The sequence below is a fragment of the Gasterosteus aculeatus genome, chromosome 3 (assembly GCF_964276395.1).
Source record: "Gasterosteus aculeatus chromosome 3, fGasAcu3.hap1.1, whole genome shotgun sequence".
In the NCBI taxonomy this organism is placed as follows: Eukaryota; Metazoa; Chordata; class Actinopteri; order Perciformes; family Gasterosteidae; genus Gasterosteus; species Gasterosteus aculeatus.
The window spans coordinates 14867610-15333318 of NC_135690.1; the positions used below are offsets into that span (position 1 = coordinate 14867610).

The following is a 465709-nucleotide window of genomic DNA, read 5'->3' on the forward strand; positions in this document are numbered from 1 at the left end:
GCAGTGAAAGGAGATTTTAAATTGGCCGCCGTCATGTGACCGGCCTCTGAACTCCCGCAATAAAAATCATGTGGTGTATCCTTCATTGATGCACTTATAACCTCAGGATAGGAGGTTTATGAGTACTCACATTCTACTAACAGTACTACTAGTTATTCTACTGCTATTAATACTGGAACTACTACTACTATTACTACTACTACCACTACTTGTTTTACTGCTATAACCTTTGAGGATAACATTGTCATTCCATCTTTCCATCTTTTCCTGTATTGTAATTCAGCTCTTAAGCTCTTTTGTAATGCTGTTGAGCTTCCTTCTCTGCCAGTTATACATTATGACTAGAAGGCTATGCAGTTAAATATTTTGTCCTTCAACATTTTTTAATGCTGTAACTTTCTCCTTCCTGTATTTTAGTTATTTGAGCTTTCAGGATTCAGCGTTCCAGCACATTTTCTGAAGGAAATTTATATTTCTACTGCTCAATGTTGCATTAAAGTTTTTGTTAAATATCAGTTATTTTCCACCACAGATTTCACCTCACTAGTGATGCAATAAGTGGAACTTGGACCCGACAAAATAACAACATATAGACCTTTACCACCGCAAAAGCCATTGTAAAAAGTATTTGGGACACAAACATGGTGTTAATGATCACCACACAAGACAATTCACTGAAGTGCTCTTTATTTGAGTACACTTCCATGAGCACATCATTACTGCACTAAAAATGTACTAATGTTATACACCATTAACGCTACGAAAATGACTCCCACATACATCATATGTACACAATGATGCTGTGCTCTAATTTATTCATTTAAACATATGCAATCAAAACACGTGGATACTATCCAATCTCATCTCATCTCATCTCCAACCGCTCATCTGGGGTCGGGTTGCAGGGGGAACAGCTCCAGCAGGGGACCCCAAACCTCCCTTTCCCACATCTACCAGCTCCGACTGATACATCCAAAAATACTGATATTAGTCAGGTAAAATTTCCTATGTATCAAGTACGTTAAAACATTAACAGAAATAAAAACAAATGAACAAACACTCCATTTAAAATCCATTCATGGTGACATTGTCACAGATTATTTGTCCCATAATTAAATAGACCACTTCGTGAATAACAACATTCTTCTGGTGCTGAATCGCCCGAGTAGATGCGCTCAGAGATGGGAAACATCCGTGAAACACAAAGAGGGGGATCCAAACAAAGTGACAAAAATGACCAATTGATCCTAAACACATTTGCATTTATACGTCTCCTCTCTAGTCTTCAAAGGTACTGTTGATACAATGAAACATAAGTGGGGGAGGCATTGTCTTGGCTTTAAGGGCGTGATAACACCATGCCGATAAATTTCAAAGATTACAAGTGTTACACTCAAAGTACACTGTGTACAGAAACAACCCGAAACAAACAGACTAACGGCCTTGAGCCTCCACATACGACACAATTCCATTCATCTTTGCACGGAGGCCCGAGTGAATCTTTCATTGTGACAACGGCAGGATACATTCGATCACTTACGCTAACACAAAGAGCGAAGGTCTATGAGGTCAGAGATAAAGTACCACACGCAATACAGAAATGTTCCAGTACAGTTGGCAAAACACATTCAAGAAAGTACACAAAAAGCTACAAAGAAAAAGTCTTAGGTATTGCAGTTAGTATTCATCTTTAGTTGAAGTACGCACTATTTCAGTACATTTTAAATATGCTTTAAATGAAGAACAAACAGATACAAGTATTCTTGATTTTGACTTTTTATTGCATTTCTTAGTAGTACACTACATTTTGACCTGGGAAAGCGGCCGTGTTGCCCCGGCGCTCAAACAACCACTTCACTGAACTGTCGACCTGGACTGGATTGGCCTCCGACCGCGGGGCTTCTGAGGAGAAATGTTCAGATGGAGAGTTTACAGTAGCTCAGCGTGTGGGGAACATCGAACACGCGTTAGCCATAAAACAGGAAATGAGAGAAGACGTGTGTCTTTGGAACCAATGCCAAACACTACATATATATATAACATATAATTTATATAATATATAGTGTATATATACACACACACTATAATATGGTTTGTGATCAATTATAGATACATTAAATTAATAGCTTTTTTTCTGTCAAGTCGACTGTAACTACTTTGAACTTTGCAAATAAAAAAAGAGAAAACTTTAAGATACAAACTGGAAGAATACTCCCTTATTATATCATAAATGTATTTAGAATTGATGTGGTGTATGAAAATGGCTATGAACCGGAATATATTTTAATATTCAAAGCATATCTGTAAATCATACATTGTTCTTTAGTAGGCCACTGACTTGGCTCTGGGCTGTTGTCTTCGCCACTTATTTTAAATGCAATCGTTTTAATCCATTCAGCAGGACTTTCTTCTGTACACTGAAGTCTTTACACATGAGCACCGGCCAGTACACCCGCAACGGTGTTCGGTTGATACAAGCAGGGAAACAGTCTGTAAATTATTCAACAGGTTATATCCATGGAATAAAATGTGGGGTTAGCTTATCCATTCATGCATGAATCGTACAGGCTATTGACGCAATCCCAGGGCGACCTTAGATTACCTTCGGATGCATTACATCTTTAGACGTGCTGGATTTGTTGATACTGACCCCGTTTTACGCCTATAAGAATTATTCCCAAGTCTCACACCTTTGTAGCTGCTATCGAAGTTGTGCTTTGCTGCGCACACTTTCTGATCTGTTGACACACACCCTGCAAAACGATGTAACCGCGGAGGACAGGTCTTAAATCGTGACAAAAGAACAGCGGTCTCTAGTCGACCCGCGCTTACAGCTGCAAAGGGCCAAGGCGTGAACTTCAGCTCTTGCCACCTTTTATTCATAACGAAAGCAGCGCCAATAGATGTGAATAGTAACTTGTAGGGGTGTAACGATTCATTTTAACAACGATTCGATTCGAATCGCGATTCATGGTTGCCGATTCGATTCATGGACGATCTGGGTTAATTTAGAACGATTCAATTCAATTCAGTGACTTGAAATCGATTCAGTAACTTTACTGGACAGTGCAGGCAAAGTTTCCGAGATCCCTGTTGTTTCTTGTAAGGAAATCAGGTTTAAATCAATTATGGATATTATAAACAAGCAAACAACAATTAATGTCAAATGTATTAACCTTTTATTTGAATCAAGTGCCATTTTCAATGTAAACATTCCACAATAATTCCACAATGCTTGGATCAATTTACAGAACCCCAGATTTTCAACCACATTGTAGGGTCGCATGTCTTTACAGATAAACCTGGCAAGTGTTACTGTGATGTTGAGTTTGGTGCTGGCGAGGCCTGAGGTGTCAGCAGAGCTGGAGTTACCTGCTGCTGCTGCTGCTGCTGCAGCGGTGACGCTGCTAGAGGTGCCTGACTGTCGGCGTGTTGTGTTTTTTCTGTGTTTTTTTATTTAGCTTCTACATATTCTACAAACAGCGACCGAGTTATTTAGAACACCTCCGTGTTTGCAAAAGCCCAAATGTTTCCATGCGCTGGATCGATAAGTTGGTTTGTAAATGTCTTGCTCGCAGTCGTCTCCTTCACGCTGTGTTTTGTTGTTGTTCAGAGTTTATCACGGCTCCGGCTGCGTACTGATGACGTCGCAGACAGGCAGACTGAATCGAGTAACGTTTAACGTGTCTAAAGTGCTAAAAAACAAACAAACAAACACACATCCATACCGTTTTTGTACTTAAATCCAATGTGCGGTTTCCAAGTATCGATACAATTGAATAATTACCATTTCAATCGATTTGTAATCGATATATGTCGTCCGGAATGCCGATTTGCGGAGCACAGATCGATTCAGTTGGATCGCAACTAAAATCCATTAATCGATTCAGTGAATGAATCGTTACACCCCTGGTAACTTGCTAACAAATTCTGCATCCAAAGCCCTCTTAACCCTGTGACGGCCCTGCCTATTGGCTCATGTCATGACGTCACTGTCTTTCCCAGAGGTAATGCCATCAACTGGATTGGGAGCAGCTGGGGCGTTCTGGCAGTATAAGAGCTCATGGTTCCTGCCTGCCAGGGTCGCTGGTTTTCCCTGGCCAGCGTCCGCACCTTTGTTTTGTGTCTTTTGACGTTTAATTTAGGTTCACAACATTCCTCCGACATGATCAAGCACCCACACTGACATGACTGAAACTACTGACGTACACACCTCATAGTTGTTTTACTTTTGGATTAGTTACTTTACTTAAATAAATATATTTGGAAATCACCTTTGCATTGTGTCTCTCCCGTGTTTGTCATCCCCTTCGAGCCGGGTCATGACAAAATGGGGGCTCGTCCGGCCGTTCGTCTGCGCAATTTAGTCGAGTGTGTTTAAATTTAGTTACTTGAGCTTGTGATTTGGTAGGCCTGGCTGCAATGGTGTTTTAAGTACGGATTTTTGTAGTCGGTGCCGGTGGTTGCGCACACGTGGAAAGTTGCGATAGAGCGTGCTTGTTGCGTTGGTTAGTTTGCCTAGAGTGTAAAACATTTGGTTGTATTCGTAGTAAATTAGGGGAGAGTTTACAGTGCATGTGGGCTGACTGATCAGGGAGAGCATCGGATTTGGCACAGTCTGTCTATATATCGGTTTGTGTGGATTCCTTTACCTTCAGCGGGGTCAGGAGGAGCTTGTTTTATTTTGGGTTCGGTTGTTTAAGTTTATGCCAACGTCCGGGGAGACAAGTGTGAGTGTTCTTAGCGTACCTGGAGATCAAAGTCTGGAGCGGAGTTTTCCCTTGTAGGTTTGGTAGCGTTCCTCTTTTAGGATCGTGGCGTGGGTTCGTGGTAGTGTTGTGGTGGCATAGTGGTTAAAGCTTTGTCTTGGGAGCATATCCGTGTCTTTGGGAGAGTTGCTGGCTTGCTAGTTGCTCCCCCGGGGCAGCGGTCTCTGGTGCATAAATACCCACCACTGCCCGCTGCATGAAGACTAGCCGGGAGCTTAGATAAGGGGGTTAATGTTAGATAGCGGGGAAACTCCAAACCGAGATCTTGGTGCGCACGGGGATACCTCGCTGTCTTGCTGGTCCTGTTTGGCATAGATTGGTGTTGTTTGCCTGTTCTGGGTAAACTATTGATGTTGCGATGGCTGAATATGAGGCGTTCACGGCAGCCCCGTCAGAAGAGGCCTTGGAGAGCTGTACTAAGAAGCAGTTATTGGAATTGGCTGAGCATTATTCAGTAGTTGGGATGGATAGGAGGCGTAAAGACGATATTAAAGCTGCTTTGAAATTAAAACTTTGTGAACTGGGAGTTCTTACGTCTGGCCGGTCTCCACCGGTCGTATGCGTTCCTGCACAAACTCAGGGGTTGACTTTTGAGCAACAGAAAGAGCTTCTCCTGTTGCAGATGGAGCATGAAAAACTCAAGTGTGAGTTAGAAGCTAAAAAACAAATTGAGCTGGAGATGATCCACCAGCAGACCGAGAAGGCAAGGATGGAGCTGGAGAGCTATCGTCTGTCCCTAGGTAAGGACAATAAGTGGGCTGGTGAGAGTGAAGGTCGGCAGCTGTCTGGGGTCGGTGCGCGGCCCTTCGACATAAACAACTTGCGGTTGTTGCCACCATTCAATGAGAAGGATCCTGACTCGTTTTTTGTGATGTTTGAGCGTGTTTCCACGGCGAGGGGCTGGTCGGATGGAGACTGTGCTCTGCTGCTCCAGTGCGTACTCACCGGTAAGGCGCAGGGGGCATACTCGTCTTTGAGCACGGCTGATAGCGGTAGCTATGTTAAAATAAAATCTGCCGTGCTGAAGGCTTATGAGTTGGTGCCGGAGGCGTATCGCCAACGGTTCCGGGCTTGGGAGAAGAGAAGTGGCCAAACGTATGTTGAATTTGTTCGCGATTTAACAACTCATTTTAAACGTTGGCTGGCTGCGCTTGAGATCACTACTTTTGATGATTTGTGTGAATTAGTCATTTTGGAGCAGTTTAAAAACAGGTTGCCTGGTCGGATTGCAACCTACATTAATGAACATAAGGTTGCCTCCGCTGCAGAGGCTGCTGTGTCAGCAGATGAGTATGTGCTGCTTCATAAGGATGGTGTGAGAGAGCGCACGCCCAACCGCGATGATGCTGGCTGGGGTGAACACAGTCGAAGCACCGTAGCTCATGTCATGACGTCACTGTCTTTCCCAGAGGTAATGCCATCAACTGGATTGGGAGCAGCTGGGGCGTTCTGGCAGTATAAGAGCTCATGGTTCCTGCCTGCCAGGGTCGCTGGTTTTCCCTGGCCAGCGTCCGCACCTTTGTTTTGTGTCTTTTGACGTTTAATTTAGGTTCACAACATTCCTCCGACATGATCAAGCACCCACACTGACATGACTGAAACTACTGACGTACACACCTCATAGTTGTTTTACTTTTGGATTAGTTACTTTACTTAAATAAATATATTTGGAAATCACCTTTGCATTGTGTCTCTCCCGTGTTTGTCATCCCCTTCGAGCCGGGTCATGACAACCCCCTCCCACAAATAAACAGTGGCTTATTTCATCGCATCTGCTTAACCAACATGCAGGTAGAATCAACCAGATCGGGTATGTGGGAGGGAGTCAACACTACCGTTACCTTCTACCACAGCTGCACGGCAAATTCCCGAGGTACAAATAAAGTAGGCATTTCTTCTCAGAACTCTCCCGAAACCTCTTCTAGAAGGGGCTCGCGATGGTCTTTTTCCTGCTTTTTAGCCACAGCAGAGCAGGCTTCTTGTTTTTTTTGTTTGTTGAACCGCTCTTAGTCTGGACTCTCGCCTGAAGGGTGTTGGTCTTGTTGGGATACCAAGAGACAACACCGCTCACAGGGTCACTGAGCCACTCAAACTCCTCCACCACGTTAAGGTGGCGGTTCATGGAGGAGATGACTATGTGTATGTGCATTTATGTGTATTTATGTGTACTTTTTGTGTATTTATGTGTATGACTATGTGTATGTGTATTTATGTGTACTTTTTGTGTATTTATGTGTATGACTATGTGTATGTGCATTTATGTGTACTTTTTGTGTATTTATGTGTATGACTATGTGTATGTGTATTTATGTGTACTTTTTGTGTACTTATGTGTATGACTATGTGTATGTGCATTTATGTGTATTTATGTGTACTTTTTGTGTATTTATGTGTATGACTATGTGTATGTGTATTTATGTGTACTTTTTGTGTACTTATGTGTATGACCATGTGTATGTGCATTTATGTGTATGTGTACTTATGTGTACGTGTGTGACTATGTGTGTATGTATATGTGTTTCTACTGGTGTTCATTCTGTGATGTTCAGTCTGTGATGTTCAGCCTGTGGTGTTCAGCCCTGGAAGGTCTTTTTCTCAACTGAACGCGGGCCAGACTAGCGTCCGAAACGGCATGGTCACCAATAACACAACTTAACACTCACTTTCAAAAGCAGTCATTGAACCCCACCCTGGGGGATCGGTCCGAATGAGACTACAACACTAGTCCTCCTTTAACTCAGCGGGGGAGACCTAAGGTCATGTGACCGTGGAATTCCTTTATAGCCAAACGTGAAGTTACTTGAATCGAAGCTGCGTAGTAATGGACGGAGACGCTCGTCGGTGACGTCAGATGCTTCATGTTTTGTTAGTGTGAGTCGTAAAGGAAAACTTTATTAAACGAGCGATGCTAACGGTTAGTCACATGATCACCTGCGCGAAAGAGGGCAGGAAACATTTCACCCTCCTGCTCTCTGCACCTCGGCCGACACACACGACCCGCCCCCATGTCAGTCACATGCATGCCACGTTCACTGGACAAGCACACAGTAGGAAACCAGAACATCATAACATGTCCCACACAGCAGCTGACAGTGGGGTTACAGTATAAAACTTGCGGGCCGCACTAACATTACACTTTCATATTAAGGATGGGGCCACAAAATATCGTCCCGAGGGCCGCAATTGGCCCGCGGGCCGCGAGTTTGAGACCCCTGCTTTAAGGTCAACTTGGCTAGCAAGGCTAATACAATTAGCACCGCTGAGTCACTCGATGGAGAAGCGTCAATGGTGGATACGCCCAACAATGGTGATGACATTGGAAATGAGCACGTTTCCCAGACAGCAAACAGTCATTGAAACAATGTTAAATCAACATCGCATTGTCAACACTAAGTCATTGAATCAACGTTGAATTCTGATGTTGATTCAACATCATTTTGCACCCTGATTTAATGTTGAAACAATGTTGATATCCTGTCCATAGATCAACGGAATTTCAATGGTATTTCAATTATCAGGAATATTGAAACAATGTTGAAATTTCAACTGAACTAAGGATCAACGTTATTTCAACGGAATTTCAATCTTTTTATATGTTAATTTTAAATGCCATAAATTAAATAGCCTGCTTTATCTACAGCCAGGATGTTAAGTAGGCTAATGGAACATTTGAAATCGGCCTATAAAACAATGAACACACCACACTATTTAAACACAAATTCATTCTCTGACGGCCGCATTATTTTGTCGTCCAGTCCCTCCTCTCCGGTCTGGCGCATAGACCTTTTGCACAGCTTGGGAAAAATTGAATTGGGTGACGGCAGCTGCCCCCATCTGCCGAGTAAGAGCATCTAAAACAAAAAAATAAAATCACAATGCAAAACAATTAGCATTTAAGAAAGGGTTTTGCACTGGATTGGGGTGCGGGATAGTAACGCCATCTCGATTTGTATTACGACGAGATGGTTGGCTTTTCCAGTTACAACTCGAGACAGTTCTGCATTGAATAATAAGGTAAGTCATGTATTCTTCTGTGGGTAACGTTAACGTTAGCGCTCAAACGTGCATGACATGACTTCTGTGCCCTTGGTGGTGGCTACGTAGTGCTAATCAGCCGTGATTTCTCAAAGGTTTGAGCGCACGGCGCCGCCAACAGGCTAGCTTGATGAACGTTACCGTTAGCGCTAGATGGAGCACACTGTTATTATGGTGTTTTCCGGCGGGCAGAAGAAATAGCGGTGACTGTAAAATAGATTTCCCGACACTATTAGCAATGGGTACCGAGTGACGTGTATTTTGAGCTAGCTATAAAAATAGACTGGACTCAGAGGTTTTGCTAACTGTAAAGAGAACCACGAAGTAGGCTAGCCTGCTTTTGAAAGATTTTAACACATTAGTAAAACAAAAATCTATTTCATGACTAACGTTAGCTGCAGCACTGCGTTGGTTACTACACTAATGATTATACTACAATGATCAGTCTAACGGTATTTGATTCATTCATATCGAACATTAAGCAAGCTTACCTGTAGCTACGCTTGTGCCAAGGGTCCAGAAATGAGCTTGTCTCGTGCAATACGTTGGTTTACCACCCGTTGATCTCCCGGTCAACCAAAAATCAATGGATTTTCAATCATAATCCCGGTCAACTATACATCGATGCATTATCAACTATGTTTCAACACATTCAGGGATTGCACTTTCAATCATAAAGATAACTATAGATCAATGTTGTTCCAATATTGTTTCCATCAAAATAACATCAGGTTTTCATCAATATGGTAATGGTGATTCAACGTTTATTTTGCATTGAAATTTCAATATCAACCATAATGATGATTTAGATGGAAAAACAATGTTTATTCAATGTTGGATTGCTGTCTGGGTTTAGGTTCACAGAGAGTCAAAACAGTCAGCTGTGCACAGCTTTAAACAACACAGGCCTAAAAAGTGCTTAAGACAGAGCTCAGATGAGTTTTAAGTGGTCAGTCAAGGTTGAGAGGTTAGGCCCCCTCGAGCTCTCCAGAGGTCGTGGACTCAAGAGAAGCAGCCACTTTGACCTGTGACCTTTCGAGACGCGGCCAGAGGTTCAGATTTTGAGGAGTGAGAGTTGCTCTGCGTCGGCTTACCGCACTTTGTCAGAGCACAAGTCGTTGCTAAGATCTGTGTGTGTGTGTGTGTGTGTGTGTGTGTTTGTGCCTGCGTACTCACTATCACTGCAACAGCACAAGATCATCCCATATTTTGAGAGCAGTTGGTTATAATGAAACAATGCGGCGCTGTTACATCAACAGTCCGTCCTTGTCCGTCAAACAAAGCTGACTCTAATTTGACGTATTACAAAAATGGCGTTCAGATGCCTTGTCGTCATTTTCTGACATTTCAACTTATACTATTAATTTAGTTTTCACTCCTCAGCTATGATAAGAACCAGCAGCCATCTATTTCCACACCACAAACCATAAATTACAGCCTGATCAATGGAGGGGCGCTTTCAGAAAGTGAGGGAAGGGCAATAGATCAGTGGTCCCCAACCACCGGGCTGCGGACCGGTACCGTTTGGTACCGGGCCGCACCACAGAAAGCTTATATATATTATATATATATATATATTTTTTTCATTTTGAAAATTGACTGGATTTTCTCCTAATTCCCTCCCCCCCCCCCCCCCGTCCCTCTGACATATTCCCCACACGTCACCAGGCGTTTTTCTTGTCCTTGTATCGTGCACGGCAGTTTCGCCGACCAGCAAACACAGAGCGCACGACTACTACCCCCCGTCGGTCGTTCCGCCAACCCCCCCCCGTCGGACCTTCTCGACCGGGCCGCGAAATATTGTCTGACATAAAACCGGTCCGTGAGGTAAAAAAGGTTGGGGACCACTGGAATAGATGACACAAGAGATACGGTTTATTAAAGAGCAGCAGGGAGAAGGTGGAGTTTGAAGTTATCCAGTCGGGGGAGGCCCCTGAGCCATTACAGTAGGTTATTATACCGCAGTCAAAGTGTTAAATAGACCAGTAACCTGCTCCTTGGCGGCTTTTATTGAAGCCAAGTGTAGTAAATAAATACATTAGGTTTGCAGCTACACAAGTGATGAGTCACTTTGCCGGTTGGGAGGGTTTTCAAAGCTGTCTTTGACTTTATGTTGAGGACAGTGTGGACATTTTTAGTTGTGGTATAATAGTAAAATAATACCGTATTTAAAGTGGATGAAAATCCTCCAACTGTGAGCGACTATGTAAAGATTCAGATCAGTAGCCACAAAAAAATCTGCTGAAAGTTGGATAGGAAACCGACATGCGGCAAACTACGCTCTCTGTTGAGGTAACACACTTCACAAAAGATGAGCGGAATATTTCTGCATTGCTGCGTATTCGCTCTGTGCATCGTGGACCCACCTGGGAGGCTGACAAAACCGCACTACAAACACCGATTGCTGTCAGCGCGCTCAGAATGAAAGGGGGACACATCAAAATACAAACGCTGCACGTACCAAATGTTTGGTACGCACCAGATCTCGATTGTCAACTACAGGTTGAGATCTTCACTGCAGTTATGCAACCAAACCCCAAAATCTAAATTATTCCGTTCATAGACACACCATTGACCGCTTAATCCTTAAAGGCACCGATTTAGTAAGATTACCCAGATTCATTATTCAGCTGTACTTTTGTCATTAAGAAACGTACATGTTCACATTATTCAAAAAGAAATTATTCCCAGTGTGTATATGTGCTTCACTAGATTTCATCAGTTAGAAAATTGTGTGGTTCATGGTCAAGACCTGGGCTTAACGGTCCCGTCCTACAAGAAGTACTCCTGGTTTGTCAAACTCACCAACAGTGCATCCAATCAGCAAAAAGTAGCATAGATTCCTAAAGCAGTGCACATAATTTCAGGTCACATACTTGAGATTTAGAGAAAAGACTAAACTCCTAATGTTGAGAAAGTTTTATTTATACAAAATCAGCCGCACACAGTCATTTCTTCTCAGAACTCTCCTGAAACCTCTTCTAGAAGCGGCTCGCGATGGTCTTTTTCCTGCTTTGAGCCACGGCAGAGCAGGCCTCTTGTTTTTTCACCGCAGGGATCCTTTCTGGGCGCCAGCAGATAATCGTACAGAAGCGCTGCCACCACACCGGCACACATTGGTCCGGCCCAGTACACCTGAAACCACCCACACACACATCCACGCTTCAACGGGGTCGCAGAACTTGTGTCAACGCGACCTGCGGCTCCCTGATGCATACCCAATGGTTATCAAAGGAGTCCTGTAGAATTGCAGGCCCAAAGGACTGAGCCGGGTTAATACCGCATCCCGTAAAGCTGATCTGTAAAGCACAGATCAGAAAACAACGGCACTCAGGCTAGAACGGAGGATGTAAATGCTTCGGTGTGCTTACCCCAGCAAGGTGCCCCAGTGGACCTTTTTGAGTTTCCAACGAGGAAACCAGCCTCCCATTCTCCTTTTTCTGAATTAGTTGAAGTACGCACTGTTTAAGTACATTTTAAATATGCTTTAAATGAAGAACAAACAGATACAAGTATTCTTGATTTTGACTTTTTATTGCATTTCTTAGTAGTACACTACATTTTGACCTGGGAAAGCGGCCGTGTTGCCGCGGCGCTCAAACAACCACTTCACTGAACTGTCGACCTGGACTGGATTGGCCTCCGACCGCGGGGCTTCTGAGGAGAAATGTTCAGATGGAGAGTTTACAGTAGCTCAGCGTGTGGGGAACATCGAACACGCGTTAGCCATAAAACAGGAAATGAGAGAAGACGTGTGTCTTTGGAACCAATGCCAAACACTACATATATATATAACATATAATTTATATAATATATAGTGTATATATACACACACTATAATATGGTTTGTGATCAATTATAGATACATTAAATTAATAGCTTTTTTTCTGTCAAGTCGACTGTAACTACTTTGAACTTTGCAAATAAAAAAAGAGAAAACTTTAAGATACAAACTGGAAGAATACTCCCTTATTATATCATAAATGTATTTAGAATTGATGTGGTGTATGAAAATGGCTATGAACCGGAATATATTTTAATATTCAAAGCATATCTGTAAATCATACATTGTTCTTTAGTAGGCCACTGACTTGGCTCTGGGCTGTTGTCTTCGCCACTTATTTTAAATGCAATCGTTTTAATCCATTCAGCAGGACTTTCTTCTGTACACTGAAGTCTTTACACATGAGCACCGGCCAGTACACCTGCAACGGTGTTCGGTTGATACAAGCAGGGAAACAGTCTGTAAATTATTCAACAGGTTATATCCATGGAATAAAATGTGGGGTTAGCTTATCCATTCATGCATGAATCGTACAGGCTATTGACGCAATCCCAGGGCGACCTTAGATTACCTTCGGATGCATTACATCTTTAGACGTGCTGGATTTGTTGATACTGACCCCGTTTTACGCCTATAAGAATTATTCCCAAGTCTCACACCTTTGTAGCTGCTATCAAAGTTGTGCTTTGCTGCGCACACTTTCTGATCTGTTGACACACACCCTGCAAAACGATGTAACCGCGGAGGACAGGTCTTAAATCGTGACAAAAGAACAGCGGTCTCTAGTCGACCCGCGCTTACAGCTGCAAAGGGCCAAGGCGTGAACTTCAGCTCTTGCCACCTTTTATTCATAACGAAAGCAGCGCCAATAGATGTGAATAGTAACTTGTAGGGGTGTAACGATTCATTTTAACAACGATTCGATTCGAATCGCGATTCATGGTTGCCGATTCGATTCATGGACGATCTGGGTTAATTTAGAACGATTCGATTCAATTCAGTGACTTGAAATCAATTCAGTAACTTTACTGGACAGTGCAGGCAAAGTTTCCGAGATCCCTGTTGTTTCTTGTAAGGAAATCAGGTTTAAATCAATTATGGATATTATAAACAAGCAAACAACAATTAATGTCAAATGTATTAACCTTTTATTTGAATCAAGTGCCATTTTCAATGTAAACATTCCACAATAATTACACAATGCTTGGATCAATTTACAGAACGCCAGATTTTCAACCACATTGTAGGGTCGCATGTCTTTACAGATAAACCTGGCAAGTGTTACTGTGATGTTGAGTTTGGTGCTGGCGAGGCCTGAGGTGTCAGCAGAGCTGGAGTTACCTGCTGCTGCTGCTGCAGCGGTGACGCTGCTAGAGGTGCCTGACTGTCGGCGTGTTGTGTTTTTTCTGTGTTTTTTTATTTAGCTTCTACATATTCTACAAACAGCGACCGAGTTATTTAGAACACCTCCGTGTTTGCAAAAGCCCAAATGTTTCCATGCGCTGGATCGATAAGTTGGTTTGTAAATGTCTTGCTCGCAGTCGTCTCCTTCACGCTGTGTTTTGTTGTTGTTCAGAGTTTATCACGGCTCCGGCTGCGTACTGATGACGTCGCAGACAGGCAGACTGAATCGAGTAACGTTTAACGTGTCTAAAGTGCTAAAAAACAAACAAACAAACACACATCCATACCGTTTTTGTACTTAAATCCAATGTGCGGTTTCCAAGTATCGATACAATTGAATAATTACCATTTCAATCGATTTGTAATCGATATATGTCGTCCGGAATGCCGATTTGCGGAGCACAGATCGATTCAGTTGGATCGCAACTAAAATCCATTAATAGATTCAGTGAATGAATCGTTACACCCCTGGTAACTTGCTAACAAATTCTGCATCCAAAGCCCTCTTAACCCCCTCCCACAAATAAACAGTGGCTTATTTCATCGCATCTGCTTAACCAACATGCAGGTAGAATCAACCAGATCGGGTATGTGGGAGGGAGTCAACACTACCGTTACCTTCTACCCCAGCTGCACGGCAAATTCCCGAGGTACAAATAAAGTAGTCATTTCTTCTCAGAACTCTCCCGAAACCTCTTCTAGAAGGGGCTCGCGATGGTCTTTTTCCTGCTTTTTAGCCACAGCAGAGCAGGCTTCTTGTTTTTTTTGTTTGTTGAACCGCTCTTAGTCTGGACTCTCGCCTGAAGGGTGTTGGTCTTGTTGGGATACCAAGAGACAACACCGCTCACAGGGTCACTGAGCCACTCAAACTCCTCCACCACGTTAAGGTGGCGGTTCATGGAGGAGATGACTATGTGTATGTGCATTTATGTGTATTTATGTGTACTTTTTGTGTATTTATGTGTATGACTATGTGTATGTGTATTTATGTGTACTTTTTGTGTATTTATGTGTATGACTATGTGTATGTGCATTTATGTGTACTTTTTGTGTATTTATGTGTATGACTATGTGTATGTGTATTTATGTGTACTTTTTGTGTACTTATGTGTATGACTATGTGTATGTGCATTTATGTGTATTTATGTGTACTTTTTGTGTATTTATGTGTATGACTATGTGTATGTGTATTTATGTGTACTTTTTGTGTACTTATGTGTATGACTATGTGTATGTGCATTTATGTGTATGTGTACTTATGTGTACGTGTGTGACTATGTGTGTATGTATATGTGTTTCTACTGGTGTTCATTCTGTGATGTTCAGTCTGTGATGTTCAGCCTGTGGTGTTCAGCCCTGGAAGGTCTTTTTCTCCTCACGGCCCTTCTTCTCTTCTTTTTCGGACCTCTTAGTCTCCTGGTCCTGCATTTTTTGCTTCATCTTGTCCATCTCTACCTGTCTTTCCTGCATTCTTCTTCCAAAGATGCCTCTCTTCTTCTTCTTCAAGTCCAGACAGATGTTTTCAAGAAGAGTGTTTTCGTCCTGCAACTGTTTCACCTTGGTGATGAGAATCTGATTTTCTTTGGCCATCTCCTCCATCTGTTGGAGTTTGAGGGATCTGTTCTCCTCTTGGTGCTTTTGTTTGTCAGCCATGCCATCCCTCCAGTCCGTTAGCAGTTTGTATTCTGCCTCCAGCTGGTGGTTGTTGGCCTGCTGCTTGTTCAACTTCTCCTCCAGAGCAAGGTTGTCGGAGTACAGTTGTGTTACTCTGGTCTCCGACATCTCTTGTTTGAGGTTCAGTTCTTTGCACACCCTTGTTTCCAGATCTTTGAATTTCTCTTCCTCGCTGATGAGCTGTTGTTCAGTCTCTCTCAGCTTATGTAAGATGCTTTCTTTCTCTTTGTTGACTTTCAGGGTCTCACTCAGCTTCTGGACCATCAGATTCTCAACCTCGGTGGCCATCTCCTGGTACTTTACCTGAAGGGCTTCCAGTGCCTGGTTCTGGATATTTTGGTCGGAAAGTTTGGCCTCATACTCTTGAACCATCCGCTCCTTCTCCTGGTGACTGATGAGCTGGACTTCAGCCATCTTTTCCTCCTGTACTCTCAGACGTTCCAGCAGGTGGAGGTTTTCGGACTGCATCTCTTCGTTGACTTTCAGGGTCTCACTGGTCTTCTGGCACATCGGGTTCTCAACCTCGGTGGCCATCCCCTGGTATTTTACCTGAAGGGCTTCCAGTGCCTCTTGTTTTAGGGCGATGTCTTGGTTGGTCTTTTTCTCCAGAACCTCGTACTTTCTTCGCCAGATCTCGTTGGTGACGAGTTCGTCTTTGGCGTCGGCGAGGCTCAGAGACAACTCCTCGTTCTTCTTGAAGAGATTAAGGTACTTGATGACTTGGTCGGCATGTTCGTCCTCATGCTCTTGAACCATCCGCTCCTTCTCTTGGTGACTGACGAGCTGTTCTTGGGCCATCTTTTCCTCCAGGGTCTTGATCCTCTTGTTGGCGGTCTGCAGACTCTTCTCCAGACGGGCGGTTGCCAATCTCCCATCTTTGATGACAAGGTAAAAACTGTTCTTCTCAATCTCAGCATCCGTCTTGAAGTACTCAAGGTCTTTCACAAGTTCGGTCAGACGGAAGACCTCCTCGTTGGCACGTGTGAGTGCCTGTTTCAGATGGTATGTTTTCGGTGGAGGGCCTGGGCCACACCGAGGGGCATCAGTCCCATATCTATGTCCGTTTCCTCGATTCATTGTATGAAGAATACGTGGTACAAGAATGGACTGCTGTTTTAAAATACTTTTCGTGGTCGTGAAAGACAAATGCAACTGATAACTTATATACTCACAAGATATCAACTGCTTGCTAACTCGGCTTGAAACGCAATGAAGAGATTGGGTTCCAAGAGCTCTTTATAACACTCTATGATGATGTCAGCACTCTATGATGAGGTCAACACTCTGATGAGGTCACTGAGATCAAAGCAGTTGCCATGGGAGCACCCCGTCGCCGCCCGGAAACGTTGCCATGGAAACCATTCCAGTAAAAGACAACAGCACTGCTTGTAGTTGTCTGGTTCTTCTAGGATTTTTGACCGTTTGAGAGGAGAGAGGAGAGAAATCAAGGATGCTGATATTTATCATGTCTTTTACTCATACAAATGAGCATGACAAATAATATTTCCTAAAACCTTGAATGGAGGTTGAATTATAAAACAATATTTATGGTTTTCTGGATTCTGGATGATAAGAATCATCACTTTGAGCGGAAAAAAATAAAAAAACAGCAGCTTTTTTTCAATCTTAGCTCCTGAAAGCTCGTTAAATGATTCTAATGTAACGGCGAGTCACGGCCGCAGCTCCACGCGGCTCACTCGCTGGCCACATCCATACGAGGGGCAGTGGAGATGAATTGGAGGGTAGAAGTAGCAGGTAAAAAGGGGAGGGCCACGACGCGCGGCAGCTAGCCGGCCATTATGCTAGCTTGTTTGCTGCTGGGTTACCCCTCCGTTTTTTATCTCACAGCCTACACTCGTCGGGGTTCTGACTGCCTGAATAGTATCCAAACCTTTAAGGCAGGGGTCTCAAACTCAAATCAGCTGCGGGCCAGATGCAGCCCACTTCAACTGAACGCGGGCCAGACTAGCGTCCGAACGGCATGGTCACCAATAACACAACTTAACACTCACTTTCAAAAGCAGTCATTGAACCCCACCCTGGGGGATCGGTCCGAATGAGACTACAACACTAGTCCTCCTTTAACTCAGCGGGGGAGACCTAAGGTCATGTGACCGTGGAATTCCTTTATAGCCAAACGTGAAGTTACTTGAATCGAAGCTGCGTAGTAATGGACGGAGACGCTCGTCGGTGACGTCAGATGCTTCATGTGTTGTTAGTGTGAGTCGTAAAGGAAAACTTTATTAAACGAGCGATGCTAACGGTTAGTCACATGATCACCTGCGCGAAAGAGGGCAGGAAACATTTCACCCTCCTGCTCTCTGCACCTCGGCCGACACACACGACCCGCCCCCATGTCAGTCACATGCATGCCACGTTCACTGGACAAGCACACAGTAGGAAACCAGAACATCATAACATGTCCCACACAGCAGCTGACAGTGGGGTTACAGTATAAAACTTGCGGGCCGCACTAACATTACACTTTCATATTAAGGATGGGGCCACAAAATATCGTCCCGAGGGCCGCAATTGGCCCGCGGGCCGCGAGTTTGAGACCCCTGCTTTAAGGTCAACTTGGCTAGCAAGGCTAATACAATTAGCACCGCTGAGTCACTCGATGGAGAAGCGTCAATGGTGGATACGCCCAACAATGGTGATGACATTGGAAATGAGCACGTTTCCCAGACAGCAAACAGTCATTGAAACAATGTTAAATCAACATCGCATTGTCAACACTAAGTCATTGAATCAACGTTGAATTCTGATGTTGATTCAACATCATTTTGCACCCTGATTTAATGTTGAAACAATGTTGATATCCTGTCCATAGATCAACGGAATTTCAATGGTATTTCAATTATCAGGAATATTGAAACAATGTTGAAATTTCAACTGAACTAAGGATCAACGTTATTTCAACGGAATTTCAATCTTTTTATATGTTAATTTTAAATGCCATAAATTAAATAGCCTGCTTTATCTACAGCCAGGATGTTAAGTAGGCTAATGGAACATTTGAAATCGGCCTATAAAACAATGAACACACCACACTATTTAAACACAAATTCATTCTCTGACGGCCGCATTATTTTGTCGTCCAGTCCCTCCTCTCCGGTCTGGCGCATAGACCTTTTGCACAGCTTGGGAAAAATTGAATTGGGTGACGGCAGCTGCCCCCATCTGCCGAGTAAGAGCATCTAAAACAAAAAAATAAAATCACAATGCAAAACAATTAGCATTTAAGAAAGGGTTTTGCACTGGATTGGGGTGCGGGATAGTAACGCCATCTCGATTTGTATTACGACGAGATGGTTGGCTTTTCCAGTTACAACTCGAGACAGTTCTGCATTGAATAATAAGGTAAGTCATGTATTCTTCTGTGGGTAACGTTAACGTTAGCGCTCAAACGTGCATGACATGACTTCTGTGCCCTTGGTGGTGGCTACGTAGTGCTAATCAGCCGTGATTTCTCAAAGGTTTGAGCGCACGGCGCCGCCAACAGGCTAGCTTGATGAACGTTACCGTTAGCGCTAGATGGAGCACACTGTTATTATGGTGTTTTCCGGCGGGCAGAAGAAATAGCGGTGACTGTAAAATAGATTTCCCGACACTATTAGCAATGGGTACCGAGTGACGTGTATTTTGAGCTAGCTATAAAAATAGACTGGACTCGGAGGTTTTGCTAACTGTAAAGAGAACCACGAAGTAGGCTAGCCTGCTTTTGAAAGATTTTAACACATTAGTAAAACAAAAATCTATTTCATGACTAACGTTAGCTGCAGCACTGCGTTGGTTACTACACTAATGATTATACTACAATGATCAGTCTAACGGTATTTGATTCATTCATATCGAACATTAAGCAAGCTTACCTGTAGCTACGCTTGTGCCAAGGGTCCAGAAATGAGCTTGTCTCGTGCAATACGTTGGTTTACCACCCGTTGATCTCCCGGTCAACCAAAAATCAATGGATTTTCAATCATAATCCCGGTCAACTATACATCGATGCATTATCAACTATGTTTCAACACATTCAGGGATTGCACTTTCAATCATAAAGATAACTATAGATCAATGTTGTTCCAATATTGTTTCCATCAAAATAACATCAGGTTTTCATCGATATGGTAATGGTGATTCAACGTTTATTTTGCATTGAAATTTCAATATCAACCATAATGATGATTTAGATGGAAAAACAATGTTTATTCAATGTTGGATTGCTGTCTGGGTTTAGGTTCACAGAGAGTCAAAACAGTCAGCTGTGCACAGCTTTAAACAACACAGGCCTAAAAAGTGCTTAAGACAGAGCTCAGATGAGTTTTAAGTGGTCAGTCAAGGTTGAGAGGTTAGGCCCCCTCGAGCTCTCCAGAGGTCGTGGACTCAAGAGAAGCAGCCACTTTGACCTGTGACCTTTCGAGACGCGGCCAGAGGTTCAGATTTTGAGGAGTGAGAGTTGCTCTGCGTCGGCTTACCGCACTTTGTCAGAGCACAAGTCGTTGCTAAGATCTGTGTGTGTGTGTGTGTGTGTGTGTGTGTGTTTGTGCCTGCGTACTCACTATCACTGCAACAGCACAAGATCATCCCATATTTTGAGAGCAGTTGGTTATAATGAAACAATGCGGCGCTGTTACATCAACAGTCCGTCCTTGTCCGTCAAACAAAGCTGACTCTAATTTGACGTATTACAAAAATGGCGTTCAGATGCCTTGTCGTCATTTTCTGACATTTCAACTTATACTATTAATTTAGTTTTCACTCCTCAGCTATGATAAGAACCAGCAGCCATCTATTTCCACACCACAAACCATAAATTACAGCCTGATCAATGGAGGGGCGCTTTCAGAAAGTGAGGGAAGGGCAATAGATCAGTGGTCCCCAACCACCGGGCTGCGGACCGGTACCGTTTGGTACCGGGCCGCACCACAGAAAGCTTATATATATATATTTTTTTTCTGAAAAATGTTTCATTTTGAAAATTGACTGGATTTTCTCCTAATTCCCTCCCACCCCCCCCCCCCCCGTCCCTCTGACATATTCCCCACACGTCACCAGGCGTTTTTCTTGTCCTTGTATCGTGCACGGCAGTTTCGCCGACCAGCAAACACAGAGCGCACGACTACTACCCCCCGTCGGTCGTTCCGCCAACCCCCCCCCGTCGGACCTTCTCGACCGGGCCGCGAAATATTGTCTGACATAAAACCGGTCCGTGAGGTAAAAAAGGTTGGGGACCACTGGAATAGATGACACAAGAGATACGGTTTATTAAAGAGCAGCAGGGAGAAGGTGGAGTTTGAAGTTATCCAGTCGGGGGAGGCCCCTGAGCCATTACAGTAGGTTATTATACCGCAGTCAAAGTGTTAAATAGACCAGTAACCTGCTCCTTGGCGGCTTTTATTGAAGCCAAGTGTAGTAAATAAATACATTAGGTTTGCAGCTACACAAGTGATGAGTCACTTTGCCGGTTGGGAGGGTTTTCAAAGCTGTCTTTGACTTCATGTTGAGGACAGTGTGGACATTTTTAGTTGTGGTATAATAGTAAAATAATACCGTATTTAAAGTGGATGAAAATCCTCCAACTGTGAGCGACTATGTAAAGATTCAGATCAGTAGCCACAAAAAAATCTGCTGAAAGTTGGATAGGAAACCGACATGCGGCAAACTACGCTCTCTGTTGAGGTAACACACTTCACAAAAGATGAGCGGAATATTTCTGCATTGCTGCGTATTCGCTCTGTGCATCGTGGACCCACCTGGGAGGCTGACAAAACCGCACTACAAACACCGATTGCTGTCAGCGCGCTCAGAATGAAAGGGGGACACATCAAAATACAAACGCTGCACGTACCAAATGTTTGGTACGCACCAGATCTCGATTGTCAACTACAGGTTGAGATCTTCACTGCAGTTATGCAACCAAACCCCAAAATCTAAATTATTCCGTTCATAGACACACCATTGACCGCTTAATCCTTAAAGGCACCGATTTAGTAAGATTACCCAGATTCATTATTCAGCTGTACTTTTGTCATTAAGAAACGTACATGTTCACATTATTCAAAAAGAAATTATTCCCAGTGTGTATATGTGCTTCACTAGATTTCATCAGTTAGAAAATTGTGTGGTTCATGGTCAAGACCTGGGCTTAACGGTCCCGTCCTACAAGAAGTACTCCTGGTTTGTCAAACTCACCAACAGTGCATCCAATCAGCAAAAAGTAGCATAGATTCCTAAAGCAGTGCACATAATTTCAGGTCACATACTTGAGATTTAGAGAAAAGACTAAACTCCTAATGTTGAGAAAGTTTTATTTATACAAAATCAGCCGCACACAGTCATTTCTTCTCAGAACTCTCCTGAAACCTCTTCTAGAAGCGGCTCGCGATGGTCTTTTTCCTGCTTTGAGCCACGGCAGAGCAGGCCTCTTGTTTTTTCACCGCAGGGATCCTTTCTGGGCGCCAGCAGATAATCGTACAGAAGCGCTGCCACCACACCGGCACACATTGGTCCGGCCCAGTACACCTGAAACCACCCACACACACATCCACGCTTCAACGGGGTCGCAGAACTTGTGTCAACGCGACCTGCGGCTCCCTGATGCATACCCAATGGTTATCAAAGGAGTCCTGTAGAATTGCAGGCCCAAAGGACTGAGCCGGGTTAATACCGCATCCCGTAAAGCTGATCTGTAAAGCACAGATCAGAAAACAACGGCACTCAGGCTAGAACGGAGGATGTAAATGCTTCGGTGTGCTTACCCCAGCAAGGTGCCCCAGTGGACCTTTTTGAGTTTCCAACGAGGAAACCAGCCTCCCATTCTCCTTTTTCTGAATTAGTTGAAGTACGCACTGTTTAAGTACATTTTAAATATGCTTTAAATGAAGAACAAACAGATACAAGTATTCTTGATTTTGACTTTTTATTGCATTTCTTAGTAGTACACTACATTTTGACCTGGGAAAGCGGCCGTGTTGCCGCGGCGCTCAAACAACCACTTCACTGAACTGTCGACCTGGACTGGATTGGCCTCCGACCGCGGGGCTTCTGAGGAGAAATGTTCAGATGGAGAGTTTACAGTAGCTCAGCGTGTGGGGAACATCGAACACGCGTTAGCCATAAAACAGGAAATGAGAGAAGACGTGTGTCTTTGGAACCAATGCCAAACACTACATATATATATAACATATAATTTATATAATATATAGTGTATATATACACACACTATAATATGGTTTGTGATCAATTATAGATACATTAAATTAATAGCTTTTTTTCTGTCAAGTCGACTGTAACTACTTTGAACTTTGCAAATAAAAAAAGAGAAAACTTTAAGATACAAACTGGAAGAATACTCCCTTATTATATCATAAATGTATTTAGAATTGATGTGGTGTATGAAAATGGCTATGAACCGGAATATATTTTAATATTCAAAGCATATCTGTAAATCATACATTGTTCTTTAGTAGGCCACTGACTTGGCTCTGGGCTGTTGTCTTCGCCACTTATTTTAAATGCAATCGTTTTAATCCATTCAGCAGGACTTTCTTCTGTACACTGAAGTCTTTACACATGAGCACCGGCCAGTACACCTGCAACGGTGTTCGGTTGATACAAGCAGGGAAACAGTCTGTAAATTATTCAACAGGTTATATCCATGGAATAAAATGTGGGGTTAGCTTATCCATTCATGCATGAATCGTACAGGCTATTGACGCAATCCCAGGGCGACCTTAGATTACCTTCGGATGCATTACATCTTTAGACGTGCTGGATTTGTTGATACTGACCCCGTTTTACGCCTATAAGAATTATTCCCAAGTCTCACACCTTTGTAGCTGCTATCAAAGTTGTGCTTTGCTGCGCACACTTTCTGATCTGTTGACACACACCCTGCAAAACGATGTAACCGCGGAGGACAGGTCTTAAATCGTGACAAAAGAACAGCGGTCTCTAGTCGACCCGCGCTTACAGCTGCAAAGGGCCAAGGCGTGAACTTCAGCTCTTGCCACCTTTTATTCATAACGAAAGCAGCGCCAATAGATGTGAATAGTAACTTGTAGGGGTGTAACGATTCATTTTAACAACGATTCGATTCGAATCGCGATTCATGGTTGCCGATTCGATTCATGGACGATCTGGGTTAATTTAGAACGATTCGATTCAATTCAGTGACTTGAAATCAATTCAGTAACTTTACTGGACAGTGCAGGCAAAGTTTCCGAGATCCCTGTTGTTTCTTGTAAGGAAATCAGGTTTAAATCAATTATGGATATTATAAACAAGCAAACAACAATTAATGTCAAATGTATTAACCTTTTATTTGAATCAAGTGCCATTTTCAATGTAAACATTCCACAATAATTACACAATGCTTGGATCAATTTACAGAACGCCAGATTTTCAACCACATTGTAGGGTCGCATGTCTTTACAGATAAACCTGGCAAGTGTTACTGTGATGTTGAGTTTGGTGCTGGCGAGGCCTGAGGTGTCAGCAGAGCTGGAGTTACCTGCTGCTGCTGCTGCAGCGGTGACGCTGCTAGAGGTGCCTGACTGTCGGCGTGTTGTGTTTTTTCTGTGTTTTTTTATTTAGCTTCTACATATTCTACAAACAGCGACCGAGTTATTTAGAACACCTCCGTGTTTGCAAAAGCCCAAATGTTTCCATGCGCTGGATCGATAAGTTGGTTTGTAAATGTCTTGCTCGCAGTCGTCTCCTTCACGCTGTGTTTTGTTGTTGTTCAGAGTTTATCACGGCTCCGGCTGCGTACTGATGACGTCGCAGACAGGCAGACTGAATCGAGTAACGTTTAACGTGTCTAAAGTGCTAAAAAACAAACAAACAAACACACATCCATACCGTTTTTGTACTTAAATCCAATGTGCGGTTTCCAAGTATCGATACAATTGAATAATTACCATTTCAATCGATTTGTAATCGATATATGTCGTCCGGAATGCCGATTTGCGGAGCACAGATCGATTCAGTTGGATCGCAACTAAAATCCATTAATAGATTCAGTGAATGAATCGTTACACCCCTGGTAACTTGCTAACAAATTCTGCATCCAAAGCCCTCTTAACCCCCTCCCACAAATAAACAGTGGCTTATTTCATCGCATCTGCTTAACCAACATGCAGGTAGAATCAACCAGATCGGGTATGTGGGAGGGAGTCAACACTACCGTTACCTTCTACCACAGCTGCACGGCAAATTCCCGAGGTACAAATAAAGTAGTCATTTCTTCTCAGAACTCTCCCGAAACCTCTTCTAGAAGGGGCTCGCGATGGTCTTTTTCCTGCTTTTTAGCCACAGCAGAGCAGGCTTCTTGTTTTTTTTGTTTGTTGAACCGCTCTTAGTCTGGACTCTCGCCTGAAGGGTGTTGGTCTTGTTGGGATACCAAGAGACAACACCGCTCACAGGGTCACTGAGCCACTCAAACTCCTCCACCACGTTAAGGTGGCGGTTCATGGAGGAGATGACTATGTGTATGTGCATTTATGTGTATTTATGTGTACTTTTTGTGTATTTATGTGTATGACTATGTGTATGTGTATTTATGTGTACTTTTTGTGTATTTATGTGTATGACTATGTGTATGTGCATTTATGTGTACTTTTTGTGTATTTATGTGTATGACTATGTGTATGTGCATTTATGTGTACTTTTTGTGTACTTATGTGTATGACTATGTGTATGTGCATTTATGTGTATTTATGTGTACTTTTTGTGTATTTATGTGTATGACTATGTGTATGTGTATTTATGTGTACTTTTTGTGTACTTATGTGTATGACTATGTGTATGTGCATTTATGTGTATGTGTACTTATGTGTACGTGTGTGACTATGTGTGTATGTATATGTGTTTCTACTGGTGTTCATTCTGTGATGTTCAGTCTGTGATGTTCAGCCTGTGGTGTTCAGCCCTGGAAGGTCTTTTTCTCCTCACGGCCCTTCTTCTCTTCTTTTTCGGACCTCTTAGTCTCCTGGTCCTGCATTTTTTGCTTCATCTTGTCCATCTCTACCTGTCTTTCCTGCATTCTTCTTCCAAAGATGCCTCTCTTCTTCTTCTTCAAGTCCAGACAGATGTTTTCAAGAAGAGTGTTTTCGTCCTGCAACTGTTTCACCTTGGTGATGAGAATCTGATTTTCTTTGGCCATCTCCTCCATCTGTTGGAGTTTGAGGGATCTGTTCTCCTCTTGGTGCTTTTGTTTGTCAGCCATGCCATCCCTCCAGTCCGTTAGCAGTTTGTATTCTGCCTCCAGCTGGTGGTTGTTGGCCTGCTGCTTGTTCAACTTCTCCTCCAGAGCAAGGTTGTCGGAGTACAGTTGTGTTACTCTGGTCTCCGACATCTCTTGTTTGAGGTTCAGTTCTTTGCACACCCTTGTTTCCAGATCTTTGAATTTCTCTTCCTCGCTGATGAGCTGTTGTTCAGTCTCTCTCAGCTTATGTAAGATGCTTTCTTTCTCTTTGTTGACTTTCAGGGTCTCACTCAGCTTCTGGACCATCAGATTCTCAACCTCGGTGGCCATCTCCTGGTACTTTACCTGAAGGGCTTCCAGTGCCTGGTTCTGGATATTTTGGTCGGAAAGTTTGGCCTCATACTCTTGAACCATCCGCTCCTTCTCCTGGTGACTGATGAGCTGGACTTCAGCCATCTTTTCCTCCTGTACTCTCAGACGTTCCAGCAGGTGGAGGTTTTCGGACTGCATCTCTTCGTTGACTTTCAGGGTCTCACTGGTCTTCTGGCACATCGGGTTCTCAACCTCGGTGGCCATCCCCTGGTATTTTACCTGAAGGGCTTCCAGTGCCTCTTGTTTTAGGGCGATGTCTTGGTTGGTCTTTTTCTCCAGAACCTCGTACTTTCTTCGCCAGATCTCGTTGGTGACGAGTTCGTCTTTGGCGTCGGCGAGGCTCAGAGACAACTCCTCGTTCTTCTTGAAGAGATTAAGGTACTTGATGACTTGGTCGGCATGTTCGTCCTCATGCTCTTGAACCATCCGCTCCTTCTCTTGGTGACTGACGAGCTGTTCTTGGGCCATCTTTTCCTCCAGGGTCTTGATCCTCTTGTTGGCGGTCTGCAGACTCTTCTCCAGACGGGCGGTTGCCAATCTCCCATCTTTGATGACAAGGTAAAAACTGTTCTTCTCAATCTCAGCATCCGTCTTGAAGTACTCAAGGTCTTTCACAAGTTCGGTCAGACGGAAGACCTCCTCGTTGGCACGTGTGAGTGCCTGTTTCAGATGGTATGTTTTCGGTGGAGGGCCTGGGCCACACCGAGGGGCATCAGTCCCATATCTATGTCCGTTTCCTCGATTCATTGTATGAAGAATACGTGGTACAAGAATGGACTGCTGTTTTAAAATACTTTTCGTGGTCGTGAAAGACAAATGCAACTGATAACTTATATACTCACAAGATATCAACTGCTTGCTAACTCGGCTTGAAACGCAATGAAGAGATTGGGTTCCAAGAGCTCTTTATAACACTCTATGATGATGTCAGCACTCTATGATGAGGTCAACACTCTGATGAGGTCACTGAGATCAAAGCAGTTGCCATGGGAGCACCCCGTCGCCGCCCGGAAACGTTGCCATGGAAACCATTCCAGTAAAAGACAACAGCACTGCTTGTAGTTGTCTGGTTCTTCTAGGATTTTTGACCGTTTGAGAGGAGAGAGGAGAGAAATCAAGGATGCTGATATTTATCATGTCTTTTACTCATACAAATGAGCATGACAAATAATATTTCCTAAAACCTTGAATGGAGGTTGAATTATAAAACAATATTTATGGTTTTCTGGATTCTGGATGATAAGAATCATCACTTTGAGCGGAAAAAAATAAAAAAACAGCAGCTTTTTTTCAATCTTAGCTCCTGAAAGCTCGTTAAATGATTCTAATGTAACGGCGAGTCACGGCCGCAGCTCCACGCGGCTCACTCGCTGGCCACATCCATACGAGGGGCAGTGGAGATGAATTGGAGGGTAGAAGTAGCAGGTAAAAAGGGGAGGGCCACGACGCGCGGCAGCTAGCCGGCCATTATGCTAGCTTGTTTGCTGCTGGGTTACCCCTCCGTTTTTTATCTCACAGCCTACACTCGTCGGGGTTCTGACTGCCTGAATAGTATCCAAACCTTTAAGGCAGGGGTCTCAAACTCAAATCAGCTGCGGGCCAGATGCAGCCCACTTCAACTGAACGCGGGCCAGACTAGCGTCCGAACGGCATGGTCACCAATAACACAACTTAACACTCACTTTCAAAAGCAGTCATTGAACCCCACCCTGGGGGATCGGTCCGAATGAGACTACAACACTAGTCCTCCTTTAACTCAGCGGGGGAGACCTAAGGTCATGTGACCGTGGAATTCCTTTATAGCCAAACGTGAAGTTACTTGAATCGAAGCTGCGTAGTAATGGACGGAGACGCTCGTCGGTGACGTCAGATGCTTCATGTGTTGTTAGTGTGAGTCGTAAAGGAAAACTTTATTAAACGAGCGATGCTAACGGTTAGTCACATGATCACCTGCGCGAAAGAGGGCAGGAAACATTTCACCCTCCTGCTCTCTGCACCTCGGCCGACACACACGACCCGCCCCCATGTCAGTCACATGCATGCCACGTTCACTGGACAAGCACACAGTAGGAAACCAGAACATCATAACATGTCCCACACAGCAGCTGACAGTGGGGTTACAGTATAAAACTTGCGGGCCGCACTAACATTACACTTTCATATTAAGGATGGGGCCACAAAATATCGTCCCGAGGGCCGCAATTGGCCCGCGGGCCGCGAGTTTGAGACCCCTGCTTTAAGGTCAACTTGGCTAGCAAGGCTAATACAATTAGCACCGCTGAGTCACTCGATGGAGAAGCGTCAATGGTGGATACGCCCAACAATGGTGATGACATTGGAAATGAGCACGTTTCCCAGACAGCAAACAGTCATTGAAACAATGTTAAATCAACATCGCATTGTCAACACTAAGTCATTGAATCAACGTTGAATTCTGATGTTGATTCAACATCATTTTGCACCCTGATTTAATGTTGAAACAATGTTGATATCCTGTCCATAGATCAACGGAATTTCAATGGTATTTCAATTATCAGGAATATTGAAACAATGTTGAAATTTCAACTGAACTAAGGATCAACGTTATTTCAACGGAATTTCAATCTTTTTATATGTTAATTTTAAATGCCATAAATTAAATAGCCTGCTTTATCTACAGCCAGGATGTTAAGTAGGCTAATGGAACATTTGAAATCGGCCTATAAAACAATGAACACACCACACTATTTAAACACAAATTCATTCTCTGACGGCCGCATTATTTTGTCGTCCAGTCCCTCCTCTCCGGTCTGGCGCATAGACCTTTTGCACAGCTTGGGAAAAATTGAATTGGGTGACGGCAGCTGCCCCCATCTGCCGAGTAAGAGCATCTAAAACAAAAAAATAAAATCACAATGCAAAACAATTAGCATTTAAGAAAGGGTTTTGCACTGGATTGGGGTGCGGGATAGTAACGCCATCTCGATTTGTATTACGACGAGATGGTTGGCTTTTCCAGTTACAACTCGAGACAGTTCTGCATTGAATAATAAGGTAAGTCATGTATTCTTCTGTGGGTAACGTTAACGTTAGCGCTCAAACGTGCATGACATGACTTCTGTGCCCTTGGTGGTGGCTACGTAGTGCTAATCAGCCGTGATTTCTCAAAGGTTTGAGCGCACGGCGCCGCCAACAGGCTAGCTTGATGAACGTTACCGTTAGCGCTAGATGGAGCACACTGTTATTATGGTGTTTTCCGGCGGGCAGAAGAAATAGCGGTGACTGTAAAATAGATTTCCCGACACTATTAGCAATGGGTACCGAGTGACGTGTATTTTGAGCTAGCTATAAAAATAGACTGGACTCGGAGGTTTTGCTAACTGTAAAGAGAACCACGAAGTAGGCTAGCCTGCTTTTGAAAGATTTTAACACATTAGTAAAACAAAAATCTATTTCATGACTAACGTTAGCTGCAGCACTGCGTTGGTTACTACACTAATGATTATACTACAATGATCAGTCTAACGGTATTTGATTCATTCATATCGAACATTAAGCAAGCTTACCTGTAGCTACGCTTGTGCCAAGGGTCCAGAAATGAGCTTGTCTCGTGCAATACGTTGGTTTACCACCCGTTGATCTCCCGGTCAACCAAAAATCAATGGATTTTCAATCATAATCCCGGTCAACTATACATCGATGCATTATCAACTATGTTTCAACACATTCAGGGATTGCACTTTCAATCATAAAGATAACTATAGATCAATGTTGTTCCAATATTGTTTCCATCAAAATAACATCAGGTTTTCATCGATATGGTAATGGTGATTCAACGTTTATTTTGCATTGAAATTTCAATATCAACCATAATGATGATTTAGATGGAAAAACAATGTTTATTCAATGTTGGATTGCTGTCTGGGTTTAGGTTCACAGAGAGTCAAAACAGTCAGCTGTGCACAGCTTTAAACAACACAGGCCTAAAAAGTGCTTAAGACAGAGCTCAGATGAGTTTTAAGTGGTCAGTCAAGGTTGAGAGGTTAGGCCCCCTCGAGCTCTCCAGAGGTCGTGGACTCAAGAGAAGCAGCCACTTTGACCTGTGACCTTTCGAGACGCGGCCAGAGGTTCAGATTTTGAGGAGTGAGAGTTGCTCTGCGTCGGCTTACCGCACTTTGTCAGAGCACAAGTCGTTGCTAAGATCTGTGTGTGTGTGTGTGTGTGTGTGTGTGTGTTTGTGCCTGCGTACTCACTATCACTGCAACAGCACAAGATCATCCCATATTTTGAGAGCAGTTGGTTATAATGAAACAATGCGGCGCTGTTACATCAACAGTCCGTCCTTGTCCGTCAAACAAAGCTGACTCTAATTTGACGTATTACAAAAATGGCGTTCAGATGCCTTGTCGTCATTTTCTGACATTTCAACTTATACTATTAATTTAGTTTTCACTCCTCAGCTATGATAAGAACCAGCAGCCATCTATTTCCACACCACAAACCATAAATTACAGCCTGATCAATGGAGGGGCGCTTTCAGAAAGTGAGGGAAGGGCAATAGATCAGTGGTCCCCAACCACCGGGCTGCGGACCGGTACCGTTTGGTACCGGGCCGCACCACAGAAAGCTTATATATATATATTTTTTTTCTGAAAAATGTTTCATTTTGAAAATTGACTGGATTTTCTCCTAATTCCCTCCCACCCCCCCCCCCCCCGTCCCTCTGACATATTCCCCACACGTCACCAGGCGTTTTTCTTGTCCTTGTATCGTGCACGGCAGTTTCGCCGACCAGCAAACACAGAGCGCACGACTACTACCCCCCGTCGGTCGTTCCGCCAACCCCCCCCCGTCGGACCTTCTCGACCGGGCCGCGAAATATTGTCTGACATAAAACCGGTCCGTGAGGTAAAAAAGGTTGGGGACCACTGGAATAGATGACACAAGAGATACGGTTTATTAAAGAGCAGCAGGGAGAAGGTGGAGTTTGAAGTTATCCAGTCGGGGGAGGCCCCTGAGCCATTACAGTAGGTTATTATACCGCAGTCAAAGTGTTAAATAGACCAGTAACCTGCTCCTTGGCGGCTTTTATTGAAGCCAAGTGTAGTAAATAAATACATTAGGTTTGCAGCTACACAAGTGATGAGTCACTTTGCCGGTTGGGAGGGTTTTCAAAGCTGTCTTTGACTTTATGTTGAGGACAGTGTGGACATTTTTAGTTGTGGTATAATAGTAAAATAATACCGTATTTAAAGTGGATGAAAATCCTCCAACTGTGAGCGACTATGTAAAGATTCAGATCAGTAGCCACAAAAAAATCTGCTGAAAGTTGGATAGGAAACCGACATGCGGCAAACTACGCTCTCTGTTGAGGTAACACACTTCACAAAAGATGAGCGGAATATTTCTGCATTGCTGCGTATTCGCTCTGTGCATCGTGGACCCACCTGGGAGGCTGACAAAACCGCACTACAAACACCGATTGCTGTCAGCGCGCTCAGAATGAAAGGGGGACACATCAAAATACAAACGCTGCACGTACCAAATGTTTGGTACGCACCAGATCTCGATTGTCAACTACAGGTTGAGATCTTCACTGCAGTTATGCAACCAAACCCCAAAATCTAAATTATTCCGTTCATAGACACACCATTGACCGCTTAATCCTTAAAGGCACCGATTTAGTAAGATTACCCAGATTCATTATTCAGCTGTACTTTTGTCATTAAGAAACGTACATGTTCACATTATTCAAAAAGAAATTATTCCCAGTGTGTATATGTGCTTCACTAGATTTCATCAGTTAGAAAATTGTGTGGTTCATGGTCAAGACCTGGGCTTAACGGTCCCGTCCTACAAGAAGTACTCCTGGTTTGTCAAACTCACCAACAGTGCATCCAATCAGCAAAAAGTAGCATAGATTCCTAAAGCAGTGCACATAATTTCAGGTCACATACTTGAGATTTAGAGAAAAGACTAAACTCCTAATGTTGAGAAAGTTTTATTTATACAAAATCAGCCGCACACAGTCATTTCTTCTCAGAACTCTCCTGAAACCTCTTCTAGAAGCGGCTCGCGATGGTCTTTTTCCTGCTTTGAGCCACGGCAGAGCAGGCCTCTTGTTTTTTCACCGCAGGGATCCTTTCTGGGCGCCAGCAGATAATCGTACAGAAGCGCTGCCACCACACCGGCACACATTGGTCCGGCCCAGTACACCTGAAACCACCCACACACACATCCACGCTTCAACGGGGTCGCAGAACTTGTGTCAACGCGACCTGCGGCTCCCTGATGCATACCCAATGGTTATCAAAGGAGTCCTGTAGAATTGCAGGCCCAAAGGACTGAGCCGGGTTAATACCGCATCCCGTAAAGCTGATCTGTAAAGCACAGATCAGAAAACAACGGCACTCAGGCTAGAACGGAGGATGTAAATGCTTCGGTGTGCTTACCCCAGCAAGGTGCCCCAGTGGACCTTTTTGAGTTTCCAACGAGGAAACCAGCCTCCCATTCTCCTTTTTCTGAATTAGTTGAAGTACGCACTGTTTAAGTACATTTTAAATATGCTTTAAATGAAGAACAAACAGATACAAGTATTCTTGATTTTGACTTTTTATTGCATTTCTTAGTAGTACACTACATTTTGACCTGGGAAAGCGGCCGTGTTGCCGCGGCGCTCAAACAACCACTTCACTGAACTGTCGACCTGGACTGGATTGGCCTCCGACCGCGGGGCTTCTGAGGAGAAATGTTCAGATGGAGAGTTTACAGTAGCTCAGCGTGTGGGGAACATCGAACACGCGTTAGCCATAAAACAGGAAATGAGAGAAGACGTGTGTCTTTGGAACCAATGCCAAACACTACATATATATATAACATATAATTTATATAATATATAGTGTATATATACACACACTATAATATGGTTTGTGATCAATTATAGATACATTAAATTAATAGCTTTTTTTCTGTCAAGTCGACTGTAACTACTTTGAACTTTGCAAATAAAAAAAGAGAAAACTTTAAGATACAAACTGGAAGAATACTCCCTTATTATATCATAAATGTATTTAGAATTGATGTGGTGTATGAAAATGGCTATGAACCGGAATATATTTTAATATTCAAAGCATATCTGTAAATCATACATTGTTCTTTAGTAGGCCACTGACTTGGCTCTGGGCTGTTGTCTTCGCCACTTATTTTAAATGCAATCGTTTTAATCCATTCAGCAGGACTTTCTTCTGTACACTGAAGTCTTTACACATGAGCACCGGCCAGTACACCTGCAACGGTGTTCGGTTGATACAAGCAGGGAAACAGTCTGTAAATTATTCAACAGGTTATATCCATGGAATAAAATGTGGGGTTAGCTTATCCATTCATGCATGAATCGTACAGGCTATTGACGCAATCCCAGGGCGACCTTAGATTACCTTCGGATGCATTACATCTTTAGACGTGCTGGATTTGTTGATACTGACCCCGTTTTACGCCTATAAGAATTATTCCCAAGTCTCACACCTTTGTAGCTGCTATCAAAGTTGTGCTTTGCTGCGCACACTTTCTGATCTGTTGACACACACCCTGCAAAACGATGTAACCGCGGAGGACAGGTCTTAAATCGTGACAAAAGAACAGCGGTCTCTAGTCGACCCGCGCTTACAGCTGCAAAGGGCCAAGGCGTGAACTTCAGCTCTTGCCACCTTTTATTCATAACGAAAGCAGCGCCAATAGATGTGAATAGTAACTTGTAGGGGTGTAACGATTCATTTTAACAACGATTCGATTCGAATCGCGATTCATGGTTGCCGATTCGATTCATGGACGATCTGGGTTAATTTAGAACGATTCGATTCAATTCAGTGACTTGAAATCAATTCAGTAACTTTACTGGACAGTGCAGGCAAAGTTTCCGAGATCCCTGTTGTTTCTTGTAAGGAAATCAGGTTTAAATCAATTATGGATATTATAAACAAGCAAACAACAATTAATGTCAAATGTATTAACCTTTTATTTGAATCAAGTGCCATTTTCAATGTAAACATTCCACAATAATTACACAATGCTTGGATCAATTTACAGAACGCCAGATTTTCAACCACATTGTAGGGTCGCATGTCTTTACAGATAAACCTGGCAAGTGTTACTGTGATGTTGAGTTTGGTGCTGGCGAGGCCTGAGGTGTCAGCAGAGCTGGAGTTACCTGCTGCTGCTGCTGCTGCAGCGGTGACGCTGCTAGAGGTGCCTGACTGTCGGCGTGTTGTGTTTTTTCTGTGTTTTTTTATTTAGCTTCTACATATTCTACAAACAGCGACCGAGTTATTTAGAACACCTCCGTGTTTGCAAAAGCCCAAATGTTTCCATGCGCTGGATCGATAAGTTGGTTTGTAAATGTCTTGCTCGCAGTCGTCTCCTTCACGCTGTGTTTTGTTGTTGTTCAGAGTTTATCACGGCTCCGGCTGCGTACTGATGACGTCGCAGACAGGCAGACTGAATCGAGTAACGTTTAACGTGTCTAAAGTGCTAAAAAACAAACAAACAAACACACATCCATACCGTTTTTGTACTTAAATCCAATGTGCGGTTTCCAAGTATCGATACAATTGAATAATTACCATTTCAATCGATTTGTAATCGATATATGTCGTCCGGAATGCCGATTTGCGGAGCACAGATCGATTCAGTTGGATCGCAACTAAAATCCATTAATAGATTCAGTGAATGAATCGTTACACCCCTGGTAACTTGCTAACAAATTCTGCATCCAAAGCCCTCTTAACCCCCTCCCACAAATAAACAGTGGCTTATTTCATCGCATCTGCTTAACCAACATGCAGGTAGAATCAACCAGATCGGGTATGTGGGAGGGAGTCAACACTACCGTTACCTTCTACCACAGCTGCACGGCAAATTCCCGAGGTACAAATAAAGTAGTCATTTCTTCTCAGAACTCTCCCGAAACCTCTTCTAGAAGGGGCTCGCGATGGTCTTTTTCCTGCTTTTTAGCCACAGCAGAGCAGGCTTCTTGTTTTTTTTGTTTGTTGAACCGCTCTTAGTCTGGACTCTCGCCTGAAGGGTGTTGGTCTTGTTGGGATACCAAGAGACAACACCGCTCACAGGGTCACTGAGCCACTCAAACTCCTCCACCACGTTAAGGTGGCGGTTCATGGAGGAGATGACTATGTGTATGTGCATTTATGTGTATTTATGTGTACTTTTTGTGTATTTATGTGTATGACTATGTGTATGTGTATTTATGTGTACTTTTTGTGTATTTATGTGTATGACTATGTGTATGTGCATTTATGTGTACTTTTTGTGTATTTATGTGTATGACTATGTGTATGTGCATTTATGTGTACTTTTTGTGTACTTATGTGTATGACTATGTGTATGTGCATTTATGTGTATTTATGTGTACTTTTTGTGTATTTATGTGTATGACTATGTGTATGTGTATTTATGTGTACTTTTTGTGTACTTATGTGTATGACTATGTGTATGTGCATTTATGTGTATGTGTACTTATGTGTACGTGTGTGACTATGTGTGTATGTATATGTGTTTCTACTGGTGTTCATTCTGTGATGTTCAGTCTGTGATGTTCAGCCTGTGGTGTTCAGCCTGTGGTGTTCAGCCCTGGAAGGTCTTTTTCTCCTCACGGCCCTTCTTCTCTTCTTTTTCGGACCTCTTAGTCTCCCGGTCCTGCATTTTTTGCTTCATCTTGTCCATCTCTACCTGTCTTTCCTGCATTCTTCTTCCAAAGATGCCTCTCTTCTTCTTCTTCAAGTCCAGACAGATGTTTTCAAGAAGAGTGTTTTCGTCCTGCAACTGTTTCACCTTGGTGATGAGAATCTGATTTTCTTTGGCCATCTCCTCCATCTGTTGGAGTTTGAGGGATCTGTTCTCCTCTTGGTGCTTTTGTTTGTCAGCCATGCCATCCCTCCAGTCCGTTAGCAGTTTGTATTCTGCCTCCAGCTGGTGGTTGTTGGCCTGCTGCTTGTTCAACTTCTCCTCCAGAGCAAGGTTGTCGGAGTACAGTTGTGTTACTCTGGTCTCCGACATCTCTTGTTTGAGGTTCAGTTCTTTGCACACCCTTGTTTCCAGATCTTTGAATTTCTCTTCCTCGCTGATGAGCTGTTGTTCAGTCTCTCTCAGCTTATGTAAGATGCTTTCTTTCTCTTTGTTGACTTTCAGGGTCTCACTCAGCTTCTGGACCATCAGATTCTCAACCTCGGTGGCCATCTCCTGGTACTTTACCTGAAGGGCTTCCAGTGCCTGGTTCTGGATATTTTGGTCGGAAAGTTTGGCCTCATACTCTTGAACCATCCGCTCCTTCTCCTGGTGACTGATGAGCTGGACTTCAGCCATCTTTTCCTCCTGTACTCTCAGACGTTCCAGCAGGTGGAGGTTTTCGGACTGCATCTCTTCGTTGACTTTCAGGGTCTCACTGGTCTTCTGGCACATCGGGTTCTCAACCTCGGTGGCCATCCCCTGGTATTTTACCTGAAGGGCTTCCAGTGCCTCTTGTTTTAGGGCGATGTCTTGGTTGGTCTTTTTCTCCAGAACCTCGTACTTTCTTCGCCAGATCTCGTTGGTGACGAGTTCGTCTTTGGCGTCGGCGAGGCTCAGAGACAACTCCTCGTTCTTCTTGAAGAGATTAAGGTACTTGATGACTTGGTCGGCATGTTCGTCCTCATGCTCTTGAACCATCCGCTCCTTCTCTTGGTGACTGACGAGCTGTTCTTGGGCCATCTTTTCCTCCAGGGTCTTGATCCTCTTGTTGGCGGTCTGCAGACTCTTCTCCAGACGGGCGGTTGCCAATCTCCCATCTTTGATGACAAGGTAAAAACTGTTCTTCTCAATCTCAGCATCCGTCTTGAAGTACTCAAGGTCTTTCACAAGTTCGGTCAGACGGAAGACCTCCTCGTTGGCACGTGTGAGTGCCTGTTTCAGATGGTATGTTTTCGGTGGAGGGCCTGGGCCACACCGAGGGGCATCAGTCCCATATCTATGTCCGTTTCCTCGATTCATTGTATGAAGAATACGTGGTACAAGAATGGACTGCTGTTTTAAAATACTTTTCGTGGTCGTGAAAGACAAATGCAACTGATAACTTATATACTCACAAGATATCAACTGCTTGCTAACTCGGCTTGAAACGCAATGAAGAGATTGGGTTCCAAGAGCTCTTTATAACACTCTATGATGATGTCAGCACTCTATGATGAGGTCAACACTCTGATGAGGTCACTGAGATCAAAGCAGTTGCCATGGGAGCACCCCGTCGCCGCCCGGAAACGTTGCCATGGAAACCATTCCAGTAAAAGACAACAGCACTGCTTGTAGTTGTCTGGTTCTTCTAGGATTTTTGACCGTTTGAGAGGAGAGAGGAGAGAAATCAAGGATGCTGATATTTATCATGTCTTTTACTCATACAAATGAGCATGACAAATAATATTTCCTAAAACCTTGAATGGAGGTTGAATTATAAAACAATATTTATGGTTTTCTGGATTCTGGATGATAAGAATCATCACTTTGAGCGGAAAAAAATAAAAAAACAGCAGCTTTTTTTCAATCTTAGCTCCTGAAAGCTCGTTAAATGATTCTAATGTAACGGCGAGTCACGGCCGCAGCTCCACGCGGCTCACTCGCTGGCCACATCCATACGAGGGGCAGTGGAGATGAATTGGAGGGTAGAAGTAGCAGGTAAAAAGGGGAGGGCCACGACGCGCGGCAGCTAGCCGGCCATTATGCTAGCTTGTTTGCTGCTGGGTTACCCCTCCGTTTTTTATCTCACAGCCTACACTCGTCGGGGTTCTGACTGCCTGAATAGTATCCAAACCTTTAAGGCAGGGGTCTCAAACTCAAATCAGCTGCGGGCCAGATGCAGCCCACTTCAACTGAACGCGGGCCAGACTAGCGTCCGAACGGCATGGTCACCAATAACACAACTTAACACTCACTTTCAAAAGCAGTCATTGAACCCCACCCTGGGGGATCGGTCCGAATGAGACTACAACACTAGTCCTCCTTTAACTCAGCGGGGGAGACCTAAGGTCATGTGACCGTGGAATTCCTTTATAGCCAAACGTGAAGTTACTTGAATCGAAGCTGCGTAGTAATGGACGGAGACGCTCGTCGGTGACGTCAGATGCTTCATGTGTTGTTAGTGTGAGTCGTAAAGGAAAACTTTATTAAACGAGCGATGCTAACGGTTAGTCACATGATCACCTGCGCGAAAGAGGGCAGGAAACATTTCACCCTCCTGCTCTCTGCACCTCGGCCGACACACACGACCCGCCCCCATGTCAGTCACATGCATGCCACGTTCACTGGACAAGCACACAGTAGGAAACCAGAACATCATAACATGTCCCACACAGCAGCTGACAGTGGGGTTACAGTATAAAACTTGCGGGCCGCACTAACATTACACTTTCATATTAAGGATGGGGCCACAAAATATCGTCCCGAGGGCCGCAATTGGCCCGCGGGCCGCGAGTTTGAGACCCCTGCTTTAAGGTCAACTTGGCTAGCAAGGCTAATACAATTAGCACCGCTGAGTCACTCGATGGAGAAGCGTCAATGGTGGATACGCCCAACAATGGTGATGACATTGGAAATGAGCACGTTTCCCAGACAGCAAACAGTCATTGAAACAATGTTAAATCAACATCGCATTGTCAACACTAAGTCATTGAATCAACGTTGAATTCTGATGTTGATTCAACATCATTTTGCACCCTGATTTAATGTTGAAACAATGTTGATATCCTGTCCATAGATCAACGGAATTTCAATGGTATTTCAATTATCAGGAATATTGAAACAATGTTGAAATTTCAACTGAACTAAGGATCAACGTTATTTCAACGGAATTTCAATCTTTTTATATGTTAATTTTAAATGCCATAAATTAAATAGCCTGCTTTATCTACAGCCAGGATGTTAAGTAGGCTAATGGAACATTTGAAATCGGCCTATAAAACAATGAACACACCACACTATTTAAACACAAATTCATTCTCTGACGGCCGCATTATTTTGTCGTCCAGTCCCTCCTCTCCGGTCTGGCGCATAGACCTTTTGCACAGCTTGGGAAAAATTGAATTGGGTGACGGCAGCTGCCCCCATCTGCCGAGTAAGAGCATCTAAAACAAAAAAATAAAATCACAATGCAAAACAATTAGCATTTAAGAAAGGGTTTTGCACTGGATTGGGGTGCGGGATAGTAACGCCATCTCGATTTGTATTACGACGAGATGGTTGGCTTTTCCAGTTACAACTCGAGACAGTTCTGCATTGAATAATAAGGTAAGTCATGTATTCTTCTGTGGGTAACGTTAACGTTAGCGCTCAAACGTGCATGACATGACTTCTGTGCCCTTGGTGGTGGCTACGTAGTGCTAATCAGCCGTGATTTCTCAAAGGTTTGAGCGCACGGCGCCGCCAACAGGCTAGCTTGATGAACGTTACCGTTAGCGCTAGATGGAGCACACTGTTATTATGGTGTTTTCCGGCGGGCAGAAGAAATAGCGGTGACTGTAAAATAGATTTCCCGACACTATTAGCAATGGGTACCGAGTGACGTGTATTTTGAGCTAGCTATAAAAATAGACTGGACTCGGAGGTTTTGCTAACTGTAAAGAGAACCACGAAGTAGGCTAGCCTGCTTTTGAAAGATTTTAACACATTAGTAAAACAAAAATCTATTTCATGACTAACGTTAGCTGCAGCACTGCGTTGGTTACTACACTAATGATTATACTACAATGATCAGTCTAACGGTATTTGATTCATTCATATCGAACATTAAGCAAGCTTACCTGTAGCTACGCTTGTGCCAAGGGTCCAGAAATGAGCTTGTCTCGTGCAATACGTTGGTTTACCACCCGTTGATCTCCCGGTCAACCAAAAATCAATGGATTTTCAATCATAATCCCGGTCAACTATACATCGATGCATTATCAACTATGTTTCAACACATTCAGGGATTGCACTTTCAATCATAAAGATAACTATAGATCAATGTTGTTCCAATATTGTTTCCATCAAAATAACATCAGGTTTTCATCGATATGGTAATGGTGATTCAACGTTTATTTTGCATTGAAATTTCAATATCAACCATAATGATGATTTAGATGGAAAAACAATGTTTATTCAATGTTGGATTGCTGTCTGGGTTTAGGTTCACAGAGAGTCAAAACAGTCAGCTGTGCACAGCTTTAAACAACACAGGCCTAAAAAGTGCTTAAGACAGAGCTCAGATGAGTTTTAAGTGGTCAGTCAAGGTTGAGAGGTTAGGCCCCCTCGAGCTCTCCAGAGGTCGTGGACTCAAGAGAAGCAGCCACTTTGACCTGTGACCTTTCGAGACGCGGCCAGAGGTTCAGATTTTGAGGAGTGAGAGTTGCTCTGCGTCGGCTTACCGCACTTTGTCAGAGCACAAGTCGTTGCTAAGATCTGTGTGTGTGTGTGTGTGTGTGTGTGTGTGTTTGTGCCTGCGTACTCACTATCACTGCAACAGCACAAGATCATCCCATATTTTGAGAGCAGTTGGTTATAATGAAACAATGCGGCGCTGTTACATCAACAGTCCGTCCTTGTCCGTCAAACAAAGCTGACTCTAATTTGACGTATTACAAAAATGGCGTTCAGATGCCTTGTCGTCATTTTCTGACATTTCAACTTATACTATTAATTTAGTTTTCACTCCTCAGCTATGATAAGAACCAGCAGCCATCTATTTCCACACCACAAACCATAAATTACAGCCTGATCAATGGAGGGGCGCTTTCAGAAAGTGAGGGAAGGGCAATAGATCAGTGGTCCCCAACCACCGGGCTGCGGACCGGTACCGTTTGGTACCGGGCCGCACCACAGAAAGCTTATATATATATTTTTTTTTTCTGAAAAATGTTTCATTTTGAAAATTGACTGGATTTTCTCCTAATTCCCTCCCACCCCCCCCCCCCGTCCCTCTGACATATTCCCCACACGTCACCAGGCGTTTTTCTTGTCCTTGTATCGTGCACGGCAGTTTCGCCGACCAGCAAACACAGAGCGCACGACTACTACCCCCCGTCGGTCGTTCCGCCAACCCCCCCCCGTCGGACCTTCTCGACCGGGCCGCGAAATATTGTCTGACATAAAACCGGTCCGTGAGGTAAAAAAGGTTGGGGACCACTGGAATAGATGACACAAGAGATACGGTTTATTAAAGAGCAGCAGGGAGAAGGTGGAGTTTGAAGTTATCCAGTCGGGGGAGGCCCCTGAGCCATTACAGTAGGTTATTATACCGCAGTCAAAGTGTTAAATAGACCAGTAACCTGCTCCTTGGCGGCTTTTATTGAAGCCAAGTGTAGTAAATAAATACATTAGGTTTGCAGCTACACAAGTGATGAGTCACTTTGCCGGTTGGGAGGGTTTTCAAAGCTGTCTTTGACTTTATGTTGAGGACAGTGTGGACATTTTTAGTTGTGGTATAATAGTAAAATAATACCGTATTTAAAGTGGATGAAAATCCTCCAACTGTGAGCGACTATGTAAAGATTCAGATCAGTAGCCACAAAAAAATCTGCTGAAAGTTGGATAGGAAACCGACATGCGGCAAACTACGCTCTCTGTTGAGGTAACACACTTCACAAAAGATGAGCGGAATATTTCTGCATTGCTGCGTATTCGCTCTGTGCATCGTGGACCCACCTGGGAGGCTGACAAAACCGCACTACAAACAACGATTGCTGTCAGCGCGCTCAGAATGAAAGGGGGACACATCAAAATACAAACGCTGCACGTACCAAATGTTTGGTACGCACCAGATCTCGATTGTCAACTACAGGTTGAGATCTTCACTGCAGTTATGCAACCAAACCCCAAAATCTAAATTATTCCGTTCATAGACACACCATTGACCGCTTAATCCTTAAAGGCACCGATTTAGTAAGATTACCCAGATTCATTATTCAGCTGTACTTTTGTCATTAAGAAACGTACATGTTCACATTATTCAAAAAGAAATTATTCCCAGTGTGTATATGTGCTTCACTAGATTTCATCAGTTAGAAAATTGTGTGGTTCATGGTCAAGACCTGGGCTTAACGGTCCCGTCCTACAAGAAGTACTCCTGGTTTGTCAAACTCACCAACAGTGCATCCAATCAGCAAAAAGTAGCATAGATTCCTAAAGCAGTGCACATAATTTCAGGTCACATACTTGAGATTTAGAGAAAAGACTAAACTCCTAATGTTGAGAAAGTTTTATTTATACAAAATCAGCCGCACACAGTCATTTCTTCTCAGAACTCTCCTGAAACCTCTTCTAGAAGCGGCTCGCGATGGTCTTTTTCCTGCTTTGAGCCACGGCAGAGCAGGCCTCTTGTTTTTTCACCGCAGGGATCCTTTCTGGGCGCCAGCAGATAATCGTACAGAAGCGCTGCCACCACACCGGCACACATTGGTCCGGCCCAGTACACCTGAAACCACCCACACACACATCCACGCTTCAACGGGGTCGCAGAACTTGTGTCAACGCGACCTGTGGCTCCCTGATGCATACCCAATGGTTATCAAAGGAGTCCTGTAGAATTGCAGGCCCAAAGGACTGAGCCGGGTTAATACCGCATCCCGTAAAGCTGATCTGTAAAGCACAGATCAGAAAACAACGGCACTCAGGCTAGAACGGAGGATGTAAATGCTTCGGTGTGCTTACCCCAGCAAGGTGCCCCAGTGGACCTTTTTGAGTTTCCAACGAGGAAACCAGCCTCCCATTCTCCTTTTTCTGAATTAGTTGAAGTACGCACTGTTTAAGTACATTTTAAATATGCTTTAAATGAAGAACAAACAGATACAAGTATTCTTGATTTTGACTTTTTATTGCATTTCTTAGTAGTACACTACATTTTGACCTGGGAAAGCGGCCGTGTTGCCGCGGCGCTCAAACAACCACTTCACTGAACTGTCGACCTGGACTGGATTGGCCTCCGACCGCGGGGCTTCTGAGGAGAAATGTTCAGATGGAGAGTTTACAGTAGCTCAGCGTGTGGGGAACATCGAACACGCGTTAGCCATAAAACAGGAAATGAGAGAAGACGTGTGTCTTTGGAACCAATGCCAAACACTACATATATATATAACATATAATTTATATAATATATAGTGTATATATACACACACTATAATATGGTTTGTGATCAATTATAGATACATTAAATTAATAGCTTTTTTTCTGTCAAGTCGACTGTAACTACTTTGAACTTTGCAAATAAAAAAAGAGAAAACTTTAAGATACAAACTGGAAGAATACTCCCTTATTATATCATAAATGTATTTAGAATTGATGTGGTGTATGAAAATGGCTATGAACCGGAATATATTTTAATATTCAAAGCATATCTGTAAATCATACATTGTTCTTTAGTAGGCCACTGACTTGGCTCTGGGCTGTTGTCTTCGCCACTTATTTTAAATGCAATCGTTTTAATCCATTCAGCAGGACTTTCTTCTGTACACTGAAGTCTTTACACATGAGCACCGGCCAGTACACCTGCAACGGTGTTCGGTTGATACAAGCAGGGAAACAGTCTGTAAATTATTCAACAGGTTATATCCATGGAATAAAATGTGGGGTTAGCTTATCCATTCATGCATGAATCGTACAGGCTATTGACGCAATCCCAGGGCGACCTTGGATTACCTTCGGATGCATTACATCTTTAGACGTGCTGGATTTGTTGATACTGACCCCGTTTTACGCCTATAAGAATTATTCCCAAGTCTCACACCTTTGTAGCTGCTATCGAAGTTGTGCTTTGCTGCGCACACTTTCTGATCTGTTGACACACACCCTGCAAAACGATGTAACCGCGGAGGACAGGTCTTAAATCGTGACAAAAGAACAGCGGTCTCTAGTCGACCCGCGCTTACAGCTGCAAAGGGCCAAGGCGTGAACTTCAGCTCTTGCCACCTTTTATTCATAACGAAAGCAGCGCCAATAGATGTGAATAGTAACTTGTAGGGGTGTAACGATTCATTTTAACAACGATTCGATTCGAATCGCGATTCATGGTTGCCGATTCGATTCATGGACGATCTGGGTTAATTTAGAACGATTCGATTCAATTCAGTGACTTGAAATCGATTCAGTAACTTTACTGGACAGTGCAGGCAAAGTTTCCGAGATCCCTGTTGTTTCTTGTAAGGAAATCAGGTTTAAATCAATTATGGATATTATAAACAAGCAAACAACAATTAATGTCAAATGTATTAACCTTTTATTTGAATCAAGTGCCATTTTCAATGTAAACATTCCACAATAATTACACAATGCTTGGATCAATTTACAGAACGCCAGATTTTCAACCACATTGTAGGGTCGCATGTCTTTACAGATAAACCTGGCAAGTGTTACTGTGATGTTGAGTTTGGTGCTGGCGAGGCCTGAGGTGTCAGCAGAGCTGGAGTTACCTGCTGCTGCTGCTGCAGCGGTGACGCTGCTAGAGGTGCCTGACTGTCGGCGTGTTGTGTTTTTTCTGTGTTTTTTTATTTAGCTTCTACATATTCTACAAACAGCGACCGAGTTATTTAGAACACCTCCGTGTTTGCAAAAGCCCAAATGTTTCCATGCGCTGGATCGATAAGTTGGTTTGTAAATGTCTTGCTCGCAGTCGTCTCCTCCACGCTGTGTTTTGTTGTTGTTCAGAGTTTATCACGGCTCCGGCTGCGTACTGATGACGTCGCAGACAGGCAGACTGAATCGAGTAACGTTTAACGTGTCTAAAGTGCTAAAAAACAAACAAACAAACACACATCCATACCGTTTTTGTACTTAAATCCAATGTGCGGTTTCCAAGTATCGATACAATTGAATAATTACCATTTCAATCGATTTGTAATCGATATATGTCGTCCGGAATGCCGATTTGCGGAGCACAGATCGATTCAGTTGGATCGCAACTAAAATCCATTAATCGATTCAGTGAATGAATCGTTACACCCCTGGTAACTTGCTAACAAATTCTGCATCCAAAGCCCTCTTAACCCCCTCCCACAAATAAACAGTGGCTTATTTCATCGCATCTGCTTAACCAACATGCAGGTAGAATCAACCAGATCGGGTATGTGGGAGGGAGTCAACACTACCGTTACCTTCTACCACAGCTGCACGGCAAATTCCCGAGGTACAAATAAAGTAGTCATTTCTTCTCAGAACTCTCCCGAAACCTCTTCTAGAAGGGGCTCGCGATGGTCTTTTTCCTGCTTTTTAGCCACAGCAGAGCAGGCTTCTTGTTTTTTTTGTTTGTTGAACCGCTCTTAGTCTGGACTCTCGCCTGAAGGGTGTTGGTCTTGTTGGGATACCAAGAGACAACACCGCTCACAGGGTCACTGAGCCACTCAAACTCCTCCACCACGTTAAGGTGGCAGTTCATGGAGGAGATGACTATGTGTATGTGCATTTATGTGTATTTATGTGTACTTTTTGTGTATTTATGTGTATGACTATGTGTATGTGTATTTATGTGTACTTTTTGTGTATTTATGTGTATGACTATGTGTATGTGCATTTATGTGTACTTTTTGTGTATTTATGTGTATGACTATGTGTATGTGTATTTATGTGTACTTTTTGTGTACTTATGTGTATGACTATGTGTATGTGCATTTATGTGTATTTATGTGTACTTTTTGTGTATTTATGTGTATGACTATGTGTATGTGTATTTATGTGTACTTTTTGTGTACTTATGTGTATGACTATGTGTATGTGCATTTATGTGTATGTGTACTTATGTGTACGTGTGTGACTATGTGTGTATGTATATGTGTTTCTACTGGTGTTCATTCTGTGATGTTCAGTCTGTGATGTTCAGCCTGTGGTGTTCAGCCTGTGGTGTTCAGCCCTGGAAGGTCTTTTTCTCCTCACGGCCCTTCTTCTCTTCTTTTTCGGACCTCTTAGTCTCCCGGTCCTGCATTTTTTGCTTCATCTTGTCCATCTCTACCTGTCTTTCCTGCATTCTTCTTCCAAAGATGCCTCTCTTCTTCTTCTTCAAGTCCAGACAGATGTTTTCAAGAAGAGTGTTTTCGTCCTGCAACTGTTTCACCTTGGTGATGAGAATCTGATTTTCTTTGGCCATCTCCTCCATCTGTTGGAGTTTGAGGGATCTGTTCTCCTCTTGGTGCTTTTGTTTGTCAGCCATGCCATCCCTCCAGTCCGTTAGCAGTTTGTATTCTGCCTCCAGCTGGTGGTTGTTGGCCTGCTGCTTGTTCAACTTCTCCTCCAGAGCAAGGTTGTCGGAGTACAGTTGTGTTACTCTGGTCTCCGACATCTCTTGTTTGAGGTTCAGTTCTTTGCACACCCTTGTTTCCAGATCTTTGAATTTCTCTTCCTCGCTGATGAGCTGTTGTTCAGTCTCTCTCAGCTTATGTAAGATGCTTTCTTTCTCTTTGTTGACTTTCAGGGTCTCACTCAGCTTCTGGACCATCAGATTCTCAACCTCGGTGGCCATCTCCTGGTACTTTACCTGAAGGGCTTCCAGTGCCTGGTTCTGGATATTTTGGTCGGAAAGTTTGGCCTCATACTCTTGAACCATCCGCTCCTTCTCCTGGTGACTGATGAGCTGGACTTCAGCCATCTTTTCCTCCTGTACTCTCAGACGTTCCAGCAGGTGGAGGTTTTCGGACTGCATCTCTTCGTTGACTTTCAGGGTCTCACTGGTCTTCTGGCACATCGGGTTCTCAACCTCGGTGGCCATCCCCTGGTATTTTACCTGAAGGGCTTCCAGTGCCTCTTGTTTTAGGGCGATGTCTTGGTTGGTCTTTTTCTCCAGAACCTCGTACTTTCTTCGCCAGATCTCGTTGGTGACGAGTTCGTCTTTGGCGTCGGCGAGGCTCAGAGACAACTCCTCGTTCTTCTTGAAGAGATTAAGGTACTTGATGACTTGGTCGGCATGTTCGTCCTCATGCTCTTGAACCATCCGCTCCTTCTCCTGGTGACTGACGAGCTGTTCTTGGGCCATCTTTTCCTCCAGGGTCTTGATCCTCTTGTTGGCGGTCTGCAGACTCTTCTCCAGACGGGCGGTTGCCAATCTCCCATCTTTGATGACAAGGTAAAAACTGTTCTTCTCAATCTCAGCATCCGTCTTGAAGTACTCAAGGTCTTTCACAAGTTCGGTCAGACGGAAGACCTCCTCGTTGGCACGTGTGAGTGCCTGTTTCAGATGGTATGTTTTCGGTGGAGGGCCTGCGCCACACCGAGGGGCATCAGTCCCATATCTATGTCCGTTTCCTCGATTCATTGTATGAAGAATACTTGGTACAAGAATGGACTGCTGTTTTAAAATACTTTTCGTGGTCGTGAAAGACAAATGCAACTGATAACTTATATACTCACAAGATATCAACTGCTTGCTAACTCGGCTTGAAACGCAATGAAGAGATTGGGTTCCAAGAGCTCTTTATAACACTCTATGATGATGTCAGCACTCTATGATGAGGTCAACACTCTGATGAGGTCACTGAGATCAAAGCAGTTGCCATGGGAGCACCCCGTCGCCGCCCGGAAACGTTGCCATGGAAACCATTCCAGTAAAAGACAACAGCACTGCTTGTAGTTGTCTGGTTCTTCTAGGATTTTTGACCGTTTGAGAGGAGAGAGGAGAGAAATCAAGGATGCTGATATTTATCATGTCTTTTACTCATACAAATGAGCATGACAAATAATATTTCCTAAAACCTTGAATGGAGGTTGAATTATAAAACAATATTTATGGTTTTCTGGATTCTGGATGATAAGAATCATCACTTTGAGCGGAAAAAAATAAAAAAACAGCAGCTTTTTTTCAATCTTAGCTCCTGAAAGCTCGTTAAATGATTCTAATGTAACGGCGAGTCACGGCCGCAGCTCCACGCGGCTCACTCGCTGGCCACATCCATACGAGGGGCAGTGGAGATGAATTGGAGGGTAGAAGTAGCAGGTAAAAAGGGGAGGGCCACGACGCGCGGCAGCTAGCCGGCCATTATGCTAGCTTGTTTGCTGCTGGGTTACCCCTCCGTTTTTTATCTCACAGCCTACACTCGTCGGGGTTCTGACTGCCTGAATAGTATCCAAACCTTTAAGGCAGGGGTCTCAAACTCAAATCAGCTGCGGGCCAGATGCAGCCCACTTCAACTGAACGCGGGCCAGACTAGCGTCCGAACGGCATGGTCACCAATAACACAACTTAACACTCACTTTCAAAAGCAGTCATTGAACCCCACCCTGGGGGATCGGTCCGAATGAGACTACAACACTAGTCCTCCTTTAACTCAGCGGGGGAGACCTAAGGTCATGTGACCGTGGAATTCCTTTATAGCCAAACGTGAAGTTACTTGAATCGAAGCTGCGTAGTAATGGACGGAGACGCTCGTCGGTGACGTCAGATGCTTCATGTATTGTTAGTGTGAGTCGTAAAGGAAAACTTTATTAAACGAGCGATGCTAACGGTTAGTCACATGATCACCTGCGCGAAAGAGGGCAGGAAACATTTCACCCTCCTGCTCTCTGCACCTCGGCCGACACACACGACCCGCCCCCATGTCAGTCACATGCATGCCACGTTCACTGGACAAGCACACAGTAGGAAACCAGAACATCATAACATGTCCCACACAGCAGCTGACAGTGGGGTTACAGTATAAAACTTGCGGGCCGCACTAACATTACACTTTCATATTAAGGATGGGGCCACAAAATATCGTCCCGAGGGCCGCAATTGGCCCGCGGGCCGCGAGTTTGAGACCCCTGCTTTAAGGTCAACTTGGCTAGCAAGGCTAATACAATTAGCACCGCTGAGTCACTCGATGGAGAAGCGTCAATGGTGGATACGCCCAACAATGGTGATGACATTGGAAATGAGCACGTTTCCCAGACAGCAAACAGTCATTGAAACAATGTTAAATCAACATCGCATTGTCAACACTAAGTCATTGAATCAACGTTGAATTCTGATGTTGATTCAACATCATTTTGCACCCTGATTTAATGTTGAAACAATGTTGATATCCTGTCCATAGATCAACGGAATTTCAATGGTATTTCAATTATCAGGAATATTGAAACAATGTTGAAATTTCAACTGAACTAAGGATCAACGTTATTTCAACGGAATTTCAATCTTTTTATATGTTAATTTTAAATGCCATAAATTAAATAGCCTGCTTTATCTACAGCCAGGATGTTAAGTAGGCTAATGGAACATTTGAAATCGGCCTATAAAACAATGAACACACCACACTATTTAAACACAAATTCATTCTCTGACGGCCGCATTATTTTGTCGTCCAGTCCCTCCTCTCCGGTCTGGCGCATAGACCTTTTGCACAGCTTGGGAAAAATTGAATTGGGTGACGGCAGCTGCCCCCATCTGCCGAGTAAGAGCATCTAAAACAAAAAAATAAAATCACAATGCAAAACAATTAGCATTTAAGAAAGGGTTTTGCACTGGATTGGGGTGCGGGATAGTAACGCCATCTCGATTTGTATTACGACGAGATGGTTGGCTTTTCCAGTTACAACTCGAGACAGTTCTGCATTGAATAATAAGGTAAGTCATGTATTCTTCTGTGGGTAACGTTAACGTTAGCGCTCAAACGTGCATGACATGACTTCTGTGCCCTTGGTGGTGGCTACGTAGTGCTAATCAGCCGTGATTTCTCAAAGGTTTGAGCGCACGGCGCCGCCAACAGGCTAGCTTGATGAACGTTACCGTTAGCGCTAGATGGAGCACACTGTTATTATGGTGTTTTCCGGCGGGCAGAAGAAATAGCGGTGACTGTAAAATAGATTTCCCGACACTATTAGCAATGGGTACCGAGTGACGTGTATTTTGAGCTAGCTATAAAAATAGACTGGACTCAGAGGTTTTGCTAACTGTAAAGAGAACCACGAAGTAGGCTAGCCTGCTTTTGAAAGATTTTAACACATTAGTAAAACAAAAATCTATTTCATGACTAACGTTAGCTGCAGCACTGCGTTGGTTACTACACTAATGATTATACTACAATGATCAGTCTAACGGTATTTGATTCATTCATATCGAACATTAAGCAAGCTTACCTGTAGAAATGAGCTTGTCTCGTGCAATACGTTGGTTTACCACCCGTTGATCTCCCGGTCAACCAAAAATCAATGGATTTTCAATCATAATCCCGGTCAACTATACATCGATGCATTATCAACTATGTTTCAACACATTCAGGGATTGCACTTTCAATCATAAAGATAACTATAGATCAATGTTGTTCCAATATTGTTTCCATCAAAATAACATCAGGTTTTCATCAATATGGTAATGGTGATTCAACGTTTATTTTGCATTGAAATTTCAATATCAACCATAATGATGATTTAGATGGAAAAACAATGTTTATTCAATGTTGGATTGCTGTCTGGGTTTAGGTTCACAGAGAGTCAAAACAGTCAGCTGTGCACAGCTTTAAACAACACAGGCCTAAAAAGTGCTTAAGACAGAGCTCAGATGAGTTTTAAGTGGTCAGTCAAGGTTGAGAGGTTAGGCCCCCTCGAGCTCTCCAGAGGTCGTGGACTCAAGAGAAGCAGCCACTTTGACCTGTGACCTTTCGAGACGCGGCCAGAGGTTCAGATTTTGAGGAGTGAGAGTTGCTCTGCGTCGGCTTACCGCACTTTGTCAGAGCACAAGTCGTTGCTAAGATCTGTGTGTGTGTGTGTGTGTGTGTGTGTGTGTGTGTTTGTGCCTGCGTACTCACTATCACTGCAACAGCACAAGATCATCCCATATTTTGAGAGCAGTTGGTTATAATGAAACAATGCGGCGCTGTTACATCAACAGTCCGTCCTTGTCCGTCAAACAAAGCTGACTCTAATTTGACGTATTACAAAAATGGCGTTCAGATGCCTTGTCGTCATTTTCTGACATTTCAACTTATACTATTAATTTAGTTTTCACTCCTCAGCTATGATAAGAACCAGCAGCCATCTATTTCCACACCACAAACCATAAATTACAGCCTGATCAATGGAGGGGCGCTTTCAGAAAGTGAGGGAAGGGCAATAGATCAGTGGTCCCCAACCACCGGGCTGCAGACCGGTACCGTTTGGTACCGGGCCGCACCACAGAAAGCTTATATATATATATATTTTTTCTGAAAAATGTTTCATTTTGAAAATTGACTGGATTTTCTCCTAATTCCCTCCCCCCCCCCCCCCCCGTCCCTCTGACATATTCCCCACACGTCACCAGGCGTTTTTCTTGTCCTTGTATCGTGCACGGCAGTTTCGCCGACCAGCAAACACAGAGCGCACGACTACTACCCCCCGTCGGTCGTTCCGCCAACCCCCCCCCGTCGGACCTTCTCGACCGGGCCGCGAAATATTGTCTGACATAAAACCGGTCCGTGAGGTAAAAAAGGTTGGGGACCACTGGAATAGATGACACAAGAGATACGGTTTATTAAAGAGCAGCAGGGAGAAGGTGGAGTTTGAAGTTATCCAGTCGGGGGAGGCCCCTGAGCCATTACAGTAGGTTATTATACCGCAGTCAAAGTGTTAAATAGACCAGTAACCTGCTCCTTGGCGGCTTTTATTGAAGCCAAGTGTAGTAAATAAATACATTAGGTTTGCAGCTACACAAGTGATGAGTCACTTTGCCGGTTGGGAGGGTTTTCAAAGCTGTCTTTGACTTTATGTTGAGGACAGTGTGGACATTTTTAGTTGTGGTATAATAGTAAAATAATACCGTATTTAAAGTGGATGAAAATCCTCCAACTGTGAGCGACTATGTAAAGATTCAGATCAGTAGCCACAAAAAAATCTGCTGAAAGTTGGATAGGAAACCGACATGCGGCAAACTACGCTCTCTGTTGAGGTAACACACTTCACAAAAGATGAGCGGAATATTTCTGCATTGCTGCGTATTCGCTCTGTGCATCGTGGACCCACCTGGGAGGCTGACAAAACCGCACTACAAACACCGATTGCTGTCAGCGCGCTCAGAATGAAAGGGGGACACATCAAAATACAAACGCTGCACGTACCAAATGTTTGGTACGCACCAGATCTCGATTGTCAACTACAGGTTGAGATCTTCACTGCAGTTATGCAACCAAACCCCAAAATCTAAATTATTCCGTTCATAGACACACCATTGACCGCTTAATCCTTAAAGGCACCGATTTAGTAAGATTACCCAGATTCATTATTCAGCTGTACTTTTGTCATTAAGAAACGTACATGTTCACATTATTCAAAAAGAAATTATTCCCAGTGTGTATATGTGCTTCACTAGATTTCATCAGTTAGAAAATTGTGTGGTTCATGGTCAAGACCTGGGCTTAACGGTCCCGTCCTACAAGAAGTACTCCTGGTTTGTCAAACTCACCAACAGTGCATCCAATCAGCAAAAAGTAGCATAGATTCCTAAAGCAGTGCACATAATTTCAGGTCACATACTTGAGATTTAGAGAAAAGACTAAACTCCTAATGTTGAGAAAGTTTTATTTATACAAAATCAGCCGCACACAGTCATTTCTTCTCAGAACTCTCCTGAAACCTCTTCTAGAAGCGGCTCGCGATGGTCTTTTTCCTGCTTTGAGCCACGGCAGAGCAGGCCTCTTGTTTTTTCACCGCAGGGATCCTTTCTGGGCGCCAGCAGATAATCGTACAGAAGCGCTGCCACCACACCGGCACACATTGGTCCGGCCCAGTACACCTGAAACCACCCACACACACATCCACGCTTCAACGGGGTCGCAGAACTTGTGTCAACGCGACCTGCGGCTCCCTGATGCATACCCAATGGTTATCAAAGGAGTCCTGTAGAATTGCAGGCCCAAAGGACTGAGCCGGGTTAATACCGCATCCCGTAAAGCTGATCTGTAAAGCACAGATCAGAAAACAACGGCACTCAGGCTAGAACGGAGGATGTAAATGCTTCGGTGTGCTTACCCCAGCAAGGTGCCCCAGTGGACCTTTTTGAGTTTCCAACGAGGAAACCAGCCTCCCATTCTCCTTTTTCTGAATTAGTTGAAGTACGCACTGTTTAAGTACATTTTAAATATGCTTTAAATGAAGAACAAACAGATACAAGTATTCTTGATTTTGACTTTTTATTGCATTTCTTAGTAGTACACTACATTTTGACCTGGGAAAGCGGCCGTGTTGCCCCGGCGCTCAAACAACCACTTCACTGAACTGTCGACCTGGACTGGATTGGCCTCCGACCGCGGGGCTTCTGAGGAGAAATGTTCAGATGGAGAGTTTACAGTAGCTCAGCGTGTGGGGAACATCGAACACGCGTTAGCCATAAAACAGGAAATGAGAGAAGACGTGTGTCTTTGGAACCAATGCCAAACACTACATATATATATAACATATAATTTATATAATATATAGTGTATATATATACACATTATAATATGGTTTGTGATCAATTATAGATACATTAAATTAATAGCTTTTTTTCTGTCAAGTCCTAGACTGTAACTACTTTGAACTTTGCAAATAAAAAAAGAGAAAACTTTAAGATACAAACTGGAAGAATACTCCCTTATTATATCATAAATGTATTTAGAATTGATGTGGTGTATGAAAATGGCTATGAACCGGAATATATTTTAATATTCAAAGCATATCTGTAAATCATACATTGTTCTTTAGTAGGCCACTGACTTGGCTCTGGGCTGTTGTCTTCGCCACTTATTTTAACTGCAATCGTTTTAATCCATTCAGCAGGACTTTCTTCTGTACACTGAAGTCTTTACACATGAGCACCGGCCAGTACACCTGCAACGGTGTTCGGTTGACACAAGCAGGGAAACAGTCTGTAAATTATTCAACAGGTTATATCCATGGAATAAAATGTGGGGTTAGCTTATCCATTCATGCATGAATCGTACAGGCTATTGACGCAATCCCAGGGCGACCTTAGATTACCTTCGGATGCATTACATCTTTAGACGTGCTGGATTTGTTGATACTGACCCCGTTTTACGCCTATAAGAATTATTCCCAAGTCTCACACCTTTGTAGCTGCTATCGAAGTTGTGCTTTGCTGCGCACACTTTCTGATCTGTTGACACACACCCTGCAAAACGATGTAACCGCGGAGGACAGGTCTTAAATCGTGACAAAAGAACAGCGGTCTCTAGTCGACCCACGCTTACAGCTGCAAAGGGCCAAGGCGTGAACTTCAGCTCCTGCCACCTTTTATTCATAACGAAAGCAGCGCCAATAGATGTGAATAGTAACTTGTAGGGGTGTAACGATTCATTTTAACAACGATTCGATTCGAATCGCGATTCATGGTTGCCGATTCGATTCATGGACGATCTGGGTTAATTTAGAACGATTCGATTCAATTCAGTGACTTGAAATCGATTCAGTAACTTTACTGGACAGTGCAGGCAAAGTTTCCGAGATCCCTGTTGTTTCTTGTAAGGAAATCAGGTTTAAATCAATTATGGATATTATAAACAAGCAAACAACAATTAATGTCAAATGTATTAACCTTTTATTTGAATCAAGTGCCATTTTCAATGTAAACATTCCACAATAATTACACAATGCTTGGATCAATTTACAGAACCCCGGATTTTCAACCACATTGTAGGGTCGCATGTCTTTACAGATAAACCTGGCAAGTGTTACTGTGATGTTGAGTTTGGTGCTGGCGAGGCCTGAGGTGTCAGGAGAGCTGGAGTTACCTGCTGCTGCTGCTGCAGCGGTGACGCTGCTAGAGGTGCCTGACTGTCGGCGTGTTGTGTTTTTTCTGTGTTTTTTTATTTAGCTTCTACATATTCTACAAACAGCGACCGAGTTATTTAGAACACCTCCGTGTTTGCAAAAGCCCAAATGTTTCCATGCGCTGGATCGATAAGTTGGTTTGTAAATGTCTTGCTCGCAGTCGTCTCCTCCACGCTGTGTTTTGTTGTTGTTCAGAGTTTATCACGGCTCCGGCTGCGTACTGATGACGTCGCAGACAGGCAGACTGAATCGAGTAACGTTTAACGTGTCTAAAGTGCTAAAAAACAAACAAACAAACACACATCCATACCGTTTTTGTACTTAAATCCAATGTGCGGTTTCCAAGTATCGATACAATTGAATAATTACCATTTCAATCGATTTGTAATCGATATATGTCGTCCGGAATGCCGATTTGCGGAGCACAGATCGATTCAGTTGGATCGCAACTAAAATCCATTAATCGATTCAGTGAATGAATCGTTACACCCCTGGTAACTTGCTAACAAATTCTGCATCCAAAGCCCTCTTAACCCCCTCCCACAAATAAACAGTGGCTTATTTCATCGCATCTGCTTAACCAACATGCAGGTAGAATCAACCAGATCGGGTATGTGGGAGGGAGTCAACACTACCGTTACCTTCTACCACAGCTGCACGGCAAATTCCCGAGGTACAAATAAAGTAGTCATTTCTTCTCAGAACTCTCCCGAAACCTCTTCTAGAAGGGGCTCGCGATGGTCTTTTTCCTGCTTTTTAGCCACAGCAGAGCAGGCTTCTTGTTTTTTTTGTTTGTTGAACCGCTCTTAGTCTGGACTCTCGCCTGAAGGGTGTTGGTCTTGTTGGGATACCAAGAGACAACACCGCTCACAGGGTCACTGAGCCACTCAAACTCCTCCACCACGTTAAGGTGGCGGTTCATGGAGGAGATGACTATGTGTATGTGCATTTATGTGTATTTATGTGTACTTTTTGTGTATTTATGTGTATGACTATGTGTATGTGTATTTATGTGTACTTTTTGTGTATTTATGTGTATGACTATGTGTATGTGCATTTATGTGTACTTTTTGTGTATTTATGTGTATGACTATGTGTATGTGTATTTATGTGTACTTTTTGTGTACTTATGTGTATGACTATGTGTATGTGCATTTATGTGTATTTATGTGTACTTTTTGTGTATTTATGTGTATGACTATGTGTATGTGTATTTATGTGTACTTTTTGTGTACTTATGTGTATGACTATGTGTATGTGCATTTATGTGTATGTGTACTTATGTGTACGTGTGTGACTATGTGTGTATGTATATGTGTTTCTACTGGTGTTCATTCTGTGATGTTCAGTCTGTGATGTTCAGCCTGTGGTGTTCAGCCTGTGGTGTTCAGCCCTGGAAGGTCTTTTTCTCCTCACGGCCCTTCTTCTCTTCTTTTTCGGACCTCTTAGTCTCCCGGTCCTGCATTTTTTGCTTCATCTTGTCCATCTCTACCTGTCTTTCCTGCATTCTTCTTCCAAAGATGCCTCTCTTCTTCTTCTTCAAGTCCAGACAGATGTTTTCAAGAAGAGTGTTTTCGTCCTGCAACTGTTTCACCTTGGTGATGAGAATCTGATTTTCTTTGGCCATCTCCTCCATCTGTTGGAGTTTGAGGGATCTGTTCTCCTCTTGGTGCTTTTGTTTGTCAGCCATGCCATCCCTCCAGTCCGTTAGCAGTTTGTATTCTGCCTCCAGCTGGTGGTTGTTGGCCTGCTGCTTGTTCAACTTCTCCTCCAGAGCAAGGTTGTCGGAGTACAGTTGTGTTACTCTGGTCTCCGACATCTCTTGTTTGAGGTTCAGTTCTTTGCACACCCTTGTTTCCAGATCTTTGAATTTCTCTTCCTCGCTGATGAGCTGTTGTTCAGTCTCTCTCAGCTTATGTAAGATGCTTTCTTTCTCTTTGTTGACTTTCAGGGTCTCACTCAGCTTCTGGACCATCAGATTCTCAACCTCGGTGGCCATCTCCTGGTACTTTACCTGAAGGGCTTCCAGTGCCTGGTTCTGGATATTTTGGTCGGAAAGTTTGGCCTCATACTCTTGAACCATCCGCTCCTTCTCCTGGTGACTGATGAGCTGGACTTCAGCCATCTTTTCCTCCTGTACTCTCAGACGTTCCAGCAGGTGGAGGTTTTCGGACTGCATCTCTTCGTTGACTTTCAGGGTCTCACTGGTCTTCTGGCACATCGGGTTCTCAACCTCGGTGGCCATCCCCTGGTATTTTACCTGAAGGGCTTCCAGTGCCTCTTGTTTTAGGGCGATGTCTTGGTTGGTCTTTTTCTCCAGAACCTCGTACTTTCTTCGCCAGATCTCGTTGGTGACGAGTTCGTCTTTGGCGTCGGCGAGGCTCAGAGACAACTCCTCGTTCTTCTTGAAGAGATTAAGGTACTTGATGACTTGGTCGGCATGTTCGTCCTCATGCTCTTGAACCATCCGCTCCTTCTCCTGGTGACTGACGAGCTGTTCTTGGGCCATCTTTTCCTCCAGGGTCTTGATCCTCTTGTTGGCGGTCTGCAGACTCTTCTCCAGACGGGCGGTTGCCAATCTCCCATCTTTGATGACAAGGTAAAAACTGTTCTTCTCAATCTCAGCATCCGTCTTGAAGTACTCAAGGTCTTTCACAAGTTCGGTCAGACGGAAGACCTCCTCGTTGGCACGTGTGAGTGCCTGTTTCAGATGGTATGTTTTCGGTGGAGGGCCTGCGCCACACCGAGGGGCATCAGTCCCATATCTATGTCCGTTTCCTCGATTCATTGTATGAAGAATACTTGGTACAAGAATGGACTGCTGTTTTAAAATACTTTTCGTGGTCGTGAAAGACAAATGCAACTGATAACTTATATACTCACAAGATATCAACTGCTTGCTAACTCGGCTTGAAACGCAATGAAGAGATTGGGTTCCAAGAGCTCTTTATAACACTCTATGATGATGTCAGCACTCTATGATGAGGTCAACACTCTGATGAGGTCACTGAGATCAAAGCAGTTGCCATGGGAGCACCCCGTCGCCGCCCGGAAACGTTGCCATGGAAACCATTCCAGTAAAAGACAACAGCACTGCTTGTAGTTGTCTGGTTCTTCTAGGATTTTTGACCGTTTGAGAGGAGAGAGGAGAGAAATCAAGGATGCTGATATTTATCATGTCTTTTACTCATACAAATGAGCATGACAAATAATATTTCCTAAAACCTTGAATGGAGGTTGAATTATAAAACAATATTTATGGTTTTCTGGATTCTGGATGATAAGAATCATCACTTTGAGCGGAAAAAAATAAAAAAACAGCAGCTTTTTTTCAATCTTAGCTCCTGAAAGCTCGTTAAATGATTCTAATGTAACGGCGAGTCACGGCCGCAGCTCCACGCGGCTCATTCGCTGGCCACATCCATACGAGGGGCAGTGGAGATGAATTGGAGGGTAGAAGTAGCAGGTAAAAAGGGGAGGGCCACGACGCGCGGCAGCTAGCCGGCCATTATGCTAGCTTGTTTGCTGCTGGGTTACCCCTCCGTTTTTTATCTCACAGCCTACACTCGTCGGGGTTCTGACTGCCTGAATAGTATCCAAACCTTTAAGGCAGGGGTCTCAAACTCAAATCAGCTGCGGGCCAGATGCAGCCCACTTCAACTGAACGCGGGCCAGACTAGCGTCCGAACGGCATGGTCACCAATAACACAACTTAACACTCACTTTCAAAAGCAGTCATTGAACCCCACCCTGGGGGATCGGTCCGAATGAGACTACAACACTAGTCCTCCTTTAACTCAGCGGGGGAGACCTAAGGTCATGTGACCGTGGAATTCCTTTATAGCCAAACGTGAAGTTACTTGAATCGAAGCTGCGTAGTAATGGACGGAGACGCTCGTCGGTGACGTCAGATGCTTCATGTGTTGTTAGTGTGAGTCGTAAAGGAAAACTTTATTAAACGAGCGATGCTAACGGTTAGTCACATGATCACCTGCGAGAAAGAGGGCAGGAAACATTTCACCCTCCTGCTCTCTGCACCTCGGCCGACACACACGACCCGCCCCCATGTCAGTCACATGCATGCCACGTTCACTGGACAAGCACACAGTAGGAAACCAGAACATCATAACATGTCCCACACAGCAGCTGACAGTGGGGTTACAGTATAAAACTTGCGGGCCGCACTAACATTACACTTTCATATTAAGGATGGGGCCACAAAATATCGTCCCGAGGGCCGCAATTGGCCCGCGGGCCGCGAGTTTGAGACCCCTGCTTTAAGGTCAACTTGGCTAGCAAGGCTAATACAATTAGCACCGCTGAGTCACTCGATGGAGAAGCGTCAATGGTGGATACGCCCAACAATGGTGATGACATTGGAAATGAGCACGTTTCCCAGACAGCAAACAGTCATTGAAACAATGTTAAATCAACATCGCATTGTCAACACTAAGTCATTGAATCAACGTTGAATTCTGATGTTGATTCAACATCATTTTGCACCCTGATTTAATGTTGAAACAATGTTGATATCCTGTCCATAGATCAACGGAATTTCAATGGTATTTCAATTATCAGGAATATTGAAACAATGTTGAAATTTCAACTGAACTAAGGATCAACGTTATTTCAACGGAATTTCAATCTTTTTATATGTTAATTTTAAATGCCATAAATTAAATAGCCTGCTTTATCTACAGCCAGGATGTTAAGTAGGCTAATGGAACATTTGAAATCGGCCTATAAAACAATGAACACACCACACTATTTAAACACAAATTCATTCTCTGACGGCCGCATTATTTTGTCGTCCAGTCCCTCCTCTCCGGTCTGGCGCATAGACCTTTTGCACAGCTTGGGAAAAATTGAATTGGGTGACGGCAGCTGCCCCCATCTGCCGAGTAAGAGCATCTAAAACAAAAAAATAAAATCACAATGCAAAACAATTAGCATTTAAGAAAGGGTTTTGCACTGGATTGGGGTGCGGGATAGTAACGCCATCTCGATTTGTATTACGACGAGATGGTTGGCTTTTCCAGTTACAACTCGAGACAGTTCTGCATTGAATAATAAGGTAAGTCATGTATTCTTCTGTGGGTAACGTTAACGTTAGCGCTCAAACGTGCATGACATGACTTCTGTGCCCTTGGTGGTGGCTACGTAGTGCTAATCAGCCGTGATTTCTCAAAGGTTTGAGCGCACGGCGCCGCCAACAGGCTAGCTTGATGAACGTTACCGTTAGCGCTAGATGGAGCACACTGTTATTATGGTGTTTTCCGGCGGGCAGAAGAAATAGCGGTGACTGTAAAATAGATTTCCCGACACTATTAGCAATGGGTACCGAGTGACGTGTATTTTGAGCTAGCTATAAAAATAGACTGGACTCAGAGGTTTTGCTAACTGTAAAGAGAACCACGAAGTAGGCTAGCCTGCTTTTGAAAGATTTTAACACATTAGTAAAACAAAAATCTATTTCATGACTAACGTTAGCTGCAGCACTGCGTTGGTTACTACACTAATGATTATACTACAATGATCAGTCTAACGGTATTTGATTCATTCATATCGAACATTAAGCAAGCTTACCTGTAGCTACGCTTGTGCCAAGGGTCCAGAAATGAGCTTGTCTCGTGCAATACGTTGGTTTACCACCCGTTGATCTCCCGGTCAACCAAAAATCAATGGATTTTCAATCATAATCCCGGTCAACTATACATCGATGCATTATCAACTATGTTTCAACACATTCAGGGATTGCACTTTCAATCATAAAGATAACTATAGATCAATGTTGTTCCAATATTGTTTCCATCAAAATAACATCAGGTTTTCATCAATATGGTAATGGTGATTCAACGTTTATTTTGCATTGAAATTTCAATATCAACCATAATGATGATTTAGATGGAAAAACAATGTTTATTCAATGTTGGATTGCTGTCTGGGTTTAGGTTCACAGAGAGTCAAAACAGTCAGCTGTGCACAGCTTTAAACAACACAGGCCTAAAAAGTGCTTAAGACAGAGCTCAGATGAGTTTTAAGTGGTCAGTCAAGGTTGAGAGGTTAGGCCCCCTCGAGCTCTCCAGAGGTCGTGGACTCAAGAGAAGCAGCCACTTTGACCTGTGACCTTTCGAGACGCGGCCAGAGGTTCAGATTTTGAGGAGTGAGAGTTGCTCTGCGTCGGCTTACCGCACTTTGTCAGAGCACAAGTCGTTGCTAAGATCTGTGTGTGTGTGTGTGTGTGTGTGTGTGTTTGTGCCTGCGTACTCACTATCACTGCAACAGCACAAGATCATCCCATATTTTGAGAGCAGTTGGTTATAATGAAACAATGCGGCGCTGTTACATCAACAGTCCGTCCTTGTCCGTCAAACAAAGCTGACTCTAATTTGACGTATTACAAAAATGGCGTTCAGATGCCTTGTCGTCATTTTCTGACATTTCAACTTATACTATTAATTTAGTTTTCACTCCTCAGCTATGATAAGAACCAGCAGCCATCTATTTCCACACCACAAACCATAAATTACAGCCTGATCAATGGAGGGGCGCTTTCAGAAAGTGAGGGAAGGGCAATAGATCAGTGGTCCCCAACCACCGGGCTGCGGACCGGTACCGTTTGGTACCGGGCCGCACCACAGAAAGCTTATATATATATATATTTTTTCTGAAAAATGTTTCATTTTGAAAATTGACTGGATTTTCTCCTAATTCCCTCCCCCCCCCCCCCCCCCGTCCCTCTGACATATTCCCCACACGTCACCAGGCGTTTTTCTTGTCCTTGTATCGTGCACGGCAGTTTCGCCGACCAGCAAACACAGAGCGCACGACTACTACCCCCCGTCGGTCGTTCCGCCAACCCCCCCCCGTCGGACCTTCTCGACCGGGCCGTGAAATATTGTCTGACATAAAACCGGTCCGTGAGGTAAAAAAGGTTGGGGACCACTGGAATAGATGACACAAGAGATACAGTTTATTAAAGAGCAGCAGGGAGAAGGTGGAGTTTGAAGTTATCCAGTCGGGGGAGGCCCCTGAGCCATTACAGTAGGTTATTATACCGCAGTCAAAGTGTTAAATAGACCAGTAACCTGCTCCTTGGCGGCTTTTATTGAAGCCAAGTGTAGTAAATAAATACATTAGGTTTGCAGCTACACAAGTGATGAGTCACTTTGCCGGTTGGGAGGGTTTTCAAAGCTGTCTTTGACTTTATGTTGAGGACAGTGTGGACATTTTTAGTTGTGGTATAATAGTAAAATAATACCGTATTTAAAGTGGATGAAAATCCTCCAACTGTGAGCGACTATGTAAAGATTCAGATCAGTAGCCACAAAAAAATCTGCTGAAAGTTGGATAGGAAACCGACATGCGGCAAACTACGCTCTCTGTTGAGGTAACACACTTCACAAAAGATGAGCGGAATATTTCTGCATTGCTGCGTATTCGCTCTGTGCATCGTGGACCCACCTGGGAGGCTGACAAAACCGCACTACAAACACCGATTGCTGTCAGCGCGCTCAGAATGAAAGGGGGACACATCAAAATACAAACGCTGCACGTACCAAATGTTTGGTACGCACCAGATCTCGATTGTCAACTACAGGTTGAGATCTTCACTGCAGTTATGCAACCAAACCCCAAAATCTAAATTATTCCTTTCATAGACACACCATTGACCGCTTAATCCTTAAAGGCACCGATTTAGTAAGATTACCCAGATTCATTATTCAGCTGTACTTTTGTCATTAAGAAACGTACATGTTCACATTATTCAAAAAGAAATTATTCCCAGTGTGTATATGTGCTTCACTAGATTTCATCAGTTAGAAAATTGTGTGGTTCATGGTCAAGACCTGGGCTTAACGGTCCCGTCCTACAAGAAGTACTCCTGGTTTGTCAAACTCACCAACAGTGCATCCAATCAGCAAAAAGTAGCATAGATTCCTAAAGCAGTGCACATAATTTCAGGTCACATACTTGAGATTTAGAGAAAAGACTAAACTCCTAATGTTGAGAAAGTTTTATTTATACAAAATCAGCCGCACACAGTCATTTCTTCTCAGAACTCTCCTGAAACCTCTTCTAGAAGCGGCTCGCGATGGTCTTTTTCCTGCTTTGAGCCACGGCAGAGCAGGCCTCTTGTTTTTTCACCGCAGGGATCCTTTCTGGGCGCCAGCAGATAATCGTACAGAAGCGCTGCCACCACACCGGCACACATTGGTCCGGCCCAGTACACCTGAAACCACCCACACACACATCCACGCTTCAACGGGGTCGCAGAACTTGTGTCAACGCGACCTGCGGCTCCCTGATGCATACCCAATGGTTATCAAAGGAGTCCTGTAGAATTGCAGGCCCAAAGGACTGAGCCGGGTTAATACCGCATCCCGTAAAGCTGATCTGTAAAGCACAGATCAGAAAACAACGGCACTCAGGCTAGAACGGAGGATGTAAATGCTTCGGTGTGCTTACCCCAGCAAGGTGCCCCAGTGGACCTTTTTGAGTTTCCAACGAGGAAACCAGCCTCCCATTCTCCTTTTTCTGAATTAGTTGAAGTACGCACTGTTTAAGTACATTTTAAATATGCTTTAAATGAAGAACAAACAGATACAAGTATTCTTGATTTTGACTTTTTATTGCATTTCTTAGTAGTACACTACATTTTGACCTGGGAAAGCGGCCGTGTTGCCCCGGCGCTCAAACAACCACTTCACTGAACTGTCGACCTGGACTGGATTGGCCTCCGACCGCGGGGCTTCTGAGGAGAAATGTTCAGATGGAGAGTTTACAGTAGCTCAGCGTGTGGGGAACATCGAACACGCGTTAGCCATAAAACAGGAAATGAGAGAAGACGTGTGTCTTTGGAACCAATGCCAAACACTACATATATATATAACATATAATTTATATAATATATAGTGTATATATATACACATTATAATATGGTTTGTGATCAATTATAGATACATTAAATTAATAGCTTTTTTTCTGTCAAGTCCTAGACTGTAACTACTTTGAACTTTGCAAATAAAAAAAGAGAAAACTTTAAGATACAAACTGGAAGAATACTCCCTTATTATATCATAAATGTATTTAGAATTGATGTGGTGTATGAAAATGGCTATGAACCGGAATATATTTTAATATTCAAAGCATATCTGTAAATCATACATTGTTCTTTAGTAGGCCACTGACTTGGCTCTGGGCTGTTGTCTTCGCCACTTATTTTAACTGCAATCGTTTTAATCCATTCAGCAGGACTTTCTTCTGTACACTGAAGTCTTTACACATGAGCACCGGCCAGTACACCTGCAACGGTGTTCGGTTGATACAAGCAGGGAAACAGTCTGTAAATTATTCAACAGGTTATATCCATGGAATAAAATGTGGGGTTAGCTTATCCATTCATGCATGAATCGTACAGGCTATTGACGCAATCCCAGGGCGACCTTAGATTACCTTCGGATGCATTACATCTTTAGACGTGCTGGATTTGTTGATACTGACCCCGTTTTACGCCTATAAGAATTATTCCCAAGTCTCACACCTTTGTAGCTGCTATCGAAGTTGTGCTTTGCTGCGCACACTTTCTGATCTGTTGACACACACCCTGCAAAACGATGTAACCGCGGAGGACAGGTCTTAAATCGTGACAAAAGAACAGCGGTCTCTAGTCGACCCACGCTTACAGCTGCAAAGGGCCAAGGCGTGAACTTCAGCTCCTGCCACCTTTTATTCATAACGAAAGCAGCGCCAATAGATGTGAATAGTAACTTGTAGGGGTGTAACGATTCATTTTAACAACGATTCGATTCGAATCGCGATTCATGGTTGCCGATTCGATTCATGGACGATCTGGGTTAATTTAGAACGATTCGATTCAATTCAGTGACTTGAAATCGATTCAGTAACTTTACTGGACAGTGCAGGCAAAGTTTCCGAGATCCCTGTTGTTTCTTGTAAGGAAATCAGGTTTAAATCAATTATGGATATTATAAACAAGCAAACAACAATTAATGTCAAATGTATTAACCTTTTATTTGAATCAAGTGCCATTTTCAATGTAAACATTCCACAATAATTACACAATGCTTGGATCAATTTACAGAACCCCGGATTTTCAACCACATTGTAGGGTCGCATGTCTTTACAGATAAACCTGGCAAGTGTTACTGTGATGTTGAGTTTGGTGCTGGCGAGGCCTGAGGTGTCAGGAGAGCTGGAGTTACCTGCTGCTGCTGCTGCAGCAGTGACGCTGCTAGAGGTGCCTGACTGTCGGCGTGTTGTGTTTTTTCTGTGTTTTTTTATTTAGCTTCTACATATTCTACAAACAGCGACCGAGTTATTTAGAACACCTCCGTGTTTGCAAAAGCCCAAATGTTTCCATGCGCTGGATCGATAAGTTGGTTTGTAAATGTCTTGCTCGCAGTCGTCTCCTCCACGCTGTGTTTTGTTGTTGTTCAGAGTTTTTCACGGCTCCGGCTGCGTACTGATGACGTCACAGACAGGCAGACTGAATCGAGTAACGTTTAACGTGTCTAAAGTGCTAAAAAACAAACAAACAAACACACATCCATACCGTTTTTGTACTTAAATCCAATGTGCGGTTTCCAAGTATCGATACAATTGAATAATTACCATTTCAATCGATTTGTAATCGATATATGTCGTCCGGAATGCCGATTTGCGGAGCACAGATCGATTCAGTTGGATCGCAACTAAAATCCATTAATCGATTCAGTGAATGAATCGTTACACCCCTGGTAACTTGCTAACAAATTCTGCATCCAAAGCCCTCTTAACCCCCTCCCACAAATAAACAGTGGCTTATTTCATCGCATCTGCTTAACCAACATGCAGGTAGAATCAACCAGATCGGGTATGTGGGAGGGAGTCAACACTACCGTTACCTTCTACCACAGCTGCACGGCAAATTCCCGAGGTACAAATAAAGTAGTCATTTCTTCTCAGAACTCTCCCGAAACCTCTTCTAGAAGGGGCTCGCGATGGTCTTTTTCCTGCTTTTTAGCCACAGCAGAGCAGGCTTCTTGTTTTTTTTGTTTGTTGAACCGCTCTTAGTCTGGACTCTCGCCTGAAGGGTGTTGGTCTTGTTGGGATACCAAGAGACAACACCGCTCACAGGGTCACTGAGCCACTCAAACTCCTCCACCACGTTAAGGTGGCGGTTCATGGAGGAGATGACTATGTGTATGTGCATTTATGTGTATTTATGTGTACTTTTTGTGTATTTATGTGTATGACTATGTGTATGTGTATTTATGTGTACTTTTTGTGTATTTATGTGTATGACTATGTGTATGTGCATTTATGTGTACTTTTTGTGTATTTATGTGTATGACTATGTGTATGTGTATTTATGTGTACTTTTTGTGTACTTATGTGTATGACTATGTGTATGTGCATTTATGTGTATTTATGTGTACTTTTTGTGTATTTATGTGTATGACTATGTGTATGTGTATTTATGTGTACTTTTTGTGTACTTATGTGTATGACTATGTGTATGTGCATTTATGTGTATGTGTACTTATGTGTACGTGTGTGACTATGTGTGTATGTATATGTGTTTCTACTGGTGTTCATTCTGTGATGTTCAGTCTGTGATGTTCAGCCTGTGGTGTTCAGCCTGTGGTGTTCAGCCCTGGAAGGTCTTTTTCTCCTCACGGCCCTTCTTCTCTTCTTTTTCGGACCTCTTAGTCTCCCGGTCCTGCATTTTTTGCTTCATCTTGTCCATCTCTACCTGTCTTTCCTGCATTCTTCTTCCAAAGATGCCTCTCTTCTTCTTCTTCAAGTCCAGACAGATGTTTTCAAGAAGAGTGTTTTCGTCCTGCAACTGTTTCACCTTGGTGATGAGAATCTGATTTTCTTTGGCCATCTCCTCCATCTGTTGGAGTTTGAGGGATCTGTTCTCCTCTTGGTGCTTTTGTTTGTCAGCCATGCCATCCCTCCAGTCCGTTAGCAGTTTGTATTCTGCCTCCAACTGGTGGTTGTTGGCCTGCTGCTTGTTCAACTTCTCCTCCAGAGCAAGGTTGTCGGAGTACAGTTGTGTTACTCTGGTCTCCGACATCTCTTGTTTGAGGTTCAGTTCTTTGCACACCCTTGTTTCCAGATCTTTGAATTTCTCTTCCTCGCTGATGAGCTGTTGTTCAGTCTCTCTCAGCTTATGTAAGATGCTTTCTTTCTCTTTGTTGACTTTCAGGGTCTCACTCAGCTTCTGGACCATCAGATTCTCAACCTCGGTGGCCATCTCCTGGTACTTTACCTGAAGGGCTTCCAGTGCCTGGTTCTGGATATTTTGGTCGGAAAGTTTGGCCTCATACTCTTGAACCATCCGCTCCTTCTCCTGGTGACTGATGAGCTGGACTTCAGCCATCTTTTCCTCCTGTACTCTCAGACGTTCCAGCAGGTGGAGGTTTTCGGACTGCATCTCTTCGTTGACTTTCAGGGTCTCACTGGTCTTCTGGCACATCGGGTTCTCAACCTCGGTGGCCATCCCCTGGTATTTTACCTGAAGGGCTTCCAGTGCCTCTTGTTTTAGGGCGATGTCTTGGTTGGTCTTTTTCTCCAGAACCTCGTACTTTCTTCGCCAGATCTCGTTGGTGACGAGTTCGTCTTTGGCGTCGGCGAGGCTCAGAGACAACTCCTCGTTCTTCTTGAAGAGATTAAGGTACTTGATGACTTGGTCGGCATGTTCGTCCTCATGCTCTTGAACCATCCGCTCCTTCTCCTGGTGACTGACGAGCTGTTCTTGGGCCATCTTTTCCTCCAGGGTCTTGATCCTCTTGTTGGCGGTCTGCAGACTCTTCTCCAGACGGGCGGTTGCCAATCTCCCATCTTTGATGACAAGGTAAAAACTGTTCTTCTCAATCTCAGCATCCGTCTTGAAGTACTCAAGGTCTTTCACAAGTTCGGTCAGACGGAAGACCTCCTCGTTGGCACGTGTGAGTGCCTGTTTCAGATGGTATGTTTTCGGTGGAGGGCCTGCGCCACACCGAGGGGCATCAGTCCCATATCTATGTCCGTTTCCTCGATTCATTGTATGAAGAATACTTGGTACAAGAATGGACTGCTGTTTTAAAATACTTTTCGTGGTCGTGAAAGACAAATGCAACTGATAACTTATATACTCACAAGATATCAACTGCTTGCTAACTCGGCTTGAAACGCAATGAAGAGATTGGGTTCCAAGAGCTCTTTATAACACTCTATGATGATGTCAGCACTCTATGATGAGGTCAACACTCTGATGAGGTCACTGAGATCAAAGCAGTTGCCATGGGAGCACCCCGTCGCCGCCCGGAAACGTTGCCATGGAAACCATTCCAGTAAAAGACAACAGCACTGCTTGTAGTTGTCTGGTTCTTCTAGGATTTTTGACCGTTTGAGAGGAGAGAGGAGAGAAATCAAGGATGCTGATATTTATCATGTCTTTTACTCATACAAATGAGCATGACAAATAATATTTCCTAAAACCTTGAATGGAGGTTGAATTATAAAACAATATTTATGGTTTTCTGGATTCTGGATGATAAGAATCATCACTTTGAGCGGAAAAAAATAAAAAAACAGCAGCTTTTTTTCAATCTTAGCTCCTGAAAGCTCGTTAAATGATTCTAATGTAACGGCGAGTCACGGCCGCAGCTCCACGCGGCTCACTCGCTGGCCACATCCATACGAGGGGCAGTGGAGATGAATTGGAGGGTAGAAGTAGCAGGTAAAAAGGGGAGGGCCACGACGCGCGGCAGCTAGCCGGCCATTATGCTAGCTTGTTTGCTGCTGGGTTACCCCTCCGTTTTTTATCTCACAGCCTACACTCGTCGGGGTTCTGACTGCCTGAATAGTATCCAAACCTTTAAGGCAGGGGTCTCAAACTCAAATCAGCTGCGGGCCAGATGCAGCCCACTTCAACTGAACGCGGGCCAGACTAGCGTCCGAACGGCATGGTCACCAATAACACAACTTAACACTCACTTTCAAAAGCAGTCATTGAACCCCACCCTGGGGGATCGGTCCGAATGAGACTACAACACTAGTCCTCCTTTAACTCAGCGGGGGAGACCTAAGGTCATGTGACCGTGGAATTCCTTTATAGCCAAACGTGAAGTTACTTGAATCGAAGCTGCGTAGTAATGGACGGAGACGCTCGTCGGTGACGTCAGATGCTTCATGTATTGTTAGTGTGAGTCGTAAAGGAAAACTTTATTAAACGAGCGATGCTAACGGTTAGTCACATGATCACCTGCGCGAAAGAGGGCAGGAAACATTTCACCCTCCTGCTCTCTGCACCTCGGCCGACACACACGACCCGCCCCCATGTCAGTCACATGCATGCCACGTTCACTGGACAAGCACACAGTAGGAAACCAGAACATCATAACATGTCCCACACAGCAGCTGACAGTGGGGTTACAGTATAAAACTTGCGGGCCGCACTAACATTACACTTTCATATTAAGGATGGGGCCACAAAATATCGTCCCGAGGGCCGCAATTGGCCCGCGGGCCGCGAGTTTGAGACCCCTGCTTTAAGGTCAACTTGGCTAGCAAGGCTAATACAATTAGCACCGCTGAGTCACTCGATGGAGAAGCGTCAATGGTGGATACGCCCAACAATGGTGATGACATTGGAAATGAGCACGTTTCCCAGACAGCAAACAGTCATTGAAACAATGTTAAATCAACATCGCATTGTCAACACTAAGTCATTGAATCAACGTTGAATTCTGATGTTGATTCAACATCATTTTGCACCCTGATTTAATGTTGAAACAATGTTGATATCCTGTCCATAGATCAACGGAATTTCAATGGTATTTCAATTGTCAGGAATATTGAAACAATGTTGAAATTTCAACTGAACTAAGGATCAACGTTATTTCAACGGAATTTCAATCTTTTTATATGTTAATTTTAAATGCCATAAATTAAATAGCCTGCTTTATCTACAGCCAGGATGTTAAGTAGGCTAATGGAACATTTGAAATCGGCCTATAAAACAATGAACACACCACACTATTTAAACACAAATTCATTCTCTGACGGCCGCATTATTTTGTCGTCCAGTCCCTCCTCTCCGGTCTGGCGCATAGACCTTTTGCACAGCTTGGGAAAAATTGAATTGGGTGACGGCAGCTGCCCCCATCTGCCGAGTAAGAGCATCTAAAACAAAAAAATAAAATCACAATGCAAAACAATTAGCATTTAAGAAAGGGTTTTGCACTGGATTGGGGTGCGGGATAGTAACGCCATCTCGATTTGTATTACGACGAGATGGTTGGCTTTTCCAGTTACAACTCGAGACAGTTCTGCATTGAATAATAAGGTAAGTCATGTATTCTTCTGTGGGTAACGTTAACGTTAGCGCTCAAACGTGCATGACATGACTTCTGTGCCCTTGGTGGTGGCTACGTAGTGCTAATCAGCCGTGATTTCTCAAAGGTTTGAGCGCACGGCGCCGCCAACAGGCTAGCTTGATGAACGTTACCGTTAGCGCTAGATGGAGCACACTGTTATTATGGTGTTTTCCGGCGGGCAGAAGAAATAGCGGTGACTGTAAAATAGATTTCCCGACACTATTAGCAATGGGTACCGAGTGACGTGTATTTTGAGCTAGCTATAAAAATAGACTGGACTCAGAGGTTTTGCTAACTGTAAAGAGAACCACGAAGTAGGCTAGCCTGCTTTTGAAAGATTTTAACACATTAGTAAAACAAAAATCTATTTCATGACTAACGTTAGCTGCAGCACTGCGTTGGTTACTACACTAATGATTATACTACAATGATCAGTCTAACGGTATTTGATTCATTCATATCGAACATTAAGCAAGCTTACCTGTAGCTACGCTTGTGCCAAGGGTCCAGAAATGAGCTTGTCTCGTGCAATACGTTGGTTTACCACCCGTTGATCTCCCGGTCAACCAAAAATCAATGGATTTTCAATCATAATCCCGGTCAACTATACATCGATGCATTATCAACTATGTTTCAACACATTCAGGGATTGCACTTTCAATCATAAAGATAACTATAGATCAATGTTGTTCCAATATTGTTTCCATCAAAATAACATCAGGTTTTCATCAATATGGTAATGGTGATTCAACGTTTATTTTGCATTGAAATTTCAATATCAACCATAATGATGATTTAGATGGAAAAACAATGTTTATTCAATGTTGGATTGCTGTCTGGGTTTAGGTTCACAGAGAGTCAAAACAGTCAGCTGTGCACAGCTTTAAACAACACAGGCCTAAAAAGTGCTTAAGACAGAGCTCAGATGAGTTTTAAGTGGTCAGTCAAGGTTGAGAGGTTAGGCCCCCTCGAGCTCTCCAGAGGTCGTGGACTCAAGGGAAGCAGCCACTTTGACCTGTGACCTTTCGAGACGCGGCCAGAGGTTCAGATTTTGAGGAGTGAGAGTTGCTCTGCGTCGGCTTACCGCACTTTGTCAGAGCACAAGTCGTTGCTAAGATCTGTGTGTGTGTGTGTGTGTGTGTGTGTGTTTGTGCCTGCGTACTCACTATCACTGCAACAGCACAAGATCATCCCATATTTTGAGAGCAGTTGGTTATAATGAAACAATGCGGCGCTGTTACATCAACAGTCCGTCCTTGTCCGTCAAACAAAGCTGACTCTAATTTGACGTATTACAAAAATGGCGTTCAGATGCCTTGTCGTCATTTTCTGACATTTCAACTTATACTATTAATTTAGTTTTCACTCCTCAGCTATGATAAGAACCAGCAGCCATCTATTTCCACACCACAAACCATAAATTACAGCCTGATCAATGGAGGGGCGCTTTCAGAAAGTGAGGGAAGGGCAATAGATCAGTGGTCCCCAACCACCGGGCTGCGGACCGGTACCGTTTGGTACCGGGCCGCACCACAGAAAGCTTATATATATATTTTTTTTTTCTGAAAAATGTTTCATTTTGAAAATTGACTGGATTTTCTCCTAATTCCCTCCCCCCCCCCCCCCCCCCGTCCCTCTGACATATTCCCCACACGTCACCAGGCGTTTTTCTTGTCCTTGTATCGTGCACGGCAGTTTCGCCGACCAGCAAACACAGAGCGCACGACTACTACCCCCCGTCGGTCGTTCCGCCAACCCCCCCCCGTCGGACCTTCTCGACCGGGCCGCGAAATATTGTCTGACATAAAACCGGTCCGTGAGGTAAAAAAGGTTGGGGACCACTGGAATAGATGACACAAGAGATACGGTTTATTAAAGAGCAGCAGGGAGAAGGTGGAGTTTGAAGTTATCCAGTCGGGGGAGGCCCCTGAGCCATTACAGTAGGTTATTATACCGCAGTCAAAGTGTTAGGGTTTTCAAAGCTGTCTTTGACTTCATGTTGAGGACAGTGTGGACATTTTTAGTTGTGGTATAATAGTAAAATAATACCGTATTTAAAGTGGATGAAAATCCTCCAACTGTGAGCGACTATGTAAAGATTCAGATCAGTAGCCACAAAAAAATCTGCTGAAAGTTGGATAGGAAACCGACATGCGGCAAACTACGCTCTCTGTTGAGGTAACACACTTCACAAAAGATGAGCGGAATATTTCTGCATTGCTGCGTATTCGCTCTGTGCATCGTGGACCCACCTGGGAGGCTGACAAAACCGCACTACAAACACCGATTGCTGTCAGCGCGCTCAGAATGAAAGGGGGACACATCAAAATACAAACGCTGCACGTACCAAATGTTTGGTACGCACCAGATCTCGATTGTCAACTACAGGTTGAGATCTTCACTGCAGTTATGCAACCAAACCCCAAAATCTAAATTATTCCGTTCATAGACACACCATTGACCGCTTAATCCTTAAAGGCACCGATTTAGTAAGATTACCCAGATTCATTATTCAGCTGTACTTTTGTCATTAAGAAACGTACATGTTCACATTATTCAAAAAGAAATTATTCCCAGTGTGTATATGTGCTTCACTAGATTTCATCAGTTAGAAAATTGTGTGGTTCATGGTCAAGACCTGGGCTTAACGGTCCCGTCCTACAAGAAGTACTCCTGGTTTGTCAAACTCACCAACAGTGCATCCAATCAGCAAAAAGTAGCATAGATTCCTAAAGCAGTGCACATAATTTCAGGTCACATACTTGAGATTTAGAGAAAAGACTAAACTCCTAATGTTGAGAAAGTTTTATACAAAATCAGCCGCACACAGTCATTTCTTCTCAGAACTCTCCTGAACCCTCTTCTAGAAGCGGCTCGCGATGGTCTTTTTCCTGCTTTGAGCCACAGCAGAGCAGGCCTCTTGTTTTTTCACCGCAGGGATCCTTTCTGGGCGCCAGCAGATAATCGTACAGAAGCGCTGCCACCACACCGGCACACATTGGTACGGCCCAGTACACCTGAAACCAGACACACACACATCCACGCTTCAACGGGGTCGCAGAACTTGTGTCAACCCAGTGCTACGGACAATCCCACCGCCAGAGGTGCAAATCCGCCGACGTCACGTCTCTGGTCGGTGACCGCGAGCACACACAGGACCAACTGAAGGGTGAGCAGGAATTCCACACCAAAACCTTGGCCTGGGCTGACACCGTTTAGCTGCAATACAGGACAGACATACATATTTTCCCCCGCTTTCTTGCATAATAACAAAAAAGCAAAAAAGCAATTCAACAGTGCCTGTTCAGTCCATTACAGCAGATAAGGCTTTTATCCCATAATCACTACAGTGAGAGAAGAACTGCCTTTGTTGCATGCCAGCTACGCAATTAAACAAAGTATCACTTGCAGTTCTAAAATGGGTAACGCTTCGAAAACAAAACTGGACGATCTTTTATCCCATAATCACTACAGTGAGTGAAGAACTGCCTTTGTTGCATGCCAGCTACGCAATTAAACAAAAGTATCACCTGCAGTTGGTCAACCGTCCAAAACTGGACGGTTGACCAAAGTTGACACTTCCTAGGAAATCTACATCAGGCTGGAGGCAAATTCGCCAAATGCCTCTCAATTTGATAAACACATGTCCTCCATTAAGCAAAGCGCTAGTCGGGGAAAGTGGAAACGCGTGCGTTCATCCTTACCTTGTTAACACCGAGGGAATGTGTTGTTTCTGGCCTGGTGCCGTACACTATGACACTGCCAGCCACTGCTCCCACCACCTGAGCGCTCATGTAGACAAGGGCTCTGAGCGGACTGATCTTGCAGCTGACCAAGAGGCCCAGCGTGATGGCGGGATTCAGGTGGGCAGCGCTGACGTGTCCCAGGCACTGCGCCAACGTGGCAACGGCCAAGCCGAAGGCCAACGCCACTTTTATCTCCTGGTCGGGGTAGGAGTTATTGCGGTCCCCTATTGCGGCCGAGAGGCCGATGAAGACGAAGACGATCGTCCCCAGACACTCTGCCAGGACCGCCCTCCAAAATCCCCACGCTTTGATTTCCGACATGACCGCTCAGTTGAATCATGACTTCATGGCGGCGGCGGCGAACGGATTCTGGAGCGTCAGTGACGCGCGGAACTTCTGGCACAAGCTGAGATCTGGTCCCGCCAGCGGCCCAATAGAAAACGTGGCGAGCCGCGTTAACCAGCGTTCGTTGTGCATGAAGGCGTAAAAAAATCAAGGCCTGATTGGAAGCAGCTGAGATTCACCAAGCGACAATGACCTCCAATGTCTCCCACTGTGTCCGGCACTTCTTCATTCAAACAGACGGCTTTTAATCTTATTCACACTTCCTTAGACTGCACCCAAGTGTTACTTTGAGAAAAGAAGTGGCGACTGAATGATGAAGATGATGTTAAATTATCAACTTGCTTTTTTTTAAATGGGCAATTTACGAAATAACACAAGCAGCACTCGGCACCTGGCGTTCAAAATTCAATCCATGCTTGAGTCATCTGCTCATTTGCATTTTTATTCTTATTCCTTAACGTGAAATTGAAAATAGACTCCTTGTGTAAAAGGCACCTTGTCGTTTCCTGGTTTAACTCCATCCTGCTTAACACGTGTGGTGAATGTGTGAACGACATCAGTCAGATGTGGGAAGGACACTTGTTGGCCATTACTTGTTGCAAGTGTTTGTGAACCATCTTGTTCTATTCTCAGCTGGCGTCACGCAGGGCCGGCTGCATTGAAGTTAACATCAGTCATGTGCCGCTGTGAAGGAAACGGGACCTTTTTGAGTTTCCAACGAGGAAACCAGCCTCCCATTCTCCTTTTTCTGTGTGAACGGACTGAGAGGTCAAAGGGTCACGCTGCTTCTTGTCTGCTTTTCAGTAAAATGAGAAAAGGGAAGACGGGAAAAGCAACAAAAAAAGCAGCTCATCTTTTCTCTTTAAAAGAACGTGTTGCGAAACATCTCTTGACTTAAACTCAGTCATTTCTTTTCATTCTTAAATCAAATAAAAAAACCACACAACGGATATGTTTCAATTGTTACTAAATGTCATATTTGAAATATAGATGCCTGAGATTAGAGATGATAACATCAAGGAGAGGAGCCATTCATCCAGCAGGATGGAGGAGGTGTGTAGTAATATACAGGACCTAATAAAGTAAATGCCAGAGATAAGTGGAGGAAGGACAAAGGCCACACATTCAAACTACGTGAGAAGCAGCAGCTCGACTGGCCGGCAAAGTCTCCTGTCAATACATTTTATTTGTTAAAAAAGACGTCTTTACTCCTTTGGTACATTCTAGAAAGAAATCTATATATGTATGCTCAAAATAAATATCATGAAAAAATATATTCAAAAAGAATATTCAAAACAAATATTCACAAAAAAATATATAACAATATTTAGAATGAGGGTGTCAGGCTTAACTCGTTTAAAAAAGATCACGCCCACAAATGAGATCAACCTTCAGCTCTGAGCTAATCTTTGCATGTGAATTTAAAGACCTACACATTTACACATTTGTCTCACTCTTATGTGCATAATTTTGCTCCCACACGATTAGAACATCTGCTTGTTATCTTCCCTGAAACACGTTGGTCTATAAATAATGAATTTCATAATTTTGCTCATGCTATTTGGGAATGCAGACCACCGCGTACTGATTTCTTATCAGATAAATTAAAGACTGTCTGACTGGGCAGGTCTTCTGACTTGGTTCACTGGAAGACACCCAAAAGCACATGTTTGCCGCCCTGGAGCTCCCCTAAGGGTTAATTTAGCATGAATCTGGATGAAAATGTATTTTGTCATCTGGAAATATTCTGAGACTCCAGATGTTTTCTTCAAAAAGTATTTCAATCACAAGATATAACTCACACTAACAGTAATGTCGTTTATGTCATTTTTTTCTTTGAAAAATAAATAAGGCAGAAAATAACAAGGCAGAAACGTGCGTTTGCCACATATGTTGATTCCCGCTAAAAACATTTAAAAAGTTGTCTTTTGAGGGAACCAACGGGATAATAAGATGAAGTGAGTGTTAGTCTGCCTTCAGTAAGGTTTATTTTGACTGCTTGATGGTGAAAAAATCAAATCTCTAACACCAGATTTTGTTCCTACGTGAAAACAAGAAAGCGCACACAGTAACAGCTGTTAACAACAAGTGTTTTATTTATTTAAAAAACAGAGAGACCATTCAAGAGTGCACACACAAAACATTATCCATCAGAAATATATAAAAGTTACACAGACGCAAAGGGTGTACAAAAGGAAACTGGCTCGTCATTAGAATACTGATATGGGACAAACATTTCTACCCACCGCTCTGTCAACATGCCGACATCCTCAACTTCTGAGTTTGGGGTTTGACGGAGTTCTACCTCAGAGAGACACTAAGTGGCTCGTTGCAACAATCCTCAATAGTAATTCAAAATAGCACAAAAACACTGAGATCCTACACCCAATATGAGAGCTTTGTTTTTTTTTTCCACAGGAGCATAAACATGTGCAGAGAGAAAGTGCACGGGACTATTTCGACGTCATCTCCACGGTCGCGTTGTCGGTGCCTCCGTTGACGTCGTAGTTGCCCGCCGGGCCGCTGACCAGGACCTTCATGCGCTCGGGGAAGTCATCATATTTGGGGAACAGCAGGAAATCGTAAATGAGAGCCGCTGCCAGACCACCGCACATAGGCCCCACCCAGTACACCTGCAGCGGAGAGCGTTAGATCAGCCTCTGTGGCGGCATCGCGTTAATCTATCCATCGTCGTTATCACAGGTAAGACAAGATAATCAAGTTCAAAGGGTTGTGCTGCCCGTGTTTGCCGAGCTAACTGTGAAGCAACAGGGTGTCTATCACTGATTAACTGGGGGGAGCGGAGGATTCCTCAGTAATGGGCTCATCTGCCTGTCGTGGGAATTCAATTATTGAAGCTCAACATGTAACATGCACGCAGACACATGTCAGGCGCGCGTAATGAGCTTTCGTTCGTCCGTCTCAGACTCACCCAGTGGTTCGTGAAATCGCTCAGGATCAAAGCCGGACCGAAGGAGCGAGCGGGGTTGATGCCGCAGCCCGTGTAGCTGATCTGTTATGAACCACAAAAAGAGACGGCGTGAGGTCAGCTGCATGGTCTGCTGGAGTGATGGGGTCAGGGCTATCAGCTGAAAGCGTTAAGAATGCATGAAACCGTTCCGCCGCCCCGGCTGCGTTGTATCTGGTGCTTGTGTACGTTGCACAAAAGCCGTGTGCACAGGCCCAGATAAACGTCACACTGCGCTGGAAATGGCTTTACGGGGAAAACTCACAGCTGCCAAGTGTCCCAGGCAGACCGAGAGGCCAATGGCCAAGGGTGCTGAGCCGGTGACATCACGCCTTCTTTTATCAGTGACTGCAATGACACACAGCACCAGCTGGAAGGTTGCCAGAAGCTCAATGCCCACGCCTTGACTGGGAGTGACACCGTTGAGCTGCGAGAGAGGAATACAAAAACAACAAGAGTTTGTCAGTCTGTGTCAGTTAGATTGATGGTTTCCCAACGCCAGCGCTTCTGTTTAGCAAATAGAAGCCTGACGACACTGAAAACTGCCACATCGCCTTATTTTCTCTTCATGCCCAAACAATTTAGCTGTGTTACACCATGTGTTTCTCCACAGTGACATCATGCCTTGAAACCCCCAGCGTTTTTTTATAAGAAGACAGCTATTATATGATATTGCAGACAGGTCAAAGAGAAATGAAGAAACAACAACAACAACAACTATTAACCAACTAATTCACCAGAATCGCGATAGTTTCATTGCAGATTCAGTTTGGTGTCTCATCACTGTTCAATAATACAAAAGGACCAAGGAACATCACAGACAGTGACACACATCCTCAGCAATAACATAAAAAAAGATATACTCACAGCGTTGAGCCCCAGCGCGTCAGTGGTGCTTGGACGGGCCCCATACACGATGCCGCTGGCCAGAGCTGAGCCCAGCATCTGGGCCACGACGTACATGACCGCCTTGAACAAGCTGATCTGGCAGCTGGCCAGCATCCCGAAGGTGACCGCGGGGTTCAGGTGGGCTCCGCTGATGTGACCCAAACTCTGAGCCAGCGTGGCGATGGCCAACCCGAAGGTCAGCGACACCTTCACCTCCTGGTCCGGGCTGCTGTTGTTCTTGTTGCCGATGGCCGCCGAGATGCTGAGGTAAATGAAGAGGGTCATTCCGACCAGTTCGGCCAGAACGGCCTTCCAAAAGTTTTTGCTCATGAACTCTCTCATGGTGGTGGCGGTGTGGCTTCGGTCGCTGGAGCTCTGTAACGCCTGTGTACTCACAAACAACAGCGGCAGTCTCCATATATAGGGCCTCTCCGCTGATAATGGTCAGTGGGCGGGCTTTTAAAAAGCTGAAAGAGGGCCACACTGAATTAATGAGAAAACCCAAAGTCTGGTGCTCCCGTTTCCCTCCCTCTTCTCCAGCACCCTCCCTCCTCTTTTGCATGTCCTGCAGCCCTCTCCCTGCACCTCCCCGTGCACCACACTCTGGTCTTTGGACTGTGTGAGTGAGAGACCCGGGTCCTCAAATAGCTCATATCTAAAGGTAACGTTCACACTCGGTTTTACTCTGTCAAGGTTTTAAATGACTTTTGCTTTAAAATGACAAAAGTGTGAAACGTTGAACAAATTGTGTGGTTTGCTTTTGTGGACTTTATCATTAGTCCCTCAAAGCACACATGGGGAGAGTGAAAGCGAATGCGAGGACACTCCCAACACGTTGAGAGACAGTTTTAAAGAAATAGAGAGAAACAAAAAAAAATTTGAGAGAAAAACAAAACAAAACAGAATGTCCTTATTGACAATATAAACTTTCAAAAACAAGCCAGGGGACAACAGGAGACTTAATAAAGAATCTTTAATATTCAGCACGTCAATAAATCATGAAATGCGAATCGAATTAAAAACCGGAAACATTCCTAATGATGGAGCAACTATAACTTATTAACTAAACGGATGTTTGCCCAATAATTATTTGAAAAATAATTGGCGCAGGGTAAAACATCAACTTTGAGAACTGAGCAGCCTGCTGCACCCGGCCCCCAATTCAAGTGAGTGTGAAAAACAAACAGCAACCAGAACAATGCAAAACCTGTGAGGAAAATACTTTGCCGCTACTCTGGATGTCTGCAAGTCTCTCAGCGACGGTTCAAGAAGCTCTTTTTTAACGTGCGATTCAATTCAAATAGGAATTATTTAGCTGTGGCAGCAAAACGCACCATTTCCATTACATTCTGAAACCTACGGGATTTAAAGTATATCACATATTTTGATTAATTCCGTCATTGCATCACAGGGTGTCTAATCAACACTCACTTAATTTTCAGTGAGGTTGTAAAAAGAGAACCCTCCTGTATTAAAACATCTGTTGACTGTTGACTTTTCATGCCGCATCCAGGGGCAGATGAGGGCCAGATGAGGGGCTGAGTACCTTTTAATTATAAACCATCACCATTATGAGCTAAAAGGAACTTAAAGGAACCATTCTCACGAACAATAAAAACTTCACTTTTGAAAGTTGCCTTTGCGGTGCAGAAGATGAACATCAACCACCAGCAGGCGCGGCCTGTTAAGATAACAAGGGAGGGTCCAAACATCCCAAAACTTTGCACATCTGTTACAGTGAGTAATTTGACAAATAGTTCACGGTCAGCAGTATGATTGCTGTATCATCATCTTATCAGACGTCCAGAGAAACGCAGCTTATGCGTCTTCTCCACATTCGACGGCGCCACCTGTGAGCCGCTCCCGCGCCGCAAATGGAGGAGTGAATTCCCGACGCGTGAACGCACTGAGCAGTTCTGTGTAAGGAATTTATGTATGAGTCAAAATGAATATCATGAACTCCTACAGCAAATGGAACCGGCCACTGAGGCAGCAGCAGAATGTACATCTCATGTGGAGGTCAAGGTCACCACGGGTGGGAGTTTTGACAGGTATCGAGGTTGAAAAGGTGACGCGTACCATGCGCAGAGGTCACTGGCGTCACGCTCTAATAATCAAACCACGCAGCATGCGGATTGCACCATCAGCCGTGGATAGTAGTCGCACCAATAACACAAGTTTGTGGATTGTTTCCAGAGCTTTGCTGTTTAATGCAATGGATCTCCAAAATACACCATGTAGCAGGACACCACTTCATTTCCAATTCCTGCACGCATTGTAACAATATCAATATCCTTGCACTATTAAAACATATTAAAGATAGACAATCTAAACTCACTGAATGACGGACTTCTGGTTCGGGACATTCCAAACATTCGGATCTGCGTTCAGGACATTTTTCATGGCTGTAGTTGTCAAGTCACAAGAAAAAACTGAGGTGTGATTCAGCAAAAGCTCGACGGGTTGGCTTGGACAGCTCGTCCCCGTTGGGTCTGCAATCCAACCACGTACGTCCTGCCAGTGTTTGTCTGGAGAACTGCGGGTCGGTGGTGCAACAAAGCGGCTGATGGGTAGGAGGTTGAGCGGCATGGACAATGCCGAAGGCCAGTGACCCATGAAACCGCCTGTGGCCGTCAGGAACTCATTTTACTAATTGCTCAAATTTATCTAATTACAGATTGCTCACAAGGTATTTTTGTGCCCAAAGGAAACAAATGCTGCACATTGTCGCTTGCATCAGATCCTTATGGATCATTAAAATTGTTGTCAAAGGCTACAATAACTAAAATGATACTGTTTGGTTGACGAGGTTGATAAATGGTTCCTCCACAGATGTTTTCTTTAAGAGAAGTTGTTCTTCTGCCACCGACAAAGAGAGCAATGAAGCCACAAGAGAACACCCAAATGCACAACCCGGCACCCTCTGCACACATTCTGAATTCATCCTTGGTGAACAGCTTCATAGCAAATCACAGTCATGAGACAGCTGGTGCAGCAAGCACGGGTCAGCGCGCCGCTGAGCAACCTGGACCATCTGACAAAAAGATTCTCATTGTTGTTCAAACAGAAGGAACATAAACTCTGCGTGTCACATTCGTGGGATGTTCCTAAACTCGTACCTTAGATCTTAGGCAGATTTGGTCGGAAAGGTTATTTATAACATCCCTGAAAGGTTTGTTTGTTTGGCACGAAATAGCCAAACCGTCACGTTTGCTCAGGATAGGAAACACTAGAAGGCCCACGGTCCCTGTAATGGTCTCTGGCTTATCTGACTTCCTCAGTGGGAGAGTAATTAGTGAGTTAGAAGGTGAAACTGTTTATTTTTTTTTGCTACAGCCATCGTAGGATATCCTCTTATTCTGCACGCGCCTGTGACCGGAGGACCGAAGTCCAATTGCATGCCCTTCCACGCCGCTGCTGATCGATTGTGGCGGAACTTGAGCATGTGAAATCCTTCAGGCAGTTCAGGCATCTGCAGCTCGTCCTTGAAATTGATTTTTTTTTGTTTGTTGCTGTAATGGTTATGTGAATGTAACAATGACGACAATGAACCGTAACCACCGCGTAATCTCTCCTGTATTTTGGCGCCCACCGATTTTTTCCTTTACGATAGTTGCAACAGCACGGACGTGTCTTATCTGCGGTGGGTTCATATAACTTTAAACATTAACCAATTAGTCTTTTAGAGGAATTTTTTAACTCCCCCCCCCCTTCCCCAGACGAAATGCAGCTTCCTCCCTTCTGACTGCGGTTGAATTGTCAAGATTTATTCAAGTTGTGACGCTTTTCGGTTGGTCAGAACTGAAACGATGTGTATTCAAGCAGCTTCTGCAACCCGGCGGCTGGTCTGATGCTTACACGCGTCCCTCTGAAGCGATTCATAGTCCCACACGTGTTCTCTTGGGACCGGCAGACTCACAAACACGCACACGGTGATTCTTTATTCAGTTCAGCTGAATTGTTGCGTGTGTCCGCTGGCTCTTTGCCTATTTTATTGCCATTGTAAAAGCTCTTGCCTGAGTCCCCCAAACCTCAACACAACGCATACAATACAAACCCACGTGTGAAAGGCTTAGTTAGAGGTCTGCGATGCCATGACAACACAGCCATCATTATAGACTTCTTTAGAGGAGGCCTTTATGACCAACCACAAAACCGTGACATGAGAGAAGGATCAATGGATCCGTCTGAAGATTTGATTCGTTGAAATGACACAAAATCTGCTCTCAACTAAAATCATTAGTCACAGGATCATTTTACGTACAGTGCAGTGGTCTCTGAATAAAACCTTTTTCTTTTTTCTAGACTAGACTTTGTCGGGCTTCCACGGCCGACCGCCGGGCTGGAAGCTCTGGGACAACATCGAGTTTTTTTATGTTTGTAAAACTGGAATTGTGGTGTGCACACTGTAAAGGACAGACTTTGTGCCCTCATCTCTGATTTAAGGTGTAATGGCCTAGTTTAAATTGTAAATGAAGTCGGCTCAGGCCCTAATAAATGACAATGAACACATTTTGCCCAGCGGCGTGTGTTATCACTGTTCATGCAGCTTGTATGTGATTTTTTACTCTTGACAGAGAATCAGTTCGCCTCTTGTTGACTTTTCTGGTCAGCAAGAAAGGGTCCTTTCCTGCACATACATGTATATGTATTTACGCGCCGCAAGCGTTGAGTGGGTTTTGAGGTATGTGTGGTCGTTCGATCAACTCATTCTCCTCGTCACTCGACACGTGTTTGTAGCACAATGAGAAGCCCAGAGTGTCAAAGCTGTGACACGTGTAAGTTTCAAACTAGCCTAAAACACAACTTAGCTTAGAATAATAACCTGGTCAAACATAAACCCCGTGACATGGACACAGAAAAAGGACGACTTCCAAGAAAGTCATCGACACACATGGGACACAAACGCCGGCGTCAAACACATGTGTTTTCTTTAACTACCGACATCCTGTTGTTTGCGTCCCATAAAGACGTAAAAGGTTGCCTTCTGCGTCACCGTCGGAGGCCGAGAGGACCAACAAAGCGTTTGCATTTGCCGCCCTGGGAATAAAGACGGGTCTCCGGCCCGGGCCAGATGGCCACGGTGGAAGCCGAGACGTCCACCGCAAGACTGAGAAGGAAACGGGGTGTGAACTTCACAATGAGCTGCTACAAAAGGCAGAAGTAGAATGTGTTGCTCCGGAAATACACAGAGATCCACGACTGATTCCAGCCTCTTGTCAGCAGCGGGTTAGTGTGCGAACACTGATGCGCTGAACTCGTAAAATCTTTTTCATGCTTCAAGCTTTGTTTAAGATATCCAGATACTCCGAGCCAGCGATTCCCAAAGTGTGGGCCGCACTGCAGGTGGGCCGCGAGAGGTCATTTAATAAAACACTTAAAAAAAAAAAATTAAACAATAAATAAATAAAATGTTTTTCATTTTCAATTTTGAAAAGTTTGAAATTAATATAAAAATGTTTATGATTTAAATTACGATTGATAATTGATATGATACAAAACGCACATATTTTTCTCAGTTTAAGTATTATTTGAACAATTCTAGCGGCACATTAGTTATGCGAAACATTTGTTGATGAAGCACAAACAATTTAAACGAACAGATTAATAAAACAGTAAGGCTCTCGCTCGAAACTAAATATAAAATATATATGAAAATGGTATACAAAACATACATTGTCGGTTAATACCTTTTTAATCGGTTAAATTCTTAAGGTCATTTAATCATCCTTAGTTTATGTTTTGATCAGAGTTGTGATTAAAGGTTTGGGTGGGCCGCAAACGATTTTCAGATTTCAAATTGGGCCGCGGCATCCTTGAGTTTGGGAACCGCTGCTCTGAGCATCCACAATGCTGGTACGTCCCTTATTTTCTATATATTGGTGAAAAGTTGATCAACTCTTCAGTTGAGTAGTCTCAAACTGCCCCTGCTGGAGGGGTCACACTCTTATTAAGCTAGAAGTCATTGGCTTTTCAGTTACAAATAGCTGCTGCTCAGTGATGACGTCATGTTGTTGGGTTTGTTTAGATTTTGGCTTCTCCTTAAATTGTATTAAAACGCTGAACTAAACTAAACAACCCACTTCTCCTGTGAACAAGAGACCATTTGCAAGCATTCACTATAATTGTTTATCACTTGATCCATCTGAGCTTGATTGTTCTGCTCATAATTGCAAAATGTAACACAGCACAGAAGGGCCTGTGACAATATTTATCTCAAAGCTTTGTGCAGCGATTCTCTTATGGAGACTTCAGCTCCCCTGAATAAAAGACAAAACGAGGAATTGGGATGGAATCTGACATGAGATGTCGGCGTCAGAGATCAGACAGGAAGTCGTGTCGGGGGTTCATCCCACGATTGGCTTCTCTTCGGCCCTCGAGGGGACGCGCATCACAATTCTACTTTGTTTTTATCAAAAGGAAGAATCGGAAAAGATCCCCGTTCAGCCTCAGCCGAGATAAACAATCCGAAGGAGACAAAAGGATGCTATCTGGTGAAAAGGACAAACTGAAATGTCAGCCAAGATGCAGATTAAATTTAGCAGCACTTGTTGTTTGGACATGGCTGTGTTTTTCCCTTTGTACTCACTAATGTGACATTGTGTCAGTCCCTGTTAGGACATGCTCGAATACAATGATGATTTAGAGTAACGCATGAGGAGGACTGACGGTTAAAAACCTTGAGGCTGAATACAAATAGCTAGTATGATACACGATTTAAACAAGGCTTCACCTTCGACCGAACCTATGATACGTAAGTCATGCGTGTCTGCATGACTCCACTCGTTTCTTCCCCATTACACACAGACAAATACACCGACTGGAAGTCTCCTTCCCTTGTGCCCGGGGAAGTGCCCTCCCCACATCCTCGAGCCTCTCCAAGAAAATCCTTTCCCTGCGAGAATCGTTCCTGGACATCAAGGTCTTTGACTTGGTAAGAAGTTTGCCGCATAAACAATGTGGTGAATCCTGGGCGTGTCGCCACTTTCTTGGAAATAATCACACAGTGAGTCGAGGGGCTGAGTCACTTCAGGGATTGAGGTTCCTCTTAGTGTCCTTGTGGTGTGAGGAGCTGCCCTGTGTAGGAGCAGACATATTTATGGACATCGCTCGGCTGTCTTCAATATTCTGGGGTGTCTTTCAGAAAGTTGTCACAAACAACTTTTCCCAGACGTCTCCCGGCGCCGAAGCGTCCCCTGATTGCCTGAAAGAGAAGAAGCAATCACCGCGCGGACTCCCAGAAGCGCACGGAGACAAGGATGTCACAGCGGGCGCTAAATCTTAATTGCGCAGCGGCGGAAATCGGTGATGGTCGACAATCAGTGGGATGCCGGACGGGGGGGAAGGCGGGAAATCGTGGGGGGGGGGGGGGGGGACTCCAAGGCGGCCGTTGACGTCAAACGCACAGGATCTTCTCAGACAGTGATGGCCTTTAGGGTGCAAAATGGACTCTGCTATAGTAGCCGCTGCCCTATCAAGGGAAGGAAATAATCTGGGAGCTGCTTCCCTGCATTGTGTTTATTGAATCGTATTGTGCCCCTACTGAGAAGAGGATGCATCAGCCCGCACGCGGCCCACGATGCCTCCGGGGGAATCAGGCTACTGTTGTTTGTGCTTTCGAGGATTTCCAATTGTTTTGACTAATAGGAAACAGATGATGTTAAACTACACACTGGAGGGGTGGGGGGGGGGGGGGGAGGGGGGAGCTTCCTGAAAACTCATCACAACCCAGTTGCCCCGTTTTTGCTCTGTGAAATTTCTATCCCACAACCGTGATTCATTTGACGGGCGAGTCGTGCGGCTGCATAGCGAGAGGTCTGCCCATTCACTGCCTCTGGCACGAGACCGCGCCAATAAACCCACAAGGCCAAAACACTGCATGTCCTTTTCCATTTCTGTGACGCTGAGCAGAACCGTGGGCATCGTGGACATTTGAAGGAGCTCAACGCCACTCAATCCAATTTTTTGGACTCAATGGCTGAATATGCGATTGTGCGCCGCCGTACTGGAGCCGAGCTCTTTGCTGACACGTCAGGACGGCCGTTGACAGGTCGAACAGTGAAAGCCGTATTCATCTTCTCTGCTTAAGGGTAATCTGGGCTGCTATTCAACTGCCCGGACCAAGGCCAGGGTTACGAAACACACCCGAACAACCCTTTTTAACCCTTTCGGGTACTTTACTCCAGGCTGGATCCATTTGACGCGGGAGGTTAGGGGGCTCCTCTCTATGGAATGTGCTATATTGAAGCAGTAGTTCGAACTAGCATCACTAAGGAGGATGGATATGATGGGATGAACGACTCGTGCCATACCTTTCCCTCCCGATAAACACATGTAGTCAGCTGGCTTAATGGGGTCAGAGGGGTGCAGCTATCAAGCCATTAGTTTGAATGTCGCTCCATCCGATGCAGATCAAGCCGCTCGGTTTTATTGCCTTTCATGCGATCACGTTGCAAATTTTGCAAATGTCATCTGCTAATTATAAGTTGCGGGGAACAAGGTTACACAACAGCGAATTGGCTTGGACCCGGGGACATAAAATACTCCCGGACAGCTTCCGCCTCAGAGGGCAGGTCAGAAAATAACAAACAACAAAGTGTAATTACAAAAAGTCCGGTATTTGAATAGGTCTCTTTTTATTGGAGCCTCTGATGGGATGCTGGCTCTTTATCTTCAGCTATTGAAAGGATCTGCTACCGTTTTTAATGCAGCTCCCCCCCCCCTACTAAACCCACCCCCAGTGAGGAATAAAAGCGGTTCAGGCAACTGGCCCCTCAGTTGAAAAGGGATCAAATATGTGAGCACAGGGCTGATTCAGACCTGTATGTTAATGAGGGAGCACTGCCAGCAGGCTCGGCCTCGAGGTGCCAGCGGAGGCCTCAGGCGAGCACAGAAGCGCTCCTGTCTATTCCTGGATCGCAGTTTCACACGTCGCATGTTGACGGCATGTTCAGCACGAGTTCCTACTTGTGACAACAAGCAGAAAAGGCTCCTTTCTGTTTAGCATTTTTTATTTTTAAATGTCCGTGTCACATCAGGGTGCTGAGCTTCTGCTAAAATTAAGATTCACAGAGAAAAAGAAGACTCCTCTCACTCATTTCGGGGGGGGGTAAAACTCCTTTTCCGTCGCCCCTGTGAACACTGAAGAAATCAATTACATCCACATTAATCAGTTCACTCAAGGCCGGCTCGGCTAACTTTTTGTGAAACAAAAGGCCATGCGGACGTTTTAAGTGCACGCGTGTGCAGTGGTTTTCTTACACATTTTCTTTTCCATGGAGGATTTTGCACAATGGGATAAAGTAGCACCAGAGCAGATGGCGTCTACAGAGCGTGGCCGTGGTCATTGTGACGGACTTTTGCCGAGTTGAAAACACACCTTTTCTGACTGGACGTTTGTTTTCTTCTGGAAAGGCTGATGTGTGTGATGCATGCCGTCTCCACTCGCGCACACTTTGAGTTGCATCTTCTTGAATACATTCATTCACTTGCATATTCACACAAATTGTCGTCCGCTATCTCTGCGAGAGAAAAACCCACTTCTTCTCCTAATAGATGGGCGCTAAACCTACTGCAACCTTGGCTTGTTTTACAGAGATATGCTGTAAAAACACTTTTCGATGAGGCCAAACCAGCACAAGCCCTTCATATCAGATACTATGGACTTTTTCACGCAGAGAACCGTGATGTTCTGGTACCGATTGTTCTGATTCCCAAGAACATACACAGTACCCTGACCGACCAAGAGTGGGTAAATACGTACATTGCATTATTTCATGATTAGGATTATTTGGGGAAAGTAAAATGGGACGACAGGAAACATCACTATTGACAAAGCACTGGTACAAATATTAGGATAACACGGCGCTGAACTCAAAATGAGGAAGGTACGGGCTGCATGTTATTTCAACGTATCCTGCCATTGTAAGATTGGATGGGACGGGAAAAAGGGCACCATTAAAGTTAAAAATCGTTCTGATTCCATCACTTCGCTGGACCACATACGGGCAGAAAAACTGGTATTTGTTACGAGAAAGAAATCCTCGTAATCCCCGCGAGCTTCGTGATCCAGGCTTTGGTTCGCGGTGTCATCTTCGGTGATCTACAGTCAATAAGCGTAAATACATACCACTTCATATCAAATGTGACATTCTGGAGAACTGTGCAGGTTTCCTCAGAGGTCGGGAGGCCCATGTAGGTATGTTGCTTGTCTTTGCTGCTATCAGGACATACCTTGCATTTGCCAAAAGGCCATGAGGCCACCCAAGAAGTTCACATTGATTGAGCCTTTGGTGGTGCATCAATGCGCTGGAAGCTGCATCGCATGAATGGTGTTTTTTATTCATCGCGATAAGCAGAGACCAGGTTCAGTGTTTGAAAAAAGCAGATAATTGAAAACAGTTCTGTTTCTTTAAAAGCCTTCAAACAACAGGGCTGTTACTTGTAACAATGACTGATTAAAATATGTCGATGAATTGTGAAAAGCAGTAACCCAAACCATCATCCTGCAGAGGAAAAGTAGATCTCAATTAATAGTCACGCTCTTCCAGTTGGATAGAGAAGCATTTGAAAACAATGCAAACAATGAAAGCTGAAATTTTAGCTTCGTACCAAAAAATCTGATAAAGCTGAATGGTGACAAAACGTGTTTAAATGTTATTAAAACATAATGGCCCTCCTTAATTCCACACATTGGTGGCATGTGGCTTCCTATTGGTTATTCATTCTTTTGTTTTGTTTTCCCAACTCCGCATATTTCTCGAGTGTGGTCAGACAAAAAAAGTCTTGTTTCTGAAAACCACAACTCTGAGCTTAATTCATTTCTTTCTGGTGTCATGAATTACTCAAGCTGACATGTTTTAACAGAAATACCTTTCTCGGGATAGTTGGCAAAAAAAGAGAAAAAGGTGCTTTATTCCTGTGGGAGTTGCTGTGTGCTTCAGTCCTGACTTTCCTCTCCCTCTTCGCTCATATCTGTCCTTGGATTGGTTAAAAACAAACAAGGAAGTCAAATTATTAGAGCGACGCGTAAAAATACTCTTTTTGATTTGTTTCTTTTCTCGGGCCTGAGGGAGATGCACGGGTCCTTGAGGAGTGGCCTGCTGGGGAATAAGCAGGAAGGACTAGTTCCCCCGACACCACCAGATTCACAGCATTCACAGCAACAAGGTGGGGACCAACGTGGGACCAACGCCGGACACCGCTTGCATGCAATCCTCCCGAAGTCTCTCACCCAGTGCACGAGAGGCCCGGACAGACTGACTCCCTGAAATCCACATAATGCGTCAAACAAATTCCCCTGAATAGATGACGTTGTTTACTGCACTGCGAGGACTTTAAATAGCGCTTGTACTTCCTCGGCATTATGCTTTGTGATGGCAACATATTCATATTTCCCTCTTGGCTTTTGGGGAAGACAATTGCGAGAGTCTTTTTGGCTCTCGTCTGAATTCCAGTCATTCCAGATGCAGCCTGAAAGTCACATCAGGCACTTTGTTCCTGCAACTTGAGATAAAGCATCAGCACTGGAACCTGTAGGTCACCGCTCTGAATCTCATCTCCTCACCTCACCATTGCCCTCTAGTGATGGAGGACGTCGGCCGGGGCGCCGAACCGTTTTAGAGGTGTTCAAAGAGCTGATACGAGTGAAAACACACTCAGCACTTGGCTTCCTCGGAGTGACACCGGCCGTGACGCAGCTCCGTCACAAACCCCAGTGATGCCTCTCTGTCGCTCTTCACTTTAAGGTCGAACGTGAGACTTTAGCTGTCACTTTTCATCTTGACATTTTCTTTTAACAATATGGACATTGAAAAAGGGTGAAAAGTGAAGCGAGACAACGTTTGTACGTCGCGTTAAACAGTTGCATGGTAAGTGCATTTGGCCTTTGTATATTTATCAGCCATCAAAACCCAGCCGAGGACATCCAAACAAAGTCATTGTGATGATTAAATACTGTTTTTGGATGGATTGTTTGGTAAAGGAGCTCACTCCAACCCTCCAACACGGCATTCTTTTGGTAAATCAGCTGTTTTCCGTTTCCTAAAACATCAGAGGACACATTATAGAATGTTATTTGCCCACATTGACTGACGGTAAATTATTCCTCAATCCTTAACACAAATGAAAGAATTAAATACAATATTAATAGAACATGACAAAGGAACATGTTTCAATGTTTCAATCAAATGCCAAGACGTTGAATTTTGAAGTGTGACTAAAATGACTTTTCGCTGTCCAGCAGAGGGCAATAAGGGATCAATATCTTCTTTTTAACGTTCGTCTCTGCATTCTGAACGTTGGTGAAAACCTTTGCATAGTCTTTACATCCTTTTTTATTACATATACTTTCTGTTACGTGTTTGCCGTCTCTGTGTCTCTCTCACGTCCGTTTCGCTGCCTGCTTTCCTTTTTCTATTTTCTGCAGCCTCTTGCAAGCAACATTTTCTTCTTCTGTCAGCTTTATTTCAATTTCACCCTCAGTCTCCAATCTCTGCTCTGACTCGACGCTCGGCATGCAGTTCTTAAATGTGTGAAAGGAGCGAAATAATTCTTGGTACCCAGAGAAAGAGGATTTGCATGACGTAATCCAAGCACCCGTGTGGGGACTCACAGGTACAGCTATTAATCCAAATCCCCATCAGGAATCCATTTGCAGTCCAGGTGAAGAATTTGCATCGTACGCAAACCCGTGCGCGTCGGGTTAAAGTAGCGTCCGTGCCCTGCAGGCGAGTCTCGGCGAGAGTGCGGCGGATGGTTCCACCTAACGCCGCTCCTCGTTAGCAGTGTGGCTGACGTCAGGCTGCAGACCCTTCAGTCCAAAGTTCTTGGAAAAGCGTCCAAATCCCCCAAATCCCTAAAGGCAGGAGGCATCAGACCAACAAGCCCGCCTGCCCGGCTGCTGAAACGTTGTTCAATCCGGCTTTGCACCAGCAAGCAGGAGGGAAAGCATTGCCGCAAATTTGTGACGCTCGAGCTATAAATGTGGGCCCTAAGATAATTCTGGGATCACAGTGTGTTGTTGTGACATGCTAGCTGAACACGCCGCAGACAACAACACGTTAATAACACGACTTCAGACGGATTACATCACGTTCCGTTCTTTGTGTGTGAAAGTGAAACGGTTATTTCCAACGTTCTGTACAAGTGGCATTTAGTGCCCATCTGGTACACGCAGCTAAGAGCCCCCCACCTCCCCCCTTAAAAGGCAGTCATGTGTTTGTTCGTACAAACATCAGACCCGTCCCTGCTTCGTGATTACGGCAAATGGCTGACTGGTGAATCGGTGGGTCTTCGGTGAGGAGGACAAAATGTGAATCTCTCTCGTTTCATCAAGAAAATTGCTGTTTTCGCTTCCCTCCTACTGCCGTCCCCGCGGCGAACGCCCCCCCCCCCCCCCCCCCCCCCTGGCCCTTAAGAGCAACTGAGGCTTTTGTATTTGACTGCACAGCGAGTGCGACCGCATGGGTGCGTGTGTCTAATTGGCCTTGCCGAGCGTGGGAGGAAATAATCCGCTGGCTGCTGCGTACAATTCTTTAGGTACGGCAACAAATTGGATTAGCATATGTCGCCGATTATCCAATCATCAGTGAATTGCACAGACAGAACTCAACGCGGCCTTTGATGGAGTCGGATCCTTTTGCAATAAACCAGAGTAGAGCTGCGGTGCATCACATTGCCCACCTCAAGCATTTCGGAACTAACGGCGTTATGATTGCCACCTCTCTGTGGATGTTGTTCGTAGTGAAGGCTCCAAAAAGGCCCCTCACAGACTCCGAGGATGGATCCAGTGACGTTAAACAGATGCACAAGAGGTTCTTCGCTTAAAGCATCACGGCAAACGCACAAGCAGCAATCACGGATTGTCACACGTTTAAAAAAACACTCAATTTGGTTCAAAGTAAACAGGTAAAGTTGATACGCACACAGGCCGGATCCTCCACGCAAATGATATTTTGGCATTAAATATGCATTAACCTCATGACATTCCAGTATTCAGACAACATTTTGCACAATTTAACTTCTCACTGGGGTGTGAAGCATTGGGGAATATTAGGCAGCAACTCTATAACTGAAAATAAAACTGCTGATTGCATGTGGTGCTGTTTGATATCCCTCTATTATAACTGCCTGTTTGTTCCAAATTGAGGAAAAGTAATGGATGCAGTTTCACCCGCAGGGTCTCATCCAAGTGGTGTGTGATCAATTCTTTGGGCTAACAGATATAAGTGCTCGAACAACTCACATTAAATCAGAATAGTTCAAAGAAGAGAGTTTAGCAGCAGATTCTAACAAACACAATGTGCACACGGGGCCGGTGGGGGTGAGAGTTATTAACATATTCACGTCTGGACTGTATCGACGGACTGAGTGAACAACATCCATCTTATGTAAAAATCAAAAACTAATTCATATAATGGATACCTTCAACAGCAGAACATGTTCTAATCTAATGTTCAGCACAAATGCATCCCTATGCATGACTCTGAGGGACGGCACCGTGATGAAATCACAGTCCCGTGATGAATATTAATATCTCCGTTGTGACTGCAAGCCGTTGAGGATGCATGATGAAGATAAGGCGACAGCTTCGTAAATAGGTTGATTATTAAAAATGAAATGGGAAACCGCAGGTGTTGAATAAACTCTTGAAGGATGCTATGTCCCAAACAAGGAAATAGTATATTCATATTATATATATGTGACAGATGGAAGCAAATTACCGGTGACCGGAGTTAGTGGATTGTAGATAGAATTCTTCAGTTCATTGATTGATTGCGTATCAAACTGTTATCAAACGTGCAAAATTGTTATATGTGGTCACAGCTGTTTATTTCCCCCTCGCAATGTAATTTCAGAAGGAAGATAATTGAACGGATCATAAACCAGCTTCTAAAAAAACATTCCCTCCATCGGTTGTGACGACAACGGATAAATCATTTCCCGACCCCTGACCCCATCATTAATTCGTAAATTCACTTTCAGGCGAAAGAGATAAAACTAGATAAAAAATGCGTGTGAAAAGCAGCATGATAAAAAAACACATTGTACTTGAACTCCTCGAGTCATCAGGGCTTGTTTGCATATGAATTAGAGATGAAGCTGACAGATAAGTGACAGTTTCTCTGCTTCTTCCTCTGGGTTTTGAATTCACGTTTTCACTTTCTCATTGGAAAACATCTGTACGGCGCGTGTATTTACATGCATCGAGTAATTATTATGCTAATCTCATTAAATCGGTATCGAGACGATAGAACGGGAGGGGGCGTGGGGGGGGGGGGGGGGATCAAGTGGTTGCATAATAACATCAGATAGACAAACCGCAAGATGCCGCAGCTAAACATTTAATTGTCCGCCTTTCATTCCCCAGCGGCATTCATGGGAGAAGAAGCCACACTCTGCCATTTGTGTCGAAACCGCCTCTGGCAAATGCCGTTGGGGCCGCTTGGGGACTTAACACCTGCGAAGCCATGACAGTTAGATTGTAAACACGCATTTCCAACAAAAGATGGCACCCGGCTCTGAATCCAAGGGGCTTTGTGTGTGTGTGTGTGTGTGGGGGGGAAGCTCAGTGCCAATCAACGTCAAGAAAATGAGCTGAAGAATGAACGGCATCCTCTTTTACACTGTAAACATTCTTTTTCTAAACAGCTTTTCAAAGTTCTTACTTCGCTTTAAGTTTGATTTTCCCGAATTGTGAAAACAAATAAGAACCGTGTGGCAGATACTTAGTGCACGGATCTCCTGAGTGTGGCTCAGCTTCGCTCACCTCCTCCGTAATTCAATTCAGAAAAATAACCTGACTGACGTATCGTCTCTTGCAGGCCCAAAAAGCTGATTAGCCTGTCACATGGGCCTGCTGCATGCCAATTATAGATTTACAATATAGATATATGAATACCACGTTAATTACATTTCCGATGCAAGGTGCATCTCTGCATATGAAACGCGGTCGGGCAGATCAAGGGCAATGCTCACCAAGGCGTCAATTGCATACAAACTGTTCACACCGTGACACAAATGGGCAAATCCGTTTTAAAATGTCGAATGACCTTCGTACTGTTGGTGCAGCATTGAAGCCCCCCCCCCCCCCCGCCCTCCCCCTTCCCTTCGTTGGGGCGACGGAGGTCATCAGCTCGGCCCAGAACAAACAAGCTAAAGAATAAGTCTTAATCGCGTGTGCAGATTACTTTTGTTTTCTGGATGAATTGGCACGCAGAGCAATCTTTACTCACCAACAACATCAGAGGGAGGATTTACGTATTTCGCGAGAATACATTAAGATCGTAAATGTTAATTAATACACTGACTGTGCAGCCTCATTACAGAGGATTATTAGATTGGTTAGCTTTGAATGAAGCTGGTTTGCGTGTACATGATCTGTTTTAATAATATCCTGAAGGATGCGTGTGACACAAAGGAAACTTTATTTTGTCTTTCTGCAGGTAGAACATTTGGATATTTGTCAGCTTCATTGTCGTGGGGGTTTAACGGTTAAAATAAAATCCATCAAAGAAGCTATAGTCATGAATAAATGGATCTGATAAGATGAATTAAAAGGATCAAACAGCGGCAGCAAACTTTACTCATATCCAACATCATTTATATTCTGCTGCCTGAAACGGAGAAACACAAATGTCTTTGATTCCACAACACAATGGACGTATTATGATGGCGAAAGGAGGCTAATTGGAAGCAAGAACAGGGGCGAATTTGAATCGTTAATGGACCCTATTGTGTAGTTGCGGCGGCAATTTTTAGTTGGACACACAAAAATGTCCAGACTAGTTTCTCTAAAGGATCCGTTGCCACGGCCACCGGACTGGTTGTATGGAACAGTTGAGATAGCGGCAGTTTGGGGGTGTGGATGGCATATATTAGGGAATCAGACTGAAGCAGATTAGCTGAAAGAGACGCGTGTCACCGTCAGGAAGAGTTTGCACGATAACAATTCCAATTAAAGCCTTTGCATTATTTCCTTTGAGCACAAAATCACATATGAATTTAAACTGGCTGACGATGTGATGGCAAAGCTAAGCAGTTTTATAATCTCTTTCTCTCTAAAGAAAGCTGCAGAACTCATTGTTAAAATAACACTCGCAGAATGCACGAGACATTCTCGCCAATGGCTCCAAACTGTGTTCACAGAAAATCAGAAAGCAGCCGAACTCCTAAACTCTGCCTTTTAATTGCTTGACTTTTTCTCCTCTTCAAGCTCCAGGAGGAGAAAAAGCCACTAAAGGTGCAGCGAGAGAGATTAGACGGACGACGGCTGGGTGTTAATAGACCGGCCCTCTGGAGCCGTTTCATGTCCGAAAGTGACATCCAATTGATTTATAGAGGGAAAGGAAAGATTTCCGTGGATGTTAAGGTCAAGTGGGGGCATTGCAAGCGTGATGGGAAACGTGTGTAGCGTCTAATGCTTGTAGTCAGGGAAGTGGAGATCAGTGGAGAGCTGATCAACTATAGATCACATCAGGTGACTCCTGCGAGAGCATCATGGTGCACGGTCTACATGCATATTGGTTATGGACCAGAAAGGTGAGACAACTCCTCCTGAGACGGACGGAAATATTAACGCCGGCGGTCCCGCCCACAGTCGGTGTCTCCGGGGTCACATTTTGCCCGAGATCTCGCTGAGTCATTACATTACGTTTCATTTAGGCGACGCTTTTATCCTAAGCGACCATGAGTGCATTGGGCCTTGATGGGTTCAGACCCGGAACAACAAGAATCAGGAAAGGACAATTTCTTCAAGGAAGCCAAACTGCAGAGTGTTATTAGCTCACAGTGAGGGAGCTACGAGCCCGTATCATAAGAACGATGGCAGCGTCACCGGCCGGCGATAACTAATGAGTTCCACGATGAATGAACAGAATTCAAGTGTGGCGTCTGCTGATGGTTCATCCGTCCAACCATCCAGGCTCCGCTTGTCCCGGTGACAGGCTGATCGTATCATAACTGACTGTCCTGTCGTCTTTCTCAAGATTCACATCATCTTCTCTCCTCCTCAGATATTATTATTGAGTATCAAACAATACACTTTATGAACTCACAACATGGGGACAGATTTAAAAAACATAAGTCATAAGTCATTTAGGCCCCAGAGGCATTTTGCCGTAATCTCTTTTTGACTCGTGAACTCGCGTGGGAAACATTTAGCATCTGTGGCATATGGCAGACTCACAAAACATAGAGTACACTCTCACAAAGTACAAAAAAACGGGATATTTATGATTCATTAGGCTACACAAGCACTGTTTAAAATTTTAATAAAACATTATTATTTTTTAATGTTTGCTGGGTATTAATGGAGTCAGATTACAGATTAAGACACCACGGTTGATGCAGGATCTGCTGCAAAATACCCATTAAAATGTGACTGTGGTAAAGTTTAGCACTCGTGTATGCAGCAGGGAGAGTGATTAGAAATGATTTATATTACACAGGGAAATAATGTTGTAATTACAGTGGACGGAGATTCATGCCCGCCCGCTGGAGGATAAGAGTAAGAGTAAAAGGTCGCGCTTGTGTGATTGGTTGAAAATGGAGCAGACATCTGATAATACGATCCAGCGTGCCAGGGGAGGCTAAAAAAATGCAGTTCATACAAGCCATTTGTAAAAGTGGGTTCAACAGTTTAGTGTAACAACCTTCATATGTTTTTAATGAAAATGTCGTATCCATTAAAATAAATGTCTTTCTAGATTGAAGAGGCTATGGATCCAAAACCAAAATTTGTGAAATCCTTTTAGGGGATTTCGTTGACATTTTTTTTGTGACGTGAAAATAATTTTGTGGTGAGAGTATGTATACATATTCAATTTGTGAATCCATCCGTGTACATTCACTAATACTGAGAGGGAACTGAACCCCTATAAAACAGGAAATCAAAATCAAGATGGCAAAATCATCTGTATTCGTGACAATAATACAATTTCTCATGTCTCATGACTCACAAATGCAGTTGAAGACAGGGCCTTCCCTCCCGTCATGACTGACAACTTGAAAGCTCATTTGCAAAGCAATGATGTCCACAAAGAAACAAAAAAAAAGAAAATCAATACAGCGAATTACCATTTGGCTGCACCGACTACTCTCAGAAGCAAACACCGGTTGCTGCTTTGCTGCACATATGAATGAGAGCAGAGGGCAAAGGTGTGTCCCCTGTCTTGGAGATGAGTTAATGCCTGCATTATAGTGAGTGGTGGAGGGGGAGGACGGATGGAGAGAAGACGAACTGCATCCTGCGTATCAATCACGGCAGGAAACGTTGCTCCTTTGCCTTTCAGATAGATTGAGCACCGCCTGCGATGCTGGAGTAAACAAAGTTTAAGGGACAATGTTAAATGTGCTAACCTCTTTCCCAGATTAGCTTTCAAAACATGTGCTACACAACCGTTATTCACCGAATGTCACTTGCACACCCAAAGACAATTGCATTTTGTGTGCATTTTAAAATAAAAGTTATTTTGCATAACTAACCCTTGTCGACATTGTACATTATACACATTGTACCAAATACACATAGAAATACGACGATCGCCATAGAAGAGAAAAAAGCCTGAGGTAAAAAGACATTCTAACAAACAAAAAGAAGCTTACTATTCGGCCCTCTATGTATTAAAAGGGCTTCAATGCTCACTGATTCGGACAGTGTTTGTGTTTACGTAATAACTTCTTATGTATTAAAAAATCAATGTTACTGTCCCGCTGATAGGATTGGATTAAACTTCCCCAGGGGTAAACCGAGCACAATCTGTGGCTCTGAGGACATGGAGCCTCATATGACTCCTTATAACCGAGGGCTGTGGGCTCCATCAGAGGCCCGACCCCCATCAGAGCCCGACCTCCATCACGCGGCGGGACGTCCGTCTGATCCCGACCTCCATCACGCGGCGGGACGTCCGTCTGAGGCCAATGTTTCTCGGTGGGAGTAAGTCGCCGGTCCCGAGCAAAGGAGTCGAAGCATCTCTGCTCTTGTCCACGAGTGATGGTTAAATGGAGCGTGGCGTGTACGGGGCGGTTCGGTGAGGAGAGGACCGCTGTGGTGAAGGGGGGGGGGGGGGGGGGGGGGGCGTAAAAAGAAAGAGCACGCGAAGCGTTCTTCATACAGTGACTGTGTCCAGCCTTTGACGTAACGCGAGGAGCTGAGACATCAGCAGGAAAAGCCTCTTCTCCCTTTCCTCCAATGGGGCCTGAGGAGGAAATGTCCCTTTTTTTTAAGTTAATGGGGTGATGGAGGTAAAGGAAGAGGTAGTTAATTATGGACTCCAGCAGGCAACCCGTGTTACAATATTCACTTATAATAAATAGCAGAAGAGCCTCCTCATTTGTTGCTGTGCCACATCATGTTATGGTATTATTTACTTGACTCCATTCCAAAACAACAGTGGAGCTCAGCAATAAAAGGTGACATAAGGAGGCGAATATGGATGAGGAACTGATTGTGCTTGCATATATATGCGTTTTTAGGAATACGGAGATGATGTCTCTGGCTTGCATCACTCACCAAAACAATGATGCATCCCCAGTGAAACCTCAGATGAGTGAGGCTGACAGAGAAATGGTAAGCAGCTGTACGCTAATGATGGTGTAATAATAATTGCTTTCTGAATTACATTTGAGTATATCTATTTTAAAAATAATGAAGCAAATCAAAGATCATCTTGGGGTGGGACAATCTAAGAGCGGCACCCTGATCTCCCAAAGACAGTACACTTGCAAACAACATCCTTATCCAATATATATTTGTAAGATGTTAAGTTAAAAAGATACAAACTACGATGGAAACCACATTGGAGACTTACGATGAACTGCGGAAATAAAACCCTCTGTGAAGAGCATGTTGCTTCGTGAGGAAAGCAGCTCAGGACTATAAGTTGTTTTCTGCATTCTGTTCACATGGCTTCTCCCCCCGACATGGGCCTAACATCTCCAGGGAGGCTGGAGTCCAACGGACTCCTCTCGTGATACCTTCGGTGCATTCGAAACAGCAAACCAGGGCATATGGCAGGGGATCAAAATCCAATATGCCGCATATCCGGGTCCAAATCTTCTCTTACAATGAGTTAAGGAGAACAGATGAGTCCTGACCGCTTTTACAGCCGGCGATGTGGGAGGTGAGAGTGTTCCCCTGTCATCTAAAGACAAGCGGTTGTTTAAGTGAGGACGTTTTTGTCCAGCTTTGTGCTGATGTACGTTTGTATCCTAACAGACAAAGTGTCTTTGAGAGATCGGATGCTTCACTGAAAGACCATCCGGCCCCTCGCAGAGTTGGGCCACAGATTAAAACCCAGATCAGATGTGAAAAATGCTTTATTGACTCGATTTCGGACAAAATGATATGAAATTCACACACACACACACACACACAAAGAAAGTCCTACCAATAGCATTCTATACAGTAGCCACATCCCTTTATTGCATCTGGCCATAAACCAGCTCAGCCATAGTGGTAACTAAAGCCATATACAATTGAAAATATGAAATGAGAGGGATTAAACAGCTTTTCCATAAATTCCCTGCCGCCATGTCGCTTTTAAAAGAATAAATATAGCATGCAGGGTTGGATAGAGGACGTGGAGGACGGGCTATTGAGCTGCGACGTATGTAAGACTCTCGTACTCTCGGGATAGAAGAATACGTATTGATTAAACTCTTTCTTCTTATTGTGCTGCACTGCAATCTAGAGAATGCTCCGTGAATTCAACATAAACGAAGCTTGAACAATCCCAAGACATAGACATTAGGAACAAAAGCACTGAGCGGAGAAGAAGTGCACTGAGCACAGTTCAAATGACTCCCACGTATCAATTTCGCGGCTGCGAAGATGAATGAAACAGTGATGATACGATGCTTCTTCAGCGCTGATAGGATGGCACTTCTAGGTTTTCATCATCTTATCCTGTGGCTCAGCCTCTACCAGAAATCATATTTCAAACCTCCTCAGCACCCTGGCCTGCGTGCCTGCAAGCCAATGGAGAAATCTCCTGAATAATGACATGCGGTCAAAGGTTTGGGGGGGGAGAAGGAATTGCTTTGCCCGTCTCATGACAGCAGTGACAAAGGGATCACCTCTATTATACAGCGGATGGATGGCGAGGACCTCCGCCTCTTCCAGTCGGGGCCTCATTAAGGCGCTGCGCTCCGTCCGGACCACGATGCACAATGCTCATTTTTATATTTACTTGACATATTTATTAACTTGTGTAAAGATTTTGCACACAAGAGCTCAATTCATCAGCTGTCCAAAACAACATAATTCCCGTTGAGTGCTTTGTTGGATCTGATGATGCCGAAACGTTTTCCATTATAACTTTAAAGTGTGATAAATATGTCAATGTTATTTTTGTTCAGCTTCAATTATGCACGTTCAAAACTAATAGGTTCTGAACCCACGAGGGAAAGAAGGAGCCTGGAAACTTGTTTAACCGTTCTGGTGGCTGATGAAACATTGTAAATATTCCCCCAGAGTAAAACACTGCGCTTACCAACGCCCTCTAACAAGGACACCTCGATGTGGTTGAAAGCGCGGCTCGTCAAGCGATTAAACACACTTCTTTTAAAGCAGATGAATCAGCTCAGCTTATGGCATTAACACTCTGCGATTTAATGACGTCCCCGTGGCTCTCAGGTCACGTATCGATGCCATTGCGTTGGCTCGCGCCTGGGAAAACCACGCGGCCAACGTCTCCGGGAGTAAAGCGCTGCGCGTTGGACATGATCACATAATCGCACTTCAAAAAAACTGAGAGACGAAGGAGCAGCAGATGTCTCAAGTCCCGGAAGGTTTGAATGAGAGCTCCTTCGAAAAGGCATTAAACATTTATTAAATAATACTTGCGAGCAGGGGACACATTGACAAAGCCGTGGATACTCAAAGGTCTCCAGTGCAGAAAGATGACCTAATGAAACACGAGGGGGGGATCTGAGAGCCGGGAATCCCCCTTTGGATCAGGACCATCGTGTTCTTTTCCTTTTGCCCCACAAGTCACCAGGAGGTCATGTGGACATTTTAAGCGCAGACATCTTCGGCGGACATGCTGTACACAGTTCTGTGACTTGTGAGGATTATTGCAAGTCTTTCCCACCGAGCTCCGACAGCATTATGGCACAGTTTAATCTTCCTGAGGACCAGCGGGCAGAATGTGGCGTCGTGGCAGCAGAACTGAGCCTTGAACTCGGGTGATTTCGAGCCTCGCCGGTGCACCGTGACGCCGTTGGTGACATCCAGGAAAGCTCCTTAGGGAGACATCTCATGCAACGTCTCCGCGCCATTTCCCACGTTGCGACACTCATGAAGCGGACCGGAGTCGGAAAGGAGACCTAAGGACCAAAAGCCCATTTCCCACGAAGTTAATCCGAGGCAGTGGGAGTGAAATCCCACGAGGCCGTTTCAAAGAGTCACTCAGATTGCATCAGTATGGAAACGCTGCATTGTCATGAAGCTCCTGGAAGGAATCGGCTTTTGGGAAATAAACCGGCGACCCTGAAAATGCTTGTTATATTATTTTCAGTGTGGAATCATGCCAGCAATTAGCTCCGCAGAATGTAAAATACCCCGTTTTACCGCATTTGTGGCCACCTCGTCTTTAAAAAGACAAACTGAGGAGTCCTTGAAATACTAAAACGCTGATTGCTATGAAATTAGAAAGCATTGAGTTGCCTTCTATATGTATGAAATCAAGCTTTGTTTGTGCTTGCAGCAATGCTATTGAACTGGGTTTGAATAATAATTCCAAGAACAAAATTAACATTGTTTGTCCTTCAGGGAAGAGCGATCACTTTTTAAATTATTCATTTCAATGTAATGTTTTTTAGGTTCTTCCCTCCTTCAGGTGGAGCAGGAATCATTTTTCAGGAAATTATACATTTAAATCTGAAGCACCTTTGAATGGTGAGTGGAACGCGCAGAAGAAACATCCCCATTATATTGAGCAAAAACGTCTTTTAGTGCAGTTTAGAGATTTATAGCTCCTTTCATTCAAGATCACGTCCACTTTCAGACTAGAGGAAAAGAACTCTTGCTTTTAACGTAGATCATAAATGACATATTTCAAACCCCATTTCTTACTCTGCAAAGCCTCCTTGTAACACCAGATGGAAATATTCAGCATCATACACATTTATGCTGCCCGAATAGACGTTAGTATATGTAGCATGTACACTCTCGCTGTTTCCTGAGACGGCAGCGTGATTGATTGTTGTGATGTGTGTTGTCTGCACGAGCCAGTGACACACACAATGTAGCTTCACTGAAGGAGAACAACTCCTTTGAGGTGTGCTGCACACTCTGTGTACAAAGACTGCAGCTGACACGTCGTCTCTCATTTTCACCCTAATAACTCACACTGGCCCGTCCTCCGAGTCCCAGTAATAACACAAAGTACTAAAAGTCTCTCCAAATTGTCGACTTGAGCTGCACATGGAAAACATTTCGACCACTTATTTTAGCCTCAGAGTGGCTGAGAAAGCAGAATCACGCAGACACAGACGCACGAGGGCACACGGACACAAAGAACACAGCTTGAACGGATCTCTCTGGGCGAAAACGGACTATTCACTCAGTTCAGTCTCATTATGGAGTGACTCGCTGCACCAGCAGACGTTGTCCTTTTTAGCATTTTCATACCCTTGAACGTGTGTTTTGTCTTTCTGTTCCCACCCAGTTTTAGGAACTGAAAAAGCCTCCGGCTGGTTTTGCTTTTGCACAATTTTGTGTTTTTAGAGACTGGCTGAAGATCCCGAGGGTGGGCTCCAATAACTTCAAAACACATCCAAACATCAATTACCGCGAATTCCTTCCCCATATTTTTAGAATAGAATATTACTAGGAATGTAAATGTACAATGATATCATCATGCACTTTTCATACTGTGTCCAGGTGAAATTCCAAAGTGATCTGGGACACCAAGGCAGCATCGGTGGCATCGGTGGCAGAGTTTATCTGCTCTGCAACCGCATGAGTTGAACTCGGCCCACTACAATCACCTGCTCTGTCAGGCAATGTGCAGAAGACATGGCAACCTTTGTGATGCATGGACACGGCCCAGCACGGCCGCACAGCTCGCAGGGTATTATTAACCGCCTTTTAACACACGTGCAGTGAACTGGTGTGTTTAACCACGGCCGTACGAAGGCGGTCCACCGAGAGCGGTCAAAGGCCTTCCACCGCGAGGCGCGTGTCCGGCAGTACGTTGACCCAGAGGGGTGAGTCGTGACCGGCAGCGGGAGGCCTTTTCGACAGACCGGACTCGACTGCTCTCGTCCTCTGCCAAAGGAGCTGGGAGTCAAGCGGCTGCAACGAGCGCGGCTTATGGCTTCGTGCCGCGTGAGCAGGGCTCACCGCCTGACTGCCGAGCTGCATTTTTCCACCAGCTCCAAGCCAAAGGTTTTCGTTTCGGTGTGTCTTGTAAGGTCTATTGTTTTGTGGAGTCTTCAGAGGGTCCAACGTGCAGTGTAGATCCAGTCTAATGGAGAAAAGGTCTGTTTTCATTCTGCACGTATTTGGCTTACAATTATTTGAATAAGTTCATCCGGACTCAACGGGTTTTCTTCAAAGGGTTTTCAATATGCCGGCGGGCACACCGAGAATGTCAAATTCAGTTCAAATGATTCACTTGGTTTGCAGCTATTTCAGCAGCTTCAGAGCGAGTAAACCCAATAACAATCGAGTTACATCTCAGTCCACTCTAAATCTGATCGGTCACGGGGGGGAAACTGGCTCCTTATCGGCAGCCAGTGCTTAAAGTGAGGCATCAAGCATCCTCAGGCTGAGAGTCACCACAGAAACCCCACATCAAAAAATAACCTGTACGCTACCCATGGCTAAATTCAGTTGTGTGGGATTGTGAGAAAAATGCTGTCGGGTCTCAAAATAAACAGCCTCACACCTCTGAGGCTCATTGATGAAAGTCACATGCAGGACTCATGAAATGTCCCTCGCAGAGTACTCAAAGGATGCAAGGTGACCAAAAACACACGTGATGTGAGCGGAAATGCTCTCTTCCAGCAGGCCATTGTTATTATGATGTGTAATTGCCTCTAGCAATTATAAGACCAGTGTCCGATTTCGTAGCTCAAAACTACTACGTAATGATGCAATGCAAAGTCTGCTCACGACTGAATTAAGTCCGCGCAGAGTGCATGCTGCAAGCAAAGCTGTGGATTGGATGGTATATATATGTACATTAGACGGCGAGGTACGCCAGGGGTTTAATGTCTCACTCCAAGATGTGCCAGGGACTGAACTCCACTGAGCCTTTTACAACAAATGAAAAAAGGTTTGAAAAATTCTGCTAAATTGAACCCACATAAATTATAATCTCTGAAGTATTGTGTTACAACATAAATCACTATAGAAACAGTCTGGATAAGAACCCCCCCCCAGTCAACAGGACTTGGCACTAACGCGTTACGGATCTCTGCGGACGTGATGTGGAAGCACGAGGCGGTGAAACGAGACGGGCGCCGCGTGTGAAGGCTGAGAGGGAGCTGAGATCGAAAGCCTCGCGCTGGTGAAAAGGTCACGTCTCCAACTGGAGAGGTAAACAGCCGAGATATTAATCCCCCCACTATGAGGCACATGAGTCCAGACATTTGGGATATTTATGCAGTGACGTTTTTTACAGTTTTGTATTTTGGTGATTTCAAGAAATGTACATAAGCAAATTTGTGAAAAGGAAAGATTGTTTAAACAGCTTATTCAGTAGTTACTTTAAAAACACATCGGCCTTTGAGGCTGAAACTGACAGAAATTTCTCATATCTCAAAAATCAAATAAACAAATCACTGACTTCATCTCAAGCCTAAACAGCAAATGTCTATTTCAACAAGTGGTCGGTCCATTCAATCCATTGAGTAGTCTGACCAATGGGGTTTAGTCTTCATGGGACTGTGCCGAAACTCTTCAACCCAACAGGGAGCAGGGGGGCGGTTGGGGGGTCGCAGGCTGGCACAGAGCAGTGTCTGAGGGGAGGGGGGGGCACTCGACCGTGTTGCAATTTGCCGTTTTGTGGGAAAATGCGTCGGGTCAGGAGCTCCGAAATGTACGTATGCTAATTTTCCATTGTGGTCCAAATTGTTTCTGCACCTTTTACATTGCAAGCAGACCCCTTATTTTAAAGGATTGCTCATTCTTTTTGAGCTGATGTCAATGAAGAGCAAAATGACCTTTTTTTCTTTCGCTGTGGCATATGAATCAAATCAGTCTCCCACATTGAGCCGTCAAGCTTCCCTACGCTCTGTACTCGTACAGCAGAGGTTGAATCCCAGACTAACCTCCATTAAAACGCAGCGACGGACCTGCAGAGGATTGTTATCATAGATTACTATTGTTGCATCAAAGCCACACTTTTAGTCTGATGTCAAAATTCAGATTTTGCTTCTCAATGTTACATTTGAGTCAGACTTTAGAAATACAGATGAAAAATCAAGAATATCAATACCAGGATCAGACATGTCCAAAGCTTTTTGCACTTTCTGCACGTTGGGATTATAGACTAGACTATAGAGAGCTCTGAAACCGCTGTGGACTGTGTGGGGTGTGCAGAGACCGGCTGATGGACGTCTTCCTGAACCGCCTGTCAGCTTTGTTCAGCATCTCATGGCGGGACGAGGGAGAGAGGGAGATTTGTGACCAAATGAATAGAGTCACAGTCTGAGCCGAGCAGACGAGCCAGCATGTGGGTGTTCAGCACCTTTCTGGAAACGTTGTGGTTATATGTCATATGTCTTTAGTGTGAGTATTACACGCATGTGGGACACCTGCACATCCTACCTGTCCAAATAAGTGGCACACTCTGAATCCTGCTCTTAATATGTGATTATTGTGATGTCACATGGCGACACCTTAATTATTGCTGCATGGATGCAAATCCCAGCTATGTGCAGAAGCATCACCTGTAAAGGTAACTTGACTTGTAGGACGCACACAAACAGTGGGCCTGCAGCTCAGGCGGGCATGTTTGCCCCATATGGGCGGCGTCTCTCTGTCCCCTGTCCCATTTAGTCCTAACCAGTGGAGGTGGGTGGCAGGTGTGCAGGGGGATACAATCAGAGCGACGAAGCCCATCGGACCCCCCCAGCCGCCCGGCACGCGCTTGTTGCGTCGATGGATCAGCTGTGGCGGAGCGCGCTGATTGGCCGGGCGCGCGGCGGGGGGCGCGCGGCGGGGGGGCACGTGGACTCCTCGCTCGTCATCACCGGTTTCTCCGGTCGTCGAGCGCGTGAACGCCGGCGCGTCCGCCTCTCCTCGGACTTGGGAACCGACCCTTCCGGCTCGCGCCATGGATGCTACCGTCTACCAGATCATAATTGGGGAGCTCGGGGACATAAATTGCACTTTGATAGACGCGCTCCAAGAGACTTTTTTCGAGAACGCATCGTTCTCGTGGCTCAGCTATGATGGTAAGATGGAATTCCTCCTCCTTCTCCTCCTTCTCCTCCTTCTTCTTCTCCCTTCTTCTTCTCCGCTATTGGGTGATGCTGCGTGCGCTCCTGTTGTGCTCTCTTGTCTTCCCCCCCCAAGGGTTTTATTGCAATGCCACCAGCGATGAGATCGGGACCTGCTGGCCGCAGAGCAGCGCGGGCAGCGTCGTGGAGCGACCGTGTCCCGAGTACATCAACGGGGTCAAGTACAACACCACCAGTAAGAGGCAAAAGTTACTCTCTGCGTTTATTCGGATGAAATCATTTTGCCACAATAAGTTTATTTAGTTTCATGTTTTTTTTTGTTGTTTTTGTTTTTCTGTGAACACAAACAATGAAGCCAGATGCCAAAAGTCGCGTGCCGCAAACACACAAACGCATCGCGAGGTGTCTCAGTGGACTGCGGGGGGGGTTTGATGGTGAATCGGTGCTGTGAAATAGTAGGGACGTGATAATCAATAGCCTATATCTAAAAATTTGTTTAGGCATTTACATACTTTTATGTAAAAAATGTTTGGACACAAAGCTTATACTGTAAATAAAAAGCCCGTTAAAAGCAGTAAGCGACAAATATTCTGTTCAACTTGAGTTTAAAATCAACCCCACAAACATTTCGGATGGCTGATCCAATCACTCGGTTGTGAATGTGTACGACATCTGATGATGTGGTTTGGAGGCTGGTTTGCAAACACCTTCTCATTCAGTCGAATCGATTTCCACGGAATTGCAGATCTTCAGTTCAACAATAACACGCTTTTTATTTAAACTGGCTTCTTTTCTCTCAATGATAAGCTGTGATCTGCCGGCTTGTGAGACCCACAGTGAACAGCATCGCGTTATGCAACTGCTGTGTTAATCATAGGACGGATGAAGTTGTTGACACGTTAAAAAAAAGCAATTTGCAGGTTTTAATTTGAGAAAAACCACATTCGGAGTATTTCCAGCGCGAAGGTTCAGCTTGGCGGTGAGAGGGAGGACTCTTCATTTAACACGGCTGTTATCTCTGTAATCGACTCGAGTGTCCAAACCCCCAACCACACACACACACCACACACACCACACACACACCACACACACACCACACACACACACACGCACACTGCAATGATTCACAATCAGTCCATTTGTTGAGGAATGTCAGGTCACATTGTTGAGATCGTATCTTTGAGGTGAAATTACCCAGCTGATGTTTTCCCCCCTTGTGATGACCCGATGACAGACGCACGTATTTCTAAAGGTCTTCGCTTCCCTTTAAGGCAGAACGGAAAGAAAACGAAAGAACAAAATAAAATCCTTGTATTGCCATCGACCTTTTGTAAGGCACTTATCCCAGTCTGCCATCGAGAATCCAAATTTAATGTATTCTGTGTTACTTTTACACGCTCGCCTCCCACATTACTGTTTCCCTTCAAATATTCATTCATCTTGTGTCTCTGCATCCGAGGCGGCGTCAGCCGGCCGAACGTGAGTCTCTACCTGAGGATGTCAACTTTTGTCTGAATTCCTGTGTTTGTATTTGAGTAATTAAGAACGTATCGATGTGGAAAGTGGCCCCACTAGGCGGCGCTCTGCACGCCGGCTGGAAGCAGCCGGATTGGAGCTCCCGGCGTCACTTCACACAATGAAAAAGGTTTTAGTGCAGAGAACAAAGAAGAAAAGCTTATGAGGGGGAGGGATGGATTATCAACACTTTGCAGTCAGAACTGAAATTATTTCACAGACGGGCCGCTGCGTCTCGGGACTCTCAGTCGTCCATCTGCACCTGAAGACAATACAGTTCTGACTCATGGAACGCTGAGCGGGAGCCAATAAGGCCGACTCGGCTTTCCTCAACGAGCTCCTGATCACTGAGAACGAGCGTGAGCGTCTTGCGGCGGCGATGAATGCGAGTATTTGGAGGAAGCTCAACGCGTGACAACTCATAATTAGCCTCCGCCTGCACTCATTGCGCGGATCAAAACGGCACGGAAGCAGACGGCGTTTGTGTTTGACTCCGTTCACTAGATCCATTCATTCCCCGGTCTCCGTCTCACTTGAATTTCAGTTCGGTTGGCGTTGAGTGGAGCGTTAGCGGAGCCTTTAGAAAACTCTTTACTGCATAATTAATACTTCAGTCGCTGGGGCGCTTTGCGAGGAGAGTTTCTTCTTCATGCTTCACGTTGGGCGCCGAGGCCCAAATGCAGAATTTAAAACCGCGAAATAGGTTGGACTAAGAAAAGAAGTTGGTCCCGCGGAGGCCGGTGTTAATTAAAACATTGTCGCCTCCGAAATAAGACACAAGCACGCTGTAAAACTAAAGCCCGACCGGATGCGTGTTTAAATGCAGCACCCGACCACGAGATTCTCCTCCTTTTGGCTCCTTGGGATTTCTCCGAGCTAAGCATGTGATGCTAGGGGGGGCATTTGTTAAAAGGCGTGACCCGGGGGGGGCTTATGTTACATTACGACACTTCCCCCGGGCTTTCGTACTGCCGGTGAACGCTGACTCGAGGTTATATGTCAACAAAATCGAAGCTTTGCAGAAATCTGATGTTTCACTAGCTTGACTTGCCTTTTTCAGGTCGGGGCGTGGGGGGCCTGTTCAAATGTCACCATCTTCCTGTGTCCCTTTTTTTTTGTGTCGCCTCTGGTGTGACATCACCGCATGAGGCCCGGTTTGTGCCACGTGGTCCCACATCGATCACTTCGTCACTGCCTTTTGACCACGACAACACACGCCCGAGCCGTCGTCCGAGCCGCGTCCAGATGGACCCGCGCGCCCTTTGTTTCCCGCTGTGAAGAACGTGACCGTGATCATTCAATGGATCACCCTTCTTCCACACTCACCTCACGCCTTCGTGTCTCTGTTCATTGTCGCTGACCCCCGTCGGCACACAGTGCACCTTCAGACAACACAACTTAATTCGCTGTCTTATCTGGATTAATAAAGTCGGAGACACGTCGGGCGCCGTGCTGGTTATTGGGATCAGAGAGAGCAGCCGGGACGCCGCACGATGGGGATTCAGCGCGATGCTTTATTTGAAATTAGACGGCAGTCTGTGCAATGTTACCTCGTATTTCGGAGGCAAACGAGAAGCTAAAGTAGAGCGGTGAACAAACGGAGACGTGGTGGCATGCTTTTTAATTGTTTGGTCAAGTCGTGACATTCTGCTGTAGAAGTCGGTTTAAAATGTCCAAACCACAGAACATCTTGTGTTGGACGCTTTGTTATTTTTTTCCCTGCATGAGGCGCCTGCAGATGGGAAGTCAATTGCATGACTCACTTCTTCTCCCGGTGAAATGCACCACAATCGTGGGAGAAGCACCTCTCCTGCTGTGAATGAATCCCTTGAAGACTTTGGTGTCCACGTTGAGACCGAGGGACGAGCGGCTAGTCGGTCTGCAAATGCGCGTAGCAAAACATCTCGCTAGCCGTTGCGCACCAAGGGGGGGTGATCGGCACAGCGGGGCCTCCACATGCACGCTGCAGGGCCGTTTCCCTGGAACACTTGAATTACCAGGTCTCATCTGTGAGGCGTGAGAAGACTGTAAATAAACATCCCTGACTAGTTTCAATTTTGTCTTCAGTTATCTTAATACGTTTTTTAATAATTCATTCTGTATTGGGAACATTTACACATGTTTTTCATTATTATAAATAGGCTAAAGTTATTGCAAAAGTACCAATGTTTAGGGTTCCTCGTGGTGCAGATATACGGAAAAACCCACCCGGCCTTTGGGAGTGACTGCACAATAGCGGCATATTTGGAGAGACATTGTTTAGCCCACCATACATTTACTAAAAGTCCACAGGACAGATAGAAGGGAATTGCTTGATTTTAATGATAAAAAGGACGGACAAATGAGTTGGGTGGAGATTGCTTGCTTCTAATATAATATAATGCATAATATAATGTAATCATCCAAACACACTTAGCTCTATATTCGGCTCCTTAGTTTCCTCCGGGCCAAAGATTTCTATTACACATCTGTTGTCTCTCACCAACTGATTTCAGTACAGCTGCGACGTTTGACATAAAGCAGATGTGGCAAAAGTTTGCATCAATGATTTACTTATTGCAGCTCACAGTGTGATGATTATAAGACTATTATAAGATACGCGCAGGGAAGCAACAGCACCAGTCTCCCTTTCATCCAAATCATCAAAACCAGTCGTTCAAGCCTCTTAATTCTTTCAAATAGAACATTAATCAGTTCAAAAACAGTCTTGATCCTTAATTAATCGTCAAATTTAGAAAATCTTCAAATGTCCTTCCCAGTTGTTGTTGTTATTTATCAAAATAGCTGTATCTGACACCATATCAGCTGTTTGTCCCTGCTGTTTGAGTTGGTATCCGGCCATGTCAGTGTTGTTGAATTAATAAGTAAAATAGACTCTCTATTGATTCTAAACATTAAAAGACATTTGTCACCTTGGACTGAGCATCATGGCACTTTGAGCAGTGACCTACTTGGGCGTATGTTTTACAGACCCTCCCTCTGCGAATGCACGTTCCAGTCCACCGACGCTGAAACCCAAACAGAACCCGCCCCCGTCCTTTGAATTCAAATTAGCACAGCTGCGTTCTTTTCACTTTCAATTATCTTCTTTGAGGAAAATAATGGCCGCATTAGCCATCCGAGTAATACCCATCAAATTCTGAAAGCGCGTTTAATTGCAGGATGGTTGTTGTTGCCACCGGAGGAGATATTTCGATTAATCTTTTCTTTAATGGCTTCACAGCCTGCGGCCGGAAGCAAGAAGTACAACGCGACAACTTTTGTCATTTGTGAAATTCAACGGACAAAGTGTGCAAAGTGGGAGCCATTCGTAGTTCTTACCCCAGTGTCCAGTTGCCTGCTCAGGTCCGTGCACTATCCCAACCCTTGTTTCAAGTCCCCAGCTAAATTATCTAAAGATCTACTTTAATCCACAGGAATCATCTGCAGCAGAAGCGCTTATCTAAATATGTTAAACGGAATTTCCGCACGAGCCACAAATGTGCGTGACACAGAAAAAGCTCAGATGCCTTTTCTTGCCCCCCCTGGCAGTTCCCTGAATAGAGTCAATTCACAGAGGGGAAAAAGATCTTCAGCACAGTTCGTCAAATGTGTACTTGAGTTCTAATCCCCACATTTATTCTGCCGTTTAATGCAACGGCCTGACATTTTAACATTGACATTGAGAAAGGCGAAGGACATAATCAAATACATGACAACAAACAGATATTTACCTTCAGCTCAGAGCAGAGTTCAGACAGTGTTGTGTGACTTGGCTTTTGGGTTCACGCCTCAGAGCCGGTTTGCTCCGAAAAAGCATCAGCAACTCTGACCAAAATGTACCACACAGCAGATGCGACGGGAGCAGGACAGTGTTACTGTTTCGTCTGGAGTGGTTTGGCTGCCATGATGGTTCTGATCAAACCCGGGTCAATCGGGGGGCTTGGGAACAGTTTCATTCATGGGAAAGATGCTGGCATGTGCGTGCTGACGGGTTCGGAGCACTTGAGACTAACGTTGTATGATCTGAAATAAATAAACGTGCTATTTGGAGTTTTCCATTATCCTGCTCACAGGGAATGCTTTTTTTTTTAACTTGCTTTTATGCGTGATTTACTTTACATATTAATCTGTCACGGACGGTCTTGTGGTATGTGTTGTTGGGGAGAATATATCACTGGACAATAATAAAAGTAGAAATATGTTTTTCGAAGAAGAAAATAAGATATTTCGCTGAAACACTTACTCTGAAGCCTCAGAGGAAATCACTTAAAAGGGCAAATAAATCACAACCCAAAGACTAAAAACAGACAAATACAAATTCACTTCTTGGGTGGCGCCCTCTTGTAAACCGTCCGACGTCCGTGCAGACGACACAGCAGGTTCTGCTCCGTTTCTTGCCTAATTATAGAACAATCGGAGCGCGATGAGCTTCCAGATTCCCACGCCGCCAAGGCGTGTCCCACTTCCCCGCGTCGCCGTGCTGGCAGGAGGACATCTCGAATGGGGCCTCGAAGGAGCGCCCGCTGCAACCGCTGCCCCAGGTGCGGGGCAGGAGGAGATGACCCGCGGGGTGCAAACGCAGCGCCGACGACAAATTCAACCAAAGTGTGTTATTGGTGCACGAGTGTCGCAATCAGCCGAGCGTGACGGCTCATATGCAACGAAGGGGAGGAAGTTTCCGAATACCCAATTGAAGTGCCGGTCCGCGTTGAATGAATCACGTATACGGAACATCTGCTGATTTATCTCCAGGAACGAGTGTCCGGCCTTCCATCCCTCGAGCGAACGTAATTTAAAAGCGGGGGGAGTCGGTCTCGGCGGCTGGCGGAGGAGGCAATTTCAGTGGGAAATTGCACATTTCTCTGATTTTCTTAAGCATCTTCACACTGTGGGAGCGTGGACGGTGCTCGGCCGCTCCAGCCTTGTTAGCGCCTCCGCTCGGGAGCCCTGTGCCTGCAATTCAAACCCAGGAATGAAATAAAACAATAATATAACAGTTCAGAGAACAGCCCTCTCCATGCGTATAGTGCACAGATGGTCGGCGGGAAATGTGCCAGTGGAACGGCTCACGGTGACAAAACCAACAACCTGCTCCCCTTCCTCTATTTCAACACTGCTTTCTACCGCTAAATGTTATATTAGTGTCATATATTTTTTTTGGAGCGCTGACTGACACTTTCTCAAAACACCAATTACTGTCTTGTGAAGTCACTGCTGACTATAATCCCCCACTGATTCAACCGGCCCCCCGGGGGCCGCAAACACAGCTGCTACTCTGCAGAGACAGTCAGGTAAAAAAAAAAAAAAAAACACGGCTTGCTTGATTATGTGGAGGGGAATCACATCCAAGGACGTTTAAACACAAACCGTGAGACATCGCTTCTCGTCGAGTGGCTGTTCATCGCTCGGTTGCCAACAACGCACAGAGAACTCTGTGAATCCCACATGACAGCTGATCAATGAGCATAACGGAGCGGCCCAGAAACAAGCAAAGCTCCACTCTGATCAGGCGGTGCCTTCCGCTCCGCCGGGCAACTACTTAGGCAGTAGATCACTGTGCTTTAAAAGGCAATACTTTTACATTTTCCTCCACGAGCAGCACAAAGCGACGTCTATGAACACAAGCAGGCGCTGCTCTGTTTCCAGCTGCCGCGAGCGCTGTTCAAATGTCACATGGCGTAACGTCAGTACGAACGCTAAGGGTCTTTTTCCTGCTCCGAGAGCCGCTGTGGGCATTTCTGAGGTAAAGGTTCTCCTCGCTTGTTGACTACAAACACAATAGTAAACAACTAAACCCAACAAGGAAAGAAAAATTTATTGTTCTGAGCATTGTTATTCACTCATCTGTTCATGTGGTTATGGTAATATCTTAGTAAGACTATGGTCATATGCTTTAAAGTTGATTATGGAATGCAGGTTTTAATATGTACATATATATATGCAGACAAACTGACGGTACCCAGCATGGATAAAATGTGCATTTCTGAATCTCAAACAGTGGACTGAGCTCTTAAAAATTGCAAGGACGTTCTTGCCCACACACTTTGCACACAATCGCCAACCTTGCTGTTGAATTCAGGTGTGAGGTCTGAAGGCACCAACTATTAGAAGAAACCAACCAGTGATTTGCAACACTTAAGGTACACTTTTCACTCTTCTCTCTCTCTCGCAGGGAGCGCGTACAGGGAATGCATGGACAACGGCACCTGGGCCTTGAAGAGCAATTACTCCAATTGTGAACCCATTTTGGAGGAGAAGGTTAGCGAAGCGCCGTGAGAGCTGCGTCCTTTCTTCTGTCAACAATCTGTTAAGCATCCTGGATAAATCCCCATCACAGCTTGTCATAATTACGCTAATAGCACACATGGAATACCAATCAGACGTAGCCGGAGTAATGTGTGTGTGTGTGTGTGTCTCTGGAGGACACTTAGCTGAAGTGCTGATTTCTTGTGTTTCTGCGCCGCGCAGTTTAACTATAACGTCGGTTTGCAGACATGGCGTGTAATGAGTTTTGGCCTTAATACCAAACTCGCATCGCGCCTCCTCACTTCTGGAGCTCGCTCCCATTTTCTCAGATAATTGGAAGCCGTGACATCTGAAGTGGGCCGCCGATATATCTGTGCTTTCTCTCGCTTTGGTTAAACCTCAAAACCACATGACAGGAGGAAGCATGTGCTGTCTGCAGGGTCCTATACATGTAACATTTTCCTCCGAACCTCTTGTTCTTGTTTTATTATCAATCAGTTGCACTGAAGAAGTGACTCATGCGTTGTCATTTCAGAGAAAATATCCGATGCATTACAAAATTGCGCTGATTATCAACTACCTGGGTCATTGCATCTCGGTGGGAGCTCTCGTCGTGGCCTTCGTTCTCTTCTTGTGCTTAAGGCAAGTACAGAAATAGTTCCGCTCTGAATGTGCGCTGCATGCGCGAGACCTCGCGGAGGACAATCAAGGAAATTCATGTGATATCGTCGGACTGCACATCATTAACTCACTTATGCACAAAGGACTAGATGCGGCTCGACACTATTCTACTGTGACAGGAAAACATCCTTGTTTTAAGTACAAAATAGTCAATAGCGAGTTAAGAATAATCACTTTGAACTCCAGATTAAAAAGCATCATCATAACTCTGGGAAATTGCTTGATAATCCCCACATTTTCTTCCTCAGTAAGGAAAGAATCTGTTGGTAGTCGTCTGTGTGCACAGGGAAAGCGGCCACTCGGGATGGATCGATACATGAAATAATGTAATGAATTATTCAACACAGACGTGCAAACTGTTCACGTGTAATATTGGAGCCTCCAGCCTGCAGACAGTTTTATATAAAATAATGTTGAATGTGAAGTTTCTTTGAGGAACCTGAAGATGACTAATGTTTCTCATTCGGCTGGTGCTGAAGGAGCATACGATGTCTTCGAAACATCATCCACTGGAACTTGATCACCACGTTCATACTGAGGAACGTCATGTGGTTTTTGCTTCAGTTGATCGACCACAACATCCACGAGAGCAATGAGGTACAAGCTGTGTCACACACACACACACACACACACACACACACACACACACACACACACACACACACACACACACACACACACACACACACACACACACACACACACACACACACACACACACACTGCATTTACGTCATAAAGCAGAAGCTTTAAGATATGCTCTATGTTATATGATATAACTCAGTCTTGTGTTGTTGTTTCTTTCAGCCCTGGTGTAGATTAATTACAACCATATACAACTACTTTGTGGTGACAAACTTCTTCTGGATGTTTGTTGAGGGATGTTACCTTCACACGGCCATCGTGATGACTTACTCCACCGATAAGCTCAGGAAGTGGGTCTTCCTTTTCATCGGCTGGTGTGAGTATGTCTGCGTTGTTCACGCACCGACAGGTTGATTCTCGCTGGATCAGTAAAACTGCTTTTGTCTACAAGGAATCGCACCAAAGCACCACTTTAAATATTTTATTTACCTCACGAGCTTGAGTTGGCCGGGGCCACAAATTTATTTTGCTTTTAGAGCCTTCAATCCCGACACGTTATCTGCTCGGATGTCATCATTGAATTTCCACCAGCGATTTATTTATCACGATTGTTTGAAAGTGTAGTCGGCGCGTGAAAGTGGAGGGCGACGTTTAGTGCTCCAGACTTCATGCTAGTTTATTCTCATTTAAAGAGAACACAGCTCCAGTGAAGTGGGCGAAATGTAATTGTTTGAGCTCGACTTCCAGTGAGAGAATGAGTTTTTGAACACGCACTGCAGCCGAGGCAACGTATGACCACATGAATTATCAATGCTCACCTCCACTCAGACTACTGGACGGCATGACGACAAAGTATTCCACCTTCGGGCAAAGGGAAAACCACGGAAGCGTGCTCATGTGCTTCCCTGAGTCCGACGTGCTCCTCTGTCTAATGGACATTGTGTGTTCTCAGATGAAGGAAACTATAAACACACTTTAATTCATCATTCAAGTCAAACTAAACAACTCCGATTTATGAACACGGGAATGGAAAAGTAAAAAAAAAAGATGAAAGAACACATGATAAGCGATGATGACACATGGATGTGACCTGATCGGGGACCCCATGTTGATTTTAAAATAGAAACAACCAAAGGCAGATATCAATCATATCAATGTGGTTCAATTGGTGTAATTAGAATATGAAGAATATGACAGCTTCTCCTTGTGATGATTAGTCACAGTGACTAATCACGATTGTGTGGTTTTGTTTCATTAAATACGTGAACCCAAGTGACCCAGACGATGTATTCTTGGTAATATCTTATCTGGGAAAAGTTGATATCATCATTTATATCGGAAATGGAAAACCTGTGTTGGTGCAGCAAAGAACACATCGCTTGATGGTTAGAAACAGATGAAAGAATAATGTAGCCGTAGTTAACTAATAGAATAGTTTGTAGTTTAGGGAGTATACAGACTATAATATAAATACAATCTGTATAAATGATGTACTTTCTTCTCTCCTGCATTGTGCGAATATAGAGAAAGAGAATATTTAAGTCTCGAGAGATTGTTAATGAAGCCGTTGAGGAAATGTGGAAGTGGGTCAGATTAAATTTGTCAGATGGGATCGAAATAGGTTCACCGTTTTTCAGCTGCAGTGAAAGTTAAAGAAAAAATCAGGTGAATTATCCCTAAAAGTTTTGTCTTTAGGCCTCAAGACAAAAGGATTGGAGAGCTTAACAAAAACCTAACAGACCGGCACTTTATTCATAACATTTGGTTTTAATTATGTAAATCTATAGATATACATCATTTCTACACTGGTCCTTTATGCGTCTGTTTATGTCTATGAAGAAACGCTGTTATTTCACTTTCTTCTCTCTTTGGAATTACCTTAATCCCCACAAACCAATATAATTATGTGGCTAATATATATATATATATATATATATTTTTTTTTTTTTATATATTCTGTGGTTTTCCCCCTCATTATTTGGACCTCCTCCAGTGACGTTGAGAAGAAAGCTGTTGGACTGCTACATTCATGTTTTTTGTCATTTCTCCCCTCCAGGTATCCCGTGCCCTATAATAATAGCTTGGGCCGTAGGAAAGTTATATTATGAAAATGAACAGTAAGTATCGAAGCAATTACGCTGCCCAATATTTTCCGTGAACCTTCCGCTGTTGATCGTTGCTTCTCTACCGTCCACAGATGTTGGTTTGGTAAAGAACCTGGGAAATACATGGACTACATCTACCAGGGCCCCGTTATCCTCGTGCTCCTGGTGAGCGGCTGCTGTTATTTTCCACATGATTAAGAAACCTTCATTCACGCGACACACAGCGACATTACGACGCTTGAGGGGGTGAACTGATGAAAGAAACGCGCCCTGAAATGAAAACGGTTTTATAATGGAAGCCATTTCCAGCGAGTGTCTTCGTTCCGCTAATGGTTTACTACCAAACGTTACCAGGATGTGGCAGTTTGGCAACTAATTCTTGTTGGGGTGTCATTGATGATTCCTCCATCAGCAGTATTTAATGACCAGCGGATGTTTGCTGCAGAAAGTTCCTCGACGCTGATTATCTTGTGTGTGTTTTGCTTTTTCTAGATAAACTTTGTTTTCCTCTTCAACATTGTAAGAATCCTCATGACCAAACTGAGAGCTTCAACCACCTCTGAAACGATACAGTACAGGTGAGCCAACGAATTATAGAAATAACATTAACCTTCGTAATGACCGTCCTTCTGACTCGATTACAACCAAATCTCCTCAGGGAGACGCTAGAGATGATCGATGATCGATCTCACGGATTCTGCATTTGAAGTCAATGCAAACGGATTTCACTTGATTCGGCGCATTGTCATTTATTTTATCATACATGTTTTGTGTGTCCTGTGAGCCTCGCCGGTCGTCGTGTGTTTTGCTCTCTGCCCTTTGATGACTGTGAAGCGCGGTCCGTCCTCCTCGGGGGGTTGGGGGGGAGGGGGGGTTACTCGCAGTGTGTCTGCGTAGTCGCAGCTCACACAACTTGAATTCAGGCTTCACAGGCTGCAGTGGGGATTCGCGGCGTGACAGATATGCTGACGTGAGCCGTGCGGATTTAAGTGAGTGGGGGAACGAGAGCGCCTGGCAGGAACTGTTCAAGTAGAAAATAAGATGGTTTCCTCAATGTGCTGTCGGAGTTGCCAGAAATGGCTTTTTCTCTGTTGCGTATTTAGCTTGCTCTGCACAGCTTGTGTCATCATGGAGCTGCAGGACCCTCAACATCTAAATGAAAATCACACGACTGGTTATTGGTGCAAACTCAGGCTTGATGACATCAATGCAGACCGGGTGGTCTGCAAAACACAGATATTTCTAAATGAAGTTAGTTATCTTAAAAAATAATACCGTGGTGATATTTTGATATTTGAGAGTCCAAAATACCTTGTTTCCAAAATCGACTAATTCGAGTAATTTCCCAAATGAAGGTGCTGATTTTCCGTCCCTGTCTTCACAGGAAAGCGGTGAAAGCGACGCTGGTCCTGCTGCCTCTGCTGGGCATCACCTACATGCTGTTCTTTGTGAATCCGGGGGAGGACGACATCTCACAAATCGTTTTCATCTATTTCAACTCCTTTTTGCAGTCCTTTCAGGTGAGGCCCGAAGATGGCGCCGCCGTGTGACACACAGCGGCGCTGCGGCGCTTCTTACGCCGCCAACCAGCCTTCCGGTAGGAAGGTGATGATTGGAAGTAGCAACGTGCTCAGACCTGCTGCTATAAACACAGAGGACAGGAACGTTGTTTCTTCTCTGCTTAACTGAGTGAATGGGACTATGGGGGGGGGGGGGGGGGGGGTTCATCCAAAGCTGCTATAAGGTTTTAGGAGAATTGTAGTTGGCACGACTTCATTTAACACCTAACTTTTGTTTCTTCGCCATGATCTGAATTCTCTGATTAAACATCACACTTGCATGTATTTATTACTAATGTGTCGTTTTGCTCTGCAGGGGTTCTTTGTGTCAGTGTTTTACTGCTTCCTGAATGGAGAGGTGAGATTTTGTGGATTTCCTCCATCCGTTAAGTTGTGTCTGTTTTACCTTTCTACTTATATGCATCTCTGCTAAATGAAAGCAGTGGGTGGGATCAGGTTCCTTTCATGAGGAAAAACACACACTGAGGTATCCTGTTACCAATTACATGTTTGATTAGATATTGAAACAAAAACTTCATCATCATCATCTAATTACAACCAAAGTAAATTGCTCCAATTTAAAGCCAATAATACCGTAACGATATGTAAGTAAAAATGATTTTTCTGTAATTGTGATGATGTGAAAATGAAAGAATTTTCCTCGGATGATTGAAAGAGAAAAGTGGTTAATTTGATGAGGAATCGGGAAGAATGTGAGTCACACATTATTGGTTTATAATTTCATCTTTGGCAACAGAAATCATGTGGCAGTGAGAGAGCTTTGAGTTTTGGACATTTAGATTCTTGTACTCGGTGCCCAAAGAGAAGTTTTCTTGGCTGCATAAAATTATCTTCTCGTCCTGCACTGATTTAAAACGGTAAACAAGACGATAAGAGGACTTTGTTTGGGGAAGAGCTTTCCTCTTTTCTCCTTGTGACCGTTTGAAAAGATTATATTCATTATATTGCTTTCTAATAATCTAATTGATGATACGTTCTGTCTGAATTCTCTGGAGGATGCAACACAAACTGAATAGTTGTGATAAAGAAATAGTCTTCGTTCAGGATGAAACGTCTGGTTAGCTTAGCATGACTGGAAGCAGTTAGCCCGATTCTGTCACAACCTGTTTTAATATGTAGGGAGGTTTGGATAGAACAAGACAGGCTTCCATGCCGCTTTAATGTAGATCCATATTGACTAATACCACCGAGTGTGATATCTATCTCCATCCTTCCTCTCTCGTAACCATGACGTCACTGTCTTATCGACCCTCGGCGTCTCAGGTACGTTCTGCAGTCAGGAAAAGGTGGCACCGCTGGCAGGACAACCACGCCCTCCGAGTGCGAGTGGCCCGCGCCATGTCCATCCCCACGTCGCCCACCAGGATGAGCTTCCACAGCATCAAGCAGACCACAGCCGTGTGAGCGGCCTCCACCGAGTCCCGGGTCCCACGTGGAATGTGGCCGGTGGGCCGGCCTCCTTTTTGTCCGCCGGTAACATATTTGTGTCCGTTTTAGCAACACAGGAAGTAAAATAGACACTTAAATTCTTCCCCCGTAACATATTGTACACGAGTCGGGGAGTTTGGATTTAAAAAGAGCCGTCCTATCGCAGCGGGTCTTATCTCGCAGCGCTCCGGTTGCTGTGATCTTACTGCTTAGTGGCTGCGATAATCCTGCAGGATTTGCAGGAGAAAACGTCGACAGCGGAAACCCTTTTAGACATCAGCTCCTGTTGTCACTCAGTGGAAGGGCAACACGGCATACTTGGAATTCAGTCAGATGCATTGAATACAGATCTGAATTTGGTCCAACGAATATCATAAAACTGCCACACTGCTCTTTGAATGAACTGCTCTCCGCCATCGACATCGATTTTACACAGATGTGGAGGAGGATTATGGCTGAATTAAATATGAAACAACTTTATTGTATAAAAAAGGAAAACCATCCGAAAAGAGGCCAAATACACCTTTTAAGACTTATTATTAATAGTAATCATAAAAAAATCAGTGGTAATAACCTGGTAAATGTGAGCTGGGTTAATAGAAGCCATTGTAATGCCTTTATAATGTGTCTTAATGTGAGCCTTCTCCTCTAAGGCCGTATTCTTTTATAATGTGTCGCATTTTCGGTCTCGTACTGTACTATCGTAGTCAAAATACTTCAGCTTCCTCCCGTTTGTTGTCCTGGAACACAGATAACACAGCTACATATTACCCATATCTCCAAAAAGGAATAACAAGCGGTTATCTTGGTTTCTTTAAGCTTCATCGGGATAACATCCGCTTGTTCCACTGTGGGCTCTTGGTTGCGGGTGTCGTGTAGCAGATCTAATATTTCAGCACCGTGTGGTAAAATGTACATATTCACGTTTGCGTTCGGTATGTTTTTTGTTACATTAAAGCAGCCTTTGTTGTTGTTGTTGTTGTTGTTGATCCTTGTGTGCTGCTCGACAGGACTGATCAGTGATTTCCATCAATTTATTGCAGAATTTAAGAAGTTTCCAAAACTCGTGGAGCCGTAACAGCGCACAACCCTCCCCGACCTTGTCATGTTATGTAAATATAAAAGAGGACTTTGTCTAGTATTTTCATACCGAAGTGAGGAAACAAACGCTTTCTTCAAAACTCAACTCGCCAAAGAGAGAAACCATGTTTACCAGCATCCAGATGTGTTGTTGCCACTGCACTTTGTAGACCAAGTGGCGTCAGCTTTATTTTGTTCACCATTTATCGTACGTGATGAAATGCATCCGATGCAGTGTGTGATTTGTTAGTTACTGTACGTGAACACATTGGACTTTATGTAAAGATATTTATTCAACCACCCATGTTGCCTTACACAAACAAAAGAAAACGCTCTTTTGTGCATATCTGTGCGTGTCATTGTGTAACTGTTCCATTCGTACATGCACATGTGAAAGCGACAATAATGCTTTGAATTAAAACCATTCCCGTAAATTTGTCTCGTTGGCTTTTCATGACCTTGTAAACCTGAACTTCGACGCCCGATCCGTGTTGAGAAGACTCCATGATGCAAAACGTCTACTCGGTTACGCTGAGCAACCGGCCGTTGGTTGCAGATACACTAATGAGATCGGTTTAGTTCATTCATTTGTTTTTCACCTCCCATAACGCCGAGCGCTGGAGCGCAGCCGTGTAATCATTCACACTATTGCAGCTTAAGTAAATGCCTTACTTGTAAATATACAGTAGTTCCGGATAGTTCCTGCGTGATGTGAGCGCGGCGGAGCAGAAACCGCAGCCCGCGGGCCCAGAACCCCCGAGGACTTTATGAGTTATATACTTTCCCAAACAATTAGCTGAGCCTTTGACGCAGACTAATAAAAGCTTGTTGTGACTGTCGGGGCTTTTGACGGTTGACAGAAGCGTGAAAGGAGGTTCTGAACCCGCGCCGGAGGCAAGCAGCACATCTGCGCAGCGTTTGGGGTCGTCTGCTCCTTTGTGTTGATACTAAACTACATTTCGCAGGTCATCGCCTCTGCTTAAAAAGTGTATCGCCAACTCTTCATTTCTCATGCTATGACAGCGGGTTTCCCATTACACTGTAGGAAAGGAAATAAAGCAGCACAACCAAGTTCAGACCGATTTGGTAGCGTGTGGTTCTGAAAAGTTTAAGAAAGGAGATTTTTTTAAGAACCCTTTCAATTTAAGAAGTAAACATTTAATTTTTTGTCATTTGCAATGTTGCTCCGCCTGTGAAGACGTCTTTAAAATAAATTCTGTGGCCATCGAGGAGCTTTGTCCAGAATGTATGAAACCTCTCAGTTTTGTTGTGCTCCAACCTAAAATTAACAATGGAAATGTTGTATTTGCATGTCAGACCAAACCCTTTTTGGGTTATGATTATTAAGCAAATCATTGTTTCTTTGATACAGATATGAGGCTTTGCATGCTCCTCTTGTGTTAGTTTTAAGTTGCGTTTGTGCAGGAAACTAGCAACCTGATCTTGAGGGTGCAACACGTTTCCTATTTCACACTCACGTCTCTCCCGTCTTTTCAGATCCTCGTCCTCATGCTCGGCCCTCGTCAACCTCGCTCACTTGATTGTCCGGTTTTCAACCCTGTAGAGTCTTTGAATTGAACAAAGCTTGAACTCATTAAGTGGGTTTAAATTCGCCTCGAGGCGTTACATGATCGAGTGCACAGATGTTGCATTTGAATTTAATCTGGGCCCCGCCGGCGCCACTATTTCCCCCTGAGCCGTGATTTCCTTGCTGTGTTAGATGGTGAACGATTGGTGCTTTTCATCAAGGGCATGTCCACGCCTCGCTCCGCTGACCTGTTCCCCAGTCACAGATCAATAGCACCAGGCCACATATTTTATTTTAAAACCTTTTTTTCCCTTCTTGATTTAAAGCCTTTTGGAGGCAACTGTGCTTATGGGAACTTACAATGCAAAAGAAAATAGTTTCATCATGATTTGGTGTTAACTGACTATGATCACATTTGTTGCTGTTACATTATTATTACATCATTATCATTATTAGAACAAAATGCCCTCCCCCCATTGGTTACATCAAAGCAACTAAGAAACAAACATGCCTTCACTGATGGGAAACATGATTAAATACTCAATAAATACGGCTGTGACAGAGAATGTCAGAGGAATTCCACTAGAGTAACGCAGCGGTTGCGTGGTGATGACATCTGAGTCTAATTTATTACGTTAAACAAGGTCGTCGCATGAGGACATTTCATTTCAGCCTCGGGGAGCTGAAGTTGAGCACAGAAAGTGCACTTTATGAGGAAAAGCGTTGCTCACGTGAGATAAATGATTCCATTACGATACCACAGGTTTGCTGCATCACTCGTCCGACTGCAGTTGACACGGAATTCCCCAGCAAATTCACACCAGCGCCGTCCAGGGGGGTCCGGTGGGAAATTTGCCTTACACGGATAATATCTAGACGTTTAGGCTGACACTGATGCTGGAAGAGGGAAATAGAATACGTGCCGGGGGAAGAAGAAGTGCTTGAAAAAGATATTTGTTATGTTAAGAATTACAAAAGATGGGGTGGATTTCTTTAAGAATGCGTTCATCTCTGAAGTGACACCGAACATGTCTGGATACGAGGTGTAAGTGTAAACATTTGTAGTTATTTGATCCTAAATCACAATCGTTTTTCTTGCCTAAAGTTGCTTCTTATTAGCTGGAAAACGATCGGTTCCACGGTGTCATACGTAAGGTGGTATGAGGAGAAATGAAACTGTGTCTAAAAGGGTCAAGTGAATTGGGTCAAATAGGAACCGGCAGAAAAGAAGATCAGGTGGGTCCCAACACGAGGGCAAAGCTCCAGAGAGGAGCTCAATAGGACGCCGTATAAATAGCGTGTGACCTTTGGCGTTATTTTGGGTGTCACTTGAAAGTCTAGTTGATACCAGCTCCTTAAATTGAAACAAATATCATTATTTCTCTAACCGCTAATCGATCTGCAGAATACTTCAATATTACTTACTAGCTAACATGTGTATGAATCACACACACAATATCGTTGTATCTCACACACTATGCATTGCCCCCCTCAACCTACTTAATGCCCCGGCCGGATACGCCCATCGGCGCTGGTGTGGACCGAAATTAAACTGCAGTCCACATGTAATCGGTAACGTTTCTCCGTGTGCAAAGTGACCTGGCTTGTGTTTGTGCAGGTTGCTCAGGCAAATAATGAGTGATCGTAGAAGGAGTCAGGGGAGGCCGTCACCAAGGTCACTAAGGTCACCGAGGTCACCACTTGCTGCAGTTGGTCCTGCTTGTTGCAGTGTGAACAAACTCAGCACTGTGAGTGGTAATAAGTTGTGTCTGCAGAGTTTTTCGCTCGGGTTCTATGTTTATGTGTCTTATTTTCTGATTATTTAAGGTTTTAAGAAAATTCGGATCATATTTTCTTTATTTACCCTCCCACCAAGCAGTAAAAATCATACATAATTTCAAACTACGGTGGACAAATAACAACCACAAGAAGATGGGTTTTGTGGGTTGTAAAAGGCCAATTTTATAGGTTTTTAATGCTCGTAATGATGAAAACAGTTTAAACTGTACAGAGGAAAAAACTTTTTATTATTTATATTTATTAATGAATTTTTCTTCTAATGTCAGTTTACAAATGTTCCATTGCCTTGATCAGATGTCCTTGTCATGTTAAACTGTTGGAATACATGTTAAATATTTAACTATTTAAGTAATAATGCATGTTTGATATGTTTTTTATTCCATTGAACCATACTGGCATGTTTACTGATTTGCTGGCCCTGACAAAACAAAGATCCACCAGCCGCCACTGGTCATCTTTCTCTTTTCTTCTCCTGGTGTGTTGCTGCCACCAGCTGTGAGTCAGTGGAACATCATCAGGGGTTTAGAAGGTGACCTTTAAGTGGGACCTTTCCTCCAGGGCAGCGTGACGTGTGTGAGATCCATTTCTTCATTGGTGCTTCTTGAAGTCCACGAGGTGAACAGTGATGACGGCAGACACCATGATGATCAGACCCACAGAGATCACAACAGTCCTCAACAGGAGAGCGGAAAGCACCGAACCTGAAACACATCACAGGTGCATTCATCACAAATACAACACATCTGTGCTTTCTGCTTGAGTTTGTATTTAACCCGACGAGGAGCTTTAGAGATGCTCAGAACTCAGAATTCACTCAGAAAACACACAATAGATTCTTTAAAACAGAGAAAGGCTGAAACGCACAAACTGTTATCAGAAAGTAGTTTTCTCTTTCAGTCGTACCAGGATGTTCGGGGCAAAAGTGTTCAGTCGTGTTAAAGTCGTGGGTCCAGTGAACCTGGTTGCTATGGTTACAGATGATGGTGCTGTTCAACAGGTAGACCTGGAGAGAAGCCCCAGAGGTCGTGACCTCTGATCGCTCTCCTCCCTCCTGACTGCAGACCCGGTTGACACATCTGAAAGTGCTGCTGATGTTTGAGTTGTGAGTCCTGCAGGTCACATGGAGGTCACATGACTCTGAGCTGTTGGAGTCCACTCGGTCCACGATCAGTTCAACTGGAGTCACTGGTCCTGAGGGGGGGGGGGTTACTGTGAAGAGTTCATGAAACATGGCGGAAGAAACTATCCGTGAAATGTTTACAGACTCACCTTGAACTGTGACCTTGTATTCAGCTACTAGTTTGTCTTCTGTGGGTGTTTCTGTTACTACTTCAGCAGCATAAACTCCACTGTCGGCCTCTTGTAGATTCTTCAATGTTACAGAGTTTTTCTCAGGAAACTCGAGCCTTCCAGTAAAATCTTTATGGACATTTTGTTTCCCACTAGGTAGAAATCTTACTAAAGTGACTGTTTTATTGATTTTCCAGTGAACAAATACAACCCCCTCAGGAAGATCAGCATCAATCTTCAGGAGCAGATCACGTCCCTTCAGCACAAACACAGGAGTCACAATGATTCCTGTAAAAACAGTAGACACATGATACAATAAACATCACACACAATATATGATGAATCATTCACTGCTGAATGTTACTCCATCACTACACTTTATTTATTACACATTGAACCAGCGGTTCACCTTCAGCTCATCATGACCTCTCAATGGTTTATTTAAATGTCTCACTCAGGACTCTGACTAAGGAGGTGGAACAATTGTTTTTAAGTTGTATTTCCAATTTCAAATAAAAAACCTTTGGACTTTCTTTCCTCTTGTCCCTTGTCCTTCATCCCTCTCTAACCCAACTATTGTTCCTCAAGCTTTAATCAGAGGAGCCATGAATGTATTTATAAAATCAGTAACGCTCTTGTGATTGTTCATTAACTTTTCTGGTTCTTTATGTGTTTATATGAGAACAAAATGTAAGTTTTAGACAAAAATGTTTAACTTTTATTGTGTTCGTATTGTCTTCATATAAAAATAACATTTATTTTAGCATCCTAATAATATTTTGGTCCATTTTGTTCTTTTTTTAAATCTTTAAAAATTCTACTGATGCTACTTTGTCTTTAACTGTACTGAAAAGAAATTGTTTGCAAAAATAATTCTTGAGTTGTTTTTTCATTTAAATCAGGAAGCAGAAGTTGTTTTTACTTTTCGACTTCAAAAAGTCTAAAACATGTCCGTCATTTTCTAAATATATTAAACAAAGCAGAACCAAATTAAACTTTTTAAGATTCATATTAACTTTCCCTCAATGTCAGAAATTGTTTCTTATTCTTATTCTCCTGTGTGACATGTATAAACATACATACATAAATATGATGTACGTATTAATTACTAATAACATATAATATATAGAATAAAGACCTGAGTTCTTTGCTGGTTTCTCACCTTGAGCCTGAATGCAGACGAGCAGCCCGAGTATCACAAAGAGAGACATGACGGAGTCTCCGACCCCACGCTGCAACAACCTGCGTGCTGCCTCACGATAAACTAACCGCTCGCCTCGTGTTTAAAGAACCTCAGAGACGTTTGCACACAACTGCTCGTCATCAGACTCCTTTTGAACTTCCTCTCTGCTGTCTGACTGCGTGAGATCTCTTCCTGTAAAGAGAGATTTAGTTCAGCCCTTTGTGAAGGAGGCTCATTTATGCCTAAAAGTTCATCAGAGGAACAAAGTACAATTATTCACTTCAACTTATCCTGCAAGCTTCATTAAAAGACTGTTTAATGAGTATCAGCACTATATTCTTTAAATGATTTATCATCCATCGTCAATCCACTTATCCTGCACACAGGGTCGCAGGGAGACTGGAGTCCATCCAACTTCGGGGATAGACGGGGACCACTACCTCAAGATTAGTCTTAATTATGTACAATGCATTGTAGCAAGAAGCAACATTTTAAAAAGTTAAATAAATAATAATATGCAAAGCGGAGTTTAGCTGGTTGCCACACTTGAGGTTTGTTGCAGCCTGTTCAGCAAGTAGTGAGGAGGAAGTAGAGAGGGGGAAGTAGTGAGGAGGAAGTAGTGAGGAGGAAGTGAGTATGAAAAGTCAAACTATATTCATTAAACATTTAATGTTGTCTGTTGTTCTGTAGTCGGGCCGAAAGGGATTGATCTTGATTTCTTCCACAAATATTAAACATTTTGTTTTATGATTATATTTGCAATTGGAGGAAACTGGACGGCTGAATCCATGTAACTGGATAATATGAAAAGTAGATTACTTGACGTGATGCACACGTTGATCAAGCTTTAAGGGTTCATTTAGCAAAGGAATCACATGTTGATTTTTTAATGTCTAATGGAATGAAGAAGAAATAATTTTAACAACAGTTCCCTCTGCTGGTTAAAGAAGTCAATTACTACTCAATTTATTCAATCCACATAAAACACACAAACATAGTTCAGTCTTTAATCAGTCTTTAAAGTGTGGTTTTTGTTCTCCAACATTGTTTTTTTTTGATAAATTTAATTTTTAAGTTAACATTGCAAAATATATCAAGTTTCATGTTGAACTGATGGTTTTTATGTGTGTTTACACAGAATACAGAAAACTGTAAATATGAGGCCGACATTTCTGTGGGATGTAAACAATTTGTACGGTTCTCCTTGTTTCTTCTTTTAATTTAACCTTTAATGAGGCAAAACCTTTATTTTCCCCCCATTTATTCTTTCTCATATCCTGTTTAAGATCTCCCTCTTTGTGAAGCGGTTTTGAAACTGTAGTTGTTGTGGCGGGGATAGGGTGTAAAGGGGAAATTAACCAAATTAAGAAAGAAAACGCCACTCGGGGAATTTCACCCCGAGAAATTTTCTGGGAAACACAAGGCACACAGGTAAGTTTACCGGTTGAGGCAAGAGACGCAGTTCACGGTTCAGAAAGATACAACTTTATTTTGAATAGTTTTAAAATGGGTGCAATTTAATTCGTCCCAAAAGAAAATCAATAGAAAATCAATTTGAGGGCTGGAGCGGAGTGGATGGGTAGAAGCTAAAAGGGCGGGGGGACCCACCAAATTAAGAAAACAAACTCAAAACCACCCGACGTAGTGAACCCTCTTCCCAGGGCACAACAAACAAAGGGGTAGGACACCACCACCCGGCCACAAGCACCACCACCACCAGTCTCCACCTGAGAGAAAAACGGCAGCGACCCCAATCACCTGATCACAGCAACTCCTAATTACAGGAAAATTCTGTTAGTTTTGCTTTAAAATACTAGGTTGCTCGCGTATACTTAAAAACACACACGCATGCCCGTTTCAGGACACACGCGTACACACAGGAGGGAGGAAGGGAGGGAGAGGACACTAGCTGTCGCTGGCATTTACCTATGACCACACTAGGGTTATCCATCAGACAGTATCAACAACGCCAAGAAGAGAGGGACACTCACCAAGTAAATACGCCACCGACATACGGGAGCACAGAGCAGCACGCTGCTAGTCACCCGGAAATGACGCACCAAAGAGGACAGAGGTGCAAGACACCAGGCGTTAATTACCAGCAGGGTCACCCAATGACCTGGCGCCTCTATACTGCTACATTTTCAAAGAGACAACACCATCACAAGGTCGCCATCACCCGCTCCCAGGTATCCGGCACCTGGAGACCAGGAGATGGCCTCCACCTCCGGAGGCAAGTTGGTGACCGGAGGGCGGCAAGAACGGCGACCCGAACGCCTTCCGGGGGCTCTGGGAGAGCCGAATGCGTCCGCCAGGAATCCAGCTCGTGATCCAGGTCAAGCGTTTTCCCCCAAACAGGCAGCCAGCTGAACGCCGCGTGGTCAACGCAGACGGGTCAAGATCGGGTGTAGGCAGAGGCAGCACTCAAATGCAGAGTTGAAAAACAAAACTACTTTAATAGTCAAAACCCAGATAGTAGTAGAAGTAGATAATAGTAGATTACTTGACGTGGTGCACATGTTGATCACCTTTCATCTGATCATTTCCTAAAGAGCAACGATTCACACTTTAGACTTTTAAGGCCTGACGTGATTGGTGAGATTTAAGCTGCATGATGCAGGACGCTTCTGTTATATATTTGTATTTGTTCTTCTTTAGATAAAAGGAATCAAATCTTTTCCAACTGGGACGAATGTGTGAAACAGCAGAGAATTTTTTAATTTACTCGAGCCAGACAGACAGGTGCAAGTTACGGGCAACCAACCTGGCTGTTGGAGAAGGAAACAGAGCGGCTGCATGCAGCGGTGGAGTCTATATTTTTGTAGTAAGTATACTGTGACTGCCTTTCCTAGTGGGTTTATGGTATATGTCACGTAGACTACACCACTGGCTGCACGTAAACTGCTGTCATCAATGGTGAGATGTTGGAGACGGCAACGTGAAGAACCAGACGACTCTGCGTCAGCAGTGGTTTTCCTGCCGCGTGGACACCTGCGGCTTATACATGTGCACATCTTTATTTCGTTATACATTTAGGTGGTGCGGCTTATATTCAGTCTTTTATTATATTCAGTGCGCTCTATAGTCCGGAACTTACGGTAATTAATTTTCATAACGTATTTAGTCGTCATACAGTGATTCTTTAATACAAGAATAGCACATTCTTTGATAAAGACACCAGAGAGGGACACGTGACCTTTTAATCACTGAAACACAAGATAAGTATGAAGCTTTAACAAGTTCTAAGTTTTCAGCAGAACAGAATTATGTACGAGTAAATACTGTACATGCAAGCAGACAAAGATAATGTATATTTATCATTGTAAATAGGACCATATGCAGTATTATACGGTGTATTTTTCAAGGTTATTTGCTTACATAGTTGGTCTTTATTATACCCTGTACATATATATTTATTTGGATAACACCAAAAACGTATTTACATGGTAATTTCTTTGCAATCATTTTATTTACAACGTGAAAACAGTGACATTGTGTGTGACCAATGAACTATAGGCATTTGTTTCAAATCTCAACTATGATGTTTTCTTGAAAAGAAACAATGTCTACATGACGTTTTTTTGTTGCCAATCTTTGATCCCATGTTTTGAATGTCTTTCCTTCACCAGGAAATATCTGCGAAGCTGAATTTATAAAAACTTTAAATCCTACATTGTTTGCGTCCATATTTGCGGTCGTCTTCTTCTTTTCTTCTTCTGGTGTGTTGCTGCTACCAGCCGTGAGTCAGTGGAACATCAAGAGATCAGCGGCGCTGCTCAAGGATTTAAATGATTATTCCAGTTTAAGATGTGGAAACGTTTTTTATTGCCTCTTCCTTTAGCTGTTAGCATTGCCAAAGCTAATACAACGACAAAACAATGACTTCCCTCTCGTGTGAAAGTTATATTTTATTCACTTCTGGTGTATCTTTCAATGGTCTTTCTAGTTAGGGGTCAAATGTGGCCCTTAGTAGGGGCCTCGGGGAGAGCGGACGTTTGGTTCAGTACACATTCTTCCTTTAACCATCAGGACGCCTTTGAATCGGACTCTGATCACAGATGGTTTGATCACTGCCAGTCGAACAATAGATGTTGCTTTCACATTATCGACTGTATATGAACGTGGTTGAGAAACTATGAGTGAGAATATGACACCTGGAAGGAGGCGTGATGATGTATCTGCATGAAGTGTTAAAACACTTCACATTTACATCCATTACACTTTTCTCTCCCCCACTTCCTCTTTGTCAGCTCAACTGACTGCAATTAAGATCAAAAGTCCTCCTGTGTGATGTAGAACTACAAACTTCAGATCGAATATTATATTTATATTATTGTGTTGAAGCCTCGACCGAGTCTATCGATGGTTTGGTCTGTGATTGACAGTTAGCACTTATATTATGTTATAATTTTTATTATATATTATGTTACATTATTAAATATATTATATTATTAATGGAATCCTGTACTTCTATTTCTTTTAGAGTTACTAACATTGATTTAACAACGTATATTTAGTGGAATCCTCTTTTATTTCTCCGTCGAGGACGTGATGAGGACCAGAAGTGAGTGCTGAGGATGTGAAAGTGATCTTTGAGTCAAAGGTGTTGATGATATTCTGATGCAAATGTGTGACAACGATGAAGCAAGGAGGAAGATGATGGAGGTAAATACGTGAGTAATCATGATGTAAGTTAGTTACAAGTCAACCACATAGAGACATATATGGCTTTATTCAAACCATCTTTGAAGTAACTGGTTCTTGCTTCAAGCAGAAAGTAAAATGTTCTCAACTTCCTGGTTTCATCGTCACTCTTCCATTCTGCAGAATGAGGCCGTGTGTCGTGCTTCTCTTTGCCGTTTCTCTGCTGACATTATGTGAAGCACAAGGTGAGGACTTTATTTTATATACATTTTGTTGTTGATTGTTTTTCAATGTCAAAGCTTTTATACTGTAGCACCATTTCTGCAATAGAAGTTGAGTTAAAAACGTATTTTCAATCTGTGTTTCTTTCAGGATTCTTGTTATTCCTTCTTGTACTGAGCTCTCAGAGGCAGGAAATCATCTCAGTTCACAGTATCAGAGCTTTGAAATTAACTATTCCAATATTAGTATAAAAATATAATGGATCTCAGCCAGTCAACAAGATTTTTTAATATTTTTCACATTTTGGGAAAGATCTGGATCCAAATTCAGACGTAAACACACACATTCAGCTTTCGTTGTCGAGGGAAAACTTTCTTTAAGTCATTTTTTAGTTTTTATTTAAACACAAAAAGTCAGTTATTTTCTAAAGTCATCCATGTTCAGTGTAGCTGATGCTGGGGGACATTAGTGTGGTGAGACGGAGGGAAAGAGGACAAAGAGACAGAATGGAAATACTTTGTCACGTCAAGAAGAAGAACTTTGAGCAGCAACTTGCTCTCAGTGGGTTTAGTTTCTGCTGTTAAGCTTCTCTGTGTCCTCAGGAAGAGACGACGTGAGACATTTTAAGAGACTTCTGTCACTTCATGTTAAGCAGTGATGAGCTGAAGGTGAACCGCTGGTTCAATGTGTAATAAATAAAGTGTAGTGATGGAGGAACATTCAGCAGTGAATGATTCAACATATATTGTGTGTGATGTTTATTGTATCATGTGTCTACTGTTTTTACAGGAATCATTGTGACTCCTGTGTTTGTGCTGAAGGGACGTGATCTGCTCCTGAAGTTTGATGCTGATCTTCCTGAGAAGTTTTCATATGTTGACTGGAAATTCAATAAAACAGTCACTTTAGTAAGATTTGAACCCAGAGGGAATCCAAATGTCCATCATAATTCTACTGGAGGGTTTGACTTTCCTGAGAAAAACCTCTCTCTGACATTGAAGAATCTACAAGAGGCCGACAGTGGACTTTATGCTGCTGTAGCAGCAACATTTACAGGAGACAAACTAGTAGCTGAATACAAGGTCACAGTTCAAGGTGAGTCTGTAAACATTTCACTGATAGTTTCTGCCGCCATGTCTCATGAACTCTTCACAGTAACCCCCCCCCCCCCCCCCCCCCTCAGGACCAGTGTCTCCAGTTGAACTGATCGTGGACCGAGTGGACTCCAACAGCTCAGAGTCATGTGACCTCCATGTGACCTGCAGGACTCACAACTCTCACATCAACAGCACTTTCAGATGTGACGACCGGGTCTGCAGTCAGGAGGGAGGAGAGCGATCAGAGGTCACGACCTCTGGGGCTTCTCTCCAGGTCTACCTGTTGAACAGCACCATCATCTGTAACCATAGCAACCAGGTTCACTGGACCCACGGCTTTAATACGACTGAACATCTTTGCTCCTCAAATGGTAAGACTGAAAGAGGAAACTACTACATGGTAATAATGCACCCTCTGCCCCCCATAAAAACACCTTATAGTGTCAACAATCAATGACCATGAAGGTCAGTAAAACTAAATTGTCTGTCTAAATAAATTAAATGATTTCTTACTATAGATCACGTTAAAGATGTTTTCACAATTCAAACTGCAGTCTGTCAGAAGCACATCAGGCTGTGAACATGTGACACATTCTCTGATCTGGTGCTTGTTTTGTTTTACAGATCCTCTCCTTCACTCCGGCTGGATTATTGGTATAACTCTCATTGTCGTTGTAATTGTGGTTCTTTTCGTCTTGCTTTGTTATCTTCAAAGGAGAAGAATCTGTAAGTCCAATTGAACATTCTAACAAATAATCACAACATTAGCAAAATCCTGTTTGTTTCCTCTACATAGAAACTCAATGTTTCCAAGTCCTCCATAACTATGTACCCACCTGTTTGGTTAAATAGCCCAAAATCACAAATCAAAGTTTTGCCTCAGAATGCTGAACAATGTGTACAACACAGGACGTCTTTTACACTGAAAAATATACAGTACATTTGATTTATTGCCAAAAGGTGCTTTATTCCTTACTGGGATTGTCATGATTTGCTGTTTTAGAGACACAAACATCCAAACATCAAATCCAACACATCGAAATGTGCTTCTGTTTGAGGATGGAGTAAATTAGACACCACCCAAAAGATGGACTCAATTTATCCATCAAAAGTTAAAGTAATGTAAATGTACAACTGTTCAATTCTTGAAGGTGGTGTTTTTTTCTTTCTTCAACAACAGCAGATTCAAGACAGATCATCAATAATACAGCTTATGAAGATCCTCAGGTAAGCGTTGCAAAAGAAAATTCAATAAAAAGTGGAACATACTCTACATGATGTTAAAGTTCTAGGTGCTTTATTTATATCTCATGCTGCAGTGTGATGTGCTTTCTACCCCGAGAGATTCATCTGAACTCTTTGTGAAAACAGCCTGAAAATGTGTTTCGTAGCAGTTTAATGAACTTTAGAAAAAAAGACTCATTCTTTAAGAAAAAGAGGCAGAAGTATTTAAATCAGCAGCTGTTAATCGTCAGGAGATGACTCCCCACGTGGGAAATAGAACAATTAAAAAGAAAAGTAACCTTTTCTTACGTATGTGATTCATCCTGCAGGAAGTAACATCAGCACCACCTCAGAATGAGAACGCCACCTACAGCTTGTTGGGATTTCCTGCTGGATCGACTCAGCCGGAGAGCATCTACGCTACGGTGAAGAAGCCTGACAGGTCCTCCAACGATTAAAGAGGAATGTTTTCCCAAATCCCGGAATTCTGCCTGAAGTTTGCAGTGTTATTGAAGCTTTCTATGTATTAGTTCATGTGACCTGCTTTTTGATTTGATTTGATTTGAAGCATTTTATTTCATGAACATGTAGACATTAAAAAATAAAAAAATTTAAAACTCAACATAGACATAGACCACAAAATTAGAAAAGTCACCTTTTGTTCAAGAAAAGGAGTAGAGGGAAGCAAAAGCTTATAGATACCCACCCCTATCCTGTCCATATTCTCAATTTGTATATATTACTTTGAAGATTAATATCATACATATATACACACACTCTCTCACACACACTCTCTCACCCACACACACGCACGCATACTCACACGCACAAATAAATACAATTTAAATTTCCGTCACTGAATATTTTCACAGATCTCATATTTGGCTAATGTGTATAATTTAAGATGTTTTTTGAACTGTGCAATATGTTTACAATCTTTGATCTTATCTGGTAAGTTGTTCCACAACTTCACCCCACAGACCGATATGCACCTGCTTTAATGCTGAAAGATTCTCATCTACACAAACGTCTCATTGGAGAGAGTTTAAAATGAATAAATGTTACCAAACATCACACATCAAAAGTAGCTGTTATTTAGCATCACAATCGGAGATATTAGTAATGACATATTTTACATGTGGGATCAAAGTAGAAAAAGTCAGAAATATGTCGTTGTCCTGCAGGAAGCCTCATCTTTGGATCCTGGTTTGATTCTTCATGTCACCTTTCATCTGATCATTTCCTAAAGAGCAACGATTTACACTTTTAAGGCTTCATCTGATTGGTGAGATTTAAGCTGCATGATGATTCTGTTATATATTTTCATTTGTTATTTTTTAGACGAAAGCAATTAAATAATTTTCACCTGACAAATATGTGAAACAACAGCAAAGAATTTGACACCTGAAAAGGAGGCGCGATGATGTGTCTGCATGACATGTAACTGGGGAGGATAAAACTGTCACAGGGGGGAGCTCTTGGGGAGGACTCTGAGTTGAACAGGTGGACACAATCAGGAAAGACAGACTGGTGACACATGAGGAAGGGCCAGGAACCTGAAACGAGAGGAGTGTTCATTTCCAAAATAAAACAAGAAGTCACAAAACAAACATGGAGACAGGACAAAAACCCAACTTGACATACAGGTGTGACAAAAACAAACATTTGTCCTGAAACACCATTTACATCCATGTGTGCACTTTCACTGGATATTTCTGACCTTGTTGTAGGAAGATGTGCTTTTTGATAAGACTAAAAGATTTTTAAGATAGATTAATTATCATTGAATTTGAAGCGGTCACACACAGATGCTTCCTTCAAACAAAGCTTATTTGGATTTTCTGTCTCAACGGCTTTAAATTAACGACAGAAGTAGAAAAAGTTTCATCCCAAACGGCTGCGACCTGGAGATAAACGGCCATCAGGTCACTGTGGTTTGCAGCAGTTACTTTATTAATAGAAGCTCTTTCTGTGTGAAGTGGAACCCTGTACTTCTATTTCTTTTAGAGTTGCTAACATTGAATTAACAAGAATATTTAGTGGAATCCTCTTTTATTTCTCCGTCGAGGCAACAAGGACGTGATGAACAGAGTGCTGAGGATGTGAAAGTGATCTTTGAGTCAAAGGAAATGTGTGACAATGATGAAGCAAGGAGGAAGATGATTGAGGTAAATATGTGAAAAATCATGACGTGAAGGTAGTTACATGTCAAGCATATGGAGACATATACGGCCGGAGAGGGGGCGTCGCTGACTGTACCGGTGGGCCGGATATGACGTACCATATGACCCCTGCTTTAAAGGAAGTGAATCTTTCTCAACTTCCTGGTTTCATCGTCACTCTTCCATTCTGCAACATGAGGCCGTGTGTCGTGCTTTTCTTTGCCGTTTCTCTGCTGACATTATGTGAAGCACAAGGTAAGGACTTTGTTATATATACATGCTGTTGTTTGGATTGTTTTCAAGGTCAAAGCTTTTATACCGTAGCACCATTATTGCAATAGAAGTTGGTTAAAAACGTATTTTTGATCTGTGATTCTTTGTATTTCATCAGGACTCGTGTTGTTCCTTCTTGTTCTCACCAGTTGAAACGGGCTGAACGCATCTTTCCCTCCAAGACAAACGTTGACCGTTACTCCTCTCAGAGTTGGACTCCTTCAGTGTTCAGTCTGTGGAAGTCTTATTTTCTAAATGCATCCATGTTCAGTGTATGTTGAGTGATGCTGGGGGACATTAGTGTGGTAAGACGAAGGGAAAGAGGACGAAACTTTGTCACGTCAAAAATAAGAACTAATAAATAAAGTGTAGTGATGGAGTAACATTCAGCAGTGGATGATTCATCATATATTGTGTGTGATGTTTATTGTATCATGTGTCTACTGTTTTTACAGGAATCATTGTGACTCCTGTGTTTGTGCTGAAGGGACGTGATCTGCTCCTGAAGTTTGATGCTGATCTTCCTGAGAGGGTTTTATTTGTTGACTGGAAAATCAATAAAACCGTCACTTTAGTAAGATTTGAACCTAGTGGGAATCCAAATGTCCTTCATAATTCCACTGGAGGGTTTGACTTTCCTGAGAAAATCTTCTCTGTGACATTGAAGAATCTACAAGAGGCCGACAGTGGAGTTCATGCTGCTGTAGCAGCAACATTTACAGGAGAAAAAACACTAGCTGAATACAAGGTCACAGTTCAAGGTGAGTCTGTAAACATTTCACTGATAGTTTCTGCCGCCATGTTTCATGAACTCTTCACAGTAACCCCCCCCCCCCCTCCCTCAGGACCAGTGTCTCCAGTTGAACTGATCGTGGACCGAGTGGACTCCAACAGCTCAGAGTCATGTGACCTCCATGTGACCTGCAGGACTCACAACTCTCACATCAACAGCACTTTCAGATGTGACGACCGGGTCTGCAGTCAGGAGGGAGGAGAGCGACCAGAGGTCACGACCTCTGGAGCTTCTCTCCAGGTCTACCTGTTGAACAGCACCATCATCTGTAACCATAGCAACCAGGTTCACAGGACCCAGGACATTGATACTGCTGAACATATTTGCTCCTCAAATGGTAAGACTGAACGAGGAAAAAACAACTTTTGGTGTCGACCATTAATGACTGTAAAGGTCAGTAAAACTAAATGATCAGTTTTTAATTGAATAAATGAAATGATTTCTTACTATAAATCACGTTAAAGATGTTTTCACAATCCAAACTGCAGTCTGTCAGAAGCACATCAGGCTGTGAACATGTGACACATTCTCAGCTGCTGCGTCGTTTAAACCAGGAAGACTCTTCTGATCTGGTGCTTGTTTTGTTTTACAGCTCCTCTCTTTCACTCCAGCTGGATGATTAGTATTTGCACACTCGTCATAACTGCGGCTCCATATGTCTAAGGAGAATAATTTGTAAATCCGAATAAACATTCTGATTCTGCAAAATCCTGTTTGTTTCCTCTACATAGAAACTCAATGTTTCCAGGTCCTCCTTAACTATGTACCCACCTGTTTGGTTAAATAGCCCAATATCACAAATCAATCTTTCAATCAAATCTTTTACTGGCATTAGATAAGGAAATGGTTCATGTATCTTTTGATAGTCCCCTTTACTGAAAAAAACATAAAACAAAAACACTGTTTTCTCGTTTTTAATCAAAAACGAGGAAACTGAAGTGGGCAGTCGTTTACCCGTTTTTCGTTTAGAACCAAAAAACAAGACAGACTTTTTACTCCGTTAATCCCAATTTGGGTTTTGCCCATGAAACGAAAATACAACGCGTAGCCGCTAAACTGGAAGTACGTAGATTTTCACAGCAAGAGTCAATGCAACTATTATGCTAAAAATCCGTCTGAGACCATTATAAACTATTAAATTCTTATTTTAAGGAAGAGTGTCCTCAGTTACTTTGCCAACGACGCCGGATGCATCAGTAGCTGCAGAGTGCTACCAACCAGATGTGGGCTCACTAACACACAAGTGTCACACGTTGGCACCAACAAACCAAGAAGCTGCAGAGATGTCCTTTACCCAGATGTTACGGTACAGCTGGACAGTGCTTTCAATAAATTGCCACACTTTTTCAAGATGGACTCAAATGTCTGATTGGTGTTCAAAGAGGACATTGTCAGCTCTTGTTATATTTATCTTGTTCTTCTACTTGTAAATAAGTCAAATATTGAATGTGAAATGATGCCATGACCATCATGTTTCCCTTTTGGCTTGTTGTACTCAGGTTGATTGGCAGTGTTGGATGTCCACCACACAGCTTCTGGCATTGAGGCAAGTTCAGTTTTGTGGTCATCTGATCAGAGCACCTTCTTCCACATGTTTGCTGTATCAGCCACATGGCCTGTGGCAAACTTCCAAAGGGATTTCTTATGGTTCTTTCAATAGCAGCCTTTTCTTGCCACTGTTCTATTAAGGCCAGATTTATGGAGTACACGGTTACTAGTCGTCCTGTGGACAGATTCTGTCCACCTCCACAGGCCCCAGGAGTCCACCACCATGGGACTCCTGGGGCCTGTTTCAATAAGGAGGTTCAACCAACTCTGAGTTAAAACTTGAACTCTGAGTTGACTTACCCTGAGATGGGAAACTCTGAGTTTTCGGTTACAGAACAGCTGAAATGAGTTAGTTCAATCAACTCTGAGTTGACCTACTCTGAGTTAAGCGCGTGCACCACAACTATAAAAAGCCATTATCAATGGAGCGCAGATATTACGAGTCACCATGGCAACAGCGCCAGACAAAAAGAGGTCTTCATATTTTTCACCAGCAGAACTGGATGTGCTTATGCAAGCATATGGAGAGTACGAACATATATTTAAAAAAAAAAGCAACACGGCTGCAGCGGCGAAGGACAGAGAGTTAGCTTGGGAGAAAATAGCTGCTCGAGTCAATGCGTAAGTTTACATTTGAATTACTGTTATACAGTGTTGTTTTTAATTAATTTCTATGTAATCTAAAAACTGTAATTTAATTCCGTAATTTAAAGTAAAATCTGATGTAATTGCATTAAATGCTGCATAAACTATAAAGCAATTCTGTATAAAACAATAGTGGATTTAACATCAAATTTTAAAAGATATATTTTTCCAAGAATAATTCATGCAATTGTATAATGTTTATTTGAAAGCATTAAAAGTGCAGTTTCTTGTCTCTCCTTGTATTGTTCAAGTGGTTGAGGTTGATATGGGATTTAGAAAGTAATTAGTAATAAGTAGACCAATACTTTCTAGAGATAGTCATTATTACATTAATCTAATTACACTGTTGAAGAAGCCAGTTGTAGTTAGTAATATAAGTGACTTGCCCAACTGTTATAATATCAGAAGTGAAACTGGAAGAACAGTGTGTTATTCAACCTAATTTTAATTTTCATGTAGGTGCAATCCTGCAGGCATTAAAAGAACATGGCAGCAGCTGAAAATGAAATATAAAAACATAATTCAATCAGGTAAGGCTTGAACATATCATGGTTGTAGTCTACCTAACTTTACAAACATTTGACATATAAATAACTAAATAGCATCCAGTGTCGATTTGATGCGCTCTGCGTGACTGAAATGTGCGCAATGAATGAATACCGAAAGAATGAATGAGGTGATTAAATACCACTTCCTCTTTAAAAAAGGGGAGGAGACGAAATAAACTCTGGGTTTCCCGAAGAAAACCTGCTCCCGACCAGGTTAGGTTCACAGAGTAAGTTGCCATGGTAACTGACTCTGAGTATAAGTTACCTCTCTTTCTGAAACAGGCTTGACTTACTCTGCTTTCTCAGGTTTAACATACCTCCCATTCTGAAACAGAAAACTCAGAGTTTCCCTCATTTCAGGGTTAACATACTCAGAGTTTTCACTTAACCTCCTTTCTGAAACAGGCCCCTGGTTGCTGCTTTATCAAGAACATCAGTGTTCTGCGCAGAAGGACCGAGCTGAACAGTTCACCATCAAGCAACTGCACCGGAATCGGTACTGAGAGCATCCTAGTCACAGTCTTTATATGCTTAAAGACAGTAAATCAATGCAGACATCAGAGGGAGACAATTAAATGATAGAGATGTACAGAGAGGGCTTTTTCAGTCTGTGGGAGTTCCCAAGGCCAAGTGGATCATTTATATGAGTTGATGCACACAGTTCATGTTTGCTGGAAAAGAGTTCTGTGGAACCTTCCATTGTACGAGTGATTTGGCGGAGCTCAGCACAACCAATTAACCGATAAGCCTTTGCGTCAAAGGCAAAGAGTTTGATGGGAGGCAAGCTCAGCAGTTTCAGTTCCGTAGCTGTGATCTGGTCCAATAGTGGTGCAGTTCACTTTTCTAGTTTCCACCTAAAACAAAACATGCAGAACAGACTTATACAAAAGTATTTTTAAAGGTTATTTGCTTTCATATAGTTGGTCTTGATTATACTTATTCATATATATGTATTTGTTTGGATAACATCCACTAAAACATATTTAAATGGTCATTTCTTTGCAATCATTTCATGTAATTTTATTTATTTTCTGTGAAATTAGTGACTTTGTGTATAATCAATGGATTATCAGTATTTGTTTTAAACAGGAACTTTGTTTTAAAAATTAAGTTTTCTTGTAAAGAAAAAGTGTTACATGTTTTTTCTTGGCAAAATGCATATTTGAGTCCACATCATGAATTTTCTTCACCAGGAAATATCTGCAAAGCTGAATTTATAAATGCTTTAAGTCCTAAAGTTTGCGTCCATGTTTGCTGCTTTGCGCTTGTCTTCCTCTTTTCTTCTCCTGGTGTGTTGCTGCCACCAGCTGTGAGTCAGTGGAACATCATCAGGGGTTTAGAAGGTGACCTTTAAGTGGGACCTTTCCTCCAGGGCGGCGTGACGTGTGTGAGATCCATTTCTTCATTGGTGCTTCTTGAAGTCCACGAGGTGAACAGTGATGACGGCAGACACCTATGGGGCACCGTTTGTAAAATGTTGCACGTTCCAAAATCCTGCGCCGTTTTTCCACATTTAGCATTATCATATGAACAAAAAAGCACGACAATATTCACATGTCACTTTTTCAAACATTTAGAGAGAAATTCATGTACATTCATGCAATAACTTTTCCAAGGATAATGTTTGGCAGTAACAAAGTTGTTAAATAATATAAATGTTAAATCTAAATCTAAATGTTAAATCTAAATCTAAATGTTAAATATAAATCTAAATGTTAAATGTTATATCTAAATGTTAAATCTAAATGTAAATGTTATATCTAAATTTTAAATCTAAATGTAAATGTTAAATGTGACACATTCTCAGCTGCTGCATCATTTAAACCAGGAAGACTCTTCTGATCTGGTGCTTGTTTTGTTTTACAGATCCTCTCTTTCACTCCGGCGGGGTGATCGGTATTTGCATTCTCACTCTCGTCATAACTGCAGCTCTACATGTCTAAGGAGAAGAATCTCTAAGTCCAAGTAAACATTTCAACAAATAATCACAACATTTTCAAAATCCTATTTATTTAGACCATACGTATTTAAACAAATACGTTCCGGGTCCAGTCGGTCCACGGCCAGGTCAACTGGAGACACTAGTCCTGAGAGGGGGGGTTACTGTGAAGAGTTTATGAAACATGGCGCAGAAACTATGAGTGAAATGTTTACAGACTCACCTTGAACTGTGACCTTGTATTCAAGAGTTTGTTCTTTCGGAATCCTTCTAGTTGTGCAGTTTAATCTCCGCTGCCTTTGTACAGTAAATGTTCTCCAGCAGGTTCAAATCTTACTAGATTAACCCTGTTGTTGAATTTACACTCAATAAATAAACTATTGAAGAACAGCATCAAACTTCCCTTCTGCACAAACTCAGGAGTCCCAGCAGGGGTCTCTGGGGAAACAGGAGACGCAAAATACTGTGAAAATGACTCGGCCGGCGCATGCGTCTGCGTCGTTGCGTCGACGCACTCGTTTCAATTCATGGTTCTGCGTGTGTTGCAGACCTAGAGAGTCACGTCTATTTATTTATCATAGACTTTACTGCCCCGTGCATCGCCACTGCTGCTTTTCATCGCGGACATATTTGTCCCGTATTTTCCTCCACAACTTGGCGCACCTCTCGACCGGCAAACCGGCGTTTGCGGCGATCTCCCTCCGTGAATCCAACTAATCCCGCCAATGACGGCTTGTATAACCGGTCATATTTACGCATTTCTTCCGACAAAAGCTCTTCAATCTGATCCGTTCCCTCGTAAACATTCTTCGTTTTAATAATGGCGCTATCGGGCTATGAAAGCGGAAATGTGAGACTCCGTCAAGGACGTAGTTAGCGGTGCGCTGCGGGAGGCTTGCGTCTAGAAAAAGGTCTCTCCACACGCAAACCAACGACTTCCGCACACAAAAGACGTGACTCTCTAGGTCGTCTTCAACAAAAACACGTTACTCCACCTTGTTGTTCTGGCGCTGAATTGCTCTGCAACACACGCAAGACTTTTAGAACCATGAATTGAAACGAGTGCGTCGACGCAGACGCATGCGCCAGCCTTTACGTTACATTTTTAACACATGGCTTTTTACATTTTTGCCCTGGGAGCAATTATGGGGTAGGTGTCTTGCTCAGGGACACGTCGACGTGGGGCAGCTGGGACTTGAACCACCAACCTTGCAGTTCACGGCGCAACTTCGCTACTCCTGCGCCACAACAACATCAAGGAAGTGACGTTTAGTTACTCAGAGTATCACAAAGAGAGACATGACGGAGTCTCCGACCCCACGCTGCAACAACCTGCGTGCTGCTTCACGATAAACTAACAGCTCGCCTCGTGTTTAAAGAACCTCAGAGACGTTTGCACACAGCTGCTCGTCATCACACTAAAGTGGAGAAAAACATGCCACAGCAGTGAAGTCAGTTTTATTTTTTCTGTCAAAAACCGCAGAACTTCAATCAGGATGTGAAGAAATTAGCTCCACTTCCTTTTTAGTCAAGGCCATTTTATTTGTACATCACAACAAGGCAATCCAAAGAGCTTCACACATTAAAAACACACACATAAAGCAAAGGGATCTAAAAGCAGTTAAGAGCATCACATGTTTAAGCTCTGTTTTACTTTATTTTATTTGTTTATTCATTTATTTTGCAGCGGCTGTACACCTCAGTAGGGGCCTCGGGGAGAGTGGACGTTTGGTTCAGTACACACTTCACCAAGAAAATAGCTGACATACGCTCCTCCTTCTCAAACCCACCTCCTACTTCTCGCGTCCCACCGACCTCACCTCTTTCGCCCTCACTTTCCTCTTTCACCGCCCTCTCTCCTAACCAAATTCTTACCCTAGTAACCTCTGCCCGTCCGACCACCTGCCCTCTTGACCCCATTCCATCACATCTTCTACAATCTATCGCACCTGACCTTCTTCCGTTCCTCACCTGTCTCATCAACAACGCTCTGTTATCTGGCTGTTTTCCCAATTCTCTGAAGGAGGCAAGAGTCAACCCCCTCCTGAAGAAACCTACCCTCAACCCTTCTGAAGAAAACAACTACAGACCGGTCTCTCTTCTTCCCTTTTTGTCCAAAACCCTTGAACGTGGTATCTTTAATCAACTCTCCTCTTATCTCCACTGTAACAACCTCCTTGACCCCCACCAGTCAGGTTTCAAGGCAGGCCACTCTACAGAGACTGCTCTCCTTGCTGTCTCTGAGCAACTCCACACTGCTAGAGCCGCCTCTCTCTCCTCTGTCCTCATCCTTCTGGACCTCTCTGCTGCATTTGACACGGTCAACCACCAGATCCTTATTTCCTCCCTTCAGGAACTTGGTGTCACAGGCTCTGCTCTCTCCCTTCTCTCGTCCTACCTCGATGGTCGCACCTACCGGGTAACCTGGCGAGGATCTGTGTCGGAACCTTGTCCTCTTACTACTGGACTTCCTCAGGGTTCCGTGCTGGGTCCCCTCCTGTTTTCGCTTTACACAAACTCTCTTGGCGCTGTCATTCGCTCGCATGGCTTCTCTTACCACAGCTATGCCGATGACACCCAACTAATTCTCTCCTTCCCTCACTCGGACACCCAGGTGGCGGCTCGGGTCTCTGCCTGTCTAACTGACATCTCTCAGTGGATGTCCGCCCACCATCTGAAAATCAACCCCGACAAGACTGAACTACTTCTCTTTCCCGGAAAAGATTCGCTTACCCAGGACCTGACAGTCAACTTTGGGAACTCCGTACTAACGCCCACTTCGACCGCTAAGAACCTCGGCGTCACACTCGACAGCCAACTCTCCCTGACTCACAACATCACCGCGACAACGCGATCCTGTAGATACACTCTCTACAACATCAGGAGAATACGTCCCCTTCTCACTCAGAAGGCAGCGCAGGTACTGATTCAGGCTCTTGTCATCTCCCGCCTGGACTACTGCAACTCCCTCCTGGCTGGTCTCCCTGCCACCGCCATTCCACCTCTGCAGCTCATTCAGAATGCAGCAGCTTGACTGGTCTTCAACATTCTCCCACACTACTCCACTCCTCCGCTCTCTTCACTGGCTACCGGTGGCCGCCCGCATCCAGTTCAAAACATTGGTGCTCACGTACCATGCTGTGAATGGATTGGGTCCAGCTTACATCCAGGACATGGTCAAACCCTACATCCCAACCTACAGCACTCTCCGCTCTGCATCTGCAAAACTACTCGTCCCTCCCTCACTGAGAGCAAAACACTCGACTAGGTCTCGACTCTTCGCTGTCCTTGCGCCGAAATGGTGGAATGAGCTCTCTGAAGACACCAGGACCGCAGAGAGCCTTCACATCTTCCGCCGCAAACTAAAGACACACCTCTTCAGACTCTACCTCGACTAAAGACTAACGAATTGTAGCACTTAAATTGTACTTGTAACGTCACTCATCTATAGCAAATTGTAAATTGGCTTATTTGAGGAAATTGCACTTTCTTGTTTCTTGTTCTCCTGAGTTTGTACCCTATGGTTGAATGCACTTATTGTACGTCGCTTTGGATAAAAGCGTCAGCTAAATGACATGTAATGTAATGTAATGTAATCATAAGAACAATAGATGTTGCCTTCACATTATCAACTTTATATGAACGTGGTTGAGAAACTATGAGTGAGAATATGACACCTGGAAGGAGGCGTGATGATGTATCTGCATGAAGTGTTAAAACACCATTTACATCCATTTGTGCACCTTCACTGGATATTTCTAGCAGTAGTGTAGAGACGATAATATGTTGGTGTTAGTTTATTTCCTCACCAGTATCTCAAGCTTCAAATAACTCAGATCAAATGTAACATTAACTGTTACAGGAATTGAGTTCATACCTTCAATAAGACACTTTTCTCTCCCCCACTTCCTCTTTGTCAGCTCAACTGACTGCAATTAAGATCAAAACTCCTCCTGTGTGATGTAGAACTACAAAATTCAGATTGAATATTATATTTATATTATTGTGTTGACGCCTCGACCAAGTCTATTGATGGTTTGGTCTGTTATTGACAGTTAGCACTTAAGTGGTTATTATTATTATATATTATGTTATATTATATTATTATATACACCCCGACCCGCACTCTCCGCTCTGCATCTGCAAAACTGCTCGTCCCTCCCTCACTGAGAGCAAAACACTTGTCTAGATCACAACTCTTTGCTCCGAAATGGTGGAACGAGTTCTCTGAAGACACCAGGACTGCAGAGAGCCTTCACATCTTCGGCCTCAAACTAAAGACACACCTCTTCAGACTCCACCTCGACTAAAGACAACAAATTGTAGCACTTAAATTGTACTTGTAACGCCACTTATCTATAGTAAATTGGCTTATTTGCTCTTCTGAGTTTGTATCCTTATGAATGCAGTTATTGTAAGTCGCTTTGGATAAAAGCGTCAGCTAAATGACATGTAATGTAATTATTAACTATATTATAGTATTAACTCAGTGACCTGATGGGCTGAGCTGATGAAGGTATCATGGTCTTTGAATCAAAGGTGTTGATGATATTCTGATGAAAATGTGTGATGATAAAGCAAGGAGGAAAGTAATGGAGGTAAATACGTGAAAAATTTTGATGTGATTGTTGTTACAAGTCACCCACATAGAGACATATATGGCTTTATTCAAACATCTGGTTCTTGCTTCAAGGGGAAGTGACACGTTCTCAACTTCCTGGTTTCATCGTCACTCTTCCATTCTGCAGAATGAGGCCGTGTGTCGTGCTTCTCTTTGCCGTTTCTCTGCTGACATTATGTGAAGCACAAGGTGAGGACTTTATTTTATATACATTTTGTTGTTGATTGTTTTTCAATGTCAAAGCTTTTATACTGTAGCACCATTTCTGCAATAGAAGTTGAGTTAAAAACGTATTTTCGATCTGTGTTTCTTTCAGGATTCTTGTTATTCCTTCCTGTACTGAGCTCTCAGAGGCAGGAAATCATCTCAGTTCACAGTATCAGAGCTTTGAAATTAACTATTCTAATATTAGTATAAAAATATAATGGATCTCAGCCAGGCAACAAGATTTTTTAATATTTTTCACATTTTGGGAAAGATCTGGATCCAAATTCAGACGTAAACACACACATTCAGCTTTCGTTGTCGAGGGAAAACTTTATTTAAGTCATTTTTTTCGTTTTATTTTATATAAATTTGTTGTTTGGATTGTTTTTCTAGGTCTTTTATACCGTAGCACCATTTCTGCATAGAAGTTGGTTAAAAACGTATATTTTCGATCTGTGTTTCTTTCTGTTTAATTACGTCTCGTGTTGTTCCTTTTTGAACTGAGGTCTCAGAGGCAGGAAATCATCTCAGTTCACAGTATGAGAGCTTTGAAAAACAATGAACTATGTCAACGTATCATTGCTCTCAGCCAATCAACGAGGTTATTTAATATTTTTTATATTTAGGGGAGGATCTGGATCCACATACAGACAGAAACACACACATTCAAAGGTTCAGCTTCCGTTGTCGAGGGAAAACTTTCTAGTGCTTTTTAGTTTTAATTTAAAGATCTTAAAGACCGTAATTTCCGTATTTTATTTCAATAAAAATAAAAAAACGTTACAATAGAAGCCGTGTGTGATACAGTTGAAACATTCAAGGTGCTTTTAGACACTTTCTCACCACTTGTTGAAACGGGCTGAACGCATCTTTCCCTCCAAGACAAATGTTGACCTTTACTCCTCTCAGAGTTTGACTCCTTCAGTGTTCAGTCTGTGGAAGTCTTATTTTCTAAATGCATCCATGTTCAGTGTAGCTGATGCTGGGGGACATTAGTGTGGTGAGACGGAGGGAAAGAGACAAAGAGACAGAATGGAAATACTTTGTCACGTCAAGAAGAAGAACTTTGAGCAGCAACTTGCTCTCAGTGGGTTTAGTTTCTGCTGTTAAGCTTCTCTGTGTCCTCAGGAAGAGACGACGTGAGACATTTTAAGAGACTTCTGTCACTTCATGTTAAGCAGTGATGAGCTGAAGGTGAACCGCTGGTTCAATGTGTAATAAATAAAGTGTAGTGATGGAGTAACATTCAGCAGTGAATGATTCATCACATATTGTGTGTGATGTTTATTGTATCATGTGTCTACTGTTTTTACAGGAATCAATGTGACTCCTGTGTTTGTGCTGAAGGGACGTGATCTGCTCCTGAAGATTGATGCTGATCTTCCTGAGGGGATTTTATTTGTTGAGTGGACATTCAATAAAACAGTCATTTTAGTAAGATTTCTACTTAGTGGAAAACAAAATGTCCATGAAGATTTCACTGGAAGGCTCGAGTTTCCTGAGAAAAACTCTGTAACATTGAAGAATCTACAAGAGGCCGACAGTGGAGTTTATGCTGCGGAAGTAGTAACAGAAACACCTACAGGAGACAAACAACTAGCTGAATACAAGGTCACAGTTCAAGGTGAGTCTGTAAACATTTCACGGATAGATTCTGCCGCCATGTTTCATGAACTCTTCACAGTAACCCTCCACCCCAACCCCTCAGGACCAGTGTCTCCAGTTGAACTGATCGTGGACCGAGTGGACTCCAACAGCTCAGAGTCATGTGACCTCCATGTGACCTGCAGGACTCACAACTCTCACATCAACAGCACTTTCAGATGTGTCGACCGGGTCTGCAGTCAGGAGGGAGGAGAGCGATCAGAGGTCACGACCTCTGGGGCTTCTCTCCAGGTCTACCTGTTGAACAGCACCATCATCTGTAACCATAGCAACCAGGTTCACAAGACCCAGGACATTGATACTGCTGAACATATTTGCTCCTCAAATGGTAAGACTGAAAGAGGAAACTACTACCGTATTTTCCGCACTATATGGCGCACCGGATCAAAAGGCGCACCTTCAATGAATTACCTATTTTAAAACGTTTTTCATACATCGGGCGCACCGGATAATAAAACGCATGACATACTGCAGTCAAGCGTTTACCTGGGTTTGCATTATGCTAGGGTGCCCAGACGTCCTCTTTTCCCGGACATGTCCTCTTTTTGAGACCTAAAAATTGCGTCCGGCAGGGATTCCAAAAACGTCCGGGATTTTGCTTCGTCGGATATTTCTGTTTCCCTGGGTCTTTCACAAACTAGTTTCACAAACATTGAGATCGATCGACCAATGACTGTTCTCACAGTCAGAGCTCGCGCAAGAAGGTGGAACAAGGGAGACACCATTTTCAACAGTCAAGGGCGGAATAACTAGTTTGTGAAAGACAAAGAGAAACACAAATATCCAACGCTCCGGATTATAAGACGCACTGTCGTTTTTTGAGAAAATTAAAGGCTTTTAGGTACGCCTTATACTGCGGAAAATACGGTACATGATAATAATGCACCCTCTGCCCCCCCAAAAAAGACACATTTTAGTGTCAACCATTAATGACTGTAAAGGTCAGTAAAACAAGATTGTCTGTTTTAATTGAATAAATAAAATGATTTCTTACTATAGATTCACGTTAAAGATGTTTTCAGAATCCAAACTGCAGTTTGTCAGAAGCACATCAGGCTGTGAACATGTGACACATTCTCAGCTGCTGCATCATTTAAACCAGGAAGACTCTTCTGATCTGGTGCTTGTTTTGTTTTACAGCTCCTCTCTTTCACTCCGGCTGGATTATTGGTATAACTCTCATTGTCGTCGGAATTGTGGTTCTTTTCGTCTTTCCTTATTATCGTCGAAGGAGAATAATCTGTAAGTCAAAGTAAACATTCCAACAAATAATCACAACAACAGCAAAATCCTGTTTGTTTCCTCTACATAGAAACTCAATGTTTCCAAGTCCTCCATAACTATGTACCCACCTGTTTGGTTAAACAGCCCAATATAACAAATCAAAGCTTTGCCTCAGAATGCTGAACAATGTGTACAACACAGGACGTCTTTTACTGCATCAGATAAGGAAATACTATTGGCTGGAAAATAAACATGTGATATATTACCACAAGGTGATTTTTATCACACTGGGATTGTCATGATTTGCTGTTTTGAAACAACCTCTAAGAGACGCAAACATCCCAACATCAAATCCAACACATCAAAATGTGCTTCTTTTTGAGGATGGAGTAAATTAGACACCACCCAAAAGATGGACTCAATTTATCTGCAGTTCAAGTAATGTAAATGTACAACAGTTAAAATCTTTAAAGTGATGTTTTTTTTTTCTTCAACAACAGCAGATTCAAGACAGATCATCAATAATACAGTTTATGAAGATCTTCAGGTAAGTGTCTTTTTAACAAAATAAAAAATGTTTTTAGAATTGTGTCACGGTTGTTTCCAGGTTTTCCAGGTGGGCTTAGTGCTGCTATCTGCTACGTGCACACATCTGCTGCTTGTGTCACGGTGTGTGTCTTTGTTTCCTGTTTTATTCTTGTAGTTTCGTGCCTTTCGTTGTACCTATATTAGCTTCACTTCCTGTCGTGTCTCCCCAGTGTGTCCCTGATTGTTTCCACCTGTGTCCAATCACCTGCACCTTGCCAGTGTATTTAATCCTGTGTCTCTTTCCGTCCATAGAAGGTGTTTTGTATGTTGGGGAGTCCTTGTCTGCATTTTGTCCCGAGGCATTGTGATGCGAACTTAAATAAAAGTACCTTTTGTTTGCAACGTCTGTGTTTGAGTCCTACTTCCAGAACCCGTCATCAGGCTGCTTTTATTCAGACATTCCTAGATTCGCCTGAGCTCTTTGTGAAAAAGGAGATGACTCCCAAAAAAGATATAACCATTAAAAAGAAGCAAGCAACCTTTTCTTACGTATGTGATTCATCCTCCAGGAAGTAACATCAGCACGACCTCAGAATGAGAACTCCACCTACAGCTTGGTGGGACTTCCTGCTGGATCGACTCAGCCGGAGAGCATCTACGCTATGGCAAAGAAGCCTGACAGGTCCTCCAACGATTAAAGAGGAATGTTTTCCCAAATCTCTGAATTCTGCCTGAAGTTTTCAGTGTTATTGACGCTTTCTATGTATTAGTTCATGTGATCTGCTTTAATGCTGAAAGATTTTCCTCTCCACAAACGTGTCATTGTAGAGACCTTAAAATGATTAAATATTACTAAGCATTAATGTTTTCCCATAACATATTTAGTCATCATTCAGTGTTTCAGGTGTCTTTTATATAACAACGACACATATTGATTCTTTGGTAAAAACTCACAGTACACCGGAGAGGAACATGTGTTATGAAACACAAGATAAGTATGAAGCTTTAACAAGTTTCCAGCCAAAACAAAGGGAACGGACTTATGTACGACTTAATACCGTACAAGTAGACAAACATTCAAATATGTTTTTTTTTATCTTTCTAAATAGGACCATATGCAGTATTGTACTGTGCATTTTTTAAGGTTATTTGCTTAGCTACATATTGTTGGTCTTGTTTATACCTTATACATATTGTATTTATTTGTTTAGATAACATCCACCAAAAACATAATTCTTTGCAATTATTGTATTTACAATGTGAAAACAGTGACATTGTGTATAATCAATGGGTTATCTGCGTTTGTTTTAAAGTTGAACTATGTCGACCATTGTCACCAAGTAAAATTCCTTGTATGTCTGACATATTATGGCAATAAATGTTTCCTGATTCCTGATCCCGATGAAGTTTTATTGTAAGAAACAATATTAACATAATTGTTTTCCTTGACAAAATGCATCTTCGAGTCCACGTTTTGAATGTGTTTCCTTCAACAGGAAATATCTGCAAAGCTGAATTTATGAATACTTTAAATCCTAAATGGTTTGCGTCCATGTTTGCAGGGACGTCTTCAGGAGCTCCAGGCAGGAGTCCAAATTATCTTCGGTATTTCCAACGCGGATATAAATCAAATGTAATATGTATTTTGAATTGGGCAGACCTGAACAGATCTTACAAAAAGAATGGAGCCAATGGGTGCTGTGGAACTCAAAAACAGATTACAACAAAAAGAGATCCTCAAAAGGAAGATTATCCTTGTCTATCTAAGAAAACAAAAGGTTAAACAAAAAAATCCTCACTAACTTAATTATTTAATAACCAAAGGTATGATACTCACAGCACCACTGAACCTAATGGGACTAGACAACAAAATGATGTTAAGTGCAACAGGTGGTATTAGTATTTCTGACTCTTAATCCTGGGCCTGCTTTCTCCCCCTCCAACCTGCTCTTCCACAATCTGGTTTGAATGGCGATCCTCCGATTGGCCGGGACTGCTGGACGGGTCTTATCTTGTTCTTCCAATCATGTGTGGGGGATGTCACAGCCTCTTTTGCATATCTTTAATTACCCAAATGAGGTTGCCAATAGCAGCCTAACAATGTTGAAACCTCTTTCCTTGCCTCTTTTTTTTGCTGTTAGCATTACCAAAACTAATACAAAGACTAAAACATAACTTCCCTTTTTATTCACTTCTGGTGTATCTTTCAATGGTCTTTCTAGTTAGGGGTCAAATGTGGTCCTCAGTAGGGGCCTCGGGGTGAGTGGACGTTTGGTTCAGTACACATTCTTCCTTTAACCATCAGGACGCCTTTGAATCGGACTCTGATCACAGATGGTTTGATCACTGCCAGTCGAACAATAGATGTTGCCTTCACATTATCGACTTTATATGAACGTGGTTGAGAAACTATGAGTGAGAATATGACACCTGGAAGGAGGCGTGATGATGTATCTGCACGAAGTGTTAAAACACCAGTTACATCCATTTGTGCACCTTCACTGGATATTTCTAGCAGTAGTGTAGAGACGATAATATGTAGCCGTTTAGTTTATTTCCTCAACAGTATCTCGAGCTTCAAATAACTCAGATCAAATGTAACATTAGCTGTTACAGGAAGTGAGTTCATATCTTCAATAAGACACTTTTCTCTCCCCCACTTCCTCTTTGTCAGCTCAACTGACTGCAATTAAGATCAAAACTCCTCCTGTGTGATGTAGAACTACAAACTTCAGATCGAATATTATATTTATATTATTGTTTCGAAGCCTCAACTGAGTCTATCGATGGTTTGGTCTGTTATTGACAGTTAGCACTTACATTATGTTATTATTATTATTATATATTATGTTATTATTATTATTATTATTATTATATATTGTGGTATATTATATTATTAACTCAGTGACCTGATGGGCTGAGCTGATGAAGGTATCATGATCTTTGAGTCAAAGGTGTTGGTCACGCACATAGAGACATATATGGCTTTTTGAAACCCTCTGCTTCAAGGGGAAGTGAAGAATTCTCAACTTCCTGGTTTCATCGTCACTCTTCCACTCTGTAGAATGAGGCCGTGTGTCGTGCTTCTCTTTGCCGTTTCACTGCTGACATTATGTGAAGCACAAGGTGAGCACTTTATTTTATATACATTTTGTTTTGGATTGTTTTCAAGGTTAAAGCTTTTAAACCGTAGCACCATTTCTGCAATGGAAGTAACGTATTTTTTATGTTTTTTTCTGGTTAATTACGACTCGTGTTGTTCCTTCTTGTACTGAGCTCTCAGAGGCAGGAAATCATCTTAGTATGAGAGCTTTGAAAAACAATGAACTATGCGAGTGTTAGTAGAATAATATCATTGCTCTCAGCCAGTCAGCACGATTATTTAATATTTTTCATATTTAGGTGATGATCTGGATCCACATAATGACGTAAACACACACATTCAGCTTCCGTTGTCGTGGGAAAACTTTCTTTAAGTCCTTTTTTGTTTTTATTTCATATTCTTCCACAATTCTGTTTCCTATTTCAATGAATATTAAACCGTTACAATAGAAGCCGTGTGTGATACAGAGGAAACATTCAAGGTGCTTTTAGACACTTTCTCACCACTTGTTGAAACGGGCTGAACGCATCTTTCCCTCCAAGACAAATGTTGACCTTTACTCCTCTCAGAGTTTGACTCCTTCAGTGTTCAGTCTGTGGAAGTCTTATTTTCTAAATGCATTCATGTTCACTAGGGGTGGGAATCTCTTGGCACCTCACGATTCGATTCGATTCCGATTCAGAGGTCAACGATTCGATTCTAAACCGATTATCGATTCTAAACTACTTCTAAACTTTTTCTTTTAAATGAAGAAAAAGCTGCTCTTAGTCTCAGACCGGTCCGTATGTGTAAAATACCGGACAAGTCCAAATCTGTGAATATCTTGCCAACGTTCAATACGGATTGACTTTTTGGAAAATCAAATTAATGAGGTAAGATATGCGCAGGCTCCTTCATAGTTCGGTAAAGTTGGCAAGATATTCAGATTCAGACTGACGGACCGGTCTGCGAGCTGGACGCATTGCTCTTAATGTGCCGGTAATGATGGTAAATGATGGTTGTCGCTGGTTGTCATCTACGCTCCACTACGATTACCGAAGGGGGGCGTTTGTTGTTTGACAACGTTTTATCTCATAATTTCGACTTTCTATCCCCTTACATTAGTGCGGAAATGGGCTTCTATAGTTGTGTGAATGCATCACTCCAGCCAATCCAAAGACGGGGTTTGTAACCAATCAGGTGTAGATACCATGGTGACTGGCTCCGCCCCCTTAATGTCGAAAAGAAAAACCGTTAATCAGGATTCATGTTGTTCCTTCTTGTACTGAGCTCTCAGAAAAAGGAAGTTGTTTCAGTTCACAGTATCAGAGCTTTGAAAAATAATGAACTATGCCAATCTTAGTAGAATAATATCATTGCTCTCAGCCAGTCAACAAGATTATTTAATATTTTCCATATTTAGGTGAAGATCTGGATCCACATAACGACGTAAAAAGACACATTCAGCTTCTGTTGTCGAGGGAAAAACTTTCGTTAAGTCCTTTTTGTGTGACGTGTGTGATACAGAGGAAACATTCAAGGTGCTTTTAGACAGATTCTCACCACTCAGAGTTTGACTCCTTCAGTGTTCAGTCTGTGGAAGTCTTATTTTCTAAAGTCATCCATGTTCAGTGTAGCTGATGCTGGGGGACATTAGTGTGGTGAGACGGAGGGACAGAGGACAAAGAGACAGAATGGAAATACTTTGTCACGTCAAGAAGAAGAACTTTGAGCAGCAACTTGCTCTCAGTGGGTTTAGTTTCTGCTGTTAAGCTTCTCTGTGTCCTCAGGAAGAGACGACGTGAGACATTTTAAGAGACTTCTGTCACTTCATGTTAAGCAGTGATGAGCTGAAGGTGAACCGCTGGTTCAATGTGTAATAAATAAAGTGTAGTGATGGAGTAACATTCAGCAGTGGATGATTCATCATATATTGTGTGTGATGTTTATTGTATCATGTGTCTACTGTTTTTACAGGAATCATTGTGACTCCTGTGTTTGTGCTGAAGGGACGTGATCTGCTCCTGAAGTTTGATGCTGATCTTCCTGAGAAGTTTTCATTTGTTGACTGGAAATTCAATAAAACAGTCCATTTAGTAAGATTTGAACCTAGTGGGGAACCAAATGTCCTTCATAATTCCACTGGAGGGTTTGACTTTCCTGAGAAAATCTTCTCTGTGACATTGAAGAATCTACAAGAGGCCGACAGCGGAGTTTATACAGTTTCAGCAGTAACAAGTAAAGGAGACAAACAACTAGCTGAATACAAGGTCACAGTTCAAGGTGAGTCTGTAAACATTTCACGGATAGATTCTGCCGCCATGTTTCATGAACTCTTCACAGTAACCCCCCCCCCCCCACCCCCCTCAGGACCAGTGTCTCCAGTTGAACTGATCGTGGACCGAGTGGACTCCAACAGCTCAGAGTCATGTGACCTCCATGTGACCTGCAGGACTCACAACTCTCACATCAACAGCACTTTCAGATGTGTCGACCGGGTCTGCAGTCAGGAGGGAGGAGAGCGATCAGAGGTCACAACCTCTGGGGCTTCCCTCCAGGTCTACCTGTTGAACAGCACCATCATCTGTAACCATAGCAACCAGGTTCACAAGACCCAGGACATTGATACTGCTGAACATATTTGCTCCTCAAATGGTAAGACTGAAAGAGGAAACTACTACATGATAATAATGCACCCTCTGCCCCCCATTAAAACACCTTTTAGCGTAAACCATTAATGACTGTAAAGGTCAGTAAAACTAAATGATCTGTTTTTAATTGAAGACATTAAATGATTTCTCACTATAGATCACGTTAAAGATGTTTTCACAATCCAATCTGCAGTCTGTCAGAAGCACATCAGGCTGTGAACATGTGACACATTCTCAGCTGCTGCGTCATTTAAACCAGGAAGACTCTTCTGATCTGGTGCTTGTTTTGTTTTACAGCTCCGCCCTTTCTCTCCCGCTGGATGATTGGTATAATTCCCATTCCCGTTGTAATTGTGGTTCTATTCGTCTTTCTTTATTATCGTCGAAGGAGAAGAATCTGTAAGTCAAAGTAAACATTCCAACAAATAATCACAACATTTGCTAAATCCTGTTTGTTTCCTCTACATAGAAACTCAGTGTTTCCAAGTCCTCCATAACTATGTACCCACCTGTTTGGTTAAACAATCCAATATTGCAAATCAAAGCTTTGCCTCAGAATGCTGAACAATCTGTACAACACAGGACGTCTTTTACTGCATCAGATAAGGAAACACTTTTGTGTGGAAAATATACATGTGATATATTACCACAAGGTGCTTTTCATCACACTGGGATTGTCATGATTTACTGTTTTGAAACAACCTCTAAGAGACGCAAACATCCCAACATATCAAATCCAACACATCGAAATGTGCTTCTGTTTGAGGATGGAGTAAATTAGACACCACCCAAAAGATGGAGTCAATTCATCTGCAGCTCAAGTAATGTAAAGTATAACAGTTAAAATCTTTAAAGTGATGGGTTATTTTCTTCAACAACAGCAGATTCAAGACAGATCGTCAATAATACAGTTTATGAAGATCCTCAGGTAAGCGATGTGTCTTTTTAACAAATTAAAAATTTTTTTTAGAAACAAAACCTTGTGTAAAGGTTCTTTTAAGGTTTTCCAGGTGGGCTTTGTGCCGCTAGCTACTACGTGCACACAACTGCTACTTGTGTCACGGTGTGGGTTTGCTTCATGTTTAATTTAGTAGTTTCATGCCTGGTTGTACCTGGATTAACTTGACTTCCTGCCCAAAACTATGTGTCACCCAGGTTGTAGTGGCGATCTTCCCTCTGTCCTTATTACCACTACTGTTACAGTCTGTTTGGGCTGTGAGCTTAACGGATAATCAATCTTCATAGACAGCAACTCCGTTTCAAAAGATTTACTCAGCAAATAATTACAAGAAACATACAGTGCTCGACTTGGCACAGCGGTCAAAAAACTGTGTTGCTCCGCAGACTGATTAACCTTGAGTGACGAATCAGGAATCAGGAATCAGGAAACATTTATTACCAAAATATGTCAAACATACAAGGAATTTGTCTTGGCGGTTAGTGCGCGACAGTAGACAGACAAGACAGCAGTGCACAAGTAATAAAATGAAGTAAAATGAAATGCTAATGCAATGGGTTAGTAGAATAAGGCTATGGGTTAGTATAAAACAAGGGAATAAAGTTAAAAATGTAAAATATTAAAAAAGTAAAAAAAAAATATTAAGCATAAAGTGCACTAACGAACAAGTAACAAAGTGACGAGTGACGACAAAGTGATGAATTACAGTTAAAGTGACATGTGCAGTATGAGGGGGAGTGACCGGTGGAGTGTTATAGTCAGGCAGTGGGGGACCGGTTCTCTGTTGATGAGCCCGACTGCCGACGGGAAGAAACTGTTGGTGTGGCGGGAGGTCGTAGTCCTGATGGACCTCAGCCTCCTGCCAGATGGAAGGGGCACAAACAGTTTTTGTCTGGGGTGGGAGGGGTCGGCCACAATCTTTTTAGCTCGCTTCAGAGACCTGGAAGCGAACAAGTCCTGCAGGGACGGCAGATTTCAGCCGATCACCCTCTCTGCAGAGCGGATAACACGCTGCAGCCTGTCCTTGTCCTTGGCTGTGGCTGCAGCGTACCAGACGGTGATGGAGGAGCAGAGGATGGACTCGATGATGGCCGTGTAGAAGTGGATCATCATCGTCTTTGGCAATATTAGCTATGACATCATCAGTAACTTAACTTAAGGAGCAGTTCAACACATTCTTCATAAAGACAGCAAACACATCTTATTGAGGCAAATATGGTCTTACACAGGTGCCTGCTGGTTCTATACCTGGCTATATCCTTAAATAACCTCCGGGTGCACACAGTGTTACCCAATTAATTAGTCCTCCAATTAACCAGTTAAGCAATGTACTTAATGATTAAACTAAATTGACTACAAATACAGAAAAAGCTATCTTAATATGTCATTGCATCAAACCTAAAGAATTAAACAATAATATTTGAGAATAAAGAATGACTGCAAATGAATCGCTCCCACACTGATGATCCATCGATCCAAACATGTGTCCATTAGTCCTCTTCAGCTGTGTTTCTTCCTGCTGTGCACGTGTTGTATGTTTGTGTCTTAGTCCGTTATCGAGATTTTCCCACTTCGCCCAACAGCAATATGTCAAAACTCTACTGAACCAATGTGATTTAAATTAGGCCACATGTTTGTAGTCACATGACATCTACTACGTGATCACGTGACCCTCCCTTTGCTTCCACGTGTTGGTTCACACCAGTTAGCCACTTTCCTCCTGAGCCGATGTTTTTTTTACTTGTTTTAAAAACCTGCTTTTACACAGAGAACAAGTCCAGAGACACAGAACAAGTATAATTTACAGTGTAAAAGTGGAACATACTCTACATGATGTTAAAGTTCTAAGTGCTTTATTTATGGCTCATGCTCAAAGTCAATAGTCAAAGTCAAAGTAGCTTTATTGTCAATTTCCTGCATGTCAGACATACAAGGAATCGATAAAAACGTTTCCCACTCTCCCAGTGTGATATGCTTTCTACCCCGAGAGATTCATCTGAACTCTTTGTGAAAAGAGCCTGAAAATGTGTTTTGTAGCAGTTTTAAGGATTTTAGAAAATTCATTTTTAAGAGAAATGGGCATTTAAATCAGCAACTGTTATCGAGAGATGCGGAGACTCCGCATGTGGAAAATAGAGCCATTAAAAAGAGGCAAGTAACCTTTACTCACGTGTGTGATTCATCCTGCAGGAAGTAACACCAGCACCACCTCAGAATGAGAACTCCACCTACAGCTTGGTGGGACTTCCTGTCCCTTCCTCGACTCAGCCGGAGACCATCTACGCTACGGTGAAGAAGCCTGACAGGTCCTCCAACGATTAAAGAGGAATGTTTTCCCAAATCCTGGAATTCTGCTCAAAGTTTGCAGTGTGGCCGATTCTTTCTATGTATTGGTTGATGTGACCTGCTTTAATGCTGAAAGATTCTCCTCTACACAAACGTGTCATTGGAGTGAGCTTAAAATGATTAAATGTTACCCTAACCCAGGATGCTTCTGATATATATTTTTATTTCTTCTTCTTTAGACAAAATTAATAAAATCTTTTTCAACTGTGAGAAATATGTAAAACAACAGCAGATCATTTTTTTCCTTAACATATTTAGTCATCATTCAGTCTTTCAAGTGTCTTCTATTTAATAATAGCACATATTTATTCCTTGGTAAAAACTCACAGTACACCAGAGAGGAACACGTCACCTTTTAATCACCGAAACACCAGATAAGTATGAAGCTTTAACAAGTTACATTACATTACATTACATGTCATTTAGCGGACGCTTTTATCCAAAGCGACGTACAACAAGTGCATTCAACCATAGGGTACAAACTCAGGAGAACAAGAAACAAGAAAGTGCAATTTCCTCAAATAAGCCAATTTACAATTTGCTATAGATGAGTGACGTTACAAGTATAATTTAAGTGCTACAATTTGTTAGTCTTTAGTCGTGGTAGAGTCTGAAGAGGTGTGTCTTTAGTTTGCGGCGGAAGATGTGAAGGCTCTCTGCGGTCCTGATGTCTTCAGAGAGCGCGTTCCACCATTTCGGCGCAAGGACAGCGAAGAGTCGAGACCTAGTCGAGTGTTTTGCTCTCAGTGAGGGAGGGACGAGTAGTTTTGCAGATGCAGAGCGGAGAGTGCGGGTTGGGATGTCGGGTTTCACCATTGAAAATGGCACTTGATTCAAATAAAAGGTTAATACATTTGCCATTAATTGTTGTTTGCTTGTTTATAATATCCATAATTAATTTAAACCTGATTTCCTTACAAGAAACAACAGGGATCTCGGAAACTTTGCCTGCACTGTCCAGTAAAGTTACTGAATCGATTTCAAGTCACTAAATTGAATTGAATCGTTCTAAATTAACCCAGATCGTCCATGAATCGAATCGGCAACCATGAATCGCGATTCGAATCGAATCGTTGTTAAAATGAATCGTTACACCCCTAGTATTTATCATTGTAAATAAGAGCATATGCAGTATTATACGGTGTATTTTTTAACATTATTTGCGTTCATATAGTTGGTCTTGAATATACCTTATTCATATATATACATGTATATATATATATATATATATATATGAATAAGGTACAATTTATAATATATTTGGATAACATCCACCAAAAACTTATTTACATGGTAATTTCTTTGCAATTATTTTATTTACCACGTGAAAACAGTGACATTGTGTATATTCAATGGATTATCAGCATTTGTTTTAAAGGTGAACTACGAAGTTTTCTTGTAAAGAAACAATGTGGACATTCATTTTTTTCTCGCTAAAATGCGTTTTTGTTGTTGCTTTTTGAATGTTTTTCCTGTAACAGAAAATATCTGCAAAGCTGAATTTAGAAATACTTTAAATCCTACATTGTTTGCGTCCATGTTTGCTGTTTTGCGGTCGTCTTCCTCTTTTCTTCTCCTGGTGTGTTGCTGCTACCAGCTGTAAGTCAGTGGAACATCAAGAGATCAGCGGCGCTGCTCAAGAATTTAAAAGGATTTTTCTAGTGTATTTCTATATATGTATGTATGTATGTATGTATGTGGCTGGAGTCTATCCCAGCCAACCTTCTTTGGAGTCTGGGAAGAAGCCGGAGTACCCGGAGAGAACCCACACAGACATGGGTAGAACATGCAGACTCCACACAGAAAGGCCACTGGGTGGAGTCAAACCCAGGACCTTCTTGCTGTGAGGCGACAGTGCTAACCACCACACCACCGTGCCGCCCACATAGGGACATATATGGCTTTATTGAAACCATCTTTGGACTAATTGGTTCTTTGTTCAAGCGGAAGTAAAACGTTCTCCACTTTGTGGTTTCGTTGTCACACTTCCCCTCTGCAGAATGAGGCCGTGTGTCGTGCTTCTCTTTGCTGTTTTTCTGCTGACATTATGTGAAACACAAGGTGAGGACTTTATTTTATATACATTTTGTTGTGGATTGTTTTCAAGGTCAAAGTTTTTAAACCGTAGCACCATTTCTAATATTTTGAACTGTTTCTCTGTGTGGTTAATCAGGATTCATGTTGTTCCTTCTTGTACTGAGCTCTCAGAAAAAGGAAGTTGTTTCAGTTCACAGTATCAGAGCTTTGAAAAATAATGAACTATGCCAATCTTAGTAGAATAATATCATTGCTCTCAGCCAGTCAACAAGATTATTTAATATTTTCCATATTTAGGTGAAGATCTGGATCCACATAACGACGTAAACAGACACATTCAGCTTCCGTTGTCGAGGGAAAACTTTCGTTAAGTCCTTTTTGTGTGACGTGTGTGATACAGAGGAAACATTCAAGGTGCTTTTAGACAGATTCTCACCACTCAGAGTTTGACTCCTTCAGTGTTCAGTCTGTGGAAGTCTTATTTTCTAAAGTCATCCATGTTCAGTGTAGCTGATGCTGGGGGACATTAGTGTGGTGAGACGGAGGGACAGAGGACAAAGAGACAGAATGGAAATACTTTGTCACGTCAAGAAGAAGAACTTTGAGCAGCAACTTGCTCTCAGTGGGTTTAGTTTCTGCTGTTAAGCTTCTCTGTGTCCTCAGGAAGAGACGACGTGAGACATTTTAAGAGACTTCTGTCACTTCATGTTAAGCAGTGATGAGCTGAAGGTGAACCGCTGGTTCAATGTGTAATAAATAAAGTGTAGTGATGGAGTAACATTCAGCAGTGGATGATTCATCATATATTGTGTGTGATGTTTACTGTATCATGTGTCTACTGTTTTTACAGGAATCATTGTGACTTCTGTGTTTGTGCTGAAGGGACGTGATCTGCTCCTGAAGTTTGATGCTGATCTTCCTGAGAAGTTTTCATTTGTTGACTGGAAATTCAATAAAACAGTCCATTTAGTAAGATTTGAACCTAGTGGGGAACCAAATGTCCTTCATAATTCCACTGGAGGGTTTGACTTTCCTGAGAAAATCTTCTCTGTGACATTGAAGAATCTACAAGAGGCCGACAGCGGAGTTTATACAGTTTCAGCAGTAACAAGTAAAGGAGACAAACAACTAGCTGAATACAAGGTCACAGTTCAAGGTGAGTCTATAAATATTTCACTGATAGTTTCTGCCGCCATGTTTCATGAACTCTTCACAGTAACCCCCCCCCCCCCCACCCCCCTCAGGACCAGTGTCTCCAGTTGAACTGATCGTGGACCGAGTGGACTCCAACAGCTCAGAGTCATGTGACCTCCATGTGACCTGCAGGACTCACAACTCTCACATCAGCAGCACTTTCAGATGTGACGACCGGGTCTGCAGTCAGGAGGGAGGAGAGCGATCAGAGGTCACGACCTCTGGGGCTTCTCTCCAGGTCTACCTGTTGAACAGCACCATCATCTGTAACCATAGCAACCAGGTTCACTGGACCCAGAACTTTAACACGACTGAACATCTTTGCCCCTCAAATGGTAAGACTGAAAGAGGAAACTACTACATGATAATAATGCACCCTCTGCCCCCCATTAAAACACCTTTTAGCGTAAACCATTAATGACTGTAAAGGTCAGTAAAACTAAATGATCTGTTTTTAATTGAAGACATTAAATGATTTCTCACTATAGATCACGTTAAAGATGTTTTCACAATCCAATCTGCAGTCTGTCAGAAGCACATCAGGCTGTGAACATGTGACACATTCTCAGCTGCTGCGTCATTTAAACCAGGAAGACTCTTCTGATCTGGTGCTTGTTTTGTTTTACAGCTCCGCCCTTTCACTCCGGCTGGATGATTGGTATAATTCTCATTGTCGTCGTAATTGTGGTTCTATTCGTCTTGCTTTGTTATCTTCAAAGGAGAAGAATCTGTCCAAGTCCAAGTAAACATTCCATCAAATAATCACAACATCAGCAAAATCCTTTTTGTTTCCTCTTCATATAAACTCAATTTGTCCAAGTCCTCCATAACTATGTACCCACCTGTTTGGTTAAATAGCCCAATATAACAAATCAAAGTTTTGCCTCAGAATGCTGAACAATCTGTACAACACAGGACGTCTTTTACTGCATTTGCAAACACTTTTGAGTGAAAAATATACATGTGATATATTACCACAAGGTGCTTTTCATCACACTGGGATTGTCATGATTTGCTGTTTTGAAACAACCTCTAAGAGACGCAAACATCCCAACATATCAAATCCAACACATCGAAATGTGCTTCTATTTGAGGATGGAATCAATTTATCTGCACCTCAAGTAAAGTAAATGTACAACAGTTAATCTTTAAAGTGCTGTTTTTTTTCTTCAACAACAGCAGGTTCAAGACAGATCGTCAAAAATACAGTTCAAACAGTTCAAGTTCCTCAGGTAAGCGTTACGTCTTTTTAACAAATCAAGAAATGTTTTTAGAATTGTGCCACGGTTGTTTCCAGGTTTTTCTAGGTGGGTTTCATGCTGCTATCTGCTACCTGCACACATCTGCTGCTTATGTCCCGGTGTGTCTTCTTCTTCTTGGCGGGTTACAGCGATAGTAGCGTATACGAGCCACCTACTATTAAGGAGTGTGCAAAGGGATTTAAGGCCAAGGCTAGACCATTGTAAAAATAAAAAATAAAAAATAACTTAAATTATTTTCATTAGGCCTGATTCATTCAGAAACATAACTAAAGCTTTGATTCTGTTTCTTTGTATCCCTTGTTCCTCTAAAATAGCGTTTATAAGCCTATCATTTCCAGCTTCGACCTCCTGCCATTTCATTCTGAACTTATTATTTTTCTTACAGTTAAAAAGAACATGTTCAACATATTCTTTAACTTTACATTCAGTACATAATCCATCACCTTTTCCTATCATTTTTAGTGTGGAATTGAGACCTGTATGACCTAGTCTGGTAACTACCACTTCCTCTCTTCTGTTAAGACCCAGTGAGACTCTTTAATCTTTAATTTAAGGAATGAAGAATTCAGGTCATTTTGGGAATACGCTGCAAAAAAACCCTTCATCTGGAAGGGCTTTCTCTTGATTTAACAGTTCTGTATCTATATTTGGGGATGGAAGTGTCCATGGAGGAACACTACGCAGAGCTAGTGCTGGGCTATATTCTAGATTACGGTGTGTCTTTGCTTCCTGTTTTATTCTTGTAGTTTCGTGCCTTTCGTTGTACCTATATTAGCTTCACTTCCTGTCGTGTCTCCCCTGTGTGTCCCTGATTGTTTCCACCTGTGTCCAATCACCTGCACCTCCCCAGTGTATTTAATCCTGTGTCTCTTGTCTGTCCATTTAATGTGTTTCATAAGTCGGTGAGTCCTTTCTGCGTTTTTTCCGGAGGCATTTTGATTTGAACTTAAATAAAAGTAACTTTTTGTTTGCAACGTCTGTGTTTGAGTCCTACTACCAGAACCCGTCATGACAGCTCGTATTCAGATACGCTGGGAGGAACCTGATTCTAGTGACAATTTGTCTTTGGGACCAAGTCTTTTCCTTTTGTTTTGCATTTATTCCAATAAGACCAACAAACACATTATAGAACTTGGCTGTTCTATGCTGCTCATGCTGTGCTGGCAAAGCTATGTCACCCAGGTTGTAGCGGCGATCTCACCTCCGTCCCTATTACCATTGTTACGGTATGTTTGGGCTGCGAGCTTAACGCGTAATCAATCTCCATAGACAGTAACTCTGTTTTAAAAGATTTATCTAAACTTAATTACAAGAAATAAAAAAAAAAAACGGTCAAAAAACTATTGCTCTGCGGACTGATTAACCTTGACTGACGAATATTGGCTATGATGTCATCAGTAACTTAACGGAGCAGTTCAACAAATTTTAAAGCCAGCAAACACATCTTATTAAGCCAAATATGGTCTTACACAGGTGCCTGCTGGTTCTATACCTGGCTGGGCCCTTAAATAACCTCCGGGTGCCCACAGTGTTACCCAATTAATTAGTCCTCCTAGTAACCAAAACTATGTACTTAAAGATTAAACTAAATTGACTACAAATACAGAAAAAGCTATCTTAACATTTCATTGCATCAAACCTAGAAGAATTAAACGATATTTAAGAATAAATAACTAAATAATAAATGTTGTTTTTTTCTCAGTCCATTATCAAGATTTTTCCACTTCACTCAACAGCAATATGTAAAAACCTTAAAAACTCTTTGTACGGATATCAAATCCCACGCTGGTGTCTAAAATACAGAAACAACATGATTTAATTTAGGCCACAGGTTCGTAGTTACATGACATCTACTACGTGATCACGTGACCCTCCCTTTGCTTCCACGTGTTGGTTCACACCAGTTAGCCACTTTCTACCCCGAGAGATTTGCTTGAACTCTTTGTGGAAAGAGCCTGAAAATGTGTATCAAAGATTTTAGAAAATTCATTTTTAAGGCAAAGAGGCAGAAGTATTTAAATCAGCGACTGTTAATCATCAGGAATGACTCCCCACGTGGATAATAGAACCATTAAAAAGAAGCGACTAACCTTTTCTTCTACGTATGTGATTCATCCTGCAGGAAGTAACATCAGCATCACCTCAGAATGAGAACCCCGGCTACGACGAGGTGGATTATCCTGATGGACCGGAGGGTCACTACGATACAGTCGAGAATCTTCACGGGTCCTCCAACGATTAAAGAGGAATGTTTTCCCAAATCCTGGAATCCTGCCTGAAGTTTTCAGTGTTATTGAAGCTTTCTATGTATTAATTCATATGATTTGCTTGTTGTCCTGCAGGAAGCCTCATCTTTGGTTTTTGGTTTGATTCTTCATGTCACCTTTCATCTGATCATTTCGTCAAAAGCAACGATTTACACTTTAGACTTTTAAGGCCTCATCTGATTGGTGAGATTTAAGCTGCATGATGCAGGATGCTTCTATTTTATTTGTATTTTTTTTTTGACAAAAAAGGAATGAAATGTTTTTCAACTTTGACTAATATGTGAAACAACAGAATATTTTCCCAATGTTTTTCCATAACATATTTAGTCATTCAGTGTATCAAGTGTCTTTAATATAACTATAAATATTGCTCCGAAATGGAGGAACGAGCTCTCTGAAGACACCAGGACCGCAGAGAGCCTTCACATCTTCCCCTGCAAACTAAAGACACACCTCTTCAGACTCTACCTCCACTTAAGACTAACAAATTGTACTTATAACGCCACTTATCTATAGCAAATTGTAAATTAGCTTATTTGAGGAAATTGCACTTTCTTGCTCTTCTGAGTTTGTATCCCCTATGGTTGAATGCACTTATTGGATAAAAGCTAAATGACATGTAATGTAATGCAACTACACATATTGATTCCTTGGTAAAAACTCATAGTACACCAGAGAGGGACACGCAACCTTTTAATCACTCAAACACAAGATAAGTATGAAGCTTTAACAAGTTAATAAAACACGCAGAACAGAATTATGTACGAGTAAATACAGTACATGCAAGCAGACAAATATTCAACACAGAAATCCAAAGGGCCTTATATGTTTTAACCTTGTATAGAATATAATCAGCCATATTATGGAGTACATACAAAAGAGATGCTCTGTAGAGTTACTTAGGCTCAACTTATTACAAGAAGTATAAAGTCATCCACACGTCAACATGTGTGCAGGTGTTCTTTGTTTTTATTTTGTTTTACCATGTTCATGTGATCTAAAACTGTAAAACTCAAAATATGTGTTTGTTGATGAATGTTTATGTTTAGTTATGAGTCAGAAGTGACAGCAGAGATCCAAGTGCAGGTGGACACTTGGTAGTTTATGGCCTCAGAGGCCTTGAAGGGTATTTTTCCCCTGTGTGCTTCTTTGGGGACTTTCTGGGGTTATAAAAGGGACAGTTTGACTGGAGGACGAGAGTTGTTGGTGATTCTTTGTTGGAGAGACCGGAGTTGGTGAAAGAGAAGTAAGATCTGCCTTCTCTCCGTTTTTGTAGTTTCTCAACACTTTGATCCGCTTTTGTTCGTAATTTAAACTGTTATACTTTTTCTCTGTAACTTGTTATAAACAAATAGTAAATAAAACAGAGTTCGCTCTGAGCCTTTTGAAAAGTTTCTCAACCCTCCAGCGAGGAGCCGAGCAGCGGACACTTGCACTCACTCCACACCTCATAACCAGCAAGGGGGCAGAGACGTCTTCAGGAGCTCCAGGCAGGAGACCAAATTATCTTTGGTATTTCTAAGCCCGATATTAATCAAATTTATTGGAAGAAACACCGTCCGTCCTAATAAACAAAATAAGGAAACTAACATTAATAAATACATATATAGCGTGAGATCGGAAACTTGCGTTACACAAGATAACATCCACCAGAAACATATTTACATGGTCATCTCTTTGCAATCATTGTATTTACAAGATGAAAACAGTAAATGGATTATTAGCATTTCTTTTAAAGGTGATCTTTGACGTTTCTTGTGAATACGTTTTTTCTTGCCAAAATGCATCTTTTGAATGTCTTTCCTTCACCAGGAAATATCTGCAAAGCTGAATTCATAAATACGTTAAATCCTAAAGTTTGGGTCCATGTTTGCTGCTTTGCGCTCATCTTCCTCTTTCCTTCTCCTGGTGTGTTGCTGCCACCAGCTGTGAGTCAGTGAGTCAGTGGAACATCATCACGGGTTTAGAAGGTGACCTTTAAGTGGGACCTTTCCTCCAGGGCAGCGTGACGTGTGTGAGATCCATTTCTTCATTGGTGCTTCTTGAAGTCCACGAGGTGAACAGTGATGACGGCAGACACCATGATGATCAGACCCACAGAGACCACAACAGTCCTCAACAGGAGAGCGGAAAGCACCGGACCTGAAACACATCACAGGTGCATTCATCACAAACACAACACATCTGTGCTTTCTGCTTGAGTTTGTATTTAACCCGACGAGGAGCTTTAGAGATGCTCAGAACTCAGAATTCACTCAGAAAACACACAATAGATTCTTTATAACAGAGTAAGGCTGAAACGCACAAACTGTTATCAGAAAGTAGTTTTCTCTTTCAGTCGTACCAGGATGTTCGGGGCAAAAGTGTTCAGTCGTGTTAAAGTTCTGGGTCCAGTGAACCTGGTTGCTATGGTTACAGATGATGGTGCTGTTCAACAGGTAGACCTGGAGAGAAGCCCCAGAGGTCGTGACCTCTGATCGCTCTCCTCCCTCCTGACTGCAGACCCGGTTGACACATCTGAAAGTGCTGTTGATGTGAGAGTTGTGAGTCCTGCAGGTCACATGGAGGTCACATGACTCTGAGCTGTTGGAGTCCACTCGGTCCACGATCAGTTCAACTGGAGACACTGGTCCTGAGGGGGGGGGGGGGGGGGGTTACTGTGAAGAGTTCATGAAACATGGCGGAAGAAACTATCCGTGAAATGTTTACAGACTCACCTTGAACTGTGACCTTGTATTCAGCTAGTTGTTTGTCTCCTGTAGTTGTTTCTGTTACTACTTCAGCAGTATAAACTCCACTGTCGGCCTCTTGTGGATTCTTCAATGTTACAGAGTTTTTCTCAGGAAACTCGAGCCTTCCAGTAAAATCTTTATGGACATTTTGTTTCCCACTAGGTAGAAATCTTACTAAAGTGACTGTTTTATTGATTTTCCAGTCAACAAATAAAACCCCCTCAGGAAGATCAGCATCAAACTTCAGGAGCAGATCACGTCCCTTCAGCACAAACACAGGAGTCACAATGATTCCTGTAAAAACAGTAGACACATGATACAATAAACATCACACACAATATGTGATGAATCATCCACTGCTGAATGTTACTCCATCACTACACTTTATTTATTACACATTGAACCAGCGGTTCACCTTCAGCTCATCATGACCTCTCAATGGTGTATTTAAATGTCTCACTCAGGACTCTGACTAAGGAGGTGGAACAATTGTTTTTAAATTGTATTTCCAATTTCAAATGAAAACCTTTCTTTCACCTTGTTCCTTGTCCGTCATCCCTCTCTCTACTATTAAAGCTTGAGCAACTATTGAGCCATGAATGTATTTAGAAGATCAGTAAAGCTTGTGTGATTGTTCACTGACTTTGATCAATTTATGGTTCTTTATGTTCAATTATAAGAAGAAAATTTAAGTTTAAAAAAAGTGTTTTACTTTTATTGTGTTTGTATTGTAAAGATTTCCTATTAAAATAACATTTATTTTAGCATCCTAATAATATTTTAGTCCATTTTGTTATTTTTTTTAAATCTTAAGTTGTTCTACTGATGCGGCTTTGTCTTTAACTGTTTGTACTGAAAAGGAATTCTTTTTTTTTTTTTAATAATTATTGAGTTTTTTTCATTTAAATCAACAGAAATTCTTTTTAGTTTTAGACTTCAAAAAGTTTTAGTCTAAAACTTTTTAAGATTCATAATAACTTTCCCTCAATGTCAGAAATTGTTTCTTATTCTTATTCTCCTGAGTGACATGTATAAACATACATACATAAATTTCATGTATGTATTAATTACTACTAACATATAATATATTGAATAAAGACCTGAGTGCTTTGCTGGTTTCTCACCTTGAGCCTGAATGCAGACGAGCAGCCCGAGTATCACAAAGAGAGACATGACGGAGTCTCCGACCCCGCGCTGCAACAACCTGCGTGCTGCCTCACGGTAAACTAACCGCTCGCCTCGTGTTTAAAGAACCTCAGAGACGTTTGCACACAGCTGCTCGTCATCAGACTCCTCTTGAACTTCCTCTCTGCTGTCTGACTGCGTGAGATCTCTTCCTGTAAAGAGAGATTTAGTTCAGCCCTTTGTGAAGGAGGCTCAGTTACGCCTAAAAGTTCACCAGAGGAACAAAGTACAATTATTCACTTCAACTTGTCCTGTAAGCTTCTTTAAGAGACTGTTTAATAAGTATCAGCACTATATTCTTTATCCCTTTAAGTCCCTTTAATCCCTTAAGATGAGCTACTGTTGCATGTTACTCCATAATAATCCTGAAGGTGGTAAATAAAACCTGGAGGCTCCACATGGCTCCACATGCCGTATCGGTGCAGAGTGAAATCTACAAACTGTGGACGCAGCAAGTGGACGTGAGCCAGAGGACGAGCACCAAAGTACAACTCACCTGCTCCACTTTAAAGGCCTTATTCATGTTCATGTGAGGATTTTCATCTTTGGTCCCTGGAACAAAACCATTATTTGGGAGGATAAAAGGGACTAAACATTATCATGTCAATAATATGCGTCAATACACTATATGAATATAAAATGTCATGTGTACTGTGAGTATAAGTTGAGGTTTTGCTTCAGTTTAACACCTAACTTATCTTGTAGGTCACAGCACTCACAAAGACGACCACTTCCTCTATAGAACCATTTTTAAAATGTTCCTACTGAGAATAGAGAATGTGTCAAAGAAAGAGGAACCTGCAAAAGCGTCTTTTCTCAGAAATGATTCTGATGAGCAGGGTGTGTCTAAGGGCAGAACTATGTTTGAACATAAACACATTATTTATCTAGAATATAAAAATACAAAACAAGTAACTGACAAGATGTAAATGCTTCTTAAGCCACTTCTTCATAACTACATAGATGCAGTAATGCATCTGATCACAAACTAACACTTTCACACAGGAAACACCGGCAGATGTTGTGCTTCACACAACACAAGACAGCACGGCGATGCCAACGTTTTGCATTACATACAGAATTTTACTTTTACACAATTTGGATTCAAAAACATTTCATGGAATAATTTCTTCTAGTTTTCTTTTCTGAATCGTGTTCGGTCTACAGTCCTGCACGAGAGGACCACTACCTCAAGGTTAGTCTTAATTATGTGCAATGCATTGTAGCAAGAAGCAACATTTAAAAAAGTTAAATAAATAATAATGTTTGCAAAGAGGAGTTCAGCTGGTTGCCACACTTGAGGTTTGTTGCAGCCTGTTCAGCAAGTAGTGAGAAGGAAGTAGTGAGCAGGAAGTAGTGAGGAGGAAGTAGTGAGCAGGAAGTAGTGAGTGGGAAGTGTCTCTTACACAGAGAGTATGAAAAGTCAAACTATATTCAGAAAACATTTAATGTCCTTGTCTGTTGTTTTGTAGTCGGGTCGAAGGGATTGATCTCGATTTCTTCCACAAATATTAAACATTTTGTTTTATGATTATATTTGCAATTGGAGGAAACTGGACGGCGGAATCCATGTAACTGGATAATATGAAAAGTAGATTACTTGACGTGATGCACACGTTGATCAAGCTTTAAGGGTTCATTTAGAAAAGGAATCACATGTTGATTTTTTAATGTCTAATGGAATGAAGAAGAAATCATTTTAACAACAGTTCCCTCTGCTGGTTAAAGAAGTCAATTACTACTCAATTTATTCAACCCACATAAAACACACAAACATCGTTCAGTCTTTAATCTGTGTGGTTTTTATTCTCACATTTTGTTTTTATGAATTTAACAAAATATACATGTTTCATGTTGAACTGATGGTTTTCATGTGTGTTTACACAGAATACGGAAAACTGTAAATATGAGACACTTATTCAAAACCGACGTTCCTGTGGGATGTAAACAATTCGTACGGTTCTCCTTGTTTCTTCTTTTAATTTAGGCAAAACATTTATTTTCCTCCCATTTATTCTTTCTCGTATCCTGTTTAACAACTCAGTTTTGAAACCGTAGCTTGGAAAAAGAGAACACCATCACAATGTATTTGTTTATTTAGCATGATCTACAATATGAACATAAGGTGTAATATGTGCACAACATCAACACAGGCGGCCTTAAACAACCAGCTGAAATATTGCTGAGTAAAGATGCATGAGAATAAGCGAGCTATGAACTGCTCCGTGGTGAAGGACAAACCAACTCACTTTAAGATGCCATAATGTATTTCACAAAAGCTTCGTAATTGATGCATCCATTAGCATCCTCCTGGTTTTGCATCAGCTGCTCCACCTCGTCCTCTCTCAACTTCTCACCTGTAGCCCGAGAGGAAGCAACGGGAGCACCGTCAGGTCGGTACGGACCTCACGAGGGCCGAATTACAGAATCGGAATCGGGGGGGTTGAACTGTTAAACTCACCGAGTGTTGCCAAAACGTGCCGGAGCTCCGCCCCCATGACCGTGCCGTTCCCCTCCTTGTCAAATACCCTCAGACCCTCCACAAAGTCCTCATATGTTCCCTGGTTTTTGGCCTTGCAGATGTGTTGATGCAAAGGCAGAAACTGGTCAAAGTCAAGCATTTTGGTTTGCATTTCTGCAGGGGGGGTTAAATAAAGTGACATTTCACCAAAGAGAAGACAAGCGGCACCAATGCTGAGCTTCATTAGAACCTTTCTCTGTCTGATAACAGATCACAGCCCACCTTCTGGGGTCGGCTTTCCGAGGACGTACATCATCTCCGTGTTGGTAGGATTCTGGCCCAAAGCTCTGATCAGATCACCGCACTGCGCGTAAGTGATTTTCATTTCATTGGCTGGTGTCCTGTCGAACAGCTGGAAAGAATCTTTAAAGTCTGTGAAAATAGTGAAAGAATAATAATAAATAAGAGTTATTCTGTTCATTTGTGATCCAAGGAGAGCGCATGCAGAAGAGAGGCCTCGGCGCATGAAAGCATCCCTCCTCTGCTAAAGAGGAATCCAGCGGTGGTGAATTCCTCAGCTGTCACCCTTGAGTGGCATGTGCCCGTCATCACTCTGAAATAATCCCACCCGTCAGCTGCTGCAGAGCATTTCTCACACGCTGATGGGCGGCTCGATGCCACAAACCGCAACCCTTTTATAAATAGCCGGCGGCCCGTCCTTACCCTCAATCTGCTCCGGGGTGAATTCCAGCTGAGAAGAGATGAAGCACACGAGGAGGTTAGAACAAGGCGGGTGGAGGAAGAGAAACGCCTCCACCGTTTTCATGCCGACGCAACGGGTCGAGTTACGGTTGTGGGTCTTGTGCATCGCTCACCAGGGTTTCCCCCCCACAGGCTGCTGCACCCCACAGGCCTCCTCTGAGTTTATTTTTAGTCCTGATGTGCTTCAAAGATCGTTTGATGTTGGCGACACAAGCGAGAGCCAAGAAATCCAAACCTGAGGATTACGTCTCGGGCAGTTTTAACGCTGAATGTGCTGCTGATTGATCAACACACTGTGTTCAGCAGCCGGAAGGTGGTTGAAAACTTTATATTAAACTTTATTTTCACGCCTTAACGCTGATTGTGAACATCAAACGGGTGTAGCGTCACAATGTAATGTATCGTACAATGTATTTAGTTACATAGTGTATAATTATACAGTAACGTAGTCACGCCTGGGACGAATGTTGACTATTTATACTTTCTGGCTTTCCGCTGTATAGTTCCTGTCTGGATATTTAAAGACATCGATGAAGCTTTTAAAAAATGTTATCCAAGCATTTATCTAGTTTAAAGCCAGACGGTGATGTAATTTTCTGTATTTTTCTTCCTCGCGGTTTTTCCGGGTGGTCCCCTCTTCACAGACATAATGAAAATCATATTTTGTGGCTTTAACCGCGCCTCCTTTTGGGGAAACATGGCTGCAGGAAAAACATGTGTCCATTGAGAAGGGGCCAAGTCAGCAGATCTCTCCAAGATGTCTGGTGTTTGCCACTGATCCTCCCCCATGACACAAAGTCACGGCTTCCTTAACTGTGCAACACCATTTATTAAGCATCATTGAAGTTTAGAAAAAGACAGGAAGTAGTTATAAAGATTAAATTGCCAGCAGTACTCCAGCCCATCCAAATGACTGTACAGTCCTGGTTCGCTTGCACTGCCAAGATTAAGTCACATGGGGTCTCTGGTGCTCTTTTATAGTCTAGTGGAAATATTCTGTGGCCGTGTCTTAAATAGAAAATGTTAACAATTCAAATGATGATAAATGTGTTTTAAATGTGTTGTGTTGCTCATACCACCAACATGTGAAAATAGTCCAGAGATTCCCTCCATTGCTTGATGTTGCTGCTTGTCTTTTCGCTTTACCGTGATTGTTGCAGGGTCAAACGCCGGCGTCTTCGGCGGCTCGGGCTCTGGGGGTTTGGGAGGTGCTGCTGCTGCTGCTGCTGCTGCAGGTTTGGGCTCTTCCTTCTTCTTTGGTGCCATCGCAGAGCAGCTCTCTCAGGAGACAAGGCGGAGGACCGGCAAGGCAGAGGGATCGGGCACACTGCGGCGCCACGTCCCCTTTATCCCGTGTCCACCCCCCCCCCCACCCTTACGGCACAATACCCCACCACGCTGCCAACAACTATAAAAGGATGTGCCTTTGTGCTTCTATTTAAGACAAAGCGTGTTGTTGTAGGTGTCCGTCATCAGCGTACAGCTGATGGAAAGCGGTGGCAGCACCTTGCGTTAATCAGGCTATTTCCATCAATAAGGGCGCGACCCTCGTGTGACCTCGCTTATCTTGGGCCGTTGAACATGTTCAGTGAAGTGCTGGTTATTAGCTTGAAGGGGGTGATGGCAATCGTTATACTGGACGAGATGGGAGTGAAGCCACGACGCATGACTGATGGGAAGTGGAGGCGTACGTTTCAATTATCCCTGATTGTTGCACAAAAACAGCAGTATTCACTGTGCACGTTACGGGCCAGGACGCGTCTTAGCGACGAGCCGCCGTTTGCTCCGGACGGAGGGGTTTGCACAGCTTTAAGCTCAAATCTGCCGGCCCAAAATAGCTTCCACAGAACGTTGGTCTTGGACTTTTTCGAGTGTCGTTGTGTGAACAAGCTCATCTCTTGAAGCCGAGTACCAACAACATGAGATCCATAAAGTCATCTGGGGTGGAACTAAGTGCCACTTAACAAAGCTGCCGTTCACACCCGGGCGGAGACAAGATTTGCGGATAAAATGTCAGCCAGGGTGGATTTAAAGTTTGCATCTTGAATATAAATATTTAAATGTTCATTCCATTCTCTTGACAATTGTTACAGAACTACTTCATAGGCACTCTGACGCATCTCACGTGCCTCCAACATTCAGTATTTACGTCTAAAACCTATGGGGCAGCTTCTGTGCAGATTCTTTTGAAGTCTTTTTAAAAGCTTTTTGTTTGTGTGTTGTGTGTTTGTCATTAAAAGCCAATGCAGGAAAGCACGTGAGGATTCATCAGCTTATTTTAATTTCATCACAGCTGCACTGGAGTCATAAATACCCTTAAACGACCATAAACATTCATAATTGCCATATTAGGGTTGATTCATTTAGTAAGATTTACTCATTAAAACATTGTTTACAATCATTAAAGTAATTTTCTTCATTCCTTTATCCATTATCCATAACTAAAAGAGGAAAAAAAAAAATTTTTCATGCAACTTCAAGGGCTTTTTTGCACAAATGTGAATTTTATTTAATTCAAAACTCAATTTCCTCTCCTCTACTACAAGATCTGTGATCACACAGACTTTTATTCCATTCATTCATTTCATTGTCTGCAATACAAAGATGAGTTTAGGAGTTTTGACTTCTCCTGTTCGCAAAGAAAAAAAGCGCGTATGAATTTTGGAAGCGCTGCGATATAAGATATAAGAACCACACTGCAGGATGATAATACAGCCGCCAGTGGATTCAAACTCAACTTCAATACAACACAAAATATTCATAAACTAAATGGATCAGATTAAATAAAAATCATTTAGCATGATGTTGATATTTTATGAGCTTTGGAAATTGACCCAACTACTAACTCTATCTAACCTTTTGTGTTACATCCGTAGCAATAAATGACCTCTGGTTCTGCAAGGTCGCACACAACAGCACGACCTCCCAGCTGCTGCTGTGCACTGGGATTTATACCAAAAGAGAGACTTGTTGATGTATTGCAAGTGGATATTGCTCACTGGTCTATGAGAAGAGACAAAACCATAACGTAAAGCCCTCTGACTGTAATGAATAAAGAGAATAATCAGGCCTGCTCCTCCGTTGAGCCATCGGAGCGTGAAATAATTCCCCGATCGGGGCCGCGGCAAAAAATAAGTCACGGACGCAGTTTTGTCCCTCATTATTTTTCAAACAGCACACGACCGAAGCGGTCAGCGTCTGAGTGGAGCCGCCACTGAGACGGGAACCGTGTTTGTCAGGCCCGATTTATTAAAGGATCCAGCTGTACACATCTCTATGGCGTTATATTTGTGCCACAATCCTGAGCGCGTAATTTTAAGTTTTGAGCACAGAGAACTATATTTTAGCAAAGAAAAACATTCCGTGCGCGCAGTTTACTCAGGTGCCCTCTCCACAAACTGGTTTTCTGCGCGCAGGCAGCCGTTGCTGCGCTCTCTCTCTCCACCTCTTCACGCTGCGCTCGCTCGACGGTTCACTCACACGCTCGCTCGACTTGCAGCAGCGTTACATTTGTGCCACAAAACCAACCAATCAGAGAATTAAAGAAGGTCCATTGTGATTGGCTGTTGGTCTCCAATCACAACGTTAGTGGAATTACCTACATCATCGCGGAAACTCAGCGAGTTGTTGAAGTTTGCAGCATTTGTGCTAAATGCTAACGGCCTGGATTAAAACACTTGCTGTTCTCATCATTTGCTTCGGTCATGTCTGATGGTGGCTAGTCGGACTTCTAATATCACTCGTTTTTGTCTTCTTTAGGAAGCGTTGTGATTGGAGACCAACCGCCAATCGCAATTGACCTTCTTTAATTCTCTGATTGGTTGGTTTTGTGGCACAAATGTAACGCTGCTGCAAGTCGAGCGAGCGCGTGAGTGAACCGTCGAGCGAGCGCAGAGTGAAGAGGTGGAGAGAGCGCAGCAACGGCTGCCTGCGCGCAGAAAACCAGTATGTGGCGAGGGCACCTCAGTAAACTGCGAGCACGGAATGTTTTTCTTTGCTAAAATATAGTTCTCTGTGCTCAAAACTTAAAATTACGCGCTCAGGATTGTGGCACAAATATAACGCCATACATCTCAGCCCCCCCACTTCAGACCCCACCAGGTGACTGCCATTGACAGGCTGCGGCAGCAATTCGCAACATGAGCGAGCTCTTAAAACATCCAAGACATGTCCAGTTTGCTATTTTGGAGAGAGTCTGTTAACGGGGGGGGGGGGGGTACGTAGTCTCCGTCCTGTGCCAATTGTTCCTCGGACCCCATAAGGTGACCTTCGGTGCAGCTGGAGCCTTTGTGGTTCGATGAATTACCAGCCTGGATGGAAGCAGGTATATAATTACCCCGGATAAGTGGTGGTGCGATTCAGAATAAAAGAGTGGCAAATATTTTCCCATATGACATTTTCTACACCCGGCATTTATCCCCCGAGAGAGGAAATGGTATTTGTTTATAGCAGTGATAAAATGCACGTTATGTTACTACTACTGTTAACACGGCGGCATTCGCCCATTCGTGCCACACAGGGGACCATCGGGACCAGGGGACATTCACTCTGGCATCCATGTCGGGCCCGAGGAGTCTTTTATTTATTAATACACGTGTTCATTCGCCGGGCACACGCGACATCAACGGAACAATAACGAGGCTGCACAATGAAATGAAAGAGTTCTGCTCATTTACACGTGGCCTCAGTCTGCTCATCGCCTCCTCCCTTTCAAAAGGGTCCACAACCGCTGCCTCGTTGAACTCATTAATCGTGTGTCCAAGGTGTCTCTCCCAGTGGGACTCTGAGGCAATTTATACTGTGGAGGAGGTGTGAAATTCAGGTGGGGCAGATACAGAAAGGAGCAGAATCTATGCAACAATCTTCATTTAAAAAAGGCCTCCAGGTTCTAACTGTTCGTAAAAATTTATACGAAAATCTTGAACATACAAATTGGTAACAATACATAGGAACTGGCGGTGGTTAACCACGCCCCTTGAGTGAACAACATGGCGGACCGTGTCGGATTCTTGAGTGATGGTGTTTTGGTGTTTGGTGTTTCTCATGTTGGCTGTTTTGAGGGGGTTAGGGCTAGTATTCTATTCTTAAGTTAACATTGATTTCTCGTAAAAAATGCAATCATAACACGTTTATTTTACATCGTTAGACTTCACGAAGTGTGTTCACGGGGTGCGGGTCCCCGTTCACTTTGAATAAGGTGACGTCATCAGTTGCAGTCCCTATTTATTTCGTATGTATCACTACGAATTTGTATCTTTAAGATTTTCGTGTACATTTTTACCAACAGGTTTTGGAGATCAGGCTGGTAAAATCAGATGATCGTGCTTCTTTTACTGGACTTTACATACTGAAATACATATTTCGCACCATACTAATTATTTTACATTAATAATAATAGACACACACACACACTGCAGTTTAGGTACAACAATTCTCCTAGTTTTGTTCATTCTCATTTAAGAATTGCCATGTAAGTACGTTCTTTGCCGTAGATGCCATCATGTTTAAAATGAGCATTCATCAGTTCACAAACCGCTTTCAGATATTTAATACTATGATATCTTCTATAATGCTTCTTGTGCACGTTGAGTCACGTTTAGGTCACGGATCTAAACTCAGCCTTTTGTGTGTACCTCATTTGCTCGGCATCCAAATATAGGCTTTGCTTTCTTTCACTAAAGAAACATCATCATCACGGACTAAAAGCCATCAGTCAATCAGTCGTGTAGTTTTCCATCTCGTGGCCCCTTTGCGTTTGTTTAACGCCGTATCGCCGCGTTGGGCCGCGTATAGTTTGCGTTGACGGACAGAAACTCCCGCCGTGGCCGCGCATTGCTTCTCTGCACCGCTGCTCCTCATTTACCAGCACTCAGGATATAGTGTGTCCAACCCAAAGCTAAAGCTAATAAGGCGGTTAATACACCAGCTGTGTTCCTGGCAGATGTGACGTGTTCATTATCAACCCCACAAGGCAGTCAGTGAAGTGGGCTTGCATTTAATTAAACTGTCCCCCCGTCCAGTTAGGAGCCGATGAGGTGCAGTTAGGTGTGCAGTGCCAGCTTGTGCAGGCTTCCCTCCAGCAGCCTGTTGCCATGTCGTTTGGCAGAATTTCTTATTGAGTAAAGATAAACACCGTTTTTTCGTGCCTTGCAGCTAGATTTCCGTTAAAGCGTGTTTTGCATTAAACATTTTAGCCTTAATAAGAAAACATTTATGATGTTCCTGTTTGCACACGTTGTATGTGTGTGTGTGTGTGTGTGTGTGTGTGTTTTGCAGGGAGACAACTAAATATTTGATGAAGTTGGAACTATTTGTGCTCCATTCTTTTACAATCAAACAAACATGTCTAACATCAGCAGAACGTTCATGCGTGAAAGGTAAATCTCAGAGAGGTCATTGGGAAGAAGTGTGGTTTATTCCGGCGTCGGAGTTCAGTGCACAGACGTATGTTACAAGTTGTCAACATCCACGCAGGGAAACGCCAACAAGCAGCAGCTGAACCACGGCGGCCTCTTGTGGTCACGGTGTGACTCGCTCTCTTCATCAAAAGAAAACCTTTTAAAAACTCAATATTGATCGATTATTCCTTTTGTTTCATCTCATCTTATCTTGTCATCCGGAATGCATTATCTCAATTATACCGAATCAGCACACACCAAAACGGGGGCTCTTTGCACATTTGGAGGGCGAGCAGCATCACTAAACCCTCCTGCCAAAGATAACCTTGTGTGGAATTCTAGTCCCATCATTTAGGTGGCATTTAAATCCCACTCTCACAGTCCTCTGTGTCATCACCTGCCGGTGTCTAGCCGGTCCCCTGCTGATCGCGAGGCGGGTGGATGAAAAAGATGTTGCCGTGTTGTTAATCCTCGTGAGAGTTTGACTCGGCGGAGCGGTGGGCAGCCTCTCGTCCAAATGCCCTTGCTGCTAGGCGACTCCGCCAGCGGACTGTGAAAAGTGTTCCTTCACATGAGATTGCCTTTTCTGTCATGATGTTTGCACAGTGCAGCGTCAGTGTTACAAAAGACACACAAATGAGCCTTTTTTTTTAATCTCGGCTGCAGCTGCAACCCCACTGCTGCTGTTATTAATCGATTAAATTAAGTATTTTATTCTCTCTGCAGGACTTTAGTCTGGCCACGTGTGCCCCTTTTCATGGTTTAACAGTTAACGGATAAAAAACATAATGTGTCCAAAATGTACATGTGCATTGAATTTATATGTAGGTTTTTACATGACATTTGGGAAACATACCACATAGGTGTTTCGGTGTACACCCCGTTGCTGCATTATTACAAAGGATGAAAGCTGCATTGTATTGCTCCATCCCTTTCAAGTGAATTTCCCCTTGTGACCACCGGCTTGTTTGTCTGATGTTGGAAGGCTTCAAAACGAAAAACACACGGAATCGAACCCGTTGGCGGAAACACTCGGTGAAAAAGCCACTCGATGGTTCGGGAAGAAATCGACTGCGAGAAAATAGGAAGCGGTGCGGCGGTGAGATTAGGTGGTAAAGAAACCCAATTTCCTCCGTCATACCTGTGTGACTGCCAATTTCTCCCTTTCCCGAGAGCACATTGACATCTGACTCCCAGCTTACAACTGATATTAAAGCAGGAAAAGAAGCCGCCACGTATCACTTTACTATTGAGTGGGACTCGGGCCACAATGGCAGCGTTCCAGCTATTTCTAGGAAAATTACACAATGACTTAATTAGCCTCGGCCGCCACAAATGGCCCATTGAATGAACACCTCTATTAAGCTTTCATCTGTTTCGCCGCCTTCCCCGGGTGACATTTGCCAAGCAGTTTGGATATTATTAATGTGAGAGGGGTGGCAAGATGATAATGGCAAATAAGACGGAGGGTTGCTGCAGGAGGAGGATCACAAGGGGGAACGTTTTAATTTCCATAACTTGAGAAAAGTACCGTAACCGTTGATAGCATCTTGCAGATGAAAGCTGCTGCTTGAAGGCATGTTTACTCTTTGGGAGAGAACGTTTCAGAACAAAAGCTTGAACTTTATGTCAAGAAGAGATGGACACTAACATTCAGATGCAAAGGAGATCATGCATTTGTTAATTGAGTATTTTGAGTTTCCCAGCGGGGCGCAATCTCTCTGCACCACTGAGGAGGAAACCTACGGTCACAGGGTTAAGAAGGTTGGTGATGATATTGTTACCAGCATTACTTCGCAAAGATGAATGCACAGAGTTTGGAAAGAGGAAGAAGGAAAGAGAAGTGGAAAACGTATTTATATTCTGAGCACGGAACAAACAAATGTTCATGCACAAGATGGTAATTTTTTTGATTTACTGAGCAAAAGCAACACAGGATCAGATTGAAATCAAGAACACATGAAGGAGCCCTGATTTATCCCCCTCGGTTTGTCCTCCCGAGCACAGATGTATTTAGTAACAGAAGGCTTGAAGAACATTTTAACTGCAGGGTCAAAGACCTCGATGGACTCTGTTACTTTAATGTTCTTTCCAGGCGGCGGTAAAAACATTGATAGACGAATCACACGACAATCACAACTACACAACCATTCGCTCTATGTTAACAGACCGCTTATGAATATTAAAAAGGATACTTTGCTATTAATATTTAAGTGTCCGTGGTCGGATATAAGGCTGCTGCAGTGAGTGCGGGCAAATAAAAAATGTATTTGGTGTCTCATATTATATTATATTCTCATATTGTGACAGTTTTAACAGCGCGAGATGCCACGTGAGGATGAATGACACTTTTACGCACGTTTTGATTGGATTGGATTTCATGTGGATGACGCAGCTGCTGAAACACAATATTCTATTTTCACGATGCGTATTTCCAAAACAAAACAGCACTCGGCGTCACTGCGTGTTAACACTAAAAGCTCTCAAAGTGCAGATCTTTTCAATGATGCTGCGGCCCTGAAAGCTTCGATGGATGGAATGTTTGGCCTTTGTCCACAGTTAATGGCTACTTCCCTACGAACACACACATGCATGAAACTCTGTTGTCTCCTCAGCGTAACAGAGGCAGATTAAACGACGGTTTCACGCGACGCTATTCTCACGTTTCATTGTCAATCGGTCAAGAATTCCTAAAGAGCTCGCCTGAGGGTTTTATTTGATTAATGGCAGTTTTATGTTTACTGTGTATCTCTTACATTTAATGCCGTCCTTAGAAACACAGCACCCACGCGTCCCCAGGCATTTTTCTGTTGATGGAATAGAGCATAAACATCTTTTAATAAATACTGTAACACACACACACACACAGTGTGAGTGCGTTAGTGGCGATGAGAAATAAATGCTGGTTCACACTGTAAAGGGACCAATGACACATCTGCTATTTTGGTTCAGACAATGAATCTGAGCATCGAAAGGAGACAAACTGGACGAAAAGAAGAAAAAAAAGACACATTCAGGATGCGTTCGCTAATCTGTATAACGATCCTGACGATTACATAAGCAATAAACAAACAGAACTCATTCAAAAGTGAATTTACTTTCCAGTTTAAACGCTGCGACAGCAAGACATCCAGATGTGTCCGCCCAGATGTGTTCAGGGTTGTGTGCTGCTTGCGCTGACTTAGATACACACATCCGACTTTTACGAGCTCGGAGAAAAACGAAACATTACCTCACTGGCTTGTTTTTAACAACTGCATATAACGTAGTTTGGTTTAATGGTTCTCAACCGTTGGGATTTGGCCCTCCGAAGGGGCACAGAGTAACTTGGAAGGGCCACGATGTGATTAACGGTGAAATAAAATTGCTCCTGCTGTACGTGACGTAGCGGCCCTCGCCGCCCACGCCTGCACAGGATGGTGGCGTCAAGGACTCGCTGAGGTTTGAGTCGGGACGAGGTGCAGTAAAGAGAAAAGACACAGCGCTGTGGGAGGCGACCAGCCGTCCCGTTTCATTATCCTGGTGGTCATCAGGAAAACAGAGAAAAAACAAACAGAAGGAAGCAAATAACCAAAACCTCTCTGCAGGTGACTTCACTCCAGACCCGCCCCCCTGCTTTTATACAGCCTTCCAGTCAATTAGGCTAATTGGGAGAAACCAACTGGCTGGGAGGGGGGTCTGTCAGGTCTAATTGAACAGTCTGTATCCTACATAGTGATGATCATTATTCACATACGTTCCTATCATAACGTCAACACTGTTGTCATGTGGATGTGAACAATTAGATGATCATGTGCAGACATTAATGGACACATTTAGGCTGTTACACGTATATTCTGCGCCCTGTCCCAAACAAGCAATGAACCAGTCCACTTGTCAGTCAGTTTGGGGGAAAGGCTCTTCCTTTCCACACTGTGTGTGTGCGTTTTGTGGACTTTGTATACTCTTGGCAGTTGTTGTTTCTTTAGTTTGATCTCATATTATATTTAAACCTTGCATATTTGAAAATAGCAATAAATAAATGTTAACAATATTCACTAAATCCAGTGAGAAGCTGCCTCTTTTTCTCCGACTTCTCTGCAATGTGACCTTTCTGAAAGCAAGGGTCGCCCAAACCGGCTGTTAGAAAAAAACAAAGCACTTCTTCCATCGGCTTCACTTTGCAGACTTGGAGGTCACTGCCTGAACCCTAAAACAGAGTCTTTGCAAGTGAGGACGAGCCAAAATGTCCTCGTGTGCCAACGCGTCCTCTGAAACTGCTGTTGGTCCTCAGACAGCTGTGCACACACACACACACACACACACAAACGCTTGCACATATTGGTGGGATGCGCACACAGGTGCGTGTGAACAGGAAGTGAGGCCTCTCCGGGCGACTATTGACCACAGACACATGTCTGGGGCCTGATAACGCACCCCTGTGTCTGCCATTGACCGACAAAGCGAGGACACCGTTATTGGATGACTGCACAACAACAAGTCATTGTCACCCATTTGGCACCGAGGGGCGGGCGACCTCGGGAAAGAGGTCACTCTCAAGTGTCCACAAAGACACCAATGTTGCTTAAAATAAATGATATAATACGTGTTTGATTGTTTCGTCCACACACACGTATGTCAAAAATAACCCAACGTTTCATTTAATAACACGAGACGTGCGTTGATTACTGGTGGAGCCTGAACGCGAAGCCCCATAAAGGAGCAGTTGTTGCCGGAGATAAAAACGGACGTCTCCCGCACGACGCCTCGGTCACTCAATCCGACTGGATGCTACTTTTGAGAGACTGCAGGAGGGGAAAAAAGGTGGTTTGGAAACGGCCCCCGCGAGCCGCTGAATGTGGAGTTTGTTTGAGGGGTGAGAAAATATGTCATTTCGGAGCCGTGGTTTATTCCAACGTAAGAGAGCGCGCACCAATCAGACGCCGTTTACGCTCCACCCTACCTGCCCCCCCCCTCCGTCCTTTTCCATCCACATACTCACTACCGAGCGCGACCTGCCGCTCGCCACATCTGGAGACTCTTCCAGACGCGAGAAACTTCCAACTTTTGTCGTTTATTCCCGCGCTGAAAATAAAAAAAACCCGACGCGGCGCGTCGATCCGCGCGGGTCCGCGTGGCTCTCTCTCGCGATAGTAAGTAGACGTTCTTTCAGCCAAGTTGACGTTTCTCTCCTTCTGCGAGCGTTAGTTTTTCTCTTCTTTTAAGATTTTTTTTGGGGTTGTTTTTGTTTTTGTTTTGCATCTCCGCCGGTAAACAGCGCGGGAGTCCCGCGCGTCCAGCTGCCGCGCAACTGGCACGCCGGGTCGTGTCCGTGTTGGACGCGCTTTTTGGTGGAAACGGCGTGACACATTTCCATGTCGTGTTTTCACGAGTGCGGCGAGGCGCAGGAAGGCGCAGCGGGGCGCTGGATGAGTTGATTTGCGCAAAATCAAGCCGGCAAATCGTTGAGAAGTTGGTCGTTTCGCTCCTTTTATCTGATTATTATTTTAATATCATCACATACTAGAATTAAAAACTACTGCGGGACCGCACATCAGTGCGTTGATGCTGTCGGGCCAATTCAAAGTGTGCCGTTCAACAGCGCCATGGTGACGGAGTGATGCGCATCGCGCTTCATTGTGTCCAACGCGCTCATCTGACATTTTGGAGGAGAGGACCGGATTAAACCATAAGGCGCAGGGCTTCATACTGAAGTGTTTAAGTTAGTCTGAGGGGAATTTTTTTTTTTTTAAAAGACCTAAAAATACAGCGTCGGTTTCTTCCCCTACAAAGACTCATGTGAAGTTCCCACCGCAGCGCGAGAGCGACATAAATAGTTCTGACATGTGGATGTAATTTCAGAAGAGGAAAGAGAAGAGAGAGAGAGAAAAAAGGAGACAGATGCAGAGAAATAAAGAGAGCGCCTGAGCCGGAGCGTATAGTAAGATTACAGGAAATCAAATCGAGGGCAAAGCGAGGCGATTACACGAGTTATGATTTCACGCGCGGCCATAAACACACAGCAGCCGGATGGAGTGAAAAAGAGCAACTCGCTCCACTTCCAAGAGAGTTAAGAAGATTGAAGCGTTTCAGCCGCGCGTCTGTCCGAGCGAGAGGCCCCTCGAGGCCCCTGGTGCCTCGGGTCGGTCATGGGATCCGCCCTGCTCCTCCACAACCTGGACTTTCTCCTCATCTCACTGCTCAGTGGTTTATTTCTGGTGAGTTTCATTCATTCATTCATTCATTCATTCATTCATTCACGTAATGACCGAGGTGCTGTTTTCAATGTTCACATCACTCACAGCACTCAGCACGTCTGTTGTTCCACACGAGGAGATGTTGGCGTTGATTCGTAATTAAACAAAAGGTCTTGTATCGACACTGGTATTGACATATTGGACCGGGCTCAGGCTGCTGATTGGCGATTACACTCGAATGCATCTTCTCACACGGTTCCAACAGCACGTTGGTTTTGTGCAGCAGGAGTCCCCCAAATCACTTGTTTACAGTCAGAAGACTCACTGATTCACAGCTGTAAGGATTTACTTCTGCTCGACATTGTGATGTATAATTGTGCTGTCAAATATGGCCACAGCAGTATCCAGAGGCACTGCTGCCCCTGCACCCCCCCCCTCACACACACACACACACACACACACACACACACACACACACACAGTGTGCAGGCGGAGCAGCACCAGGTCGGTTCTGTGTGTTTTGGCTCAGGCCGTTGTGCATTCAACAGGCAGTTGGCCCGGGTCTCGGAGGCACAGAGCCTTTTCCCAGTGATGTGGTCCGTCAGTGTGGCGCACTGGACCTCTAGGCTCGTTGGTTCGAAAGGCAGAGGAAAACAATTATAACATTGCCGTGTATTTATAGCTGGTTCAACATTCAGTCGTTGAAGGGCTCTGTCTGTGCGCGCTGTGTTTACCCAGTTTGTTTTTAATTCGCTGTTTGCTTTAGTCTTCTTCTGCACAAAAAAAAAGTATTTTTCCCAAGATGTGAACAAACCTCATACTGAAAGGCGGAAGTGTGTGCGCGTGCGTGTCTCTGTTTACAGAAAGAATACATTTTACATTGAGAAGTGTGTCAAACTGCAGGATTCTCGCCCCTTTCCAGATGAGCAGCATGAAAATGAGGATTTTTGGGTGTACAAATATCCGATATTTTAGTTGTTGTTCATGCAAAACAATCAAAGTCTGGCCCCTTTTTATGCAGCAATGTAGTCAAAACCTAAAAAGATTTAATATATTTCATGAATAATACAGATAGCATATAAACACAGCGCTGAATTTGACTCATTTTCTGATATCGGTATCATTGCAGCTCTGCAAATATTCACCAACAAGCAAAGGTGTTGGATTCATTTGTTTTCTCCAAACACTTTTTTCCATTTGAACCACACAGGAAGACGTGGAGAATCTCTCCATTGTGCTGAAGTGACACCTCGCAGACAAAGCCTCGCCAGAGCGAGCCCTCGCACCCTGCGAGCGGCGGCCCACTCGCTCCGTTATTGCATTTATTGAGCGAGAGCTCCGCGTTCAAGGGATCTTTGTGGGCCTTTTAATTTCTCCCTCATGACCTCGTTTCCCTGCGTGATGCCGTGCACGTGTGTGGATCCTCGCCGGATGCACCGGAGCTGTTTAGTCGCCTGAATACTTAAACCCACGACCATTGGAATCTACAGGTTCATCAATGAGTAACGTGAGAAATGTGCCATAAAATGCTAAAATAGCAGTTTTAGTTTATCATTAAACGCCTTTATGGTTGATATTCTTAAAAAAAAACACACCCACTGCCCACTGGAATAAAGTTTCAGAGGAATGCTATCCGTCTCAAATGCTATCTACCCTCAATGGAATTTCATAGCAGAGATTACAGTGTGGAATAATCTCATCTCACTCTGTCTGTGGTAATTAGGGGCAGCGGATTACGTCGCACTAATTCATGTGAACTACTTGTGCATTTTTGGAACAGGCTTTAATCTTGAAATACATTTTTGCATGTTCTGCTGGCCGATCTTTAGTATGACTTAATGTTTTCCCACTCGTCTGAGTGTGTGTGTGTGTGAAGGAGCATGAAATGAAATATTTATTTATGAGTTAGATTTACTCTGCAGCGTCATGAATAAGTGCAATCAACATTCCCTAATAAGAGGTGATGGACTCCCCTGTCAGGCTTAGTGATGGTTCATTATATTCAGTGTCATTCTTCATTTTCTCTCTCTGTAAACATTTAGTGATAGATGGAAAATTTTCTTTCGATAAGATTTAATACAAAGTGATTGACTCAATGTGACAAAAGTGTATTTTCTTTGCAGCAATGTGATTTAACCACAGCTGTTTCCAAAGGAAAAGCTTGGACTCTTTTTGATCCCCGTTTCCGGCTATAGTTGAACTTTGATGTTTTCATTCATTTACTCGGTGACTTCAAACCGTTGGTTTTGTGGCCTTTATTCTGATTCCCGCTCTGATAAGAGACTCGGAGGGGCCGATTGGCCCTCCACGCGGTGCTTTTCTTTCAACTGGGCTCCGCTTTGATTAGGACTATTTTGTTTTGTTGTTGGATGCACGGCCTTTGTACGATGACCTTTACGATTCCTGCGTGAGAGAAGAGGAACCGTGGGAGGCGCGTCAGCACTGATTTGCTATCAAAGTGAGAGAATTACCGGGATGCGACGCGCTTCTTTTTAAAAGCCTAAGATGCAAACGGAACTTTTTGAGCTTTTTCGTCTTTTCGTCCACACGATGAACGGATCCGGCCTCATAAGGCTGCTTCTAAGTAGAGAAATCTATTTGTGTGGTGCTTTTCTGCTCGGCTTAACCCCCCTCCCCCACCCCCCCCTCCAATCTTCACAAAGGCTTTTACCCAATCGGCCGTTGGACCTCTAAGCTGCGCGTTCATTTACCAATCAGAGCTCCCTAAGACAACAAAACAACTCCTGTCACAGTATGTTTTCTTACTTTATCCAGTTAGCTCGCGTCGAGCAGCTGATCCATGGCGGGGGAATGCTAATTGTTGCTCAGCTTGAGCAAATTTGAGCCCTGGCACAGAGGGAAGCTGCAGTCCGGTCCAAGGAAGGACGGGCCAGATGGTCATGTAACTACAAACAAACAAACAAACAAGCTTGTGGACAAAAACAGCACGTGGGCATTTTAACACCTAACGCGGATGCTGATGGTTTATTGTGTACCTGTCGTTGCAACGAGCTTGCTCCAAAATGTCTCATGTGGCGAAAAGAGGGTTCAAAGGAATGAAGTTTGGAGCGTGTTGGAGGGAGCTACAAATCAGAAGATGCCAGCCTCTCTGCGCTTCGTACGTGCTAAATCTCCACATCAGACACAGTAGTTCATCACAAGATTCCCCCCGACTGCTGTTGTGCTGCAGGAAGCAGCTGCATTTGAAAGGAGGATAAATCAGTCATCACCCGGGGAAACCCTGAGGCGATCCCGGGGGCCCAAACGCATGTGCAACGCCTCCGGGCGCTCTCCGGGGGTCGAGCCGCCGGGGCCTCCGACCGCTCGGACGTCCCCCGAGGAAGCCGCTTGGATCCGCAACCTGGTTTGGGTGGGGGGCGGGAGTGGCACCACCTGCTTCTCACAAGAAGCTAAAACCATCAGAATATCAGATCATCAGATCAGCTCAAACTAAACAACACACTCAATGTGGGAAATAAGAAAGATTTTAATAATCATTGGTCACGTCTACCGGCTGGGTGGCCGTGTGCAGTTGCATGTTTGTAGAAGCGGTGACACCGGGTGGGGAAAAGCTTTTAAAGTTGCGCGTGAGGTATAATTACGGACAGTGCTTCAAACCACTGGAAGTGTGCAGCTCCGAGGAGACACTTGCACTTCTCGAGTGAAATGTCACATCGCCGAAGTCACCAAAGCGCAGCAAGAATAACATGTTTACACTCTTGCCCACACTCACGTACACACCGGCCTTTGGGAGTATCGTGCATCTGGTAGACCGTGGAGAAATATAAATCAGAATTTTGAGCCGCTGGATTTGCAGAGGGAGTTTCCTGGCGCACAGATGTTATTAATACCTTTGCTTAAAATGTCACTTCTCCTGTCGAATGAGATTATGTGGCCGGCGGACGCGAGGCGGCCTGTTGTCGCTGCGCTGTGGATTTAAGCAGCACAGAGGTGCAAACTCCGTATCGCCGGCTGCGCGTTGCCAGTCACTCGCTGTCCTCACAGGTCCAGTCAACATGTTTGCCTAAACTTTTCCGGGGATCAGCGCGGGATTCGGCTCACAGAGGCAACTTGTAGTGGGGGGGGGGGGGGGGGGGAAGAAATGCGCTCCACAAACCAAATCATTATGTGCTGTATTTCGCTGCCGGGAGGATTCCTGAGATCACTGCGGAATAATCTAATGTCTCTCGGTTATTTTCTCTATTGACTGACACGTTGCTCAGCTGGTTTTTCCAGAGGGCCTATAGGTCACATGCAGAGCGTGTGTGTTAATAGGAGAGTCTTCAGTTTCACCAGCACGGTAAGGTTATACCATGGCTGTGTTTGACTCAGGAAAGGGCCTGTTTTCTTAGACTCGGCGTGACCTTTGCTTTTTCTTTTTTCTTTTTCTCATTGAAAAAGGAGGGGAGTATGCGTAACTCAACGCCACTTTTACACCTGGCTGAAAACGCTACACTTCTAGCAGATCCTTTCAATGCGTCTGCCCAATGCACCACGGCGCTCCTTGCTTCTCTCGGCCCTGATGACTTGCACGCGACCAGTATCACCGGGAGACCCGTGACGTGACACAGGCCTGTTGATGGTGATACAACACTTGCCACTACCTCAGTGCTGGGAAGCGAGACCAGCCTCCAGACATTCACGTGGAATCCGGGGTCCTTTACCAGGAAAGACTCAAAGGGACAAAAGAAACCAACATGGCGGCTTCGCAAGGAAGGCAACGCTTGTGCGCAAACAGAGCTTTACGGATGACGGTTTAATTGGCTTGTTAGTAGCCAGCGATCCTGTGAACGATCCGTCTAACAAGCATCAGTTTGAATAAAACCGTGAAGGCAAAGCAGACGTTTTCTAACGAGGCCCCAGATGCGTCCGCCCGTCAAACACTTGACACATTTCAGAGCGTCGGGCTGCTGAGGCGCTCCGACTTCAACCGTCTTCTTCAACACGTCCAAATGTCAACGTTCTTCTCGCTCCCCCATTATTGCATTGAGGCACTCGCGGGGATGGCGGCATGTCAATCTCTGGCCAGCTCGCGGTGTCCGGCGCTGCGGTGAGCTCTGCGTCCTCCGTGCTCCCATTTGACGAGTTGCCCGCCGCATCGATATGGTGTCAATAGCTCCCTGCTGGCGGCACGCTTGGAATGTCAGAGCACCTCGGTCGAGTTGACGTGTGAGAATTCTCGGCTGGGTAGACGCCTTTCGCGCTTAACCTGTGACTCCTGCCCAGCCCCCCCTCCCTCCGCTGTTGGTGAACGGATTGAGTTTTAAAATATACAGAAGCCGCCGGACACATTCTGCGCCTCTGGATCCAACGCAAATCAAGTTTTTATTCGATTCAGAGTCAATTCCCGAAATTACCCGGCGCCGGGAGAGCAGGATTTCACACATCTGACCCAGTTTCTTACGCAATTTGGAAGCAGCTCAAAAGCCGGGCAGGAATACTCCCCTGGCACGTGGCGTACGGTTGAGAGGAGGCCAAATTTCTGAAAAAGGACCTTTATTAGTTTCATTGCAAAACTCTGGGGCTCAGGGGTCTTTAAGTAGGAGGTTCCCATCGCTAGATTTTCCAGCAATGAGTATGAAACCCTCACACTGCACCACAGAGCCTCAGCCAGCTTAAAGTCAGATAACACCGTTAAGTTTTGCTGGACCTTCCTGCTTTAGCTCCGTAGCATTTAAACCAGTAGCCAACGAGTGGACACAGAGTTAGTACCTGCAGAGCTGCTGCACATTCATTTACCAGGATATGAATGTATTTTTAATACAACATATATGACTTGAACTCAAACCATATCTGCATCCATGTGTGTAAGAGTGAGCGCCGAGGAGCAGACTAGTTTAAATGTGCCACTATAAGGTGATCCCACCGTGTTTTAATGTTTAGTTTGAACTCTCAAGCTGGAACACCCGTTAAGAGTTTGTGGTTTGTTTCTTCAATGATTTTTATTGGTGATGTAATGTGGCATGGCAGTTCCTGGAACACTTTTGCGTGGAGTATATTTATTTCATGTGGTAGTATTGATGAGGTTTTTCTGGGGATTATCGGCATCATACGGGGTTCAGTAAAGAAGCCGTTATAAATACAGGTTGCTAAATCGGCTCGGAGGATTTCCTTTCTTTTCTTACCCACAAAGTTTCATAAAATCACATCCACATTTTAGTCATTAAATATCCTGACATCTCATACAAACTGAGGCGCGTCACGGATACTGATTTACTGCTTGTGTCTAAATCTCCTTTAAAAACATATTCCCCAATATTTTTATGGCCTTAAAAAATATTCCAGCTTCAGAGAACTGACACAAACATGGAGACCGAGAGAAGTGAACTTATTAGACCCGGCTCCCCACCAGCCGCTCCTCATTTTCCCCAGAATCTCAAACCTGCTTGAGTTGCATTGTGGGTAATGCAGGCGCCAGGTTAAAGAGGATACCTCCGGTTGGATTGTTGTGATTTTTTAATTACAAGTTTGCCGCGAGTTTGTGTAACGAGACGTGTGATGTGTTCACCGCGGGGGGATTTAAAAAGGATCGCAAATACTCATGAGGAAAAGCTCAGAAACTCTTGATACTTTATGATCCTTTGGTGTGTCGACGCTCATCTTGTCAGGTCAACAACTGCTCTAAACAACCAGCTTCACGTGCGGCATAAAACCAACACATTCAGCCCATGAAGTCATTTTTGTTTCCTCGCTTCTTTTTTAGTGGCTGATGCTCAATGCGGGTTCGCTTAAGCTGCGTAACTGTTGTGTTTACAGAAAGCTGAATGTGTGATATCAACTGCACGCTGTTTGCCTTTCTCTGCACACTCTGCCTTTTGCCATTTTCTGTCAAACACAAGCACGGAGCCCCCGAGCTCCAGCGACCTTGCAGTAAGGTCGGTCGAAGCCGGAGCCGCAAAGCGTGAATAGTGTTTAGTCCGTTGGTGATAACACATCACGGTGCGAGCATCTTCATCCCCTGTTGTGGGCAGTGACATTTTTTGTCTTGAATATATATCAAATCCTTTCATTGCAGTCACTATGTGATATATATTTTAATCTCTTTTAGATAATCTATTAATGGCCCAGCATATCATAATCTAGTGACTTCGTGGAAGCAGATTTGCAGGCGGGTGAGCAGCCTTCTAAAGTGGTGTTAAAACAGGACAATATATTGGCAGAGGACTGCTGAGAGGTCGGGACTAACAAAAAATTCTTCCTCAATAGTCTTTGAAACACAAAGTCAGCTGGAAACAATTGTGTGTGTTATTTAGTTCAAACCTCAAATCGTTGCTTCAGGGGAAAAACTCGACATGCACGTTTGAAATATCAGTAACGTGGTTCATGTTAAATTCATTTGCAAGCATCATATATATATATGAACCAAATTGAAATGCATTGAATTAATTAGATAAAATATTAGTAAGTCTTAATGAGAATGAAGGTTGTCAAGTTTATTCCTTTGAAGTGTAATTAATTCTCTTTACCACTCTATTAATTTAAAGAAGGGACTTTGACCTTGCTCGCTGATTTGGAGTACTCTTTGTGCCGGAACAGCTACTCAGAAAATCACCTCAATCAATGTGACTAACTGCACTCACAGCGCCCCCCCTCCGTACGCAAATCAAAAGGGGGGGATATTAGTCGGCAATGAGAGACACCTTGAGGTGATTAAGCGCTAATTTGTCTGCAATTTACAGCCTCTACTGGGATGAAAGTCCCAATTAGGGCTCTTGTAGAAACCGCGTCCTTGTCCCAGGTCTCGGCCGGCCGCAGGCTGCTTGCTGCCCCTCCGGTTAAAAGAGGACGACGGGGCTGATTGCTCGGAGCGTCGTCCTCTTGTCTCTACTCAGCTCCTTTGTCACTTAAACGTTAAAGCGCGTCCGCGCCGCTGATTGCTGTTTGGTGCGCCGCTCTCTCCCGGGTAAACGGCGTCGCCGGTGTCCTGAGGTCATAAAGGTCGAGCGGTGTCATGCTGGTTTTCGGGCCTTCGACGTGTGCGGACAATCAAGCTGCGTCTTACTGGTCCAATTATTTGCACGTGGACCCCCCCCCCCCCCTCCCTCCCATCCTGCGTTTGTATTCTCTGGATTATCATTTGATTCATGAAATGAAAAAGTTGGGAAACTGCCCGTCACATTTCCCACGAGCCCAAGGGAGCGTCTTCAAATGTTTTTTTCGAAATGTCAAACATTCCGCTCGTTGTCACATGAGACCAATTAAAACGGCAAATCTACACATTTATGAGGCCGACACCAATGAATGGTTTGCCAGTGGGCATAACTGACTTGATCAGATTACATTATTACGCTGCTCCTCAAAATGCGAGGAAGGGACGAATGCCCCCATTGTTTGAACAGTTTCTGCCTGCGCTCTGCTGATGGGCCTGAAGAAGTAGAATGAATCTGAAAGCACAGGCGGCGGCTCGGTGGTGCTTCACTCCGGATGGCGGAATATCAATTCTAAAAACTCCCTGCCGGCGTCTAATCCACAGAGCGATCGAGTGCTGCAACGCTGGAACGAGGTCGTTCGATTGAAGCCGACTCGCTGGCTAATTAACGGCAGAAACGTATTTGTGGCGCCGATTCGAATGGACTTCCGAATGGACGTTTTTGCAAACGCCACCTGAACCACTAAGCCCACCTGGCCCGGCAGTCAATTTCCTCTCATCATTGATTCATGAGGGCTGTTGTGTAAAAATAAATTACCTTTGGGAGGCTTTCAGACATGTTTAAGGCTCGTCCAGGGTCTTTTCTTGCACCAGTGTTTATTTTGGTTAAAAATGGATGAGTCCATTAGAAAGTACCTGCTGTCTAATAAATATTGTAGAGCCCTACTTCCTGCAACCTCACCTATTTTAGGACTGTGGGTCAACGTGATTTGTGGGGATGTCATTAGCTCAACCAACAGACCTGAAAGTTCACAGACTGATGCTAACAAATGGGAAACGTAGAACAGACACGATGAGGATGAGCTGTGTGCGTCGTCCAACAGAGGAAGGCGACGAGGCATCGCTGTGGCAAACAACGTGTGGGTGAATCCTCTTTGTATTTGACGGAGGAAATGCGCTGCTTGTGACATGTTTCCTGAAGGAGAACAGAAAGCACGCTGCACGCTGAGTCAGCTGCCGCCTTGAAATAAAAAAAAAAAGCCACTGCCTCCATTCATTGGCCAATAGAAAAGCCGTAAATGAAGTGCTTGAAGCTCAAAGTGTTCTTAAGTAAAGCGCTGAGAACGCCTCACACGCTCGATCATCGGCTGAGCAATTTACTTTTTACCCAACAATGTCAATAATGACAGAAATGCAGCCGTTGTGAATGCCGGACTCCCCGGGAGGCGGGGCATCCTCCAGTGCCCGCCCCCCACCCACGTTAATCAGGAAACAGGAAACATTTATTGCCAAAATATGTCAAACATACAAGGAATTTGTCTTGGCGGTTGGTGCGTGACACTAGACAGTGTAACAATAGACAACAAGACAGCAGTGCACAAGTAATAAAATAAAATGAAATGCTAATGCAATGGGTTAGTGGAATAAGGCTATGGGTTAGTATAAAACAAGAGAATAAAAGTTAGTTAAAAATTTAAAATATTAAAAAAGTAAAAAAATATTAAGCATAAAGTGCACTAGCGAACAAGTGACAAAGTGACGACAAAGTGAAAAATGACAGTTAAAGTGACGTGTGCAGTGTGAAGGGGAGTGACCGGTGGAATGTTATAGTCAGTCAGTGGGGGACCGGTTCTCTGTTGATGAGCCCGACGGCCGACGGGAAGAAACTGTTCGTGTGGCGAGAGGTCTTAGTCCTGATGGACCTCAGCCTCCTGCCAGATGGAAGGGGCACAAACAGGTTTTGTCCGGGGTGAGGGGGGTCGGCCACGATCTTTTTAGCTCGCTTTAGAGACCTGGAAGCGAACAAGTCCTGCAGGGACGGCAGGTTGCAGCCGATCACCCTCTCTGCAGAGCGGATGACGCGCTGCAGCCTGCCCTTGTCCTTGGCTGTGGCAGCGGCGTAATTGACTGCTCGTAACAACGGCGCCCCCGTCGGCTCTGGAAGTTTACATCGTTCACAACGTTAATCCTTTGGCGGTGTGTTTTCTGGTCATGGAAGATGTCGTGTCTTGGCCTGAAAATGTCTTATTAGTCGCTCGGCTGTGAGCTCCAACTTCTGGGGTCACTTCTGGATGGAGAAAAACGAATTGGCGACGGCTCAAATGCTGAATTTGAGAACTGACAAGTGTCCATGAACCCATAGGGGATGTCACTGTGACGGATTCCACGTTTTGATCTCAACTATAGGAGGTTTTTCTCTCTTGCATCTTGGTTCCCACTCGGGCACAAACTAAAGAAATGTGTGAAATGTTTTCTGAGGTTGCAAAGTGTGATATTCAGTTTTATTGTTGCGCTCGATTTCCTCTCATGCTGAAAATCCACATGAATAAATGATAATTTAATCAAATCTAATAGAAACGCTGAATTCATGTCATGCTTCTCTCTCAGCTCAGTGATTTAGAGGATTACTAATGAGGTTACAAATCTGTGACGGAGAGGCGGAAACTGTGCAATCTCTTAGATCGGGGGAAAAAAAGCGCTTATGGATTTTACACCGACTTAAAAATATATGCAAAAATGTATTTTCAACCTATAATCCTCATAATTTATACAGAAAAAAAGTTTTATGTAACCTTTTGTCCTTGCGGTGTTTTGCGACATCCATTACTATATTATGAAATGTCCCGTGCATTTGTACTTATTAAGCTCCTGATGAAAATTAAAATGCTTCACTGCGATTGCTTTATTTTTTTAAAGGCCCATCGTTGGCATAACGCACAAACTGTCCTTTTCAATCTGGGAGAACAACACCGATCGCGCCTGTCTGAGCTCCTGCAGATGCACGCTGCCTCTCACAGCACAATGTTTCCATCGGGGGGGGAAAAAAAGCTCAAACCAGAGCAGGGTGTAATTAAGAACTAAACGCCGCTCTTAAGTCAGAATGTGGTCTGCGAGCATTTCCAAAAGACAACCAGTCTTGTGGTCTGTGGTTTTTATCATCAAATGCAAATTGCACAGTTGAAAAGGAGTGGCACTGACTCATAGAGTTTATAATATCCAGCAACCTCATCTGCTGAAACATTCATGCGGTGCAATATGTCAAAAGTAACATATTCATGTTTTTTCCAGATAGTGGCCGGGCCATTGAAAACAGAATTCAGCAGTTATAATTTTGTAGACCCCCCCCCCACCCACTATTTTGTGGAGAAAAAAAAAAAAAAACATGCAGGAAAGTCCAAAATCCCACTGGATCAAATTTTGAATACATGCCAACAACAAGGAAGTGAATGTTAGCCTATGGTGTAAAGAATGGCAAGTGACCAAAACAAGTACATAAAACAAACATTCGCCTGTATTCCCATAATAGAGGCGCTTTGCACTGACCAGAGTAAATATTATCTGTGTATTATTTATCATCGGCGTGACGACGTGTGATCTGCGGAGGCAAGTCTCCCTTTAAATCTCATCGGCGCTGACGGATCAGCTAACAGAGGGAGGCATTAACGGCTGACTGAAGGGAGGGAGGAAATTAATAGGTTTGTTCTTCCTGATGGAATAGTAGCGGAGTCGCAATCCCAGATTTCGCGTCTGCAATCAAAACACTGCGGTAAAACACAGGCTGAGTGTATCTACATGCGTAAAGGCTTTTTAAAGGAATAGTTACCCTCAAAATGTTGATCAAACGCCTGTATTACCTGGAATTATTGTAAAAAAAACAAGGTGTATTTGCATAACTACAGTGGGAACAACAATATGTCATAATATCTTTGTATAAATGACACGGCCTGTGCAACCCTGAGACTTTAACTAACTAGATTTTCTCGAGGATGCATTTGTTTGGGAAGAAGCGAGCATGTGACTGCATGAATGAGACTTGTATTATGCTGCTTGAGTTGTGTGGTCTCCGGCTTTACGCAGTATCCATAAAGTTAACGGGGACGCACTTTCAATTCGATTTTTCCGACCTTCGTTGCTGTGACATTTCGGACAAGACGAGAATGCTCTGCTGTCGTTCCCAAAAAGCGCTCCACCGTCCTCGGTGGCGGTGAGGACGAAGAGGCCGTCTAAATGTGAACTGTTGTTTTGGCTCTCAGCCGGTGACTGACAAAGAGGAGACAGCTTTCGGACAAATAGTGGCCCTGCGGGGCCCCCATCAGGTTTCCTCCTGTTCTTCCCAACAAAACCTTTAAATATATATATTTTTTAATCCTCGTTTCCAGTGGAGCCGAAAAATGAAACCCTTCTAAATGAATGTAAATCATCTTAAGTTGTACAACTACTGGTAGTTGATGCATTTTTCTCTGTGGGGAGATCTTAACCCTACACGCACCTCCACAATGACTTCAGAGAAATGTCCCTTTAACTTTAAGGGAATCAGCGCAAAGGTCACGACCGTCTCGTAACGGAGACACGAGTCTCGCCTTTCGCGGTCGCTCAAACTTCTGGTTAAAAGTGAGCCTTGTTCTACGGACCCGGGAGCTTTGTTCTGCAGTCAGACTCGTTTTTCCTGGATTCTCGCAGTCCATTGTCGGCGGACCGGAGACAATTACACGCTCTTTCAACTCGGTTGCGCCGTTTACGGATCATTTCGGCTTTTTTTTTTTAACGGCCAGCTCTTTTTTGCTTTTCCTTTCCCAATGAAAGTCGACCTCGGCTCAAACGTTCTCTCTCGTATTCGCTGAAGGGCACCTCAGGAAATGACTCTGGTCAACCACAAAAACTAAAAAAAAAAAAGTCTCAAGGCCGGCCACAATCAAGACGGTAACGTACCAGAAACCCACTGTCTCCCCTCTATGTATTCATACCACATATATCCACATGAATCCATATTTTTCTACAAAACATTTTTTTTTTTAAATCCACAAATGCAGACGTGAGAAATCTGTGGTACCAGACAAGCTTAACCTTTTATAACTAAATATAACTAAGATCTAAGCTACTACAATAATATAGAAACCAGATGCTGGAATTAGAACTGGACCTGCATATGTAGCTTCATTCACATATGTCAGTATTTAGTCGTAGTGGTCCAACGCTGTCTTGACACGCCGGCCTAAAAGCAGTTCTCTCAATATTGGTCTTATATCCTCGCCGAGAGCTGCAGTTTAAGTCATCAAGCCACAGTTTGCAAAGACAAATAGAAACTTGTGGTTTATTCAAGTGGAGTTTGTATTCTAGCGAACCGGTGATGAAAACGCGCATATTTATATTTTCGAAATTTTATTTTGGCACGCTTAACAAAAAGATGACTGTGTTTTTGACTGAAACGCAGTAAATAAGAATGTAAATGTTTCTCCCAGTAAGAGCCGTGTTTACTTTGGAGGTTTGGACTCCAGCCAGTGGAGGAGGAAGACTTTTTCGACAGCGCTTATTACCCAGGATGCTCTTCCAGAAATGCTCCACGGCAAACTCACCCGCGTCCCTTTGTGCATCGCCGAAACCTCACAGCTCATTTTAGTTTAATGTTGCACAAACAAACTGAGCCCCAGACGTTGAGACGTTTGTGTCCTAACGGCTTCCAGTGGCAGCTTTGCTTATCAGGTTTGTAGAAGAAAGCCCGCACTGATGTAGGAAAAAGCGAATTGTGAGAATGACCATAATTAAAAAATCCATCAAATGTAAAGTGTATTAAGTGCTTTTTTTAATGTCCATTCCAGCTGTGAAAATTCCCCCGAACTGCCAAACTAACAGTCAACTTCTCTCTGCATTGATGATGATTACACTTGTCCTTTCAGAGCAGTTACCATCCAGATGCCCGGTTTCTGGTTTCCCGTCGGTTCAAACTAACACCAGCCGGTTATCCAGATGAAAATAGAATAAATGTCTCAGCGGGGCTCAGTGGAATATTCTGTATTGGCAAAGTTGTCACAGTAAACAGGTAGAATCTATCCTTGTTCGCCTGTGGTCCAATGTTGTTCCATCTGGGTTTGTTTGCCGTGCGAAGCCATAAACCTCTTCATTCTGGAGACGTATTCAGCTCTCAGACTGCACATCCTTATTTCGGGACTGTAAGTTGTGAAAATATTGATGGATTGAGGTATCACGGTTTTGGTATTTGCAGTTTAATTTTAAGATGAGGAAGTTACGCACTTGCAGCACAGACAATGTATACACATCTTTTTCCCCCCAAATGGCTTCTTGTCTCAGCAGATTTAGAAGTGTTTTAGTTATTATTTATTTTAGATTATAAAGATGCACCAGAAAGGGCTGAAAAGCTCCACAAGATGTACTTTCCTGTCTCTTCCTTCCCAGTGATGGAAGGTCAACTAGGTACATTTACTCATGTTCTGTGTACATTAAAGGTATTTGTATTTCAGCCCACTCTTACTTTGGATACTTTAGATACATTTTGTTGGTAATACTTTACTTCATACTAAAAGACCGTCCTTACATTGTTGCATGACACGTTTCAGTGAAAGATCTTTGACTCTGAAGATACTTTTTGTTGTGAAAAACACAGAAAGCAACATAGATTTAATGCCTGTATTAACAATTATGTAGGATTTAACAAATATTACAGTTCAAACTTTTAGTTTTTGTTTAATTTTAACATTCTGACCTTGTGTCCAGTACTCAACATCTAGCAAACAAACCAAAACTGGGCAGCAGCATCTTAACCCTGATTTGTTTTATACATAAAATGAATGTCATGCATTTTTAGAACCATTTCACTCTCCGTACCTTTTTGTTTCTTTATTCTCGGATGAATGAGACCTAATCGGCTTTTGACAGATCGCAACTGCAGCGCGGGAGTCCGCTGCTGTGGGCCGACGTCTTTAATTTGTTTGCTCTGCATCGTTGAAACGAAGACTGGGGCTTCTCAAAGCTTTGCCTCCCGCCCGCCTGTGGCATGCGCGTTAGTTTGTGTTTCGCTCTGTGGATGCATATTGCATTTTGCTGCCGTAGTGACTCAAAGAAGCACTAAAAAAAATATAATAAATGGCAGACTGCGTAGAGAATCCTCATGAGTGAAGCCCTGATCTGCTTTCATGTAGCACCGGGTTTGAACTCCTCCGTTCTCGTTCCCACGTTTCTTGTCACGCTCCGTTAGAAATCAATGTGCTCATTTTCAACACAGTCACATTTGTCATTACCCCAAAGTTATCCACGGACCAGCAGCACGCCGGGTTAGTCAGTGTGACCTGTGTGAATGCAACATGTTTCAATACCACCGCGCGCCGAGACACGTGTTCAAAAGCTGAATGAGATGTCACAGCTTCGTGTGATTAGTGACCTCTACACGGGTACAATCACAGGAACACGAGCCGGAACCACAACCAGCGAGACACACGCCGACTGTTTAAGGGAAAACATTCAGTCTTTTAACTGATTTTAAACAGGATAAATACCACTTCATTCACGAGTGCTGCGATTGCCGGACCGTAGCTGTCAAAGTACAATGCGATCCGACCGTCGGGATTTGGAACAGGCCGTACATCATCCAGGCCACCGGGTCGCTTTCCGGCGTATTCTGTTTGAGGAAACGTCAGCTGTGTGCATAATCAAGAACGTTTCAGAGCAGTAAACTGGATTTAGAACGCGCTGCCTGCAGCGCTGTGACCGGGGATGCAGAAAGCAGAGGTTGGAGGGCTGTGAAGCAGCTGCGGCGAGGAACTCGTGTTTTTGAAGAATCAAAGGTTGTTAATGCAATGATAACTGTGAGTTATGGCCAGAAAGGTCGAACACAACTTGAATTTAAAGGGCACGGCCATTACTTATTTATTTATTACCAGTCATTCTTCACATGTTCCACATCCAAACATTCAAATATATATATGTGATATATATGCATTTAATAAATAACCAGTGTATGAGCTACATTAGCTTTGATGTTACTGAGGGAAGAATCTTAATCAATTCCAGGCCAATAATCTTTAGTAAATGGATGAATCTATGTTCATTCAGTGTCATCTGAGAGTTTGTGAGCAAGCTGCTGCTTCACTTCAGATACCACATCGATACGGGACTGAAACATATTTAATGCACTCACACGCCAACTGCCCTTGAATATTTCCCTGTATCAACTCCCCTTTGAAATTTGCAGGCTTGCGCAGACGATGTGCTGACGAGAGACGAGCAGATTGCCCTCCTGTTCAGAGCCAGACTGATCTGTGAGGGCAACATCGATGCAAAGCACAACGTGTCCGGTGAGTAGAGAAACAACGCGACCACGTCAAAGTTCCTACACAAGCTGACCGGCTGATGCACACCAGCATATCATTGGCACGGAAACCCCACTTTTTAGATTAATATTTAGGGGGACCTGAATGTCTTTCTGCATTTTTACAACATACCAGTCGATTAATCACAAACCTCCACCTCATAATGGTGCAAAAAAAAGAGAAAAAATAGTCATAACTGAGCATGCAATTAGTTAAGTAACGAACCAACTGCAGCTTATTGATCCTAGTACAAAATATTTAGTTAAAAATCAGATTTGCCTTTTTATTCAACCCAACAGTGATGTATAGCAACGCTGAATGAAGCTAATTGTGTCCCACTCCATTACCCTGATTAGGTTCGAGTAGTTAGATTTTCCTCCTCCTACTAGACGTCGGCATCCATCGCAGGCAAAAGTAGTTTCCTTTGTCAGAACAGACGCGGCCGCGCCCGATGAATTCCAGCTGCGAAACGGAGCAGAACCCCGCGGCCACAGATGTGAAATACACACAATGGTACGAGGCAGGGCCGGCCAATAAGATGGAAGAGGAGCACCAGGAGAAAAGCCTGAGTGATGGAGGAAGAAATCAATCAACCCCCCCCCCCAAAAAAAAGCCGAGCCTGCCAGGCACTGTGGGCGTAGACAGAGCAGCCGGCTTGCAGGAACCGCGGCGGTCGCCCCGGCGAAGGCGGCCTCGTTGTCGTGATTGAGCGTGATTGTTGATTCGGCGACGATGAGAGCTCATGCTCATCAGCACCAACGCGATGCCTCCTTAAGAAGAATCAAATCAAGATGAACGTCGCGGTTCTTTCAAATGAAAAAAAAAAAAAGAAGAAGAAAGAAATCTGTTTTGGGTTCCGTTTGTCCTCCTGTTTGAGGTCGCAGCGGATCCCCGGGGGGGCGTTTGTGTGTGGAAAAGCATCTCCTGTATCTCACAGTGTCCAGAAGGAGGATTTTTGGTTTCCGCGGCCAAACCAGTGGTGTTATTTTCTCCTCAACCAGCAGCGCATTGTGGTTGGAGTTCCACGGCTGCTCCAAACCGAACCCCACTTGTAAATGAAACACGTCATTAAAAAATGTTTTCCTCCGGGCTGAGAACACAAAAGCTTTTGTTGACGGTTCCCACTCAGTTTCAGTACGTCGCCCTGAGCGGTCCGTCAAACTTTTCATGTTTTTTTTCAACGAGGCCCAAAAAATGAGCGGCGATTGGCGAGTGTCGCGCTTCACAAACGGCCTCCCAACGCGCGAGCCGTGCTGTCATTCACACGGGGGGGTTTGGGGATTGAATTTGAACCAAATTATTGAAATGTGATGCAATCTTGAGAGAATTAAGATATGACACATGTGTGAAACATGTGTATTAGTTGATTTAGAATAACGTGTGATTAGTTGCGTGGTTTTAGAGGGAATGGATTAGAGGACCACGTGTGTGTTCATCTTAGTGCTTTAACACAAAGACCGGAAACATTTATTACTAATAACAATTCACTCATCCACCTACAAATCTCAAGCTCGCTTATTAACACGTTATGTTGTTTGTTTATTTCCCTTTTAGGAGAGTCAATATTTGATGTGTTAATATATTACATGTTGATGGTATTGGTCTCTTTATTTGGATAACATTGCCAACAGTGGAATGAGACTCATCCAATAAAAGAGAATATTTCCCAAAGTTTCAATCTATTTATTTATTTTTATTTGTTGAAACCTTTAAATCATTCCAAAATTGGCAGATTCATTTAGAATATAAATAATAATTAGTTGCAGTTCAGCGGCTTTTTATACTCATTCATACGCTAAAGCTGGACTTTAATAATATAATATAATAGTAATCCCATGGGGAGTGTTGTTGCTGTTGCTGGCGGTGCCTTATTGAGGGAACATCAGCACATCACAGCTGACCTGCAGGCCGGATGCTTCCGGCACAGCGACCGTGACTCACCTCGTGCGTGGGGGCTTCTCTGACCTCTTTTGGAAGGCTGCACGTGTGCGTTCAATCACATAACGGCTGAAGGATGAATATGTTACCTTAATGAAGAGAAAAGGAGTCCCCTACGCGGCTGCTCTACGCCCGGATGAGCACATCATTACACGCGCTTGATTTGAGCTGTTGGCACGTGAATCACTGCAGTTAATTTAACTCTGATTTGAACTTCAGCGTCTCATCTGGTGGTTTGTCGGCGACGCTGATTCAAATCTAGGAGGCTTTTAAAGTTTGGGATCAGGGTCTAGCAAAAGCATCAGCTGTGCTTCCTAGTGGACTATGTGAGGCCCTTTCCCTGAAGTGGTCATCAGAATTCCTTCCAGGGATATTTTTGAAACACTCCTTCGTGTATTGTGGTGGGACCTTGAATCCGTGGGTTGAGGGAATCTCACAGAATAGCAGCCAGTACGCATTTTTTTTTTGGACTCTTTGGCTTTCACATCTGTATTTGTCCTACCTGACCACCCCAAGAGTGCGTCGACTTGTGGTTTTCTGAACTATTATAGGAGTTGTGGAGTAATGGATCTTTTGAAACGCTAGTGTGAAATGTAGAATTAGCGCCGGGGGGATAAACTGATCGTGCACCGATCAAGATTAAGTCCATTGTGAGGTTTTAACATCGCTTTTGCTTGAATTTCAAAATGTGATCTTGGTGTTTTTGTTTCCCATTTGTGCTTTAAATACACAAAAGTCTCCATTACGTGTCTCAGACTGCGGTTTGCCTGGAGAGGACAGTGGAGGGATGTGGGTTCAATGCCCCAGACCTCGCAGTGTGAAAATAGCGCAGCCTTCGAGCTGGCGGTCTGGGTGAAGGCTAACATCAGCAATCATTACAAAAAAGGTTGCATGTATCAGGTGAAAGCGGCGGGCAAACACGGGGTTTGACATCTTCAGGTCGGAGTCACATGAGTAGGGAAAAAAACAGTTACATCACCAGTGGCAAAGTCCTCCCACAGTCACGTTTATGTTTAAATGGCGGTCGCGAGTCTTTGTGTGCTGCGTTTAATTCAAGTGTGTTAGTAGGTGGTCCTACGGCAATAAAACCGATGGCAAAAGTTTACTCTGTGTGGTCAGCGTGATTCTTCATACCTAAACGGCGTTTTCCTCCAACCAGAAATCGCCAGGGTTCAGTCAGCTCCGCTCAGTCTGCTCTTTAATTTTGCGCTCTAAGTGAGAGGCAAATAAAAAGCATGTCGTCATCGCTTCAGATGTTTCCTCTGTAAGTGTGATTATAGGAATGAGAAAAGAGTGTCTCCACTGCAAAGAGAGGATCGTTTTAGTTTTATCCGTAGCTACTTATTAGTGGTCAAAGCGAGGCACATGTCTTCAATAATACAAAATACAGTAAATGCCAAACCAGAAAGGGACGCTTATGCCAGATGTTTGTGTGGAAAAGGGACTTTGTTCCCGCTATCAGAGGGCTAAAGTCCACGGGTTCGCTGATAATTAGGGGGCTCTATGTTTAGAAAAGGCTTTTCCTCCTCTGCAGCTCTTTATTTGAACAAATGTGTGTTACTGCGCTCTGGTTCCGTGCATTGGGAAAATAAATCTATGTTTCATCATTCATCCTAAAATGCAGCACATCTAATGGGAATATTTGCCGTGTTTACGTGTTGTATGTTATTTCAGATATAATATTGAAGGGGTTTGGGCTCTAGGTCAGACGTACCTAATCAATGTGTGAGGTTTGCTTTATTTATGATTGCTTTTGACATTCTAAACAACTACCAACCAATTAATTGCATAAAAACTATAATGACATAAAAAGACCAATGGAGGTCAAAAACAAACCCAAGTTACAGTCATGAAGATATAGTACTTGATGCAGATCTCGTATTTTGCCACTGGCCATTAGCTGCGATGCAGTCCGACTCGTTTTAATGAGATCAGAACGGAAACAGACTCCATTCAGATTAAAAACAATATGATGGCATCAACAATGCAGCTGCAGATAAGAAATGAGGTGCACCGAGCTCGCTGGATTCAACGTACAACTCCACGAATGAAAGTCTTGATCACGTGACAATAGACGGGGTGTTTGTCTGTACCTGCCCTACTTTTTGAAGGGCTTCTTTGAAATTATCCAACGGTACCGCGGCAGGGCGAACAGCGCCATGTGGCTCTTTTTCTCAAAACCGGCACTGCTTCTGTGTCCGCAGACGGTTTCTGCTCGCCAGAGTGGGACGGCGTCATCTGTTGGCCTGAGGGGCGTCCGGGGAACCTGGTGTCCATGGTGTGTCCGGAGTACATTCATGACTTCAACCACAAAGGTGAGACCGGCCCCCGAACAGCAGAGGACGCGCTGAAAGGAACGGGCCTCTCGGGCTGACGGAGGCCGTGCGAACACAACTTCACCTTTTTTCACAATTTCTACAATCACGAGGATTCCACTGAGAAGGAAGCCGCGGGCGAATTAATTGCACGGGGTTCAAGAGACAACCGGCAAAATCCTGTGATTAAAAGTAGCCTTTTCCGTTCCACGTCTAGGACTGGCATACCGGCGGTGTGACAACAATGGGACTTGGGAACTGGTGACAGCCAACAAGACATGGGCCAATTATAATGAATGCACAAAATTCCTCTACCATTACAACCACAGCCATGAAAAGGTAAGATCCGTCGCCTCTCCGTTTACACGCTCGGCGGCTGTCACGGCCAGAGCGCCGGCCTCCCGCAACAGCCTTTGTGGAGACGTCAGTAAAGTGTCATGTAACAGATATTAAACTGTTGCAGCATTCTGAGCGATCCCGTTTTAAATGTGCAACACGTTGTCCACGGGCTTTTCTTGGTAATGTACACTGCTAATAAATTGTAATCATATCTAATGAAATGTTGAGATCATGACAGCGAGATAATGACGGCACGGCAGTGGAATTGCTCGGTGAAATTACGAGGCTGCTGTCCAATAAATGCATGTTTAAATATACACTTAAAGCGGTGTCAAATTAGTCGTAACTGCAAATTGCAAATCCCTAGAAAGTATCACGTTCAGAAAAAAACACATCATGGTTTACTGGTTGACATGGTTAGCCAGGAAGTGATGAAAAGACATTCAGACCCATTGTCTCCGCCCACAGCGTCACTTTGCTGGTGATGACGATGTCCAAAGCATTTGAGGCTACCAGTATGCTGAACTGTGCAACACGCCTTTAAATATGCATTATCTTTTCATATTCCTGTGTTTTTCTCTCCCGTCGTCATACATCCTGTAAATGTGTTGGATGTGGACAGCTGAACATTACACCTGTGCGGTATGTTGCCTGATTTTGAAACATGGCTTGGATGAGAAAAAAAAAAAACAAATCAAAGTATGACTTTGGTGGGGGGGGGGCGATGACTGGTGATAATAACCGGTTCACAGCTGGCGGTCCAGCTCATCGCAGATGTCCTGAAGGTGTTTGATGGTGAGAGGTCAGCATCCGACACGGTCCGATCGGGTTCATTTACACCAGTGGCTCTCAAACCTCAAAAAGAGAAATGTCCTCCCCCCAACAGAATTGTACTTGTGGAAATTTCATTGGAAATTACATTTTGTGACCATCGATGCGTTTTAAAATAATAGATTAAAAAATTGCAATTGCTTTCAAGAAAACCAAAAGTTGTCGCTGTAATTTACCTCTTTCTCACTGAATGTCTTTTCAAGATAATAACAACAAGTGCAACCTGTGAAAAACAAAACCAATCTAAAAATATTTGATTTAATAAAGATTTTACATGTGCAAAACAAAATTCACGCTCAATGTTAAGCTTGTATCTGTATTTCGTTTTGTTAGAGGCAGCAGCGCTCTGTGTACTTTTCGCTTTCGCAAAATATTGCAAGTCAATATAGTTCTTCATTTAAAAAAATTCAGAACTTCCCACCGCGACTGATTGCATCAAACTCCAGCAGCTATTTCTTTATGAACACGTTCTCACATTGAAACGGAAAAGTCCGTCCGCACAGGCGACAAAAAAGGAGATTGCACTTTCGTAGAAGAACGACAGTCTTTGGTACTCGCTGTCCCAATTTCCAGAGGTTGATTGGAGGGTAATTCGGATCCCCTGCTGCGCATGGCCCCTAATGAAGGATAGAGAGCAGCTCGGTGCCCTCGGCCAATCAGAGTGTGACAACCAACGCCATCCCTGTAGGGCTTAAAAGAGGTGGAGAACTGTGCAGCCGGGTTTTTTTCGGATAGTTCCTTAAAAGTAGAGCAAACGTCATTTCTAGGATTGGCGTATCGGGCCTGTTAAAGCGTCCCGCGGAGCCAAGTGACAACTCATTAAAGTACTTCGGGCTACGCTAGCTCCATATAAAGATTCTTGGAGCATCTATACCATGAAATCTAAGACAAGTCAAAGCGACAATCATAAACGGCACTAATGTCTCCGTCACAGCAAAGCGCATGTTGGGAAAACCGAGCGTGGCTTGTGAACTCGAGCCGTGAGACTCGATCGCTGCATGAGGGTTGAATGGCAGAGAATAAAGTTTGCAGTGGTAGAAAACGGTGTGGCTAGAAAGGGGGAAAAAACAGCACTTATCATCATTACTGTGGAATTTTACAAGAAAATTCCACCCGCATATCCACTCAAAAATGGCCAACATGGCTTTTAAAGAATTTCTATGGTATATATATATATATCTTTTAATAATGGTTTGGAAGAATTTTAATAATCTCACATATAAAACATTTGCCTTTAAATGGATTTGGCGTATTATCATATTAGATGCTTGTGTTCTTCTGCTACTGGCCGCAAAATGCTTTGCCACAAGGGGGCATTGAGAAATGGAGCAATAACTCATTCATTAATTGTGCTACAACATTAGAAACACAAATTGGCCACACATACATTTTCCCCTCCTGCGTCAACGTGGTGCCTCGGATGTGGGCGTGACCTCATCACGGCGCCCTGCAGTTCCTTTCTGGCTGCAGATGTTTATGTCGATGGGCTCTCGAGGCGGCGGGCGCAGCTGTTGACCACAAAGGCAGATGCACGAATGGTAGAATGTAGTCAAAAGTAGATGAACACACATTTGTTTCAGTATTTTAAGAAAAGATATCGTGTCTGCTGACTGAACGTTGACATTTCACTACTGTGACCGAGGCCTCTTGAACTTTTATAGTTCATGAGCATACAAAGGTCATGTGTTTGTCCGCTGTTTGATGCTCACGGCCGTCCTGTTACGTAATATCACTTTAGTGTGGAAACCTTTATCCATTACGTTATTCTCACCAACAGGACGTCTTTCACCGCCTGTATCTCATCTACACAGTGGGTTACTCCATCTCTCTGGGATCCCTCATGGTGGCCGTCGTCATCTTGGGATATTTCCGGTGAGTCTACGCTGTCACACTGCATCAGTCCAAGCGCGGAACGCTTCCGACGAGAGTTGGATTTGGTTCCAGGAGTCCGGACACTGTGTGAAGGTTTGCTGGCACGCCGGCCCGGTAGTGGAACATTTCCCACCGCGCTATCAGAGTAGCAGCGTGCGCCGGAATGTCACCAAGACTCAGTGGCGCGGTTTCGCGGGTAAGCGTGCCAGCGTGCGATGCGGCACATTTTCTGTCACGGGAACGGCTCCCCAAGCAGGCGAACTCTATCAAACGTGACCTTTTGGCTTTTACTTTGACTTTTAACGGGCTGTGGTATGTCCACCCTTTTGGCCTCCGGGCTTCCCAGAGGCTCCGTTTTTTTCTGACATTTAGATTCTTTGCTGTTTTCAGGTTCCGACGACAAACGGCACAACGCTTGGATGTTTTATCGTGTTGTTCTAACAAGCTCAGAAAGATTACAGCTACAGATAAAAGATGTTCTTGAAAGAGCTTTTTCTTCTCCTGCAGATGGAATTGAACTGATTAAGGGATTTACCACAGAGGCGCCTCTATCTTAGGTCTCTTACCTGAGTGGCGAAGAAAACACCTGAACAATGTTCCATAAATGTTTGTCCACGGATGATTAATTCTTGGCACATTTGTCATTATTTGCTCTTTTTTTTGAGCACAGTGAGAATCAGGAAATCGACGTTTGGTCGCTGTTTACCAATCTCCCACAAACTTGATTCCACAAACAGGCAGGCAGTGTTGGGAACGCTCCCAACTGGCACCAGAAGTATCCACGGGCCAAATGAGTTTAATAAGTCATCCCGAGGGGCCCTCTGACATTCTGGCTTCGTGCTCCACAGCACTCCAGCCATGTCTCCCCCCTTAAACATGTCAGCTTTTAGACATACGGAGCTCGTAAAGCTTTTCCAGGGGGAGAAAAGGGATATTTCACATTAGCAGTTGTGTTCACAATCTTTCACCGGGGTAATGTAGGTTATTAGTGTTCCATTTTTAAAAAAAATCAATACATCTCTAAGGGAGGCTTGTCAAATAGGCTCATTAATGAAGCTTTGGGGAAAAAACAGTTTATACTGAATTTTAAAAGCATAGTTTTTTTATACACTTGAAGTTTAATGTTGAAATATATTGATTTATGATTTTTTTTTTTTTATTACTTTTTTTTATCATTATTTTTTCTTTTTCTTTTTTTGTGGCCATTGATCCAGCAGCTTGCTCGCAGTACTGGACCGCCCCCTAAACGTCCCTGTCTGTAAACGCTCAGACGGGACGTTTTGTGAAGAGCTTTTGACAGACACACTTGTGTTTGTCTAGAAGGAAATTTGCATGCTTTTCTCAACACATGCTTTCAATTTTGTTTCTACCGCCCGCTTCAAGCTGAGCAGTTCAATATTTGTGCATTTCACACCGCGTAATCGCAAGAATGTGTTGCAGTCAGCTGCTTCTAATTAGGATGGGTAGTGTGTGTGTGTGTGTGTGTGTGCAATAGGTTACACGCTTACATTAAGGTGCGCCAGGCCACACAGACACAATTCTCAACAGATCAAGATCTACTCTCCGCTCTTGTTGTTTTCTCCTCCCCAGACGATTGCACTGCACCAGGAACTACATCCACATGCACCTCTTTGTGTCCTACATGCTGAGAGCGCTCAGTATTTTCGTGAAAGATGTTGTGCTCTACTCCGGATCTGCCTTGGACAACATGGAGAGAGTCACGGTGGAAGACCTTAAATCCATCACCGAGGCGCCGCTGTCCAACAAAACACAGTTCGTAAGTACGCCGACCAAGAGCACTCCGCCCTTGAAGGAATGAAAAGAGAAGGAGAAACACTGTCGGGCTCAGGGAGCTTTTATTTGCTACAACAAATTACTGTAATATACAGCGTTAATATAGACAGCAGGAATAACAGGAATAATTGTATAATTGCCTTCCCTGCATAGGTCATTTGACTTGTTGTGTGGCTCGGTGTTGCTTCCAAAGAGGAAGTGGTATTTTTGCAGAGTCTGACCTGTTTTTCCGTTCTTTGATGGGGGCAACGCATGCTGCTGCCTCACGGAGTCAAGTTTGAAACATGGCTGAATGTCTGGATACCTTTCATGCACGCACTATAAAAACACATTTTGGAGGGTAGCTTAATAAAATATAATAAAATAAACTCAAAGATGATTAGTCTGTAGTACACCGTGTGCACACTGTATAACACAATTTTTGCAGGGTAGTAATTATAACCCATGCAAATTGTTTAAATGTTACTGGAAGTGTGATAGTCAGCAAACAAATGTATAATTATGGGTAACTTCCACCTACACTACCTCTTTTTTGATAACACCTACAGCCTATTTAAGCTGAAGTAAAACTTACTTTCCCTGATTAAGTAATAAGTCATATTGTCCAATTCTTAATAACAATTATTAGGTTAAGTTCTTACAATCTAGAGTTAATATTACCTACTTCTACTACTTGTAATCAGTTGTTTAAAGTATTAGGTAGACTTTACCTAATAGGGTTTCTTTTATAGTGTGCTTTAATATGAGCCATCCTAGATTATAACTGCACGGTTACAGTAGGTGACATATGACATCGTAGGATGTTTGTACTTCTAACTACTGCTGCAGAAAATACGACGTAGACCCTTATGCTGAAAAAACCACTACATGTGTCAGTAAAATAAAGTCTTTTAAATCTCTATGAAAATATAAACCAAGCTATTTAACAGTTTTTGTTGATTACATTGGATTTTTAACTACTTACCTTTCATTAGCAGAAGTAATTTAATTTCTGACTTCACTATTCATTGTATATTTGATCCACCTACGCATTCGATTTCTTACTTTATTACAGACGGTCCAAAGAGTTTACAACAAATCTTGACTGACACGATTTCAATTAACTGTCTAATTAATTAAGATGTCGAGTGTCCCCATGGCCAAACACGTGCTGTTGCCGAGCAATGCTGGATAGGACACAAAGTGATGAGAGACAGAGATGACAATTACCACACTGCTAATCAGTATGGATGAAAAGGGCTGAGAGAGGAACGGACTTTTAATAATCAGCGGTCGGCAAAACGGCAGCAGCTTAAACAGTCTGGAGGTCGACTTTAACTGCAGCCCAATCAAAGTAAATCGCTATAATAATCAATATAATAATAATTCTTCTCATTGTTTCATTTGTTATCCTTATCCTAATCAAAGGTCAATGGGATTTTGCATATTTAGTGACGTAAAGAAATTGCATGTGACTAGAATGGTTTAACATCTTTGACTGAAATAATTTGGATTACGGCACGTTTGTAGGAGAGTTTTTTTCAAATCTCTGCACTCATTTTTACTGTTCTCCAATACAAGTTACCGGGCCACACAATGAATGCATTATGCCCATTTACTTTTTGTCCTGGCCAATATGTCAGTAGGATTATTTAACAACTTTAATTTGGCCCAATTAGGCAGTTAGGCACGTCTTTAAGAGTCGACTCTTTTTGAATGCATGAAACCCCGTCGCTTTGGCAACTGCTGCTTTGTTATGCTAATGTTAGCAATTTACAGCTCCTTTGAACACATCTTTATTCTACCTCTCGACTATCTCAGTGAATTGTTTTGAAGAAAAAAGAACCTTCGCAAACGTTTTACAATTACTGCCAATGGTTGTTGTATGAAGGCCAGCAACATGATTCTTTTTTACTTGAAAAATCTGATTCATTTTCTGTCAAATAATAATATATGCTGCATAAATACGCCGTACAGTAGATTGATAAAGTAATTGAATAAGGCTCAGACTCGGGCATATACAGTACAAAACTGTTCCACCTCGGCAAGAAAGTACTTGCAATATATAATCTACAATAATATTTCTCAATGTTTTTAGTTTTTCCTATTCTCCCCAACCGTATTTAGAATTCAACAAAGAGTCTCTAAGAGTCCGCTGCAGCTGGCTGGCTTTGTGCACTAAAATCTGTTTAATAATATATTTCAAAAGTGACTTTTTTTTGTCACCACGTGACGATTAAACCTGCTCTCCTTGCCCCGTTGTCCGTGAACAGATCGGCTGCAAGGTGGTCGTGACCTTGTTCTTGTACTTCCTCGCCACCAACTACTACTGGATCCTGGTGGAGGGTCTGTACCTGCACAGCCTCATCTTCATGACCTTCTTCTCCGACAGAAAGTATCTGTGGGGATTCACTCTGATCGGATGGGGTGAGTTGCGCTCCGTTCATATTCCCCTTCAACGTGTTCGCACTATGATTAGAGGAACCGTTACGCAAGTGAAATCATGAAAAATGCAAAGTGTTTAATTTTCTGTTAAATAAGTAAATGCGGCGCCGTCGAACCCCGGACATTGTATTATTCAGTAGGTAAGGACAGTGGAGGCTGACTCGCTTGTAAAAAAAAAAAAAAAACAGTGCATGAACGTGGGCTTTACAGCTCCTGCATTGTACACACTGTGCGTAGAAGTTACGTAAGCACAGCGCATACAATGTGGATGCTGTGCTACCCGGGCTCTACCCACAGGGGGTGAATTAGAGAATCATTTGCAGCGCTTTATAACCGAGAAGGCCGCAACTTTAATACGTTTGATTCTCTTTTCTTTTTTTTTTTTTTCCAGGAGTGCCAGCTATGGTTGTGACGGCTTGGGCGACTATGAGAGCCACGTTTGCAGATACGGAGTAAGTGATCTGCATCATTTAGATGAAGATGAAGTCCACTTTACACATTTGAAGTTAATTACATATATGATCAGATGTGTGTGTGTGTGTGTGGCAAGTCTCCTTTGACAAATTTACATTTCAAACGTCGCATCCCGTAAGCACCGCCTGAAATACATCAGCATTCTTCACTATTCCTGATTGGCAAACATGCCAGGAACCTCTGCTCAACGAACGGCAACAAAGCTTACGGACAGGTGTGAAAGATAAGAAGAATGAAAGTGGAATCACCTTCAAAGAAAACTGCCTCTAACCAGCCTGGCAGGCACTCAACCCCCCTGTTAGTGGCTCTATCTGTAGTCTCCACATTGGCCCTTCACCACATCAAACATGGGAGACTCTAGAGCTCACAGCTTACTGACTAAGCTGCTGGTCCGGTGGAGAGCAGATCAATTCCACAGCCGTTTTGGCCAAGAAAGACCAAGCAAGCAGGCGTGGTAGTAACAGTTCCCAGCGTGCATGTTCGGCCTTAAGGAGTGACAGTTCGCTCTGGCCGAAAATCGGACAAATGGCCCGAACGCTTAATGTTGCCCCACCATCAACGCTCACAGATTGGTGAATTTACAGCCGCAGGCCAAAGAAATACATTAAAAAGAGCACAGATGAGAAGGACTAAATTCTTACATGTTGCACTTCACGTTGTAAAGTGCAACATGCAAGAGTTCAGGCAGAGAGTGTTTTAGCCACATATCATTTTGACAACTCACTTCTCCCCATCATGTTGTCGTTCATCTTCTGCAGGTGTTGGGACTTAAGTGCGGGCAATCTGAAATGGATCTATCAAGTGCCGATCCTGGCGGCCATAGTGGTGAGTGCACTTGGCTGGCTGCCGCTCGCCTGCCGAGTCCCAAATGACAGCGTTTCACGGCACCTGCCGGATCACACCGCGTTCCGTTTGCTCTTCTGACTCTGACGTCATCGTCTTTCTACTTGTGTCCTCAGGTTAATTTCATGTTATTTCTGAACATCATCAGAGTCCTGGCAACGAAGCTGCGAGAAACGAACGCGGGCAGGTGTGACACAAGGCAGCAGTACAGGTATTGAGTTACACGCCAGTCACTTTGGTTACCACTGCCAATTAGTCGAGAGGATTCTAGACAATAAAAAAGTCCCAACGCTGTTGAGAAATGCCCGTCACCATTTCACAGATCATCATAATATTTGTTGCTTTGACTTAAACTGGTTATTTTAGGTGTATAATGTGCAGAAGGTGCTTTTTTGTGAAGATGAAATGTTGCTGTCACAGAAAGCTGTTGAAGTCCACGTTGGTGCTGATGCCGCTCTTCGGGGTCCACTACATCATCTTCCATGCCATGCCATACACAGAGGTGTCCGGGTTTCCCTGGCTGATACAGATGCACTACGAGATGCTTTTCAACTCCTTCCAGGTAAATCCGCTGTGGCAGAAATGCTCATTCAGCTGAGCGTCCCAATAGATATAAATGCATCCTTATCAAGTCGGAAAAATCTGATGATGTGATCGGGATTATCGGAGTTAGCGTTAATTCCAGAAAGGACTTTGAACGTCTCAGCAAAGGCACTGGAGGGGATCAGTTACCGCATGTGCTGGTTGTTAATGAAGAAGAATAGGAATAGATAGCTGGCTGATAAATATAGCACAAATGTTGTGCAACGTTCACATTAAAGACGCATCTTTCTTTTCTCTTTTACAGGGATTCTTAGTTGCAATCATATACTGCTTTTGCAACGGGGAGGTAAGAACTGCATTTCACACCAAAACACCCCACATGATAGTTATCGCTTGGCTAAATGAGCTTATTTTCTTCCCAGGTGCAAGCCGAGATCAAAAAGTCCTGGAGCAGGAGGACTCTGGCCCTGGATTTCAAAAGAAAAGCTCGGAGCGGCAGCAACACTTACAGCTACGGACCCATGGTGTCCCACACCAGCGTCACCAACGTCACCGCCAGAGGGCCGCTGGCCCTCCACCTCACCACGAGGCTGGGGCCGGGGCCCCTGAACGGACACAGGAACCTCCCCGGCTACGTGAAGAACGGCTCCGTCTCGGAGAACTCGGTGCCCTCGTCGGGACAGGAGCTGCACGTCCCCGAGGAGGAGCACTCGGCTCCCGCGCGGCCCTGCGAGAGCGAGAAACCCTCCCCCGTGGTGGAGGAGGAGAGGGAGACAGTCATGTGACCCCGCAGGCCGCTGCGTACAGGGCAGGAGTGTGGGAGGGGGGGGGGGGGGGGGGGGAACCCATCAGGGGGGCTGCAGGCATCGACGCTGCGACGAAGCCTGGGCATATTTCCAGCAGATGAGACTGGAGGCGATAAGTGAGCCTCGCCACCTTCACCTGACGGAGGACGACCCTCGCTGACGCAGCCAAAGGGGGCTCCGCTCGTTCACGGCGAATGTGTAAAAGGATGAAAAACAAACGGACGTTTCTTAGTTCTTTTCCACTGCCCCGGTGGTGTCTTGTTTCCTGTTAACTTAAAGAAAAAATGTTGTGTATTCAGCTTTTGATCATGAATCGAGATGGGGGGGGGGGGGGGGGTGGTGTTTAGTCGCAGTAGTTGCCTTAATCGCCTCTGTAAAGCCAGGTGGGTCGAATGCTCTTTAGTGACACGCGGGTGGACGGTTTGATCAGCAGGTTGTGGGGAGGCTAAGTGCAGGTTTAGCCTTAAGAAGATGCTAAATGCTTCAATCTGGAGGCATCTGCTCACGCGTTCTGGCACGGTATCTCACGTGTTTTGCCGTTGACTTAAGTCCACTTCAGTATGAACGGGAAGGTACTCAGGTAATTGAAGTCATCCGTTGTTGCACACCTATTTTGAATACTTAACTCTGAGGATTATGCTACGTAACAAGGCTGTGCTCTTCCGTCTTATTTCTTTCTCAAAATGTTGTACAGTTTCCGCTGTTTAAAACCAACCCCTCAGTATTCATCTCTTTAATTAAGATCTCAAATCAGTTCAAACGAATGTTCCATAACCCAATTTTCCGGTAGAGCGAGATGCCAAAGCTGGAATATGTCTTTGGAGGCGGCGTCTGTGCGTTCAGCGTTAGTTGAGGAATGTGTTGATGGACGTGTCACAGAAACGGTATCGTATCTTCCCACAGAGATTCCAAAGGACGGCACTCGGTTTAAAAACACACACACGCGGTGCAGAAAATGTAAATATTCCAGGGAAATGTCAACGACATGAGCATTCCACAAAAATCCTATTTGGCTGGAACTCATAGTGGATATGAAGGGAAAGCCGGAGTTAGATTTGTACAGGTGGTTCAGTGATATGCTGCTGTTTTATGTGTATATACAAGTCACAATGTTTACAACGATCAGAAATACATTCTAATTGTGAACTAATCCTGTTCATGCGTATGAATATGTTATAGTGCTATGTTGTTGTTTTTTTCATGTGTTTGTTCACGGAATGTTTGCGATATTTGGATATTTGGTCATGTGTGTATACGGCCCGAAACAGGTAATTATATTTACAGGTGAGGGCATTTAAACTGCCATTCAATGAATCATTCCACAATACATTTTAAACTCATAGATTGCAGGTTTGGTGACATCGTTCTATCTGATACCAAAGAGAAAAGGCGCAATACGCTGCCGGAGAAGACAATGTTTTCATACACATACTTGTTTACAACGACCAAAAGTCTTGAAAGCTGTAAAATCCGCCTCCCAGAATAAAATTCTACTGGTTGTAACTGTAGGAAAATGTCCAGATGAAAGTGTTGGAGTCGAGCAGCTAGATAAATATAAATACTCAAAGTGAGAAAAGCCATTCACAACGCTCAGTGACCAATCTCCACCAATGGACCATGACCATCTCCACCGATGGACCATGACCATCTCCACCAATGGACCATGACCATCTCCACCGATGGACCATGACCATCTCCACCAATGGAACATGACCATCTCCACCAATGGACCATGACCATCTCCACCAATGGAACATGACCATCTCCACCAATGGACCATGACCATCTCCACCAATGGACCATGACCATCTCCACCAATGGAACATGACCATCTCCACCAATGGACCATGACCATCTCCACCAATGGAACATGACCATCTCCACCAATGGACCATGACCATCTCCACCAATGGACGTTTTCTTGTTGATCTTTTGACTCAACTTGGTCTCAAGTCCTTGGTTCGTCACTTTTGGTGATTTAAGTTGTGATTTTGATCCAATTTTACCCCCTGAAATACCAGCATATGACTAAAGCCAATATCTGCTATTAGAAGCATCATCCCACATTCCACATTCCTACGTTCCACCATTCGATGGTAAACTCTAAAATACCAAAACTTACAAGGAACTGACAGAAAGCGTCGTCATACATACTAAATACTCACTAATAGAGAAAATGTGTAATAATGGATAAGCAGTAGACAAATGCTATGAGTTACAGAGCCCTGCTGTCAATTCAAATGATGCCGACTGCGTACCTGTCACCTGTTTTTAAAGACTGTAGCATAGAGTTTTTAAATACGAAATTACTGAGAGATCACTGATGGTTCGGGTCTCTTCGTGGTTATTATTATCGCTGAGCATCAACTAGAGGTTTTCCATGAGGACGGGTTAACATTGCGTATTGAGTAAAGAGCTCATCAAGCGACTGGAGGTGTGACTGTTCTCTCTCTTAATGACTCAAAGCCTCTTTCGGCGCCGCTATTTATTGCATTTCTCACAATTCAATCTAACGTTACATGAATTGCCCCTTGGCGAGTAAACATTATGTTCATTAAAATATATATTATAAATATTCCATTAGAATACATTACAAATTATATTTGAGCACTTTAATAACCTATAATACAGTATTTCTCTGATTGTATCATGTAAATTGATTGTGTTTTGGAATCAAGTGTAGAATAAGGCCAATGATCATAGAGCTAATGTTGTAATTTGTTGTTTTTTTCAAATACCTCTCATGGAAGTATAAAATGTGTGTTCTTGTCTTTTATTTATCTTGAAACGTACTCGGTGGAGTGAGCGTCGGTCTTGTGTTTGCTGAGACGCCTTCTCATCACTCTGTCGTGATTTAGGTAGATGTATACGTGTAAACTTGGAATAAACTAATAATATGTATTCTGGTCTCTAATGTTTATCGGTGAATTGTGAATTGTGAATAAATCTGTAATTTTATTCTTTCAACGTTCAATGATTCTCAGGTAGACACATTTCAAATGTTCTTATATACAAGATTTTTGTTTATTTCAAATATAATATACAAACGTCATGATAGAAAAAAGGTGGTGCAGTGAGAAATCTGCATTGATCTTTTTGGGTGATTGTCTCTGGGCGCTAGAGTTCACTTTTGAGCTTTCCTCGCCCCCCCTTTAGCCGCCGCTTTGCCTCCTTTCTCCCCTTTGTCCCCGTTCTCTCCAGGTTTCTTCCCTTTTCCTCCAGCAGCGTCTGGTTTGGGTCCCTTTTCGCCCTTCTTTGACGACGCATCCTTTTCGTCTCCTTTCTCTTGTTTGGCAGCCTTGCCCTCCTTCTTGCCCTCCTTGGACTTCTTGTCTCCTTTATCGGCGTCCACTTTACCAGAGACTGTGTTCACCTCTTCTTTCTCTTCTACCTTTGCAGCTGCAAGAAAACAACAAATACAAAAGGTTTAAAAAAAACAAAAAACTTTAAAAGCTTTATGTCAGCAAAGTCCTCATTGGAGATCATTTAATCCATTTGTATCAATTCTTTGACAGCATTTTCCACATAAAAGATGCCACCTCACAATGAATTGGACTCTTAGCTCTCGGAACATGTAACTTCCCCAGTCAAGTGTTTTCCCATAACTGCTGATATAGATCTATAAGACGCATTGTTTTTTTCTGACGAGAACGAGCGTTAAAAACGGGAACTGAACCAAATGTGGGACGGACTCCGAACGGATCCAAAGGCTGTTTTACTTTGCCGGCGCTCTGTAATGCTGCAGAGACACCGGATACACAAACGCAGGCCGGGAAACCAAATGCCAGACAAACAACACGTCAAAAGGCAGCGCCCCGGGGGGCGGGGGCTTATTTCAGCCCTCTGTTTTACTGTGTTGGGTGACTTTAAATAATCAACCAAACATCACAATGTTAATAAATACGTGCATTTGTTTCTTGTGCTTTTATCCCGATGCATTTCCACTTATCTTACTAACCTTCATGTTGCTTTTTTAAAATCTTATTTCTATAGACGTCTAGACAAAGCTTATGATGCATCAGTGCCCTGAAGATGACTCCCAAACGATCGTTCCAATTTCGGGGGGGCTGGTGCAACAGTCCTGTTGGTTTCACGCTGTGCATGACAGCGGAAAAAAAAGGGTTAGCACTGCCCTCAACAATAGGTCCCGTCCAAAAAAAGGTCCAGTGGGATTTGAGGACACATGGCACCATTTCTAAAAGAGTCCCAGTGACCTTGCAAATGTAACCTCAGAACTGGTGTTTCTGGAAGCAGATAAGTGTCCTAATGATATCAAGAATATTGCCAGTTTTCCTTTCAAAGCAACAAAGCGGGACTTGTTGCACGACCAAAATTCCTTTTCGCAATTTGGCCGGCCATTGTTCGGCGTGCTGTGAACTTTGAACAACCTCTTCCTGGCTTCCCCATCGGAGCCGTCGTGGACGGACTCGCCGGCCGTGAGCTGATGGCACATTGGGAAGGATTGATCCAACGCTCCGTCTTTGTGCTCTTTGAGACAGAGGGATGAAAGGTGGAGACTAAGCCTGCGCTTTTCTTTCTCCCTTCAGCGAGTATGTTGCAGCAGATACTTGCTGCGGAACGGGAAAGCTTTCCTACCCTGGCATTGTTTTCCATCCCGGATGCTTTTAACCGCTGGATAAGAAGCTCTCATTGGAGAGTTGGGAGCGATTTCTGCAAAACGTGGATCTTACAAGCTGCTGCGTGAAAAATGTGTTGCTGCACACGTCAAAAAAGATGCCAGTTGGCTCCTCTTGATTCACATTTGTAACATTTAATGACCTGCTAAGCTAAACTCCAACTGATTGCTTTGAATCCTGTGAGCGTATTCCCCGCTTTGCATAATCAAGCCCTCATTCAAAAAAAAAGCAAATTTGCGACAGTTTTCATTAGGAATTTCCTTTTACATTCAAAACCACGCCACATTCCCTCCAGATTCTCTGCATGTGGTAATCTGGTATGTCAGATATTACTGAATATTTCATTTGGGCGTCACTTAAGTCTGACATTATCACTGGGGGAAAAAGTTCATTTGCATGTTGGCTTTACATCTATATTTCCCATTACGGCATTATTAGTCATTCCAGAAGCAAACTTTACATTATGATTAGTTTGTTGTTGAGAGCAACTAATGAATAAGATCATCCTGTCTGCTGTCATTGCGTCTCCCCTTCAGAGAGGGATGCCACATTAGATCAGCTCTCTAGACTACACTGAAGATTAAAGAGATATGGAAGCTCTGCCGGTAGCTGCAACAAGACCCATGTCAGTCCCTATTTGTCACATGTCACAGGGAAACAAACACACACACAAGCATTACAATCCGGAGAGACACCAGAAAATGGAACCACGGATGAGATCAATGATCATCTTTAATTACACTAACGGGAGACAGTGTGAATGATTTGCTTCGAGTAAGCAGGCGGAAAACAGAACATCACAGCGCACAAACGGCATTTTGTAAGTGACACATATCAGCCGTGAAGCAATGATGCATTTGGAGAACTAAGGAAGAGCAGGTAGACGGCCGCTGCATGTAGAGGACCCTTTAGGGTGGCCGCGTATTTTGAAATCACTTAGCCGGGAGGAGAGAGTCTTAAAGGAGGCGAGGTTCAGAAGAAAAGGAGGGAAGAAATCAGCCGGTCTCTGGCAGAGTGAGGCAGCCGGGTTGCTCCTCGCTGACCCGGGCCGCTGAGGGCTGCCCGTCGATGGCACTTTGAGTTTGGACTTGCTCAGAGACCGTCTCTACTGCAGAGGCACCTGAGGCACCTGGAAAAACAAGACAGCGAGGAAGAGAGGGAGGAGGCGAAGCAAGACAAGAGAGGAGGGAGAGCAAGGGGAGGAAATTTACTTCCACGGAGCAGAAGAATTGAACCGAGATTTGTGAGGTGAAGGGAAGAGACAGTAAAACATTAAGACGTTTAAAATGTCCCAGGAAGGATTTGAGATAAAAGACAGCTGTCTTCGTGCCTTTTGTGGTTCTGGCTGGAGATGATGATAGAGAAACGTGCGTCTGTCTGCGTTAGTCCCGCCCCCGCACGCCACACAAATAGACAGGATTTATTGGGCGTCGTGATGTGTGAAAGCTCGGATTGGCCAAGAATGGAAAATCTCGCCCGCAGTCAAAATCCCTGGGGTGTGCTTGTGTGTAAGGTAATCAAAGACTGGTGTCGGGGGGGGGGACATCATATTGTGTGTGGTGGTTTATTGTTGACACCAGGCCTCCCATTAGAAGCTTCCAGCCTCTTTAAGATTCAAACAGAGTGTTTTCTCTTTCCACCGTATAACAAGAGAAAACAGGGGAACGTTTCCAGCAGAGAGCCGGTGTGTACGATGCTGAATAAAGAGAGAGAGAGAGAGAGAGAGAGAGGGGTACTTACATCCGGGGATCTCCGTCAGCTCGTTCAGCGGTGGCACCGTCTCTAACGTGTTGGCGTATTTCTTGGCGGCCAGTCGTTGCGCGTGCCGTGCCTCTATTTCCTTTTTGGTCCTCGGGATGCGACACTTGAATATACAACATAGGGTGATAACTAAAGGAGAGGGGAGAAAGGGGCGGGGGGGCACAATTGGTTTATTTGAATAGCACATTGCACCACGGATGGGTCACGAATTGTTACTTGCACAAATAATACATACAGTATACAATGAAATTTACTTTTTTTACCTTTTAATCTATCAGTCAAGTTCTATACAGACATCAATGATGAGGTCAATTACTATTACTGTCAAATTACTGTTGAAAATTTCAAAACAGAAGAAAAAAAATGGATGCATTTATTTGTTATTAGCACACTGATGATCAAGCATGCTAAGAGGACATCGACATACTAGCATGGTCATTGGAACCATGTCGGCATGCTGCTGTTTGCAGTGTGTCTGCAGGCACCATTGTGCAGATGCACAGGTTCAATTCTGAGGGAGAAGATGTGTCTATTTTGTTTGTATGAAATGGTGCTTTTAGGAAAAGAAAAGGCCTCGTAGATTTTGTCACAGTGCAGAAAATGTCAGATACACAATTTGCACTGAGAGAGAATCTCTCCTCCCCCTCTTTACATTTTAGGCTCCTATGAGTCACTTGTGGAGTCACAGAAGGGATCTCAGCCTTTCCCTTAATCCTAGTTTAATTATTGCTAATCACACTGTGCTTGATTGTCGCACTGTGGACATATAATTGTATGTATTGAACCTTTGGCCTGCAGCTTTTTCTCAGGGTTAAAGTCTATTTGCAGAACACATCGAGACAAAGTGATTTCATACGTACTGATTGCTAAAATAAACATTGAAAAGATGGCGATGACCTGCCATAACCGCAGCCCCCAGAAAACCACAGACTCTGAGGTGATGGGGTCTGGCTTCTTCGGGGGATCTGTGGGCAAAAGCTGTAAATAAAAACAAGAGACAATGTTGATCTTTTCGACTGAGAATTTATAATGAACTCTGTTTAATGTGAAGTACACACCAGAGTCATGTAAAACAACCGTTTCATAAAAGAAACATCTGAAACAAAAGAAAGTCATCTAAAAGGCATCAAGTCCCTGATTAGTTAAAAAAAACACAAAAGCAGCTGATGAAAAGGTCACTTCCTCCAGCGAAAAACACCCACATGGTTTTTATTTTTTTGTGTGCGTCTCTCTCCCTTACACATCACTAACAAGCGCACGCGTCTGTAAACATGACACCGTGCAGCCGCAGTAGACCCGGTCCCACGCGGGTTTCTCCTTTTCTACTTTATATTGATTGCTTGATTAGATGATAGATGATCGATTTGGAAACTGCACACCATAATCCAACGAGTGGGGAGGATCAGAAAATGGAGCATTATCACATTTGCTGCCTATACTCGTGACACCGTAATGTGGTGAGATTTAACAATTTTCCAAGAATAGGCCGAGACTGTGATGTAAACAAAGCAGCGCTGAGCTCCTCAGGAGATCAGATACGTACGTGAATTGTTTCGTTTTGATGGAAATAAATAAAAGTACAATATTTAACCCATTTGCAGGTGTATTCTGACCAAAATGGTTCACAATGGGGGGATAGCAGATATCACTATTACCATGAATAGAAATATTTAGTGTCATTCGGAACAACGTTTTTTGGAGTTCTTGCCAGAGTCAAAAAGATCGAGCGGATTTTTGGCCCTTGTGCTTCCTCCGTCGCGCCACGTGAGCCTCTCAGCAGCAGCGTAAACAGACCTGCTGTTTGCGTGTGAGCGAGCCGACAGGCTTCAGCCGGCCAACGTGTGACAGCAAAAGCTGTCTCCAGGGGGCCGGAAGCACCGTCCGTCCCCCCGGAGGAGGACGCGAGAGGGGGGGGGGGACGAGAACTTGAACAAAGAAGCTGCAAGAAGGCAAAAAAAAACAACTGTCTGTGTGAGTTCACACTCCCACAGAAGGATTAGCAGTGATGGGGATATTTAGCACCGCTGCTTCAAGAGCGTTTACATAATGCTAAATCCTTTCCTCTGGGGCAATTTCATGGGGCGGGATTAGTGGCTGTAAGACTATAAGTTTTCTTTTGGTGGAAAAAAAACGACACAGAATCAGACGTGACCTCGAGTTACCTCGTGTTGATCATCACGTACCAAATTGATGACGTATTTTTGTGCGTTGGCTTGATATTCAACGGCATGGGTGAATATTCTTTGTTATATTGTTGATTTTCTTAAAAGGTTCTCAAGAGTAATTGAGGAGAATTGGTACAATGCGCCAGAGGATTTATAGTGACAGGTAGGAACTTTTTAATAAAATGATAATGTATTATAATAAAATGTACGCAGCGTATTCGCACACCACGCTCAGTATCTAGATGATATTTCTTCATGGTTGAAGCCAAGTTTTAAAGTCTGTTTGTATTCCTATCTTTAATATGCGACCACAGCTACTGACTCATTCTTATATAAATGTTGTTCTAATCTACACAGCTTAGGGAAACGGAGGAGCAGTATTCTCTCCAACGCGACCCCCCTCCCTTCAGCACAAAAGCACAAAAACAACTTGGCCGAGCGTGACGTCATCCGCCTCCCGTTTGCACCGGTGCACACACATGTGGCACAGCTATTCCCACGGGGACATAATGTATCAGGTATCCACAAAATGTCCCCCCACTCCTCATTAACCGGGGGCGGGGGGGGGGGCCACAAAGCGACCCCGTGAACCGGCAGAACACGTGCACCTGTCCCCGACGCATCCTGTGGGAACCCGCGGAGGACGTGCCGTCGTGTCGGGCTCTTACCTCGGGATCCGGGACCTGGGAGGACACGGAGGACAAGCACTGGGACAGCAGCACCGCTCCCCAGCCCCGCAGCAGGAGCTGAGGTGGACACGCCGGCTGATCCACAACCATCCTCTCCCCCCCACCCCCCTCTTTCTCCCCGCAGCCACCCTGCCCCCTGTCTCCCTCTTCCTCTCGTCCTCTCCTTCTTCTTCCTCTCACTCTGTCCGCGCTGGCGCCGTAAAAAAAAAAAAAATCGAAAGGAGAGGACCACAGTGGCCCCTGGGTGTTTAACGGGGACCGTGGTGCTGTCAGCTTCCTCTCATACTCAGCTGTCTGCTGCTCTGCCGTCTCTTCCTCTTCTCGCTCTCCCAGAGACACCAACTGCAGGCAGCCCGAGACCGCCGAGCCTGCAGTTGGGGTGCATTAATTAATCAATAGAGCCGGTGTGCTTTACAGCCGGGGACAGGCAGTTAACACGGTGCAGGGAGAGGGAGGGGAGGGGAGGGGGGGATGGGCAGTAGGGTGAAGCATCACTGCAGTGGGGCAGGATGTGCCAGAGGAGCTGTGTGTTTGCACCTGAGGGGGGAGCAAAAAAAAAGGGGAGACGAGAACGTTTGTTTTTATCTCCAAAACATTCGGGCGCGCTCACCCCGTCTAGTTAATGTCCAATTGCCCCAGCCACTGCTGTAAATGCCTAGACCTATACTGACTACACGAGATAAAGGTTTCAGGTGAATGAGCGACTGACTGAAGCGCCCTGCAGGGCGACGCTTTTCTCACTGACTCAAGATGTAGAAGGAGCGTGAAGTTCTGAAGAAAAGAACCTGGGACACAATAACTTACATGTTGTGATCGAGGAGCACACACTTTAATGCAGTGGCATGCTTGAATATGACCTTCCCTGATGATTTATATGAAATGTTGCCCGACCGAGATGGCCTCTGGTGGCGATGTCCTCAGCCTCGGCCGTAGAGTAGCCGCCTGTGATTGGCTCGTGTCGGAGGTGTTGGATGCAATCACTAAAGCGGTGCTCCGCTGGATCGACTCCGAATCACAGAGTGAAGAAGAGCCTGGTTAGTGGATGCCAGCACAGAGACTCAGCTTTTCCTTTATTGTTGAATCTCCTTGAGAATTCTGCTGCTATTTGTACCCTTGTACCCTGTTTTTGTGTGTACAACTCAATACAGAGGTGTGTCAGAAAACAAGAATTGGTGATAGTACTTATTTGTGCTCGGTGGAATTCCTCCCTGCGTTGATCATTGTTATTACATGTCTGTTTTTAATCATTCCAATATTAGAATCACCTTATTAAGATTAAGATAAGATAAAATAGTCCTTTATTAGGATTTACAGGAGCCACAAAGGGGGTGAAGTGCACACGGACATAAAAAAGATCACAAAATAGTTATAGCAGTAATACAATAAAAACAAGAAGCCACAATACCTGAAATGAGATATTATATACACAGATATTAAATATTACAGACATATGTTACACGTGAAAGAAAGAACTATTGGACATTATACATCTCAACCACCGTGTGGGAAAATATATGTTGAAATGAAACAGAACGATCTCTTGCTATTGATCAGTGGTAGTGGAAGATGAAATCCCTTTCATGGTTCTAATACAGGGAGTCAAAAGGCCTCCGATGGTACAAACTGAGTGTTTGATGTTTTGGTCCGTCGGCCGTCTGATGTGGTGGATTTTGTCACTTGGAGCCATTAGTGTCGGTTGCAGTGGGCAGAAGACCCTCTAGGTGGTGGAGCTCTGGGCCCACGGACCTGTGGTACATTAAGCCGCATGAAGCCCAACTGAAGATCACGCTAGTGGTCGTTGCCAAGACAACAGGCGCACGAGTGAACTTTTCTCATTTCCTAATTGGGTCCGATAATCTACGGTTGTGTATCACCTTAATTAGCGCCCCACATGAAGACACGTGCACATCAGCCTGCACGGACGTAATGAGCAGCCATTGAGTATGAATCACCGCATCAGATTGTTGTGTCACGACAAAGCTTCAGGCATTAATATTCAGAAAGCATGAGGTGTCTCAGGTGGCCGGTTGTCCCCTTTTGTCTCCCACCAAATTATTTTTCTCTTCGGTGTTTGTGCACAAATGTCCATGAGGAAGGATATTCTCCCGGCAGTGATCATGTTTGTGAACAAAACGACAAAATCCGCTGGGTCAGTCTCACTAGGGGACTTGTTCACTTGTTCATGGAGGGACATAAAGTATGAATACACACACACACACACACACACACACACACACACACACACACACACACACACACACACACACACACAGAGTGTGAGACAGTATTTATTTGTTTCCCAACTCTTCCAGAATCATTGGTTGTTTCGTGTAAATGTACTCAACGCACGTCTGTTGTCTTTGACAGAGATGCTGAATTAAAACAAAGCAGACGTTTTTTTTTTTGCAATTGTAGAGGCGAGAGTCCTATAGTGATGTTACTTTGGCAGTTTTGTCTTTCCGGTAAGGTCATCACCATAAGACGTTCTCTCATTTTGTATTATTGTATTGAGCATAATTGATTGAGTCTTTCCTTCATCAGCAGAAAGATTGTTTTGTTGTTTCTTTGCAGTCCATCGATTCATACACGAGGTCATGTGGCTTTTACTGTATTGAATTGATACAACAAAGCCTTGCTTTGTACAATATATTAAGTCCCCACTACCTTAGTGCAGGACAATGTCAGGTCCCTGAATATCAAGAAAACACATCAGAAGCGGTTGGCGTGCGGCGCATGACTAACCACGCCGCCATCCAGCGACGCCATCTTGCCGAAAGGAACACAAAGAAAAGAAAAGGCGCACAGTATCGGCTCGATGCCTCAGGCAGAGTTCGTCTGCTGTTAAACTGCGAGCAAAACCAAAGTTTGAAACGTATTAAGGGATCGTATCGGACGTCTCCAATGCTCTACACTTTGATCAACATTTCAATTGTGGACAAAAAAAAAAAAGGCTTTGCTGCTGTCTCTGCAAAGATAACAGCTCATTACTTTATTTCTACTTACTGTAAATGAGCACATTAGGACACCGCTGTTTATTTTCTTTCCATTACATGTAAATGAGAGGCACCGGGAGATGAATGGACTCATAGAGGTACAAACCGTTTTCTGGCCTGAGTTTAGTTCACAGATCCCTGGTGCACTGATGGCTAACTTTAACCTCTGCGTTCACGGCTCCTCTGTTTGCTTTGGTTTCTGGATGCAGTCAATGGTCTGCAGGAAGCATTGGTCCAGAACGAGGGAATACCTCTGAGGAGGAGGATGGAGAAAGGAGTCATTCAAACCTGGAATGACAAATAGGTCAGGCTGTTTACGCATGCTGTGTTTACATAAGTTTGTGTTTGGTTTGGTGGGTTATGGGGCATTTTGGAATAAATCTACACCTTTCTGCGTAATACAGCTACATAAAACCATATTAAAATTGTTTGGTGGTGCGTAATTTATTTTAAAGTGATGACACTCTTTAATGACTGAAATCAGCAAGGGCAACATTGGTTTTTCACTGGAATCACACAGGAAAAGGGGTATTGAACACGCAGCCGTGAGCTTGATTTAACATCTGATAGCTTCTTCCTAACATGTTGCACAAAATTAAAAAAACTGAAAATGTCATACGAACCCACAAAAACAAACCTCATTTTTATTGGGAGGTTTTTATCTCATATATCTGAAAAACAACCAAAGAACATTGCATTCAGTAAACGATTTCCCCTTTGGAAAAGGATGCGGTGAAGTATTTGCTCCATCAACACACTTTATGACGCAAATCTCTACATTTTAAATACGCATTTGGCCGTTTGTGCAGAGCCGTGTCGCGTGATATCCCATCTGTTCCTCCAATGACACGTACTACCACATTCAAGGGCGCCTCTTCTTCTTTCCAGGAGCCATTCAAAACAGGCTCTGTTTTGTTACTGCGAGCATAAAGGCTTTCTTCATCACTTCCAAACTCTGATATTTTTGTCTTGTGGCACTTTCTCAGTCCAGCGGGGACCTGCCAATCTCCCACAGGGTACTGGAAGAAATAGTGCGGTATTTGAAGCAGTACACTAACTCAGCCATGCTTTTAAATTAAGCGTGATGTGCAGAGGAAAGGGAGGAGGGGTCGGCGGGGGGGGCTAAAAAATCCTTTTGGCTACTTTGTAAGAAAAAAAAAAAAACTTGGATGTTCGTATGAACTCCGCTGAGGATTAAGGAGCTAGGATGGGATTCTGTGCACATACGTGTGACATGCTCTGGGGAGCGTGTGCAGGACTACACTGGGAGTTTGTGAAGCTTCGGCCGGCGTTCATTTTCAACCACTATTCCCACACTGCTGGTTTCAAGTCAGAAAGGATTAGCAGCAATATTTTTAAAGGAAGGTTATAGTTTTTGGGATCTTAAATTTGGTATTTACTATTTAGCTTGGCCGGCCCCACATTTATTTAACCATCTGGAACCCAAATAAAACTCAAAACTCAGAGAAAATGTCAAAGCAATGAATGTAAACAATTTATGACAAACATCTGGTCAAGATTCATTTCATTGATTGAATTGGATGTTTCATTAGCTTGTAAAAATATCAATTAAAACAGAATCAGACGCGGCTCTCTCCACATGTAATGCACGCAAAATGACTACCGGAGGAAAACATTCACATTGATTTAACCAAACGTGACACTGACATTTTTAAAACAGCAACCGGGAAAAATCAGCATCAAACATTTCCGTCGTCGGCAGGAAGACTTGTCTGATGCCATCAGGCGTCTCAAGCAGTTAAACCGAACAACACAGAGGAACCAACGCAAACTGTCTCTGAGGGTTCCATTGGGGGGGAGGAAGGAGATCCGTATGATGTCTGCGTGACAGAGGACGGGGGCCCGTTTCCTGCCGGGCTGCTGGTTGCCACATGTCACAAGGAGAAGGTACAGGGCTCAGCTGGATGTGATGTTGAGCAGGAAGAAGCCAGCTCCCCTGGTAAGTGTCTGGTCCGCGCTGTCACAGAGCCTGCAGGAAAGAAATGCTTGGCTTGTCTCATCACGTCACTGGCGAGCTGCAGGCCGTGGTGGAGGACGCTCTTCGGCGATGCCCGCAGCGGCGAGGACACGACATGCAACAGCAACAAAAACACGTCTTTGCCGCCAAAACATGAGGTTTGGAGTGAGCAGAAGAAGAGTGTCCAATGCCAGGCATCATTATTTCTGTCTCCTGCCATTCAGGTAAGACAACTTCAGTGCGGTCAAAGATAGAAATGCAATGTTGACAAATGACAAGTGATTTGTTGGAGAGTCTTTTCAGTTTGTCTATTCAGTTTCCGTTGCTCGGCAACTCCCAGCGCCCTGAGGGACACCGCTCACGGCACGGAGCCGTGACAGCTGGACGCGAGACAGAGATTGGGTGAAATTGAGTACGAAAATTGCGAGAAAGAAAAAGGACAATTGGAAGAAAAACCTGCCAGGCGTCGTCATACCGCGCGGCCCCTGACCTTGGCATGACAGTTCTCCCCACTTGCACGGTCCTTACTTTGGATCAGATGTTATCTTCTCCAGCTGCTGCGGCGTCACCACCCCGCGGCGTTCCTCCTGGTACGCCTGTCCTGCCTCCGAAGACCTCGCTTTCCCCCTGGAAAATTCAAGCTCTGACAGTCAGAATCTGGTGGAAGAATAACACTGAGTGTACAGTTGGACTAATGAGACATCAGGTGGACGAGAAAAGTTCACTTACTTAAAGAAACCCACAATATAGAACTTTCGCACTACTGCAACTTAATAAAATGTTCCGCTGTGGTGTGTGATTGTAGTGAGGGGGAAAAAAGTCCCTTTTGCTTCATTTCTGCTTAATTTAGAATTATTATTCTAATACTTGGAACGAGGAAAGTCCAGATAACTATACAACTCTTGTTTTCTGTGCACCATCATTTTCACTAAATAAATAAATAGAAATAACTCACTAAGCAATAAAAAGCGAGCGTGACCTTGAAATGAGTTTGTAGAATGGGCGGCAAATTAATTTAATAGTTTAGTAGTGCGGCATTGCAGCATTCCCTCACCTCATTAGAATTTTGATTGCTGTGAGACACAAAGATGTCACAATAACCAAATGAAAATAATTGCCACAGGAAAACAACAGCGTCTCCAGGGTTCAGTGCTCCTCAGGTGAATCATTAAACAAACCTGCAAACAAACCCTCGCACTCCTCAAGCACTCAGCGAACTAACAGCTTTTGTTTTGATATTTTGTTGCAATCAATATAAATTGCTTTAAAGTAGTAGCTTTAAAGAAGAGATGAACTTTATTTCAACAAGCACGTACGCCAAAAAATGTACCACAGACATTTTTAAAGTCAGAGCAATAAATGAGGAAGAAACAAAACAATGTTTTTAAAGTATATTACTTTTTCTGCAGGAATGCCTACTACCTTTTACCACGCAAATGTTTTTATACTCATCACACTTATGATCCTCGGAGTTTTAAACAGCATCATTTGCATAATCGTGTAACATTGCATTAGGAAATGTACAAACACAGCAGCTTGGTTCACACTTACTTGATTTCCAGACTGCTTCCCACAGCCGGCAGCACCAGTTTATGACCAAATTTAGAAACAGAACTGAAAGAAGATGAGCGACAGTCAGCTGTGACATCAACCAAATTCAATGACCTGTTTGCAGAAAGTCCCTGAATAGTAAATTCATGATCCTAATTTTGCTAGAAAAGATTCCTTAGAACGTAACTTGCTGTAACAGTTAGCAGTTTGAAGATGTAAACATAATATTTGTCAGTAAATCATTATTTATACAATATATCCATTATTCCACATACCCTGAAGACGTTATTCTGTTGCTAATGTCTCCCTCTTCAGGGGTGAATTCTGAACTGCAGATTCCCGTCCTGAGGCTGGATTGCCCCCCCGTGCCCCCCGTCTGAAACAGCAGAATACGCACATTCAACTTGGCCTTTAAATCCTTTTTCAATGAATCCGACTGTTGTGAAGTCAAAGTACAAGAATATTACCGCTGTTAATGTCGTTTCGGCCATTTTGTCTTGTTTCTTGCCCTTGAAAGAGATCTGCTGGATCTCCTCCTCCAGCTCTTTGATCCTGGCATCTCTCTTAGTGACTAACAGGTGAATCTTCTGTTGAGGCACAGTGCTCCGCTGCTGCCTCGGTCTCCGCTGGGTCTCCTCGCTCTTCGCCTCCTGCTCTCGGCCGAGCCGACTCAGCACCTCCTGCATCTGAGTCTGCCGCTTCTGTCAGAGGTCGAAGGTGAGATTATTGATAAAAGAAATTTGGTGTGACATCCCTTTATTATTTTGCTGTTAGTTGGTCTGTGTAACAAGAACAGACTTGTGTTGTTAATAAATGATTAAATGTTGTAAATACATGTTATGCTAAATGTCCTGCAAAATGCATTTGTGCTTGTCTGTGGCTTTGGTGCATGAAAAGCAACAGAAGTCTGGGAAAAAAATGGCAAAATAATTGTTAACATTGCCACACATGATTTAGAGAGAATACGTGGAGTATTTGAGAAGACACAATTAATGTTACAATACAACAGGTTTAAACTTTTTTTCTTCTTCCTCACCAGCAGAGCATCCACAAGCTCATCATCGTGTTTACCCTTCTCCATAAGGGTGCAGTTCTGGAGCTTCAGAGATTTCACCTCGGTAGACAGAGATTTGTTCCTGGCTTTGGACGCGTCCAGCTTTTTCTTCACATCCTCGTGGTCTTTCAGGAGGGCCTCATAGTCCACTGAGATCCTCTGGTCAGTTGTGGAGAACAACGCACGGCCTCGTCAAATCCATTCTGTTCAAGTAATTCACCGCCATTGCATACGCACCTCAAAGGCCTCCCTCTTCTCCTTCTCGATGGCGCGGATGTAGCTGAGGTTCTTGTCTCGTTGAGGGGCTTTCTGAGGGAATCCTAAGCCCAGAAACTCTTCTTCCTCACTCAGGATACTTGGCTGTCTTCGCTGAGCGGACAGGTTCAGGTTCAGCTGCTGCTCCAGATCCCGCACCTGTTGCACAACATCCGGTTTTGTTGGTGAAGTTGTTGAGTCGCTCTGAAAGGACCTTGATAAGCGTGTTTGGGAATCACTTCATTACCGTTGTGCTTTTTAGCTTACCCTCGTCTGAAGAGCCAATATCTGCTGAGAGCGACCTCGAAAACTCCCCGGGGAGTTTAGTAACTGCTGGAAGCTCACCCCCTCTCCAAGCTCACTGAGCAAAACCTACAACGACAGCAGCGGCCCGTACTTTGGAAACACAGTTATCTGTGATGATTCTTCAGGGAAGGAAAAAAAAAAAAAGATTCTACCTTCTGAGCTACTTTCAGCTCCTGTTTGACAGATTGAACCTGGTTGCGATACTCAGTCGCTTTCAGCTGGGCGGCAGCTAATTTGTCCTGCAGAGACTTCACCGCCGGATTGTGCTGCTTTCGTGAACAGGTGGACGGAGTTGTCATCGTTAACAGAGCAGAATTTTGCCGCACGTGAGTTTTCACATCGTAGATTAGATTACCTCACAGTCTTCAGACAGCCTCTCATCCTGAGACTTGGGACCAACCTCCCGCCCGTCTGCAGAGTGCAGCAAAGCTGCCTGCAGCTATAGAAGGACATATCTCTGTTAGAGCATGCTAAAAATAATGAATATCCACCCATCAATCATATTAAATCACACCCGCAACGCAGGACTGTGTTACCTCTTTCTCAAGCTCTTTGACTCTGTTGATGCTTTGCTTGGATTTAATCTTTTCTCGCTCAATTTCAGCCGTTAGCTCTCTATTCTTCTTGGACAGCTCAACAATCTTGGTGGCTGCGATATCGCCGGCAAAGCCCGACGTGCCTAAATGGATGAGTGGATGAGTCACGAGGAAGCTTTAGTGTATCTATGGTGTTACTGTGGTGCAAAGATGTGGTATTATACCTGCTAAAATCAGACGTTCTTCTTCCCTTTTCTTTTTCTGGTGTTTTATTTCAAAATCCTTCTCACTCAGAAGTTTGAAGAGCCGACCATTTTCGTCCTTAAGCTCCCTGAGCTGGTCCAGCAAGTTCTGATTCTGATTCTCACTCCGTAGCAGTCTGTAAGGAGATTATACAAATAAACGCCAAATAGATGAGTGATTTATTGCTTGTATTTATTGATAAAGTTAAAAACAGGATTATTAACATCCTATTTCCATATAAAATAATTGTTATTTGTACATTTTTTGTTGTATTCACAAAGCAAAAAAAAATCCAGCTGGCACAAAGGATAAAAATATATATTTTAACCTCACCTGTGTTCAAGATGGTCCGCCTGAATACCTTGATTAGATAAATCCAAATCCTCCAAATCTGCTTCGTTCTTCTTTTTCCTCTCCAGTTTTCTTTTCTCCTGCTGTTTTTCTAACGCTTGGAACTGAAGCCGCAACTCATTCAGTTCATCGTCCTGCTCCATCATCTATGATCTATAGCATGAATCAGAGGATGTCGATATTAACGCAATATTGTGCAGGAATTTTTGTTATAGTAAGATAATGGACACAGATGAACTGATTTGCAGTTAAGTGACAGCCTACAGTTTCTTTGACACTTGTTTGTCGAGAATGGAAATAAACACTGGGCTAACTGAACCAGCGTCCCGATCTTAACCACATATTTACTTATATTTCCTCCAGCTGATCAAGTGTAACAACTTATTGGAAATAATAAGCAACATGGTATTCTTGTAAGTCCACGTCTGTCATACAAAGGGTTAATATCGAAGACCTAAATAACATGATGTCATGAATCAACAGACACAAACTGACTACCGCCGTTTTGATAGCGAATAAAAAGCTAATGCGAGGATAAATTAGCGAGATAACTTTTGTGTTTATAATCATTTCCCTGAATGTAAACAGGCACAAAGTAGGTTACGTTCAGCTTGTATGAAGAGAAATCAGCTCACCTGTCATCTAGTCCGAGTAAACAATCTCCAGACCGCTTTGCACTGCATCGTTTTGTAACGCGGGCGAAGACGCCGCGGCAGCTTCCTCTTTGATTGCGACGCTACTGTATCCATAGCAACGGTACTCTAGTCGCGTCGAACAAGATATCGCGAGATCGAGACACCGTCGGTTCTCAGGTTTGTGAGGTCAGTTGATTAACTTTCAGTGACTCAAATAGATTGAAGAATCCTCCCTTGCTAAACCTAAAGTTACCAAATCGCTCATTAAATCCATTCGGCTTTGCTGTTTAGTTGTTTTGGATGTGAGACCACGGGTAAAAAGTAAATTATAACTTGTTTTGTTTACTCCAGTAAACTGAGAAAATTAGGCGAAAGTGCTCAAAAGCTTTGCCAGAGAGCCTTCTTAAAGTGCTAGTATAATTGTATTCATCATATGGGGGGAAAAGAAAACTAGTCGAGTGTTTATTATTGAGCAGCGTAAGACATGGCAACCAGAGGGCGATAAAGCAGCTTTTATGAAACTGCCAAAAGTAAACTAACTGGATCTCAATGATGAATGCAAAATACAAAGGACAGTACATCTACTTTGTTTTAGCAAATTGGGAGATATTGCTTTATCATGTTGAAAGAAACATCCTTGTTAGGTCCTCAGTTAAAAACAGGAAAGTGAAATATCATTCATCCCATGACCCTGGAGGTAAAAACTGAATAGCTTCATCATGGTTTCACACCTCCTTCCTCAGGTGTTATTGTGACTAAATCGGCATGTGATGTCAATGCTCGCCGGTTACATTCTGTGCAGATAGAAACACGCTATAATCTGATTATTAGCAGTTGGACCAGCAGCACTCAAGGAATGTTAAGTCACAATGACACAGCATTTTGGAGCATCTTGCTGCCTTCGGCTGATTTGATGCATTTCCTGTTAAAACTTGACCGTAGGTTGCTGTGTTGTACTGGTGTGTTTTTTAATAACAGTCAACTACTCATACGCTGCATTATATTTTGCTAGGTGCACATACATAACTGCCATTGATACGATCACATTTGTTATGAATAAGATAACAGTCCAAAACATGCAATGAGGTTTGAAAACATGCAACAACAGAATTTTTGAACCGGGACTTTTATTTTTGCAAAATAAATCAATACAAAGAATCTTTCAAAACGAACCTGTTCTGTATTTGGACACAGCATTAAAAACTCTACTTTGTGAATAGCCTAACATGGAATCTTTAAGCATACCACAAGGAAGCCTATATAATATTTTGAAGGCTAGTGCGCCATATATAGATGTACCTGGACTTGAATTGTATGTCTCATGAATAATTGTAGTGGACCCCCGTGTATCACAACATAATAATAGAAATGTGAAGAAAAAAACATTTATAAAAGGCAGTTGAATAAAATAAATAAATGAGACCTTTGTGGATTTGTTTTATCAGTTGGATTCCTTTTGCAGTTGCCCCATAATCTCATGTTGCGGTAAATTAAGGAATAAATTGTGTTGATGTGGTTTAAATTATGATGGAATTGGCTTTGTCTAGACTAGATGTTGTCAAAGTCTTTCATAACCTACCCCTAATGACCTTGGATGCCCTTTAAATGGTCTTTTCCATTTGGCAAAAATGTTTGAATTAGAATTAGAAAATATGTTGATGGTGTGACACGATAAAATAAATACAAAATTAAAGATCAGCTGCCAACGGTGTTTATTTTCAAATCTAGACTTGGCCTATTGAAACCGTTTTTAAATGATCGCTACAATTTTGCTGGTTTTACAAGGACATCAACAAATCCGTTCGTTGTGAGATCTTTCCACTCAGCGATCAAAGCCACCGGGTTAACATCATCAAACAGTCAGAGAAACCACTGCTAAGATAGATGAGATCAATACACCTCCTACTCAATACAAGTTTAGATCGAGCACACTAGCTGGAGGATAAGTGTAATCAATAAGTTATTCTGAAGGACAAGCATTTTACACACCTTGATGAGGTAATATTAAAAGGCATAAAAATGTCACCGTCGGAGTGTTCCCTTCTCTGCCAGTGCTTTCTGTTCTTCTCTGGGCTTCACATAATATTCTTTGTACATTGAATACAGGACCCCTAAAAACACAGATACAAGGGATAAGTTACACAAAGACCCATATATTGATATAATGTAACGGTTACTCCTATACTTTTTAATGACATGGTAGTTTTGTTTCTAAAGCATGCCACTAAAAAAAAAAAAAAATAGAACTAAAACGATGCAACTAAGATCTAATAAGAACAATGCTGATTCAAGCAACCCACCAACAGTCATGGCTCCAACCACAAAGCCTTGAGCAGCAACGCGCATGTGGATCAGGTGAACTGACATTTTTGTGTCTCCCCGATTTTTCATCTTCATCAGTCTGTACCCCACGATGGCAAAGAATCCAGCCATTCCTGCAGGGAGCAACAAGTTACACATCACGTTACATGGATAAATCACTAAAAGAAAGACGGAGTCGAAACGTTTAATCCCACAATGGGACTTTTTTTGCATAACGAAACTATCAAGGTGCAATATGTACTCACCCAACGGGACGAATGGATTCTCCTTCGCTTTTCGCATGAACTTGGAATCATTGTCCTCGTCGGTAGACATCTTGACTAAAAGAGAAGAGAAAATCATTATTGTTAAAGAAAGACAGCATCGCAAATTCGGTTTAGGGTCACGCCTCCTTTATAACATCCATAATTAAATACTGGCTCCAGATTTGAACGACGGTTTTTGGACAAGCTCTGTTTTAGCCTGCGAAATACAAAACTATTTAAAATTTGGATGCATGCTATATTTGATTATGAGCTGCTCAGAGGTTACTGGTGAAGGGCAGTTGGTAAGACACTTCCGTTTGAAGGCCTAACCAACTCCACGTTACCTTCCATCCATAGAAACACTATCGAATAATACTAAGTTATGGCCTGTGCCGTCGCATTATTTTGATATAATAAGGCTAAACAACAGAAACCCGCAAAATAAGAGTTGACGTTACGTCAAAAAGTGAGCGAGGACAACATTGTAAGATTGGATAAAACCTTCATTAAACAGTCGGCTGAAATTAGTCTTACTTGTTTGAGGAGTTTGTCGCTATTTGAACCGTCGGCAGAGTAATTATCCAGACAGGTTTCGGGGAGCCTTTGGAGCCTCAGGTCGCATCTGCGTTGACAGGAAGTGGGGGACCGGCTTCGTTACGCAACGGCGAATGCGCGGAGCAATGACGTCATGCAGTTCTCGCGATGGTTTCAAATTCACGTTGTCGTTGAAAAATGGTAAACATGGAAACGTCCGGGCTTGTAATAGCTTCCAAATAGTAAACGCCCTTCTCAGTTCACATTCTCAAGAAATTTTCTATGTAAGGCTTTGTAATAATGCACTTGGCCCAACATTACATAACATAATGCTCGCTCAGGCAGAAAAAATGGGCACCCGATTCGGTTTCGATGTAACCTTATGGCAACAGATTGATGGTTGTTATAAATCCGATGTATCGTGAATGCAGCACCAGTTGTCCTCACACAATCAAGGGCAGTGAAACGGATCTATGATTCCCTCCCGTCCTATAAAGGTGGGTAGTAACGCAACAAAGAAAGTGTATCACACCGATCAAGATCATCATATTTTAGGTATAAATATCCCATTTAATTTATCTTCAGGTGAGACTCAAAAACGAATGTCTCTTCAATGGCCAGTGTTAAAGTGCCTATTTTTACAACACCCACGTGTATCCACCCCTGCCCTTTACTGGTATTTAAACGAACTTGGGTGTAGGTGGAGGTGGATCCTCTTGATCAGCGTGTTGATCTCTGAATCAACACGTTGAACTGCTCGTGATAGTCGTCGAGACGAGAGAGGCTGCACGTCTGAGCAACGTGCTGCAACCTGTTCGGTGTACAGTAACAATAAAAAGGTTACTCAGTGTGCCCACCCACGACACAGTTTTACCTTGCTGGCATAACGAATGTTCCATTACTGTAAGAAAATCATCAAAATTGAAATACAATAAAATAGTAAAAGATGGACTTTTCTACGGTGAAATCAATATTATCCGCTTACACCGTGGATTACTGGATCATCGGTCTGTCTGTTTGTATCTTTACAAAAACTAAACTGTATACAATTTAAGCTTCAAAATGTGGAGCATCTTCCTCATGTATGTAATGTAATGACAAAACTAGTCTTTCTCAAATCTAACAACTTCCAATTGTATCTGGAAATATTCAAATTAACCACCAAAGTGGTGCACTTTGTTTTACTAACGTGAATATTTTCTTGGCCTTGTAATAACATATACAACATAAATACGTGCTAGGTCTACTTCTGCTAATAATTACACCTAAGTCTGAGGCAACAGGATCAACTGAAACCAATGGGCTATTTCAAATTTGTAATTAAATAAATCTTTTGTATCTTAACTAACCATGCACCTCAAAAGCTTCTGCTTTGTGTTCCCTCTTGTGAAAAAATCAAAAACAGCTTTGATGGCCTAAAGAGCATGTGGCATTTCCTTGATTCAATTATAGACTATCAGGCCCCACTGATCTTGTCCCAGGCCCTCGTGGGCAGGAGGGAGTTCTGCAAATCACCATCACTTATCTAGCAAACAACCTTGAAGAATGTAATTGAATAAACACATTATATATGTATGTTCCTGTCTGGTAGTGTCGTTGCTCACACTGTATTCTCTGCTAATCCAACATATGTTTCATATTTCTTTGTTGAAGAAGTCATTTTTAAAAATGATTATTACATCACGTGTCTTTTTGGGGGTTTTTTTGTGACTAATGCACGTGACTTTGCCTTGTCCAGAGTACAAACAAGGGAATTACATGCTGTTCCAAATGAAACCAATGAAACTGCTTCAGTCTAGGCCGAGAAGCAGCACTCATGGTATTAATAAAGAAAACGTCTCCACCCAGTGGTGAATGAGTTTACTCGTAACGAAGTGAGACCTTGAATGATTAATTTGTGTCTGCTTCTAACTTTACACCCATATTGGGACTTCCCTTTATTAGAAACCAGTGTTGCAGCAAATGCATCATGTAATGACGACTAAAAAGTTTTCCGCTCATAATGAGCAACCTCCAACCGACATAAATACTTAGTTACATGGCTTTAGATGTGTCGAATAAGTTAGTTAACGTTTCAGACCGGCACACCTTAGAATGAGTTGCTGGATAAAATCCTTCTACTGAAGCTTTTCCTTTTTGGAATTAAAAATGTATTATCTCTGACTGATCGTCCTGTTGCTGCAGCTGTTTTTTTCAATGTTGAGATTTCAGCAGGTGGCGCTACCTGTCCACTATGATGCAGGATCAACACACAGCAGACTTTGGATACCTGGCAACGTGGACATTATGTTTAACACAACATTAATACACACTCAAAAAAGTGGTTGATTGGATACTGAAACAGATACTTTATGTCCACAATGTAAATCTTTGCTATCTTTAGTCACTCAGTTTTAAAATGTCCCACATTTGTAATCTGGCAAGTGAGAGCCACCAGAAAGCCAAGGGCAACTATTATCAGTGTCATAGATGTACAGTGTGAACAAAACCCTGTAATTAAGGTTTAATGACGTTTCCTCTTTTATACGGCCACATAATCACAGGCTTTATGAAGCCGGGGTCTAAGGATGTCTTGAGGTGGCATTGAAATGCAGGATATCCTCCAGCCTGCGTTTACCATCGCTGCAGCTCGAGTCCTCACTGTGACAGGGAAGTGAATCACTTCTCAGGTCTGTCTCTCTCATCACAACCTGCGGTTGGTTTATAAAGCACTGGGTGTTTCAGAGGCAAAGTACACTTCTAATCTGCTGATACCTAATGAACTGCCATGAACCCTCAGGTCGTCTGGGACTGGCGTGTGTTCTATTACCAGGGTCAATACTCCACATATCTGCACTTATCAGGAAAAAAAGTCCTAGAAAGCTGCAGGTCTGCTGAGTCCCCTCGGCTCCTTTGAACCCAGAATAAAAAAATGTTCTGTTTGCCTTTAATGAACAATATCTGCATTACGGAAGTTTTGTTGTTGTCTTTTTTAATGAACCCGCCTGTGTAAACTACACAGCTATCAAGATGCATACAATGAAACAAGGGATTGCAACATTTAGTCAATACAAACTGTAGCCAGAGTAAGGGTTACACTCACAATTCCTGTGATCTGAACAGCGGATGTGGGTTGTGGAGCAATGTTTTTAATCTGCAACCACAGTAATTTGACATTATCTCATCATATGTCTCATCAACATGTGACAATACCTTCTTGGGCCCTCACAAAAAAGTTATAAAACAAATTTAATAACAATAATTGTGAGGTAATGAAAACTACTTGAGCCCTTCTTCTTTTTTTTACAAATAAACATTGTGATAAGGCTCGCTCCTTATTGTTTACATCCTTCTAAGCATCATAATTTACACGTAGACATTATTTAAAGAAGAAGAAGTGTGTGTTATCGTAAATTCCCTTTTAATACACATTTAATACATATGGAACAAACTTACCTAAAATGGTTCATTAAATTGTGCTAGGAAGTAAGTTTTCTCTTCCCTTGAGTCTTTAATTGTTTTTTACTGATTACAACTATTCGTGACTCATGACCATTGCTTCATTTAACTTTGCAAAAAATGTGCCCATAACATGGCGTGTCGGTGAAATAGCTTCGGTTTAATTTAGAAAGTCTGGTTCTTGGTCCATTGATGCTCCACTGCAAAAGTGTTCTCCTGTTTCTGATCTCCCCTTCCACCCTTGTAAAAGAGAAAGGAAATGAGTAACCCATTCTCATGATGCTTTGACCAGGCCCACATTTGGAGGGAGGAGCAAACACGTGCTTAAGTATCATGCTGAGGGTGAATGTTGACTCCAAACCCCCGCGTGGCCGTCAGACAAACCAAACATGGGACTGCTGCTGCCGATCGTCCTGGGCTTCCTCGCCGCCCTGCTCGGAGCGATGTACCTTCTCGGGGTGTTTCGTCAGCGGCGACCCGGAGAACCCCCTTTGGATAAGGGCCTCATTCCCTGGCTGGGTCACGTCCTGGAGTTCCGAAGGAACACGCTGAAGTTCTTAGAGAGGATGAAGCGAAAGCACGGCGATGTGTTCACAATTCAGCTGGGAGGCTTCTACATCACGTTCCTTCAGGACCCCCTGTCGTTCGGGTCGCTTGTTAAGGAGAGCCGAGAGAAGCTGGACTTCAGGAAGTTCGCCGTGCAGCTGGTGCGCAAAGTCTTCGGCTACGCCGCCCTCGAGGACGAACATACTATCCTCCAGTTGTCCAGCAACAAGCACCTCAAGGGGGACGGCCTGGAACTGATGACGCAAGCCATGATGGGAAACCTGCAGAACCTCATGTTGCACAACATCGGCTCTGCGACGGACCAAAGCAGCTGGATCGAGGACGGGCTGTTCAAGTACAGTTACAATATTGTCTTCCGGGCCGGCTACTTGTCTCTGTATGGCAACCAGCCACACGAGTCAGACGGGAGCGAGGAGAAAGCCAAGGAGAAAGACAGAGCTGAATCAGAAGTCTTATTCCACGAGTTCCGTAAATATGATCAACTCTTCCCCAACCTGGCTTACGGGGTCCTGACGCCGGGGAAAAAGATGGAAGCAGAGCGGCTGATGAGATTCTTCTGGGACAAGCTGTCTGTGCAGAGGATGAAGGCCAAAGACAACATCAGCGGCTGGGTTTGGGACATCCAGCAGGCCAAAGAGGAGATGGGAGTGGAGGGCTCGATGATAGACAGGTACATGTTTGTGCTTCTCTGGGCCTCCCAGGGCAACACGGGGCCGTCGTCGTTCTGGCTGCTCCTCTTCCTCATGAAACACCCGGAGGCCATGAAAGCGGTGAAGGAAGAGGTCGACAAGGTTCTGAAGGAGTTCGGGCAGGAAGTCAAGCGCGGCGGCCCTATAATCGCCCTGACCCGCGAGATGCTGACGAGAACCCCGGTCCTGGACAGCGCCGTGGAGGAGACCCTCCGCCTCACCGCCGCGCCCCTCCTCACCAGAGCCGTGCTGGAGGACATGACGCTCAAGATGGCCGACGGGAGGGAATACTTCATACGCAAGGGCGACAGGATGGCCGTCTTTCCGTACGTCGCCGTTCACATCGACCCGGAGATCCACCCCGAGCCGCACTCTTTCAGATACAACCGCTTTCTCAATCCCGACGGGAGCAAGAAAACCGATTTTTACAAAGCGGGAAAGAGGGTGAAGTACTACAACATGCCCTGGGGCGCCGGGGTCTCCATGTGCCCCGGCCGCTTCTTTGCCACCAACGAGCTGAAACAGTTTGTTTTCCTCATGCTGGTTTATTTTGAGTTTGAGCTGAAGGATCCCGAGGTGAAGATACCTGAAATTGACTTCACCCGATGGGGTTTCGGGTCGATGCAACCCCAGACGGACGTTGAGTTCCGATACAGGCTCCGATATTAAGCCAAGCGATCGCTGTGATTTGCCTTTTCTAGAAGCTTTATTAGACGCATGTGATTCAACAGTAAAGTGTTCATATCAACGATGTGATGAACTCACTATGGACGCGGTTTTAAAATGCCTTTTTGCAATAGCTAACTGATTCCCTCCAAGTGTAATAGATACTGTAACACAATACTGTTTTCTATAAATTGTAGTCTTATTATTATTATTATTATAATTATCTCTCGCTCTCCATTCTGCTTGTAAATCAGAGTACAGATGCTATCACAACTGATACAATTCAGAAATCCTTGTAACATAAAAATGTGATGACAGTGAAAGAATGACTATGAGGGGTGAATCCAAAATGTTGTAAAATAGAGAGATGCCGTTATTTGTTAATATTGCCGTATTTTCAGTATTTCGGATGACATGACGTGTACGTTTAAGTGTCGCTGTTATCGATCTGCAGACGCAGGTGGTTGACCGTGACCTTCTACCCAATAGAAGGTCACGGTCAGGTTTAAGGCCAAGCTTGTAAATGTGTTGCTAATGCTTCATTGTTCTTAATCACTTATCAATCTGTAATAAAGTTTTATTTGACCAAAAGAAACAGAACACGTCCTTCTGTGACCAGATGAGTAGTACAGGCAGTGCACTACTTGTTTCATTTCTTATCCATTTATACAGAAACCATCCTGGATCCCTAACGGAATGTTCCGTACCAGGAAACAGAAATGCTGTTGTAAATTGTACGTCAATGACGTCACGTCTTAGGTCTCACAAACACATTTCGCATCATAGTTCCTGGAAATATGAGGTGGGCAGGACGTCTGGGAAGATGAGGCAAGTCCTTAAAAATGTTTGTTTTTTTAGTTTCAGTTTACAAATGCATTCACTTAACCGTGGACCTCATTTAGGAGACATACGTTTAACTCATAACTTAATTGAGAATAAACTCAGAATTCAATAAGTGCAATAGTTAATAATAATAATTTCTACCTTTTTAAATTTGGGATCTGAGGCCATTGTCTCACATCAAAATTTAGATTCACACATTGTTAGGAAGCTATTGCACTACATGTTCCTCTAGTGGTGCAAGAAGGGCTTTCACAACAGCAAAACAATTGATAATTTAGAGAAACAAAAAACTGCTCTGTTGAAAAAAGATCCATGCCTTTACAACATTGGTGTTTGTTGCTGTAAAAGATGCACTTACACACAGTAGCAGACGAGTGACCACATCTGGTACTACTTACTAATGCATTCCTTACGCTGAACTTCTGTGTCATCTCCAATGTCTGATAACAACAGTATACGTTAGAAAAAGAACAGTATTGCTGTGGGAATACAGGCTCAGATGGATGTTAAATGTGGATGAGGAACCTAACAGCCGTGTGCAATTTGCAGTCTGCATTTCAAACGGCCTTTTGGAATCAATAATTACAATAATTACTTCCTGTGCCGAATTTACGACGAGTCACGAGAGACTCGCTCAGGGAGGTGGTTTTCCAAGGTCTCAAGCTCAGTAAGAACCTCATTTGAGCATTTTCACTGCAGCGCTATTTTGTACGCTAACATCCGCTCATTAGAATTAGCATGATTAGCTCAGGCTGTAAGTGTCTTTGATTTAGCAGGAATTTGGTCAAAAACTAAAGTGTATTCAAACAATGAAGATTGAAGGTCCCGGATGAAAAGTTAACGGATAGAAACCTTTATGGTGGCATTAAAAGAATCTGAATGAAAAGAAAATCCATCCTATAGGTTAGAAATATAGTCTTAGTTATTTCAAACATAAAGGGAAGAAAGTAGTGTCAAAATACTGTGGCCAGTCGGCGCTGCATGAATGATTGGAGTGACAGGAGTCATCCTGAATGAAACAAATGAAAGGTCAGGGGTCATGGCAGTGGAGGCGCACAGTCTGGGGAACAATGGAGCCTTTGGCAGGATGCTGGTCTCCTGAGTGTCCCGCCTGTACTTGGTGGTGAGGGGTTTGGGAGCAAAATGACCCATTGTCACTCTCATCCTGCTTCAGAGCCTGAGCAGTGAAACGATGCCTCTGGACGCCGGCCTAAGATGACCTATTATGAAGCGCAGAATAAGCTCCCGCTTCACCCGCATTGGACAGGTAGGGACAGCGTTCACGTGTCGGGGATTTGGCTGTTCGTGTTGTGCAGATCGGGTGGCAAAAGTTAACGGCCTTTTGAATTTAACTGGAGAAATAGAAGCGGCAGAAAATATGTGGCTTTGCTTGTTACTTTAGTGCCTCAATGTCAGCTTATCAATTTCTATTTAACTATGTCTAGAGGTTTGACCTTTAGTGCTGTTGTCTCATATCGTGTCAGCGTTTTGTTTTGACAAATGTTCCGTAGAAATTTGTGTGACTCTCTCCGTCATTGAGAAATCATCCACCCATTAGTGTCAAATTGTTTTTGGTTTGAAGCTTTTCCGTTGCACACTCCTGATCTCCAGATGACACGCAGCGAGCTGTTGTCTTAACGCTCCCCGACTAAGTGAACAAACCTGAAACGAGCTGTTCTCATTCACCTCTTGATGAACGGCTAAGTGAAAAGAAATGTACAGATGGTGCTGTCTCTATATATATATAAAAGGACTATACTATGTGTACATAAGTCTACATAAGTCGTTTGAAAAAAAGGCATTCCAGTGATAGAGGAAGTTTAACAGGAAAGCAGGAAAGCAGATGGCAAAGCTTAAAACAATGCGAGCGTGGCTCAATAAACAACCCTCCTCGTTTTGTTGAAGCCTCCATGGGAACTGCGCTTGGTATTTTTACTCTCCTCAGTCACCAGGATTGGGTGAGTAAAATGCCTGTAACTCGACCCTTCAATGTAGTAAAGAAAACAGTCAAAAGTAAAAAAGGATTCATCTGATGTTGATTTCCACCAAAAGTTACTCTGTGTCAAATGGGTCAATGCTCCCAAACGTTGTCCATGTTCAAGGTCAGAGGAAAGAGAAATTGGCAGGTCATCGACCCCGATGGGAGTGATTTAAAAGGGCAAATTGTTCTCCAAAATGTATCGGAATATACTGAGGAGTCTGTGCTGCAGCCACATACGTGATTGCCATCTAGTGGATGAAAACGTCTACCGTCTAAGAAAAGTAGATAAGTTACGTTTGGGCTTTCAAAGCAAACACATGTACGATTGCTCTTTTTTTATATTTAGTGAAATAGAAAATGATTCCCGTTCAATGATTAACTTTGAAGGCGAATATGTCTCCCTATCTGTTACCTTGAGCGAAGGGCCTTTCGCTCCTCAGATTGCCTTTTTCTTATCGCCGAGCTTTAAAACGCACCTATTCACTCGCCCCGCCACACCGGACGCGCGCGACGTACGTCTCTCCCTCTCTTTTCGTTTCGCCCGAGTGCACGCGGGGGATTGTGCATCCTGCTGTTATTAGCGGACTCCTGCGGCCTCGCTTCCAGGAGTTCACTGAGTTGGAGAAGGACAACGGCACGGAGGCATCTGGGAGGAAGGGGCTGCAGTAAACACGTCTCTGGTAGTCCAAATGACCCTGAGTAGGTCTGCTGCTCCCTTTGGGCCTTCCCCCGGATCAGCCCTTGACATGGCCAGTTAAGACAAGATAATGTCAAAGATTAACACCCTGGAGCTCTGCAAGCAAAGCGTTGTTATTTCGTTTGTTTGGACGGGTTGTGGACGTGTTAAATTTTGAATGCCCTGATGGAAACCTTCATCAGCGGGTTTAAAAGTAAAATTGGAAAAGGGGAATTAGACAATTAAGGAATAGTCCTGTGAACTGGATACGTTGTACTGACCGATGTGTCAAATATACATAACATCTTCAGTCACATTGAGATATTGTGCTCTGCTAATGATCTACTTTATCATTGGAACATGTACAACAAGTAGCGTTTTGGTTTTTAATTTTCTCCACTTAATCACTTTTATTAATTAGTTGACGCCAGCGAGACACCCAACGTCCATCGTGTATCGTGACAACTGGTTTTTAATTCTTTTCCAGTGTTTTGCTACTTTTCTATGAAGTCGCACGCAGTTTTCACAAAACGAGGGAAACTCAGCTGTGTTTGTGAATTACACAAATTTCTAATGGGTGAAACAAGAGTGAGGCTTTCTTACCTCCCACCTCCGACTATGTGAACATGAACGGAAAATATTCTTTTTTTAGCTCTTGATGTCAGCGCTCTTCTTTTTTTTTTGGTAAACTTTAGATTTCACGACGTCAGTGCAGTAAAATCATTGGAACCTTCTTCCGAGGCCCAAAACGGAGAGACTTTACAGCTTCCCGCATTCAAATACTGCAAAACATTGTGACTTCCTCAAATGCTTCGAATAGTTTGACCTGCATTTTTTAACGAGCCTCAGTGTTTTTAGCGTAAAAACGAAGACGGCCTTTCACGCCTGAACATCCGACACTTCATTCCTGCTTCCCCCTCACAAATACCCACCCAGTAAGTTGCTTCCCTGTATAATTGCACAGTCGGTGTCGGGCCTCATTTGGATTAATGCGCGTTGCTTTTTGCTCGTGTGCGAGAGGCGGCGGAGGCCCGGCTGAGGGAAGTTGTTGGCATCCACCTCAAGGCTTTTCATCTCAGTCGCTTCAGTGGAGTCCAGCCTTAGTAAAACTGGCACGGGACGCACTCACCCCGGGGGTAGGATATGCTCGGCTGAGAAACTGGGAGAAAAGTGAACAAATGAGATGGGACTGCCACCACTCTCAGGCTGCCTATGGGATAACCCCCCCCCCCCCACACACACACACACACACACACAGCCTGGTTAGAGCAGTTTAATGATAGTTGTGGGAGAGATGGGGGGTGGAGGGGGGAGAGGAAGAGAGGAGGAGTCTAAGCGCCAAGTTGCATGTTTTTGCTCTGGTGTCTTGTGTCACTCTTTTCTCCAAAGGGGAGGATGGGTGGGGGGCGTCCGAGTCACATGGTGCAGCTTGATCTGTTACATAAACGCGGACCTCCACAGCCCCCCAGTCTGCTCGCATCAACTTTACCCGGCGACTACGTGTTGGAGAAAACTCTTGCGGGTGACATTGGCGGCGGCCAAGGAGATCTGTGGAGATGTTCACTCCTCCCTGATGCGTCGCCCACTGCAGCACTCGGCTACAGCTGCAAAACCCTCACAGCTCCCGCTGACCTCCCAAAGGAGAAACAACAAGCATCGCTCCGTTCTGATGCTCTATTTGCTCTATTTGACGTTTAACACTAATTATAATCACAACCTGATGAATATTTAAACATCCTCGTTTGGCTGTCGCATGACGCCCGAGCCGTGTGACAGGAGCAATGTCACACAATGTCTCACAGGCGAATACTCCGGGCCGTCCAATCAATATTTATCAACGTCCCAAAGCTAGAACAGCCCGACTTGTCAGAGGACAAACAGATGACACATTCAAAACTAAACACTCATTGTTTTGACTGTATATATTTGTGCACATTTGTCGGTGTTGGAAGCAACCGTGTGCAATTCAAATGAAAGACTAATTTATTATTGAAAATCCATTGTTTTAAAATTCCCTTTTCCCACAAATATACAGTATTTTAAATAGACTGTCTGGCTTCGTGAACACTTAAATAAAGGACGTTTATAATAGAGCAAGATATTGAAAATTTAGGTGTCCTACATATTTTATTACTAATTACAGTTAAGGTGAAAACTTGAGGTTCTGATGAGAAACAACAGTTAAAAGAGAATATGGCAGAGTTTAGTAAAGATAAATATCTATTCAGATACATCACCTATTAAAGATCCATCTTAACTGGATAAAATACAAGTCTGTCAATGAAGAAGATTATTTAAATATATCTGTAGTTTAGGTTCAGTGAGAAACATAAACTCGAATGGACGAATTAGTTAAATGTTCACTTAACAACCTTCTCATGGGCCATGTGGGTCTTTTGGACGAAGGGAAGATTTTGGATGCAGAGGAATGCGCTGCTACTTAGAAACACGTGCTTATCCGTCCCTCGGGGACGGCACATGTCCAGATCCCAAATGCTCTCCTTGTTCCAGCAGCATCCCCTGTCTTCTCGTGTCCAGTGCTGCACCAGGGGTGCTCGCTACGCCACATCTCCTCAGTCAGTCGGAGAGGGGGGCCCCGAAGGCGAGGCGCCCCCCCGCGGGTGGCCGGCTCTCTCCGAGCCTTCTTCCCACCGAGAACCGCTCAAACAGAATGAGATTTCAGATGCAAAGACTTCTCATACGCCGGCGCGCGCCTCACGTCCCACTGCAGCCGCGTCTGCTGCGGAGCCAATAGCAGTGTATCATCTTTATAACCTCTTGGATGTTTCATCATCCGAGGAACCGAGCTGAAGGTTTAACGGTGGCCGCTGTGATGCTGTGAGTTACTGCTAATTGAGGATTATTGAGGGCCTTGTGAAAGCAGCGTTATAATAATACGGCCACTGTGACAGTGAGCAGGCACGTTTCATTAACACATGGCAGGCCGCAACCCGTTTATCTGTCCTTTATTAACAGCGGTTGACTTTTGATCCCTTCCCAAACTTCACAGCAGGGTTCTGGCACACGCAGCGGAGGAGATGGAGCAATTCCTTTATTCCACTCCTGCATCCATCACCGGCTCATCTGTACTTTGCCGTGTCATTTCCGACTTAAGGAAAGGAACCTGTGGCCTGTGCGTGTGCGCGTGCGTGCTCTTGTGTGCAGGGGAGAGACTTGCAGCCGCTCTCGCCCTCGTGTGAGAAAAATCCATCTCACGCCTCGAGCTGTGGAAGCTTGAGAGTGTAAACATTGGGTTGGAAAAGACGCGTTGCAGCGGCGCAGAGTGCGACCTGTCCACTGCTCTGTTATCTGGCCATCTGCCTGGACGGAGGACCTAAATATTATGACACTGGATATGACGGAGCGTACCTGCTGGTTACATTCTAGCGGATCTGCACTCCAGGCCAGGTGGCTTTTGTCTCTCTGACACTTTGTGTGTCCTCAAACTCCCCGTCTTTGTCTCCAAGGGGCTGTTTCCTCACAAGGGACACCCACTGTAAAGTGTTATGTAATTGACTGATAACACAGAGGTGGCTTATTTGCATTTACCGTGTGTGTGTGTGTGTGTGTGTGTGTGTGTGTGTGTGTGCGCGTGTTCTTTGCAGGAAGCGCGTGCACAGTGTGGAGGAATTCACCTTTTAGCGTTTTTAAATGTGTGCGCCGCGACACGTGACCCTCTGTCTGAGTGAGACACTGCTGCTGCTAAAAAAGGGTTGGAGGGCATGTGGACACCGACCTGCAAGAAGCTGAGATACATTGATGGAGATGCAAAGGGAGGGAGAGAGGGGGAGAGAGAGAGAGGGAGAGAGAGGGAGAGAGAGAGAGGGGCAGAAAAGTGGGAGAGACGGAAAGAGAAAGAGGGAAAGACCTTCATCATCTGTGTTACAAACGTGACACAAAGGGGTTTAGGGGGCGGCCGAGTGTGTTGCGGTTCAACGCGCTGCCTCAGCTGGGTTTTCTTCCCCATCTGTGCGATATCCTCAAGTCCAAACCCTCGGATCAGGGTCACTTGCCAAAGGTGGACTGTTTTTTTTTGTTTTCTCCCTCTCCGTTCTTTGTACTTCCTTCTCGAGGAGAAGGCTGGTGTAATAGAAACCAGACGCAAGCCAGAATGTGAGGCATTCACAGCGGCGAGACCTCACTTCTTCACAGAGGGGGGAAGAACGGAAAAGAAAGTAGAAACTATCAGTCAATCGTTGGTTTTATTTATTTTTGGCCATTCTGGAAGTTATCAATAAGACGGAAAAGACCAGGACATTAAGATGGAAGTGATATGCAACGGATCAGACTGTGCAGGAGATATCTAGAGAGGGCAAAAGACACCTTCAGGATGGGAAATGCATGTACAACTTTTCAAGGTGGGTTGTTTCAGTTATTTGCCTTAAAGAAACTGCATGTGTAGCTTCTGTAAAATGATCATGTCGCGTCATTTATGAATTCTCGTTGTGTGGGATCCTGTGTGTGAATTCGCCCTCCTGAAAGATCGTTTCATTCCATTGCAAAATAAATATTTTTCTGAAACAAATGAATCAATGATGCAAAAAGCTATTCACCCAACACAATACAATATGTTGCATGCTTATTCATTTTAAATATATTGGCCTCGTATTTGTTTAAACTACAGAATTTATTAACCTTGCTTACACACCTATTTGTCGTTCCATATTGTGGATTTTAATTATCATAAAATGTTCATATTTTGTGTAACTAGGATACATCCGTAGCTATAGTGTCAGATTTGATGAGCAAAGATACTGAAACATTTGATATTTGATTTGATTGACGCATTTAAAAAATATCCTGAATTTAAAATGGAGCGAGCTGCTTTGTATGAGAACTCAACTATTACATATCAAGCAAAAATGCCTGAACCCAAACATGGTCTTTGCTGCATTCACACTGCTACGTTATCAAGTAAAATCGAAATATTTTTTTATTAAACAGGCAACTCTATTTTCAGGCGAGACATGTTAATTCGGTAACCGCGTCAACCACGAAAAAATAGACAAGGCAGCAAAAAATCAACAAAACAATCTTCTCCACAAATCAAAGTGAGGATGTGAAATTGACACAACAGATTCCTCATGAACTTATGAACACCATCGGCGTGGCGGCGGCCCTCCTGTCACGCCGTCCTGGGGCAGACGCCGGTCGCCCACTATAGGTGCCATCTGTCAGCGAGGCCGTACCTCGCCCCGGCGTCAGCAGTGCTGGATCAGAGGGGGGGGGGGGGGGGGGGGGAGGCCTCGTGGCAGCGCAACAAGCCTCTCCTGTTCCCTCAAATGGACGCGGGAGACGGCACATCCCACGCCGGGGAACACAGTGCCGCAGTCATGAAATCAACATGAGTTGTGCTGCTCTGCCCCCCCACCCTCTCCCCTCCCCATGACTGAAGGGACAGAAGCGCTACGCTGTGACCTCGTCGCGGCCTCAATCGCCTCACACGGTCCGAGGATGACACTGACACTGTGAGGTGGCATCTGTCACGGAGGAGAGTACAGTGTGGTTCTGGAGTGGCTCTCTGAGTGGACCGCAGTGTCGTACCAGAGGGAGCTTTCCTTAAACTCAGGCCGCTGTCGCTTTCGGCCCTTTCCCCCTCTTGCAGTGTTCGGCGCGGTCAAAGCAATGATCAAAGCGCTCGTACTTGCCAGAGGGTTTTTTTTTTCCTCCAAGCTGATGTTTGTGTTTTTTTCCTCTTTTTTTTTTCTCTCTTGACTTTGACACTTCAATCCTTTCGTAAACTATTTCAATCTGTTAGAAGGAAATATTAGAAGTACTGCGTGATGTGTGTTTAGATGACTGGATGACATCACCCGACTCACTGACACAAATCAACACAAGCTATTGTGTCGTGTTTGGCTGCCGAATGAGTGGAAAATGAGTCTCCGTCTTCAGATGATGTTTGCTACATTCGCGAAGTCCATATTAAACTGTAGGTCCTTTAATATTTTTTTCACACATAATTAGGGGTCAAATATAATACATTTTAAAATTTCACTTGGCTCCAGGGAATTATTTATTATTATTATTCTGGGTTTTCTTTGACATACAACAATCCTGTAACATTAAAATATTTCTTTACAATGTGATATTATCATTTATCGCTTTAAGGTCCAGCGATATTTACTGCTTGTACGTTCCACGAGTGCGGACTGAATCGGGGAAAAAAAGCGTTCAGTTTTGCCGCCCCATCAACATCTGGAACAATCTCCAGGCTGAACTGAAACTGTCTGAACTTCTATCTTTTAATGTTTTCTGACGTCTCCAAATGGACAGACAACCAAAATCTATTGAAGCTACTTCTGCTTTTGACCATTTTTTCCTTTCGTACTTAGTTTTTTAACTTAATTTGTATTGTGGTTTTACTCATGTCATGTTTTTGTATTTTATGGCTGTTTTTAACGACGTGTGCTGCTGCCTTCTTGGCCAGGTCGCCCTTGAAAATGAGATCTCGATCTCAATGGGACTTTTACCTGGTTAAATAAAGGTTGAATAAAATAAATTATGAATTAATAAACAGTTGATTCAAATTAATATCTATTATTTTTTTTGGACCATAATAATTAGTTAAAACATTTTTAAAACTAGCATTCTCAGTCCGATCCTGTTCTTCAATGAGTCGCTGCTAAACCCATTCTTTAATTTCTCTTTACAGACTCTAGTTGACAAGCTTCTCAGAGCAACATGAGCTGGAGCTTCCTCACTCGTCTCCTGGAAGAGATCCACAACCACTCCACCTTTGTGGGGAAAGTGTGGCTGACGGTGCTCATCATCTTCCGCATCGTGCTCACGGCCGTCGGAGGCGAGTCCATCTACTCGGACGAGCAGACCAAGTTCACCTGCAACACCAAGCAGCCGGGCTGCGACAACGTCTGCTACGATGCGTTCGCCCCTCTCTCGCACGTCCGCTTCTGGGTCTTCCAGATCATCATGATCTCCACTCCCTCCATCATGTACATGGGCTACGCTATCCACAAGATAGCCCGAACCACAGAGGAGGATCGCAGGAAGCGCCAGAGGCTCCGCAAGAAGCACACTCCTCACTCCAGATGGAGGGAGGGCCACCATCTGGAAGATGTCTTGGAGGAGGAGGAAGATGACGATGCTGAGCCCATGATCTACGAGGATCCGCTGGGGGAGCAAGAGGCCAAGCCCGAAACGATGACCAGCTTAGGCAAAGATCCGCCGAAACACGACGGCCGCCGAAGGATAATGCAGGAAGGCCTGATGAGAATCTATGTGCTGCAGCTCATGTCCAGAGCTATTTTTGAAATCGCTTTCCTCGCCGGACAGTATCTCCTCTACGGCTTTCGAGTTAGTCCATCGTATGTATGCAACAGGATCCCCTGTCCACACAGGGTGGACTGCTTCATCTCCAGGCCCACAGAGAAAACAATCTTCCTCCTCATCATGTATGTGGTGAGCTGCCTTTGTCTGGTGCTGAATGTGTGCGAGATGCTCCACATCGGAATCGGCACTTTCCGGGACACCCTGCGCATGAAGAGGAACCGGGGCATGAGGACGTCCTACGGCTACCCGTTTTCTCGAAACATCCCAGCCTCTCCTCCGGGGTACAACCTTGTGATGAAGACAGACAAACCCGGCAGGATCCCCAACAGCCTCATCACCCACGAGCAGAACATGGCCAACGTGGCCCAGGAGCAGCAGTGCGCCAGCCCGGACGAGAACATCCCGTCTGATTTGGCGAGCCTGCACCGGCACCTACGGGTGGCCCAGGAACAGCTCGATATGGCCTTTCAAACATATCAAACCAAAACCAACCAGCAAACATCGCGGACCAGTAGTCCTGTATCTGCGGGCACCGTGGCAGAACAAAATCGTGTCAATACAGTCCAAGAGAAACAAGGAGCGAGGCCCAAATCTGCCACAGAGAAGGCTGCCACCATCGTCAAGAATGGAAAGACCTCTGTTTGGATCTAGAGATGAATCTGATTAAGTTCTTTAACAGTTTAAACGTTTAGGACTCCAGGACTCACGCAGCCGGAAGATGTGTGTGTGTGTGTGTGTGTGTGTGTGTGTGTGTGTGTGTGTGTGTGTGTGGGAGGGATGCGACTTAGGACAATAACAATTGAGACTTTCAATCACCCGCTGAAGGAGCGCAGTACACAGTTTGGGGGAATTTTAAAAGAAAACCACACGTGGAACTGATCGAATCCAGTATCACAAATCTTCTCTGTTTCTGTAGTGTGTCACGTTGTGCTTCCCATAGCTTCAGGACATGGTTAACATGTGCTTACCTAATTATACATCTCTAATTCTCGATAAAATTTCAAAATATAAACAGACTGCTTTCGGCTATTTATCTGATCTACCCTTGACTGCCACTGAACTGGATTTATCTAACTTTGTAAGTGTGATTGTACCCTCAATCCAAATATGGAAAACGCAGTGAAAAACACTGTACAAATGCACAATGACTGACTTGTGAAGAATGAGGGTTATTGTTGGAGAGGCGCTCGTTTAACATGTTGGGTTGTATTTTTGGATGTAGTGTGGAGCAGGTTCTCTGGAAGCAGATGAAATGTGAAATGTTTTGATGAAGATAATGAAACAGGGCTGGATCTTCTGGTGGATATCAGCTCAGCGTGATGATCTTCAGTCGTTGCGTGCAAAGCCTTTATCTATTCTGTATTTTTCAAAGCCTCAAACGTGTCACGTTTCAAACAGAGGAAGTAATTACATTTTTTTTTCCGATGCCAAGTAAGTATTTTTGACAAATGGAAACAGATGATGCATGCTTTAGAACTTGGAACAAAACATATACACATCCAGTAGAAACCCATCCATAGCTATTCAATTAGCTCTATATTTATCTTATGTTTAGATATGTTAGGTCTTGAAGATGATCATTTCAGTTTGTATGTTTCTAATATGTAATCCTGCCTTCACTGTTGTCATACTTCAAAGTGCCTAAAACTTTTAAAGACTGTTCTCGTATTTCATTCATGAAGAAATAAAGTCATTTGAAACCTCTGAGTTCTTTCTTAATAATACACATCTGCCTGCGTGCTTTCCACTAATGGTGGGGGGAGTCTTTGAAACAGCAAAGTGGACAGTTTCTATTATTGAAGTCTAATTAAAAGTTAGTAGCTTGCTATTCAGTTTCAGTTTGGTAACAAGTATTTTATTTATGTAACAAGAAAAACAAATCAAATCAAAGCCAACGAGACAAGAAATTAAGATTGTTCTGTTACCGACAACTGATTCACTGGCTAAACTAGAACATGTGTGGAAACTCGTTATCTCAACCATTTAAGTATTCACACATGTAGGAACTAAATAGCTCAAGTTGTGTAACACAGAACCTTTAATGGAAACATTTACTCAAAAGCTTTTATTTGCTCTAGTCTTAGTTGAATGAAACAACTATTTTAAGTCAAACGTAAAAAAGTATATGGAATGAAACAAACATTTATAGCTATTTAAGATAATTATTAATTGAGATACGGAATTAGGGTCAAGGATTTTTTACTGTTGGGTGAGCAGAATTTTTTTTTATTGATTTGTTGATTTATTTATTATTTTATTGAACAAAAAACAGCATTTCTTTTCCCCCTTTATTTCCTCCGGTGCTGTTGCAGGAGTGAGTGAAGGTACAGAAGGTCCTCCACGGAAATGGCTCGGTAAACTTGTATGCGCAAAAGTCAATTTTTCCTATATTAACGTAATTCCTGGATATAAAACCAATTGCCAAAAAAACACTGCTATTGTTCAAAAGGTTCATTGTAGGAACTGCCACCCGTCATAAATGGTTGTATAGAGATTTTATTCAGGACGTATTGGATGCAGTCACAAGATAGAATAATTTACAAATTCGCATTCAGAATTCACTGAGCTCCAGCTTTGGGTGGAACCCACTCGTGGATCTTCTTGCTGGTGGTGGGGAAGGGCACATACTGCTGTGAGCTGCCACTCACGTTGAACTGGTGGACCTCGGCCAGGAACTTCTTGGGCTCTGGTGGATGTGTGGTTGGGGGGTCATCCGTCATACAGTGGAGCCAGCGATGCCTGAAGAGGGAAAACAAAAAGGTAGCTGGCTGAAATGACAAGCCGAATCCTCTCTTTTATTTATGTTGTTGGGATTTTTGAAAACATCAAAAATCATCTGAATCTACCTGCAGTAGAGGATTAAACAATATGATTTAGCTAAAAACCACTACATGTTTTTATATTATTTTGCATGTTGTTTTGTATAAGATTCATAGTAGATGTGCAAAACATTGCCCAATAAATCATTAAAGGTTTTAGCCCAAATAGTCATTGCTGGACTAATCCTTTAACAAACAGCAGGTCCTACCATTCAGATGGAACCATGCTGCCGTCCACCTCCCACATTGTGTTCTTTCCGTTCATCTCTTTGGTGTAGATCACCCAGCGGTGACGTCCTGAACACATTTTGGAGACAAACATGAGTTTATTAATTAAGTCTTAAATTTGTTTGCAGCAGATTAGTTGCAAAAGTGTGGTAAAATAACTCAACATCCTGTGCAAGATATTGCTAACAACATTTCTTGGTGTAAATGCCCTGCGAGTTAAAATCATGCACTTTTGGAGGCAGTCGACTCACCAAAGAAGTAGTTCTTATTGTCCTCAAAGTATTTATTTCCATATTTATCCACACCAACCAGGGCTCCTGTCTTCACGTCATTCACCCTGCCAATGAAACGCTAATGGTCACGTTCACAGCACAAACTCATACATTAAGGTCAACATCTCTACCACCATCTTCTGTGCAATTGTGGCATTGTGAACCGATTATATAAAAGGTGGCATGTTTCTCAAATAAAAACAACGTGTTGACTACAATTTGAAAAAAAAAATAGTGGTCCCTTGACTTTTCTTCAGTTAGGATCAAGTAGTTTTAAAGCGAGAGAAATCCTCCTAATGAACACTTAACATGAATGTTATTTCATCTAAGTTTGGTGTTACATTCCATTCAAAAACATTTACATGTCTGACATCTTTTGACGTTTAAAAGTACAGACTGGTGTTTGAAGCTAAAGATGGAACTAACGTTAGGCTCTGAATAACGAAGACGGGGTTAACCCCTCTTTAAAAAAGCTAACACAGTCAACAGTAGTTTAATTAAGACAATTCCAACCATCCAATCAAACTGACCTCAGTAATTGAACCAAAAAACCTCGAACTCCACCGTGACCTCCTAATTGTCCCAAAGCCCTTCGGACGATGTTGGCATACTGCGCCATCTTGAGACGGACGATTTAGTGAGGCGGACCGGTGTGTCATAAAAAAGGTCCGACTAGCACCAACAAGCGTGTAAACATTCAATTCCCCGTGTAGATTAAAAAGTTATATAGCGACTGAAACTAATATCATCTTTATAATAGCCGTGGTAAATAAAACATATATCTCCAAAATATCTCTTTGTATACAGTATATATATACAACTCTCACGTAGATGTACTGTATTGTGTTTCTATTCTTTTTAAAGTTTATTTACACGTTTACAGAAGGCCTTTTAATATAATATACATGAAGGACTGTATGTGACATAAACTAATGGAAACATTAAGTTAAAATAAGCAGCAGGCTGTGCTTTTAAAACAATCGATCATCCTATTTCATAAATATTGACTCTTGGCTTTGATTTTTGATTTTCAATCTCATTGAACCTATACCCACATACATATTTAACACAACTTTTTCCCTTTTTACTACAAAAGCATGGGTGATAAGTTCATTTTTCCATTAACATTGCATAGACAGATGAACATTGCATAGACAGATGAACTCTATATTGTCTAGTTTTAACCATGAATGACATAATGACTTTAATGGCATTTCACGTTACAACAAGAACATACTGCTGAGAAGATGCTGATGTAAGAACACGGGTTTGTGAACATGTGTCTTATACGAGAAAACGACTTATTTCATCAGCCTTATATTACTACGAAGACTTCCCCCGAAGCGTCGCGCTCGCTGCTCACGTGACGTCAAACACACGCGAGCTTCCTTTATTTGGGTGCAATGCATTGTGGGATTTCAAAAATGGAGTCCTCGCCGCCGGGAGTCAACGACGGTGTCCTGCGTTACGTAGCCGTCCGCAGTTGTTAACAAACGCGCCAGCCTCCTCGCTTCGAACCGCAGCGTCCTCGGTCAAACATGGGCCCTTTGTGTCTGGCCCGGGCAGCGCTCGCGGCCGCCGCGAAGCACTCGGCTGCCCGTGTGCTTCGCGTCCCGCCGCGGGTCATCGTGCGCAGGTACAGCCGGGAGGGAGACGACGTCGTCGTCGCCGCCGCCGCCGCGCGGTTCGCGTGCTACCAGCTGCCCCACAGGACCGTGCTGCGAGTCCGGGGAGAAGACACGCGCCCGTTCCTCCAGGGGATTATAACCAATGACGTGGAGCTGCTGGAGGAGCCCGGGCTCGCGGCTCTGTACTCGCACATGCTAAATGTGCAAGGAAGAACGCTGTATGACGTCATGTTGTACAGGTAGAGCACAGTCCGTTATGAACCGTTTATCACCGCGTGTTGTGGGTTGACACCAGGGTGCGGCTGACGCTGCTTATCTTCCAGGACAGTTGGTGGTGGTCCACTAACACGAATATGTGCTCGTAACCTTAAGCACAACTTCTAAATGCAGGGTCCCTTTGATTAGGCAACTTTTAAATGAGCCAAAGGCAGTGCAACTGAAAAACAACTTGCACTCTGCAAGCTGCCCACATGAAGTAGTTTAACCCGGCCTGTAAAATAAATGCATCATTAGCAATTTGAAGGAAGAATGTCAGCATTTGTGCTTACAATGGAATTTGCTCAGCTTATAAGAGTGTATAGCAACAACTTAATCAATACTAGTATGTGACAAAGGTGACATGTGTAAACTCAGCTGGGAAAGCTCTCCAATCCAGAATTCCAGTCAATCAGCAGAGTGAGGAAATAAATAATTCCACTGTAAATGGATGTACAGGAGCCCCTAACCCTGAAGTAACTGGTTATGTGGTTTTTATATGGTGGATTTTCTGTTTCATAATGCACTGAACTTGCCGTACTTCCTTTTCAGTCTGAAAGAAGCCGGTGGAGGACAGGGCGTCTTCCTGGAGTGTGACAGCACGATTAAGGACTCAATCTTGAAACATTTGAAGATATACAAGCTCCGCCGAAAGGTCACTATAGACCCCTGTCCAGAGCTCTCAGTCTGGGCGGTTCTTTCCAAGCAAAAGAACGCAGGTCAAGAGGCCAGTAAACCCGAGCTCTCCTCCCCAGACCAAGCTCTGGTATGGGACGCCGATCCTCGAACACAGGAAATGGGCTGGAGATTGGTGTTGGAAAGTCAAGTGGACCCCCTGGATATCATTGCATCCTGCCAGAAAGGTGACACAGCAGAGTATCACAGACATCGCTACTCAATAGGTGAGACCAGCTACTTTGTCAGAATATGTACAATCTGTTAGAAAAAGAAAAAACGGGACACGACAACAATCTGTGGGCTCTCGACTAGTTTTGTTTATTTCCTTTACTGTCATTGTTGTCCAGGACTTCCAGAGGGAGTACGGGACCTTCCCCCAGGGGTGGCACTACCACTGGAGTCAAATCTTGTCTACATGCAGGGTATCAGCTTTAGCAAGGGCTGTTACATTGGCCAGGAGCTCACAGCCAGGACCCATCACACTGGTGTGGTTCGGAAGCGCCTGATGCCAGTGCGCTTGTCAGCCCCAGTCCAAGACCTCGAGGAGGGCGCTGCGCTGCAAACGCAGTCGGGCAAGCCAGCCGGGAAGCACCGAGCAGCGGTTGGACAGCTGGGCCTGAGCCTGATCCGCCTGGCTCACGCCAAAGAAACGTTGACACTCAAATCTTCTGATGACACCACGGTGGCTCTTGAGGCTTCCGTGCCAGACTGGTGGCCTAAAGATGTGAAAATTGAGTGAAGAGGATGTTTTAGAGTTCCCTCAAATGTGACATGCATCCCAGCTGACAGACAGAACCCTGAAGTACAGTATGTTATACTGTCATTGCTTCACAGCTGTGTGGAATTGATTATATTGTGTGTATTTCTGTTTAAAATATCTTTGGGGAGTATTTTTTACCATAGAATTATATTTCATTTTTATCAGCACTATGCACAACATTTACCAGCTGTGGGATGGGTTTTGGTTGTTGTTGAATAAACCTGCAAAAAACGCAATACAAGAACTCAATGTGTTTTTTAAATGTATTTATCTATCCATATTTCAGTGCAAAACAAACAGTTTAGGACATTAACAAGCAACCTTTGAGATTTCCGGTTATCTCAAACCAAAGGTGTGGTAACGCCTTTGTCCTCCTCTTATTTGCACTGTACGAATTGGCACTTTCCGTTCAAGCCATTTCAAGACGATGACATTGTGGAGACGCCGCTGAGATTCTTATTCCTGATAGAGGAGATGCTGCCCCCTTGTGGACTGAATGGTGTCCCGAATTTGCTGCAACATGGACTCTGGCTGCAAAGTCAAAGTTGAGTGATCGAGCCGCTTAAAGTCTTCATTGCAGAGCAGGCGTTCAATTAGGTGAGCCACTCGTTGTAGGTCAAAGGCAGCGTGGTATGGTCCCAGCGTGGTCAGGCTCTCCGAGAGACGCCGCGAGTAATCCGAAGACTCCCCAGTGGAACAAGCATTCAGGAAAGCCATTCGGTTGTCTGCAATGATTTTCAGGAACGCTGCAAATTCTGCATAGTTGATACCCGAGCAGGCCTTCATAATAACCTGAAATGTAAAGCGACAGTGATTAAGTGTGACGTTGCAAACCTTCCCGGCGGCGGCGGTGCGTCTGAAGTACCTGGCAGTGCTGATGCCACGAGTCCATCGTGTTCCTCCACTCGTCAATCTCTTTTTGAACAGACGACAGCTCGTTCTGAAGAAACTGCCACATGATGTCTACGTTGCAGCCGTTTAACCAATTATGATTTATAGAGATTGTGTCCTCCTGTAGTCAAAACACGCAAGAAAATAGGATGAGACCTTATTGTGTAATATGTCATGGGTAAGACATTTAAACTCTACTGCTTGGACGTAGTTGCCTTTACGGTTCTTACCAGATTATAAACTTGATGGTGCCAGCCGCTGGGCACAAAAATGATTTCACCCGCCTCTTGTATAATTTCAAGAGGTTGACAGGCTTCTTCAGAGTGTGGAAAAAGATCCGCGTCACGAAGCTCAGCCGATGTCACATCATAAGGGAGGTTGCCGTGAGTGTCACGTAAAAACTCCTCCTGACCCGGAGGATACAGGAGCCACTTCTTCCTGCCACAGATGTTTGCAGACCAGCTGTAGGAGCGAAACACATCAGCGTGGAAAGGGGTCCTGGGGACGAGAAAGCGCATCGGATTGATTGATGTCCGGGTTTGTGTTGCCTCACATAATTACACTAAAACTCTGAAGACTTTTTTTTTACAATATAAAGCTATATTTTGAGTTGTTCCAATGTAAATGTTCCATACCACGAGCCCTTAGGCCCCATGTAGACAAATCGGTAATCATCCACTTCAATCGTATCCCAGTATTCATTAAGCCAGTCCGAGGAAAAAAAGACTGGTGTGTTGTAAACATTATGCTCCGGAAAGTCCCTGTAGAACCATAATGTAAAATGAATCATTAGTCGTTACACATAACGCACACAGTCTTCAATCAATCCATACTATTAGGCACCTTGACATGTGCCAGTCCTTGAGATAAAGGCATCCTTTAGGCGATGAGTGGCCGTTCTGGATGTATTCCTTCCAGTATTGTATAAATTCTTTGAAAGGCATCACTTGTTTCGGGTTTGCATTGTACTCCTTTGCATTGCAGTTTGCCACAGGAACAGGAGTCTCCTCTGTGATGAAGAACACATACAGTAACATTACGTGACACCGGTGATCGCAGCGGCCGCATCGTGACCTTGGTTGACGTATCAGCAACGGGACTATTTACCAAACTCTTGCAGCAGTTTCTGGAAATCGGGCTTCCCCCCGTCAGACACCCATTGCTTCCTACACTTCCAGTCCTCCGTAAACCTCCTCGAAAACATGCACGGGTGATTGGGAAGCAAGTACTTCTTGAAAAACTTGGAATAGCTCAGCTCCTTGTCGATGTAGTCGACGAAATGCGATGACCAAAACTGTTCGTACGACTGCCCCGGTATTTTCACCAGGCTGCAGCAGTTACGGTACGCCTCCCTTTCCATAACGGTAAACAAGACCTCGGCTAGCCGGTTAGCACGCCTAGCTGTCACCGTCTGCACGGCGAGAAACTGAACGAGTAAGCTAGCAGGTCGATTGGTTTGACGAGAAAAAGCGCACTACATAGCCGAGACATAGCACTTTTATTTTCACTCACGCTGTCACACGTATGCTCGTTAGGCTCGAAATGTTACATAATGCTAATACGTGTTTTTTTTTTTTGTTGTTGTCTATTTTGACAACAGGTCGCTCCATTTGACTCCACCCCGAAGATAGCAGGTCATGGTACCTGAGGGCGGACGTATAATAACGCTGGTGTTTAAGTATTGCTACTATTTCCCGTATTACCGTTTAAATCTACTAAATAAGAACAGTGTGGCTATTTGTTGGGATAAATCAAAAACCATCATCCTAGCTAGCAATTGTGTCGAGGTATCTTTCTCTGGCAATCATCGTGTTCCAGTCGGACAGTAAATACAGCCGTACCGCTGCGTGACGTCACTTCCGTAATAAACACCAGCGGTACTGATGTGTAACGTAACAGCATAGACGAGCGGATGTTTACAATCAGGGTGGAATTGGGAAGATATAATTGCACCACGAAGAAGCGGTAAACTCTAAGAGGGTTTCTAACGCGTCGGTGGAGCTCATCTTCTCCCTGGACCCCCCCCTGACTCACCGAAGAAAGTGTGATTATTATCAGGACAGAGACGTCACGCCATGCAATGTCCTTATTACGTGTTTAAACAGCGACAGTGGGTGAACTTGTATTTGGAACCAGTGTCCAACCTTACGCTGAAGCTCATTTGTCCTCCCAGGTGAGTCATTGTGTCTCCTTCCAAGATGATCCGGGGGGTTCCCATCCACAGCTGGCCGGGCTCCTATTACATCAACGGTGAGAAGCGGTGGGAAAATGGCACGCTGTCCCTCACGCGCACCATGGTGCACTTCGTCTCCGGCCAGAGTAAAGCGAGTGTGGCCGGCTTCCGCCTCTCCAGCATCGTGGCGATCAAGATGGAGTCGTCCAGTTTCATCTTCAGCACTCTCACGGTGCTCGAAGAGGGCAACGTGAAGCACTGGTTTGGTTCCCTGAAGCCCAACCGGGTGGTGGTTTATAATGTGCTGGAGCATTTCTGGAGAGAACGCCTTCTGTCCCCCACGTTCGAGGCCCCGGGGGCCAAAGGTCAACCCTCTAAAGGCAGAGAGCTGATCAAACTGGTGGCAGAGTCCCAGAGGAGACTGGAGGACACCGGCAAGGTCCTCAGTCACCAAGGAGAGCAGTTTGACAACGTGATGCAGGGGCTGGAGAAGATCGACTCTGATCTGGGTTTGGCGGATAAGTAATGATCTGAATATTCCTCTAATTATGACAACTTGTTTATATTCTCTTCTAAGGCCGGTGGCTTAAACTCACCTTAACTCTGTTGCAGACTCTTGTTGGAGCTGGAGTCTCCCTCCTGGTGGCCTTTCGGTAAACTCCCCTGGAAGTCTCAGCAGGACGCCAAAGCCGAGGACGCGGCGAGAGCCGCTCCCTCCGCGGCGTCCGCGGCCGCCACGGGGTCCGGTAGAAGTAAGGTGATCGCAAGCATCCCAGCCGTAGTGACCCACGGCGGGAACGCTGACTTAAAACCCGGATGCCTGTCGGTGCTGGTCTCCTCGCTGGAGGTGCGTGACACGAACCGCCAACTCCTTCACCGCTTTGAGCGGAGCGACGTCGATGAGATCAGGGTGCACAGTCCGTATGAGATCACTGTGAGACAGCGGTTCATCGGGAAGCCGGATATTTGCTTCCGGCTCCTGTCGGCCAAGATGCCGGAGGCCATGTCCGTGTTGGAGATGCAGTACAAGAAGAAAGTGGAGCTCACAAGTGAGTACGCGGCGTTCAGGGCGACTCCAGGTTCTTCTCCGTGCGACACCGAGGGGCTGAGCTGGACTCAAGGTGAGGCACGGATGATGTAAATAAATATAAAAGGCTTCTTTCACATTTTCCATGTCTCGCACGAGGTTGACCACTAAGAGGCAGCACAGGTCTACGTTTCCACCTCCGTGTGTTTATAGGCGTGAAGCCACATATGAAAACATTTCATCCACATGCTTTTTGGACACGGTCACGGGTGTCACTCCTTGACAGATATTTTGTTTTGATGAGTCATTTCATCCTCCACTGCCTCAGTTGCTTTGAGTTTACTGTCTGGTTTCCTCATAAACAACATACGCACTCTGCGCCTTTTTTTTTTCTCACCACCTCCACCCATGGAGCCAGGTTTGCAGCAACGGTGCCAGGACACAGAGCTCCCGCTGGAGGTCCCGGCAGGAGAGCTGTCCCAGTTGCAGGTGCAGGCCGTCCAGCCGTCCGTCAGCCAGGCCGAGGCCCAAGAACTCAAGCAGGTGAGACCTGTGAGAACATGTGACCTGCATTTCGATTCACCATATTTGCATAATTATATTTATTACGGTAAGCAGCGACGGCTTTTCAGGGAGATGTATTTTTCGAAAGTTCCACTCCGGCCCCACAAATCACCACAGCGATCATCCTGTATGATTAAAATGTTATTTAGTGAGACCACAAACCGAAGTCCGTCCTGGTTTTAAGAGAAGGAAAGAAACCTGTTCAGTCATTTGGTCGGACTTTACAACGTCTTTCCACTCAGGACGTCGCAACGCTGAGAAATGTTACAGACATGGTCTGTGGTGCTTCACAGTGACGCAAATCCCGACCTACGATGAAGGCGACTTTTATTCCAGGTTTTATTCTTAGAATAAAATTGTACGTAGAATCTTTTCGGTTCTCCTTTGTCGCGTGCTTAGATACGCATCGCGAACAGATGACTTAGGCGATTAAATGAACGCTGACTTCATGTGTAAAATAATAAAAACGCTTCCAACTGACAGAACCAGCCTTGCAATGAATGCCGGTGGGAGCTTCGGCCAGAACGATGTAATGTTTCTGAGCTCCATACCAGCACATAATATTAAAGCGGCGAGGTGGAAAGTTGTGGCTGTCGAGTACGAGGCCTTCGCTTGAATGAGCGACCTCTGTTTTCATTGTGGTTCAGTTGCTTAACAGTCCGATCTCATCATGCATTATTTGGTGGACCCATTGAATAAATCTTATCTAGAACGAGGCGTTGTTAAGATTTTACATCCAATGTTCAGTTAATTATTGTTCATAATAACAAGGTACCACGTTTCACCGCTGTCCTGTAATCTTTTATCAAACAAATCCCTCGCAGCCGTGACGGCATCGGGGCCACGCCGGCTTGTCGATTGCGTTCGTAAAGTGGCGCTTTGTCCACAGCAGACAATGGTTCAAACTTCAGAGGCCGCCAATTTGGACTTAATGCTCTGCCTCTGTACACACTCTGCTCCTAATGTAATCCATGCAGAGATTAGAATCTGCAGCGGCTCGACTTGTTCAGAGGGTCAACTCGGTTTGATATCCCGCAGTAAGTGCCGCAGCAAATACTCCTCTTTGTCCCGACATCTCATACCAGTGTAATTGTTGGAGGATGGAAATGACTAATTCGCTCACCGCAGCGACCGGCTCGCTCATTGGTAGATTTCCCCCGCTGTATTTCTTTTCTTTTTTTACCCCCCTGACAGTTCACAGTCCTGAAATTTCGCAGTCAAGACAAGCATTTTAGCTCATGTGTTTTTCTATCAGTTCCAGCCTAAATGTTTAATTTAGGGGCTTTCTACATGACTAAAGGCCTCACACCGTCGCGTAAGCAGCAGCTAAAAATATTCACGCGCTCTGTTTTTCTATGACACACTTCCGCTGCGGACGTTAACTGCCGTTTGTGTTCTCCCAGCTGACGAGTCGTAGACCCCAGTGAGCGAATGCAGTCGCTCCTCGGTGTGCGTTGACACACTATCTGCGTCGAACTGTTTCTCCGCTCGGCTTTGACGTCCGGCCAGTGAGAACCTGACATGACGTCAGCGTGGCTGTGTGAGAGCATGTGTAGCATAGCATAATATTGGTTTAGAAAGCGCGGCGGTGGGGGTTTGAGGGAGTGTTTTATTAGATCTCGCTCGGCACCATCGCCTTGTGTTTAAGCTCTTCCATCAAGCATAACGTACACGGTTGTTGGTCCATAGAGGTGAAGTCGTACGGTTCCTTAAGACCACGAGGGCTGAAACCAAACGACGGCGTGTGATTACAATGGTCCCAGGAGATGCGCCAAGGTTTTCCCCTCCCCTGAACGTCTGTGCTATCTTCATGTACTGCACATGTGGAGTGTGGAAAATAATCATATCTGCCATGTGAGTACATGTTATTGCATCCGCAAATGTAAAGTCCCCCCCTCCCCCCCCCCGACCTCCCGTCTGCTGACATTCAGCAGCAGGCCGTCGTCTAAAGAAAACTTAGCAGTATTCATTCCCCGCCTCCCCCCGCTCCTCTTCCTTTTGTCTCAGTAACGCACTCACTTTCAAACCCACTGACCCCCGTCTTCACATGTGCTCGGCGTGCTCCGCCCTGCACACGATTCTTCGCTTTCAGTAGCTCATCTTCTCTTCATTCGCGTCTCGCTCCTCAGTCGTCCAGCTCTGTGATGTCGAAGGAGGACTGCATGCATCTTGCACAACTGTGTACATTTTAGAGCGTGTGTGTGTGTGTGTGTGTGTGTGTGTGTGTGTGTTGAAGATGCTGATGCAGCTGAAGAACCTCGCCCTGGAGGCAGAGAGCGAGCTCGAACGGCAGGATGACGTCCTGGACGACCTGACCAGCTCCACCGACCGAGCCACCATGCACATAGAGAAGCACAGCTGCCGCGTGAAGAGACTGCTGTAGCTCCGCCGGTGGAGCAGATGCGTGTAGTAAACACCCCCCACCTGACAGATGCACTGCGAGCGTCCTCATTGACCTCGTGAGATCGGCTAGAACAGCGAGGGACTTGCACCTCAAAAATACTTCGGTTCTTTATAATCACATGGTGATTTCTGGGAAATGCCGCACATTTATGCTGGGTTGAGACATCTTTATGACTTGACCCGGGCATAATATTACAAACCTGACAAACTGAACACAGTGTCCCTGTGGCTTCACATTGCATGTCTCAATAATGCTGCCTTGTTATGGCATCAAGTGAAAATGTTCAACCATTTCCAAAATATAATGCAGAAGACTTTAAATGTGCAACGAAGTTCTGTGAGAACCCAACGGATGCACACTGTTTTCATACATACACAAACAGTCCACGTTAAGGTCCACATCTGTATGCGTCTTACTGAAGATTGATACTATTCTTTCCCGACGCGCGTCATGTGATTCTGTGATTTTATTGTGGTCTGTAATCACTATTAACTTAGCTGGAAGTTCAACTTGAAATGTCTGTACTATGTTTTACGTGATTGATTGATTTGCTGTATAAAGGCTATTCTATGCTAAATGTATCCCAGCCTTGTATGAAACTAAATAGTTAGCTCTAAATATAAGGGGAAAAGTGCAATTCTTCTCATAGGAAACAAATAATAATAATAACGGTCATGGTTAACTATTGTAATTATTCCTTTTAAAGGGTTTTACCGTTTTTGAGTGCATTGTTTTGGTTCACTCAACGCCTTCATCTGCAGTTTTAGCAGCAACGCTCTCAAAAATCCATGAACCTGTATTTCAAGTTCACGCACACTGTTGTGTGTCTCCTTGAATTGTTGAATAAAACTGTAAAGCTCTCACACATTCTAAAGTTTCTAGTGTCACTCAGTCTGGTTCATTCAGTCGCAGATTAAAACCATTACACCACTGCTGTCTCATGCACGAGTGGCATCAGTGTGGAGGGAACTTCTTTTTCTTGTTTTATTCTTTGTGACACAAAACCCCACAGCTTTGGGAAAACTCTCCCGACACTCAAGGCCGTCGCATGTAACCATTCGACCATCGTCAGAGCCTGACCGCAACCGTCACAACCATATTTTAGAGGTTGTCAAACCTGGCCTCCATTTACTTTATTGGCTTTTTGAATATCTTTTAAACTCTTTGAGCGATTCCATCCTTTTGCTCTCTTCACTGCAGCAACACACCGGCCCGAACTCCATTTCACAGCCTTTGAAACAAAACATTTTGGATTCTGAATTGACTTTTAATGCTCAGGTGACCATCGCAGTCCTTCTTTGCTCAACTGAGACAGCGCGGCAAAATCAAAATACCTAGATTAAGTCATTCATGCTTTTATCGCTTCCAGACTCGCCGACTGCAACGCACTTTATTCTGGTATCAGCCAGCCAAACCTTCAAAGACTGCAATTAATAAAGAATGCTGCTGCCGCGTGATTCACTCGTACAAACAGAAGTAACCACGTCTCCCCTTCACTGGCTACTGGTTGAGTTTTAATATTGATTTTTAGATTTTATTTCTGCCGGACTGATTGGGCGAAGTGAGCAGTAAGGGAACAAGGAGCTGAATAAGAGCTCCAGAGTTTCCTCCCTGGAGTTCACAAAAGGAAGCACCTCCTCAGCCCTTTTTTTGGAGTTTATAAAACAGCACTCTCAGGATTGGGATTGGTTTTAGGCCCGATCCCAATGTCCCCCTTAAAGCCTTGAACCCTGAACCCTCGTGGTTTTACTGACGGCACTTTGCTGTAACATAACAGTTACCGTGGAGACGCCCTCATTTGAACGCTTTCCAGCCGCTTACCTCACAGGAGGAGAGGTCCTTGTCCAACGATCCGTTGGCTTGTTGCTGTGAAAAGCGCTTCCGTGACTAAATCAAGCATTTGATAAATAACCCAAACCCCGAATGGGCGGTTGAAGATGAGATTAGATTAATACAAAATAAGAAAACGTACCCACCTTTAATTGAGTAATTGCAATATGTTTCATCCTCCTTCTTTGCTTTCACCGTTTCCCTTTTCTTTGTATCATCGCCTTGAGGAAAGTCCCCATCTAAGTGAAGACTTACGCAAAGGCTTCATCAAGGACTCAAATCGTCCGCGAGAGAGCCGTCAAACACTCAACGTTTTTTTTTTACAAAGTCCGTGAGTGTGTGAGTTTGGGATTGGGCCAAAGTTGATTGAAAGTTAAACAAAGCAAAGCACGGCGATACCGTTAATGAAAGCCCGGTCCGGAGAGCGCGGCGCCTCAGGCCGAGTTGAAGGGTTCACCTTTCGATGGGACAAAGCCGAGATGACTTTCAGCTTAAGCACTGTTCTCAACTCAGCGTCAAACGTCTCGGGAGAGAGAAGACAATGACCACTGGCTGTCCACTGACTGTCCCCGTCCAACGTGGAAAAAACATTGTGAGATCCTGCTTTGTCTCTGAGGGATATGGTGCAGACGATGAGGGCGAGGTCTGCACTGTAGGGAGCTGAGATAGAAACATCTGTCCAACAAAGCGAATAGAGCTCGTATCACCTTTTAAACACAAGTTTGAGATTTGAGAGGACCTCAGAAAATATTTCAAGGGTCCGCTGCAGCTTTTGAAACGACCGACAGACTGAAATCGGAGTAAAGAACCCTCGCGCAAAAAAAAAAAAAAGACGACCATTAAAGCCAAAGAACATCATTCATTCACCGGGAAGCAAATGAGGTTTAGATATGTTGGAAGAAATGAGTCTTCTGAATTCCTGAACAAAAAGTAAACAGCCGACGGCCCTCGTAATCGACTCCCATGTGACAAATTGCAACGGCGAATATCAAAACACGAGCAAACTAGAAACGGTTGCTAATTACTGGTTCAGCCGCTTTTTATACACTCTACTACTACCAAAACATCCTGTTGGCACCAGGGTTGTTGGCATCGGCTGACCACCCCGGTTGGAGTTGGGGTGAAGGGGAGGGGGGGGGGACTACTTCATGTCAACAGTGGATCAGATTGGATTCGGCAAGCGGTTGAGACCTCGATTTGCGAACCAGGACGACGCCTCGCACAAAGGGGTCTGAAAGAAGGCCGACGGCCTCACTCACCGGTCTGGTCCCGGTTAGCGTGAACTTATCACTTCTATCAAACAAAGCTCCCCGTGAAATATGTGAGACCCGAAAGCTCCCGCACATGGTTGCACTAAAGAGACGCCTTGCTATGACATTATGAAAAGTTGTTCCAGCACGGTGGAAACTGGCCTTTTTTTCTTCTTCTTCTTCTTCTTTTTTCGGCGAGGACTGTTTATTTATGTCGATTTCGGTGATAAACAGTGTGCTTCTGGAAGTCCCAAGCTCCAGAAGCACACCGCACGGTTACGTGAATTCCAACACTTAAGTAAGGTTGAGGAAACGGAGTCGCTCTCTGGAGCGGTTTTGTAGCAGCCTCGCAATACGAGGAAGCGGTGGCGGTTGTGTCTGACCACAGATACACGAGATCCGGCTCTGCCTTCCCTAACGGAGGGTATGGAGAGACGAGGGCTTTCGCTGGCCTTGACTTCCAAGACTGTTTACTTGATAGTCCTGCGGCGAGAGCTCTCGTTGGAGGAGCACGTCTCCATCGATGGCCAATCAATCAACTCTCGCTGGGAGGAAGGAAAAAAAAGAAAAAAAAAGAGCAGGCCGAGCCTGTGGGCTACGAGGGCACATGTGGGTTGCACTGAGCTCCAAAATATGCAGCCACGTGACCGCGATACAAAGACGGAAGCTGTCGTCCACAGGAATATGTTTTTTCAATATCTCTTTGCAACATGTTTGTCAAATAAAGCCCTTGGCTTCAGCCGTTTTTTTTTAATACTTAATAGTTAATAACTAACTTATATTCGCCATGAATTGCACTTATAAATCCAACGTCGACGTGGAGCAGACCTGCAATAAGTTAACAAGATATTCAAACTATTAGGCCGTGGCTCCGTCTGAAAGCCTGATTTCTGACTCTCGTCTTGGCCGGCCTCTCACATCTGCAGGTGTTGCTGGGTTTCCTTTTGCTGAGGGAGTTTCTGGTTTCAGGAAATAAGGCCTGTTGGTTAATGTTAGAACTGGGAGAAAATGTTCCTGGAAGACACATATACGCCCCCCCCCCCCAAATGACTCTCAACATTCAACGTCTTCTTCTCTTTCCTGGGGATCCGCGGGATAACTTTCTCCTCTGATTTGATCCGAGGCGGACGTCGCCATGTGGATTTACATTTAACTGTCCTTTCCTGTGAATATACATCCTTCACACGTAGATTGTTCGGCTCCAGATCTTTCTTTGGTTTAGTCGAGCCACAAAAGCGCTTCACACGGCCGACGATGTGGTACTTTCCCAGATGCTGAGCTGCACGATGATATCATGTGCTCGCGTACTTATTGTTATGTTTTCCTTGGTCTTTGAGACGCACTTTGGTTTTCTGGCTTTTGTTTCACAAACTTTTTCTCATTCCTGCGCGACAGAGTTAACAGCCAGGCAGCCAAAACAAACTCAACTGTGGTTTTATACGGTAGTATCGGTCTCAAATCACCTCCAGGTGAAATACCACACTTCAACCTACCTGAACCTTGCTGAAGTGTTTGCCTTCCTAGCGTGTTACTTGTTACTTTGCTCAGTGTCACTACTTCAAGTGACAAGTGAGCGCCGGAGTTCAGCAGAGGAACCCATTCTGACCATGCTAACCTGTACTGTTGGTTACCCCCCCCCCCCCCCCCCCTCCCATTTAAACATAAGCATTCTCAAAGTGTGGTCGTCGGCTTCAGTAGGGGGCAGCAATGAGTTGCTGATGGTGGGTTTCAATTTACTAACTGCAAAGATTTACAACATCATGACGGATGGCCTTTGTGTGAGGAGGGTACGATCGTGCTCGAATATGATGAATGTTGATACTTGCAAACGTCCCTGTGTATATACGAGCATGAAATCCATCAACGTGTGTTTCTTCGCTTCCTCCCATTCAGGGTTCATTTTTATTCAAGCCGTTAAAACGAATGTCTGCTTTGCACTTTAATCTTTGCATGTGCGCAGTAACAGTAACCGAACGGCAGACATTTCTTTGTAGATCTTGTTTATTTATTTATAACATATAAATGCATCCTTCTTGTCTGAACGAGGTGGAAAAAAACACAACAGTCCAGAGTCTTTTTTTTTTTTTGTATTAACGGATTACGAATGCATTAAAACCTCATCTATACAGCTCCCCAAACAGGTTGTCAGACCATGAGCCAACTCACGCTGCATCAGTGCTTTTACAAGCGGGCCCCCCAGAAACCTTCAGTGAGTCTGTTTTTAGTGGCTCTCACTGCAAATGGAAACAGTTAAATTACCCACCCGACTGATGCCGCACTGCACAGACCCCCAGACGGACTTCATATTTTACCATTACATCCCATTGGAATTCGCTACGTTGCAGTGACTTTGGGTCATAAGAACACAGGAACGAATGTGAATCATGCAGAGGTTGTTGCACCAGCGTTCAGCCTGCAAGGCTAACCCTGGTTTGATTAAAGTTAAAGGATGTGTACTCCCTCCTCCGCCACCATCTCCGTGAGGTCGACGCTGGGGCCGCTTCAGGGTAAAAATAGACTTTCTCCGTTACTTATTTCCCCCTGATAGTAAACAGCCATTAGTGCAGCAGGCCAGCGATCTCAAGGGCAACACTGGTGTTCGGTCTGAACTATTGTTTATGCTGCGGCTGCACGATGAAAAGAGACGTCGGGGGGGGGGGGGGGGGGTATCGCAAGCCCGGAGCATCCGCAGCAGAACCAGTAATGATGCCGTGCATGTGAACACAGTCCAGCGGGGGTCAAGTTCAGACGCCGCAAAAACACACTTAACAGCACTTGACTTAAATTTCTCGAGGGGCATTAGGTAAAAGGAGCAGGCGTTTAGCACCTTTCCTCAGATTGCCCGTAGACTAATCCTAATTATCATTCCAGCGAGCCGAACGCGTTTGACTACCTGGTGATGCAATTGCAGCTGACCAAACAGGTTGTTGTTGAAATCCCCCCCCCCCCCCCAGCTGTTATAGCCGCGCCGTGGCAGCGTTGTGCGTTCACCGATGGGCCGGCGCAACCATAACAAACACAGCTGAATCTGGGGTTTACATTTCAGCGGGGTGACGGCGCACGCAGCGTCTGGGTAGGAACCTGGGGAAGAGGAGCCCCAGGGGGCCCCGGGGGGGTGGGGCCTCGTCTGGCTCGCTGCCAGCGCGGCGAGAGCAGCCGCGGCAGGTGGGACCAGACGCAACGGCTCATGGACGCGTACGTACGGTTGTGATACGCGGCAACAGGGCGTGTTTTACTAAAGTGGGTGAAGCCACGGCAGGCCGGTGAATAGGGTGTGGGACATCAAGTCCAGGATGGAATCACGGTGACATGTTCTTTGAAGAATGAATGCCGCCAAGCCCGAAAAACTACGCGCTGCCACTTTTGAAGTCAACAAAACCTCGACAGACCATATTTGGTTTAACTTGCAAATAAAATAACAGTCCTGTAATATTCTCTGTCCAGCAATTCGCACGTATCCTCTCATCTGCAACTAAAAACAAACACGCCCTCAAGATTCCTGTCTGTTTTTACTTGACTGTCTGCTGAAAGATTTTGCCGCTTAAATTCCTTCACTTCCTTTTGCCGATTTTGGGGATGAAAATTGAAAAACAAAAGGAAAAGCGATCCCAGAGGTTTGCCTGTAAGCTCATGCTCTCCACTCGTCGCCGTATCGCTTTCTCTTTTCGTGGGTTTATTTCCATAACTGCGAGGAATTTTTGGACAACACCTATTTTGTGGAAAGTCTCCCCCCCCCCCGACCCCAAAAGGTTTGTCCGCGTAACCTCAGGGGAGCAGCCGGCAACTCCTGTAATTGGAGAAGATTGAGCACACACAGAGAGAGACCGTAGCCCGGTGAGCTATTGAGAAGCCCCGAAACAAAGATTACCAGATGTTTACCCGGGCCGGGCCATATGTGAGGTGCTCGCCCAACGTGTGTGCGAAGTGTGTGAGCGGCAGACAGAAGGAGGCTGAACCTTTGACCCGCAGTGTCCATTACAGGTACAGAAAAAAACAGTAATCGCAATTGACCGTGAAGCCAGTGCAAAACAATGACGTGTTACCCTCTTTTGGTTTTCCTCTAGAAGGAAATCTAGTGTTCCTCGGGATATCACTCAGGAATCCCTTTTTCACTGATGGAAACCATGGAGCCGTCAAAACAGGGCTCAGTAATTCTGCTGCCTGGTTCCAATTAAAGCTTTGAATATCAAAGGCAATCTCTCCCATTTTGATGTGCATGTTTTATGAGTTCCCGGTTTATTTTGACGGAAAATTTGTGGGTGGAGCGCCGGCTAATTGGTACGGAAAACTTGCACCTGTGGTTGACCAATGTTTTGAGAGTCAGAAACATTGAATATTTGCGTCTTTTTTTTGCTAGCGAGAAGGAGCCCAGCTTTATCCCCCAAACAATTCCCAGACTGGATCTGATTTGTATGATTGTCGGAACAATAAAGTCACACGGTGGTTGCGATTCTTTCCAGTCTTGCACTTCGCGGCGCAATCAATCAAGCGCAGGGCAACGAGGTCGGTCACTCGTCGGCACCATTTACAAACCCTTAAACTATTCACTTACCGTAAGATGCTGGCAAAAACAAGACGGAAAAAAACAAAAAAACTGAGATTCCAGTCGGATCTTAGTTAAGGTAAAAGTTCCTATTGTTGGTGATACTGACAGCGATCATGTAGATGACTAAACCATCGCCCGTGAGAGTGTTAACAATTATCATCTCGTTGTTTTTTTGCAGCACGCGTCGACCCTTTTGACGCGTCCCGTATTACGTCACAGCGTTAATGAAAGAGGAGGCCGAGTGATTGCAACTGCCGCACTCACGCGATGCGCTTGATGCAGGTTCCCCTTCACGACGAGGGGGGACTGTTAGCTGCTGTTTATGTGCGTGTGTGGGGTGGATGCATCAGGACATTCCTTCTCCTCTGCTCGGAGAGACGTGGAATCACCGTGTCTATAAATATATATATATATATATGACAGAGTGCGTCACTCCCTGCTCTGCTCTCCCCCTCTGTGGTTTTCAAGACTCCAGGGAGATCCATAAGTTACTGCGGCGTCCTGTCGTTAGCGGTGAGCTTTAGTCTCCAAATTGGAGGGGTAAATCATTAAATGTTGTTCCCATCTGCAAACGGGAACGCGCGTGATGAGAGTCTCCCTTTTAATAAAGCGGCCGGCTGACGCCTGGTTAACGATGCTAAGTGACTTATGGCCGCAACTGATATGAGAATATTCCTTTTGCAATCCAAACTGCGTCGTCGTAAAAGAACAGCCAGCAAATACAACAGATCATGATCTATATCGCTAAAGAATATTTATTCGACGCTTTGATGGTGCACATCTGTTGAAAGTGTACATCTGGGCGTGATCTTATATCATGTCAAGGTGTTTTGATCGAAAACAGACTCCAGATCAGATCCCAATAAGATGAGTCTCTTCTCGCCTGTGTTCTTGAAAGGAGTCTGTTGAAATATGAAATGATTAATTTTCCCACATTAATGCAAATTAATCAGTGTCACATGCTGCAGCGGACACTTATTGTTAAGTTCCTTTACTCGATAATACTGGTTTGGTATTTGCAACTCGTCTTCCAGAGGCGTTCGACGGACCTCTGAGAGCTGATGGAAAGTACAGTTTGGGTTTGTGAGGTGAAGCAGTCGGGGGGCCGTTGGGTTCTACAATCCTCGGATTACGGAACACGCCTTACTCATGACAACATCCCAAACGGGCTGATACCAAAACCAACCATCTAATCCTAATTACTTCATGTCTCCACAAACGAAGCGGGGGCCAACGTAGATGTCACAGTTTTGCGTAAGCAGTAAATCAAGAAAATGACTTTCTTGCACGATATCTGAACTGGTTTGGACTCCTTGGCCATAATATTTCTCTTCATGGCTGTAGACCCTTATTAACCCTCCCTCATTGTTTTAGTTTCATATGCCCACTGCGCACCCCTATCCCCATTTGTCTTTCCAGGTGTTGAATGAAGTTATTCAATCTCTGTATTATGTCCCGTTATTCGGTTGAAGTCTTTAAACGTGCACACCTGCATTCTCCCTTTCCAACCGGCATCGATTATGTGAATTCACGGGACACATCGGGCCTTTTTGCAGTCCATTAAAAAACGTTTCTTCGAGAAGCCGAGAAGCAGCAGACGACTGTTCAACCATGACAGCATGTCTGGTTTCATTGTTAACCCTCCTTTGTCAGCTCACACATCACACCCTCATAACAACTGTCAATGTCCTGCACATCATTGGGAGTCAGATTCGCTCTATGAATAGACCTTCCCGCCTGGATCGGAGCCAGCTCGTCTTCCCTTGCTCTTGAGGAGCGACCCGTCCTCCGCCGAATGCTTTGGGGTGATGGAGTTGATCTTTCTGCTTCTTCCCCTCAAACTGAAGCCCCATCTGGGATAATTTCTCTACAGTGACAAAGCTGTAATTTAAGACTGCTGGAGACGGTGACCTCTTGTGATTCACGCTTACGCTGCAGTGTGTGGGGGGGGGGGGGCAGGGTTTTTTAGGCCCACCCGCAACGGGAACGCAAGTATTTCCTCTCCATAAATCAAAACGCACTCGCTGTCTGTCTGGGGGGCTTTCAATGGGAACAGAGTACGTTCGTTTTAAAAATAAGGGGCTCAAAATAACTTTTTTTTTGTTCTGCGGTGGATTTGCTCTCACACACATCGCACGTATAGTGTGTACTTGTTGTTTTACGAAATAGCTGTCAGAAAATTTGACCGAAAACTAGTGCACTAAAGAAAACAGAAAGGTATTTTTTTTTAAATACAAGCGCCAAAAAGAATGCGGCTCTAATAACCAAAATCTCTTTTGAAATTGATCATTCAAGCCGATGATCTTTAACACAATGATTGCTGCATTCGCGTTTAAGCTCTGCTTTGGTCTCTGGCCTGTGGAGGAAATGTCTGCCTGTCTAGCTGGTTCCGGACTCGCGCTGGGCGGGTGGCGTGTAGTAAGTTCTCAGGGCTTTTCCACTCAATAACAACGATGAGAGCGCTGAGAGCGAAACCAAAACACTGTGTTAAAAGGAGATAAAACAATGAGCTAAACTCACTCACAAATCTATTGTTAATAACATTGATTATAGTGGCGTTGACATGTTTTCAGGATCTGAGGAACGTGTGTGTGTGTGTGTGTGTAGAGTACAGCAGTCTAATCGAGTTACTGTGAACAAACACAGTGCACTTCAGTTACTGTTTACCTTGACGATTAAATCGATTGACGTCAGCTGACAAAGTTTTTTTTTGGTCTCGTCCGGTCACTTTTATTAACTCCTCTCCACAAGCTTTCCGACGCGCCGCGCGTATCAAGATCCCTCCTCCCGTCACGTAAAAGCAATCACCGCTATTTTCCCTGTAATGAGATTCTCTGCAGGGACCCGAGGTTATGGAACACACACAAAGGCAAAGTCATGACAAAATGTGCGCCTAATGTCAATGACACCACGTCTCGAAAAATCTAAAAGCCGGTCACGTCCCTGAGAAAATATCAGGGAATAATTACGCGTTTCCTTTGAGATACGGAAACGACTGAAACGTGTGTTTTGAACCTGACGCGTTACTGGACGCCTGTTTAGTGACTGGAATGGAGAGAAAGGGGAAAACAATTAAACAAACGATTACGCTGAATGTAACTGGCGCGTACAGAATCCGCCTCGTTGGCCCCAACGTGTGCTGCTTAGCTGGGAGAAAACGTCAGTTGACGGCGGGCGCACATATTCCAGCGCAAAACATCCCACTGGAGGACGTCCTGGAACGATTCGGCCCAAGCGTCTGGCTGAGACTCCGCAGAGCTGCGTGCGTGGGTAATTGGTCGAGCAGCAGAGGAACGACCTTAGGTTTAGATTCAGGCAGTTAGGAGGCCTTGGAGACGTCCTTCATCGCCGGGCTCTCCCTCATGCGCTTATGCTTTGACGCTCTGCTCCTACTTTGCCGCTGGGGAAGTGCGCATTGACCTTATGGTGCCTGTGTAATGACAGCGCGGGGGCCCATGTGATATAAGCGCCGTGCTAATTCTTTCATTAACGCAGTTTTTATTCCTCATGCAGGGCGGGGACTCACTTTACTGGCTCCCCTCGGTGTCTGCGTGAGTTCATTTCCAACACTGAGATCGTATATAGAAACGTCCATCGTTGGAGGGATGACCGTCAGGGTGAGGCCTTCATAGATGCAACAGAAGAGGCAAGAGCAAGGCCCCGGCGATCCACTCCCCCCCCCCATTCGATCCGGTCGATATACAGCACCCCTGGTGGCTGTAAGCGGAGGGAGCTCCCCATCGGTCGGCGGCGGAACGGAGTCCAGATCCAGACAGCCGGGGCTGTTAGCTGGGGGAAGCCGTGTTCTTTGCAGTGAGGTAATACCTCAGACATCTGCAGCAGGTTCTAATTATGCCAGAACAGCCCAGCGTCTGGCTGCGATCGGCCTGCGAGGAATGGCCAACACAAGCCGCTCTACTCCTCTCCTGTGCGCTAGGCGCAAAGGCCAAGGGGCGGTGCCCATACCGCCCCGCCGGCGTCATCGGCCGTGTGTTTTGACTCTCTAATGTTGAAGGCAGTGCACTGAAATGTAGCTTCCCTGTTGAATGTTGAGTTTAAAACAGGGAGACCTTTTAACCTTTGCCTGTGCCACAACACAAGGTGGTGCTACCGTATCTCCGGGTTCCGTTGCTATGCAGTAGCATCTCTGCAACCAGTGCCGCGTGTTTAAGGTCAGGGCTGTTTCCGTAATCTCTGCACAGGAATTGACTTCCCGTTAGCGGTGGAACGACTGAAAACATCATCCTGTAACAGGACTACAGCGCCTGAGGGGGGACGCATTCCCAGCAGTTACAGCGACTTCATTTTCTTGTGTGCAGTTGACTCAAATATCTTTGATCCCCACCCAGCTCGGAGGGTTCTCTCATAAAAACATAGCATGGAAAATGTTGCATAATTAAAATGATATTTCCTTCCATGAGACTAAATTAAGGGTTAGTCAACAACACCCCGCTTTTAAAACAAGACGGTTATACTTTGCAGCAAAACCCTTTATTTAAGTGTGCCGTAAACTGTAAGTCGCCAGTGATTAACACCAAAACATCTGCTGCCATGGTAACCGATCGGCACACTGCGTAACGGGGATGGATGTGTTATGGCGCGGATATGCCTGGCAATTATGTCTAATCTCTTTAAATTGTTCTTTTGCGAATGACTGTAATTCTGCTTCATTAAAGAGTCGTAGGTTGGAAAAGCCTGGTGACATGTTTGACTCCTGCGGGTCCGTCACATTCCCGGATGCCCTCGGTGACACGTGAACAGTAGCTGCACGTACGATCCCGAGCTTCGATTGCGCACGGCAAAGTGGCTGACTGACCTCAGATCTCTTCATTAGCGGCGCTTCGGGGGACGAGAGAAGTCCCTCTGTGCCCCCCCCCCCCCTTACAGAAGTACAGTGGTGACAGTTTAATGGCCTCCGAGCTCAGGGCGCCACACCCTCGCCGCTCGGTGTTAAAGACCCCTTTCCCACCCGAGCACGTGACGTCAGGTGCTTGAGCCCACTCTGCACAGCTTTTTTCGGATTGGGGGGGTTAAATTCCATTATTGTGCGTGACTGCGAATGGAAATTCTGCAGCCATCGCCGTCAAGGGCTCCTAATGTTAACATTTATTTTCATTTATTTATGCTGGTCAGTTAGAACGAAAAGGTATTTTCACCTTGATATGCCTAAATGAATCAAACGCTGGAAAGCCAAGTCCACGTTTATCATGCTTTTGGAAGAACTTCTCCGCTTCGATGAGGAGCTCATTCCACTGCAACTCCTTTCTATGACGTCCACTCTGAATATTCACACACTTTACCCTTCAAGCATTTTCCAAATAACATGACCGCTTTTTCCTGTCAGGCTCGGCGAGCAATCCTCATGGAGAGTTACAACCTACAGACTTTCTGTCTCTGCCGTATATATATTCCACAACATGGGGACGTGGTTGAGAAAGCTGTTGAAAGTTTCGCTAGACCCTCAGCAGCCCCTGTGGCCTGACAAGCCTCTCGCGTGAGACACTCCAGATGGGATTCCACACTTAGAGCCGTCCTAATGACCTGGAGTATCACCAGAACCGTAAGTGAAAACCTCTGATGCGACGTGGCGGGAAGGAACATCATTAATAAAGATAATGAAGCAGATGGGCGCTCTAATGGGTGGCTGGAGTAAAAGCCGAGAAGTCGGTCAGGGGTGAGCGCATTGGGTGCGCTCAGATATGAAACCGGATGCTTACAACTGCATGTTTTTGACCTTGAATGACCCCAGTAAACACACGCCAGAGAGCTTCGCCAAAGCTGGGTCGATTAGTGTGCATCTCATCGCGCTGGTGGCCACACGTGACTGATGTTTCATGTGACAAATTGGCAGGGCAGAGATGTTGCTTTGGCCAAGGTGGGGGAAACCTTGTTGGAAAATGAGAAAAAGCATCCAGTTACACGACCGCCTCACTTGACAAAGGTTCAGGAGCCAAAGAGGTCAGGGAGGCCCACAGACAGAACATCTGCATGACATGACTTTAACATTTATTGCCGGAAAGTAGAAGCATTTCATCAAGTCTTTCTGAAAATGTAAATCTTTACTTCTAAGATGTCACATCAAAGAAAGGAGAGGGGTCCATGTGGGATGAGGGGCCTTTTTTGGCATCTGTGCCCAGAGGCCTGTCAACCTTTTATCCATACATTGCCAGCTTCCTTCTGGGGGGTATTCTTTTGGATTTGTTCACTTTTAATAGAGCAATGGAGGCATCTCTTTACAATGGGGTCAGCTTTTATTTGCACAGGGAAACACACGTATGGGAAATTTCGATTTTCATTCTAAAATGAAGGAACTCCAGATGGACAGAAGACATCTTGGATTGAAAAGTTCAAATCAAAAGCATTTAATAAAATGCGGTGTTGTGCTAAAAAGAACATCTCTGGTTTCTGCAGCTCATTGACCCCCCATAGTGACCGTCTCGTGCCTCCACCAGCGAACTCCTAGAACAATGGGTGCCTGCAGGTATTTATACAGATCAGTAAAGGTGTGAAAGGTATTGTCCACGCCCCTGGACATGTGACGCCTCCTGGTGAGTTCAATGTAATTCGGATTTTGAATGTCTCTCAGTCAACATCAGTTCATCAAGTATTACGTGCATGCATTTCGGTTGGTTACATTACATTGAACACAATCGTAGCTCTGCATCGGTGTTATTCTATTGATTACGGTTTGAAAGTTGCCGTGGTGTTACACCTGGTGTAACTAAATGCATTTGATTAATTATTAATGCATGAACCGGGTCGTCAGTTTATTTCTAATGAAACCAACATGAGAGCAAAGGCACTCTCGTCAAGTAAACACCCGTAAACAATGCAGGTTTACAAAATAAGCTTGCAGATGTTTTTGTGAGGAAAGAAATGCAGTCAAGACATTTAAACTTCAAGGATACACAACGGGTTTTCTGGCCTTTAAAAAAATCCATCTCACATATGCACTTTGGATTACGTCCAATCTCCATTTAGATGATCTGAGAAGTTCACTGTTGGATGAAACTGAAAACACTAAAACATTCAGATAACAGAGATTATAAAAAGATCGTTTGGAGCCTGATCTACAGTTTGCCTCCACATTTTCAGCCCTGAGGCCTGGAGATAGAGCCCTCTGAGAAGGGAAGCGGTGTGTTGATACGCCCAGGAGCAGTGGAAAAAAAGGCCTGTGTGAACTGTCAGCACCAGATAGACACAGGAGCAGCTAATCTGCTCCCAGCCCAGCATTCACTGCCATGTGCCACTTCCCCTTTCGCTGACCGACTTCCTTCCGTGTGCGCACAGACGGAGGCGGAGACGGTCTGGAAGTACCCGCGGCTGGAAATCCCGAGACGGAGACGGTTTACCGAGCATCGGTTGCGATCGAACACGGGGAAACGCACTTCCTGGCAGAGCGACCCCCATTTGGGAAAAACCTCTTCGAATGCAGACGTCAGTGTGTGTCGCCTACAGATTGAAGACACGATGTGAACACACAACTGTATTATCTCATCCTGTACGCTGGGGGAGGTGTTGACATGCAGCTTTGGCTGTACCATACATTTCCAGACGATGGCGAATGTGCAATAGAGTCAGTCACCCCTGGCTGATTGAGTGAGAGCAGCAAATGAAGGATTGTTTGCTCGGTGACTGAGATCTGGAGACGGATTGAAGATGGACAGCTGCGAAAGAGACCGAACCCCATGAAAAATCACATCCTCTACTGTAAATCTCTCATTTAAGACGCTTTGATTCCTTTGAACAAAGGTCTCGAAGCTGCCGTTCCCCTGGATGCTTTCACACAGGTGCGGCCCGAAGCATCTTCCTGTTGTGGCCGACACGGTGACCTTATGGGCTTCTGCTGCCCGCGAGGCGGTCCGAGAGCTGGTCTGGAGACAGATCAAAGTGGCAATCATGCCCCACCAACAGAGATAAATACACACTTCCTCTCTTCCCTTTCACACTGCTTTTTCCCACACTACTCAAACCCCCATGCTGCAGCAACGCCAGCTCAGAGGAAACGACAAACCACATCAAGAGGCTCGCCGTTGCTTTGACAGGAGAGCCTCGCGCCAGCCTTCAGGAGAGAGTAAGGACGCCGCGGCAGCCATTAGAGGGGATACAAGTTATTTGTATGTCTTTTTAGAAAATGCTACCAGCAAAGCACATCTCGTTCTCAACCATGCGTGACCTAGATTGACGCTAGATGCTTAAAACAATGCCATTAAGTCAATATTTACGTTCCGCAATCCTTCATAATTTGCTCATTCATTTCGCTAATTGTGTTTAATTTTCTGTGCTTTTTGTGCTCCACACTTTACCTACAGAACAGTTGCTCATAATTGGAGGTCAGTGCTTTTTTCCTATAGTAAGATTGATACCGTAGATATTCTCAGAATGAGCACAGTTCCCAAAATGTTATGTTATTCCTTTCGGCTGGAGGCCTTGAATTAAACCAGAAACTGAGCATTTGTTATTTGTGTGAATGTAATTTATTGACTCGACACCTGCACTAGTTGATTGCAGTTCTTCACAGGCAAATACCCCCCTAATGGGTTCCTTTTACAGCCTATTAGGTTGCTGGCGGTTCCTTGGAGTTGCAATGCAGCACACCAGAGTGGATTTAAAGCGCGTGTAAATCCTACCCGCTTGAGCTCACCTGAGCCTTATAGAACCAACAAGCCCTTACCTAGAAACATCAATCCTGGCAAACCGGTACTTCAAAAAACGTTTGACAAAGTAATGATGATACATTTTCTTCTTCCGAGGTCTCACGTGGTTTCATTGCCCATTCCGTCCGTCCTTTCTCATCCCAGACCTCCGCTCTGCTCTGCACGCGCGCCTCCGTCCTTGACGTAAAAAAAAAAAACACAGCTCTGAAACAAGTTGTTTTTCTGCGTTTTGGCCTTGGTGCTTACCTGTTTCCTCGATCTGCGTCGAGCAACAACAGCTCCTCTCATTTTGAGTCACTGGTGGTGTAAATCAACCCCCCCCTTCAGACCGATGTTCCTTCTGAGACACGTACTTGTCATGGCAAATGTACGCCAGCTGCACAGAAAAAAAAACTCTCCTCGAGCATGGAATTATGTTTGGGCATTCCCTAAAGAGCTGCTGTTTGTGTTTTCTTTTGGGGATATGCGAGGCCACCCAAAACAAAATGTTATATTATTCCACTGCTTTACTACAAACAAGAGCAAGCGCCAGAACCTGGACTGTGCTCCTCTTTTATGCTTCTCCTCAGGAAATCAACCCATGTTTAAAAGTTCCTCCACCCTTTTGGAAATATCTTTGTGCCGTTGCTGGTCATAAGCAACGGGCTCAACAAGCAAATAGAGTTTGACAATGCTTCCCAAACCGACATCGGAGTGTTTGAACCATTCTGCTGATTTGTCTTCTGCAACACCCTCAGACTGTTTGTGATTCGACGAGTCCAGAAGAGCACGTTGCAGAGCGGGCGAGCGGAGCCTCGGTGTGCGATAGCCGGGTCCAAATGGAGCGACCGGGTCATTCAACCCAAATTAACATTTTATATTTGTATACACAGAAACTACACTTATGCCCAGAACACATCTGAAAGTGGATGTGCTCTGTATTTAATGAACCATTTCTGTCTTTTATGGCCGTCCACAGTTTGGATAACTCGTTATAACCCACATTACGCCTGTTGAGTTATAACATTGATAGATTGGTAAAAAAGTACATGATCTGTATGAAGATAGGGATGATTTATTTTGGTCACTCACAGGGAAGACCATTTACGCCATTCGAGCGCGCCGGCTGCTTCCGCGCGTGGACGGATACCAGAAGTACCAATGGCCAATGAGAAACAGGTGGCCGGAGAGAAGTAAACGAGTTGTAAGGACAAAGTGTAAATTGCCGCTGGCAATAATTGAAGTGCTTTCATAAGGGACAAGGGACAACTTAAGGGACAACTTATTCCAGATAGGACCACGGCCTCCTGGGCCGCATCGACACTACTGGCTCTCTCTGATCGCGGCCCACTGGGCCTAATGGGTCTTATGTCACGTCGCTGTTCGTCATCAAAGAGCATCGAGAACCTCGGCTAGCGCCGCTGTGACAGTGGAGGGTATGTCGGAGAGAAAAGGAGGCCTCTGGCTTTGGGGCGATCGGTTTGTTTGTTTTTCTTTTAGTTCCTTTGTGGCTCTTTTAAAGCCGTTGGCAGGGGATGATTCCGCCTGGCAGCCCCCCCCCCCCCTCTCTACCGCACACCTTCCCTCTTGCCATCCGTAATTACCACACTGTTTCGAGTTCGAGCCTGTCCAAAAGCCACTGCAGGTCTGATTTTTTTTGGCTTGGCTCCTCTCTGACATGCCTGGGAAGGGCAAGGAAAGGAAATGGGTGGACCAGCCGCTCTCTCCCCGTTCCCCCAGAGCAGGCCTGCATGGGAGAAGCCAGCCCAGTGTTTTTCGACTCGGCCCGAGCTTGTAAGGGAGCACAGCCCATCTGGATCTAATAAATCCTCCATGCGGCTTCACAACTGGAATTGCTTGGCCTGTTTGGGGACGTGATCACCGTCCGATACGGTCGTTTTTTTTTTTTTTTTGCAAAACAACAGGGGAGATCTTGAGAGCGGTTGCCAACGCCATCAGACCCGTGTGGTCCCCGAAAACCTTTTCTACTCTGAAGAGCGTAAAGCTCGCCCTGGGTAGACCCCCAAACTCCTCCGGGGATGGGTGATGGATGTGTGGTGTGACGGTGACCGTATTGTAAACATGCATTCCTGCCAACGGTGGGCAGCGTGTCCCTGCGTCTTGCTTCAGGACTCGCGGTATTCCGTCGAGCAGGCAAACGGGTCATGGTCAGACCAGCACTATTTTCTTTAATGAGTCTTAAGTGCTCACTTAGCCAATTTGTATTTTCATTGCGCAGGTTTAGGTCAAGGACATCTTCTTGACACAACACCTGTGAAAAGCAAAAAGGAAAGAAAACCTCTTTCGACGCGACCGCTCAAGTGCTAATCTTCTCCAAACTCGACTAGGATTTGCCTTCATTGTGGTATATTGTTTCAAACATTTCATTCAGAAGAAATAACCCTCGATCGGTCTCCCCTTCAGACACTCACTCTATTTTGCTTTTTTAATGAATGATAGTACGGGCGCACCAAAACAACACGCTACGCCGTCCACAGCCCGCCAGATCATTAGGTCATGCACCTCTCTGTTGGTAATGTCTGCCTCACGATCCCAGGCATTTATTTATGACCTGTTGGCTGCGAGAGACCTGCTGACTCGCACTGGTGAGGTCAAAGCCATCAAAGTGACCTCACCAGCAGAGACAACACAACATCTGTCCTCATCTTTCACACCTTCGGTGGCTGAGTTTCCTCAGACCTCCCTGCCTCTCCCCGCACTCACTTCCCTCTAATTAGAAACAGTTTGATTTAGTGCTCCGAGCACGGTAGACGAAATAACAGGAGTCAAGCCTATTAAGACCTTAGAGGGGGGGGGGGGGGGGGGGGGGGGGGGAATTTACAGCGGCGGTGTTTTTACGGATCAGGGTAATGCATTTGAAACGACACTCCACGTTGAGCGACAGAATCAGACAGCGGCGGGCTTAATCACATGACGGGAAGTAGAAGGAAACAGTTGTTATCTTCCTATATAAGCTCGTCCACTCTGCCTGCCGGCTGACATCAGACCGCCAAAGCCTGTGCGGAATGTGTGGGACGCCGTGGTAGCGCCTATTCCCCGTTTAAAGACACATGTACTGTATTAACAGTAGCAACCTCTTTTTTTTCGCGTGTGTGTCTCTCCTCAGAAGTGAAACGGCATCTTAAAAGCGAAGCGCTCCATGCAGGTGTCAATCAGTTGTGCATTAATAATATAACAATAATGAAATGATATCCCACAGGTATTATCCTGTAATTAAAATGGGTAATAATAGGATTTGGGTGGTGGTTTACGGGCAGGAGACCACACATTGGGTAAGCTCGTATTGTACATGCTTAATCTGATTAAATCTTTAAACGTGATTCATGAAAAAAGAGTGACACAGACTTCACAGGAGTGTTGACATCTGCAGGGCTTTGTTCTTACAGTCGCCCTGATGGGGCAGGGCTATTAATGTTGCTATAATTCTCCATGCAGCAGCTTTAAGAGACATTTTTTGGTGGATTTACACTCCGACATGGGCTGACAGAAAGTCAGTGAGCTGCTGGTATGGATTTGCAACATCTGGTTCTGGATCATTCGGGTTCACTAAATCACAGCAAAATAAAATAGGACTTGTGCTCCGAGGCGAGGGAGTGATTCATCTGCGTCTGATGAGGACGGGCCATTGTTATTAATTTCTGGGAATGAATCATACTGGGGTTGGTGCTTTGCGTTACTTGCGCTAATTAATGTGACAAGGGCCTCTTCTGGCACCTTTCTGTACTGGTAAACATGATCATTACCTCATTTGAAGAAGTTATGCAGCTTCCTGTCAAACATCCTGTGATCTACAGGGACTTGAAACTAGCTGAGAAGTTTAACCTTTTTTTTCCCCCCTCCATACCAAACTGGTATGAGCGCTTTAAGTGTATCACTGGGGTAAATTCACACCAGAACTTCCCTCTCCATTTTCCATGCATTTTTCTGTGAAGTGTGATATCGATCACCCATTGACTTTTAAAGGAGACGCCCATCAGCACAACCTGACAGGCGAAGAACAAAGCCCCTCATTCCTTCCCTCTTATCTGTTCTGAATCTGTGCACCGAGTTCCTTCATGTGGCCGCTTTTGTTCATTTTGTCCGTTGAACTGTTGGCCCTTGTGGCTTGCCTGAGGAGAATATTCATGCATCTTTCCTTCTCTTTGTATCCCAAAACTCTGCCGTAATAAATTGTCTTAGCACGGTGGTAATAACAGAAACATCTGAGGGCCACATGGGATGCAACAGACCTCTTTGCCTTTTAGACCAAGAAATTAGAATTCATTTCTGCCAGAGGATAGATAGCACAATATACTTTGGAAAAATCATCCTCTTTAAGTTTAGCAAACCAATATGTACGTGTGTTTTTTTTTCTTCTTTTCTTGCAGGAATGAAATCTTTATCTTAAAGGGTGACAGTATAACACCTGGTATGTATCAGTAAATTGAAGGGAGGAAAGGGAAAGCCATATGTCCACCTTCCGTCTTCAAAGCAGCCAGAATGTGTATCTAAGTGCATTCAAAGATTGAAACAATCCAAAAAGGAAATTTATCACTGAGCTGATATTTCTGGGCTCTTAAGGATTTAGTTTCATAAACATTGGATGCTGAATTCTTTTTTTTCTCACACTGATGCCATTTGAGCTCAGGCACCTGCATCTGCCAGACGGTTTTCTGTGTATTTGCCAAGCATGAGTTACTGTAATAGTTTCAGTAAAGCCATATTGATAATGCCATATTCTAATACATCCATGTGGATGTGCATCCAAAACTGGTACAGCAATGGTTTTACTTTTTTTTTTTTGTTAACAGTTAAGAAAAAAGATTGATACCGCTCTCATGTTTGTATGACAATTATGAAGCAGCCTCAAATAGCAAAAGGCATCTTAGCCTAGCTTAGCATAAAGACTGGTACGCTAACATGTTTATTAGGGAGCTTTAGAAAAGCTAACAGAAGGATTCTTTTACCATCAGTCAGCAAAAATGTCATTCTCAAACAATGAAACCGCTGTGTGAACTAAGTTTTGAGTATTCCTTTATATCGGATTATATTTGCATTTGTACATCACAAACTAGGATATGTCAACTCTACATTAGCCTCCATTTTTTTCCATTCACACATGAGAGTTATATAGATATTTCCCTCTAACTCTCATCCGGAAAAGAAACCACACCAAAATGTCCAACTGTTTCCACCATGCTCAGATTATTCCGCTGGAAGACAATCATGACACAATTGGGATCCTGGCTGGATCACGGTTTCTTGACCTGTACTCCCCGTTTGTAAAACAGGCTTGACCATAAAACATCTCGCTGGCTGTCCAGTTCCCCCCCCTCGTTTTCCACCAACTGTGACATGATGTTGATAGGGTTTTTAATGGTCTTCCTGTGTCCCATGGTCCGCCTCTATGAATCACGCCCACTGCAGCAGGCTCTCCGGACAGCGAGGTGTCATTTCATAATAAATAACATGTGCACGGTGGTGGGGGGGCCGGATGATAAGTGGACAGATAGAATCATCATTTACTCTGCTGGGAAAAACAAATACATATGGTAGTTAGATAAACTTCAAACAGCGTTCGGACATCCTGAGACCACAGGGCTGCTTTGCGTGTCTCTTGCGGGACCCGGAGAGGAAAGAGAGATTTGGCTGTGTTTAGAAAGCAGAAGTCTCCCCTGATAAGGTATATTTAAGATTTCTACATAGAGATAAATATATTTGTTGTGTTCTGCTGCTTTTAATGATGCAGTCCTTTCAGAATCGCTGTAGCAGTACAAATATTTACCATGCTAAATTTACAATCATTTAAAATGTTAAATATTTGTGTTCTCCCCCATTCAGGGATTGGTTAAGTTGGCCGTATCTCACAGAAACACATGAAAAGAAAAGGTCGTGACTGCTTGACAGTTGCTTCACGTACAACGCATACACCTGTGTGTGCGTCTCCCGGAGATGGTGACGTAGCGCGCTGCGGTAGGCGAGACGGCAGGTGGATGGACAAAAAAAACACACTCGCCTTTCTAAGCCAAAAGAAAATTCTGGATTAAAAAAAAATACTAAATTGTTTCAACCCTATGCTGTTCAAGAAAATGTGCTATCCTCTCCCTGGCCTAGACATGCTATTTAATATGCAAAATATAAAATGAATAGATCAAGATGTTTGTTTTAATTTAGATCAGAGTCTTATACTTCAAATCTGTGTTCTCAAAGTGTCAGTTTGACTCATCTTCATTGATAAAGATTAAAAAGAAGATTTGGATAGTAACAATAAAGTGTACAATTATTCAAAAATTCAAAAATGTTTAAATCAGTGAAACAAAGACACAAATACAAACATTGACGGAGGTAATCCTTTACCTCCATCCTTTCTCTGTGAAAGTGGCCGAAGGTGTCTCGTGGCCCTCCACCCTCTCGGGGCGACCTCCGCCTGCATGTGAGGCATCCGTCAAGCTTACACCAACAGACAGCATCGTCACCATCCTGACGGAGGCATGGACAGTGAGTGATGGTTTCCCCTGCGCAGCATTCGGCCCACAGAGGAGGGGAGTTTCCCCCGAGGCACCGCACGTCTGTCTGGTACCTGCGAAGTCAAAAGAAAACACTAAATACTGTGCATCTCTATTCCGTACATGGAAACATGGTGGGAAACAAAATTCGGGATACCCTCAGAGCTACCATGGGAACGTGATATACACATCACGCCCGCCAGAATGTGAACAGACCAAATAAAGTGAGTCACTGATTCTCACTTTTCATCCCTCCATCCATTCTGCATCAGCAACATTTACGCTAAAGAAAACAAGTGGGCCAGAGAGCGCTGGGTGGGTTTATGCTTCAGTTTCAACATTGGCTTTGCTCTCATAAAAAATTGGGTGGGGGAAAATGTGACGCCCAGTCAGCGTCAGGTGAGTCATTTTATGTGGCAGTTCAGGTTGCAGTCGGTCCAAACCGCCCGCATCTTCTTGTGGCCAGCGTAGGTCAAATGCTGGTTGGGGAGAGAAGGGGAAAAATGAGGGAGAGTTAATTCATTCTGGCCTTTGACAGGTGTGTTTTATGTTTTTGGGAGTTTACCTAAATCTTTGCTAGGCAGGAGGCGAGTCCCCGGCCGCTCAGCCAAATGACTGCATCTGTCGCTGTGAGGCTTTCAAGGCCTCTTTGCCTAATTTTGTGGACAATCTGCTGAAATGTTGTTTTGGGAGAAAATGAGGTTGATTAAAATCATGTCTCATTTTTCCGCTCGTACCGCTGCGGTCTGAGACGCAATTTGTTGCGACAGTACATTTGATTGTTTTTCAAATAAAATAGCGGCTGAAGTCGGCTCATATCGTCTCGTTAGTGTTACGGAAACAACAAACCTGAGTTGACAACCCAATGCAATAGCTGTTTTTCAGGACCGGAGTTAGAGGATTATATAACTACTTGGGAATGCGATTTGGAAAAAGGCAGCTAGGCTTGTAGCTTGTCATTCAGCTGACATGAATACTTGTTTGCCAAGAAAACGGCATGCTAACGTAATAGCATGCTAACGTAACAGCAGGCTAACGTTAATATCTCCGTAAGGCTACTCGCCGTCCTGGAGCTGCTTTTTGTGCCTTTTTTTAGTATATAAACAACATCCAACATCGCAACGGGAAAGGTCCAAGTTCTTGCTGTTGGACGCCCAGAAAAATGTCAGCTAAACGGAACCACACAGCTTGCATTGCTCCAATTAATTTTGTCACGCTTGTCTGCCCTTACAACAGTAAGTAAAGGGGGCGGGACTTGGGGAGGATCAATTAGCCTCCAGCAGTGTGAAAACGTCAGTGTGGTAAATTTCCCACAAATATTAGGAGTGAGAAATATGCAATGTCTCACAATAAGTAGCAGGTCCAATTAGAGAGGAATTTCCGTGCAGATTATCGAGTGCCGCTGCTCCAAACCAGGTGACGACCATCACAGTGGAATCGGGTAGCCGAAGGTCGGTGGGGGTGGGGTCTGCGTCCCATGTGTTTTTGTTTTAAGAAAAATGTATAAAACTCTTTCTTTCAGAACAGAGAGGTTGACCTGCGCCGCCCCCCCCTCTTCCCACTCTTCCAATCTAGTTTAAGCCTTTAATCAAATGGACATCTGGATTGCATTGTGTGTTGCACAGAGAGAGAGGCCTGATTGCTGTTAAGCAGACCACGCGATGATGTCACTTTTCATTAATAATGACGCTGCCCATAGCACTCGCATTCATCTTCCTGTCCAACAATGCAGGGAGCCACAGGCTGAGGACATGACAATGGCGGCGGACGCTCGCCTCGCCTGAGCTGAGGAAAGAAAGCGGGAGCTGCGTGACAAACTCCTCAGCCCGGCTGACTCCAGAAAGAAAACCATGAATCCAGAAGAAGGAAGACAACACCTAAATGACAGCACATCCAATGACAAGTTGTACTCCACGCTCCCAAAGTCACGCGACATCTTAGCCGCAACTCTATCGCAACGATTGATGGGCTGTGAAGAAAACTGTGGGATGAAATATGTGGGACAATTTAAATAAAAAAGAACCAATATTTCCCCATATTTTATCTTTGTTTGCATCCTCTCTGCATGCTGGGGCAGTGCATTGAGCAGTTAACAGGTTTTGCAATGTTTCCACCAAAAATAGCCCCCGAACACCAATTCTTCTAACTATTCACTGTGAAACCAATTATCTATTATGAATCTATTATGACACTTTGGGGGTTTTCTCATCCGTCCTGAGCGAAAGAGAAAATCCCCCATAGAGGTAAAGTACGACGCAGATATTCCTTATTATGATTGATGAATACCACTCAGGTTTCATTTTGTTTTCACAGTCACGGGTGGACTCGGTTTGAGACCATCATTTCCGTAAAGTCCATCTGTTACTGGTAAATCTATGTCTTTTTCCCAAACTGTGTTGTGACTGGTTTATAGGCTGTGCACCAGGGTCAATGCAGATTAAAAGCAAAATGGAATAAAGAAAAAAAGGAATAAGAATAATCCATTTGAATTCAATGTATATGAGATGCTACATTTCACATCGCACATCGCCGGAACAAATAAGTACACTGAAAATAAAAGAGGCAGTCTGGAACTTGAAAGGGGAACAAAATGTACGAAATGGTTTACTGAAAATATCTTACAAATTAGTCAACTAAAAACATAAACGTTGTTTTTGCTTTATTTTCTCAACATAAGAATATTTTTGTGGCATTAACTTTGTTGTCTCTTTGAAAAACTAAATCTGAAATCAGCAATACAGTTATTGGGTTATTGTTCGATCATGTCAGTCATTTTGAAGTGAAAGGTGAACTTTCACAATTACATAAACATAATATTTATTTTTTTATCATTTTTTTACCTCGTTCTTTTTTTTCCTTACAAAACATAAACTAAAATGTCTCATTGGCATGAATTCAAAATGTTTACAGCTCTATTAAATCATTCCATCCTTTTTAATATAACTAGTGCTAGAGCACATATTTCAGTACAGACATGTGTTGGTTTATATTAAAATGTGTCTGCTAACTTTAGTGTGTAATTGAAAACAGCAGGGGAACTTTTGTTGGGTACTTTTAATATAATATCAGCATGATGGAAAAATCTAATCTTAACTAAATTAAACATCATAAATGTTTTTGATTTTAGGAATAATGATGATGAAGTACTTTTTGTGAAGTTAATGAAATAAGCATATGATCACATCCAAACATAAAACACAGTTATTTAACTTGTCTTAAAACGCTTTATCCGTGTAATGTTTTCAATTTCACTTCAAGGAGCCGAGTGAAATGCACCAGCCTCTATATTTGGACATCTTTTCAGCATTTCAAGACATTCCTTTGCCATGTGCTCTTGAAATAAATTAAGTCTTGATGTTTTGTCCCGTCTGTTGTCAGGCTTGAAAGTTATGTAAATGTGAATTCAAAAGGATTGTCTTATTCAAAAAATGTGATTCTGCAGCTGGTTCGCTTCTTTGCAATTTGAACATGAAACATTTGGACGAACGCAAATCCGGGCTTTTTATTTTTTCCTTTCCACTTACAGAATTCCTGTTTTATGTTATTCATGTCAACGCCGAAATAATTGGAAGTGACTGACATCTTTCTAAACCCTTTTCCTATTGAACAATGCGGCTTCAACTCTTCAAAGGTTCAACAGAACATGGACCTTCTCCAAATTGACTCGGGGTGCAAACAAGAAGGCCCCGCTTCACACATTAATGAGGGAATAGTTACGAAAGTGTTTTGCTTATTATGCCGCTTATCCAAATGAGGAGTGGGACCTTTCAGAAGAGGAAGCTTTTTATCTGTGCCGGGACAGCAGAGCTGCTCTGGAGAGCCTCACTGTGCTTCTCTTATCACCAAAAACTTTAGTTGATTCGGTGCGTAATGGCACTCATTTGATCTCGATGGGGCCGCTGGACTGTCTACTGTCAACTCAGCTCCTCGAGTGTTTCGCCATCCCGCCGATGTGATGGAGTGGACAATTATTATTTTGCAACACGCGCAACATGTGCCTGACCGCGAAAAGCCGGAGGAGTCACTTGGCTCGCCGAGGAGAAGTTGTCAATAATAGCGTGAAAGGTTTTCACCCCATGACCAGCAGAGAATATTTCCACGCAATACTTTCCAGATTCAGAGCAATAAACCGCATGCGTGTCCCGTCCCGCAGCAGATCCGTGCAGTGATGGTACGCAGGCTCTTCTGTCTGTTTGGAGAGGCATCGTTACCGCAACTGGGCTTCGGAAAGAAAAAAAAAAAGAAAGATGAAAGACTGCATCTGGAGCAGCGAGGTGGCCTTCAGCACCGTGGCGTGCAATCCGCTCCATCGTCTCAAAACCTCAAGGTGAAGAGGATGAACTGAAACACGTGTGACCCGGGAGTGATTTCACACCCCTGAGCCGGGTCAGGTCGTTCTCCATCTTCCTTTGTTTCCCGAATGATTCTTTGAACCCGGGGAGGCCGCGAGGCTGCTAACCTCATCACAAACACCACATGAATCTCTCAAGCTATTCTGCTACGCAGCCAGAATAGTTCCATAGCTAATTCACTTCGTTTTGTAATGTGAGAAGTTGATGATAAAAACCGTGTGAATCACCTCACCTGCAACCCAAAGATGTTGGTAGATTTGAATGCAATTCAGAACTAATGAATCATTTAAATTAGGTGAAAAGACAGATGTGCATGATTGAGCCCATTTACTACAAATAGTATATAGTCTTTGTTCATTTATGTCCAAAGGTATCTTGGCCACCCGTCCATCCCAGAAATGATGGTTGTTGTTATTGTTATCTATAAAGAAAGGCATGCATTTGCACGCACGGGAATATCCAGGACCAAACTCCAATTAGTTCATTAACTGCCATTTGTAAAAGACAAAAAAATGTAACCAGGAACTTACAAATATTTGTCATTCTTATCAAAAGGTTGGAAAAGTGTCTGATAAGCGATGTCCCGTGTATAGATGGCGTTATCTCAGTCGAGCCCCACCGTTCCCAGCAGGTTGGCACAAGCAAAGAGAAGAAGAAAGGCAATTAAGGGGAAGCATGCAGATTCCGACGATGACGCGCGTGTCCTGCAGGGCGCCGGTGGTCTGAGCGGTCTGCTCAGATTCTCACAGTGCGGGAAGTCGACATAACCCTTGTGAGACACGAACGCGGCCCAGTAATAATTCCCCCCGCCGTTAATGGCCTTTGGTATATTGTTTTAATAGGGGAGCGGCTCTGACGTCAGCAGGGAGCAGTGTTCTGACTGCTCAAAAGGGAGGGGGGACCAAAAGCTTTCCATTGTCTCAAATGAAGTTGGCAGCGAGAGCCGTTTACTTAGATTCTCCCCGCATGGTGTAATTTGTGAGTGCTACGTTGATAACCTGCATTCGGCTTCGCTCGTGTGTTTGTCTAAGAAAGAGAGAGAAAGAAATGATGGCATGTGCGACTGAGGCCAAAGAGAATAAAATTTCAGCCAGACGCTTAAGTGAATCACCAACTGTGTTGCATGTGAAGTGTACATTTGCGTGACTTGTTGTTTATTGCCCACATTCGGCTCCGTGACTGTCCACCATGTTGGTGCCAAGTCTGAGGCCACGTTCTTAAATCACAACAGGGTTTTTTTGTTGTTTTTTTGGTAGAGAAAGTGGCCGCCCCGCCCGCCGGATAGGTCCGTGTCTCATCCACCATGTATCTTGGCATATAGGACATACAGACATCTTACCCACAAGTTTCCGTTTAAAGGAGTGGATTCGTTTTATGAGATAATGAGCCCTCGCTGCCTCTCTGTTATTCAAAGTACCGCTATTTCTTTCTAATCTTCCTCTCCTCTCAGTTGGTTCTCACTTAAAAGACGCACAACAGCACAACTCGTTGCTCTCGCTACCAAAAGTAGCTGCTCTGTTCCAACAATGTTGGCCTGAGAAAACATGCACGAAGGCTGAAATTCAACCGTGGTTTTGGTTGGACAGGAGATAAAGAGTTTAAACCAAGTAAGAGTGAAAGTGCTTGGCTTATACGTGCAGCTTCAAATGCAAATGTGCTGTGGAACTGTTATTTGAAAAGCCTATTTTTGACGATTGCAGCATTCTTCTAACGCACTGCCATCGGATTCATTTCTTTTTGCAAAAGCTGTGTTCTGAGGTGGGTCACAAACGAGTTTACCTGTGCAGTAATATATTAAATGGAGGATTTAATTCATCAAGACGCATGGACGATTTATATTCAAATTGTTGAGAGGGATCGTATCTTTACCACAGTGAAGATTCCCACCACTGAAAGGTGCATGTGGCTTTCATCATGAATTCCTATCTTTACTTTTCAGGTTTATCACTTACAGGGGCGAAAATTCTATATGAAACACAGGTACAATTTGACTCGAAATTGTGGAATTTCATAACAAGAAACAGCAGTGAACCAAACAACAACCTCATTCTATTATAGTCCCATTGCTTGAAAAAGGGAAATAAACAGGAGGGAAATAAAAATAAAGGATCAACTGGTTCAACCTATTGTCTCCAATCCTCTTGCACCACAAACATTGTACATTTTTCGATTTCAGAAGAAGCGGTTGCGTTAATCTTTTGGAGTAAAACTGAGGAGAATCTCTTCGGGGCTTTCACACGGATGTGCACGCTTCACTTGCACGTTTCGTGGATCCCCGTGTTGTATTTGGCGAGCCGGCCCAGCGCGTAAATGTGTTTGGCAGATCCGTGGTGTAGTTCTGTGACTCATTCACAAGGTTTTACACGTTCGGCCCGAGGAGAAGAACTCAGCTGATTTACAATTTGTCACAGGTGCCACTGCCAATAGGTTCTTTTCAATTATATTGCCGTGCCAATCAAATTTACAAGAGGGACCTCTGAACACCTCGACAAACATAAAAGGGCCAGGCCTTGAAAATGAGATGCCTTAAAATGTGATGACATGTATATTGTTCCTAAGGGGATCGGGCCCTTTGCTTCGCTCCACGCTGTCGAGCACGGAAGTGTGGCCACATGCCAAAACCATCGTCTTTATTATCAACACAATTTCCTGTGTTGTAATGGTGTTCAGCATCTGCAACCTATTGAACACTGGTGAATACCAAACAATAAAGTTGAAAGCAGAGGTGCGTGTATCTGTAGCTCTATCAGCTGCTGAGGCCCGGTCGCACTTCACCTGAGCTGATGTGGCCTCTCGATAACGTTTGGATCATCGGCGATGCAGCGTTCGCAGACATGCTGCACCGTCCCCAAAGGATGAATCATTTTAATGCAGCAAAGTCACCGGAGTGTTTACATGTGTTTCACATCGGGTGGGTGTCATAGCGTATCGTAACGGCTGTAAATAACGTAGTGAAGTAACATTATGACCACCGCTGCATTTGTCCTGCTTTGTAGGCCGTGAAGTTGGTCCTTTTAACACGTAGCTCCGTGCGGATGGTGGCCATTGGATGAACTTCAAGTTTTCGGCCCCTCCGTCTTCTCCGCTAGGTTGCTGCTTGTTCTGACATCTGGAAAAAGTAAGATTTGCTTATTTACAAAACGCTTGGATCTTGGCTGCGGACGAGGAAGATTTGCAGGATAAACATACAGTTCATTTGTCTGCAATATTGGCCCCAAAAAAAAAAAGGTGAAAAGTGAATTTCTCTCATTTATTCGTCTCTTATGTCCCTGCGGCTTTCAAAATGTGCACAGTCACTGACTCCGTGACGGTCCCGACGCGGTTCGTTCTCCTCCGGAGCCAAGCGGCCGCGTGACGCGCGCGGGGCTGAGCGGCGGCGACGCAAAACCCAGCAGGTCGTCGTCATCGCCACGCTTTGCAGACGACAGTGTCTGTGAGACCGGGAGGTGTTCAGACAGCAACAATTAGTCCCATCTGAAGAGTGATCATCATTTCAGTGCCACTTCTATATACTTTCCCACAGCCGGTCCCCGGCCCGCTGGGACTGTCGATGCTATCTGCCGTCAAATGTTTACATGAAACGTTAAAAAGAAAAACACGAGGAAAAAGTGGAAATGATGTTAAACACACAGGATAAAAGTACGTGAGTGCATTTTATCGAGGCTATATTATAGTTATTTGTAAAATACCGGCTGATTCTTTGGGGTTTAGCAGATTTGTTGCAGAAAATTAGATGCCACATAAGTCCATATTATCTACAAACTGATACAAGTGGAGCTAATCCAAACACTGACCCACCCTGTGATTGAATATAATTACGGGTGGCCTTCCCGACATCTCGTTCACCGCAGCGGAGTTTGCGTCAGATTTTCTAAAAGAGATGTTTAAAAAAAAGAAAAATAAAATGTTTTTTTGTTTGTTCGTTGGACTGCAGCGACTGAGTGCGGCTATGATGACCTCACGTAACTCTACGGCTCTGTCCGTCCGCCCAGACCGACCCCGATTCCGGGGTAGATTTGGGTTCAGCTCAGATCAAGAGGTCACATCCTTCAGTATTTCTCAAGTTGATATACTACTGGCAGCATAATTGAAAGGCAGGACGCTGTCGGGCTGGCGGCGCGAGCACTTCACAGAGTGTTGTTTTCTTTGGGAGCGCGCTGAATCTCATACCGCATATTTTTCGTTTTTTCCTGTATGGATTTCACATTTGATTGAAAAAATCTTTCTTGTGTGTTTGGATTTCCATTGTGTGGACAACATAAAGGGCTCTGGGATGGGATGTGGGAAAAGGGAGTGTGCAGTTTGCCTAAGTGCATGTTTTGATGTCCGTTTGACAGCCTCGGTCAGTGGCTGATGTCAGAGCGTGCACAAAGTTAACGACCATCCTCTTTCCTACTCTTAATTTCACCGAGGGGAACCAGTGAAAGACTGCTACTGCAGATATCCCGCAATATAAAAAGGGTGGAACACTTCCAGTACATACAATGTTCAATCATTACGCTAAGCCTGGAGCCCTTTATTGCAACCGAAAATAAATTAAACATTTGTGGTTGCGTTGATACAAAATAAGCTACAAATTGATCAAGAATCTCCGTAATGTGGATTGTAAACGAGCTTACCCCTTAATTTAAAAAAAAAGAGGCTGATTTTTGTATTTCCGTGGTTCTTTAAACACTATTTTGAAAGGAAGTATCTCAGTCATAAGATTTATCCGGACAAATTGTGGTCGCTGACCAATTGGGAAAAACCAATCACCGAGGTATTTGTTTTTGAAGTGGAAATGGATGTCTGCTCAAAATGTTTCTGATTTTATCCCCGCTGCTAATTATTTGTATAAAGCTCGGATTTTCCCATGACTATTTAGTCTAGCGGTGCACACACACACTGAATCAAATGTGGACATTGGCATTAATTTGAAATAAATCAATAAATCTTTTTTTCTTAACGAGCACATCTGTCTCCCTCGGCGGTCGGCGTCCTGGCTCGGCCCGGTTGAAGGAAGGTTGCTGTGCACCACAAGCACCTGAGCACTCTGTCACCTTATCACGTCTGCATCACGACCTTCGGCGAGGCCTCCGACGGACGGAGGGCGTCGTCTCCGGATGAAACTTCCTTTAAAACCGGAGCACTTGCTCAACTCTATTCTTCTCCAAGTTCCCCTCTTCACTGCCTCTTTCCGGCTTTTTGTCGTTGTTTAACAAACGTCCCGAGTATGAGGTGTTTAATAAGTGTCCACATTTCCTCTGCAGGAGGAAATAATACATCCCGACTCATTATTTCAATAAACAAAATGTACTACGACCCCTCAACAGCTAATGAGAGAAAAGTGTGTTTGGCAAACGCATGTTGCAATGATATACCAGGTGCTGCTGTTCTGTTATTCAGACGGTCTTGCGGAGACGGTTTCTTGGCATAAAGCAAGGCAGTAATCATTTTGCTTTGACACTTAGCAACTGAGCGTTATAATAGGAACTGACCTCGCGGTCGTAAGTATGGAGTCACTGACTAAACATTGGAGCACGAGGTAAAGAAATGTGGAACCAGAAGTAAACGTCATCGGTCACCATTGTTCCCGCTCATCTCGCCATAACTCAGATATGTTGAGCTACCTGCAGCCGGCCAGAAGTCGACTCGGAGCGCTGCCACCATGACTGAAATATCGTCTCACGTTGCTGTGACTGATGTCACCTCCACGGGCTAAATAAAGCCAACCCGGGTCTGGTTACACATGGAACTTATCGGACCGATTAAACTTTCTACCAGTCGCAAAAGTGAGACTACGGTCTCAATAAGCCTCAGTGGACATGCCGTGAGGACGGGCTTTTTATTAAAGATAAGGTAGCAACACCACACAATTAAGCTACTCCGTTACTGGTTAAAAAGCATTAAAATTAAGTAAAAGAAATGTTTGTTTCCGAAGAAATTCATCAGAACTTACTCTTCTAATGCAAATTGTTATATTGTTTTGAGTATTTTTCGCTTTTGAAGCATTTACATAAAAGTACTACTTTACATACTATTGCTATTTCAATCCATGATAATTTGCCAATATGTTAGTGTTAAATACTTTGGATTCCTAATTATTAAACATAAAATGGAAACAAAAAACAGCAACTTTTTACCAATGTTAATGTTATTAGGGTTAAGTCCTAAGAAAACTCAAGGACTCGGCAGCAGGGTGAATGTGAGGCCAAAAACGGGGCTTGAACCTGGCTTCTCCGGTTAAAGGACATCTGTCTCCCCCCCAAAACCGCGTTAACGCCGCCAACATGGGACGGAAAGAGAAAAGTAGAAAATATGACGTGGGAACATCTCATCTCCTTGGTTCTCCAACACTGATCACCAAGAGTCGGATCGGGGCTCCAACCCGACAGCTTTCGCCCCGTCGAGGGAATATCCTGTTTTCCCTTCCTGTGCTCCTGGTGAGCGCGGCCAGGGATCCGCACGCTTATTGAAAGTGGAAAATGATGTTCCCCTGTCGTTCGTCTGGACAATGACTGACAGTATATTCCAGGGCTTTGAGGCAAAAAGTAATTTCCATGAGGGTGAGCGGACGTGGAAAGCTCATTTACAAGTCGGAACCAAACTGGGAAGACGTGGTCACTTTAAGCTCCCTTTTGAGGTTTCTGACTCTTTCAAAACATGTCAGTCGTAGGAAAATGTGAATAATTGGATGAGATGAATCAGTCCCTGAATATTTATGATAGTTACATTTTTGTCAATAACGTGATTGCAACTGTGATTCTGGATTGGCGTCATAATGATCCTTTTGCTGTCATTAAATTAAATATTTTTCAATTTGAACTCACCAGATGCACCTATTTCTATGCAGATAAAAGTGAAAGTATTCTCTCACCTGGCCTCCTCCTGCAGGAAACAGGCAAGCTTGTCGGATTGTCTGTTTTGGAACGCGGACATCCCCTCACACAGTTTTCAGCATACTAAACCCTTCTTTTTATTTTCTTATGACCTATCTGTCTAATCTCCACTGGAGTCCGGTACTGTGGATTATGTTGTGTTATGTGGAAAGTCTTCTCTTAACTGCAATCTTCCCTCCATCATCTATTTGCATTGGACTCCACCGCTGTCTGTAGATATTGGCCTAATACAAACAAAGCTTTCATCATACCAGGGGGTCAGTTCAATGGTCGGGTCACAGGGGTGGACACAAACATCCCGCCCCTAAAAAGGCGGATTCTCTCGCCGCTTTCTGTTCCAAGTCCCATGCAAATCCCACACCCGGCAGCCCCCCCATGGTCCGAAGATACGTGCCGAAGCAGCACAAAAAAGGGGGAACGAGCTGCCTGACCATTGGCAGCCCGTTTCTTCTATTTAATCGACGTTGGCATTCCCCCCCCCCCCTCCCTCCCCCCGCTCTGTGCCACAGCGGGCGCAGCTCCGATGGCTTACAGGCCGCTGGCGGCACCTGTCTCCTCTTCAGCGCCAGGCCGGGGGGGGAGACTGCCCCGCTCGGCTTGATCCCCGCGCTAATTATTTTCAAAGCAGCCGGGATTTCTATCACACTAATGCAGGCGCCAGTGGCGCTGCGGCTCCCCCAGGAAGCAGCTTTTGTGGCTCTTCCCTGCTGCCCGGTGGGCCGAGATTGTCGCCGTGGGTCCGGCCGGCTGTTTGGATTGGGATGCGTTTCGGATTCCTTCAGTACATTTAGGCTGCGCTACGTTGGTTTCGTTACTCAGTAAAGGAAACGATTCATTTTTTTTTCCTCAGGTGTCGGACAAGTTCACACTGCCGGCGCAGAATTGTGAATTATGCTGCACTGCAAACAACCACAGAGACTGACCTCATTGATCACTCATTTCACGGGAAGTGTGCTTCTGTTGTGCGCATTGTTATAATACGTTGCGCAAAAAGCATTTTTAATTAGCGTGTGTCGACACAAAAGGTTTTCGAAGAAACGGTTTGGAGGAATGGTCTCGTAAATGTCCTTTAATTAGTTTTCTTGGAAATGAAATCAAAGCAGTTTCTGTTTTCTTGCACAGATTCTTCCCCACCGAGCACGTAAAGGCTGCCTATTTTTTTTTTAAATAGGTGAAACATTATGGTTGGGCAGATTGTAAAACACACAGGAACTTGAACTGTGACCTTCCTCATACAGCAGCCCATTCTCTCCTCTCTTTGTTTTGTGCAGGAGTCAATCTGGATCATTAATTTTACGGGCTCCCCGGGGCTCTCTGCATTCTTTGATGTTTTCTGACACAACGCACTTAACATTCCGCACGAACGTCTCGTCACTCTCCGGCCTGACGTGACTGAGAAATAAGTAATGCCCCACGCAACGTGCACTTATCTAGACGCAGAGGACAGCGAGGAAAAGAAAGGCATTCTTGGCTCTTTGTCATGCTACAGTGCTCCGCTGAGATGAGGTCTCCGTGTGGTGGAGTCAGTGCACTCGCGACACACGCAGCCGCACCCGCAGAATATTAATGGAGCAATTGACTCAGGTTCAGTTCTCTCATCATCCCACCCGTTACATATCTTTGTTGTCCCGATTGCACAATCAACACCTTTCATAAAATCTGAATATTACCTGTTTGCTCCTGGAACATGACTTTGAAAAGACAAAGATTAAGCCATCGCTCCTTTAGTTGTGTTTCTCTCTCCTCCGTTTTAGCCATTGTTATGAAATGTTTACACTTCCCAATCTGGCGGGTCCATAAAGACGTGTTTGTCTCTAATTGACCAACTGGCAGGAGTGCTGTTTCTCCTTATTGCCTACAGGTAAAAAAAAAAAAAAGCCTTTAAGTTATTCACTCGGCATCCCAAGGGATCCCAAGAAAAAACAAACCACCATGTTTGACCTTTGCAGAGACTCTTGTAGCAACAGGCTCCTCTTACAACTCATATCAGCTTCCATTGAAGTGCAAACAAAGGCTCAGTAATAGTAACCAAATAGACAAGCTGAGCAGCGGTCTGGCGCAGCCCGGGTAACATTACGAGCGCCAGGCGGATCCAGACTACATTTAAACGTCATTATGACACAAAACAATAAATAAATTGGTTTGCATGCCTCATATTTTCGGGACAAGTTCGAGATCAGTTTGAACATGTTCATAAACAAAACCTAAATGTTATGGATGAAAATCCAGATCAATTCAAGTAAAAGCTTACAATTTTTCCGCTCGTCGTAACGGTGACACTGGACAGGATGGTACCGCCAGTGGAGGAGCCCATTATAACTGATTTTATAAATATTTAGGCTTAGCCACATTAAGCTGATTTGGGTACTTTACTCTGCTGGTCTGCCGTGAACACTTGAGTCTAAATCTGCTTAATTTCTGTGCTGTGCCACTCGGCGCGCGTTTCGCGTTCTCGTGAGATATTACAAAAATGCCTGATCTTGCTGTTACATCAGCATGCATTTCTTCAGAACATACGACCGTGATGACGTACCGCATGATGTCCCGTCATCAGCGGAGAAAGTCTCAGCAGATCTGCGATAATTGATACGGGATGCCAAAGACCCAAGACAGCCAGGCAGTGTGGAGTTATGGGTGATTAAATAACCAGTCCCAGGTTACTGCGGCGAGACAGCGGAGATGTGGTAGTCAAGGGCTGGGCTAAACTCTCTGGCCGAAGGATCCCTGTGGTTTGAAAGAAAGAAACAATTACTGGAAGATTAAAAAGGACGTCAAGGGAAGACACGATGAGCAATACGAAGGGTTGAAATAGAGATGTTTGTTTTCACATTAAATACGCTGCTCCATTCGGGTTGTCAGACATGTCTGTGGATCTCAATTCTTTTTAGATGGGGTGCAGACAAAAGGACTGTGGTTCATCTTTGATCCCCGGTTCTCAAGGTGCTAGCTCCGACCACACTGCGCAGAAAGGGAACTTGATTCTGTAATAAGCTTAACCTCAATGGGTGTGTTTCATAGCAAGTTATGGATAATTGGAATATCTCGAAGTAAAGAGAAGAGTCTAAAGCCGGGCTCTTTAAAAATATGAACAAAATAAAAAGGAGCTTAATGCTAAGATCAGCATGCTAACATGATCAGTGCCAAGACACACCGGGCTTTAACGTGTACATTTTGTTTTGTTTCTGAAGGTATTCGAAGTCACAATAGATTTGCATGGATTTAACAGTGAGGAAACTCGGTTGTTTGCTCCAAGGCCGAATGCTAATAAATGGAGAAGCGTATTAAATACTAAAGTCATACTTAAACTTTAAGTTAGCTCGTAAAACACAATCTATCGACTGTGCAGGAAACCTTTTGGTCCTCTTAAGATGTGCCCGTCGTGTGTGTGACGTGTGGCGGTCTGACAGTTATATTGGAAACGTAAAAATGTGTGCAAAACGATTGATACATTTCGCTTTAGACAGAAAATGTGAACCATATGGTGACACACGAGGAAAACTGAGGAGATTACCGAATGTCTTAGGCCCGAATCCTCTCGGGATCCTGCATACTCCAACCGAATTCCATGGCATCCATCCAGTAGTGATTGAGATATTTCCCCCCCCTGACCCGGACCAACGTTGCCATCCCGTGTTCCCTGCCTCGCGCACGGGTACAACGTTACCTCGGAAGGAATGAATGTGTTTATTTGCAGCGTAAAAAGGCACCCAAAATATTTACAGTGATACCCATCGAAAGCTCTTCCTTTTCTGTCCATCAGCGCTGCAATCCGATCCGCGGAGAGCCTGTTGCCCTCGCTAGCCTCTCCCTCCCTGAATCTACCATCTCGGGGCAAAATTCTTAACTCAGCCACCGAAGAGCCAGTGACAAGCTGGTCGCACAAGTATTATGTTTTATGTTTTCCCCATTGCTGTCTAATGTTTCACATTGAGGTTGGGACCGTCAAGCAAACTACAGCTCACAAAAGAATGGGCCCATTGATTCCCAGAGGAATAATTTTAGCGGAGGGAGTATTTAGCACAGGCCCGGCTAGAAAGAGCTATTAGCTGCTTCTCCAGCTCTGTGATCCATGACTGGAGAGGCTCAGTGTGAGGAGAGAAAGAGGACCCTCGCCTGGCACGGCGTCCACACTCATTTCACCCCGCACAGGCAGCGCTCGTCTCAGCTGTAAAAAAAAAAAGAAGAAAAAACCACATGGCTTCCTTCTCATATTTTTCCAACAGAATTTTCCAAACAAATGTTGCCCCCTCGACACGAGCGGTGGGAACGGGAACGTAAAGCACTGGAAATGCTCCGTCGCGTCTGAGCAGGTGACTAAGAAGGAGATATCGCATGAACCACAGCAGTGTGCTGGAAATCGTTGCCTTTGCTTCGCTCTACATGCTGACAGGAGCCTCTCGGATTGGGCCCCGAATTCCCATTCCTCAGGAGGAACCAAAGTGGTCCATCATTACCTCCGCTAAACTCCCCCCTTTTTTTCCCATTTCAGCACCACACTGAGCTAAGATATCAGCTAACACATTATCCTCTTAGCCCTGGAGACTGATAGCCAGCGAGGGCCTCCAGCCAAGAGCAGCCACACAGGTCAGGGAAGGAAACAGGCATCCCAGTTACAGCAACAGCTCATTCAAACCAGGTCAGTTTGGACATCGCTCACTTATTGATCAATTAACCAGTTGCAATGCAGGCAAATTATGGTTAAAATCAGACACAAAACATTTCTTTGCAGTTGTAAATACTTACAAAACCTACAAAAAAGTGACTTTTGCACTGTGGATTTACAAGTAGCAGCGGATACATTAATTCAACTAGGGACGATTAAATGACCTTACGAATTTGACCGACTCAATGTATGTTTTGTATACCTTGTTCTCCGGAGCTGATATATGTTTACTTTAATACTACAAGAGGGCGCCGCATTTTGTCATATTTTTATGTTAATTTCAAACTTTTCAAAATTGAAAATTAAAAACATTTTATTTATTTATTTATTGTAAATGACCTCTCGCGGCCCTTTGGGAATCGCTGGATGAATTGATTAGCACTGGGGAAATAAAATTAAAGAGTTGTGTCATTGCTATAAGTTGTTATTTGAATCACCCTAAAATACTAAAGTATCCCCACAACTTCAAACATCATCGCTGAGTATGAGGTGATATTAGCATGTCTGGTTGTTGTCTGGCTTCTTTGAGAACATTTGATTGTGTTTGTTGGCTCGGACGCCTCTTCGTCAACACAGGAAGCCGAACCCACCCGCTATTCATGATCAAGAGGACAAAGTCAGAAGGGTTTCATTCCGTCCCTTTTGCCAAGTCATTTTATATCACTTCAACCAGCCAGAAACTGAATTCATGAAATAACAGTAATAACTGTCAATTTAAAAAGAAACAATACACCATAATAGCTGAGGGATGTTTTACAAGCACATCGGGCATTCCGCAGGCGCCGTGTTTTTCATCAGCGCTCGGAGGCATTTTTATGCAATACCTCCTGGCCTCGGAGTGAGATGTCACGCTGCTAGAAACATTACAGCAGACCGCGGCCCAAGATGCACCTGCACTTTCAATTACTCAGCGCGTGCACTCCTCTCCGCTGGTCGAAACACCCAACACCTGCTTGCACATTAATCTGTAACGCTCTCCGCTGCCGGATATTTCCGCTTAACGGCACAACATGTGATTGCCACACCTTCCCCTCCTGCACCGGCAGGACCTTCGCTCCTCGGCCTCCATTACCGCATTAACCAGCTGCTACCTGTCACAGAGTGCGTGGGGGGGGCGGCGGGGGGGGGGAAGCCGGGAAGGTGGCAGGACCCGGGCCTGGCGTGAATTAGCCACTTTGGCGGGGGCATAGTCCGCTCGGAGGAAACTGAACACCTCCGCGCCGCTTGGCGGCGAGGTTACAGTGCTTCTGGACGCGGTCCACGGGCTCGGTCCTCGCAGGCCTCCCTCTCTCTCCTCGCCGGTGACGTCGCTGCTCCCTGTAGTCGCAGCTCGCCTCAAGTTAGAAATAATGGCAACATGAACTGCGTGCTCACGGTTTTAACGACCCCCCCAACTTTTAAATGCTAATAAACTCTGCATGCATTCTGCTTTTTCACACGTATGTTAGCCAGCCAAATAGTCCTGTGAGTAGTCTTTGAAAAGGTGCTTTAATATGAAGAAAAGTCCTTCGAAAACAGTAACCGGATATACTTCAGATACCCTTTTGGCTTCACTTTAAAGGCCTGTTGGACTGTTCTTTAGGACAACAAACCTGGAACAACAAACTCAAGAAAGGAAAAGCTCAGCAAAGTGTCAACAGACAGCTGTGCACTCTCACGGGAGTCCACGCATTACTAATACTGCCGTGTTCAACTCAAATGTCAGCGGTCATTTTATGGAAAACACACCTGTTTTATAATTATTTGTATTCTTTGGCGGAGCCAACAGGTACAGTAACAGCTCGCAGCATCGGCGCAACGTCTAATACGTTTCCTAGCAGAATTATTCTGTTTCACTCACCAGAGGATCTGGATCTGACTTATAAATCAAACAACAACGAAGCACCTGCTTAGGGCAGCGACTATTGGGATTTTTAAAACATAAATGTATTGTCAACAAGGACGCACGTCCAGACAACGTCACCTCACAGTAAGAAGAATCAGACAATTTACAGGCAGCCACCACGGAACAGATGTATGATCAACAAAATCCCTCGTTGAGGAACGACGGGATCATGGTTATGATTACAATCCCATCCATATTTGTCACAAAACTAGATTTACGTGGCCTACTTAGTTTATAATAACTCAATTTCTTATTTCAGCGTAATGCACTATTAAATAGTTTGGTGGTCATTTAAAGTATTTCTGTTTGATCCGACCATCAGCGATCATTAGAAAAAAAATATTAAAATTGAACGATTGTTTCAACTTAACATTTGCTGATTCTTTCTTCTCAAATGTAAACATAGTTTCTGTCTTTTCCTTTCAACCCATGAACGCTACTCCACCTGACCTGCAGTAACTCCATTCTTCCCACCCCCGCCACCTGACCAAACCCCCCCAGATGCTCACCCATCTGCACTCCCAAATGTTCAGTCTTGGTTTTACCTGCTTGTGTCACGCTGTTTGACAACAAATCTGCTTTTGACTCTGTACCCAGTTTTGTGAACTTTAGTTGACACCTTTTGGATTCAAGCTCGCCGTTCTACTGAGCTGACGGATGGAGTAATTAATCTTTTACAAAGAATCCCTTAAATTACAATGAAAATCCCCGTCAGTGTGGTTCTGACAGAATCTAATCCCAAGTTTCATCACCCTGGCCCATCAGAGCAGAGCTTCAGTTCAACTGAAGACTCAGCGATTCCACAGAACTTTAATTTGAAACAAGACAAGTAGGCTTACGTCAATAATGGTTGTTTTTGAAATTTTCCCTAATACCTGGCAACCACAGTATTGTTAACGTTAGAGGAAGATTGTGGTCACGGTAAAAAAAAAAGAGAACGCAGCAAAAATTGAGTTATTCCAGGTCTGTGACGAGCCGTGAACTCCATTCTCCTGCATGAACGGTCGATGCACGACACGCCCGTCAACCACAGTGACCCCAACACCCTAAAGTCTCCGATTCACTGTTCTTCTGGATGGAATGTTGGTGTTGGACGTAAATCTGCAGATGCCAAAATCTCCCAACGCCGTCCTTTTGTCGCTTCCTGGGAGTGACGGGCTGAGATCCGACTGGTGTTCTGAGGAGCCGGATGGACAATAATGACCCGAGGTCACTGAGATCCGAGCCTGCAAGGTGCACTCATCCACCCCCGGCTGGCTGCAGTCAGGGAATGGAGGAGACCCCGGCAGCTGCAGGGGCCGCGTTGAGTAAAGCGAACGTTCAACCTGTCGACAACTTCTCCATAATTCAATAAGTCAAGGTGGAGGACCATTCCTGCGAGGCCACAGCAGCTCCGTAAATAGCTGTCTAGCGTGATGAGTGTTTTTCTTGCCAGGGTAATCTTGGTTGCTCTCTCTCAACAAGCCTGGGAACATAATTGAAAACACGAACGTGAAGAAACACAAGTATCACTGACACAAGGAATGTGTCTTTGTCCCGGACGGTTACGTTTTCACTGTCCTGTTTTAACACGTTCCAAGAATCTCTCTGAGACCGTCTGCAGGTCAACGCGTTCGACAATGCGCCCCTTGTTCCACTATCTTTAAAATGAAATAATTCATCGCTGTTTTCACGAGCGGTGACAATGTGTCTCATATGGAAAAACTGCTCCGCCTGTGTGCCGCGAAGTCAAACATTTATTCAAGATTTTTTGACCCGATTGTGCTGTTGTCTTTTCAATGATTCAGCTTTTAAATGTTGATGCATTCTGCCAACGGGGGGGGGGCCCTCGATGTTATGAATGTCAAAAGTTCCTTTGAGTCTTTATTAAGTTTTACTATGTTAAAATATTAGCAAAAGCAAATCACACAGCGGTGTAGACAGTAGTGAAGGACTTTGACGAACCTACCGCAGACTCTTGCTTCAATTTCCTCTTCGGATTCCTTCTTTTTGTCAAAGAAAAGCAGCGTTTCAACTTTCCCACCGTCTCCCCTCAATACATCTGCCCCACTCCAATTGTGACTTAAGTCTCTGCTGGTCGCCGGCCAGCATGTTAACTCCATCTAAATCAATGGATTAACAATTTAGCCCAACTCCAAGCACACAACTCCCTCTCTCTCTCTCTCCCTTTCACTCACACACACCCACGCAAACACACACACACACACACACCCCACCGCCGCCGCCGCTGCTAATCTTCAGGAGCTGACCTCGGCCAACAAATGACCAAATTCACACAAGCCGAAGACCCGCCCCCTAACGACCATGCGGTCTTTTCCTTTCTTCCCTGCCCACGAGAAGCTCCTATTGAAGCAGCCAGCCACACTTGTTGAGATTGCGCCGACTGATCCCCGAGTGCCTCCCCTGTTAAACGAACCCTCGCCATCCTTCGGGGGCTCCATTTAGTTGGCTCGCGACAATAACAGCAAGGGTGGGAATCCAGCTTAAGCAAACAGCAACCTCGGGTTTGTAGCAGGGATTACTGCCTCCCCGAGCCCATATTCCCACACCGAATTTGTTGGGGAATGAACCAGTGGCCTTTTCCGTGTCCTCCCTTTGTGGGGCGGCGGCGATGGTTTTTCGCGGCCCCTTGTTGTTTAGCAGCAGGCAGCGCTGGTTGTGAAGCCGTGAGCTCAGCGTTACCGTTGAACCCGCGCCAAAGCGTCTGGGACGGTCCGAGCGGGCAACGTGCAGCTGGGGGGGGTGGGGGCGCAAGGCCGCTCGCACAAACCGTGCTGTCACACCGTTAGTCATTCCTCATGTCGGTCACTCCGAGCTCCCGCCAAGCCGACCGCAGACATAGTTTAGTTAAGAGGATGCGCGTTAGCATCGATCTTTCCCCACGTTTCACTGATGTCCTCTGCAGTCTGCTGCGCACGTGTTCCTCGGGCTACAGAACTTTAGTTTTGAGATATTTTCATGTTTAGCATAGATCACATCACGGCAAAGCCGCGTGCCTCTCATTAAAGGTGGAATGGGATTCCAACAATGCCACATGTGACATAAGCAGACTTTATAACTGTGAATTAAGGGGTTACAGATTACCTTTGCAGGCAGCACGTGTAGCTATTGTGCACATTTCTCAAAAAAAGTGTCGGAGAAACAACTTGGAGACGATATTGTATAATTCCACGTATCTGTAAAATCACTTCTGTGTTTGGAATCTTGATTCTCTGTGCAGCAACAACACACCGTTTGCCTGCTGACGCACCGTGTTTCATATTCACCTGCTGTGGCCTGAGGTGAATACTGGGTGACTGTGTCAATTAATCATTATACAAATTAGAAATTAACAAATGGAACAGTCTCTACACACCGGTCCAGAATGACTGTTTAGACTTTCAGTGGAAATTGCCGACCTTTGAAGTATGTTTTAGGTGACGGTGGAGATTGTTCAAAGAGAATCCATCAAGTTTGTTAAATAATAAAAACCTGCCATTTGTTGGTATATAAGCACGACTCGACCTGATAATCTTTGTGTGGGGTGAATTGATGGGTTAAGCACTGGACTTAGTAGCAGGCGACTGAAGTCAAAGAGTGATTTGATATTACGCAGGATTACGCAGTTATTTTAACCCTAACGTTTCCTCCACAAAGGGCCTGTAACTTATTTCGGCGAGATCCCTTTTGCAAAATCCGATGTTCAATTAGAAGCGTGGAAAGCAGAACCACAAACATACAAAAGTCCGTCGCCGCGAAATCCTGTTTTAGAAAATTAATCTTTCTCATTACGTCACGAAACATTCCCCTGATTTTGTTTTGAAAAATGGATCTTGCTTATTACGTCCCGAAAAACTCCCCTGATTTTGTTTTTAGAAAATAAATCCGTCTTATTACGTCAGAAAACATTCCCCTTATTTTGATACCTACAAAGGGCAACAGGTTTAACCCCGCCCCCCACCATGCCGTCCACACGCCCAGGTCTCATGTCGGCGACCTCTGCAGCATCACCCGGCGGCCCGTCCCCGTCTCATCTCCCCTCGTTCTGCATTCTCCGGGTCAGAGGCGCCCGGTCTCGCCGCGGTGCCGTGTGTCCTAATCACATAAGCACCCGGGATAATCCGCGGGACAGCTGGGGAATCTTTACTGCACAACTGAAGCATGAGCTGGACGGCAGCGTCATGAGCCATCTCTGTAACCCCCCCCCCCCTGTCCCCTCACAGCCCCCCCCCCACTCTTTCATCAGCCTCCCGTTGTAATCCCCCCAACACACACACACACACATGCGGTCAACGCGACTACATGTTTGTTTCCTCGCAGACACGAATGAGGGGTCGGAGGTCAGCGCAGCTGCTGATGGAAACTTCCGCGTCCTCCTCGGTTCACTTTTGCGCAACAGAAAACAACAGCGGTTAATACTTTCATGCATCCCTGATGCACAAAACAGGTGGTGACCTGGTTGAAGGAAATATCTTCTTCGCAATTACAAATGACATTTAATGCTGCGTAGTTATGGTGTCGAGTGTCCACTCAGCCGTCTCCAAAGTACTTACTGTCCGAGTGGATTGATGGACCGAGGCCATCGCCTACATCCTACTGGAGATACATGAAGACACTCTGGGACATCGAGGAACTGTTTTCCTCCACGCGGTCTCTGCTAGAGCAGTTAGCGCATCCGCCTCCTCGGAGATTCTAATGAATAATGGAGTAATAGGTGGAATTTCCTCCAGAATGGCGAATGTTTCTAACCCCGCACCTCCGCCCGGCGAGCGCTCCGGCTCTCCCGGTGCAGCAGGAGTGCCAAAAAAACCCAGGCGTCCACGCAGCTCTATGTTTATCCCATCGTCCTTGCTATGGGGTCTCTGGGGGCTCACCCCCCCCCCCCACCCTGTCCCAGCATGTTTGCCAATGAAAGAAACACATGCTCCACTATTATTTATAGAATCATTTCGTTGTTTATTATTCTATTTTTCCAGATGTCAACTGAGGTCCGCTCCGATTTTGAGCGATTTATTGGAGGATATTGAATGTTTCATGAGGACATGGTTTGGGGGGCAAAGCATAATAAGAGAAGAGCTGTTTGAGGAACGAGCTTTGTCATGTGAAGCTGACATTTTTATGATTGCGAGCGAGCGTTGAAAAGCTCCTGAGCCGGTTATCATCATCATCATCATCATCATCATCCGCGGCGTGTTTGTGTGGAGGCCTCGGACATCGGTCAGTGAGACCGAAAAAAGAACAGAACAAATACTGATAGTTTTCACAGTGCTTGTATCACAAGACATGCTCAAGATACATTACATTTGAATGTGCCTCCTGGCGTTTCATCTTTAAGCTGTTGCCCTGTAATCTGAACTGAAGCGATTATTGAGTACATAAACTAAATGTATCTGTGTGTCACTAGACCGACAGTCGGCATGCTGATTCTAACAAAGTAATCGTTGTTTCAATAGCAGATTCTCCCCCCAGATGCTGCGTACATACAGTACAGTATGTATTTTTCCCTCCGCGCGGTACATTTCTTTGGTTTCGCTCCCGTTCGGAGGGATGCTGAGCTCACATGTTTTTCCAGGCGTGAGGGACGAGCGGGGGCTTTGACAGGTACTTAACAACAATCAAAAACAGTCATAAACAGGGTGAGCTGTTGGGCAGGGCGCAGGAAGGAGGCGAGGAAGGCACGCATAGCCTTCAGACCCCTATCACACTTTCCAGAGAGGAACTCGCCTTTCGCCAATACGCTGAGAAAAAAAAATCCTCGAATCTGTGAGACCTGCGGCATGAGTGAAAGGGACAAACGCTTCACCCAGAGAGACGCTGAGGAGCTCTTGCTTTGATTCTCATTAATTGTCCTCAAGGCTTTTTAGATCTCGTTGTTTTGTTTTTCAAGGACTCGACACTGAATGAAAACGGAACTGTCACTTTAAAAAGAAAAGGATTCTTTTGCACAAAAAGTTTGAACTCGCAGCCAATACCAAATGTGTTCATCTATCTGGTGCTGAGTTCAGATGCAGGATTGTGCTCCGGTGCAAAAAAATTGATTGTACGGATGTGATGAGGATAACGCACCATGAGCAGGACGCCATCGGTCGGCTTGACATCTTTGCAGAGGCCCGTGAGGCCGCCCGTCCCGGTGGAAAGTCAGGAAGTTTACAGGTAAAATAATCTGAGTTTTAAAGTCTACAAAACGTTGCTTGGAAGCGTATTTTTGACAGAGCATCAAGCGCATCGTCATCCATCACATATGTGAGCGTTACTTAGTTTCTCTATTACTCTCCTCGTATACGCCGATGAACTAAACGCCTCGACGTCTTCGTCCAGACCTCGATGAGCGCTCCTCAAGGCAGGAGCACACACACACACACACACACACACACATCCTGTGCAGTGGGGTGATGCTGGAATAACAAATCCTGTGCCACTTTCACCAATTCAACAACCATCTCAATATCCACTCCGACGGTGGGAATGGGAGGTGGTTAGAAGCAGGAGGGGGGGTTGGGGGGGTCAGTCTAGCGTCTAGCTGATTTTTCTTTTTTTTTCTTCTTTTCTACCTTTTCTCTTCTTTTTTTTTTGACTACGTGCTTTAGTTGCACCCACTTCCTTCATGGTAACAGCTGTCAAAACGTTGTCGGATTACAGCGCACCGCAAAGTCACAGCTCACTGGACAGGAAGGCCAGAGGGGTCCGGCAAGCGGGGTTACATTAAAAGCTTCTCACTAGGACCCGGGGGGGTGAATACCAAACGCCAAGAGGGTGCTACTCCTGCGCCGCTAATTTAGGTACACGTGTCAGGGATGTCGAGGGCTTTCCCACTGATGTTTTAGCTCTTAGAACAGATACACTCCGTGATTGCGTGTTGTTTCCCCAACCGGACGTGGCGTTCCTATTCTCAGCCTGGGATCACAAAGCCCCCGGCTCTCTTGGATTACTCGACCTTCGGGGTTCGCAAGATGAGGCAGCGAGATATTGGCAAGATTGTTGAGAGAGAAAACTCCCTGACATCTCAGCTCCTCTGCTGAGGGAATTAGGGCCTGTTGGAATAATATCAGCTCAGCAGGGTGATTCTCACGCCGTGAGGCCGAGACAGAGATGTGCATATGCGGCCCTGATGAGTTTCATAGCGACTTTGTTTGACGTGGTGGTAAAAGCATCACTGCCGTGGGGCCGCGTGGTGTGATATGACGGCGGCATCAATAATCAGTTTAGCAAAGTGAGGGCGAACCTGCATGAAACTGAAAATCCAACAAGTCTGCATCAGATTGCAGCTCAATACTTAACTACAACAATGACGTCTTATTACAGAAAAGGGGGCAGGTGGGAGGAGGGGGGGGGGGGTATCATTCTGTCAAGAGCTAAAAAAGAAAAAGGTGTCGCCACATGTCCTAAAATCAAAAAGGACATAACTGGTTTTAAAGGCAGTATTGTATTGTTTTTGTAGATTTAGAGTCTAAATTACAATACAGGTCATTTAGCAGACGCTTTTATCCAAAGCGACTTACATTACACTTTAAACCCATGGCTTTTACACATTTTTGCCCGGGGAGCAATTAGGGGTTAGGTGTCTTGCTCAGGGACACTTGGAACGCCTGGAATCAAACCACCAACCTTGTGCTTCCCAGCACACCTTCTCTAACCCCTGCGCCACGACGACCCCAGTCTAAATGGTGTTATACACTGTATAACAGATATAAAACGGACAAAAGCAGCAAAAAAAATCTTCAATTTGAGGAGGTATGTGAAAAGTAATTCAAACAACAGTTTAATTTCCTTTTATTTTAGTCAATTAACCAATGTATTAATCGTCTTTGCTAAGCGCCGCACATCCGCGTTAAATCCCAAACCATTTTAAAACCTCCAATCAGATCCCTTATTTCATTTTGTATTATATCGTACTGCATTACTTAATAGTTAATTAAAATAGTGCAACTGAAGAACGAAACCACACATGGAATAATTTAAAAATTCATTTATTATTTCAGATTTTTTTCGCCTTTGTTATACAAAGATGTTAAATAACTTAAATACATTCTTACCAGTCATTTGTGATCTGTTTATACCTACAAGCTATACACATGAGGTAGAGGAAAATAATTTAGAGTTCCCATAAGACAAGAATACGTGAACATGGACAAAACTTTGCTGGTGTAGTATCATCACAACGGACAATACATAGTTTGTGTTTTATCTTTGTTTTACAAGCACAGCACAAATCCTAACAAAAAGTACATGTACATGTAAAGTGATCCAAAGGTGAGTATAAACTAGTTTACGCTGATGCAATCATGCGTTTATACTGCATCGTATGGCGATAACCAACATTACAGAGGCATTTAAAAAAAAAGTTGATTATACAAAACAGAACAACATATTGTCGATGACTGTGATTTTGTTGGAATACTCTCAAAAGAAACGTGTGATCGTGCGCATGAATAAAAGGCCGCTAGGAGGTGAGTCGATTCTAAAATTTGTTAGGATTTGTTAGTGCTTAGATAACCGAGAACGATGAGATATGAAATATGCTTAAAGTATACGCTGGCTTCTCGAAGCCTCCACCCCAAAAAACACCCGAAAGAAAAACAGAGTAAAAAATACAGGATATAAAATCAATTTAGACTTTGACGTTATTTACACTAAACACTCATAATATATTTAAAAATAATTTATCTTTTAATTTTTTTCTCTACAAAAAAAAATAATACAAAATTTTGTACATGATCCACTGACGACTCAACAGTGCAACAGTTTTGGATTTGAGAAAATGTGGACGGCCGTGACGTCTCGGGGCCGACCGGCTGCTGCGTCACGCTCCGTCCTCGGGAGGAATTTGAAAGGCCCATATGTACAACCTATAAACAAACAGAAAGGCACTGATCTGAATCTGCTCGATGGAAGAGAACCTCAGTGCGTTTGGGCCGAGGTGCGTATGTGTGTGTGCGAGTTTTGGCTAACACACACACATATACACACACACACACACACACAAAAGTTGTGGTGAGCTGGCATTTGTGCTTCAGGTCTCAGCATAGCTATTATGGTTTCCCTGTAGCGTGCAAAGTTCTATGTATACGTTTTGACCAGTCTTTATTTGGCATGCCTCCTCGTATCAAAATGCTAGGAATTTATCTCCTCCGGACAAATGAGCCAAAAGCACGACCCGCCTGACGAGGACGCCGCTCGCGTTTCAAATCTATTCATCTCTACTGATAAAAGCATCTGTTAAAAAAAAAAAAGGATGGGAAAAGGATGTTTGGCAACGGTGCTGCGTCGCCGATTACAGTCCGTAACCATCGTGTTGCAGCAGCTGTGGGCCGTTTCCAAAAATGTCGTTTTGTGTTGCTACCGATTTGCCAAAGAGTTGCTCGCGAGGGTTGAACACGTGCCTCACTTTTGTCTTTAAACCACAGGAGAAGAAACTTGCAATTTTTTCCTTTTTCTAAAGTAGCAAAAAGCTGAACTGCATTGTATTTATGAATGCAATTCTTAAATGACTTTAAAAAAGGGCTTTTGGGCTTCAGTGCGTGAATGGCGCTATAATACAAAGCCGGGTCCCTCACTCAGTAGTTAAATTCACACCCATCTAAAAAAAGTCATAACTTATAGCATGTAACAAAATGTTCCCACAATACAATGACATAATATTGTCTGCATGGTGTGTGTGTGTTCAGAGACATTTCTCTTCAAATTTAACATTTGATTGCATGTTTTCCTAAAGGAATGGATTGACATTTATTTTTTCAGTTGCTGATGGTTCAATTAAAAAATACCACACATCAATGTTGCTCAGTCAGACTGGAAACAGCGAACCAAAACCTGCCCACCAGCATCCCTAAAGTTCACCCATTAGCACGTTATATTCTAGTCAAACGCGTGAGTAGCATCAGTAATCCTGACTCACTGACGTCTGAATGGAGACAACTCATTTTGCAAAACCCCAACATTTGCATTTGGCCAGCAATTTGCCGAACTTTACACAAATGTTAGTCTTGCAAAACGTGTTTATATTAACTAAAGCACATTCGTCCTCACTTAAGGCGAATCTGCAGAGGCGTCAAGTTCGATTTTCGTCTGGGTCGAACGGTTTGGCCTGACCGGTGCAGCTCCCACTGTACATGTCTACACGTGTGGAATATGGCTCAATCAAATGGTGGCAGCTGAGGAGGAGAGAGGGATGTGAAATGGTTGTGGGGGGGGGGCAGGGGGGGGGGGGGTACATTCCTCCAGTTCTCCATGGCTTTCTTTACAAATTCAAAGTATCAAAAGCTAAACAAAACAAAACGATTTAAACTGCAGAGCTCAGGATATTTCTGATGTGTGTCGAGCGATCACCTGCTGCAGCGACGTCGGCTGTCATAACAACGCCGCTGTCACCTCCAACTTGGATATTAGTTGTCTTTGCACTATTTCTCTCCTATTCTACCCAAATTGTTATAGTGGTTTAAGTTATTCCCTGAACGCTGGTTCGCTCAAGGCAGAGAATAGCCTAAACTGGATGGTTTAGTTATTTTTACTGCATTTACTAACAGCTTTATATTATAGTATTACCGGAGAAATAGTAAAAATATATATCATTTCTTTCTCCCTGTGAAGGAGTAGTCCCAAGAGGATCTATAAATTATCCACAGCAAGACGACGGACGTGTGCTGCTTTCCAAAGGGCCTCGTCAACATGAATCAAGGAGAAAAACGAGCGAGAGCACACAAACAACAAAACATTTGTGTGGTTAGTGGTTTGTTTTTAACATAGTTAGATAAGTGGCTTATATAATATTACAATATAACTGAATTCATTCATGTACATATGCAAACACACAATGTGTGTGGGTGTAAATGTGTGCGTGTAAAGTAAATCTTACACCCGGTCTTTTTTTTTTCTTTTTAGCAAGTCTCTGAATATGGTTTTCTTTGCCATAATAGTCGTCATACAAAGCCCCCCCCCCCCCCCCCCCTCTATGCCCATCGCGCGCTCCTGTAAAAAACACACACATGTAAAGAATCACACACACACAGAACCCTGTCTGTCGGTGTGTCTGATCCTCATCAGCTGGACGCTGATCTCTGACCTCTTTGAGAAAAGATGCATTTGGATTTATTTTAAAATGGGGGGGAAAATAAAAAGTGTCTCTCTTCAAGGCATCGCTGGGATTTTGCGAAATTGAAAATAAAAAAATATAAAAAGCTTGAGATGTTGCCCCAGTTGTCTGAGAAGGTTCTTGGATCTGCGTGCGGCCACGCGGGACCTCCGAAAAGTCCGAAACCACAGAAATCCCCTCAAAGTGCTTGTTGCTTCGGAATCGGGCTCGCTCCTCGTTCGTGTCGTCGGGAACAAAGCAACCGCTCCTCCTCGACGCCGCCGCCGTCCCCCCCGCGCGCTCGCCCCCACGTTTACCCTTTGCAGGTATACACCTCCTCCCTCTGCGTGCACTGCTTGCATTCCACGTAGCAGCACCAGCGCACCTGGCACTGGCACGGCCGGGTCACCTCGCTGCTCTGCGTGTTGTGGCCCCGCCCGCAGCAGATGGCGTCGCAGTTCTTGTCCTTGTAGCACTTGCGGGCCGTCGTGCCCGCCGAGTACTTGCTGGGTCGACAGAAACTGGGCGAGTCCTCGATGTGGCGCAGGTCCATCGTACGAGGGGTCTGATCGCTCGGGCCGGGCTGCTGCTGCTGTGGCGGTTGTTGTTGTTGTTGTTGTTGTTGCTGCTGTTGTTGTTGTTCCCGGCCTGTAGAGATCTCCCCCTCCCCCGTGGCCTCATTGGTGGAGCTGCCCACCTTGATGGAGGTCTCGTAGCGCTGCTTCAGCTGCTTGCCGATCTCGTGGAAGGGCTGGAGCTGCCTCCAGCAGGTCTGCACGGTGCAGGAGCCGGAGACGCCGTGGCACTTGCAAGTGGTCTCCACCCCGGCCTTGATCACCTGGGACATGAAAAAGGAATGCGATGAAAAGCCGTGTGATCTAATGGGCCTTTTGTTTAGTAAGCAGCATTTCAAAAGGGACAATTTACCCAAATAAGCTCATAATTGGACCAGATGGCAAATTAGTGACTTGGCTGATCTCTTTGATATGAACAATAAAAAACAGGGAGAAACAGAGGCTTCCCATATTGCATGTGAACTATAATTAACATCATTCAGAAGGAGAACAATATTGCACTTTGTCTAAGCCTGCGTAAAGATGAGCAATATAATATTGGCTTCTTTTTTAATGATAACCACAGACAACAAGTCTTGTTAACTAAACAAGTTGATAAACCTGTTATTTTCCAGGTAATAAGTCATGGGGAACGTTAGAGGGAGATTAGTTAAGACATCTATACATAAAATTGTAGAATTGGTAGTGAAACATCGAGAGCGTCGGGGAAAGTGACCACAAACGCGTTATTTTATTGCTGCTTGACCTCTTCGCAGTCAGCCAAAGTCCACTTCAGCCCCAACCGCAGAGTGAAAGCAGCGAATGTGCGAAAACCAATGACAAAAACACATTGTCTAAGAGTTTGGATAAAATCAACAGTCCTTTTCTCAGACTGTGAAAGAGATCGGGGAACAGGAAGCGCATATTCATCACACCAGCAGGTCAAGCAAATTTTGATAGGTCAGCTTTTCAAAATGTCGAGGGGACGCAGAGGCTCGCACATTCCAGCTCGGTCCTGCGTGTGGGAATTCACCCCGAAGAACCGCGATATACCTCACTACAAAAAAAAAGGAAAAATCACAAGGAAGACCAAAAAGCAACGTCGTAAATCTTCGATCACAAATTAAACCTCCAAAGAGTTTGGAGAGCCAAGCTGAAAAGGAAGAGCCTGCGCGGGTCTTTTGGGAGACGTTTGTGTCGGCTAACATTTGGGACGTGTGCTTCTGCTATAATTCAATAATTCATTTCGAAACCAAACTGGAAATGGTTACAAAATGAGAAGGACGAGCGAAAGAAACATATTCCAGAGAAAACGTCTGCATGACAAAAAAAAAAAAAAAGAGCCCATTCCCTCTTTTATTTTACTATTAAAAACACTTCCAACATGAAAAAGCAATATTTGATAACCGCAAACAGTCAATGAATTGTGCCGGAGCACAATGGCGAGATACTGCCTATCTAATCTGGGTAAGAAAATCAAATATTGACTAATGAGTACTTTTATATTGCACCAAATGTACAGTGGCAATTACTTCAGTCACTTTAGTTGTGTTATGTGACAGCAGTCATTTAGCAGCGCTTTAATATTTAAACTCCGGCATTTCAGAAAGAAAAACCAAAGATATGCTAGTTCAGTATATATGGGATAAGACGAAATGACTTGGCGCTTTGTCTACATGATTGCATTATATTATCACAGTTTTCCCACCGTTTACCTGATTGAAGTCAGCAGCCAGCGTTTCTGTTTGAATTCTATCTGTGATTCCAAATGAACTCTGACCTCGGCCATTTTTGAGTGTGTTTCGTGAAACGTACTTTAATAAAAGGCAGATCAACATGACAGTGGGTGAAAAGATACCGCTGAATTATTATCAAAACATATTTTCCTTCTTTCAAATCAACCTCCCTTAAGTTTAACATCCCTGCTGAGTCACATTTTAATGTTTGAAACAAATTATGAGCTGGAAAGAAAACTGCTTCATGTCACAGACGAACTACGACGCTCACGAAAGGAGTGAACGGAGAAGGGAACTAAAGGGTCATTTCAACCATCAAGTGTTCGCACTCGCATGAAGGTTTGGCACTCAAAAGACACTTTTCACGGGCTAAGTAGGAACTACTTTGACGCGTACGACCATTCGCTAAACCGCCCGCGCCGCCCCCCCCGCCCTTACCTTGATGCCGACGTTTGTGTTGAGCATGTCCACGCGTGCGCGCAGGTCCTTGTTGGAGCGTTTGCCCAGGAAGTCCTTGACAAACTTGTTTGCGTATTTGAGGTTGTCCCCGCAGCCTCCCCACTGCCACGCCTTGCGGTTCTCCAAGTGCGGAGCCTCGTCGCACGTGCAACGCTCCATGCGTCCAGCGCTGCAGGCCTTGGCCATCGCGTGGGTAAGGCCGGCCGACGAGATGGCGTACAAGAAGGCCGTCTCTTTAAACCCTGGAAAAAGCATGTTGGAGATTGACAAATGAGAGGTGGGAAAACCGTTCTCATCCGTGTGCAACACGGGGGAGATTATCCCGCCATATTAATGCTTGACGAAAAGGGAGGAGAAACCCGTACCTCTCTTTAGTATGTTGGCTCGGTGGCGCCCTTCTAAGGTGCAGTTCCACCTCTCAAAGCGGAATTGGTACTGGCATTCTAGGGCGCTCATGGTGATGGCCTCCCGCAAGGTCTCCGCCACGCCCGGGTCGCGTCTGCACATCCTGCGCTGCTTCTTTTCCAGTTTGAGCCGGTCGCACAGCTTGTAGTGGGCCCTGCCCACGTTCTCCTCCGGCAGAGAGTTCAGTGGCAGGATGGACAGCGGTTCATTACCCGTCAGCCTGCACGGATAAGACCACATGCGCACTCGGGTCAGTCAAAACGCCGCACGGACGGGTGGGTTCGCCTCGATAGATGCTCCCATCAAAGTGCAGGATTGGTGACCCCCCCCCCCCCCCCGCCCCCTGGACAAACAGCAAGATGGCAAAGATATGCTGCATAAACAGCAAAGGAAGCACAGCTCGGGCATGCAGTGCTCAAAAGGTTTGGTTAATGTTCAAATGAATTGAGCTGTTCGGTGGTTAATGTTCAGGGGAATTCAACATTTGCTGGAGATAGAGATCGGCCCCCCGGCGCTGGCGCGTCACTGTACAGTGCAAATTCTCCACAGAGGCGGAAGAGTTCTTTCTTTTCGCAAGAGGCGCAGCGACGATTTAAGATTGAGGATGTAATCTGCAGAACTAGTAAAGAGCACACCTGGTGTGGCCTCACGCTTTAAACAATTTTATAGTCAAACCACATGCATCGGAGACCGTGGCTCGGTTTTAATATTTATACGGCGTCCTGACGGGAGGGAGCCACTGACATGCGCCGCTTTACGTTCAAACGTAAGCACGTGGCAGAATTTACACAAAAGTCCGGGGCCTTCAGGACCTCGAAGCCGTGATCCATCTGAAATACAACAAGCAGAAGTTTCGGGTTCTAAACACGGCACGGAGAACATGTGGTGCGCTCGCGCTCCTTTTCGTCAGTTTATTTAAGGGGAGCGCGTATAAAAACACACAAAGCGAGGACTGCCACATGGCTGGCAAAAAAAAACCCGACGGCCGGCGCTCTGAGGTCGTGATGAGGAGAGCAGAGCATTACTTTCATAAACACACACAGGGGACATGACTGTCGGCCTGTGACCATTTTGGTCACACCAACTTAAAGGATTGGCACCCGTGGTTGTTCATTATGTGGAATTTCTGGCCTGCTTTACACCCTCAAAGTGAAACTGGAGAATAACTGGATTTACGAAACTCACAAAACCACATGTCCTCTGGCCAAAGTGCTTTCGGGGATGGACATGGGACATAAGAGGGACTCTTTTGTGCACTGACTGACACTCCTCCCAGCGAGGCCCCTAAAAAAAATGCAGGATTCAAACTTCTTTTTTTTTTTAAAGATAAAAAGAAGTGTTCCAGATGAACGGAACAGGTACAGAACATAACGGATGTCACAGTGTTATTAACGCCGCATTAATCCCTTCTTGGATGTAAAAAGTGGACCAAATGACTGTAACCACAGCAAAGCTTGTTGGATTCAGCCGTGCGAAAGGACCTTTCCGTAAAGGGCGCGGAGCACCTGCTGCACGTCTCCGCTGGCTTCGTTAACACGGAGCGGAAGTGTTGATCGCTGATCCTCATTACTTACGCGATCGTTTTTCACGGAAGACTCTGACATCACTCACGATCACTTAGAGAGTCACAGGATCTCCTCAACAAGAGATTTGTTTTAATGAGCCCAATAACTCACCGAAATGTTTCCCCTCGACTCGGAGTATCATACCGATGGACTTAATAGTTCCCATGTGCTACGCGTTATTGTCTCTGCGACGGGCCCGGGTTGAAAATCCAGGCAGTGAAATCAAAAAGGAGGGTTGAGGATTTGCCTTCGGATCGGGTCAAACGTGTGTTTGCCTTTCCTCAACTTGTCTGACAGCTATAGATTTTCCATTGGAAACCTGGCAAGTTGGGTCTTGACCGAGATCGCTCTCCCAACACACTTTAGACAGTGAAAATATCCACGGTTTGAGGTGAACAGAGCCAAGAGCATACACAATGCAAGAGAACTGTCCCACTGGGAATAAGATCTTCCTCATATTTTGAGTACACTACGCTAACCGTGCCAAGGAAACCCGTCCAAAGTGCCAGAACCAACAAGTCCAGCCGACCCGGTTCCGTTACCTGTGGCTGACAACCGTTCCGCTGCATTTCTATAGCTGGCGGGGCCGGGATTGAATGATGGCGCCACGTGGAGCACCTAAGACCGTTTGAAAAAACAGTGAAAAAAAAAAAGAATCCTGTGAATGTGACGTATTTCATACCGACACCAGGGTGCCGTTCACTACTCCACGTGCCTGCGACTTAGAAGATAAGCAAATACGCATTGGAATTTTGCACAATAAATGTCTCAGCAGAGCCCTCCGACCGACGAAACGTGGCTCTCGATTGACTCAACGTCACCAACGTGACGTGCGCGTTCCTCGTTGAGGCGCTCACGGTTATCAGCGTCAGATCTCCCCAAAAGCCCGAATGCCTGCCAAGAACAAGAGAGCGTTAGAGTGACAGGCCTGTCTGAGACAGACAGACGGTCTGAGCGGGAGCTGGAGGGAGGCCAAAGATGACACCCAACTCAGCGCTACTGTCCCTGCGGCTTTTTTTTTTTTTTTTCTCCTTTCTAAATTATTAATAGGAAGGGATATTTAGAGGTCGTTAGAGGGGGAGAAACATTTCACGTGTGCAGAGCTACTGCCGGGCGGGAGGGTGGGGGGGGTCGTGCGTATTTGGACTGCAGGAAATAGTCAAATGGTATCGCAGATGTAAAGTGATCGCAGTTCTTTCCGTCTAAGTATCGTATTTTACTGGATGCACTTTTTGCATATTAGAAGAATGAACTCATTCAAATCAATCAAAGGAAAAAGATCCTCAGAAAACAGTCCGGTGGCTGAATCACAAAAATTCACGACAAATCTGGATATGAAATATTTTACTAAATGTAGATCATTCTTGCCGTTATTCAGTTTAAAGTTTTCTACCCAATTTAATAAATACAAAAACATTTCAAGCCAAGATATGCTCATCTAATAATCCATAAAGCATTAAATCGTTGTCTCTTCCCATTAACAAAACGTCATATAAAGGGGATCCTAGAGTTACAAGACGCATTTGCTTACCACAACGCATGTTTAAACAGTGAGCGAAGCGCTGGGACCCACACAAGAATATGCAGGTTTTCACATCGCGAACCCCTTTTCTTGTTCGTGTTTTTGTTTGAGGCGTTGTCACAGCAACACCAATCACACACGGAATATAACGCCAACATACAGAACTCCTTATTATCCAACGCGAGGTTGGATGCTCGCTGCTGTTTGCTCAGCTTTGCTCTTTCCATCTACACCCTCGCTGACCGGCTCTCACGCCGCTGCTCCTCCTGCACCGCCTCTCGCTTAGTAACGCCGCGGTTTGTTGAGTCCTTTCTCCCTCCACCCGTCAGCACCTCCCATTGCCCTTGACATTTTCACTTCATGTACATTTTTGCAGCCGTCGGGTGAAAATCATTGACTAGCACTGAACTCGCCATCGTTCAGTGGCCCCCCCCTCTGGCTTTTACGCTACGGGCCTGGAAGTGACCCTCAGCTGGTGATCCAGCGCCTTCTTCACCGGGTCGGTATGTAAGTAGCTGAAGGAGGCGGAATAATACCTAAACTCTACGACGGTGGGAAAACACATTATTTCTCCTAACTTAGCGTTGTGGGCCGGGTCGAATGTCTCGCTCTGTGTTTGGGTTACAAACACACATGTCTTTGTAGCGGCTGGTGTTATTCGTGTGCTCCATATGTAAACAAGCCGGTCCATGTGTTATAGATTAAACTCTGTGGGCTGAAGCACAAACAGCAAACGTTACAAATGTCCAATGCTCATCATCGATGTGAACATTTGCTGCTCTTTTTTATATTATTATTATTATGTAAAGTATCTCTAGGCTTTGGATTCTATCCAACTATAGAAAAAACATAAATGCCCCCGTAGGCAGCGGGAACTTGGGAGGGTTGTTTTTCACAACTTTTCCTAAACAACTCCTCACCTAAGACGCATTCGAGTGTTGATTGGTAATACAACATAATCACAGCTTCAGCATTAAACAAGATTATATATTAGACCCTTTTGGCTTATCACAGGGAAACAAAAGAAACTGACGTACAGAAACGGCTGAGGTCCTTTTTAAAATGGTGTCACCTTTACCTTCGTTGTCCAAGCGAGAGTACTGAGCTTATTATTGAAGTGTAAAATGTTCTTATCAAAGCGGTTTTAATGTGTTCCTTTAAAAAATGTTTTTTTGGAGCCAATACTTCATTGATTTTCCACCCAAAGGTTCCGCATCGGTCGGGCTGGAGTAGCTGCTGTTTGGATCAGCACACATTCCCGTTTCATAATGCCAATACTTACAATCCTTTCAAGATCAATAGATTTCAAAGAGCGGGTTTCTTAGTGGTGCTTTTAACTGCTGCATGTTACCAAAGCAAACACATCCTGGTACAGTGTGTTCTTTAAAATGTGGATTTAAGCGATTGTCTGTTTATCATCTTCACTCCTCAAATAGCTGCCGGCTTCGCTTAGTTGTCATACAACGTCACACGCGTGTGCATGTGCACATGTACACAGGCACTTACTACCTTAAGTCAACACCGGCAGGAGTTGATCGTGGCTGAACGCGCCCGGGCAGAAAAAGCACCAAAGCCGCAGCTCCTCCATCAGCCGGGGACCTGCAGGTTGTGTGGTCTGGTGTCTCCTACATCACAATTTACCCCCCCTCTCCTCCCCTTCTCCTCCCCCTCCTCCTCCCCCTTTTCCTCCAAACTTCCCCTATTCCCACCGGCCGACCCCTCTAAACGAATGCCAATCATTCCGCCCAGCTGTTGGCTCAAAACAAAGCCTCCTGTAGACACAACCACCCTCGTCTCAGACCGTACCCCCCCCCCCCCCCCCCCACCCTCAGGAGGATGACAGACATGAACATGTGTCCCGGGACAGTTCAGCTCTCATGGAGACAAACCACCGTAGTCACCTGATGGCAATCCGTACCTTTCTTTCTTTAAGCTCTGCTGATTTCCTCTTCTCTCGTTTTCTTTTTCCGTCCGACCTCCAGCGTTTAAGTATGCTCTTTTTTTGGAGGGGACGGAGGGTGGGGAGTGGGGAGTTGGGGGGGGTTTGCTTTTCTCAGAAATGTTGGATGAACTTCAGACCACCCTGCCCGAGTCCCATCACGCCAGGCCATGCCAGAGGTTGTAGGAATGTGAGTTTGTGTGGTGTTTTCCCTCTGGCCCACTCTCACCGTGGCTGCCAGTGTGCTCCACGGCCTCGACGCCAATAACTGAAGAAACCAAGAATCAGTGTCAAATGAGCCTCCGTGCCATTGTCTCGCCTCGCGAGCGTTTAGAAGAGACAAAATCCTGCACAGAAATGGGATTTTTTCTCCCCCAGCAGTGACACCGAGCTTTCCCGGAGTCATTAAAACTAAAGAAATAGGGGAAAGAGTAAAGGATCACGCGTACGTACGGCCAAGATAAGATTAGTCACCGGCTGAAAGCGGCGGGTGTTGTGACTGCTCCTGACCAGCTGTGGCTGACACGAAACAAAAGAGGCACCGGCCCGGGACGCGGCCAGTCAGGATTAGTTGAGCAATGAGCCTTTCAGCACCGCGGGGGCCATCGAGCAGCGCCGGCGTTTCCAATGTGAGGGAGGAAAGTTCGCTATCTGCTGTGACTTCACAGGATATGACCCAATGTTGTATCCTCCGCTGTCCCTTCAGGTCATTGACTCCCCACGCGGGCCGTGTCGGGCCTCTCACACTAATTGGCTGATTGGGCAGAGTTCCCGCGCATTGGACATTTGGATATTTTAAAGTATATTTTCGTAAGTATTCTCGCTTAGTTTGTCTGCACGTGAGGCTGCAGCAGAAGAAAATGTTCTTTCAATTCATAAAAGAAAAAAGAGGGGGGGGGGAAGTCACTGTTCAGCACTAATTTTTTTTAATCCACCGCCGTGAATGCGGGCGCCGGTAGCCGAGAAGCGGGACTACGGGTTCCACGGTTTGGGAATGGGAGCGTGGGGCATGGTAAGAGGTTTAACTGCTATGTGAGAACTCGAGGCTTCTAAGGTCAGCAGCTCAGTTATAGTCACTGTGTGACTGGCACAGATTGGGCACGCAGCGGTGGCCGCATGACTCCCCTGTTCTAGCCTACACCATGGCACAGAGCGGCCCTGTACCAGCGCACCGGCGCACCAAACGCCTTCAGCCGCGCGCACACACACACACACACACACACACACACACACACACACACTGTTCTCGGCTCTCTCTGATTCGCACAAGACGCCGGCCGCGGCCATCTGATAAGTGTGCAGAGGCCGGAGCGCGCGGCTTTTTAAACCAAGCAGGACAAACTGAGAGTGTTACTCGAGCTCTCCTGGCTAATACTCCCCGGCAGTGTGACGTTCTGTGCGTGTACACACAGTTCATTTGTTTCCGGGAGAGAAAAAGGTTTGACTCTTGACATCTGATGAATAAAGCAGCGGATTGAAAGTCTGTCCATTTTCAATGGGAAAGAAAAGTGCTTGGTAGTCAATCTCAGCGTAGATTGTCTGTAAAAAAAAAAGGCCAATCATTTGAGTGTACTTCTGATGGTGTCCATTCTCAAACTAATACTCAGGCTTCATGGATAAATATGCTTTTTGAGGCAAACCTTAGACAGTGTAATAACACCCATTTGGCAAACACACACTCTGGTTTGAGTGGAGTACCTCAGTGCACGTCAGGTCGGGCTTCTATAGGATTGTGTTTACGCAAGATCAACGTCCTGATTAAGTGCAATAAAGGTCTAACCCTGCAGTTTTCATAAGGCTTTATGTAATTATTCATCTTCTCAGGTGCATGAAATTCAAAACCAGGATTTCATGTTGGCTGCTGTAGAAAGCCACGTCTGAAACCTGAAAATATTGTGCAAAAACAAAAAAAACAGTTAGACCTGAGAAACGCACCGATATTCTCTAGAACGCGTGAGTGAGAGTTTGTCAATCTGCTAATCTTGGCCAACATAAGAAGTGCCCTGTCTCATAAATCCCCACAAACCGGGCAGCGAAGACGCCTGTGGTCAAGGATGGAAAACACAGGACATAGCGGTCGCACTAACTAGCATCATCTCATCAATGTCTGACCAATAAAAGTATCTTGAGCCGCAATTAGTTTTGCAAATTACCCGTGTCTCCAGCTCCATCTGCAAAGGTCATCACGCGTTACCAACAAGAGTTTCCCCTCAATGGGAGTTTCCTTATTCCCATATCTTCTGACCACCCGCCAATAAAGTCCACAGCCGACCGGTGGGACGGTCCTTGTGAAATCTCTGATTCTTAGCATGTTAGCGGGCCAAACATATCAAAAAAGCCATGCCAAACCATTTCATCTTCAATCATACTAATATGATTGGCCAGTATGAGTCCCAGGACAAGCCATTCGATGAAATGTTTGTACCGCTTTGCAATTCTTGAACCTGGTAAACAAGCAGTAACTCTGTGTTACTTAGTTTAGAGGAGCCATGATATTCTGTGCAGAGGGGGGGGATTCTTTTTTCCGGACACAGACACTGCTTTTGCATAAGATTCTTCCACATTTCATTTCCCACTCTCCTCCTGTTACTCAGAAGGGTTATAAATTGCTGATTGAGGACCATCCTGCAACCATCAGACGGCGCTGCACCACCCTGTGGCATCCGCAGGCGTAGCATGCCTCTCCTGAGGGACGTTGTAGAGCAGAGCGCCCCCCCCACTCAAAGCAAAACATGGCTTAGCTCGAATCCTCATGCACCGAACTGAAACATAAAGAAAACAAACTTCCCTCTCTTTTCTCCTGAGGCCGTGCCGTCCGTTATCTAAGCCGCCAGGTTTGCGTGACCTCACCGACGCTACGCGCTCACAGCGCCGATGCTGAGAGAATCCTATCTTCTCGGCTCACAGTAAAGTGATACCCTTTTGAGGTGTGGCTGTGGCCACAGGATATCCTATGGAGTGGGGAAACCCCTCCGCCGACGGGGCTCCCCGCCCTGCTGCACGTCAGGGTCTAATCGGTCCTAAAGGCCTGGTAACGAGACGCCCGCCACCGCTGTCTGCCGGGCTATCGCCAGCCCGAGCCCACGCTTGCAGCTCCTAATGAGCGGTAATCACCCGGCATGCTCCCCACAAGCCGCTGCAGGGATGCCGGGCACGCACATGGGGGAACCGAAAGGGAAACGTTTACATGGAATCGTAGCATGTCTGTGCAAAATGAAATGCAGCTCCTAGTTTGGCACAGTGATAAAAAAAAAACCTTCCTTCTCAATAAATGAACACGCATCACATTTTTTTTATCCTGTTGTTTTTGGCGTCATTGGACCTCCATCGGCACCGGGATCCAACTGGTGACAGATTCCGTGAGGGTGATTAAAAAAGGAGGAAACAGCATCCGCTATATTTGCTTCTTCGGGATGCTGCGGTGCCTGTGGCATCGGTAAATCCCAGCAGCGTTACTCACATGGACCAAATAAAAACAACTTTTGTGGCTGAGGGTTAGTTTACCGAAACTCAAACCCGGAACCGACAATCCTCTCAGGGAGTCCTCTGAACACGTCCCTCCTCTTGGCAGTTCAATCGCGTCAAGGTGCTGTGACCTATTAGGTCAAGTAACGAAAAAGCTCAGCAAACGCCGCCCGCATCAAATTCTCAATGATAACGGATTTAGCAGAACCAGCACCTGCCGCAACAGGCCGGGGGAGAGAGAAGAGGCGGGGGGTGGGGGGGGGCAGAATGAGCGCGCTCGCATTCTTGTGGGCGAAGGATGACAATTTAAGCGGGCTCTCGACCACGCCAGGAATCCCACCCCGCCCTCGGCCGCGCAGACTACGGGCAGGAGAGATTGTGTTTATGTTACACTTACGCTCCACCGCACTCTGGAAATTGGGTATGCAACATTGACCCTCTATTTTGAGCGAATCAGTGCCGAAGAGGCCCCGGGATGCCTCGCGCTCGTGGCCTGTTTATTTGAACGGGGTCTCGTGTGCGAGTCGGAAGGTGAAAGCGGGCCCCGTGTCGCCGGTGTCGTGTTTCTGGGGAAGTTGAGCCGCGGCGGGGGGGGGGGTCACATTTTGTATCAGTGTCACCTGTGCGCAGGCTCTCTCACTGTGCTCCGTGTGGCTCAATCATTGACTGTCACTCATTCACATCCCCTCCCCGACCCAGCCGCGGAATAATAAAATGTGGAGTGTATCGCAATAGCACATGTTCCGCTGCACCGCGCGGACCACAGAGAGAGAGAGCGAGAGAGAGAGAGCGGGCTGACAGAAGGAATTGGAAAACAAGTGCTAACTGAATGAGTAGATGTGCGTTACCATGAGGACCATGGAGGCGGATGTACCTGCCCGCTGCAGGGAGGGACACAGAAACAGAGAGCAGGTTTACACGTGTCCTTCCGGTGCAACTTTGGAATATCGTACTTCGTGTGAGCGTGTGCATTACGGGGGATGACGTTGCGCCGCGCAGGGCTGAGATATTCCCATCATGCCGAGCGGTTACAGGTGGTGCGCGTTGACATCACTCAGGTGACGACCTTTTGTTCTTATCCTTTTAAATGTTGTGATGTTTTATACCACCGTGCCGTATCAACGAGAAGGTAAATCCCACTTTGGTGGACAACAGGTGGACGCAAGTCACACGAGTCCTGGAGGACACTTCCTGTCCTCTCTTGCAGTTCTCAGATCGACTACCACTTGCTGGATCCTGCACAACAACCCATACCTGCCATAAATTTGACTCTGCGGGAAAGGCTTCAAGTGTCATCACTCTGCAGCCTGGGGGGGGGGGGGGGGGGGGGGTAACTAACAGCACCCATCAACACTGATATTTGTAGGTACAGAAAACCCCTCCAAGAGCGTGCGACGTTAGAGGATGACATGCCACCTTGGTACAGATTCCAAATCAATCAGTTGTCACTTGGGGGCGTTTTAGTTTCAGGTGAAACGTGGCCACCCTTCCACCTGACACGCTGACCTCATTTGAACGACCTTGGCTTACCTGCAGGGCGAATGTTCCTCTGTAACTGAGACAGAAGAAGAAAAGAAAAAAAAAAACTAAGAGTGCAGTTCATGCCAGTATGCAAACAGGAGTTCAGTGCATTAGTAGGGCCTCTAAAAGGTGGAGGGCTACACCTACAATCCAAGGCGTTCCCTGGGAATGAAATATACACCCCTGTACTCTTTATAAATTAAACATTATTGTGTATATGACATGAATCATACATTTTTCTGATGCATTTCCAAGTCTTGCGAGTTTAGACGCAGCTGAAAATCTCAGCTGAAAAAAAAAGAAGAGTTTCTTTCTTTTTTTTTCTGACTTGTGTGATGTTTATGCTGGATGGGGGAATTTTCTGTGCAAGCTGAGCAGACGTTTCGGCCACCAGATTGCTTTATTGTTACCAGCTGTGGAGTCTGGGGCACATATACACTCACCTTTCGCTCCGCGGCCGCTTTCGGAGTCGACTAAGGATATGATTTTACAAGTGTTTCAGCGAAAATAATCACTCAACCGCTACTTGCCATTCAAACGAGGGTTACTTTACGCAGGGCGCTGGCTCAATTGTCAGGGAACGAATTGGGGGGGGGGGGTGGAGAAGTCTCCTCGTACAGCATTACTGCGAGGACCCACTGGATGCTGTCTCCGTGGGTCAAGGCACTCGCTGACCGTGCTAAACAGTCAGCAGCTCCGCTGAGGTCAAATCATGTGCGCGCAACCTGCCGCAGACACCAGCTGCGAGGCCCGCTGCGCGCCGCGCACCCGCCGCCAAATGACACCTCACTGACCCGCAGGAGTCCATGCGACCAAAACCGCTCGCGCAACGACTCCCGAGGGGTGTGATCCGGTTATGTGAATAAGCTGTTTCAAAAGGACGGTCTTCGGTGAGTTTGCAGGAGGAACAAAAAGTTGTTACCTGCTTTTTGTGCCTCGGGAACCAATCAAATCAATGAAAGGGCACGCGTCGCGGACGCGTCTGTCCTTACCCGAAATAGGCTGCGGTCGGTCCGGGCAAGTTGAGAAGATACACTATGACTGTGAACGATAACCATCCCAGGAGTAGGTGTCCATCCAGCATTTTGCTGCGGCTCCAGGGCAGATCATTTCGTTTCTCCTGAGTAGCTGTGTAAAATCCCTTGTTGAAAGTTCAACTCTTCTTATACAGAGAGGAGCTGCGCTGCGCTCCTCCCATCAGCAGAGAGAGAGAGAGAGAGAGAGAGGGAGAGAGAGAGGGGAGGGGGGGGGGGAGAATAATATGGCAATGCATGCAGAGGGCTGAGTTGATTTTCTCCCTCAGGTTTGAGACGGATACATCTCCTCCGTTGTCTACATTTCCACGGTTGGAATGCGTTTGAAGCGCCATGCCGTCAGTGTTTGTGCAGACTGAGGTCAGTCTGAGCTGGCCTGCAGAGGATCAAATACTTGTTTACCATCAGTCACTGGCCGTTTGTTTCCAGTGTGGCAAAAACCCTGAAATTGTGAGATCCAGCCCCGAGTCCCCTGTACTGAACAGCGAAGTCCATTTTTGTCTAGAGAAAAAAGTAATTGTCATCCATCCTTTTTGAAATGGTCCAGTCGTGCAGCGGTTTTACTCCACTAAAGTGATTAAGAAGCCTCTTTGCTCGGGGAGTTTTTACTGCACAGGCTGTATGTCAAATCAGCCTCGCCATTATTGGCTGAAGAAGATCCTGTGATACCATTTGAAAGCTCCGGAGAGCGTACTCAAGCAACTTCTAACGCAAAGCCACAATGTCAAAGTTGTTTTGCCAGATGTTTCCATCATCAATCAATCGTGTTTTTATAGTGTTTCGGACTGAACTATTTGCACGTTATGCTTTACAGTAGTAAATACTGTAAGCTACTGTTTTACTCCAGCAGACGTTACTCTGCGGGTACAGAAAACCTATGATGATGCATTCTTTATAAATTAAACTGTGTATCAACGGGTTTATATTGGCTGCACATGCTCCATATATTGCTACTTTGATTTCACTGCACCGCACACTACAGAATAGGTTGCCTGTTTACTAGATAGTGGTTAAAGATTGTCTGTTGAAGTTAAATATCAGTCTGTTCCTGCCTCAACAAGGCACAGCGGTTACTTCTCCTTAACCAGAAATTCACCAGAGAGTTCAGTGCAGAAAGCAAATTAATCCGCATGATGTCCGCAAACTGTCGGCGATCTCACAAGAGCTAAGGACGAAACCTTTAATCGCATTGAAAAATATCCTATTGAGCACCATAAATCAATTGGCAAACCATCAGTCATTCTCAAAAGTAATCTGGTCGCTTTGGCAGGCCTGCTCTCGAAAAATATTTACTCTTCCTACGCACTCGATTGCATAAGATTTGGTGATTACCAAAATGGTCAGTCATTGTCACTGAAAACGCTTATTTAATATGCAAACTCACTTGTGTTAAAGCGTTTCCCAACTGTAACACACACGAGCAGTAAAAATAGCAAAGCTCCCGCCACGGTATTCTTTCTAAAACCCAGGTCAATGTGTCATTTCTTGAAACACAGACTGTTAAACTACAGTAATTCCAAGGAACATTTCAGCGAACATGACAGGTTTACTCCCAGGCATGACAGCCATAATAGCATTACAGATTTGTTGGCGGTTGACCCCTTGATTTGTAAATAATATCCCCAGACTGCCAGCTGAGAGTTTTCTTACATCAGGGACCTCCCTGGTTAACTTCTGCATAAACCACCTGACTTCTGCTGAGTCCCTACACACACCTTGGATACCTGGCACGGGGGAGACAAGTATCTGTACTTGGGAATGGTGCCGGTTTTCTCAGGTACACCTGGGAGGCGCTCCTGCCAAGGATTCGGTATGAAACCTAATCTCAAAACGATATCCGGGCCTGTTCACCGAGGATCACAAAGAGCAACAGATGGGACCAAGTGGCTTCACGGCGCCTTGTTTCTACTCGCTGTGCGTAAACAAAGCAGTTCTTCCAATTAGAGATTCAAGTGAGGCGAGTTAATAATTCGTGCTTGCATGTTTCACATGATGTTAGATGTCTTATGATTATCAAAACCAGGGTGCGAAACTTCTCAGCCCACGTCAAAGTGCACTTGAGCCAGATGTTTAGTATTCCTTTGGTTGTTGAATAATATGAATGAATTCATTGATGCCTGAATTAAGTTAATTGAAGAGAATATTCACTAAAATGTCAGCAGCAAAAAGTTATGCTTAGTTAAAGTTATTTGCTAAAATCCTGCCTAATCTTTTACACAAATGATGATGAGACACTTGTACGATTGGTTAAATCAGTTGAAAGTTCCATGAGTTTGTTGTTTGCATGATTTCACTTTCAGCTCATGCTCGATATCATTTGCACAATTCACACAGGTGAGCACATGAAAGTGCAGGAATGTGCTCTTTTTCAACATTATAAGCCTGTCAGCCTTTCCTGAAGGGCAGTTATTCAAAAGCCTGAAGGCCCCCAGTGAGGGCCGTGCTGCTTGATAACACCTGGTTTTAAGGAGATCAGCAGGAGGGTTTGTCAGTACATGAACGGACACTAATCCCGAGCAATACCCACTGGTCCTGCATGTCTCTTGAGTGGGATAATTGATTCCCACACCCTTCTTAAAACACCCCAACCCCCCCCCCCCTCTCCTCAGACCCGGCAACCGAGATTACAAAGCCGGTTTCATTCTGGTGTGGAGGGAACATGGCCAAGAGGACAAAAGCCTGCGTTACTTTTGTTGTTTTAAGCAGGGCTCCTGTGAGGGTTGAACCTCGGTTCTGAAGTGTTTTGGGTGGTAGCAGAAATGTGTTTGGTAACGGACACTAATCCCGTCTCTGCCTCTGGAGAAACTACCTCACAGAAGCCGCGATGATGCATTTCGGATATGAACATTATGGTTGCATGTGAACATGTTGTCATGGATACGTGATGGGAATGTCCCGTCACGTATCCATGACAACATTTTCTCTCACCGTAAAAAAAAAGAAGTCAACTTTGTTTCAAATCCAGGTTCAACTAGAGAATGTAATTCATCCTCTGGTGTTAGTGGAGGTTCTTCTGGGCATTGAGGTTAGTGTGTCGGTTCAAATGAGATGGAATGTGTTATGGGATGTTGAGGTATTTCCTTTAAGGGAACTCCTGCAAAAGATCTCCTGAAATCCATTAAATGTATTTCAATGTATAGAATTTTAAAAAGTCCAAACTGTGTGTGAGGCGTTGGCCGAACGTCCGTATTTATCAGTCAAATAAAGAGATCCAGAAAGATGTAGATAGTTAATATAATGGGAGTCGAAATTATACATAACCATAAAATATGGTATTATATTCAACATAAAAAAGTCATTTTGAGTTAAAAGCAAAGGTTGGATTCCTTCTCCCTGTCCTCAGAGTCTTATGTATTAGCCTTGGTCTGACCTTGTCTTGATATCACATCCCTGGAGAGGAATGTAAATCGTATCCGTCCAATCCCAACCCAGTTACCGCCAAACTCCTCGTTCTCACCACCCCTACTCCGCTGCAGGGCCACATGATCTCCTCCGTGTACCAGACATAATTTGTGGCTTAGGTTTGGAGGCTGACGGTGCGTCTGCGCCACTCTGCTGTTTCAGGCGTCGGGTGCACCGTGTGCAGAAGTTCTCAGGGTTCTGAAAAAGTCCGTCCTCGAGGGCCGCAGAGGTGTAGCCGTTGTTTTTTTTTAATCCCGAGTTAAAAGTGCCGTCGACCTCCTGTGCGGGCATGATTGCATTCCTGAGAGAAAACAAATAGCTAATGAACAGATTATGAATTAGGTTAAAGGACGAGCAATTCCCAACAATAATTAACTGAATTCTGAAAAGATTCCTTTTTTTTAAAAGGGGGCCCTCGGCGCCAGAGCACCACAGAATTACCGCCAGTGCGTAAACCAAGACAGTAGCTGCAGTTTAAAGCAGCAGCTCGCTATCAAAAAGCTCCACGGTGGAACTTAATCCCGGGGCTTCATTTGTGGCGTGTTACCTGTGGTCCACGCACATTTTCTAGTGAAGTGTTATGACACACTCGAGCCAAATTGTACGTGAGCGTGTGGCGGCTTGTCCGTTCTCCAAAGTGCTTAAGTAGGCACATGGAAGCTGTTGCTGCTGCTGTGTAACTGCGGGAGGAAACATGGTCCTTTTCATCATCCCCCTAACATTCTTATCACATTAATATCAAACCGCGGTTTTTCATTGCCAAAGCTGCATGATGCCATCGGCTCCTTGGTTTCCCCGGCAACCCAGTTCAACGCGCCGCTTTTTACGGTGTTTGTCGTAACGGCAACTTTCTATTCGCCGGCACAAACCGAGCCGTTCATCCAGCCTTTTCCTCGTCTCGCTGGAGAGAGCATCCACAGTGACACAGCACAGTCTCAACGGCGAGAGTAGTGACGTGTGGACGAGGCCCCCGGGCCAGGAAAGTACAGGTTCCTGTACGAGGAAAAGGCGATACGGTAGACGTGCGGTGAATTGGGTGGTGCTCTCCGGCCCGCAGGTGGTGTTGATGGAATGGCATGATCTGCTTTGCTTAGCGTTAATGAAACAAGACAGAGTCGAGCTGAGCAGCTGCAGCCTGACGCGGCCTCTCTCTCTCTCTCTCAGCTGATTGCGACCTCGGGTGACCCGAAGGAAAGTCTCGTTGTGTGGGAAAGACCTGGAGGAGACCAAGAGACTAAAGGGAGGTGGAGATATGGAGCCTCAGCAGTTGAGGGTAAACGCTGCGCCCTGATATGACACACTGGGCTGTTCCTGTAAATAAAGCTGCGTTGCCTCTTCATGTTTCCCGGCCTCTGGAGTTTCATGACGCCTGTTTTAATGCGTGACCTCAGCGCTAACGCGGCTGTCCGTGTCCCCCCGAGGAGAGACCAGACCGAATGAATTTACGCCTGACGGTGCACCTACTCGCTTCTCATCCTCAGATATTAGTTGTGACTCCATCACGTTAATTTAATAAAACGAAACCGGCATCTGTTTCGTTGCAGTCGACCCTTTTGAGTTTAACTGGATGTTCAAGTCCATTATCGAACCCGTCTCAGCCGGGTGGAGATCTGATGTTTTCATACTCATAAAACCACTCATTTAATGTGCCAATAATCTGTAGCTAACTAAAGCAATAAATGGGACCTCAGAGGCAACAGACACGGTTCACATTACGATTTGAACGTTGCGTCCCATGGTTTGTCTTATCGGAGGCCTTTTTACACCCTGTACACACTCAGACGAGATACGGCCGTCAACGCCTGAGCTAATGCGCATCCTGAAGATAAAGTCAAAGGACAGACGGACCCTTTGCTTTGTTTGCAGAGCGACCCAGAAGTACCAGTGATGAGTTATTTCCAGGTGTGAGCTTGAGGGGTGTGTTACAGCTTCAGGAGGTGCAACGCAGCAAAACGTCACCGAGCACAACAGAGTAAACTAGATTGAAAGTATAATGTGAGAGATTTCCATTTCCTTGTATGTCTGAAATATTTTGGCAATCTATGTTCCTGATTCTATTTTTTTGTGATTTCTTGAAGTAAACAGAATTAAAAACTGAAAACTTTTATTCACAAGCTCCCTTTTCTATCTAATCAGAACAACAGGAGTCGGCCTCAATGTGGGGCTGAAGCAGGTAGAAAAACGGTTTTCAAATACATCTTTTGCAATTGTTTCAATATTGAATACGCATTTTTAATTGTTTGTGAATAGAACGTATTCATTTGGGTCTTATATCGATTTTACTGTTTTCACCTCTTGTTCTTATCCTGATAGTTTGAATTGCCTCATCATTTGACGGTGCTTTCCTTGCCATTGAGTATCTTTCTGTTTATAATTCAACAGTAACAAAGTTAATCGTCATTCCATGACAATGCTGACATCTAGTGGTGCTGTCACTTTTGCACACGACAGAAATCTTAATTTGACACGTGCAAAAGCTGCAATTCAAATCAAATTCCTCTCCATATTAAATACACACCAACAAGCATCGGTAGAATCACAGAAAATATTCATGGGAAAGTCTGAAGTAATGAAACTGTGATAAGTTCAATATTTGTGTATTGCGTGATGTTGGTGTAGCTGTTTTCTGTCAAACGGCCGGAGTCTGACTGAGGCCTGTGATGCAGAGCGATGACAAAACTCGCCCGTCGGACATTACTCGCTGCTGACGGCCCCCTGCTAAATGACCTCATCGGGGCGGTGAGGTCACCTCTGGGCGCACAGAGGTGCCGTGATGTGCTTCTGTCTACTCGGGGGGAAATCTGGATGGGTGGACAGCGTGGTGGGAAACGTGTTGATGGAGATCAAATGAACATGAACCAGTCTAAAGCCTGGCGGCTTTACCACCTCGTAAAAACCCTCATTTGATTGATTTCTTTTAATGGTATGTAGAAGTTGAACATGTTTCACATACATTTTAGCACATATTTAATCTCCGGTTGCACTCAATGGTCTAGAGTCAGTAGGCATATGAACAGGCATCACATTTTTGACATGCATTTAACACCCTCGAAGTCTTGGCCTCTGTGCAAGTGCTGACAGCTACTGGGGAGAAAAAAAGACCCGGTTCGTAGCTGCTCTTTAACCTCCATATTTCCCTTTTCTGCAGCTGCGAAAACCCTCCGACCCCGCTGTGTCCCTCAGTTGTTCTCTCTGAGTTTAGTCATTTAGTGACAATGTCTGAAATAATGATAACAAAATATAATAATTAATGAGAAGCATTCATGGCAACATCCAACAACACGTGTTCATCAGTAGCACTCATTGTGCACATCCGGCCCTATTATGGGGCTGCTGTTTTTGAAACCAAGCAGCACATTAATGCTGTAGCTAATCTGGGAGGCTTTTGATACTATGTGTCTTGCTTTTCTATGTAAAATCTGCAAACGAACTACTAACAAATGTATGTCAAATGTATGTTCTCTTGCAAAACTTACAACATTTCCCTGTGAAATGCGGTGAAGTTGAAGCTAACGCAGCAGAAAACGGGCATACTCAACACAACCAGTACTTTGAAATTGAAACACATTAATGATTTATATATAATATATAATAATATAATGATAATATACTTATAGTTGCCACCACTGAATATGAAAATCAGGACATTTGGTGGCATGCTTTGTCAAGGTTGCAATGGGCAATAATCTCCACTGGATGGCACTAACATCTTTAGCCATTTTATGTTCCTCCTCCAAGGAAAAAAAGTTAAGTATGTGAACACTTTTGAGAAATTACAGAAAAAAATATTTTTTTTTACCTTTGTCACCGTTGCAGAACCATCTCGATGATCATCTTTGAATTTGTTCTAACTGGTGAATTAAATGCAAAAAGTTGAACCAGAAAAAGTTAAATATTTCAATTATAGCTATTTCAATCAAAAGGGTTCCTGTTTTCATTTTATTCTCTGTAAATTCATTAATATTCTTTTCAGTCCTTTTGTGCACTTTAGTCTTGAAAAAAAATGTGAGAATTAAAGCTATTATCATTATTTGTATAATTATTATTGTGTACAAGACAAAAAACACCCAGTAAATTAAAAAATATATAGAAAATAACTGTTAAAAGGTTCCGTTTTACGCAAAATGGTCACAACTTACTGAGTTGAATTACTAGAAATTGGCTTTTTGTTCAGCTCATTGGTCACAAATGTTACACGACGGTGTATTTAATCTTCAAGTCAGCACCAGTGCCTTTAAAAGAACACACCTCCTCTCCGAGCATCTATCAGACAAAAGGGAACCAGACACTCTGCTGCCTATTAAACTCAGTGCTGCATTACAGTTTATCCACTACGTTCGTTATAATAGGCCTGAACTGTCTGGCAACTCATCGTGAAGGCATCTCTAAAGAACATCACACTTCCGCAGATACCACGTGAGGGGGGGAACTGTCCTTAATTATTGCCCCCAATGTGCCCTTTCTGCCCTCACCTCGGGATGCGTCTAATTTGAACGATGACAGGATTATTAACATCGGTGATTATTTGCCATTTTGCAATCTCGGTAGATTGTTTATTGCTGTGGTGACGGCAAACCAAATGTTTTACATTGTGTTACATACATTAAAGAATAAATAAATATGGCCACATTTTTTAGGACACTTTTCTTTAGAGCGGCTCAACAATTTAGTCTGGTTTAAATTTTCAGTTCTTCTCAACTTGTCATTCATTCATTCATTGAAAAACAGGCACGACTAAAGGGCTGGAGAGCCCTAATAACGGTCTAAAGCAATTCACACATATTTATTTCTGCATTTTAGAAGCTTCAAGCCAGGGAGTGAAATCCGGACAGGTTGTTATAGCTACGCGATCCACAGGGGTCCCGATGTCTATTTAAAAGCCCCCCCAGACCCTCCCTCTCTCCTTTAAACAACATTATATATCACACACGCTGCATGCTAATGCCACCGATTCCCAATGAGCGCTAAAACACGTCTTAAAATCAGCTCGTTGCGTTGTCTTGAGTTGGAGCTGCTTGAGGAGGCGACGGAGGGAACATATCATCACAATTCCCCCTTTGGCGATACCTGCTGATTGGGTCCTAAAAAAAAAAAAAGAAAAAAAAAAAAGCAAGCAGGCTTTTAACTTTTAATATTTGGCTCCCGAGTTCTGCCACGAGTAGTCGCGAAAGATCGATTATCCCTCAGTGTTTTGTTTTTTTTCCGGGGGAATAAGAATTTAAAAAATCCATTAGAGCGGAATCGTTTTTTTTTTCTTATTTCCCCCCTAATTTCGCGTTCCAATCTCCGTGCGCACATGAGCGCGCATGGAGGCTTTCTCCTGGAGACGGTTTAGCCAAACTTTAAGGATGATACGCCTCGGATGTTTCCTGCTGCTCTTCGGGCTCTCGCATGTCATGGCGAGTTATCCCATCTGGTGGTAAGTTTGATTTCCATTACGTCCACGAATGAGTGGTGTTGTTGTTGTTGTTGTTGTTGTTGTTGTTGTTGTTGTGTGTCCACGGAGCCGTTGTGCGTCCGTTTGTGAGTGGTTGTATACTTCTTCGTTTCGTTTCTGACAGCAGCATTTAGCTGCACGGAGGGCGAAGTAGTTCACAGACGTTTGACGCGAGTATTGGTTGAGGTGGAAGGATGAGGAGTAATTCTGAGGTTAGAAAGTGACGCTTTTAATTCTGAAATTTCAAACGTTCAGCTGTGCAGGAAACAAAAAAACAAAAAAACAAAATCTATCCAAATTGTACGTTTATTTTTTAATGCTCTGGACAGCGACATTTGCAGGACCAACGATGCAAACTGACCTGGAGTATTTTGTTTCTATATTCCGCCTGCAGCAGGTGCAACGTTTGCGTGCGCGTGTGCAGTAGTGTGTGTATGAGGTCTAAGAATAAATGAATAAATAGGAAATATGCTCAGAGATTTACCGTGAAGACTGATGTCAAATTCTGTATATAGACGGTCTAATCTTTATGTAATCGGTGTTATCTTTCCCAATAATGGGGAGCACATCGTAACATTTGAAGTAGAATCAACTATATTGTATTATCAGTTGTGGGAAACTTGAACACAACATTAGCTGAATAATCTTTCCTTAGTTCAAAGTGTGATAATGCAGAATGTGTTGTATATCTCAGATTTCTAACTTTACGTATGTCATTCTTTTTATAAACAAAACGGATGCACAGAGTCCCTATAATGAGATTGTTTAGTAATGCTTCTTTATTCCAGATTTTTAAGGATCGGACAAATGTCTCTAACTAGCATTATTCTTTTAACATTACTTTCTTTGCATAAATGTCCTCAATACTTCTTGTACAAGATCTTGTAGTTGCACACTTTTCATGCTTTTTCCACCAGCTAACGGCACCAAACTAACTGTTAAATACCTTTTTTATTAAAATAAAATAAATGAAAGGTTCCATCTTTGGTTTTGCTTCCCCTAATGGGCCTCCTGGTGGTAATATTGATGAGAAACTAATTACACGCACAGCTGGAAGGAAATCCTGATAAAACGGTGGGTGGGAAAAATGACCCAAATCAGTAAAGTCGTCCTTCTCAAAGTGAGTGCAAAGTAGATGCTCTCCCAACTTGGCTTGGTTTATTATTTTGGTGCTTTATCACATGAGCATCGTTCTTCATTTGTCCTTCAGTTTACTTCTTTTGAGCCGTGGTGTGCTGTGCCATGTTTCATCTCTGCAAGTGATTCGATTTCAATTAATTAAAGCGATTGCTACAAAGAGTCGAGCTACAGAAGCAAAAGAGTAAACATGGCGGTAGCCTGTTTGCTCTATCACTCCTACCAATGCAGTGCAAACTGTCTGAAGTTACAAATGAAACCAGTCTTGGTGCAAATGCGGAGGCCTGGTCCGCTTCAGATCCGAGCGCTTTCGTTGCCTTGGAAAAAAAACGACCTGCGATGTTTTGCTGACAGACTTTGCGGAAACTTTCCTTCAAGCGGCCATCGGCGCCGTATCGCACTCAGCCTCTCGACGGGGATGAGGGATACGCACCAAGACAGGTTCCCGTCTGTCTCTACTCGACCTGCCATGACATAGCCTGCGCTGCGCCCGCCGCCCCCTTCCCCAGTCCACCCCACCTTAGAAGATAAATACCTGGAGGTGAAAGCTTGCCGCACATTCCTTTTCCCAAACATATTCTCTTGATGTCAAAGTCAGCTCCAAGGCCTCGGGGCCCACAAGTAAAGTGGTAATTCTAAGGTGCCCTGCTTGGGCTTGCTGAAATATGCATTAAAACCGTGTTGGATACACTTGGATGAGACGGGGGGAAAGTCTGTACCGAGGCAAGAACTTTATACGATTTGTGCTTTGCTTAAGTATTTATTTGCAACAGCTTTCAGTGGAAACAAACGCCTGAACAACATCAGCGAATCGACCAGCATCGTGCCGTGTGTTGTCTCCCGTCCCAACCGAGGTGGACGCGAAGACACCAAAATACGGAGTAACCAAAGCATATTGTCTCATGGTGGTTTTGTTGGACATGGCTGTAAAACTTAAAACGTTCCTCTTTGATTCTGCCTATAGTTAGGGCTGGCTCAGGTTAGTCCGGACCAGCCCTTAGTTAAGCTGCTATAGGCTTAGAATGCCGGGGGAATTCTTAGGACACACCGAGCTCCTCTCTCACGCTCTCGTTCTACCATAATTCAAGTTTTATTAATGCACATGACTAATTCAGCTTCTTTCCGGGAGTTTTTTTTGTGCTTTCGCCCCTATCAGGTCCATAGATCGTGGTTCCTTCGGGACCCTGGTCCTGACACCTACCGTGGCCATGCTGACGCCTGCTGCTGCCATCATCATCATCATCATCATCATTATTTTAGATATTAATAATATTACTTTACTCATAAACCGACATTACCCTCTCCTAAAATCTCTGTGCTCTCCCTCCCCACAGGATTCTGTGGATGGTGGTTCTATCTGATGGTGGTTGCCTCTGCAGTGGTCCTGCTGTGCGCCTGGCTTACTACTCACAATTACTTGAATCATTTCTGTCATAGGAATTGCATGTATTATACATTGTTCATTCTGTACACATGGCATCCATTGTAGTCTGTCCATCCCGGGAGTGGGATCCCTCCTCTGACGTTCTCCCTAAGGTTTCTTCCCTTTTTTTCCCTCTTGTAAGGGTTTTTTCATTTTTTGGGGAGTTTTTCCTGTGCCGATGGTGGGTTTCGGGGCAGAGGATGTCGTATGTGTACAGACTGTAAAGCCCTCTGAGGCAAATTTGTAATTTGCGATTCTGGGCTATACAAAATAAAATGACTTGACTTGACATTAGAAGAAACCTCAGAGGTGGATCCTGATGAGTAAAAAGAAACACTGGAGACTCAACAGCAAACTCCTACCATGACCCCGATTCCACACTCTTTTCGGAGATCCGTCAGACAATGCGAAAATCTTTGTCAACGGTGAAGTTGATTTAACTGCCAGGGAAACCTGAGGGCCTCAACATGTTTCCCTTTGGAGGAACAGAAAGCAGAGGAGGTCCGAGAACAGGCGGGGAGGGGACTAGAAGGCCGGCCTGAAGGCCTTCCTTCATCCCCCTTCATACTTAGCAAACGTCTCACATTGTACCCGTTTTTGTTGTGCGTATTAGCAGCAACGCTAACGTCTGCACCAGTTTGGGGATGTGGACTCTGCGTTTCTGCTGGGAGAGATGTGCTCCGGGGGGGTGGGGGGGGGCCTGGACCGACGAGGGCCAACCAGAGGTCACCGCGTGATTGTGTCCTTGTTTACTGATGATTGCTGCAGACAAACTGCAGACAAATACGATTTCCTCAGGAGTCGTTTTCAACTTGCCGTAGCTTGCTTACTTAATATCTCATTTATGATTAACGAGGTCGGTATGGTCTGTAAAAGTCGGGAGAGAAATTCTGTGAAGAAAGCCGGTGTGACACATAACTCGCTCATTTGCTCGGGGGGAAAAAAACGTCGGTTCACTCACCTGTCATCGGGGGGGGCTTGCACACACCTTAAAAACCAGCACCATTAAATTCGGGGGAATTGAAAATGGATTAAAATCAGTCTTTACATTTTCCGTCAGAATTGAAGTACTCAAGGTCAACGCGTTTTGCTGCCTGCAGAAAGCTGTCGGCCAGGGGTCAGTTGGCTGGGCAAATCTTTTCTTGGGCTGTGAGCTCTTAAAGGAAGCAGCCTGAGGCCAGTGTCAGGAGTTTTCATAATCTTGTTGATCAGCAATTAGTCCCCGAACAGCGGTGAACGGGTCAACAGATAGAGAGCTAAATGAGCAGCAAAAGACGGCACACTGACTCTGGCTCATGCGTTTCTGCAACAGCTGCCAGCTGTTATTGATTATTCGGCAGATTCTTGCTGCCAATAGAAAGTCGAGGGAAACCGTGAACTTGTCTGGATAGCTAACGAGCTAACGAGCTAGCTCGTCGCTACTCTGCAGACCACTTGCTAAAGATAGTAGGAACTCTGCAACTGATAATAAAGAAATTAAAACATTGATTTTGGTGACAATTCAGTAAAAACTGAGCAGCTCAGGTCAGGAGGTTATGCCATTTTGGCAAAACAAACTATAATTTATATAGTATAATTAAACATGTAATGCTCCTTTCGTTAACATCAAACAAATGATCTAATAAGGCTCTTTGACGTGGAAACGCAAAAAAGTGCAGAAAGGCCAAATTGTTCTTAAAATTGGCAACATGACATCCTATACAACGACACAATGGATATCGCATTTCTATGATTACCAGTTACTAAATGTCCTAATTGAGAGGACATGGAAAAGAAAGACAGGGAGAAAGCAATAAAGGCAACCAGACAGAGAGATGTAATCAGTGAACCAAGTTTGCACTTGTTGTATCCAAGAATACCTTCCTCAAAGGAAAGGGAGGGGGGGGGGAGGGGGGGCTGTGTTACACTTAATACACTCTCTGAAGCTTCAATGTAGGTTTTGCACTCTTATTACCCTAAGACGAAGGCCTGTTAAGTGTGCGGACAGTTAATAACAAGGTGTAGTTTCCCAAGTTGTCAGCTTCTATGAAGACCTCCAGATGCATTGTGGACTTTCATCTTGAACAGAAACATCGGCTGCTTCTGCGGAGCAGGGCTGCAATTTCAATGCACACAAAGGCCAGGTGTCTGCACAGAGGGTAGTTGGAGGGATAAGAGACGGACCCCTAATGGTAGCATCTGACGCGGCAAATAAAAAAAAAACACACAATCAAACTCAGACGTAAAATTACACTGCACCCAGGGAGGGGAATTAGTATTAGCACTTCAGAGACGTCGATTGGATAGGTAAAGGTAATGAAAACGCACTGACGCTGTGACTTCCTCATCTCCCTGTACAGGTCACTAGCGGTGGGCCACCAGTACTCGTCACTGGGCACTCAACCAATCCTCTGCGGCAGCATCCCGGGTCTGGTGCCCAAGCAGCTGCGATTCTGCCGGAACTACGTGGAAATCATGCCCAGCGTGGCCGAGGGGGTGAAGATCGGCATCCAGGAGTGCCAGCACCAGTTCAGAGGGCGGCGCTGGAACTGCACCACGCTCAACGACAACTTGGCCATTTTTGGGCCGGTGTTAGATAAAGGTAAAGACACGCAGCCATGACATCGATCTGGACTTTAAGAAAGCCATGCAGTTACTTCATCGAAGTGCATAAGTGCTGTGTTTTTTTTTTTCACACATAGAATATGTGGGTGTATCTCAAACACAACGTTCATGTTTCAACTCACCACCAAAAGATTCCTGCCATTTTCATTTGGCACGTTTACTTGGTTCATATGGGACTAGCAGAGAAAGCTAATGACCAAATCTCCCCTTTTCCAAACCGGGTGGTGCAATCGTGCCCCATAATTCGCCCATAAACTGGTAGAATTGAAATGAAGAAAGAGGCTATCAGGAATATAGATAACAACTAAATATGAAGCGACTCTCCCATTTACAACTCCATATTATGTCTGTCGTATATTTGCGTTAGAAAAGCTGCTCTCCCTTCGTGCATCATTCATTATGCTCACACAAATCCTTGTTTAAATAGACTTTGGACTGAACAAGAGCAGCCTCTGTGCATGAAATGATGCACACAAGTAAGACCTGTGAGTTCTGTCATGTTGGAGTTTTCTTTAGGAGGGAATCCCCTGTGATTGTTCTGCTTTGAACGGCCTCGCAAAGGACTAGAACTGGAATTTTTCAAAAAATGTTTTTCCCTAGATTAGATTGATGTGTTAGGATTTTAAAGTAAATGTAAATTCTGGTCTACTTACGGGATCAGCCCTTAGAAATCCCCCCCCCTGTGCAGCCACATTTTGTTACCTTACGGAGCCTTCTAGCGGTTCGTCCTGTTTCCAGTCATTTCTACAATATTGTGCCCCGGGAGGTTTATTTTTTGTGCTTTTCCTTTTGTTTGTCCTCTGCGTTGCTTCTCGCTAACTCTGAGATGAGTTACAAGCTTCAAAATTGAGAATGAAGGCTAAACACAGGAGTTGAGGGTCAGGGATCTTAACCTGTCACCTAGTTTACAGAAGATTGATGCAAGCACAGGGGGTTGGAGGTTAGTTGGGGCAATTGCTTTTAATAAACTCCTGAGCCAGTTGATGGAAGAGGCTTGGGCTCAAGTAGGTGGCTAACGATAGGGGTTCTCAATCCGAGCCCTTTTGTGGTGCAAAATGCTACCACATCTCTCCCCTCCCAGCCCCTTAATTGCAGGGGTACTGGGTGGAAAGAGGAGGCAGCTACCGGGCTTTAGTAAATCATTTTGATTGGATTAAGGTCACTGAGGCCCTTAATAATGTGAGAGGTCAAAGTGGCTGGATTAAGTGCCTTTGTCAGAGGCCAATGAGAGTGACTCAGGGGCTCACGGGCCTTTGATAGGGCTTAGTAGGAGAGAGCTTCCATTTCATTGGATTTGATTGATGCTGGTGTTTGTCTGTGCAACAGGGCCATTGTCCTCACTGGTGTCTGTTTGTCTGCGTTTCAGACTGTTGTGTGTCGGTTTCCTCCTGCCTTTTTGGGGGCCGAAGCTGAAAGGAAAGAGCAGGCGCCTTTATGAGCTTCGGGGGCTTAGTTCCTATCAGTTAGCCCATCACTGTCCTCCTCACCTTCACTGAGGACATGAGCGGTTTGTTTTACATAGGTGGATTAAGCAGTGGATAAATACTAGAAGAATATAAGACATGGACCCTTTAAGGAGAGGGGACAATCCTGTGAATTGAAAGTGAAGACTACAGTTCAAAAGAACAGAAGAGACATTTTTCTGCCTTTGATCACTTACTCAACCTCCTTTCAAGTCGAATGCATTAACATAATCATGACAAATGTAGTCACGTATGACTTGACCACACACAAACACTTTTCCATCTAAATGTACATTGTCACACATACCTATTCCCAACCTCACACACCAAAACATGAAAGAGTTGCCTTTTAAAATGACCACATGCTTCTTCTACGTGGATGTCTCCCCCTTCCACATGGCCTGATTCTCTCTCTCTCTCTCTCTCTCTCTCTCTCTCTACGTTTGCCTCTCACTCCACACCCCAAACCACGAGCCCTGCCTGCAGGCTACGTCTGCGTCAGCACTCATTAATTTACATTAACTAAAGTGTCAAAACATGCACCGCTGGAATCCGCCTGTGATGAAGGGTGACAGAAAGCTCTGCAGGTGTTGTTAGTCCGTGGAGCCGATCCCAGAGAGAATTCCTGCATTCTTTGTGTTTACAGAACACCTACCAACTATCATGGTTGTAGCCAGTTTGTGATTCATATGATGGAATTAGGGAGGGCAACTTTTTTAGAAAAGGTGGACAGTCTCAATTTTTGCAGGTGTTACCACCCACACAGGTAGAGACATGCACCCTCGCTATTCTACTTGAAACCATTACACTCAGGTGAAGTCTTCTGTAAAGTCCTGTTACTTAATGTATAAAGCATTTGTAACGTGTTGCAAAGTTTCTCACTTTTGGAGCTCTGCCTTATCTGACCTTTTCATTCCCTGTCGGTGTCCTCGCCTGCATTCTGTATGTAACGAAATCCACAGAATAAATTGACCTAAATCATTAAGTCCCAACTAACCCTAACTGGGAAAAGGTCAGGTGATGTGGGTTACGACCTCTGACCTGAGGATGAGAAAGTGTAACTATTTAGGATGAGCTGAGAGGTCTGCGCTTCTCGTGAGACGTATGTCTCAGCATGCTGGGGGAGGGAAACCAGCACACCGGTATATCATTAACTCTGGGCAAGAAAGAAAGAAGGGGTGTGGTAAATGGAGTTGATGGGGGGACCTTAGCCCCGCTCCCCGCTGGGCACTGCTCAGAGCACAATATCTTCGCCACCATGAGATTAAGCAGGAGAGAAAGTGCTTTTCCCCATTCACACGCCCTTTAGATTGTTTTATTAAACCATTTGAATGGGGATTTCCCCGTCTGCCGACAAGCGGGGTCCGGCCAATGCATAGTTCTCTGTTGCTATGACTTAACTTGGACCCCACTAATCACTGGCCAGGGGAAATTTCATATAAAATATCGGGAGCCATTGTGGGACTAACACAGCGTGACAGTGGCAGCACAATAGGGGATTCAACCCCCCAGCAGGTTGTAGGGACCACTTGGCCTGCTGGGGTCTGGCAAGGTTCGCTGGAGGAGCATTGTCAAAGAATAGTGTCCCGGAATACCATAAATTGGTCGTAAAATCCGGAGAACCTAAGGAGCTAATGTAAGAGAGGGGTTTTCCTGTTGGGGTTAGGGTTATTATAGGTGTATATATTCCCTAGATATTCCAAAAACAACATATGTTGGCGTTTTAATACAAAGGGAAAAGGCTTCAACAGCACACCAGGTTCAAAATAGGCCTTCAAATTGGCACACGGTTCACATTGGGGTGTTGAAGTGTATATGGAGGCTCGTAAACCATCTGTGTGCTGTGTATGCACGTTGAAAGCCTCTTCAGCCGTTGGTCGGAATGAAAACAAGACACTTGGTCGACTGAAAAGGAGGTTTGCAGTGATATGAACAGTCCCCAAGAGTTTAGGAGTTTTGTGGAAAGTAGTATCATTGCTTGGCAAAGAGACTTATATGCTTAAATGCTTTATACCTTTACATCCACATAGCCTTTGTTTTATGTATCTAATGATGATATCATGCCTTTTCTGGTCCACATTTCTTCACACTTTTCACTTTTCACAACAAACGAGAAACATTGCGCGAAGCGTTCAATTGAGCCATATATTTCAATGCAAATCATACAATCTTGTATGTAAAAAAATATTAGATCTTAGATCTTGCTCCTCCACTCACTTGTTGCCCTGAAGGTAAAAACATGTCCCTTAATCTGTGTCGGTTTTAGATGAGGCACGTTGATATGAAATGTATCCCCATGCAGCTTCCTCAAGCTCAACATCCTACATCCCTCATCTTCCTCGACTGCAAAAACAATATTACAATATGCAAGTGAAACAATCTGTGGGAGATGTCAGCGGGACGTAGCCAGGAGAGCCGGAGGCTCAGATGTATTGTGAACATTAGTGACCTCGTAGGTATATAACAGCGGCATGAGGTGGGTGGTGGCAGCCTTGTGGTGGAGGATGCCAGTAGGTCTTTTCTCTTGCATCATTGTTCCTAATGCCCTTTAGTCCACAAACTGGTTGGAACCTGCTGTAAGGGAGGAGCTCCCGCCGCCTTTAGCTTTATACTCCTCCTTTCTTCATTTTTTTTCTTTCCCTCTGTCGTTTTAGTTTTTAAAATAAGCATGCCACCGCCACTTCGTCTGTCTCTCACGTGCACGGCAACATGCAATCACAAATGTCACTGTTTGATCCCAGACCCGCTGTCGATTTCTTTACTCTGTGTAAACTCATATTTACTCCTGGTGTTTCTATTTCATTCATCTTGTGCTCTCCATCTCTTGTGATTGTGCAAGACCAAACAAGTGGATATAATCAAGGCAAAACCCCCTATTAGTTTGAGTTCTGTTGAAGCAGGGAATGCTGGAGCGCTCAAAGGGTCTCATCTTCTCTAGTTGTGAAATGCTGTTCGGGATTGCTTTTCTGGACAATGCGGCCCCGTCTCCATGCTGTGTGAGTTATTTGTCCCTAAAGTCTGAGGCAGTTTCCTAACCTTTCAAAAGCTTAATTGAGTCCCTTAATTATAGGCCTGTCAGGCCCGTCTCTTCCTCTCATCTCTCCAGAAGATGCTGATCCCTGTGAGTCATCAGTTAGCTATGTTAGACACAGGTACAGAGGCCTTGCTGGCCTCACTCACAGACAGGATGATTGATGTCTGAACACACACCTTGGTAGATGCAACTACGTGCAGCCAACTCTACAGTTATGTGCCGTTTGTTTGATGTTATCGCGTCGGCTTGGGTTAAAAAAAGATTTGCTTGTACAATCACACAAGACCTGGGTCAGGGAGATATCCATCACAAGCAGCGACATGCATTCCCTCGCGATTACAGCCGCAGCGTTTTAATTAAATTAAATTCTGAAAATAGCATTGGGAGCACATCCTCCCCGGGACAACGCGCCGCGGGATCCGGCCTTCCAAGCGTCTCATCTGAACTTCTCTCCCTCTTCCAGCCACGCGAGAGTCGGCCTTTGTTCACGCCATTGCCTCGGCGGGAGTGGCATTCGCCGTGACCCGCGCCTGCGGCGAGGGCTCAGCCACCATCTGCGGTTGTGACACGCGCCACAAGGGCCCCCCCGGCGAGGGCTGGAAGTGGGGTGGCTGCAGCGAGGACGTGGAGTTCGGCAGCAGCGTGTCCCGTGAGTTTGCCGACGCGAGGGAGAACCGCCCGGACGCGCGCTCGGCCATGAACCGCCAGAACAACGAGGCAGGAAGAATGGTGAGCGCCCTCAAAAAAGATCTTTTTTTTTTTTACTCATTGCATTGTAGCTGTTCGTCTTTTTCATCAACGCGCTTCCTTCCCCCCCTTTGCTCTTAGTCCCTCAATGACAACATGTTCCTGAAGTGTAAGTGCCACGGGTTGTCGGGTAGCTGCGAGGTCAAGACGTGCTGGTGGTCTCAGCCCGACTTCCGAGTGATTGGCGACTACATGAAGGATAAATACGACAGCGCGTCAGAGATGGTGGTGGAGAAACATAAGGAGTCCCGCGGATGGGTGGAGACCCTGAGACCCAAGTACAACTACTTCAAACCGCCCACGGATCGCGACCTGGTTTACTACGAAAGCTCCCCCAATTTCTGTGACCCCAACCCTGTGACCGGCTCCTTTGGAACCCGCGATCGCGTCTGCAACCTGACCTCCCACGGCATAGACGGGTGTGACCTCCTCTGTTGCGGCCGGGGACACAACACCAGGACTGAGAAGAGAAAGGAGAAGTGCCACTGCATTTTCCACTGGTGCTGCTACGTCAGCTGTCAGGAATGTGTGAGAGACTACGACGTGCACACCTGCAAATGAGGACATACGGCCCCTCGCCTTTTTCCCGCAAAATGTTAAGACTTGATTCGGCAGCAGAACGAATACAGCAGCTCGTCTCCAAGACGCGAGAGACTGCAAAGGTGGCCTGACCTGTCGGTGGACTCCAGTGGCAGACTTGATGGCCTTTGTGTTTGGTGCTGCAATGATAAAAAAGAGCCCCGTCTCTGCTTTGATCAAGGCAGCAGGTGTTGACATCACAAAGCCGAATCCACACAAACCACACATATGGTAATGATGACAACAGTGTTGATCTCTCTGGCGATGACGAAAGATTTTTTTTTTTTCTGTAGGAAAGTACTGTCGGCTAATTGTCAAACGCCATATTGGTGATTTCTTTTTGTTTTGTTTTGTTTTTTGTGTTTTAAGTAGTAAGTTTTTTTCTGTTGAGAATAGTCCAGCACTGCCGATGCAGAAAAAGTCACGACATTTATGAGCAATTTACAAGATCAGACACTCAACAGCATGCATTCTCATCCTCAATGTTTTAAGTATGTTTGTGTATACCTGGAAAACTAACATTGCTGCGTGAATGAGGTTCTTTATGTTGCTATTGTGTACTTTTGTTTGGGTAAGAATGCACTTGCACCTGAGTGAATGTAGTTATTATGTTGCAATGTGTTTACAATTCCTAGCGAGTTAATATCGGCTTTAAATAACTCATTTTAGCTCGAGAGTAGACACGAGCCACATCAACTCAACATCGGCAAAACAAAAATACACACAGTCTGCACATTTCTTGAAAAAGCGAGAGTAACAATGCTTTGAACAACATCGAAGTGACGACCAAAGACCAGAAATGAAAGCCCCTCCTCTAAGTGGGCGGTGCTTACAGAGCTGCAGATGACTCTAAAAGGTCAGCACTTGTGTCCCGTTGAGAAATATGAGGCATGTTCTCCTTGTTCTTATCAGTATTACTAATGTCTCATGTGACTGGGTATGGGGAAAACCGTTATTTATAAAAGGGATATTCACACTATATTTTTGTTTCAATTAAACAAACTTCTCTATTACGATATTCAAGCTCAATTCTGTTCAACGTCGTAAAATGCAAAATAACAAATGGTTAAAGAGCTGTAAACTAAGGTGTGTCATATCAGCTCTGAATAACGCGGTGTAATTCCCAGTTGTGATTAAATGTTGACCAAAACTTGTGCAGGAGACGATTCTCAGCTGTGGCCTCTGGTTCCCCAAACTAAACAAAAAGCAGCATCACTGAAACTATCGATACTTCCCTTATTTTAACGCTGCTAAGTAAATATAATATTTGTGTGTTTGTGTAAGTTTGCGGCTTTAGGTCCTTTCATTCGGTACGATTTTGTCCACTTGTGTTCTTCTATGTATATTCTTGCATGAATTGATTCTTTCTGTGAAAGAAATTGCTTATATGTAGTTTGAAAAAAAATGTGAAGTTTTGACTAATTCTTGCATAGCGTAAATCCCATTTTAACCAAATAGACCAAAATAGAGTTTATGTTATTTTTAGTTTCCTGTCGTTTTGTAGTCATGCTAAACATCGGGGCAAAATTATTAATGTTGCCCTCTCTTAATTTGAGTAAAAGTTCAACACTGTGTTTATTTATCTGGAAAGTGAAAAACTGCTGAAATCTGAGAAAATGTCACAAAATGTTGATGAAAAGGTGAATGGGCCTTTTCCCTGAGTTGCCCTGACGATAAAGAGTGTGTAAAGTCACTGAGGAATTGTTGTTTACAGCCAATGTAATGTCTCAGGCATCTATAGTGGGACTAAAGTCATTTCTCGCCCGTAATCCCCTTTCAACCTGACGGCAAACATCAACGAGCAGCAATGACCAGTTTCTTAAGTCATCTTCAATAAATCACACAGCAACCATTACAACAACTTTTAACTTGCATTTATTACGGTTCACTTTATGTGTGATTGACTGTTTTTGTGGACGATTTGCTTACGTTCTAATTTTTTGTTACGTCTTAAATCCAAAGTTTTGTACAAATTAGTTTTTGTGTTTTTATAGATTTCTAAAATTGGATGTTTTTTTATAATTATTTATTTCCTGCTATGTACATATTAGTGAGTAAAAGTATATATTTGCAGAAACACATTTTTTTAAACAGTGTTGTGAATTGTAACGCTGTAGCATTTTTACCTCATCTGTTTTTTCACTGACTGCACACAGGTATCGTTTGTCTCACAGCCTGTAGTAGATTTATCAAGTTAACTCTGTAACACCAAAATAAAGCAACATAAACAACCGAAGGTGTTCTATCGTCTATGACTGTACTTACCGTTCGATAAATTATTTTCCGCATTTTCTCTGAATCCCGAGTGACAAAAAAAAAAGCACCAGGGCACCAAAACCACATGAATATGAAAGTAGCACATCGATCTGTCATGCAATACGGTGTAAACTTTTATGTATCAAACATTTTCTTCAAAATAGGCCTTCAGATCAAACTAGTACTTATAAAAACAGAAGAATGAACGGCGCTCTTGTGACGGGTCAAACAAAGTTAGAACTCTTTGCGGTGACAATCCTGCAGGTGAGCCCACAGCTAGCACAGAAGAATCACAGCCGGTCATTAGGAATATTAGATTCAGGCCGAACACGGGCTACGGATATCAGCATAGGAAGAAAAAAAGATAATAAAGCTGGCGTGATAATTAGATTTTTCTGATAGACTGCAGAGGCCAGCCGTGCTTTTTTAAAGAAACAATAATACCACAGAAAAAAAATGTCAGCGATGCGAGTTAAGAAATAGGTGGAGCTTTGTTCGAGAGAAAGACCCGATCTCAAGATAGATTAGGGGCGTGATGTGAATAGAGCCCACCGGTGCTACGGCTGAGCCGCCGGACCCCCGATAGTCTTTGAGCCCGTTCAACAATGTCACCACCAGAGGCCGGGTCTCACTGCTATCTAACCCCATTATCTCGCAGAAAGATTGATACACACCCCCTCCGGGGTGGAAGCACCGGAAAAAAAAAGTGATACCCTTCCGTTCTCATTCATGTGGATTCAATGGCGTGCCCACCCCCACATCGACTATATTTTAAGCCGTCTTTCACAGTTTGTCCTACCGAAAACTCATTACTCGGGTGCACTCATTCTCCCGGACGTTGGTAAAAATGCTATGGCATTTAAATCCCGCCTCATGATGGGAAACGAATAAAGGCTCATTGAACACCCCGTTGTATATGAACTCCTGGGAGCCGGCCAGGTTCAGGTTTGGTTTTAGTGACCGGGGAGGCTGTCGGCGGCTCATTCCACACCTCGACCTTTGACACTTCTCACACCATTTGAATGGGAGTAAACAAGTGCAAAACATGAAACAGATCACAGGACGGACAGAAGCTCCGGCCCTCCAGCGACGCTGTCTTTCGGCAGAAGGAAATAGGCCCTTCCCTTCAGAGCAGACCCACCTAGCAGCTTTGTCACCAACGTGAGAGGAACCTTGTTAGCAGATAGTTGCCACAGGCGGCTGCGGTGGCCCCAGTGAGTGAGGTGGCACCCTGACTGTGAGAACTTTGACGCCACCAGACTGCAAGAGGCACCGCCTAATAACCATATAAATGGGAGACAATGGGCCTAATTGCAATCAGTCGCCTTTTTTTTTTTTTTTTTACGTCCCGAGTTTCACCCTGACATTCTCGAGACGCCGCCCCGTGCATTTCAATAAAGCCGCGTTGTCGTGGGGCAGAAGTAAGGGACATATACAGTGCAGCGGCGCTCAGGCCCACGCACTCAAATGACACCATGCAAATACTCCCGGGGGCGTCACACCTCGGCTGCAGGCTTTCTGTTTCACTCTTTCTGAGGACCTTTTGATGTTGTGAACAGAAAACCAAGGCAAAGCAGCCGGGGATTCCACGATGCGTTTAATCCGAGGTTGTGTCTGTGCACAGATGATTTAAAAGTTTTTGTCAAAAGGTGGATGTATCAGACAGACTCAGCTGCTTTAATACAGTACAGCTCGGAGTGTAACCTTCAAGAATGTGATTCACAAAGCTGTTCTTGTTTAAAGCCTCACACACACTAAAGGTGATGGGCCAAAACTGAACTACAGAGGAGAAGTGCAGCGTGTGGGCATTTCATTATGGAACCGACTTTGAAGACAATCTTTTGAAGTCTGTCTGTGCTTCTGGTTAGGGTTCAGGGTTGTGATTAAAATATTGCAAAATACCCTCAAAAATGGCTTTATTTTGTCTTTTTTACATGGCTTGTAAGTGATATTTCTCACTTTTACTTTCTGAATAAATAGCTCCTGACAGCACTCACACCTTTATCCAACACGTCGGCCGCTAAATTCTAACTTAAGATCCACAAATGTGTTGTTTATCACACAATGTGAATCACTTTTTCGCCACTTCTGAATAAACGTTAGAGATACAGTAAACAGATAGAATACTCTTCCACAGATCGCTCTCTGCACACCAAGCCAACCATTCTCTGATGGCTGAGTGGAAAACCTCTTAACATCTGCAGGAATCATGGCATTACATTTTCTCTTTTACAGCCGGGGAGGGTAACGTGTGAAGTACGTCACCTGTCATGAATGAGGATGATTGGTTGACTGCAGGGTTTCTAAAGAGGGTGGCGATCATCAGAAGAGACGTGGCACCTGTAAAGCAGCCGTATCCCCTTTTGAAGTGTCTGTTTGTATTGTTGAAACCAACAAAGGAATTTTGCCACCCCTGTACTTACACCAGGAACATTAGTCAAACTGGAGGAGATAACAAGGGGAGGAGGGGGCGGGGGGGGAGGAGGTGATAAGGGAGACAAACTACTGAGCTACACAGTCTGCACAGTGCGTTTGCACGTGCACGTGTGCACGTCTCATCAGCACGCTGGCTGCTCAGACGCAGAGTTTTTGTCCTCAGGTATGTCGCTGTATGATGTGGTCTGCTGGTGCTGGTGGTGCTGCTTTGCAAGCCTGAAGGTTGACAAGGGGTCATCCTGCAGATCAATGGAGGCCCGAGTTGTAGTGGGGAGGAGGAGGCAGACGTGATCACTCATTAGTCACCTCTTCACCTCTTCGCAGCTCCAAGCGGTTCAGCAGGTAGGATGAGCATTTATGAGCTTCCAGAAGCAGTTTCCATCATTTTTACTAATACCGATTCTCACTGTCTGTCATCTCCCCGGTGGGGTCCCACTTCATATTTATAGTACTCCTGCAGGTTTGAAACAATTCAAATAACCGTGGTATTTACAGCTCTGATATTTTGTCAATATTTTACAGTAGGTTCTGGCCTGACATCAAATATGGATTTGAACTATTGGAGCCGGCACACAGTCAGCCTCAGTTAACTGGCAACATTAATGAATGTCACTGAAATCATCATTTTATAACAAAACCTTCAAAGAAAACATGAAAGTGGAGGAAAATTAGATCTGACCATATGTTTTTCACGTCAACACAAACATTGATTTCATAAATATTACTGTCTTACAGTTTTATTTTTTATTTATCACAGTCTTTTTTAGTTGATGCATCTAATAACTTATTCTTACGATTATTGTGCAGCGTATTCCTTTATTCAGCTTCTCTTATTATATTTCAATCCATCTTTCCATACCAGCAGAAACACACACCCGTAACCCGTCATCACACAAACAAATGGACATTTGTCCATTTGTTTGTGTGCAAATGTGCAAATCACACATCACACGGTAAATGCTTTGATAAAATCTTACCGTAATCTCTGTATTGACAGACTTGTGTTTGTTTGCATATGCTTTTTTGGGGGGGAGGAAGTTCCATTCTTAATGGTTGGAAAATCATCCCCTTAGTGTGGGTGGATGGGAAGATCTGATGCCCGCACAGATTCATCGGCATTATTGCGGACATGTCCTGAGTGAGAGAGATCGGGTGTATCAATTACAAGGTGACTAGCGGGGGAGAGGAGCGGGGTTATCATTAGCAGGGACTGGCGCTGGCCTCTGGTAGTTCCAGTAATTACCTCACAAAGGGTGGTGCTTGCCTTCCCACTGCTTTTCCCACACTGCACTCCAGGCTCAGAATTCCAATCGGCCCCAGACCTGCAATCTCCACGGTTTTAGACAGCAAATTACTGACAAGTCCCATTCTTCACAACACTGTAATTGCTTTTTAGTGCTGCTTTTATTGAGGCAACCCCAACCCCCTTGCCCTTCCCCAAATAAAGCTCAGTCAGGGATGGGGCGAAGGGTTAATACAGATAACATTAGTACCTAATTGGAAGGTCTTGGTCCGCAGGAAACTTTCATTGAAGTCCTGTTTTGTTTTTTGTTTTTTTAAATCTTTTGCAGCGTTTGAATAAATATAAGTTTGTTCCTTTGGTAAATATATCCGTTAGTGATCAAGAGCGACATGTTTGCTTCTAAATTTATTCCTCAATAGATTCGTATTCGTTACGAAGGTGGATGCAAACTCTGCAATGCCGCTTCTGCGTGCGTCTGCTCCACAGAAATGATGTCATAAAGGCTCTTCACATTGCATATAAAGAGAGGCACTGAGTATCTTGGCTACTCTTCAAATTAAATCACTTTGTGTTGTCTTTCCCACCCCAGCGCATTACGCTCCCAATCTATTACTTTGGGGAAATCATTAGTCTCCATGTCAATACAAGCTCGAAGCAGAGAAAACATCTCATTATGGGACTTAAAGAGACCCGTAGCTTTCTCGGCTCTGTCAAGCTGTTCCTCCTTTCTTCAATATAGTTACTTTCCTTTCACTCACAGGACAAATTCTCAACGTTCCAACGCCGGACAACCCAACAGTCGCCATTTGAAATGAGAAAAGGGGAAAGAATGGAAAATGGCCGAGGGATTAGAGGATCTAAACCGGATAAAGGGTTAGGAGATTCTTGGTGTGATCCAGTTTAGTTTGAAAGATGGAGGGTCTTAACAAGGATTTGAGACCTTAGAATTCATTGTGCCATTATTTCCATCCTGTGCAGCTTCACTTAAATTGTTTGCCGTTTTGTGGTTCTTAAAATCTCATGGTTCTCCTTTTACTGCAGCTATAATATTTAAAATGATTCTGACATAATGTCCTAATTATCTCTTTATTTGGATCCTCAACCATTTTCTCTGTTTGTTTCCCGCGTTTACTTTTAATGTTGATACGTAATAAAATGTGTTTTTCACACACGCAAATACAAAATGCAGAGATAGTGTGGTTTGAATGCTAAAAAGTGATAATACACTTTTGCTGCTTTCGGTCCACGCATCAAACGGGACTACATCCGGCCTTTATTGGCGGATCTACAAAGTGCCCTTGGGCTTCAGCCTGCAATTGACTCGGGTAGCAACCTAATTGGCCCGTGCCCTTGTGTGTCCATCTCCCTGTCAGTCTGAGCAGGTTGACACCTCTGACCCTGTCAAGGGTGTCAAATAGCTTGTCAGAGGCCTTCAATAAAGTACAATGACAAGCCCTCTAATGCATTACCACACGAGGTCGAGCCAGAAATGAGAGGCTGCAGCATTTCCAGCCTCAAGGCAGACAGGTGCGCCGTCGAGTCAAACACACACTAATCACACACACACACACACAAACAAATAAGCCCTCCACATCAAAACGAATGACCCATGATGTGATGAGGTTGATAACACAGCTTGTATGTTAAATGTCTATAGTAACTCACCAGAAGTACATCAAATATCGTGATGTTGAGAAGAAATGATCAATTGTCCAAACTGTCATAATGTTTTCTGGTCTCGTTCAAACCACCATGTAAGGATTATCTTTGTGTGGCTCGCGTAACAAAAATAGATCAGTTGTCAGTAGCAATAAACAACGCCGTACCTGGACCACCTTGAGAGCACGTTCGGCTTGTCACCATGAGGCCTCTCTGAAGGGCCCGAAGGGCCTCCTAAAAGCAGTCTGTCAATGTCACGGAGGCCTGAATACTGGAGAAAAAAGACAAGAGTATGTTACAAATCATTTGGAATCAACACGACAAGTCAAAAATCCTAAATGCCAAATCTGGACACCAACCCGTTTTTTCGATGCCACGGGTTTTGGTTGGTGCTGACTGGTCGTCGAGGCCCTGCTTCGACATGCTGTGCATTCCAACCAATTATCTACCCTTAGGTGCAACAGGTTCACACTTTAATCTTTGATGCCTTCTCCAATGGGATATAGCTGGATTTAAAACTGGGAACAGGGGTGGGACAACCCTTAAAAATCTGTATACACAGCAAACATGAATCAACTTCAAACCAACCCACAGAGGGAAACAAAAAGGTCTTTCAAAGAAATCATTTTATCCTCATTGTTGTTTCATCTTGCAATGGCTCCTCATTGCCCATGTGGATGCAAGTTTCAAAGAGCAGACATGCCCTCAAATGTTACATCAGACTTGACTTCCTGAAAGGTGAAATGTTCTGTTTTATGTTGGGCCGTTTAAAGGGTGCTGAGCAATTCAAGAAATGGACCACGGTAACCTCATGTTCAACCACCACTCACCAGGAAATGCAGTCCCCTGGCATGGATGTGTACCCTCACACCTTGCCAGTATGCCCACTCCCAGCGAGTCCCATTCTTACACAGTTAAACACAGTTAAACAATACCGAAGATCGTTTTCCATCCAGGATGTAGAAATGAGTGCTGCGCCTTGACGGTTCACATACACTGTGCTGTCAAAATACACCATGGCAATCTTCATGAGCTAATGACTCAATATGGAATCAAGTATTTCCTCGTGTACGCAGGGCGGAGTACGAAATGTTATGTAAATCCCTTTAACGACCTTTTCAGGCTCCCGACAATCACCACACAAAGGTGATTGGCAGCCGACACCGGTGCACATTTATCCTTTTGCCCCGGCCCGTCTCTCTCTGTAGCGCCCCCTACTGTGAGAGGCGTGGGGCAGGGTGCCCAGTGGCACTCGTTGCCAGTGGACGAAGCCAGCGTGGATCCTCTCATGGCAACGATGCTGGTCGTCGTAATAATGTTCGGTTTGTTTCCTGCTTCACACCTCCTTTTGGGGTTTTACCCGACGTATAATCCAGGACATGAGACGCAGAGGGAGGCATCCCATGCCTGTCCATCCGAGTTCCAGCGCTGCTTAGCCCAGACCGGCTTCCTTTGTGCGGTTCTCACAGCAGTCTATTGGTTGCCTGTGGGCCATTTCATAATGTGCATCTATTATTGTGAATATTGTGATCGTTGAAACCACAACCACACCATTTACACAAACTCCTAATCCAAAATAAGTTCCTTGAATGCATTTGTGTATGAGGATTTGAAGACTCACAAAACTGCAGATAACACACACGATTATGCATACACACACATTATATCACACACACACACACCAGATCAGCGTTCCCAAGCCCCTTACTGGGCGTTTTTATCCTTGCAAGGCCTCATCTCAGAGGGGAGTAAGGCTCCTACTGAGATCCTCATACCATTTCCTACTGAGATGCCTGTTTGGCTCCTCGGCAGCCCGCTTCCATTCATAAACTGCAGACAGGCATCACCCTCGGCCTCATGAGCCATAAATGTACTATAATTTCACCATGACTGAGTCGGCGACTTGGATAAAGCCACTCAGGCAATGACGTGTCTGTATACGTTGCCGGGAAATATACTAAAAGCTTATTTTGTTTGCGGAAAAGGGGCTAAATTGAATATCTGTCACTGTAGCCTTGACCCCCGGGTGGGAATATGTGTTCTGGGGACACGTTTGACACAAATACAGATGGGATTTTAAAAAGAGAGAGAAGGAGGGGGAGAGAGAGCGAGGGAGGGAGAGAGGGAGCGAGTGCAAATGTGCATGTGTGGAAGAAAACTTGTCAAAGTGGGAATTTGTTTGTGTGTTTGTGTGTGTGCGGGTGTGATAAATACCCCCCCCCCCCCCCCCTCCCTGTCCTATTTCTAGTCCACATCACAGCTGTCAGTAACTAGTGAGATATGAAGCCGAAAAGGAGAAGCGATGAAGGAGGGGAACCCTTCGGATGGATATTACCGCTGTGTTTGCCTGCGGAGCGTGGAAAGGTGGATTTAGCACCACCCCCTAGGATCTTTACTGTACCCTTGGCCGACTACATGGTACGTTATAAATGTATATTATGATCGTTTCGCCCCAATTTAGGGTTGAAATACAAATTTTAGTTAGAACCCTCATCAAATACAAAAAGAGGTCAGCTGCTATTCAGTATATTCCTGTTTAAACAATTGCTGAGCATTTTTTCCAGCATTATGTATGTCTTTGAATTCCAAATGCTCGAAAACAGCCACAGGGTTTTCAGCAAAGGGATTATCTCCAGTCCAGATTTAGAAATTGGCGAAATAGTATTTTTGACAGCTTTCACGTGATCTCCTTGATCTCCGCTGCCTCTACCTCGGTGCCTGCACCTGTCCTCTGAAGAGAAGGGAGGTTTGACTTTTGTCTTTTTTCCAGCTGTGTGGAGGATCCCCCAATCATACAACTTCTTATAGCTTCACTTTAGTTTTGAACTGTTCAGGCTGATTAAAGTAAAATTCCCACCGTCTGGGTCAATTTTGCAGTAACAACCGTTTCACCGTTTTCATGTTTTATTTCTGCAGTTTAGGCAGTATGTTATTTGCTAAACCTCGACTGTTAGATGTCCCTCTTTAGAAAATCTACATGATTTAGATCCTCCAAAATGTTAAAAATTGTGTCAAAGTTGAATACTTTGTAGGGAAACCAGATTGGATACCTGAGGCGATCAGTCCGGTGTCAGTTCCAGTATTGCCGATATAGAATCAAGCCTGCTGGTGCATCAGACCAAATACTCAGTATCTGCATGTCGATGGTCAATGTCAGAGGCCGGCGAATCCCGCAGATATAAGAGGAGTCCGGGTAAAGGAATTAGCAACATTAAGAGTGTTTAAGTTATTATATAAGGGGAGCCCATTCATTTAAAGGGATTGTTTTCTACCCAGAGAGAGAGACAGACACACCGCTCCATCTCAGCAAGAGGGAAATTCTTTCTTGTGCAAATGTTGACTTCCGAACTTGTCAGCACGGCACAAGCTTTGGCAAATGTCTGATTTACTAAGTACGACTTTGTAGACCAAAATGAACAAACCACTACTACTTTGTTGTCTGTGGATTCCATGTGTTTTTTCTTATTTGCAATGGATTTAGTTAAATAATCGAAACAATGCTTCTCAGTAAACACCGTCTGAGAGAAGACAGCCGTTGCTGTGAAAATATGCTGAAAGCGATGGCACGGAAAACCACAAATTATGGTGGTGCTGCATTATGAGCCTTCCCTGTGTGGTCCATCCCCAACTATAGACCCTTCCACCCTCCTGCTGCTCTCTCTTGCCCTTCCACCCTCCTGCTGCCCCCTCTGCTGGGGGGTAGCAGGCATAATTGACCCTGGTTAAAATTAAACTGGCCCGACAATAGCATGGATAGACTTGTCCTTAATGACCCGTTTGAGGATTGAACGGAAGTGGGAGTTGCATAGTTTGAAAAAAAATACACCTAAGTAGTTTAACTAATTTAAATAATACAGTATAAAAGACCCATAAAAAACATCATCTAGAGCAGGGGTCTCAAACTCGCGGCCCGCGGGCCAATTGCGGCCCTCGGGACGATATTTTGTGGCCCCCGCCTTCATATGAAAGTGTAATGTTAGTGCGGCCCGCGAGTTCTATATTGTAGCAACCTCGCTGTTAGCAGCCACTTACAACCTCCACCCCAGCACCGACCGTTCCGTTCGCCGGTCGGACCGTCAGTGTCATCCCCCCCGTCGGCCATAATGGTCTGGCCCGCGTTCGGTCGAGGTGGGCTGCATCTGGCCCGTACCTGACTTGAGTTTGAGACCCCTGATCTAGAGTTTAAACAATTAATGCACACACTAAAATTGCATATATGTAGCTTCTCTTGGGTCCAGGGTTACAAATTAGCCTGGGTTCAAAAAATAAATCTTGTTGACTCTTTAGGGAATATGTTTATGAGACGGTGAGTTGCATTGTAGCTTTTCTTGTTATTGCTGAGTTCTAATATTGGGGGTTGGTCATTTAAATTAGAATAGGTTCAATAATATTTAAGACGATGATACAGATAAATAATAACAAATGGGCCACTATAATATACAAATTAAAAAACGTGGAACAAGTTAATCAACGATATTATACGTTGTAAATTCTGCAGATGAAAGCTATGGGGAAAGTCTACTAATTAGAAGATAGGAGAAGGTGATAATGGATTTTTTGTTTTTAAATCAAAACCATTCACCTTTAAACTCAAAATGCTGATGGGTTCAGAAAACAGTTTTGAATCTGCCTGCGAATGATTTGTACATGTGTATAAAACACTGTAACGATTTTTTGATGTGGGTAATAAGTAAATAGGATTACATTCAAGTTATAATACTGTGTTATTAATCATTCATTAAACGTTTTAACACCAGTCAGAGAAGCTAAGAGAAATTGTATACATAAAGAAATAAACAAACCCCACCAAACGTTTACAAATCTAAAGTTGTTTTGTGCAATAAGCAACAGCCATGAATAATTAGCCCTTCTTGATTACGCAGAGTACCACATGCCAGATGTGTGTGTTAATCTGGGCCAATAACCAATAAATAGAAGTTCTCCTCTCGGCCGCAGGAGGCGACATCTCCCAGTTTAGGCAGAAGTTCTGGTGGAACGGAAACTCTGACGTGTCGGATCGACGCCATTTTCCTGAGGAAGGAAACGCCTTTAACAAGGAAGGAAACGTCAACCGTGTAAGTGTGTTAGAAGCACCTTTATGAAGTCAATTTCTTTGCTGAACGCAGTCGTATTACAAGCTTTTTTTCGAGAAAAATCACCGTTGTGAGCGCGGTTACGATTTGTATTGGTTGAAAAGAGAAACTGACTGGCTGCCGAGGGCTAACTTTACCCGAGTATGCTAGCTAGCTAGCTAGCTAACGATGTCTCAATATCTGATTTCCGCCTGTTATCAAATTATTCTTTTGCGCGTGTTGTCCGTATAACTTCTGCATTCAGTTTGCATGGCATAATCAACTTAGTATATTTCCAGGTTGGTATGTATTTTTCAAGACATGTCGAAAATGTAAACTGGTCTGACGAGTTTTAGCCTCCTAGCTTTAGCGAGCTAACGTTATTTGTTTACGTAACGCTAGCTTGGTTAGTCGGGCTGTTTTCCGCATTCCACCGAGGAACGTTAACGTCAATCAGATGCAAGTTCTGCCGAGAGCCGCCGTGGGTTTTCATTTGCGATAAAAGGTCGAGGTAACTTTTTTATAACGTGAGACAATCCCTTTTTACGTTACTGATTGTTTTTAACTAACGACACACTTTAGTCCCCGTAACTAAGTCCTCAGTGCGTAACTTCGCAGCCCGACATTCATTCCTCTCAATCAAAGTAATGTTCTCAATCCTTCTCAGACTGTCTAAAAAGTCAGGTTGAAAAGAACTAATTAATTTCCGGTGTTTCGGGTTATCCAGCCTACCTTGTTAATTGTCAGCTTTCAGGCGACCTCATCCTTTGTTGTTTTAAGTTTAAAATAGGAAGATGACACTTTGCTGTCCCCGTGGATGCTGCTGTTTTTAATTTACCATGTCCTGACAATAGAAACTCTATATTGAAGTCTATTTTGTGGAAATCTGTCCTACAGTGATTGAAACGTGGATTATTGTTCATGTGTTGAAATAGATAAGGAGCAAGTTTACCTTTCTTTTAAATTATACACTTTTTAAATACACAATGGACTCTTGGTTCTTGTTTTGGGCAAATTTCTGTCTCGTAAAATAAACCCAGCAGCCTTTTTGAACTTACAAAAAAAAGTATCCCTGCAATATTGTTGGAGTTTGAATCCTGCGACTAATGGGTTAATTAACAAATCGCTTAAACGTATGCTTATTACTCTTAGTATTCATACTAAACCATAGTCTTTCATACTGAATGTATCTTTTTCTTTTCAGTTTTTTTTATAGCCAAAGTAGGTCCCCATCACCAGCAGCCATGGGGAATATGTTTGCAGGCCTCTTTAGTTTCTTTGGGAAGAAGGAGATGCGGATCCTTATGGTCGGTTTGGATGCTGCTGGAAAGACCACTATTTTGTACAAGCTGAAACTTGGAGAGATCGTGACTACCATTCCTACGATAGGTAACTCAAATGATGTAAAATAATGACGTCTTCATCCGTTTTGGGATATTACTTTTAATGAGGACGTCCAGTTTATTCCTAATGCTATTGTTTGTTTCCTATTGTTAGGTTTTAATGTGGAGACTGTAGAATACAGGAACATCAGTTTTACAGTATGGGACGTTGGTGGTCAAGACAAAATTCGACCACTGTGGCGTCATTACTTCCAGAATACACAAGGTACGTATATTCCAGTCAAAATGGTTGTTGGATTTCAATCAGTCACTGTCGTATTTAACAGATGCAAGACTTGTCACACACTTAATCATTTGCTCCCGTTCGCTCTCGTTCTAGGTCTCATTTTTGTTGTGGACAGCAATGACAGGGAGCGAGTCCAGGAGGCCCGTGAGGAGCTCTCAAGGATGTTGGGGGAGGACGAGCTCCGTGACGCCGTGCTATTAGTGTTTGCCAATAAACAAGTAAGTCCTATTTGTGACGTTACTTTATATAAGCAAGTGTGTATCATTACCATCTTTTTGAGTTTTTTTCTGGTCTCCTTTAGTTTGCTTTAATGTTTGGTTTTCTCACTTATTTTGTTTTCAGGACCTTCCCAATGCCATGAATGCAGCAGAACTCACAGACAAGTTGGGTCTTCACAGCCTACGTGGCAAGCACTGGTACATCCAGGCCACCTGTGCCACCACTGGGGATGGTCTGTACGAAGGACTGGATTGGTTGTCTAGTCAGCTCAAAAAACAATAATCATCGGCTTTCCACCCAATCTTAGAACATGTGCTCTACTCTTAAAGTTCCCCAAAACCGAGTTACCCTCTCCAAAAAGAAGCCCTGGAAGTTTCCCTTACCTCAGCAGTTATTGTTATAAACCTACAGACCAGTGGTGGGGATGATCTATTCTTGTAAAGCAGTCAGGTTTTATTATTATTTTATGTAAATATCTTTGGTAATGGGGCAGCTTGTTGCACTCTATAGAATCATGTGGTGTTTATTTCTCTTTTGGGCTGATGGGCATCCACGTGTCTATATAGAATAAGAAAAGGGATGTGAGGAATAAGACTTTACCAGCACGATGACCTCGATGCATCCGATGACTTATTATCTGCTCACATGTACTGTAGCGGGTGATGGGCTTTTAATTAAAATAAAAACAAAACTGACTTAAACACGTATGCACTACTTGCAGCAACTGTGGTTACTTTAACAAGTGACTACATAGTACCAGCCCCCCCACCCCTAAAAAAAAAAAAAAATTGCCATTTAGTATACGCAGGCATTGCCACGTTGTACTTGCATCCCCTTTTCCAAGTTTAAATCGTTGGTCCGTGAACACTTACCAGCCTTTGTTATGCAGTAAGTCGAACTGAGAGATGCTGCCACAATCTCACATCAACCTGCTTCATGGTTCTTTGAAAGGCAGTATGTTGAGACCGCATTGGGTTTTTGTATTTTTGAGTCTCAGGTTTATCATGTGCTGCCTTTTGAAACGTACTTGTTAGCAAAACTGCATGGTGTGGTCTGTTGGTGTTTGGGGTCGTGTTTAGTCACTGGGTGTTTACGTCGTCATCATCATCATTATTTCAGCAGCCCGATACTGTAGCGCGATTCGGTATTTGTAACTAAAGAAATTGGACACTACAATGGCCCTTCTGTCTTTGCTAAAAGCCCTCGCGAATCATGCCTTTTTTTATTTTTTAAATTTGGTTATCAAAATCTGAGTGGCGTTTTGTTGGCAATACAAACCGTTTCAGCTACATGTTAAACGCGGTGCCAGTATTTCTTCCTCTGCAGCATGTTGTGCTTTGGGTAAAGGAGAAGCCAAACACACGCCTTCCTATCAAAGACAGTTTCCTTTTTATTTCCGAGCTTCTCCAAAAGGTGTGGGTTTTGCTTTACTTATCTGAACGTGTCTTGAGGGGACATCAATTGGTTTTGTGATTTATAACTGCCTAAAATTGTGAGAACTATGTTAATCTTAAGTTTGTGTGTTTTTATATGTAAAGCTTTTGTTTTGTGAGGAAAAAGCACTGTAATTAAAGTGACTGGATAATTTTGTTATTCTGCAACTGATTTTCATTTTCACACTCTATGCAATAAAACTGCTGAATGTTACAGTGTGTAGTGGAACTTCTATCAGTACTTGGTAGTATTTTTTTAATTATACATCGGCAATTTGCTTAAGTGCAACTAAAATAGGCAAATTTACTACCTTTTTATATAAACTGTAGTGCTGAATGATGAGTGAATCAACATATTAAAGTCATTTTATTTGTTATAGGTCAAGCAGAAATCTTATCCTGAGTCTAAGACATTTTGATTCGTCATAGTAGGAAAAGCACATGGGATACGAACAGCACCGATGGCGCCGTTAACTGCGGCCGTGACCATAACGAGCCATTGTTTGTTTAATAGAATCCTCCTTGTATTCCTGTCAGAGGTCACAATGTCGTCCATGAAAGGGGCCGGATGCGAGTACGCTGCTTTTTCTCACATTTCATTGGAGTGATTAATAAAACAAACAGCCTTTGTGGCGTCCCTGACAGGATAGTAACGCACTTGGGGGGAAACAACCCCAAAACGTGGTTTCATTGCAGCCTGTGGGGGCCGTCACCCTTTGACCCAGAGAGAAATGTGATGTAAACCGCCCAGTGTTTGGGTTGAAGCAGTAATGTGGAGAGCACACCCAGTTCACATTGTGTTATAGCGGCAATCCAGGACAACATTCTTGCAGGTTGATTAGGCTGCTATGGATAATGCAGCCAAGCCTATAAAACATGGCAGGGAAGTATAGCGGGGGGGGGGGTTTGGGGTCCCTCATAGGGCTGCTTTGTGTGGGCTCCTCTCCTGCTGCTCTGTCAGCTTGGTTTGTGTGTGGCAGTCTAACGGTACTCGGCCGTATAAAAGGACCAGCCTGTTTTTTTGCACTCTTATGAATGCCTTGCTCTTTTTTTTTTTTGTGCCCCCCCCCCCCCAGGTGCCAGCCAGCAGAATACCCTCTTTCAGACCAATTCAAGGCAAACGCAAACACTACACTCTATTATGACCAATGAAGAGCATTCCAATGGTGTCGCACCAGTCAGGGAGCAGAACCTATAACGGTGAGGGATTAAGGAGCACTGGCGCTGCTGAGAATAAGACAAGTGAAGCTGCTGAGCAGTGCACGAGGGAGATGGACAGGTACAAGGCCCCAAGGGGGGCGACATGTTAAAAGAAAAAACTATTTGGAACTATTTCCAAGCATAGGTGCTATTTGGTAGCTGCAATGTCATATACTCTTTGTAATCCTGATTTAAATGATTATAAACATTGCTGTGCTCATTACAACTTACCACAACCTTCAAAAGGTCTTTGCTGAAAAGCTGCCAAAAGTGTGATAGCTTTTGAAATAGAAATGTTTATTATGAAAGGACAACTCTCTTGCATCCGTCTTTTGAGATCTTTTACTTAAGCAGTGGTAATCGCGGAGGATCAGGAGAGTAATTTCCACTATACGAGAAAAGAGGAATGTATATTTATTCCCAGATAATCATAAAAGGTCAGTTTGACTTGCAAAAATATTTTACCGTGCATTGCAATTTACAAAAAAACTAATTCAAAGCCTGTGACTATTGATAGAAACATTTAGAGGTTCAAATCACATAAAATATGTTTTAAGAAAAAAAACTTAATGTCAAACAACATAACAGAGGCCACCAGTGTCCCGTGACTAATTCACCAACTTAATGAATGGAGAAAACATGAAGGCCAAAGTTTGCGAGTCAGACACGTCGACCTTTCTCCACCTGCGGTCTGTTGGGCAGTTTGGGGCGCTCGGGGGTCTCGGGGGGGTTTTTTTTGGAGGGGGGGGTCGGTCAGGCCGCCACAGAGCTTTCCGTCCGTGTTACGAGTCTTGGAATTGAGGGGGTGGGAAGGACATCAGTGGTCCGAGTCTGTGTCGTGGCGCCGCCTGTGGCTTTGTGTGCCACCAGCAGGGGCCGTCTTGTGGCTGACAGGGTTACGGGGGACAGGAGACCCCCCATCAGAGGAGTCTGTGTCATGCCGCTGCCGTCGATGGTGGGGGTGGGAGGGCTGTCGCTCGGCCTTTGCTCCCCCCCTTGAATGGCTGTCATGGGGTCTGGCTCCACTCTGACTGTGGTATGATGGATTATGATGATGGTGGTCCTTTCTCTGCCTATAGAGCAAAAGGAAACAAACAATCAGTGACCGGGTGAGATGTTATGAGGCCGCGGATAAAGAGGCTGCCCGATGAGCTTTTCAGTGACTTCCACAGAAAACACTTGATGACAGCTGCAAGGTGATTTTCTTCTTATGAAATGAACAAATGACTACATTTACAAACATAGAAACATGGTTAATTCTGTACACTACCATCACATGCTGATGTTATATTGTGGCTCCTCTCTCACCACCACATTCATTCATTCATGAACCCAAATTTTAAAAAGTAATCCTTTGGCCAATTTGTGTAGGACAGTGCGTCGGCGCCCTCTAGTGCTTGTGTATGAAATCTTGACTTATGTATAAATGCGCAAAACAATTTACCCAATAAAAGAATTAAATGTGGTCAAAAAATGTTCTTTTAAGTACATGAAGTGAGTTGACTTTGTAGTGTTTCTGGTATTTTCACCACGCTCAGGGAAACTAATCCCACAAGTGTCTGTGTGGAGTAATAAACCAACCTTTTTCTGTTATCAGAGTCCGAAGAGGACGAGTCTCTTCTTTGCCGTTTCTTCTTTTTTTCCTTCTTCTTTTTCTCTTTCTTGCTTTTTTTCTCTTTCTTTTTCTTTTTGCTCTCGTGCCTACAGAGTACAAAAAACAAGGGTTGTAGAGATTTATATTATTGACATAAACAAGTGACAAAGTGTCTACAGGCTGACATTTTGCCCAGTAGAACGATGCATAACAACCCGGCGGTTCATTCCGTTATCATAGGCAGTATCTAACATATTGTGAACACTCACAGCGGCTCCACATCCCCCTTCTCTTCAGTCGGAGAAGTCTTTGATATCGACGTTTCCAGACAACCTTCGGTTTTGTGGTGCTGTAAAGATGTGGATTTGATCAAAGAAACTTAAATTCTGATCACTACCGACACAAAATATTCAAAAAGGCAGTTTCTTTTCCTCCAAATTGCTGTGCGGTTACATTATAGACATCTGCATGTCTTATCTTAAGATGTTTGGTGATATTTTGGCATTGAGGAGAAGAACTTACTGTAAAAACAGGCAAGCCTAATTTAGCTGTCTCCTTTTCCTTTTGGGAGAGCACCATTTTCCTTGATCCTGCACTGTGGATGAAAACAATAATTATGCACTTTACAATCACAGATCATTCAAGGAACGACGCTCTGTTATCACTTGAATGTTAACAGGAGCATTCAAATGAGTTCAAACTGGACAAATATAGAACATAGTAAAGGACCGGGACACATATCCACATTTGTCCTCCCAATATGTGGTTTGCTCTAAAACAAACACTTGTGTTTATAACATAGACATATGTTATAAACATAACAAAGCATGACTCTTTAATTAGACTCAACCACAAGAAAGTGGATATTCAACAACAATAATAGGATTTACAATTTTCTTAAAAAAAGAAAATGACCTGGAGCTTCCCAAGCCTGAGACACGGTCCACATCTCTCTCTTCACCGTCAACCTCTTCCCTCCGGTAAACATCTGCGAGGTCCTAGTTCCCAAGTTGGGAAAATTAAGTGTGCTTTATTATTTTTTGGTAGGTTCAGGCCAAATAAAGTTGTTCACAAGTAGCAGAAAAAGTGGCCTACCTCTTTGGTCAGGCCAGTCGGTTGCCTCTTTATATTCCTGTGTCCTCTAGATGGAAAATGGAAAAAACATAAGGTTTGTTGATCCGCTCTAAACTGTGTCATCCATTTATTTTTAGAGGAAGGTGTACATACAGGGCAGCCATCAGTGCCTCGTGCTCTGCGGCTTTGACAGCAGCCATTTCCTCCTCTTTGGTCAAAGGTGCACCACTTTTCTTATCTCTGGAGTACCATGACAGATCCTTGCCTTTTTGCCATCGCCCTACTGGTGCCATCAGAGAATTCCCTGGGAAAGAAAGAAAGAATGTTTGAGAAACATATGTTATTTTCAGCTGTAATGGAAAACTTTCCAAGCAGACAACTTTTTTAAATATTTAATATATCTATATCAATCAATTGTAAAAAGTCTGCAGTCATGCTTTTTCTTTGTAGGTTGACTGATCGTTGCAGCTTCATGATCCGAATCAGCTTTATTGGCCACATGGAGTAATTGGTGCAACAGGTAAATAAGTAACTTAAATAAGTCAACAGGCCACTGAGGCAAAAACGAGGGTCGCGACCTCGCCAGAGTCACCTGATGATGTCACCATGCTTAAAAAAAAATAATATGACTGCGATTGATGAGGAGGTATCGTCTATGATAGCAAAACGCCTCTTTAATGTGCCAAAATGAAAAACATGTTCTTTAACAAAACGTGTTTCGTGTCACAGCTGTGGTGTCATTACGTAGTTTTCGTTTGGTGTGCTGACATGCGGCCAGCAGTTCAGATAGCAGAGGGACTACGTGTGTGTGTACTCACTTTGTCAAGGGGAGCAATGAAAACGAGGACCAGCTGTTTGTAGAGTGGAAAACGAGGCTAATACCGAACAGCCAGACCCCGTGTAATGAGGGACTTCACAGCGAAAGGTATGGAAAAGCAGCATGTGGAGTAGCGAAGCCATATGGCGTGTAGTTAAACTGCTTCTTAAAAAGACCGTTGCACGTTAGCTAAATGCTATTAGCAAGTCTATCTGGTCGGCGCTGATAGCGAATTTGGCTTCGTTTCTAAATTTAAACTTACCGAGATAATTCTCTCTGTGTTTATCGACTTTCACGTCGTCCCAGTTGAACTGGTCCTGGCCTCCTCGGACCCCTCCAGATCTTGAAGAACCGAACATTTTTTAGCAGGTTACTTTGGAGTCTGTAGAGAAGAAGCGGTGCGCCGTTAGCTTAGCCAGCTGACATTAGCCACATTAGCACACGAGTGAGCGCGATCGGCCCTCGGCGTCCACTCATCCGGGTAGTTTTGTCGTAAGTTTTCTTCCTTTTGTTGTTCGGAACAACGGGTTCTACCTGTCAGTGTTCGCTTAAACCATTGAAACTAAAATCTATTAATTCAGACTGTAATCTCCCAGAATATTGGCACAAATTGGGGGAATAGTTTGTTGAAGGAGAGTTCAGATGCTAAGTCGGACTATTGTAACGTTAGCTAACGTTGAAAGTGCGACCTTAAATCACAGCTAGTCATAAAAGTGCGTATTCTCTTACCATTAACGTGGGGACTGCTGTTACCAGTTAGTTGTACGCATACATTTAACAGGCTGGCAGGCTTTGTATCGTATATCTTTATGAGGCTAATAACAACACGCCGCGTTTCAGTTTTATCCTGCGTTTTCCCGATGCCCGCGAACCTAACGTGGAGGTTTTGACTCACAGTGATGACGTAGGCAGCACAATTTCCCTTAATGGCTATTCCAGCAAAGAGCAAGTACTGAGGAGGGAGAAAGTCATCCGGAGAGCGGCCTACAATCTCGGACTAACGTAACTCCCGATGTACATGAGATATTTTTCCAGGCTATTGTCAGGTAGGAGGGAAGGAGTCGTATTTCTTTCGTTTATACCCTGTTTGTGTTGTGTTGGGATCATCAGTAGCCTGCACGGACAGTCATTTCTTCGGGTGTGACAGGAGGCGGATTGTTTGTGTTGTCTTTAGTAGAGAGGAAGAAAATAGTTGTGTTCCCTGAGCATGGTTAAGTTTAGCTGATGCAACGTTACCCGTCCCTTTTAATCACCGTTTTCATCAGTCCTTGCGCATGGTAGCCATTAACTGAACTTTCATAAACTGTCCCATCAAAATGATCTGTTTTTATCTCAGCTTTTGTAAATAACTGCCATTTATTTGAGAAATCCTTAGTATTGCCTTGAAAAATGTACATTCACTCATTTCAGCATTTTTCTGTTTATATACCATAATGTCTTAAAACGTAATACCATGGTGTTTTAAAGCCACCATTCACTGCTGCCTGCACCCTTTGAATACTTTTATTCTCAACAAGTTTAGGCCACATCGTGATCGCACTGATCGCCTAAAGCAGTCACACAGGTTTTCCTCATGCAACGAGTCACTGGTTTGCATTTGCCCACTTCACCGATTCCATGCAACTCACAACACTTTATTGCTTTCAAGCCCAAGTGCACTTTAAAGTGCATGAGATTTATATATATTATTGTCAAAAATGATGACACAATTTGGTAAATAGAATGTAGGTTTCGGGCACAAATTCACACCACGACTGAATAACTGATTCTTGACAAAAAGATGCAGAAATATTCCGATCACAAGTCTCCAAAGCCCGAAGGAGAATATTGAAATGGCTTATTTTGTCCAACCAACAACTCCAAAGACATTTAATATAGTCAAGAAAAATACGGGCAATCAATTACGTGTGAGAAACGTTTTTTCACTTGTGAACTAGTTTCTGATGAATTTATCTAATCTAATTTAACTAATGGCTTCAGCACCACAGAGTCTGACCGCTGAGACCTGATGGATTTCACATGATTTGAATCTAGCTTCAGTCCGAGATGAATCACGAGGGGTTTATGGCACATGATTAGTCAGCCCGCTGCAATTGTAAACTTGCAGCTTCTCATTGTCTCGTGTGTGTGCGTGTGTGTGTGTGTGTGTGTGCGTGTTAGACTTCATGTTGAGGGAAGTTTAGAAGGTTTGTCATTGCATTATTTTTGTCTGTGTGTCCTTGTTTTTTGATCATGGCGTTTACAGGCGAATATATTATTTTCAGAGCTGCAAAACGCGCTAACAGAGAACATCGGTGACTTTAATTTTACAAACCGTTTTATGAAAATTATCAAGCAAAAGTACATTGGAGCTTCTCAGAAGTGGAGCTTAAATAGCCTGTCGCTTTAAATTATATCTTTTAGGGTTATGATCTGGTTTGAGTGGAAACCGGTCTGCTTGTGCTCTTTTTCTTTCCTTTTTTTTAATGGCAAAACAATTGATCCACTAACTGATCACCTAGAAAGGTTCCCTCCACTGTGCCTGTGCGGAGTCGCTGCAGAGCGGCGTCACACACTCATCTGTGTGACCACTAACGGCAACTACTGGCGGCCGTGAGCTGTCAATCAGCCGCAGAGTTAAAGAACCTAAAATGTGTTTTTGAGACACCACGTGTGCCTGCAGCTGTTAAAATGGGGCCCCAAAAATGTAGGTGAGGTTATTCTGCAGTTATAGCCATGGACAGAAGTTATATTAATGACAATGATGAAAATAATCATTTGTTGTCGTCCTACCTGTTTTTTAATGGTAAAACTAATTTAATGCAAATTTCCCAAGTAGGTTGGTGTATTACTATTTAAAAAGTCTTTGGTACTTGTTGGTTCACACCCATCTCAGGACTGGACTCCAAGCATGTTGAAGTTTCTGAAAAAGAAATGGTTGCTTTTATATGTTAGACATCGGAGAAGGACTCTGCACCTGCAAAGACAACCTCAGTCCGTCCCACTTGGACACTAGAAGGCTCGCACGCTGTCATTTGTCCTGTACGAATACACCGTGAAACCGGAATCGTAAAAAATAGCATGAATGAATTTGTGGCCACACTGCGCAGCCCTATCGAGGCCTTTGAACTAGAAATTGAACTCGCTTACATGTTTTTACCGTAATATTTGATAAATCTTGACACTTGGAAATGGACCTAGATAAATAATCTAATTAATAAAGTCCACCCCCACCCTTTTCTTTTTGCTCTCCTCCCTCCCACACACACTCCAAACACAATCGACTTGTCTCGCACAGACTCGCACCCTCCCCGCTCACTTTGCATTGTGCGTCTGCTTGAGCTCCGTGTGTACTGACGAAAGGTAAGCTGGAGAACTAAAGGCGTCGCGTTATTCTTTACTTGAGTAGCTCACCTAAGAAGTGTTGTGAACATAAGAAAAGATGTGTAGAATATAAAGCAGCATAGAAAAGATGAGCTATATCCAGGTTTGTTGGTGATTGGATGTCTGCATAATTTAGTTAAAGAGAGCTTAATGTTTTTTGTTTGAAAAATGAACGCAGGTCTCTTAAAAAGTTGTATCTTTTAAGCCTCTCGTGGGTCTTATTTCTTCTGTTTTATTCTGCCGCCTCAAGCAGAGAAGGGCTCTCCAATCAGTGCTAATTGCCTCCCCGCGCCGCAGTCAAGTCCCGACTTGCCAGCCTGTTGTTTTCCCCGTTTGCTCTCCCCCTTGTGGAAGACGTTTTGGTCCCTTGGTTGTCCATCCCACCGAGGTCTGACTGAGGACGCCAACCCGTTGAAATGTGTAGTTCTGGTTCTATAATGACAGATGCCGTGAGTTTCCAGGGAATGCGTCTCCCCCTTAACGCCCTCTGTTTGCTGTACTGTCCCCCCCCCCCCCCCCCTCTAGCAATGGCGGGACCCAGGCCCGTGGTGCTCAGCGGCCCGTCCGGGGCAGGGAAGAGCACTCTGTTGAAGAAGCTCTTAAAAGAATACGACAGTGTCTTTGGCTTCAGTGTTTCCCGTAAGTATTCCGCTCTAGATGGATCGGCCGTTTATTCAAAAAATAAAACCCAAGAAGGAAACATACCGGATGTCATTTTAAGAGGATGTCTTCTCAACCCCCAGATACAACGAGAAATCCTCGGCCCGGAGAAGAGAACGGCAAAGGTACAACCAGTTCTTCCTCTTTCGGGACCTGTGTAACAGCAACGGCATATTTCTTGAGTCAGCAGCGTTTGAGCTTCTGTTTCCGTCTCCAGATTACCATTACGTCACACGGGAGGTGATGCAGACGGGGATCGAAAAGGGCGATTTCATTGAGAGCGCCGAGTTCTCGGGCAACATGTACGGCACCAGCAAAGCCGCCGTGCAGGACGTGCAGGCCAAGAACCTCATCTGCGTTCTGGACATCGACATGCAGGGCGTGAGGAACATCAAGGGCACGGACCTCCGTCCCATCTACGTCTCCATCCAGCCCCCATCCATCGCCGTCCTGGTGAGCACGGACGGAAATGCGTTTCATTGAATCAATACGTCCGTTTGCTTTGCACCGCAGTCATGTCGTCCTGCAGGTTTCGGGTGTTGTGAATTCTTCTGAATGCTCTGTTTGGTTCCAGGAAAAACGTTTAAGGGACAGAAAGACCGAGTCAGAGGAGAGCCTCCAGAAGCGTTTAAAAGCAGCTAAGGTGGACATGGAGTTCAGTAAGTATTTATTTATTGGCTATATTAAAAGATATAAACGGTGAAAAATATGAGTCTAAACATATTTATGTTCTTCTAGGTAAAGAACCTGGAATGTTCGATGTCCTAATCATCAATGATAATCTGGAGGATGCCTATGGGCAGTTAAAACGGGCTCTTCTCGAGGTGAGCTTCTATTGCAAAGCACAGTATCACATCAGTGTCACTCTGCTTTAATGCATCGACTCGAGCATGAAAAGGCTTAGGCGTTCTTTTATACCTTCTGTGTACAGTGAATTAAATTCCTTTACGTCGGTTTTAAAGAAAAAAAATCTGCTCGGTCTCTTACAAACGGGAAGTTGGCTTGAATCCCCACCTAGAGACCGATTGTACAATCGTAGCCTAGCAACTGTAACCTAGCACAAGTGACAGGACCACTCTACATTTCTCCTCTTCTTTGGTTTCTCACAAAGCAAAAAGCGTAAAAGCCGAACTGAACTTTGTGCTTATCTGCTGCAAACAGCCTCACCTGAAGTTTATCCGTCCGTGCTGTAGATGTTTCTGTATTTCTTGAACCATCCTGACTTGCATGAGGAGAATAATTAAACGTTTGTATCCCTCTCTCTGTAGGAAATCACTAAGGTCAAGGAAGTCAACATGTCTTCGTAAGGGCCTTCAGCATCCTCACACCTTTTTGTTCCTGACCATCCACTCCTCCAAAATAAAAGCCCACAGGCCTCGGTTCCGGTCGTGAACATTCCCTCAGATGTGGTCTGTGAAACTCCAGCCAACATTCCTTGGCGGGTACACAAATACGTATGTTTTTTTTATATGGTACTTAGAGGTCGATACTGACAAATGATATCTTAACTTATTTTAGTGACCCGATATTTCCCACATAGTTCTTCACTTTTCACTCGTATGAACAGAAGTTACTCCGATGATGCTCACTTGATGTGTGCCTGGTTTCTCGCTTTGCCGGATAAACTGATTGCAGCTTTGTTCTCTTTTTTTGACCGACGCAAACACGGAGGTGACACGACTCACTCCATCATGCGAATTAACCGGTCTTACGAGACTGTAGAGCTTGTTCCTGGATGTCTTGACTAGTGGCAGAGTGTTTGCGCTGAGCTGCACAAATTTAGTTCAGGAGGGAAACTACAAATTTAGAACTTCAGCATTACAGTTGATTTCTTATCCAAAAAAAACAACGTGGTGGCTGTTTATGCTCAGGAGTGCATGGAAGTAATTCCAGTGCTAGTCAATGTTTATAGTTGTGAGTCATAGTTCATATTGCGCTCTAGTGAGACTAGATCTCATAACAGATGGAGAAACGGCTTAAAACCACACATTGAATATTATTATTAAAAAAATGCCTTTTTTTATTCAACCAATTTTCATTTTTCTTTTACAATTGTAAATTTGAAAAACTTTAAAAACAGTTATATCATTTTGCAACTTCCCCATAGTAAAATTACATTCAAACTAAAGCAGGACTTTTGGAATGAAAATGAATAATATATTTTCCTTTTTTGTGTTGCTTAGAATCAAACACGGAGATTTCCTTTCAACTGAGAGAAGATCTATGACCGTGGTTTACACAGGAACCGTGAAGTAAAATTTCATATTTTTAAGACCCTTCTCATTCATTTTAAGACCTCGTGACCACTTTGGATTCTAACTGGCTACTTCAGGGACACGCGTGAACTCCTTTTACTATAAGTTAATGTAAGAAAGCACAAATAAACAGCCCGCAGTATGCTCAAAATCTTCTCATGTATACTTACACTCTTCAACTCTGTTTTGGCTGTTATTTATAGATTCTTTTTATTGTATTAAACATGTATGTTATGGTGAAATTAAAGGAATAGGAGATCAAGCCTTTCATTACATATTCTTGTATAACAAGTATCTAACTAATATGAGCACTGGATAAATTGAATGCATTGACCAACAAAATAAAATACTTCTGGAATGTGTGGCAGAGGCAGGATTGTAAAACATTTGTCCAATTGTTTCACTACCTGCATGTCTGACCAACTTCATCTGACTCACTGTTGCTGTTTTCAACACAGTGAAAACTGGTTTGGATCAGTGATAGTTGATTGCAGGGGGGATTAGACATTGCTCGTGTCCGGTGGCTATGTAGTGGCTCTTGAGAACACCCCTCTGGTTTGAGTAGAATGGCACAGTCCAGTTATCCTGCGCCGGTGTGATGCAGCATCTCTGCTCCAGGAACCTCTCCTGCCGGCTGCTTATAAATGACTCTAAAATATGTTATGATGTTTTTTTTACACGCTAAAATAGTTTTTTTTTTAAAATATCCTATACATTCGACTTTTATTTTTTTCGGCACGCAAAAAAAATATTTGTATGACTCATTTAAGTGTGTGTTACAAATAAGAGTTGTGAAATAAACTGCCCATACTTGTTTGCAGTACAACTGCATACCCATCTCAGGACTGGACTCCAAACATGTTGAATTAATTATAGAACTCAAACATATTTGGAAAAGAGACACGCATACAGGACAAGCAATTAGAGTCGCACCCTCCCCGCTTCCTTTGTAATGCATTTGCATTGTGCGTCTGCTTGAGCTCCGTGTGTACTGACGAAAGGTAAGCTGGAGAACTAAACCGTCGCGTTATTCTTTGCTTGAGTAAACCTAAGAAGTGTTGTTAACATAAGAAAAGATGTGTAGAATATACAGCAGCATAGAAAATATGAAATTAACCCAGGTCTCTTAAAAAGTTGTATAATTTAAGCCTCTCGTTGGTCTTATTTCTTCTGTGTTGATTCCCCCGTTTGTATGGAAACCCATTTCCGCCACGCAAAGAAAAGAAGAAATTATGACTTTATGAGTCTAAATTATCGAAATTATGACTTCGGAGCCTGCGCATGCGCATATCTTTCGTTGTTTGATATATTGACTTTCCAAACCGTCTTAGCGACTTATTGTCAGCGACCTTATCTGGTTTTATTGGAGACTTTAGTGGTGTCTGACGTGACGTGACTGAAGCAGAAACCTGGCGGCTCGCAGCAGCCCAGCTGCGGTCAGAGAACAGAGGAGACACACGTCACGTCCCGACTGACATCAACGCGCGCATGCGCACAGCCGCCGCTGAGGCTGCAGCGTCTTTCCTCATTGAGCGCTGGTTCAATAAAGAGAGAACTCTCTTCAGGGCTTTTCAATGGTTACCAATCACGATAACTACGGAATAAATACCACCCGGAATGTATTTTATCTCCCTAGAAGTTTGATTTATTTCGGACTCGGAAATACCGAAGATAATTTAGACTCCGCTGAAAGTCGGACGTCCCTGTTTGTAATGAGGGGGGAGTGAGTGGGAGCAAGTGTCCGTAGAACGTTTACAGTTCGGTAAAGTTGGCAACATATTCACAGATTCGGACTTCCTGGTTTAATAGCAAGTCAGTGAGAGGTTGTTAAACTCTGTGTGACTGTAGACCGTAGTCACCCGCCATGTCATAAATTTGACTTTATCTCACAATTTCGACATTCTTAAGTCATAATTTCGACTTTTTAAGTCATAGTTTTGGGGCTTCCATACGTTTGCTCTCCCCCTTGTGGAAGACGTGTTGGTCCCTTGGTTGCATTTAAGTGCGGCCGTCTTTGCGTTTTATTGCGTCCATCCCATCGAGGTCTGACTGAGGCCGCCAACCCGCTCTACTGTGTATTTCTGCTCCTATAATGTCAGATGCTGTGAGGATGTGTCTCCCACCCTCTCTGTTTGCTGTACTGCCCCCTCTGTCCCCCTCCTAGCGATGGCGGGACCCAGGCCCGTGGTGCTCAGCGGCCCGTCCGGGGCAGGGAAGACCACTCTGTTGAATAAGCTCTTAAAAGAATACGACAGTGTCTTTGGCCGCAGTGTTTCCCGTAAGTATTCCGCTCTAGATGGATCGTTCGTTTATTCAAAAAATAAAACCCAAGAAGGAAAGATACCGGATGTCATTTTAAGAGGAGTTTGTTTTATTTGAGACTTAATGTATCTATGCCGAAGCACATTCCTTTTCTCACCAACCATGAGGGCTCGTCATTGTCATCAGTGTAGCACAGTATGAAATAAAGTAGCCTGTGAGATAAATGTCTTCTCAACCCCCAGATACAACGAGAAATCCTCGGCCCGGAGAAGAGAACGGCAAAGGTACGACCAGTTCTTCCTCTTTCGGGACCTGTGTAACAGCAACGGCATATTTCTTGAGTCAGCAGCGTTTGAGCTTCTGTTTCCGTCTCCAGATTACCATTACGTCACACGGGAGGTGATGCAGACGGGGATCCAAAAGGGCGATTTCGTAGAGAGCGCCGAGTTCTCGGGCAACATGTACGGGACCAGCAAGGCCGCCGTGCAGGACGTGCAGGCCAAGAACCTCATCTGCGTTCGGGTCGTCGACATGCAGGGCGTGAGGAGCATCAAGGGCACGGACCTCCGTCCCATCTACGTCTCCATCCAGCCCCCATCCATCGCCGTCCTGGTGAGCACGGACGGAAATGCGTTTCATTGAATCGGTACTGTGTTGCCGGGTGCGGCCGTCCGTTTGCTTTGCACCGCAGTCATGTCGTCCTGCAGGTTTCGGGTGTTGTGAATTCTTCTGAATGCTCTGTTTGGTTCCAGGAAAAACGTTTAAGGGACAGAAAGACCGAGTCAGAGGATGACCTCCAGAAGCGTTTAAAAGCAGCTAAGGTGGACATGGAGTTCAGTAAGTATTTATTGGCTTTTTTAAGTGATATTAGCGTTAAATATATGAGTCTAAACATATTTATGTCCTTCTAGGTAAAGAACCTGGAATATTTGATTTCCTAATCATCAATGATAATCTGGAGGATGCCTATGGGGAGTTAAAACAGGCTCTTCTCGAGGTGAGCTGCAAAGCACAGTATCACATCCGTATCACTCAAGCATTTAAAAGTTTAGGAATTCTTTGATACCTTTGTGTACAGTGAATTAAATGTTTTTACATCAATTTTAATGAAAGAAAAAAATGCAATCTGACCTGTATGAGGAGCATAATGAAATATTTGTATCCCTCTCTCTGTAGGAAATCACTAAGTTCAAGGAAGTCAACGTGTCTTCGTAAGGGCCTTCAGCATCCTCACACCTTTTTGTTCCTGACCATCCACTCCTCAAAAAAAGAAACACAGACTTCGGTCCCGGTCGTGAACATTCCCTCAATGTTTCTGACGAGGCCTATTAATTAATAACTTGTTTTAAAGCACAAACATTCTATCTCCCCCCCCCCCCCCCCCCACCCAAAAGCCTCAATGATTATCTGTACCTTAACCATGAAGCTCAGGATAAAGCTGCTTCGTTGAAATACAGCTATAACTAATACTACGACTTATATTGCCACAAACTATTTAAAAAAATGTTTTTTGTTATTTCTGTATTTAAAAAGAAAATCATTCCAGCTCCTGCAAATTTTGTATTTTCAGCAAATCTATTGAACTTCATTTCAGCTTCTCCCATCTCTGTATTATGAGCAATTCTTTAAAATAATTTCAGATTTTCTGATTTACAGCAATGTTTTAATATTCATTTCTGTATTTCTTTTGACAATTTTTGCAATTAATTCAGCTTTTCTCATTTCTGTAATTTCAGCAAAAAAATTAATTTCAGCTTTTATCTTTCAGCATTCCAATGCATTTTCTTCTGCAGGAAATGCATTTACTATTGCACTGGGACACTTGGACACACGTTAACTCCTTTTACTATACATTAATGTAAGAAAGCACAAATAAACAGCCCGCAGTATGCTCAAAATCTTCTCATGTATACTTACACTCTTCAACTCTGTTTTGGCTGTTATTTATAGATTCTTTTTATTGTATTGTACATGTATGTTATGGTGAAATTAAAGGAATAGGAGATCAAGCCTTTCATTACATATTCTTGTATAACGATTATCTAACCAATATGAGCAGTAGACCAACAAAATAAAAAACTTCTTGAATGTGTGGCAGAGGCAGGACTGTAGAAAAATGTGTCCAATTGTTTCACTACCTGCATGTCTGACCAACTTCATCTGACTCACTGTTGCTGTTTTCAACACAGTGAAAACTAAAGCTTTTTATTATGAACAATAATTATCTTTAACGTCAGTTTACAGCACATTAAAAGAACATGTAACAACTTTTAACGTACTATATAATCGCTTTTTAAATTTTTTTTATAAAAGTTTTTTCAACATGGTCGTCGTGGCGCATGGGTAGAGAGTGGGCGCCGGGAACCGCAAGGTTGGTGGTTCGAGGCCCAGCTGCTCCATGTCCCTGAGCAAGACACCTAACCCATAATTGTGATAAATAAAAATGTAAAAAGCCGTGGGTTAAAAATGCAATGTAAGTCGCTTTGGATAAAAGCATCAGGTAAATGACCTGTAATGTAACACAGAGGCTGGTGTGCATTTCATATGTAGTGGCTCTTGAGAGTGCCAGTAGGATGGCAAAGTCCAGTTTTCCGGTGTGATGCAACCTCTCTGTGCCGGCTGGTTCTAAGTTTGTATAAGTAAAATATGTTTGACACATTTTTTCTGTAAAAAAATTGTATCAAGCATTTCTGTGTGTGTGTTACAAGTGGAAATTGTGAAATAAACTGTCCGTACTTATTTGCAGTACAACTATTTATTAGATAACTCAAACATATTTGAAAAAGAGACACACATACAGGACAGGCTATTACAATATATCAGTGCGTTAACGTTAATACATAACTCGCTCTTTGTAACTGACTAAAATACCTTTTAAAACAACACCACAAATCTTCAAGGGCCAGCTACTGTTTCTAGTCGCTATTAAAAAGGTAGTAGACTTTGAGCTTTCACAAACGTTCCATCGCAATAAAATACAACATTAGAGAGCAGATCAATGCAGGCACCAATCTAAATATCTTGCATGTGACCCGGTGATTGCACTTCATCACTAAGTGTCACGTTTAATTATTGGTGCAAACCTGTTTCCCAACAACAAATAACACATGCAGTCACACAGAGAGATACAGGGTGAAGAGGATTTACTTTACCGATGGCTTACTTGTAGAAATGCCATTTTGTAAAAGCCGCTCACCAATAAATAATTAACAAACACCCAAACTGAATTTGACTGGACAAAGTTCTGTTGGTTTGTTTGATTTAAAGGAACTTAATACTGAGCTAGAAAGATCTAGACGTGACCTCACTAATTCCAACATTTGCTGCTCCAGGACGCTAAAGCACTGCAAAAGGTACAAAAGTAAAACCCCCCAAAATATATATACCTAAATATACTCTATGATCATTTCTTTGTGTGTACAGCAATAGTCGTCACTACGGATGATGCCGGGATCAGTTACTACTAGTGGGTCAAGGTTCATTAATTCAGGAAGGTCTATTTAAGTGAAATGTGATGATTTGAAAAACTCTAAACTAAACTAAAAAACAAATCCGCTCATCAGTAAAATGTCGCACCTTAATTTCCCTTTTCTCTGTGTCCACCATGTACATTGTACAAGACATTCCGCATGTCATCAAATGTCATCAAGCAGTTGTAACAAAGCAGTTTGGGACTGAAACATGCGTACGGGAACATACAAATACTCATATCTTCCAACTCGTCAAGAAAAAGACCCAGCGATGCGTTGTTCATGTCATTAAAAATGTCCCCATTTAAGACAAAGAGGGCTCCTACTGGTTCTGATGAAGCTCGTCGCTGATCTGTAGAGTGACTGGGTTGCCCACTGATGTGTAGCCGTAGGTCTGAGTGGACACTTTGGTCTTGAAGCTCTGCTGCCCGCCATCGACTCTCTGCACCTCTGAGCGGTACGAAGGCTTCGCTTCGACCTTTGCGTGGCTCACTTGGATGGGGACGTTCCTCTCCGTCCTGGACTGACCTCCGCTGGCTTGTGGGACTCCGGATGAGAAAAAGCTGCCGGAGAGATGCTCCCTGAACCGGCCGAAGAAGCCGCTTCTCTGCCTCTGGACCACGACAGGCCGTCCCACGTTGAGGAGCACCGGCTGTCCTACGGTGGACCCGCCGATCTCCCTCTGGAGCACCGAGATCTCACAGGGCTTCTCTGCAGCAGGCTCGCGGCTGCCGGACAAACCGAAGGTCTCTCCATCTTCTGGGACGTAGTCCTCCAAGTCCTCCAGGGTCAAAACACGGCCGCCTCGGGTCAGGATCTCAGGCTGCGGTCTTCCGAGCGAGTTATGATCCTCCTCTTCATCGTCGGGTTCAAAGATGATGGTTTGATCGTCGTCCAGGTCCTCACTGTCCTCTCCAGCTGGACTGAGGACAGACGAGAGCTCACGTGGTTCTTCGGTGACTTCCGTGGCAGAATCAGAGGGAACACCCTCCTCCTCTTCTTCCCAGGACAGCGGCTGGCTGCTGAGGTCTCCCTGCAGCTGGGCCTGCTCCACCAGCTTGTTGTTGGAATTGTTAGTGTTTGGGTTCGCCGCTGTGGATCTTCTGGGTCTGGGGGCAATCGTTGCTCGGTCAGACCCTGCGGGGGAGATGCCCCTTCTCCTCGACAGCCTGGGCGATTTATTGACCTTGTACTCGATGACCTCCTCCACCTCCACCCACCTGGGCTTGCTCGCCGGGGCGCTCGCTTCCGCGCCCTCGGGCACGGTAACATAGAGCGTGGGGATGGCGCTCTTTCTCGGGGTGGGAATCCTCCTCGGGCGGGCTGCGGGGGGCTCCGGGGTGGAGGTCTCTGAGCGGTGGAGTCCAGCAGCAGACAATCCGGGAGACTTGTGCCTCCTCATACGTTGGTTCTTCACCACAGTGGTTATGGTCTCCTCGCTGGTGTAAAGAGAGAGAGAGAGACAGTGTAACGGACGTGATAAAACTCTAATGCGTATCCGGATGCAGTTTGCGCGCCTGTGATTAAAGCTTGGGGGGGCTAACAGTACGAGTGACACTGAGCTGTGTCACCAAAACAAGTCTGATGTCAAGTGAGGACTTCCCACGTGCCGCCGTAACCTCTGATGCACTGCAGATTGTGTTGCATTCCAGCAGACAGCACCCCGGTGAACAAAGCCCGTCAGGGTCAGAATCCTCAGGCTTTAAATACATGCACCATGATGAACACACAAGGCCAAAGAGGACATTAAATGATCTTTTAGTGCATTTTAACTTCCACGCGGCAAGAATAATATAAATAAAAATAAAACATTCAATGCATCTGCATCACAAAGTCAGAGACTGACGAGTAAATCCACCCTGGTACAAATATCTTTGACGGTTCCTAATCTTGACAAATGATCTCAAGAGTTGAATAGAAAGTTCTTCCTAATAGTCCAAGTAACATTTATTATCAGTGATTAACATGTTATGTACAGAGGAATTGTCAAGATTATTTGATGTGCAATCAAGCACCAGAGCTGCTGCAGAAACCAGATCGTTTGAGCATGTTCACACTTACATGATGATGGTTTTCTTTGGTATCCTCGTCTCCTGTTCAGTAACTACGGGAGGAAGCAGATTACATTTACTAGACTAGATGCAATTATGCATTTCTAACATCTACAAATGTGTGCATATTATACTAACAACCCTCAACAAAGGGGACTCCCTGTAAGTCAGTGTTCCTACCTTCGATATTGATGGCCTGCCCGCCGCGAGTCGCAGCAGAGGGGGGGGCGAGACGAGCGCCACACTTGGCCGTGCCCAGACGATTAGACAGCTGGCAAAAGCCGACGAAATAGATGAGTTATTGCTGCTAGTTGATATCAACGGAGAATTAAGATTTATACTTTTCCCTCATATGCGCAGTAATTAAACAACCCATCATAAAGCCTGTGATTCAAGTAGGAATCTTTAATGTCCACCAACCTCGCACTCGTAGTGTCCGAGGTCTCTCTCCGTCAGGTTTTTTATGGCCAGGACCAGAACTCCACTGCGGAGCTCGCTGTAGGTCTGATACTTCTCCTGGTCGGTCAGCAGCCGGCCGTCTTTGAACCACCTTGTTCATAAACGCAGCCGGGAAAAAAAAAGATGTTTACACAGAGGGAGGCTAAAGACTCAAAGGGCCGTCTGAGTTGAATAAAAATGCTCCTACCTGATCTTGGGGTTGGGGGCGCTCTGTATGACGCAGGTGAACTGAGTGTCTCCTCCAGCAACAAATGTAGCATTCCTCATTTTATTCACGAACCGAGGAGGCACTGCAACAAATAGAATGCATGGATTAAATAATAATTGATGTTTTCGGTGTTAGGGTTCACGTCTGCCACTTACCCTGAACAGTGATCTTGCCGAGAGTGCTGGCGTTGCCGGCCGAGCTCGCGGCGAAGCACATGTACTGCCCGGAGTCATCGGCTGTCATGTTGTCCAAGATCAGAGTGCAGGAACCGTCCGGGTCCTGGATGACGATGTGATGAGGATCGGCCTCCACGGCACGTCCGTCTGCGTACCATCAAGTCGACAAGATGAAACACATTTAGCCCCGGCCTGCATATTCGACGTTAGCCTGTCACTAAGCGCCACGCACCCATCGCTCTGTAAATACAATCTAAAAACAAAAGTGCCTCACCCTTGAACCAAGTGACGGCTGGTTTGGGAACACCAGTGACTTTGCAGGCCAGCTTAACAGTCTGTCCCAGCTCTGCTGTGCAGTTTGCTAGAATTTCATCAAAGTCGGGAGGACCTGTGGAAGTAGATTAACCAGGAAAGGTAGTCGAAAATAAATTTTGAGTGATAAAAAAGACGCATTTATTGTGTGTGCGTGTGGTCCACTGACTCCACGCAGGCATGCTGTATCGCTGCTGCAGTTCTCGGAAGTCTCTCAGCCACGAGTTCTTGATGGTGACGGTGCGCGCCTGCAAGGTGTACTTCCTCACAGAGTCCTCGCGCTCGTGCCAGATCTCGAAGGCGCGGTCGTCGCCCTCCACCGTCTCGTTCACGTCAATGTTGTTCAGCTGCGATACAGAACGCATCGCGTAAGCTGGGGGTCAGGAAAGATGAGCACGAAGGAGAAAGTTGTGGTGGAAAGTTGTACCTTCATCATGTTCTTAAAAACGTATTGTTGTGTGTCGGTGTTGCTGTCCCTCTTGGGCTTGCAGATTATGCAGTAGTTCTTAAACAGGAACACATGCCGGTGGTGTCCTCTAGAGGACGTCCTGATTCCTGGCGCCCCTTCCCACACTTGGAAGGGTCCCTGGTTTGAAAAGAGAAAAAAATATACATATACAAAATACAATGATATATAATTGTACTAAGTGACGATTATCACTGCGTTGGACAGAAGCACCACCGACCTGTCTCATTGGCTCTCCTAATACGTCCAGTGTGGCCGGATAGTTCTCGATCATGGAGACGTGGTGCGTGTTCTCAGAGCGCTGAGGGAGTGCGGACACCATGGCATACGCTTCTTCCAGAAGGCAGCAGTTCTGGCCATTTTTGGCCTTGTTTCGGATGAGCTCCTGAGGTGAAGAAGGGAGAAGAAGGAGATTTCAATAAAACGTCCGTGGGAGACAAAGAGATCTAAAAAAACAAACGTCTTGCACGCGCAATTGATGTGTTCCCGCACGTAACGCAGGCGATGACTGCGCCTCAAAGGCTCGTGTGTGTAATGAGGTCAAAGCCGGTACCTTGAGGGCGGCCTTGTACTTCTGAATCCTCTCCAGTGGCTGTTGGAGGCTGGCGTTGACGCTACGTACCGGGGGGTCAGCGGGGTCTGCGTTGGCTTGTACTTTGTCTGTGTACTCCTGCAATGTAACAAAGGGGAGATTTTCAAGTTCAAATATTTACACTGGTCCAGAGTCCTCTCATTGCATGTCCCAGAGTTACCTTGAAGAAGCGGTGGACGGCCTTGTCGCTGACAGCCGACTCGGCCAGACTCTGACCGACGAGATAGTGGAGGTACTTCTCAAAGCCCTCCTTGTTCTTCAGGAAGCACATGGCGACATCATTGTCCGTGTCACAGTCGTTCAACTTGGGAAGGAATGCCCTGCAATGAAGAGAATCGCATTTAGAGTCTTGGTGTGAATCCCGTTCACCTTTTCCCTGGCTGTGGAATACTGATCCTTGCTCACTTGCTGTGGAAGGAGTTGATGTCATCAATGTTCCTGAATATGGCTTCCGTCTGGCTGCTGACATCGGGCGGCGCATCGGGGCTGTCGGCATGCTTCCGGTGATGGGAGGTGAAGAAGTCCATCTCTTTGACAAACTCCGACTCTCCATTTATCAGTTCTTGGATGAGTTGGCTGAGGATATGAAATAATAGTTGCTCACGACACATCCTTTACTTCCAGTATTCTGAAATTGAGTGTATGTATTCTTTTACTTACAATAACTTCCTTTTGTATTCACCCTCAGACACCTCCTCTGAGTTTGTCTCCGGAAGGTCACTCGAATCAGCAGAAAGCTGCAACAATATCAATATTTATACGTTTCAAAACGTTCAAAGCAATGATATAAAGTGGTGAAAAAGTTAAGATGTTACGTTGCTGGATAAGAGTTTTAATCTTGAAGACGTACTTTGAGCTTCTTGTCCAGGTAGGCGGGTGAGACCCAGCCTTGACGGGACGGTGTATTTTTGGTGGGTTTGGTCCGGACCAACCATTTGAGCGGATGAGCCGAGTCCAAAACCTCCACATACTGTCCCTCCTTGAGGGAGATGGATTCTTTGCTTGCTAACGTGGGGTTGTAGTCAGCCGTTGCCACGTAGATGTCACACATCTGAAAAAATAGATTAATAAATTATTATCTATCCTTTACCAGATCACACAGTGACCAAAACAAGCATTTAGGTTCATAGTTTAACACAATATCCCACTGAGAACTTCTGCACATCTCACCTCTCCCCTTGCGTCCCCCTCGTCCGATTCCGAGGAGGAGTCAGCGATGAGAGACGGGGGGCGAGAGCGGCCGTGATGAGGCGACGCAGACGGGGTCTTGGTCTCATCGTCGCTGTCAGCGCCCGGTACGCGTAAAGAAGCTGAGGCGGGCGAGGGCGGCGGGAGGTGATCAGAGGAGGAAAGGTCAGTCGTGCAAAGAAGGAGAGGACGTCCGAAATAACTGAAGATGAACAAAGGCTGGGGGCGTCACGCGTGGTCTTTAGTTTGGGGAGTAGAGCGTGGCGATCAGCGCAAGGTCACATTAACTCTCCTGGTGCTTTATTTACATGGAAAAGTTGTCTCAACATTGAAATCATTACCCCAGTAATTAATTTATATTTATCGATTTTCCGTGATGTAAAGGGAAAAAAAAAAACCACAACAATCATTTCATTGTGAATGCTTTGCTACGTGTTAGTATTGTGACGACATGCGAGAAAAAGCTACACCACAGATAACACGGATTATCTGAACTCTTCACACACATGTCGGTGAGCGTGGATTCCAACCATGTGTTGGTGAGACTTCATAGTCGCTTTAATCACTACGAGCTGCTCAGCAATTATGCTGACGCAGGAAAAAGGTGAAAGTGTCGTGGCTGCACCTTCACATATACGTTTAGTTTTCACTTCGTAAAAGGACATTTTACTCAAAAATGTTTCCACAAGTAACCTGTATCTATACTTCAAACGTTTATTAATCATAAAGCTGATGCACTCCGGATACATACTGGTAGTTTTGGGCCAAGATTTCATCCACTGGAGCACTTCAAGATTCTGTGAGCTGTCTGAATAACAAATTGATGATTGGATGAGAATTGTACTGATCGGATGGCTAGACTGATGGATGTAAAGGTGGAGAAGACATAATGCCCGTATGAAGCAATGAAAAGTCATGTGCTCAAACATGCTGAAAAACAAGCGCTGGAAAAGCATTGAAGAATTGAAGAGCTACACACTAAACAGCATTTCACAATTCTTGAATAATCAGCCTCTGTAAGCAACTAGCACAGACGTCCATAGCAGCTAGCATGTTTCATGTGCCGTGTCAGAACATTACTACTTAATGGACTTTTATTCCCTTCACACACACACACACACACACACACACACACACATCCCACCGGGTGATTTAAGGCGGGCTCAGCATTTAAATCACCTGATATGGTTTGGAACGAAAACCTAGTTGTTGGGAGACCTTTGGGCTCAAATCTCTGACCTTCTGTGTACAATCTGGCGCCAGTTAGCTTGTATGATGATGACAGGATTAAGTTTTCACACTGACAAAAAACATCCATGTGTTTTGCCTTTTTACAAACATCTTTCTGTGTTTTTGTGTCTGTGTTCTAAGCTAAATGGGCGATTTACAACTGAACATTAAATGTGGGCATCACATTACTTCAATAAAGCAAAATCAATTCTCTTTCTTGGTTTGAACCAGATTACCTGGTTGGGTTAAACTAAACTTGGTGTGTAGAAACATATGAATTATATGAACAGTTTGGATCAACTAAAGTTTTACTGTAAATTCAGATTTCTGGAATTTAACATGATAGAAAGTGCCTTCAAATGTAATTGGATTTCTTTCTAAATAAAATAATTAGATAAGGAATCAACTGAATGGTCCGTAACACTCACTTACCCTGTGTAATCTTTGCTGATACCATTTCAGTGATCTGGTTGGTGAGTTTCAGGAGGAATTCCTCGGTACCTACTTCACCTAGGTACGATGTTTTACTCTCTTAAATAAAAAGCAAAGCGAAAGAGAACACCATAAATATTGCCGTATTGATTACAAAAAATCATTCATACTATAAATAACAAAAAACATGAATACCACAGAATAAGATCTCACCTTTTGCTTTGCCGGCCGCCTCTTCTGGAGCACTAACTGTGATGTTGAGAACCCTGAGGAGAGTAAATGTTACTGATCTGTTGTTTCACTATGTATCTGTTTAAAATACACTGTGCATCCATTTTTTAGGTGTAAACCTTAAATGTCAAGACAAACTCACTCTGAGGCTTTGGGCTCCTTCTTTGGTTGCGGCGCTAGGATAGAAGGGTAGAGACACATATCACATATGTATATAATTAAGATCCAGTCAGACTACTGTCTTTAATCTATTTAAAAGTCAGTATTGCTTCCAGATGAAGGGCCTGTATGGCTTTGCTTACTCTGATCAACCCCTAGGTGGGCCGTGCAGATGGACTGCCCCGCTCTATTTGTGGCGATGCAGGTGTAGGCGCCAGTGTATTCTGTGCCCACGTCCATCAAGATGAGGCTGTGCTGGCGCCCCGAGCTGGCTATTTTGTATCCTTTGGTATCGGGCTTGATCCACAGGACATCCTCCACCGATTCCTCCTTCAGCCAGGAGACCATCGGAGCGGGGGAGCCTGAAAAAGTCACGGGGAGTTTTGAGAATGTTCCACGAGACATAAAACTTTCCCAGAGGGTTCAAAGGATGTCAAAACTGTCACGCTGTACACAACGAACCTTCTACTTTGACAGACAGAGTGATGCTGGCTCCTTGTTTCACCTTCCTGTTGCTGAACCTTTCCAGGAAGCGAGGTGGCACTAGAGGCACCTTGGGGTCTGGAAAAGAATCACTTATAACAACTTATAACACCAACTAGAGTAACTCTCCCGGGTTTGTCTGATGAATTACCTCTTTTATCTTGTGGCATAATCTCCCCCGGACCTGCAAAATATTGTTGCATCAGTATCTAAACTGCCTTTTTTTGCCTCATTTGGAAATACGGTATGTTTGCATACATACTCAGAACTACCAGGCGGGCGGAGGAGTAAGCGGAGCCCGCTGCGTTGCTGATGTACGCAGAGTACTCCCCCATGTCCTCTTTCTTCACCTCCAGGATCTCCACGGCATGAACGTCTCTCTCTGCCAGCAGCAGAATCCTCCCTGAAGATCGCAGAGGGTGGCCATCTTTGAACCAGTATATTCTGGGTTTAGGGAAGCCTGGAAGAAAACAGGAGTTTCAGAAACGAACGACATTTAGTTAGTCGCAGGTGTTTTTTTTTTACGGTTACAATTAGATGTTGATCTGTTTCCTCGGATGAATTGAATGTTGGCACTGGTTGCTAAACATACCCTTGACTTTGAGCTGCATCTTAGCAACGGGTGAACCTGGACTGACGTGAACATCGTGAAGCTCGTCCACAACCTGTGGTAACTGATCATCTTCGGCTACGGACTCGAATGTCTCGGTTTCCCTGGAGAGGAAGAGTTCTGTATTTATTGACTTTACACCAAATATTTGTAGACACCACATAGAACCCCGTTCTCAGTAAAATCACCTGGACATGTAGCCCCTGGCACTGACATAGGAAGACGTCTCCGTGGCATCAGCAGCCGTGTCATAATCCGAGCTGCACGATACTGATGGAACAGATTCATTTCCAGCATTAAACATTCATCAGTGACGATAAATAGGGACACGGTGCCACATTTGATTGTCTTTTATCTCCTGTATCAGTGTTGACCCCCCCAAAAAACAAAAGGGAATTGAATTTTCTCACTGTCGACCCTGAGTTCGGCCTTGGTGGCCGCGATGCCGCTGCTGTTTTCAGCTGTGCAGCGATAGACGCCCATGTCGGTGGGCAGCACGGCGGTAATGATGAGTTGGTGGCAGCCCTCCTGGTCCTCGTTGATCATGTAATGGTCGTTCTCCGCCAGCAATTTGCCGTCTTTGTACCAGCGAACGGCGGGGGTGGGCTTTCCGATCACAACGCAGTCAAAGCTGACTGGGTAACCGTCCGGGACATCCTGACTTTGTAGCTCCGTCAAGAAGACCGGGGCAGCTGGGTGACGAGAGAAAACAGACCTTTTGTTTCACATATATGTTTATCTAAAAAAAGGTACGTGCGTTTTTCCGTAATTAAAAGATGCCTAACCAGTAAACTTAAAAGCAAAAGCAGAACTTCATGTGAATTGTTCAGAAGTGGCTTTCTTCCTTTGTTTGATGGGAATTTGTTTATTTAATTATACATAGTTATATTGCGTGTTTAAGTGTAAACAAATGGTGTATTGATCTGAACAGCAGCTTCCAAGCTTTTCTCACCTTGAGCTCCGGCCATGAATGCAGGAGGCTGTCGTTCCTGTGTGGGGGTCTGTGTGCCGTCTTGTGTGTAGCCCATCTTTCTAATTCGCAGCTCCACTTTGAGAGGCCCCGCCTCCAGGATGGTGGTCTCCACGGGAACGCCGTGGACCGTAAACATCTCCATGAACCTCTTCGAGGCGACCTCGGCCTCCGTCCGCGAGTCGAAGCGAATGTAAATGTAACTGTCGTCCTCTCTGTAAGAGTGCGGGTCCGGGTGGCCAAGGTCCCCTTCGTCTGCGCTGACAAACGGTTCTTCTTCGACGTCCGGGGGCAGACGCGTGCGCAGCAGGCGCCGCAGACGTCTGCTCGCCTGCCTCAGCGAGTCGTCCATCTCACTTCCCGAGGAGCTCTCCGGCTCGCTGTCGGCGCTGTAGCCCACGGTCAGCGGCCGTCGGGCGGACGTTTCTCTCTCCGTTCCTACCGTGACCTTACCGCTGTGGGAGGTGACTCCAAACTTGTTGGTGACCTCACAGGAGTAGACGCCAGTGTCCTTTGTGGTGATGGCGGTGATGACCAGAGAGCAGGTGCCATCGTTGTAGATATCAATGTGGTGGTGCTTGCCATCCTGCAGCGGTTCTCCGTCCTTCAGCCAGCGCATCTTATCGGGTTTACCTTCAGCCACACATTCTAGATGAATGGTGCCGTTGGGTTCTTTAGTCTGGTCTTTGAAGCCGTCCTTGAAGACAGGTCGCATGTCCCTGCGGGCCTTGTAGCCCTTGAAGGCGGCTTGAATCTTAATGGCGGCGTCTCTGAGCTCAGGCTCATCCTCTTTGCTGATCTCCATGCTGTCCGCCTCCTTTGCCGGCACCTGTTTTCCGTCCGTCTGCTGAATCGTGGTTGTTTCAACGCTAGTATGCTGCACTGTTCGCTGCTCTGCCATCTTGAAATGTTCAAAGAACCTCTCAGTGGTCATAGGCCCCGACTCGCTGGTCGCTGTGACAGAAGCCGTGCTGCTCTTCTTGAGGTAGGAGACGAGCGTTGAACCACCAGCAACAGACACGTCCCCGGAGCTGGAGGACACCTTGGACTCCGTCTGCTTCTTGGACACGGTGACCTGCGCTTGCTCTTCTGATTTTATTTCCACTTTCTCAACGGACTTCAAATCTTTCTGCGCGGATTTCTTTTGACCACCGACGACCTCCTCCGGTTGTTCAGTGATGGAGTCCAGAGTCGGCTCTCGGCTCATGCGGCGTTTCTTGGCCGATTCCTCCCACAGCTCGTGCACATCACCTTCTTCAGCAGCTTCTGGAGGCAGACTGGGTTGGCCCATCATCTCACTTTCTTCCTGTTTTGCCTTTGTACCTATAACCACAATTAAGTGTTCAGTGTCGCTTTGTTGCAAATCTGTGGAGTTGTCCAAATATGACAACAAAATAACATAAGACAACAAGGTACCTCCATCTTTGGTACCAATGCTGAAGTCAACCTTGTGCCTTTAGCAATTAACGTCACCACTCACCAAGCTGCACAGTCTGCGGCAGCTCGACAGGCTCCCCAATCCCGGCTCGGTTGATGGCTGCCACCCTGAACCTGTAGCCACTCCCCGGCGTGAGGTTTTCAACCACAAACTCTGTGTTGCACACGGGTTCAGAGTGAGATGGAAGCCACAGGGAACTGTCTGCCAGCCGCATCTCCACCCTGTAGCCCAGAATGGGACTCCCTCCGTCGTGTAAAGGAGTGAACCAAGAGAGAACCACGGACTTTTCAGTTTTATTGAGGACCTCCGGGTCCTCTGGAGGATCAGGTACGGCTGTTGAGAAGGAGAACAGCAGGCGTTATATCCTTCAATAAAAATGAACAACAAAACAGCAATGTTTATCTGTCATACTGTGTCTACAGTATTCTACTCACGCAAAGTGCATAACTGGCACATATTAGCAGGTGGAATAATTAAGTTAGGTTACGTGATTTGCTCCAAACGCTTACTGATAATGTTGAGCTTGGCCAAAGAGAGAGCATCTCTTGCAGCAAATGTAATCTCCTGCGGTGGCAAAAGAGGTGCCCGTCTCAGGACAAGTCGATAGGAGCAGCCGTCGGCCCTCGTGGCCCAGAGGTCACTGGGCTTGATCTCGACGCCATTTGCGTACCAGGCCACTTCGGCCATAGGGACGGGCTCAGTGAGCTCAACGCAAAACTCAACCTTCTCCCCCACCGCAGCCACCTTGTCCTCCAGGGGCTTCACCACATCCAGCTGCCAACCTTATAGGAAGAAAATAGGCACAATTAAATGCAGGTTTGTTACATCACAACTCATTATCCAGTCCTAACAAAGCCATGAATGCAACAACGATTTGAGGCGTTCCGCTGGATGACTCACGCTTGACGCAGAGTTGAGCGGATGAAGATGCCGCGCAGGCTTTGAACGTCACTGTGCAACTGTCTTTCACTCTCAACTCTTTCAGCAGCAGCAGATGACGAAGACCACTCTCAAATGTCACAATTTCAGCATTGGGGGACTCCTTAACTGGTTTGCCATCGAGGAGCCAGTGGCAATCTTTGCTCTCGGGACGAGAGAGGGCACACTCGAACAGCGCTTCACCTCCATCAAAGGTTTCTACATTCTCCAGGCCCTGCACGATGTCAATGGGTTTGCCTGGACAGAAAGCAATTGGAAAAGAAAGAAGAAAAAAAAAGCCTGATTAAAAAAAAAGAAGGATTTGAAGAAATAATGTTAAATAATGTGGCATTCGTCAACAAAGGGCACATCGTTTATGCTGATCACTAACAGATCAGTTCATGTGGCCACATAAGTGTGCAGCTTAACAGAGCAGAGGAGACTCCCTGGAGGTTGGTGCTTTTTCCATGTGGAGGGAAGCTCACCTTCCACGTAAAGTGAAGCGACCGAGCAGGTCTCCCCCGCCTCACAGGAGTATGTGCCCCGGTCCTCGGCGGACACACGGCTAATGTACAAGCGCGCCACATTCCAGTCCTCCTCCACTAACACCCTGCGGCCATCAGGCTGCAATGGCCGCCCGTCTTTTTTCCACTGAGCCTTGACCGGCCTTGAGTACTGGCAGACGAACTCAGCCGGTTGGTTCTCAAGCACCCGAAGGTCCTCCATCTCGCTCACCACTTCAACTGTGGGATCTGAGGTTGGGGGCAGGGGTCATAGGGTCAGGGCTTGGCCATTCGATATAAGGATAAGAGACGGCTATGAAGAATGATATATGAGCTTTATAACCCCCTACAGGTCATTCATATGTGAGTGATTTTGTTGTGATTTTTTGGATTGTTCAGTACAAATTGTCTTCTTCTTCATCTTATATGTTGAAGAGTAAGACGCTGCCTTACAATGTATTTTACTGTCCATTGTGACTGCTGTATTTTCTTATAGAACTGAGTACACAGAGGGTCAAAAAGCCCAACCATCAATTTTGAGGTTAATGGTCACAATCACGGCAGCTGATGCGGGGCGGGGGGCCTGAAATACCAAACATAGTTAGGTGTAAGCGGTTTTAGTGCTTGACGGTTAGGGGCAGGGCCTGGCGGGATGGGATGGTGGAGGTAAACATGAGTATACAACAGCAGCCGGTAAGCATGGACGGGTGGAGCACCTTCCTAACACTGCCCATTAAACCATCCCGATCGTGCTACTCGGAGAAGGCGTGGTCAACCAACGACTTGAGGGATCCACATCACAGAAGTCTCCAGCGTGCAGTGGTCAACACAGTGCTGCCAGCAGCGGAGGTCACTTTCACGGCGTAGTTACAAGATGAAGGTAAAGAGGATCCCCTCATTTTTTGAGGTGGGTTCCGTTGTGGATGGATTGCAACTTAAGAGGCCATGTACGTCAACAAAAGCACAATACTTCATCCACAGTGACCAGGAAAACAGCAGGGAGGCGTCAGAGACGTCGGTCAACAAGCAGCGGCTCCCAGCTGCTAATCTCAACAGTGCAGATGTTGTATAGCCACCAATGTTGCAAATGTAAAGTCACTGCATGAAGGCAAGTAGATGTCCATGTATCAGCTATAGCTGCTCATCCCTGAAGGGTTTCTGGAGAGCTGAACGGTTGCTAATCAATCACAGAGTCAAATCACCAAATCCACCTGTTTACGCAATTTAGAGTCGCCAAATGACCTAACCTGCATATCTTTGTAATGTGGAAGGAAACCCCTGCAGCTTCAAGGAGGACAAGCCAACTGCACAAAGACACTTTTGGTTTTCAAACTGCTTTGCTCTCCAAACAATTTGGAACCTTTTTGAGTAACGATTGTGATTTCAAAAGTGAGAAACATGGATCGTGATCATCATTGATTTAGGACGCGGCCCAACAAACAGCACATAGGAAGGACTCACAAAGATTCACCGGACATCTGACCTCCGGTCGGTTGAGTCCTTGGAGGAGTACTCAAATGAAACTGTTGCTGTGATGCTGCACCAAGAGGTACGTTTTGGTCGCATCAAAGCATCTATCTACTGCATTATTATTAATGGAGCGAGAAACAATGCTGCTCATGCATGATGAAGCACAGAAATGTGAAATGTATCCATTCATGTAATCAAATAATTCACGTTATAGTTACTTGTTCTTTACAAAGAATTTGTTCACATATAAATTGGTTAATGGGAGTAATTATGTAGTAAGCAGAGATATTTTCATACGCGTAATACATAATATAATATATCTAAGTCAAATAGCACGTTGTGAAGCCAAACACAATGTATTGTAAATAAGCTCTAAATAAAGTTCCTGAGATTTTGAATGTATAATCACAGATCTGCAGGGTGTGCCGCTAAGAAGGAGTATCTTCACAGTGTGATACCTTTGACTAAGAGCTTGGCTGTTGACGTTAAATTGCCCGCTTTGAACGTGACAGCGCCAGAGTCGTCTGTGGCCAGGTCCTTTAAGGTGAGCGTGTGGATGTGTCCTTGGCTCAGCTCTATCTCACTAAAGGCGCTGTTCTCCAACAAGGTGCCATCTAGCCACCACTGCACCTGACCAGGTGCCCTACCAGACAGCTGGCAGGAGAAAGTTGCCCACTCCCCAACAAAGACATCGACGGTCTTAAGACCGCACACTATGAAGACTTCTTTCACTGTTGGGTGAAAAGATACACATATGCATACACTGAGGATCTAACGTACTCGTTGTCAGCAACATATGAACAAAAACAGAAACGTAACATTAAAGACATTCACGGTAAATCAACATTCAGACGTAGGTCCCAAAAACAAAGAAATACCCTATAGGATACCGTCAGAATGAAACAAGTCAGCCTTAAGAAAAGGTGAAGATAGATAAAAACAATATTGAAATAGGCTACCTTGCACTGCCAAAGAAGATGTGGTTAGCTGGTCTCCTGCATCGCAGGTGTAGTAACCACTGTCCTCGGGCTCCAGGTTCCGCAACAAGAGCTCTTGAATGCAACCTTCCTGCCTCATTTCACACTTCATACCGGGCTGGAGGACTATGCCTCCTTTCCTCCACTCAACGCGGACACCTGGCTTAGATAGCTCGCAGCGCAAGGTGACATCATCGCCCTCCACGGCGTCCAGGTTCTTCAGCTCCTTGTGGAAGAACACTGGGGCACCTGGTCAGAGTTTAAAATGGGACATATTGGCATCAGGTTGTGATGATGAGGGATGTGAGGATGTGGGATGAAAAGACAAACTCCTCTTTGGACAGAGGTGAAGGGATGCCGGAATAGGTTTGTGGTTGAGGGAAGCGGAGGTTCGAGAATTGTGGCCAACAGAGAAACTATTTGTTTTTTTTATAGGTGGTGTCGCTCTTTACCTTCCACAGTCAAGGTGACGTCACACTGTGCATCTCCTGTGTCACAAGTGTACGTCCCCGAGTCCTCGGGCACCGGGTTGTGGATACAAAGCTGGTGGAGTGCTCCGTTGCTCCTCAGGTCATACTTGAGACCTGCTCGGATGGCCACCTTGTTTCTGATCCAGGTAACAGTGGCCTTGGCGTCGGAGACGGTGCAGGCCAGAGTGACCATTTCCCCCTCTAGTGCCACAGTGTCGAGTGGCTTCTCTAGTATTAGCACTGTAAATATGGGAAACCCAAAACTAGATTAGTAATCGTCGCATTTACGTGAAGTTTTTCTGTTTCCCTTCCTTTACATTCCTGTAATGAATCGCTTCCAAGCTGTGCTGTAAACATAAATACAAGCATGCAGTGACTATTAAATGCTGTCGCACATTTCACAGCATGAATACACTTAAACTTAAAAGGAAGTTAAGCATTTAATCAGCGTTCCAATGTAAGTGGTTTATCTCCTCAAGTCAAAATATTCATGTTAACATTTATTGCAAAAACTACAGGAAAAGAATAGAAAACCCGTAGGCGAGGATGTTAAAGAGGTGCCAGCGTGTTTTCGTTTGCTGAGGCAAAGCCATTTGGTGGTTGATGGAGATGGACGTGAGGAGTATAACTCTTTGGTGACCATGTCATCTACCTTTGGGTTTCTCCTCCACCAGAAGACAAGCCACGCTCTTCTCTTGTCCCACTACAAAGGCAACATCTCCGGATTCATCTGTGGTCACCATCTTCAGGACCAGGCGGTGCACTTTGCCCTGGCGGCTCATTTGATTCAGGTCGTTATTTTGGAGGAGGTTTTCTCCCAGCCACCATTCTCCGTTTGTCACATCTGAATGAGACAACTCCACCTCAAAGACGGCGTCCTGCCCGGTGGCCACGGTCATATCCCGGAGCTCCCGGACAAGGCGCACATGCTCTGAGGGTGAATGGCATGATGGGAAATCAGGGACCAGATCTCTTGACCTCCCGGACGGCCTCAGTCACATTTTTTTTCCATAGCCCATAATGTAATTTCAATATTTTTATATAAATGCCTTGGTAGCTCAACATAGTATGATTAATTATGAGAAACAGAGATGAGAAGAAGCTGTGCTCTGTTACCTTTCACAGTCAGGGTCGCTGTCGTCTTCTTTTCTCCTGTATCACAGGTATATTCTCCGCTGTCCTTCGCGTTCAGCTTGCGTATGAGCAGGCTGTGAGTGGCAGCTCTCTGCTCCATGGAGAACTTCTCTCCAGCGGTGAGCACAGACGAGCCCTTCGTCCAGATCACCCTGCAGTCGGGGCTGGATGTCTCACAGGACAGGGTGGCCTCGTCTCCTTCAACGGCCTTTTGGCTTTCCAGCTCCTTCGTGAATATAACAGGTGCGGCTGCCAGAAAGACCATTATCAATTAGAAGGAATCATTTCAAATGGTCTCTTGGGTAAACCACCGTTCTACCAATTCTATACCAACAAGAAGCTTAAAATAACAAGAAACAGAAATAACAAGAGTATAACAAGAAACGGCGAGGTCACTGGTTTGTTTGCATCACCAGGACAACACAACAACACAGCATCTGGATTTTTGAATCCTATTCAATTATTGAGTGAAAGTCTGTGCAGCGCGCCCAGCTATTTTAATAATCTATACAGCTGTGGAGGGATGAAATCTTGCTGTGCATAAGGACACATTTTAATCAATGTGACCATTAAGGAATTTAAATTCTACAATGTCACGCACCAACCGCCAAGACAAATTCCTTGTATGTTTGACATATTTTGGCAATAAATGTTTCCTGATTCGTGAAAAGTGCTAGTTCAAGAAGACTGAACATGCATATAAGACAAATACAAAATTGGGATAAATGAATGGATACCAAGTCAGTAGGAAGTGAAAAGAAAAAGAGAGGTTAAGGAAATCCCAAGCATCCATGTCAGAGCTTGCTTGTTGAAAAGACAGAGGGGTTTGTCCCTCGAGGAGGTTGATAGAGACAATTTGACAGTCAAAATGTTACTGGAAAAGCAAAATGGCGAGTGTTCATTGTCATCCAGAGAGATAAAATGCATTTCCCTTACCTCTGACTGTCAGAGAAGCGGTGGAGGTGTGGTTACCCACTGTGAAAGTGACCGTTCCTGAGTCAGCTGCGGTGACCCCTCTGAGTGTGAGGCTGTGTACCAGACCCTCAGACCTGATCAGGTTCATTTCATTACTCTGTAGCGGGACGTCCTGGAGCTTCCACTGAGCCAGAGGCGCGTCCTCGCGAGAAACCCTGCATTCAAAGCGAACGTCCTCTCCCTCGTACACAACGCAGCTCTCCAAGAATTTCAGTATGCTAACCTCCACCTCTGTTGGACAAATACATTTCAGCAGAACAGTTACATATTTGTTTGACCTTTATCACAGATATATAGTTCGAGTTGAGCGGATTGTGATCAAAGTGTGATTGCATACATAAAGATGGAAAAGAGGAAGGTAAAAACGTTAGTAGCAAGTGAAGAAAAACCGTAACGGGTGTGTTAATGTTTGTGAAAAGAGTCCAGAGAGGCACCAAGGAGGAGGAGAGGTGAAGGACCAAGCTCAACAGAGAGGCTTTGAAAAGGGTGAAGAGCAGGAACACACGTGGGATGAGAAAGAATAGCAGTCAAGAAGACAGCAAACGGGATTTCAAGATGAAAGGTTGATGCGTTTCATGCTCAAGTCTCGGAGTGATGCAGGAAGAGAGGAAAGACTTTCCTCCAGGGGACAGTTAAAAGGACAGACTCAAATAGACAGCTCCTACCCTGCACGGTGAGGACGGCTGAAGTCCTCTGGTAGCCCGTATCACAGGAGTATTCGCCGGAGTCAGCTGTCTGCAGCCTGTAGATGAAGAGTTCCACAGTGGTTCCTTCCTGTCTCAGGTGATACTTGCTGCTGGGCGCCAGCGTCCTGTCCCCACACCTCCAGACCACACTGGCTCCCGGCTTTGTGGTCTCACAGCGAAGACTGGCGCCCTCCCCTTCCTCTCTTTCAAGGTTTTGCAGCTGGGTTTTGAAAAGCACCGGCTGGGCTGCAGGGGACGAGGTGGACCAGATGGCATTCAGGAGAACCGAGAGAAACCCGGGACAAAGTGCAGCCCGCCACATACGCAGACTGCTCTGACTACAGACACTAGGTCATCGCGGTCAGTGAAAGAGGTGCCTCATCACTATTTACCTTTTTTTAAAACACACGTTCAATAGTTTTAGCAAGCATACCCTTCACGTCCACTTGTGCACTGCTACGATGGACACCGGTGTCACATGTGTAGCTGCCGGCATCCTCTCGGTCTACATCGTGGATCACCAGTGAAGCCCGATGCGCCGATTGTCTAATTTCGTACTTTGCACAAGGACAAAGGCCGAGCTCTCCTTTCCTCCACTCCAGAGGAACACCGGGCTTAGAAAGCTCACAGTGCAGGGTCACACTGCCCCCCTCATCAGCCATTTGGCTTTCAAGTTCTTTAATGAAAATTACCGGGGCAGCTGATGAAGTAAAAGGGAGGGAGGGGGTGAAAGATTTGTATCTACAGCACAAGGTCGAGAAGAATGAGCGAGGTGAGAAGAGACAATGACACGGTCTCCATCCTACCGTTCACTACTACAGAGGCGGAGCACAGTGTCTCCTCTGAACAGCAGGCGTAGCTTCCCGTGTCCTCGAGTCTTACGTCGAAGATCTGTAGCTCATAAGTGAATCCCATTTGTTTCATGTGGTACTTTTCTCCACAACTCAGTACTTGAGTTCCTCTCTTCCACTGGACGGGGAGTCGCGGTTTAGAAAGCTCGCAGTGCAGAGTGACAATGTTTCCCTCCTCTGCCTCTTGGCTCTCCAGGTCTCGAACGACCGTGACTGGAAGAACTGCGGAAAGGATCAACCAGGTGAGACGTCGGTGTGTTGTTGTAAACGCAGGTTTCAGGATTCCCAGATGAAGATCACAGTATGCAGTGTAAAAATGAATTCTTAATTTTCAACTTACCCGACTGAGGTTAAACAAGCAAAAATGACATGTAATTAATTAAATTAGACCAAGAAATATTTACTGTTGCAAAAAATAGCAGCATAAATTCACAAAAGCAGCAAACCATGTTTCCGAACTGATAAATTACACACAAACATCCCCACTGACAACAATGAGAAAACGCTCTAGGATGGATTGACTATAACGCTAATTGCCAATACGCAATATCAACAAGAACAAATGTGCCAGACTATTTGCAAAATCCCCAAGACACAAGGATGTTATGTCCTATGTCTGTAGCATCTATCAGCATGTGCTGCTTAATGTTTGATTACAAAGCTATGTGTTCAACACAGTGAGTAATTAACAATGCACCCGGGCCAAAAACAAAGAATTACCATCTACATTTATCTCTTGCCTCATGTATTTGCCTTAAGCAGCAGCCGTGGCTGAGATACAAATTCCGACATAGAAATAAGTACCATGTCAGCAAGCAGTGACCCTGCCAGGCCTTCAGAATCTAATATGAACAACCGAGCACAGCCCACTTGTCAAAGACAATAAATCTGCCCCATACAAGCTCATTAAGCTCATGTAGATGCTTTAAATAAGCCGGTACTGCAATACAACACTGAGGAAAAATACCAACATTGAAATTGCAAAACAAGATACTACTACAGGACGGAAGGAACGTGTGACACAGCATGGACACACACAAACACACATCTGCAACCTGAAAGATCCGATAAGCGAGTGAGAAATAATGATGAGGCAAGAACACACTTGTCACGACCTATAAAGGCCAAAAAGTACAGGACTGATTTTAGGGGAGGTTGCGCACGGCAACATTAAGAGCATTGTCAAGATGGACGGGAATAAAAAAGTGATGGAAAATCCAGGCAAAGATATCCAACTTTTTGGAAGGAATCTGATATCAGACACCCACAGCGCATGCTGACATTTTGCGAGCAGGCAAACAGAAATAAGACAGATATTCCACAACAAAAGCAAATGACTGATTACAAGTGTTTCAGTAAGAATCAAACACAACATTTCTCTTGTTAAATCCACACTCAAAGGGATCAATGGATTGTCACAAAGACACAGCTTTATTAATATACCGTAGAGTTTTAAATCATAAATCCACCTACCGTTGATCTTGATGCTAGCTGAGGTCTTCTGGTCTCCACACACACAGCTGTAGTCTCCACTGTCTTCTGGCTCCACCTTATTGATCAGGAGTTCATTGACACAGGCCTTCTGCTTCATCTGGTACTTCTCTCCAGACTTCAGGGTCTCAGTTCCCTTCTTCCACTCTACAGGTACTCCAGGTTTAGACAGCTCACAACGCAGAGTCACACTGGCTCCCTCGTCGGCCTCCTGGCTCTCAAGCTTCTGCACGTAGTTCGGCGGCAATGCTGTTAAACCAAGGTTTCATTTCATGTCAAAACAGGTGAACTAAATAGTAAATAAAAGGTACAGAAAAGTAAGTTGTTTTGTATATACCAGATATAAAGCGCTTTCCAATAAAAGCTAGTTAATTCGTACCGTTGACTTTAACAGTTGCAGATGTCTTCTGGTCCCCACACGTGCAATAATACTCTCCACTATCTTCAACCTCTAAATTCTTAATCTGAAGCTCACAAGAAGTCTCCTCCTGCTTCATGTCATACTTTCCTCCAGATTTCAGAATAATTTCAGAGCCCTTTTTCCATTGAACACAATCAGCGGGTTTCGATAACTTGCAGCAAAGTGTCACAGACTCTCCCTCCTTCTTCTCCTGGTTCTTGAGCTTCTCCTTAAAATTTGCCGGCGGGGCTAAAATAGAATGAGATTGTAGAAAACAGGGTGCTTTTTTGTTGGTGTGTTGGATGTCATGCAGGATGGAAAATGATTGAAGGGGAAAAATGATGCATGAGTCGTGGTGTTCCAGTCATCCAACGGTTGGGCTGGTGTTCCTTTTGAAGAAGGTTTACCGACAACAGCGCGCTTTATCCAAAAAACAGCACAACCTGATGCACGGTACTTACCGTCCACTGTCACCTTTGCCATGCTCTTGGCGGTGCCCACGTCACAAGTGTAGATATCGGTGTCTTCCTCCTCCAGGTGTTTGATGGTGAGAGTAAGGATCTCCCCCTTCTGGGACATCTCATATCGACCCCCCGCCGTGAGTTCTGCGTGGCCTTTAAGCCAGGTCACAGCGGATGCGGTTTGTGCGGTCTGGCATTGCAAGGTCAGGGAGCTCTTCTCCTCGGCCCGGCTGTCCATAAGAGCTTTAGTGAATTTATGGATTGGCTCTGCAAGGTAAATGACCAAAAAGAATAAATAAATATAAAAGACACAGTATGAGATTGTTGGACTGATCTACGATCAGAAAATAAGATCATATCAGAAATGATTCTACATTTAGTCACATATGTTGACCAGCTTTTTCTACCACAATCTCTCAAAAAAAGTTGTCATAAATGGCTTTGAACGGCGTAATGCTATTAAAGAGGGAAAATGCAGTAAGATGGAAGTATAAATATGTGATTTTCGGTGATACCCCTGATTTCCAGCTTGGCTTTAGTGGTTGCTCCTCCCACAACTTCACAACTGTACTCTCCCGAGTCTTGAGCCGAGACGTTACGGACGGTCAGCTTCAGGATTTTCTCCTCTTGGCAAATGTCGTACTTTTGGCTCTTTTTGATGGCTTTGCTTTCCTTGGCCCACTTTACGGTGGAATTAGACTGCGTCAGCTCACAGGTAAATACGGCGTCTTCGCCTTGAACAGCACTAACGTTCTGCAGTTCTTTAGACAGATACGCAGCTCGACCTGCAAAAGGAGATCCTGACATTTTCATTTTGATCGAATAAAATATCTAAAATGCTATTTTTAGACTTCCTAAATATGTAGCTTGCCTTCAACCGTCAATGTTGTTTTGGAGCTCAGGTCTTTGATGCTGAAGACCACCTCGCCAGCATCGGCAGGAACGACATCCTTGACGGTCAGCATGTACTTGCGTCCTTTACTGGTGACATTGAAGCGTCCTCCGTTTGTGACGGTGTGGCCATTAAGAGTCCAGGAACACTCGTCTGTGCTCTCACGAGATAATATGCACTCAAAGCTACACGAGTCCCCTTCATTCACCTCAGCTGACTTCAGCCATTTGGTAATTCCGATGCCGAGCTCTAAATTCGGGGTGGAAAGCGAAAATTGGTTACGATATGAAACTAGAGTGTGTGTGTAAAGGCTAACACTGTAAAACCTCAAACAACAGTACCGACCTCTTACAGTGACCTTGGCTTTAGAAACCTCAGTTCCAAGATCACAGCTATACTCTCCGGCATCTTCTTTGGTGACGTCCTTGATGATCAGCCCCAAAGACCTGCCGGTGTGAAGGAGCTCATACTTTGACCCAGCCTTCAAGACTTGGCCCTCTTTTCTCCATGTGGGAGAAACCCTTGGCTTGGAGGCCTCGCACGCCAGAGTTATCATGCCTTTCTCCTCCCCTATGACGTCATCTAGAGACTTGAGGAACACAGCGCGCTTCTCTGGAGGGGGAAAAGGACACGAAGCCACTTTGACAGCATTCATGCAGCGACGATTAGTGGTGTGTTTCCATGCTGGTTCTCCAGTTCTTACCTTTAACCTGTAGCGTCACAGACTCTTTCACTTTGCGGACTTTAAAGGCGATGGTCCCTCCGTCCTGAGGGGCCAGGTTCTTCAGGGTGAGCCTGTGAACCTTTCCGTCGTGGGCGATGGCGTTGACCTCGTTGGTGAAGAGCACCTTGTCATTCAGAAGCCACTGCACTTCTTCATCTGCGTAGTTAATCTCACAGGTGAACACTGCGTCGTTGTCTTCGTCGACCTCCGTGTCCGCCAAGTGCTTGGTGATCTTAATGTCCCGCACTGGACATGGGGAACATGATTCAATTCGATTCTGATGCAAATTGCTTATGTGATGGTTTTTAGAAGAAAAGGTGGCGGTCCATACTTTACCTTCAACAGTGAGTGTCCCTCTGGTCTCAGCAGGTCCAGACTGACAGCGGTACTCTCCGCTGTCTTCCTCTGTTAACCTTTGAATGGTAAGCTGAGCCCTTGTAGCGTCTCCCTTTATGTTATACTTGTCTGACGCTGACAGAGGTACCTGACCTCTGAACCAATTGACCTCTTTGGGTGCGGCAGAGAACTTGCAGGTGAGAATAGCAGAGCTTTTCTCCTTTGCCTTCACGTCTTTGATGGGCTCTGCTATCTCAAGCGGACGCTCTGAATGTGAGGAAGAACATGTGATCAGACGCAACAGAATTATGCAGGTCGTGGCTACTCTAGCGCTAACTGCTGCATCGGGGAGATTTACCTTTGACTGCGAGCTGAGCTAAAGACTTGCTCTTCCCAGCTGTGAACTGCACAGGTCCGCTCATTGATGCTTTGGTCTTTTTGAAAGTGAGACGGTGCATAGTTCCCTCTTTCTCCATTTCCACGTCAGCGCTCTCCTGCACAGGTACTCCATTCAGAGTCCATATAGGAGGTTTCACCAGCTCCATGCTGATTTCAACCTCAAAAACAGCTGCAAAGGGTTCTGTCACCTCCACCGAACTGAGCTCCCGCACAATGCTGATCGACTGCTCTGCAGGGGGCATTAAAAAATACTACTTGGATTGACCGAAAACACATGGACCAAAGCAACGGCAGTAGGGATACAGTTTTGTCTATTTCTTGCTTACGGAATTTGAAATACCAATTACTATTGAACATTCATTTTAGTATTTAGTAGGTCATGCTTGTCCCCGAAATGACCAAACGGTGGATGTATAGATGGATGAATGGATGGATGGATGGATGGATGGATGAATAAATAGATAGATGGATGGATGAATACATAGATGGATGGATGAATACATAGATAGATGGATGGATGGATAGATGGATGAATGGATGGATGAATAAATAGATAGACGGATGGATGGATAGATGGATGAATAAATAGATAGATGGATGGATGGATAGATGGATGAATGCATGGATGAATAAATAGATAGACGGATGGATAGATAGATGGATGAATAAATAGATGGATGGATGGATAGATAGATGGATGAATAAATAGATGGATGAATGGATAGATGGATGAATAAATAGATGGATGGATGGATAGATGGATGAATAGATAGATAGATGGATGAATAAATAGATGGATGGATGGATAGATGGATGAATAAATGGATGGATACCTCATTGACCAGGAGTCTGATGGCTTGCTAAAACTTTGAGCATGTACATGTATACAAAGTAAAATACACGACACCCCACAATTGAACCCTGACAGGCTTAGAATCAGTGCATGTCATCTCCCATGATGTTACCTTCTACGAGTAGTTTACAGCTTGTCTTGTCATCAGCACCGTCACAGGTGTAGGTGTCCTCGTCCCCTGAGTCTACATCATTGATGATGAGTTTCCGGTACACATCTTCAGCTTTGATCTCGTACTTCTTGCCGTGTTTGATCTCCAGCTTGTTCTTGTACCACTTCACCGTGGCGCTGGCACGAGACACTTGGCATTCGAGGTGGCCACGGTGCTTGAACATCGCTATCTTATCCCTGAGTCTCTTCACAAACTTCACGGGCAGCTCTACAGTAACATGGACACTGAATCAATTAACCCTATCGTGGTTGCCACAAGACGAATTGCTAATAATGCAACATCCCTGCCAGCGCCCTTGACCAAGCAAATAATAAGAAATACTGTAATTGATCCTAATGTCTTGCAGTCAAAGCTAACATAGCTACTATTTTCTTGCCAAAGCTAAAGCTGACCAGAATTGAAATGGCATTACGTTAAATAGGAATTACAGCGTGCCAGTCAATCTTCATACAGAGAGACAGACTGACAGACGCTATGAATGTTGCTGCAACTTATGGCAGAATGAGAGCAATTGCATCTGTCACAGATTGACTCTTTCTGCTTCTCCAATAATCAAATAATAATCAAATGTCCAAAGCCACTAAAACAATATGTTCTCTGTAGACCATTGCACCAACTTTCAATCAGGACTGACAGCTTTCACAAAACCTCTTGAAAATAAACACCATACGAGTGGTTTTTCCTTTTGCCATCAGGCCTCAATGAGGCATAACAATGTTCATGGGGATTGCAAGGAGAACTTTCATCTTTCTAATATGGTCAGGAATGGTGCATTTTACATGCATACTTCTGTAAAGCATAATCATTTGTTTATTTTAGAGAAAAATAAGGTTTAAAGTATCCAGGGATACCACATTTTTTGCACAGCTTTTGTCAAGACGAATAAAAATAATCCGCTTGCAACCACTTCTGAACATTGTCACTTAAGGGTTAGCTAATGTGAGGAAACGCACATGAATTCCTTACACTAATCCATGCAGCAATGAGGTGCACGCACGTCGACTCGTTTACCTTTCACTCTCAGTTTTGCAGTTGAGGAGGCTTTGTCAGCTGTGAATTTAATCTCACCCATATCTTCTGTGGTGACGGCCTTAAACAGCAGCGTATAGGTTTTCCCTGGAACAACAAGTTGACGGCTTGTGGATGTTGGTCATCTCATAGAAGGTTGCGTGAATGTACAGGTGAATACATCGGTGTTCGACCTTCTCGGCGACTCACCCTCTTGTCTCATCTTGATGTTGTCACTGACTTTGAGCTTGATACTTCCTTTGCACCACTGGTATTCCACTTCGTCGTGGGAGATTTCACAGACGAAGGCAGCACTCTCCTTCTCCATCACTTCAACATCCTCCAGCTTCTTAACAATCCTAATATCTCTGGCTGCAGGGGAAATCATTTTGAGACGTTTCTATCTGCTAGAAGTCATTATAATTTACCCTGAATAATGTGACCTGATTCAGTTGTGTGCTTCATGACAAGACTGATATTTACCCTGAACGGCGAGCGTGGCGGCCGTGTTGTCATCAGCGGTGCGACAGATGTAAGTTCCTGCATCTTCAGGGGCGCATTTGTTGATGACCAGAGTTCGCTTTCGGCCCAAGGAATGGATGCCAACATTCTTACCCGGTTTCACTTCCACATCACCCTGAAGATGAATCATTTTCCCAAACATTTATGTAATGCACATTTCACTTTCTAAGGCTTATTTCACACTGCCGGATAATAATCTCTCACCTTGAACCATTTAACATCTGCATTCGTTCTGGACACTTCGCAATCAAAAGTGACCTTCTCCTTCTCAGGAGTGCTGATATCAGTGAGGGGCTTGGAGATCACCGCGGGAGGTTCTGTAGAATCAACACACAGGTCGGTTAAACGGGGACGGCTGAGGGCCTCCGATCGGGTGACCAGCAGGAAGCAGCTCTCACCTGTGACGATCAGTTTGCTAGAACTGTGTACTCCTTCCGCTTGGAAGGCAATAGTTCCCGCATCCTCCCTCTTGAGATCAGACAACGTTAAGGCATGCTTCTTCCCCAGAGCGGTGATACGGCAGCTGGCCCCCGTCTTGAACTTGGCGCCATCCCTGGTCCAGGAGCCTTCAACATCGGCCTGACTCAGTTCTACCTCGAGAGTCACTGTCTCCGCCTCATGTGCCTTGGTTTCCGTTAGCCCCTTCAGAACCTCGATCTTCTTCACTGAAGGGAGGAAGACAAAATGCGTTAACATTGGCAACGTTGTTCTCGTTCATCACTTCAAATATATCTCCAAACATTACAGATATGTACTTAAATACTATAAAGTGTATCCTAAACTGTGCTGTTGTGTACTGGTCTTACTCTCCACATTGAGCTTGGCCTGGGTTTTGTCATCCAGAGTTTCACAGGAGTAGATGCCCCGGTCAGCGCACGTCACGCTCTTGAAGACCAGAGCCTGCTTAGCGCCGTCCACCCGAATCTCCATGTTTGCAGCAGATTGCAGCACTACGCTGTTCTTCATCCACCGCACTTCATCTGACGGCTTGCTGAGCTCCACCGCCAGCCTCACTTCACTCTGCTCCTCCGCTGTCAGGTTTTCTAGCTTTTTCTTGAATGTCACGGGCTCATCTAATTATGGCGTAAGGGGGAGAAGAGAAGTCAATGACGACGTTACATTACTTATAACGTACTTAAAAATGATGTTTTAAATGCATGATCTTACGCTGCACTTGAAGGGAAGCTTTGCAGTTTTTGCCTTCTGCGTCGACGCTAATCTCTCCTGCGTCTTTTTGGGTGACGGAGGTGATGGTGAGCGAGTGGCTGCCTCCACCCCGCTCCATCTTATACTTGGGCCCGGCAGTGACGGGTATGCTGTTGTGGAACCATTTGACGTTGGCGTCCGCCGGGTTGACGGCGCACTTGAAAATGGCGTCCTTTCCCTCCATCGCGGCCACGTTGTTGGGTTTTGTGGTCAGCCGCACTAGTCTGGGTGCTGCGAGCAAAGAACAACATCAAACGAAAACGGACCGACGTGACGAAATGAATGAACGAACGTGATGAACGAATGAGTCATGAGTAAACGATGGATCACCTTTAGAAGAGACTTTGGCGGAGGTCCTGTCATTTCTACATTCGCAGCTGTACTCTCCTTCATCCTCTTTTGTCATGCCGGTCACAGTGAGGACCCGCTTAGCGCCGTCCGCCCTGACGCAGTACCGGCCCCCGTGTTTGACTTCACGACCGTCGCGCTGCCAGACAACGTCCCCCGAGGCGTGATCCAGTTCACACATCAGGGTGAGTGTGCCGTCCAACTCCACCGTGGCAGCTTTCAAAGGGACCACGAACTTCAGAGCTGAATCTGAAATGAAAAAACAGATGTTCGGCACCAAAACAAAATCTAGCAGCAATTATAAGATTTTTTTTTTTTACATTTCTATGACTTGCCTTTAACTTGAACTTTGAACTCCAGTTTGTCATCAGCAGTTTGACAGGAGTACGTTCCACTGTCTTTGGATTCGGAGGATTTCACTATCAGGGTACGAGAAAGGCCCTCTTTTTTCATTTCGTACTTGCTCCCCTCCTTGAGCTCCACGCCATCTCTAAACCATTTCACGTTGCCGCACTCTTTGGTCAGCTCGGTGGTCAAAACTACCTTTTCAGTAGCTTGAACAGTACATGTGTCCTTAACGAGCTTCTTCTGGAACTTGACAGTTTCATCTAAAGGGAAGTGACGGCTTCTTTGTAAATTATTTGTGCAGAGAATTGTCAATATTGTCACAAAAATGTCTGATTTTGAAATGCATATTACCTGCCATCTGAAGCTTAAATACCAGCTTTTCTGTTCCGGCCTCACACGTGTATTCTCCAACATCTTTTTTTTCCATCTTTTCTATCACCAGCTCGCAACTCCTGCCTCTGGACTCCGTGTGGACTGCTTTGCTGGAAGTCAACAGCTTGCCGTCCTTGTACCATTTCACCTCAGTCTTGGAATCAGAAACCTCACAGCTCAGAGTGGCTTTCTGGGAGAGCGACGCTTTCACCTCAGTCCGGACGGACTCCTTGTTGGAGAAGCCAGCCGGGGATTCTTCAGTGCAAATAAAATAAAGCAAATGAAAAAACACATTTGCAGCCACGCAAAAGCACCAGAGACATCTTACTCCGCCTACCTGCCACCTGTATCTTGAATGTCAACTTCTCAGGCCCGGCCTCACACATGTACTCTCCGGCGTCCTTCTTCTCCACGCTGTCGATCACCAGCTGGCGACTCTTGCCTCTGGACTCGGTGCGGATCGTCTTGCTGGTGGCCAGCAGCTTGCCGTCCTTGTACCACTTCACCTCCGACTTGGTGTCGGCGACCTCACAGCTCAGGGTGGCTTTCTGCGACAGAGTGGCTTTCACCTCCTTCTGGACTGACTCCTTGTTGGAGAAGGCTGATTGGGCCTCTGATGGAGGAGGTAAGAAAATATCAGATTCAAAAAACATTCCATTTAGTGTTATTATTATTTTGAAAATCCATCTTCCCGTACCTGCCACGTGTATCTTAAAAGCCATCTTCTCAGTCCCAGCCTCACAGACGTACTCTCCAGCATCCTTCTTCTCCACGCTGTCTATAAACAGCTGGCGACTTCTGCCTTTAGACTCGGTGCGGATCGTCTTACTGATGGCCAGCAGCTTTCCGTCCTTCCACCATTTCACCTCCGTCTTGGCGTCGGCGACCTCACAGCTCAGGGTGGCTTTCTGCGACAGAGTGGCTTTCACCTCCTTCTGGACTGACTCCTTGTTGGAGAAGGAGGACTTGGATTGGCTTTCTACAAAAAATGAAAATAATGTCAAGTAGTTGCCCCCCTTCGTCATTAGAATATTGCGCAACGTCTGGGTCAATATCATACAGGCCAAAATGTACCCCTCAAAATGTGATCATCATCCCCACGGCAGAAGAGATGAACTTAAGCACGAACAAATCTCACACAATAGTCCCTCTGATTTCTCATACCTGTCACCTGCACTTTAAATGCCAGTTTTTCTGTTCCGACCTCACAGGCGTATTCTCCTGCATCCTTCCTCTCCACGCTGTCGATCACCAGCTGACGGGTCTGGCCCTTTGATTCCATGTGAACTGCTCTGCTGCTACTCAGCAGTTTTCCATCCTTGGACCACTTCACCTCTGTTTTGTTATCGACTACCTCGCAGCTCAAGGTGGCCTTCTGGGAGAGAGTCGCTTTAACTTCCTTTTGGACCGAGTCTTTGCTGAGAAAAGCGGATTTAGCCTGGATCTCCTTCGAAGCACCTGTAGAGGAGCACAATATATCTCTTGACTGAAGCAACCGACAGTACAGCCAGAATCCATTGTGACTAAATGTCTATTTTATCTTTTTATTCAACAGTTCAAAAGTTCTCCTCACCTTCCACCTGTACTTTAAAGACCAGCTTCTCCGTCCCAACTTCGCAGACGTACTCCCCAGCGTCCTTCTTCTCCACGCTCTCTAGCACCAGCTGGCGGCTTTTACCCCTCGACTCTGTATGTATCGTCTTGCTGGTGGCCAGCAGCTTGCCGTCCTTCCACCACTTCACCTCCGTCTTGGTGTCGGCGACCTCACAGCTCAGGGTGGCTTTCTGCGACAGAATGGCTTTCACCTCCTTCTGGACTGACTCCTTGTTGGAGAAGGCTGATTGGGCTTCTGATGGAGGAGGTAAGATGGAGAAAATATCAGATTCAAAAAACATTCCATTTATTATTATTTGGAAAATCCATCTTCCCGTACCTGCCACGTGTATCTTAAAAGCCATCTTCTCAGTCCCAGCCTCACAGACGTACTCTCCACCGTCCTTCTTCTCCACGCTGTCTATAAACAGCTGGCGACTCCTGCCTGTAGACTCGGTGCGGATCGTCTTGCTGGTGGCCAGCAGCTTTCCGTCCTTCCACCATTTCACCTCCGTCTTGGCGTCGGCGACCTCACAGCTCAGGGTGGCTTTCTGCGACAGAGTGGCTTTCACCTCCTTCTGGACTGACTCCTTGTTGGAGAAAGCTGATTGAATCTCTGAGGGTGACGTAAAAAAGTAGTGTTGTTAAGAGCATTCTTTAGGATCCACAACGATCCTCCTTATTTAAACAACATCAAGTCATCAAGGAAAAGTTGTCTCTTTAAAAAGTTGTCTCCCCTTCATGCAGGAGCTCACAAAAACTCTGTGATTGGATTTTTTAAATATGTATAAAATATGTGTAAAATTATATGAATCAATTCATCAATCGAGTATTGTTACCTGGAACAAATATCTTGAAGACCAGCTTATCCCCCCCGGCTTCGCACGTGTACTCCCCAGCGTCGCTCTTCTCCACCTTTTCAATCACCAGCTGACGGGTGTTGCCTTTCATCTCCGAGTAAATAGTCCGACTGGAGATCAACGACTTGCCGTCTTTGCACCATTTCACTTCTGTCTTGCTATCCGCAACGCTGCAACTGAGAGTGGCCTTCTGGGAGAGAGAAGCTTTCACCTCCTTCTGGACTGACTCCTTGTTGGAGAAGGCAGCTACGGCTTGAGTTTCTGGGAAAGAAAGCACATTTCATATGATAGTAACACCTGTGATTTGTATCGAATATAACAAAAGCACTGTACAGGCTTACCTTTTATTTTGACCTGGAATGTGACTTTGTCGGCCGCGGTCTCGCAGGAGTAATGTCCTTCGTCGGTTTTCTTGGCGTTCCGGATGATGAGTTTCCTTTGAGTCCCTTTGGAGACGAAGGTAGTTCTTTGGTCCTCAGTTATCTCCACTTGATCTTTCCGCCACGCGACGGCCGCGCTGGCGGGAGAAACCTCGCAGCTCAGCTCAAGGTCTCCTTTGAGGGAAGATGACATTCCCACAGTTCCTCTGGCTTTGTTCAGAAATTTGGCCGGTTCGTCTTAGAGAAAAAGCGATTGAATTTGAGTCATGACTTCTTTACAAATTATTCGTTTAGTTATTAGAGTCGATTTCATAGAAATTATACATGTTTTAGAAAATTTGTGTACCGTGTAAAACCAATTATTTAAAGCACTTTGACCGTTTCTATCTTTGTGTTTGTTACCGGAGCAGCTCATGTGTGAACGAGCCGACTGCACGGTGACAGGTAACTCTTTCCTCTCTCTGACGGCTCCTGAGCAAATGCTCGCAGCCATCCGAGCGGATCACATTTCAGGCACATGAGACTAACTGTCTGCAGGCGGGTCGGAGGTACAGCCCAGCTCCCTTTACTTACACAAATTTACACCAGGAGGAGTTTATTGACGATACTTTCATTACAGATTGTGTCTGCAATAAAGTTAAACTACTTCTTGAGGGGCGTACCTTTAAGAGCGAGTCGCAGGGGCATTCTATCGTCAGCTAAAACACACTCGTAGGTGCCGACGTCTTCCTCGGTAACATTGTGCACCGTGAGGATCCTCTTGCGCTCGTTGATCAGACATTCATACTTCTTTCCCATTTTCACCTCCCGCTCATTTCTCATCCAAACCACCTGGGGAAACAGATCATTAACAAATATAATTTTAAAAGTGCTTGAGGATTATTCTCAAGTAGGACTACGGACATTTAAGTATAGTGCCTCCTTTAAAAACTAAGTAACATGAAATAAGATACGCGGCACATTGGACTGACTTAATCATTCTCCCTATTAATACCCCCTACCAACTTTGCCAATAAAAAAAGAGGGTCCCAGCAAAATAATATAACATACCCCTCTGAAATTACAACCGGACGTACAACTGCTGAAGTACAATTCTTCATCAGAAAGCAGATTTTCACTTAAGTGAAAGTTCACTTAAAATAGCACAGAAAAATAACCTACTCAATGACACAACAGCTAGCGATACTTTGCTATCCGTGCATATCTGTAGAGCAACAGGTACACGAATGTTCCCGTCACAAACCTGCGCGTCGTAATCCGACACCTCTGCGGTCAGCTGAGCAGTGGCTTGGGCGCTGCAGACCACCACCTCCGCCACATCCGACTTGTTGGTGAACCTCACAGGAGGAGCTAAAGAGAAGGGAAAGAAGGCTATATCATATTGCTGTGGCAAAGCATGACGCTAAATACTAACGGCATTCAACCAAAACCAATACAAAGGTTTTAATACAGAAAAGCGAATGTACTTCGATTTCTGCACATGTTTTATCGTACTCTTCTGTGGATGTTAACCGCTGCAGTGTGCGTGCTCACCCTTCACAGTGAGGATGCAGCTGCTCTGCGAGCCTCCGCCCACGAACTTCACCTCGGCTCCGTTCATTTCCATGGCCACGACACGGATGAGCAGCGTGTGCGTGTTCTTGGACCTGGTGATCAGGTAGTCCGCTCCGCTGCGCAGCAGGCGGCCCCCCAGTGACCAGAAGCCGGAGCAAACGGCGGACAGCTCCACCGAGATGGAGAACTCCTCGCCGCAGTGTGCGACGCTGCTCGTCAGGCCTTTCTTGATTTCAGCACTGGGCTCTGGACACAACGAGCAAACCGGGTTTGAGTAAGAGAGAGAAATGCACCCAACAACGGCACATAACCACAAACGCCACGGAGGCGTGGGTCTCACCGAGGTAGAAGGTTCCAGGCACGTCCAGGTGAGGACTTTGGCCAAAGTCATTCATGGCGGAGATGCGGAACTGGTAGGTGGCTTCTTCCGTGAAGCTGCAGACGGTGACCTCTGTTGAAACAATGGTCTCGCCGGCATTGCACCTCTGCCATGTCTGAGTGCCGATCTTCCTCTTCTCCACAATGTAGCCCTTGATGGGTACAGGGCGCTCGCTGTCGGGAGGAGACCACCGGATGGTGACGGACGAGTCGGTCTTGTTCTGCACCACTGCATCGACTGGGGGATCGGGAGGATGCTTCCTTGCAGCTGCGCGAAAGAGCAGAAGGTTCGATAAATATTAAATGTCTTCTTTCTGCTCAACAGAGTTCCCTGAGCATCACAGAGTTGGTCAATCAGATCAGGTTTTAAATCAGGTCAGGGACCAAAGCACACTTCTTTGGGGGGTGAAAACAGAGATAATCGCTTTATTTATTGAAGTGTTTTGTTACTGACACATCAATTACCAAATTTGAAGCCATCCTGAAAAGATGCAATGAATCTGAAATCATCCTCACCGGTGACGGAGAATCGAGTGGAGGTCTTGCAGTCTCCAGCCACAAAGGCCACTTCTCCCGAGTCATCGGCCTGGCAATCCCTAATCGTGAGCGTGTATTGTCTGAGCACGCACGCAATGGAAACACGGGAATCCTCCTGCAGTTTGTCTCTGTTGCGAGTCCAGTGAGCATCTGGGAAGGGCTGCTCCAGCTCCACGCAGAAGATGACGGTGTCACTGACGGGTACCACCGTCACGCGGGGAAGTTTCTTAGTTATGTTCCCTGGGATCAGAGAGGAAGTAGACGTTACGTGAAGAAACGTGGTATAAATTGCTCCTGATAATACCATTGTAATAACATCCACGACAAAATAAAGAAAGAACAGTTTGAACCACACCCAGGACAGTGAGCTCAGCCACGGTGCGACTGCCCTCCTTCATCTCGCAGATGTAAACTCCGTCATCGTTGGTGGTGACATTGTGTATGGTGAGACGCCGGAGGGTGCCTTCCTGCTCCATGTAATATTTGGTGCTTTGCTGCAGCCGCGTCTCCTCCATGAACCAGTTGGACATGGTCGCACTAACAGGAACCTCACACATCAGCGTGGCGGACGCCTTCTCCTGAACCTCTACATCCTGAAGCTTCCTCCTGAATGGCACTTTAGGCTCTGAAGGGGAAAAAAAAGGATCTTCAGGTTATGCAGTTTAGCACATGTGTGGAAAATGCAGTAGTTTACAATACATGTCACTTTAACTGTAATTTTTCACTTTGTCGTCACTCGTCACTTACTTGTTCGATAGTGCACTTTATGCTTAATATTTTTTTACTTTTTTAATATTTTAAATTTTGAACTCTAACTTTATTCTCTTGTTTTATACTAACCCATAGCCTTACTAACCCATTGCATTAGCATTTCATTTTACCTTATTTTATTACTTGTGCACTGCTGTCTTGTTGTCTATTGTCACGCACCAACCGCCAAGACAAATTCCTTGTAATGACATATTTTGGCAATAAATGTTTCCTGATTCCTGATTTCACCTTAATCTTTAGTTCAGGGTAGAAGCGTTTTAGAAGAGATTAGATTACATTTTGTTGAAAACCAAAAACTTGACTCAATAGTCAGCAAACATGCTTAATAATATAGAAGAAAAAGAAAAAGCTTGAAGTAGTCAACTGTGGTCAACTTCAACTTGGTTGTTGAAGCCGAGGTTTGGCATTTAAACGGATGTCTGGTGTGTTTCATTAAACGCTCCTATGACCATTTCAAAAGTGATTTGCTTAATAACTGAAAAATAATGTCACTGATATTTGCGTATATTTAAGGGACTAATGGTTTTAATGTTGTCAATGTACTTCAGAGCCTGGTGTTGCAGAGTACACCTTGAACATCTCCCCGTCTTCAAACTTGTCTCTGCACCACAAATGAGGGATATAGTTTCAAACTGCAATATTTACATTTAAATATATCCTCCAAGCTACTTTACAAAGAACAAAAGCCAACATTTCCCCCTCATTTCCATTGTTATCATACCGGTATATTAGTAAGTAAGTAATAATTCCCTCTAGTTCTATTTGTTGTTTTTCCTTTTATTGTTTGTTTCTATGCTGTACCAAGTGTATGGAATCTAAAATTGAAAACAAGGTTCATGCAGCAACTTGGATTTCACAACGTTTATATTTTCCATCGCAAAACACACCCTTTGACTTTTGCAAACGGACAACTTGCAAACGGAGCAGCGGAAGCGTCCGGTTTCAGAAGCACGATGGCCCTCGTTATCGGACACACCTACAGATATCTACAACCCAGCAGCTTCGTCCCGCCGGCCAATTTCTGGTGGGAGTCCCACACGCAGTGGTGCCAAAGTGCCTCGGGGAGTGAGTGACCATCTTAGCATCTGCGAACTACTCATCGCCTGCAGAAAATAGGTGCAACTCAACACCCGTTGAACCAGAATTCCACCTTGTTGTTAAATACCACGAGCATTTTGGGAGCTTTAAAGAAGGCTTCGGTGTGCTGGTTTCAACACGTACAGTAGCGGGAAAAAAATAGATGACCCTACTAACAGCTCACTTTCCTTAAGACGTGACCATCTCACCTTTGACTGTGACCAACACGGCGCTGTAGGTCTGGCCGGCCATATTGGTCGCGTTGCAGGTGTAGAGACCGTTGTCGGTCTGCTTGCAATAGAGGATCTTGAGGATGAAGTTCTCAGCGTGGTCCTCGTAAATGACCTGCCTGCGGCCCTCGCGGATGTTTGCTCCATCCTTCCTCCAGGTGATGTGGGGCTTCGGGTGACCGGTCACAAAGCAGCTGAGCTTGGCGTGCTTGCCTTCGGTCACCGTGCAGGTGCGGGTGAACACGCCCTTGGGCAGCTTTGCCAGCGCAGACGCCCTCAGCTCGTTATCCAGACTCGGAGAACTGTCGGCGACGTTGGCATTAGAGGAGGAGGAGGAGGAGGAGACGGAGGACCGGCTTTCCCCGGTGCGATAGAGAGAGATGTCCTTGTTCATTTCCTCCTTGCGCTTTTGCAGGTGAGAAAGGAGGGAGGTGTTCTTGTCTGCGGCCAGGTGGCGGGAGTCTTGGGCGTCCACGACTAAGGCCGCCGCACAGTGCGACCGGCCGACGGTGTTCTGGGCCCTGCAGGTGTAGGTTCCGCCATCGAGGTTGCGCACGCTCTGGATCTTCAAAATGCTGCCGTCACTGTCGGAAACAATCTTGATGCGGTTGCTCTCCCCCAAGTAGCGCCCGTCTTTCTCCCAGTCGAAGTTGGCCTCGGGGTGAGCCACAACTCGGCAGTGGAAGACAACGTCGTCTCCCAAGGCCACGCGCGCCGGGGCGGGCTTAACCGTGAAGGCCGGGGCCCTCGGAGCCATCTCTCCCGGCAGGGCCACTTTGAGGGTCACGGCGGCGTAGGCTTCCCCGACGCTGTTTCTGGCGCGGCACATGAACTGGCCGCTGTCCTCCAGAGTCAAGTCGTAGACGGTGAGGCGGTACACGTCTCCATCCTCCACGGTTTTGAAGCGTCCCCCGGAGGTCAGCTTCAGCTTCTCCTTTTCCCAGGTGACCAGCGGCGTCGGGCTGCCCACGATGGTGCAGCTCAGCGTGGCGTCCTTGCCGGCGCACACCGAGAACGCCTTCGGGCGGGTGAGGAACCTGGGGACTCCTCCGAACAAGTTTTTATCCATTGTTGGTTCCTGCAACAAAAAAAAAGAGAAAAGCTGTATGTTGCTGAACTGTAACAGATTGGCTTAAACATTTCTACTCCTTTCTGGCAACGCATTCGATCACAAAGAAACAAACCCAAACCATTGTGAGACGGGACAGTTTGTTAAGGGCACTCAATGGAATATGTTATGAAAATAGACATCAACCCACAGTGGCAGGCATTTACACCAACTGTCCGCCAACACCCCCCACCCCCATCACCCCCCCATCCCCTTATGGCCCTGCAGACATTCACCAATACGAGACTGGACTCTGTCCCACGCCGTCTATTTAATAGAAAAAGCAGTTCGATGGATTCCCTTGTAACAAGGTCAAATGGAGCAGATATGTTCCTCTCAAAGGGGGGACATTTGCCAGCTTGGTCACCTCTGTCCCCTCGAACCGCCTCTCCCCAAAATAACCTCAGCTGTCAGACCCCGTCTCTGCGCATTGCCATTTGTAGAAGCGATATCAGCTGTTTGATAAAGCTTCCACTTTAGAAAACGCACTTCGCGTAATCTGCGTCCGTGACGTCACCCCTGCTACAAAAAGACGCCTTTAAAAATATAAAATAAAAAACGCCGGAATTTACTTTGTGTAACTTGCGTTTCGTAAACCGGCGAAGAATGGAGCGCGTTTGCTCTAATTAATTTTTATTTAGAACTGTAGAGTCAGCCTGAAAACTGGAAGTTGAATCCGTCTCAGCGGGAACGTCACGGTGGAAAAGTACATACGTCAGATACCACAACGTCACGTTAACACTCGACTTAAGTCTAAATAAATGAAGGAAGAAAATATGGAAAAACGGTCAAATTCCGGCATTAATTCCGAATGTTAATGTCGTGTTACTTTGCGTCGAAGGACTCGTTCACCTTGAGTCTTCAGCCACTCATCAGATGTGGGCCGAAAGCTCCAACTCCAACCTCACGATTTACGAGTCCAAAAAAGGTCTTCTTTGCGCTCAAATGTCCTCGTGTGGCGCCTGTAAAATCCGGGATGGTGAAACACCCCCTGCCGGTCTCCTGCGACGGGACTTATTTGTTCTTTCTTCTCTGGTACCTCATGATGCCAAATAGCTCACGCGCAGCCTCCTTTCTCAAATAGACTCGTCCCACAGTTAGGAGGTAGGAGATAGGAGACAGGCCGCTGGTCCGCGCACTAAGATTTTAAAAACAACTCATGACGCTGAATAAAACCAGTGGATTCTGTCAGCTACATTTATTCAAGTACTGCACTACTTTGAAGTAGTTTAATTAAAGGCTTTTTTATACTTGTATTCCACTGCCCAATGGCTGGACTTACTTTGCAAATGTGTGTACATTTTGTGTACAGCAAAACTGTACACACACTATTTAAACTATTTCCCTGTGCTGTAATGGTGAAAAGTAACTAAGATTTTTTTTTTGTCTTGTACATAAGTACTTGAATATTTTTTATTTATTTAGTTAGTTTAGTATTTAGTTTATTTATTTATTCCTACCACCTGTGTGTATGAATGTGTGTAGTGTGCATGTGTGATTGAGGCAGTTTGAGCTCATGCCACATTGTAATCCTCAGCCGCCATGTTGACAGCTGCTTTACCGGCTGGTCAGGCCCATAATGAAGTTATGACTTCATAGTGTGCAAAAGCCTTTAACACAAACATTACATCTTTGCAATGGTTAAACTATTTTTTACCATGGTAGCAATCACTAGTTAGCAGGGTATTTCATTTTTCTTACGCCTAACTTCATCACATATCATTTATATTTAATGGTATGCTATAAAACAATGGGTAACAAGTCTTACCCCTCTCTTCCCTATTCTTTGGCCTCCACGGTATTTTATTTAGGTCTTCCAGAGTGGGCGTTCCCCCAATGCCAATGACTGACAGCAGCAGGTCGACTGGACCCTGATTTAAACCTGCAGAAACTCGAGCAGACAGTAATCCACCGTTGCTGCTTGCTTCTACAAACCTCAGCACCCCAGGGGACAGGCGGCCAGGGCGGCCAGGGCCGTGATGTGAGGACCTCACCATAGCAAATTATTTGAAATGGAGGAAGGGGGGAATATACTAAATAGTGTGTTTCAAAATAGAGGTATATAGTGTTTATTAACAAATTATATAGAATTAACAGTATTGACATAGGATAACAACAGGGCACAGAGAAGCATATGCAGACAAATACAAAACAAAAGTCAGCAACTATTCAAACCCACAAAGTGAAGTCATACAAAAGTATGTCACTAATGTCGGAAAGAATACTTTCCACCATTCAACGTTGGATTAGACTACAGGATTTAAGTTGAGCCAGGGTGGTTTGACCTGCTGTGCACAGGAGGATGTTAACGGAGAAAAAACGGACGGAAGTAGACTATCGACACAATTAAACATGGACACATTAAATTCACGTGTGTGAAATATGATATCCAACATCCTTTCTCTCTTAGGTACATCATTATTTCGGTGGTAAATGATTTAGTATCTTCTCAAATGCAACCGCTAGGAGTCGCCAGAGTCATTTTTGAAATCCCACACATCTTTTGTGTTTATTTAGTAAAGTGCAAGGAAAACAAAAGAAGTGATCATCATAGGGAACCAGTGGGTTAATGGTTGGTGAAAAAAATATTCAAAAATAAGTATTTTTAGAATATTCAAAAGAATGATTGATTATGAATGGTTGATGAAAAAAGATGTTCCAAAAAAGAATCAAAAGAATATTCAAAGAAATATTCAAAATAATATTCAAGAAATATCCAAAAGATTGATTGATTTCTAAGATTATAATATGTAAAAAGGGTGAAGAAAACCTGTGTTTGGCCCATATCTTGCTTTCTACAAATTTGACAGAAAAACAAAAGGAGTGATCCTCATAGGAAACCAGTGGGTTAATGGTTGGTGAAAAAAAAATGTTCAGAAAAATATTTAAAAAAAATTCAAAACATTTTCAAGAAATATTCAAGAAATAATCGAGAAATATTCAAGAAATATTCAAGGATTGATTTCTAAGAATATGATATGTAATTAAGGGGAAGAAAACCTGTGTTTGGCCCATATCTTGCTTTCTACAAATTTTCCAGAAAAATGAAAGGAGTGATCCTCATAGGAAACCAGTGGGTTAATGGTTGGTGAAAAAGAAACGTTCGAAAAAATATTCAAGAAATATTCAAGAAATATTCAAGAAATATTCGAGAAATAATCGAGAAATATTCAAGAAATATTCGAGAAATATTCAAGAAATATTCAAGGATTGATTTCTAAGATTATGATATGTAATTAGGGCAAAGAAAACCTGTGTTTGGCCCATATCTTGCTTTCTACAAATTTGCCAGAAAAACGAAAGGAGTGATCCTCATAGGAAACCAGTCGGTTATTGGTTGGTGAAAAAAAAACGTTCGAAAAAATATTCAAGAAATATTCAAAAAATATTCAAGAAATATTCAAAAAATATTCAAGAAATATTCAAGAAATATTAGAGAATTATTCAAGAGAAAGATTGATTTCTAAGAATATGATATGCAATAAGGGGAAGGAAAACCTGTGTTTGGACCATATCTTGCTTTCTACAAATTTGTCAGAAAAACAAAAGGAATGATCCTCATAGGAAACCAGTGGGTTAATGGTTGGTGAAAAAAAAAGGTTCGAAAAAATATTCAAGAAATATTAGAGAAATAATCAAGAAATATTCAAGGATTGATTTCTAAGATTATGATATGCAATAAGGGGGAAGAAAACCTGTGTTTGGACCATATCTAGCCTTCTACAAATTTGCCAGAAAAACGAAAGGAGTGATCCTCATAGGAAACAAGTGGGTTAATGGTTGGTGAAAAAAAAACGTTCAAAAAAATATTCAAAAAATATTCAAGATATATTCAAGAAATATTCGAGAAATATTCAAGAAATATTAGAGAATTATTCAAGAGAATGATTGATTTCTAAGAATATGATATGCAATAAGGGGAAGGAAAACCTGTGTTTGGACCATATCTTGCTTTCTACAAATTTGTCAGAAAAACAAAAGGAATGATCCTCATAGGAAACCAGTGGGTTAATGGTTGGTGAAAAAAAAAGGTTCGAAAAAATATTCAAGAAATATTAGAGAAATAATCAAGAAATATTCAAGGATTGATTTCTAAGATTATGATATGCAATAAGGGGGAAGAAAACCTGTGTTTGGACCATATCTAGCCTTCTACAAATTTGCCAGAAAAACGAAAGGAGTGATCCTCATAGGAAACAAGTGGGTTAATGGTTGGTGAAAAAAAAACGTTCAAAAAAATATTCAAAAAATATTCAAGATATATTCAAGAAATATTCGAGAAATATTCAAGAAATATTCAAGGATTGATTTCTAAGATTATTATATGTAATTAAGGAGAAGAAAACCTGTATTTGGCCCATATATTGCTTTCTACAAATTTGCCAAAAAAACGAAAGTAGTGATCCTCATAGGAAACCAGTGGGTTAATGGTTGGTGAAAAAAAAGGTTCGAAACAATATTCAAGAAATATTCAAGAAATATTCAAGAAATATTCAAGAAATATTCAAGACATATTCAAAAAATATTCAAGAAATATTCAAGAAATATTCAAGGATTGATTTCTAAGACTATGATATGTAATTAGGGGAAGGAAAACCTGTGTTTGGCCCATATCTTGCTTTTTAAAAATTTGCCAGAAAAACGAAAGGAGTGATCCTCATAGGAAACCAGTGGGCTAATGGTTGGTGAAAGAAAAGATATTCACGAAAATATTTATGAAGATATTCATGGAAATATTCAAGAAATATTCAAAGGGAGGATTCATTACAAAGATTATATGTGATAAGGGGAGAAGGAAACCTGTGTTTGGCACGTATCTTGCTTTCTACAATATTGCGAGGAAAACAAAAGGAGTGATCTTCATAGGGAACTAGTGGGCTAATGGTTGGTGAAAGAAAAGATATTCAAAAAAATAATCAAAAAATATTCATGAAAATATTCACGAAAATATTCATGAAGATATTCATGGAAATATTCAAGAAATATTCAAAGGGAGGATTCATTACAACGATTATATGTGATAAGGGGGGAAGGAAACCTGTGTTTGCCACGTATCTTGCTTCCTACAATATTACGAGGAAAACAAAAGGAGTTATCTTCATAGGGAACCAGTGGGCTAAAGGTTGGTGAAAGAAAAGATATTCAAAAAAATAATCAAAAAATATTCATCAAAATATTCATGAAAATATTCACGAAAATATTCACGAAAATAATCACGAAAATATTCATGAAGATATTCATGGAAATATTCAAGAAATATTCAAAGGGAGGATTCATTACAAAGATTATATGTGATAAGGGGAAAAGGAAACCTGTGTTTGCCACGTATCTTGCTTTCTACAATATTGCGAGGAAAACAAAAGGAGTGATCTTCATAGGGAACCAGTGGGCTAATGGCTGGTGAAAGGAAAGATATTCAAAAAAAATAATCAAAAAATATTTATTAAAATATTCACGAAAATATTCACGAAAATATTCATGAAGACATTCATGGAAATATTCAAGAAATATTCAAAGGGAGGATTCATTACAAAGATTATATGTGATAAGGGGAGAAGGAAACCTGTGTTTGGCACGTATCTTGCTTTCTACAATATTGCGAGGAAAACAAAAGGAGTGATCTTCATAGGGAACCGGTGGGCTAATGGTTGGTGAAAGAAAAGATATTCAAAAAAATAATCAAAAAATATTCATCAAAATATTCATGAAAATATTCACGAAAATATTCACGAAAATATTCACGAAAATATTCATGAAGATATTAATGGAAATATTCAAGAAATATTCAAAGGGAGGATTCATTACAAAGATTATATGTGATAAGGGGAGAAGGAAACCTGTGTTTGGCACGTATCTTGCTTTCTACAATATTGCGAGGAAAACAAAAGGAGTGATCTTCATAGGGAACCAGTGGGCTAATGGTTGGTGAAAGAAAAGATATTCAAAAAAATAATCAAAAAAATAATCAAAAAATATTCATGAAAATATTCATGAAAAATATTCACCAAAATATTCATGAAGGTATTCATGGAAATATTCAAGAAATATTCAAAGGGAGGATTCATTACAAAGATTATATGTGATAATGGGAGAAGGAAACCTGTGTTTGCCACGTATCTTGCTTTCTACAATATTGCGAGGAAAACAAAAGGAGTGATCTTCATAGGGAACCAGTGGGCTAATGGTTGGTGAAAGAAAAGATATTCAAAAAAATAATCAAAAAATATTCATCAAAATATTCATCAAAATATTCATCAAAATATTCATCAAAATATTCACGAAAATATTCACGAAAATATTCATGAAGATATTAATGGAAATATTCAAGAAATATTCAAAGGGAGGATTCATTACAAAGATTATATGGGATAAGGGGAGAAGGAAACCTGTGTTTGGCACGTATCTTGCTTTCTACAATATTGCGAGGAAAACAAAAGGAGTGATCTTCATAGGGAACCAGTGGGCTAATGGTTGGTGAAAGAAAAGATATTCAAAAAAATAATCAAAAAAATAATCAAAAAAATAATCAAAAAATATTCATGAAAATATTCATGAAAAATATTCACCAAAATATTCATGAAAGTATTCATGGAAATATTCAAGAAATATTCAAAGGGAGGATTCATTACAAAGATTATATGTGATAAGGGGAGAAGGAAACCTGTGTTTGCCACGTATCTTGCTTTCTACAATATTGCGAGGAAAACAAAAGGAGTGATCTTCATAGGGAACCAGTGGGCTAATGGTTGGTGAAAGAAAAGATATTCAAAAAAATAATCAAAAGATATTCATCAAAATATTCATGAAAATATTCACGAAAATATTCACGAAAATATTCATGAAGATATTCATGAAATATTCAAGAAATATTCAAAGGGAGGATTCATTACAAAGATTATATGTGATAAGGGGAGAAGGAAACCTGCGTTTGGCACGTATCTTGCTTTCTACAATATTGCGAGGAAAACAAAAGGAGTGATCTTCATAGGGAACCAGTGGGCTAATGGTTGGTAAAAGAAAAGATATTCAAAAAAATAATAAAAAAAATAATAAAAAAAAATATTCATGAAAATATTTATGAAAAATATTCACCAAAATATTCATGAAGATATTAATGGAAATATTCAAGAAATATTCAAAGGGAGGATTCATTACAAAGATTATATGTGATAAGGGGAGAAGGAAACCTGTGTTTGGCACGTATCTTGCTTTCTACAATATTGCGAGGAAAACAAAAGGAGTGATCTTCATAGGGAACCAGTGGGCTAATGGTTGGTGAAAGAAAAGATATTCAAAAAAAATCAAAAAATATTCATCAAAATATTCATGAAAATATTCATGAAAATATTCACGAAAATATTTACGAAAATATTCATGAAGATATTCATGGAAATATTCAAGAAATATTTAAAGGGAGGATTCATTACAAAGATTATATGTGATAAGGGGAGAAGGAAACCTGTGTTTGGCACGTATCTTGCTTTCTACAATATTGCGAGGAAAACAAAAGGACTGATCTTCATAGGGAACCAGTGGGCTAATGGTTGGTGAAAGAAAAGATATTCAAAAAAATAATCAAAACAATAATCAAAAAATAGTCATGAAAATAGTCATGAAAAATATTCACCAAAATATTCATGAAGGTATTCATGGAAATATTCAAGAAATATTCAAAGGGAGGATTCATTACAAAGATTATATGTGATAAGGGGAGAAGGAAACCTGTGTTTGCCACGTATCTTGCTTTCTACAATATTGCGAGGAAAACAAAAGGAGTGATCTTCATAGGGAACCAGTGGGCTAATGGTTGGTGAAAGAAAAGATATTCAAAAAAATAATCAAAAAATATTCATCAAAATATTCATCAAAATATTCATCAAAATATTCACGAAAATATTCACGAAAATATTCATGAAGATATTCATGGAAATATTCAAGAAATATTCAAAGGGAGGATTCATTACAAAGATTATATGTGATAAGGTGAGAAGGAAACCTGTGTTTGCCACGTATCTTGCTTTCTACAATATTGCGAGGAAAACAAAAGGAGTGATCTTCATAGGGAACCATTGGGCTAATGGTTGGTGAAAGAAAAGATATTCAAAAAAATAATCAAAAAATATTCATCAAAATATTCATCAAAATATTCATGAAAATATTCACGAAAATATTCACGAAAATATTCATGAAGATATTCATGGAAATATTCAAGAAATATTCAAAGGGAGGATTCATTACAAAGATTATATGTGGTAAGGGGAGAAGGAAACCTGTGTTTGCCACGTATCTTGCTTTCTACAATATTGCGAGGAAAACAAAAGGAGTGATCTTCATAGGGAACCAGTGGGCTAATGGTTGGTGAAAGAAAAGATATTCAAAAAAATAATCAAAAAATATTCATGAAAATATTCATGAAAATATTCATGAAAATATTCACGAAAATATTCACGAAAATATTCATGAAGATATTCATGGAAATATTCAAGAAATATTCAAAGGGAGGATTCATTACAAAGATTATATGTGGTAAGGGGAGAAGGAAACCTGTGTTTGCCACGTATCTTGCTTTCTACAATATTGCGAGGAAAACAAAAGGAGTGATCTTCATAGGGAACCAGTGGGCTAATGGTTGGTGAAAGAAAAGATATTCAAAAAAATAATCAAAAAATATTCATGAAAATATTCATGAAAATATTCATGAAAATATTCACGAAAATATTCACGAAAATATTCATGAAGATATTCATGGAAATATTCAAGAAATATTCAAAGGGAGGATTCATTACAAAGATTATATGTGATAAGGGGAGAAAGAAACCTGTGTTTGGCACGTATCTTGCTTTCTACAATATTGCGAGGAAAACAAAAGGAGTGATCTTCATAGGGAACCAGTGGGCTAATGGTTGGTGAAAGAAAAGATATTCAAAAAAATAATCAAAAAAATAATCAAAAAATATTCATGAAAATATTCACCAAAATATTCATGAAGGTATTCATGGAAATATTCAAGAAATATTCAAAGGGAGGATTCATTACAAAGATTATATGTGATAAGGGGAGAAGGAAACCTGTTTTTGCCACGTATCTTGCTTTTTACAATATTGCGAGGAAAACAAAAGGAGTGATCTTCATAGTGAACCAGTGGGCTAATGGTTGGTGAAAGAAAAGATATTCAAAAAAATAATCAAAAAATATTCATGAAAATATTCATGAAAATATTCATGAAAATAATCATGAAAATATTCATGAAAATATTCATGACAATATTCACGAAAATATTCACGAAAATATTCATGAAGATGTTCATGGAAATATTCAAGAAATATTCAAAGGGAGGATTCATTACAAAGATTATATGTGATAAGGGGAGAAGGAAACCTGTGTTTGGCACGTATCTTGCTTTCTACAATATTGCGAGGAAAACAAAAGGAGTGATCTTCATAGGGAACCAGTGGGCTAATGGTTGGTGAAAGAAAAGATATTCAAAAAAATAATCAAAAAAATAATCAAAAAATATTCATGAAAATATTCATGAAAAATATTCACCAAAATATTCATGAAGGTATTCATGGAAATATTCAAGAAATATTCAAAGGGAGGATTCATTACAAAGATTATATGTGATAAGGGGAGAAGGAAACCTGTGTTTGCCACGTATCTTGCTTTCTACAATATTGCGAGGAAAACAAAAGGAGTGATCTTCATAGGGAACCAGTGGGCTAATGGTTGGTGAAAGAAAAGATATTCAAAAAAATAATCAAAAAAATAATCAAAAAATATTCATGAAAATATTCATGAAAAATATTCACCAAAATATTCATGAAGGTATTCATGGAAATATTCAAGAAATATTCAAAGGGAGGATTCATTACAAAGATTATATGTGATAAGGGGAGAAGGAAACCTGTGTTTGCCACGTATCTTGCTTTCTACAATATTGCGAGGAAAACAAAAGGAGTGATCTTCATAGGGAACCAGTGGGCTAATGGTTGGTGAAAGAAAAGATATTCAAAAAAATAATCAAAAGATATTCATCAAAATATTCATGAAAATATTCACGAAAATATTCACGAAAATATTCATGAAGATATTCATGAAATATTCAAGAAATATTCAAAGGGAGGATTCATTACAAAGATTATATGTGATAAGGGGAGAAGGAAACCTGCGTTTGGCACGTATCTTGCTTTCTACAATATTGCGAGGAAAACAAAAGGAGTGATCTTCATAGGGAACCAGTGGGCTAATGGTTGGTAAAAGAAAAGATATTCAAAAAAATAATAAAAAAAATAATAAAAAAAATATTCATGAAAATATTCATGAAAAATATTCACCAAAATATTCATGAAGATATTAATGGAAATATTCAAGAAATATTCAAAGGGAGGATTCATTACAAAGATTATATGTGATAAGGGGAGAAGGAAACCTGTGTTTGGCACGTATCTTGCTTTCTACAATATTGCGAGGAAAACAAAAGGAGTGATCTTCATAGGGAACCAGTGGGCTAATGGTTGGTGAAAGAAAAGATATTCAAAAGAAAATCAAAAAATATTCATGAAAATATTCATGAAAATATTCATGAAAATATTCACGAAAATATTTACGAAAATATTCATGAAGATATTCATGGAAATATTGAAGAAATATTTAAAGGGAGGATTCATTACAAAGATTATATGTGATAAGGGGAGAAGGAAACCTGTGTTTGGCACGTATCTTGCTTTCTACAATATTGCGAGGAAAACAAAAGGACTGATCTTCATAGGGAACCAGTGGGCTAATGGTTGGTGAAAGAAAAGATATTCAAAAAAATAATCAAAACAATAATCAAAAAATAGTCATGAAAATAGTCATGAAAAATATTCACCAAAATATTCATGAAGGTATTCATGGAAATATTCAAGAAATATTCAAAGGGAGGATTCATTACAAAGATTATATGTGATAAGGGGAGAAGGAAACCTGTGTTTGCCACGTATCTTGCTTTCTACAATATTGCGAGGAAAACAAAAGGAGTGATCTTCATAGGGAACCAGTGGGCTAATGGTTGGTGAAAGAAAAGATATTCAAAAAAATAATCAAAAAATATTCATGAAAATATTCATGAAAATATTCATCAAAATATTCATCAAAATAATCATGAAAATATTCATGAAAATATTCATGAAAATATTCATGACAATATTCACGAAAATATTCACGAAAATATTCATGAAGATGTTCATGGAAATATTCAAGAAATATTCAAAGGGAGGATTCATTACAAAGATTATATGTGATAAGGGGAGAAGGAAACCTGTGTTTGGCACGTATCTTGCTTTCTACAATATTGCGAGGAAAACAAAAGGAGTGATCTTCATAGGGAACCAGTGGGCTAATGGTTGGTGAAAGAAAAGATATTCAAAAAAATAATCAAAAAAATAATCAAAAAAATAATCAAAAAAATAATCAAAAAATATTCATGAAAATATTCATGAAAAATATTCACCAAAATATTCATGAAGGTATTCATGGAAATATTCAAGAAATATTCAAAGGGAGGATTCATTACAAAGATTATATGTGATAAGGGGAGTGAGTGAAAATATTCATGAAAAATATTCACCAAAATATTCATGAAGATATTAATGGAAATATTCAAGAAATATTCAAAGGGAGGATTCATTACAAAGATTATATGTGATAAGGGGAGAAGGAAACCTGTGTTTGGCACGTATCTTGCTTTCTACAATATTGCGAGGAAAACAAAAGGAGTGATCTTCATAGGGAACCAGTGGGCTAATGGTTGGTGAAAGAAAAGATATTCAAAAGAAAATCAAAAAATATTCATCAAAATATTCATGAAAATATTCATGAAAATATTCACGAAAATATTTACGAAAATATTCATGAAGATATTCATGGAAATATTGAAGAAATATTTAAAGGGAGGATTCATTACAAAGATTATATGTGATAAGGGGAGAAGGAAACCTGTGTTTGGCACGTATCTTGCTTTCTAAAATATTGCGAGGAAAACAAAAGGACTGATCTTCATAGGGAACCAGTGGGCTAATGGTTGGTGAAAGAAAAGATATTCAAAAAAATAATCAAAACAATAATCAAAAAATAGTCATGAAAATAGTCATGAAAAATATTCACCAAAATATTCATGAAGGTATTCATGGAAATATTCAAGAAATATTCAAAGGGAGGATTCATTACAAAGATTATATGTGATAAGGGGAGAAGGAAACCTGTGTTTGCCACGTATCTTGCTTTCTACAATATTGCGAGGAAAACAAAAGGAGTGATCTTCATAGGGAACCAGTGGGCTAATGGTTGGTGAAAGAAAAGATATTCAAAAAAATAATCAAAAAATATTCATCAAAATATTCATCAAAATATTCATCAAAATATTCACGAAAATATTCACGAAAATATTCATGAAGATATTCATGGAAATATTCAAGAAATATTCAAAGGGAGGATTCATTACAAAGATTATATGTGATAAGGGGAGAAGGAAACCTGTGTTTGCCACGTATCTTGCTTTCTACAATATTGCGAGGAAAACAAAAGGAGTGATCTTCATAGGGAACCATTGGGCTAATGGTTGGTGAAAGAAAAGATATTCAAAAAAATAATCAAAAAATATTCATCAAAATATTCATCAAAATATTCATCAAAATATTCATGAAAATATTCACGAAAATATTCACGAAAATATTCATGAAGATATTCATGGAAATATTCAAGAAATATTCAAAGGGAGGATTCATTACAAAGATTATATGTGATAAGGGGAAAAGGAAACCTGTGTTTGCCACGTATCTTGCTTTCTACAATATTGCGAGGAAAACAAAAGGAGTGATCTTCATAGGGAACCAGTGGGCTAATGGCTGGTGAAAGGAAAGATATTCAAAAAAAATAATCAAAAAATATTTATTAAAATATTCACGAAAATATTCACGAAAATATTCATGAAGACATTCATGGAAATATTCAAGAAATATTCAAAGGGAGGATTCATTACAAAGATTATATGTGATAAGGGGAGAAGGAAACCTGTGTTTGGCACGTATCTTGCTTTCTACAATATTGCGAGGAAAACAAAAGGAGTGATCTTCATAGGGAACCGGTGGGCTAATGGTTGGTGAAAGAAAAGATATTCAAAAAAATAATCAAAAAATATTCATCAAAATATTCATCAAAATATTCACGAAAATATTCACGAAAATATTCATGAAGATATTCATGGAAATATTCAAGAAATATTCAAAGGGAGGATTCATTACAAAGATTATATGTGATAAGGGGAGAAGGAAACCTGTGTTTGCCACGTATCTTGCTTTCTACAATATTGCGAGGAAAACAAAAGGAGTGATCTTCATAGGGAACCATTGGGCTAATGGTTGGTGAAAGAAAAGATATTCAAAAAAATAATCAAAAAATATTCATCAAAATATTCATCAAAATATTCATGAAAATATTCATGAAAATATTCACGAAAATATTCACGAAAATATTCATGAAGATATTCATGGAAATATTCAAGAAATATTCAAAGGGAGGATTCATTACAAAGATTATATGTGGTAAGGGGAGAAGGAAACCTGTGTTTGCCACGTATCTTGCTTTCTACAATATTGCGAGGAAAACAAAAGGAGTGATCTTCATAGGGAACCATTGGGCTAATGGTTGGTGAAAGAAAAGATATTCAAAAAAATAATCAAAAAATATTCATCAAAATATTCATGAAAATATTCACGAAAATATTCACGAAAATATTCATGAAGATATTCATGGAAATATTCAAGAAATATTCAAAGGGAGGATTCATTACAAAGATTATATGTGATAAGGGGAAAAGGAAACCTGTGTTTGCCACGTATCTTGCTTTCTACAATATTGCGAGGAAAACAAAAGGAGTGATCTTCATAGGGAACCAGTGGGCTAATGGCTGGTGAAAGGAAAGATATTCAAAAAAAATAATCAAAAAATATTTATTAAAATATTCACGAAAATATTCACGAAAATATTCATGAAGACATTCATGGAAATATTCAAGAAATATTCAAAGGGAGGATTCATTACAAAGATTATATGTGATAAGGGGAGAAGGAAACCTGTGTTTGGCACGTATCTTGCTTTCTACAATATTGCGAGGAAAACAAAAGGAGTGATCTTCATAGGGAACCGGTGGGCTAATGGTTGGTGAAAGAAAAGATATTCAAAAAAATAATCAAAAAATATTCATCAAAATATTCATCAAAATATTCACGAAAATATTCACGAAAATATTCATGAAGATATTCATGGAAATATTCAAGAAATATTCAAAGGGAGGATTCATTACAAAGATTATATGTGATAAGGGGAGAAGGAAACCTGTGTTTGCCACGTATCTTGCTTTCTACAATATTGCGAGGAAAACAAAAGGAGTGATCTTCATAGGGAACCATTGGGCTAATGGTTGGTGAAAGAAAAGATATTCAAAAAAATAATCAAAAAATATTCATCAAAATATTCATCAAAATATTCATCAAAATATTCATGAAAATATTCACGAAAATATTCACGAAAATATTCATGAAGATATTCATGGAAATATTCAAGAAATATTCAAAGGGAGGATTCATTACAAAGATTATATGTGGTAAGGGGAGAAGGAAACCTGTGTTTGCCACGTATCTTGCTTTCTACAATATTGCGAGGAAAACAAAAGGAGTGATCTTCATAGGGAACCAGTGGGCTAATGGTTGGTGAAAGAAAAGATATTCAAAAAAATATTCATGAAAATATTCATGAAAATATTCATGAAAATATTCATGAAAATATTCATGAAAATATTCACGAAAATATTCACGAAAATATTCATGAAGATATTCATGGAAATATTCAAGAAATATTCAAAGGGAGGATTCATTACAAAGATTATATGTGATAAGGGGAGAAGGAAACCTGTGTTTGGCACGTATCTTGCTTTCTACAATATTGCGAGGAAAACAAAAGGAGTGATCTTCATAGGGAACCAGTGGGCTAATGGTTGGTGAAAGAAAAGATATTCAAAAAAATAATCAAAAAAATAATCAAAAAATATTCATGAAAATATTCACCAAAATATTCATGAAGGTATTCATGGAAATATTCAAGAAATATTCAAGAAATGTTCAAAGGGAGGATTCATTACAAAGATTATATGTGATAAGGGGAGAAGGAAACCTGTTTTTGCCACGTATCTTGCTTTCTACAATATTGCGAGGAAAACAAAAGGAGTGATCTTCACAGGGAACCATTGGGCTAATGGTTGGTGAAAGAAAAGATATTCAAAAAAATAATCAAAAAATATTCATCAAAATATTCATCAAAATATTCATGAAAATATTCACGAAAATATTCACGAAAATATTCACGAAAATATTCATGAAGATATTCATGGAAATATTCAAGAAATATTCAAAGGGAGGATTCATTACAAAGATTATATGTGGTAAGGGGAGAAGGAAACCTGTGTTTGCCACGTATCTTGCTTTCTACAATATTGCGAGGAAAACAAAAGGAGTGATCTTCATAGGGAACCAGTGGGCTAATGGTTGGTAAAAGAAAAGATATTCAAAAAAATAATCAAAAAATATTCATGAAAATATTCATGAAAATATTCATGAAAATATTCACGAAAATATTCACGAAAATATTCATGAAGATATTCATGGAAATATTCAAGAAATATTCAAAGGGAGGATTCATTACAAAGATTATATGTGATAAGGGGAGAAGGAAACCTGTGTTTGGCACGTATCTTGCTTTCTACAATATTGCGAGGAAAACAAAAGGAGTGATCTTCATAGGGAACCAGTGGGCTAATGGTTGGTGAAAGAAAAGATATTCAAAAAAATAATCAAAAAAATAATCAAAAAATATTCATGAAAATATTCACCAAAATATTCATGAAGATGTTCATGGAAATATTCAAGAAATATTCAAAGTGAGGATTCATTACAAAGATTATATGTGATAAGGGGAGAAGGAAACCTGTGTTTGCCACGTATCTTGCTTTCTACAATATTGCGAGGAAAACAAAAGGAGTGATCTTCATAGGGAACCAGTGGGCTAATGGTTGGTGAAAGAAAAGATATTCAAAAAAATAATCAAAAGATATTCATCAAAATATTCATGAAAATATTCACGAAAATATTCACGAAAATATTCATGAAGATATTCATGAAATATTCAAGAAATATTCAAAGGGAGGATTCATTACAAAGATTATATGTGATAAGGGGAGAAGGAAACCTGTGTTTGGCACGTATCTTGCTTTCTACAATATTGCGAGGAAAACAAAAGGAGTGATCTTCATAGGGAACCAGTGGGCTAATGGTTGGTAAAAGAAAAGATATTCAAAAAAATAATAAAAAAAATAATAAAAAAAAATATTCATGAAAATATTCATGAAAAATATTCACCAAAATATTCATGAAGATATTAATGGAAATATTCAAGAAATATTCAAAGGGAGGATTCATTACAAAGATTATATGTGATAAGGGGAGAAGGAAACCTGTGTTTGGCACGTATCTTGCTTTCTACAATATTGCGAGGAAAACAAAAGGAGTGATCTTCATAGGGAACCAGTGAGCTAATGGTTGGTGAAAGAAAAGATATTCAAAAGAAAATCAAAAAATATTCATCAAAATATTCATGAAAATATTCATGAAAATATTCACGAAAATATTTACGAAAATATTCATGAAGATATTCATGGAAATATTGAAGAAATATTTAAAGGGAGGATTCATTACAAAGATTATATGTGATAAGGGGAGAAGGAAACCTGTGTTTGGCACGTATCTTGCTTTCTACAATATTGCGAGGAAAACAAAAGGACTGATCTTCATAGGGAACCAGTGGGCTAATGGTTGGTGAAAGAAAAGATATTCAAAAAAATAATCAAAACAATAATCAAAAAATAGTCATGAAAATAGTCATGAAAAATATTCACCAAAATATTCATGAAGGTATTCATGGAAATATTCAAGAAATATTCAAAGGGAGGATTCATTACAAAGATTATATGTGATAAGGGGAGAAGGAAACCTGTGTTTGCCACGTATCTTGCTTTCTACAATATTGCGAGGAAAACAAAAGGAGTGATCTTCATAGGGAACCAGTGGGCTAATGGTTGGTGAAAGAAAAGATATTCAAAAAAATAATCAAAAAATATTCATGAAAATATTCATCAAAATATTCATCAAAATAATCATGAAAATATTCATGAAAATATTCATGACAATATTCACGAAAATATTCACGAAAATATTCATGAAGATGTTCATGGAAATATTCAAGAAATATTCAAAGGGAGGATTCATTACAAAGATTATATGTGATAAGGGGAGAAGGAAACCTGTGTTTGGCACGTATCTTGCTTTCTACAATATTGCGAGGAAAACAAAAGGAGTGATCTTCATAGGGAACCAGTGGGCTAATGGTTGGTGAAAGAAAAGATATTCAAAAAAATAATCAAAAAAATAATCAAAAAAATAATCAAAAAATATTCATGAAAATATTCATGAAAAATATTCACCAAAATATTCATGAAGGTATTCATGGAAATATTCAAGAAATATTCAAAGGGAGGATTCATTACAAAGATTATATGTGATAAGGGGAGAAGGAAACCTGTGTTTGCCACGTATCTTGCTTTCTACAATATTGCGAGGAAAACAAAAGGAGTGATCTTCATAGGGAACCAGTGGGCTAATGGTTGGTGAAAGAAAAGATATTCAAAAAAATAATCAAAAGATATTTATCAAAATATTCATGAAAATATTCACGAAAATATTCACGAAAATATTCATGAAGATATTCATGAAATATTCAAGAAATATTCAAAGGGAGGATTCATTACAAAGATTATATGTGATAAGGGGAGAAGGAAACCTGTGTTTGGCACGTATCTTGCTTTCTACAATATTGCGAGGAAAACAAAAGGAGTGATCTTCATAGGGAACCAGTGGGCTAATGGTTGGTGAAAGAAAAGATATTCAAAAGAAAATCAAAAAATATTCATCAAAATATTCATGAAAATATTCATGAAAATATTCACGAAAATATTTACGAAAATATTCATGAAGATATTCATGGAAATATTGAAGAAATATTTAAAGGGAGGATTCATTACAAAGATTATATGTGATAAGGGGAGAAGGAAACCTGTGTTTGGCACGTATCTTGCTTTCTACAATATTGCGAGGAAAACAAAAGGACTGATCTTCATAGGGAACCAGTGGGCTAATGGTTGGTGAAAGAAAAGATATTCAAAAAAATAATCAAAACAATAATCAAAAAATAGTCATGAAAATAGTCATGAAAAATATTCACCAAAATATTCATGAAGGTATTCATGGAAATATTCAAGAAATATTCAAAGGGAGGATTCATTACAAAGATTATATGTGATAAGGGGAGAAGGAAACCTGTGTTTGCCACGTATCTTGCTTTCTACAATATTGCGAGGAAAACAAAAGGAGTGATCTTCATAGGGAACCATTGGGCTAATGGTTGGTGAAAGAAAAGATATTCAAAAAAATAATCAAAAAATATTCATCAAAATATTCATCAAAATATTCATGAAAATATTCACGAAAATATTCACGAAAATATTCATGAAGATATTCATGGAAATATTCAAGAAATATTCAAAGGGAGGATTCATTACAAAGATTATATGTGATAAGGGGAGAAGGAAACCTGTTTTTGCCACGTATCTTGCTTTCTACAATATTGCGAGGAAAACAAAAGGAGTGATCTTCATAGGGAACCAGTGGGCTAATGGTTGGTGAAAGAAAAGATATTCAAAAAAATAATCAAAAAATATTCATGAAAATATTCATGAAAATATTCATGAAAATATTCATGACAATATTCACGAAAATATTCACGAAAATATTCATGAAGATGTTCATGGAAATATTCAAGAAATATTCAAAGGGAGGATTCATTACAAAGATTATATGTGATAAGGGGAGAAGGAAACCTGTGTTTGGCACGTATCTTGCTTTCTACAATATTGCGAGGAAAACAAAAGGAGTGATCTTCATAGTGAACCAGTGGGCTAATGGTTGGTGAAAGAAAAGATATTCAAAAAAATAATCAAAAGATATTCATCAAAATATTCATGAAAATATTCACGAAAATATTCACGAAAATATTCATGAAGATATTCATGAAATATTCAAGAAATATTCAAAGGGAGGATTCATTACAAAGATTATATGTGATAAGGGGAGAAGGAAACCTGCGTTTGGCACGTATCTTGCTTTCTACAATATTGCGAGGAAAACAAAAGGAGTGATCTTCATAGGGAACCAGTGGGCTAATGGTTGGTAAAAGAAAAGATATTCAAAAAAATAATAAAAAAAATAATAAAAAAAAATATTCATGAAAATATTCATGAAAAATATTCACCAAAATATTCATGAAGATATTAATGGAAATATTCAAGAAATATTCAAAGGGAGGATTCATTACAAAGATTATATGTGATAAGGGGAGAAGGAAACCTGTGTTTGGCACGTATCTTGCTTTCTACAATATTGCGAGGAAAACAAAAGGAGTGATCTTCATAGGGAACCAGTGGGCTAATGGTTGGTGAAAGCAAAGATATTAAAAAAAAATCAAAAAATATTCATCAAAATATTCATGAAAATATTCATGAAAATATTCACGAAAATATTTACGAAAATATTCATGAAGATATTCATGGAAATATTGAAGAAATATTTAAAGGGAGGATTCATTACAAAGATTATATGTGATAAGGGGAGAAGGAAACCTGTGTTTGGCACGTATCTTGCTTTCTACAATATTGCGAGGAAAACAAAAGGACTGATCTTCATAGGGAACCAGTGGGCTAATGGTTGGTGAAAGAAAAGATATTCAAAAAAATAATCAAAACAATAATCAAAAAATAGTCATGAAAATCGTCATGAAAAATATTCACCAAAATATTCATGAAGGTATTCATGGAAATATTCAAGAAATATTCAAAGGGAGGATTCATTACAAAGATTATATGTGATAAGGGGAGAAGGAAACCTGTGTTTGCCACGTATCTTGCTTTCTACAATATTGCGAGGAAAACAAAAGGAGTGATCTTCATAGGGAACCAGTGGGCTAATGGTTGGTGAAAGAAAAGATATTCAAAAAAATAAACAAAAAATATTCATCAAAATATTCATCAAAATATTCATCAAAATATTCACGAAAATATTCACGAAAATATTCATGAAGATATTCATGGAAATATTCAAGAAATATTCAAAGGGAGGATTCATTACAAAGATTATATGTGATAAGGGGAGAAGGAAACCTGTGTTTGCCACGTATCTTGCTTTCTACAATATTGCGAGGAAAACAAAAGGAGTGATATTCATAGGGAACCATTGGGCTAATGGTTGGTGAAAGAAAAGATATTCAAAAAAATAATCAAAAAATATTCATCAAAATATTCATGAAAATAGTCATGAAAATATTCACGAAAATATTCACGAAAATATTCATGAAGATATTCATGGAAATATTCAAGAAATATTCAAAGGGAGGATTCATTACAAAGATTATATGTGATAAGGGGAGAAGGAAACCTGTGTTTGCCACGTATCTTGCTTTCTACAATATTGCGAGGAAAACAAAAGGAGTGATCTTCATAGGGAACCAGTGGGCTAATGGTTGGTGAAAGCAAAGATATTCAAAAAAATAATCAAAAAATATTCATCAAAATATTCATGAAAATATTCATGAAAATATTCACGAATATATTCACGAAAATATTCATGAAGATATTCATGGAAATATTCAAGAAATATTCAAAGGGAGGATTCATTACAAAGATTATATGTGATAAGGGGAGAAGGAAACCTGTGTTTGGCACGTATCTTGCTTTCTACAATATTGCGAGGAAAACAAAAGGAGTGATCTTCATAGGGAACCAGTGGGCTAATGGTTGGTGAAAGAAAAGATATTCAAAAAAATAATCAAAAAAATAATCAAAAAATATTCATGAAAATATTCACCAAAATATTCATGAAGGTATTCATGGAAATATTCAAGAAATATTCAAAGGGAGGATTCATTACAAAGATTATATGTGATAAGGGGAGAAGGAAACCTGTTTTTGCCACGTATCTTGCTTTCTACAATATTGCGAGGAAAACAAAAGGAGTGATCTTCATAGGGAACCAGTGGGCTAATGGTTGGTGAAAGAAAAGATATTCAAAAAAATAATCAAAAAATATTCATGAAAATATTCATGAAAATATTCATGAAAATATTCATGACAATATTCACGAAAATATTCACGAAAATATTCATGAAGATGTTCATGGAAATATTCAAGAAATATTCAAAGGGAGGATTGATTACAAAGATTATATGTGATAAGGGGAGAAGGAAACCTGTGTTTGGCACGTATCTTGCTTTCTACAATATTGCGAGGAAAACAAAAGGAGTGATCTTCATTAGGGAACCAGTGGGCTAATGGTTGGTGAAAGAAAAGATATTCAAAAAAAAAATCAAAAAAAAAATCAAAAAAAAAATCAAAAAAATATTCATGAAAATATTCATGAAAATATTCATGAAAATATTCATGAAAATATTCACGAAAATATTCATGAAGATATTCATGGAAATATTCAAGAAATATTCAAAGGGAGGATTCATTACAAAGATTATATGTGATAAGGGGAGAAGGAAACCTGTGTTTGCCACGTATCTTGCTTTCTACAATATTGCGAGGAAAACAAAAGGAGTGATCTTCATAGGGAACCAGTGGGCTAATGGTTGGTGAAAGAAAAGATATTCAAAAAAATAATCAAAAAATATTCATCAAAATATTCATAAAAATATTCACGAAAATATTCATGAAGATATTCATGGAAATATTCAAGAAATATTTAAAGGGAGGATTCATTACAAAGATTATATGTGATAATGGGAGAAGGAAACCTGTGTTTGGCACGTATCTTAGCTTTCTACAATATTGCGAGGAAAACAAAAGGAGTGATCTTTATAGGGAACCAGTGGGCTAATGGTTGGTGAAAGAAAAGATATTCAAAAAAAAAATCAAAAAATATTCATCAAAATATTCATCAAAATATTCATCAAAATATTCACGAAAATATTCACGAAAATATTCATGAAGATATTCATGGAAATATTCAAGAAATATTCAAAGGGAGGATTCATTACAAAGATTATATGTGATAAGGGGAGAAGGAAACCTGTGTTTGGCACGTATCTTGCTTTCTACAATATTGCGAGGAAAACAAAAGGAGTGATCTTCATAGGGAACCAGTGGGCTAATGGTTGGTGAAAGAAAAGATATTCAAAAAAATAATCAAAAAAATAATCAAAAAAATAATCAAAAAAATAATCAAAAAATATTCATGAAAATATTCATGAAAATATTCATGAAAATATTCACGAAAATATTCATGAAGATATTCATGGAAATATTCAAGAAATATTCAAAGGGAGGATTTATTACAAAGATTATATGTGATAATGGGAGAAGGAAACCTGTGTTTGCCACGTATCTTGCTTTCTACAATATTTTAGGAAAACAAAATGAGTGATCTTCATAGGGAACCAGTGGGCTAATGGTTGGTGAAAGAAAAGATATTCAAAAAAATAATCAAAAAATATTCATCAAAATATTCATCAAAATATTCACGAAAATATTCACGAAAATATTCATGAAGATATTAATGGAAATATTCAAGAAATATTCAAAGGGAGGATTCATTACAAAGATTATATGTGATAAGGGGAGAAGGAAACCTGTGTTTGGCACGTATCTTGCTTTCTACAATATTGCGAGGAAAACAAAAGGAGTGATCTTCATAGGGAACCAGTGGGCTAATGGTTGGTGAAAGAAAAGATATTCAAAAAAATAATCAAAAAAATAATCAAAAAAATAATCAAAATATATTCATGAAAATATTCATGAAAAATATTCACCAAAATATTCATGAAGGTATTCATGGAAATATTCAAGAAATATTCAAAGGGAGGATTCATTACAAAGATTATATGTGATAAGGGGAGAAGGAAACCTGTGTTTGCCACGTATCTTGCTTTCTACAATATTGCGAGGAAAACAAAAGGAGTGATCTTCATAGGGAACCAGTGGGCTAATGGTTGGTGAAAGAAAAGATATTCAAAAAAATAATCAAAAGATATTCATCAAAATATTCATGAAAATATTCACGAAAATATTCACGAAAATATTCATGAAGATATTCATGGAAATATTCAAGAAATATTCAAAGGGAGGATTCATTACAAAGATTATATGTGATAAGGGGAGAAGGAAACCTGTGTTTGGCACGTATCTTGCTTTCTACAATATTGCGAGGAAAACAAAAGGAGTGATCTTCATAGGGAACCAGTGGGCTAATGGTTGGTGAAAGAAAAGATATTCAAAAAAATAATCAAAAAATATTCATCAAAATATTCATCAAAATATTCATCAAAATATTCACGAAAATATTCACGAAAATATTCATGAAGATATTAATGGAAATATTCAAGAAATATTCAAAGGGAGGATTCATTACAAAGATTATATGTGATAAGGGGAGAAGGAAACCTGTGTTTGCCACGTATCTTGCTTTCTACAATATTGCGAGGAAAACAAAAGGAGTGATCTTCATAGGGAACCATTGGGCTAATGGTTGGTGAAAGAAAAGATATTCAAAAAAATAATCAAAAAATATTCATCAAAATATTCATCAAAATATTCATGAAAATATTAACGAAAATATTCACGAAAATATTCATGAAGATATTCATGGAAATATTCAAGAAATATTCAAAGGGAGGATTCATTACAAAGATTATATGTGATAAGGGGAGAAGGAAACCTGTGTTTGCCACGTATCTTGCTTTCTACAATATTGCGAGGAAAACAAAAGGAGTGATCTTCATAGGGAACCAGTGGGCTAATGGTTGGTGAAAGCAAAGATATTCAAAAAAATAATCAAAAAATATTCATCAAAATATTCATGAAAATATTCATGAAAATATTCACGAAAATATTCACGAAAATATTCATGAAGATATTCATGGAAATATTCAAGAAATATTCAAAGGGAGGATTCATTACAAAGATTATATGTGATAAGGGGAGAAGGAAACCTGTGTTTGGCACGTATCTTGCTTTCTACAATATTGCGAGGAAAACAAAAGGAGTGATCTTCATAGGGAACCAGTGGGCTAATGGTTGGTGAAAGAAAAGATATTCAAAAAAATAATCAAAAAAATAATCAAAAAATATTCATGAAAATATTCACCAAAATATTCATGAAGGTATTCATGGAAATATTCAAGAAATATTCAAAGGGAGGATTCATTACAAAGATTATATGTGATAAGGGGAGAAGGAAACCTGTTTTTGCCACGTATCTTGCTTTCTACAATATTGCGAGGAAAACAAAAGGAGTGATCTTCATAGGGAACCAGTGGGCTAATGGTTGGTGAAAGAAAAGATATTCAAAAAAATAATCAAAAAATATTCATGAAAATATTCATGAAAATATTCATGAAAATATTCATGACAATATTCACGAAAATATTCACGAAAATATTCATGAAGATGTTCATGGAAATATTCAAGAAATATTCAAAGGGAGGATTCATTACAAAGATTATATGTGATAAGGGGAGAAGGAAACTTGTGTTTGGCACGTATCTTGCTTTCTACAATATTGCGAGGAAAACAAAAGGAGTGATCTTCATTAGGGAACCAGTGGGCTAATGGTTGGTGAAAGAAAAGATATTCAAAAAAAAAATCAAAAAAAAAATCAAAAAAATATTCATGAAAATATTCATGAAAATATTCATGAAAATATTCACGAAAATATTCATGAAGATATTCATGGAAATATTCAAGAAATATTCAAAGGGAGGATTCATTACAAAGATTATATGTGATAAGGGGAGAAGGAAACCTGTGTTTGCCACGTATCTTGCTTTCTACAATATTGCGAGGAAAACAAAAGGAGTGATCTTCATAGGGAACCAGTGGGCTAATGGTTGGTGAAAGAAAAGATATTCAAAAAAATAATCAAAAAATATTCATCAAAATATTCATAAAAATATTCACGAAAATATTCATGAAGATATTCATGGAAATATTCAAGAAATATTTAAAGGGAGGATTCATTACAAAGATTATATGTGATAATGGGAGAAGGAAACCTGTGTTTGGCACGTATCTTGCTTTCTACAATATTGCGAGGAAAACAAAAGGAGTGATCTTCATAGGGAACCAGTGGGCTAATGGTTGGTGAAAGAAAAGATATTCAAAAAAATAATCAAAAAATATTCATCAAAATATTCATCAAAATATTCATCAAAATATTCATCAAAATATTCACGAAAATATTCACGAAAATATTCATGAAGATATTAATGGAAATATTCAAGAAATATTCAAAGGGAGGATTCATTACAAAGATTATATGTGATAAGGGGAGAAGGAAACCTGTGTTTGCCACGTATCTTGCTTTCTACAATATTGCGAGGAAAACAAAAGGAGTGATCTTCATAGGGAACCATTGGGCTAATGGTTGGTGAAAGAAAAGATATTCAAAAAAATAATCAAAAAATATTCATCAAAATATTCATGAAAATATTCATGAAAATATTCATGAAAATATTTATGAAAATATTCATAAAAATATTCATGACAATATTCACGAAAATATTCACGAAAATATTCATGAAGATGTTCATGGAAATATTCAAGAAATATTCAAAGGGATGATTCATTACAAAGATTATATTTGATAAGGGGAGAAGGAAACCTGTGTTTGGCACGTATCTTGCTTTCTACAATATTGCGAGGAAAACAAAAGGAGTGATCTTCATTAGGGAACCAGTGGGCTAATGGTTGGTGAAAGAAAAGATATTCAAAAAAAAAATCAAAAAAAAAATCAAAAAAATATTCATGAAAATATTCATGAAAATATTCATGAAAATATTCACGAAAATATTCATGAAGATATTCATGGAAATATTCAAGAAATATTCAAAGGGAGGATTCATTACAAAGATTATATGTGATAAGGGGAGAAGGAAACCTGTGTTTGCCACGTATCTTGCTTTCTACAATATTGCGAGGAAAACAAAAGGAGTGATCTTCATAGGGAACCAGTGGGCTAATGGTTGGTGAAAGAAAAGATATTCAAAAAAATAATCAAAAAATATTCATCAAAATATTCATAAAAATATTCACGAAAATATTCATGAAGATATTCATGGAAATATTCAAGAAATATTTAAAGGGAGGATTCATTACAAAGATTATATGTGATAATGGGAGAAGGAAACCTGTGTTTGGCACGTATCTTGCTTTCTACAATATTGCGAGGAAAACAAAAGGAGTGATCTTCATAGGGAACCAGTGGGCTAATGGTTGTGAAAGAAAAGATATTCAAAAAAATAATCAAAAAATATTCATGAAAATATTCACGAAAATATTCATGAAGATATTCATGGAAATATTCAAGAAATATTCAAAGGGAGGATTCATTACAACGATTATATGTGATAAGGGGGGAAGGAAACCTGTGTTTGCCACGTATCTTGCTTTCTACAATATTGCGAGGAAAACAAAAGGAGTTATCTTCATAGGGAACCAGTGGGCTAATGGTTGGTGAAAGAAAAGATATTAGAAAAAATAATCAAAAAATATTCATGAAAATATTCACGAAAATATTCACGAAAATATTCATGAAGATATTCATGAAAATATTCAAGAAATATTCAAAGGGAGGATTCATTACAAAGATTATATGTGATAAGGGGAGAAGGAAACCTGTGTTTGGCACGTATCTTGCTTTCTACAATATTGCGAGGAAAACAAAAGGAGTGATCTTCATAGGGAACCAGTGGGCTAATGGTTGGTGAAAGAAAAGATATTCAAAAAAATAATCAAAAAATATTCATGAAAATATTAATGAAGATATACATGGAAATATTCAAGAAATATTCAAAGGGAGGATTCATTACAAAGATTATATGTGATAAGGGGAGAAGGAAACCTGTGTTTGGCACGTATCTTGCTTTCTACAATATTGCGAGGAAAACAAAAGGAGTGATCTTCATAGGGAACCGGTGGGCTAATGGTTGGTGAAAGAAAAGATATTCAAAATAATAATCAAAAAATATTCATGAAAATATTCATGAAAATATTCACGAAAATATTCACGAAAATATTCATGAAGATATACATGGAAATATTCAAGAAATATTCAAAGGGAGGATTCATTACAACGATTATATGTGATAAGGGGGGAAGGAAACCTGTGTTTGCCACGTATCTTGCTTTCTACAATATTGCGAGGAAAACAAAAGGAGTGATCTTCATAGGGAACCGGTGGGCTAATGGTTGGTGAAAGAAAAGATATTCAAAAAAATAATCAAAAAATATTCATCAAAATATTCATCAAAATATTCACGAAAATATTCACGAAAATATTCATGAAGATATTCATGGAAATATTCAAGAAATATTCAAAGGGAGGATTCATTATAAAGATTATATGTGATAAGGGGAGAAGGAAACCTGTGTTTGGCACGTATCTTGCTTTCTACAATATTGCGAGGAAAACAAAAGGAGTGATCTTCATAGGGAACCAGTGGGCTAATGGTTGGTGAAGGAAAAGATATTCAAAAAAATAATCAAAAAATATTCATGAAAATATTCACGAAAATATTCACGAAAATATTCACGAAAATATTCACGAAAATATTCATGAAGATATTCATGGAAATATTCAAGAAATATTCAAAGGGAGGATTCATTACAAAGATTATATGTGATAAGGGGAGAAGGAAACCTGTGTTTGACACGTATCTCGCTTTCTACAATATTGCGAGGAAAACAAAAGGAGTGATCTTCATAGGGAACCAGTGGGCTAATGGTTGGTGAAAGAAAAGATATTCAAAAAAATAATCAAAAAATATTCATGAAAATATTCACGAAAATATTCATGAAGATATTCATGGAAATATTCAAGAAATATTCAAAGGGAGGATTCATTACAAAGATTATATGTGATAAGGGGAGAAGGAAACCTGTGTTTGGCACGTATCTTGCTTTCTACAATATTGCGAGGAAAACAAAAGGAGTGATCTTCATAGGGAACCAGTGGGCTAATGGTTGGTGAAAGAAGAGATATTCAAAAAAATAATCAAAAAATATTCATCAAAATATTCATCAAAATATTCACGAAAATATTCACGAAAATATTCATGAAGATATTCATGGAAATATTCAAGAAATATTCAAAGGGAGGATTCATTACAAAGATTATATGTGATAAGGGGAGAAGGAAACCTTTGTTTGCCACGTATCTTGCTTTCTACAATATTGCGAGGAAAACAAAAGGAGTGATCTTCATAGGGAACCAGTGGGCTAATGGTTGGTGAAATAAAAAAGATATTCAAAAAAATAATCAAAAAATATTCATGAAAATATTCACGAAAATATTCACGAAAATATTCATGAAGATATTCATGGAAATATTCAAGAAATATTCAAAGGGAGGATTCATTACAAAGATTATATGTGATAAGGGAAGAAGGAAACCTGTGTTTGGCATGTATCTTGCTTTCTACAATATTGCGAGGAAAACAAAAGGAGTGATCTTCATAGGGAACCGGTGGGCTAATGGTTGGTGAAAGAAAAGATATTCAAAAAAATAATCAAAAAATATTCATCAAAATATTCATGAAAATATTCACGAAAATATTCACGAAAATATTCATGAAGATATATTAATGGAAATATTCAAGAAATATTCAAAGGGAGGATTCATTACAAAGATTATATCTGATAAGGGGAGAAGGAAACCTGTGTTTGGCACGTATCTTGCTTTCTACAATATTGCGAGGAAAACAAAAGGAGTGATCTTCATAGGGAACCAGTGGGCTAATGGTTGGTGAAAGAAAAGATATTCAAAAAAATAATCAAAAAATATTCATGAAAATATTCACGAAAATATTCATGAAGATATTCATGGAAATATTCAAGAAATATTTAAAGGGAGGATTCATTACAACGATTATATGTGATAAGGGGGGAAGGAAACCTGTGTTTGCCACGTATCTTGCTTTCTACAATATTGCGAGGAAAACAAAAGGAGTTATCTTCATAGGGAACCAGTGGGCTAATGGTTGGTGAAAGAAAAGATATTCAAAAAAATTATCAAAAAATATTCATCAAAATATTCATCAAAATATTCACGAAAATATTCACGAAAATATTCATGAAGATATTCATGGAAATATTCAAGAAATATTCAAAGGGAGGATTCATTATAAAGATTATATGTGATAAGGGGAGAAGGAAACCTGTGTTTGGCACGTATCTTGCTTTCTACAATATTGCGAGGAAAACAAAAGGAGTGATCTTCATAGGGAACCAGTGGGCTAATGGTTGGTGAAGGAAAATATTTTCAAAAAAATAATCAAAAAATATTCATGAAAATATTCACGAAAATATTCACGAAAATATTCACGAAAATATTCATGAAGATATTCATGGAAATATTCAAGAAATATTCAAAGGGAGGATTCATTACAAAGATTATATGTGATAAGGGGAGAAGGAAACCTGTGTTTGACACGTATCTTGCTTTCTACAATATTGCGAGGAAAACAAAAGGACTGATCTTCATAGGGAACCAGTGGGCTAATGGTTGGTGAAAGAAAAGATATTCAAAAAAATAATCAAAAAATATTCATGAAAATATTCACGAAAATATTCATGAAGATATTCATGGAAATATACAAGAAATATTCAAAGGGAGGATTCATTACAAAGATTATATGTGATAAGGGGAGAAGGAAACCTGTGTTTGGCACGTATCTTGCTTTCTACAATATTGCGAGGAAAACAAAAGGAGTGATCTTCATAGGGAACCAGTGGGCTAATGGTTGGTGAAAGAAGAGATATTCAAAAAAATAATCAAAAAATATTCATCAAAATATTCATCAAAATATTCACGAAAATATTCACGAAAATATTCATGAAGATATTCATGGAAATATTCAAGAAATATTCAAAGGGAGGATTCATTACAAAGATTATATGTGATAAGGGGAGAAGGAAACCTTTGTTTGCCACGTATCTTGCTTTCTACAATATTGCGAGGAAAACAAAAGGAGTGATCTTCATAGGGAACCAGTGGGCTAATGGTTGGTGAAATAAAAAAGATATTCAAAAAAATAATCAAAAAATATTCATCAAAATATTCATGAAAATATTCACGAAAATATTCACGAAAATATTCATGAAGATATTCATGGAAATATTCAAGAAATATTCAAAGGGAGGATTCATTACAAAGATTATATGTGATAAGGGAAGAAGGAAACCTGTGTTTGCCACGTATCTTGCTTTCTACAATATTGCGAGGAAAACAAAAGGAGTGATCTTCATAGGGAACCAGTGGGCTAATGGTTGGTGAAATAAAAAAGATATTCAAAAAAATAATCAAAAAATATTCATCAAAATATTCATGAAAATATTCACGAAAATATTCACGAAAATATTCATGAAGATATTCATGGAAATATTCAAGAAATATTCAAAGGGAGGATTCATTACAAAGATTATATGTGATAAGGGGAGAAGGAAACCTGTGTTTGGCACGTATCTTGCTTTCTACAATATTGCGAGGAAAACAAAAGGAGTGATCTTCATAGGGAACCAGTGGGCTAATGGTTGGTGAAAGAAGAGATATTCAAAAAAATAATCAAAAAATATTCATCAAAATATTCATCAAAATATTCACGAAAATATTCACGAAAATATTCATGGAGATATTCATGGAAATATTCAAGAAATATTCAAAGGGAGGATTCATTACAAAGATTATATGTGATAAGGGGAGAAGGAAACCTGTGTTTGGCATGTATCTTGCTTTCTACAATATTGCGAGGAAAACAAAAGGATTGATCTTCATAGGGAACCGGTGGGCTAATGGTTGGTGAAAGAAAAGATATTCAAAAAAATAATCAAAAAATATTCATCAAAATATTCACGAAAATATTCACGAAAATATTCACGAAAATATTCATGAAGATATTCATGGAAATATTCAAGAAATATTCAAAGGGAGGATTCATTACAAAGATTATATGTGATAAGGGGAGAAGGAAACCTGTGTTTGGCACGTATCTTGCTTTCTACAATATTGCGAGGAAAACAAAAGGAGTGATCTTCATAGGGAACCAGTGGGCTAATGGTTGTGAAAGAAAAGATATTCAAAAAAATAATCAAAAAATATTCATGAAAATATTCACGAAAATATTCATGAAGATATTCATGGAAATATTCAAGAAATATTCAAAGGGAGGATTCATTACAAAGATTATATGTGATAAGGGGAGAAGGAAACCTGTGTTTGGCACGTATCTTGCTTTCTACAATATTGCGAGGAAAACAAAAGGAGTGATCTTCATAGGGAACCAGTGGGCTAATGGTTGGTGAAAGAAAAGATATTCAAAAAAATAATCAAAAAATATTCATGAAAATATTCATGAAGATATACATGGAAATATTCAAGAAATATTCAAAGGGAGGATTCATTACAAAGATTATATGTGATAAGGGGAGAAGGAAACCTGTGTTTGGCACGTATCTTGCTTTCTACAATATTGCGAGGAAAACAAAAGGAGTGATCTTCATAGGGAACCGGTGGGCTAATGGTTGGTGAAAGAAAAGATATTCAAAATAATAATCAAAAAATATTCATCAAAATATTCATGAAAATATTCACGAAAATATTCACGAAAATATTCATGAAGATATACATGGAAATATTCAAGAAATATTCAAAGGGAGGATTCATTACAACGATTATATGTGATAAGGGGGGAAGGAAACCTGTGTTTGCCACGTATCTTGCTTTCTACAATATTGCGAGGAAAACCAAAGGAGTGATCTTCATAGGGAACCGGTGGGCTAATGGTTGGTGAAAGAAAAGATATTCAAAAAAATAATCAAAAAATATTCATCAAAATATTCATCAAAATATTCACGAAAATATTCACGAAAATATTCATGAAGATATTCATGGAAATATTCAAGAAATATTCAAAGGGAGGATTCATTATAAAGATTATATGTGATAAGGGGAGAAGGAAACCTGTGTTTGGCACGTATCTTGCTTTCTACAATATTGCGAGGAAAACAAAAGGAGTGATCTTCATAGGGAACCAGTGGGCTAATGGTTGGTGAAGGAAAAGATATTCAAAAAAATAATCAAAAAATATTAATGAAAATATTCACGAAAATATTCACGAAAATATTCACGAAAATATTCATGAAGATATTCATGGAAATATTCAAGAAATATTCAAAGGGAGGATTCATTACAAAGATTATATGTGATAAGGGGAGAAGGAAACCTGTGTTTGACACGTATCTTGCTTTCTACAATATTGCGAGGAAAACAAAAGGAGTGATCTTCATAGGGAACCAGTGGGCTAATGGTTGGTGAAAGAAAAGATATTCAAAAAAATAATCAAAAAATATTCATGAAAATATTCACGAAAATATTCATGAAGATATTCATGGAAATATTCAAGAAATATTCAAAGGGAGGATTCATTACAAAGATTATATGTGAAAAGGGGAGAAGGAAACCTGTGTTTGGCACGTATCTTGCTTTCTACAATATTGCGAGGAAAACAAAAGGAGTGATCTTCATAGGGAACCAGTGGGCTAATGGTTGGTGAAAGAAGAGATATTCAAAAAAATAATCAAAAAATATTCATCAAAATATTCATCAAAATATTCACGAAAATATTCACGAAAATATTCATGAAGATATTCATGGAAATATTCAAGAAATATTCAAAGGGAGGATTCATTACAAAGATTATATGTGATAAGGGGAGAAGGAAACCTTTGTTTGCCACGTATCTTGCTTTCTACAATATTGCGAGGAAAACAAAAGGAGTGATCTTCATAGGGAACCAGTGGGCTAATGGTTGGTGAAATAAAAAAGATATTCAAAAAAATAATCAAAAAATATTCATCAAAATATTCACGAAAATATTCACGAAAATATTCACGAAAATATTCATGAAGATATTCATGGAAATATTCAAGAAATATTCAAAGGGAGGATTCATTACAAAGATTATATGTGATAAGGGGAGAAGGAAACCTGTGTTTGGCACGTATCTTGCTTTCTACAATATTGCGAGGAAAACAAAAGGAGTGATCTTCATAGGGAACCAGTGGGCTAATGGTTGTGAAAGAAAAGATATTCAAAAAAATAATCAAAAAATATTCATGAAAATATTCACGAAAATATTCATGAAGATATTCATGGAAATATTCAAGAAATATTCAAAGGGAGGATTCATTACAAAGATTATATGTGATAAGGGGAGAAGGAAACCTGTGTTTGGCACGTATCTTGCTTTCTACAATATTGCGAGGAAAACAAAAGGAGTGATCTTCATAGGGAACCGGTGGGCTAATGGTTGGTGAAAGAAAAGATATTCAAAATAATAATCAAAAAATATTCATCAAAATATTCATGAAAATATTCACGAAAATATTCACGAAAATATTCATGAAGATATACATGGAAATATTCAAGAAATATTCAAAGGGAGGATTCATTACAACGATTATATGTGATAAGGGGGGAAGGAAACCTGTGTTTGCCACGTATCTTGCTTTCTACAATATTGCGAGGAAAACCAAAGGAGTGATCTTCATAGGGAACCGGTGGGCTAATGGTTGGTGAAAGAAAAGATATTCAAAAAAATAATCAAAAAATATTCATCAAAATATTCATCAAAATATTCACGAAAATATTCACGAAAATATTCATGAAGATATTCATGGAAATATTCAAGAAATATTCAAAGGGAGGATTCATTATAAAGATTATATGTGATAAGGGGAGAAGGAAACCTGTGTTTGGCACGTATCTTGCTTTCTACAATATTGCGAGGAAAACAAAAGGAGTGATCTTCATAGGGAACCAGTGGGCTAATGGTTGGTGAAGGAAAAGATATTCAAAAAAATAATCAAAAAATATTAATGAAAATATTCACGAAAATATTCACGAAAATATTCACGAAAATATTCATGAAGATATTCATGGAAATATTCAAGAAATATTCAAAGGGAGGATTCATTACAAAGATTATATGTGATAAGGGGAGAAGGAAACCTGTGTTTGACACGTATCTTGCTTTCTACAATATTGCGAGGAAAACAAAAGGAGTGATCTTCATAGGGAACCAGTGGGCTAATGGTTGGTGAAAGAAAAGATATTCAAAAAAATAATCAAAAAATATTCATGAAAATATTCACGAAAATATTCATGAAGATATTCATGGAAATATTCAAGAAATATTCAAAGGGAGGATTCATTACAAAGATTATATGTGAAAAGGGGAGAAGGAAACCTGTGTTTGGCACGTATCTTGCTTTCTACAATATTGCGAGGAAAACAAAAGGAGTGATCTTCATAGGGAACCAGTGGGCTAATGGTTGGTGAAAGAAGAGATATTCAAAAAAATAATCAAAAAATATTCATCAAAATATTCATCAAAATATTCACGAAAATATTCACGAAAATATTCATGAAGATATTCATGGAAATATTCAAGAAATATTCAAAGGGAGGATTCATTACAAAGATTATATGTGATAAGGGGAGAAGGAAACCTTTGTTTGCCACGTATCTTGCTTTCTACAATATTGCGAGGAAAACAAAAGGAGTGATCTTCATAGGGAACCAGTGGGCTAATGGTTGGTGAAATAAAAAAGATATTCAAAAAAATAATCAAAAAATATTCATCAAAATATTCACGAAAATATTCACGAAAATATTCACGAAAATATTCATGAAGATATTCATGGAAATATTCAAGAAATATTCAAAGGGAGGATTCATTACAAAGATTATATGTGATAAGGGGAGAAGGAAACCTGTGTTTGGCACGTATCTTGCTTTCTACAATATTGCGAGGAAAACAAAAGGAGTGATCTTCATAGGGAACCAGTGGGCTAATGGTTGTGAAAGAAAAGATATTCAAAAAAATAATCAAAAAATATTCATGAAAATATTCACGAAAATATTCATGAAGATATTCATGGAAATATTCAAGAAATATTCAAAGGGAGGATTCATTACAACGATTATATGTGATAAGGGGGGAAGGAAACCTGTGTTTGCCACGTATCTTGCTTTCTACAATATTGCGAGGAAAACAAAAGGAGTTATCTTCATAGGGAACCAGTGGGCTAATGGTTGGTGAAAGAAAAGATATTAGAAAAAATAATCAAAAAATATTCATGAAAATATTAATGAAGATATACATGGAAATATTCAAGAAATATTCAAAGGGAGGATTCATTACAAAGATTATATGTGATAAGGGGAGAAGGAAACCTGTGTTTGGCACGTATCTTGCTTTCTACAATATTGCGAGGAAAACAAAAGGAGTGATCTTCATAGGGAACCGGTGGGCTAATGGTTGGTGAAAGAAAAGATATTCAAAATAATAATCAAAAAATATTCATGAAAATATTCATGAAAATATTCACGAAAATATTCACGAAAATATTCATGAAGATATACATGGAAATATTCAAGAAATATTCAAAGGGAGGATTCATTACAACGATTATATGTGATAAGGGGGGAAGGAAACCTGTGTTTGCCACGTATCTTGCTTTCTACAATATTGCGAGGAAAACAAAAGGAGTGATCTTCATAGGGAACCGGTGGGCTAATGGTTGGTGAAAGAAAAGATATTCAAAAAAATAATCAAAAAATATTCATCAAAATATTCATCAAAATATTCACGAAAATATTCACGAAAATATTCATGAAGATATTCATGGAAATATTCAAGAAATATTCAAAGGGAGGATTCATTATAAAGATTATATGTGATAAGGGGAGAAGGAAACCTGTGTTTGGCACGTATCTTGCTTTCTACAATATTGCGAGGAAAACAAAAGGAGTGATCTTCATAGGGAACCAGTGGGCTAATGGTTGGTGAAGGAAAAGATATTCAAAAAAATAATCAAAAAATATTCATGAAAATATTCACGAAAATATTCACGAAAATATTCACGAAAATATTCACGAAAATATTCATGAAGATATTCATGGAAATATTCAAGAAATATTCAAAGGGAGGATTCATTACAAAGATTATATGTGATAAGGGGAGAAGGAAACCTGTGTTTGACACGTATCTTGCTTTCTACAATATTGCGAGGAAAACAAAAGCAGTGATCTTCATAGGGAACCAGTGGGCTAATGGTTGGTGAAAGAAAAGATATTCAAAAAAATAATCAAAAAATATTCATGAAAATATTCACGAAAATATTCATGAAGATATTCATGGAAATATTCAAGAAATATTCAAAGGGAGGATTCATTACAAAGATTATATGTGATAAGGGGAGAAGGAAACCTGTGTTTGGCACGTATCTTGCTTTCTACAATATTGCGAGGAAAACAAAAGGAGTGATCTTCATAGGGAACCAGTGGGCTAATGGTTGGTGAAAGAAGAGATATTCAAAAAAATAATCAAAAAATATTCATCAAAATATTCATCAAAATATTCACGAAAATATTCACGAAAATATTCATGAAGATATTCATGGAAATATTCAAGAAATATTCAAAGGGAGGATTCATTACAAAGATTATATGTGATAAGGGGAGAAGGAAACCTTTGTTTGCCACGTATCTTGCTTTCTACAATATTGCGAGGAAAACAAAAGGAGTGATCTTCATAGGGAACCAGTGGGCTAATGGTTGGTGAAATAAAAAAGATATTCAAAAAAATAATCAAAAAATATTCATCAAAATATTCATGAAAATATTCACGAAAATATTCACGAAAATATTCATGAAGATATTCATGGAAATATTCAAGAAATATTCAAAGGGAGGATTCATTACAAAGATTATATGTGATAAGGGAAGAAGGAAACCTGTGTTTGGCATGTATCTTGCTTTCTACAATATTGCGAGGAAAACAAAAGGAGTGATCTTCATAGGGAACCGGTGGGCTAATGGTTGGTGAAAGAAAAGATATTCAAAAAAATAATCAAAAAATATTCATCAAAATATTCATGAAAATATTCACGAAAATATTCACGAAAATATTCATGAAGATATATTAATGGAAATATTCAAGAAATATTCAAAGGGAGGATTCATTACAAAGATTATATCTGATAAGGGGAGAAGGAAACCTGTGTTTGGCACGTATCTTGCTTTCTACAATATTGCGAGGAAAACAAAAGGAGTGATCTTCATAGGGAACCAGTGGGCTAATGGTTGGTGAAAGAAAAGATATTCAAAAAAATAATCAAAAAATATTCATGAAAATATTCACGAAAATATTCATGAAGATATTCATGGAAATATTCAAGAAATATTTAAAGGGAGGATTCATTACAACGATTATATGTGATAAGGGGGGAAGGAAACCTGTGTTTGCCACGTATCTTGCTTTCTACAATATTGCGAGGAAAACAAAAGGAGTTATCTTCATAGGGAACCAGTGGGCTAATGGTTGGTGAAAGAAAAGATATTCAAAAAAATAATCAAAAAATATTCATCAAAATATTCATCAAAATATTCACGAAAATATTCACGAAAATATTCATGAAGATATTCATGGAAATATTCAAGAAATATTCAAAGGGAGGATTCATTATAAAGATTATATGTGATAAGGGGAGAAGGAAACCTGTGTTTGGCACGTATCTTGCTTTCTACAATATTGCGAGGAAAACAAAAGGAGTGATCTTCATAGGGAACCAGTGGGCTAATGGTTGGTGAAGGAAAAGATATTCAAAAAAATAATCAAAAAATATTCATGAAAATATTCACGAAAATATTCACGAAAATATTCACGAAAATATTCATGAAGATATTCATGGAAATATTCAAGAAATATTCAAAGGGAGGATTCATTACAAAGATTATATGTGATAAGGGGAGAAGGAAACCTGTGTTTGACACGTATCTTGCTTTCTACAATATTGCGAGGAAAACAAAAGGACTGATCTTCATAGGGAACCAGTGGGCTAATGGTTGGTGAAAGAAAAGATATTCAAAAAAATAATCAAAAAATATTCATGAAAATATTCACGAAAATATTCATGAAGATATTCATGGAAATATACAAGAAATATTCAAAGGGAGGATTCATTACAAAGATTATATGTGATAAGGGGAGAAGGAAACCTGTGTTTGGCACGTATCTTGCTTTCTACAATATTGCGAGGAAAACAAAAGGAGTGATCTTCATAGGGAACCAGTGGGCTAATGGTTGGTGAAGGAAAAGATATTCAAAAAAATAATCAAAAAATATTCATGAAAATATTCACGAAAATATTCACGAAAATATTCATGAAGATATTCATGGAAATATTCAAGAAATATTCAAAGGGAGGATTCATTACAAAGATTATATGTGATAAGGGGAGAAGGAAACCTGTGTTTGACACGTATCTTGCTTTCTACAATATTGCGAGGAAAACAAAAGGACTGATCTTCATAGGGAACCAGTGGGCTAATGGTTGGTGAAAGAAGAGATATTCAAAAAAATAATCAAAAAATATTCATCAAAATATTCATCAAAATATTCACGAAAATATTCACGAAAATATTCATGAAGATATTCATGAAAATATTCACGAAAATATTCACGAAAATATTCACGAAAATATTCATGAAGATATTCATGGAAATATTCAAGAAATATTCAAAGGGAGGATTCATTATAAAGATTATATGTGATAAGGGGAGAAGGAAACCTGTGTTTGGCACGTATCTTGCTTTCTACAATATTGCGAGGAAAACAAAAGGAGTGATCTTCATAGGGAACCAGTGGGCTAATGGTTGGTGAAGGAAAAGATATTCAAAAAAATAATCAAAAAATATTCATGAAAATATTCACGAAAATATTCACGAAAATATTCACGAAAATATTCATGAAGATATTCATGGAAATATTCAAGAAATATTCAAAGGGAGGATTCATTACAAAGATTATATGTGATAAGGGGAGAAGGAAACCTGTGTTTGACACGTATCTTGCTTTCTACAATATTGCGAGGAAAACAAAAGGAGTGATCTTCATAGGGAACCAGTGGGCTAATGGTTGGTGAAAGAAAAGATATTCAAAAAAATAATCAAAAAATATTCATGAAAATATTCACGAAAATATTCATGAAGATATTCATGGAAATATTCAAGAAATATTCAAAGGGAGGATTCATTACAAAGATTATATGTGATAAGGGGAGAAGGAAACCTGTGTTTGGCACGTATCTTGCTTTCTACAATATTGCGAGGAAAACAAAAGGAGTGATCTTCATAGGGAACCAGTGGGCTAATGGTTGGTGAAAGAAGAGATATTCAAAAAAATAATCAAAAAATATTCATCAAAATATTCATCAAAATATTCACGAAAATATTCACGAAAATATTCATGAAGATATTCATGGAAATATTCAAGAAATATTCAAAGGGAGGATTCATTACAAAGATTATATGTGATAAGGGGAGAAGGAAACCTTTGTTTGCCACGTATCTTGCTTTCTACAATATTGCGAGGAAAACAAAAGGAGTGATCTTCATAGGGAACCAGTGGGCTAATGGTTGGTGAAATAAAAAAGATATTCAAAAAAATAATCAAAAAATATTCATCAAAATATTCATGAAAATATTCACGAAAATATTCACGAAAATATTCATGAAGATATTCATGGAAATATTCAAGAAATATTCAAAGGGAGGATTCATTACAAAGATTATATGTGATAAGGGAAGAAGGAAACCTGTGTTTGGCATGTATCTTGCTTTCTACAATATTGCGAGGAAAACAAAAGGAGTGATCTTCATAGGGAACCGGTGGGCTAATGGTTGGTGAAAGAAAAGATATTCAAAAAAATAATCAAAAAATATTCATCAAAATATTCATGAAAATATTCACGAAAATATTCACGAAAATATTCATGAAGATATATTAATGGAAATATTCAAGAAATATTCAAAGGGAGGATTCATTACAAAGATTATATCTGATAAGGGGAGAAGGAAACCTGTGTTTGGCACGTATCTTGCTTTCTACAATATTGCGAGGAAAACAAAAGGAGTGATCTTCATAGGGAACCAGTGGGCTAATGGTTGGTGAAAGAAAAGATATTCAAAAAAATAATCAAAAAATATTCATGAAAATATTCACGAAAATATTCATGAAGATATTCATGGAAATATTCAAGAAATATTTAAAGGGAGGATTCATTACAACGATTATATGTGATAAGGGGGGAAGGAAACCTGTGTTTGCCACGTATCTTGCTTTCTACAATATTGCGAGGAAAACAAAAGGAGTTATCTTCATAGGGAACCAGTGGGCTAATGGTTGGTGAAAGAAAAGATATTCAAAAAAATAATCAAAAAATATTCATCAAAATATTCATCAAAATATTCACGAAAATATTCACGAAAATATTCATGAAGATATTCATGGAAATATTCAAGAAATATTCAAAGGGAGGATTCATTATAAAGATTATATGTGATAAGGGGAGAAGGAAACCTGTGTTTGGCACGTATCTTGCTTTCTACAATATTGCGAGGAAAACAAAAGGAGTGATCTTCATAGGGAACCAGTGGGCTAATGGTTGGTGAAGGAAAAGATATTCAAAAAAATAATCAAAAAATATTCATGAAAATATTCACGAAAATATTCACGAAAATATTCACGAAAATATTCATGAAGATATTCATGGAAATATTCAAGAAATATTCAAAGGGAGGATTCATTACAAAGATTATATGTGATAAGGGGAGAAGGAAACCTGTGTTTGACACGTATCTTGCTTTCTACAATATTGCGAGGAAAACAAAAGGACTGATCTTCATAGGGAACCAGTGGGCTAATGGTTGGTGAAAGAAAAGATATTCAAAAAAATAATCAAAAAATATTCATGAAAATATTCACGAAAATATTCATGAAGATATTCATGGAAATATACAAGAAATATTCAAAGGGAGGATTCATTACAAAGATTATATGTGATAAGGGGAGAAGGAAACCTGTGTTTGGCACGTATCTTGCTTTCTACAATATTGCGAGGAAAACAAAAGGAGTGATCTTCATAGGGAACCAGTGGGCTAATGGTTGGTGAAAGAAGAGATATTCAAAAAAATAATCAAAAAATATTCATCAAAATATTCATCAAAATATTCACGAAAATATTCACGAAAATATTCATGAAGATATTCATGGAAATATTCAAGAAATATTCAAAGGG

General features: G+C 43.2%; 32 protein-coding genes and 4 long non-coding RNA genes across 75 annotated transcripts; 15 read left to right on the top strand and 21 right to left on the bottom strand.

Annotated features, from left to right (window-relative positions):
• Positions 1-14898: 14898 nt before the first annotated feature.
• LOC144405536 (uncharacterized) lies at positions 14899-19221 on the bottom strand. Its single transcript, XM_078099603.1, has one exon. It carries the CDS (start codon positions 16741-16743, stop codon positions 15343-15345), a length of 1401 nt encoding a protein of 466 aa, XP_077955729.1. The 5' UTR covers positions 16744-19221; the 3' UTR covers positions 14899-15342.
• A 5929-nt stretch (positions 19222-25150) lies between these two features.
• On the bottom strand, positions 25151-29473 carry LOC144405537 (uncharacterized). Its single transcript, XM_078099604.1, has one exon. The coding sequence runs from the start codon at positions 26993-26995 to the stop codon at positions 25595-25597; it is 1401 nt and encodes a 466-aa protein (XP_077955730.1). The 5' UTR covers positions 26996-29473; the 3' UTR covers positions 25151-25594.
• A 15016-nt stretch (positions 29474-44489) lies between these two features.
• LOC144405538 (uncharacterized) lies at positions 44490-47707 on the bottom strand. The gene has a single exon (XM_078099605.1). It carries the CDS (start codon positions 47526-47528, stop codon positions 46128-46130), a length of 1401 nt encoding a protein of 466 aa, XP_077955731.1. The 5' UTR covers positions 47529-47707; the 3' UTR covers positions 44490-46127.
• A 7030-nt stretch (positions 47708-54737) lies between these two features.
• On the bottom strand, positions 54738-57953 carry LOC120816343 (uncharacterized). The gene has a single exon (XM_078099606.1). It carries the CDS (start codon positions 57774-57776, stop codon positions 56376-56378), a length of 1401 nt encoding a protein of 466 aa, XP_077955732.1. The 5' UTR covers positions 57777-57953; the 3' UTR covers positions 54738-56375.
• Positions 57954-63044: 5091 nt separating this feature from the next.
• LOC120814261 (aquaporin-1-like) lies at positions 63045-74558 on the bottom strand. The gene is made up of 5 exons (XM_078098922.1): positions 74064-74558; positions 73434-73578; positions 63458-63480; positions 63305-63385; positions 63045-63221 (listed from the first exon to the last, which is right to left on the bottom strand). Exons 1-5 carry the CDS (start codon positions 74424-74426, stop codon positions 63045-63047), a joined length of 789 nt encoding a protein of 262 aa, XP_077955048.1. The 5' UTR covers positions 74427-74558.
• Positions 74559-76523: 1965 nt separating this feature from the next.
• On the bottom strand, positions 76524-80836 carry LOC120816382 (aquaporin-1). The gene is made up of 4 exons (XM_040171940.2): positions 78286-80836; positions 77684-77845; positions 77383-77463; positions 76524-77083 (listed from the first exon to the last, which is right to left on the bottom strand). Exons 1-4 carry the CDS (start codon positions 78646-78648, stop codon positions 76904-76906), a joined length of 786 nt encoding a protein of 261 aa, XP_040027874.2. The 5' UTR covers positions 78649-80836; the 3' UTR covers positions 76524-76903.
• Positions 80837-106354: 25518 nt separating this feature from the next.
• crhr2 (corticotropin releasing hormone receptor 2) lies at positions 106355-122358 on the top strand. 2 transcript variants are annotated; one of them, XM_040170742.2, is made up of 12 exons: positions 106355-106716; positions 106838-106957; positions 114392-114477; positions 115001-115107; positions 115626-115743; positions 115954-116107; positions 117788-117848; positions 117929-118001; positions 118329-118414; positions 119221-119356; positions 119712-119753; positions 120680-122358. In XM_040170742.2, the coding sequence occupies exons 1-12, from the start codon at positions 106596-106598 to the stop codon at positions 120818-120820; spliced, it is 1245 nt and encodes a 414-aa protein (XP_040026676.2). In that variant the 5' UTR covers positions 106355-106595; the 3' UTR covers positions 120821-122358. The 2 variants fall into 2 exon arrangements, with proteins under 2 accessions (XP_040026676.2, XP_040026675.2); XM_040170741.2 differs by having other exon boundaries at positions 106489-106957.
• Positions 122359-125389: 3031 nt separating this feature from the next.
• LOC120815784 (uncharacterized) lies at positions 125390-127872 on the bottom strand. Its single transcript, XM_040170751.2, has 4 exons — positions 127705-127872; positions 126522-126830; positions 126156-126443; positions 125390-125953 (listed from the first exon to the last, which is right to left on the bottom strand). The coding sequence occupies exons 1-4, from the start codon at positions 127751-127753 to the stop codon at positions 125841-125843; spliced, it is 759 nt and encodes a 252-aa protein (XP_040026685.2). The 5' UTR covers positions 127754-127872; the 3' UTR covers positions 125390-125840.
• A 4610-nt stretch (positions 127873-132482) lies between these two features.
• LOC120815787 (uncharacterized) lies at positions 132483-135988 on the top strand. Of its 3 annotated transcripts, XR_013467186.1 has the most exons (7): positions 132483-132614; positions 133381-133686; positions 133775-134059; positions 134313-134414; positions 134869-134915; positions 135242-135452; positions 135905-135988. XR_013467186.1 is itself a non-coding variant. In XM_078099613.1 (6 exons), exons 1-6 carry the CDS (start codon positions 132554-132556, stop codon positions 135368-135370), a joined length of 930 nt encoding a protein of 309 aa, XP_077955739.1. In that variant the 5' UTR covers positions 132483-132553; the 3' UTR covers positions 135371-135534. The 3 variants fall into 3 exon arrangements, 2 of the variants coding, with proteins under 2 accessions (XP_077955739.1, XP_077955740.1); XM_078099613.1 differs by lacking the exon at positions 135905-135988 and having other exon boundaries at positions 135242-135534; XM_078099614.1 differs by lacking the exon at positions 135905-135988 and having other exon boundaries at positions 134872-134915; positions 135242-135534.
• Positions 135989-137184: 1196 nt separating this feature from the next.
• On the top strand, positions 137185-138848 carry LOC144405490 (uncharacterized). The gene is made up of 5 exons (XM_078098923.1): positions 137185-137329; positions 137803-137921; positions 138015-138108; positions 138193-138533; positions 138733-138848. Exons 1-5 carry the CDS (start codon positions 137185-137187, stop codon positions 138757-138759), a joined length of 726 nt encoding a protein of 241 aa, XP_077955049.1. The 3' UTR covers positions 138760-138848.
• A 3041-nt stretch (positions 138849-141889) lies between these two features.
• Positions 141890-143227, bottom strand: LOC144405540 (uncharacterized). The gene is made up of 2 exons (XR_013467188.1): positions 143044-143227; positions 141890-142334 (listed from the first exon to the last, which is right to left on the bottom strand). It is a non-coding gene; the product is annotated as an uncharacterized LOC144405540 (long non-coding RNA).
• A 4159-nt stretch (positions 143228-147386) lies between these two features.
• On the top strand, positions 147387-152461 carry LOC120815785 (uncharacterized). The gene is made up of 6 exons (XM_078099612.1): positions 147387-147630; positions 148964-149272; positions 149357-149641; positions 150454-150555; positions 151038-151084; positions 151635-152461. The coding sequence occupies exons 1-6, from the start codon at positions 147570-147572 to the stop codon at positions 151761-151763; spliced, it is 933 nt and encodes a 310-aa protein (XP_077955738.1). The 5' UTR covers positions 147387-147569; the 3' UTR covers positions 151764-152461.
• A 1582-nt stretch (positions 152462-154043) lies between these two features.
• LOC144383023 (uncharacterized) lies at positions 154044-160243 on the top strand. 2 transcript variants are annotated; one of them, XM_078099609.1, is made up of 6 exons: positions 154044-154191; positions 156125-156430; positions 156518-156802; positions 157096-157197; positions 157680-157726; positions 159947-160243. In XM_078099609.1, the coding sequence occupies exons 1-6, from the start codon at positions 154131-154133 to the stop codon at positions 160076-160078; spliced, it is 933 nt and encodes a 310-aa protein (XP_077955735.1). In that variant the 5' UTR covers positions 154044-154130; the 3' UTR covers positions 160079-160243. The 2 variants fall into 2 exon arrangements, with proteins under 2 accessions (XP_077955735.1, XP_077955736.1); XM_078099610.1 differs by having other exon boundaries at positions 157683-157726.
• Positions 160244-161638: 1395 nt separating this feature from the next.
• On the bottom strand, positions 161639-170912 carry LOC144405539 (uncharacterized). 2 transcript variants are annotated; one of them, XR_013467187.1, is made up of 5 exons: positions 170719-170912; positions 169580-169888; positions 169207-169494; positions 168786-169004; positions 161639-161678 (listed from the first exon to the last, which is right to left on the bottom strand). XR_013467187.1 is itself a non-coding variant. In XM_078099615.1 (4 exons), the coding sequence occupies exons 1-4, from the start codon at positions 170765-170767 to the stop codon at positions 168892-168894; spliced, it is 759 nt and encodes a 252-aa protein (XP_077955741.1). In that variant the 5' UTR covers positions 170768-170912; the 3' UTR covers positions 167909-168891. The 2 variants fall into 2 exon arrangements, 1 of the variants encoding a protein (XP_077955741.1); XM_078099615.1 differs by lacking the exon at positions 161639-161678 and having other exon boundaries at positions 167909-169004.
• Positions 161995-168241, top strand: LOC120815783 (uncharacterized). Of its 3 annotated transcripts, XM_078099607.1 has the most exons (7): positions 162006-162163; positions 162990-163295; positions 163384-163668; positions 163962-164075; positions 164513-164565; positions 166718-166845; positions 166942-168241. In XM_078099607.1, the coding sequence occupies exons 1-6, from the start codon at positions 162103-162105 to the stop codon at positions 166835-166837; spliced, it is 939 nt and encodes a 312-aa protein (XP_077955733.1). In that variant the 5' UTR covers positions 162006-162102; the 3' UTR covers positions 166838-166845; positions 166942-168241. The 3 variants fall into 3 exon arrangements, with proteins under 3 accessions (XP_040026683.2, XP_077955733.1, XP_077955734.1); XM_040170749.2 differs by having other exon boundaries at positions 161995-162163; positions 166718-168241; XM_078099608.1 differs by having other exon boundaries at positions 162015-162163; positions 163962-164063; positions 166718-168241.
• A 1646-nt stretch (positions 170913-172558) lies between the features above and the next one.
• myl13 (myosin, light chain 13) lies at positions 172559-176252 on the bottom strand. The gene is made up of 5 exons (XM_040172329.2): positions 175149-176252; positions 173964-173991; positions 173523-173672; positions 173241-173414; positions 172559-173136 (listed from the first exon to the last, which is right to left on the bottom strand). Exons 1-5 carry the CDS (start codon positions 175266-175268, stop codon positions 173030-173032), a joined length of 579 nt encoding a protein of 192 aa, XP_040028263.1. The 5' UTR covers positions 175269-176252; the 3' UTR covers positions 172559-173029.
• A 9115-nt stretch (positions 176253-185367) lies between these two features.
• On the top strand, positions 185368-219908 carry pth1r (parathyroid hormone 1 receptor). Its single transcript, XM_040172246.2, has 13 exons — positions 185368-186597; positions 202650-202752; positions 206910-207020; positions 207238-207359; positions 209968-210062; positions 211653-211839; positions 214109-214262; positions 214672-214732; positions 215513-215579; positions 215714-215808; positions 216018-216159; positions 216445-216486; positions 216563-219908. Exons 1-13 carry the CDS (start codon positions 186529-186531, stop codon positions 216923-216925), a joined length of 1611 nt encoding a protein of 536 aa, XP_040028180.2. The 5' UTR covers positions 185368-186528; the 3' UTR covers positions 216926-219908.
• Positions 219909-219942: 34 nt separating this feature from the next.
• tmie (transmembrane inner ear) lies at positions 219943-226632 on the bottom strand. Its single transcript, XM_040171226.2, has 4 exons — positions 226178-226632; positions 224205-224322; positions 223324-223473; positions 219943-220345 (listed from the first exon to the last, which is right to left on the bottom strand). Exons 1-4 carry the CDS (start codon positions 226286-226288, stop codon positions 220071-220073), a joined length of 654 nt encoding a protein of 217 aa, XP_040027160.2. The 5' UTR covers positions 226289-226632; the 3' UTR covers positions 219943-220070.
• A 4032-nt stretch (positions 226633-230664) lies between these two features.
• ccdc13 (coiled-coil domain containing 13) lies at positions 230665-236229 on the bottom strand. Of its 4 annotated transcripts, none has more exons than XM_078099617.1 (14): positions 236101-236229; positions 235448-235618; positions 235096-235250; positions 234872-235014; positions 234691-234774; positions 234488-234601; positions 234297-234401; positions 234012-234188; positions 233757-233933; positions 233188-233421; positions 232996-233096; positions 232721-232783; positions 231698-231796; positions 230665-231181 (listed from the first exon to the last, which is right to left on the bottom strand). In XM_078099617.1, exons 2-14 carry the CDS (start codon positions 235609-235611, stop codon positions 231109-231111), a joined length of 1689 nt encoding a protein of 562 aa, XP_077955743.1. In that variant the 5' UTR covers positions 235612-235618; positions 236101-236229; the 3' UTR covers positions 230665-231108. The 4 variants fall into 4 exon arrangements, with proteins under 4 accessions (XP_077955743.1, XP_077955744.1, XP_040027154.2 ...); XM_078099618.1 differs by having other exon boundaries at positions 230665-231549; XM_040171220.2 differs by having other exon boundaries at positions 234488-234604; positions 236101-236228.
• Positions 236230-237210: 981 nt separating this feature from the next.
• On the bottom strand, positions 237211-239999 carry higd1a (HIG1 hypoxia inducible domain family, member 1A). Its single transcript, XM_040171225.2, has 4 exons — positions 239202-239999; positions 238668-238742; positions 238401-238535; positions 237211-238211 (listed from the first exon to the last, which is right to left on the bottom strand). The coding sequence occupies exons 2-4, from the start codon at positions 238735-238737 to the stop codon at positions 238123-238125; spliced, it is 294 nt and encodes a 97-aa protein (XP_040027159.2). The 5' UTR covers positions 238738-238742; positions 239202-239999; the 3' UTR covers positions 237211-238122.
• A 2181-nt stretch (positions 240000-242180) lies between these two features.
• On the top strand, positions 242181-245156 carry LOC120816014 (7-alpha-hydroxycholest-4-en-3-one 12-alpha-hydroxylase). Its single transcript, XM_040171224.2, has one exon. The coding sequence runs from the start codon at positions 243029-243031 to the stop codon at positions 244562-244564; it is 1536 nt and encodes a 511-aa protein (XP_040027158.1). The 5' UTR covers positions 242181-243028; the 3' UTR covers positions 244565-245156.
• A 1301-nt stretch (positions 245157-246457) lies between these two features.
• Positions 246458-257055, top strand: gjc2 (gap junction protein gamma 2). Of its 2 annotated transcripts, none has more exons than XM_040170596.2 (2): positions 246458-246671; positions 254717-257055. In XM_040170596.2, the coding sequence occupies exon 2, from the start codon at positions 254746-254748 to the stop codon at positions 256000-256002; it is 1257 nt and encodes a 418-aa protein (XP_040026530.2). In that variant the 5' UTR covers positions 246458-246671; positions 254717-254745; the 3' UTR covers positions 256003-257055. The 2 variants fall into 2 exon arrangements, with proteins under 2 accessions (XP_040026530.2, XP_040026531.2); XM_040170597.2 differs by lacking the exon at positions 246458-246671 and adding an exon at positions 251840-252419.
• Positions 257056-257829: 774 nt separating this feature from the next.
• On the bottom strand, positions 257830-259601 carry ndufa12 (NADH:ubiquinone oxidoreductase subunit A12). Its single transcript, XM_040170599.2, has 4 exons — positions 259201-259601; positions 258650-258735; positions 258380-258467; positions 257830-258090 (listed from the first exon to the last, which is right to left on the bottom strand). The coding sequence occupies exons 1-4, from the start codon at positions 259287-259289 to the stop codon at positions 257910-257912; spliced, it is 444 nt and encodes a 147-aa protein (XP_040026533.1). The 5' UTR covers positions 259290-259601; the 3' UTR covers positions 257830-257909.
• Positions 259602-259838: 237 nt separating this feature from the next.
• Positions 259839-262227, top strand: iba57 (iron-sulfur cluster assembly factor IBA57). The gene is made up of 3 exons (XM_040170598.2): positions 259839-260537; positions 261106-261455; positions 261579-262227. Exons 1-3 carry the CDS (start codon positions 260209-260211, stop codon positions 261968-261970), a joined length of 1071 nt encoding a protein of 356 aa, XP_040026532.2. The 5' UTR covers positions 259839-260208; the 3' UTR covers positions 261971-262227.
• A 15-nt stretch (positions 262228-262242) lies between these two features.
• jmjd4 (jumonji domain containing 4) lies at positions 262243-264731 on the bottom strand. The gene is made up of 6 exons (XM_040170590.2): positions 263990-264731; positions 263726-263891; positions 263518-263643; positions 263113-263380; positions 262857-263003; positions 262243-262783 (listed from the first exon to the last, which is right to left on the bottom strand). Exons 1-6 carry the CDS (start codon positions 264240-264242, stop codon positions 262448-262450), a joined length of 1296 nt encoding a protein of 431 aa, XP_040026524.1. The 5' UTR covers positions 264243-264731; the 3' UTR covers positions 262243-262447.
• Positions 264086-269926, top strand: snap47 (synaptosome associated protein 47). 3 transcript variants are annotated; one of them, XM_040170591.2, is made up of 5 exons: positions 264086-264224; positions 265056-265577; positions 265668-266176; positions 266501-266625; positions 268883-269926. In XM_040170591.2, exons 2-5 carry the CDS (start codon positions 265081-265083, stop codon positions 269027-269029), a joined length of 1278 nt encoding a protein of 425 aa, XP_040026525.2. In that variant the 5' UTR covers positions 264086-264224; positions 265056-265080; the 3' UTR covers positions 269030-269926. The 3 variants fall into 3 exon arrangements, with proteins under 3 accessions (XP_040026525.2, XP_077955746.1, XP_040026526.2); XM_078099620.1 differs by lacking the exon at positions 264086-264224 and adding an exon at positions 264762-264924 and having other exon boundaries at positions 266497-266625; XM_040170592.2 differs by lacking the exon at positions 264086-264224 and adding an exon at positions 264762-264924.
• Positions 269927-285130: 15204 nt separating this feature from the next.
• Positions 285131-303350, bottom strand: LOC120814100 (uncharacterized). Of its 3 annotated transcripts, none has more exons than XR_013467191.1 (4): positions 303027-303350; positions 299140-299279; positions 291670-291892; positions 285131-285510 (listed from the first exon to the last, which is right to left on the bottom strand). It is a non-coding gene; the product is annotated as an uncharacterized LOC120814100 (long non-coding RNA). The 3 variants fall into 3 exon arrangements; XR_013467189.1 differs by lacking the exon at positions 285131-285510 and adding an exon at positions 290330-290842 and having other exon boundaries at positions 303027-303346; XR_013467190.1 differs by lacking the exon at positions 285131-285510 and adding an exon at positions 290330-290839 and having other exon boundaries at positions 303027-303345.
• A 1092-nt stretch (positions 303351-304442) lies between these two features.
• Positions 304443-314391, bottom strand: LOC144405541 (uncharacterized). Its single transcript, XR_013467192.1, has 3 exons — positions 314129-314391; positions 305582-305772; positions 304443-304903 (listed from the first exon to the last, which is right to left on the bottom strand). It is a non-coding gene; the product is annotated as an uncharacterized LOC144405541 (long non-coding RNA).
• LOC144405542 (uncharacterized) lies at positions 309181-312409 on the bottom strand. Its single transcript, XR_013467193.1, has 2 exons — positions 311545-312409; positions 309181-311061 (listed from the first exon to the last, which is right to left on the bottom strand). It is a non-coding gene; the product is annotated as an uncharacterized LOC144405542 (long non-coding RNA).
• A 3135-nt stretch (positions 314392-317526) lies between the features above and the next one.
• wnt9a (wingless-type MMTV integration site family, member 9A) lies at positions 317527-334994 on the bottom strand. 2 transcript variants are annotated; one of them, XM_040172122.2, is made up of 4 exons: positions 334802-334994; positions 323758-324017; positions 323372-323634; positions 317527-321481 (listed from the first exon to the last, which is right to left on the bottom strand). In XM_040172122.2, the coding sequence occupies exons 1-4, from the start codon at positions 334891-334893 to the stop codon at positions 320957-320959; spliced, it is 1140 nt and encodes a 379-aa protein (XP_040028056.2). In that variant the 5' UTR covers positions 334894-334994; the 3' UTR covers positions 317527-320956. The 2 variants fall into 2 exon arrangements, with proteins under 2 accessions (XP_040028056.2, XP_077955748.1); XM_078099622.1 differs by lacking the exon at positions 334802-334994 and adding an exon at positions 325905-326256 and having other exon boundaries at positions 319277-321481.
• An 8158-nt stretch (positions 334995-343152) lies between these two features.
• Positions 343153-356905, top strand: wnt3a (wingless-type MMTV integration site family, member 3A). The gene is made up of 4 exons (XM_040172257.2): positions 343153-343664; positions 348582-348823; positions 353807-354072; positions 354172-356905. The coding sequence occupies exons 1-4, from the start codon at positions 343552-343554 to the stop codon at positions 354649-354651; spliced, it is 1101 nt and encodes a 366-aa protein (XP_040028191.2). The 5' UTR covers positions 343153-343551; the 3' UTR covers positions 354652-356905.
• A 7595-nt stretch (positions 356906-364500) lies between these two features.
• arf1 (ADP-ribosylation factor 1) lies at positions 364501-370830 on the top strand. 5 transcript variants are annotated; one of them, XM_040170439.2, is made up of 6 exons: positions 364501-364681; positions 367220-367338; positions 368540-368724; positions 368833-368943; positions 369058-369182; positions 369307-370830. In XM_040170439.2, exons 1-6 carry the CDS (start codon positions 364544-364546, stop codon positions 369463-369465), a joined length of 837 nt encoding a protein of 278 aa, XP_040026373.1. In that variant the 5' UTR covers positions 364501-364543; the 3' UTR covers positions 369466-370830. The 5 variants fall into 5 exon arrangements, with proteins under 5 accessions (XP_040026373.1, XP_040026374.1, XP_077955766.1 ...); XM_040170440.2 differs by lacking the exon at positions 364501-364681 and having other exon boundaries at positions 367220-367336; XM_078099640.1 differs by lacking the exon at positions 364501-364681 and having other exon boundaries at positions 367227-367634.
• Positions 370831-372139: 1309 nt separating this feature from the next.
• c3h1orf35 (chromosome 3 C1orf35 homolog) lies at positions 372140-376201 on the bottom strand. Its single transcript, XM_040170438.2, has 9 exons — positions 376031-376201; positions 375564-375683; positions 374638-374788; positions 374506-374551; positions 374326-374408; positions 373933-374005; positions 373680-373759; positions 373398-373517; positions 372140-372889 (listed from the first exon to the last, which is right to left on the bottom strand). The coding sequence occupies exons 2-9, from the start codon at positions 375658-375660 to the stop codon at positions 372634-372636; spliced, it is 906 nt and encodes a 301-aa protein (XP_040026372.1). The 5' UTR covers positions 375661-375683; positions 376031-376201; the 3' UTR covers positions 372140-372633.
• On the top strand, positions 375252-385850 carry LOC120815629 (guanylate kinase). 2 transcript variants are annotated; one of them, XM_040170445.2, is made up of 7 exons: positions 375252-375409; positions 383744-383857; positions 384084-384125; positions 384218-384453; positions 384594-384678; positions 384753-384838; positions 385018-385850. In XM_040170445.2, the coding sequence occupies exons 1-7, from the start codon at positions 375388-375390 to the stop codon at positions 385054-385056; spliced, it is 624 nt and encodes a 207-aa protein (XP_040026379.2). In that variant the 5' UTR covers positions 375252-375387; the 3' UTR covers positions 385057-385850. The 2 variants fall into 2 exon arrangements, with proteins under 2 accessions (XP_040026379.2, XP_040026383.2); XM_040170449.2 differs by lacking the exon at positions 375252-375409 and adding an exon at positions 382440-382580.
• Positions 375481-381963, top strand: guk1a (guanylate kinase 1a). 5 transcript variants are annotated; one of them, XM_078099644.1, is made up of 8 exons: positions 378584-378643; positions 378918-379052; positions 379190-379303; positions 379408-379449; positions 379542-379777; positions 379899-379983; positions 380063-380148; positions 380593-381963. In XM_078099644.1, exons 3-8 carry the CDS (start codon positions 379192-379194, stop codon positions 380629-380631), a joined length of 600 nt encoding a protein of 199 aa, XP_077955770.1. In that variant the 5' UTR covers positions 378584-378643; positions 378918-379052; positions 379190-379191; the 3' UTR covers positions 380632-381963. The 5 variants fall into 5 exon arrangements, with proteins under 5 accessions (XP_077955769.1, XP_040026375.2, XP_040026381.2 ...); XM_078099643.1 differs by lacking the exons at positions 378584-378643; positions 378918-379052 and adding an exon at positions 375481-375793; XM_040170441.2 differs by lacking the exons at positions 378584-378643; positions 378918-379052 and adding an exon at positions 376194-376347.
• Positions 385851-386577: 727 nt separating the features above from the next.
• On the bottom strand, positions 386578-425415 carry obscnb (obscurin, cytoskeletal calmodulin and titin-interacting RhoGEF b). Of its 15 annotated transcripts, none has more exons than XM_078099623.1 (76): positions 425173-425415; positions 423192-424290; positions 421490-421759; positions 421114-421374; positions 420560-420865; positions 420199-420465; positions 419909-420015; positions 419328-419496; positions 418627-418902; positions 418265-418546; positions 417766-418041; positions 417406-417681; positions 416997-417290; positions 416530-416811; positions 416170-416445; positions 415812-416087; positions 415448-415720; positions 415095-415361; positions 414726-414995; positions 414365-414631; positions 413957-414223; positions 413763-413875; positions 413520-413673; positions 413247-413408; positions 413040-413144; positions 411969-412235; positions 410963-411232; positions 410605-410871; positions 410248-410514; positions 409890-410156; positions 409524-409793; positions 409168-409437; positions 408653-408919; positions 408171-408440; positions 407774-408040; positions 406256-406522; positions 405883-406149; positions 405429-405695; positions 404725-404994; positions 403771-404037; positions 403307-403585; positions 402637-402894; positions 402167-402433; positions 401666-401938; positions 399720-399986; positions 399217-399492; positions 398826-399098; positions 398359-398649; positions 396861-398201; positions 396319-396600; positions 396097-396178; positions 395891-396012; positions 395561-395758; positions 395450-395482; positions 395278-395376; positions 394959-395177; positions 394799-394832; positions 394639-394691; positions 394426-394524; positions 393515-393571; positions 392746-392885; positions 392426-392626; positions 392236-392312; positions 391981-392151; positions 391736-391895; positions 391537-391653; positions 391204-391368; positions 390945-391103; positions 390687-390864; positions 390480-390593; positions 390185-390352; positions 390009-390111; positions 389783-389912; positions 389543-389633; positions 389373-389415; positions 386578-388750 (listed from the first exon to the last, which is right to left on the bottom strand). In XM_078099623.1, the coding sequence occupies exons 2-76, from the start codon at positions 424279-424281 to the stop codon at positions 387634-387636; spliced, it is 18543 nt and encodes a 6180-aa protein (XP_077955749.1). In that variant the 5' UTR covers positions 424282-424290; positions 425173-425415; the 3' UTR covers positions 386578-387633. The 15 variants fall into 15 exon arrangements, with proteins under 15 accessions (XP_077955749.1, XP_077955750.1, XP_077955754.1 ...); XM_078099624.1 differs by lacking the exon at positions 425173-425415 and adding an exon at positions 424557-424673; XM_078099628.1 differs by lacking the exon at positions 411969-412235.
• Between the last annotated feature and the right edge of the window lie 40294 nt (positions 425416-465709).

Coding starts and splice junctions, on each gene's coding strand:
- jmjd4 (XM_040170590.2), bottom strand. CDS start 264,242: ATGGAAAGGGAGGCGTACCGTAACTGCTGCAGCCTGGTGAAAATACCG. Junction 263,892..263,989: donor GAAACTGCTGCAAGAGTTTG/GTAAATAGTCCC, acceptor TCTTCATCACAG/AGGAGACTCCTGTTCCTGTG. Junction 263,004..263,112: donor ACCATCAAGTTTATAATCTG/GTAAGAACCGTA, acceptor TTTTGACTACAG/GAGGACACAATCTCTATAAA.
- arf1 (XM_040170439.2), top strand. CDS start 364,544: ATGAAGCCGAAAAGGAGAAGCGATGAAGGAGGGGAACCCTTCGGATGG. Junction 364,682..367,219: donor TACCCTTGGCCGACTACATG/GTACGTTATAAA, acceptor TCTCGGCCGCAG/GAGGCGACATCTCCCAGTTT. Junction 369,183..369,306: donor TAGTGTTTGCCAATAAACAA/GTAAGTCCTATT, acceptor TTTTGTTTTCAG/GACCTTCCCAATGCCATGAA.
- LOC120814261 (XM_078098922.1), bottom strand. CDS start 74,426: ATGTCGGAAATCAAAGCGTGGGGATTTTGGAGGGCGGTCCTGGCAGAG. Junction 73,579..74,063: donor ATTCCCTCGGTGTTAACAAG/GTAAGGATGAAC, acceptor CCTGTATTGCAG/CTAAACGGTGTCAGCCCAGG. Junction 63,386..63,457: donor CACTGGGGCACCTTGCTGGG/GTAAGCACACCG, acceptor TGTGCTTTACAG/ATCAGCTTTACGGGATGCGG.
- LOC120815784 (XM_040170751.2), bottom strand. CDS start 127,753: ATGTCTCTCTTTGTGATACTCGGGCTGCTCGTCTGCATTCAGGCTCAA. Junction 126,831..127,704: donor CGTCTGCATTCAGGCTCAAG/GTGAGAAACCAG, acceptor CTGTTTTTACAG/GAATCATTGTGACTCCTGTG. Junction 126,444..126,521: donor ATACAAGGTCACAGTTCAAG/GTGAGTCTGTAA, acceptor CCCCCCCCTCAG/GACCAGTGACTCCAGTTGAA.
- LOC120816382 (XM_040171940.2), bottom strand. CDS start 78,648: ATGAGAGAGTTCATGAGCAAAAACTTTTGGAAGGCCGTTCTGGCCGAA. Junction 77,846..78,285: donor ACGCGCTGGGGCTCAACGCT/GTGAGTATATCT, acceptor CCTCTCTCGCAG/CTCAACGGTGTCACTCCCAG. Junction 77,464..77,683: donor GCCTGGGACACTTGGCAGCT/GTGAGTTTTCCC, acceptor GGTTCATAACAG/ATCAGCTACACGGGCTGCGG.
- LOC144405539 (XM_078099615.1), bottom strand. CDS start 170,767: ATGTCTCTCTTTGTGATACTCGGGCTGCTCGTCTGCATTCAGGCTCAA. Junction 169,889..170,718: donor CGTCTGCATTCAGGCTCAAG/GTGAGAAACCAG, acceptor CTGTTTTTACAG/GAATCATTGTGACTCCTGTG. Junction 169,495..169,579: donor ATACAAGGTCACAGTTCAAG/GTGAGTCTGTAA, acceptor CCCCCCCCTCAG/GACCAGTGTCTCCAGTTGAA.
- wnt9a (XM_040172122.2), bottom strand. CDS start 334,893: ATGCTGGATGGACACCTACTCCTGGGATGGTTATCGTTCACAGTCATA. Junction 323,635..323,757: donor AGCCAACATACTAAAGAGAG/GTACGGGTTTCT, acceptor TGCTTTTTCCAG/GGTTTAAAGAGACGGCCTTC. Junction 321,482..323,371: donor ACACAAACGTCGGCATCAAG/GTAAGGGCGGGG, acceptor TTCATGTCCCAG/GTGATCAAGGCCGGGGTGGA.
- LOC120816343 (XM_078099606.1), bottom strand. CDS start 57,776: ATGAATCGAGGAAACGGACATAGATATGGGACTGATGCCCCTCGGTGT.
- LOC120815787 (XM_078099613.1), top strand. CDS start 132,554: ATGAGGCCGTGTGTCGTGCTTCTCTTTGCCGTTTCTCTGCTGACATTA. Junction 132,615..133,380: donor GACATTATGTGAAGCACAAG/GTGAGGACTTTA, acceptor CTGTTTTTACAG/GAATCATTGTGACTCCTGTG. Junction 134,916..135,241: donor CAGCTTATGAAGATCCTCAG/GTAAGCGTTGCA, acceptor TTCATCCTGCAG/GAAGTAACATCAGCACCACC.
- myl13 (XM_040172329.2), bottom strand. CDS start 175,268: ATGGCACCAAAGAAGAAGGAAGAGCCCAAACCTGCAGCAGCAGCAGCA. Junction 173,992..175,148: donor TTGACCCTGCAACAATCACG/GTAAAGCGAAAA, acceptor ATCTCTTCTCAG/CTGGAATTCACCCCGGAGCA. Junction 173,137..173,240: donor GCACGTTTTGGCAACACTCG/GTGAGTTTAACA, acceptor CTCGGGCTACAG/GTGAGAAGTTGAGAGAGGAC.
- LOC120815629 (XM_040170445.2), top strand. CDS start 375,388: ATGAGGGACTTCACAGCGAAAG. Junction 375,410..383,743: donor GAGGGACTTCACAGCGAAAG/GTATGGAAAAGC, acceptor TCCCCCTCCTAG/CGATGGCGGGACCCAGGCCC. Junction 384,126..384,217: donor CGGAGAAGAGAACGGCAAAG/GTACGACCAGTT, acceptor TTCCGTCTCCAG/ATTACCATTACGTCACACGG.
- ccdc13 (XM_040171220.2), bottom strand. CDS start 235,611: ATGATGGAGCAGGACGATGAACTGAATGAGTTGCGGCTTCAGTTCCAA. Junction 231,797..232,720: donor GGAAGCAGTCTGGAAATCAA/GTAAGTGTGAAC, acceptor TGAATTTTCCAG/GGGGAAAGCGAGGTCTTCGG. Junction 231,182..231,697: donor AAGATAACATCTGATCCAAA/GTAAGGACCGTG, acceptor TCTTTCCTGCAG/GCTCTGTGACAGCGCGGACC.
- LOC144383023 (XM_078099609.1), top strand. CDS start 154,131: ATGAGGCCGTGTGTCGTGCTTCTCTTTGCCGTTTCACTGCTGACATTA. Junction 154,192..156,124: donor GACATTATGTGAAGCACAAG/GTGAGCACTTTA, acceptor CTGTTTTTACAG/GAATCATTGTGACTCCTGTG. Junction 156,431..156,517: donor ATACAAGGTCACAGTTCAAG/GTGAGTCTGTAA, acceptor CACCCCCCTCAG/GACCAGTGTCTCCAGTTGAA.
- snap47 (XM_040170591.2), top strand. CDS start 265,081: ATGATCCGGGGGGTTCCCATCCACAGCTGGCCGGGCTCCTATTACATC. Junction 265,578..265,667: donor GATCTGGGTTTGGCGGATAA/GTAATGATCTGA, acceptor ACTCTGTTGCAG/ACTCTTGTTGGAGCTGGAGT. Junction 266,626..268,882: donor AGGCCCAAGAACTCAAGCAG/GTGAGACCTGTG, acceptor TGTGTGTTGAAG/ATGCTGATGCAGCTGAAGAA.
- LOC120815785 (XM_078099612.1), top strand. CDS start 147,570: ATGAGGCCGTGTGTCGTGCTTCTCTTTGCCGTTTCTCTGCTGACATTA. Junction 147,631..148,963: donor GACATTATGTGAAGCACAAG/GTGAGGACTTTA, acceptor CTGTTTTTACAG/GAATCAATGTGACTCCTGTG. Junction 150,556..151,037: donor TCGTCGAAGGAGAATAATCT/GTAAGTCAAAGT, acceptor CTTCAACAACAG/CAGATTCAAGACAGATCATC.
- tmie (XM_040171226.2), bottom strand. CDS start 226,288: ATGGTTGTGGATCAGCCGGCGTGTCCACCTCAGCTCCTGCTGCGGGGC. Junction 223,474..224,204: donor AATGTTTATTTTAGCAATCA/GTACGTATGAAA, acceptor CCTCTCCTTTAG/TTATCACCCTATGTTGTATA. Junction 220,346..223,323: donor GCTGACGGAGATCCCCGGAT/GTAAGTACCCCT, acceptor GTTTTCTTGCAG/CTGCAAAGGTAGAAGAGAAA.
- c3h1orf35 (XM_040170438.2), bottom strand. CDS start 375,660: ATGTTCGGTTCTTCAAGATCTGGAGGGGTCCGAGGAGGCCAGGACCAG. Junction 373,518..373,679: donor AAGGGGGATGTGGAGCCGCT/GTGAGTGTTCAC, acceptor TGTACTCTGTAG/GCACGAGAGCAAAAAGAAAA. Junction 372,890..373,397: donor GACTCTGATAACAGAAAAAG/GTTGGTTTATTA, acceptor TTTGCTCTATAG/GCAGAGAAAGGACCACCATC.
- wnt3a (XM_040172257.2), top strand. CDS start 343,552: ATGGAGGCTTTCTCCTGGAGACGGTTTAGCCAAACTTTAAGGATGATA. Junction 348,824..353,806: donor TGGGCCGGTGTTAGATAAAG/GTAAAGACACGC, acceptor TCCCTCTTCCAG/CCACGCGAGAGTCGGCCTTT. Junction 354,073..354,171: donor ACAACGAGGCAGGAAGAATG/GTGAGCGCCCTC, acceptor CTTTGCTCTTAG/TCCCTCAATGACAACATGTT.
- LOC144405536 (XM_078099603.1), bottom strand. CDS start 16,743: ATGAATCGAGGAAACGGACATAGATATGGGACTGATGCCCCTCGGTGT.
- guk1a (XM_040170441.2), top strand. CDS start 376,314: ATGTACATGAGATATTTTTCCAGGCTATTGTCAG. Junction 376,348..379,189: donor TTTTTCCAGGCTATTGTCAG/GTAGGAGGGAAG, acceptor CCCCCCCTCTAG/CAATGGCGGGACCCAGGCCC. Junction 379,304..379,407: donor CTTTGGCTTCAGTGTTTCCC/GTAAGTATTCCG, acceptor CTCAACCCCCAG/ATACAACGAGAAATCCTCGG.
- obscnb (XM_078099623.1), bottom strand. CDS start 424,281: ATGGATAAAAACTTGTTCGGAGGAGTCCCCAGGTTCCTCACCCGCCCG. Junction 393,572..394,425: donor ATCAGCAAAGATTACACAGG/GTAAGTGAGTGT, acceptor TTTGTTATTCAG/ACAGCTCACAGAATCTTGAA. Junction 391,896..391,980: donor ATCAACTCCTTCCACAGCAA/GTGAGCAAGGAT, acceptor TCTTCATTGCAG/GGCATTCCTTCCCAAGTTGA.
- iba57 (XM_040170598.2), top strand. CDS start 260,209: ATGGGCCCTTTGTGTCTGGCCCGGGCAGCGCTCGCGGCCGCCGCGAAG. Junction 260,538..261,105: donor TATGACGTCATGTTGTACAG/GTAGAGCACAGT, acceptor CTTCCTTTTCAG/TCTGAAAGAAGCCGGTGGAG. Junction 261,456..261,578: donor CAGACATCGCTACTCAATAG/GTGAGACCAGCT, acceptor ATTGTTGTCCAG/GACTTCCAGAGGGAGTACGG.
- LOC120815783 (XM_040170749.2), top strand. CDS start 162,103: ATGAGGCCGTGTGTCGTGCTTCTCTTTGCTGTTTTTCTGCTGACATTA. Junction 162,164..162,989: donor GACATTATGTGAAACACAAG/GTGAGGACTTTA, acceptor CTGTTTTTACAG/GAATCATTGTGACTTCTGTG. Junction 163,296..163,383: donor ATACAAGGTCACAGTTCAAG/GTGAGTCTATAA, acceptor CACCCCCCTCAG/GACCAGTGTCTCCAGTTGAA.
- LOC144405537 (XM_078099604.1), bottom strand. CDS start 26,995: ATGAATCGAGGAAACGGACATAGATATGGGACTGATGCCCCTCGGTGT.
- ndufa12 (XM_040170599.2), bottom strand. CDS start 259,289: ATGGCGCAGTATGCCAACATCGTCCGAAGGGCTTTGGGACAATTAGGA. Junction 258,736..259,200: donor TTTTTGGTTCAATTACTGAG/GTCAGTTTGATT, acceptor TTTCATTGGCAG/GGTGAATGACGTGAAGACAG. Junction 258,091..258,379: donor AGCATGGTTCCATCTGAATG/GTAGGACCTGCT, acceptor TTCCCTCTTCAG/GCATCGCTGGCTCCACTGTA.
- LOC120816014 (XM_040171224.2), top strand. CDS start 243,029: ATGGGACTGCTGCTGCCGATCGTCCTGGGCTTCCTCGCCGCCCTGCTC.
- gjc2 (XM_040170596.2), top strand. CDS start 254,746: ATGAGCTGGAGCTTCCTCACTCGTCTCCTGGAAGAGATCCACAACCAC.
- higd1a (XM_040171225.2), bottom strand. CDS start 238,737: ATGTCTACCGACGAGGACAATGATTCCAAGTTCATGCGAAAAGCGAAG. Junction 238,536..238,667: donor GAATCCATTCGTCCCGTTGG/GTGAGTACATAT, acceptor TGCTCCCTGCAG/GAATGGCTGGATTCTTTGCC. Junction 238,212..238,400: donor GGTTGGAGCCATGACTGTTG/GTGGGTTGCTTG, acceptor CTGTGTTTTTAG/GGGTCCTGTATTCAATGTAC.
- LOC144405490 (XM_078098923.1), top strand. CDS start 137,185: ATGACGTACCATATGACCCCTGCTTTAAAGGAAGTGAATCTTTCTCAA. Junction 138,109..138,192: donor ATACAAGGTCACAGTTCAAG/GTGAGTCTGTAA, acceptor CCCCTCCCTCAG/GACCAGTGTCTCCAGTTGAA. Junction 138,534..138,732: donor GACCATTAATGACTGTAAAG/GTCAGTAAAACT, acceptor TTTGTTTTACAG/CTCCTCTCTTTCACTCCAGC.
- crhr2 (XM_040170741.2), top strand. CDS start 106,711: ATGATGGTAAGATGGAATTCCTCCTCCTTCTCCTCCTTCTCCTCCTTC. Junction 117,849..117,928: donor TTATATTATGAAAATGAACA/GTAAGTATCGAA, acceptor TACCGTCCACAG/ATGTTGGTTTGGTAAAGAAC. Junction 118,002..118,328: donor CCGTTATCCTCGTGCTCCTG/GTGAGCGGCTGC, acceptor TGCTTTTTCTAG/ATAAACTTTGTTTTCCTCTT.
- pth1r (XM_040172246.2), top strand. CDS start 186,529: ATGGGATCCGCCCTGCTCCTCCACAACCTGGACTTTCTCCTCATCTCA. Junction 211,840..214,108: donor TGTCCAACAAAACACAGTTC/GTAAGTACGCCG, acceptor GTCCGTGAACAG/ATCGGCTGCAAGGTGGTCGT. Junction 215,809..216,017: donor GACACAAGGCAGCAGTACAG/GTATTGAGTTAC, acceptor TTGCTGTCACAG/AAAGCTGTTGAAGTCCACGT.
- LOC144405538 (XM_078099605.1), bottom strand. CDS start 47,528: ATGAATCGAGGAAACGGACATAGATATGGGACTGATGCCCCTCGGTGT.